The following is a 576,716-nucleotide window of genomic DNA, read 5'->3' as shown; positions in this document are numbered from 1 at the left end:
AGTTAATGACCATAAAGTATAAAACAAGCTCCTCGAGGAAATACTGCAAGGAAATTTAGGAACTATTTAGAAATAGAATAACTAGGCTCGTTCCAGCTCGAGGACCATGGGAAATAACTTATTATAATTATGAGAGAAAGCAGGGCCTCATAGAACCGTTAATGGATTATGTAGCTGGGGTTGAAAATATTGTAACAGCGTTAGGTTTAAATTATGCTGAATTAGTAACCCACCTGTTGGATGGTTTTAATCTGAAGAGCAGGCAGAGAGCTATATTTTGTCAGGTGCCTAGAACATCTGCACAGTTGGATGAAGCAATAGGGTAGGGTCAGTCGAGATAATTTCAAGGTCACCTGAAGGGAAGCTGCACAGTGGCTTATCTAGGGAAAGTAAGCAGACGGAAGGGAGAAGGTTTCAGAGAGGGTCCCAGCCTGGAAATATTGGAAACGCGGCCAGTCGGATGAAGCAATATTAAATCTGAGATGCTGGAACTATAACAAAGCAGGTAACATTAAGAGGGTTGGTATGAAAGAAGAATAAAGATCACAGTTGTGACAACTGGAAGGGTAAACTAGTTAGTGTCATTAAATAAGACCGTAGTAGAGATTTGTCATTTGTTTGCGCTGCATTGAATAGTGAGCCTACTTGTGCATTTTTGGATTTAGTTATTATTATTTCAGCTTCTCTAGCACCAGTGAATTTTTAAATGAGAAAGATTGGTGACGAAAAAGGTGCAGTATATGACTGCAAGCATATCTGGTTTAATGGCAGGGAGAAGTATACACATTAAAGTGATAATGGGAAACTTCTAATGGAAAATGAAGATGTTCGATGTACAAAATTTAGTCACTATATGTATTTTTGTAAACGATTTTATTGGAAACGTCGATCTTATTTCGGGTTGGGCGGAGCAGAGTTTCCATTTCAAATATACACCCATCAAAAAATGTTTTGCAACACCCCCGTTCCCAGAACTCCTGAAGATAGACATTGACTGTGGATATTGTATCACAGACACAATCCCTTTGATTGTTCAGACATGTCACTAAACCCGACCAAAGATGTAAAAAAAAAAAAAATACATGAGCAGCGCCTATTAGACAGCCGATCGGTTCCAGCCATTCCACCAGGAAGGAGGTAAACGGCTCGTGTTGTCTGTAGTTCAACCATACCTAGAATGTCAATACTGCGGTTCGATGGCGTCCGCGTTGTTACTTTGTGCCTGGAAGGGCTCTCAACAAGAGAAGTGTCCAGGCGTCTCGGAATGAACCAAAGCAATGTTGTTCGGACATGGAATAGATACAGAGAGACAGGAACTGTCGATGACATGCCTCGCTCAGGCCGCCCAAGGGCTACTACTGCAGTGTATGACCGCTACCTACAGATTATGGCTCTGAGGAAGGCTGACAGCAACGCCACCCATGTTAAATAATGCTTTTCATGCAGCCACAGGACGTTGTGTTACAACTCAAACTTGAGCAATAGGCAGCATGAGGCACAACTTCACTCCTGAGGTCCATGGTGAGTTCCATCTTTGCAACCACGACGCCATGCAGCGCGGTACAGATGGGCCCAACAACATTCCGAATAGACCGCTCAGGATTGCCATCACGTTCTTTTCACCGATGTGTGTCCCATATTCCTTCAACCAGACAATCGACGAATACGTGTTTGGAGGCAAGCCGGTTAGGCTGAACGCCTTAGACACGGTGTCCAGCGATTTTTGCAAGGTGGACGTTCCCTGATGTTTTGGTGTGGCATTATGTGGGGCCGACGTAGGCCGCTGCTGGTCATGGAAGGCGCCGTAACGGCTGTACGATACGTGAATGCCATCCTCTGACCGCTGTGCAACCATATCGGCAGCATATTGGCGAGGCAGTCGTCTTCATGGACGACAATTCGCACCACCATCGTGCACATCTTGTGAATGACTTCCTTCAGAATAACGACATCGCTCGACTAGTGTGGCCAGCATATTCTCCAGACATGGACTCTATCGAACATGACTGGGGTAGATTGAAAAGGGCCGTTTATGGACGACATGATCCACCGACAGCTCTGAGGGATCCTCGCCGAATCGCCGTTGAGGAGAGGGACAATCTGGACCAACAGTGCCTTGATGAACTTGTGGATAGTTAGCAAAGACGAATGCAGGCGTGCATCCATGCAAAAGAACTTGCTAGTGGGTATTAGATATACAGGTGTGTACAGCAGTCTGGACCACCACCTCTGAAGGTCTCGTTGTATGTTGGTACAACATGCAATGCGTGGTTTTCATGAGCAATAAAAAGAACGGAAATAATGTTTATGTTGTTCTCTATACCAGTTATCTCTACAGGTTCCGGAACTCTCGGAACCGAGGTGATGCAAAATTTTTTTTGATGTCCCAGACCCTGTTCAAGTTTTGTCAGACTGGGTAAGAGTGTTTGATGGTCGTAGATAGGGTGGCACTTTGTGAGGAGGTAGATAGAGGAGAGGAAAAGTTAGCCTATTTGTATGGTTTCATTAAGGGTAAGGTTGAGGCTCTTTGTGCGGAATTTACCGCTGTGTTAAGAAAGTAGGAGTTTTCTTCGTTGGGAGGTGGGGGGTTGCAGTATTAAATTACTGGATAGATTGCAGGTTAAGAAGGATCCGTATAGGCTGAAAATATTGTTAACAAAAATTGAGGAAATTTTGGAACAAGGAGATTATTCGTCTTCCTAAATCTCCATATGTGGTTGCCATATTTCTGGTATCGAAAGCCAATGGTAAATACCGTCCGTCAGTAGACTACAGTGAGTTGGCAGTTTTAAAATCAGTCCCACTGCCAGAGATTCATTCGTGTTTTGGTTCTCCACATGTAGTGCGTATATTTATTACCATTGATCTTTACCAGGCGTATAAGAGGATAACTTTGGAGGACAGTTGAGAGCCATTCACTGCATTGGCCACCGACTGAAATTTATTTGAATACCGTTTGGGTTAGCAACAGGTGCTGCCGTTTTCTGAAAACTAATGTATGCTGTTTTCCTGATACAAAATTTAAATTTGTGTATGATTACTTAGATGATTCAGTAATCTATAGTGGTCTTATTCAACATTATCTGCTGCACTATAGAGGAGTTTTGTACTGTTACAAAAGGCGAAAGATTGTATTCGCTGTCCTGAAGTTTTTTAGGGCACATAGTTTCATGTGAAGAAATCTATATTGACCCCAGTAGAATAGAGGTTCTTAATCAAGTTCCCAGACCACGTAGTGTGAGGCAAATAGCCAGATTTGTAGACTGGCTACTTCTTTCACGAAATTTATTGAGAGATTTATGGAAAACGCGGCTCCCCTCGATGAATACGCTAGAAGGAATTCAGTTGAAATTCTTCGCGTTCCAAGCACCCAAGCAAATGTTTCGGTAGGTTCCGGTGTTACCCTTGCCTGATTTTAGTGATCAATCTATTCTACAAACTGATGCCTCAACCCAAGGAATAGGGTTAGTTCTATTACAGGAGAAAAGGAGGGCGGGCATGGGAAGACAGCGGCCTGTTCCTCTAGTGGATTGAAAGAATTGGAAAAAGAGATACTCCATTTATGAATTGGAAGTCCTTGGGGTTTTATTGGGTGGTTCAAATAGCTCTGAGCACTATGGGACTTAACATCTATGGTCATCAGACCCATAGAACTTAGAACTACTTAAACCTAACTAACCTAAGGACATCACACAACACCCAGTCATCACGAGGCAGAGAAAATGCCTGACACCGCCGGGAATCGAACCCGGGAACCTGGGCGCGGGAAGCAAGAACGCTACCGCACGACCACGAGCTGCGGTCTGTTATTGCGTGTGGAGCAATTTAAATATTACTTGGACCACCGTACATTTGCATTAGAAACGGATAACCAGATCCTCAGCTGGATGTTGGCTGGGACACGCAAGACTGGACACACTACTAAATCGGTGACCGGAACCTTACTTATAAGTTTGAACGTATGTAATATAAGGGTTTCTCAAAATGTTTTGGAGGATAGGTTGAGCTGCACGTTGGAACATAATGAGGACAGTCAAATGAAGGATCCAGTAAAAGGGGAACCGAACAGCATCGCCTGCGTCGCTACGATCCTTACACAGATTTCTAGGTTGTTTCAGGATATTACAGAGTTCCAGGACAGTGACCTGTGCATCTGCCTTCTTAAGTAAAGGCTGCACAAGAGTGAAATGATACAACTATACATATTACTAGTAGAATGACGCATTGCAGATCATGGGGCGAAGCCAGGCAAAAGTAGTTGCTCCTGACGAACTAATGCCATTATTATTCAAGTATTTCCCCGAGTCTCCGGAGGGAGGCCACTTGGAGATGTATAACACACAGAAGAGAATTAGACAGCAGTGTAAGGCCTAGAATGGATAGCGACATTCGGAAGACAGTGGCCAGCTGTGAATTTTGTACCATTAGCAAATCCGCACAAGCCAGTATTATAGGCTTTTCAGCATCTAAACCGATAGAGCGGTCATCCCTACGCGTGTACATTGACTTCTCAGGCCCATTGCCAAGGTCAATCATATTTTGCTGTGTGTTGATGCTCTTACTAGATTCATTTCGTTGCTGCCAACCAAGGAGGCTATAGCTCAAGCAGTGAGTCAAAGTTTAAGTGGAATTTTTGGAACCTTCTGACATACCCAGTCGATAGTAACAGATAATGCTAGCTCTTTCACGGCCAGCAGCTTAAAGCAGTTTTATTTAGGGATAGGGGTACCATACATAACAACCACACGCTATGATCCCGATCCCTTGCATGTGGACCGCGTTAATGGTAATCTACAATCGGCCCTTGTTGCGTGTCGTAATAAGGACCAGAGGCCGCGAGACCGTTCGCTTCACTGGATGACGATGGCTTTTAATACCACACGCCATGAAATGCATAAATCCACACTAGCCAAATTACTTCTGGCATACCAGATTGCCACTCCACTTTGCCATTTAAGGTCAATGGAGGTCCTGTTGCCTGAAGGTAAACATGCAAATCAAGTGATTGTGCGGTGAAAGTTGGCCAGGAATGCTAGGGAAAAGCATAGGACGGAAGCAATACGATACAATGAGGACTACCATACAAGTTCTTTTAGAGTTGAGGTTGAGATGTACGTTGGAAACTTTCATGGTGCCAGTAAGGCCCCTGAAAATATTACGAAGAAATTGCTGCCCCATTATGTGGGTCTCTTTAAAATAAGATTCATCATCCCAGTCGCTCTGTTGTTGGGTGACTCGAAAACGGGTAAGATCTCACTCAGATTAAGGCGGGTGCTAGAGGCTGAAGGATATAGTTTAGCCTAGTGCCGTAATAATAAAGGACGCGGGGGGTGGGGGAGATTGTATATGCCAGGGTTGACACCGTGCCGAGAAGTTTCCAGTACTTTCGCCTTCCTGGACTCAGGATGTCGCTGGTGAGGCAGGTTGTCTGTCAGGGAGTGGCAAGAAAGCAGGAGGGGTTCAGTTACGGAGCAGTGACCAGGAAGTGTAGGTTGTTGATGCCCTAGTGTTGGAAGCAACATCCGCAACTGCTCGGATGGGTGATTCTGGAGCTGTGGTTTGCCGGAGTGTGTTGTGGTGGCAACTAGCCCAGCGTGTCGTAAGAAAGCGAGCTTGAATTTAGGTGATGAGGAACTAGCAGTGGTCTTCCTACACTTCGTGTTAAAGGTGCTGATGTGTGTGACATTCTGCGAGGAACAGTAGCGAGCTATAGCGAGTTTACTGAAAATCTTTTGGGCTATGTGGATTTCTGTCAGTGTTGCTTGCGAGAGACATCGCAGGTATGGACAGGTGTACTGGCGGGTGGCTTTTACAACGCAGTGGCTCACAAGCACACGATTGGCACGTGCATCTTCGTTACTTGTTGTATTAGTTTCTGCTTTGGGCAAAATCAATATAATCACGTTTTTGCGATGAAAAATAGATTTAGGCTGTATCAGTCATATTGTTATGGAAGCAAAGTACGTGCACATAATTTGGATTCAAAAATATTTTAAAAGCCTTGCCATTCAATTAGTTATTTGAAGCCTATAGCGTGTAATATTATTATAAACAGCATTAGGTATTATATGATTATATGAAGTGTAAATTTACGTCAATCGGTAACAAAAACTCATATGAGAGTAAAAAATAAAACTACTGGAATTTCAAGCAAATGTACAGTAGGTCAAACTTACATGTACTCATTTCCAGATAGTAGTCTTCTCACTTGTTTCTTTTGACACATTGTAAACTTTATCTCTTTGAGAAAACCAGTCTTCTCTGACCCCATATGCACAACAATTAGCCTGGCCCCTTTTCCAACAGCTTCCTTAGGCCCCCACTTTGACTCGAATTCTGTCATATCCAAATGATTATGAGTAACACAAGTTTAATCGAAATGAAATAGATCGCATATCATCTGAAGCACGCAAAAATTTATTCCTGAAGCCACCGTATCGTTGCGTTCGAGTAAAAATAGTCTAGTGTCTTGTATTAAAATCCCATAATGCTTCTGACAGATCGACCAGATCCACTAACATTTATTTTTTAATTAATTTTCTGCTCAATGTTTGTAATGTGGGGTGCACGACATTGTCGAAAAATGCGTAGATTTTCCATCTGACAACGTCTTCATCAAAGTCGTTTAGTTTCTTAAGAGCTGTGTTGTTTAATATTTTTCCTCTGAGAATTAAAAGTTGGTTATTTTTCAGCGCTACGCACGTAGTGGATAGTTCTTAAACCAACGTCACAAGCTGCAGCGCAAGTGGCCTTTACGGTAGCAAGGTTCGTTTTTACAAAGGTTGTTGTTTCGGTAACACAGCACTGCCTTTCTTGACGTCATCACTGTTCGGTGGATGTCATTGCCTACAAGATGTTCAAAATACTTTTAGACTCTGTGGAGTATTGCACAAATACAATCACAAGACACTAGATACATTTTTGCTTCGGGTCAAACTGTCGAATGTAATAAGTCTCTAAGAATGAAAAATAAAAAATGAGCGAAAATCTACACGCCCTCTCGCTACTGACGCTTCACTGGCGCTCGAATACGGCTGCTCAGCGGTGCCATTTTTTATTTTCTTCCACGGAGCGGAGAGGCATGGAAAGGAGAGCAGGAAGGGCAGGGAGGGCAGAGGTCGTAATCCGCGATCTGGCTACCGAATCCCCCTCGCCCGTGAAGGTGTGAGGTAACAATATATACTGGAAACAAGAAAATGTGCTTCGTACACGATGCAGAATGGTGCGTTGCTACTATTCTGACGCTTCACCATCCAGATACGTCTTCACGCATGTCGTATGTTAGTCCACCGATAATCGGACATGTTCTTGTCAGCTCTGTCAATGGGTACCTTCTCCTACCTGTTGATGATCCAGCTGCCTGGAGAGTTGCGTAGGGCACTCCCTAAGTAATTAGAAAAATGTTATTCATATTTTGTGTTCCTCACAATCTTGCAATGACGTTCTTGTAGGTAGTTCCAAAAGTCTAGTAGATCTTTGGGTCCATCATGGCATAATTATTGTACCACATGCCCACGGACCCACGTGACTGCTTTGGTTTCAGTGCGCGAGAAATACTGTTCATCCGGAAATAGTAGAAGTCGATGTGTGATGTGTTCCGGAGTCAGTCGTAGAAAATATGACAAAATTAATATGTTAAAGATCCGCCTCAGTTGCGAAAAGGTACTGGTCTTTACCCAGGTTCCAGCTAGAGTAATCTAGCCTTCTTCAGAAGCATAAAATAAACTAATACATGCCAGAATAAGGCACGGTCAAACATAAACAGCTGAACTACCGTGGTACCATATCAAGCTACGTTACTTAGCTGAGGAACAGCTCCGGCCCAACTTCATGGAAAACGGTCAGTTAGCTGCGGACGCTGCATTGGAACTAACTCTAGAGTTAGCGTCCGCGGTTAACCGACCGCTTTCGATGAAGTGGGGCCGGGGCTGTTCCTCAGCTAAGTAACGTAGCTTGATATGGTACCACGGTAGTTCAGCTGTTTGTGTTTGACCGTGCCTTATTCTGGCATGTATTAGTTTATTTTATGCTTCTGAAGAAGGCTAGATTACTCTAGCTGAAACCTGAGTAAAGACCAGTACCTTTTCGCAACTGAGGCGGATCTTTGACGTATTAATTTATCACACTTGCTGACAGGGCTGCAACATGTTAAAAATTCTATATGACAAAATTTGTCGCACGAAGCGCCATACGTCTTCTACCGCGCCACATGTGAGACGGTGCTCGTCCGTGTTCGGTACTCCGCAGTCTACAGATACAGGCCATATTTATCTTGTGGACGCGTGATCGGGTGATCTGTTTACCGTTGACTGTGATGCACCACGTGGATAGGACTTCTATTCCAGTTTAGCCGCGTGTATCGTTCGCCACACCACCTTTCAACCGACGTGAGGGTTCTTGGCCTCCTCGATGTTTGATGGGCGCCTCTGTTGTAGTACGCGATGTATATCCCGTGCCGTCGCCTGTTTCGTCTGTGGTACTGCGGTACGGATACAACTGTGTTCAATGTAAAAGTGTCCGAAGTAATAGAGGGCTGGCGGTATGCCCTGTGTCGTCAGTGGAGTCATAAGGGACAACGCAGCTAAGGACTCCAGCAGCAAACCTGTCAAACTTTCCGAGTGGTGGCGCCACAGTGTGATGTGCGAGCTGACGAACAGGGCCATTGAGCTGTCGTGGACATGGACTAAGCCAAGACATCCGCTTTCTGGGGGAAGGGTCAGCCACTCGCAACTAACTGATGAGCATGCCTGTACTGACTTGGGCTCCAAATGCCGCTAATAGGCGTCGAGCCATCAGTAACGGTATTAGAAGCACACGTGCAATGCGTGGAAGGCGCGATGCGAGGTAAACATTGTGGAAGTGTCTCCTTTGCGGAATGTCAAGGGTCCGCAGACGAAGGTTGGAAATCTGGGCCCGAATTTGTTGTAATAAGCGGCGGTAGTTAAGGGCTGCAGAGCGCCGTATGTCGTCGCGAAACTCTACTCCGATACGTTTTATAGTGCCACTAAGCTGTAGGCGGTCGACACAAGCTGTGGCATGGCGACCGGTTTGGTGGCATTGAGACAGCTGCCTGAAGCCACACCGTATGTGGTAATCCATTCTAGTGCGCTGGTCGTGATTGCGGAGCACGAGAACCAGGTCGTCTGCATATAGTGTTCAGCGAAATGTGACGTCACGTAAAGTGAGCTCAATGAGGCACAGACGGAGGCCACAGTGGAGCGGTTCTAGTGCCGGAGTGTAGATTAACGTCGACAGGGGGCGGCCTTGACACACCGATCTGAAAATAGGGAGGGACTGCGTGAGACGTTCGTTAACGAGAACCTTGGCAGTCGCCCCTCGGAGTATGCGCATCACGACGTCTGTGAATTGCTTTGGGTACTGCATGTGTTGGAGAACGGACTCGATCGAAAGCTTGGTTTAAAATATAGTGATGCCAGCGCTCCCGGGATACGATGTGCCCTCGCTAGGGCTATTATTTCACGGTATCGACACAGCGATGTGTGGATGTTATTGATACCCCCTAGCGAACCCTGATCTGGTGAGATGACGTGAGGCATGGTCGGTCGTATAGGATTTGCTAATAGTCTGGTGACTAGTGTCAGCGGGCAGTAATCATGTGTTTGTGTCCCACCTATAGGTTTGTGAATCGGTATGATCATTCCTTCTACGAAGGCCGCGGGGAGAGGCACCGCTGGGGATATAAGTTCCCGACAGATATCTGTCAACTTGGGAAGCAGTAAATAATGGATAGTTCTATAAAACTTTACAGGACCCCCTGGGAGCCAGGAGACGTTCGCCGTTCCTTTACCTTGGCGTCGATTATTTCGTCTTCTGTAATGTCGTTCAGCAATTCAGTTTCTAAATAATGTGGGGGCAATGCCACAAACCAGTCGTGAAACTCCTGTTATGGTCGCCGGGTCGGAACACTGAGCTGAATAAAGTCATGCTTAATGGTCGCAGAAGGTTGCACCAATATCGCGTTGTGTGGTGTGCCGACGGCCGTCCGCAGTGGTGATGGCATGAATCAGCGCCCGTCTTCACAGATTACGTTCTCCGATGACGTGGTACATGGTGGGTGTTCCGTTGCGAGTCTGTCAAGTGTTCGCGCTCGGATGATCGTCCCTTCTAGGAGTCGGCGTATGTGGGCTACGATCTGTGGCCTCGCATGCTGTACTGTCATCTGTCGTTCCGGGGTGGGTAGCAAGAAGGCACATTCGCGGAGGACGGTGAATCGAGGGTCTGCCGCCTCCAAGCAGCGGTCTCACGACCATATGTGATGAAGGTCTTCCGCTGGGACAGCTTGGAGCCGTTTAACCACCAACTGATCAATCTAGGATATGTCGAGAGGTGGCGGACGCACGAGCTCCACGTGTCCTCGATGGCGCCTCGACAATCCGGAGAAGCGAAATGGGCAAGATTTAATTTCCTGGGATGTGAGTTGCGTTACACCCGTTGGCGACGAAGGTTGACGGCACGTATATTGTCCTCGTGATCAGAAAAGGCTACGGGCCATACCTCCGCGTCGCTCACTGTTGCTGCTAGAGAACGGGAGACGTAAATCCTATCAATGTGACTTGATGAGTGACTCGTGAAATGAGTGTCGATTTCGTTGGACATGTTCCCATGTATCTACCAACTGGCAATCGCTGATGAGTGTCCCAAGTTCGTGGCAAGGTGAATGGCGTGGCAGCCGATCTTTAGGTGTTTGGGTGCTATTGAAATCGCCCCCTAATACCAAGTGATCGTGCCTGCTATTCCTCCCGCGAAGAAGAGCGATCGGTCGCGACGGCGATTCGTCCCGGAAGGGGCGTACACATTGATAAACTGGACGCCTAGCACCGTTACGGTCATTCCTCCAGCGTCGAGGAGATATCGTACTTCATCCGCCTCGAGGCCCTCCCTGAGAAAAGCCGTATAGCCATACATATCTGAAAAATCGCGACAAAGACTTCTTGGAGAAGGACAAGCTCAGCGCCTGCTGCATTGAGCATGTCTTGGAACAGCGACAACTTCGTGAGTGTCCGAATGGTGTTAACGTCGATAGCCGCCGAGCGGTAGGTCTGTAGATCGTCTCCTGCAATGGAGGCCGCCGTCAGCAGGTCTGTAATCTGCAGACCACGACCGCGCCGACATCTGTTGCTACTCGGGAGGGGCAGAGGTGTGGGAGGAGAGGTCCCGCTCCTCATCCACCACAGGGGGCGTAGATTCGTCTTCAGTGTCATCCGCCCAAGGTCCGTAAGTTAACCGTTGCTACGGTACTACACTTGTGAGTTGAGTGACCAAGGGTGAATCCGCAGTTGCTTCTGGTTGTGTACCAGTGGCGAACGCTGTGCTTGTGATCTGTATGCGCGAGAGAGCGGAAACGGGTGTGTCCAAATCAGGGAAAGGGCGAGCCTGTGTCATCAATTTCTCTCGTCTCCTCGGCCGTCCGGTCGTCAACTGGAGAAGACTATATTGAAGAAGCTGGGGGCAATCGTCTGAGGATGTGAGACGTCGCTTTTTATGTTTCCTCGGTGACCTTTGTTAGCGGACGTGGGTTTCTATGTCCAAAACAGTGTCGCATCCCCCTCAGGGAAAAAGCAGAGGTCGGAACAACCCTCGTGTAAAGTTCCATTCTTTCGTCCGAATCTTCTTGTGGAGTCGATGGGCGGCTCACTGCAATCTCTGTGGACTCCGTAATGTTGTTGGTCAACCCAGGACTTGCGACGGATGTGAATTCTAACGCTTCCTGGCTCAAGTGATCTTTCGTCCCCCATGACGGTCGACCGTGTCACCCCTGCATAATTGAGGGGTAGCATCAAGGGGATAGGAGGTGGTGCCGCGTCATCTAATTTGTGCAACGCAACGCTGAATACACGCCGAGCGTGTATGACCCTCCTGGCTGGAACCAGAACAAGTATGAGGCTATCCGTCGTACATTACGATTGCTCGACATCCACCTATGACTAAGTAGGATGGCATGTGTTTCTTCAGTTCAATTTTTACTTGTCGGACGCCGTTGAGGAACTGGTATTTCTAGAAGGTGTTCCGTTTTTCCGTTACGTGGTAAATTTCCGTTCCATACGGGCGAAAAGCTGCAGTAACCCTACGTCCGGCGGCACTTCGAACGGGAGCTAGTGCCTAATCATGGTCCTGCATGGTCAAAGGTAACCTCCCCGATGTGACAATCGGAGTGTTTGAGCTTGAGAGTGTTCGCACATCTGCTCACAACAACGTGACATAACTCGTCATCGACCAGCTTGACGTAGGGGCCCGCAGCTCGTGGTCGTGCGGTAGTGTTCTCGCTTCCTACGCCCGAGTTCCCGGGTTCGATTCCCGGCGGGGTCAGGGATTTTCTCTGCCTCGTGATGGCTGGGTGTTGTGTGATGTCCTTAGGTTAGTTAGGTTTAAGTAGTTCTAAGTTCTAGGGGACTGATGACCATAGATGTTAAGTCCCACAGTGCTCAGAGCCATTTGAACCACTGACGTAGGTGACGCTACTTGTGATGGTTATGTGGATACCAATGATGTGCTGCGGTGACATTTGAACTTCGTCACGGATGAATCTTTCGATTTCAGAGGCTCATGGTCTTGCAGTGTCGTGCTGAAAGCTGATCTTGATGGTAGCTTTTCTGTAGGAATGTGCCATAGCGACTCAATTTCAACGGACGCGAATACTAGCTACGACGAGGAAGTAAACAAACCACGCGCGTTCGCGACTCTGCGGATGGGACGTAAACATGACGTCTTCGCCGCTCACCTGCCGAAAGTGAGCGCTACGTGACGCTAGGCGCAAGTGAGGCCTCCAGGCCTGCCCGCTAGTACGCGAGGCAGGAAACTATAGTTTTGGAAGCCAAGTTTATTCATGTTCTCTAACTGCTCTGTAATGCGTGTGAAGCGTTCGCTGATTGTTGCTATCGTAATTAGAAGAACTGCACTTCTCTGATAGTAACATTTCTCATTTCAGCGTGACTAGTGATTATAATCTTGAGCTCAGATTCTCACATAACCTTATCTGCTTCAGAAAAGTAGTTACACCTGTGTGATGCCGTATTACGTACGGAATCGGAGAGAAATGTAATTGTCACTGACTGCGGTACTCCGACATAGACTGTAAAACTAATGTTCTCACAAAAGTATTTAAGCACATTTATCTATTTATTTATTTATTTCTAGATTATCCAGACGTTCTTGAGGACATGATTTATTGCGCATTTTTTCAACCAAGTTAAATTTATTTTCTCTTAATATAAATCAAAGCTAAAAATTTCTTTTAACTTGGGCGGCCCGATTTTCCTTAGTGGACACAGTCAAAAAAATGGTTCAAATGGCTCTGAGCACTATGGGACTTAACATCTATGCTCATCAATCCCCTAGAACTTAGAACTACTTAAACCTAACAAACCTAAGGACATCACACAAACCCAATCATCACGTTTGAACATAGTCCATGTAACTGTTAGTGATAGACAAATTTATGTCAATAGTAAATGTGGGAATTATTATAATAAATTCTTTGTTAAATGTATCTCTCAACCCATTATCCTAAAGATCCTGTTATACCACTGCAGTATCTAAAAATAGGCATTAATTTGAGGAAGAATTTCTGAGAATGTACGTTTGGAAAAAAAATTTGGAAGTTTGTGGTAAGGGCTAAAGGGACCAAACTGCTGAGTCCATCGGTCCCTAAGCTTACACACTCTTTAATCTAACTTAAACTTACGCTAAGGACGACACACACACCCATGCGCAAGGGAGGACTCGAACCTCCGACGGGGGTGTACGTTTGCATGGTAGTGAAACATGGACTGTAGGGAAACCAGAACGGAAGAAAAATTGCAGCATTTGTCATGCGGTGCTACAGACGAATGTTGAAAATTAGGTGGACCGACAAGGTAAGCATTCAGGAAGTTCTCCGCAGAATCGTCGAGGGAAGGAGTATATGGGAAACACCGACAAGAGCAAGAGACAGGACGGCAGGACATGCGTTAAGACATCAGGGAATTACTTCTGTGGTACTAAAGGGAACTATAGCGGAAGGCAGAGATTGGAATACATCCAGCAAGTAATTAAAGACGTAGGCTACCATTGCTACCCTGAGATGAAAATTTAGGCACAGGAGAGGAATTAGAGGCGGGCCGCATCAAACCAGACAGAAGGCTGATGACGAAAGAAAAAAAATACACAGTTCGTTGAATCTTACGGAAATACACTCACCGGTACAATGGTGGGTTCTTTTATTTGCTCCATAAGAACATTTACCGGAAGTGTAACATAAAAAATATTTGTTCACTTTATTATAGCGCAGATATGAAGATTTAGTTAACTTCGTGCAATTTATTTCCACAGGAATGTTTTGAGCATTTACAACTGTCTCTGAAGATTTAAATATCACTTGATACAGACGATTTTACAAGATTCTGTAGTTGAAGAATGACGGACATTTTGCTGACATCAGTGTTCTGCCTGAGAGACTGAACACAATGGCAGACTACTTAAGATGACGCTGTCGTCTTGATCGTTGACTGCGATCTGGCAAAGTTACAACACACTTCAGTTGAAGTATAACGGACATATTGTTGACATTAATGTTCTACCTAAGACACTGAATACAATGGTGGCCTATTTAAGACAATGCTTTCGTGTTGATCGTTGACTGCGAACTGAGCCGAGCAATTCTCTGCTCAGCCGCAAGTAGAGGAGCTGTTGCGATGCCGTAGCAGAGCTCTAGGAGGAATGGCTAAGCGAGCGTTTCTTATTCGTCGGTGCGGCAAGCATCGACTACACTTCGTTCCGAGGTGCCTATCTTGTTTTGGCACCCCGCTCTTCGTGCGATACCAGACTCCAATCGTCGCTTAAAGGTGGAGCACCTCATCCGCTAGTGGCCTCTGTTTACAAGTCGACAACACGAACTTCTGCAAAAGACAGGAGTCTCTTTGATGTTAAAAACAGAGAAAACCAACCTTCTAAATATTTTCATTTCTCTGTGATTGGAGAGTGAAACGCAGTTTAAGTGGTTTCTTTGATATCTAAATTACTAACAGCAGTATTAACGACAGCTCCAATTGGAAAAAGGAAGGTTATGCCGATATTTATGAAATTAATATGGCTATGACAAGAGACTATACGCCATTTATAGAAGAATTTCTTAAAATTCATGTGGGCAGAAACAGAATTGCCAAATATTAATCGTTTCCAGAGATATCCAACGGGAGTCTCTTAGCTGAATCACCCTACGTCTAACTGTGACATCCGCAAGATGATCTTCTGTCATTTCCCTGAACAACGTTTGATATTAAACATGTTTTTAAGTACTTTCTCTCCACCCCCACAAAAGGGGCAGTTTTCAATTAATATAGAAGTAAAACAAGATGCAAATGCCATAGTATGGTATCTCATTCAGCAGGAGTCGGTGCAGACTCTTAAGATATAATAAGGGAACAGCACATAGTGAGATTTACAAGGTATTCGGAATATGTGTTGGTTACCATTGTTAAAGTCTGTTAATTGCGAACAGGTCATTACGTTTGAGCTCAGATTATCTTCTGCTCTCCCGCAAACACTTGAAACATTTATCTGGCCAAAATATCTACAGCAAATTGCAGGAAAGAGTGGATCTCTCCTGTGCATATACAGGCTTTGCTCAGTTATGTGGACTTGCGATTTAGTTACTTCAGCTGCTTCTCAATACCATTAGTCCTAAAAATGTTACATGTCTTTTCAGCACTAGAGCAGTGTATTATATCACTATAGTTGTCCTTTTTGTGAGGAATATTTAAAAATGAAGGGTGACTGAATGGGTTGAATGTAGTTTGAGAGAGCTGATAGAGTAGACAAAATGAGTAAGGTACTTGCTTACTTTTTCGTGTTTTAATCAGGTCACAAACTGTCAGTCCAGTATAGGGCCACGTCCGAGGCTTCTTTCTTGTGCAGCCATAAATCGTCGAGGTTCCACATGTAAGGGCAGTTTGGGCAGGCGAGCAGGTGCTCCATATCCTGCACAGCGCCACAGTCACACTTATCTGTGGTCCCAAGAACCCACCAAATCATATTTGTCTTCACTGGAATCCTGTCCATATTCGGTTCAGTGTCCTACATGTCTTCCAGTTTGTGCTGAATCCGCTGGGAACTTCCTGTCCAGGTGGGTAATCAGCTGGTGGTTCTTCTATTATCGTGGCCGAGAACCATTTACGGGATTTCAGTCGCCCGGGATTTACACTCACTGCCAGAAAGGGGACGCCGATCGTCAATAGTCTGTCTGAGCCTCTCTGTGAATTCATGTGATGTTCTTCGAGAGTTGGGATTCGCAAACCCGGCAACACTATATAGTTCTGGTAGGGAAATAGGTTTTATGAATCCCGTTGTTAATCGACATGTTTCATTAAGAATTATGTCGACCTTCTTTGCATGGCTTGATCTGGAACATACTGGGCTGTAGAAAAGCATAAGGCTTGTGCGGTGGTTCTTAATACGGAAGGTTTAGCACCCCATTTGCTGTCAGCTAGTTTCCGCAGAATGTTATTTCTGGCAGTTACCATTTGTCGCGTTTTTTCGCAATGGTAACTGTATGTCAGAGATCTATCAAGCACCACGCCCAGTTAAGTTGGTTTTTCGGTATGCTCCAGTGTGGTATTATTCCAAAAGACGTAAAGTTTACGGTTAGCTTGCCAGGATCGAAGGTGGAAGGCGCTGACTTGTGTTTCGGACGGGTTTGGCTTAAGAAAGTTGTTTTTATAATGCTCTGACATTTCTCTAAAACCTTTCTCCAGCTTCTGTTCTACATCCTAGAAAGGTCCTCCCCTGTGCCGTAATCTCCTGGTCATCCGCACACGGAAAATGTTTTGTACGCCTAGACATCGGTTCGTCGTTGGTCAGATTAAATAGGGAGGGCTCGAAAACGCTTCCTTGGGCCACATCTTTCCCCCACTGAGGACAACATAAAATCGTGTATTTTGTAATAGAAACTCGATAATCTTAACAAATTGATAGTCTATCAGTTCATGATAGAGCTTCTGGAGCAGCAGCATGTGGTTAATTGTATCATATGCAGAGATAAGGTAGACCAGCACTAGCCCTGTTATTTTATTTTCCTAACCTTCCTGTATATGTTCTGTTAAGCACAGAATTTCGCTAGTACATGATTGTCCAGGTCTAAAACCAGCTTGTTGAGGAATAAGTTTTATTTCAGTAGAGTCTGTCATACGATTTAAAATAAGTCTCTCATACAGTTTGTAAATATAACACAGCAGAGATATTGGGCGATATTTCTTTGGTGAATCAGATGACTTCCCGGGTTTCAAGAGTACCACTATCCTTGCCTTCCTCCACATCTTGGAGGTCTGACATGTTTCACGAGGTTGATTAAAAATTCGCAGGATCTAGTTCTTCGTGCCCGGTTCAAAGTGTTTAAGCTGCTCCGTGCTCATGTCATCCACCCCAGCTGCTTTGCCGCTTTTCATATTACTGAGACCCTTGTTGAATTCCTTCATTGTAAACGGTGTCAAAAACCTATTAGGTTCTGATTTTAAATTCCTTTTAAATTTTACTTTCTCTTGTGTTGTATTAGTCTTTCCATTCAGGAGCAGCTGATGAGCCACTTGATTAGATGTTACCGCGACACACTGTCTCCATCAAGTTTTTTTAATAAGATTCCAGGCTACTTTGTTGCTGTGTGACATATATATTCTCTCCAGCGTCTCCATCCATCTATTTTGCCGCGCTTCACTTAGCATTTCCATCAAAGCCGTACCACATGCTATTGTTTCTTGATTAAAGGGATCCTTTTGGTGTAACTCCTCGTACGTGGCTAGGAGATGCCTGGAGTCATGTGAGAGACCTGGGATGTACTTCTGTCGGCAGCCTCATGGTGTATGTTGTCTGGAGATTCTCTGTAGCATTTGCACAAATGCCTGGTAGTTCTCTGGGGTTAGAGTGAGGTTTACTAGGGCTTTATCAAGTTCCTCTGCGAGCTTCCCAACTGGCCTTTTTAAAATTAAATCTTCTGCGAAACGGTACTGTAGTGGTCTTGATTGCTGTATACACCTGTATCCCTACTGGTCTGTGCTGTGTTCGAGGTATAGGTTGATATACTACTTTAATACAGCAGTCTTTTATGTTTTAGCTGGCAATTCAGTTGTCGGAGGCTATATCCACGTTTCCATATTTTACTCGTGAAGGAGGGGGTAAATTTTGGATCATGGAGGATACTGAGGTTTCTTATTTCTATCCATTCCTCCAAGAGGTGTCCGTTCTCGTCTGTTTCACTATATCCCCAAGTGGTGCTGTGGCAGTTAAAATCTCCTAAAATGAATTTAGTGTTTTGGTTTATGAAGTTGTTTGGCGGGGTGAAAAATTTTTTCCTAAAGATTTATACACGGATGTTACTGTAAAGTTTCCAATTTCAGCTGTCAGAATTTAGATATCACTGGCTGTAGATTTTCCGACAGAAGCCACCGTCGTCCCAGCTCTAACGAATATGGCACTGCCGTGTTTAGGATGTGGTGCTTCCACAGCTGGTCGCATTCCTTGAATTCAGGTGTTTTTGCTTCTGCGGCTCTTGGATGCATAAGACATCCCATTTATGAACCTGGCAGAGTTCCGATAAGATGTCTTGTTTGTAATTTCCTCGACGTTTAGGCTTACAGTCGTCAGGATTGGCTCTGAGAAGTGCCTATTTGTTACCTTCTTCCAAGGTTTCAGGTGGTGGAAGGATTGGCCGTTATCATTATTGATAACGTTTCCAGGGGACGCGGGCATGCTATAGTCTGATGATGTCGCTATAGAGCACTCTCGCGGAGGCTCCTTCCTGGTCCCCCGTGAATCAGGCTGCAGCAGCAGGCTGAGACACAAGCACCGACAAGGAAGTAACCGATTTTTTGAAATTTTACGAGTTCCTAACCAGGACCGAATTCTATAGCTTCATCCGTGTGCTTTGATAGTTTAGTTTCTTCAGTTTATGCGTGTTGGTTTAATATTTAATAGAAACAGCTCTCACGTTTTCGTTTGTTTTGAAAAGTAAATCGATTTTTGACATATTACAACTTCCTAATCCGGAGTGAATTATTTAGTCTCACCTGAGTGCTTTGGCAGTTCCGTTTTTGAATCTGTGCGTATTAATCTCATTTATTAGACACAGTTCTTGCGTTTTCCTCTGTGTCTACAGTAGAGTTCTGTTGCGTGTCTCGACTGCCCTTTGTATGCCTGTGTAGTGTAGTTTTCCACGGTCTTTAGTATGGACAGAGACTGTGATGGCTGTGTGCGGATACGAGCCGAGTTGGTGACGCAGCCCTCTCAGCTCCAGGTTGTCATTGATTCCGTTACACAGGTTAAAGCTGCAGGGGACAGGTACCACTGTCGTGGGCCGGGCATGGGGATCCAACGGACGTCCAGCACGACACACGAGTCTATCAGTCCGCACTGCATTGTGGTTGAGCCTCTGGTCGAGTGGGAGGTCGCCTTTGGCTTCGCAGGCGCGAAAGACTTCCCAGGGGTCCGCACATAACGCCTTCCCACTCAGTGTAACAAACAGGTTTCAGAAGCTGTCTGTGGCTGACACTGCCCCTCAGCCAGATGTAGTCACTTGTCTTTCAGAAGAAACCTCTCATCCTGCAAGATCTGGGCAATCACAGATGGTGGGATTATTGGTAGTTGGGAGCTTTAATATCAGGCACGTTACGGGGCTCCAAAGGCACTTGGCAGCCAAATAGGGGAAGAAAGACAGTGTGCACTCTGCTTGCATACCATGTGCAATGGGTCCCTCTGCAGCAGGGTGCAGCCAACTGCAGACGGTGGCTCACTCTGGTTTCGAGTGTCTAACAGAGGTGGTAAAGGCTGCCAGTATTGTTTGCGAGATGAAAGCAGAGCTTTGCAGCGTAGGCGACAGAATCGATTGCGGACCTTTGGTACAGAGTTTGCCGTGGCGGCGGTATTCCCGATCGGTTTTAGATCGTTGGGCCTCCGAGTGCTGTTTCTTTCTCTGTTGCGGAGCGCCTCCTGGCGGCGGATGGCGCCGTCTCTGCCCTGTGGCGTGTGCGCGGGCAGTCAGGTTTGGGCGCGAGCGGCACGAGCATTGCCTTTTGCGTCGGACCGTGGGTCCCTCCGCGCTGTCGCTGGCCGGGGCTGGTGTTACTTGCTGCTCCCCGGGTCCGTGGTTGGAGTAGTCGCTTGATTACCAGCTTTCCTGCCCTGTCTGACTGTGCCTTGCTGAGGTCTGGGTGCCGATACTCGTGCTGGATCATCTTTCTCGTGGCGATCTCCCTGGACCGCGCCTTGGCAGGAGCTTGCGGCTCTGCTGCTCCCGGATGTAGTTTACAGGGGAGTACTTTTCCGTCCTCGGAAGTTTGGTGCTGTTTCTGTGTTTCAGCGTGCTATGGCTAAGAAGATTATCTTCGTTGTTACGATTGTGTCGGAAACGTAGGAAAACACCAGTGTGCGTGTATCTCAGCATTCTGTGGGGTGACGTACCTTACTTAGTGTATTTTTCTTGGCATTCTATTGTGCCGTTGCAGAACTTTGTTTAACCTCGTCCCTCGTTACTCTTCTTCAGAGTGCCTTTGGATCCTGTGGCCTGTAATTTCGCTTGTGCCAAGTTCCGGGGTTTTGGGGGATAATTGATTAAATTATGTTTTGGAATTTATGGGATTCTGGATGTTTGCCTGGAGTTTTGCTGGCCTGTGCCCGTACGATTTCCCGTTTCCTCGCCCGGGCGTCGTACGTAAAGTTTAAGATGAGTGAATTTTGGTAGTTCCCGTCCAGTGGTTCGGTGGGCCGCGTGACGATTTTTTTTTTCTTTTTTCACCCTGCCTGTCCTCCTATCTTCCTGGCTTAAGGTTGGCTCCTCTGTGCCCGTGCGCGATGCGCGAGTGTGTATGTGGGCGACAATGATCGATTCCTGACTTGTTTACCGTTTCTTGCCGATTTCTCTGCATAGACTGCCGAATCTGTAATTTGGTTTATGCCGTGTTATAGTTGCTTCAAGTTGGTCCGCACACTCCCCTTGCTAATGACATCTGCGCATCTATGAGATTGAACAATGTTTTAAACTATTGTAAGCTGGCGGTTGTCGCTGAGTGTGTTAAATTTTAACTTGTATTTGAGTTTTGGTGTAATTGTATTTTGTTAAATGAGCTAACTTTATCTTGCCTACTGCTGCAATGTCAGAAATGTTAAAATCTAGCCTTAGGCTCCTTGTGAATTTTTATGTTGGTAACTGAAGCAGCATTTTAGTGTAATGGTTTACCTTTTACGTTTTGGGGAAATTTTATCTTGGCAAATCCTTGAGGTTAAATTGTGCAACTTGTGTCTGTGATCTATGGAAATGTTGGGGTGGATTGCACTTTCTCATTAGGCCTATCACTTGTTGTTTTACTAAAAGCATTAATATCCCTATATTTGTTGAAAGTATATTTTTAAAAAAAAATTTAACAATCATAAATTTAATCTTACCTGTGAAGCCATATTTGTGGAGAGTTGTTATTTAAGTTTCATTGTCTTCCCAGCTTGCCCTTTGCTACTGTGTTGAAAGTGTTTGTTATTTTGATTAATCGCAGCTGCTTGCCTTAGAGAACTAAAGCTGATTTCGAAAGATTGAGAATTAGTGTAACTATTCACTCCACTAAAGCCACCCTGTTAAAAGAAAAATTCCCCCTTGTTCCCCGACCACGGCTCACAGAGGAGAGTGGAGAGTCTGAATCAGAGGCTCAGGTGGTTCTGCGCCCGTGTAGGCTGCAGATTCCTCGACTTAGGCGATTGTGTCGTTGGATTTCGGGTTCCGATGAATAGGTCAGGAGTCCGCTACACGCAGGAGGTGGTTACAAGGGTAGCAGGGGCCGTGTGGCGTGGACTAACCGGTTTTTTACGTTAGAGGGTCTCGGGCAAAAATAAGGGCTTCGCTATCAAAGGGTGCACGTCGAACACAGGAAGAACGTAGGTCTGGGAACCATCGGCATAGAAGATGTAAATTGTCGTAGTTGTGTTGCGAAAGTACCAGAACTTCAAGTGCTAGCAGAAAGCACTGATGCACAAATCGTTATAACCATTGAAATCTGGCTAGTTCAGCCGAAATTTTTGTGAAGAACCTAACGGTGTTCAGAAAGAGTAGGTTAAACACAGTTGGCAGTGGCGTGTTCGGTGCTGTTAGAAGAAATTTATCCTGTAGTGAAATTGAAGTAAATGGTTCCTGTGAGTTAGTATGGGCAGAGGCTATTCTTGACAACCGGAATAAAATAATAACTGGATCCTTTTAGCGACCGCCGAACTCTGATGATACAATTCCTGAAAGTTTCAGAGATAACTTGAGTTTAATTTCTAACACTTGCCTGACTCATTCAATTAAAGTTGTTGGTGGCTTTAATTTACTCTTGATACGTTGGCGAAAATACGTGTTGAAATCCGGAGGTGCGCATAAAACATATCCGAAACTGTACTAAAAGCATTATCTGAAAAATAGGTCGGGCAGTTAGCTTATGAGTCTAAGCGAATAGTAAATGATTCTGAAAATACACCTGAATTCTTAGCAACAAATAATCCTGAGCTAACAACGAGCATCAAAACGAACACAGAGATTAGTGAACAAAGCGTTGTAGTAGCGTGACTGAATATTGTAACCTCCAAATCCTCCACATGCAAACAAAGAATATACGTATTCGAAAAAGCAGATAAACATTCACTTGACGCCTTCCTCAGAGGAAATCTCCACTCCTTCCGAATTAACGTTTTACATGTAGACCACATGTGGCCTGAATTCAAAGGAATAGTATCAACAGCAATTCACAGATATTAACCAAATAAATTAACAAACCACGGAACCGATCAGCCTTGGTACACAGAACTGGTTAGAATATTGTTGCAGAAACAAATAAAAAAGCACGTCAAGTTTAAACGAACACAAAATCTCCAAGATTGACTGTTTACAACAGAAGCTCGAAATTTTGGGTGGACTTCAATACGAGATGCTTATTATGTTTTCCACAAGGAAATTTTGTCTCGAAACCTGGAAGATAATCCAAAGATATTCTGGTCGTATGTAAAGTATGCTAGCGGCAAGGCATAGTTAACGCCTTCCATGTACGATAGCAATGGAAATACAGCGCTGCCAAAACAGGGTTACTAAACACAGCCTTCCGAAATTTCTTCACCAAAGAAAACGACATAAATATTACAGGATTCGATTCAAGAACAGCTGCCAACATGAGTGACTTAGAAATAAATATCCTTGGAGTAATGAAGCAATTTAAATCACTTAATAAAACCAAGTCTTACAGTCCAGACTGTGTACCAATTAGGTACCTTTCAGATGATGCAATAGCTCCATACTCAACAACCATATACAACCGCTCGCTCGACGTTCCCAAAGACTGGAAAGTTGCACAGGTCACACTAACATTCAAGAAAGATAGTAGGGATAGTCCACTAAATAACAGGCCCGTATCATTAACATCGACATCGATGTGCAGCAAGATTTTGGAACATACATTGGGTTCGAACATTATGAATTACTTCAGAGATAACGGTCTATTGACACACAGTCAACACTGATTGAGAAAACATCATTTTTGTGAAACACACCTAGCTTTTTACACACACGAAATGTTGAGTGCTGTTCACAAGGATATCAAATTGATTCCGTGTTTTTAGATTTCTATAAAGCTTTTGACACTGTACCCCACAAACGGCTTTGTAGTCAAATTACATGCTTATGGAATATAGTCTCAGATATTTGATTTGATTCGTGATTTCCTGTCAGAGGGGTCACAGTTCGTAGTAACTGACGGAAAGTCATCTAGTAAAACATAAGTTATTTCTGGCATTCCCCATGGTAGTGTTACAGGCCCTCTGTTGTTCCTTAGCTATATAAACGACTTAGGAGACAATCTCAGCAGCCGTCTTCGGTTGTTTGCAGATGATGCTGTCGTTTATCGACTAATAAAGTCATCATAAAATCAAAACAAACTGCAAAACGATTTATAAAAGATATATGAATGGTGAGAAAAGTGGCAGTTGACCCTAAATAACGAAAAGTGTGAGATCATCCACATGAGTGTTAAAAGGAACTCGTTAAACTTCGGTTACACGATAAATCAGTCTAATCTAAAGGCCACAAATTCAACTAAATACATTGGTATTACAATTACGAACATCTTAAATTGGAAGGAACACGTAGAAAATGTTATGTGGAAGGCTAACCAAAGACTGCGTTTCATTGGCAGGACACTTTAAAAATGTAACAGACCTACTAAGGAGACTGCCTACACTACGCTTGTCCGTCCTCTTTTAGAATTCTGCTACGCGGTGTGCGATCCTTACCAGATAGAACTGACGGAGTACATCGAAAAAGTTCAAAGAAAAGCAGCACGTTTTGTATTATCGCGAAATACGGGAGAGAGTGTCACAGAAATGATACAGGATTTGGAATGGACATAATTAAAAGAAAGGCGTGTTTCGTTGCGACGGAATCTTCTCATGAAATTCAAATCACCAACTTTCTGTTCCAAATGGCTCTGAGCACTATGGGACTTAACTACTGAGGTCATCAGTCCCCTAGAACTTAGAACTACTTAAACCTAACTAACCTAAGGACATCACACACATCCATGCCCGAGGCAGGATTCGAACCTACGACCGTAGCGGTCACGCGGTTCCAAACAGACGCGCTTAGAACCGCACGGCCACACTGGCCGGCGACTTTCTGTTCTGAATGCGAAAATATTTTGTTGGCACCGACCTAAAAAGGGAGGAACGATCACCACTATAAAATAAGGGAAATCAGATCTCGTACGGAAAGATATACGTGTTCATTCTTTCCGCGCGCTATACGAGATTGGAATAATAGAGAATTGTGTAGGTGGTTCGATGAACCCTCTGCCAGGCACTTAAATGTGATATGCAGAGTACCCATGTAGATGTAGATGTAGAACTGTGGACGTACATGAGAGTCCATCACAGAGCTACAACTATCCCTTTACACCTGAAGGTACATTTGTTTAACAGGCCCTGAAATGACAAAATCAGCTAAACAATCGTAATCAGTCACCCACTTTTTAACACAAGTATTTATTTATTGCCAGACCTACTGATCGAAAGCGATAAATAGTAACGTGGCTTATAGCATTGGTTTAGTTTCAAATGTAACACACATAAGCAGCAGACACAATGGCAATATGTGAAGCCTTTCGGTCTTATTGGGATGTGTATGTAATAACCTTCTCATTTTCTTCCACCATTTCCACTGATATCTTATATCACCAACACTATTTAAAGTACTTTTCGAAAACAATAATAGCTTGTCTGGTAGTTGTGTCTGGCCGCTTCGGATATGAGGCGCTATGCGCGCTACAGTGCGCTGTGCTGGGCGCGCAGTCGTCGGGTGAAGCATGCCTGCAGCTGTGGTCACTTTTCTTTGATTGGCTGGCGCAAGGAGAGGCGGCAACACATGGGCTCACGTCACTTGCTTATAGTTGTAAATTGAGACCGAGAAGATGGAAGATTACTAAGTTTCCTTACATGAGTAACACGATATATTCGTACACAGCAGAGGGTTTATTTGGTACGATGACTTGAACTCATTCGTACACGTGCACGATATATTCGTAGACAGCAGAGGGTTTATTTGGTACGATGACTTGAACTCATTCGTACACGTGGTATAGGGGCAGCGTCTTTGACTAGTAATCAAAACGTCGGTCCCGAGTTCGAAAGTTGCCACTGCTTAAATTTTGTTTAATAATCAGCTTTGGTGGCCGAAGACTTCCGGCCTATCCTTCATTCTACCAACGGCCTTTTCTAAGAGGGCGGAAGAGCGGACACAGGTTCAGGGCACTCTCTTGTCCTTGGACAAGACGAAAGAATCAGCAATGACCAACGGCATGGGGATGCAGAAGGCAATGGAAACCACTGCATTAAAGACACGTAACGTGTATCCACAGGACATGTGGCCTGTAATTGAAGAAGTGTCATGATGATCTCTCCATTGACAAAAGATTCCGGAATAGTCCCCCATTCGGATCTCCGGGAGCGGACTGCCAAGGGGGAGGTTACTATGTGAAAAAGATTGAATAATTAACGAAAGGATAACGTTCTACGAGTCGGGGCGTGGAATGTCAGAAGCTTGAACGTGGTAGGGAAACTAGAAAATCTGAAAAGGGAAATTCAAAGGCTCAATCTAGATATAGTAGGGGTCAGTGAAGTGAAGTGGAAGGAAGACAAGGATTTCTGGTCAGATGAGTATCGGGTAATATCAACAGCACCAGAAAATGGTATAACAAGTGTAGGATTCGTTATGAATAGGAAGGTAGGGCAGAGGGTGTGTTACTGTGAACAGTTCAGTGACCGGGTTGTTCTAATCAGAATCGACAGCAGACCAACACCGACAACGATAGTTCAGGTATACATGCCGACGTCGCAAGCTGAAGATGAACAGATAGAGAAAGTGTATGAGGATATTGAAAGGGTAATGCAGTATGTAAAGGGGGACGAAAATCCAATTGTCATGGGCGACTGGAATGCAGTTGTAGGGCAAGGAGTAGAAGAAAAGGTTACAGGAGAATATGGGCTTGGGACAAGGAATGAAAGAGGAGAAAGACTAATTGAGTCCTGTAACAAGTTTCAACTAGTATGTAGCGAATACTCTGCTCAAGAACCGCAAGAGGAGGACGTAGATTTGGAAAATGCCGGGTGATACGGGCAGATTTCAGTTAGATTACATTATGATCAGGCAGAGATTCCTAGATCACATACTGGACTGCAAGGTGCACCAGGAACAGATATGGGCTCAGATCACAATGTAGTAGTGATAAAGAGTAGACTGATGTCTAAGAGATTAGTCAGGAAGAATCAATACGCAAAGAAGTACTAAGGAATGACGAGATACGCTGGAAGTTCTCTAAGGCTATAGATACTGGAATTATGAATAGCTCAGTAGGCACAACAGATGAAGAGGACTCAACATCCCCAAAAAAGAGCAATCACAGATGTTGTAAAGAGAAACGTAGACACGGAGAAGGTAACTGCGAAGAAACCATGGGTAACGGAAGAAATACTTTATGTGATAGATGAAAGAAGGACGTACAAAAAATGTTCAGTGAAGTTCAGGAATACAGAAATACAAGTCGGTGAGGACTAAAATAAATAGGAAATATAGGGACGATAATACGAAATGGCTGCATGAAAAATGTGAAGAAACCGAAAAAGAAATGATTGTCGGAAGGACTGACTCAGCTTATAGGGAAGTCAGAACAACCTTCAGTGAAATGAAAAGCAAGACTGGTAACATTAGGAGTGCAACGGGAATTCCACTGTTAAATGCAGAGGAGACAGCGAATATATGGAAAGAGTACGCTGAAGGCCTCAATGGGGAGTGAAGCTTTGTCTAATGTGGTAGAAGTAACAGGAGTCGATTTAGAAGAGATAGTGGATCCAGTATTACAATCAGAATTTGAGAGAGCTTTGGAGGACTTAAGATCAAGTAACACAGAAGGGATAGATAACATTCCATCAGAATTCCTAAAATCATTGGGGGAAGTGGCAACAAAACGACTATTCACGTTGGTGTGCAGAGTGTAAGAGTCTAGCGACATACCATTTGACTTTCGGAAAAATATCACCCCCACAAAGTTGAAGACAGGAAGACCTGACAAGTGCGAGAATTATCGCACAATCAGCTTAACAGCTCATACATCTAAGTTGCTTACACGAATAATATACAGAAGAATGGAAAAGAAAACTGAGTGTGTGCTAAATTAAGGTCAGTTTGGCTTTAGGATAGGTAAAGGCACGATATAAACAATTCTGACATTGCGGATGATAATGGAAGTAAGACTAAAGAAAAATCAAGACACTTTCATAGGATTTATCGACCTGGAAAAAGCGTTCGACAACGTAAAAAGGTGCAAGATGTTCGAAATGATGAGAGAAACAAGGGTAAGCTATAGAGAGACGGGTAAATACAATATGTGCAAGAGCCAAGAGGGAATAATAAGGGTGGACGGCCAAAAGTGAAGCGCTCAGATTAAAAAGGGTGTGAGACAGAGATGTAGTCTTTCGTCCCTACTGTTCAATGGATACATCGAAGACGCACTGGTGGAAATAAAAGGAAGGTTCGGGGGTGGAATGAAAAATTCAAGCTGAAAGGATATCAGTGATACGATTTGCCGACGACATTGCTATCCTAATAAGAACAGAATATGGATTGAGAGTAAACAGAAGAAAGACGAAAGTAATGAGAAGTAGCACAGATGAGAACATAGAGAAACTTTACATCAGGGTTAATGGTCACGAAGTAGATGAAGTAAAGGAATTCTGATACCCATGCCAAGAAACAAACAAGTGACGCACAGAGCAAGGAGGACATCAAAAGCAGACTAGGACTGGAAAAAAGGGGATTCCAGTCCAAGAGAAATCTATTAATATCAAATATAGGCCTTAATTTAAGAAATAAATTTCTGAGAATGTACGTTTGGAGCACAACGTTGCATGGATCTGAAACATCAACTTTTGGGAAACCAAAACAGAAGAGAATCGAAGCATTTGAGAAGTGGTGTTACAGACGAATGTTGAAAATTAGGTGTACTGTTAAGGTAAGGCTGAGGAAGATCTGCGCAAAATCGGAGAAGAAAGAAATATGTGGAAAACACTGACAAGGAGAATGGACAGGAGTGATAGGACATCTATTAAGACATCAGGGGCTGACCTACATGGTAACAGAGGGAGGTGTAGAGGGCAAAAACTGTAGAGGAAGACAGAGATTGGAATAAATCCAACAAGTAACTGAGGTTGTAGATTGCAAGTGCTACTATGAGATGAAGAGGTTGGCACAAGAGAGGATTTGTGGTGGGCCGCATCAAACCAGTCAGAAGACTGACGACTCAAAAGAAAGAAAAAAAGAGAGAAAAGAAAAAAGGAACACTTGAGCTCGTCGTAGGTTGCGTTCCAAAAATGAGGAGCATAGAGACAGGAGTGATGACACTTTCTGCAGGACCTGATCATCATTTTGCAGGACAATACTCAAACACGTACAGTGCAAGCTGTTACTGATTTCTTTGACTTATGGGGCTGCTAAGTGCTGTACTAACTACTGCACTCCCCTGACTTTAGCCCTCGTAAGTTCAATTCGATTTCTAAACTGAAGGAAACACTTCACGGCATTCGCTTCTCAACTGCTACAAATTCTTCGGGCAATAGACCGCGCCGCTCGAGCTGTCAACACAACTGGGGCTGCTAAGAGTATCCTACGACTCCCATATCACTGGCAACGGGCTATACACAATGCTGGTGACTACTTTGAAGGTCAATAAAACTTTGAAACACGTATCTATTTTGCACGAGCTGTAAATAAATAGTTGCCTCTATTAAAGATCCAACCCTCGAACATACAGCTGTGTGAGTGTTTGTGTGTGTGAGTGTGTTGTTGGTGCGTGTGTGTGTGTACGTGTGTGTGTGTGTGTGTGTGTGTGTGTGTGCGTGCATGTGTGTGTGTGTGTGTGTGTGTGTGTGTGTGTGTGCGTGTTTGAGGCCGGCTCGTAAGTTACGCTGCAAACCGAATAGAACTGACTCCATAAATTTCATCAGCGTTGCAGACATAAAAGCGGCTGGAAAATTCCCCGCGGACGCGACCGCCGCCGCCCGCCGCCGCGTGTCGTGTTTTATGTGCGCGGGCACGCGGCGGTGGCCGCCGGGTGGCGTACCGGCAGGCGCGCGTCTGCCGCGCGGGCCCCTGAACTTGACCCTGGGGGCGGCCAGAGCGCTCCAGACGTCGGCGCCCCGCTGCCTGTCTGCTCCAGCGCCAGCCGGCCGGCTCCTGGACCTCCCCCTCCCCGCCCCCCCCCCCCTCCAGCGCTCCAGCACTCCACACTACCTAACACAAACGCACATGCTACTACGTCCGTCGCCGGCTCCCCCACCTCCGCGGCGTACACCTCGGCGGCCGGCGCTGCAGCCGCAACTGTCACCGCTGCAGCTGATTGTCTTAAATTCTGCACGCCCCGGGCGCGCGCTTACCCACTTCCTCAGCTGCTTCCCACGGCCCCTGCGCCGCCGACGCCACAACCGCTGCCGTCGCCGTCGCCGCCGCCGCCGCCACCTCGTCCTTCGACCACGTGGGAGTTTTGTTCGTCTGGCCTCTGCCGTCTGGGTCGGTCACGACCCTCTCGCCCCGCCGTCTCGTTCCGTCTGGTTCGACTGCTGTCTGGCCTCGAATATCCTCAAAGCTTCGCGGCTTCACACTAAGCCACTTTTGTCGGCTGCAGTTCAACTCTATCCTTCGATACGAACCGCCACCTTTGATCCGTCACGTGGAACGTGGCATTCGTTAAAGAGCTGAAGCTTTTAATCGTTTAGAGATTAAACATTATGATTGGTTGTGCTAGTAACGAGCGGAAATAATGATACCAATTACGGGAACTTCGAAGCCACAATAATATAAGCATTTTAACGACTAAATATCAAAACCGATTTTGATTAAATTTTGTATAAATATAGCATGAACGCTGTGTAAAAAATATACTTTAGATTTTAAATGGTTCAAATGGCTCTGAGCACCATGGGACTTAACTTCTGAGGTCATCAGTCCCCTAGAACTTAGAACTACTTAAACCAAACTAACCTAAGGACATCACAAACATCCATGCCCGAGGCAGGATTCGAACCTGCGACCGTAGCGGTCGCGTGCTTCAAGACTGTAGCGCCTAGAACCGCTCGGCCATCCCGGCCGGCCTTTAGATTTTATTTATGGTTTAGTAATATACAGCGTGTTACAAAAAGGTCCCGCCAAACTTTCAGGAAACATTTCTCACACACAAATATAGAAAAGATGTTATGTGGACATGTGTCCGGAAACGCTTAATTTCCATGTTAGAGCTCATTTTAGTTTCGTCAGTCTGTACTGTACTTCCTCGATTCACCGCCAGTTTGCCCAATAGAAGGAAGGTAATGTTGACTTCGGTACTTCATTGCTCTACAGTACTAGTACCAAGCACATCAGTACGTAGCATCAACAGGTTAGTGTTCATCACGAACGTGGTTTTACAAAAAAATGGTTCAAATGGCTCTGAGCACTATGGGACTCAACTGCTGAGGTCATTAGTCCCGTAGAACTTAGAACTAGTTAAACCTAACTAACCTAAGGACATCACAAACATCCATGCCCGAGGCAGGATTCGAACCTGCGACCGTAGCGGTCTTGCGATTCCAGACTGCAGCGCCTTTAACGGCACGGCCACTTCGGCCGGCGTGGTTTTGCAGTCAGTGCAATGTTTACAAATGCGGAGTTGGCAGATGCCCATTTGATGTATGGGTTAGCACGGGGCAATAGCCGTGGCGTGGTACGTTTGTATCGAGACAGATTTCCAGAACGAAGGTGTCCCGACAGGAAGACGTTCGAAGCAATTGATCGGCGTCTTAGGGAGCACGGAACATTCCAGCCTCTGACTCGTGATTGGGGAAGACCTAGAACGACGAGGACACCTGCAATGGACGCGGCAATTCTTCTTGCAGTTAACGATAACGCTAATGTCAGCGTCAGAGAAGTTGCTGCTGTACAAGGTCACGTTGACCACATCACTGTATGGAGAGTGCTACGGAAGAACCAGTTGTTTCCGGGGCCATGTACAGCGTGTGCAGGCACTGTCAGCAGCTGATTGGCCTCCACGAGTACACTTCTGCGAATGGTCACCCAACAATGTGTCAATCCTCATTTCAGTGCAAATGTTCTCTTTACGGATGAGTCTTCATTCCAACGGGATCAAATCGTAAATTTTCACAATCAACATGTGTGGGCTGACGAGAATCCGCACGCAATTGTGCAATCACGTCATCAACACAGATTTTCTGTGAACGTTTGGGCAGGCATTGTTGATGATGTCTTGATTGGGCCCCATGTTCTTCCACCGACGCTCAATGGAGCACGTTATCATGGTTTCATACGGGATACTCTATCTGTGCTGCTAGAACATGTGCCTTTACAAGTACGACACAACATGTGGTTCATGCGCGATGGAGCTCCTGCACATTTCAGTCGAAGTGTTCGTACGCTTCTCAACAACAGATTCGGTGACCGATGGATTGGTAGAGGCGGACCAATTCCATGGCCTCCACGCTCTCCTGTCCTCAACCCTCCTGACTTTCATTTTTGGGAGCATTTGAAAGCTCTTGTCTACGCAACCCCGGTACCAAATGTAGATACTCTTCGTGCTCGTATTGTGGACGACTGTGATACAATACGCCATTCTCCAGGGCTGCATCAGCGCATCAGGGATTCCATGCGACGGAGGGTGGATGCATGTATCCTCGCTGACGGAGGACATTTTGAACATTTCCTGTAACAAAGTGTTTGAAGTCACGCTGGTACGTTCTGTTGCTGTGTGTTTCCATTCCATGATTAATGTGATTTGAAGAGAAGTAATAAAATGAGCTCTAACATGGAAAGTAAGCGTTTCCGGACACATTTCCACATAACATATTTTCTTTCTTTGTGTCTGAGGAATGTTTTCAGAAAGTTTGGCCGTACCTTTTTGTAAAACCCTGTATATACAAACATTAAAAACCTACTACATGTCAAAATTTTAAGTATAGCTCTCCAGCGTAAAATAACACAAACGAGAACAGCTATGTATGAATATCAAGTTCTTTTTCATACTTTTTCACATCGATCGTCGGTGTCAGGAAGTTTTCGAAAGGAACCTTGTAGGCACGTGCTGAACATGTTGATACAACTCGAGCAACTGTCTTTCGTTCCGCTCCAGTCACACGATGGTGGTGACGATTTGCCGCATTTGTTCAGAGTATCTGCACATTCTGCAAATCTTCCATGGCCCGTTCGGATGCGGATCAGGATAGTCCAAACAACCCGGGGGCTTCTGAATGCAGGACAACTTCGAGCACAGTTTTGTTGCGAGCTGCGTTTAACTTTTTCTATGGAACTGAACTCAACTTCTGTGATAGTCCTGGCTGTGTTGAGAGTAGGATATCGCGATCTTGGTCTTTTTCTCCCCGCAGGGAATACATCGTTCAATATTGGAAGGTCGCTGTTTTCAGCAGTCTTCTAGTATTCACGCAGTAGCACGCCCTTCCGTCTGATGTCAGGAGGTGGAAAGTGGCTCAAGATAGGTAACTAGTATGTGAGGCTATATCGGATCGACTTATCAGTGCGCAAGGCCTCGTTAAGTTGTCCGTCTATCTTTTTCACCGGTGGGCTGTTAAGCCAAAGAGACGAACAGTACTTTGCTGCTGAGCATACCAATCCGAAGGCCGATACACGAAGAATGTGTGCTGATGATCCCCAACGAGTGTCACAGAGTTTATGGAGAATGTTGTTTCTGCTATTTCCTGGCTGTGAGGGCGGGTCGTGAGTCGTGCTTGATTAGCTCAGTTGGTAGAGCACTTGCCCACGAAAGACAAAGGTCACCACTTCGAGTCTCTGTCCGGCACACAGTTTTAATCTGCCAGGAAACTTCATATCAGCGCACACTCCGCTGCAGAATGGAAATCTCATTCTGGAATGTTGTTTCTACTTTCGAGCTCAGTTAATGCTTGTGTCAAATGCTCCTTAAAGGAAAGTGTCCTACCTAACGTGACCCCGAGGTATTTTAGGTGCATGTTAAAATGAAGTTTATCGTCCTCAAAGAAGACATCCAATACTCTGTGTGCCAATCCATTCGACAGATGAAAAAATGAAACTTCTGGTTTGAGTTTGGTTGTAACCTCTTTTTACGGAAATATTCACTTAAGATGTCTAGACCAGAAGATAGGATTTCTTCAGTTCTTTCAAAGGTTTTATTTTGGGAAGCTATTGCGGAGTCGACCCGCATAGCCAAACCTTCTGCACTGTGTTTGAGGAATATCAGATATACATACATTAATCAAAAGAGCAGCAAGAATGGATCCCTGTGGTACGCCATTATTGAATACTTTTGGGCAGCAAGTGTCTTCCCATGTGGTTAACTGTAAATGTCCTCCCAGCTAATATGTTGCCAGTTGATTTCGTCGTCCGTTTGCATGGAACAAGTTGTAATAATTTACAAAGCAGCCCATGCCTCAAAACCGTGTCATATTCTGCGCTTAGATCAGCGAAAGCAACTGTTGTTGCCTGCCTCCATTTGGTATCTTGCTTCAATAAATGTTATCATCACTAAGGCTCGATCAGCGCACCTCCGTCCAGGTCGGAATCCAGCTTGCTCCATAGGAAGGTTCTGAAAGATCAGAAGACTAATGTGACTGTGCATCATTTTTTCAAGAAACTTATAAATAGTGCTCAAAAGTGTCATTAAGCGATAGTTCTAAGGCTGGTCAGAAGCCTTGCCGGGCTTCAGTATTGTTATGATTTTTCATTGCTTCGTTTTTAATGGGACTGAACCAAGTATCATAATCTCAGAGAAGAAATCTGCCAGCCGTCTTTTTGCATAGTTTCCAGTATGCAGAGAAATTCTTGCTGAGAAAATTTGTTCAAAAAACTCCGCTATTCGATACTACCCAGCCTTGTCATTTAAGAGTTAATTATAATTGAGCTGTGCTTTAGAATCGATATCTGCAGGTCATTAAAACTCTTTGCGTCTCATTTCCTAGCGACACGTCCGCCAGCGTCCCGCCAATGGCAGTACGACCGCACGCCCGGCTCATGTAATGACACGTGCGCTCCTGTTCAGCACAGTAATTAGGGGGTGCTTACCGAGGATTGAGATCTAGTTCGTGGCGTCAGGGATGCCTGTGAAAAGTGTAGCTACCATATTAGAAGAATTATTGCTTCCCTCTGCCTTCACGGTCGTGGATTTTCCCCTTCACAAATGTTTTGGCACGTGTTTTTTTCCCCTACTGAAGCAGAAATAAAAGACAGTCGAAGGAGATGAGCACTTTTTGTTACGTGGGACTGAAGGCTAGCTGTGATTCGTGAAAACTATTTTTTATTGAGTGAAGCTATGTTTTAAAAATACAGTTTGTGTTCTCGCATGTAACGCTGCCTAGCGCTTTTAGTAATGATTACTATTTTGTCTTAGTACCCAGTGCGGATCATTATTCCGGGTTACCAGTAAATATCCGAGCTATTTTCAGACTGCTTGTAAGAGACAAACAGACTGTTTTTATGGGCTGTAGATGGCCGTATGCCAGTTTTGAGTAAATTAGTATTGCTGTCTGCTAAGGGCCTTGCCACAGTGGTGAGACCGGTTCCGTCAGGTCACTGGCGTTAGGCGCTGTTGGGCTGGGCTAGCACTTGGATGGGTGACAATCCGGTCTGCCGAGCGCTGTTGGCAAGCAAGGTGTACTCAACCCTTGTGAGGCAAAGTGAGGGACTACTTGATGGAGAACTAGTTGCTCCAGTCCCGTAAACTGACATGCGACTGGGAGAGCCGTGTGCTGACATGTCCATCCATTTCCGCCTTTGGTCTAAGGATGACACGGCGGTCGGTCGGTACCCGTTCGAGCTTCATGGCCTGTTCGGGCGGAGTTTAGAATTTTGTTATTGTTGCCTGTAGTTGTTGGATGCAGTACATATATGTTTCTTTCAGTGATGTTTTAAAGCTGTTCGATAATTTGCTGTTGCACGTATATTACAATATTATATATTTTGTGAATAATGAATAATGTGATTATTTGCAAATGCACTGGTGAAGTTAATAGAGCCTAAATGAGCTTGTATCTAAAATAAAATATCAAGCACTATACTGTCTACCACTTCTCTGCTTAATGTACGAGTATGATCCAGGTCGCACGATAGAGAAAAAGAAAATTTCTGACTTATTTATTAACAAGAAGTTAATCCTTTCTCAAATTTTGGTCTTGCTTTTAGAGGCCGATGTGCTATGACTTAAAACTTTTGAAAGTGTATGTACACTTTTAAATACTCATCTGTCAAATTACCATTTATGAGTCTCAGCTGAAACCTAAAAGAAACATCTCAGACTTTATGCCGTGAGACAATTTATTTTTGTAGATGTTACCTTGTGGCTATATCGTTTCGAATTTTACTCTATGTGTGTTGTAGAGTACCTAATCCAAGCGGAATGAAGGGACCAAACGATGTGTGGGCTACGCTCAAGATGCCTGCCTTATGCCAAACACATATTTAATGACCAAACGCATTTATTTCAGGTCCTTTGAATTGCGACAAGTATTATTAGTGCTTTCATTGTTTAATTTTCCTTAACGATATCCCATTTTTACTGGAGGAACCATTAAAGATTTTATAGTAGCTGTTACGACGACTACTTCAGGTTGCTGAATTTGTCAACATTAAAACGCCATTCAAGTGAATAAATGTTTCTAAAAGTGTGTTTTTGACATCAACACCTTACCACTTCCAGCTCAATGCTCGATTCATTTCAGTAATGATCTTGTTTGTTATTAATAAATAATAAAATTAACTAAAAACTTAAAAAATATATTTAAGTTGAAAGATTTATGATTGAACTTGAACGGTAAATTTAAGAGGATGCTTGTAAATTACAACCTAAACTAACTTAAACTAGACATTATGCACACGCACTGAGCGCATTTGTTGACAACTCTGGCCTTATTATAGATTTACTGACTCTTAACAATGCGTTGCAACCAGGAGCTTTTAAACTGGACCCGTGATTACGCCCTACGGATGTAAAGCTTCGAACTTATACGCTGAAAGAAAATACATCTGTATTGCTGCTTGCAGCGTGTGTAGTCTTAAACCGTTTGAGACGTGTGTAACTGTGAACTTGGCGCCCCATGGAAAGAAAGATGCGGTGCTTAGTTGGAAGAAATCGCTAAACAGTTTTATCTAATGATCAATATTAAAAGGAAAATTATCAAAATCAGCCGGGCAGGTCCAATTATAGATTTTGATATAAGTAGACAGGATCGATAGCTGAGGTTACACAATGCATTCCGAAGTAGCGAAACATACAGTGGTGTACATAGTTAGAAGATTACTGAGAAAATACACCGTAAGGAAGTAAGTTCTAAAAACTCAACCGATAGAAAGCAATATCTGTATGAGCCTAAACGCGCTTTGAATTACTAATCGACAACTAAAGAAGTTGTTTTTAACGTACAAGACTCGGAATGCAAACTAATTGCAGTCCTGCAACCATAATAATACGAAACTGTTGTTTCACTTTGCTTGGTTCAAATGGTTCAAATGGCTCTAAGCACTATGGGACTTAACATCTGAGGTCATCAGTCCCCTAGACTTAGAACTACTTAAACCTAACTAACCGAACGACAGCACGCACATCCATGCCCGAGGCAGGACTCGAACCTGCGAAAGTAGTAACAGCGCGGTTCCGGGCTGAAGCACCTGGAACCTACTACATCTTATTGGCCGGCCGGAGTGGCCGAGCGGTTAAAGGCGCTACAGTCTGGAACCGCACGACCGCTACGGTCGCAGGTTCGAATCCTGCCTCGGGCGTGGATGTGTGTGATGTCCTTAGGTTAGTTAGGTTTAAGTAGTTCTAAGTTCTAGGGGACTTATGACCACAGCATTTGAGTCCCATAGTGCTCAGAGCCAGCCATGAAGTTATTGGGCCAACGAAAAGTGTACTAGTTCCGCAATATAACCGCACGTTCTTTAAGCGCCTAGAATGTCTTTAGGCCCTGCACCTACGCATTCCAAGAAAAAAATGATACGTACTACTCCTACTAAACGATAGGAGGATAGAGTGAAAGCCTTTCGCAATGTACGTAATGAAACAATGAAGTGTTTCTTCGCTCTCGAAGAGAGACCGCCTTGAGGGGGGATGTTACGGAATATGTACACATTTATTTAAAAATCATTACAGCCGTATTTATTAATGTACAAATCTAAATATTTGCATGCCTCAAGCAAAAGAGCTGTGTTTAACGGAAATATATAATAAAATATGCAGGATTAATATTTTGCCATAAATTAAAATTAAAATTTTTTATTGGTTTTTTTTATTAAAAAACCATAACCTAAATTCTAATCATGCAATTAATCTGAAAATTGTATTGTAGTTTCCTGAGAATATTATAAGACCACTGACCTATAGTAATTAATTTCTGGTGCAAATTGTATCATTAACCGAGTCTTTAATTTTGAACATCCAAAATTAAATTTTTTCTACATACAATCATCTAAAAATCGGAATGTAATTGCAGGACTTCGTATTTTTTAGTTCCAGGTAGACAGCAACACGTTGCAAACGGTTCCTGAAAATTTAATGGCATTAGCGCATATACTTTATGAGAAACGCTTCTAATAACGTAAAAAATGTAACACAGAGAAAATGAGGTTCAAAGATTTTCTTCTCATACTTCCACATGTAATAAGCCTACCTCAGTTTTAAATTCCTCCTTGCTGATAATCCTCATCCTCCAGGTTTTTCTTCTCTCCGAATTTGTCTCGCCTCTATTTGCGGGTAAGACACTGATCTGTTAGCGTTATTGACCCTGCTCTTGTTGATGGAGTAAAATACTTTTGTTGCAAACACGCCAGGATCTACATCAACTCTCTTCAGCTCCTCAGTTCTGGCATCATTTCCGTTATTATAACATAAAGCTGCATCATACACTCCTGGAAATTGAAATAAGAACACCGTGAATTCATTGTCCCAGGAAGGGGAAACTTTATTGACACATTCCTGGGGTCAGATACATCACATGATCACACTGACAGAACCACAGGCACATAGACACAGGCAACAGAGCATGCACAATGTCGGCACTAGTACAGTGTATATCCACCTTTCGCAGCAATGCAGGCTGCTATTCTCCCATGGAGACGATCGTAGAGATGCTGGATGTAGTCCTGTGGAACGGCTTGCCATGCCATTTCCACCTGGCACCTCAGTTGGACCAGCGTTCGTGCTGGACGTGCAGACCGCGTGAGACGACGCTTCATCCAGTCCCAAACATGCTCAATGGGGGCAGATCCGGAGATCTTGCTGGCCAGGGTAGTTGACTTACACCTTCTAGAGCACGTTGGGTGGCACGGGATACATGCGGACGTGCATTGTCCTGTTGGAACAGCAAGTTCCCTTGCCGGTCTAGGAATGGTAGAACGATGGGTTCGATGACGGTTTGGATGTACCGTGTACTATTCAGTGTCCCCTCGACGATCACCAGTGGTGTACGGCCAGTGTAGAAGATCGCTCCCCACACCATGATGCCGGATGTTGGCCCTGTGTGCCTCGGTCGTATGCGGTCCTGATTGTGGCGCTCACCTGCACGGCGCCAAACACGCATACGACCATCATTGGCACCAAGGCAGAAGCGACTCTCATCGCTGAAGACGACACGTCTCCATTCGTCCCTCCATTCACGCCTGTCGCGACACCACTGGAGGCGGGCTGCACGATGTTGGGGCGTGAGCGGAAGACGGCCTAACGGTGTGCGGGACCGTAGCCCAGCTTCATGGAGACGGTTGCGAATGGTCCTCGCCGATACCCCAGGAGCAAACAGTGTCCCTAATTTGCTGGGAAGTGGCGGTGCGGTCCCCTACGGCTCTGCGTAGGATCCTACGGTCTTGGCGTGCATCCGTGCGTCGCTGCGGTCCGGTCCCAGGTCGACGGGCACGTGCACCTCCCGCCGACCACTGGCGACAACATCGATGTACTGTGGAGACCTCACGCCCCACGTGTTGAGCAATTCGGCGGTACGTCCACCCGGCCTCACGCATGCCCACTATACGCCCTCGCTCAAAGTCCGTCAACTGCACATACGGTTCACGTCCACGCTGTCGCGGCATGCTACCAGTGTTAAAGACTGCGATGGAGCTCCGTATGCCACGGCAAACTGGCTGACACTGACGGCGGCGGTGCACAAATGCTGCGCAGCTAGCGCCATTCGACGGCCAACACCGCGGTTCCTGGTGTGTCCGCTGTGCCGTGCGTGTGATCAATGCTTGTACAGCCCTCTCGCAGTGTCCGGAGCAAGTATGGTGGGTCTGACACACCGGTGTCAATGTGTTCTTTTTTCCATTTCCAGGAGTGTAGACACCTATTTTGAGTACGTCAAGTCCACAGATTGTCCGTTTTGAGCATCTAATCCAAATTAAATTATTGAGGCTTTCATTTGCTTTTTTTGTCTTTCCGTGAAGACACTTCCTCAATAAATCAGTGTTTGCAAGAAACCTGATGGTGGGCTTAATTGCGTTCATAACAGGTTCTGCTAATGAGTGTTTATGTGAATACGTCTCGTTTCTGTTGTTGAACGGACACCAATCGTCATTCGGACACAGATTGAGAATTGGTGTTTGGTCAGTGGATTGTTTGTGGAAAAAAACTGTCCACACAGCACGCCTCATTGCTTCTAAATTATATGTGTTTTTCCTAATAGCTCCCCCATAAAATAACTGAAGAGAAACAATTTTTTTCAGAGTAAGCATGCTTTTTCCTCCTAGTGGTTTTCCATCCTCAAGTACTTCACCTTTTTTCTCTTTCAGCAAGCGACGTAGCTTACCAAAAGCCTCTTTAGGAAGTGGCCAACACATTCCAACATTTCTATTGTTGTATTGCATGGATTTTTATCTGTTGCAGCTTTGAAAGAAGAGGAGTCCCCATCACCAAGGTATTTAATATATCTAACACCATACTGGTCCTCAGATCTGGAGAGTGTCCTCACAACTGCAGCATGCTCCATGCCCCCAGTTCAGCAACTATAATGTTTAGAGCATTCTACTGCATGCTTTTCTTGCCACAGTTTCTTCCTGTCTACATTGTTGGACGTTTTCCTCGTTGCACACTGGTGGCAGTATTTAGATGTAATTTCTACAATTAAACTTTTATCTGAGTCAATAGCAATAACAGATGCAACTCCGTATAGAGATGTGTGACCCCTTTTCATCCAGGTCCCATCTACAGACACACACAGATCAGTAACATTTGTAGGAGATTCACTGTTATGAACATCTACCCCAAGATCTATTTCTTTTTGGTTTATTTCCACCCATTCCCCCACCGCTTTCTTCATAGGAACTATGGCAGTATCGCTTAGAGCATCAGACATTTCTTTATTAATTTTTTCAAGCATTGCACAAGGTGGAGGCATGTTCTGAAAAGCACACAATAAACTACCTCCTTCCCTGCCCTGCCCTGTCCAAGGCATCTCAAAGCACATAAAATTGCTCTCATAGATACAAGTATCGGATTTTTTTGGAGGAGGAAAATTAAAATTCATAATCACACGAATTACAAATTAATTTAAAATCGCAAGTTAGACCCACTCTTCTCTCTTGAACAACAATGACGCATTCCGTATTTTTACAGCTAATACATGAACATGAAAACTTTATAGCCTGTCAGAGAAGCTCTAAACCAATAAGTCTGAATCCAGTGGAATCCATATCAACATCATTCACGCACCTGTACAATTCTCCTATCCCGAGTTTCGATGCCGAAGCTCAGAGCTTATGTTCTTCATTTCGAGCTGAGTCCTCTTTTTTGTTGATAAACCGATTTCCATGAAACCTCCGTTTCCTAAACATAGTTTTCCAGCCACCCATTATGCATAAATCTTGACTTCTACGTAAAGTTCTGGAAATTCAACCTTCCACCTACTAATGTATTGTCAAAACGTAAGTATACCACATGCAAGAAGTTTCAGGAAGATATATAGATGTCAGCCAGAGATATAGATGTCAGCCAAAGATATCGAATGAAAATAGCCTTCACACTGAAAAAATTGCGCTTTAAGCAAATGTCGGAAAAGGTGGGAGTGGCCGCCAGTGCAAAGTTAATCAGTTTAGGAATTTAAAGCCATTTCTAAAGCTGCTATCACAATAAAATTCACACACAACATAGACTAAACTGTGTAGATCGAGAAAATATTATTTTTGAAAAATTAATTTTTTGGGCCAAAATTCACGTGCGCGATGGAGCAGAGGGCTATACTGGTAGTGACCTAACTACTGCCAAGGTCTTCCATGCTGGGCAGGCCTCTTGCAGAGGACCGAGGCGAAAAGTGTCTCACAACGTTTCACATTCCCTTTATCCGATCCACTTTTTCCTTTCCTGAGATTGTAACACTACCCTACGGGGCTCCCATATTGAGATCACGTGGGTGGAAAACACATGGGCTCTTAGCTACGACCGATATTACTTCCAGTTACTTGTTTCAAGCTTCTGCTGTATAATTGCCTGCCAGCTTCCCACGGCTAATTATTGATTTTCTGACACCTACGGTATTATTGAGTTTCGAAGCCCATGAGTATCTTTTCTTTCTTTTTAATGTGAATGGACGGTTAAGATTCGACTGCTCAGTGAATACAACTAACCTAGGGGAGAAAATTCGATTTGAATTCCTGCAAGGCTGGAGGTAGCAAGGTGACACGCCAGCATCAGACTGTGGTTCTGTAGGGCCCGTAGCTCTACCAGTCAAGATTTTCTTACTTAAAAGCTTCATAAAAATAAGCTGGTTGGACAACAGCTGAAATGAATAGGCAAGAAAAACTATAAAAACTATGGAATATGTGACAACTATTATTGAAAACATGGAATGTTCGTGGTTTAGCTGATAAGGAATAGGAAGTTTTTAACGAATTAGAGAAAAGAAAATCAGACATGGTCGTTCTAACAGAAACAAAAAAGAAAGGAACTCAGTGTGCAAGGTACCAAGAAGCCAAACCTTGATTTGTAGTGGAGTAAATAAACACCAAAGAGCAGCTAGTGGAATCGCAAAAATTATTCATAAGAAGTGGACTAAAAATGTAGAATTTTATAAATAATAGAATATTAAGGCTAAAATACCTAAAGATCACTTGACTGCAGCTAGAAGATATGCGCCTGAAAAAGGCAAAAAAGAAGACAGTGGGAGAATCGATGTAGAACTAAAGAAATGAACAAATATGTTAAAACAAGATTACCTCATTTTATCAGGAGATTTAAATACCCGAATTGTTATAATACCAATTAAAGATGTTGTAGGTACATTTGGTGAAGGTACTTCGAACGATAATACAGAGAATTTAATAAGGTTTGGAGCAATTAAAAAATTAAGGATAACAAAAACTAAATTTAGAAAAAAGACTTTCATAAGTTTAATTGGTGAACACTTTCCGTCTTCAGGCCACGAGTGGCCTACCGGGACCATCCGCACGCCGTGTCATCCTCAGTGGAGGATGCAGATAGGAGGGGTGTGGGGTCAGCACACCGCTCTCCCGGTCGTTATGATCGTATTCTTGACCAAAGTCGCTACTATTCGGTCGATTAGCTCCTCAATTGGCATTACGAGACTGAGTGCACCCCGAAAAATGGCAGCAGCGCATGGCGGCCTGGATGGTCACCCATCCAAGTGCCGACCACGCCCGACAGCGCTTAACTTCGGTGGTGTACATCTACATCTGCATCCATACTCCGCAAGCCACCTGAAGGTGTGTGGCGGAGGGTACCCTGAGTAGCTCTATCGGTTCTCCCTCCTATTCCAGTCTCGTATTGTTCGTGGGAAGAAGGATTGTCGGTATGCTTCTGTGTGGGCTCTAATCTCTGATTTTATCCTCATGGTCTCTTCGCGAGATATACGTAGGAGGGAGCAATATACTGCTTGACTCTTCGGTGAAGGTATGTTCTCGAAACTTTAACAAAAGCCCGTACCGAGTTACTGAGCGTCTCTCCTGCTGAGTCTTCCACTGGAGTTACTTTAAATCCGTCTTGATTGCAAATTTTGTTTATTATTCATATGAATAATAAAAAAAAAAAATTTGCAATCAAGACGGATTTAAAGTAACTCTATAAAATCACTGATTGCTGTTATCCCATAAGACATTATGTCTGTTTTTGCAAAATCTTCCACTGGAGTTTATCTATCATCTCCGTAACGCTTTCGCGACTACTAAATGATTCTGTAACGAAGCGCGCTGCTCTCCGTTGGATCTTCTCTATCTCTTCTATCAACCCTATCTGGTACGGATCCCACATTGCTGAGCAGTATTCAAGCAGTGGGCGAACAAGCGTACTGTAACCTACTTCCTTTGTTTTCGGATTGCATTTCCTTAGAACCCGTGTATCCACTGCAGCAAGGCCTTTGCCATTAACTGGTGAACAAGGATATGTAAATCGCTAATTGACTATGTCATTAAGAATAAAAAATTGTCATCATATCTAAAAGATGTAAAAGTGTATCGGGAAAGTGATATATCAATGGATTGCTATTTGCTAATATCAAAATACATCTTCAGGCGAGGTGGAAGGAAATGAAAAGCCATGAAGGAGCGAAAGTAGTGTTTAAAACATACCTTTCACAAGAAGTAAAAATATAAGCTTTACACCAAAGAAGGTAATCTGCTAGCCTAAAAATTAAATTAGTCAAGATATTAATGATTAATGGGGTGGTGTTTTGTAAGACATAAGAACCATAGGTAACGAAGTGTTAGGTAAAAATCTAAGTTAAAAGATGAAACAGGATTAAGTAATTGGTTAAGAATTTGCAAACGCAATATAAGAGACAAGAAATTAGTTTAACTGCAAGTGTTACAACAACAGGAAAGCTCACCAAGAGGCTTAGGACAAATTTATAGGCACTGCTGAAAATGATATACATGGCCCCAACTTGCTCAAGCATCTAAGTGGCAAAAAAAGAGATATAGCAAACATAAATGTAGTCCAAGAAGAAGAACAATTGATACACCATTACAGATATTTTAAGACCAAAACTCCATGGAAAAGAAGAAGATAACGATGAGTCTATTTATGGAAATGTGGATCCCATTGCCAAGAGGAATTACAAACGGCATAAAGGAATTTAAGAATAGGAAGATTACAGGAGAAGGTGGAATCAATGCAGAATTGTGGAGACATGGGATCCAGCAGTAAATAAGAGAGTTCAGAATCTAATAGATAATGGAATGAACATCAGATTCTAAAATACTGCACAAGTTACGCCTACATTTAAGGGAAGGTGCTGGAAACAAGGTTAAAATTGAGGGGGGGGGGGGGGGCTGAGTCCTTTGAACAGAGGATATTAAAAAATGCACAAAAAATATGAAGAAGAAGAGTGCGATGCAGCACATATGTTTTATCACCGGAAAAACAAAACTATTTTAAAAACAGACAATTCTCCATTGTTGGCCAGTTTCACATTTAAGAAGATAATAGAAAAAAGAAGGGAAAATGAGTTTAAGACTCATGTAGCTTTTATTGATTACGAAAAAGCATCGACCGAATAACAAGTGGAATCTATGGAAATCATGACTCAAAGAGGATATCCGAAACAACTAATCAGAGCACTAAACTGTTTACGTAAACATATAACAGTCAGTGTACATGTCGGAAATCGATGGTGTAGAAACAAAAGATATATATTAACCAAGACATAAGATAGGGCTGTAGCTTGTCTCCTACTTCGTTTACGATTTATGTGGAATGTGTTATCATAGAATGGATGCATAATGGAGATATATGTATTGCACCAAAATGTATTTTAAAGACGACGCTATTTGCTGACAATCAGATTAGTAGAAGTAAAACTGAAAACGACTTGCAAAGACCAGTACATATGCCACAGAAGTTATGTGCAAACTATAATTTTAAAATTTCCATAAACAAGCGAAAACGATGGCTTTCAAAGGTAAGTATATCGTTAAAACCAAAACTATAATCAGTGGTACTAAATTATAACCAGTCAAGGCTTAGAAATGTATGTCAGTTATTAATATGAAAAGAATTTCTTTATAAAATTACCCGCGTTCGAGAAAAAATGAGGTACAACAAATAGAATCCTAAAAACTAAAACCAGAAAAGAAACAAGAATGCAGCCCTTCAAACTAATGGTTGTGAGTGCTGTTCTTCAAGGTACTGAAACTTGGACGTTGACCGAAGCTAAATAAAACTAAATACAGGATGCCGACATGAGACCATTAAGAACAGTAAAAGAATATACCCTTTCGGATAAAATTTCAAATCATAAAAATAAGAGAAAAACTAAGAATAAATTCTTGGGAAGGAAAATTTATAAAGCCTAGAAGTGATTGGAGACAGTTTGCCGAAGGAATGTCGAAGCAGAGTATCTGAAGAAGTGTTGTACTATTGGCCCAACAATAATGGAAGAAGATATCTGGTAAGACCAGATATGTTATAAAGCCGAAATAGGCAACATTGTCTACTCCAAGGAGCACAGAGAAGAAGAATTACTTCGTTACCATCTCTACAGGTCCCTACCACGGCCACCAAAAGAGTGAGCGCTCGTTCACACAAAGCGTTTATCTGCGATTTGCGCAACGGAAGCTGACGTCACGTTTCCTGACCAGCTTCACAGAAGAAACCCAGAAATCTAATGCATGCATGACCTTTGCCCCGCCAACGGCCTTGATCCGTTGAACACACCGTTCCCGTCAGATCACATAAGTTAAGCAGCTCCAAGCATTGCCGTTACTTGGATAGGTAACAGCGCGGCTACGTCGTGCACTGCTAGCAATTTTTCATTATCCTTTCAGGAGAAGTAGACGAGTGGCGGCGGAATTCCTGATAACCATACTTGGTGCCATTGTCCTGAATGAAATTCCAAACTTCTACTCAGTGCCTCATGGAGTGAGGACATGTAAACGCTGTTGATGGTGACCCGTCCGTCGGATACAGTCGTTAAGTTCGGTGGGCAACTTGGTGCTATTCAAGAGGAGTAGGCTATGTGCCGACACCAGTTACACCCTCTCACTTTTATCATCGTCATACAACGCACACGTGACATCACACTACACTACACTACACTAAACACACACACACACACACACACACACACACACACACACACACACACACTTATACACAATAACCATCTACACGTACAAGACATACTTACCACAGAAATCTCACACTTCGTAAAAGAAAGGTGCCATTGTGCACCGAAGCATACGAAATACCATTCGAATTAGGCCCAGCCAAACATGCCGTACGACGTTCCTTTTTTTTACCTGTGTACAAAGTGTTTCTTGCTTCACGTTTGTCGATTGTGTAAGGACATCTCTGTGTACTGTTCCATCTGCTGCAGGAGCAGAGTGGCGAATCTTTACCATCGTATACACAGCCACTTCCAAAGGCATTGCTTATTAGATAACAATTTGGACCTACCAAAATTGCCCACACACAGTAGTCATTGTCTTAACAAAACTACGAGGATCATTCAATAATTCAAGAGACAAGTCGGTCTGGAGAAAAAAGAATTTATTTTTACAGTACAATACTTTTTCTACTTATCAACATAATCCTCTTGAACATTTATGCACGATTTCCAACAGGCTACAAGCTTTTTTATTCCGACTGCAAAGAACTCTTTATCTTGATGTTTGAGCCAATTTCCGACAAACTTTTTCACGTCCTCATTGTCCTGGAACCTCTTCTCACGTAATGCCTTCTTCAGTGTACCAAACAAATAGAAATCACTAGGTGCAAAATCAAGACTGTGAGGGGTATGAGGCAGTACTTCCCAGCCCATTCTGTTGATGGTTTCACGTGTTAGTTGAGCAATATGAGGACGTGCGTTGTCTTGTTGGAGAATCACACCTCTCCTGTGAGATCCACGTCTCTCTCTCATGGCTGGCTTCACCTTGTTTAAAAGCAAATCCAAGTAGTATTGGGTGTTCATTGTACGCTGCTCTTGGAGATAATCACGAAAAACTGGACCTTCAGCATTCTAAAACACTGTCAACATGACTTCTGCTGCTGATGTTTGGGTTTTGAATTTTTTCTTGACAGGTGAGTTGGTGTGCTTCCACTCGATGCTTTGTCTTTTTCATTCTGGCTCATAACAGTGAACCCAGGTTTCATCAAAAGTTAAAATTTTGTTAACAAGTGCTCACCTTCTCTTTCATAACGTTCTTTTAGCTCTGTGCACACTCTCAACCATGTTTCCCTGTGAAGCCTCGTCAACTCCTTCGGGACCCACCTAGGACATGTTTTGCGCTACTTCAGCTTGTTAAAGATAATGTTATGAACTATATCAGTACTAATTTGAACCTTGTCAACTATCATTTCCAAAGTCACACGGTGGTCTGCACGAATAATGTCATCAATTCGACTTCCAAGCGAGGGAGTTGAAAGAGCAACTGGCAGGCCAGAACGGTGTTCGTCAGTCACTGAGTCACGACCATTTTTGAACTGCTCTACTCACTTGTAAAAATTTGCACGATTCGTACAACCTTAACAATAAACTTTAGACTCCTACATTATATATTCACTGGTTTCTCCCCTTCAAAAAGTAAAAAACGAATAACAGAACGTTGTTCAACTAATGTGGACGTTTCAAGAGGACCTTGAAATGTATTTTTGCGGTTATATACAAAACAATCTTGATACAGCAGCTGATCAGGTCTCATTCCAGTGCTGCCAACTTAAAGCCACAAAAGTACCAAACTAGCCCTACTAACAGTTTTTCCCTAGACCAATTTTTCTCTTTAATTATTGAATGACCCTCGTACTTTCTTCTGGTTAAAATTTCTGTACAATATTTTCTACGAGATTTACCGGCTCTTAAAAATCGTTGTTGCAAGTACCATTTCTCATCATGCGCACACGATCGCTAATCTTATATCCTCAAGCCACCAATTTTCCTAAACGTTTCTTACATAATTTCTTGTTTTATTGCCGACCCCTAAACTTTTCCCTTCTTCAGACTTCCGCATCTTACCGTCCGTGTCACTATGAACACACAACATTCAATGAAAAGCTTCTCACTTACGGTTTTCAGCACCTTTTTCCGTGCCATGCTTCCGGCTCTTATCCTGTGACTCATACCAGCTAGGTGAAAACGTACGCAGACTGAGCTTGAAAATCTCCCACGGCCGAGACCTCAAATACCAGCGAAGGCCCGTCTCCGAAAGAGCTTAGCACCACGGTTGATGCGGCACCATTACTATATCTAGTTGTATCGATTATCCAGTGACTGTCAAAGAAACTGGATTCGCTAAGAGAACCTAATTAGTCTGTAGAACGAATCACAAGCTTTCTCTCTTCCTACATTTGAACGTGTGATAAAGGGGAAAAGTAAGAGATGAAGAAAGAATGCAGAATGAGTTAACTGTATCGACTGCTGGTGCGTGAGTGTTCAAAGCGTCATCAGGCCGACTACCAGAGAAAGCTTGGAGATGCGGAGCAGCTGATCGCCAGTTCTTCGCCAAAGAAACGAGAGAGACCGAAACAGACAACTCATCCCTTGAATGCATATGATGATGATCGCGATGATAAAGGTAATAATTAATAGGAACGATTCATGACAAGGACGTTGCGATTCTCGGTTTGGTCTGCCACTTCGCTCTTCGTCATTCAGACTTGCCTGACGGCACGGAAAGCGCCTGACACCAACATAGCATGGACAACAGCAGCGGTATTCCACTTCAGATTCTGAAAACGGCTTACCGTACGGTATCCCATTTAATCAGTAGACTAAACTATATTGTTTTACCTCCTGCAGTGGCGTGCTATGGTATTTTGGAGCGGGGTTTTAAAGTGTACGAGGACTGCAGACATGTAAATGCTAACAAACAAACAGCGCACTATTTGGAGTCAAATTAAAATCACCTCGCCACAGTGGTGGGTGGGAGAAATGATTCCAACTCATTGAATTCACCACTGGCAGTGAGTTGTTCCTCTAACACAACCACTTTGTATGAGCTGACGGGATACCAACACGATTCTACATAGAGTTACGAGGTTGCTAGCTTATTTTTGGTACCCAATGAAAGTGATGTGACCTTTCTTTTTATTCGACGTGTCATACTTCATATTTGAACACTGGATATTTTTGAAGCAAAAGTTTTCAGTAATCGATATGTTACGCCACAGGGCTTCTGAGTGCAAGCAATGTGGTCTTCCGTTGTCAGTATCACTGTGGTTGCCAGTGGAGCATTCGGTAGGAAGTGAGTGAGGGATTCTGATGTTGGTCACGGTGATGAGTGGTTTGGTAGTAACCAGCAGAACACAGAGATGCAAATGCAGAGGATGTAGCTTTTTGTAAAGACTAGACTGGGAAGTGTGAAGACATTAGGGTAATGTTGTTGATGCACTGCTTGCTTGTGCGTAATTTGTCATGAGTTTGAGAAAAGGAAATATTCAGCGCAATATCTCCTTTATGAGTTTCGGTCAGTTATCTTGATTGTGCAGACGTGATTAAAGAAATATTAATTCCAACAAAAGACTTATGGCTATATGGTGTGTAATGAAACTAGCCACAGGATAGCGTCACTATTCAATTGAATGAAATGACTATAAATAGTCACAGGTAATAAAAATATTTAAACTAATTTCATAAATACAGTAGAAAGTATATGAACAAAAAGTTCAAGAGAAAAATCATAGTAGTATGTTGAAAAGCAACTCGCATAGAATGCAGTCACAAGAATGCTCACCATCTTCTCCTTCCAAAATTAAGAAAATTACTCATTCTCTCGTCTGGTCTTCATAGTGTTTCCAATGAAGTACTAAAGATTTATTGCCATATTATAAGCCCTGTCTTACCTTAAATATGTGCTGCACCACAAACGCAAGACTTTTTCCAAAGAAACTGAAACATGGCATTTTCAAACCCCTCCATAACAAAAGCAATAGGAGAGATGTCAATAACTACCAGCCTGCTGCACTAATGACATCATTTTCCAAAATGTTTGAGAATATGATGTATTCTAGACCAATACCTCACTTCAGCAACAATAATATCCTCAGAACATCACAGTTTGGATTTCACAGCACGTGATTCTCAACAGAGAGAAATCTTCAGATTAAAAGTAACCCAAGGGAGTGTTACAGAACCATTACTTTTCACAAGGCATATAAATGACCTAGAGGATAACGTAGGTTCCATGCGGTTTTCCGCGCAGGATGCTGTTGTATACAGAGAAGTTGCAACCCTAGAAAGTTGCAGCGAACTGCAGGAAGACATGCAGAGGATCGACGCATGGTGCAGAGGGGGAAAGGAACCAAATTGCAAGGTCATCGGTCCCTTGTTTCCGGTAAAATAATTACACAAGGGAAAGAAGAAAAGAAAGGAGACGTACAGCACAATAACAGGAGAATGGAAGAACCATAAGAACGACAGAAGTACAACCAACACTACTATGGGGCAAAACAGGAAAAGAAAACCACAGAGAGAAACAAGAAACAGGTAGAAGGGATAAAAACAAGATAGCAGATGACCGTGGATTAACTACCACGAGAATAAAAAGGAAAATCCAGACACTCTGCGATACATTAAAACATCCAGCCTAAAAGCATTACAGTGGAGAAGACAAAGGGACCAAGGACATACGCGAAAACTTACATAGAATGATAAAACCCACCGTTACGTATAAAACGTTTAACTGAATTAGCCGATGTGGCGTTTTGAGCTAAAATTAATGGCAACGAGTCCGGTAACTGAGGAGTCCGTCGCAGGGCAGCCAAAGAAGGACTGCTCACCAAGATATGGGTCACTGTCAGCCGGGCGCCGCTGAGGTGGGTCATCACGGCGCAGGAGCAGCCGTGTGTCACCCAAGCGTGGCCAATGCACCGTCGGCAGAGAACCCAAAGTCCCGACAAGAGGCCCGCGTCAAGGTCTTCCACACATACGTAGTCTCCTTAATGGCACGCAGTGTGTTGTGCGTACTGGGGTTATGCCATTCCGTCTCCCAAAGCCGCAAAACATTGCGGCGTAGTATTGAACGCAGGTCAGTTGCAGACAAGCCGATATCCATAAGCGTCTTCCGCGTAGCCTCTTTGGCCAGTCTGTCGGCAAGTTCGTAGCCTGCGCTTCCGACGTGAACTATGCTCCAGACAGACTTGACCATTCCAGGGCATAGATGGACTCCAGGATGGTCGCTACCAAAGGATACGGAGGTCGATAGCTTGTAGACCGCTCAAGGAGTCAGTACACAGAAGAAACGACTCCCCAGGACATAAAGAGATGTGCTTAAGAGCACGAGATATAGCCACTAGCTCGGCAGTGAAAACACTGCGGCCATCGGGCAAGGAATGCTCCATGGACACACGCGAGGCCAACGTGATCATCAGCCATCGAGCCGTCAGTGTAAATCACTTCATGGTCTCGATACATGTCAAGAATCGAGAGTAAGTGGCAGCGGAAAGCCCTAGGGTTAACTGGGTCCTTAGGGCCGTGTCAAAGGTCCAGGCGAAGCAGCGGCCTAGGTGCACACCATGGAGGTGTACGTGAATGGACCTCGATTATAGGTGGTAAAGGCAAGGACTCCAGTTCAGAAAGAAGGAATCGGACACGAACTGCAATTGGATGCCCTGACCTGGGCCGCCGATTCGGGATATGAACCACCGTGGATGGGGAAAGGAGACGCAGGAGAACTACGAACGTGTGCAACGTAACTGGCCAGCAGTTGTGCACGCCTAACCTGCAATGGAGGGTCTCCGGCCTCCACCAGAACTCTGGCCACCAGACTCGTCCTAAAAGCTCCTGTCGGAAGGCAAACGCCACAGTGGTAAAGGGGTTCGAGTAAACGCTGCGCTGAGGGCGCAGCCGAACCATAAACCAGACTCCTATAGTCAAGGCGGGATTGAACAAGAGCTCTGTAGAGCTGCAGCAGCGTAGAGCGATCTACACCCCAGTTAGTGTTCCACAGGCAGTGGAGGGCATTGAGGTGCTGACTGCCCTACCGCTTACACTGACGAAGGTTAGGAAGCCGAGTCAATCGGGGGTCTAAAACCAGTTTTAAGAATCGATATGTCTCCAGTAAGGCGAGTGGATCGTAATTAAGGTAAAGTTCTGGTTCCGGATGAACGGTACGAAGCCAACAGAAGTGCATAAAACACGACTTCGCGGCCAAAAACTGGAAATCCTGGGCTAGAGCCCATGACTGTCCCTTGTGGGTGGCTCAGTGTAGACGCCGCTCAACAAAACCAGTACTGGTGTAGAAGTACGAAATGCTGAAGTCGTCTGCATACAGAGAAGGTGAGGCGGACGGCCCTACAGCTGCTGCCGGCCGCGGTGGTCGTGCGGTTGTAGGCGCTGCAGTCCGGAACCGCGGGACTGCTACGGCCGCAGGTTCGAATCCTGCCTCGGGTATGGAAGTGTGTGATGTCCTTAGGTTAGTTAGGTTTAAGTAGTTCTAAGTTCTAGGGGACTTTTGACCCAAGATGTTAAGACCCATAGTGCTCAGAGCCATTTGAACCATTTTTCTGAACCCTACAGCTGCTACTAGCCCATTAAATGGCCACTAAAAATAGAGATACACTCAATACAGAGCACTGCGGGACCCCATTCTCTTGGATATGGGGGAACAATGGAAGGCGGCACCAACTTTAACACGGAAAGTAAGAAGCGACAGGATATTTTGGATAAAAATCGGCAGCAGGCCTTGGAGACAGCACTCGTAAAATGTGACAAGGATACGATGTCGCCAGGTGGTGTCATGGGCTTTTCGTAAATCAAAACAGGCGGAAACAAGGTGTTGGCGTCTGGAAAAGGCTGTTCGGATGGCAGACGCGAGGGACACAAGATTATCAGTCGTAGAGCGACCCTGGCGGAAGCCGCCCTGACATGGAGCCAGTAGGCCACGTGACTCCAGGACTCAACCCAATCACTGGCACACCATACGTTCCAGCAGATTACAAGGAACGCTGGTGAGGCTGATGCGCCGATAGCTATCCACATCAAGCGGGTTTGTACCGAGTTTGAGCAGTGGAATGACGGTGCTCTCCCGCCATTGCTATGGAAAGACGCTATCGCACCATATCTGGTTGAAGATGACGAGGAGTTGTCGCTTGTAGTCAGATGAGAGATGTTTAATCATTTGACGGTGGATCCAATCAGACCAAGGAGCAGTGTCAGGGCAATGTGCAAGGGCACTGAGGAGCTCCTGCTCTCTAAATGGGATTTTATAGGCTTCACTGTGGTATGTAGTGAACTAGAGGACTTTCCCTTCCAGCCGCCGTTTGAGAATGCAAAAGGCTGAGGGTAATTTTCTGACGCAGAGGCTCGAGCACAGCTCTCAGCGAAGTCCTCGGCAATCGCGATTGCATCGGTAGATAACACACCATTTATGTTATCACCGGGAACACCTGTTGGGGTCTGGTACCCGAAAACACGTTTGATCCTTGTCCAGACTTGGGAAGGCGACGTATGACACCCAATGGTCGAGACATGTTTCTTCCAACACTCCTGATTCCGTCGTCTGATAAATTGGCGAACGCGGGCAAGGAGCCGTTTAAAGGCGATTAGGTGCTACAAGGAAGGGTACCGCTTATACCGCTGTAGAGCTCGCCGACGCTCTTTAATTGCTTCAGCGACTCCCGGCGGCCACCAAGTGACTGCCTTTCACCGGGGGCATCCTATAAAGCGAGGGATCGCGTTTTCTACCGCAGGAAGGATTGTTCTAGTCACCTGCTCAATCATAACATCGATGTTCCCGTGTGGGGGGAGATTCAACGGTGACAGCAGAGGTGAAAGTTTCCCAGTCCGCTTTGTTTAAAGCCCATCTGGGCAGGCCTCCATGGACCTGACGCCGGGGCAGTGACAGGAAGATGGGGAAGTGGTCACTACCACACAGGTCTTCATGTGCTCTCCAGTGGATGGATGGGAGATGTCCTGGGCTGCAAATTGATAAATCAATGGCCGGACAACCACCATGAACCACAGTGAAATATGTGGTGGCCCCAGTATTTAAGAGGCAGAGGTCGAACTGAGACACTAAAATTTCGACATCTCTGTCTCGGCCAGTAAGCACGGTGCCACACCACTAGGGGTTATGGGCGTTAAAATCTCCCAAAAGTAGCAAAGGTTTAGGGTGTTGATCAATCAGTGCAGCTAATACATTCAGGGGTACTGCACCATCTGGAGCAACATATACATTGCAGACAATTATTTCCTGAGTTATCTCTGTGACAGCCACAGCTTCGAGAGAGGTTTGAAGGAGCACAGTTTCACTACACACTGAGTTTAGGACATAAAGGAGGGGCGCCAGTCAATACTTGAAGAAGACAAACAACCGCAACCATGCTAACCAAAGGATACGGTCTGGCCTCCAACAGAGGGCGGAAACCTGCAAACAGCACCAACGCGAGCCACAGCACGGCTCTGACATGCATGCAGACCCGAAGGAAGATTGCATTGTAATTCTAAATAACACAGGCACTGCAATATCGTATTTATCAGCCGACATCGGGCAAGCGACTTTCAAGTAAAATGTCTCTTCTGTACGTGAATATGTATAATGGATATACGAGTACAGATTATAGACACGTCGTTGACTACATATGGAAGTTTGGGTCTGGCCATGGGTAGTGCTCCGATAGCCAATTATTAAGACGACCGCTCGCGATAAATGGGAAATGTAGGTTCGAGTCCTGGTCCGGCACACACTGCCATTGTCGTCATTCTATTAGACAGCTCATGGTTGTCCACATTAGCAGCTGCGAATATATTTCTTGTATAAGAACTGAATGGATGACCACGGAATTGTTGAAGGTGGTTTAGAAAAAAAAACTATATGATATACGGTTAAGACTGAGAGTGAAGAGTACTGGAACAGGCACAAGTCTATAAAAAGAGGGATAAGAAATTAACAAGAAAGTGTAAGGAAGATGTATGGGAAAGCGTATGTAGGGAAAAAGCGCATTCGGTTGGATACAGGAGACTGGCAGAGACCTGGAGGATGGTAAGGAAGATGAAAATGGCTAGCAAGCCCGCACGCTCAATACAACCTATATCTACTGGACAATGGAAAAAAACACTTTTCAGAACGTCCAGTTCGAAACAGAAGAGACCAGCTGATAGAAGTCTGCAAAAAAAAGCAGTGCATTGGGTAATATACTGTAGAACCTATACTAGAGGAAGAGATAAAAGAGATGTTGAAAGAGGCAAGAAATGGAAAGGCAACTGGACCAGGAGGAGCTGTGATGGAAGTGTGAAAACATGGGCCCCGTCAGATGGTGAGACTTAACATGTAAATTGTTCAATCACGTGGAGTGTATCAAACATATCTCATATATAGAAAAGATAAAACAAGAAGCCCTCAAATAATTAAGGGGGAATTAGTGTTATGCCTTCTATCCGAAGATTTTTTTAGCTCTGTACTGAAAAACAGCTTGGAAAATGAAATTGGGGGCAACAAGCGAGAGAAACAGGCAGGTTTTACAGTTGGACGTTCTAGTATGGAACATATTTTGAACCTTAGACAAATAAACGAGAAGGTGTATTCTGAGGGTCAGAAAATACACCTACTATTTGTGGCTATAGAAAAAGCGTATAATTCTGTACTCATCAGTGGACTATGGGAAGCGATGGAGTATATAGGTGTAGAAGCACAACAGGTATCCGTACTTCAGAGAATATCCACCAATCGTACGCAGCAGTTAAAGTAGGGAGAAAATTTGTAACCTTCCCACCGTAATTTTTGTTTCTGTATGGACTTTAGCCCAACTTTACCTCCCACTCTATAGAATTTTACATATTACCAAAATTATCTCCCCACAAACTGTCATCCAACTTAAACTCGTATGCTAGCCTTTGACTAAACGGAACCTAATTTGAACTGAACTGTAACTGATCTGTGTGCAACCGGACTCATATTAAATGCACAACTAAAGTAAAACGACTATCTGACCATAATTAAAATTTCCACTTACTTCGCTTCTTGACGTCATTGTTTCAGATTTCTCGAAAGCACAACAGCAAACAGCAAGCAGGCAGCGACTAACCTAGATTTCTGTTTCTAAATACATATTCGAACTGTTGCATGTGGCTTCCCACGCCCGGGTTTCCGGGTTCGATTCCCGGCGGGGTCAGGGATTTTCTCTGCCTCGTGATGGCTGGGTGTTGTGTGATGTCCTTAGGTTAGTTAGGTTTAAGTAGTTCTAAGTTCTAGGGGACTGATGACCTAAGATGTTAAGTCCCATAGTGCTCAGAGCCATTTTTTTTTGTTGCATGTGGTAATGCGTGATGACAAACAGCAGGATGGGGAGATTAACTATTCCTATGAGATGATATGACAAGACAACGATTTTAGAATGAAGTATATATTCGAAAACACAGAGTACGCTCTAATACTTCGATTGAACTTCACACACAACATAGGTCTGAACAATACTATGCTTAACAAAGTGAACAATGATTTAAGGAGGGTACAATGTTACCAGAGGATTTCTATAAAAGTCAAACAACTTAATCAATTAATACGAGTATGTTAATGCATGACTCAGGAAAGTGGTATGGTCCTTCTCTCAGTTGTGCGTAAGTAAACTAGTTGACAATAAACATTCCTAGCTGCGCAGTGCTGCAATCTTATTTCGAAATTCTTCTCTTCAAAAGTAATAACGTTAGTCAAAATATATATTCTCTTCGCTTTCTAATGCATTCATCTTTCTCATACTTGCTGTCCCTTCCACTCAATCTTTCTTTATCTAACAAATACAATCACAAGTCCACACAGAATTACTAATAAATTCATCACCTACCTCCCTTCAACTAAGAATGTATCAGTCTACGAAGAGGCAAAGACTGTGCCACGACAAGACCAAAGACCGTCTAACAGTAACGTAATTTGCTCTCGCTCTCTCTGACGTGCACATCGTTGAAACATAAAAATCAAAATGACGACCACTTTACAAGTTGAGTGAGACATTTCATAGATCGAAAGGACTTAGACAAGGCTGCCGTATATCGCCGACCCTGCTTAAAATCTATATGCAGTATATATTGGAACAGTGGAATCAAGTCATGTGGAGGTTTAGGATTTCCTTCCCGACGGTGATCAAGTACTGATGGCACAAAGTAGAGAGGATGTCTAATTTATGATAAAGAAGTTAATGGAAGCATTTGAAAGAGGCGGGGTTGGAATAAATATGGGACAAACAGAATATCTTGGAGGAAATGGAATGGATGTAGTACTGCCGCAAGGAACTACGAGTATTAAAGCTCATTATGCTGATTATGCATTCTTCGGGAAGCCATGAAGCAGACGTGGAACGCAGGATCCAGCAAACAAGAGGAGCAATTACGATGCTAAACGGAGTTCTGTGGAGCAGGGAAATATCAAAAGAAACAAATAAGAGGATTCTCCAAATAGTAGTCGAAAGTATAATAACATACGGTGCACAGTGGTGGACTCTGGAGGAGCGGCAGAGAAGCATATCAAAGGAAGTAGAGGTGGATAGAATAAGAAGGGCAGCCAGGTTATCCAGAACAGAGAGGAGAAGAAATGAGGAAATTAGTGAGATAATGCATATGGAAAAATCAGTCATGCCTAGAACTAAGAATGGAGCTCTTCCCCGGTATGGCTATGTGTGGCGAATGATGGAAGAACGATGTTCAAAAGCAATCCCGGAATGGTCGCCGCCAGGAACGAAGAAATGCGACGGCCGAGATTAACATGGACAGCGGGAGTAATTGGAATGATGAGGAAGAGAGATCTGAAAGAGTAAGGCTGCCGTTATCATGAAAGCTGGTGAACGAGAATACGGGGCAACTGCTGAAGCGTGGCGAAGTCCTTAAAAGTAAAAACAAGTAACGATTTTGATTTCACTCTTGTTCGTATGACAAACACCAGACAAGAGACTTCTGTTACACAAGCCGCTGAAAGGTAGACGACGTTGGATCGCGGTAGGTGATGTGTGTATACCAGTTGGTACTACAGAATCAGTGCGTTAATATAGATCTACGTCGGGACGTGTCTAAAAGCAACTATCGTGTTTGGACGTGTCCATGACCACGTGATGAATCAAGTTATCCGATTCGTTGGTGAATTAAAGGAAACTGTCCAACGCGTCAACAAGAAATGGCTTAACAATTGGTTCAAATGGCTCTGAGCACTAGGGGAATTAACTTCTGCGGTCATCAGTCCCCTAGAACTTAGAACTACTTAAACCTAACCAACCTAAGGACATCACATACATCCAGGATTCGGACCTGCGACCGTAGCAGTCGCACGGTTCCAGACTGTAGCGCCTAGAACCGCTCGGCCAATCCGGCCGGCAAATGGCTTAACATCCACTACCATGTAACTTAGGGTAAAGAAGTGAGTTGGTAAGAGGGTCCTAACCAACAGGGACCTTAGAAACGTGTTACTTCTCACCAGTGGCAACCGGTTTCAAACCCAACAGTAATTGTTGCTGTTTGTGAGTGCAGGTCCATCTCTATTGGTTGCCGAGCCAACATTGCGAAGGGGACAACATGTAATGGACATATGGAGTTTGGTACGTAGCAACTGGCCAGGAACTGGACAGTAGGTGACTGGAGACGAATCGCGATTTTGACTCTTCTCAAATGATACAAGGCGTCGAATGCAGCGATGTCTCAACCCGCGCTGTGTGAAGCAATTAGCTCTGACCGGAAATAGTTCTGTGGCATATCGTGGGCGTTTCTCTTAGCTTTCGAAAGTCTGACAAAACGGCAAAAAATCTTGATTTGGATGTCTCCATAAAGTATTACTTAGAAATCAGTCTTCTTGCATATTGGGCTTTTCATTAGAATAACTTTTATTACAGATTCAGTGACAGAGATCTGTCTCTAACGGATAGTTCACACTCATATCAGACTTAAGACTTGTAGTACAAGACACCAGTGTTCTCCTAGTCAGTACGTGCGGAGTTCGTAGCACCACGCAGCACCTGCTGTCACTTGAGGATGACTGCTAACGAGCTCCAATCGCCACACGCCGCCCGAGTACGTCAAACAAATACAGTAAGAAAAACGAGGAAATAACAAAGAGAATAGAAGTAAGAGAAAGAATAGATGACGTGATGGATAGAAGGAAGTTACAATCGTACGGGTATGTAAGAAGAATGAAGGAGACCAGAATACCGAAAATTATCTTGGAATGAGAAACACCTGGCTCCAAAACGTACGATGAACAATGTGAAGACTTGGCGCAGAGAAGAAGATATACAAGATCGGAACACATTTGAAGAGATAAATTAAAATCTTATGTAACGGATGCAATAATTTCCGGGTATTTGTTATGTGGGAGAAAAAACCTTGTATACAGGGAAATCTCAATAAAAAGTGAATAAATAAAACAAAATAAAAAACAAATATTTCAACTAATGCAGAATATTACACTACTGTCCACTAAAATTGCTACACCACGAAGATGACGTGCTACAAACGCGAAATTTAACCGAGAGGAAGAAGATGCTGTGATGTGCAAATGATAAGCTTTTCAGATCATTCACACAACGTTGGCGACGGTGGCGACACCTACAACGTGCTGACATGACGAAAGTTTTCAACCGATTTCTCATACACAAACAGCAGTTGACCGGCGTTGCCTGGTGAAACGTTGTTGTGATACCTCGTGTAAGGAGGAGAAATGCATACCATCACGTTTCCGAATTTGATAAACGTCGGATTGTAGCCTATCGCGATTGCGGTTTATCGTATCGCGACATTGCTGCTCGCGTTGGTCGAGATCCAATGACTGTTACAGAATATGGAATCGGTGGTTTCAGGAGGGTAATACGGAACGCCGTGCTGGATCCCAACGGCCTCGTATAACTAGCACTCGAGATGATAGGCATCTTATCCGCATGGCTGTAACGGGGATCATGCAGCCACGTCTCTATCCCTGAGTCAACAGATGGGGACGTTTGCAACACAACAACCATCTGCACGAACAGTTCGACGACGTTTGCAGCAACATGGACTATCAGCTCGGAGATCATGGCTGCGGTTACCCTTGACGCTGCATCACAGACAAGAGCGCCTGTGATGGTGTACTCAACGACGAACCTGGGTGCACGAATGCCAAAATGTCATTTTTTCGAATGAATCCAGGTTCTGTTTACAGCATCATGATGGTCACATCCGTGTTTGGCGACATCGTGGTGAACGCACATTGGAAGCGTGTATTCGTCATCGCCATACTGGCGTATCACCCGGCATGATGGTATAGAGTGCCATTGGTTACACATCTCGGTCACCTCTTGTTCGCATTGACGACCCTTTGAACAGTGGACGTTACATTTCAGATTTGTTACGACCCGTGGCTCTACCCTTCATTCGATCCCTGCGAAACCCTACATTTCAGCAGGATAATGCACGACCGCTTGTTGCAGGTACTGTACGGGCCTTTCTGGATACAGAATATGTTCGTCTGCTGCCTTGGCCAGCACATTCTCCAGATGTTTCACCAATTGAAAACGTCTGGTCAATGATGGCCGAGCAACTGGCTCGTCACAATACGCCAGTCACTACTCTTGATGAACTGTGGTATCGCTTTGAAGCTGCATGGGCAGCTGTACCTGTACACGCCATCCAAGCTCTGTTTGACTCAATGCCCAGTCGTATCAAGGCCGTTATTATGGCCAGAGGTAGTTGTTTTGGGTACTGATTTCTCAGGATCCTTTCACCCAAACTGCGTGAAAATGTAATCGCATGTCAATTCTAGTATAATATATTTGTCCAATGAATAACCGTTTATCATGTGCATTTCTTCTTGGTGTAGCAATTTTAATGGCCAGAAGTGTATATACATAGAAATGACACAATCTGTAATATGTAAACATCATAACATTCATAAGAAAATTAATCAGAGACACTCCTGGTCGTTCACAAACGAAGAGGATACAGGAAACGTGGTACTTTTAATATTTGTGGGAAAAAATCACGAATCTAATACCGAAAAACTCTGTACCTGCACACATGACGAAGCTGTTCATTCACTTTACCGTGACGCTGATGTTTACTTCAACATTCTCGGTCACCAAGTGTTCCCCTGTTCCTCGAGTGATCCGCTATGTCACCTGTACTTAGTTCCTTAGAAAATGGGTCGAACTACTGGCGACATTGGGTAAAATGTAGCTATCAATATCCCCGATATCCCCGCAATATGGCTCCTCTGGGGCAGAGATTCTCAACCTTTTCAGACTTGTGATCCGTTACATGCAATTTATTCCATTTAGAGATGTGTTGACATAAAAATTCATGAAGATTTAAGCTCAAAACAACCCCTTAGCCAACACTAATCGTTTTAATTACACAAAATACCTAAAAGTAGCAGGTGTTCTACTCACTTTGAAGATACGACAAATGTGAACACAATTAAAATGTAAGCCACATAAATGTTGAAAAAAGTTGGGTGCGATAACTAGCTCTATTGTCACTGTGATGTGTACTGTTGCGCTATTTCGATCGCGATTGTTTCGAAAATGAGTGATGACGCAGTTATTTGACATGTCAGTACAAACACCAATATTATTTACGAAAGAGCAGTGCCTGTATTATTTAGAATTATGATGCAGTGTTTCTTCCGATATGCACGCAATTCCGAAGGAAGCCTGCGTCGTATTACCTGACATAATATTTGTTCACCAATACGAGGCCCGCGTCTCTCAATAAATATGTCGTTCTCGTACGGAAGTTTTGTAACTTCCGGGTGTATGTTGTGATACAAGGACGACGACGTGTTGTGGAAGTTTGGGTCTAGCCGTGATTTGTGCCCGGATGGCCGAAGCGGTTAAGGCGACCGCTCGCGTAAAGCTGGAAGTCCCGTTTCGAGTCTCGATCCGGCAAAAATTTTAATTGTCGTCATTCCAATACACAGTCGAACTGCGAATACAGTTCCTGTACAAAGTATTTAACTTATTATTACGTAGTCGAACACGTTATTTCGTGGAAGCTCGAAAAAAAATGTTTGTGTTACCTACTGGAGGTGTAGCTTGTTCCCCCCACACCCCAAGCCTCACCTCACCTTGCAGCAAACCCCGAGCGCTCTCTTCGCTCACCTAAGCTTCGAGTACAACCCGACAAGTTACAGCTTGCGTGTAGTTGCCTCAGCATGCAGGAGGAAAGACTGTTGACAGTCGCGAGTGTTAAAGGCGGTGAAATGCAGATAGAGACGAAAGAGGCCGAGACAGTGTTGTCAGATTTACCAGGTAAAAATACGTGCGAAACACTCGTCGTACAAAAATTGGTATTTTACAAAAACAATTCATTTGAACAATTTTCGGACAAAGGTTTTGAAATTTCGACTCGCAAAGCCGTGGTGATGACTGGTCGATCACGGTCAATGAGTTGAGCGTAGGGATAGGAAAAACCGACCGGTGAAAACCGATACCAGTATTTTAATCCTAAGTAACCAGTATTTTTTTCGGTGTTTGTTTGGTCTCGGTTAAAACAAGTGTTCTTTAGTATTTAGTAATAACCGAGTAAAAAAACGGAAATGCCAATTCGCCATAGCAATAGTGCTAAAGTTTTTGGTTGTTAAGTAAACCTTTTAACAAAAAAAACAGTAATTTTAATCATAAAATTTCCATTACTCTGAAATATTCCTTTATTAATGAAAATGAGAAAAGAGAGCAGTGCTGTTTTAATACCATTGACTACAGAAACAAGCAACAAACACATGGCATAAGTACCATGCAGCACTGCTGAGACAGTAAGGTACCAGTTAATATGTAGCAGGGCCTATTACATGCTAGCGTATACATGCAGTGTGCAAGACTTGATCCATCAGGGCTCTGTGGTAGTGCCTCGCTGTTGTCGTCGGACATTCGTTATACACACATCAAAAAATGTTTTGCATCACCTCGCTTCCGAGAGTTCCTGAACCTGTACAGATACTTGGAATAGAGATCACCAAAAACATCATTTCCGCCTTCGCTCATTATTGCTCATTAAAACCACACATTGCATGTTGTGCCACCATACAGTGAGATCTTCAGAGATGGTTGTCCAGATTGCTGTACACACCAGTACCCAGTAGCACGTCCTCTTGCCTTGATGCTTGCCTGTATTCGTCGTCGCATACTGCCCACAAGTTCATCAAGGCACTATTGGTCCAGATTGTCCCACTTCTCAACGGCGATTAGACGTAGATCCATCAGATTGGTTGGTTGGTCACGTCGTCCATAAACAGCCCTTTTCAATCAAGCCCAGGGTTCATGTCTGGAGAACACGATGGCCACTCTAGTCGAGCGATGTCATTATTCTGAAGGAAATAATTCACAAGATGTGCACGATGGGGGCACAAATTGTCGTCCATGGAGACGAATCCCTCGAAAATATGCTGCCGAAATGGTTGCACTATCGGTCTGAGAATGACAATCACATATCGTACAGCCATTACGGCGTCTTCCATGAGCACAAGCGGCATACGTCAGCCCCACATAAAGTCATCCCAAAACAGCAGTGAATCTCCACCTTGCTGCACTCGCTGAACAGTGTGTCTTAGGCGTTCATCCTGACCGGGCTGCCTCCAAACACGTCTCCGACGATTGTCTGGTTGAAGGCATATGCAACATTCATCGGCGAAGAGAACGTGAAGCCAATCCTGAGCGGTCCATTTTGCATGTTGTTGCGCCCACCTGTACAGCGCTGCATGGTGTCGTGGTTGCAAAGATGGACCTCACCATGGACGTCGGGAGTGAAGTTGCACATCGTGCAGCCTATTGCGCACAGTTGCAGTCGTAATACGATGTCCTGTGGCTGCACGAAAATCATTATTCAGCATATAGTGGCGCTGTTGTCAGATTTCCTCCGACCCATAATCCGCAGGTAGCGGTCATCCACTGCAGTAGCGCTTTCATTCACTCCGAGACGCCTGGACACTTCCCTCGATGAGAGCCCTTCCTGGCGCAAAGTAACAATGCGGACGCGATCGAACCGCGGTATTGACCGTTTAGGCATGGTTGAACTACGGACAACACGAGCCGTGTACATCCTTCCTGTTGGAATGACTGGAATTGATCGGCTGTCGGACCCCCTCCGTCTGTTAGGCGCTGCACATGCATTGTTGTTTACCTCTTTGGGTGGGTTTAGTGACATCTCTGAGCAGTCAAAGGGACTGTGTCTGTGATACAACATCCACAGTCAACGTCTGTCTCCAGGATTTTTGGGAACTGGGGTGATGCAAAAGCTTTTTTGATGTGTGTATTACATAGTGGAACCATCCCTCATCTGGAAGCATTTCACAGAGTGTGCTGTAAGTGAAGTACAATGTCCCATTTGCTTTAAAAATTTAAGGAAGGGATGAGCCACAGCAAATTTGCGAAATCATATAAGGTTGTTGTTGTTGTGGTCTTCAGTCCTGAGACTGGTTTGATGCAGCTCTCCATGCTACTCTATCCTGTGCAAGCTTCTTCATCTCCCAGTACCTACTGCAACCTACATCCTTCTGAATCTGCTTAGTGTATTCATCTCTTCGTCTCCCTCTACGATTTTTACCCTCCACGGTGCCCTCCAATGCTAAATTTGTGATCCCTTGATGCCTCAAAACATGTCCTACCAACCGATCCCTTCGTCTAGTCAAGTTGTGCCACAAACTTCTCTTCTCCCCAATCCTATTCAATACCTCCTCATTAGTTACGTGTTCTACCCACCTTATCTTCAGCATTCTTCTATAGCACCACATTTCGAAAGCTTCTATTCTCTTCTTGTCCACACTAGTTATCGTCCATGTTTCACTTCCATACATGGCTACACTCCATACAAATACTTTCAGAAACGACTTCCTGACACTTAAATCTAAACTAGATGCTAAAAAATTTCTCTTCTTGAGAAACGCTTTCCTTGCCATTGCCAGTCTACATTTTATATCCTCTCTACTTCGACCATCATTAGTTATTTTACTCCCTAAATAGCAAAACTCCTTTACTACTTTAAGTGTCTCATTTCCTAATCTAATTCCCTCAGCATCACCCGACTTAATTTGACTACATTCCATTATCCTCGTTTTGCTTTTGTTGATGTTCATCTTATATCCTCCTTTCAAGACACTGTCCATTCCGTTCAACTGCTCTTCCAAGTCCTTTGCTGTCTCAGACAGAATTACAATGTCATCGGCGAACCTCAAGGTTTTCATGTCTTCTCCATGGATTTTAATACCTACTCCAAATTTTTCTTTTGTTTCCTTTACTGCTTGCTCAATATACAGATTGAATAACATCGGGGAGAGGCTACAACCCTGTCTCACTCCTTTCCCAACCACTGCTTCCCTTTCATGCCCCTCGGCTCTTATAACTGCCATCTGGTTTCTGTACAAATTGTAAATAGCCTTTCGCTCCCTGTATTTTACCCCTGCCACCTTCAGAATTTGAAAGAGAGTATTCCAGTTAACATTGTCAAAAGCTTTCTCTAAGTCTACAAATGCTAGAAACGTAGGTTTGCCTTTTCTTAATCTTTCTTCTAAGATAAGTCGTAAGGTTAGTATTGCCTCACGTGTTCCAACATTTCTAAGGAATCCAAACTGATCTTCCCCTAGGTCCGCTTCTACCAGTTTTTCCATTCGTCTGTAAAGAATTCGCGTTAGTATTTTGCAGCTTTGACTTATTAAACTGATAGTTCGGTAATTTTCACATCTGTCAACACCTGCTTTCTTTGGGATTGGAATTATTATATTCTTCTTGAAGTCTGAGGGTATTTCGCCTGTCTCATACATCGTACTCACCAGATGGTAGAGTCTTGTCATGACTGGCTCTCCCGAGGCCATCAGTAGTTCTAATGGAATGTTGTCTACCCCCGGGGCCTTGTTTCGACTCAGGTCTTTCAGTGCTCTGTCAAACTCTTCACGCAGTATCTTATCTCCCATTTCGTCTTCATCTGCATCCTCTTCCATTTCCATAATATTGTCCTCAAGTACATCGCCCTTGTATAAACCTTCTACTCGTATACTCCTTCCACCTTTCTGCCTTCCCTTCTTTGCTTAGAACTGGGTTGCCATCTGAGCTCTTGATATTCATAAAAGTGGTTCTCTTCTCTCCAAAGGTCTCTTTAATTTTCCTGTAGGCAGTATCTATCTTACCCCTAGTGAGACAAGCCTCTATATCCTTACATTTGTCCTCTAGCCATCCCTGCTTAGCAATTTTGCACTTCCTGTCGATATCATTTTTGAGACGTTTGTATTCCTTTTTGCCTACTTCATTTACTGCATATTTATATTTTCTCCTTTCATCAATTAAATTCAATATTTCTTCTGTTACCCAAGGATTTCTATTAGCCCTCGTCTTTTTACCTACTTGATCGTCTGCTGCCTTCACTACTTCATCCCTCAGAGCTACCCATTCTTCTTCTACTGTATTTCTTTCCCCCATTCCTGTCAATTGTTCCCTTATGCTCTCCCTGAAACTCTCTACAACCTCTGGTTCTTTCAGTTTATCCAGGTCCCATCTCCTTAAATTCCCACCTTTTTGCAGTTTCTTCAGTTTCAATCTGCAGTTCATAACCAATAGATTGTGGTCAGAATCCACATCTGCCCCAGGAAATGTCTTACAATTTAAAACCTGGTTCCTAAACCTCTGTCTTACCATTATATAATCTATCTGATTCCTTTTAGTATCTCCAGGATTCTTCCAGGTATACAACCTTCTTTTATGATTCTTGAACCAAGTGTTAGCTGTGATTAAGTTATGCTCTGCGCAAAATTCTACAAGGCGGCTTCCTCTTTCATTCCTTCCCCCCAATCCATATTCACCTACTATGTTTCCTTCTCTCCCTTTTCCTACTGACGAATTTCAGTCACCCATGACTATTAAAGTTTCGTCTCCCTTCAGTACCTGAATAATTTCTTTTATCTCGTCATACATTTCATCAATTTCTTCATCTGCAGAGCTAGTTGGCATATAAACTTGTACTACTGTAGTAGGCATGGGCTTTGTGTCTATCTTGGCCACAATAATGCGTTCACTATGCTGTTTGTAGTAGCTAACCCGCACTGCTATTTTTTTATTCATTATTAAACCTACTCCTGCATTACCCCTATTTGATTTTGTATTTATAACCCTGTAATCAGCTGACCAAAAGTCTTGTTTCTCCTGCCACCGAACTTCACTAATTCTCACTATGTCTAACTTTAACCTATCCATTTCCCTTTTTAAATTTTCTAACCTACCTGCCCGATTAAGGGATCTGACATTTCACGCTCCGATCCGTAGAATACCAGTTTTCTTTCTCCTGATAACGACGTCCTCCTCAGTAGTCCCCACCCGGAGGTCGAAGGGGGGACTATTTTACCTCCGGAATATTTTACCCAAGAGGACGCCATCATCATTTAATCATACTGTAAAGCTGCATGTCCTCGGGAAAAATTACGGCTGTAGTTTCCCCTTGCTTTCAGCCGTTCGCAGTACCAGCACAGCAAGGCCGTTTTGGTTAATGTTACAAGGCCAGATCAGTCAATCATCCAGACCGTTGCCCCTGCAACTACTGAAAAGGCTGCTGCCCCTCTTCAGGAACCACATGTTTGTCTGGCCTCTCAACAGACACCCCTCCGTTGTGGTTGCACCTACGGTACGGCCATCTGTATCCCTGAGGCACGCAAGCCTCCCCACCAACGGCAAGGTCCATGGTTCATGGGGGGGATCATATAAGGAGGAAACTTAAAACTCAAGAGTTCATTCATACTTTACAATAACAATTGAAAGTAGCCGACTTGTTTCCTGTATCTATAAAATATGTCTTTATCTGCTTGTAGCTTTGAAAGTCGACAAATTAACATGAAAACTGTATTTCTTCAACCTCAGCTTTCACTCTTCAGCCCAAATAGTCGTATGATTCTATACGACAACATAATTTCGAGCAGTTTCAAAAAATTATAATCAATAGGAGAATACTGGTGATTTTTGTCATATTCAAACACCTATCACTTTTTGAAGAAAGCAGTGAACGTTGGCGGGACAAAGTTTCCTTTTGTTTGCCTATTTAAATAATATTTTGATTCTATGGATCTTGCAACTGACGGAGTCATATTTTTCAATCTTTGTGCGATTTCCATTTAGATTATAGGAAATAATAGGGATATAAAGCCGAAAATCGGTTATTTCATAAACAGGTTATTCTATGCAGCATTGACACTCCGGTTTAACTGGCGTTAAAGAAAACCGATATACCCGAAAATCTGTTATTTCAGCAATAAACGCCAAACCTATTTTTTTTTTCCTTAGTCCTCAGTCTTCTGACCGGTCTGATGTAGCTGATCACGATCCCTTTAATTATTTATTTACACTTTAAGGTCCGTAGGACCAAATTGAGGAAATTAATACATAAAAGTAATAATAGATAAAAATAAATGTTCGTGAACCTGAAAAAAGTCTGTCCATATGTTTAAGTAAACGCTCTCTGCAATACAATAAGAATCAGCTTAATTTTTCAAGGAACTCCTCGACAGAATAGAAGGAGTGACCCATGAGGAAACCCTTCAGTTTCGATTTGAAAGCCCGTGGATTACCGCCAAGATTTTTGAATTCGAGTGGTAGCCTATTGAAAATGGATGCAGCAGTATACTGCACACCTTTTTGCACAAGAGTTACGGAAGCCCGATCCAAATGCAGGTTTCATTTCTGCAGGGTATTAACCGAGTAAAAGCTGCTTATTCTTGGGAATAAACTACAACTGGTAACAAGAAACGACAATAAGGAATATACATATCGAGAGGCCAATGTCAAAATACCCAGACTCGTGAACAGAGATCGACAAGAGGTTCTTGAACTCACACCACTTATTCCCCGAACCTCCCGTTTCTGAGCCAAAAATATCCTTTCAGAATGGGAAGAGTTACCCCAAAATATAACACCATACGACATAAACGAATGAAAATAAGCAAAGTAGACTAATTTTCGTGTCGAACAATCACTCACTTCTGATACTGTTCTATTAGTAAAAATGGCAGTATTAAGTATTTGAACAAGATCCTGAACGTGGGCTTTCCACGATAGCTTACTATCTATCTGAACACCTAGAAATTTGAACTCTTCAGTTTCGCTAATCATATGCCCGTTCTGTGAAATTAAAATGTCAGCTTTTGTTGAACTGTGTGTTAGAAACTGTAAAAACTGAGTCATACTGTGATTTAGCGATAGTTTATTTTCTACAAGCGATGAACTGAGGTCATGTACTGCACTATTTGAAACGGAGCCAATGTTGCACACAACATCCTTTACTACCAAGCTAGCGTCATCAGCAAACAGAAATATTTTAGAGTTACCCGTAATACTAGAGGGCATATCATTTATATAAATAAGGAACAGGCCTGGACTCAACACTGATCCCTGCCCCACCCCCCCCCCCCCCCCTCCCCACTCATATCCCACATCACAGCCGTTATCAACATTGTGAATAACGACTTTTTGCTGCCTGTTGCTCAAGTAAGAGGTGAACGAGTTGTGAGCTACTCCCCGTATTCTGTAATGGTCCTACTTCTGGAGCAATATCTTGTGACCAACACAATCAAATGTCTTAGTTAAATCAAAATAATATGCCAAGCTTTCAAAACCTTTTGTTTAGCCCATCCAGTACCTCACAGAGAAAAGAGAATATAGCATTTTCAGTTTTTAAACGACTTTTAAAGCCGAACTGTACTTTGATAGCAAATCGTGTGATATAAAATGATCAATTATTCTTACATACACAGCCTTTTCAATAACTTTTGCAAACACTGATTGCATAGAATTAGGTCTAAAATTATCTACATTATCCATTCCTCCCTTTTCATAAAGCGGCTGTACTACTTTAATCGCTCAGGAAAATGACCATTCCTAAAGGAAAAATAAACAAATATGGCTAAATACAGGGCTAACATGTGCAGCACAGTATATTAATATTCTGCTAGACACTCCATCATAGCCATGAGAGTCTTTAGACTCGAGTGATTTAATTACTGACTCAATCTCCCTCTTGTCTGTATCACCGAGGAGTATTTCAGACATCAATCTCGGAAAGGCATTTGCCAAGAAAGTTGGATGATTTCCTGTAGAAACTAAATTTTTATTTAATTCGCCAGAAGTGCTCAGAAAATGACTGTTAAATGCTGTACATATATCTGATATCTGATATCAGTAACAGAAGTATTTTTACTGCGAACTGACTTTATATCGTCGACCTTGTGTTGCTGACCAGACACTTCCTTCGCAAGTGACCATATGGTTTCAATCTTATCCTGTGAATTAGCTATTCTATTCGTATAACAATACTCTCTGCCTTCCTAAGAACATTTTTAAGCGCCTTACCATACTGTTGGTAGTGGGCTACTGTAGCTTGACTGTGACTACTTCTAACATTTTGATATAATTCCCGCTTTGTTCTACATGATATCCTTATCCCACTAGTCACCCACCCCGGCTGCCCATTACTGCTAGTTCCCCGTTTAGAATATTCTAATAGAAAGCAACTCTCCTCTACTGTGCAATCTCAGAGTAGCACCAGTAACCTAGTGTATTCCTCAATTATATGCTGAATGTGTTTGTTTATCTCTACAGCTTTTACCCTCTGCAGCTCCCTCTAGTACCATTCCGTGATGTGTAAACAGACATCCTGCCATCATTTTCGTTCTTCTTGTCAGTGTTTTCTACATATCCCTGTCTTCGCCATTCTGCGGAGAATCTTCCCATTCCTCAACATATCAATCCACCTAATTTTCGACATTCTTCTGTAGTACCCAATCTCAAATGCTTCGTGTCTCTTCATTTCCAGTTTTCACACAGTCCACGTTTCACTGGCATACAATGCTGTGCTCCTAACTAACATTCTCAGAAATTACTTCCTCGAATTGAGGCCTACGTTCGACACCAACAGACTTACCAAGAATCCTGATGTTATGTTTCTCGCTATTCTCATTTCTGCTACTTCTCTATGCTTTCGTCTTTCTTCGATATACTCTCAGTTCATATTTTGTACTCATTAGAGTATTCATTATATTCAGCAAATCCTGAAATCCTTGTTCACTATCACCGAGGATAGCAATGAAATGAGTGAGTTTTATCACTTATATCCAACCACCTTCGATTTTAATTCCACTCTCCCCATATCTCCGTCATTTCTTATTCGATGTACACCACTGGCCATTAAAATTGCTACACCAAGAAGAAATGCACATGATAAACGGGTATTCATTGGACAAATATATTATACTAGAACTGCCATGTGATTACATTTTCACGCAATTTGGGTGCATAGATCCTGAGAAATCAGTACCCAGAACAACCACCTCTGGTCGTAATAACGGCCTTGATACGCCTGGGCATTGAGTCAAACAGAGCTTGAATGGCTTGTACAGGTACAGCTGCCCATGCAGCTTCAAAACGATACCACAGTTCATCAAGAGTAGTGACTGGCGTATTGTGACGAGCCAGTTGCTACGCCACAATTAACAAGACGTTTTCATTTGGTGAGAGATCTGGAGAATGTGCTGGCCAGGCCAGCAGTCGAACATTTTGTGTACCCAGAAAGGCCCGTACAGGAACTGCAACATGCGGTCGTGCATTATCCTGCTGAAATGTAGGGTTTCGCAGGGATCGAATGAAGGGTAGAGGCACGGATCGGAAAACATCTGAAATGTAACGTCCACTGTTCAAAGTACCATCAATGCGAACAAAAGGTTGAAAGGTGGCTACACTGAGTCACAGCGCCAGAGATTGCGCCAAAGAGTATTATTCAGCCGCCTCCACTGGCAGTGCTTGCTGAGAAGTCGTAGTGGAGAGTGCTTGTTGAGATGTGGTAGTGGAGAGTGCTTGTCGAGAAGTCGTCGTGGAGAATGCTTATTGAGAAGTGGGCAGTAGGAGTTCCGATGTAGCCGTGACTAGTTGTGAGCATGTTGTATGCAGTTGTTCTGATGGCTAGACAGCCGATGCTGTTCGATTGCGGATGTTGTAATGATCAGAGTGTATGTTTCGTCAATATATATGAAGGTAATAAATTTTTTTATTATTATTTCAAATATCCTAACTAACAATGTCTCTTGGTCACAGGTTCAGTCAACAAAGCATCTGGCTTGTGTTCATGTATTAGAGTGTAATTCTGGTTTTTATGTGCAATTATAGTATTTCTGTTTTTTTTAATTACTTCAATGTAAATGGTGCTTAAAATACCTTGTCTTATTGAGGAAGAACCGTGCCAGATGTGTACGTTGAATTACACTTCCACACACAGAACAGTTACACTTGTGTTTTGTTGTTTCGTAGGTTTTATAGTTGCTAGGGACTTAATTAATTAATTGTGTTAACAGGCGTTTTCTTTCATTCTTTGTTGTTATTCTATGCAGTCAGATGGCGTACTAATACTAATCAGGGCCAACCGGTTACGAGACTTCGTTACCGGACAATCAGCGACTAAAACTTAAAAATTATTTGCATTTTATTTAATTAAGCCCCCATGCACGTGGCGACCGCTGCTTCGGATCGTCCCTTGGAATCTTCTGATAGTAAAAATAGCAGACAGTAGTATTGTTGAAGTAATTTGTAGTTTAGTAATTGTAGTCTATATTGCATGTGTAGATTTGGTAACTGAACATTTGTAGTTGTCTTGTCATTCTTTTAATGGTATTTTGGCAGAATTTAATTTTTGATGTCTTGTATACAGGTCTGACAATTTTGTGCAATTGTGAAGGGTTTAATTGTTCGTTAGACGTGTTTGTTGGGAAACATTTCGTGTGAATGGTATTGTTGGAGATAAAGTGTCATTGTGTGTAATTTTCGTATAGTGACGAGTTTTGTATGTTTTGTAAATGATTACGCGATCGATGAAAAATTCAAAAGTGATGGATAGTGAGAATGACGAAATTGTTAACATGGCGAACTCGCCAACACATGAGAATAGTGTGGTGAATAATGAAGTAGAAAACAATTTAATAAGTCGGGAAAATAGTCCGGAACCAGTTCAAAATTTTTCACAATCAAAAAATTTTCAGAATTCTGAGATTGACGACAGAAGATTCTGGAATAGTATCGAACACAGATAGCTTTACGGTTATGTCGAAGGAAGTTAGTTTTACGGGAAATGTTATGGGCAAAAGGAATTTCGAACCAGTTAATATGGAGCAGTTAATGAGTGCAATATTAAATTTGCGATCACAAATAGGAACAATTAAAACTGATATGGGAACATTGGAAACACAGTTAAGATCTGAATTAAAAACAGTGGGATCGCAGCTACGATCTGAATTAAAAACAGAGATGGGAACTTTGGCAACACGGTTAGAAACTGATATGGGAACAATGGAAACACGGTTAGACTCACGGATAGGGACATGTTTCAAAAACATGAAAAATGAATTAAAAAAAGAAATTAGAGAAGAAGTACAACCGATTTTGAATGCTCACAATAATAGATTAATTTCAATAGAAATCAGACAAAGGGAACAGGATAGAGAACAGGAAGAAAGAGATCGCGCGATAGTACAAAAATTTTCAGAGTTAAATTTACAACGTGCACACGATAAGGAAGAAATATTTGAAAGAATCGAGGAATCCGTACCAAATGACAGAATAAATAACCTAACACAACAATATGAACAATTAACTACTAAATGTGTCAATACTGAAACCCGAGTCGCGACACTTACGGAAGACGTAAATAAACAGAAAGAACAAATAGGTGACTTATCGGAAAGAGTTGAGGAGATTGCAGATAAATTGACAAGTCTTAGTTTAAATGGGGACAGAGATTCAGATGACACAGCTCCATTGCCATTTTCAGAAACCGAAGAGTATCAGAACATAAATAAGCATGTTGAAAATCAGGGAAAATTTAATGATCGCGTTAAAAGGTAATTTGAGGCATTACAAAAGCAAGTCAAACATATTGAAAGCGAAATCGTAGGAAAAGACAGCAGAAGAAATTTAGAATCACAAATAGCAGAAGGGTTTGAAGAAAGTAATTTATTTCATTTACGAGAAGCAACAAGAGAGCGCCAGGCGCGCGAACTTGACAATAATCGACATTGGGACTGAACAGACGCGGTAGGTCTTTGTCGCCACGAGGCGAAAACTTTGTCTATAAACGCTTCTTAACTGTTCGGAAATTTAAGATCTTTCGCAATTCTAAGAACGACATACATCCATGTTCATGGTTAGATCAATTTATGTACGCACTTCCACCAAATTGGCCACTAAGTCACAAACTGGAATTTATGTGTGGACATTTAGAAAACGAACCAGCGACGCGCATGCGTGCACTTATTAGAGATTGTAATAATCTAAATGATTTTTATCATGCATTTCTATCGGCATATTGGTCCGAAAACACGCAAGACAGAGTCAAACATAGTCTTATTATGCAGCGTAATTTTAAACAGTCTGAGTTCCGCACGCCGGCAGAATACTTTGGAGACATGATTCGAAAGAATCAATTCCTGTCCAACCCTTATAGCCCGACAGAATTAATTCGCATTTGTTTAACTAAGCTGCCCCAATCCATAAGACAAATTGCTTTAGCCGGAAGATGTAAAGACGACATTGAGACTTTTAAGACGTTGCTACAAGAACTTGAGTATGGCAACGACGACGGGACTTGCAATTTTTTCAGTAACAGTAATCACAATAGATTTTCAGAGAGAAGGGATAGTGATTGGAACGGACGTTATAGCGGTAATTTTGAGAATGACAGCCGAAACAGACAGGATAATAGATATCAGCCTTATGACAATAACAGACGTTCTAACAGAAATTACACAGACCGTTATAATGACGGAAACTCCTACCGGAATGATCAATCGTACGGAAACGGTAATCGGTATCATCAAGACAGAAATTATTCATACAATAATAGAAATTCTTACTACAGAAATAACCAGGGTAGTAGATATAACAATAATTTCAGAATTGACCGTCGAAATTACACAAGAAGTAGTCGTGCAGATAGCCAGGAAAACAGAAATTTTAATAACAGACACAACCAAGAATTTACATGTAACAGACAGGAGGGACCTAATTGGCATCCTCCGCGTGACAGAAATTCAGAGAGACAAGTGCAAATAGTAAAAATTGATCCGCGAAATGACGCGAATAATCAAAGACGTGACGCGAACAATCGACAATGACTTGTAGCTTCGGCTTCTGGCAGCAATATAGACGGTTCAGAAAGTAATGACACTACGACTTTACACTACGTACACCTGGAAGACATGAGAGACATTTTGCTAGACGAAAAGGAAAATAATGTAGACACATTTTTACATCCTGTTATTGAAGTATGTGTGGGTAAGAATAAGTTCACTGCAGTTTTAGATTCTGGGAGCCCATTGAATGTCATTAGTGAATCAGTTTTTCGTATATGTGTAAGAACTATTGCTTGTCCTGTGTTACCTGTTTCTAAAACTACAATTCGAGGCGCTATTTCTGGAAAAAGTGTGGAAGTCAAACAACAGGCCAACTTAAATTTCATTTGTCAAGAATACGAATTTTCTGCTAATTTTATTATTGTTCCATTACTCAGTACACAAATTATATTAGGTATGGAGTTTCTTAACGCACATAAGGCAATTTTAAACTTTAAGGAAGGAAGTGTGAATTTGACTGCTGCCGGAATGCCGAAAACTTTGAAATTTTTCGAGTGTTTAACAAATTCTGTATCAGACACAAAATGTTTAAGGTTTCTTACTCCTAATGTTTTCGCTGAGCATTATGACGACGATGTGTTCATTCATGACAACGATAATAGATACAGAGACGGGATGGATGATATAATTAATAGCGAAGAATTAATTAATGAAAAGGTTAAGAAAGCTGAAGTGCCAGATGACGTTTCAAGAGAAGAACTGCATCAAATTTTGTCTTCACATGCTACAGTATTTAGTCATCACACAGGAACTATACAAGGTTTACAATATTTATTTAAAGTAAAAGAACACACACCATTTCGGGGGAAAACGTACGCTATTCCTTTGGCTTACAGAGACAAGGTTAAGAGTGAACTTCAGTACATGTTAGATCAAGGCATTATTGAGCCAGCAGTCAGTCCTTATACCAGCCCATTACACGTCGTTCTTAAAAAGGATGGGTCAATTCGTTTGGTTCTGGATTCCAGACAGATAAATAATATCATCATTCCTGAAACTGATCGTCCACAAAATTTAGATGAGCTTCTTCAACATTTCCATGGAATTAAAGTTTTATCCACGATTGATATGTGCGCAAGTTTTTGGCAAATAGAACTCCACCCTGATTGTAGAAAATACATTGCTTTTTTAACCTTTGGTAACTGTTATCAATTTCGGAAATTACCGTTTGGACTTACTGTATCTTCTGCAGCATTCATTCGTAGTTTAAACGAAATTTTACCTGTTTATCTTCGTGACAATATTACTTCATATGTTGACGATATTATAATTGCTAAACGTTCTTGGAGTGAGCATAACAAAATTTTGGATTCATTATTACGTATTTTTGCAAGAGTTGGCATTACAGTGAACTTGGAAATATCTGAATTTGGTCGTTCTCGGGTGAAATTTCTTGGTCATATTATTTCTACAGAAGGTATTCTTCCTGATCCAGAGAAACTAGACGCTATTCGTAATTATGCTGTTCCTACTACAAAACGTGATGTTCGTAGTTTCCTTGATGTCTGTAATTTTCTTAGACGCTTTGTTAGATTGGACAATTTGGCCACACCTCGTTTATGTGAACTGTCTGGAAAGAAATCTAATTGGTGTTGGGATGAGGAAGCTCAATAAGAATTTGAACATCTTCGTGATGCTTTAGTTGCTGCTCCACTTCTTTCACACCCGGATTTATCTAAAGATTTTTGTTTGGCGACGGACTCATCATACAAAGGCCTAGGTGCACACTTATTCCAAGAGATAGAAGAAAACGGCGTTGTAGTACAGAAAACTATTGCATTTGAAAGTCGTGTTCCCTCTAAATCAGAAAATAATTATTCGATTACGGAACTTGAAGCCCTGGCTGTTGTATGGGCTTTCACAAAATTTCGCGTATTTTTGTATGGCAGACATACTAAGGCTTACACCGATCATTGAGCTCTGGAATTTCTTATGTCAACAAAATTAACTCGTGGAAGATTGTCACGATGGGCGCTGTATCTATAGGAATTTGATTTTAGTATTGTTTACATACAGGGTTCTTCAAATATTATTGCTGATGCTTTATCGCGTGCACCTATGGGTTTGAAACAAAGTGCTGAGGTGGATTGCAAAGAAAACAATTATTGTTTGATGTATATTCAAGGTGTTGCGTTCGAAAATTTTATTTCATCTTCGCTCCAGGACATCGCTAAGGAGCAAAACAAGGAACCAATCTGGAAGGACATTAAGGAGAAGTGGAGGAGAAAGGAAAGCGAAGCGATTAGACAGTATTATTTAGTACGCAATGATATTCTTTTTAAACGAAAATCGGTCGACAACTCTGTTTGGTTAGTTTGTATTCCTGATGAGTGGGTCAATAAATTGATTTGGTACACACATTTCAGTTATACACACTTTGGTCCCAGAAAATGCTTTCATAAATTATGAGAAAATTGCTGCTTGGAAAAACGTAATCGATTTGTTCTTGCCAAATGCAAATTAGGTCAAAAGGCTAAGCCGCCAACTATTTCTCACAGAGCACCGTTGTTTCCTATCATTCCAGCGAAATTAAAGGATATGGCTGCAGTCGATTTGTTCGGTCCAGTGGTCCGTCGTTCTACTAATGGTTTTGCGTACATCTTGGTAGCAGTGGAATTGACGTCAAAATATGTGTGTTTTACACCTTTATGCAAAGCAACAGCTCGTTCAGTATCTAATGCTTTCATCAAACATTTTCTTAAAGAAGTGGGTCATGTTGATAAGGTTATATCAGATAATGGATCACAGTTTCGCTCTAAAATTTGGCTTCGTACTCTACGGCGTCGTAAGATTAAACCAATTTTCATTTCACTTTTTCACCCTCAATCTAACGCTTCAGAGAGATGGATGAAGGAAATCAATAAATTGTGTCGACTTTATTGTCATCAGAATCACAGAACGTGGGATCAGTATCTTCATATTTTTCAAAACATTCTGAATGAACTCCCTAATGATTCAACTTCTTTACCGCCGATATTGATATTAAAAAATAAAGCACCGACAAATCGCATTTCTGAAATCGTTCCTTTTCCGCCTACACGGAAACTGCGGCATTCTGAAGTTGTGAACCTGGATCTGCAAAATATTGCATCTGCGGCTGCTAGAAGAGAGAAATCAGCTAAACGTCCTGGTCGTTTAAAAATCTTGTCAGTTGGTCAAAAGGTGTTAATTAAGTCTCACCGTTTGTCTCACAAAGGAAAAGGCTTGTGTCGCAAATTTTTTCTGCTTTATAACGGTCCATATAGGGTTCGCAAAATCATTCATGATAACACTGTCGAAGTAGAAACTCTTAAATCTCGGCGCTCTAAGGGAATACATCATATATCGAACGTTAAAATTTTTGTGGAATGACATGCTTTCGAGAAACCAATAGTTATACGTAAACATGCAGAGAATACAAGGATACCGCGCCGTGTTCCGGCGGCGGCACATACTCAAAGCAACAGTCAAGTCTGCTCGGCGCACAAGGCAGTCGTAGACCGCAAACAATTATTTCCTACGTCACGCGTACCTACAGCTGATCGAGCACTCAGTGCGAATGCACTGACAGCGTAAACAAATACACAGTGTAATTTCTCCGAATAAATTCAGTATAAAGCTATAGTGACTTGATAAATTATGTTATTAACGTTCAGTATTTTTCATGATACGGTTGTATAAAATATTTAAGACCTTCAGGTAAATTCTGTGTGTGTCCGACGTTAAGAGGACTTGCTATCGAGAAAATTTTCAGGAAGAATGTAATTTCGAAGAAGAAACTAATACACTAAAAAGGTAACTATTCATTGAGTTTATTTTTCAGGTAACATATTTCCCCTTAGGTACGTACTTTAGACGTAATTTGCTGCTCGCGATTACGTGATTTATACTTTGTGTTAACTGATTTTGACAATGATTGACTAATGAACAGGGTTGTTAATTATGTATATTATGCATCGCTTGGCTACACTGCTTTTTCACTGATGTCACATTTTTTTTATTATGTGTCTGCTGTGCTTATTTATTTAAATTAGAATTGTCACCTGATTAGTTGTGCTGATATGGTTATGTATGTAAGTTATACTGCATGATTTATCTGCTTGCGCCTTCATGTTTACTTATTAAGATTACGTATGAACATTTATTTGCTTATGTTGATATGATGCTAATGACCTGTTTATTATGTAAAATACATATTTGCTGCTTTGCGTATGGATTGCATATTTATACATTTCTGTTTGTTGTCAGAACTACTCTTTAATTTGGTGTATAGAAATGCTGATATGCGGTGTACGAACATGGAGTTTAGGCCACAGTATGGTGTTAATTATAGATTGTTCGCTTGGCAGAGCCTCGTTGTAGGGATTGTGCTGCATCCACTTGTTGACATTCTGTTCTCTACTGGTATATTTACTCGCTATTACATGTTTTGTTTACGCTCAGTGCTTTATATTTTAAGATAAGAAAATGAAATGCTATAATTCTACGAACGATGTTGGTACAAGAAACTTCATTGAAGTCACATGAGCTGGACGTTTTATGGAAGCTGTATAAATTTATGCTAATAGGAAGGAAGCTAACGACATGACACACCACCACTAGGTTTAGACCATTGACAGTTATTACACTGCATTCTTCGTGAGCACTTGAAATAGCAAGTGACACTTGACAAGAGAAATACTCCACATGTTTGCTTCTGTTTTGCCATGATTCTTAAAGTGGTGTACACACTGTGAATTATTACTATCATTAATACTCCGTACTCGTACTTACTTACTGAAAGTTATTCAAACTAAAGGCTGTTAGAGGTCATGTATGCATTTCTTTTATTTAATGCTGGACAAGGTAACCAAAATGTATTTTATAATTCATAATGAGTAGAAGATTTGGCTCAGGTGGACTACAAAGAGGTTGTGTGTGGACATTGTGTCTTCGGATTGCATGGGATGATGAATTGAAGTTTGCACTAGGATTTTATCTGTACTTGTTCGAGGAGACTGACTGGAGGAAAGAGTTGTTACGGAAGTGAAATGATATTGGCGATAAGGTTTATATGAGTCGATGTATTGAAGAGGTATTATTGAGGTATTGAGATTGTGTGAAGTTGATGATTATTGGAGTTTTGGTGGACAAGAGGTAAGGTAAATGATATTGATGATAAGGTTTATATGTATCGACGTAAGAGGTATTATTGAAGTATTAAGATTATGCGATGATTATTGGAGTTTTGGTGGATAAGAGGTGAAGTAAGTGAGGAGCAGTTTTTTTTTTTTTTTTTTTTTTTTTTTTTTTTTTTTTTTTTTTTTTTTTTTGTTGGTCTATATGGAACAAGGAGGATGAAGATAGCAGACTAGAACACTCAAGTGGAAAGAAGATTGTCTACACACACACTTTGTTAAATCAATAAGCAGTATATACTTTTTTTGGAGAGAGGAAGTATTTGCATATCTTGGCACACTGACAGTTGTTCAGCAACCGTACATTTGATTTGGCTTGGCAAACATTGGTCTTGACATGATGACTATGACGTTGACTAACTATTATCGATTGTTATACATTGCTGTCACTACTACATGATACACATGTCGAACATCAAATCTTTGACAGAATTGCATTTACACAGTTAACACTATTCAATTACACAGTAGTACTTAATGTGGATGAAAGATGAGTGAGTGTGTTTTGTGTGTTTTCCTTTCCTAATCCCAAATAATTGGTACCGACCTACCGCCTAAATATTATTTTACTTGTTTGTTGTGGCTTGCACTGACACCCATAAATATTATAGGTTTACTGATATTTGTGTATTTGTAATATTTAATATGACTATTATCTGATATCATTTGTGTGTTTATTATAATTTGTATGTTTAGTGTAAGAGCATTGATAATAATTTTGTAAAAGCAATTGTGTATGCAGTCAAACTGTTGTTCATACATGCACTTGTTCAACATTGATGTGTGCCACTTATAAATGTTTAATTTATTTATCAGTGATAGTGAATATTATGGACTGTTACCTGCACCTGTTCAACATTGTTGGGTGCCACTGTTGGTACTGCTTATACTGAGATAATGTCACTTGTTGTTGTCTGCACCTGCTCAACATTGCTGGGTGCCACTGATGGAACTGCTTCTACTGAAATGTCAGTTGTTGGTGTCTGCACCTGTTCAACATTACTGGGTGCCACTAATGGACTGCTTCTACTGAGATAATGTCACCTGTTGGTGTCTGCGCCCGCTCGCCATTTTTGGGTGCCACTGTTGAAGCTGTTTAAATGATGAAATGTTATGAGACTGCTATTTGCACCTGTTGATCATTGCTGGGTGCTACTGTTGGAACTGTCAACTACTCTGAGGAGTTCTACTTGTTTATTGAACTATTGAAAGGATTTTATGTGACTATTTGAATAAACTGATTTTTTGTGTGTTTACTGTTTATGAGATGTTATGAGACTCTTACCTGCACCTATTCGTCATGGCTGACGCTATTGATTGAATTGTTTAACTACATGATACCTGTGTAAACCATTATGTAAAATCATATGTATGCAAGCATTTGTATTCCTTACTGTATTTTATATATTAGGTTATTGAAGGGTCAGTGCAAAGCCAAAAATTATTTAGTTACGTGACATTTACTTATTAATATTACTTTTTAATTTTTGTCTGTATTTTTTGGACGAATTTGGTGGTATTTTCACCAACAATGCTGGCAAAAATACCATCAAATTCTATCCCGTGGAGGAGGGGCATATGAAAGGTGGCTACACTGAGTCACAGCGCCAGAGATTGCGCCAAAGAGTATTATTCAGCCGCCTCCACTGGCAGTACTTGCTGAGAAGTCGTAGTGGAGAGTGCTTGTTGAGATGTGGTAGTGGAGAGTGCTTGTCGAGAAGTCGTCGTGGAAAGTGCTTATTGAGAAGTGGGCAGTAGGAGTTCCGATGTAGCCGTGACTAGTTGTGAGCATGTTGTATGCAGTTGTTCTGATGGCTAGACAGCCGATGCTGTTCGATTGCGGATGTTGTAATGATCAGAGTGTATGTTTCGTCAATATATATGAAGGTAATAAGTTTTTTTTTTATTATTTCAAATATCCTAACTAACAATGTATCTTGGTCACAGGTTCAGTCAACAAAGCATCTGGCTTGTGTTCATGTATTAGAGTGTAATTCTGGTTTTTATGTGCAATTATAGTATTTCTGTTTTTTTTAATTACTTCAATGTAAAGGGTGCTTAAAGTACCTTGTCTTATTGAGGAAGAACCGTGCCAGATGTGTACGTTGAATTACACTTCCACACACAGAACAGTTACACTTGTGTTTTGTTGTTTCGTAGGTTTTATAGTTGCTGAGGACTTAATTAATTAATTGTGTTAACGGGCGTTTTCTTTCATTCTTTGTTGTTATTCTATGCAGTCAGATTGCGGAGTAATACTAGTCAGGGCCAACCGGTTACGAGACTTCGTAATCGTACATACAGCTACTAAAATTAAAAATATTTGCATTCTATATAATTAAGCCCCCATGCAAGGTGACTGAGACGTGTAACCAATGGCACCCCATACCATCACGCCGGGTGATACGCCAGTACGGCGATGACGAATGCACGCTTCCAATGTGCGTTCACCGCGACGTCGCCAAACACGGATGTGACCATCATGATGCTGTAAACAGAATCTGTATTCATCCGAAAAAATGACGATTTGGCATTCGTGCACCCAGGTTCGTCGTTGAGTACACCGTCGCAGGCGCTCGTGTCTGTGATGCAGCGTCAAGGGTAACCGCAGCCATGGTCTCCGAGCTGATAGTCCATGTTGCTGCAAACGTCGTCGAACTGTTCGTGCAGATGGTTGTTGTGTTGCAAACGTCCCCATCTGTTGACTCAGGGATCGAGATGTGGCTGCAAGATCCGTAACAGCCATGCGGATAAGATGCCTGTCATCTCGACTGCTAGTGATACGAGGCCGATTCCATACTCTGCTAACAGTCATAGGATCTCGACCATCGCGAGCGGCAATGTCGCGATACGATAAACCGCAATCGCGATAGGCTACAATCCGACCTTTATCAAATTCGGAAACGTGATGGTACGCATTTCTCCTCCTTACTCGAGGCATCACAACAACGTTTCACCAGGCAACGCCGGTCAACCGCTGTTTGTGTACGAGAAATCTGTGCAAACTTTTCTCATGTCAGCACGTTGCAGATGTCGCCACCGGTGCCAACCTTGTGTGAATGATCTGAAAAGCTAATCATTTGCATATCACAGAATCTTCTTCCTGTCGGTTAAATTTCGCGTCTGTAGCACGACATGTTCATGGTGTAGCAAATTTAATGGCCAGTAGTGTATACAGTGAACCGTAGGGGTGAAAGACTACATCCCTGTCTTACACCCTTTTCAAATCCAAGCATTTCGTTCTTTGTCTTCCACTCTTATTTAAGACTCATAGCACAGTCGAAGAAATTTGTAGACGGTTTTTTTTTTTTTTTTTTTTTTTGCCAGACTGAGGGCTTCATCAAGTCTACACACTATTAGCAGGATCTTTCGTGTTGTTATTAATTTGGTATCTGGTATGTTCAGATGAGAAGTGGAAGATCAGGTGCGGGGAAGTGGAGAGCGACGATGACGACAGCGACACAGAGGGACCACGTATCGCGCTTCACCGTCCGATCGGCATTCGCTGCTAGCCGGGCGCAGCGACGAAGCAGCGTCCAGAGTCTTCGCGGGCGGCGCGATGGCGCTGAGTCAGCGCGGCCGTGTGGTTCTTTCTGCGACTCTCACCCCTCACGGCGCGGGCCTTTGTCCTAGGTCGGGGCGTTGCGCTAGGTCAGCGCCTGGCTTCTTTCGGCGGCGCCTGCCAAGACTAAAGAATGCCGAGCGCGGCGGCTGGGCGCGCGCGGCCCGGCGGACGATTTGGAGAATCCGCCGGCGCGTCCGGTCCCAGGAATAGCGGCGGCCAACCGCTAAATAGGCGGCGCGTTGAGCAGTTTAGGGGCGGCCGGCAGTGGCAGGTCTGCCAAACACCCGCCGCCAGCGTGACGTTATTTCGGAGCCGTCCTGCCGCTCCGAGCGTCTGAGCGGCCGCGGCAGCTGCCGAGAGCGCCCGCCTAATTCCGTGTTTCTGTCGCCACCTCTAAATTCGAAACACACTGGCGCGCACCTCGGTATCATTCGTACGCGAGTATCTCCTCGTGAATATAGTTTCTCTGTAGCGACACGGTCGATGCTATAAGCGTTCGGGAGTCTCTATATTAGCTTCCTGACGTGTCCCTGCCGCTTTATGTAGACCGACTATGAAAATACACTCCCGGCTTTGATCTCCTTTTCACAAGTCCTGTCTTAGTATCGCTTCTAGACGTCATGTTTACCATGCGGCCCTCTCCTCGCCTGTTCTTCCGACACCTTCCTAATTTTTTAAATGAATTTTCCACCATTTGGCTGTAATAATTTTTATTTTCCTGTTACACGATCCATTTTCAAGCAGTAAAACTGGAACCAACAATAGAAGTATAAATCACAAAACCAAGCAACAGTGCAACCATGAAAAATAGCTATAAATGTCATCGTTCTTTACCTTATTTATATGTCATAAGATATCAGGCTGGTATATCTGGCGAAAAAATCTGGTCCATTGATCGTGACCGGGCCAAATATCTCACGAAACAAGCGTCAAACGAAAAAACTACAAAGAACGAAACTTGTCTATCTTGAAGGGGGAAGTACATCGCCATTCTGTCATGCAGTGAAACATCTTGTAGTAACATCGGCAGAACATTAAATATGAAATCAGCATATATTGCACCATCTAGATTGCCATTGATAAAATGGGGGCCAATTATCCTTCCTCCCATAATGCCACACCATACATTAATCGCCAAGGTCGCTGATGTTCCACTTGTTGCAGCCATCGTGGATTTTCCGTTGCCCAATAGTGCATATTATGCCGGTTTACGTTACCACTGTTGGTGAATGACGCTTCGTCGCTAAACAGAATGCGCGCAAAAAATCTGACATCGTCCCGTAATTTCTGTTGTGCCCAGTGACAGAACTGTACACGACGTTCAAAGTCGTCGCCATACAATGTCTGGTGCATAGAAATATGGTACGGGTGCAATCGATGTTGATGTAGCATTCTCAACACCGACGTTTTTGAGATTCCCGATTCTCGCGCAATTTGTCCGCTACTGATGAGCGAATTAGCCGCGACAGCAGCTAAAACACCTACTTGGGCATCATCATTAGTTGCAGGTCGTGGTTGACGTTTTACGTGTGGCACAACCCCTCCTGTTTCCTTAAATAACGTAACTATCCGGCGAACGGTCCGGACACTTGGATGATGTCGTCCAGGACACCGACCAGCATACATAGCACACGCCCGTTGGGTATTTTGATCACAATAGCCATACATCAACACGACATCGACATTTTCCGCAATTGGTAAACGGTCCATTTTAACACAAGGTTATGTATCACGAAGCAAATACCGTCCGCACTGGCGGAATGTTACGTGATACCACGTACTTATACATTTGTGACTGTTACAGCGCCATCTATCACAAAGCGAAAAAAGTGGTCCAACTAAAACATTCATATTTCTTTGCGTACTACACGGATATGTAATAAAAAATGGGGTTCCTATTTAAAAAAAACGCAGTTGATATCCGTTTGACCTATGGCAGCGCCATCTAGTGGGCCAACCATAGCGCAATCTGGTTTCCTCCTTCAAACTAGACGAGTTTCGTATATAGGGTGAGTCAGGAGGATAGGTACGTGCTATGCTCTCCCCATCAACTTCGTCCGTCTCGTTGCTTCCTTCCTCTCCCATCGTCCCTCCTATGTGACTATCCACAATTCCAACTCCCGTACTTTCTACCCCTCTGCTGGCGTGCCCCATGGTTCTGTCCTTTCCCCTCTCCTCTATCTCCTGTACACTGCTGATATGCCCAAACCTCCCCCTCCTGTTCATCTTCTCCAGTTCACTGATGACACCGCCTTCCTAGCCCTTTATCCTACCCTTCAACGGTCCCAACGTACCCTCTAAACCCACCTTGACCAATTCACCGCTTGGTGCAACCAGTGGTTCCTCCACGTTAATCCCTCCAAGACCCAGGCGTTCATCATAGGCCGCACCACTCGCTCCTTCCGCCTCCATGATTTCTACCTCACCATTTATGGCCGTCCTATCCACCTCACTCCTACCCTCAAATACCTTGGCCTCACACTCGACCGTCACCTCACCTGGACTCCCCATCTACTTACCATCCAAAACAAAGCTCACAACCGCCTCCGCCTCCTGAAACTCCTGTCCGACCGGACGTGCAGTCTGCATCCTTCCACCATCCTTCACACCTACAAATCCATGATCCGCCCCATCCTTTGATATGCCAGCATCGCTTCGATTTCCGCCCCTCCCCGGTTCTATAAAGCCCTCCAAATCCTCGAACGCCATGCACTCCGCCTCGCCTTCTGCATCCGCCTTCCATCCCCCACACGCATCCTCTATGACCTCATCCCCTTCCCCCACCTTCTCCTTTTCCTTGAACACATCTGCACACTATATATTGTCCGCCGCCTTGATGCCCCTCACCCCCTGGTGTCTCCCTTCCTCTCCACTCCAAACCAGATGCCGTGCCTTTACCGTTGTGTCCCTCCCTCTCTCCATCTCCACACCCTCCATCTCCTTTCCCAACACAACTTCCACCGTTTACCCCTCCCGGATGATGAGCTTCGCCCTGACATCTACCCTTCCTACCAACTCTAACCCCCTCTTCTTGCCTCCTCCTCAGGGCTCCCTCTCCTCCCCCTCCCTCCTTCTGAGCGGATTTCCCCTCCTACTCCCCCAACATCTCTTGTGCCTTCTTTCAGTTTCTCTGCGCTCCCTCCTGCCCTGTCTTCCCTTTTCCTCTCCCGCCCCATGTGTCTCCTGCCTCTTCGTGAACCCACGGTTGCCCCTCCTCTCTTCATCCCACCGCTTCCCAGCTGCCCCATGCTCTCCCCTCCTTTTCCATCCTCTCTGACCTTTCCCTCGGCAGGTCCCACCTTGTAGTTTTATTCTTCGTCGTGTGTGCTCCAAGTGGGTTTTAAGTGTGTTGTTTCGGAGTGTTTTTGATACTGTGGCCAACTTTTAACCTGTGCATGAGCATCCAGTGTCTTCTCTGTGTTTTAAGAATCGCCAACTGTGTTTTTTAACTTTCTGGTGACTTTTTTAACTGTCCCCCATGAACGTCTACATGTCTATGTCTTTTTACCTCCATTTTCTCCCCTTACTCTGTTTTATGTTCCCCTTTTTTATCTCCTTATGTATGTATTATTTTAATCTTCTTTTAGTTGTCGTGTTACTCGACTGAAGAGCGGCGGATTGTGCTGCTGACAGCCCTCCCCTGCCCATATGGGGCAGGGGAATGAAATCACAATAAAGAAAAAAAAAAAAGATATGTACGTGTTCAGAAGGGGGAGAGCCTTAGTGATTCCCAACAAAAAACTTGATGCGGACACATGCCCTATTCCGGGATAGAACACTTTTAATGTACATTTCTATTTATTTTCTGTATTATTCATTGCTATTGTTTACAACATACCACGGTAGTATAGAGGAAGTTGAGACGGACATTTTTATACAGGACACTTGTGGTCAATCAAGTCGAAAAGCTACCTTAAACTGGCCAACAAAAACTACCTAACCTGCAGCGCACACGCATCGCGCGAGACTTAAATATTCTCGCGATCTCTTCGTGCAAACTGTTAGTCCTAGACAAAAAATAAATAGGACCTTTTCGTTGCAAATTTAATTTTGTTTAATAGTGTACTGAGACGCATTTTCGTTGGAGTGTGGGGTTTTCGAGTTACTAAAGGAAAACGTACAAAAGTGCTATTAAACGTCTTCTATCTCGGAAACCATTCGCAATAGGGCATATGTCCATATGAAGTTTTTTGTTTAGAATAATTAATACTACCGTGTCTCAAAGGATGTACGTTTCCTCTTGACTCATCCTGTATATATATACAGGGTGAGTTTTTACCTATTGCCACTAGGAATAACTTCGAAAGTATGATAGGAGCTGAAAATTTTGTTAGACAAAAGTTGCTTCGGGCAACTGGGGCCATAATATGACGTTAGTTTCTTGTTGCTAGGTGAGGTCGCTTCAGAGATATGGAGGTCAACTTCGTTTTTTTAAAGCATGAATGTTTTTCGATAAGTGCTGATGTGATAAGGAATACCACTCAACCCATTATAAGAACATTGCAGCACTGCATTGATACCAATGGTGATCACTTCGAACACCTTCTGTAAATGGACGTTCATGCTACCTTTGTGATATTCGTTGACCTTCAAAGACCTTACTGTTACACATCCCTAGATTCGTCTCGATAGCCGCGATCAGAAAATAAGTACCATACTATAGCATCCTATTCAAAAACCAAAGTTGACGTTCATATCTCTGACGCGACTCCACCTAGCAATAAAAAACCAACATCATATTATGGCCCCCGTTATCCCATGCAACATTTGTCCCACAAACTTTTCAGCTATTATTATACTTTCGGAGTTAATCTGGATGGCAACAGTTAGTAACTCACCCTGTATTTTGGACGCGGCATTTGACAAATAATTATTGCCATAATAAAAGGACACAGATTTATGTGCATAGTTTAAAATACAAAAGATGGATTTGCTGATTACTTGAAGGATTGATGAAGATGAAATGAAAAGTGAATGTTTCACGAAAGATAAGACAGAGGGACAGTTCCGCAAATTAAAGAAGTAAATGCCACTGTGCTGAATGACTAAAATAGATAAATAGACGAGGGAACCGATGAGTAGGCCTAGGCTGCCAAATGCATTGCGGTTGACGGACATCATTTTGAGCATTTATTGCATTAATGTGGTATTTACAGGTAATCACGCTTTAACAGCATGCGTTCTCAGAAATGATAAGTTTACAGAGGTACATGTATCACATTGGAACAACCGAAGTAAAATGTTCAAACGTACCTACGTTCTGTACTTTAATTTAAAAAACCTGCCTGTTACCAACAGTTCGTCTAAAATTGTGAGCCATATGTTTGTGACTATTACAGCGCCATCTGTCACAAAACGAAAAAAGTGGTCCGACTAAAACATTCATATTTCTTTATCTACTACGCGAATATGTAATAAAAATGGGGGTTCCTATTTAAAAAAACACAATTGATATCCGTTTGACTTATGGCAGCGCCATCTAGCGGGCCAACCATAGCGCCATCTGGTTTCCCCCTTCAAGCAAGACAAGTTTCGTTCTTTGTAGTTTCTTCGTTTGACGCTTATTCCGTGAGATATTTGGCCCGGTCACGATCAATGGACCACCCTGTATAGCAGAGTGGAGTTCATTTCCGTGTGAGGAAAGAGGATTAAAGTTCATTTGGGAGAAGAAGTAGAGAGTGTGGTCATATAGGCTACACCTGTCATTAGTAAAAGTGAGACTATCTCTGAAACTCCTAAATATACTGCTGCTACGGTCATAGTTTCGGTTCCTGCTTCGGACATGGCTGATTCCTGCTTCGGACATGGCTGTGTGTGATGTCCTTAGGTTAGTTAGGTTTAAGTAGTTCTAAGTCTAGGGGACTGATGACCTCAGATGTTAAGTCCCATAGTGCTTAGAGGTATTTGAACCATTTTTGTTAACCAATAAACTGGCATGCGCCCCAGAGTTGAGGCTGAAGAGCATCTGACATGGACATAGACGAAACTATCTTCCAAAGATCGCTGGAGAGACATCACTGTCTGCAAAATACAAACTGTGGTGTGTTAGATAACAAGGCAGCTATACTGTTTGTTTACCTTGAAAAGTAAAAAGATGGTTCAAATGGGTCTGAGCGCTATGGGACTTAACATCTGCGGTCATCAGTCCCCTATAACTTAGAACTACTTAAGCGTAATTAACCTAAGGATATCAGACACATCCATGCCCGGGGCAGGATTCGAACCTGCGACCGTAGCAGCAGCTTGGTTCCGGACTGAAGAGCCTAGAACAGCTCGGCAACAACAGCCGGCGCTTGAAAAGTACATTGTCTTTGCATACGCTGGTACAAAACAATGTTTACAGTGAATGGCGCGGAGGTCCACTGCTAAAGTTCACATGCAAACATCGTGAAGTACCTTATCGTAATATATATGTAAGAAACAAGGAATTTTTACTTTGTAATACAGTTAATTATGTAAAAATAGTGCACTTTATAGGCGAGAAGTAATAGATGTAGTAATATCAGTAAGCAGACGCTCCCAAAAGCCCCTCACATGAGTATTGGCACACTGCTGCTGCAATTTGTAACGATATATGTTCCTAGTCGCCTTTATAGTACACCATGTTTTACATAATTAACTGTATTACAAGGTAAAAATTCCGTGATTGTTACACATAGACACATTGCACTGCGTGTCTCTCAGGCAATCTTTGGAAGATCTTTTTATCTATGACCATGTCAGCTGTTGTTTAGCCACAACTATGTGGCGTAAAGCTGATTATTGGTTAGCAGTTTCAAACAACAACGTTGCTCTAGGATCCAGAAATGAAAATCTATAAGATATTTAGGCGTTTCAGATGTGTTCTCACTTATTACTAATGATAGATCTGGCCTATATGACCAAATATGCTTGTTTGACAATGGTTTGTATTTCACAACAACCTGATTTATGCTGACATATAAACAACGTAAAAAAGCACGGTATTTATGCACTACTTTTCTACAACAACCTGATTTATTCTGACATATAAACAACGTAAAAAAGCATGGTATTTATGCACTACTTTTCATGGATTCCCCGTTTCTTGCCTTTGTGATGTATATTTCTATTGTTTATTGCAGTTTTTGTACTTAAAACTGCCCTGAGGCTGAAATCTGGATAACTAAAATAAAAATGGTGGCAGCATCATTCAAATAATTTACGATGTTATGGATCCAGTCAAAGTAAAAATTATCGACTTCCTAATTCTCTCCAGTCAGCTAGATTTTCAACACCCTTCAAGAACAAAACACCTCAAACGATTCTCTCCTTTCTCCAGTTGGTCCACAAACCGTGATTCGCTTCCACATGAGGCTTTGCTCGAATCTTACAGTGTGCGAAATGTTTTAATCAAATCGTAGCCGATGTTTGATACTTAGGCCAGGAGGTCCACCGTTTTCTGTGCTAGTGTCCTTTTTATGTGCTTCTTGCTTCTACTTCTTGCTTCTACCAAAGTGTGTTATTATGCTTCCAACGTACAGGTGGTCAGCAAAAATGTGGAACAGCACCCATACAACTCACTACAATTCCTAAAACGTTGTAAGAAAACCGCTGGCATTCAAAGCAGCTTCCAGTTCTCTCGAAAAGAAGAAATACAGGTCCTCAATGGTTTTAAGTGTATCTTACACTCAGGTGACAACAGTCATAGGATACCTCCTAATATAGTGTCGGACCTCCTTCTGACCGGCCTATTGCAGCAGCACGACGTGGCATGGATTCAAGAAGTCGAAGGAAGTCCGCCGCAGAAATATGAGCCAAGCTGCATCTACAGCACTCCACAATTGCGAAAGTGTTGCTGGTGCAGAATTTTGTCCACCAATTAAACTCTCGGTTACGTCCCATAATTTTCGATGGGATTCATATCGCACCATCTGGGTGGCCAAATGATTCGCTCTAATTGTCCAGAGTGCTCTTCAGCCCAATTGCGAACAGTTGTGACCTGCTGACATGACGTATTTTCATCCACAAAAATTTCGGAATGGCTGTACATGATCTCCAAGCACCCGAACATAACCATTTCCACTCAATAATTGTTTGGTTTGACCAGATGACCACGTACGTTCAATGTCAACACAGCCCACACCATTATGGCCCCACCACGAGATCGCACAGTGCCTTGTTGACAACGTGGGTCATGGCATCGTGGGGTCTGCGCCACACTAGAACCGTGCCATCAGCTCTTACCAACTGGAATCTGGATTCACCTGACCAGGGCAAGGTATTCCCAGTCTAGAGTCCAACCGGTATAATCATGAACCCAGGTGAGGTGCTGCTGGCTATGTCGTGCTGGTAGCAAAAGCACTCGCAACGGTCGTCTGCTGCTATAACACTTTAACGTCACAATTTGCATCACAGTCCTGATGGGTAGGTTCGTCGTACGTCCCACACTGATTTCTGCGGTTGTTTCACGCATTGCTGCTTGTCTGTTGGCACTCGCAACTCTACGCAAACGCTGCTGCTCTCGGTCGTTAAGTTAATCCTGTCATCCACTGCATAGTTTGTTCAAATGGTTCAAATGGCTCTGAGCACTATGGGACTTAACATCTGAGGTCATGAGTCCCCTAGGACTTAGAACAACTTAAATCTAACTAACCTAAGGACATCACGCACATCCATACCCGAGGCAGGATTCGAACCTGCGACCGTAGCAGTTGCGCGGTTCGTGACTGAAGCACCTAGAACCGCTCGGGCACAGCGGCCGGCGCATAGTTTGTGGTGAAAGGTAAATTTGGTATTCTCGACATACTCTTGAGAATGTGGATCTCGAAATACTGAATTCCCTAAACATTTCCGAAATGCAATGTCCCACGCGCCTAGCTCCAAATACCATTCTGCGTTCAAAGTCTGTGTGGCCATAACCGCGACGGAAACTTTTCACATGATTCACCTAAGCACAAATGAGAACTCCATCAATGAACTGCTCTTTTATACGTTGTGAACGCTATACTACCGCCATCTATATACGTGCATATCGCTATCCCATGTCTTTTGTCTCCTCATGGTATACCATTTCTGCCGGGTTGCGTTAATGGACGAGGCTAGCGATCACGCATACCTCTTTTCAAAATAGACGACAGTTGCTGATTAACATTTCCAGCCGTTGAGTGTGGTGACGGAGGAAGACGCGCAATTCATCCTCGTTCTCACAAAACGAGTCCTGGACGAAGGTAGTTTTGTGAACAGCGCCCATGTCGTTTCTGAAGACAGCAACACCACTGGGGAACAATAATCATACTATGGGATGATCACATAATCCTTCCTAGTAATATCACCTTGCGTAGTAACCATGGGGCGCAAGGAATGCCGCAATGTGGCTGCCCAAATCATCGCCGAACCCCCGCCGTGTTTCACTCTCGGGGCGTACACTCGGCCAGAAGAGAGAAACAGTGTGAGACAAGACTCGTCCAGCCAAATAACATTCTGCCATTGCTCCGTAAACCAGCTTTTATTGCTTGGGTCCAGGTTTTCCTGTTATGGGCATTTCCATCGCTGGGGGCTGGTTTTGGAATTCCCACTCGCCCTGCCATTGCGGAGCACCCTTTGTGCTGCTTTGCTGCTGACACAGTTCACAAGTGCGACATTCAGTTCTGCAACGTCTTCTGCAGCTGTCCCTCTTATCTTTCGTCACAGTCTAATTAACGACCTTCCGTACCAAGCACTTAACACACTCTTTGAAGTGCGCTGTGACTTAGCGGATGATGCTTTTCCGCTTTCGCTAATGCGATGTAAACCTCCAATACAGTGCCTCTGGAAACACCCAACATTACGGCTTCCTTGGATACGGAAGCATCCACCATACGAGCATGAACGATTGGTCCATGTTCAAATTCACTTAGGTCTGACACAATGCACTCATAGCTACGCAGGACGCTGTTCTGACCATGACTGACACTTGCAAAGTATTGAGGGCATTCGCAGGTGCAGTTCATGGTTAAATACAACGGCGCCACCTGTAGGCTTGACTGGTACCTTCATTCTTGTTTAAAATTGTCCAATCCCTGAAGCACAACTCCTTATTTTGTCTACTTCTTGATCACCTTTTGACATATCATCTTTCTTGCTATTCTATTTTCTGCTACCCCTCATTCCTTTCACGTTTGGTTTATTCTCAATCCAAATTGCGTACTCATTAGACAGCTGCATGTCATTCAACAGGCCCTGCAGTTCTTCCTAACCTTCACTGAGCACAGCAATGTCATCAGCTATTCTTATTTACATCCTCTCGATCTGTATTTTATCCCACAACTGAACCTTACTTTCACATCCGTCATTACGTCTTAGACTTCTTTTTTTAAAAAAAATTGTGGTAAGTTCCTTTGGGACCAAACTCTGAGGTCATCGATCCTTAGGTGTACACACTACGTAATCTAACTTTAACTTACGCTAAGGACAACACACACACACAAACACCCATGCCCGAGGGAGGAATCGAACCTCCGATGTGGGGAGCCGCGCGAGCCGTGGCATGGCACCTGAGACCGCGTGGCACTTCTTAGATATATAGATGAAACAGTAGGAGCTACAGACTAGATCCCTCTCTCATATCCATCGTAGCACTTCGTTCTTGGCCTTCCATCGTATTTTCCTCCCTTGAGTCACATACATATTTCGTATTATCCAACTTTCCTGCAGTTCTACTTTCCTCAGAACTTCCAACCTTGCACCATACAGTATAGAAGAGAGAACCTGTAATTGTTCACTTTCACTAAGGATAGCAGTTCACCGCAAATCTTATCACAGATATTCCTTCACCTTGATTTTAAAACCTACTCATGTACCTTTGACAAATTGCCCGTTGGCCTCTGTCTCCTGTTCTTCAGCCGACGTGTGTTTGATGGTTTCTCTGAGGTTTCACCAGCACGAGTGGCTGGCATTATCAAAGGTTTATTCCCCATCGTTGATGGTTGACTGCAGTCGAACTCGCGACCACACGTCCCAGGACTTTTCCGTGGTCATTACCTCAGCCGTTCTCGTCTCGTTACCTGCAACGATTGCAGGTTGTTTTCTTCGACTCTGATTAGAACACCCCTAGCACTGAGCTGTTCACAGTAACTTACTCTCTGCACTATACCACTATCATAAAGAATCCTGTTCCCGTTATACCATTTTCTGCTGCTGTTGGTATTACTCTATCCTCGTTTGACCAGAAATCCTGCTCTTTTCTCCCATTTCGCTTCACTCACTTCCACTATATTTAGATTGAGCGTTAGCGTTTCCCTTTTCACATCTTCTAGCTTCCCCACCACATTCAAATTTCTAACATTCCACGCCCCGACTCGTGGAATGTTATCCTTTCGTTGGTTATTCAACCTCTTTCTCTTAGTCACCTCCTCCTCGGCAGTCTCCCAAAACCGAATGGGAGACCAGTCCGCAATCTTTTGCCAATGGAGACATCATCATGAAACTTTTTCAATTACAGGCCATACACATTGTGTGTATTTAACGCAGTGGTTTCCACTGTCTTCTGAATATGCATGCTGTTAATTATCGCCGAGTCTTCCCCTTTTTATATGCAGTTTCCCACCCCAAGAGCAAGAGATTGCCCTGAACCTTCATTCGCTCCTCCACCCTCTTTGGCAAGGTCGTTGGCAGAATGTGGACTACTTCTTATGCCGAAGTCTTCGGCCGCCATTGCTGGTAATTTTGGTTCTCAAGCAGTGGTGCTGGGGCGTTCGAAAGCCGGACGGAAGAGGGTTTGATTACTAATCAAAGAAGGGGTCCAGGAGGTGAAGAATTGGAGGACCACGTTCAGGTCAGTTTTAGAAGATGTAAGGCAACTTCGAGACTAATTGTTCACTTAAATTTGATGACTGAAAAATGTGATAATTTGAGTACTTGTAATTGAAAGAAGAGCTTCTGACAACATAAAGAGGAGTGTCATTAATCTGGAGAATTGGGACTGAAGTGTATTGTGATTTACGATACTCTGAAACAAATCATAACACACATGGAGCCATTACGAAACACAACATGTGAGAACAGCAGATCAATTTCTGAAGTATTTGTTTGTAAAAAGTAAGAAACGCGTAATAAATGTAACTCATGCTAGCAGGAAGAGTAATTACGTCACAAATTGCCAGAAAGAAGACTCTGGGTACTTGAAACAGTAAGTTCAAAAAATGGCTCTGAGCACTATGGGACTTAACATCTGTGGTCATCAGTCCCCTAGAACTTAGAACTACTTAAACCTAACTAACCTAAGGACATCACACACATCCATGCCCGAGGCAGGATTTGAACCTGCGACCGTAGCAGTCTCGCGGTTCCGGACTGCGCGCCTAGAACCGCTAGACCACCGCGGCCGGCAAACAGTAAGTAAACTCGAGTAAAGAGAGAGACGGAAACAATGGAGAACATGAGAATAAATCATAACCGGCGAAAGAGTTGAGAGAAAAAAAAGGAAAAAGTACCGAAGATAATTCCAACAAATTAAGTAGTTTGTTTGTGGACTAGCAAGTGAGTTTCAGTGTATTGTAGACTATTTTAGTGAGCGAAAACAGAATGCCCTTGTGGGCTTCCAAAAAACATAATTATGTGACGAAATGAGGTGATGTGGTGTGGTGGTGGCCCTCAACTACGTACCCTCATTTTTGGCTGGTTTCGTTGTCTAGGGGCTGGGATACGTAGTTTCCGCATTACAGGCCAAATACTGCTGAGTCTACAGTATACGATAAGAATACACACATGAATCGAATGGTCGGAGGTTTCTATCACTTGACAATTGAGAATTACGAATGTAATATATAAATTCATAAATGAAAAATTGCAACTAAATAAAATTGCAGGTACTACCTTAACGACTTTAAATGATGAGTACAATAGAAGAAGTGGTTCATTTCTGCAAAACACTTATTGGTGTCGATGGTCTAGCAATTAAAAAGAATATAAGATGAATAACAGGGAAACAATAGATTCCTACTGCGCGTAATGAGTTATGAACGACAACATAGCTCGCGAGATATTCACTTCTGAAAGCGTCTTCACTGTGTAAACCTCGGAAATCTCACAAGTTCACAGGTCGGCACTCCGAAGTATTTCTATCTTTCGTGACCACGCGCAAACCGCTCCACACTCCCGAGTCTCTCTCGTGACCGTGCGTCCACCGTGCCGTCGCGTCCAGCCCTTTCAGTGTCCTCTGTGACTGGTCACCACTCTTCACCCGAACTCGCTTCCATCCAGTCTCCACATTCACGAGCGCTGTGATTGGCTAGAGCACTCACGCCATGTCTTCATGCCAACGCACCCACACAGACATACTAAAACACATTCGAAATACTGGATTTACATTTTAAAAACTTGAAATTAAATAAATATTCCTACGGTTGGACAATAAAAACGCTCTAACACACATCATTAAATACATAAGCAAGTCAAAAAATGGCTCTGAGCACTATGGGACTTAACATCCATGGTCATCAGTCCCCTAGAACTTAGAACTACTTAAACCTAACTAACCTAAGGACATCACACACATCCATGCCCGAAGCAGGATTCGAACCTGCGACCGTAGCAGTCGCTCGGTTCCGGACTGAGCGCCTAGAACCGCGAGACCCATAAACAAGTCAAATAAACATATATCAAAAGAATAGAAACAGAAGGTAGGCCAGTAGCCTAATGTCTCTGTGCTTTCTAAAACACAGTAACTATTTAACCAATTTCTTCATGAGTAGTATATCTCGGATATAAACAAAGACATAGACGAATAAATATATTTATACGCATGCTGCTACGGTTTTCTCGAGTCACTGTGGAGTACTTATGGCCTGACGCGATCGATAGTAATCGGTCACTTTGACCTACAATAACTCATGTATTATTCAAGTTACATGCCTGTAATTTATACCAATTTAGGTTTACACTAATAGCTTTCTAAAGACACGTCGATCGACAAAATCTGAAGAACCATTTAGATTTTGGAAATTCGATGCTGGGTGTTACTTGTATAATTTACTGTCAGATACTAAACTGTAAACTAATAAAGATATTGAAAATCTGATTACACCATCATAATCGTCGTACAAATAATAATAATAATGTACATGTTTCTTCTTGAAGTATCACGATTCATCTGGCTACTAATTTCTATACGAACTGTGAAATGTCTGCCGTTAAGGTTTCACAAAGTCCGCCATCTTTAGCGCTCCCGGCATAGAAATCTCCTTCATCGACGCAAAGCACCGTCCTCGTGACCAAGGCATTCCCAGCCACGCCACGCCTGGACCCCGGCTAACGTCCGGCACCATGTGGTCCAGCTGTTGTGCAGCATCACGCGGTTGCTAACGAGCCGCGGCTTTGACGACCGTCCTGTGCGGCCGCCGTAATTCTGAACATAGAATATTTCCAGGGCGCCACAACTCACCCGTTACTTCACACCCTGAAGAGACAGTGTGCCGATGAGACAGTATTGCGATGTAGCTTTACACTGTACGGTGGCTGTTTCATTAGCGATCACCGCTATGATTGTGGGTGCTGGATGGATTATCAAAACCGTGGTCACATCCATCACTTCGTGAAGCACTGCGGAGAGGTTTAGGATAAAATCCAAACAGTGACGCAAAGACTGGAGCTTCATTCCAGATTTGAGAGACTGGTTCAGCGTAGTCTGAGTTCACCACTGCTAAAACAAAACAAAAATAATGACTCCAGTTTAAAATGAATGTTATAAACATCCGTTGACTGACTACAAACAAATACGCCAGTCTTAATTAAACAACCTGGCCTGTATAAAAGACTTTTACAGCGATAATTAAAAGTGAAATCTTCTTTAAACGAAGTCCTGGATTGGCTTGAGACGGCGAAGGAGGCGGAGGGCAGAACTGCGTCGTAAGAAGGAATGACCCGTCGTTAACAGAGAAATATGACCAGGTTATGCGCGTAAATCTACTCCAGGATGTGTGGTAACGAGTTACAGCGAAATGTGACAAGCATAATGTCAACATCAGGAACACCACTATTTGGAAATACCACAAAACACCCAGCTATTAACATGGTAAGGATTTGTGATGTCTCGAGAAGTTTCTTTTCTTTGGACAGCACATTTAGCGGATACAGTGGAGAAAGTGCCCTCTGTCCGATGGCGGTGCGGACGAGGACAACGACCACTTCATTTGGGTTGGTCACTACGATCTGAATGAACGACTCGTCTACTGGAATATAGACAACAGTTAAGTACTACTGTGAAGATTCTCTTAGCAACAAGTAAGTTGGTGATACAGAATCCCGGTTGTGAAATTGGAGGAAGGAATGTGAAGGCTGACTTCTTGGAACGTATTGTCCCGATGGCGGTGCGGACGAGGACAACGACCACTTCATTTGGGTTGGTCACTACGATCTGAATGAACGACTCGTCTACTGGAATATGGACAACAGTTAAGTACTACTATGAAGATTCTCTTAGCAACAAGTAAGTTGGTGATACAGAATCCCGGTTGTGAAATTGGAGGAAGGAATGTGAAGGCTGACTTCTTGGAACATATTGTCTCGGAATTTCAATAGCAAACGTCTTCGTCATGAACAGCGAATCCCTTGTAGCGTCCACCACTGCAAATTGTTGAGCATCTCCAAAACCCTCCCGCATATGAAAGTATCATGTGAGAAAACGGGTCCATCTCCCTTAGACTTAATCTATCTCTTCTATCAATACTACTCGATAATCTCCCACACTGATGACCAGCACTCAAGATTGGCTCAAATGTGTGTTTTGTAAGGCGGTTCTCTCATAGATTTTCTGAACAATTTTCCTATTGGCCTTATCTAGGCATCTGCTTTTTCACTGAGCTTCCGACATTACCCACAAAATCTATATAATTGACGATCTAAAAGTTTTCGTTTTCGGGCGTTGCTGCAGCGTATAAACTTGGTGCTATGATTGGGACTGATAGTCTGTCTTACACACTCCGTTGCACAGGCACTGCGCATGCATGATTGTTTACGTCTTTGTGCGCGCTGAGTGACATCTATGAACAATCTAAATGACGGTATTACTGACAAGAGCATTAGTATTTCATGTCCTATCGACAACGAGGTCATTAGAGACAGAGCAGGAGCTCGGATTAGGAAGGACTAGGAAGGAAATGGGCGGTGCCTTGTCAAAGGAACCATCCCGGCAATTGCCTGAAGCGACGCAGAAACATCACTGAAAACCTAAACCTGCATGGCTGGACGCGGGTTTGCACCGTTGTCCTTCCGAATGAGAGTCCAGAGTGGTAACGACTGCACCACCTTGCTCGGTACGGTGTTATTGATGCAATCACACCGTCAGCGTCAGTGTTCGGGACAGTCTGGAACCCAGGCGATACAACACTTTTTTATGTGTGCACATTCGAACTATGAGAAAGTCAGTAAAAAAGTCCTCCATAGTCTGACATGAGAGTATTGCTGATCTAAATTTTGACACTTTTTTTTGAAAGAGCTTAGTGAGCCAATTAAGATATTTCAAATGAAGGACAAGGTCAAAATATCTCGTTTCTGACAGCTTGTTTCTTTTAAAATACGATGTTTTAATTGCCGTTAGTTAATTAAAACATTAGTAGATGCGTAATAATAACTCTCTTAATACTTTTCGTAATCAAAATGCAGTTTCATTTTCATGGCCCTCTGATCAAACGGAATCGTTTGATATGTATGAGAATAAGATTATTTTTTATTTTTATTTTGGAATTTTTTAGGGATTTCTGTTTTTGTGTTTTTGTAGCGGTTCAATCGAAATACTGTAAACATGATTTGCGTGCTATCAGAATCGGCAGTTTTTTAGGGACTCCAGTGTCATGAAGATATACTGAATCCACAATATTATAAAAATGGATGTACATGTGTGTGTGTGTGTGTGTGTGTGTGTGTGTGTGTGTGCGCGACACATCTCTTACTGTAACAAGTGGGCAGTGGAGCAAGGGCTGGGTGTCGAAAGCAGACTAACACTCACCAGACATTTATTAAAATTAAGTATTAATTACACTTTTCTAAATATTAAATTAAATTAAATTAAAATCTTTCAAAAGAACCATTACTGCCAATCAGCCGAGTCTGAAAATCATTCACAAGAAGAAATTTTCACGACGACAACTCCTTATAAAATTTCTAAATTCTTACGATACTCTGGTTATGGTAGCCTTTTCTGTTTTGAACCATAGGCTAATCATTTAAACAAAATCCATGAGAAATCCTTAAGCGTTAAACAATAAATTTTTAAGAGACAGTTTACAAATTAAAGTCGTAAATATACAAAACTTATGATACAGTCAATGGCATGACCATCGTTTAACTACTATAAAATGCAATGCTCCGCCTAAGTAAGGTAGTTTCCCATTACCGAACCTTTGTCAATAAAATCAAGCAGCTCCAGTCCTTTGCGGGTCTTGCATTGCTAACAGCCACGATTCCCCAGTCGGCACCAACTGACATCATGTCATACCAAAGCTAAATATTTACTGGATCTCCAGAGCCCACACAACATTTCATACGTCAGACATTTCTTTTTGCAATCCTAAAAGAACAACAATTAGTACTCGGAAAGCAAAAGGCTCACAACTGAAAGCCACCGTGAATCCCAAGTTACAAGGTAATTGCACTGACAGCATTAACAAGTTATTCCTCATTCTCGATTTCGCTCATCATAGTGATCACACGACGCTGCTCATGATCAGTTAAACACTCACGTAACATTAGTACCTTTAGGTGTCCTCTTGCGTACATAACATACAGTGTTAAATCAAACCTTTTGGGTGCTAGCAGGAAATGTTTACAAATTTCTGTGTCTTACGCCAACAATACCTTTATCACCTGCACAGTAGCATACGCAGCATCAGAACAAATAATGTAGGCAGTGGTGTGAAACTCAGAAAGACTACGGCGAGATGAAAACAATGTTAGGTGGCACAAAATAACAACACATACTATCAATTACTCGATACCACCACCCCCATCGGCTTTAAGATTTATGAAGTGAATAATGTTTGCAGTTCTAATATACTAGTAACTGAAGCCACACAATGCCAGGCATTTATCAACACAGCAGAAGTATTGGATGTATGAGTGTTCAGGTTAACGTGTCAAATCAATCCTTTGCAGGCTACGAAGGTAGTATTTTATTACTCCTGTAAGGAATCTCAATAATCTTCAATCTTTTCCGTCTCAACTCACAATTACAAGACATCTCCACATGCTGATTAAGCCACCAATCCAGGCAACGGCTGGCATAGTCCAAAATCCAAACTAGTGCTATTCGACACACAATTACATCAACAAGCCAGCACTACTCGTGTAGCGGGACATCACTATGTCGCCGCACCGACCTCCATCACTAGGCTTCGCACTGCCTGCCCAATTCTTCCTTTTACGATTCCCGATGGAGCCACCAGCGCAGGTCAAGGAGGGAATAATTCGCAGATGTGCCACTCATCGGAACACTCCTAACCTACCGAACAGATTTCATACCAAACTTGGTACAAACATCCCTTACCCTAGGGAAAAAATCGTTGTGGAGGGTAAGAACCATGTACCTATCATATTTCAGGAGATATGACGTCATTACCTACGAGATGTATGAAAAACGGCCACATCATGTATGACGTTTAAATTTATTAATTGTGTGCTACAAATTTTATTCTGAATGAATATTGCAGACGGCGTCGCCATATGTCGTTACATGCATCTACATAATTATATCATGGCACCACTCACAATTAAGGAAATATGACTCAGTTGCGTCAAAAATTACCGATCATCCATAACATTTACATTTATTAACTTCTTTACTATTAAATATTTCCAACGTACACACATCAAAAACAGTATTGCATCACCTCGGTTCCGAGAGTTCCGGAACCTCTACAGAAAATAGGAATAGAGACCAGCATAAACATCATTTCCGCCCTTCTTATTGCTCACGAAAACCACACATGGCATGTTGTACCACCATATAGCGAGACACCTTCAGAGATGGTGGTCCAGACTGCTGTACACACCGGTACCTCTGGTACCCAGTAGCACGTCCTCTTGCACTGATGCATGCCTGTATTCGTCGTGGCATACATCCGCAAGTTTGTCCTACTTCTCAACGGCGACTCGACGTAGATCCCTCAGAGTCTTTGGTGGGTCACGTTGTCCATAAACAGCTCTTTTGACTCTATCACAGGCATGTCTGATAGGGTTCATGCCTGGAGGACATGCTGACCACTCTAGTTGAGCAATGTCGTTATCCTGAAGGACGTCATTCACAAGACATGTACGATGGGTGCACGAATTGGCGTCCATGAAGACGATTATCTCGTCAATATGCTGCCGATGTGGTTGCACTATCGGTCGGAGGATGGCATTCATGAATGTACAGCCGTTACGGGGCCATCCGTGATCACCAGAGGCGTTCATCGGCCCCACATAATGCCAACCCAAAACATCAGGGAACAAAAAATGGTGCAAATGGCTCTGAGCACTACGGGACTTAACTTCTGAGGTCATCAGTCCCATAGAACGTAGAACTACTTAAACCTAAATAACCTAAGGACATCACACACATCCGTGCCCGAGGCAGAATTTGAACCTGCGACCGTAGCGGTCACGCGGCTCCAGACCGTAGCGCCTAGAACCGCTCGGCCACTCCGGCCGGCAAAACATCAGGGAACTTCCACCTTTCTGCACTTGCTGGATAGTATGTCTAAGGCGTTAAGCCTGGCCGGGTTGCCTGCAAACACGTCTCCGACGATTGTCTGGTTGAAAGCATACGCGACACATATCGGTGAAGAGAACATGACGCCAATCCTGAGCGGTCTAATCGGCATGTTGTTGGGCCCATCTGTACCGCGCTGCATGGTGTCATAGCTGCAAAGATTGACCTCGCCATGGACGTCGGGAGTGAAGTTGCGCATCATCCAGCCCATTGTGCACAGTTTCAGTCGTAACCCGACGTTCTGTGGCTGTACGAAAAGCATTATTCAGCATGGTGGCGCTGTTGTCAGGTTTCCTCCAAGCCATAATCCGCAGGCAATGGTCATCCACTGCAGCAGTAGCCCTTGGGAGGCCTGAGCGAGGCATGTCATCGACAGTTCCTGTCTCTCTGTATCTCCTCCATGTCCGAACAACATCGCTTTGGTTTACTCTCACGCGCCTGGACACTTCCCTTGTTGAAAGCTTTTCCTGACACAAAGTAACAATGTGGACTCGATCGAACCGCGGTACTGACCGTCTAGGCATGGTTGAACTACAGACAACAAGAGCCGTGTACCTCGTTTCTGGTGTAATGACTAGAACTGAGCGTCTGTCTGATCCCCTCAGTTTAATAGGCGCTGCTGATGCATGGCTGCATTTTTGAGCGGATTTAGTGCCATCTCTGAACAGTCAAAGGGACTGTGTCTGTGATAGAATATCCGCAGCCAACGTCTGTCTTCAGGAGATCTGGGAACCGGGGCGATACGAAACATTTTTTGATGTATGTATTTCCTAGAAATTATCCACATATCCCGCTGAATGTGGCTACACAACTATATCATTGTGTGACGTATAGATCAAGAGGTATGACGTCAAAGACACTGGAATGCGTGAAAAAATGACAAATCATGGATGAAGTTTTAATACATTTATTCTTTACTACTAAGATACTCCTACAGTAGATACAACTTACGGTAATCCCTGACAACCGGCTTTAAAGTGTAACGCGCAAACGGCTATAGGCGAAAAAAAAACCGCCGTTTATACAGCTACGATGAGGCGTTGCCATAGAGTCGCTTACAAAATCACCTTGTAGACACGCGAAGCGGCTGCGCTCAGCGTACAGAAACTGTCGGGGATCTTTGTGTGACTGTTTCATAGTTTCAAAGGTTTTTTTCACAAATGTGTGGAAATGAAATTTTTTCGATATTGCACTATAACCATACTTTATTTTTTGTTTCCGTTTCTTACAGAAAATTGGCAGAGTGAATACCCGTGCAATGCTGGGTTTGTCAACTAGTTGTCGATAAAACTGGCCGTCAGTATGGGTTGCAACTATATGAAAATTTGATTCATATGGCTTGTTTGACATCATGAGAATGACGTAATAGAACAATAGAATAAAACAAGCAGTCTCAGGTAAATATGAACACTGTTGAATTACTTACGACAGTGATCCTGACTTTTTCGATTTTGTTAAACAGCTGGTTACGCCATCTCCGATTCTTTAAGGAATCGAATTCCCGTGTATAAAACGGCTTCAAACGTCTTATTACATCACGCAGCAGTTGAAAGCGTTATATACTTGACATTAAGCTTGAAAAATTTTTATGGTTAAGGATGAAGCGAAAATAAAGTAAGTGATACAGTATTTTATTTTAATTGTTCGCTAGGGAACGTCAGAGACATAAAGTTTCGAAAAAGTTTGAAATTATGTGTAAAGTTTGTTGGTAGTCGCTAAGTTCTCTCATTTCTAAATACTGGATGAATATAGTTTGGGAAATTTCTGGGTCGTGAGTTAAGCTGCCTCAAGATACACAGGATGCATCACCTAAAATTGCAGCGCAGATATTGCGGAGATCGTAAGTGCTATTGACGTGAGATTTTCACAGAATGGATTGGCAGTCAGTCGCTAGTATTGTCAACCAGTCAATAGATTTTAATAACACTTAGAAAGTGTATTTTTGTGTAAACATAGACTTATTTAAATAGAACAATGCCTATTGACATTAACAAATTAAAAGTAGGGAAAATTAGGATATCAGTGGTGTTTGTTGCAGGATTCTAGTGCGAGCCTTTTACTTGATATTGTATTTTGGAAAGTTCCACCAGTGATACTTGTAAAATAACAGTAGCAGCACACATTAATGAACAACGCAAGTGTTTACACTGCTCATGTGATTCTGACCAAGAACGAGACAGTTCACCATAATAGGTTGTGTGGCAGTAGCAATACATGCTACTAATGTGGTATCGAACTACACTACTGGCCATTAAAATAGCTACACCACGAAGATGACGTGCTACAGACGCGAAATTTAACCGACAGGAAGAAGATGCTGTGATATGCAAATGATTAGCTTTTCAGAGCATTCACAAAAGGTTGGCACCGGTGGCGACACCTACAACGTACTGACATGAGGAAAGTTTCCAACCGATTTCTCATACACAAACGGCAGTTGACCGGCGTTGCATGGTGAAATGTTGTTGTGATGCCTCGTGTAAGGAGGAGAAATGCGTACCATCACGTTTCCGACTTTGCCTGCAGAGGAACGTCTTGTAGCGTACGTGGAAGACGCTCTGTTAGGAGGCTGCGATACTTGTGAGAGTTCAGATACAAGATACATTTTGTAATCTTACCCTCCCACACATCACCATTAAAGTTCTCATTCTTTGCACAAATTTTGAAAACTTCGAGAGGACTAAGATTACAAAAGAACTTTTTTTACTTATATTGATTATGTCGTTGTTGTTATTGTTGCTGGCTCAAAATCTTGTTGTGTCTAGGCGTACATTCTTGCTGCTGAAAATTTTTATTTCACGTTGCGGCTTCTTGAAGACGAAATAACTGATGAAGAATTGCCTGTTGCCATAAATATATTTTTTTTATCCCATTCTTCTAAATTACATCGACTTTATAGTTTCCACATTCCAAAAACCAATAATTACATTGTTGGTGACAATCTTATAAAAACGTCCACTTCCATCTCAGGAATGCCCACTACTTCTTACATTCTGCAGTAATCACAACTTCCAAAGAGTTTACAAATTTTCTCGACAGGGGAAGAATCTTTGCCAAATTATGTCATTATTTCATAAATAAATCAAGAAACAAATTTAATAATTAGTGTTAGATTTCGCAGTTAGTAATATGAATTTAAGTGTGCCAGAAATTTTGTAACTTCAATTATTCTTAAAAGAAGAGTAATTTTAACTGTTAGTATATATCTATTGTAACACGTTAATTTCTTTTTTATAGATCTTTGCCTGAAATATAATACATCGTACACAAAATTATGTGAATTCTTTTAGTGAAACAGCTGAGGTAATTTTAACCTATGCAAGAATCGATAGTACACACGGTATCCGTTATCTCTATAAAAAAAGAGGTAATGTTCTAGGAGGATGATTCGTTATAACCTAACATAACGTGTTATAATATCCACGTACAGAAGTTAACACGATTCTCATGATAATTTCCATGCAGCTACTGATGGAGAGAGATGTGACAGAGATGGAACCTATGTCGATGGAGAGTGCATTGGACACTTGTGTGACTCACGCTACATCCTCGTGCTGTTGCACGGTAGCTAACGTGCGGATCAAGTGTAAAAACAGCAAGAACGTTAATTGCCCCTGAGACGTGGCCAGCTCGCGTTGATGCCATTTGTTCTTTGGCATTTTGTCGCAATCGAGTGGCGTCTTGTTTCTCCGTGAGTTACTACCATAACGAGTTGCTGACTTCCCTCCATCAGTGGCAGCCACAGCGCTTATTAGTACTAGTACTGCTGTACCATCTTTGGTGTGACTGCTATATTTCCGTGGTGTGTGTGGTGTGGGTTGGTTGGGACAGAGCAGCGAGGAAGTCTCCGCGGCGCGTCGTCAGGCTAGGACTGCTGGTGGCGTGCACGCGCAGTCGGATTGTGCGGCGCTAGCTGCGAGAGCTACAAAGTTCGTTGCCCACCGAACCTGGACACTGAAGTTGAGTAATCAGTTAACTTGTTATGAAACCTCAGCTGTTGTGACATCCCTACTTTCATTGCCAGTTCTTGCTTCCTGGGGCGTTCCGCCTAGCAGCAACGTATGGTGTGTTGGCGTTGCTGAAAGTTTGCAGGCGTCTTCCTGTATGGTCTTTAACTATTAAATTGGTTGTTACTTATCAGTGAAGTGCACCAGCGGTTTTTTCTGTCTTGTGGCCGTTAACGCTCCAGTTACCTGCCCTGGTCGTTGGCGTAGTTTTCCGGCAGTGTAGCCGAGTGGTTCTAGGCGCTTCAGTCTGGAACCGTGCGACCGCTACGGTCGCAGATTCGCATCCTGCCTCGGGCATGGATGTGTGTGATGTCTTTAGGTTGGTTAGGTATAATTAGTTCTAAGTTCTAGGGGACTGATGACCTCAGATATTAAATCCAACAGTGCTCAGAGCCATTTGAACCATTTTTGAAGCGGCAGTGTATGTTTCCTCGCCATGTTGATGCTGTCAGACATGCCGTGTAGTTCGACAGCCTTTTAGTTGTTTGTTCATTTTTTTTTTCTTAAGGCTGGTTGTTGTGCCTTGGATTTTTTAGATGCCAATTTTGAAGACGTAGTTTGGCTGTTATCTTCGTCCTCGGCTGATATTTTCCGTTCTCGTACCGTTGGTCGGGCCGAAGGGAACTGATTAGGTTGTTGGTAGGTTCTTCAGCTGTCCCTGGGTTGTGTTGCCATCCGATTATTTAACCTTATTCTTGCCTGCCTGTCTCACCTCATCTTACGTTAGAGGCACCTCCTCAGCCTGACCCTTGGAACACTTCTGAGAACCACTGTTCTGTTGGTTTTAGATTGTGATTTTCATTTTAGTCTGATGTACTGTGCGAGGCCTTCAGCCGTCTATTAATGTATTTTGTTTTATTTTTAAGATAAGGCCTTCAGCTGACTTAAATTAAAGTTGAAGATTGATTTGTTTAATAACTAAGTTTGTTCTATCTGAAATTCTTGTTATCCAAACCCTAAGTCCTGAGTTGTTCAATGTCCAGTATGTAGCCTTCAGCCGAGCTTTTATGTGAAATATTTTTAAGGTAAGGCCTTCAGCCGTCTTGAATTAGAATTTTGGATATTGATTTGTTTAAAACTAATTATATTTTTAATTTGCACTATCTGAAATTCCTGTTATCCAGGCCCTAAACCCTGAGTTGTTCACTGTCTTGTGTGTCGCCTTCAGCCGAGTATTTACGTGAAACGTTTTTTTTTTAAGTAAGGCCTTCAGCCGCGTGTATTCTTTAAAGTAATTTTTATAACTTGTGTTCAGGCCTTCAGCCGTTCTTATTTTTGGTGTGGTTTTGGGCCTTCAGCCCAGGAGGTGTTGCAAGTTTTCTTAACTAGGCCTTCAGCCATATTGTTTTAATTGCACCCTTTTAAGGCAATGTGTTTAAGTAGTTCTTAGGAAAATAAAAGTTTGTGTGTCTTGTGCAACTAACAGCAACTGATTACGGCCCCCTCTACAACCATAACCTGATCCGCTCTATCCTGCGAAACCAGATTAAGCTCCCTCTTCTGTCATCACTTCTTTCCTTCTGTTACGTTGTCTAGGTGTGACACTACAACTTTCAAGTAACTGGTTGAAGAGGTTGGTAAGTAATTGCCGAGATGGTTGACGTCTATTGGGATATACTGCCGCATACACCTTACAACAGTGAACTGCTTTCTCCGTGCACTCTCCACACGCGATGAGCTTGTTGGCTTTTTATGCATTGGTAAAACATGTCTTCCACTCACTGTCTTCCACTCACTGTCTTCCACTCACTGTAACACATTAAGAGGCTAGCAAGTCGCAAGGCACTCAAGGAACACAAAGCACACTGTAAGGAAACAAGTCGGTATGGAAACTTTTCAAGATAAGATTGTTCTTAAGCTACTCACAATAGAATCTTGCAAGAGACACTACTGACATTCTAATTTACTCGGATTTTAGTCTTTTAACATGAGTAGGCACTGTTCCATTTTTAAAAAAAAGTGCATGTTTGCAGAAAAAATATATTTTGTAAGTATTATTACAAACTGTTGTTGGCTGAAAATACGAGTTCCTGACTACCAAACAGATCTGTGAAAACCGCAAGTCAATTTCACTTTATATTTCTACAATATTTATGGTACACGTTTTTGGTGATTCACCCTGTACTTTGCTGGTGTTTACGTCTTGTCTTCAAAACTTAAACTCTTATTGGCCGAACAATACCTTCCTCACTAAAACTACAACAGCCTCCACTATCTCGGTAAATCGTGATGTGTAGAGCAACGTGAATGAGGAACGTACACGGCAGAACAGCGCGCACATTCTATTGATAGAAATAACAACCAACAGTATTGAACGAGCCAGTTTGTGAGACCATGTCACACTAACGAAGAGTTAATGAGTTAAAATTGTCTTACGAGAGCTGCACCAACGGTTCTCTGAATTACGAACAGACTCTTTCTGGGTAGATGTCGAAGGGCACCAAGTACTTCCTGCACGTGCAATGATACACTAGAGTACACAGCCCCGAAAAGACAAGCCTAATCCATTGGATCACTGGACGACAAAAGCCGTCGTCGACAAAAAGCAGGGATGGGGAAAACCGATCGGTTAAAACCGATACCGGTATGTTAGTCCGAAATACCAGTATTTCTCGCTATTTTTTTGGGCTCAGTTATGACCTAAATATCAGTTAGTGATAACAACAGTGCTAAAATTTATCGTTTTCAAATAAAGATTTTTTAAATAAATTTTTATTCGTAAAATTTGCATTGGTTTGAAATATTACGCTATTATGAAAAATGGGAGAAGCCATCACTGCTATCTTAATAAAAATGTCAACAGAAATGACCAACAAACACATGTCACTAAAATTGATGCAGAAATTCTGAGACAATAATGTCCCTGTTTCCATGTACGTACAGCGTGCAATACTTGCCCCCAGCTGATCTATGTCGTGGCCGGACATCCGTTGTATTGCAGATGGCAGCTACTAGCCCGAAAACATTTTTGCGAAGTGACACAGCAGTGAAGTACAATGCTTGATTTGCTTTAAAAGATTAAAGATTTGTCTGCCATTTTCACTAAATATTAAAAGACGAATAAATTTAAAACTTAACAACTTAACAACTTTTCGTTTAGAACACAGAATAAAAACAGAAAGTAGCTGATCTGTTGCCTGTGACTACACAATATGCCTTTATCTACTCGCAGCCCTTGAAAACGGACAAATTAGCACGAAAAACATAGTTCTTCAACCTCAGTTTTCACCCTTTAGCACCGACTACTTGTAATGCCCAAATAGTGGCATTATCCTCGATAACACTGATTTTTGAGCAGAGTTTCAAAAAGTTATCAATCAGTAGGAGAAAACTGGTGATTTTTTGTAGTATTCATCCACTTACCACATTTCGAGAAGAGCAGTGAACGGCGGACGTACTAATTTTTCTTCTATTCGCCTATTTAATTTAATATTTTGATTCTGTGAATCTTGAGACTGAGAGAGCCAAAATTTTTCAGATTTTGTTCGATTTCTACTTTTATTACAGGAAATTAGAAGCATAAAAATCGAAAATCGATTATTTCAGAAACTGGCTGTTTTGAGCGCTTTCAACAGTCAGGTTAAGCTGGCGTAGAAAAATCCGATACAACTGAAAACCACTTGTTCCAGCAGTAACCACAATCCTTTATACAAAACCAGGAAAACAAGCACGTCCACAGCGCGGAAGCGGAGTATTGCGGCGTATTGCGACGCGGTGGGCTCCGTCGATGGGGTTCAAGAGTGGTGACGTAATAAGTGCCCGGCGGTCGCTCGGCGGCAAGCAGATTCGCTTAGGGAGGCGCCACAGTCGCACTGCCCACAGCGCCGCTCAGCACGGGGCGCGGCGGAAACGTGCGCTCGCGTTCAAAGGCATCGCAATCGTGACGATTCGATGTCGGCACACTATGATGGTTTTGTGTACAATTTTGCTCTTTGTGATTTGTATTTTGTCGCCTCTTTTCCCTTTACAAATATAGATCTGAAGATTGAGTGCAGGTCAGATCGAAACCGGTAGGTGACAAAAAAAAGTAACTGTGGTTTTCTTTTCGTTTATTGTAACAGCCGAGATCACGGATCCTACGATATGGCGTCAGTTACAAAATTTGGCGTAGACAGCATATCATTGACCATAAAGCTTTTATAGCACGAATGACTACAGGAGTTGAGATACAGCTACGATCCGTTGTTTGGCTTTACGGCAAGAAAGAAAGAATGAATTGATTGTTGGCGTTAGTAACGATCATCCTCCTTTACCTCCTCTGCATTACTGCAGATGTCGTGTCACTGAGCACATTTGTTCTGTGCATGCAGTACACGTGAGGTGCCTAGTTGTTTCCACTGCACTGTGTGGAATACGAAGGTTGTGTTATAGTTCACTAACCTGCTGTCTACAAGTTGATGCCCCAGAGCAGAAAACAGTACGCAGGTCGTAGGTTCTGTATTTTGAGGCTGAAACTGACTTTTAGCGAGGTTCTGTTCTGAAATAATGTATCACTTCTTTGGGATGCCACTCGCGTATTTTAATATAGCCACACGAGAAGACTACATGATCTTAATACAACACCTTCTGATACAGGAAGGTACATGATCAAACACAATGTTTACGAAAATGTATCTTTACACTATTTGTGGCACGTGTCTGTGTCTCATGACTACCGGAATGAATCTTTTAATACTGAATACTGGCAAACACATCCTGCCACAGGCAACATGACAGTACATCTCGACTGCCTAATCCAGAGTGACGAACAGGAACTGAAAATAAAAATTGGAAACACATCCTACGACAGACAACATGTCTGTTCTTCTCGACTGCCTAATCCAGAGTGACGATCAGCCCGAAACACTTCGCGCGCCATATCAGAAAAGGCGTGACCCGAAGCTTCCGAAGTGCTTCGTCTGCAATTTCGTCAGTCTTTTGTTTTTGATTTAAACTGTTTTTAATAATTCTAATATGACTGATTGATAGTCAGCTGTTGAGAGGTATTTATATTAAAAAGTGAAGTCATTCCAATGAGTAGTTTGTAAGTAGGTTGTTTAGGTTTTTATATTGGTAACGCCACGTAGCGCTCTGTATGAACATCACTGGCTGTGCTGTGTGCAGTCTGTGGCTGGTTGGCATTGTTGAAATATTCTCTGTTGTAGTGTTGGGCAGTTGGACGTGAACAGCGCGTAGCGTTGCGCAGTTGGAGGTGAGCCGCCAACAGTGGTTGGAGAGCGGACGATCTGGACGTGTGTCCATCAGAAAGAGTAAATTTGTGTTATTGGATATCATGAACTGATACATATATATGATGACTTTTGAATATTATTAAGAAAAATACATTGTTTGTTCTTTATCAAAATCTTCCCTTTGCTAACTATGCCTGTCAATAGTTAGTGCCTTCACTAGTTAGAATCTTTTATTTAGCTGGCAGTATTGGCGCTCGCTGTATTGTAGTAGTTCGAGTAACGAAGATTTTTGTGAGGTAAGTGACTCATGAAAGGTATAGGTATTGTCAGTCAGGGCCATTCTTTTGTAGGGATTGTTGAAAGTCAGATTGCGTTGCGCTAAAAATATTGTGTGTCAGTTTAGTGATGATCAGAATAAGTAAAGAGAGAAATGTCTGAGTACGTTCAGTTTTGTTCAGCTGTTTGAAAAATCATATAACATGAGAGGGTTATCAGCACAGTCATTCACTAATTTTTCTAAGGGGACGTTTCAAGTTTAACTAATAATAATAATTATACTTAAACGTTTTGGCGCCCTTGCTCCGTACACAGCAGCCAATCACAGAGCAGTAGCATTATGCAGGCAGCCTTCTCACGGGAATGATACCGAATCTAACATCTGTCACAGGTACCTCACACCACCTTTCGTCATCTATATACTTCTTGCATCTCCACTGCTCTGGAAACAGCTTCTTGGAGCCTAATATGATGGCTGACTGCCCGCATCTCGTGGCCGTGCGGTAGCGTTCTCGCTTCCCACGCCCGGGTTTCCGGGTTCGATTCCCGGCGGGGTCAGGGATTTTCTCTGCCTCGTGATGGCTGGGTGTTGTGTGCTGTCCTTAGGTTAGTTAGGTTTAAGTAGTTCTAAGTTCTAGGGGACTGATGACCATAGATGTTAAGTCCCATAGTGCTCAGAGCCATTTGAACCATTTGATGGCTGACTAAGCCAGAAATATTACGAAGATTGAGTGCAGGTCAGATCGAAACCGGTATATGACAAAAAAAAGTAATTGTGGTTTTCTTTTCGTTTATTGTAACAGCCGAGGTCACGGATCCTACGACATGGCATCAATTAGAAAATTTAGAGTAGACAGCAGTATCATTGACCATAAGGCTTTTATAGCACGAATGACTACAGGACTTGAGATACAGCTACGATCCGTTGTTCGGCTTATAAAGAGTGAGCCCCCACCAGCAGATTCTCAAATCCACAACTCCCATAGAGATACTGATCTCTGTGGACTTTCGTTACGCAGTGCTGCAGGTCTATGGATCCATTTCATCAACGAGGTGGTGTTCAGTTAAGACAAAAACAACCTGGCTTCGTCCGTGTTCCAAACATATTTGTATAGCTCAACGGCTAAAAGGGTGCAGCGTGTAAGGTACTAGTTTCGGGTTGCCTAACGGCTTCCGAGAGCACAAAAAATTTTGACCGAATTTAAAAATCTGAAATAGTCTCACAATCAACTCACTGGAAAGTATTATCTTAAGTCAGCAGTTTAACACAATGGACCATGCGTTATAGTTAGGACCTGTGTACACACTGTGAATCATGTAAAACTTAATATTGCGAAAATGGAAAGTGCTACTGATGGGCGGTGTTCAAGGAATGGATTGGTAGCCACGGTTTCGTGTTGTTAGCCAGTCTACAGATTGAAAAAGAGAACAAATATAAAGTATTCTTTTTGTGCAAATATATACTTTTGTAAATGTAACAATGCCAGTTGACGTCAACAAATTAAATCTAAGGTAAATTACAATGTTGAAGGACTATAGTGCGAGTCGTTTACCAGATATCGTATTTCGAAAAGTTGCGACTGCGGCACTTGTTTGCGCCGTTCAACCTGTAAAATTGGTAGCTATGATGTCGTTGTGTATGCTTACAGTGTGCTAGTGTGTCGCTTGAGCGCCTTGTGACTTACTATTCAGTTAGTACGTGACAGTCCAAGCAGTAGATCTCGTGAAAGGACTATGGGAGCTGCCAATGCAGAAAAGGCAGACGTGCTCATGGTATATGGAGATTATAGGGAGAATTCAGTTCATTCTTGTATGGCGTATGCGGCAAAATATCGCATATCGCAACAATCTCGGCAATTATTTATCAACCTCCTCAATACTTACGTGAAAGTGGTAGTGCAACACCTAGACAATGTAACAGAAGAAATAAGTGACGATAGAAGACTGAGAAATTAATGTTGTTGCTGCTGTTGCAGTTTATCCGTACGTTAGCTCCTTCGAAATCGACGAGAACGTGGTATTAGTAAGGCAACTGTTCTATCCTTTCTCAAACGATATATGTCCATCCCTATAACATCTCACTCCAACAAAAGCTGCATAGAAACGATTATGAGAATCGTTTTAACTTCTGTACATGGGTATTACGACAGTATACTCCATATGTATCATGTATATTCTTTTAGAAATTTACCAATTGTGGCCAAGTAAACCGCCGAAACACGCTCTATTGGTCTGTTGACAATCCCCATTGGCATCATCAGGTGGAACAGCAACTTCCATGCAGTTTAAACGCGTGGTCTGGTATAATGAACCATCAGCTCACAAGCGTGTTTATCATAGACCGGACAATGAACGCGCACAGTGTCGCACCCTCCTAAAAGATCATCTTCGAGGGATGCTAGAAGACGTTCCCCTACGGACTAGGAGGAAACCGTGGTATCAACATGATGTCTATCCAGACCATAGTCCACAAAGTACTACGGCCTGTCTTTGCAAATTGTTTCGATGTTGTTGGATTGGACACAGCGGATATATCAAGGACATATCAGCCACATCCGATGATACTCAACGACGTAGTACTGCATCCTGCACGGACATATTCGCTGAAATGCTAGCGTGAGTCCAGTAGTCTTCTGTACCAGAATGGAAGCGCGTATCCGCCGCTGCCGATGATTATTTTGCACACAACCCGTGATTGTCAATTGTCTTGTTACTGATCAGAAGCTACATAACTAGAGTATGCACTTGTGTTGTTCTTTAGTGTGAGCTACCACAGGTACTGTACAAGAGTCGATGTGTGAACTTTTCAATACTCGATATCTCCTAAACGACTCACACTAGAATAGTATAACAAATACCACTTACATTCTAATTTACCCAATATTAATTTTTTGACACCAAGAGGCACTGTTCCATTTTGAAAAGTGTATACACTTTCTGAGTAGAAATATTATTACAGCCTGTTTGTTGGCTAACAGGACGAGCCCCTGACTACCAATCCATTCTGTGAACACAATATTTGGGATGTAAGTTTTACGTGATTCATCTTGTATACTAATAAATAAGTAGAAATAGAGATTACAAACGTTAGTTTTAAAAGTTGAAAACCACCTAATTTTTAAACTGGAAATAAGTCTAGCCCCCACTTTTAAAATAACTTTGTAGTGCTGTGACAATTATAGCTGTTAGTCAAAAGTAATATTTAACTCAATATCTTCGCATTTGTTCAGCATCTTCTTGCTAGAGCAGCAATGACAGTTTCCCTCTTCCGCCTGGAAGAGTTTTCGAGGTCTACAAACTAGATCAAAGATTGCAACAAGGCCAAGCTCCAGTCGGCACCTTCGGCAGATGGCGAACATGTTCATAAAAAACCAACAGACGACATATCACCACAGAAAATGTAAAAAAATCATGTGGCTTGAACGTACTGAAAATTTGTGCAAGAACTGTGGACAGCTGTGAAGTATGAAATGATTAGGAACTGTATAAGTAATTTCACTTTGAATATCAAATTGATAAGCAAATTAATTAAACTGTGATAGCTGATTGATTTATGACAACCAGTTGTTCTGATAAGTGATTTTTCATGTAATTACCACCCATTCTCACCCTTGTCGTCCCTTAACCTATTCCTCCACCTCGCCTTCCCTCTGAGAAAAGGACACTCATTCAGCTCTAAGCCACTTCTTCCCCTCGTGGGAAATCTCCAACCCTCCCCGCCCCTTTCATACTTCCCCACCCCTCTCCCATCTGGAAATTGGCAGGAAAAAGACTCAATATGTGTTGAGTTGCTGGAGAGGAAGTATCTCACGACACGAAATTCAAATCAGTGTCAATACTATAGTGTTCAATTCAGTCTGCATATTCCTTATTCAATCAGTTTGCAGGAGACAGGGCTCCTCGCCTCTCTAACTTCCCCATCCTCTCCCCATCTGAAAATTAGTGGGAAAAAGAAGCAGTCTGTGCCGAGCTTCCTGATTGGGAGGGTCTCATGGCACACAGTGGGCAGTAAATTCGAGCAATGTATTGTTTATTTATTTAAACAATAATTAAATTAATTATTTAATTGGTGTGAAACGCTGGGTTATGGTTCTCTTTATTTGGGCAGGAAAAACAGCCCACTTTTATGACATCACAACTGCGATATCAAAAGTGTGGGGGAAATACTCTGTCTGAACTACCCTATCAAATTAATTGTTTAACAATTACAGGAGTCAAATAGACCGCTTAAGACACTCATCACCGCCTTATGATGATTGTTCTTCATAATAAAACATATTTTCATCATCTGAGAATCACACACAAACATTTTGCAAATTAAGTAATTAAATCTCCACCACAAATAGATCGTAGCTCTTAAACATATCTGAGGTCTTGTATGCACTGATGTTTGAGAACACAAATACACTTCTAGACCACTCCACCATAATGTTTCCAAGTTACACTAAACATATCTGGTGAAAAGAACTTTCTGATTGCATACACTCATGACTTCCAAGAGCTACTGCTGTGCCAATAGGGAGAGTACTAGAGACCCATCCGTGCCAGCCTTGCTGGCAGTTGCAGACACATCTCCATCCGTACCCGAGTTTAAAACAAACAGTCTTGTACAGGGGAAAATACGCAATACATTTGGTGGTCGTCTATTGCAGTCCACAAGCTAGTAATACAATACTCTTTAGCTAATGACGACGTAAAGGTTATTGTAGTCACATGTCCTGACACCGTAAACACTGATTTTTTAGAGTTTAAAACAGTCTTGCGTGGGTCAAACACGCAATACTTTCTATGGCTGTGTGTGGTAGTCCCCAAGCTGGTTATACAATGCTCTTTAGCTAAGGAGGTCGTGAAGTTTATCATAGTCACATGTACGAACACTTTATAAAAATCTGTATGGTGGTTGCTAATAACATTGGGGTCATACATGGGACTGTGAACCTTCATACATAAATTTATTATTCTATATTTGGTGGTCACCCACAGTAAACAATACATTCCAGTTGTCTTATCGCTGTCTACGAAAAATTACTGTTTCCCTGGTTCCCAGTGTTTCCACGTCGACTTTTCCTCATATTCCCCCTGCCGTCACACAATCGTTCCCACATAAAAGAATCTTCCTGCGCCAATAGTACATGTAAGTAATTTTGTCCCCTTCATTTTCCGGCATTTTGGCCTATTTTCCCCACAATTTACACGCATTTTCCATAAATTTCCGTAATTTTACTGAATTTATGCCACTTTTGCTCACATAATCATAACCTCACTTTGGGCTATGTATTCTAAATTGCTTGTACATACAATACAGTTGTCACCTACGCCAATGCACTAATATTCTCTCTCCTCATAAGACACAGTGGTACAACTCACAAGAAAAACACGTCTATGTAAGCTAGAATGTTCGCTCAGTATTGATTATCATGTTGTTGTTTGGTCTACAAGAATACATTATTGTTGATGTCTTCTACTCAGCATAAGGTACAGAACTTGCTAGTTGAATGTATGTTTAAAGGCTTTTTGATGGTGTTAAGTGCTCATTTTGTAGTATATTCAACACAAGATTCAGTATTCTCGGTTCAATAGTCAATGTACCAAGCATAAGTTCGTACCGCACTTCCTTACATGTAGATTTCTTTCATTTTAGTAATATAAAGGGTGGACCATTGATAGTGACCTCGCCAATTATCTCACGAAATAAGCATCAAACTACAAAGAACGAAACTCGTCTAGCTTGAAGGGGGAAATAAAAAAAATGGTTCAAATGGCTGTGAGCACTATGGGACTTAACATCTGTGGTCATCAGTCCCCTAGAACTTAGAACTACTTAAACCTAACTAACATAAGGACATCACACACACACATGCCCTAGACAGGATTCGAACCTGCGGCGGTAGCGGTCGCGCGGTTCCAGACTGTACCGCCTAGAACCGCTCGGCCACCTCGGCCGGGCCCGGAATGTTACCTTATTTAAGGAAACAGGAAGTGTTCAGCCACATGTGAAACGTCAACCACGACCTGCAACAAATGATGATGCCCAAGTAGGTGTTTTAGCTGCTGTCGCGGTTAATCCGCACAGCAGTAGAAGACAAACTGCGCGAGAATCGGCAATCTCAAAAACGTCGGTGTTGAGAATGCTACATCAACATCGATTGAACCCGTACCATATTTCCATGCACCAGGAATTCCATGGCGACGATTTTGAATGTCGTGTACAGTTCTGTCACTGGGCACAAGGGAAATTACGGGACGATCACATATTTTTTGCACGCGTTCTATTTAGCGACGAAGCTTCATTCACTAACAGCGGTAACGCAAATCGGCGTAGTACGCACTACTGGGCAAAGGAAAATCCTCGTTGGCTGCGACAAGTGGAACATCAGCGACCTTGGCGGGTTAATGTATGGCGCGGCATTATGGCATGAAGGATAATTGACCCCCATTTTATCGATGGCAATCTAAATGGTGCATTGTATGCTGATTTCCTACGTAATGTTCTACCGATCTTACTACAAGATGTTTCACTGCACGACAGAATGGCGATGTACTTCCAACATGATGGATGTCCATCTCATAGCTCACGTGCGGTTGAAGCGGTCTTGAATAGCATATTTCTTGACAGGTGGACTGGTCGTCGAAGGACCATACCATGGCCCGCACGTTCATCGGATCTGACGTCCCCGAATTTCTTTCTATGGGGAAAGTTGAAGGATAACTGCTATCGTGATCCACCGACAATGCCTGACAACATGCGTCAGCGCATTGTCAGTGCACGTGCGAACATTACGGAAGGCGAACTACTCGCTGTTGAGAGGAATGTCGTTACACATATTGCCAGATGCATAGAGGTTTACGAACATCATTTTGAGCATTTATTGCATTAATGTGGTATTTGCAGGCAATCACGCTGTAGCAGCATGCGTTCTCAGAAATGATAAGTTCACAAAGGTACATGTATCACATTGGAACAAAGGAAATAAAATTTTCAAACGTACCTACGTTCTGTATTTTAATTTAAAAAACCTACCTGTTACCAACAGTTCGTCTAAAATTGTGAGCCATATGTTTGTGACTGTTAAGCGCCATCTATCACAAAGCGAAAAAAGTGGTCCAACTTAAACATTCATATTTCTTTACGTACTACACAAATATGTAATAAAAATGAGGGTTTCTATTTTTAAAAAAACGCAGTTGATATCCGTTTGACCTATGGCAGCGTCGTCTAGCGGGCCAACCATAGCGCCATCTTGTTTCCCCCTTCAAGCTAGACAAGGTTCGTTCTTCGTAGTCTTTTCATTTCGCGCTTATTTCGTGAGATATTTGGCCCGGTCACGATCAATGGACCACCCTATATACAATATTTTCACTCTTACCGTTGAGCCGTGGCGACTGGTGCTAGTTACGCTCCACTTACGTCGCTGATATCGACACTCGTCTGGTTTTGTATCTCTGACTGTTCCGCCTTTAGTTTTCCGACTTGGCGTGTGGCCGAGTGCTCTTTCCCTCTCCCGTCGGCGTCCAACGAGGCAACATGTTTCGAAGGCGGGCCCTCGTCTCTATCCGCTGTGCCCGAGCCGCGCCGTTTTGCCGTACCCGCTCATTAGTCGGCGCGTTTGGGTGCGAAACAGTGGCGGGTCCGTCATCTCATGCTGGGCATCTTCTCATCGCGTAACTGGAAGCATTAAGTTACCTATGAATCGCATTCTGCTGTTAACCTGTAAAGATTTGTGAAACTTATGGTGACATATTGTACGGACATTACGAACTCTAAGACTTCGAATTGGTGTTCCCGCGGAGTGGAGTCTAATTCGAGTCCTCTTGCTTGTTTTAATAGTTCCTTGCAGTGTTAATTTGATGCAGTATGTTAATTAGTGTGCTCTTTGCCCAGTTTTGGTTTTAGACTTTATTTGACCCCTAAGGGCAGAGCATCTGTTAAGTCAGTCTCATTATGACCGCTGATGGGCTTTAAAAGGCCTTTGGTAGGATTAGACATTGTCTCTTGAGCCTGCCCGTCTTACTCTCACGCCCCCTCTTGCTTGTTTTAATAGTTCCTTGCAGTGTTAATTTGATGCAGTATGTTAATTAGTGTGCTCTTTGCCCAGTTTTGGTTTTAGACTTTATTTGACCCCTAAGGGCAGAGCATCTGTTAAGTCAGTTTCATTATGACCGCTGATGGGCTTTAAAAGGCCTTTGGTAGGATTAGACATTGTCTCTTGAGCCTGCCCGTCTTACTCTCACGTCCCCTTTTGGGTCCTGTACTAATGTAGTACTCCTTTGTGTGTCTTTGGTCTGTCACTGAGTATTCTAACTTTAGTTTTAGTTTTTTATAGATTTCGGAAGCGCTCTTTGTGGTATGGCCGGTTGTCAGTTTGCCTAGCTGCGCGCACCCGGCCGTTCTTTCCCTGGCAGTGGTGTTGGCGTCCTACTTGACACCAGTCTCACTGTGGGTCCATGCGGAGCCTTGGCCAACTAAGCGATTCTCTTAAACATTCTATTATTGCTGTATTTCAGTTGGTGTTAACCTTTCTCAAGAATATGTTGACAAGACTTCATCTAGTCGTTTTTTAAGAGCTGATCTTTTCATTTCTTGATGCAACTATCAACTGATTTAAATCAAAGTTTTAAGATTCTGAATTTGTTTGCTTTCACATTTGTTAAATTCATTAACTTAACGGGTGTAAATAATTTAGAATTTTAAGTAGATGCTTCTGCCATTGGTGAAAGCCAGTTGTATATTTTCTTAAGAGGACAAAGGTGGAAATTAAAATTTTATAGTGTTATTCCGATAATGAAATTTGTTCTTTAGTTGAAATTATGTACCAACCACAAGTTTGTCCATCAGCAAAGATCTCTAGCTTCCTAGGAGCTTTGAGTAGATGCGGTTAGCAGTACCACACCTCAACTGTCACAGTATTTGTTTTAAAACGTAAGACTGCGCCAAAAAAATGTTCAAATGTGTGTGAAACTTATGGGACTTAACTGCTAAGGTCACCAGGCCCTAAGCTTACGCACTACTTAACCTAGATTATCCTAAGGACAAACACACACACCCATGCCCGAGGGAGGATTCAAACCTCCGCCGGGACCAGCCGCACAGTCCATGACTGCAGGGCCCTAGACGGCTTCTTCTTCTTTTTTTTTTTTAATCTCATTTTGTTCGTTTTGGTTCGTTGTATCTGCTCTGGGCGGACGTCGGAAGACACCCGTTTCAGTTTGTTGTTGACCCATTAACTCAGTTTTTTTTTTTTTTATTACAGTGGGCAACTAGCCCTCGGACCGAACACGCTGAGCTACCGTGCCGGCTAAGCTCGGCTAGTCCTGCGCGCCAAGACTGCACCCTTTATACGATGTGAGGTGGGGTCTGTCCGTATAATATTCGTTGTAACAAGGACAAGAATCACAGCTGCAGTATACACGAAGGTAATACTTCATGCAGCAAATGAGCATTCGTGTTTATTTGGTCACTTTTAAATGAGCTGCGACATCACAGAAGTTGAGATGCTATGAATGGGAACACTTTATCCAGACTGAGAAGATTAAAGGTTATTAGGAAGATTTTTACCGAAAGACAGTCAGCACCTAAGTTCCGTCTTTTGTTTTCTCGATAAATAAGAGACAATGTTTTTCCGTGAGTTTTGTGTGCCTATAAATGGATGGAGAGACATCTGAATAGCTTGACTACATTTACTTTTACGTCCATATGTTTCCTTTCCAAGCCACCGTACGGCGTGTGCCAGAGGGTATAAGTCATTTCCTTTCCTAATCCACTAGCAAATAGAGCGAGGGAAGAAGGCCCTCAACATGCCTCGCTGTGAGCGCTAATTTCTCGTAGCTTATCTTAATGGTCCTTGTGCGAAACGTTTATTGGCAGCACTAGAAACCTTCTGCAGTCAGCGTCAAATGTAGGTTCTCGAAACTTTCTCGAAAGCGATCCTTCAAAAGAACATTCCAGGGATTCCCATTTCATATCTTCTGGTAAACCTTCCGGGATGTAAGGTCGTGGTCCATGAAACTCTTCAGCTCCTAACGTTTCGTCCAGAGCTGCGCTGGACATCTTCAGAGGGGTGTTTCTCCTCCGGTGAGTCTTGCCGAAACACCCCTCTGAAGATGTCCAGCGCAGCTCTGGACGAAACGTTAGGAGCTGAAGAGTTTCATGGACCACGACCTTACATCCCGGAAGGTTTACCAGAAGATATGTCATCCGGTCGTGAAAGCCTTCATACTATGATTCCCATTTCAGCTGCCTCGCGAGTTTAATCTGACTGCAGTCCGCCCACGGCAGCTGAGTGGAGCCGGCACGGTAACTCAGCGTGTTCGGTCAGAGGTTTAGCTACCCTCTGAAATAAAAAAATAAAAATAAAATAAAAAAACTGAGTTAATGGATCAACGACGAACTGAAACGGGTGTCTTGCCATGTCCGCCCCGAACAGATACAACGAACAAAAACGAACAAAATAGACAAAAAAAAGAAGTGGTCAGCACGACAGACTGTCAGTTATAAGGGCCCGGGTTCGATTCCCAGGTGGGTAGGAAATTTTCTCGGCTCAGGGAGTGGGTCTTGTGTTGTCCTAATCATCATCACTTTATCCCCATCGAGGCGCAAGTCGCCGAAGTAGCGTCAAATCGGAAGACTTGCACCCGGCGAACGGTCTACCCGACGGGAGGCCCTAGTCACACGACATTTACATTTACAACTGACTGCAGAAAAAAAATTCACCTTGCAAATGGACAGTCACGATCAATTTAATAAATTGGTCGATCAGTTTGATAACAACCTGCTGCAAGGCGGGTGGAAGCGGCGGCAACAGTACCACAGATATGATTCACTAGTTGGAGTGGTCTTTACGCGTTTTTCTTGTAGTGACGAGATCTTTTGACGAAATTTGAATCTCCTACCTACACAGGAAGAGATAGCGATAGTAATAAAATGAACTCTATTAACGAATTTACAAAGTGATACGCAGTGTAAACCTGATATTTACAGCTGCTCTGTGCTGCTACCTGAAGAGACTTCATAGGTCACGAGGCATCTGGTCACTTTAAGAGGGTCTGGAAGTGAGGGGCGTCCTTTGGCAGAGGTAGATCATGCTCTTAGCACTCCACGAGCGAAAATGAGTTTTATATTCTAGCCCTTGATATACAACGTAACAGATACTAAGTTGATAAGAACAAATTTTTTGCCTGATGAGAGAATACTTACAAGGGAACCTACCCATCGCACCCCCCTCAGATTTAGTTATAAGTTGGCACAGTGGATAGGCCTTGAAAAACTGAACGCAGATCAATCGAGAAAACAGGAAGAAGTTGTGTGGAACTATGAAAAAAATAAGCAAAATATACAATCTGAGTAGTCCATGTGCAAGATAGGCAACATGAAGGAGAGGGTGAGCACAAGAGCGCCGTGGTCCCGTGGTTAGCGTGAGCAGCTGCGGAACGAGAGTCCTTGGTTCAAGTCTTCCCTCGAGTGAAAAGTTTACCTTCTTTATTTTCGCAAAGTTTATGATCTGTCCTTTCGTTCATTGACGTCTCTGTTCACTGTAATAAGTTTAGTGTCTGTGTTTTGCGACCGCACCTCAAAACCGTGCGATTAGTAGACGAAAGGGCTTGCCTCTCCATTGGGAACCAAAAACATTTGATCGCAAGGTCATAGGTCAACTGATTCCTCCAATGGAAAACATGTCTGACATATTCTATACATGGCCGTGCGGTTCTAGGCGCTGCAGTCCGGAACCGCGGGACTGCTACGGTCGCAGGTTCGAATCCTGCCTCGGGCATGGATGTGTGTAATGTCCTTAGGTTAGTTAGGTTTAAGTGGTTCTAAGTTCTAGGGGACTGATGACCTCAGATGTTAAGTCCCAAAGTGCTCAGAGCCATTTGAACCATTTGTTATATTCTATACGACACTGGTTGTGGCATGTGCGTCACATGACATGAATATGTTGTTGACCCACCTAACTTGTACTCTTGGCGAATGGGTAAAAAGATTATTCTACCTTGCCCGATTTAGGTTTTCTTGTGGATGTGATAATCACTCCCAAAAAAGTGATGAAAACACAGGAGTTTCTTACATAAACTGCAAAAAATGAATGCAACAGTTTCACAGTCGCACAGCTTTCCCTGTGTTCTGTCAAAACACATGTTTTTAACGTTTTCAAATTTTTCTGTGTGTAGACCGTCAAATCCTGCATATGTCGTAGCAAATCTGAACATGTCCTGGAATTTTGGAGAACGAAGTTGATTATGTGTCAGTGCCTGAACTTTGATAATTGTCTGAAAATAAAAAATAAAACTTTTCACTCGACAGATGACTTGAACCAAGGACCTCTTGACCCGCAGTTGCTCACGCCAACCACAGGACCACGGCGCTCCTGAGCTCATCTTGTCCTTCATGTTGCCTATCTTGCGCATGGACTACTCAGTTTGTATATTTTGCTTATTTTTTTCATAGTTCCACACAACTTCTTCCTGTTTTCTCGATTGATCTGTGTTCAGTTTTTCAAGGCCTATTCACTGTGCCAACTTATAATTAAATCTGAGGGGGTTCGATAGGGAGGTTCCCTTATTAGAGGAAATATAGCCTACATCATACTGTTATACAGGATTTTCACAACAAGTAAAGGTACTCACGTGATTTGAAAACGCATGTACACTACGTGATCAAAAGTATCCGGACACCCCAAAAACATACGTTTTTCGTATTAGGTGCATTGTGCTGCCACCTACTGCCAGGTATTCCATATCAACGACCATAGTAGTCATTAGACAACGTGAGAGAGCAGAATGGGGCGCTCCGTGGAACTCACGGGCTTTGAACGTGGTCAGGTGATTGGGTGTCACTTGTCATACATCTGTACGCGGGATTTCCACACTCCTAAAGATCACTAGGTCCACTGTTTACGATGTGATAGTGAAGTGGAAACTTGAAGGGACAAGTACAGCACAGAAGCGTGCAGCACGACGTCGTCTGCTGACTGACAGACCGCCGACAGTTGAAGAGGGGCGTAATGTATAAGAGGCAGGCATCTACCCAGACCATCGCACAGAACTTCTAAACTGCATCAGGATCCATTGCAAGTACTATGACAGTTAGGCGGGAGGTGAGAAAACTTGGATTTCACGGTCGAGCGGCTGCTCATAACCCGCATATCACGCCGGTAAATGCCACACGACGCCTAGCTTGATGTAAGGAGCGTAAATATTGGACGATTGAACAGTAGAAAAAACGTTGTGTTGAGTGACGAATCACGGTACACAATGTGACGATCCGATGGCAGGGTGTGGGTATGGCGAATGCCCGGTGAACGTTATCTCCCAGCGTGTGTAGTGCCAACAGTAAAATTCGGAGGCGATGGTGATATGGTGTGGTCGTGTTTTTCGTGGAGGGGGCTTGCACCGCTTGTTGTTTTGGGTGACACTATCACAGCACAGGCCTACATTGATGTTTTAAGCACCTTCTTGCTTCCCACTGTTTAGGAGGAATTCGGGGATGGCGACTGCATCTTTCAACACGATCGAGCACCTGTTCATATTGCACGGCCTGTGGCGGAGTGGTTACACGACAATAACATCCCTATAATTGACTGGCCTGTACAGAGTCCTGACCTGAATCCTATAGAACACCTTTGGGATGTTTTGGAAGGCCGACTTCGTGCCAGGCCTCACCGACCGACATCGATACCTCTCCTCAGTGGAGCACTCCGTAAAGAATGGGCTGCCATTCCCCAAGAAAACTTTCGGCACCTGACTGAACGTGTGCCTACGAGAGTGGCAGCTGTCATCAAGGCTAAGGGTGGGCCAACACCATACTGAATTCCAGCATTACCGATGGAGGGCGCCACGAACTTGTAAGTCATTTTCAGCGTGTGAGCGGATACTTTTGATCACATCCTCCAATTACTTCTGTCTTCGAAAGTAACTCATGTAAAAGGGAGGAATCTAGATTTCGCATGAGAATTTTGAGGTGTATGGAGAAGTCTCCATCATTGTCTTGAATTGGGCAAAGTGTTTTTTTTAAACTGGGGATAGTGTAAGTTGGGGTGGAAATGCAGTTAGAGCTATACATCCAAGCTGCACCTTCTTATCTTGCAGTGTGCCGCAGCCAATGGCAGGGGACGGCGGCGAGGGGTCGACGACCGTTAGTTGTGGTTTAACCTCTCGTGACTGGCGGGTACAAAGAGTGCTCAGACCTGTCTGATCTTTCGTACAGTTGTGGGCACAAGTCCTGGTGCCGGCGACCTCTGTGTGGCTGAATAGTGAAGTAACCAAAATGCTGGTTGAGTGGGGACAGAAATGGAGGTGTGTTTTGCGTGAGAACATTCAGTATGGCGAGTGTCTGCGGCGGACGAATATTCCACCCCATGTCAGTTTTGATCAGCTGACTGGTTGGCAGGCATGGTAACAGTTTCCTAGCCCATGAGCATCTGGTATCGCTGGAGACGTGTGCACAACTGCTGACGTGGCAGGCACATGTACAGTTGTGGACAAAACGAGCGAGTCCCCTCGCCTTTTCGTTATGCTGATCCGCACAGCTTTAAAGTCTGCTACACAGCATAACAGGCAAGGCGACGAAGTGCTACCAACATACTATGCACAGGCGTGAAACCGAAAAGGTGTCCGATCTTTGTTAGACTGCTTTCAGTCATGTGTAACACTACATTAATGCTGATTAGTGTGTTAAACACAACACGTAATTATAAGATATAAATGAAACAAGAACGCTAATTAGTATGAACTGTACTAATAAAAATCAATTTCAGCTTATCGAGATAACATAACTGTTTTAGCAAAATATTATGCGCATTCGGCCGCGAAACGGTCTGTATCAACCTTCAGACCAGTTATACTGGATTACCGTTGCTGACCTACCATCAAAGTGTGCAAATTTAGCAAAGCGTGAAGATTCATAACGAAATTCAGTGAAAAATCATTTAGTGCCACACTTAAGTCAATTCAGTTATTGACGGAAGCGGAAAAAGTAGGCAGTAGCAAGTATGAAATTCTACAAGAGTTGATATTGACATCCACAGGGCGCCGGTACAGAATAAAGGTAGCAATAAAACGCATTGGGGACGCGAGAATTTCTTAAAATTGCTTCACTGATAGTCTATCTGCCTCCATCAAGATTAGAACCGAAAACAAACCAGACCTCCCTTGCAGTAGCAAAACACCTCTTGCATGTGATTCTCAAATGTCGAAAATGTTTTATTACAAAGAATCATTGTAAGGTTGATGTGAGTGTATTAAGCTTTCCGTTGACTCCTGTAAATTGTTAAACAATTAATATGATAGGGTAGTTCAAATGGACTGTTTCCCGCCAATTTTCATACCGCAGATGTGGAGTCATAAGAGTAGGCTATTGTTCCCGCCCAAATAAAAGAACAGCAGCCCGAATTTCCCACCTTTTAAATAATTAATTTAATTAATGCTTAAAAAATAAATAAATAATATATTTCTTGAACTTCAAGCCCGTTTCGTGCACTACCATCCTCTCAGTCCTGCAGCTCAGTACAGACTGTATCCTTTTCCCACCAATTTCCAGGTTGGGATGGGCAGAGAGTAAGCGGATGTTGGGGAGAAGCCCTGTCTCTTGCAGGCTTATTAAATTAATAATGTGTTGTTGTGGTCTTCAGTGCTGAGACTGGTTTGATGCAGCTCTCCATGCTACTCTATCCTGTGCAAGCATCTTCATCTCCCAGTAACTACTGCAACCTACATCCTTCTGAATCTACTTAGTGTATTCATCTCTTAGTCTCCCTCTACGATTTTTACCCTCCACGCTGCCTTCCAATACTAAATTGGTGATCCCTTGATGCCTCAGAACATGTCCTACCAACCGATCCCTTCTTCTAGTCAAGTTGTGCCACAAACTTCTCTTCTCCACAATCCTGTTCAGTACCTCCTCATTAGTTATGTGAGCTACCCGTCTAATCTACAGCTTTCTTCTTGTCCAAACTATTTATCGTCCATGTTTCACTTCCATACATGGCTACACTCCATACAAATACTTTCAGAAACGACTTCCTGACACTTAAATCCATACTCGATGTTAACAAATTTCTCTTCTTCAGAAACGCTTTCCTTCCCATTGCCAGTCTACATGTTATATCCTCTCTACTTCGACCATCATCAGTTATTTTGCTCCCCAAATAGCAAAACTCCTTTACTACTTTAAGTGCCTCATTTCCTAATCTAATACCCTCAACATCACCCGACTTAATTCGACTACATTCCATTATCCTCGTTTTGCTTTTGTTGATGTTCATCTTATATCCTCCTTTCAAGACACTGTCCATTCCGTTCAACTGCTCTTCCAAGTCCTTTGCTGTCTCTGACAGTATTACAGTGTCATCGGCGAACCTCAAAGTTTTTATTTCTTCTCCATGGATTTTAATACCTACTGCAAATTTTTCTTTTGTTTCCTTCACTGCTTGCTCAATATACCGATTGAATAACATCGGGGAGAGGCTACAACCCTGTCTCACTCCCTTCCTAACCACTGCTTCCCTTTCGAGTCCCTCGAGTCTTATAACTGCCATCTGGTTTCTGCACAAATTGTAAGTAGCCTTTCGCTCCCTGTATTTTACCCCTGCCACCTTCAGAATTTGAGAGTATCCCAGTCAACATTGTCAAAAGCTTTCTCTAAGTCTACAAATGGTAGAAATATAGGTTTGCCTTTCCTTAATCTAGCTTCTAAGATAAGTTGTAGGGTCAGTATTGCCTCACGTGTTCCAGTATTTCTACGGAATCCAAACTGATCTTCCCCGAGGTTGGTTTCTATTAGTTTTTCCATTCACCTGTAAAGAATTCGCGTTAGTGTTTTGCAGCCGTGACTTTTTAAACTGGTAGTTCGGTAATTTTCACATCTGTCAACACCTGCTTTCTTTGGGATTGGAATTATTATATTCTTCTTGAAGTCTGAGGATATTTCGCCTGTCTCATATATCTTGCTAACCAGATGGTAGAGTTTTGTCAGGACTGGATCTCCCAAGGCTGTCAGTAGTTCTAATGGAATGTTGTCTGCTCCCGGGGCCTTTTTTAGACTCGGGTCTTTCAGTGCTCTGTCAAACTCTTCACGCAGTATATCTCCCATATCATCTTCATCTACATCCTCTTCCATTTCCATAATATTGTCCTAAGTACATCGCCCTTGTATAGACCCTCAATATACTCCTTCCACCTTTCTGCTTTCCCTTCTTTGCTTAGAGCTGGGTCTCCATCTGAGCTCCTGATATTTATACAAGTGGTTCTCTTGTATCCAAAGCTCTCTTTAATTTTCCTGTAGGCAGTATCTATGTTAAATAATATGCAAATCGAATTGAACAATATATTATTGACATTGATTTGAATTTTGTATCGTGAAATCCTTTGTCTCCAGCAATTCAGTACAAACTTAATCTTTTTCCTAACAATTTCCAGATGGCAGAGGAGAGGGGGAAGTGGGGAAGGGGATGGGAAGACTGAGGGATTTCCCACGAGGAGACAATTTTCTCAGAACGAAACAAGTGTATCTGGAGCGGCTGAGAGAGGAAACTGTGAAGTCCTAAAGAATCGACTACACATTGCCCGGTGCAGCGCTTCGAAACCAGGTCAACAAGAAGCTGACCTGTGTACCTCCGGCCCGAATTAAGTCACAGACTTCAAGCGCATAATCACTGAGTAATAGGAAGACATTACGTAGTCTGCATTCTGCGAGTCGTAATAGCGAATAGTGTAATTCTATGTAGAGGCACAGGAAGCACAGGAATCAAAAGTTAAGTATCTTTTTCTTTTTAGAAATAGTTTTCTATTAACCAGAAAGTGTTTTATACAGAATATTTTTGATTCCTGTCAATGGCCATCGCAACTTCTCTCCTTCCTTGTTTGTGTCGGTGCTGATTCCCACAGTAGCCGACACTACATCTGACAACGAGGATTCCAGAAGCATTACTCTATTCGATCTACGCCCCTCCATCACAGTGAATCACTAATATTTCTCTCTTTTATTTTGTAAGCACATTGCTAGTAACTATCTATATTTGCCTTTTTACGGCGCTCTTCTCATTAGAACGGCCTCTAACCCACCTCCTACATCATCTGCGCCTACGCCTGTGGCTGCTCCTGGATTTGATCTAATGCAGTATATTCAGTTTCAGAACCAACGAATGGCGCAGTTGATGACGGCAATCCAGCAGCTCATTAATGCAGAAGCCACTGCTGCGTCAACTCCGCCACAAGTCACAACGGCCAGCCACATTCATGGCACTGCCTCCATGAATTCCCCCGTTCCAATCTTTCAATGACCAGCAAGCGGAAATGAACGAGTATTAATCTCAGTTCAGCGCTCATTGTGCTTCACGTAAAGTGCAAGGTACTGTCAAACTTTTTTATTTCTTGTCATCGGCCGGTACAGAAGTTCACTGCCTCGCTCAGAAGTTATTCCTGACTAAGTAGGCCGGAGTTGCTAGTTTTGGTTTCTGCCCTCACTAAGAATTACGAGGATCAGGTACGGGCTGCTGTGGTTCGTTCAATTTGTTTCAATTGCACAAAAAGCCAGAACAGTGGGTCACTAAAATACAAGGTTTGACACGGCAGCATCGTTTTTAATGTAGCTGTGGCCAGTACTAAAGTGACGCAATGATTCATGATGCAGTTACATACACTGTACCAGTCACTAGGATTCGTGAACAAATTCTCAAACATTCTGATCCTATTTTGAGACTGCGAAAATATTTTTAGATTAGATTCTTTTGATTCGTTTGGTCTTCGTATTCAAGCCAATGTGCTTTCTGTTTCTGCTATCGAGACAGTGTTACTCAACTGACTGCTGAGTTTCCTGATTTATTTTCTGAAGGAATTGGCAGAGCAAATAATTTTGTGGCGCACTTTACAATGAAAGACAATGCACAACCTCAACTTTTTGAGCGCGTCCTGTTCCTCTTACTCTTACAGAGAAAGTTGCAAATGAGCGTAAAGAATGGCAAGACAGTGGTGTTATTGCTCCTATCGAGGCTAGTCAATGAGCTTCTCCCTTAGTAATCTTCCCGAAACCTCGTGGAATACTTCGTCTTTGTGTTGATTTTTTGATCCACTGTGAATCCACAAACAATAATTGATACTTATCCGTTGCTCACTCTGAGGAATTGATGGACAGGCTTGGTGCAGGCCGCCATTTTTCAAAAATTGACTTACGCGATGTGTATTTGCAAATGTCGCTAGATGAACAGTCTCAGAAAGTGTCTGTGGTCAACACACATTTGGTGTTCAAAAAAAAAAAAAAGAAGAAAAAAGAAAAAAAAGTTTCAAATGTGTGTGAAATCTTATGGGACTTAACTACTAAGGTCATCAGTCCCTAAGCTTACACACTACTTAAGCTAAACTATCCTAGGCACACACACACCCATGCCCGAGGGAGAACTTGAACCTCCGCTGGGATCAGCCGCACAGTCCATGACTGCAGCGCCTTAGACCGCTCGGCTTTAGTGTTCAAATTTTTCCGCTTACTCTTTGGCAGTGTTTCCGCATGTGCCATATTCCGGTGCTACATAGAATAGCTTGCTGCAAAGGTTACATTAATTTCAAATTACAAGCACGATATTATGGTGTTAGGACGTATACCAGAGGAACATATCGTGACTCTGTTGCATCTTTTGCGCTGGAAGAATGTGCTTTTTGTTTGCTCCAAACCAAATAAATAAATAAAATGTAGACCCGTGGAGCCTATCGCCGTGGGAGACTATTCAGAGATAGTTACGGGCAACACCTGAAGAGGACTAGTTCATACTGTTTATGGTAGGGTAAAACTGGCGGTGCCAAGTATGCGTATATTTGATTTTCGTTTCATTTTATTTTTATTTTTGATATTAAACTTGGTTAAATAAAGAGAAAAGAAGCAGTTACATGGTGATGGAGATCCCGTGTTTCAAACTACCGAGACTGATTTTTTAATTCAAAAAAAGAAAAAATTTAATCAGGGACCCTAGGTCGAACGCCGGTACGGCACAAATCTTCAGCTTTCTCCGTTCATTTAAATCAATGCCCGCTAACAGCTAATGTTATTAATTTCTTTGTGTCTTGACGGATAATGGCTGCGGAATTAAAATGTCCGAAAGAATATTTTTAACTGAAGCTGTTCAGAGTTGTAATAGTCAAAAGTTTTAGAGAATGATGATTATTTTTTGTAACTACTCTGTTTTGCGGAGTTATGGTTATATTTAGAAGCGTCTGAGTGGCAGCCAGCAGAATAAATCGCCTTGATAAAAATGCTAAATGTGCTTCATTCAAAATTAATTAAAAAACGCGGACCATCATCTTAGAAAGTAAGGGTTTCTCAATTCTGGCTCTCTACTGCTGTAACTATCCACAAAATAAGTAGAGATGACCTTTTATACACTCAAAAGGAAAAAAAAGTGGTTCAATAAAATTTCATACTATTATTTTCACCGACAATCGGTAATAAAACCAACTGTTATTCACACGGTATTTTTAACTTTTTCGTTAATTAGGTTTCTTCAACCAGTCCTAAGCAAAGAAGGGAAAGCTGAAAGTTTGAACGTGTATATAGTGTGTCTGTACAAGGGAACCGAACTTGAAGGCAATGTTATACAAATGGAAGAGGACGTAGATGAAGATGAGATGAAACATTTGACAATGCAAGAAGAATTTGACAGAGCACTGAAAGTCCTAAGTCGAAATAAGGCTCCAGGAGTAAACGACATTCCGTCGGACTACTAACGGCCTAGGGAGAGACAGCCATGACAAAACTCTTCCATCTGATGTAGAAGATGTATGAGACAGGTGAAATACCCCATGACTGCAAAAAGAAGATAGTAATTCAAATTCCAAAGAGAGCAGGTGGTGACAGGTGTGAATATTATCGAACAATTAGTTCAGTAAGTCATGGCTGCAAAATACTAACATGAATTCTGTATAGAATAATGGAAAATCTGGTAGAAACTTACCTCGGAGACGATTAGTTTGGGTTCCGGACAAATATAGGAACACGTGAAGCAATACTCTTCCTAAGACTTATCTTAGAAGATTGATTAAGGAAAGGCAAACCTACGTTTATAGCATTTGTAGAAAGCTTTTGACATTGTTGACTGGAATACTCTACTTGAAATTCGGAAGGCAGCAGAGGTAAAATACACGGAGCGGAAGGCTGTTTAAACATGTACAGTAACCAGACGACAGTTATAAGAATCGAGGAGCACGAAAGGGAAGTAGTAGTTGAGAAGGTAGTGAGACAGTGTCGTAGCCTATCGCCTATGTTTTTCAATCTGTACATTGAGCAAGCAGTAAAGGAAACAAAAACTAATAATTTGGAATAGGAATTAAGGTTTATGGAGAAGGAACAAATACTCTGAGGTGTGCCGATGACATTGTAATTCTGTCAGAGACAGCAAAATAATGGGAAAAGCAGTTTAACGGAATGGAGAGTGTTTTGAAAGGAGGATATGAGATGAACATCAGCAAAAGCAAATTAAGGGTAAAGGAATATAGTCGAGTTAAATGAGGAGATGGTGATGGAATTAAATTAGGAAACGAGACACTTAATACAGTACACAAGTTTTTCATTTGCGTATCAAAATAAGTGATGATGGCCGAAGGAAAGAGAATATATAAAGTAGACTGAAAGTGGCAAAGAAAGTGTTTCTGAAGAACAGAAATTTGTTAATAATTAATATAGTTTGAGGAGTAAGGAAGTTCTTCCTGGAAGTATTATATGGATGGTAGCCACGTATGGAAGTGAAACATGGACATAAACAGTCTGGACAAGAGGAGAGTAGAAGCATTTGAAACGTGGTGCTAGATAAGAGCCCTGAGGATTAGGTAGATAGATGAGGGAGTTTGTGAGGAAGTACTGAACAGAATTGGGGAGAAAAGAAATTCGTGGCACAACGTCACCCGAAGAAGGGAACGGCTGATAGGTCATATTCTGAGACCTCAAGGGATCTCCAGTTTAGTACTGGAGGGAAGTGTGTGAGGGGGAGGGGGGTATAAAATTGTAGAGGGAGACGAAGAGATGAAAACAGTAAGCAGATTCAGAAGGATGTAAGTTGCAGTAGTTATTCGCACAAGACAAAGTAGCATGGAGAGCTGCATCAAACCAGTCTTCGGACTGAAGACCCTTACAACAACACAACGTTGGGGCGTAGCCAGTACGTAAGTTAGAAATTGTGCTCGCCGCGTACTTGTCGGTCCAGTTGCAGGACAGATGCGGTAAGTACCGTGCACGTGTGATTGATCTGCAACATAAACGGCCGTCGTGTAAAACAGTTTGTGAGGAGAGGACGGATGCCAGGAGCCCACTTAACCGCTGGAACGTGTTTCCTCCAGAGGAGCGGCCGGCGCGCAAAGTGAAAGTAACCAACCGGCAGCGGCCGGCGCGCGCCGTGATGTATTATAAACACGTGTGAACCGAGCTTCGCTGACTCATTTGTTTCGCCGCGCGCTGCCGGGGGTTCTTTGACCCTGCCGCCGCCGCCGCCGCCGCCGCCGCCGCCGCCACCGCTAGCTCCGCGTGATAGATTAGCAGGCGCTCACTGCCATCTGACCCCGCCGCGCCTTCCCGTGATAGATCGACAGACTCTGGAGGACTCGAGAATTTACATTCGCGAGACTATCTGGAGGCTGCGCAGATTAGGAAAGCTGTACGCAGCGGCATCTGCTTGAATTCCTCTCCGCCCAGGGTCCTACAACACTGTGCGCTACTGACGTTTAATAAATAAAACATGATCGTGCGCGATACCTGCACTGAGCTACGGTCTTCTTGACTGGTGGATACCATTACCACTCCCATATTTATTCTTATTTTATCTTCCTACTGGCCAACTGGGATCATTTAACCGTTTCCTTCCCGACGGGACTCACAATTTCTGTCCACTTTCTAGAGTCGTAAAACAACATGAGTTGAATTCGTGCACTTGTGTCCTGCAACCTGAGCTGACAGAGTCATGGGATAGACACATGGCAGTAGTATAGCATAAGCAAGGTATAAAAGGGCCGTACAGTGACAGAGCTGTCATGTGGACTAAGTTGATTCATGTGAAGATGTGTGAGATGTGATTATGGCCGCACGACGGAAATTAACAGACTTTGAATACGGAATGATAGTTGGAGCTAGACGTATGGAACATTCCATTTCGGAAATAGTTAGGAAATTCAATATTCCGAGATCCATAGTGTCAAGAGTGTGCCGAGAATACCAAATTTCAGTTATTTACCTCTCACCACGGACAACGCTGTTACCGACGGCCTTTACACAACGACCGAGAGCACCGGCGTTTGCGTGGATTTATTAGTGCTAATAGACAAGCAACAATGTGTGAATTTAACCACAGATACCAATGTGTAATGTGCGACGGACGTATCCGTTAGGACAGTGCGGTGTAATTTGGCGTTAATGGGCTGTGGCAGCAGACGCGAGAGTCTCTGTTAACAGCACGACATCGCCTGCAGCACCTTTGCTGGGCTCGTGACCATAGCGATTGGACCGAAGACAACCGTAAAACCGTGGCCTGGTCATACGCGTCTCTATTTCACTTGGTAAGAGCTGATGCTAGGGTACGAGTGTGGCTCAGATCCCACGAATCCATGTACGCAAGTTGTCAACAATGCACTGTATAAGCTGGTAGTGGCCCCATAATGGTGTAGGCTATGTTTACGTGAAATGTATCCATCTGAACCAATTGGAAATGGTTATGTTCGGCTACTTGGAGACCATCTTCAGTTATTTGTGGACTTCATGTCTCCAAAGGACGATGAAATTTTTATTGATGGCACTGCGCCTCATCACCGAGCCACAATTGTACGCGATTGGTTTGAAGAACATTCTAAATAACTGGAGCAAATGATTTGGCTCTTCAAATCTTTCGACGTGGGAAACAATCAAGAGATCAGTTTGTTCACCAAATCCGCAGCAGCAACACTTTCGCAGTTATGGTTGGCTGTAGAGGCAGCATTGCTCACATTTCTGCAGGAGACTTCTAACGACTTGTGGAGTGCATGCAACGCCGAGCTGCTGCCGGTCAAAAGGTGGTCCGAAACAATATTAGGAGGTAGCCCATGACCTTTGTCTCCTTAGTGTTTACCTCTGCTGTAACAGAGGAAAAATGGTTCAGATGGCTCTGAGCACTATGGGACTCAACATCTCAGGTCATCACCGGCCCCTGGTGGCCGAGCGGTTCTAGGCGCTTCAGTCTGGAACTGCGCGACCGCTACGGTCGCAGGTTTGAATCCTGCCTCGGGCATGGATGTGTGTGATGTCCTTAGGTTAGTTAGGTTTAAGTAGTTCTATGTTCTAGGGAACTGATGACCTGCGATGTTAAGTCCCATAGTGCTCAGAGCCACCTCAGGTCATCAGTTCCCTAGAACATAGCTTTCTTTTGCAAACAGCGACGTAATTACACTATTGTGGCATTGTCTAAATTGTTTATTTATCAATTAAGTTGAATTAACACATTCATTTATCATATCAATATGGATTTTTTTCTCAGGATCGTGAACACGAGCAGAAAGAGTATTTCTGAAGCTGACAAATCTAATGAGGAACAAAACCTCAGTTGTATGTTCCGATAATCACTTTCTGTCTCTTCGCTTGCTAGAGGTTCTGAAAACACGCTACATGCTTTCATCTATGACATTTAGGTGAGAAAGAAAGGTTGTGACTCAAATGAAAGACGACAAAAAATTAAAAATGGACGACTCTGAGCACAGGATTTCTAATTTGGGAAATCTGTATTCAAGGGGAAAGACAGTAGAACTGTGACACTAGCCTCCGATTACCAGGTGAATGAAACAGCCACTGTTGATAGAAAGCAGACTGATTGTACGAATGTAAGACTCCTTGCTCTACATGAAGGTGTAGATAAGGCAGATAGACTCGGGACGTTGCACGATATTGATCGTTAATCATCGAAAATGTGGGACACAATGTTCTCGGCCATTATTTATGTAGTATTTACCAGGCAGTTTATTGTAATTTGTGAGAAACAATGCCTGTGTTTCAATTCTGAAGAAAGGTTTGACAAGCATTGATGGCCAAGGAAGACTTGTGGGGGAAGAAAGGGGACAAAAAAACGAACCACATCACAAACACAGTCAGTAAAACAAAGAGGAGAAAATATTGCTTTTTCCCCGCCTAAGAACATTGGGTTAAGCAACAGAGGAGTGCAGCGACCAGTGTTTGTGAAAAACAGAAGATTTTTGAAGTGTGTGCAACTAACAATTTTGAATTAAAACTCACATAAACTCTAAAATGTTTATGGCCTCCATGTGCTTGAACGAGAATAAACTGCGTTTCTGTATGTATCGTGACATTTCACAATAATAACGACGTTCTCTATGTTTTTATACCTACTTCCGTGAGTGCTACTAAGTAAGTAACCCAGTCAGATATGATTATTATATCCTGACGAAACTCATAAGTCCCACTTGTCTCTTGTACATATGTGAAACAAAATACATGAATTACAATGTAATACTCTGTAATTAGTTTCTTTGGTAAAAGTCTCCCCAAATATTAAATCCTTTCGTACAGTTTTTCATAGTTTGTGCATGAAACGGTAGGCGTCTTCAGCTCCTCTTCTGTCGTTTTTATTTCCTATTTTTTCGGTGCTCTATATTGTAATCGGTTTCTTTCCAGTTTTTAACATAGAAAAATAATCTTCCAACGACTTCAAACGACGTTTCAAAAACTTAACGTTTCCAGAATGAATTTTCACTCTGCAGCGGAGTGTGCGACCGAGCTAGGTTGCGCAGTTGTTAGCACAATGGTCTCTCATTAGTGAGTACGACAGTACAGATACGCGTCCGGACGTCCAAATTTACATTTTCATACAGTTCCTTAAATTTCTTCAGCTGAATGACGGGCTTGTTTCTTTGAAAGGGCACAACCGACTTCCTTCCCCATTCTGGAAACAATCTCAGTTCGTGCTGCATCTCTAAGACCTCTGCACCGCTACGGTCGCAGGTTCGAACCCTGCCTCGGGTATGGATATGTGTGATGTCCTTAGGTTAGTTAGGTTTAAGTAGTTCTAAGTTATAGGGGACTGATGACCTCAGAAGTTAAGTCCCATAGTGCTCAGAGCCATTTGAACCATTTTTAAGACCTCTGCAGGACGTTAAACCCCAATACTTCTTCCTTCCTTCTGAAGTGTGCGCAGATCTGAAAATTTTTGGCGGGATGTGAACCTTGAAAGGCAGGAGACGTACACTGAAAGTAAATCTGTAGGAGCGACTAATTAGTCGTACTTGGATGCGAAAAAAAAACCACTATCAGTTGACGCAGTTAGCTCATTGGATAGCTAGCTGAACAGGCCTTGAGGTGGCTAACGGCTAACACTTCAAGCCTTAATGTAACTAGAATCATATTCTGCAGTTTGAAACAAGCAGTGATGAGCTGCACCAGAAACAGACCTCAATCTTCATACGCTTAATGAAACACGTATGTGAAATTCCTTCGAGTCACGTTGGATAACAAGCTGAAGTGGATTCAAGAAGCTCATTTTACTATGCTGTGCCCTCATAAGCATATCTCATTGTGCTGAACTAAAAACAGCGTTTGCTTCTTCTGTAAATTTTCATTTGCTTTTATGAAATTCTTCTGCAGCAGAGTAACAAAAGCAAGTCAGTTGTTTAATCACCAAAAGCGAGCGGTAAGAATGTTGTCTAAAGAACACATCTTGTTTCTAAACCCTTCGGAAGGCTTATTTCCTTATTTCCCAAATGGTTTTTGTTACCGAAAATAAATCAGTTCCAGTTGGTTACTGGCGCAGTCACATGACAAAGAAATGATCTTCTTATTATGTACTTTATGCCGATGATACGCCTCAACCATTTTCCGAGTATTGTCTATAGCCCACAGATGACAATTATACAGATTACAGATGCCAGTTCTGGTAAAGGCTGCTTCGTAGATAAAGAAGACTATTGACACAAATCCCACGATTGTGGCGGTCTGGTGTAAAAGCAGTCAACAATATCCTTCCCATAGAGGCAACACTAATTGCAGGTGATAGGGACAGTAGCGGTTGTCGTGCAGGATACACATAATCGTTCTTTGGCTTACACAACGTTAGCGGGCACTTACTTGGGGCTTGTACTAGAGTTCATCTCAATACCCTGTACAACCCGATCCTCCAGATCTGGAGTACGCACAATCCACCGTTTCCCTGCACGTTAATTCTGCCTGAAAGGACCGTTGATCACACAAACGCCCAAAACGGGCTTGAAATGTTGTGTGACATGGTTGGCATGTGTGAGGGTACTTGTTTTGGTATAGCCGTGCGTTTCGGCCGTACCTTGTTACCGTCATGAATACCGGACCATTCTGCTGCCTACACTACTCTGCGTCAATCACGCAGCCTGTAACACACAAAGAACAAAAAAATGGCTCTGAGCACTATGGGACTTAACATCTATGGTCACTAGTCGCCTAGAACATAGAACTACTTAAACCTAACTAACCTAAGGACATCACGCAACGCCCAGTCATCACGAGGCAGAGAAAATCCCTGACCCCGCCGGGAATCGAACCCGGGAACCCGGGTGGGGGCACAAAGAACACACGGAACGTAGTGAGAGGAGCTTACATTCGTCAGCGCCGTCTACCGTGGCAACGATGCATTTCCGGCACCTGTTCACAGGGCCTTTTCTCCTACATTTCCAGTCAAAAGTCCGTCCCTGCAATTCCTTGTAAACCGCTCGACAGTAAGATAAACGACAGAGTGATTCACATAGATATGGTCTCCGATATCAGCTCCCCAAGAACCCTAAGGAATGTTCTACCACATGATTAGTTCATGCTCCTTTTCTCATTTTCTACTGCATAGTAGACATGCCAACGGCAGGGTGAAGTAAGCTTGGTTACGATGATGACTGGGTACTTGCAATAATGTGTAACCGGTACAGTCAGACCTAGATGTAATGGAAAGAGACCCTAACAAAAGCCACAAAAAAGTTTCCTGTTTCCACTTAAATAATGAACTCACCGTATGAAACTCAACATAAAGGTTCAAAACACTACACTTACTCATAACAAAACAGCTACGTAGCTGAGGGTAATTCTTTACAGAACCATCTCTCAGAAGGTATCTCACAGAACACACGAGAAACTGAATGCAAAATGCATCATCATCGAAGCGCTATTCGGGACAACTAGGGGTGCATCACAATACACTCTGCGCTCTTCTGACCCAGATTTTATCTTCTCAGCCGCTGAATATCATGAACCATTCTGGCTAAACGCCCCAGATGTACAATAAATAGTCTTCCAGCTAAATAGCACTGTCAGAATACAAAACATTACTCTGGGCAGCCGCAGCTGTAGAAATACGTCTTGGTAAATGAAGAACCCCAACAGCACTTAAATGATAATTTATTGAAACGACCTGTTTCTCAGATGATAGGTTGTCCTCAAGCATATGTAATTAGTTTATATAAAATACAGACCCAAAATTCTCAGTAAAATCAAAATAAAACGTCCGTCGAAAGAATAAGCAGAACGAAGCGTTTCGGGGGAGCAAATAATGTAAATAGACTCGTGTGGCGGTTGAATACAATGATGCCCAGGCAGAAAAAACAGCTCAGACAGCGACCACAATAAAATAGGAAACCAGAATGTAAACCCCAGATAGTCATCTAGCCGAAACCAATAAAGGTGATAGGCGGCGGAACACTAAGCGCGGGGGCTAACAGCCGGGTGCGGACTGGGTAATCAGAATGAGTGCTGGTGATATCAAATCAATCCCTGCACAATAGCTAGCAATATTAAAAAGCTTTCCACCCCCTCAATTAAGACGCGTCAGTGCCACCACGAACGAATATATAAAGATCGTGGGTAATACAAATCAACCAATCCATCAAGATATCGATACTACCAACCATAATGGACTCTGCTCTTAATCGCTGTGGAAGACGACTTCAACCTTATCGACCCGTGGACTCAGGACTGGACTAGACGCTGGACAAGGAAATAATAATGTGCCGCGAATTAAAATAAAAGAAAGAAAAAAGGTTTTGAAATGCCACGATGAGTATGGTCCAAGCTAAGCCGAATGCAACATGTCAAAAGAACACACTACACAAATGGCCTAAACAGCCATTCCCACTTTCCGAATACGGAGAACCACAACCCATCGGACAGGTCACAGAAGAACGCCCCACAAGATCTTACGACCGTAGACCACCCAGTTGACAAATACATAAATTCCCAAGATGTTCGTTTATAAAAGTTGTACAGCATAAACAGTGGCCGACAGAGAAAGTGAAGGACCCAAAAGACACGGTCGGATGTCAGTACAATTTCGCACATTTAGACTCCATTGGTGCGTATGTAAATGATTAGAATTTTAATTCTCTGTTACAGGTAGAACGGCCAAAAGAGTGCACTAGTGGTTTTCGTCTTTAGTGTAATCAGGTTTATAAGGGGCGTGAACAGGGTAGAATGTTGAGTGATCGTTGTGAAGGATACGGAGATATTACACACATGAAAAAAAGTTCTGCATGGCTCCAGTTATCGGAACACCTGAAGACAGACGTTCACTGTGGATCTTGTATCACAGACACAGTCCCTTAGACTGCTCAGAGATGTCACTAAAGCCGCCTAAAGATGTAAACAACCTTGCATGAGCAGCGCCTATTAGACAGAGGGGCTCAGACAGCCGATCAGTTCCGGTCATTCCACCAGGAAGGAGGTACATAGCTCGTGTTGTTTGTAGTTCAACCACGCCTAGACGGTCAATACCGCGGTTCGATCGCGTCCACATTGTTACTTTCTGCAGGAAGGGCTCTCTCCAAGGAAGTGTCCAAGCATCTTGGAGTGAACAAAGCAATGTTGTTCGGACATGAAAAAGATACAGAGACACAGGAACTGTCGATGACATGTCTCGCTCAGGCCGCCCAAGGGATACTACTTCAGTGGATGAGCGCTATCTACGGATTATGTGTCGGAGGAACCCTGACAGCAGCGCCACCATGTTGAATAATGCTTTTCCTGCAGCCACAGGACGTCGTGTTACGACTCATACTGTTCGCAATAGGCTGCACGATGTGCAACTTCACTCCCGACGTCCATGGCGAGGTCCATCTTTGCAACCACGACACCATGCAGCGCGGTACAGATGGGCCCAACAACATGCCGAACGGTCCGCTCAGGTTTAGCATCACTTTCTCTTCACCGATGAGTGCCGCATATGCCTTCACCCACACCATCGTCGGAGCCGTGTTTGGAGGCAACCCAGCCAGGCTGAACACCTTGGACACACTGTCCAGCGAGTGCAACAAGGTGGAGTTTCCCTGATGTTTTAGCGTGGCATTATCTGGGCCGACGCACGCCGCAAGGGAAGGGGCCGTAACGGCTGTACAATACGTGAATGGCATCCTCTGACAGATAGTGCAACCATATCGCAAGCACATTGGCGAAGCATTCGCCTTCATGGACGACAATTCGCGACCCCATCGCGCACATCTTGTGAATGGCTTCCTTCAGGATAACGACATCGTTCGACTAGATTGGCCAGCATGTTCTGGAGACATGAACCCTATCGAACATGCCTGGGATAGAAAAGGGCTGTTTTTGGACGACGTGACCCACCAACCGCTCTGAGGGGACTACGCCGATTCGCCGTTGAGGAGTGGGGCAATCAGGACCAGCAGTGCCTTGTTGAACTTGTGGATAGCATCCCACGACGAATACAGGCGTGCACCTATGTAAGAAGACGAAATTCTGGGTATTAGAGGTACCGGTGTGTACAGCAATCTGGACCACCACCTCTGGAGGTCTCGCTGTTTGGTGGTAAAACATGCAATGTGTGGTTTTCATGAGCAATAAAAAGGGCGGAAATGATTTTTATGTTGATCTCAATTCCAATTTTCTGTACAGTTTCCGGAACTCTCGGAACCGAGGTGATGCAAAACTTTATTTTGATGTGTGTACATACTGATGTGAGATAGCGTTATCATCACCTGAGAGAGTTTGAAAGAGACGTCATTGGTCTGACCACTACAAGGTAGGACCGCTTCATATCTGCACCTACCATCCTGGAGCAGATAGTAAACTCCCTACAACATTCTATTCCACGCCGCACGCATGGGTTGGACACTAGCTCCAGCCAGACAATGGAAATTTACATCCCATGCACCGGCTGCCGTTACCATCACTATAGATACGGTGGTGTCTGGAATGGTGATGAGAGAGCGAAGAATGGATTGCTGATGAATGGTGTCGCATTGTCTTCAGCTATGACTCACGGTTCTGCACTGACGGAATTACCATCATCGGCGAGTATGCAATGACCTGGTGATATATTTCACTCTTTCAGTCTTTTGGAGAGGCGTAGCGATATTTCTCCTGGTGCTACGGTGTGGTTGATTGGGTATGACTTCAGGTAGTGGCTGGTAGTAATGCAGGGAACTCTGACAGCATAACTGTACGTCACGGATATCCTCTGATCTCATCTGTCACCTTTCATATGACAGTATCATGGTGCCATTTTTCAAGAGGACAATGCTCGTCCACACACGGCATGTATCTTTAGGAACTGTCAGAGCGATGTTAAGGTATTCCCGACCAGGTGCCAGTTCCAGGATGTCAAAGAGCCGTTAGTACAGTTGCGAGCCAGCTTACCTTAGGAGAGAAGATAACGGCTGTATGGCACCCTTCCCAAATTCTTCATAGATATTTGATTCGATATTTTTTTTTTTTTTTTTTGGTCATCAGTCTACTGACTGGTTTGATGCGGCCCGCTACGAATTCCTTTCCTGTGCTAATCTCTTCATCTCAGAATAGCACTTGCAACCTACGTCCTCAATTATTTGCTTGACGTATTCCAATCTCTGTCTTCCTCTACAGTTTTTGCCCTCTACAGCTCCCTCTAGTACCATGGAAGTCATTCCCTCATGCCTTAGCAGATGTCCTATCATCCTGTCCCTTCTCCTTATCAGTGTTTTACACATATTCCTTTCCTCTCCGATTCTGCGTAGAACCTCCTCATTCCTTGCCTTATCAGTCCACCTAATTTTCAACATTCGTCTATAGCACCACATCTCAAATGCTTCGATTCTCTTCTGTTCCGGTTTTCCCACAGTCCATGTTTCACTACCATACAATGTTGTACTTCAGACGTACATCCTCAGAAATTTCTTCCTCAAATTAAGGCCGGTATTTGATATTAGTAGACTTCTCTTGGCCAGAAATGCCTTTTTTGCCATACCGAGTCTGCTTTTGATGTCCTCCTTGCTCCGTCCGTCATTGGTTATTTTACTGCCTAGGTAGCAGAATTCCTTAACTTCATTGACTTCGTGACCATCAATCCTGATGTTAAGTTTCCCGCTGTTCTCATTTCTACTACTTCTCATTACCTTCGTCTTTCTCCGATTTACTCTCAAATCATACTGTGTACTCATTAGACTGTTCATTCCGTTCAGCAGATCATTTAATTCTTCTTCTCTTTCACTCAGGATAGCAATGTCATCAGCGAATCGTATCATCGATATCCTTTCACCTTGTACCTTAATTCCACTCCTGAACCTTTCTTTTATTTCCATCATTGCTTCCTCGATGTACCGATTGAAGAGTAGGGGCGAAAGGCTACAGCCTTGTCTTACACCCTTCTTAATACGAGCACTTCGTTCTTGATCGTCCACTCTTATTATTCCCTCTTCGTTGTTGTATACACCGAGCGAGGTGGCGCAGTGGTTAGCACACTGGACTCGCATTCGGGAGGACGACGGTTCAATCCCGTCTCCGGCCATCCTGATTTAGGTTTTCCGTGATTTCCCTAAATCGTTTCAGGCAAATGCCGGGATGGTTCCTTTGAAAGGGCACGGCCGATTTCCTTCCCAATCCTTCCCTAACCCGAGCTTGCGCTCCGTCTCTAATGACCTTGTTCTCGACGGGACGTTAAACACTAACCACCACCACCGTTGTTGTACATATTGTATATGACCCGTCTCTCCCTATAGCTTACCCCTACTTTTTTCAGAATCTCGAACAGCATGCACCATTTTATATTGTCGAACGCTTTTTCCAGGTCGACAAATCCTATGAAAGTGTCTTGATTTTTCTTTAGCCTTGCTTCCATTATTAGCCGTACCGTCAGAATTGCCTCTATCGTCCCTTTACTTTTCCTAAAGCCAAACTGTTCGTCACCTAGCGCATTCTCAATTTTCTTCTCCATTCTTCTGTATATTATTCTTGTAAGCAGCTTCGATGCATGAGCTGTTAAGCTGATTGTGCGATAATTCTCGCACTTGTCAGCTCTTGCCGTCTTCGGAATTGTGTGGATGATGCTTTTCCGAAAGTCAGATGGTATATCGCCAGACTCATATATTCTACACACCAATGTGAATAGTCGTTTTGTTGCCACTTCCCCCAATGATTTTAGAAATTCTGATGGAATGTTATTTATCCCTTCTGCCTTATTTGACCGTAAGTCCTCCAAAGCTCTTTTAAATTCCGATTCTAATACTGGATCCCCTATCTCTACTAAATCGACTCCTGTTTCTTCTTCTATCACATCAGACAAATCTTCACCCTCATACAGGCTTTCAATGTATTCTTTCCACCTATCTGCTCTCTCCTCTGCATTTAACAGTGGAATTCCCGTTGCACTCTTAATGTTACCACCGTTGCTTTTAATGTCACCAAAGGTTGTCTTGACTTTCCTGTATGCTGAGTCTGTCCTTCCGACAATCATATCTTTTTCGGTGTCTTCACATTTTTCCGGCAGCCATTTCGTCTTAGCTTCCCTGCACTTCTTATTTATTTCATTCCTCAGCGACTTGTATTTCTGTATTCCTGATTTTCCCGGAACATGTTTGTACTTCCTCCTTTCATCAATCAACTGAAGTATTCCTGTTACCCATGGTTTCTTCGCAGCTACCTTCTTTGTACCTATGTTTTCCTTCCCAACTTCTGTGATGGCCCTTTTTAGAGATGTCCATTCCTCTTCAACTGTACTGTCTACTGCGCTATTCCTTATTGCTGTATCTATAGCGTTAGAGAACTTCAAACGTATCTCGTCATTCCTTAGTACTTCCGTATCCCACTTCTTTGCGTATTGATTCTTCCTGACTAATGTCTTGAACTTCAGCCTACTCTTCATCACTACTATATTGTGATCTGAGTCTATGTCTGCTCCTGGGTACGCCTTACAATCCAGTATCTGATTTCGGAATCTCTGTCTGACCAAGATGTAATTTAATTGCAATCTTCCAGTATCTCCCGGCCTTTTCCAAGTATACCTCCTCCTCTTGTGATTCTTGAACAGGGTATTCGCTATTACTAGCTGAAACTTGTTACAGAACTCAATTAGTCTTTCTCCTCTTTCATTCCCTGTCCCAAGCCCATATTCTCCTGTAACCTTTCCTTCTACTCCTTCCCCTACAACTGCATTCCAGTCGCCCATGACTATTATATTTTCGTCACCCTTTACATACTGCATTACCCTTTCAATATCCTCATACACTTTCTCTATCTGGTCATCTCCAGCTTGCGACGTCGGCATGTATACCTGAACTATCGTTGTCGGTGTTGGTCTGCTGTCGATTCTGATTAGAACAACCCGGTCACTGAACTGTTCACAGTAACACACCCTCCGCCCTACCTTCCTATTCCTAACTAATCCTACACCTGTTATACCATTTTCTGCTGCTGTTGATATTACCCGATACTCATCTGACCAGAAATCCTTGTCTTCCTTCCACTTCACTTCACTGACCCCTACTATATCTAGATTGAGCCTTTGCATTTCCCTTTTCAGATTTTCTAGTTTCCCTACCACGTTCAAGCTTCTGACATTCCACGTCCCGACTCGTAGATCGTTATCCTTCCGTAGATTATTCAATCTTTTTCTCATGGTAACCTCCCCCTTGGCAGTCCCCTCCCGGAGATCCGAATGGGGGACTATTCCGGAATCTTTTGCCAATGGAGAGATCATCATGACACTTCTTCAATTACAGGCCACATGTCCTGTGGATACACGTTACGTGCCTTTAATGCAGTGGTTTCCATTTCCTTCTGCATCCTCATGTCGTTGATCATTGCTGATTCTTCCGCCTTTAGGGGCAATTTCCCACCCCTAGGACAAGAGAGTGCCCTGAACCTCTATCCGCTCCTCCGCCCTCTTTGACAAGGCCGTTGGCAGATTGAGGCTGACTTCTTATGCCGGAAGTCTTCGGTCGCCAATGCTGATTATTTATCAAAATTTAGGCAGTGGCGGGGATCGAACCCGGGACCGAAGACTTTTTGATTATGAATCAAAGACGCTACCACTAGACCACGGGTCAAACTTATTCGATGTTATAAACACTTAAGTAACATTAAGTACTCTCTCAGCCCATAAAGTGTCATTTCGTTCCCTTCTCCCCTTCTGGGTGTACCGTTTTTTGTCTACGCAGTGTATGCTATAATGTATATTCTTTTACTATTTCTTTTTCATCTATGATTTTAATGTGTCAAAAAGCCATGCCATAAACAAATATCTTAATGAGATACACCACTACGCCTAACTATTCGGCTCGCCGTTCAGTTCAAGAACGCCCTCTCTCCCCAACAAGGCAATTACTTGTAATTCAACTGTTCATTAGTTTAGCTTGCATAAATATCTATAATAATTTAAATGCTTTCGGGAAAAGTTCCATTAACAAGCGAGAGAAGTGATGAGTAAGTTGATTCACTGGATTAATTTTTTACGTGAGTGGGATCAAAATTAATGTCCCAGCATCCAGGTACAGGTTTTCCGCAGTTTACTTTATCGTATAAAGCATGATTCTTTTAAAAAGGACTTGATCAATTTCCTTTATCATTCTCGTTGTATCCGAACTTGTCAATAGTTATCTCTTCGTCGACGGGACGTAAGAACCTAATTCCTAATTCTCTTTCTCTCCCCCCACCCGCCAAACGCAGATCGAACTCCTTGGTTAGGCGTGGGACCTATTCTCCCTTCCAGCTTCCACATATTAGACCTGTTGACCTGTTCTCTCTCGGTTCCATCTTTTAGCTGGCCGTTTCCATCTTTCTTTTGGGTTTGTATTGTAATACCATGTAACATGTAGAGCATTTGTTACATCGCTGTTGAATGAATCCCTTGAAATGAAACTTGATAACCCCTGATAGTGAGGCACACTTTGCACGAAGACATTTAGTAAGGTAGTCTAGAGACGCTCGTCAAATGTAACTTTGTTGAACAACAATTGATATGTTCATTTCAAGTGACCCATTCGGGTGAAGCGCTCCGGGTTACATTATGGTCGCAGCCCTCCTACTCGACTCTCAGTTGCAACTTCAGCTTCAAAATTTTCAAATGTGTGTGAAATCTTATGGGACTTAACTGCTAAGGTCATCAGTCCCTAAGCTGACGCATCACTTAACCTAAATTATACTAAGGACGAACACACACACACCCATGCCCGAGGGAGGACTCGACGCTCCGCCGGGACCAGCCGCACAGTCCATGACTGCAGCTCCTTAGACCGCTTGGCTAATCTCGCGCGGCCAACTTCAGCTCCTCTAAGGATTAGTCGTAGCTGACTCCTTCAAATTAGCCATGTCGTAGACGGTCTGTGTCCAAAATCATGGTACGTTCCGTGACAGATTCGACCGTTCTCTGTACCGCAGCGAGAACGACTGAGGATTCAAGTTGGCGGTGAAATGTGGTTTTACAGACGCTGTGGCACATGCGCCGGAGTGTTATATCATGTCGAGTCGAAGTGTAGCATCGTCTTAAAACCGATGTCCGACATTAAACACCACAACCTCTCGGCAGCGTCTAATGGGAGTGCTGGCATGTGACACTGTATGTATTGATCCGTCTGTCGGCTGGGGACGTTAAGTTTGATGGCCCTCTTGGTGCTATTCGAGAGGAGTAGACTTTGTGTCGACATCGTGTTTCAGTCGTTCCCTTATCGTCATAAAACACAATTATGGCGCCTCACTGTACTATTAAGACACACATTACTGTTAGGAAGAAAAGAAACCTTTTGATTATGTCGCTGAAATACCCTTCTTGGTCTCCTAGTCAACTATGCGATACGACTTTATTATTTGGCGATATAAAAGGAATAATGAAAATTAAATGAAAGATGAAAACGTTTTTAGTTTGTAGGCGCAGTTTATTTATTTTACCTACTGGTTTCGGTACAAAGTACCATCCACAGGCCATCCTATGATCAAAAGATTCGATAACATAGTTACAACAATAATTAAAGAGCCATTTACAAAATATTATCCTCTATCACAGCAAACATATAGCATATAGTGAACCTTCAAATGTATAGGTAGCTGAAACCTTATATGTGTCCGTCCCCAGTAGTTGAGTGGTCAGCACGACAGAATGTCAATCCTCAGGGACCGGGTTCGATTTCCGACTGGGTCGGACATTTTCTCCGCTCAAGGACTGGGCGTTGTGTTGTCCTAATCATCATCATTTCATCCCCATCGACGCGCAAGTCGCCGAAGTGGCGTCAAATCGAGAGACTAGCACCCGGCGAACGGTCTACGCGACGGGAGGCCCAGGCCACACGACACAATACAGTGCCGTACAGATACCTATGGCACGTAGTCGAGACTCTCCCTTCATAAGTGGGTGTGTCAAATACTGAAAGAAAAGGTCAATGTTGAGCTACAAATAGATGTACATTGCGACCAGCAGTGATAAGAGAGCCGCCCTCTCCCCCCCCCCCCCCCCCCCCTTCCAATTTACAGATTTATTTTTACGGTTTTTTTTTTACATTTGCTGTCACACAGGATAAAATTTTGTAGGACAAAATTTTATAAACAGCTCCTGCATTATTGTCCTATCAATGTTAACGGAGCGAGGTAGCGCAGTGGTTAGCACACTGGACTCGCATTCGGGAGGAAGACGGTTCAATCCTGCGTCCGGCCATCCTAATTTAGTTTTTCCGTGATTTCCCTAAATCGCTCCAGGCAAATGCCGAGATGGTTCCTTTGAAAGGGCACGGCCGACTTCCTTCCCCGTCCTTCCCTAATCCGATGAGACCGATGACCTCGCTGTTTGGACTCTTCCCCCAAACAACCCCAACCTCCTAACTATGTTATCGATTTTTTTATCATATGATAGCGTGAGGATGGTACTATATACCGAAGACAGTAGTCACTATGCAAAATACAGAAAAGCGACTATAGACTAAAACAGACTTTTTCAGTTTTGTATTGGTAGCTGTCCCACTGAGAGTTTGTCGGGAATATGTGTCAATGAAATCGGCGGAAGAGTCACACGAAGGAATCGTAATAAGATCTAGAATCTTCTCATTCGACATTAATGAGGTATCAGATATGGTAAGCAGCAGTATCAGATCGTTCGCTGACGGAGCTACTGTGTAGATAAATTACTGCCGTTGGATTATCGTAAAAAAGTACAGATATACTTGCACGTAATCTGCAACTGGTATAATGATTGGGAGCTCACATTAAATGTGAAAAATTGCCAGTTATTACCTTCTGAAGCAAGTCACACTCTTTAATTATTAAGTAGTAGTACTAAGAAGCAATATAACCCGGGACGAACACGTTAAATCAATATGAAGGAAGGTGAGTGGAAGACTTAAAGATTTGTTATAAGCTTTCTGAGAAAATGCAGTGCATCTGGAAAGGAAATCAAATACACGACGCCAATGCAACGAACTCTACAGCATAGAGGGTTTCAAGTCCTTATCAAGTAGTCATGGCAACTGAAATCGAACGAATTCAAAGACGTGTTGCTAGTTCAAATGGCTCTGAGCACTATGGGACTCATTTTCTGGGTCATCAGTCCCCTAGAACTTAGAACTACTTAAACCTAACTAGCCTAAGGACATCACACACATCCATGCCCGAGGCAGGATTCGAACCTGCGACTGTAGCGGTCTCGCGGTTCCAGACAGTAGCGCCTAGAACCGCACGGCCACTCCGGCCGGCCGTGTTGCTAGTGTCGGAAGAGGTGAGGTTGTGCTTTCGAAACCCTTTTGGTTGCATTTAGATTATCGATCTCCGAGGAAGAGTGGAAGAGTTGATTTTGCTGTCATGAACCTATATCTCCCTTACGAATCTTGAGAATAGGATAGAAGAACTCAGCACACGCATATAGCCACTTGTCATGATACACGAACGAAATAGGCAAAAAAAAAAAAACACTCGTTTTTAAACAATGAAACCTCCATCGTACGCTTTATAGCGGTTTGTGAAGCATGCACACGTTTTATCCACGTCATGATAACACGTATATCTCAGAAAATACAAAAATGTAAGCTGCTGTTCAGGAAAGCATCAAGTACGATGTATGAAATTTTACTGAGGTCGGTTTTAAGACACGGTGCTGAAACATGGAATTTCGATGAAAGGCAACTCGGCATTTTGGAAGAAAACTAAATATTGTTAGGTACATCAAGACTGAAAGGCGGGAATGAGAAGGACATGTACTGAGAGCTAATGACAGAAAGATTAAGAAGATATTCAATGCAGTGTCCGAAGGAAGTAAGAGAGTTGGAAAACCAAAGCTAAGGTGGGTGGAATGTGGCAGGGTGCACACAAGGAAAATTGAATTTCAGAATTGGAGGCGTTCGACACTAAAAATGAAAGAATGGAATAATTTTCTGTAGATGGCAAAGGCTCACAAAGGGCTATCGACCCAACAGTGGTGAAGATGACGATGATGATGATGATATATGAGAACTACGAGCACAGTTAGGCGTGACCTTGATGAAGTTATCGTTCCGCTTTGCCTTCAGTGATTTAGGGATTCGTACAATGCGCCTTTCCTCATCCTTGTCTGCCGGTAACTGTACATTTAATCTCTAACAATGCTGACGACAACTACGCGCTAAATTCACATATTCTACCCTCACTGAGCGTCCATTAGTACGTAATAACAAGATCAGAACCATTTTAAGCAGAAACAAAGAGGTGGGAACTGTTGTCTTAAAGAAAAGCATAAAGACTTCCCACGTCCATGGTCAGTACTAAAATAACCAAAGCTATGTACGTCACTCTTACTCTTCCCCTTGTTGCTGTGCATGCAAAAACACTCGTTCATTGTCATCCAAAAGCAGTGACCTGTTTTATACGCTCGTAAGCGTTGCCTTTTATGCAAGCAGTAACCTCAATACCTGGGCTGTTTCTCAGGAGGGCTATAAAACTTATCTCAGCTGTTAAGACGCTATCTGTTCCGTGACAACGGCCTTGGTCGTACAATCTTCCTTTGTAAAGAACACAGGCCGATTCATGAGGTGACAGTGGGTTTATAGCTGGCGAGGAGCGCATCAGGACGGGTAATATGTGTCCACGCTTGTTCTACCATTCGGAAACACACGTTTGGTACAGCACGGCCCGTTTAGCCTCACACAGCCACCATTGCACCTATCTTACGGAGTTCGTTTCTGGTTTGAGCAACAACTGAACTCGTTTCGTGAAGGTCACTATATGTCTTTCAGAGTATGCAGATGCAATAGCTCCCTATTTAGCAATTATATGCAACCGCTCGCTCACGGCATGTTCCGTACCGAAAGACTGGAAAGTTGCTCAAGTAACACCAATACCCAAAAAGGGAAAGAGGTGTAATCCGCTCAATTACAGGCCCATATCACTATCGTCTATTTGCAGTAGGGTTCTGGAAAATATACTGTATTCGAACATTATGATAAACGTCGAAGAAAACGATTTATTGACACGTAGCACGGTTTCAGAAAATATCGTTTTTGTGAAACACAACTAGCTCTTTATACTTATGAAGTAATAACTGCTATCGACAGGGGCTATCAAATTGACTCAGTATTGTCAGATTTTCAGAAGGCTTTCGGTACCGTTCCTCACAAGCGTATTCTAACCAAACTGTGTGCATATGGAATATCGCCTCAGCTGTGCGACTGGATTCGTGATTTCCTGTTCAAATGGTTCAAATGGCTCTGAGCACTATGGGACTCAACTGCTGAGGTCATTAGTCCCCTAGAACTTAGAACTAGTTAAACCTAACTAACCTAAGGACAACACAAACATCCATGCCCGAGGCAGGATTCGAACCTGCGACCGTAGCGGTCTTGCGGTTCCAGACTGCAGCGCCTTTAACCGCACGGCCACTTCGGCCGGCTGTGATTTCCTGTCAGAAAGGTCACAGTCCGTAGTAATAGACGGAAAGTCATCGAGTAAAACGGAAGTAATATCCGGCGTTCCCCAAGGAAATGTTATAGGCCCTCTATTGTTCTGATCTATATTAACGATATAAGAGACAATTTGAATAGCTTTCTTAGATTATTAGCAGATGATGCTGTCATTTACCGTCTTGAAAAACCATCAGGTGACCAAAATGAATTGCAAAATGATTTAGATAAGATATCTGTGGGCTGTGTAGTGCGAAAAGTAGCAATTGACCCTAAATAAAGAAAAGCGTGAAGTTATTCACATGAGTACTAAAAGAAATCCGCTAAATTTCGATTACGCGATAAGTCACACAAATCTGAAAGCTGTAAATTCAACTAGATACTTAGGGATTACAACTGCAAATAACCTAAGTTGTAAAGATCACATATATAATGTTGTGGGTAGAGCAAACCAAAGACTGCGATTCACTGGCAAAACACTTAGAAGGTGCAACAGATCTACTAAAGAGAATGTCTACACTTGTGTGACTGACGGATGATATTGAAAAAGTTCAGAGAAGGGTGGCTCGTTTTTTAATATCGTGAAATAGGGGAGATAGTGCCACAGACATGGTACGTGAATTGGAGTGGAAATGATTAAAACAAAGGCGTTTTTCGTTGCGACGGGATCTTCTCATGAAATTTCAATCACCAGTTTTCTCCTCCGATTGCGAAAACATTCTGTTGGCACCTACCTACACATGGAGAAATGATCACCACGATAAAATAAGAGAAATCAGGGCTTGCACAGAAAAATTTAAGTGCTCGTTTTTCCCGCGTACCGTTCGAGAGTAGAACATTAGAGAGACAGCTAGAAGGTGGTTCATTGAACCCTCTGTCAGGCACTTAACTGTGAATAGCAGAGTAATCACGAAGATGTAGATGTAGTTACTAAGCTAATTCTATTGCATTACAAGTTTCAGAAAGGAGATGGGGTATGTTCTGAAACCCACAATAGTTGGATAATTTTGCTGAATGTGACCGTAGGAAAGTGAATCTATCTAACTTAATTTTGTTTCTCCTAGTAACTGGCGCTGCAGTCTTTCGTTTGAATACATAGGGCAAATTATTTTTGTTTATTTTTAAAATTTTGCCCTTCACTCGACTCCTTCGATATCGTTACGCACGTACACACACATAGACAAACGAGCGAGATCGCTGTTCCTTCCATCGTCTCACGTTAGGATGACTGTTCGTCACGCGTCATTTAAAGTTCAGAGAGTCTGTGTCATTGAATAGTTAACTGAATAAGTTAAGAGCTCTTGCTTCCTAAAAAATATTTTTAACTCTCAAAATTAAGCCACGTAAAGCATGTAAGCTGTGACTGTAGTGTACAGGTAACTATATATTGATGAGCAAAAAACATTATGATCACCGGCTTCATACGGATTCATAACGTGATAGTCCACTTTTGGTAAGTGACGCATACATTCGGAAAGTTCTTGGTAGGGCTGTGGAGTTATGTAGCATCAGACGTCTAAGCACAGGTCTCGCAATTCGTGATCTGGAGCTAGAGATCGTCCCAAATGTGTTCCATTGTGCTCGGACGAGACCAGTACGGTGGCAAAGACATCAACATGAGTTTACTATCACGCTCCTCAAAGCAGAAATTGGCTTTCTGACACAGGCAGTTATCCTGCAGGGAGATGTCATCACTAGTCGGGCAAGACATCCAGGATGAAGGGATGCTGTTGATCAGCAATAATGTAAACATAGACTATTGCTGTCAAGCCGCCTTTCGTTACTACTACAGGTGCCTTTAAAGCCCACGTGTATGTGCCCCGTAGTAAAACATTGCCCTCACCGGTCTGAGTCCGTGGCACGGTGCGTGTTCGGCCTAATGACAGCTTCACTGACGACCATCACCTGGCGTATTAAGAAAAGTGATTCATCCAATCAAACGATACGTTTCCATTGATCCACCGTCGTCTCCCAACGACTGCAGCCGTAATTGACGACGCCATTGGATTAACATGGGAACAAGTAGTGGTCGTCTGCAACAGAGCTACGGGTCCAATAAAGTGCACTCATCGGTATGTTCCGCAACACCCCTGCCTGCAGCAACGTAATACTGTATCGTCTATCATGCTTTACAGAGCAAGCAAGTCTCCGATCTCCAAGTTCCGTCATGAGACGTGGATGCCCAACACCCTGTCTCCGTGATTTCACCGTCACTGAACTACATTCCATAGATGGTCATAACAGCAGCATGCGAACAGCCGAACAGCTTTGCCGTTTCGGAGATGCCCGTTCCAGTCGCCGCGTCTTTACATTCTCCTCTTTGTCACTGTCACCTACACCAGCAGGTTTCCGCATTTGCGGCCCGTATCGACGCCACAGTAATTTCCCATACGTCTCTGTTCCGCTTTCCGCTTACGGACCTTCCTTACCGCGTGACGTGCTCAGAACGCCCCCGGGGGGCAGTCACTCTCGCTGTGAGCGCTGGTTATAATGTATTTCTATCGATGTGTTCATTCCCCGGTAAGTTTATATTTCACAATGTGTAAATGACCGGATGAACGTCCACGTGAAAAAGAAGTAATAATGCACGATAACATTTTAATCAGCGTTCCATGTGTAATCTTTAAAATCAATGAGCACGTTTGCAAAAATATAAAATTTATCGTACTTCTAATTGTATTTTCCAGGAGGAAATATTTGTATATCAAAGGAACAGTGAATTCTGCAGGCAATCACTGATAAAAACACTAATGTAAATATCATGGAGGGCAGCCGCTAAGGAACGATTTATGACCTGAACCTTCAATAAACTTGGAGATGAAGGTGAAATTCATTGAGCGACAACCTCCAATGGAAATAGTGGCTTTTTTGTCGAGATTACTAATTAACTCGAATTAAAATCGACCTACCAATCATAAATACCTTATGTAGGAGCGACCCGTCTGTAGGACGGTTTGAACTGTCTCGCCCGTTACACTGCGACTGAGTGCTTCGGTGCACTTCTCTTATCATTACGATTTAATTCTTTGGTGTTTGACAGGTAGCTGGTTTAATTGCTTCCGTCATCAGTGCACCAATGGGAGACGTATACTGTCGGCTCCCACAGTATTGCCTCTTCCGCTCCACGAAACATTGTTCCTATCGATTCTCAAGCAGGAGACTTTTCACGACGCGAAAATTTTGTATCTTACAAGAAGAAAAACATAATTTCGATCCTCATTAAAACTGAGAATAACCAATGAAATACGTTGTTTTCAAGGCGATAAATAGCAAAAGCAGTACATTGCGAACAGACTTATCGTTCCGGAGCAACGTATTTTGGTAATCAAGTAAAAAAGAATATCGTCAGTTCAACAGCTTTCCATGACAAGACATAATTAATAAAACGTAACTTTAGTACTAGTTTAATTTAACAAGTGATTTAGGACCTTATTATAGTCGCTACAGGGATGTATATTCCGTTGGAATTTCAGAACTTCTTGCCTGATTTTTTAATGTAGGGAAGTGTAGATTTCAAAGTGACGTTCTATTGCTGCGAGCGCTGACACAGCTATCTGCAGAAAGCTCTTGTCACGACAATGTCGCAACTTCGGGCCTTAAACAATAGTTGTCAATTAATTTTAATCATTATTCGTTTCATAACTTCAAAATAATTTTTCTTGTGGTAGTATAATACTTATTTGCGTGCCAGAAGTGTTTCGCCGTTTATGTGAAACGGATCTTCAGTGAATTTATTAGTTAGTCCTGTGCATTTCCAAAATTTGCATTTCCTCTCTCTGGACGTACTTCCACTAGTGTTATGAAAAATCGCCACATATTCACTTCGAGATATTTAATTTTTTGTATAGTTTTCATACATTGTTTTTGCAATCTCAGTAATGTGAAACATTTCACTATTGTTCTGACAAGAATTTCAGAACAGTGATGCTGGTTATCGCTGAAACAATCTGTTGTCGGTTATATCGATTTATTTCAACGCCAATTTAACGGGACTGTTAAAACTGCTAAAAATAACCTGTTTCTCAAATAACTGATTTCCGGTTTTTTGTATTATTACATAGGAATGAAAGACAAATTCAAAAATTTTGACTCCCTAACTTTTGAGATACATAGAATCAAACCATTAAATTAAACAAGTAAATAAAAGGAAACTTAGTCTATCCACAGTTCGCTCCTTTTCTCGAAAAGTACTAAAGGTTGAAAACTGAAGCTGAGGAATTATTTTTCGTGGAACTTTGTCCGTTTTCAAGGGCTACAAGCAGAGGCGTGTTATGTAGAGACAAGCAGGAAATCAGTTGCTTTCGACTTTTATTGTAACCATGAATGAACGGTTAACTTTTAAGTTCTTTTCTCCTTATGTTATGTCACAAGTTTGTTGTGGCTTGTCGCGTTTTTAATCTTTCAAGGCAAATGGAGTGTTGCACTTCATTTATGTCGCATTTCGTAAAATACTTCCGGGCTAGGGATGATGCCTGCTGTCTGACGACGACAGTGAGAAATTACCATGCAGACCTGATGGGGCAAGTCTTGCACACTGCGTTTACACTTTTACCATCTAATTCTCCATTCCACACTGCAACAGGCACATTATTGTCTCAACAGCGCTGCGGCAAGTCTTACGCCATGTGTTCTTTGCTCGTTTCTGTCGGTGTTGTTGTGAAAATGGCACTGACTGCTTTTCCCATTTCCTACAATAATGCAATATTTTAAGCAATGCAAATTTTACAAATAAAAATTACTTGTTTAGAAAAATCCTTCATTTAAAATTTTTGCACTGATGCTATGGCAAATTGATATTTCGGTTTCTTTACTCGGTTATTAGCAAAAAAAATAAAGATTCCTGTTACAACCGAAATCAAACAAAAGTAGAAAAATACATGTTATTCAGAAGTAAAATAACGCTATCGGTTTTAACCGCTCGGTTTTTCCCTCTCCTACCTCGCATACACCTTGCGAGAACTGTGAACTTTATTGTAGCAGAAGCAAGTACGACAAGCAACAAATAAATCCACTGAAGATACTCTTGCAATTAAAGGTGAAACGCGTCCTGAACATATGAATACTATATTGCACCAAGGAAAAAGGAATTCCGAATTTACGAAACGAGTAATTATATACCTGTTTGCGATAAACGGCCACACAAAGAAACTTGTTATTTTTAATCACACCATTGGTTCACACGTCTGCCGCGGTGCCAACGAAACACAGACGTGTAACGCAACTCGCGCGCCCAGGCGCCCGGACGGCTGATACGGCCGTGGCTGCAGCCCGTCTGGCGTGCCGTGGTATACCGCGACCCGCTGGCGTGGCCGACCGCGCGAGGCAGGTTTTCTCAATGAAGTCATCTGAGGAGCGCGCAACCCGGCTACCCCACTCCTCGCCGCGCCCGCAGACGTGACGCGGACTGCACGGCGCATGCGCGACTTGCGCTATAACAAGCGTGGAGGGACGCATGGCGCCCGCAGTTCTCGCTTCGACTCCAGCCGCGCCAAACATGCACAATACCGGCGCAAGGCCACCTCCAGTCTGACCACGCAGCTCAGCCGGCCGACGGGACCTCCACGCTCCGGACGACGCCGCCGCCACCGACGACGACGACGACGACGACGACGTCGACGACGCGCTGTACTCCTACTCTCCAGATCGTGTTTTGCTTTATCAGTTAGCCAGTCGAACAGCCGAGGACACTATTAGTCTTAAGGGACTCATAGCGTGCCAGTAGTGCCTGAGCAGCCGCGTCGGTTTTCTTCGCGAAATGTTTTCAGATCGTGAGGTTTAGGAGCGCCTGTTCAACTGCAACCCTTCGTGCAGCCCTGCTTCGACGATTGCATAGACAGGTAAGTAGTTGGTGGTCTCAAACACGACAATTGTGCTTTTTGTAGTGCAAAAAAGTCCTTTGTCACCGTTACTCCACTATAATGCTACAGAGATCAAATTATAGGATTTAATTTCTTCAGATCCCTCGAGCGAATCTTTAATAATTGTATACGATTTTCTCTAATGTTTGCGGAGATGTCACCCCGTAGTTTGGGTGTTTCAAAAAGCCAGTAGAAATTTTTTTCATGCTTTCAAACCAGGAAGAAAAATAATCCAGCATTGCAGTAGAGCCATTACGTAGAGTCGTACACATCCATTTGTTATCAGTGTGTGTGCCTGTCCACGATATTGTGGGTCGTTCCCCAGAGTAATCTATGAGTGTTTCCATAAAAAGTTTCACTGCTTGTCTGCGTGTTACATTGTAAAAGGAATCAGTATTTTGGTTACCATCCCTCTTGGCATTCCCCAGAAAGCGTTGTGTATGAACTGATTATTTATTTATTTATTTTAAATATTTCATGCACGACCATTTTTCTGGAAATTGTTTCCTCTACTTTGCCTCACATCTAAAGAGTTTCAAATGGTTGCATACGTTGTATTTGTCCAGCAACGTTATTACATCGAACTTCCAATAATAAACCTGCTTTCTTGATAATTAGGAAAGTAAAAAGTGTTAGTTCATAATTATCTACGTTTACTAAAACAAGCAAAGTATTTAATGCTTCCCCTCAAACAATTAACTTCAGTAAAAAGAAAACGAATGTTGAAGCTGTTGTTACGTTTATAAACAGGAGACGGCGAGAAGCAAACTTTTTGGTCTGTGGAGTCATTGGCAATTTGACACCGAATGCTAATGGCTCATTGCAGATAAATATTTTGTTAATCTGATAATTTGGATATCTTGGTGTGTGTCTTTCCCCCTTAATATCTTTGTCTTATCAAATGTACTCCCATTCCGTAAGCTTTGATTTCCACTGTCTTATCATGCAAGATCCCGTGTCTTATCATACTGACAATCGCTATATTAGAAGCGTTGTTTTCTAATCATCGGTGAACACTGAAGAACGCTTTTGTGTGTGCTCCGTATCGGAAGCGATCGCCTACAGCGTGTTTACCGAACTCACATGTCACGCTCTGTAAGTGGACCTCTTAAGGCTATTACTTCCGTTTCGATGGCACGGGAAATATATTTCGGTTCTGCCACTACAAAGAATAATTTATGTTTAAAGAATATCACTTTCATGTTTGAATTAGGTTTATGAATGGGGCAGAGAGGAGATAGTAGCGATATCTATACCAGAGTCTGCTTGATCTTTCTCCTTAACGTAATAAAATGAAACACATGCAAGGGTCGTTTAAATCTTATTTCATTGCATTGCAACCAGTTTCGGTGACTCAAAACGCCATCTTCTGGCCTTAACTGACGAAATCGAAAAATACTGAGAGGATGAAACATAAAATTAATATTAAAATTTTATCAGAACTAAAGACACAGAGAAGTTAAAATGTAAATTTAACATTAAAAATTAAGAATATTCAAGATAAGAAGAAATTTTCAATGTACCCACTATCTTTACATGAAAGTGAGGGGCCGAGAAATCGTCTAGCTCACATCTCGATTACTTGAAAGTAACTGCCTTGTCTGTCTTTGCGTCATACACATAAAATGGAACAGTTATATTCATAGAGGGTATGTTTGGCTTAGATGTGCGAAAAGAGCAATTCCAACAATTATTTATGTTTAATAAATTATAACTTCATAATTATTTGTCATTTGCATGTCTGAAAATGTTTCCAAGGGAGTTTTGTATTCAGTATGCTATAAGCAATAAGATATGCTCGGTACCTACTGCGGCGTTATTTTGATGGACACTTATCTTCTCGATAGCTGTTTTGTGTGTGGTAGATACCAGAGGAGAAGTGGTTCTTAACTTTTCCCGTCAAGTAGAATATTGCAAAATCATTTGGGCGTCCGTTCGGCAATACATGGAAGATGAAGTGTTGCTGTCCTGAGATGCAGTGGAGTAATGCGAGAGGAGTTCAACGAAAAAAAGGATGGGCAGCGAAAAGGTACGAAGATGATGAGATACTTTTCCATACTACCTCTTCTCTCCTGTTCTCTTAAAAGAAACAGGGTCCCATGAATATCTAGATGATTTTAGACTGTCTCACTGAAAAGATTAGAGAAGGACTCTACTGTGCCCTTTTAAAGGAAACATCCCGCCATTCACGCGAAGTAATTGAGGAAAACCACGTAAAAATTAGACCGTTGTGGCCAGACGAGCGTTAGAAACTACTCCATCCGCATACAGCACCTGTGGCTCATCCAACCCTTACAGCCAAATGTATTTTCAAGCTGTTTTCCGCACGTAACTAACACGTCCTTTTAAAAAAATAGTACTATGCTTTCAGTCACTGTTCGATACGAAGAGTGTCTATATTTTCATTCGTTGTTATGAATTTTTGTGTCATATGTTCGAAATGTGAAGATTATTACAGCCAGCCGGTGTGGCCGTGCGGTTAAAGGCGCTTCAGTCTGGAACCGAGTGAACGCTACGGTCGCAGGTTCGACTCCTGCCTCGGACATGGATGTGTGTGATGTCCTTAGGTTAGTTAGGTTTAATTAGTTCTAAGTTCTAGGCGACTGATGACCTCAGAAGTTAAGTCGCATAGTGCTCAGAGCCATTTGATTATTACAATTTTTGTCACTGTGTCGCGTTAACGTTCAACAGGTCGATATATCGATATGAAACTGAACGTACCATCGAGAATGGTAAGACCGTCGCATTAGTATCATAGATATTTGCGGAGAATGTGGCCTCTACCAGCGACGTGCAAGCACGATGGACAATTAACTTATTCGCTAACGATTTACTTTCGTGCACTAGAATGCTGCACGCTCTTACAAAGGACGTATCTGCGTACACCAAACGCTGCAGACGACAACTGCGACGAAAATGTTTAATGTAATTTTATCATCGTTCTATAATGCGGTTGTAATCACGAAAGTATTATTCAGATCTTAACTCAGCAGCAGCAACGTTTTCGTCTTTAGTCGGAGAAAGTGAAATTTCTGTTGGCACGATAGTAGGGAACCACAGTTTCAGTCGAAACAGAACACAGGAATCTTTCTCGGTCTATGAACATTTACACCCAAATCACAATATACGGGGTACAACAACTAAAACTTGTACCGCAGATATTGCGGAAATGGGTTTTCACAGAAGGGATTCGTTCTCTTGGGCTCTTATTGTCAGCCAATCAAAAGATTGTAATAATACTTACAAAATGTATTTTTTCTGCAAACATACTTTTTTATGGAACAGCTTCTTTTGATATTAACAAATTTAATTTAGTGTAAATTAGAAGGTCAGTGGTCTCTGTTTCAGGAATCTAGTGGGAGTCGTTTACGAGATATCTTATTTTGAAAAGCTTCCATATCGTACCTTGTTAGTGCCACTCAACCTGCGTAGGTCCAGGTACGATGTTGTCATATGCTTACAGTGTGCTTGTCTATTCTTTGAGTACATTGCGACTTGCTAGTCAGATAGTGTGTGAAAGTCCAAGCTGTAAGTCATGAGTGGAAGGATGGGATTTAACAGTGCAGAAAACGCCGACATGGTGCTTGGAGAGTGTAGGAAGAAATCATTTCGTTCTTGTGCAATCTACACGGGAAGATATCGCAATAGACGTCAACCCTCTCGGCAATTTTTTTATCATTCTCTTCAGCTAGTTACGTGGAGTGGTAGTGTAACACCTAGAAAACCTAACAGAAAGAAACTGCTGACGACATGAGTTGGGGGAAATTAATGTCGTTGCTGCTATTGCAGTTGATCTGCACGTTATCTCCTGCAGGATCAAACGAGGAAGTGGCATGGTGACAGGAGCCCGGCAGGTGTCCTAGGCTTCATCCATTGACATAGCTTCCATCCCGATCCCATCTCTCTCCATAAAGAGCTGCACAGAAACGACTATGAGAGCCGTGTTAACTTCTGAACTTGTGCGTTTAGACAGGATCTCTAGATGCATCATGTATCTTGTTTAGCGATAAAGCCACGTCGAACAATCATGGCCAGGTAAACCGCCGAAACATGCACTGCTGGGCTGTTGACAGTCACCATTGGCATCGTCAGGTGGAACGTCAGCGTCCACGGAGGATAATCGTGTGGTGTGGGCTACTGAACCATCCGCTGATAAGCCCGTTTGTCATAGACAGCTCACTGAAGGTGTACAAGTAACGCAGTTTCCTAGCAGAACATCATGCTCGGATGCTATAAGACGTTTCTCTACAGACTAGGAGGAAACTGTGGTACTAACATGATAGGACCTGTACCTTGGCTGACCCTTTCCCTGGATTTGACGCCTGTAGACTTTTTCTGAGGGAAAAGCTGAGACACGTTGTCTAAAAGAACATACCAACCACACGGTACGCAACGACGTATAACTGAAAGTCTCCTGGGACATCTCGGCTGAAACGTTAGCACGTGTGCTGTAGTCGTTCCGTACCAGACTGAAAGCGTGTATTGCTGCTGCCGGTGGTCACTTTGAACACAATCTGTGATGGTCGATTGTCTCGTTACTGATCAGAATCCACATAACTAGTGTATGCAGTTGTGTTGTTCCGTAGTGTTTGCTACCGCAGGTATTATAAAAGTGTTTGTGTGGGAACTTTTCAAAATATGATGTCTCGTTGTCGCACGAAAATCCTGCAACAGAGGTCACTGATATTCTAATTTGCCCTACTTTCAGTTAGTTATTAATAGGTATAGTTCTATTTAAAAAAGAGTATGTTTGCATAATAAGTACAATTTCTACGTGTTATTACAATCTGTTGATTGGCTGACAATGCGAGCCCCTGACTACCAATCCATTCTGTGGAAACCACCTTCAACAGCTCTTTCAGTTTCCGCAATATGTGCTGTGCGAGTTTTTGGTGATCCACCGTCTAAACGACGTAAGACACTGTACAGTACATGGCATACAGTACTGCGTATCAGTATTGGCAACTTTACCCACGGAGCGAGGGGAAAATTTCGAGAGGGTGCAGCACAGAAACTGAAAAAAATCAGGTAACAAGGAACTGAAAACAGATGCTAACATAACGCGATAACGTATTTAAAAAATTCCAGGTTTCGACTTCCGGAGCGAAATCTGTGATTATTCGCCAACGGTTTAGTTGTATAACTGACTAGAGACCGTAAACGTAAATACATATTAACTGCACATTGTACAGAATGATGTCAAACAAATTTCTTCGCACGCATTACCGGATGCAGCAGACTGACTTAGGTGGCGCAGTGGATAGGACACTGGACTCGCATTCGGGAGGACGACAATTCAATTCCCCTTCCGGCCACCAACATTTAGGTTTCCCTTGATTTCCCTACATCGCTCCAGGCAAATGCTGGAGACGTAAAGGGGACGGCCGATTTCCTTCCTCGTCCTTTGGTAATCCCAGCTTTTGTTCCGTGTGTTGTGACCGCGCAGTCGACGGGAGGCTAAACTCTAATCTTCCTTCCTTAAAATAGAAAGTATATTCTGCCAAAAGTTTTAGTTTCAGATGCGTTTCCTTGTTGCGGGAGTCCTACAGCTGTCGCCGTATCCCGCATCTCTGTCGCTAAATGCCCCGATCTCGCCATTCTTCTTCCCTCCATCGCTTCTTGGATACGACTTAGCCACAGTTCCCGTCGTCTTCCTCTTCTTCTCCTTCTAGGAAGCTGCCACGATATTAGTTTCTTGGGCCATCTGTCTTCATACATTTTTTTCACATGTTCAAACCAGCCTAGCTGCCTTTCTTCTATTTTATCCATAATACTATGATGAATCTTTGCCCTTTCTTTTATTTCCTCATTTTGTTACGTGGCAAAGTCGGAAAATTCTACAGGCTTTTCTCAAGTGGTGCATTTCTAAAGCTCTTAAGCATCTTTTTATTTGTTTCTGTGAGCTCCCAGCAATCACTCTCATAGATTGTCACTGGTTTAACAATGGATTTATTTAAATGAATTTTAACTTTTAAACTCATTTTTGAGGACCAAAGTATAAGGTTTATTTTTTGGATAGCTGCCCTTCCCTGCCCAATGCGTTGATGATTAATTCTGTCATCTACCATCATGTGATAGGAGACTACCCAGATACTTAAACTTCTTACACATTTTAATAACATATCCGTCAATGTCCTGCTTACGCCCATCTTCTCCAAAACATAGATACTCCGTTTTCTAAAATTAATTTTCAAACGTCACTTTTTATACTCTTCCAACAAGTTCCTGGGCGTGTAAGATAAGTCATCGTACGCTGCAACGAGCTAAACATCAGCACAGAAGTGTGTACATACACTGGTTCCCTACTTCTATCCCCATTCCCATGCACTTTCTACAACACAGATTCAGCACCTTCTGCACATACGTCTTAAAGAGATTGGGAGACAGACAGCATCCTAGTTTCAGTGCTTTAGTTATTCTGAATGCCTCTCTAAAAATTTCGTTTCCTACTTTAATGACACATTCTGTTGACTTGTAGGGGTTATGACGTTTCTTACATCAAGTTCTAGCAGTTCCCCTGACCACAGCACCTCGAAGGTTAGCCTTACTGGTACTATGTCATATGCTTCCTCAAGATCTATGAAAAACAAGTGACTGCTTGGTTCCCTTTCCAATCATTTCTCCATGATCTGTCTGTGTTACCTGCACATGACCTTCCTCCAATAAAGCCACTTTGTCCTACTTCATTTACAAACTTCTCAATTCTTGATTTTAAAATCCTCCTGCACAGCCTATACTTATGCCACGACAATTGCTACATACTTCCTTGCATCCTTTTTTATGTGTGGGACTTAGATACGCTAAGTTCCACTCTGTAGGAATATTCTCCCCATTCCACATACATTTATTAAATAACTTGCTTGGATAATCATACCTCACTAATTTGAATGGTACATATACAAGCCCTTGTGATATCCCAATTTCCATTTGTGTAGCCGCTTGCTGTACCTCTATGGCAGTTATTTTCTCTACCTGTTGACCTTCCTGGTTCTCCTGTATCTCCCACTTTATTTCCTTGTACTCTGTCCTTTCTTCCGTTAATATGCCTGTAGGATGCTTCTCCCACTCAAGCAGACTAGTAACAGACAGATTTTCTCTTTCTTTTACTTCTTTCCTCGCCTCTGTAAACATTTTCCATGGTCCCGCTACTTTTGTGCCCCCATGCATCTATCGACTTCTTCGCATTTATCATCCCAGGCTTCATTTTTCCTTTTTCAGATGCTTTGCTTTACTCCTCCATACATTCTAATAGACAAGGCTCTATCATGTTTGTCCTGTGTTCTCAACCAGTTATTATAGAACATCTTTCTTAGGTTCACTTTTCCATCAGTGCCGGTTCCTTGTTAGGATCATTGCTTTTATGATTCGCAAAGTTATTTTACTTTATGTTTGAGGCTGCAGTCGTCAGTTTTTTTCCTTATTGCATAAAATTCAGATCCTCGTTGAGAAGCACATTCTCTTACAACGTACTTAGTACTGCAGTATGAAATAATACTTCCTGATTTACGCGATACAAGTGAAAACCATGAAAAAAACTCTCGTCATTATGCTGACGAAGTTGCGAAATTCTCATCGACAAGTCCTTCATCGTTCAATTGAAAAACGAGAGTACTAGAGGAGTAGGACAGCCACCTCTCGCAACCTTTGTTATCTGGTTTTAGAACCAGAGCATCTCTCATTCATAATACAGCTTCCTCTGTAGTGACCTCGATTCCTACGGAACGTTGAACTTGAACCATCCGTCCTTCTGGAAGTTTCTCGATTGTCCTGAGGTGACCAGATGGATCCTGCCCCCTGTTCGTCGTACAAGAAAAACTCGTTGGCAGTACCAAGAATCAGACAGAATCGGGCAGATCGGGAACCACTCGAGCTGGTAGCTTACCTACAAAGGCAAACCGATGTGCCCTCTGGTGCTGGAAATCACGATCAGTTTGACTTCAGAGAAGCTGTTCTGACATTGCGGTTGACAGTGGAAGGAAGACAGAAGACCTGGATAAAGCGTTAGGCAAAGAAAATTGTGCAAATTGTTCGAAATTTTGGCAAAATTGGAGTAAGCTGTAGGGAAATACGGGTAACATGATACATGTACGAGAATCAAGAGTGAGTAATAAGAGCGGAAGGCCATGAACGAAGAGCTCGAATTACAAAGGGTATAAGGCAGGGATGTAGTCTTCCACCACTATTGTTCCATCTATTCATTGAAGAGGCAATTACGGAAATAAAAGAAAGATTCAAGTGTGGATTAAGTTCAAGTTGAAAATATATCAATGATAACATGCGTTGGTGACATTGCTATCCTCAGTGAAATTGACGAAGCAGTACAGGATCTGCTGAATGGAATGAACAGTGTAATGACTATAGAATGTGCGTTGAGAATAAATTAAAAAAAGACGAGAGAAATGAGAGGTAGCAGAAATGAGATCAGCAAGAAAGATTTTTTTTTTAAATCACGAATTTGATGAAGTTACGGAATTCTGCTAGCCAGGCAGCAAATTAACCCATGACAGACGGAGCAAAGAGGACGTAAAACCAGACCAGTACTGGCAAAAAGGGCTTTCCTGACTAAGAGAAGTCTATCATCATCAACCATAGATCTTAATTTGAGGAAGAAATTTCTGAGAATGTACGTTTAGAGCACATAACTGTATGATAGTCAAACATGGACTGTGAGAAAATCAGAAAAGTAGAGAACCAAAATATTTGATATGTGGTTCTACAAAAGAATGTTGAAAATCAGGTGGAGAGATAAGGAAAGGAATGAGGAGGTTCTTCATAGAACCGGCTAGTAAAGGAATATATGGAAGACACTGACAGGACGAAGGGACTGGATAAAAAGATATCTGTTAAGACATAAAGGAATAACTTCCATGGTACTAGAGGGAGTTGTAGACAGTAGAAATGAAGAGAAAAACTGAGTTTGGGATACATCCAGCAAATTACTGACTACCTAGGTTGCAGTTGCTACTTTTACATGAAAATATTGGCACAAGTAAGGAATTCGTGGCGTTCCACACCAATAAAAGGCTGTTAAAAAAAAAAACACCTCGTCCACCTCGGTAGCCGAGTGGTCAGCCCGACTGATTCTCATGCGGAGGACCCGCACGTCAATTCTAAGTACAGCCACGGATTTTTCCATGGTATGATGACTGGAACGGTGTGTACTCAGCCTGGTGATGCCAACTGAGGAGCTGCTTGCATGGGAAGTAGCGCCTACAAGTTCTGAAAGGTCGACAACTGCTGGGAGAGCGATGTTCTGAACCCATGCCACTCCATACCGCATCCACGGAGAATGACCAGACAACTACATGGTCTTTAGAGCCTGATCGCGAAGTTCAGTTTCTTTATGAAAATTTTGAATAGGGCGCAAAATGATCTACAACAGGACTTGCCGAAAATAGACATCTTGTTGCCACAAAAGAAGCAAGAGAAATCGTCAGTCTTGAAATCGCTGGCGGGTACACAATGGATACCGTTCCGCGAGATCGTGCCGTCAACACATTCCGGAGTTCTCGGAACATTGTTTCAAATCTTCTTAACGTGACTGACGGCTGTTGCCCGACTGTAGCCGCTTCGTCGAAATCTCACTTCAAACAGAACGACGTCGAGTGAAATGTATATGTGCCGTATAATGCGGAGGGCTTGCTTTGAAGGTGCGAACGGAATGTCTCAGTGTCAGATCACAGTTTTGAGCGTTTCGCAGGAACGGTAGAGACATTATTTTCTTGTCAGTTTTATGCCGTTTAATAGTAAATACTGTAAAGCTCGTGCAGAATAACTGTACCCACATATCGAAAAGCAGTCTTGTCCTCAATGTTAGGGGAGTCCATCGCTTTGTTCTGAAAGGCTGGGAGAGAGGGAGGGAGACGATCCTCAGTTTACTGTCGCCTGCCTACCGCTCTTCGGGAGTTCTCGTTATTATCTGCCTTACAGAACGGCACCGCAGTCTTTGTGAACCAGGGGTGCAGTAAAACTTCTTCATAATGCAGCACCTGTGACTATACGCAGTGCAATTAAACTTATGTCGGAGAGCCAAACGAGGAAGCATAAACCCCAATACTAAGTAAGCTTGAGAGTATTGAAAGAACCGATAGCTATCCCAGTCGCATAATAAAGGACATTAAGAAGGAGGGGAAAGATATAGCTACGATTCTTTCCCGAGACTTCACTGCTTAAGAAAAGATGAAGGAGACGATGTGGGTATTTAGATAATACATATGAGCAGGTCCTCGGGGGACTGACATAAATGACATATGTTCTTTAATTTTGTATTGTTAGTAACGTACAGTTAATTTTCACCACATTTTTTGTTTTCCCATTTTTCCTTCTGACAGTGTGTGATCTTACGTGCTTTGCTCCGTTTGATCCTTTACTTATTATTCTTTTTCGGTACTATAGTGAAAAACTTCTCACGCCGAACTTCCATATTTATCGAACTATTGGCTGCAATGACATAACCTGTTAATAAGGTGGTTTACAGACTTAGTTGTTTTCGATTGTAAGTTGCACGAGATACACGTCTGTGCGTAGGACTTCAGCTGTTGAACTGCGCCTTCCCCACCTCCCCCGCGTGACCGTTCACAACGGTGCCCCCACCTTGTCCACTCTCCATTTGTCCACTCTCCCAATGCCTCGCATGCCCTGGTACGAGCCTACTACTTCTCTACACACACTGATCCAAAAAGAAACTAGCTTGTCATCCTAATTCCTTAAGAAGGAGCTCAAAGAGTACAGGGAACAGGAGAGACTGGTAAAATTTCAGGACGATATGACCTCTCTGATGGAAAGTGAGAAGGACTTAAAAACGTAGATAAATGGCCGAAGAGCTAGGACAGCTTTTGGCTTAACAATAAAAAAATGGGATGCAGAAAACATTAAAATCAGAGAAACTGAAAGAATTTAACGATATGATCGTGCAGAGCATCTGTTTTTCAAAGTAGGATGCAATGTTCCTTCAGAAAATCAAGTTTGCATGACCGAAGGAATTCTGTATCGCACTTCTGAACAACACAGGCACTGCACCATCATATTTATCCGCCGACGCCCGCTGTGCAGCGTGCTTGGATAGCCTGATGGTAAGGCTACTGCTCACGATAAGCGGGAAATCCGAATTGGAAATTTGTGGAAAGTTCCTATGGGACCAAACTGCTGAGGTCATCGGTCCCTAGGCTTACAAACTACTTAATCTAACTTAAACTAACTTACGCCAAGGACAACACACACACCCATGCCGGAGGGAGGACTTGAACCTCAGACGGGGGGAGCAGCGCAAACCGTGGTAAGGCGCCTCAGACCACGCGGCGGGGAAATCCGATTTAGAACCCTGGTCCGCTACAAATTTTTACTGTCGTCATTCTACTATACAGCTGACGGTTGCCCATACTCGCAACTGCAAATGCACTTCATGAAAGAAATTTGTCCCTAGTACAAAGATTACACAAAACAGCGAGTGAAAGTCGATGTCAACGGCACGTTAATGCAAATGAAAAGAGCCTTGTTTGATGAAAAAGGTTTACCAAAACAAAACATGAATTTTAGTGACGCTCATTTCCATGTATGGAACCTTATAGGCATTCAGCTGTATTTAATTAATATGCTATTCTTTGAATGTTCGTTTCGATCGCACGATCGATATCTAATGGTTCAAATGGCTCTGAGCACTATGGGACTTAACATCTGTGGTCATCATTTCCCTAGAACTTAGAACTACTTAAACCTAACTAACCTAAGGACATCGCACACATCCATGCCCGAGGCAGGATTCGAGCCTGCGACCGTAGCGGACACGTGGTTCCAGACTGAAGCGCCTAGAACCGCACGGCCACACCGGCCGGCGATCGATTTCTAAACTATACATCTTCAGACGTGCTTGTGGCAGTCCGAAAAAGTTTAACTACATAGAACAGAATGACTGGTACTGTAAGCATAATAATGACAGTAACTGCGTGTTTCAGCTTCATATGGGGATGTTTGATGCTTATAGTGGTAGTAGTGATTGGCGATGTAAATTGTTTTAGATCACCTTACCTACTGCAGTGTTTCGTTTGAGTTTGAGATTCTTTCGGAATCGATAACGTGACTTTAATACCACACATAAAGCAGCTGAGTATATTATCCAGTAACAGTATACCAGTAGATTACACATTCGGACATAAGTGTTTTGTACCAGTGGTACTGGAGAAGCTCGTTACATTTACATTTTTTTCCACAGAAGTATGTTACAAATTAACTACGCTTGTAAAACGAAGGACTAGAAATAGTAGCAACGCAAGAAGTATGTAGAAATCCTTTACGAAAGTTAATGGGACAGCTTTTTGGAGGCAAAAATGGAGTAAGTAGGCAAGTGATGTAACGGACTATTGAAGATATTTCATGAAGTCATCGCTGATACAAAACGAAACAGCATTTTCCCATCACTAACGTATCACGGAGGAGGGAAATTTTCGTTTAAAGTTTACTGACAGTGAGTTATATAACTGATCCTCTTCTATGTGAAAAATATAGTCCTCGTTGTGTGCACAATAACCAGCCCACTGACGTATTAACCTCCACCACATAGCAAATGTTCCACTACAAGAAAGAGATAAGACCAGAGCGAAATAAAATATTAAATCTTACGTTCTGTGTTTCACTTCTATATTTCACTTGAATACCAGTCAACACCCAAATGTGATTATGTCAAGGAACGCTGCCAGACTCCATTTTCGTTGCGATGAACGTTGATTGTAAAGGCCAAGATCACACGGGAACTCTTTAACAAACTGTGAAAACATTGTTACAGTTTGTTGCAAGCAAAGATTCAAGCAGGCTAAATATTTGGCACCGATGTAGAAACATTTCACAGTATAAAACACTTCAGTAGCACCAAGAAGTTGTTTAATTTTGGCTGATAGCCCGGGCTCACAGAAAACCGTGATTCATAATTTAGCTCTGGTATCGCCAACATTCGCTAGAAATAGACTTCCAAAAACGCTGGTCATGGATACTTGCCCAACATACTCCACTACTTTTACAACAAGGACGTGACGGTAACAAAGGCGTCATCGTGTCATGTGTATTTTTGGTCAGATGAGAAGCACCTAAGCTAATATCCGGTTCCAAACCAGGTTGACTGAATTTTTTATAGTACATGTGTTTCCAAATGAACAAATAGTGGAATCAAAGATCGAAAAACTGGAGAGAATTTCTTTTGACTTACGCAATACTGTGCAAGACCTATGTTACATTAACTCTTTATTTGGCACACATAGAACTATTCTGAAGAATATATATATAGTTACGTAAGTTAGATGTATATGGTCGTGTGAATAATTATACAAACATTTTTTTTCGAAATGCAACATGTTGCCTGTAGGTACCGTTGCCCATAAAAGGTACATGCTCTACAACGTAAATACTGATCTGTTGTTCGTGTGGCTGCAAAAAATGATTGCATCTTACAATATTTCATTTGAAATGTTATGAAACAGTTCCTTTTCGGTGCAAAGCACAGTCTTCCATTGCCTCTCTTGTGGATGGACTCATGGCCTCCAGTCAACGACTCTAGGGGTCCACCTGCTGTGATCTTGTAGAGCTATGTGTCAGACACATTTCCATTTCAGTCATTGGTGCTTCACTTATGGCACAACAGCATCGACAAAACGCAGATTGTTCAGATATAAACCTCCAGTCATAATTCCTCTGTTATTCCAGTCGGACGACTGAATAAAAATGACTATTGATTTCCACGTGAAACAACCAAGTTGTGAACATGAACGAAGACCTGCCATTTTTTTTTTTTTTTTTTTTTTTTTTTATGTCATCAGTCTACTGCCTGGTTTGATGCGGCCCGCCACAAATTCCTTTCCTGTGCTAACCTCTTCATCTCAGAGTAGCACTTGCAACCTACGTCCTCAATCATTTGCTTGACGTATTCCAATCTCTGTCTTCCTCTACAGTTTTTGCCCTCTACAGCTCCCTCTAGTACCATGGAAGTCATTCCTTCATGTCTTAGCAGATGTCCTATCATCCTGTCCCTTCTCCTTATCAGTGTTTTCCACATATTCCTTTCCTCTCCGATTCTGCGTAGAACCTCCTCATTCCTTACCTTATCAGTCCACCTAATTTTCAACATTCGTCTATAGCACCACATCTCAAATGCTTCGATTCTCTTCTGTTTCGGTTTTCCCACAGCCCATGTTTCACTACCATATAATGCTGTACTCCAGACGTACATCCTCGGAAATTTCTTCCTCAAATTAAGGCCGGTATTTGATAATAGTAGACTTCTCTTGGCCAGAAATGCCTTTTTTGCCATACCGAGTCTGCTTTTGATGTCCTCCTTGCTCCGTCCGTCATTGGTTATTTTACTGCCTAGGTAGCAGAATTCCTTAACTTCATTGACTTCGTGACCATCAATCCTGATGTTAAGTTTCTCGCTGTTCTCATTTCTACTACTTCTCATTACCTTCGTCTTTCTCCGATTTACTCTCAAACCATACTGTGTACTCATTAGACTGTTCATTCCGTTCAGCAGATCATTTAATTCTTCTTCACTTTCACTCAGGATAGCAATGTCATCAGCGAATCGTATCATTGATATCCTTTCACCTTGTATTTTAATTCCACTCCTGAACCTTTCTTTTATTTCCATCATTGCTTCCTCGATGTACAGATTGAAGAGTAGGGGCGAAAGGCTACAGCCTTGTCTTACACCCTTCTTAATACGAGCACTTCGTTCTTGATCGTCCACTCTTATTATTCCCTCTTGGTTGTTGTACATATTGTATATGACCCGTCTCTCCCTATAGCTTACCCCTACTTTTTTCAGAATCTCGAACAGCTTGCGCCATTTTCTACTGTCGAACGCTTTTTCCAGGTCGACAAATCCTATGAAAGTGTCTTGATTTTTCTTTAGCCTTGCTTCCCTTATTAGCCGTAACGTCAGAATTGCCTCTATCGTCCCTTTACTTTTCCTAAAGCCAAACTGATCGTCACCTACCGCATTCCCAATTTTCTTCTCCATTCTTCTGTATATTATTCTTGTAAGCAGCTTCGATGCATGAGCTGTTAAGCTGATTGTGCGATAATTCTCGCACTTGTCAGCTCTTGCCGTCTTCGGAATTGTGTGAATGATGCTTTTCCGAAAGTCAGATGGTATATCGCCAGACTCATACCAACGTGAATAGCCGTTTTGTTGCCACTTCCGCCAATGATTTTAGAAATTCTGATGGAATGTTATCTATCCCTTCTGCCTTATTTGACCGTAAGTCTTCCAAAGCTCTTTTAAATTTCGATTCTAATACTGGATCCCCTATCTCTTCTAGATAGAGAACTTCAAACGTATCTCGTCATTCCTTAGTACTTCCGTATCCCACTTCTTTGCGTATTGATTCTTCATGACTAATGTCTTGAACTTCAGCCTACTCTTCATCACTACTATATTGTGATCTGAGTCTATATCTGCTCCTGGGTACGCCTTACAATCCAGTATCGGATTTCGGAATCTCTGTCTGACCATGATGTAATCTAATTGAAATATTCCCGTACATCCCGGCCTTTTCCAAGTATACCTCCTTCTCTTGTGATTCTTGAACAACCTGACATTACCCATGTAAAATACGACTGCGAACTGTCTCATGTAAAGAAAACTAATGTTCCATAACGTGAAACGACGAAACCTACAATTATTCAAATGCAGTGCAAGTATGCACTTAATCCAGAACGAATTTGTTTGGGTGCGCCCATTTCATCATCACAAAGCAATGTGTCGATGTTAGACAGACTAGCAGGTCCTCACAGCAGACAGCGGCAGAACCACGTGTCCAGACGAGAGTGACGACCTACTGAGCACGCAGGCTTCGTTGAATGCATCTGACAAATAAACTTTCCTATTGGCTGCGTCACGTCAGTGTTCAGACGGCTGCCTAAGACATGCCCAACGATATACCATCCAGCAGCCATTTAGATCACTACAGGCCTTATGAGACATAAAAGCGTCTACGCGCTCTTAAACGCAGGGCACGAAGTATGTCTCACAGCAGACGACTTTTATTGTGATTTAACTTCTTATCCCGAAACATTAATCACTATTTATCGACCTGTTGACAAGGTACTCCAGCGACTTGTATTGCAAGTCTTAGGTCCAGAGGACAAATGCTTTCTTCAGTGTGAGACTGATGAAAAATAACAGGAAGCGTTGTCTTTTCTGAAGCTGTGCCGTGTATGCAGCCAAAATTTTGGGTTTAGACAAGCTGTATGATACAACGAAGGCAATTGTGAAGAAACTGGTGTAACAAAACAAATACTCCAGTGATCAACGAAAGTAGGATGTACAAAAATGTATAGGGAGACTTGGGAATGCAGAAATACAAGTCACTTTGGAATGAAATAAATAGGAAGCTAAGCAATGAAATGTGAATAAATCGCAATAACTGACTCCGCATATACAAAAGTCAAAACCGCCTTCGGTGAAATTAAAAGCAAGGGTCGTAACATTAGAAGAGTACAGTGAAGGGCTCTATGAGGGGTAAAGTTTGATGATTGACACGAGAAACAGGACTAGATAGGGAAGAGACAGGGAATCCAGTATTAGGATCAGAATTTAAAAGAGTTTTCGAAAACTTAACATCGAATAAGGGAGAAGGGATTGATAACATTCCACGAAAATTTCTAAAATCATTAAGGGAAGTTGCCACGAAACGACTGTTCACGTTGGTGTGTATAATGCATGAGTTTGGCGACAAGCCATCTGACAAGAGATTGATAACATTCCACGAAAATTTCTAAAATCATTATGGGAAGTTGCCACGAAACTACTGTTCACGTTGGTGTGTATAATGTATGAGTTTGGCGACAAACCATCTGACTTTTGGAAAGATATCATCCACACAATTCCGAAGACTACAAGAGCTCACGAGTGAAAAAGTTATGGCACGATCAGCTTAACAGCTCGTGCATCCAAGTTGCTGACAAGAATAATATAGAAAAGAATTGAAAAAAATTGGGGATCTGTTAGATGACGATGTTTGGCTTTAGGGAATGTAAAGGCACCAGAGAGGCAGTTCTGACGATGAGTATGATAATGAAAGCAAGACTAAAAAAAATCAAGACACATTCGTAAGATTTTTCGACCTATAAAAATCGTTCTACAGCATAAAATGGTCCAAGATGATCAAAATCCTGAGAAAAAAAGGGGTAAGATACAAAGAAAGACAGATAACGGACAGTATGTACAAGAACCAAGAAAAAATAATAAGAGTGGAGGACAAAAAACGACGTGCTCGGATTAAAAAGAGTGTAAGACACGTATATAGTCTTTCGCCGCTACTGTTCAATCTATACGCCGAAGAGGCAATGATGGAAAATTCAAAATTTAAATTCAAATTGGGGTGAAAGGATATAATGATAATATTTGCTGATGACGTTGATATCCTCAGTGAGAGCAAAGAAGTATTATAGGATCTGCTGATTGGAATGAACAGTCTAATGAGTAGCGAATATGGAGTGACAAGTCAAAGAAACACGAAAGTAATGTAAAATAGCAGAAACGAGAACATCGAGAACCTTAACATCATAGTTGGAGATAACTAAATAGACGAAATTGAAGACTTCTGTTACCTAGACAGCAAAATAACTTATGACAGAAGGACATAAAAAGCAAACAGGCATTCCTGATCAAGAGAAGCCTAAAAGTATCAAGCATAGTCCTTAATTTGAAGAAGGAGTTTCTGAAAATGTTCTTTTGGAGCAAAGCAGTGTATGGTAGCAAACATACACTGTGGGAAAACCGGAAATGAAGAAGATCGAAGCATTTGAAATGGGGTGTTGGCGAAGAATGTTGAAAATTAGGTGGACCACTAAGGTAAGCAATAACGAGGTTCTCTGGAGAATCGACGAGGAAAGGAATATGTGGAAAACTACAACAAGAGAAGGGACAAGATGGTAGGACGTCTGCTAAGATATCACAGAATAACTTCTATGATACTAGAAGAAGTATGCAGAGGGTAAAAACTGTAGAGGTAGACAGATATTGGGACACATTCAGCAAATTATTGAGGACGTAAGTCTCAAGTGCTACTCTCAGATGAAGAGACTGGCACAGGAGAGGAATTTTGTGGCGGGTCGCTTCAAAACAGTAAAAAATGGTTCAAATGGCTCTGAGCACTATGGGACTTAACATCTGAGGTCATCAGTCCCCTAGAACTTAGAACTACTTAAACCTAACTAACCTAAGGATATCACACTCATCCATGCCCGAGGCAGGATTCGAACCTGCGACCGTAGCGGTCGCGCGGTTCCAGATTGAAGCACCTAGAACCGCTCGGCCACTGCGGCCGGCCCAAACCATTCAGATAGCCTGATCACTCAGGGCCTGATGCCTGATGCCGTGGTAATTGAATTGACACCATAACTTGGCAGTCTGTTACAGAGAGGTGTGCGGTGAACATGGCAGCAACGCATGAGTTAAGAAGCTTCCAGTTCGGATGATAATCGCCTGATAAATTTTATCGCATCATCCATCCCAATAGCATGCGCCCAGCAGCAGTTCGAGTCCGCCAGCTCGTTTCACTACGAGGGCAGATGTGCCGACCAGTCGCGGTGAGTGGTACTGTTGCCCAACTCCCAACAATTTTGCACTTTATGTGTACCCTTTCCTTACACTGTTGTTTTTAGTTGAGAAGCTTACCCATAGCGTGGAATATGCTACAGTCAACTACTTGTGTTAGTCCATCGTCGTATGGCCTCGTAACGAATTCAGAAACGCTGGCGGGTCCAAAGCAAACTCAAGGTGTTTGTACTTCTATACCAACTGGCTCGCAGATAGTGCGACCCGTTGCTACTTCAGGCCAACACCGCCTACACAAAGCCGGTGTCGTTAGGGCAGAAAGGCTCCTGGGACCTGATAACCATTATAACGGACATAGAGTTGTCTCTCCTGCTACCAAAGGTTCTGCATTTTCCTTGATAATACGTTTAATCCATTTCTATGTACACTATGGTGCAACTTTTTGGTGGGAAATACAGTCACTACGATCACTTGACGTCAAGTAGCAGCTTTGTTGATGATGTTCTACCATTGCAGATGAGTACTCTTTCATTAATGTGTATTTTCGAAACTTATTTCATGAAAATGTATACCTATTGTAGACAATATCTGCAAGTGATGTCCGTACGGCTTTGTTGTGTAATAAGTTCTGGCAGTACTGCATGTTTCTTTAATTAGCGTTACAAAATAATAATGTCCTCTGAAATGGACGTTGAGACTTCGTGTCACATTTTACAGCACTGGTATCTGGTCATCGGTGGAGGCTGATATCTTAGCTGATTTCCAATACATTTCCGTTGTGGTTGTTGTTAAATGTCCTTATCTGTAAGATTATTATTAATTTTTGTAAATTAAGTTGGTAGGATGTTAATACAATCATTTTCAGGAACAATAATGAAGTCAAGAATACCTAAAGCAATCCATCTGGTAGCGGACAAGATTCTTACAAATCAAAGGCATGAGTCTGTCGACCAGTGTGAGAAGATAAACTAATTTCTATTGTAAAATATTATGACAAAGCCAACCGTAACTGCATCGACCAAGACTGGGAAGGAGCTTATGGATCAATGTAAAAGATTGTCGAAGAATGGCGGGAGCTACAGGTTGCTACATTAAAAATTTGAGTGGCATAGACATGCCTGACAGTATAATACGTTACTACAGAATATGTACCAGAACCAGAAAGCAGAATGAAAAAACTATTTGTCACTTCGTTGATTTGGGAACTGCAAACAGGATTGACCTAATTCAGAACGATGAGCCAAAGAAGAATATCCTGCAATATCTTGATTACAAACTATCAGTTGCAGAGCCTTAGTTAAGTAGCCAAGAGGAACAACATTCTGAAAAAGAAGATGAGGATTAAACTCCTAAAAAGCGAAGACTATTGCCCTCACAAGAGCATGAAATGTAAGAACACTGACTGCATCAAGAAAACCAACATAAAGTGCCGAGTCTCTTCAGCTTTCCTCTGTCTGAACTCACAGAACAAATCTTTTTCTGAGTATAAGCAGAAATAAAATTGTCACAATCTAGATTTATTTTTTAAATTTATAATCAGTCTATCATTCGAGTGATATTTGCCGAATAAGAATGTGATTTGATAAGTAAAAAAGTCATGTGACTAGGGCCTCCCATCGGGTAGACCGTTCGCCGGGTGCAAGTCTTTCGATTTGACGCCACTTCGGCGACTTGCGCGTCGATGGGGATGAAATGATGATGATTAGGACAACACAACACCCAGCCTCTGACCGGAGAAAATCTCCGACCCAGCCGTGAATCGAATTCGGGCCCTTGGGAGTGACATTCTGTTGGGCTTACCAGTCAGCTACCGGGGGCCGGCATTTGATAAGTAAACTACCGATAAGGTAGTTTTTCTTCTACATTTTTCACTTTCTTTTTAATGCTTACTTACATGTCACTAAGGCCCAGTGTCCACTGTAATGGACACTCCGGAAAATCATGAAATCGTTTTAAAAATATAATTTTTTTTGTGAATCCCCTTCTACTATCTTCTGCCTTCTGTAGAGACGAGCCGAACCCTTCCCATAGCACCAAGTGGCAAGCTCCCTACTGGCTCACAGAGTGCTGGAGTCAACGAGCTAAGTCCCTACTACAATCAGTTCCAGATGCTCCTGTGTCTAACACCACTCGACGGACGACACGTCTTCCATGTTCCTCTCCCCCTGCAACGCCAATTTCTTAACCTAGCCGCTAGGGTACGCCGTTCCGACACCCAAAATACTACTGAAACTTATTCTTCAAGAACAATCATAATTTTGTTTCGTTCAAAAAACTGGTTTGAGGATAGAAATTGGGATGATGTTTGGTTTATGATGATGTTTGGTTTATGGGGCGCTCAACTGAGCGGGAATTAGCGCCCTTACAATGCCCCAATCCTTACACAGTCCAGTCTAGCCACTTTCAAGAAATGTGACGAAATGATGAGGGCAATACAAACACCCAGTCCCCGGGCAGAGAAAATCCCCAACCCGGCCGGGAATCAAACCCGGGACCCCGTGATCCATAGGCAGCAACGCTAGCCACTAGACCACGAGCTGCGGACGTATCAATTCGTAGGAAATAGTTTCTCAACAGCATTACTGCATCTTATACAGCGTGTATCACAATTCATGTTACACACATGAAGAACCATGTATACCATGGAGGGGGGGGGGAGGGGGGGGAGGGTTCCTCGCAATAATGAACTGCTGTACTTGGTACAAGTCTATCCAGTGCATGGTCATCTATTCTTTCAGACTTAATACATGACACTGCTGCTTCTTTGTCTGGTTTAAACGTTTCTACCTGTTTCAGTTGACCTTTGCACTTCACTGATACCAATTTTTATATGAACACCTTCTGGGACGTCAGGTCTATCTATTGCCATTAGATCTAATATTTTCCATCGTGTGTAAGTTCCCTAACCGACCGTTCTAAGTAGTTTTCAGAGAATGCATTTAGTAATGTTTCACAGGATGTCTTGTCACCACTAACGAAACTGTAGTTCTGCCAAGTGATTGTAGAATGATTAAAATATCCTCCAATGATTGCAGTACGACTAGGAATCTTACATGTTAGCAAAGTGAGGATTTACAGGCTTTATCTCAAGTTTTTAGTTACATCACACGAGTCTGGTTGTCGGTAGAATGATCCAATTATTATTTTACACACACACACACACCCTCCCCATTCCTTGATTCTGAGTCTCGCCCAACATACTCGCGAGCAGCTTCAGTCTCCATCTCGCCATCTCGCTGAATTTCAATTTCTTCCCTACTGCGAGAAATACACTACCTTCATTTTCCATTTGCTTATCCGTTTGGTACATGCTTAAATCTCCCTAAAAAACTTGCTCCTGTCAGCTATAGATTTTAATCAGCTCTCTGTACCTAGTGTGAGCTTCACTGCTTTTTAGGAGTGCTTCAATCTCTGGCACTTAGTTGCAAATGCTCCAACAGTTAGGCACTAGGATTGAAATACTTTCACATGTATGTGTGTGTGGGGGGGGGGGGGAGCAGGGGGGAGGGCGTTTCTTTAGGGCCTGCACTGAAATTTATGGGTTTCCTATAGCTGTCATTATCTCGACTGAATGGGGAGTCACCTAATACAATCATTCTCCTAATACACCAGCTAGAACATTATGATCACCTGCCTAAGATCTGGTATATCCACCTTTGGCAGGGATAACAGCGGCGACGCGTGTTGCATGGAAGCAACGAGGCCCTCGCGGGTCGCTGGAGGGAGTTGGCACTACATCTGCACACAAACGTTACCTAATTCACATAAATTCCTTGGTGATGAGCGATGAGCTCTGGCACCACATTCCAAGTGTGTTCGATTGGGTTCAGATTTGTCGAGTTGGGGGACCATAACATCAAGTGGAACTCGAACCATTCCATCACACACCTGGCCTTTTGACATCTTGCTGAAAATTTCCAATGGGAAACATGATGGCACGAAAGGGTGTCCGTGGTCTGCAATCAGTGTACGATACTCCTTGACCCTCATTGTGCCATGCACGAGCTCCACTGGATGCCCAAGTGGATGTTCCGCAGAGCCACCGCGAGCTTGTCTCCGTTCCGCAGTACAGGTGTCCAGCAGCTGTTCCCCTGGAATATGAAATATTCGCTCGCTCTCATCGTATGATGAAGAAAGTGTCGGGATTCATGAGACTATGTAATGCACTGCCACTGCGCCAACATCCAGTGCCAACTGTCACGTGTTAATTTCAGTCGTAGTTTCCGATATCGTGATGTTAACACTGGGACATCCATGGATCGTCGGCTGCAGAAGACTTTTGTTACAATTGGTCGGTGCACTGCACGTTCAGACGCCGTTGTACTCTGCCAGCATGGAATATGTCGAAAACACTATTACGGAGAAGGGACAGGATGATAGGACATCCCTTAAGACCTGAAGGAGTGACTTCCATGGTACTAGAGGGAGCTGTAGAGGGCAAAAACTGGAAATGAAGACGAATATTGGAATAAATCCAGCAGATAATTGAGGACGTAGGTTTCAAGTGCTACTCTGAGATGAAGAGTTTAGCACAGGAGAAAATTCGTGGCGGGCAGCGTCAAGCCAGTCAGAAGACTGATGACCAAAACAAAAATTATCGATGTAAAATAAGAGTTCAAATAGTATTCTATGGAGACTAATACACAAAGTGAGCAGGTAATGGGATAGCGATAAGCACATATACGGATGGCAGTAGCATCGCTTACACTAGGTGCAAAGGACAGTGCATTGGCGGAACTGTCATTTGTGTTCAGAATATCTGTGTAAAGGTTTCCGACGTGATTATGGCCGCACGACGGGAACTGACAGACTCTGAACGCGGAATATTAGTTGGAACTAGACTCATGGGTCATTCCACTTTGGAAATCGTTCAAGTAATCAATATTCCGAGATCAACAGTGTCAAGAGCGTGCCGAGAATACCAAATGTCAGGCATTACCTCTCACCGTGGGCAACGCAGTGGCCGATGGCCTTCACTTAACGACCGAGAGCAGTGGCATTTGCTTTGCGTAGTCAGTGCTAACAGACAAGCAACACTGATTGAAGTAACCGTAGAAATCAATGTAGGACGAACGACGCACCTTTCTGTTAGGACAGTGCGGCGAATTTTGACGTTAATGGGCTATTGTAGTAGACGAAAGACGCGAGCACTTTTGCCAACAGCACAACATCCCCTGCAGCTCCTCTCCTGGGTTCCAGACCATATTGTGGTGTCACCGCCAGACACTACACTTGCTAGCTGGTAGCCTCTAAATCGGCCGCGGTCCGTTAGTATACGTCGGACCCTCGTGTCGCCACTATCAGTGATTGCAGACCGAGCGCCGCCACACGCCATATGACAGTGTAGCATAGCCTTCAGCTACGTCATTTGCTACGACCTTGCAAGGCAGCATATTCAGTTATTATTGATATTGATATTGTGAACCATGTACCGTCAAGAGCGACGCTCATCTCTAATGGATTAAAGTTAAGTATCCAACTAATTTCGTCCGCTTTCTGAATGCTAATTCCTTGTCATGTTCCAGACTTCACGTCAGTATAGTTCTTCCCTCTTCACGCCAGCCTGCGTGGGCTAAAGCGCGTGCATTTCGGCCTCCTCTAGTAACACGGTGTTGGCTCTTCAGCCAACACTACACATATCGGTTGAACCCTAGACGGCAGGAAAACCGTGGCCTTGTCAGAGGAGTTCGAGTTTCGTCCGGTAAGAGCAGATGGTAGATTCGAGTGTGGCGCACACCTCTCGGAGACATGGACCCAAGTTGTCGATGAGACTTCGTGCAAGCTGGTGGTGGTCCCATAATAATGTGGACTGCGTTTACACGGAACGGGATGGGTCCTCTGATCCAACTGAACCAATCAATGACTGAAAATGGTAATGTTCGGTACTCTGAGACCAGTCATTGACTTACCGATCCCAAACATCCATGTCATGGCACCAGTCGACAGTTATTCGCCATTGGCTTGAAGAACATTCTGGATAGTTCGAGCGCATGATTTGGCCACCTAGACCGTCCGACATTAATCCCATCGAACATTTGTGGCACCTAATCGGGAGGTCAGTTCGTGCACAAAAGCCTGCAGCGACAACACTTTCGAAATAATGGAGGCCTATAGCGTATTTAAAACGATTTGTTGAGTCTCTGCCGGGTCGAGCTGCTGCACTACGTGGACAAAAAGAGGTGTGACAAGATTTATGAGGTATCCCATGACTTCTGACATCTCAATGTGTAACTGAAGTACAAACGGAACAGTCTCTGCTAGATATTGCCTGAGCTGTACCTATGCGATGAAGTTCACGAGTCGTGGTAGCCGGCGGAGCAGAAGGGTCAGAGGCTGAACGACGTTAGAAGCCAACTTAGTACTTAGAGTATGAGATGACGGGCTTCGACGCATGTCGGAGACGATGGCTCGGACGACGAGAACTGCCGGTGGGACGACGTGCGGCTTGCAGTCGCACCTGGGAGCGACATGCAGTCACGGCGAGCGTGATCACTTCGTACGGGAACTGCTGGTGCAACCGGTTGAAGCTCTAGGAGATGACTGCTCCAGCATCGTCCAGTGGCGGCTTGAATAGTCTCCAGCGGAAGGATACTCGCGTGGCGCTGCGAGGGCACATGACGTAGCGTAGGGAAGTAGTGCGCCACCTACAGCGCTCTCGGCCACAACAGCCACGCTGCCTGCGGGCGATTTCAGCGTTCCCGGGCGCTGTGACGCTGCTGGCGGCTTAACAGTGCGCAGTACGATGACTCTATTTTATTTACGGTGACAGCAGCTAAGGAATTGTTGGACGACATGAAACACAGTACATGTTTATAAGGACAAAATGGTACAGATTTCACCACATGAGAAAGCAGGATAACATAAATAACGTTAGTGTTTGACACAGGTCAGACTCCCATCATAAAGATCGTCACTCGACTCTCAGTAGGGAATATGCCCCCCTCGAGCATTAATGCACATTTATGCCTGTTAGGCGTACCGGCTACTGTGACGTCGTTGTCATTCGTTACGTCACACACAAAAAAATTACGTGTATATTTTATATTTTTATATTTTTAATTTATCAGCATGCTTCTTTCTCTCAGGGATATTGTCTTTTCTTATCACTTTTACTTACGTGCATAAGTCAATATGAAACGGGTTCTTGAAGGGCCTCAGTTACTCATGTACCAACTTTAGATTTTGAACGTGATGACTAAAATATAGCTGCCATTAGCTAAATCGAATGCAATTTTGTTCATTTCTATTTATTGATTGCAAAGCAAGGCTTGAGAGAATTTTGATTGTTGCCGTGGAGCGGCCAAGATAAAGCTTACTGAATTCAGTAAATCTGTATAGTTTAAAAACATGAACTTTAACGTAAATTAATTATCTGTTGCAGTTTAAAAAGGTTCTTATAACGAAATCTCTCGCATTTACAGTTACTGTTAACACTGAAAAATAAATTAATACTTCGGCGCGTAATGGCCGACCAGAGGCTGCATCGGAAGATGAGCTTCTCGCAGCGAAAATTACTGAAAAAATGCTTGTTAAAAATACTTAGCCATTGCGAGCATTTGAGGTGACAACTATTACAAAGAAATTCATTTTGTAATAATAATAACAAGTTTATTTTAGCAATAAATACGAATAACTTACATAAAATATGTGTAACCGCTCAATGGCTGCCTTCCGTATAGCGAAACAAAACAGTGTGTGTACCACAAAATACGTCCTTCCTCCTCGGCCGTAGAATCGCGTCTCTTTTGATCCTTTTTTATTTTCATTGACATTAAATAAAGATGCTACTCTTTAATTAACTCTGCATATCAGTTGTTTCAAGAACCTTAACCATAACTTTTGCACTAATGATATTCATAAAATACTTAATATTTTTTTGACGTACCGTCACTCTACCAAGCTCTTGACAAATCGTTGAGGATATTGACCTGATGCTCTCTCAAGACGGTTTTCAGTTCATATAAATTTCGGGGAGGGGTGTGCGTTCAGAAACAAGTCTGCCAAGAGCATCCCACGCATGTCCTCTAGGGGTTTGGGTCTGGAGAGTACGCACGACATTCCATGCGATCAATATTTTCACTATCCCGTGTGTCCGACACCTCAGTAGTCCTGTGTTGGACGGACGGATATGATCCATAATAATCGCCCAGAAATGCCGCTGTGCTGTAACGGTAGCTTGCGGAAAGATATGCAGCGGCCATTGTGCACAATACCTGGCCACTCTGTAACAGCTCTGCCATACAGTAGGCATGAACATTTTGTGGTGTGTGAGATGTTCCCTTCTCTCTCACCACACTAACTGGTAGCCAGCATCACTCGCTACAGTGAAGCGGTGTTCGTCGGACATCATCACCCTCGACGACTGTTGCAGACCCCCCAGCAAACATGTTCCCTCACCGATGAACTCCTTCTCGATGATGGTGTGGCTGACGTGGGATATGTTTAAATTTTTGTCAAATTTTAAATCACAGTACCTTTTTTTCCGTGATCGTATTCTGATAAACTAAGGCCCGTAGGATGCCCCAAACTATATTCAGGTTACCTCTGAAAACCCCGTAAAAATTCGTCTAATACTTTTATAGATTAGAGTCTTTAAAGAGAAACAGACAGACACAACCGTTTTATACAGTTATTGTAGGTGTAGAATGTATTATTTTAATGTACTGCAAGTGATTTCTTTTTAAGGCATGTGATTATCAGCCTTATTCGTTAAGGAAACGATTGCTTTTCTTGTAAACCTCTGTCCTATAACAGCGAAGTCCGTGCTCAAGTTAAGCACCACAGCTGATACTAATTTTAACGATTAATGAAAAGCATCTCAGCTGCATTATTACACATTTATTGCGCTAAGACCGGTTTCGTTCTTGGGAAATCTTCAGGTTGCACAACTCGGCAATAATAAGTCGGTAATAAGACAGCTGGTGTTGAATCAGGTAATAAACCGCTTCAGTTGTAAATAGTTCTGTTGGTTCAATCACGACCGACTTCGGGTGACTATAAACCCATCTTCAGCTGAACAAGAACGATGAGGCGCGTGGCCGCCTCGTACTGGAGCCCAGCCTGCAGACAGGCGAGAGACGCAAGTGAAGCCGTGATGTGGAATCGGCTTCACGTTCGGCTCTCAACTTCCCGCTGGCTGGTAGCCAGTGTCCAGCGGCTACGCACCTCGTGGGTATTGTTCGCCTTAGGCCTTAGGCGATTTTCGGTTTTATCGTTCGTTATTTATGACAATTTAAACTGACTGTTAAACCCGCTCTAAATAACCGATTTCTGAAACAACCGATTTTCGATTTCTTATTCCTTGAAATAACAAAAGTTGAAAAATGTTGACTCTCTCAGTTTCAAGAACATGCAATCAAAATATTGAATTAAATAGCAAAATAAAAGAAAACCTAGACCAACAACCGTTCGCTGCTTTTCACGCAAAGTAGCAAGTGATAGAATACAAAAAAAAAAAAAAAAAAGAAAAACCAGCACTGATCTCTCTCTTCCCATTTTCTATAACAACGCAATATTTCAAATCAATCCAACTTTTATGAATAAAATCACTCCTTTTTTAAAAAAATAACGTTTTCGTTAAAAACAAAGAAAATTTAGACCTGCGTTACGGCTAGTCTCTATTTCGATTTTTCCTCGTTTATTAGTGAAAAATACAAAACAGCTGTTATAACTGAGATCATATAAATACCAGAAAATATCGGTTATACAGAACTAAAATATTCGTATCGGTTTAAACCGATCGGTTTTTCCCATTCCTACCTGAATATGTGCTTATAACCGTCCGAAACCAGATGTGACAGAACCAATAAAACTATTTACAGCTCAGGCGTTTATTATTTGATTCTACGAAGCTCAGTTGCGGATGTCCTGTTCACCAAATTTTGTAGAGCTGATCTGGTTTTTATTAATCATCAAATGAAGCCTATTGTTCTAATGGAAGCAAGAAAAATTTTAATTTATTTTTCACGAAGAAAAAAGTAATTTTATTGTACAATAAAACATTAAACCAAAAAAGAAACTGGTTTTAATCCGAATATGACATTTTTAAATGGTCTGTGAAATAACTGGTTATTTGTTTTTCATAACGGTTAGGAAAAAACGTGTATATTAAGACGGTGACAAAAAGAACTTAACTGGAAAATAATTACAGAAACTAAGCTCGCAAATTGCCAAAGGCCTTGCCCCAGTGGTAACGCAGGTTCCCATGGGACCACAGGAGTTAAAAGCTGACGGCTGCATTCAGCCGTTGTGAGGCCAACTGTGTAGCTACTTGACTGCGAAGACTTCTCTGCGCGATAGCCATGGAAATACTATCAACGACAGTGCCGCAAAAGCAGAGTTACTAAACACAGCCTTCCGAAATTCCTTCGTCAAAGAAGCCGGAGCAAATATTCCAGAATTCTAATCAAGAACAGATGCTAACATGAGTAACTTAGGAGTAGGTGAGGTTAGAGTAGTGAAGCAACTTGAATCACTTAGCAAAAGCAGGTCTTCCGGTCCAGACTGTATAACAAGTAGCTTCCTTTTAGAGTACGCTGATGCAATAGCTCCATACGTAACAATCATATACAACGACTGTGCGGCTGGTCCCGGCGGAGGTTCGAGTCCTCCCTGGCGTGGGTGTGTGTGTTTGTCCTTAGGGTAATTTAGCTTAAGTAGTGTGTAAGCTTAGATACTGATGACCTTAGCAGTTAAGCCCCATAAGATTTCTCACACATTTGACATTTTTATACAACGACTCGTTCGTCAAAAGATACGTACCCAAAGACTGGAAATTTGCACAGGCCACACCAATATTCAAGAAAGGCAGTAGGATAAGCCACTACATTACAGGACCAAATCATTAACATCGACATACAGCAGAATTTTGGAACACATACTGAGTTCAAACATTATCATTTACGTCGAACAGAATGGTTTGTTGATACATAGTCAATGCGGATTTAGAAAACATCGTTCTTGTGAAACACAACTAGCTCTTTAAATACACGAAGTTTTGAGTGCTATTGACAAGGGATTTCAAATTGATCCCGTATTTCTACATTTCTGGAAGGCTTTTGACACTGTATCACAAAAGCGGCTTGTAGTGAAATTCCGTGCATATGAAATATCATCTGAGTCGCCTAACTGGATTCGTGATTGCCTGTCAGAGAGGGGATAGTTCACCGTAATTGACGGAATGTGACAGAATGAAGCAGAAGTGATTTCTGGCGTTCTACAAGGTAGTATTATAGTCTCTCTGGTGTTCCTTACCTATATAAACTATTTAGAAGACAATCTGAGCAGCCGTCTTAGTTTGAATGCACATGATGCTGTCGTTTATCGTCTAGTAAAGTCATCAGAAGATCAAAACAAATTGCAAAACGATTTATAAAACATATCTGTATGGTGCGAAAATTGGCAAATAATGAAAATTGCGAGGTCACGCACATGAATACTAAAAGGAATCCGTTAAACTTCGGTTACACGATGAATCAGTCGAACGTAAAGGCAGCAAATTCAACTAAATACCTAGGAATTACAATTAGGAACAACATAAATTGGAAAGAAAACGTAGAAAACTTTCGAAAATTATCAATTACATCAAACAAAGACTGGGTTTTATTGGCAGAACACTTAGAACATGAAACAGGTCTACTAAAGAGACTGTCTGCACTACGCTTGTCAGTCCTCTTTTGGAGTTCAAAAATGTGTGTGAAATCTTATGGGACTTAATTGCTAAGGTCATCAGTCCCTAACCTTACACATTACTTTACCTAAATTATCCTAAGGACAAACACACACACCCATGCCCGAGGGAGGACTCGAACCTCCGCCGGGACTAGCCGCACAGTCCATGACTCTAGCGCCTAAGACCGCAGACTAATCCCGCGCGGCTCTTTTGGAGTACTGTTGCTTGATGTGGGATCCTTATCAGATGGCAATAACGGAGTACATAGAGAAAGATCAAATAAGAGCAGCACTTTTGTATTTTTGAGTTATAAGGGAGAGAGTGTCACTGACATGATACAGAATTTGGGGTGGACATCATTAAAGAACAAAGCCGTTTTTCGTTGCGGCGGAATCTTCTCACGAAATTTCATTCACAAACTTCCTCCTCCGAATGCGAAAATATTTTGTTGACGCAGACCAACAGAGGGAGAAACTACCATCATAATAAAATGAGGGAAATCAGAATGGCTCAAATGGTTCTGAGTACTATGGGACTTAACATCTGAGGTCATCTGTCCCCTAGAACTTAGAAGTACTTAAACCTAACTAACCTAAGGACATCACACATATCCATGCTCGAGGCAGGATTCGAACCTGCGACCGTAGCAGTCGCGCGGTTCCGGATTGAAGCGCCTAGAACCGCTCAGCCACACCGCCCGGCAAGGGAAATCAGAGTTCGCACGGAGAGCTACAGGAGTTCGTTTTTCCCGCATGCCGTTCGAGATTGGAATAGCAGTGAATTATTGTGAAGATGGTTGGATGAACCCTCTGCCAGGCATTTAAGTGCAATTTGTAGAGTACCCATGTAGAAGCAGATGTAGAAGCAGTGGCTCTGGTCACGAAAATTGACAACAGCCGGGAGAACGATATGCTGACCCCACATGCCCCTCCATATCCGCAACCGGTGAAACTTCGTCATTGAGGTTGACACGGCGGTCGGTCGTCCTGTTGGTTGTTCTAAGACCGGTTCGGACGGAGAGGAGCTCATCAATTGAGACATTATTGGAAAACCTGATCGCTAAAGGCAGAGCCTCCAGGTTCGAGTCCTGGTTCGGCACACAATTATAATTTACCTGAAAATGACGGCACACTCCTCTGCAGAGTGACTTAATTCCGGGTGAGAAATGAGATTTGTGGACTAATTCGCTTCCACGTGCAGCCACTGGAGGCAAGATACTATCGCTGCATCAGTCGTACGACATAAATTACAGCTCTCTGGCACTAGAGGCATTAATCAGAGCGGCACGTGTCTTACAAGTAGCAAGAAGCGATACCGAATGTGATGTCACAAAAAGCGAATGCGTGTCTTGGATGCTGTGAAAGTCACCCGCCGCCGTCGTAGCGGAGTGCGCTGGAATGTCCGGGTGTGACACGCGACAGAGATAAGCGGAGCTGCGGATTTCCGCGGTCCTGCCCGGGGCGCGCGCGTGTGTCCGCGGTCAAGGTCGGCCCCCTCTCCCCGCTGGCCTCGGGCCGCCAGCTGTTTTTTATCTGCCCCCTGATAGCTGGGAAGCAGCAGCGTCGCCTTATCTGCCGGCGCGTGGCAGCGTGGATGCGGGTCGACCCCATGCCCGCCGCCCACTGCAGTCGCTATCTCCGCGGCGGCGGCGGCGGCGGCGGCGGCAGCGGCGCACTTCTCGCGCCTGTTACGACCTCCGCGTGCAACTGACCTCTGCCTCACAGCCAAATGGCCGCCACGTGGCGCGCATGACCTGCGCGTGGAAATAAACGCTCAGCTCCGCGGTAAGTGGCGCTGTCGTCTCGCACACGCAACGCAACTCAACGTACCCAGATCCAAGACATCACTTTATCTTCCCTGCGCGTTACTAGTTGACAGTTTATCGATATTATTTTCAAATAAATTACGTTCACGTCGAAATGGGAGATGAATTGCTTTGGTTCGCTCAGTCATTGCGAGGAGGCACCACATCTATCCAAGAAAATCATAATAAATTGATGTACGTATACACTGAAGAGCCAAAGAAACTGGTACACTGCCTAATATCCTGTAGGACCCCGGCGAGAAAGCAGAAGTACCGCAACACGACGTGGCATGGACTGGACTAATGTCTGAAGTAGTGCTGGAAGGAATAGACACCATGAATCCTGTACGGCTGTCCGTAAATCCGTAAGTGTGCGAAAGGGTGGAGATCTCTTCTGAACAGAACGTTGCAAGGCATCCCAGATACGCTCAATGTTCATGTCTGGGGAGTTTTGTGGACAGCGGAAGTGTTTAAACTCAGAAGCGTGCTCCTGGAGCCACTCTGTAGCAATTCTGGAAGTGTGGGGTGTCACATTGTCCTGTTGGAATTGGCCAAGTCCGTCGGAATTCTCAATGGTTATCAACGGACGCAGGTGATCAGACAGGATGCTTACGTATGTGTCACCTGTCAGAGTAGTATCTAGACGTATCAGGGGTCTCCCATATCACACCAACTGCACACGGCCTATACTATTACACAGTCCCAACCAGCTTGAACAGTCCCCTGCTGACATGCAGGGTCTATGGATTCATGAGGTTGTCTCCATACCCGTGGTCGTCCATCCACTCGATACAATTTGAAACGAGATTCGTCCGACGAGGCAACATGTTTCCAGTCATCAACAGTCCAGTGTCGGTGTTGACGGGTCCAGACAAGACGTAAAGCTTTGTGTCGGCCAATCATCAAGAGTACCCGAGTAGGCCTTCGGCTCCGAAAACCCACATCGATGATGTTTCGTTGAATGGTTCGCACGCTGACATATGCTGATGGCCCAGCATTGAAATCTGCAGCAATTTGCTGAAAAAATGGTTCAAATAGCTCTGAGCACTATGGGACTTAACATCTATGGTCATCAGTCCCCTAGAACTTAGAACTACTTAAACCTAAATAACCTAAGGACGTCACACACATCCGTGCCCGAGGCAGGATTCTAACCTGCGATCGGAGCAGTCGCTCGATTCCGGACTGAGCGCCCAGAACCGCGAGACCATCGCGGCCGGCAATTTGCTGAAGGATTGCACTTCTGTCACGTTGAAGGATTCTTTTCAGTCGTCGTTCGTCCCGTTCTTGTAGGATCTTCTTCGGGCCGCAGCGACGTCAGGGATTTCATGTTTTACCGTATTCCAGAATTCACGGTATAAAAATGATTAAAATGGCTCTGAGCACTATGGAACTTAACTTCTGAGGCCATCAGTCCCCTAGAACTTAGAACTACTTAAACCTAACTAACCTAAGGGCATCACACCCATCCATGCCCGAGGCAGGATTCGAACCTGCGACCGTAGCGGTCGCGCGGTTCAAGACTGTACCGCCTAGAACCGCTCGGCCACCCGGACCGGCTTCACGGTACACTCTTGAAATGGTTGTACAGTAAAGACCACACTTCACCGCTACCTCGGCGATGCTGTGGTGTATAACACCACGTTCAAACTCACTTAAATCTCGATAATCTGCCATTGTAGCAACAGTAACTCTTCAAAAAACTGCCCCAGACCCTCGACTTATAAAAGCGTTGCCGATCGCAGCGCCGTATTCTGACTGTTTACGTATCTACGTATTTGAATACGCGTGCCTACACCAGTTTCTTTGGTGCTTCAGTGTAAACACGACTTGATATCCAAGCTGTTCAAATTCAAGTAGTTAACGTATCGTTTTAGCAGCTTTTCATTGCCTTCTGTATGATTAGTTACCGACAAGTTGTTGAACCAATGATTAAAGGCTTCTTTAATTCATCATCACTTCCGTAACGTTGTCCACTCAAAAAATATTTCGGTTTGGGGAATAAGTGATGATAGCTTGGGGCTAAGTCCGGATCGTATGGCGGATGTTCAAACTTTTCCCACTGAAACCGCTGATGCAAATCCTGTTTCACTCTTGCTGCATGGGAACGTGCAGTATGGTGAAGAAAGATGACTCGACTGGTTAGATTCCGTGCCGCTTGATTTCAATGGCGCGGCAAACCCGTCTGACAGTAGGGCGTTGCACTCCACTAATCGTTAAACTCCTATCTTCTTGGTTTTTTTTTTCAGTCCTTGCTTTGAGTCCGTCAGTCACCACTGAGCGCCGATCCGAGCGATCTTCGACGTGTACGTTCTTTCGTCTGACCTGGAACATGATACAGCACTTCGAACTGACGCTTCGTTCATTACATTACCATAAACCTCAGTTATCTTTCAATGAATTCCGATGGGACGGACTTCTTGCGCGTTTACAAACCGGATAACACTGCGCACCTCACACTTGGCGGGATCGTCAATTTTGTCACACATTTTAAAGTCTCACAGCTAAGCAGGAAGCAACCGCATTGAACCGTAGCTGCCGCCAAACTAACGAGGATGAGTACCAAGGCCATCGCTCGGTCGGTAACAGTAATGGTGGTGGTGAGGTGGGAGGGTGGGGTGAGGTAGGGGGTGGGGGGGGGGGGGGGGAAAGCGGTCAAGTGTCGCAGCAAAACATTGTTTACTTTCCCAAAAACCCTCGTATATGTATGTGCGTGTGTTTGTTCCCCATCTCCTCATAAACCACTGGACCGATTTCAACCAAACTTTGTACACATATCAGTTACTGTCTCGAAAGAATGACTGTGGGAGTAAGAACCGACCACCTATCAAAGGGGTAGGGGTGGGGATGGCGGTGGAAAACCAGTGCAGTCCACGAGGAACGAATACTAGTATTTTAGTTATCCATTATTTGAGAATTAGAGCACTTCGGGACTTGCAACAAATATTACACGTAACTTAAAACCTTTACAAGACTTTTCTAACTGACGCCTAGAAAATGATGTAAGAAAAAGTTTATCGCTTACTACATTTTCGTTGTTCATGAAGTAAAACTGCAGCACTAAGCACTGACGTTTTAAGTTATTACTTCTTTGCTACTAACTCTATTCCCAAAACAATTCGCAGAGAGTAGCCACATATAGCACTGGATGTACCTGCAAAATAATATCATTGTACGCACGTAGTTCAGGAGGTATGACGTTATAATCGTTGATCAGCGTTTAGTAGGTCGAAATTCACAGGTGATACACGTGAAATATGTGTACAAATACTTCTGAAATATGTTAAATATATGTGAAACACATTTGACAAGTGCGTGAACGGCAAAGACACAGTTAAAAAGCTCATCACAAACCCATGGAACGATTTCAATCAAATTTGGTGCACATTTTAGTTACAGTCTAGAATGAAATACTACAGTACTGAAAGGCACTGGGCGATTGGGGTGAGCAAGATGTGAAAGTTTGGGTCTGGCGGTGAGTCGTGCACGGATAGCCAAATGGTAAGGCGACCGCTCGCGATAAGCGGGAAATCTGGGTTCGAGTCACCGACCGACACAAATTTTCGTTGTCGTCATTCCATTCTACAGCTGATGGCAGTCCTTATCCGAAAGATGTATTTCATAACGGTTGTAACCAGCCAGGGTAGCCGAGAGCGCTAACGCACTGCTTCCTGGACTAGGGTAGAAGCGCCGGCCCCGGATTGAATCCACCCGGCGGATTAACGAGGGCCAGTATGCCGGCCAGCTTGGATGTGGTTTTTAGGCGGTTTTCCACGTCCCACTAGGTGTATACAGGCCTGGTTCCCACGTTCCGCCTCAGTTACACGTCTCGCAGACATTTGCAACACATTCGCACTATTCCACGGCTTACACAAGGCGCAGAGAGCTGGGGTACACTAATTCCGCCCTGAGGGGTTTGGGGTGGCGGCAGGAAGGGCATCCGCCCACCCTATGCAACTAACACTGCCAAATCAATAGGAACAAGACCCACTCCGCATTGCCGCGGGAATAAAGTCTCAAGTGAAAGAAGAAGAGTTCATAACGGTTGTAGTCACCGCAATGCCTGTACCTTTGGACAGACATGCATGTCGAAAGGAACTTTGCATCATAATCAGAATAACATAGGCACTGCAACATCGTATCGGAATTCAGATGGTTTAGAAAGTCTTGTAATTTATCTTTATCATGGGGCCACTCCACAAACGTATGATCAAGATACCTCAAAAATACTGTGGGCTTCAAGCTATCAGATTCCAGCACCTTTTCCTCCAAGTCCTCCATAAACAAATTGGCCACTAAATGCGAGTGGGACTACGTGTGGCGACACTGTCAACCTGTTCAAAAATTTCGTTACCAAACAAAACGCACGTGGAGGTCACGATAGGCTCAAACAAAGCTGAAATCCCTTTATCAAAGGTTTTGCCAGTAAGAGAATAGTCTCACTACAGCGAAACTGACTAATATATCAGAACTGTTCAGTTTTAGTGAATTTAGTTTGACAAAGAAGTCCACAGAGTTGTGTATGTACTGAACGCATTTTGCCACAGTAGACCGTCGGCCTTAGTAAAGATGGCACTGTCATGGGTTGGAGAGCCAATGTTACTACCAGACGCGTAGGAACATCTTTCTTACGGATCTTTGGAAGTCCATACAACCTCGGAGGACGCACTGTGGAAAGGGGAGAGGGTGGCTGCGCCGTTCAGAAGCGAAGTGGTCTTGCTTACCACTTGGTTGGTGAGGTCTGTAATGATCTTCAAGTATGTGCTATCACTCAGTAAACTGTACATTTTATTATGATAGAATTCACGAGACATTGAAACAGTGACATTACGTACCTTTATCAGCTATAAGAACCACCGACTCAGTAGCCTCTTGAAGCTTACATAGTGCAGTCCTCTCTGTCACAGATATACACTATGTGATCAAAAGTGTCAGAACACCCCCAAAAATGTACGTTTTTCGTATTAGGTGCATTGTGCTGCCAGCTACTCCATAGCACCGACCTCAGTAGCCATTAGACAACGTGAGAGAGCAGAATGGGGCGCTCCGTGGACCTCACGGACTTCGAACGTGGTCAGGTGATTAGGTGTCACTTGTGTCATATGTCTGTTCGCGAGGTTTTCACACTCCGAAGCATCCCTAGGTCCACTGTTTCCGATGAGATAGTGAAGTGTAAACGTGAAGGGACACGTACAGCACAAAAGCGTGCAGGCCGACCTCGTCTGTTGACTGACAGAGACAGCCGACAGTTGAAGAGGGTCGTAATATGTAATAGGCAGACATCTATCCAGACCACCACACAGGAATTCCAAACTGCATTAGGATCCATTGCAAGTAGTATGGCAAGTAGGCGGGAGATGAGAAAACTTGGATTTCATGGTCGAGCGGTTGCTCATAAGCCACACATCACGCCGGTAAATGCCAAACGACGCCTTGCTCGATGTAAGAAGCGTTAACACTGCACGACTTGAACAGTGTAAAAACATTGTGTGGAGTGACGAGTCACGGTATACAATGTGGCGATCCGATGGCAGGGTGCGGGTATGGCGAATGCCCGGTGACCGTCATCTGAAGCGCGTGTAGTGCCAATAGTAAAATTCGGAGGTGGTGGTGTCATGGTATGGTCGAGTTTTTCATGCGGGGGGGGGGGGGGGGGCTTGCACCCCTTGTTGTTTTGCGTGGCACTATCACAGCACAGGCATACATTGATGTTTTGAGCACCTTCTTGCTTCTCGCTGTTGAAGAGCAATTCGGGGATGGTGACTGCATCCTTCAACACGATCGAGCTACCTGTTCATAATGCACGGCCTGTGGAGGAATGGTTACACGACAATAACATCCCTGTAGTGGACTGGCCTGCACAGAGTCCTGACCTGAATCCTATAGAACAACTTTGGGATGTTTTGGAAGGCTGACTTCGCGCCAGGGCTCACCGACCGACATCCATACCTCTCCTCATTGCAGCACTCCGTGAAGAATGGGCTGCCATTCCGCAAGAAACCTTCCAGACACCTGACTGAACGTATGCCTGAGAGAGTGGAAGCTGTCATCAAGGCTAAGGGTGGACCAAGACTATATTGAATTCCAGCATAACCGATGGAGGTCGCCACGAACTTATAAGTGATTTTCAGGCAGGTATCCAGATACTTTTCATCACATAATGTATTACTGCTTTGTGGGTGAGCCTCCATAGTAGCTCGCATTTTATTTATTCAGCTGAATCCGTTGAAAGAGGTAGAACAGCTTTTTCAACTTCACTGATGAACGCAGGGATTGGTAAAACCTTTGGCGTTGGTTCAAAGTTTATTTCTTTACATGGAACCATCATCGTAGCCATATTAATGATGGAGCGTCGAATAACAGTTTACTGCTGCAAAAACGTCTCAAGCCAGCTAAACTTTGCCGTCTGTCTCGGTGTGGCGACCTCACAAACGCAATTTGATTTTGCCTATGTTATGCCATCTATACAGTCTCACGAATGTTAGGGTAACTCCACAGACTTCTTCAGATGCAGGCAGCAAAGCTGTTCAGGCACAGTTTAATTTTCAACTGGTAAACCGGAGCCTCTCCTTAACAGTAGCAACATCAGCTTTCCTTAAAATCTTACTTGTGGCTCTCGAGCTTAGCAAATGTATTAACATGGCAAACTTTGGTATTATGCCATGGTCACGACAGGTTGATAAAAAGCTTCAGGAGTTCAATAACCTAGTTCTCAAGTGTACGTAATTTATCCAATAGTCGAACATTTAAAAGCACCACTGCCCAGAAAAGGTATTTAATGTGCACCTTCATGTTTTCGCCGCGCAATGACTGATCCACTATTTTTCGGGTGTGCAGGTACACAAATCCCGCTGCTTCTTCTGATATTTCAGCTGTGTATCGTTAACCTATCCTCACAGCGTGTTGAATCACTAACGCTCCATCACTCGCTCCGTCATTTTAAAGTCATGGACAGCGCTACTGCGGATGCGACCAACGTTTCACAAGAAGCTAAAGACACTGATCGGCGGCAAAGAAGTACAACATATGCATGAACTGGGCATGGTCCCGCAGTCGATTCACGGTGGGATATCAATGCATGACTGCGAGCTGCACTGCTGCGACGGTTTTGTAAGTTTATTACAGAAACTGCCGTATCCCACGAGCAGTGCTCATCGGTTCCATTAAAGATGATTTGGTGCGTCAAAAACCTGGGGTGCACAAAATCCCCTCTGAATGTGGCTGTTCAAGCTTTGGGTGGACGACACGCACAGTCCAGAAAAGATGCACAGAACACCGTAGGGACAGGCGGCTCTTACAACCTGATAAATCGGCAATGGTGGGGCACTGTATTGACACTGGGCACTCTAGGATGCACAAAAACCCCATTGTTCCGGGAGTCAGTACTAAAAGAAGCAAGTGAAATTCGGTTGGTGACGTATGGAACTAACAAAGATAGCGGCTTCAGCTTGTATGAATCATGAAATCCGGCACTATCTATGATAAACTTACAAATATGTCAGCACAGTACAGCTCGCAGTGGTACATCGATACCCCAGCATTGCTGTAGTTCTTTGTTGCCAATTGAAGTTCCTGGCGCCTTGTGTATCTGTGGTCGCACTGGCAGTTGCACGGTCCGCGAGATTAAAAGGAGGGAGCAAGTGCTGGAGCGTCAGTCATTGGCTCACTCTGAAGACGCCTGAAAGATACATAACCGAAGTATCAGAAGGAGTGGAATTTATGCGGCTACACGTCCGATATGTAATGAAGCAGTTACTGCGCTGCGAAAACACGAAGGAGCACAGGCTGTTTTTAAACAACCTCCTCCTGCTGCCAAGGAGGTTAAGCATGTCGTGTGTTCACTGGGGCACGTTCGTCCAAGAGAATATAACAGCAGCTGATAGGGCTGCTTTGTGTTCACTCAGGATGGATCTTGATATTGTTATCTTACCTGCAGTCCAGTGCGGTACTACAGTTGTCTTGGACGAGCAGTATTACGTTCAAAAGTTTCAGTGTATACCAGTATAAGTGCTGACCCGACGAAAAGTGTTGAGAGAAAGACTAACAGACTCCTGAAGAAAACTTTCCTGTCGCAGAATACTAACAAAAGTCTAACTTCCTGTTGTGCCTTTCCACCTAGATTGTACGGCCTTGCTAAAAATCCACAAGGAAGGCGTTTCTATAAGGTCTGTTGTCAATAACAGAGGTGCTGTGACGCACCGTGTACTTTGTACCTCGGTTCAAAGGGCCACGTCATCTCAGCCTCTGGACGTTTGTCAGCTAAGTTAGCCCATCTCGAAGTCACCTTTCGTCAGACTGGTTATACTGAAAGATCAGGGGCACTAACACTAAATCTGGTGAGTGATGAAGTGCCACTTAAGTCTGCTGCCTCTTTATCTTACACAGAAATCGTTTCCGGCAACATTGGTCTTGTTATGCAGGAATGTGTTTTTCGAGCACCATCTAAAACAGTGGTCGTTAAACTTTTTTGCTCAAGAGCGAATACTGATACTATGGGCGGCACCTCGGGCTGCATATGTACCGATCTAATAATTAACTGGTAACCTACATGTTATTGGCCCCCAACAGACTACCCGTAGCTGCCCCAACTACCGATCGTTAAAATTCAGCAATATTCGGAACACTTCTTGTCTGTTTAACTTTTTTGCCACTCTCAGTAACCCCAACGTTGTATCACTGCAAATGTCTGACAAACTGGGTGTTGTTGTGTGTGTGAGCGGATGATTAATATCAGTACTTGTATGGATAATTGTATTTACATTTAAATGCAATATGAGACGATCAAAAATGCTTACTAGATGTTTCGAATGTAATTTTCATTCTACTCGTTGTATTGTATTACAGCAGCCTTAATTTTATTTCACATTCCTTGCTAGAAATGTGTATCGAATTTGAAGATGGCCGTATTTGTAATGAGCATTCACAGATCCGCGTTACACGTGTGTGAAAATTTATATTGTAGGTGCTGGTCACTACAAGTCGCGCACGCCTATGTGTTGTCTATGATAAAAGAGAAACAGTAAAGCATTCTCTCTCTCACACACGGCCCCAATAATTGTCCCTCTACTCCTGAGGTAATGGGCCAACTCTACTTAGCTCACGGCGACTTTCAAGAAAGTCAAGTAAACTTAAGCACTTCCTAAAATATTACTGTCCCTGTGTTTTAGTTTCTTACTAAGCAGGAAAACTACAGTCTTAAGATGCTCTTAACGTTAGTTGACGTTTTTTGACACGACTTTTACTAACTACAAGCATATTACTATAAACTAAGGCCGCAAGGGTAATTGAACCGGACCACAGTTTGACGATCACTGATCTAAGACTAGAGCGTTTTAGGATCCGTAAGGGACGTTCTTGGTTTGCCTAATGACGCTGTCTATCGTATTCCTTACAGGTGTGACATGTCATACGCACGTGTAAGCCAATAAATAAGTCGCAAATTGGATTAGGGACATCAGAGCCGTGTGCACCAATCTGAAATTTATTTTGCTTTTCACCGCACTCCCATTATAAACTTAAACACTTACCCCTCAGCCGGCCGAAGTGGCCGAGCGGTTCTAGGCGCTACAGTCTGGAACTGCGCGACCGTACGGTCGCAGGTTCGAATCCTGCCTCGGCCATGGATGTGTGTGATGTCCTTAGTTTAGTTAGGTTTAAGTAGTTCTAAGTTCTAGGGGACTGATGACCTCGCCGGCCGCGGTGGTCTAGTGGTTCTAGGCGCGCAGTCCGGAACCGCGGGACTGCTACGGTCGCAGGTTCGAATCCTGCCTCGGGCATGGATGTGTGTCATGTCCTTGGGTTAGTTAGGTTTAATTATTTCTAAGTTCTAGGCGACTAATGACCTCAGAAGTTAAGTCGCATAGTGCTCAGAGCCATTTGAACTGATGACCTCAGATGTTAAGTCCCATAGTGCTCAGAGCCATTTGAACCATTTGAACTTACCCCTCCGCTTTACAAGGTGCTAAAAGCCTGCGGCATAGATTTCTTGTAGCAACTTTAGTTTCTAACGAGTGACTACCTATGTAGGTTGGGCTCAACAAAATATTTTCGCATTCGGAAGAGAAAGTTGGTGACTGAAATTTCGTAAATAGATCTCGCCGCGACGAAAAACGTCTTTTCTGTAATGACTTCCATCCCAATTCGCGTATCATATCTGCCACACTCTCTCCCCTATTACGTGATAATACAAAACGAGCTGCCCTTTTTTGCACCCTTTCGATGTCCTCCGCCAATCCCACCGGTAAGGATCCCACACAGCGCAGCAATATTCTAACAGAGGACGAACGAGTGTAGTGTAAGCTGTCTCTTTAGTGGACTCGTTGCATCTTCTAAGTGTCCTGCCAATGAAACGCAACCTTTGGCTCGCCTTCCCCACAATATAATCTATGTGGTCTTTCCAACTGAAGTTTTCGTAATTTTAACACCCAGGTACTTAGTTGAATTGACACCCTTGAGAACTGTACTATTTATCGAGTAATCGAATTCCAACAGATTTCTTTTGGAACTCATGTGGATCACCTCAAACTTTTCGTTATTTAGCGTCAACTGCCACCTGCCACACCATACAGCAATCTTTTCTAAATCGCTTTGCAACTGATACTGGTCTTCGGATAACCTTACTCGACTGTAAATTACAGCATCATCTGCGAAGAACCTGAGAGAACTGCTCAGATTGTCACCCAGGTCATTTATATAGATCAGGAACAGCATAGGTCCCAGGACGCTTCCCTGGAGAACACTTGATATCACATCAGTTACTCGATGATTTGCCGTCTATTACTACGAACTGTGACTTTCCTGACAGGAAATCACGAATCCAGTTGCACAACTGAGACGATACCCCATAGGCCCGCAGCTTGATTAGAAGTCGCTTGTGAGGAACGGTGTCAAAAGCTTTCCGGAAATCTAGAAATACGGAATCAACTTGAGATCCCCTGTCGATAGCGGCCATTACTTCGTGCGAATAAAGAGTTAGCTGCGTTGCACAAGAACGATGTTTTCTGAAACCATGCTGATTACGTATCAATAGATCGTTCCCTTCGAGGTGATTCATAATGTTTGAATACAGTATATGCTCCAAAACCCTACTGCAAACCGATTCAATGATATAGGTCTGTAGTTAGATGGATTACTCCTACTACCCTTCTTAAACACTAGTGCGACCTGCGCAATTTTCCAATCTGTAGGTACAGATCTATCGGTGAGCGAGCGGTTGTATATGATTTCTAAGTAAGGAGCTATTGTATCAGCGTAATCTGAAAGCAACCTAATTGGTATACAATCTGGACCTGAAGACTTGCCCGTATCAAGCGATTTGAGTTGCTTCGCAACCCCTAAGGTATCTACTTCTAAGAAACTCATGCTAGCAGCTGTTCGTGTTTCAAATTCTGGAATCTCATTTGTTGTGGGTCATCATGAAATATTACCCCTTCAGTTCCTTTAGTTCCATGATGTTCCGATAGGTGGCAGCGCTATACGTAGCCTTCAATGTGGCGTGTATAACGGATGTGCGTTGCATGCAGAGAGGTATCTTTCTTTTTGTCAGAAACCAGATCGTCGTAGATATTCATCTACACACACACACACACACACACACACACACACACACACACACACACACACACGCACACACAGTAAACTCTAGCATCACACCATCAAAGCTGACCGACGTCAGACAATACCGATAGTAAACACCAATAACCAACATCCGAGGTAGCAGCACTAACTCTATCCCTCTTGCTTCACCAAGAACAGAGAAAGATTGCACGCAAGATGTCTATGGGGACCTGACAGTGAACAAAATCTCGTTGAGTCGTTGGGTGAGGCGTCTGTCATCATCCCAACTTGGTCAAGCAAACCTGTCCGATTTCTAGCGTGCTAGCTGGCGGCACACATCTGCGTCTCATGCAGTACTGGATCGTGCGGACAATCTCATTCGAGGTGATCGACAAATTACAAACACCTCACTGCTCAAGTGGACGACTCTGTTGGTAGTGCTGACAGTTTGGTTACTCAAAGGTGTCTGCTCGCTGGGTTCCTCGCCGCCTAACAAAAGCCCATGAACAGCAACTTGAGGACTTGCTTGCGCCTTAGAAGGCTGATTATGACAACTTTTGTTGTAAGTTGTCACAGGTGGCGAAACAAGGGATCATCGCTAAAGTGTCGAGACAACATTGTGTAATTTCACCTTTTACGCAACGACACAAACTCAGCACAGTAGGCTGTAGGGTGGTAGGACTGGACCAAAGTAACACATCAGGCGATCACCATCGACAGTTGCACCTAACATTTTATTTGGTACCTTTAAACAACACAGCTTTACAAATAAAACCATCAAATGTTTAAAACTAACACACATCTTTAAAAATCACCAATCAGGTGAAAATAAATTGCTTCAATTTTAAACATTCATAAAAACGCGGCACGTATATCCTATTACACATTTACTGAAATGAGTTAAAGTTTCTATACTCTAAATTGTAATGAAGGTGAAGAACAATTTAATTAAATTTTAGTAATGTACTCTTTCATTACGACAGTGATTGTTGTTACCAAAATAATTCAGAGTTCAGGCAACAATAAGATACCATGGCACACAACAGGTTACTTAAATGGTAGGCACCACATAATTTGGCATATAAAATCTAAAATTTCATGTGAGCAAACAAGCTCGTGAGATTCAACAACTACGCTCAGAAAACGGACGCCCGCCCGCTCACCTTTCTCCAGTACAGGCTTGACATGGACCACCAGACGGTCACGAATGGGCATGAGAAAATCCCAGAACAGACTGACATCTGCCTTAAATAACTAGAAACACAGTAACTCATTACACCACATCAGCAGTAAAATGAATACATGAATTTAATTACAATATCGATCTACTGACATCGAAGTAATTTAAGTAACACCATCAACAGAATCAGTTTCAGGCTATTAAACACACAATAACAACTGGCCTCTCAATAACTGGTAAGAATTTAGGAAACTACTGGTTTCAAATTTATGCACGTGTCTCTCAGACACTGTTAGTTCCAACAGAAACGTAACAGTAATGTTATTACAATTCAGAGATAAATATATCTAGGGAAATATTTTATCTATATCAATAGCGACTGGCCATCTTAACTCCGTGGTGTGATATAAATACAATAACCAGGCGGTACTTGAACAATGGCCAGCAAACTGCTTTCAATGGTGGTTAAACCTCGACAGTAGGGATCTACAACGGAATGTCTCAGCACTGCAGGCACTCGTAAATGTTAATGATCACACCACATACACCTTAAAACATTACGTATTAAACCAATTAAAATCAACACACTGAAGGCCAGACTCAGTAGGAGCAGCGACGGCCGCCTAAGAAAATACAGTCAACCGCACAGAACCCAGTAGTGGCTTCCTACCACAATTTACAGTACAAGCAAGGCCCTTACCCTCTTGCTGTTCGAGGAAGCCAGCCGCCGCAGATCCCGATGCCAGGAGACATGAAGCCAGCGGAAAAACACACCAACGGCTTCCCAGTGACCTCTCTTTCCACGCCGGCGATATTTCCCACGGCGCCTGCACCCGGGTAACAGCCCCTTTTAGATGTGCCCTGCTTGCTGGCTGACACCGGAGCTTAGCTGTCCGCCATAGTTCCCAAAACGCCGTTACTCGCCGGCGTCCAAAAACAAAATCACTCCCTCTTCCTTAGCTTTTCCTCTCGTTCCCGATCGGCCCGGTAGGTGGAGCCAGCGCGCGCTCTGCGCACACCGCAGGAAAGATCACCCATACCGGCGGCGGGAATATCGCTGATCGAGCCACACGGCTCAGTCACTTCGAATCGGAAACAAAATGGCAATCCATTGAATGGCACCATATTATCTCTAAGGAGAAGAAAAAGATTAAAGCTGCAGCCTCAGTCATGACGACGGTCTTCTGGGACTGCCGGCCGGTGTGGCCGAGCGGTTCGAGGCACTACAGTCTGGAACCGCGCGACCGCTACGGTCGCAGGTTCGAATCCCGCCTCGCGCATGGATGTTTGTGATGTCCTTAGGTTAGTTAGGTTTAAGTAGTTCTATGTTCTAGGGGACTGATGACCTCAGATGTTAAGTCCCATAGTGCTCAGAGCCATTTCTTCTGGGACTCTGAAGGGGTTGTTCTGTTTGTTATGCTACCTAACAGTACAACGATCAACTGTGAAGCGACTTCAGCGTGCTCGTCGTCGCAAAAATGAATTTCTTCTCCATGACAACGCAAGGCCTCATACAAGTCTGCACGCCAGAAAGCTGTTCGCAAACCTTCATTGGACTCATTCACATTCACATTATAGCCTGCATCCGCACCTTTCGAGTTCCATTTGTTTGGCTTAGTGAAGGATGCACTCCTTGGGAAGCAGTAAGTGTATAACAGGTAGGCTATAAATGCAGCAAGACGTTGGCTCCGACGGTGACAAGTAGAGTGGTACCATGCGGGCGTATAGACCCTCTCAGTAAAGTGGCGTAAGGTCGTCGCATGGAACGAAAATTGTGTTGAAAAACAGAGCTTTGTAGCCAAAGTGTGGAGGATAATATGGTGTATCGGAATCGTGAATAAAACCAATCAGCTTACAGAAAAAAGCGTTGCATTGCTTACTGAGGGCCACTCGTAATTTACCAGTGCGGGCTTTCTAATAAATGAAATGAAATGATGTTGGTGTGGTGGCCCTAAACTATGTACCCTCAGACACAGAGTTGCAATATTAAAAGTTTTGGCTGGTTTCGTTGTCTAGGGGCTGGGTTACGTAGTTGCCACATTACAGGCCAAGTACTGCTGAGTCTACTGTATACGATAATAATACACACATGAATCGAATGGTCGAAGGTTTCTATCACTCGGCAATTGCGAATTATGAGTGTAACATATAAATTTATAAGTAAAAGACTGCAGCTAAATAAAATCTGCTGGTACTATCTTAGAGACTTTAAATGATGAGTACGATAGTAGAAGTACTTTTGAGAATGCGGTATATTTCTGCAAAACACTTATTGGTGTCGATGGTCCAGCAATTAAATAAAATATAAGTTGCATAACAGGGAAACAATAGATTCCTACTTCACGTAATTAGTTGTGAACAACAACATAGCTCGCGATATATTCGCTTCTGAACGCATACTACAACTGCACTGCAGAATCCATGCAAATCACACAAGAGCACAGGTCGTCACTCCGAAATATTTCTATACTCCGCGAGCACGTGCAAACTGCTCCACTGTCCAAGTCTTTCCGCCGACGCCGCATCCGTCGCGCCGTCGCGTCCAGCACTTCCCGTTTCCTGTGCCGTTCTGCCCTCGCGCCGCCCTGCCCAGAACTCCCCCTCCATTCAATTCGGTAGTCGCCTCTGTTAGTAATGAGCGCTGTGATTGGCGATAGCGCTTCTGTCATGTCTCCAAGCCAACGCACACTCACAAACATTTTGTAACACGTTCGAAATACTGGATTGACATTTAAATAACTTGAAATTTATTAAATATTCCTACGGCTGGACCATAAACGCGCTCTAACACACATTATTAAATACATAAACAAATTAAATAAACATATATCAAAGGAATAGAAGCAAAATTAAGCCAGTGGCCTAATGTCTCTGTACTTTCTAACACACAGTAAATAATTGACCAGTTTCATGATAGCATATATCGGAAATAAACAAAGACATAAATTAATAAATATATTTATAATCATGCTGCTACCGTTTTATCGTGTAACTGTGGAGTACGCGATCGATAGTAATTGTCCACTTTGACCTCCAATAACTCATGTACTATTGAAGTTACATGTCAAGTTCATACCAATTTACGTTTACACTAATAGCTTTCTAAACACACGTCGATCGACGAAATCGGATTAAGCGTTTATATTTTGGAAATACGTTGCCGGGTGTTACCGTGAGATACTAAACTTTAAACTAACAAATATATTGAAAATCTGCTTACACCATCAGAATCGTCGTACAAATAATGGTAATGTACATGTTTCTTTTTGAGGTATTATGATTCATCTACTATTAATTTCTCCACGAATTGTGAAATGTCTGCCATGATGGTTTCACAAAGTCCGCCATCTTTGGCACTCCCAGCGTGTCTCCTTCATCGACAAAGTCACAATGGAATTGCCAGCCACGTGGCTGGACCATTCGCTGGGGCTACCCCTCTCGTCCGGCTAAAGCGTTCCGCAATACATGTTTGCTGCCGGGCCCCGGCTGGCCGAGCGACCACGCCAACTCCGAATTTAGAACGTTTTCAGGGCGCCACAATTCCCCGTTACCTCACACCAGTCATTCATATGCGCGTGTTGTAGACGTATTTCGTGGGAAATATTTAGACGTCGCCCTACCGAACAATTCATCAAAGACGAGATTAATAGCTAGTTTGCCGTAGTGCGGATTAGTTGCGGACAAGAAGAGAACCGGGAGACGGCCATTTTCACAGACGCTAAACTGACGAGTGGGAGGGTTCTGATGCTGCGTTCGCCTTCACAAATTTCGAGAGACTATCCAGTCTCAGATTTCATAGGGTAACGCTCAGAAAACCAGGCTGAAGTTAAAATTTCGTGCATACCGTTTTCGTAGCCTACAGGAGTTGGAGTCGGATAAAAAAAGCGTCTAGCGTGCTGTACATTGTTTGGGCCATTTGTTGACATCCATTGAATCGCAGAACTGGACCGCATTTTCTTCACTCATGCAGTATGGTTTCATCTTACGGTTACATGAATAGTCAAAACACAAGCACTTGGTTAACCAAAAAATTTACGTGTCCGTCATGAAAACGCCTCGCATTTCCAGAAAATAGGAGGGTAATGGACAGCCTCCGTAGCCGAAAGGTCTGCATCACTGCCTCCGATTCGAAAGGATCCAGGCGCGATTGCCGGTATCTCTTCAGCATTATTCTGAGCTAGGGAGGTCTGGAATGGTGTCAACTAAGCTTCGTGATGCCAAATCAGTAGCCGACAAAATAAAGAAGCAGGGGAACTGTCAGGGTTCACCTATTGGCAACGACGGCTAGAGACACTGGTAACCTGCTGATCGTATGTCCCTCATACTGCCATACGGGCAACAGTCGGCCAGTCGGAACAATCCTAAGGCCTAACCCCGGCTAGTGTTAAGCAGTGTGGCGTGAAGTATCGCGTCGTCAATTCGTGAATCCAGTCTTCTCTCAAACTACAGTGAAAAGGGTGGCGTAGGTACCATTACACAGTTTGTTTCGCTTCTTCAGGCAGGTATAAGTTATTATTGGTTGCAGCAGGACAGTGTCACGTGTAACACATTAAATGAAACAATTCATTTCTTAAGCAAATTCTTTGGTGTTTGAATCATTTCTAAAGGATTATGACATCCACGTTTTCCCTATTTGAGATCTCTGGGCTTCTTCCTGTCAAGTTTAGTTAAAGGAAGAGCCTGCAAAAATAGGTCGCACACATGGCGTAACTAAAGATTAACATGAAAACGGAGACAAATATGAATGTCAACGAGGTTTGAGACGTAGCCTCAAACAAGGTAAAACGAGTTAACATTGTTTTACTGCACAGGGCAATCATTATGAGCATATTTATACTAAGAACAATGTTTTCAGTTTATACAGGGTGTTACAAAAAGGCACGGCCAAACTTTCAGGAAACATTCCTCACAAACAAACAAAGAAAATATGTTATGTGGACAGGTGTCCGAAAACGCTTACTTTCCATGTTAGAGCTCGTTTTATTACTTCTCTTCAAATCACATTAATCATGAAATGGAAACACACAGCAACAGAACGTACCAGCGTGACTTCAAACACTTTCTTACAGGAAAAGTTCAAAATGTCCTCCGTTAGCGAGGATACATGCATCCACCCTCCGTCACATGGAATCCCTGATGCGCTGATGCAGCCCTGGAGAATGGCGTATTATATCACAGCCGTCCACAATACGAGCACAAAGAGTCTCTACATTTGGTACCGGGGTTGCGTAGACAAGAGCTTTCAAATGTCCCCATAAATGAAACTCAAGAGAGTTGAGATCAGGAGAGCGCGGAGGCCATGGAATTGGTCCGCCTCTACTAATCCATCGGTCACCGAATCTGTTGTTGACAAGCGTACGAACACTTCGACTGAAATGTGCAGGAGCTCCATCGTGCATGAACCACACGTTGTGTCGTACTTGTAAAGGCACATGTTCTAGCGGCACAGGTAGAGTATCCCGTATGGAATCATGATAACGTGCTCCACTGAGCGTAGGTGGAAGAACATGGGGCCCAATTAAGACATCACCAACAATGCCTGCCCAAACGTTCACAGAAAATCTCTGTTGATGACGTGATTGCACAATTGCGTGCGGATTCTCGTCAGCCCACACATGTTGATTGTGAAATTTGATCACGTTGGAATGAAGCCTCATCCGTAAAGAGAACATTAAACTGAAATGAGGATTGACACTTTGTTGGATGAACCATTCGCAGAAGTGTACCCGTGGAGGCCAGTCAGTTGTTGATAGTGCCTGCACACGCTGTACGTGGTACGGAAACAACTGGTTCTCCCGTAGCACTCTCCATACAGTGACGTGGTCAACGTTACCTTGTACAGCAGCAACTTCCTTGACGCTGACATTACGGTTATCGTCAACTGCACAAAGAATTGCCTCGTCCATTGCAGGTGTCCTCGTCGTTCTAGGTCTTCCCCAGTCACGAGTCATAGACTGGAATGTTCCGTGCTCCCTAAGACGCCGATAAATTGCTTCAAACGTCTTCCTGTCGGGACACCTTCGTTCTGGAAATCTGTCTCCATACAAACGTACCGCGACACGGCTATTGCCCCGTGCTAATCAATGCATCAAATGGGCATCTGCCATCTCCGCATTTGTAAACATTGCACTGACTGCAAAACCACGTTCGTGATGGACACTAACCTGCTGATACTACGTACTGATGTGCTTCATGCTAGTACTGTAGAGCAATGAGTCGCATGTCAACACAAGCACCGAAGTCAACATTACCTTCCTTCAATTGGGCCAACTGGCGGTGAATCGAGGAAGTACAGTGCATACTGACGAAACTAAAATGAGCTCTACATGGAAATGAAGCGTTTCCGGACACATGTCCACATAACATCTTTTCTTTATTTGTGTGTGAGGAATGTTTTCTGAAAGATTGGCCGTACCTTTTTGTAACACCCTGCATACAGGGTGAGTCACCTGACGTTACCGTTGGATATATTTCGTAAACCACATCAAATACTGACGAACGTGAGGAGAGGGGCTAGCGTAATTGTTTAATAGAAACCATAAAAGAATGCACGGAAGTATGTTTTTTAACACAAACCTACGTTTTTTTTAAAATGGAACCACGTTAGTGTTGTTAGCACATCTGAACATATAAACAAATACGTAATCAGTGCCGTTTGTTGCATTGTAAAATGTTAATTACATCCGGAGATATTGTAACCTAAAGTTGACGCTTGACACCTCCGACGTTCAGTTGCGTGTTGTAACAAACACGGGCCACCGTCGGCGACCAGCATCTGCAGGGATATGTTTACGATGACGACCGTCTTTACGAGTGAGGCTGTAGTGCACTATTGTGGTTTGGTCTAGCTGTCGCAGTGTCTGCATGTAGCGCTTGCTGCTATTGTTATTCTGCATTCGTCTCCGCACGCAGACCAACTGTAGTACACCGTGTTACCAGACGTCTGTGATAGTGTAGTGTTGTAGGAACTGTGACCATGTTGTATTCGAACTCTGAAAAGTCCGAGATGATACTCTTCTATGGCGAGTGTCGACGAAATGCAGCTGAAGCCTGCAGGTTGTATGCAGAACGGTACCCGGACAGAGAGCATCTAACGTGCCGCACATTGCAAAACATCTACCGCCAACTGTATGCAACAGGTATGGTCGTAGCACGCAAACGGGTCCGTAACAGGCCCGTCACAAGAGAAGCGGGTGCAGTTGGTTCAAAATGGTTCAAATGGCTCTGAGCACTATGGGACTTAACATCTAAGGTCATCAGTCCCCTATAACTTAGAACTACTTAAACCTAACTAACCTAAGGACATCACACACATCCATGCCCGAGGCAGGATTCGAACCTGCGACCGTAGCGGTCGCGCGGTTCCAGACTGAAGCGCCTTTAACCGCTTGGCCACACCGGCCGGCGGTGCAGTTGGTGTGTTAGCTGCTGTTGCCATGAACCCACTCATGAGTACACGGGACATTGAGAGAGCCGGTGGACTGAGTCAAAGTAGTGTCATGCGCATACTGCATCGTCACCGCTTTCATATGTCGCTACATCAGCAATTACATGGTGATGACTTTAATCATCGAGTGCAATTCGGTCAATGGGCATTAACAGAGAATGCGATGCAGTTCTACCTGTTTACCGATGAAGCGGGTTTCACAAACCACGGGGCAGTGAATCTACGGAACATGCATTACTGGTTCGTGGACAATCCTCGCTGGCTCAGACTGGTAGAGCGACAGCGACCGTCGACTGTAAATGTATGGTGCGGAATCATTGGCGACCATCTCATTGGTCCTCACTTCATTGCAGGGGCCCAGACAGCTGCAACATACATCGCGTTTCTACAGAATGATCTGCCAACGTTGCTCGAAAATGTCGACGTATGTGGTATCAGCATGATGGTGCACCTGCACATTCCGCAATTAACACTAGGCTGACCCTTGACAGGCTGTTCGACGGGCGTTTCATAGGACGTGGGGGACGCATAAATTGGCCAGCCCGTTCTCCTGATCTTACACCTCTGGACTTCTTTCTGTGGGGTACGTTAAAGGAGAATGTGTACCGTGATGTGCCTACAACCCTAGACGATATGAAACAACGTATTGTGGCAGCCTGCGGCGACATTACACCAGATGTACTGCGGCGTGTACGACATTCATTACGCCAGAGATTGCAATTGTGTGCAGCAAATGGTGCCCACCACATTGAACATCTATTGGCCTGACATGTCGGGACACACTCTACTCCACTCCGTAATTGAAAACGGAAACCACGTGTGTACGTGTACCTCACCCCTCATGGTAATGTACATGTGCGTCAGTGAAAAAGACCAATAAAAAGGTGTTAGCATGTGGACGTAATGTGCTGTTCCAGTCTCTTCTGTACCTAAGGTCCATCACCGTTCCCTTTGGATCCCTACGTAATTCGGTGCTCTCCGATACACACAACCGAACAGCGGAGGAGTGGTACTCAAGCGTCAACCTTAGGTTACAATATCTCCGGATGTAATTAACATTTTACAATGCAACAAACGGCACTGATTACGTATTTGTTTATATGTTCAGATGTGCTAACAAAACTAACGTGGTTCCATTTAATAAAACGTAAGTTTCTGTTGAAAAACATACTTCCGTGCATTTTTTTTATGGTTTGTATTAACCAATTACACTAGCCCCTCTCCTCACGTTCGGTCTGTGGAATCGGTTCGTCAGTATTTGATGTGGTTTACGAAATATATCCAGCGGTAATGTTAGGTGACTCACCCTGTATACTTTCCGTGATACTCAACGTGCTCTGTAAGACCTGAAACAACATTCCTAGCCAGCACGATCTCTGTATTTGTCTCCAGTTGAGCATGTGTGGGATATGATGGAACGGGAAGTGACTTGTGCGATTTGTCAGCCAACAAAGCTTACAGAACTACGTCGAGCAGGTATAGCGTAACGTATTCCAGGACAGTAGTCGCCATTGTACTATTAAGCGGATGCCAGAGTTAGCGCCTGTGAAGACTATGAAGACTACATCACATGCTAATATGAGTGTTTCAGCATGGATCGATGCGTGGTACCTCAGGTTTAAAGCCATATTCATGATATATCAGACTATGTATTTCAGTGAACAGGTAAGTCTGTTACAGGAGAGAAACGTTGTGCACCTCTTTGGTTAAAGGTTAACGAAGGGAATATGACTTTTTCTTACGGAGCATTAGGTACAACAGATTTTCTTACTGGCCGGAAACGTGCTGGACCCGCTTCGAGGCTTCTATGAACATCGTGCTTGCTAGTCGGGAGTTTCTATATCCCGTCAGTCAGTTTTATTCTAATATCTGCATGTTCGACATAGCATAATTTAGCTTCGGCTTCACCCTTAAGTCGTGGTGGAATATTTTCTGTAACTAATAAGTGTTGGTCATAATCATCTTGTCTTGGAGTACCATTGATCCTCATGAAGTTCAAAATGGCTCTGAGCACCATGGGACTTAGCTTCTGAGGTCATCAGTCCCCTAGAACTTAGAACTACTTAAACCTAACTAACCTAAGGACATCACAAACATCCATGCCCGAGGCAGGATTCGAACCTGCGACCGTAGAGGTCACGCGGTTCCAGACTGTAGCGCCTAGAACCGCTCGGCCGCCCCGGCCGGCCCTCATGGAGTGCCCACCTGCACATTGCACATGACAGTGAGATTTCACTTCTATGCAGAATTATGTGCAAAAGGTCGTTTTCTGTTCCTGCACTTGAATATTCCTGTTTTCAAAGCCTTAAAAACCAACAGAGGGTCGTGATGGAGTGAATTAGAAAAGTCTTCAAGAGGATTCTATTACGAGAACAAAGATAACATGATGCTGCGAATTTTTACGTGTTGGTATCCATTGCCTGTCTGTTCAGATTGGCGGCCGTATTTCTTTTAAACAATGATGCAATAGCAAGATTCTTTAACGCAACATTCTCACTCTTGGTGCTCATCACGTACTACATGTGAAACTTCTCGCCTACCCTTCCCCCCCCCCCCCCTCCCTCTCTCTCTCTCTCTCTCTCTCTCTCTCTCTCACACACACACACACACACACACACACACACACACATACACACACAAACACACACTTTTGCTATTTTTTTATTTACTTACTTCTTGAACATATTTCGTTCTCTAACCGATATGGTACTGCGGGTGGTTTGAGATTCCAACCTCCTGTTTCCTACAACCAAATACTAGGCGCGACAGCAATTTCAAGATTCATCCCAAGTGTTTACTGCTTTCATAAATACGATTTTCGACAACTCACAGTCCTTTTTATTGTTAGAAGAGGAGCGTGTATCAGAGTCCGCGATCCAACTGCCTTACAATAACATCCTGCTGTCAGTTGTATTATCCTTCGGAACAGTCCGAACAAGGAAGGACATTACTGCTTTTATTTCAGAACAGGGAAAAATAACTGGACAGGTTCAGAGAATGAGAATAAAATTTGTAAGGGTATCGGAAGATGGACAGGGGAGGATTTGTGCTTCAGTTCTGAGAGGAAAACTGTGTGCAATGAGACGAAAAGTAAACAGAATATTGCCCGCCCGGTTAGCTGTGCGGTCTAACGCACGGCTTTCTGTATTGGAGAGGAGCGCCTGGTCCCCGGCACGAATCCGCCCGGCGGACTTGTGTCGAGGTCCAGTTAGCCGGCCAGTCTGTGGATGGCTTTTAGACAGTTTTCCATCTGCCTCAGCGAATGCAGGCTCGTTCCCCCTATTCCACCTTAGCTACACTATGTCGGCGATTGCTGCACAAACAAGTTCTCCACGTACGAGTACACCACCATTACTCTACTACGCAAACATAGGGGTTACACTCGTCTGGTGTGAGACCTTCCCTGGGGGTCCACCGGGGGCCGAACCGCACAGTAACCCTGAACGAGTGGTTCGGTGTGGGGCGGCGGAGGGGTGAATTGGGCTGCGGTAGTCGTCGTGGGGTTGTGGACCACTGCGGCTGCGGCGGGGACGGAGCCTCTCCGTCGTTTCTAGGCCCCCGGTTAACATACAATACAAACATAATATTATTAGATGCAATGAAAAAGAGTACCATTTCCTCGTACCTTCCTTTAGCCAATAATAAAAAACCAATATCAGCCACAAAGGTATTATTTTATGGGCCAAAAAGCCTTGCTATCACTCTGTTTACATATGATCAATAATTTCGATTCACTTATTGAGAATAATAAAATTAAAAAACATTTTCATCATTTTATCCTCGTAGAATGACACGTAGCATGCAAGAATATCATGCATCTGTTCATGTACCTTGACCTTTTAATATAGTCTCTTATAAACAGAGTGCTTTCTTGCATTCTATCATTCTGATGAAGTTAATGTATGATACTGATCTAGATACGCTTATCCTGTAATTAATTAAATTTTTCTACACGTGAGGATAGTGTGTTGTTTGATTGAACTGGACAGTTACTAAACCCTCTTAAATTTTACGGCTGCAACTGGCGCCAATTCGCCATTCCCACCAGTCCAGTGTCGTCAGAGCAGGGTGTTAAACAGAGCATTCTGTACTTCATTTGTTTGTGACATACCACTAGAGACATTATAATTGTAATTAACTTCTACATTAACTATACATTATGACTTCCTTTGATTAAAATATGAAGTCGTAAAAATGTACGATGCTTTAGCAACAATGTAGCGTTTTCCCTCCTTTAGTGTTCCAGGGTTAATTACGTAACGTACAGTTTTTGTAGGGATTGTTTCTGGCCGTAATCTAGGTGCTCTGACTAGAAGCAGAATGAGATCTCATGAATGGATATACGTTGTGGTAAAACAAAGTGTTTCATATTTTGAGAGGTGTCAGTATAGACCAAAACGAGCGAAAATGTGCGCTAAACATGGTCACTAAAAGGCATACCTTGAAAGCTAAGAGCACTTGTTCATCTTCGCTATGGCGAGAAACGACCTGCAGAAATCAGTGAACAAATAATATCTCTTTATTGTGCTACTGTGAAACAGCAGAGTTCCAAATGTGATCTGCTTGGTATTGCATACAGCCTGTACTTCCAGTTCATAGTTAAAGGAGGTGCCCAATAGTGTGTTTATGCATGCATGCATGCATGTATACATACATGCTGGTAAGTTCAAAGATAAAACTAAGATGTAAAATCATTTCTCAGGCTTATGAAACACAAATTGGTTCCATTAGAACTAGTATATGCGCAGCATTTACTCAGAACTGTGAATACGGTTTACATTAACAGCACTAACATATGTGTACTGCATGATGTATCCATAGACAATAACAGAGGAATGTGTCCTCATTTGTTTACTGCATTCTGTAGCTGGTTCGTTACAGTAAAGAGCTTCCAGTAGGAGAGATGAATTTCACGTAACAAAGATGAACAAGTGCTCGTAGATCTGAAGATATAAGTTTTACACTTCATGTTTACTGGAATTCTGTGTTTTAACTGAATGTCGCCAGCCGGGGTGGCCGAGCGGTTCTAGGCGCTCCAGTCTGGAACCGCGCGACCGCTACGGTCGCAGGTTCAAATCCTGCCTCGGGCATAGATGTGTGTGATGTCCTTAGGTTAGTTAGGTTTAAGTTCTAGGGGACTGATGACCGCAGAAGTTAAGTCCCATGTGCTCAGAGCCATTTAACTGAATGTCGTAGGATCACTTCTCGTTTATTTGAGATGTCCTTTCTTGAATAAACATCATTCAACGTAATTCTCTGTCGTCTACATCAATTGCAGACGTTAGAGTGGAACCCTTGTCATTATTCTTTTAACTTTTATTTTTTATTTCTGTGTATTTCATTAACCCGCAATTTTCGCCAATTTATAGACAGTTTGACTGCAGGATCGTAACCACAAGTTATTATTTGCAGCGAATTAATTGTGGGGCATGGCTCGACACTATGACTACGTCAAGCTATTCTTTCTAAACAGAGTCGAGTATAGCGCAAGTACGAGTAATCGCAGGTGAACGCACAACTGTTTTGGTCGTACGGGATGCTGTTCAGAAGAGCATCTACAGTTGCAGTAACGGTTAGGTACTGTTGCACATCTGTAGACGTGGTTCTGGACGTCCATGCAGCACAGTCGTCTGCCAGAATCGAAGTATTGCAATGGCGGCAGTGGCAGATGGTACAACTACCACAGCACAGAATTAGAGGACTTGTGAGTCCCGACGTGTCAACACAAATTTTTGGGCGGCAGTTTTTAGCGGTGGAATTACGGGTACGCATACCACTACCCTGTCTTCCACTATTGCTACAGCGTCTATGCGTACGAAAAAAATGGTTCAAATGGCTCTGAGCACTATGCCACTTAAATCTGAGGTCATCAATCGCCTATAACTTAGAACTAATTAAGCCCAACTAACCTAAGGACACCACACACATCCATGCCCGAGGCAGGATTCGAACCAGCGACCGTAGCGGTCACTCGGCTCCAGACTGTAGCGCCTAGAACCGCTCGGCCACTTCGGCCGGCTCTATGCGCACAGCTCGACTGGTGCCGTCAGAAGGTCACTTGGAAAAGGGAATGGCGACCCGTGGTCTCAGAAATGTGAATGACGTTTACAGTAACAGCAATACCTGATGCTTATTCTATTTTGCATCTGTCGCGGACGAAAGCATATTCTGCTTTCACGCAAGTGATGGTAATTTGCGTGTACGGCGTAGACATGGTGAGCACTGTCTCGTAGAGTACGTTCCTCCAAGACGCACTTATCCCAACCCAGGCCTTATGTTCCGGGGTTCGATAAGCTACAACTCTCGTTCACCTTCGGTGTTTCTGAAGGAGGCGCTAACTAGCTCTCAATACGTGCAGAATGTTGTTAGACCTGTTCTTTTACCGGTCTTGCGACAGGAAGGTGATGCGTTTTTTCCAACAGGATAATGCTCGCCCACGCACTTCTCGTTTTATACAGTAATCCTTAGCTGGTACAATTGTTGTAACAGCTAAGGATTACGTTTTATTCAGGACTTTATTTATATCAGACAAAATAATTTTAGTTCATCTGAGAAATGGAGCAATTGTATGAAAGTATGACTTGTGTTGATTTGAAGATGATGTCTTCGTGACCCATCATTGCTTAGCTTCTTCCCCTTTGGAGATGGTTAGTTAACCAAAACGGTAGATAATAAAGGTGTATTTCTATAGGTGCTGGCTCGGAGCTGCATTTCTTCCTTACAGGATTATTTTGTTGTCCGTCTACCTATCTGTCGATCCGACCGTTAAAAACCCGTTTCCTCAGGAGTAGAAGCACGAATCGAGTTGAAATTTATGTCATATACTGACGTCTACGGTCCCTTGGCGATGTAACAAAACTGAAGCTTCTAAATGACTACAGTCAAAATGTACGGAAATTTATGTCACATTTCTCGATACTCGCAAACTCACTCATTAAAAAACCGAGCGAGGTGGCGCAGTGGTTAGACACTGGACTCGCATTCGGGAGGACGACGGTTCAATCCCGCGTCCGGCCATCCTGATTTAGGTTTTCCGTGATTTCCCTAAATCGCTCCAGGCAAATGCCGGGATGGTTCCTTTCAAAGGGCACGGCCGACTTCCTTCCCTGTCCTTCCCTAATCCGATGAGACCGATGACCTCGCTGTCTGGTCTCCTTCCCCAAAAACAACCAACAACCAACACTCATTAAAACCTATAGGATACTTCCATTTCTCATACAACCATCAAATTTGGAAAAAAGCAACATTTCAGAGTACAAGAAAAGAAAAAATTCTAAAATTGTAGATTTGTAAATATATCGCACGAAAAAAAAATTCTTGTCATTCTGTAAAGTCTTGGGATTTCCAGGACTGATATCTTGCCAGTATCTATATCGAAAAGAGGCAAAAAACCGAGATTCTCAGGGACGGATGAACTATCGACAGGGTGTTTCACACTTGATGTTACGCACTTCTAGAGGCTGTAGAGGGTACTTAGAACATCAAGTTTTACGCACGAACTCATGTTCCGGAACCTCATCCAGTGACGCTACTGAGCGTCAAAGTTATAGGTGTCTGTGCCCGTAAATGTACCTGTATAAGGATAATTCCGCTATGAAGTTACAAACATTCAAGGGTGATGGAGCCGGATAAATGTATCAGTTTGAGGTAGGGTCCCTGGTTCGGAAACGAACGAGTGGAAAGGTACAAGCGAAAATCATGCTAATATTTCTGACAGTGGACTACATGTACCTGTACTGTTGTTGCTAAGAATATAGGATGTGCAACTTTCGACAGTGGTAGCATGGATAAAGAAATTAAAATATGTCCCGTAAACAAGGGTTCGAAAATGCTTACCTGAGGAGCTATGAGCGCTTGCTCATCTTTGCTAGTTGTGAAATCTATCTCCTCTATTGAACAAGTCCGCATATATCTTAAGGTATGCATTTTAGAGCAAATGTTTACTAGACATTTTTTCTTCTTTCGGTCCATACTGTCACCCCTGATAGTTACCTACCCTACAGTCTTAGCAACAACCCTATCAGTACATGTATTCCCCTGTGAAAGGTATCAGAAGGGCTTTCGCTTATTGTGGTGTCACCGCCAGACACCACACTTGCTAGCTGGTAGCCTTTAAATCGGCCGCGGTCCGTTAGTATACGTCGGACCCGCGTGTCGCCACTATCAGTGATTGCAGACGGAACGCCGCCACACGGCAGGTCTAGAACTAGAGAGACTCCCTAGCACTCACCCCAGTTGTACAGCCGACTTTGCTAGCGATCGTTCACTGACTACAGACGCTCTCATTTGCAGAGACGACAGTTCACCATAGCCTTCAGCTACGTCATTTGCTACGACCTAGCAAGGCGCCATATTCAGTTACTATGTCTTCTGGACAGATAATATTGTGACTCATGTACCGTCAAGAGCGACGTTCACCATTAATGGATTAAAGTTGAGTATCAAATTAATTACGCCCGCTTTCCGAATTCTAATTCCTTGTCATGTTCCAGACCTCACATCAGTATAATCCTTCCCTCCTCACGCCAGCCTGCGTGAGCTAAAACGCGTGCATTTCGGCCTCCACTAGTAACACGGTGTTGGTTCTCTGCCAACACAACACTTATACCTTTCGACTCGTTCGTTTCCGATCTAGGGATCCTTACTTGAAATTTATACATTTATCCGTCTTCATCATCTTAGAAAGTTTGTAATACCATCACGGAATCACCCTGCATATACGTACATTTACAGCCGCCGGCGCCTATAACTGTGACGCTCTGTAGCGTCGTTGAATGACGTTTCCGGACATGGGTTCTTATGTAAAACTTGATCTACTATGTCCCCCTAACAACTTCTAGGAGTGTATTACATGAAATGTGAAATACCCTCTATAAACGTAATTAAGTTTGTACGGGACCCTGGGAGTGCGAGTCATACCCAGAGTTATCTGTTTTTTGTTTCGTTTTCGAAAGCTTTGCAGCGAATTGAAACTGTGTACCCCGCATTGTTTGCAAAGGTGCTTTATGAGGGTGCCATTGTTTCGATGTGGTGCCCACCGCTTCCGGCGGCGAAGTATAGCACGCGCGTGTAGCGATAAGTGCGTAGGCCTCACGCACGCAAGCTGCACGCACGCGGAGCGACCTTCACCCCTGTCCGCCACGCTGGCGCCACGACGCCTACGGGCGACGCCCATGGCGCCGGGGGAGTCCTCACACACCGACGCAGGTGCTGAGCATCTAGCACGTCACAACTGCTCTAACCAAACTGCCTCTCCCAGACTCAGCGTCAAATAATTCTGTGGTGTACACCACTTCTAACAAACACCGAACAACGCGCTCCAGTAGCCGGCCGCCAAATCCATCGCTGGCCGCTCTTCTCTGGGCGGCCCGCGGCTACCATCGCTGGCCGCCTTCGCGCGCGCGCGTTTCTCAGCACACAGCAATTGGCTACGCCAGGAAACATTGCGATTGGTTTTCCCTGGAAAACAGCGACCCCAGCCGACGGCTCCATTAACTAGCAAGCCTTATATAAACCTGGCCGCCGCCGCGAACGACAGTTCTCATCGGGAAGTGCAGTACGCCATGTTCCAGCTGCTTGTGGATGACTCGCCGCACCACTCGAGGTTACCTGGCTGCTCGGCGGAAATCTAGCGACTTCACTTGGAGAGACTGAACTTCACTGGACTTGGGAATAATTACGGGACGTGCACCCCACTATGCACATTTGGACATTGGTATAACCAAACTTTAATTATGCATTACTTCTGAGTGTGAGCCTGGGAAGACGCTTGGCTAACATAATTGTTAAAAAGTGATTTGTGATTTAATAAACCAGACTGACGAGGTTATTGTGTTATTCCTGGTTATAACAAATTCACTACACTGTCTCATTTATATCTGAGATCATTTTATCCTGTCGTTGTGTTATACGGACGTAAGAAGACTTACAGGAAGATTTCCTTTTCCGATTGTAGAAGATCGTGTTTGGTTTTCATCTTTTCCGTTTTGCATCTGAAGCAATGGGGAAAGGATTTCAAATGTTTGTACCCTCCGCTTACTTCTGTTGGCTGACTACAGTTTTGGAAGAGGACGTGTCAGATTGGGGTGTACGTGCTTACATGGTTGTGGATCTGCATTCTAGCACTCCCGAAGAGGTTCTTGGCTGGATTTCCGACACTGAACCACTGTCTCCAGTCGTGTTATTATGATCGATAGCATGAGCAGAAGTTTCGTCTCTTGCCATTACTAGCTAAGGTGCAAAATCCTGCACCGATAAGCATTAGGATTTTAGGGGCATGTTCCTGCTACTTCAAATGCTTTTGCTGCTTTCTCAACTGTTGCTGACCGGCAGTAGGCACATCTGAGTAATCCGCCGCAGTGGCCCGACTACGCTGAAAAGTGCGTCGTTTGATACCACTACAAGACAGACCGCTGCTAACGTGTGGACAAGGGAGAAAATACTTGGTAGACTTAACAGATAGTTCAGTTAATTATGCTACATCTACATCTACATCTATACTCCGCGAGCCACCTTACGGTGTGTGGCGGAGGGTACTTATTGTACCACTATCTGATCCCCCCTTCCCTGTCCCATTCATGAATTGTGCGTGGGAAGAACGACTGCTTGTAAGTCTCCGTATTTGCTCTAATTTCTCGGATCTTTTCGTTGTGATCATTACGCGAGATATATGTGGGCGGTAGTAATATGTTGCCCATCTCTTCCCGGAATGTGCTCTCTCGTAATTTCGATAATAAACCTCTCCGTATTGCGTAACGCCTTTCTTGAAGTGTCCGCCACTGGAGCTTGTTCAGCATCTCCGTAACGCTCTCGCGCTGACTAAATGTCCCCATGACGAATCGCGCTGCTTTTCGCTGGATCATGTCTATCTCTTCTATTAATCTAACCTGGTAAGGGTCCCATACTGATGAGCTCAAGAATCGGACGAACAAGCGTTTTGTAAGCTACTTCTTTCGTCGATGAGTCACATTTTCTTAGAATTCTTCCTATGAATCTCAACCTGGCGCCTGCTTTTCCCACTATTTGTTTTATGTGATCATTCCACTTCAGATCGCTCCGGATAGTAACTCCTAAGTATTTTACGGTCGTTACCGCTTCCAATGATTTACCACCTATGGCATAATCGTACTGGAATGGATTTCTGCCCCTATGTATGCGCATTATATTACATTTATCTACGTTTAGGGAAAGCTGCCAGCTGTCGCACCATGCATTAATCCTCTGCAGGTCCTCCTGGAGTACGTACGAGTCTTCTGATGTTGCTACTTTCTTGTAGACAACCGTGTCATCTGCAAATAGCCTCACGGAGCTACCGATGTTGTCAACTAAGTCATTTATGTATATTGTAAACAATAAAGGTCCTATCACGCTTCCCTGCGGTACTCCCGAAATTACCTCTACATCTGCAGATTTTGAACCGTTAAGAATGACATGTTGTGTTCTTTCTTCTAGGAAATCCTGAATCCAATCACAAACCTGGTCCGATATTCCGTAAGCTCGTATATTTTTCACTAAACGTAAGTGCGGAACCGTATCAAATGCCTTCCTGAAGTCCAGGAATACGGCATCAATCTGCTCGCCAGTGTCTACGGCACTGTGAATTTCTTGGGCAAATAGGGCGAGCTGAGTTTCACATGATCTCTGTTTGCGGAATCCATGTTGGTTATGATGAAGGAGATTTGTATTATCTAAGAACGTCATAATACGAGAACACAAAACATGTTCCATTATTAAGCGATTGTTTAGTTGAAACCGTTATAATTACGAAGTGGGTATGTATCTTTCGATTCTAACGAAAACGTTTACCTGAATACCAAGAAGGAATAGAGTAAGAACAACCAACGCCTGGTCTCTGCGTCATTATGCTACGCTGCATCTGCATGTACATCTACATGTATATTCCACAACCCAGCTGCTGCCCAAATAACAAAAATAAATTTTATGTTTTACATTAGTTGATGCAGATCTTGTAATCTAGTGTCAAGACATTGTTCTTCCATATCCTGTACCGTCTCTGACAGAATTACTATGCCATCGGCAGAACTCAGTTTTAAACTTTTCTCCCTGAATTTTAATTGCCTCTCCCAATGACTGTTTGGTTTCCTTCACAGCCTCTCCCAATTACTGTTTGGTTTCCTTCACAGCTTGCTCAGTGTACAGACTGAAAAACATAGAGACAGGCTAAAAACCTGTCTCATTCCCTTCGCAGTTACTTCTTCCTTTTCATGCTCTGCGGCTCTTCTGAGTTACTTTTTCCTTTTCAAGCCCTGCGGCTCTTACAACCACAGCCTAGTACAATCTGGTTTCTTTAGAAGCCACAGATAAGCTTTAACTAACTGTTTTTTATCCCTGATATCTTCATAACTTCAAGGAATGTGCTCCAGTCAACATTGTAAAAAGCGTTATGTAAATCTACGAATGCTATGAGGTTTGCATTTCTTCAGTCTATATTCTAAAATAATCAGTAGGGTCGTTTTGTCTCGCGTGTTTCTACATTTCTTCGGCTCTTGTATCCGCATTTTCTGTTCTGACTAAAGAGTTTATGAATACGTTGAGTATGCTACGGCACTCAATGTCACCTCTGTATCTAATATTTTGGAGGCATATTCCAGTTTCACCGCTACTCGGTTATCAAGTCATCATCAGTGACGCTTTCTGTACTTCACTAGGCTATCATTCAAATAGCAATAGCGTTACCGATCACGATTATCAGGGAGCCGGACATGTACCTTGCATTCAAGCGTCGTAGTTTTCACAAGGTAATGGCAGTTTACGGACTCACTCTGAATCAGGAATAAAAAGTCCTTGGACTCTGAAAACATGAAAAGTCCATACCTAGCAGACACGTTATACAGAACGTAATCCGATATTTCTTCAGAGGATAGGAAGTGCGCAACTTGTCGGTATGTCATACTAATCCAGACTCTTTTATTCGTACAGTATCCCCAGTACGTATCTTCAAAGACATTAAACTTTTAAGTCGTCGACCACTTAATATACCTCCCCTCATATGTCTAGTTGATCCTTTTTGAATGTATTCAGTTGCAAGCCGAAGGAAATGAATTATTAGACGAGTTCTACATGATTAAGTAGATGTTCCCTTCTTCTTAGAATGTGTAGTTCACAAAGAATCTTTGATACTTGTGTCGATCCTTACGAAGCTTTAATCTTCCGAAAGACTGCCAGGTAATTCAAGTATTATAGTGACACTGAGACTTAATAAGTTTGCCAGTAAGCCTCCAATCCCTTTTATAGCCTTGAGGATACGTTCTCACGTATCTGTCGACCCTACGTGCTAGACTGCCCTAGCAATTTTTTTAAATCAGAAAAAAGCTTTCTGGACAATAAATACGTTCCCCATTGGAGTGGTTTTTACGAGTACTGAGAGAGAATGAAATCGACAGGCTGGTGTGTACATTACTGTATCTGAATCATGCAAACAGTGTTTCAGAACGATTTTGATTCGCAGATAGTTAATGGGGAAAATGGTTATACGTATGCTTCCATGAAAAGCCGAAAATGTCGAATTTTACCGTCATTATTATTGTTGACGGTGTATGTAAGAGTTTGTAATAGTTTCTTTAATCATCTTAGAATGTACATTCACGGTATTTTAACTGTGAAACTGTAGGTGACTTCAAATGTCTTTCCTTTAGTTTCTCTGAATGAAGACTTCACGCTCTCTATACAAACCAGTAACAAATCACTCAAATTTGAGTTGCATTGAATTTATTTATGTCGTCTCCATTAATTTATTTCGTACTTATGACATTTGCAATGAAACTTTGATTGGAATATTTGCTTTCCTGGAACTAGGTAGTTTCTACTTAAAAGGCTCAGCTTGAATACACCTAAATCTTCCACAGTGCATATGAGCAATTCCACTGGTACCTCAACAGTATAATCACACATAACTGACAGATTTCTCCCATTTAGGCCATTTCCTATATTTGTTTGCGTTAAGGATGAACTACCAACCTTTGCAGATCATGTTGCATTTGGCAGGCAAAATGTCTTACGGTGCGATCTCGCTGTTGTGTTCAACAGCTTCAGAGAACTACCGACTTCATTTCTATAGTGGAATTACTAGAAGTATGGTAAAAAATTCAATATACGAGGGAACTGAAGTTATGACAGACATTGCATTACTAAGGAACAGATCAACAAAGAAATACATGATTTACCCTAAACAAGAAAAGCCTTTTTTAAGTATTGAAGGAATCACACAAAGTAGTAAGACAGGTTTAACAACAAATAATTATTCAAATAAAATACCTTATCAATCTATCTCGTTTTAACACGGACTCTAAGGTACAAAATAATTTGTTCTAGCCTTATACAGATTCCTAACCCCACACATACTCCTGAAAATTTGTGCTTGTCAATTTTTAATAGCTATGCCAATACCTGTGAAGTTTAAAACGCGAAACGTTGGGCGCATGCAATAGATGATTGATACGTCTTAAGTTCACCTAAGTAACTAACCATTTTATGGCACTGCAAATGATATGAGTTGTTCTGTGATTTTTCCCAACAGCAGCTACGCTCTACACTGCATACTATTATCTGCTGCATGCGCCTCACATTATCCATTTTATATTTGACAGTTACTGTCGTAGCAATTAAACATTCACAATCACAAATTTTCGGGACTTTCTGTATGGAGTTAGGAACGTGTATGGGGCTAGGGGAATTTATTTTATATTTTTTTAGATCACGTTCAAACTTGTTATATTGAAAAGGTTTTTTTTATTTAAATAATTATTTTCTGCCTTTATTCTTGTCTGCGAAATTTTTCAACCGGTTTCAAACATTTCGATGAGATTACAACAGAGACTTATGCTAAATTTCTGGTTTATTTAAGTTTCTCTTCACCTGACTCAACCAATATATCGCTTCCTCTTATGTATGTCTCTCGAAAAGACGGTGAAACTAAAAGTTAGAGAGATTCGAGCTTATACGAAGGCTTACCAGCAATCATTCTTACCGAGAAACATTCGTGAGTGGAACAGGAAACAGGGGAAACAACAGTGGTACACGAAGTACCCTCCGCCACACACCAGACAAGAAAGCGAGTTAATACTGCATTGTCATCCAGTTCCGAAATATGATGACAGTTAAAAGTCTCTATCTCCTTGTGAAGCCAGTTTAAAATCAATTGCAAAATTTGTACCAAACAGAGAAAGCTGAAAAACGAATTACCCTCGACCACACACTAGATACAGGAGAGATTTAGTATTGCATTGTCGTCTAGATCTGGCCTTCGTTAAAAGCTTCAAGTCTCTGTCTCATTAGGAAAGATAGTTTAAAACCAGTAACAAAATTTGTACCAAGCAGATATGAAAAGGTTCAAATGGCTCTGAGCACTGTGCGACTTAACTTCTGAGGTCATCAGTCGCCTAGAACTTAGAACTAATTAAACCTAACTAACCTAAGGACCGCACACACATCCATGCCCGAGGCTGGATTCGAACCTGCGACCGTAGCGGTCGCCCGGCTCCTGATTGCTGCGCCTAGAACCGCACGGCCACTCCGGCCGGCCAGCAGATATGAATGTAACCTAGTAAAAATAAAAGGCATTACCTGAACATTATTCCAGTTTTTCTGTGCATTGGTATATTTACATTCTGATGTACGAAGAATAACTGACAGAACATTATGTTATAATATGACTAGGAATTTTCGTGCATAACTACACTCTGTGATCAAAAGTATAAGGACACCTGGCTGAAAATTGCTTACAAGTTCGTGGGGCCCTCCATCGGTAATGCTGGAATTCAATATGGTATTGGCGCATCCTTAGCCTTGATGACAGCTTCTACTCTCGCAGGCATACGTTCAATCTTGGAGACTCAAAAAGCAGGGAAGAGATTTGACTCTTACTGGCGCTCATGTAAAGTGAGGGCTGCAACAGTTTAATGATTTGAGTATGTCGATTTCCTTGTCACTGAACGTTACAAATGATAGAAAAAATATCATTGTGCTGATGGTTAAGTCATCAGTAATTCCCAACACACGTCGCTCCTAATTTCGCTCGCTATCTGCCTTACTCGCGAGGGGCGGTTTCTCTGCGAAACCTGAAAACTCGTTTGCTTCCTGCCACAGTTTCGGAAAGGGTTTCAACACTCGTTATTTCACGGGTTAGCTGCCAGAACAGCTCGCTGTACACAGTAGCACGACAACGGACACAAACTTCTAGCAAAGCAGAAGCGACTTGTTTCACACGCAATGGTTACGCACTGTACGGCGAATCGCCGGCTTTTCGATAGCCGATAACGTTAAATAAAGTGTTCCGCACACTACGCTAAGTGGCCGGAACATAGCTGCTGCCGTCAGGCGTTTGTACGTCAACGGTCATAGACATTGTAGAGACCAGTTGTTGTGCGGCAGACTTCAGAGTCTCCAAGTTCAAACATTAACACCAGTATCTACTACACTGTCAACATATACTTTTATAACAAACCTCGTAAACCACTTCTAAGTGCGACTACAAGTTGGATTGTTCATAAAATAGAGAACTAGTAGTTTCTGCTTATTTTGTTTTCCTTATTCGATGTACGCTGACGTGACAAAAGTCATGAGACACTTCCTAATGCCGTGCTTGCCTCCTTTTATCCCGATTAGAGCAACATCTCGTCGTGGCACAGGCACAAGTTCGTGCAAGTCTCCTGCAGAAATATCGAGCCATGCTGCCTGCTATAGTTGTCTATAATTGTGAAAATGTTGCCGATGTAGGATGTTGTGCAAGAAAAAACTAAATGTCTCTAATAACAAGATAAAACCCACATGGAACATACACTACTGGCCATTAAAATTTTTACACCAAGAAGAAATGCAGATGATAAACGGATATTCATTGGACAAATATAGTATACTAGAACTGACATGTGATTACATTTTCATGCAATTTGGATGCATAGATCTTGAGAAACCAGTACCCAGAACAACCACCTCTGGTCATAATAACGGCCTAGATACGCCTGGGCATTGAGTCAAACAGAGCTTGGATGGCGTGTACAGGTACAGCTTCTACACGATACCACAGTTCATCAAGAGTAGTGACTGGCTTATTGTGACGAGCCAGTTGCTCGACCACCATTGACCAGACGTTTTCAATTGGTGAGAGATCTGGAGAATGTGCTGGCCAGGGCAGCAGTAGAACATTTTCTGTATCCAGAAAGGCCCGTACAGGATCTGCAACATGCGGGCGTGCATTATCCTGCTGAAATGTAGGGTTTCGCAGGGATCGAATGAAGGGTAGAGCCACGGGTAGTAACACATCTGAAATGTAACGTAAACTGTTTAAAGTGTCGTCAATGCGAACAAGAGGTGACCAAGATGTGTAACCAATGGCACCCCAAACCATCACGCCGGGTGATGCGCCAGTATGGCGATGACGATTACACGCTTCCAATGTGCGTTCACCACGATGTCGCCAAACACGGATGCGACCACCATGATGCTGTAAACAGAACCTGGATTCATCCGAAAAAATGACATTTTGTCATTCGTGAACCCAGGTTCGTCGTTGAGTACACCATCGCAGGCGCTACTGTCTGTGATGCAGCGTCAAGGGTAATCTCAGCCATGGTCTCCGAGCTGATAGTCCATGCTGCTGCAAACGTCGTCGAACTGTTCGTGCAGATGGTTGTTGTCTTGCAAACGTCCCCATCTGTTGACTCAGGGATTTAGACGTGGGTGCATGATCCGTTACAACCAAGCGGATAAGATGCCTGTCATCTCGACTGCTAGTGATACGAGGCCGTTGGGATTCAGCACGGCGTTCCGTATTACCCTCCTGAACCCACCGATTCCATATTCTGCTAACAGTAATTGGATATCGACCAACGCGAGTAGCAATGTCGCGATACGATAAACCGCAATCGCGATAAGCTACAATCCGACCTTTATCAAAGTCGGATACGTGTTGGTACGCTCTTCTCCTTTTTACACGAGGCATCACAACAACGTTTCACCAGACAACGCCGGTCAACTGCTGTTTGTGTATGAGAAATCGGTTGGAAACTCTCCTCATGTCAGCACGTTGTAGGTGTCGCCATCGGCGCCAACCTTGTTTGAAAGCTCTGAAAAGCTAATCATTTGCATATCACGGCATCTTCTTCGTGTCGGTTAAATTTCGCGTCTGTAGCACGTCATCTTGATGGTGTAGCAATTTTAATGGCCAGTAGTGTAGTAAAAAGAGAAACAGGAAAAACTTATCAAGCAAATGAGGAAATTATGTTAAATGTATATAATGAGTTGATTAGAGACACCTCCAAAATTGCAGACACTTTCAACAACTTTTTCCTTTCAGTAGCAGACAACTTAGGTTTGCATAGTTCCACAGAAGACAGCTTAAAATTTTTAAAAAAATGCATTTTCGCAGAAATTTCACAAAATTCAACTATATCCTACCTCACCGAAAAAGATTTATAATATTATTAGCTCTCTTGCAGTAAGTACTGGGAGGTGAAGAAGCTTGCACAGGATAGAGTAGCATGGAGAGCTGCATCAAACCAGTCTCAGGACTGAAGACAACAACAACAACATTAGCTCTCTTAAAAACAAATGCTCCATTGGTTATGATGAAATCAGCACTACCATAATTAGATGTTGCTCCTCAGAACTTTGTGACATACCGAGTTGCTTACGTAATGAATCCCTCCACAGTGGTACTTTCACAGATAGGTTTAAATATGCTATTGTCAAACCATTACACAAAAAGGGAGACAAATCATCAGTCGAAAACTTCTCCCCCATTTCATTATTAGCAATATTTTCAAAGGTGTTTGAAAGGATTATGTACAATAGACTTTATAAAGACTTAGTACAAAAAAATATTCTCATTCGCAATCCGTTTGGATTTCGGAAAGAATTGTCAACTGATCAAGCTATATTCACTTTTACAGATGATATATTAGAATCAATAAATCAGAAGTTATTACCACTTGGAATATTCTGTGAAACGAGTCAGAATTATATTTGCTGTCAGTCCTAGATCATATAGACCTCTATAAGAAACTTGGTATTCTAAGTACTACTTCTCAGTACATATACTCATTTATGTACTGTACTTTGTCATTTCCAACATGTTTTTTTACACTAAATAGTGCAAAACATAAATATAATACCAGAATCAAAAACAATCTGTATAAGGACTATAAAAGCTTAACATTAGTACAAAAAGGAGTCAAATACATGGGTACTCATATATTGAATAACTCACCAGAGCATATCTAAGGAGGTCTTGTAAGTGTGAAAGATCGGTTTCAGAGTGGATTAGAAAAATTCCTGTTGACTAACTCCTTCTACTCCATCGATCAATATCTTCACATCGATTATAGCTCATAACTCTGTCTGCATTAGAATTGTACAATATCCATGTATCTGAGTAAAAAAAAAAACTACTTTGACTCTTTCCACATCCCAGAGACTCCACTCCAAGGGATCCACGGAAATCGATAAATGTAATGTAACTGATCTCTCGATTACGTCCCATAAATGGTCGATGATGTGACTACATGACATCGCGCGCTTGGCAATCACGAATAGCTGATCGCCACTGAATGTCAAAGATTTCGCACGCCTACCGCTTGGAGCGCTGCTTCGAGCTTATTCCTAGGCGAGGCACGAAAGCTCTGTGAATTCTGTGATTTAGCAACTAATTGTTCGGCTGTTATTGACTGGTACCCAGTTTTTCCATTACAAAAATGGTTCAAATGGCTCTGAGTACTATGGGACTTAACATCTATGGTCATCAGTCCCCTAGAACTTAGAACTACTTAAACCTAACTAACATAAGGACATCACACAATAGCCAGTCATCACAAGGCAGAGAAAATCCCTGACCCCGCCGGGAATAGAACCCGGGTTTCCATTACAACTGAAGGATAAATGTTCATATTCTCTCTCCTTTTCGAGTTTATTACACAGAGTATTTGGAAGCAAATTATATTAACGCATAGGAGCGAATTATTGAATGCAATAAGTGCCGTCCATAGTCCACACTCCGAGCACGACAAAGTAAGCCGCGGCCACGTATCCCGACGAGATAGCGACACTGGTAACCCCGACATGGTCGTGGCCAGGAATACGAATTACAAGATAAGATACTGCATCGCGCGACTGAAACAGGCCGGATATCGACGCACCCATTACTTCAAGTCTGGCAGTACGATTTCCACCATTTTAGTCACACAACCCGGCGCTCTGGTTTCCGCAAGTAGAGAGGCAAGTGTTCTGTGTTCCGGAATAACGACAGATACTGCCAAGTTTGCAAGACTGGTTAGTCAACTCGATCACAGGTTCGCATCGGAGATACAGGATATTAAAACAGCGTCACGGGAGATAAATACATACCTGAAACTTGAAGTCATACGTCGGGCGATCTGGGACACAAAATCATCCACTCGAATCGTGGAGAAAGTTCTTGAGACCGATCGCGAACAACTGTGCCCAGAGATATGGCACGTTGTCATCCTTAAGATTCCATCATTGTTTAGGAGCATAGAGACCATGACTCGCTGCAAATGGTCTCCAAGTAGCCGAACATAACTATTTTCAGTCAGTGATGGGTTCAGTTGGATCAGAGGCCAAGTCCTTTCCATGTAAACACAGCCCACACTATTGTAGAGAGACCAGCAGCTTGCGCAGTGCGTTGTTGACAACTTGGTTCCATGGGGGAGGAGGGGGGGCATTCTGCACCACACACTAACCCTACCATAAGCTCTTACCAACTGAAATGGGGACTCATCTGACCGTGCCACGGTTTTCCAGTCGCCTAGGTCCAACCGAAATGGTTTCGAGCCCAGGAGAGGCCCTGCATGCGATGTCGTGCTGTTAGCAAAGGCACTCGAGTCGGTCATCCGCCATCATAGTCCATTAACGTCAAATTTCCCCGCCCAGCCCTAACCGATACGTTCATCGCACGCCCTACATTGATTTCTGCGGATATTTCTTGCATTGTTGCTTGTCTCATAGCACTGATAAATCTACGCGAATGCTGCGGTATCATCGGCACACGCTTGACACTGCAGATCTCAGGATATTAAATTCCATAACGATTTCCGAAACGGAATGTTCCATGCGTCCAGCTACCATTCCCTGTTTAGTCTGTTAATCCCAGTCTTGCGGCCATAACCACGTCGGAAACCTTTTCACATGAATCACCCGATTACAAATGACGTCTCCACCAATGCTCTTCCCTTTCATACTTCACGTAGGGAATACTACAGCCATCTGTATACTTGCATATCGCTATCCCAAGACCTCTGTCATCTCAGCGTATTTCGTCGCCTTTCGCGGCTTGGAGGAGGATATTCAAAACGTTCGTGAAATAACTTGTTCCAGGCACCTGATCTCTCACACGCAATATTTAATTCTCATCTTTCAGACAAAGCACAATTTCAGTATTCAGACGTGTCTCAAACTCAAAAGACAACATGACGTGCACAGAAGAGCAACTTCGCAACAACTTCATATAACAGCTTCCAACAAAATAAAAAAGAACAGAGGTTATACGTGCATCGAAGGAATTCTTTTACGTAAAATATGAATTTTAAAGTCTATATAACGGGCGATCAAAAAGTTTCCATGCGAAGGCCGTACTGTATAAAATTGGTATACCAATCGGGCAACATCGCCGTGAGGGTTGAGGCAAATGTTCCACTGCCGCACCAGATTCAAGACGCCCGTTTAATATAACACCGTGTCCTATTGCGTGAAAAAATCCGTAACTGCTTGGTGCGCATCCTCGTCCGACAGGAATCTTTGACCATTCAAGTCCTTTTTTTGGGGACCGAAGGCGTGATAATCGCATGGGGAGAGATCGTTACTGTAGGGCGGTTACTCGAGTATCTCCCACTTCAGTTGGCGTAACTTCTAATCTCTCGACCAGCGTCCTGTGTCCGATCGTGACCAACAAGGAACCCGACGCACCATTCCACAACGGTGGTTTTCGACGGACGTGCTGTCCCAGTCATATTCTTCATTCTCCGGTGAATGTCTACCGGTATTTGTTCTTCGACCGCCAAGAAGAATAACAGCACGTCCATCCTGCATGGACGTATCTGGTAATAATGTCGCCATAGTTCACCAGCTCCAAGAAGGTACCAAGTTGGTGTTTGTTAATGTGTGTTGTACACGCCAAAAGTGGGACATTTCTCCTGTGTTTCCTTGAACACAGGAGAAATAAGCTATATTCTCGCCCATCACGTTGTCAACAGTACTGAATCATCCCTTGTAGAGACTGGAGGGGTGTCAACTTAGATTCCGGAATTCGCCCCCCGGACTGTCACTGTCTTGCGTCTCGCAGAAGCGCAATATGCACTCTGAGCAGTTAATTACTTGCTTTCTTGCCATGGAGCTTCTGTTGCTTCATTTGGTTATAATTTGTGGCATACATTTGTACTGTTAATTTTGATTTTGCGAGCTTCCCAGACGAGCAGATCTTGTTGTGCTGTCTCATCCTACAGCCTTCCTCACTTTAGGTACCACTCTACTTCCCATCCTCCATGTTATTTAATCTGATATGAGTTTTAGAGAACTTCGCAATCTGTTAATTTTATTGCGGAAGTAAGGAGGACATGAAAGACAGACTAGTACAGGAAATTTATGGCCAAGAGAAGTCTACTTGTATCAAACACTGGCCTTAATCTGAGGAAGAAATTTGTGAGAATGTACGTTTGGAGCACCAGCACTGTAAGGTAGTGAATCATGGGTTGTATTGTATTGTATAGTATTTTAACGAAACGCCTAGAAACGACGGAGAGCCGCAGCCGCAGCCGCAGCCGCAGTGGTCCACAACCCCACGACGACTACCGCAGTCCACTTCACCCCTCCGCGGCCCAACACCGGAGCACTCTTTCAGGGTTATTGTACGGTTCGGCCTGCGGTGGACCCCCCAGGGAACGTCTCACACTAGACGAGTGTAGCCCCTATGTTTACGTGGTAGAGGAATGGTCGTGTAGGGTACATCTAGGACTTGTTCGCGTAGCAATCGCCGACATAGTGTAGCTGAGTCGGAATAAGGGGAACCAGCCCGCATTCGCCGAGGCATATGGAAAACCGCCTAAAAAACCAACCACGCGGGTTCGTGGCGGGGACCAGGCGCTCCTTCCCACTCCGGAAAGCCGTGCGCTAGATCGCACGGCTATCCGGGCGGGCGAATCATGGATAGTGGGCAACAGAAAAGAATCGAAGGCTTTGACTTGTTGTGGTACAGAGGAATGTTGAAAATCAGGTTGACTGGTAAGATAAGAAATGAGGAGATTCTCCGCAAATTTGGTGGCGGAATGAACATATTGGAAACAAATGGCTCTGAGCACTATGGGACTCAACATCTGAGGTCATCAGTCCCCTAGAACTAAGAACTACTTAAACCTAACTAACCTAAGGACATCACACACATCCATGCCCGAGGCAGGATTCGAACCTGCAACCGTAGCGGTCGCGCGGTTCCGGACTGACGCACCTAGAACCGCTTGGCCACCGCGGCCGGCGTATTGGAAACACGGCAAGAAGAGATAGGACGATAGGACAGGAAATAAACATCAGGGAATAAGCGCCGTGGTGCTAGAGGAAGCTGTAGAAGGTAAAAACTGTGCGGGGAGACGTAAATTTGAAACATCCAACAAATAACTGAGGAAGTAGAGTGCAAGTGGTACCGTGAGGTGAAGAGGTTACCACAAGAGAGGAATTAGTGGCAGGCTACATCAAACCAATCAGGGAACTGATGAATAAAAAAAAGAAAAAGTTAACTAATTAATAAAAATAAAATACTTTGATTTTCATCAATCATTGGAGCAAATAAAGAAATGTTAATCTCAGTCCTGACACGTATTTCAAGATACATTACAGCCTGACGATTTTTCCTTGGTTAGGTGATCCACAAATAAAATATAACCTGTTGTACACGCAGTTGTATTGTTCTCATTGTGGCGGTGTTTCCGTTGTGTGCAGTGGCCAAACTCAACAATCAGCTGTATTAAGGATTCGCAGAAAAGAACGAGCACTTGCGGTCGCTCTCCCTGTTTTGTAAAGAGCATTGCACTTACGCTTCTCGAGTCAGGTCTCAGACACACCAACACAACTTTCACCTGTTCTTCCTCGTGAGGACGTTCGCGGGCGCGATCGCGCGCACCAGACGTGATGGATCGCCTTCTTGGACTTTCCACACTGGCGCGGCTGTGACCCGCGACCCGCCTGTTGCCTATTACGTGGCACGGCTCGTGTGACCGCCTGGGATCTACGGCGCGTGTTGTACTCCGCGATCACGTCGCAGCTATAACTCTCCGAGCCGGCCGATAAACTGAGTAATCTCTCGTGCCCGTCTGTGCCGTTCGCATTTACCTGTGATGCCGAGATCGCCTGCCGAAATTATTTCCTACAGCCGATGTGTGTGTGTGTGTGTGTGTGTGTGTGTGTGTGTGTGTGTGTGTGTGTGTGTGTGTCCGCCATTTGTACGGCCAAAGGTGCATGACTTCACGTCCGAAACAACTATCTACAGACGTATCTCCATAATTCATTCATCGACAAGTTCGTACCTCACGACGTTACGAGCATATAATATGAGCACTGAGTGGTACATGCGCCTCCGCCAACTCGTTATTTCCAGCCTCCGGTGAGAATCTCTGCTTTTTCCCTACGATATTTTGTAACATATCCCGTAATTTCTTTTTGTTCTTTCATCATGGTCTAGGCCATAGGCCTGCTCCGTCTTCTAAGTATTCATCCGTCTTGCTCTTGATCTTCCTGCGGATCTTGTACCTAAAGTTTTAAAATTTAAGGCTTGTTATGCTAATCTTGACTCTGAAATCCTTTTTAGATGTTCCATCCAGCTTTGTCGATTAGACTTCATCTTCTCATTTACAGCATATATCCCAAGCTCTCTTCTTACATCTTCGTTTCTTAGTCTATCTAATCTCGTACAGCAGTTAACTCCTCTTAGAAATGTCATTTCTGTCACTTGGATTCTACTTTCTTGCTTCTTAGCAGTTGTCGAGAGTTCGTGTCCAAACAGGAATGTGGGGATGGCGATTACATTATAAAATTTGATTTTTGCGTCTCTTCTCACTTTATTTCTTACCGTTCTATTGACTGTTCCACATATCATTTGATATCTCTGCAGTTTGTTGACAATGTGGAGTTCACTCCGGTAGCTTACAATATTTGCAAGGTAATTGATGTGACTAACTTGTACTATGGGTTTGTTTCCTTTTATGATCTAAGTTCTCAGCGGTTTTGTACCATTGAAAGCCACGACTTTGTTTCCGGAATGAACATTTTCATATTATATTCTTTAGAAATCTGACCCAGTCTACAGATGGATCTTTGTTTCGATATCCCGCTACACTGTACAATTGCAAAGATGTCTGCGAAAAGAATCGTATTAAAAGTGTTCTATGATAATTTCAAGACTGGATAAATTTTTATCTTCATGATTCAATCATATAGCCAATGTATATATTAAAAAGCGTGGATCATAAGCTACGCCCTTGTCGAACCCCTTGGCTTATTGTTATGTCCTCTGATATAGTACGGTTAGTCTTTCAAAAAAATGGCTCTGAGCACTATGGGACTCAACTGCCGAGGTCATTAGTCCCCTAGAACTTAGAACTAGTTAAACCTAACTAACCTAAGGACATCACAAACATCCATGCCCGAGGCAGGATTCGAACCTGCGACCGTAGCGGTCTTGCGGTTCCAGACTGCAGCGCCTTTAACCGCACGGCCACTTCGGCCGGCGGTTAGTCTTTATTCTTATTTTTGTACCTTTACATAGACCTTTATCTTCTGAGGATATCCATTCGAATCCAATATGTTCCATAAGATTTACATATCTACAGGGTCGAAGGCTTTTTCAGTATAAATGCGATGTATTTCCTTATTGAACTGTCTTTGTTTTCTTATAATTTGTTTAAGTGTGGATTTTCGGCCACAATTTGTAGACATTGATTTATTATCTTTGCGTAGATCTTATACGCTGTGTCCGCTTTTGTTATACTATGATAATTATTGCATTCATTTCGTTTACCCTTTTAAAGACTGAAACGACATCTGCAGCTGTACATGATTTTGGCATTTGGCGTCTTTGGCAACACAAATTGTATAAATGGAGAAGTTTAAGTTCTAGCAGTAATCCCCGTATTCAAGCAACTCTACGTTAAAAATTATTGGCAAGTCATCAGACCAAAATGTGGCAGCCCCTACGTATTTAGAGTCTGGCAATGGGGTGGTATCCCATATCGGGGACTTCTAATCTACTCTATATCTCCAGAGAAACCAGCCAAATGGATCCCGTAGTTATTGTACTAAATTTCTATCACAAATGGACGAGGGGAAAATTGCTTCACATTTACATGCATTTTGGCGTACCCTTAGTGCCTGAACTGAGATGTCCAGTGATGGCTGCAATGTAGGGCTTCTACCAGAAAAAATCATGACCTGTAAGTCTTAAGATATATTATTAGCAGGGATTTTGCGCTTTGTCCCACGATATTATATTTTGCATATTGATCTTTGTTCCAGAAAACAAACATCTTTTGTGATTTTTCGGAACGTGCATGACATTCTGGAGACAGCGTCTGCCATAAAATATCTAGGAATAACTATCCAGAGCGACCTTTTGTGGAATGAGCACATAAAACAGATAGTGGGAAAAACAGATACCAGTCCCGGACTATTCGGAATAATCTTAAGGAAATGTAAGTCATCCACGAGAGAAGCTTGTTCGCCCGATTCTTGAATATTGTTCACCTATCTGTGATTCCTATCAGATAGTACTGATAGAGGAGCAGCGCGTTTCGTCACGGGATCGTTTAGCTGGCGACAGAGCGTTACAGAGATTCTAAACAAACTCCACTGGCAGACGTTACAAGAGAGGCGTTGTTCATCACGGAGAGATTTACGGAGGCGTTGTGCGTCACGGAGATATTTACTATCTCAGGACAGCACTTTTCAGGAGGAGTCTTACAACATATTGCTTCCCTCCAAATACATCTCGCGTATTGACCACAAGGAGAAAATTCGATAAATTAGAGCCAATGCAGAGGCTTACCGTCAATCATTCTTCCTTCACGCTATTCGCGAGTGGAACAGGGTTGGAAGGAAGAGACAGTGGTACCGAAAGTACCCTCCGACACGCACCATTAGGTGGCTTGCGGAGTATGATGTAGATGTAGATGAAGTATAACTTTAAGAGGCTTCATTCCACTTCAGACAAAATCTGTTAATTCAGCTACACATACAAGTTATAGTGCGTATCGCAAGATATTAATATTCCAGGCATTGTCCTCCCATGTAATATTCACTGTATACTGTACCCTCTCTCTGTTCCTCCGAAAAGAACAGGAAGCTTTTTACAAATGAAAAGTGCAAAATTGTGACAATATTAATTTATGTATTTCGGCAATTTTCGGTTTATAAGACTTTCAGCAGACTATAACTGGTTATCGCCGTCAAAACATGATACAGTACCGCTGAACAACACCGAAACAGATATTACACTTCTAGACCGAGGTGAAAAAACGGAGAAAACATCATCTTTGACGACATGATTGGAAATCATAAAGCTGAGCTCTAAATAAATGGAAAATGAAAACACCACAAAACCGTAAGACCCCCGCTGTGACCTTAAGCAGCGTACAACTGGACGTATACTGGTAATCATAGAGACTGCTCACGTTAGAGAGTGCTCAGAGTGTAGCAAGTGGCTCCCCTCTTGAGCGGACATTTTCAAACTGCCAGCAATTTTAATAGAGAAACAGCTTAGTACCGAGAGTGGAAGGCTATCAACACTATCCCTAGTCGCAAGGGGTCCCAATTACTTAAGAGACCCATATTAAGCAACTGATAGATTCTTCTGGAATATACAAACATGTGGGCGTAAGAAGTCCTCACTGATCAGACGAAGCAATGACATACAAAGATAATAATCAGTGAATGCAAGAATCGATATACATAACTATCAAAAAGGAAAAGAAAAAATAAACTTCAACGATACCTGGAGTCTAAGGCGCAAGAGAAAGTTGAATTTATATGAAAGTCCGATTACAGAGAGAGAGCTGAACTTATGTGTGTTTGCAGGCGGGGATATTCAGCCGCCAAATAACTGTTAAAAATTATGGTGAAACTTTCATCTGTCATTTATCTTGCACAATTCACTACTGATGGTCATTAACCGAAACTAGTAGTAAAAGTTTCACCATGAATTTCAACAGAGAGAGAGATGATCTTTGATGTAGCGATCGAGAACACGAAAAGGGAATGATTGAGATGATGGCTTACCACATGGCAGAGTGTGTTGTGTCACTACAGCAGCACACGTAGTCACACTTGCGACTGTAAACGGTGGCGCTCATACGCGATCGACAATCTTCCCTCCTTATCAAGGTAATGAGCCTACAGTACACTACTCTCACTCGAGGTGGCAAGTGCTGAGTGTGTATCGCGTGCACTTCGACCCGTCTTGCTGCAGCCGTTGGTCCGAAGAGAAGCTGCCCAACTGAGGACAGGGCGGCTTCACCCTGACGTTTTATGGCTTCTAAATGTCCGCACACTGGTGTGCATCCGATTTCAAGCAATAGGTCCAGTATCAACTGCTGGCAGGGCCAGTGATCAAGGACTCCTTTCTGGGACTTAGAAAACAGAATTGCGCACAGAGGTTTTCTATCCTGCCTTGATTCCAAGCACCATCTTTACAGAATAATCGAATCCTCTCGGAATTATCGCATCTGAATTAAGATGCACACATAATGTTGTTCAGTATGTCAGGAATCTGTTATGGCCTCTTATCTCATGTTTAACGAGGAGTGAAACTTGCATATAATGTTTCGGCAACTTCGGAATAAAACTGATAATGTGATAAGTTCACCAGTGAGTCAGCCGTTAAAAATGGGTGTGGATCTGCAGTGATATATATTGATTTTTAAGTATCTGGGATTTCTTCTTTTGTTAATGTGTTTTCACGAACACACATGAAGGCGTTCCGACGTGTTACGGGCCTTGTCGGGGTTGTGTCGTTACAAGACCAAACAGTAAATGTGTGTGTGTGTGTGTGTGTGTGTGTGTGTGTGTGTGTGTGTGTGTGTGTGTGTGTGTCTTCGTGTCTGACGATGACGTAAGGTATGAGAAAGGAAATATGAGCAAAGAATTGCACTCATTAGTAGAAAAGATCTACTTGCGGAAAAACAGCACATACAATGATTAAAATTAAATTAGAAATAAAATAAATTGAAGGCAAGAGTGTTGGACAATAGCTTGAAAATATGATGCGCGTGAATACAGAAACAGAATTTAAACTGTCACTGACAATAGCAGCGAGCTTGGAAAGCTGTGCATCAACAAATATGAAGAACTGCACTTACTGCAGGGAAAACAGCAGAACATATATAAGCTTTGAACACAATGATAAATACAAGGCAAAAAGGACAAGTAGAATGAAGAAGTTTGTCAGGAATTCAAGAAATGTGGGTATTACGTGAAGTTTAGGTGAGGGAAAGTATCCATGTGAATTTGATCTTAAAATATTGGATGACACTCACATGCTTCAGGATCTTCCTGTCTTTAAACAAGCTGTCATACATTTTTGCCATTTGGAGGTCACGGCACTGTGGCCAATAGGGATGTTAACAGCAGTTATTAATTCGTCAATTATGACGAAAAAGTCATCTGGTAACGAAAAGCAACCATTTTAGAAGTTTATTCTTTACGAAATCAGTGCTTAATTAGAGATCGCTAATTTCCTTACTTGATGGAGGAGGGGGAGATCAGTGTTTAACGTCCCGTCGGCAGCGAGGTCATTAGAGACGGAGCGCAAGCTCGGCTTAGGGAAGGATTGGGAAGGAAATCGGCCGTGCCCTTGCAAAGGAACCATCCCGGCATTTGCCTGAAGCGATTTAGGGAAATCACGGAAAACCTAAATCAGGATGACCGGAGACGGGATTGAACCGTCGTCCTCCCGAATGCGAGTCCAGTGTGCTAACCTCCTTACTTGATATTAGTAAAAACATTTTCCGTCCCTAATGTACTAATACTCCGTTTTTAATACTGGTGCATTACGTTACCGCGTATCTTATATATAATTATTAAAATGTGCCTAAATATTAACCTAAAGTATTCACAGAACTGCTGTCATATCTCTGTTCTGTTATCAGACAGTTTAATACTGTAATGAACTCGAACTCACTAAACTCTTGATTATGGAGGCAACTAGTTCCTTTTCCTTTGTAATGGAACTTCTTCAATTATTACTAGTATTACGGTGGATATGATTTAGAGTTCAGTGAGGCTTCACTTTTTAAACTTGTTAAGAAGTTTCTGAGCGACCATAATATTTAAAACTTCGAATTTCTCTCGTTTAAAAATCGAACTGTTTGCTACAGAAGTGACTTCCCAGCCAGAACAGGAAATGTTGAATCGGATAGGGAAGAGACGGATTGTTGTCCCGTCCTCTGCCTCTTCATGTCGGTACTGCGGGGTGCAACGCCTTGAAGTTTTACCACAGTAGTAGCAAAAATTACTCTCCAATGTATGATACACAGTTTGAATGAAACATCATTCAACGGAGGAAACTAAGACGAAGAATTATCAACAACACAGCTCATAGCCAGAAACGATGGATACAATACTCATATAATGCAGATAATAATAAAATAGCAACGCAACTGAAGAAAAATTAAAACAAGCAACGGAAACAAAGACCACAAAACTCCACAACCTATACAGACGCTACAGTGCAGACAAATCTGTCAGACAGTCAGAGGAAAAGTTTGGGAACCCTTGCAGTATAGTGATCTAAATCTTCGAAAAATTGAAAACAGAAATTTTCCAAAGTTAAGTGAGCTCTCCAGGCACAGAGTGAGAGTATTCCTAGGTACTCTTAGAGAGCTCCTGTGACCTTTGGAAAATGGAGAGAGATACCAACAGAATTGAGGGCATACCATGAGCGTATCTGGATAGCTTAGCTGGTAAGATAATTGCCCGTCAAAGATGAGGTTACAGTGTTTGTCAGCCACGGAGTTTAGTCACTCTGATTAATATTGCTATGACGGAGATTATAAGTTATTCAGAAGGTTTTCTTACAATCCATCTGGGAGAAAACAGAACTATGGTATCTGAAACAGTTTCAGAATTATTTGGGCTTAATGGCTTAGGTAACGAACTCTGTAAAAGATTGTCCGCTGTAATGAATTACGTCCACAACAACCCGCGGCCTCTCTCGCATAGAAAGGCAGAATTCATAGAGAAACCGTATCTTAAAGGCGGATCGATTCCGTAATGTGGTCCCGTTCGCGGGAATCCGTTACGGACGTGATGTAAGCACCGCCTCAGAGCAGACATGGGCTCTGTAGGGACAGGTGGCTGACGCACCATTTCGGGCAGCAAGCTCCAACTCGTCTGCGGTGTATATACGGAACATGCGTGTCGCATCTTGCTGGAGCGAGGGATGTCGTCACTCGCCACCGCCGCGTGCGTGCTTTACTGGACGGGCCATCTGGAAGGGGAAACGCACGCACACACAGCACAGCCGTTGGCAGGTACAACTTGTGACTCACACCGATCCGTCTAAGGCTGACAGTCTGCTGATGCTTCCTTTATTGTCAACATTACCTTCGGACTAGGCCAAAAAATGCTGTACACGTCACACACTAAGTCTTCTTTATACGCATCTGTTGTACAGAATACGAGACGGAATTCATAGAAAACATGCAGAAGCTGTTTATCCACACATACTACAAACCTCGCTCTGTAGTAGACTCACCAATCATCTCAGAGTAGCACATTGCTACGTGTATCACAATCTCTGTCGTCCTTTACACTTTTGCCCTCTACAGCTCTACTGAAGACAGGATATTTCCTAATGTCCTAAACTGCAGTCTTACAGAAGTCCTATCATCCTGTTCCTCATTCGCGTCGGTGTCTGCCATCTTACCTTTCCCGCCGTTTCTGCGGAGAACCTCCTCATTCCTTGCCTTATCAGTCCACCTAATTTTCAACATTCTTCTGTAGCACCACTCTCAAACGATTATATTCTCTTCAGTTGCCGCAGTCCATTTGTGACTGCCATACAATGCTGTGCTCTGAACTTACACTCGCAGAAGTTTCTTCCTCAAATTAAGACCTATGTTTGATACTAGTACGCTTCTCTTGGCCGGAAGTGCCCTTTCTACCTGTCCTACTCTGCTTTTTATGTTCTCCTTACTCCGTCGCCATGGGTTATTTTGCTGCCTAGTTCAAATGGTTCAAATGGCTCTGAGTACTATGGGACTTAACATCTATGGTCATCAGTCCCCTAGAACTTAGAACTACTTAAACCTAACTAACCTAAGGACAGCACACAACACCCAGCCATCACGAGGCAGAGAAAATCCCTGACCCCGCCGGGAATCGAACCCGAGAACCCGGGCGTGGGAAGCGAGAACGCTACCGCACGACCACGAGATGCGGGCTTGCTGCCTAGTGGCAGAATCCCTTAACATCAACTACTTCGTGATCACCAATTAAGATGTTAAGTTTCTCGCTGTTCTTATTTCTACTACTTCTCGTTACTTTCGTCTTCACTGACTAACATCGTAAAAAAATTCATAATTAAGCAGCATGACACATTTAAGCTCAAAAACTCTGCAAATCGAGAACGTGGTTTGCACAGAGATCGGGAATTACATCCACTGAATCACGTGTTTGGCACTTAAAAGGAACCTCTAGCACACTTCATGTAACTTCAGAATGATCCATACATTGCCCGCAGAATAATAATCATAATAATTGCGCGGTGAAATGTCCGTAGTGCACCGTGTAACTTTTCAGTGTTTAATCTTGTGAACTGAAATTGGAGTAAAACGAAGTGCTGTTCTTTGTAAATCGATTATCTGTGTTATTTACTTATTTATTTATTTACACGTCAAGTTCCATAGGAACAAACTGACGAGCAAATCTCCAAGGTCATAGAACGTGTCACTACACGAAATTACAACATAAAAGTAATAACAGATAAAAATAAAATATTTATGAACCTGAAAAAAGGCAATCCGTAAGTTTAAGTAAACGCAATCAACTATACAACAAGATCCGCTTAATTTTTCAAGGAACTCCTCGACAGAACAGAAGGAGTGACCCGTGAGGAAACAACTTGAGTTTCGATTTGAAAGCGCGTGGATTGCTGCTAAAATTTTTGAATTGGAGTGTTATTGAAAATGGATGCAGCAGTATACTGCACACATTTCTGCACAAGAGTTAAGGAAGTCCGGTCCAAATGCAGGTTAGATTTCTGCCGAGTTTTAACTGAGTGAAAGCTACTTATTCTTGGGAATAAGCTAATATTGTTAACAAGAAATGACAGTAAGTAGTATATATATATTGAGAGGCCAATGTCAAACTACCCAGACTCGTGATCAAGTGTCGACAAGAGGTTCGCGAACTTACACCACGTATTGCCCGAACATCCCGTTTCTCAGCCAGTCTTCTGATTGGTTTGATGCGGCCCGCCAGGAATTCCTCTCCTGTGATAACTTCTTCATCTCTGAGTAGTGCTTCCAACCTACGTCATCAGCTATTTAGTACATGTATTATAATCTCTGTCTTCCTCTGCAGTTTTTGCCCTCTATAGTTATCTCTAGTATCATGGAAGTCATTCCCTTGTGTCTTACAGGTGTCCTATCATCCTGTCCCTTCTCCTTATCAGTGTTTTCCACACATTCCTTTCCTCTCCGATTCTGCGCAGAACCTCACACCTTACCTTATCAGTCCACCTAATTTTCAACATTCGTCTGTAGCACCACATCTCAAATGTTTCGATTTTCTTCTGTTCCGGTTTTCCTACAATCCATGTTTCACTACCGTACAATTCTGTACTCCAGATGTAAGCTCTCAGAAATTTCTTCCTCGAATTAAGGTCGATATTTGATATTAGTAGGCTTCTCTGGCCAGGAATGCCTTTTAGCCATTGCTAGTCTGCTTTTGATGTGCTCCTTGTTCCGTCCGTCATTGGTTATTTTACTGCCTAGGTAGCAGAATTCCTTAACTTCATCTACTTCGTGACCATCAATCGTGGTGTTAAGTTTCTCACTATTCTCATTTCTACTACTTCTCACTACCTTCGTCTTTCTTCGTTTTACTCTCAGTCCATACTCTGTATTCATTAGACTGCTCATTCCGTTCAGCAGATCATGTAGTTCTTCTTCACTTTCACTCAGGATAGCAATGTCATCAGCGAATCGTATCATTGATATCTTTTCACCTTTTATTTTAATTCCACTCCTGAACTTTTCTTTTATTTCCATCACTGCTTTCCCTATTGGCTGTTGTACATATTGTATATGACTCGTCTCTCCCTATTGCTTATCCCTACTTTTTTCAAAATTTCGAACATCGTGCACCATTTTACATTGTGGAACGCTTTTTCTAGGTCGACAAGTCCTATGAACGTGCCTTGATTTTTCTTTAATCTTGCTTCCATTATTAACCGCTATATCAGAATTGCCTCTCTCTGGCCTTTACCTTTCCTAAAGCCAAACTGATCATCATCTAGCGCATCCTCAATTTTCTTTTCCATTCTTCTGTATTTTATTCTTGCAAGAAACGTGGATGCATGAGCTGTTAAGCTGATTGTGTGATAATTCTCGCACTTGCCAGCTCTTTTCGTCTTCGGAACTGTGTGGATGATGCTTTTCCGAAACTCAGATGGTATGTTTACAGACGCATACATTCTACACACTTAGGTGAATAGTCGTTTTGTTGCCGCTTCTCCCAATGATTTTAGAAATCCTAAGGGAATGTTATCTATCCCTTCTGCCTTGCCCGCATCTCGTGGTCGTGCGGTAGCGTTCTCGCTTCCCACGCCCGGGTTCCCGGGATCGATTCCCGGTGGGGTCAGTGATTTTCTCTGCCTGGTGATGGTTGGGTGTTGTGTGATGTCCTTAGGTTAGTTAGGTTTAAGTAGTTCTAAGTTCTAGGGGAGTGATGACCATAGATGTTAAGTCCCATAGTGCTCAGAGCCATTTGAACCTTCTGCCTTATTTTATCTTAAGTCCTCCAAAACTCTCTTAAATTCTGATTCTAATATTGGATCCCTTATCTCTTCTAAATCGACTCCTGTTTCTTCTTCTATCACATCAGACAAATCTTCCCCCTCTTAGAGACTTTCAATGTACTCTTTCCACCTATCCGCTCTCTCCTTTGCATTTAACAGTGGAATTCCCGTTGCACTCTTATTGTTAGCACCCTTGCTTTTAATGTCACCGAAGGTTGTTTTGACTTTCCTGTGTGCCGATTGTGTCCTTCCGACAATCATTCCTTTTTCCATGTCTTCACATTTTTCCTGCAGCCATATCGTCTTAGGTTCCCTGCACTTCCTATTTATTTCATTCCTCTGCGACTTGTATTTCTGTATTCCTGAGTTACCCGGAATATTTTTGTACTTCCTCCTTTCATCAATCAATTGAAGTATTCGTTCTGTTACCCATGGTTTCTTCGCAGTTACCTTCTTTGTACCTATGTTGTCCTTCCCAACTTCTGTGATGGCCCTTTTTAGAGTTCCATTTCTCTTCAACTGTACTGCCTACTGAGCTACTCCTTATTGCTGCATCTTTAGCCTTAGATAACTTCAACCGTATCTCGTCATTCCTTAGAACTTCCGTATCCCAATTCTTTGCGTATTGATTCTTCCTGACTAATGTCTTAAACTTCAGCCTACTCTTCATCACTACTATACTGTGATCTGAGTCTGTATCTTCTCACATTACAACCCAGTTCCTGAATTTGAAATTTCTGTCTGACCATGATGTAATCTAAGTGAAATCTTCCCGTATTACCCAGGGTTTTCCACGTATGCCTCCTCCTCTTGTGATTCCTGAACAGAGTATTCGCTATTACTAGCTGAAACTTGTTACAGAACTTAATGAGTCTCTCCCCTCCCTCATTCCTATACCAAACCATTATGCGTATTTATGCGTATACTAATTCCAATCATGCCCCGCAGCCAACCGTGCCTTTTGATCGTCCTAATGCAAACCGTTCAGAAGTCACGACGATTTTATTTCATGTAGTTCAATAATTGTCACGCTGTATCTACAAGAACAGCATAAGCTGATAAGTTGTCATACGAAATACAAAACTTACTTTGCAATTATTGTACAGTCCGCCCGACAGCCGGAGTGCCCAAGAAGGAAACAACTCGTGAGACCGATCGTTTGCAGACAGTAATGCACATGGTTTATGCACTTGGACATACTGCATATTGTGAAAACGACTGTGCTCCTTCTCTTGCCGCTATATGTGAATGGATAACATTTGCGAGTGCTACGGACTATGGTAAACGGTTACGACGACTCACATAATGTTCCGATAAATGATCAGCACCCAAAATAGAGATGCCGCCCCAATGGCGTGAATGATTACGTTTATCCAGATGGGCTCAAGGTTTATGATGCATCGCTGTTTGCGAATACATTTTATGTAATTCATAAAGGCTGTAGTCGCCGCATTGATTTTTCCTCTGGAGTTGCACGGATGTCCGAAGGAATACGGCACTGTACTTCTGAACAACTTCCGTTCGCCTGGATGACGGCTTATCTGACGACGATACTCGGCCTAGTGTGATATGTAACGAGTTTCATCAACCCAAGCGTCAGGTTTCTTTGTACTCACTATCGCGTAACTTTTTGAAAATACTGTTAATTCATACAACGATAACTGTGCCGTTATTCCTAGTGTATGAAATGGTTTTGAAAATACTCTTTTATGTGTGTTAAAAGCCAAGGATAAATTTTCTCAGGGAGCTACCGCCAAACAAAATATCGTACGTATCCCAACGTGAAGACATCCGTCTTATTCACGATAGATTAAAAACCTTTCTTTAATATTACGCGATAATCCATTAAACACAATGCTTAATTTTTTTTCTGTGAGGCTTGACGCTCCAGGATAGCCGCCTATGTGCAATGGCAGTGTAACTATTTACAGAAATTCCTGTTAATAAAAAAACTGCCGGTCGAAGTGGCCGTGCGGTTAAAGGCGCTGCAGTCTGGAACCGCAAGACCGCTACGGTCGCAGGTTCGAATCCTGCCTCGGGCATGGATGTTTGTGATGTCCTTAGGTTAGTTAGGTTTAACTAGTTCTACGTTCTAGGGGACTAATGACCTCAGCAGTTGAGTCCCATAGTGCTCAGAGCCATTTTTTTAATAAAAAAACTGTGCCTCTGGCCTAATATGAATTGGAAAATTTTACAAGACGCCGTTTTCCATTTATTGAGATTATTATTCTCAATACTTTTAGCATGAGATGACTATTAAAAGAGCTTATATATCATTAATGGCGTCGCTACAACAATGAGCCTACACAAAAATGGTCAGGGCAACATTTCATTATTACGTAACTAAATCATATTCAGGAAAGATACTTTCCACTGACAAAAACACATTTTGTTGCCAGGAGTTTCATATATATTCAAACAAATTCTGATATTGCCACAGATAATTGTATGAATTACAGACCGTGAAAAATAAGCGTCTGTCAGCTATAACATCATAATCGAGAAGACAATGAAACAAAAAACGCTCATTCTTTTTATACAAATGGACAAAGATCATAATTATTTCGATTCGGAGAGCGCAGATCACGCTTCTTTCTTGTTGCGTATAGATAATCTATTTATACTCGTATTTTACAGGAGGCTATGCTATATCACGGTCCAATGTATATTGTCTCGTGCCCACTGGAATCGTAACTGACGATATCGTTGCCTCAACTTGGGAACACACTGACCAGTCATAATATTATGATCACCAACCTGCGATAGATATAAACCCGCCCGGGCGATAGCAGCGTCACCTGGCGAAAAGTAATTGCTAGCAAGACATACGCACGGTGAACGTGCTGCCCGTGTGTAGAATGGGGAAGGCACTCTGTCTATCTGAGTTTGACGGAGGACAGACTGTGATGGCCTGGAGGCTTGGCACGAGCATTTCGGAAACTACACAACTTTTCGGGAGTTCGAGGTGTGCTGTGGTGAGTGTCTTCTGCACGTGGCGAAAACAAGGTGAAACCACACCCAGACGCAGTGTTGTTGGGCGGCCACCTCTAGTTACAAATGTCGGACGTCGTTGGTTGGACAGACTGGTAAAATAGGACAGGCGGCGAACTGTGGCGGAACTAACATTAGACTTTACTGATGGGCAGAGTACAAGTGTATCTGAACACACAGTGCACCGAATACTCCCGACGATGGGCCTCTACAGCCGACGACCCATGTGTGTTCCAAAGTTAACACCCCGACTTCGGGGTACGTGGCCATCGGCGCTGGACGTCGGCACAGTGGAATAGCGTTGCATGGCCTGATGAATCACCATACCTTTTTCAAGATACCAATGGGAGGGCGCGAACCCATAGCCTTCCAGGGCAACAGCTCCTTGACATCTGTACTGCGGGACGGAGACAATCAGGTGGCGTCTCCACTACGCTCTGGGGAACATGCACGTCAAGTGGGTCCAACAGAAGTCGTGCAAGGTGCCATGACGGTCAAGAAGTTCCGTACACTGGTTGCAGACCACATACACCCCGTCATGTCGATCATGTTTCCTGATGGCAGTGACCTTTTTCATCAAGACAGTGCGCCATGTCACAAGACCAGGAGTGTGAGGGATTGTTCGAAAAACACAGTGGCGAGTTCCAATTGATGTGGTGGCCCCCAGCTAGCCAGATCCGAACCCGATCTGGGATGTGATTGAACGTGGCGTCAGAGCTCAACGGCCCTCTCCCCGGAATTTACAGTAAGTGACGTGTGTGCAGATGTGATGCCAACTTCCTCCAGCGACCTACCAAGGTCTCATTGCTCCCATGCCACGACGCGTCTTCACTGTATATCCGTGCCAAAGGTGGACGTATCTTTCATTTGGTATATGGTCATAATTTTCTGGCTGATCAGTGTAAATATTGGTCGCTTGTGAACTCCAAGGTGAACACTGTGCGCTGAATAGCGTGCTTGCATCAACACTGCAGTCTGATTTGCCACAGATCGCCGCCTACCCTGTTTAAAAGAATGAACAAGCATCTGATTCGACATCACGAGGCGTCAACGCCGAACATATTCTTGTTTCAGAATGCTTCAACCACTTTTCATTCATGCCCAAGGTAGTATCACGCGAACAGCCAATCAGATTCACAATTATGAAATGCTCCATATCAGGAGCCAGACTTAGACAATTTGCCCTTTGTTAGAGTCCCTCATGTCAAAGGATTTCATGATGGCTGGGTGTTGTGTGCTGTCCTTAGGTTAGTTAGGTTTCAGTAGTTCTAAGATCTAGGGGACTGATGACCATAGATGTTAAGTCCCATAGTGCTCAGAGCCATTTGAACCATTTTTTGTCAAAGGATTTCCGTATTTGCAACTTTCATCGTGTCTTGTCCTTAATGCAACAGATGCCACCGGTTGGCAATGGTCATTACGATTTGTCTTTTCATCGTAATTACTAAACGGGCAGATTAAAGTTGCGGAGAAATACTGTGCGTACCTCACGCTGCAGTGTCTTCGTGCACCGCAGGCGACAACTGTAACTGTAATAAATGCCGTGGCTGCTCCAGACTGCACGTTCTACTGGAGGTCACTGTGTGAAACTCTTGCGAGAACGGTACCTGTGGAGTTTCTTCACAGGATTTGGAGTGCCTTGAAACATAAATTAAAGGCCTGCAAACTCGTGTCAAGGTAAGACAACATAAAATCCGCCGTTGCCTCTCAGAGATTCTTACATAACAAAATTCTAGCACCACACGAAAGCGGTCTGGTTTGTGATTTCTTAGCGTTAAAGCCGTATCTAGCTGAGCTTATTTTATGGCTCCTTTTTCCTACTGTTCTGTATGCATATTTTCCTTATTTACATGAATTCTGCCTAAAAAATGATCCACGGAGAGTCATAGCTCGAAAACCACGGCTTCAGAGCAGCAAGCTTCTAACAGTTACTGCTGAAGGTTATGTCTGATCCTACGATGGAACGTCGTCGCACATCAAGTGCGTAATGTATCCCGGAGACATTGTGCGAAAGCACTGCGTTGTCCGCGTGCCAAAAGGAAATTGGCGCACAGGTCGTTGTTCTATAGTCTTCTGTGCCGAGACCGGTTTATTTGCGTGTAGCGAGCCAGCTGCCACAACATTACAGCCGCAGCAATGTGACCGTGGAGAGTTGGGATTCACAGTAGTATACAACTCCACCATGTTATTTACGGTATCTTTTGGATGGCATAAGCTCATATCAATGTACCCTTCTTTGCGCTGCATACTGACACGCTAGCCTAATGGAATGATACAAACAGTTGTTTCCTCAGCTTCAACCTTAACTGATTTGGTTCCGGAACTGACAAACTCATGGTACCCGTGGATTCTCATTGTTCCGTTCCCTGTTACTTTCATGCACGGTTCTTTTTTATGTCTACCCCCATCCATTACACTCTCTCTACTGCTATCTTCCTCTCGGTCTCTTTCTTTTCTAATCCTGCACAATTTTAAATCTTCTTAAGAACGATCGTTTCATATTGTAAGCACAACAGATAAAAAATTAAGCGTTCCTAAGATTCATCATGCTAACATCATTCAATCTCACCCCAAATCTTAAGAAAAGCAGACCAACTACGGAGAGAGTCTATAAGTCCCTTCACCAATGCCGTTATCAGCTCAAGCTTCTGATTGAGGATCACATCCCGTAGAGCCACCAAGCAGCGGGGACGTCGATTTCTACGTGTCAACCGGCCACATACTTTCTTTGGGAGTAAGATTGGAAAATTCAGAGAGGCAGTCGAGGTGAGAAATGGTGCTTGAGTGTTCTTCAAACGAGGAACGTGCGAGTGCTGTTACCATCTTGGAAGACGGAAGTGTGCACAGCACACACATCATGAAAATGCAGACGGAAGGACAACACTTCGTCCCGATGATGCTGATGTAAACATTCTGGTTCAGGTTCACTCTAACTTGAATGAGTGAGTCAAAGTCATAGCAACAGCCCCAATACATGACCGAACCACCACAGGCACGAACTGCAGCCTCCACACACTGAGAATTACATGCCTCACTCTACCGCCGGTCCACTCGACGTCTCGCATGATTTGGAAAGAGAAAATATCACGGCCTGTCTGACCATGATGTGGTAGTATATTTCTTTTATAAGGAAACTCGCTTAGTGCATGGCATATACAGGGTGTTTCAAAAATGACCGGTATATTTGAAACGGCAATAAAAACTAAACGAGCAGCGATAGAAATACACCGTTTGTTGCAATACGCTTGGGACAACAGTACATTTTCAGGCAGACAAACTTTCGAAATTACAGTAGTTACAATTTTCAACAACAGATGGCGCTGCGGTCTGGGAAACTCTATAGTACGATATTTTCCACATATCCACCATGCGTAGCAATAATATGGCGTAGTCTCTGAATGAAATTACCCGAAACCTTTGACAACGTGTCTGGCGGAATGGCTTCACATGCAGATGAGATGTACTGCTTCAGCTGTTCAATTGTTTCTGGATTCTGGCGGTACACCTGGTCCTTCAAGTGTCCCCACAGAAAGAAGTCACAGTGGTTCATGTCTGGCGAATAGGGAGGCCAATCCACGCCGCCTCCTGTATGTTTCGGATAGCCCAAAGCAATCACACGATCATCGAAATATTCATTCAGGAAATTAAAGACGTCGGCCGTGCGATGTGGCCGGGCACCATCTTGCATAAACCACGAGGTGTTCGCAGTGTCGTCTAAGGCAGTTTGTATCGCCACAAATTCACGAAGAATGTCCAGATAGCGTGATGCAGTAATCGTTTCGGATCTGAAAAATGGGCCAATGATTCCTTTGGAAGAAATGGCGGCCCAGACCAGTACTTTTTGAGGATGCAGGGACGATGGGACTGCAACATGGGGCTTTTCGGTTCCCCATATGCGCCAGTTCTGTTTATTGACGAAGCCGTCCAGGTAAAAATAAGCTTCGTCAGTAAACCAAATGCTGCCCACATGCATATCGCCGTCATCAATCCTGTGCACTATATCGTTAGCGAATGTCTCTCGTGCAGCAATGGTACCGGCGCTGAGGGGTTGCCGCGTTTGAATTTTGTATGGATAGAGGTGTAAACTCTGGCGCATGAGACGATACGTGGACGTTGGCGTCATTTGGACCGCAGCTGCAACACGGCGAACGGAAACCCGAGGCCGCTGTTGGATCACCTGCTGCACTAGCTGCGCGTTGCCCTCTGTGGTTGCCGTACGCGGTCGCCCTACCTTTCCAGCACGTTCATCCGTCACGTTCCCAGCCCGTTGAAATTTTTCAAACAGATCCATTATTGTATCGCGTTTCGGTCCTTTGGTTACATTAAACCTCCGTTGAAAACTTCATCTTGTTGCAACAACACTGTGTTCTAGGCGGTGGAATTCCAACACCAGAAACATCCTCTGTTCTAAGGAATAAACCATGTAGTCTACAGCACACTTGCACGTTGTGAACAGCACACGCTTACAGCAGAAAGACGACGTACAGAATGGCGCACCCACAGACTGCGTTGTCTTCTATATCTTTCACATCACTTGCAGCGCCATCTGTTGTTGAAAATTGTAACTACTGTAATTTCGAAAGTTTGTCCGCCTGAAAATTTACTGTTGTCCCAAGCATATTGCAACAAACGGTGTATTTCTATCGCTGCTCGTTTAGTCTTTATTGCCGTTTCAAATATACCGGTCATTTTTGAAACACCCTGTACGTATTTATTCTAACTTTTTATCTCCTTCTCCCCCACCCCTCTCAATCCATCTCGTCCTCCCCCCTCCCTCTGTCCATCTCTTACTCGGCGCTTTCTCTGTCCACCTCCTCCACTCCCCTTTCTCTCTCCATTTCCCCTCCCTCTGCCTCGGTCCACATCTTCCTCCTTCCCTATCTTTCTCCATCTCCTCCTTCTCCCTCTCTGTCCATCTCCTCCTACTCCTTTCTCTCGCCACATTATCATCCTCACCCCAGTGAATGATTGCTGGTAGTTACACCCCCCCTCCCCCCCCCCCCCCCAGTATTTCTATCCAGACGTTAAGTTTTGTAGAAATCGGTCCAGGGGTTTAGTTGGAGCTTTAAACACGTGGCTTCGGCCGCGTGCGCACGTCACATATATTTCACACATAATTACAATACTTCACACGTATTTGTACACATATTTCACCTGTATCTCTAGCGAATTTTGCACTGCAGTTTCGCAATCATGCAGCTCGAGCTTTATGACGTCATTTCTCACCACTTATACTTCGTACGATGATGAAATTTTGTAGGTACATTCAGTGGTGGATGAGGATGCTTTCTACGAAATGTGTTGGCAATAGGCTTATTAGCAAAGCTGTAATAAATTTAAACGTCATGCATGATGCAGGAGTTTTTCACGTAACCCATTGTTTATTATGTCATATCGCCTGAGCTACATGTTTTACAATCATATAATTTTGCAGGTACGTTCAGTGATTTATGTGAACACTGTCTGCAAAATGTGTCACGAATACAGTGACTAGTAAATACATAATAAATAAAAACGCCATATCTATTGCAGCAGTTTTACTGCATGGATAGCAAAAATGTAGTAAGCGACAAACCTGTTTTCCTTTCGTCATTCTGTAGGGGTTTTCTGCGAGAAAAAGTTTCAAAAAGGTTTGAAATTATATGTTTGTTGCAAGTCACTAAGTACTCTCATTCTCCAATACTGGGTGGATAAATTCTTTCTATTCCTTTTCATCCACACTCCCATCCCTTTAGGTAGGTGGTTCTTACTGCCACAGTGAATCTTTACACTTTTTTGTAAGTCATTAGTATTCTGACTGGTTTGATGCCACCCGTCACGAATTCCTCTCCTGTACCAACCTCTTCATCTCAGAGAAACACTTTCAACCTACGTCCTCAATCATTTGGTGCATCCATTCCAATCTCTATCTTCCTCTACAGTTTTTGCCCTCTTCAGCTCCCTCTAGTACCATGGAAGTCATTCCCTGATGTCTTAACTGATGTCCTATCATCGCGTCCCTTATCATTGTCAGAGTTTTCCACATATTCCTTTCCTCTCTGATTCTGTGCAGAACCACACAGGAAGTGATATGTGTACATACCAAGTTAGGTTGAAATCGGTCCCTTGGTTTAGGATGCTATGTGGAACATACATACGTATTAGGGGCAGTTAAATAGCTTAATCCATGCATATTACAAAAATGGTTGTATATGTAAGAGGCAGACAAACGATACCGAACACGTGGCACAATGGGAACTGGGAAAGGTTCCATTGAAAAGCAGTCACCACACATGTTAAGACATTTATCTCACTGGGAGACAAGACTATCAATTCTGTTTCTTAAATCACGGTCGTTCCCTCATAGATTCACAACCGTACCCACTCTTGAACTTCCTCGTCCGACTAAAATTAACGTCCACGTATGTCTTTGTTCAGGTCGCCAAAGATATGGAAATAGCACAGTGAAAGAGATCCGGGCTGTACGGCGGATGTTGCAGTGTTTTCCAAAAAAGTCACCGAAGCGTATCCTTTTTCTGATTGACAGTGTGGAGGCAGACGTTATTGTGCAACAGGTTGATTCCGTCCGACAGCATTTCGACGATCCGAGGGCAAACGGTTGCCAGCAATGGAATGATCCATCATTGCCCCCTGCCCCACCGTGAAAGAAATTGCAAGCTGTTCACGCAATTTCCATAAGGTCACGGTGACCTTTTCCTTCGGCTGATGACGTCTGTTCGACGAGATCCTTGAGCATGGAATCACAACGGATGCACAGTGCTACGTAGACACTTTGTAAACTCTGCGACGGGCCATAAAGTCAACACGCCCAGGAATGCTATCGGATGGAATCATTCTTTTGCACGATAATGTCCGCCCCACAATGCCAATCGGACGAAGGCTACGCTGTATCAAGTTTGTTGAGAAGCAAAGCAACGTCCTCTGTACAGCCAAACCTTTCACTGTGTAATTTTCACATCGTTGGCGAGAAGGTAGACGTGCATGGACGTCGTTTTCCGTCGGACGAAGAAGAGCAAGAGTGGATACAGTTGTGTATCCATCAGCGGCTGACCACGTTCTACAAAACAGGAACTGATCGTCTCGTCTCCCAGATGGATAAATGTCTTAACGCATGTGGTGATTACTTGTGTATGAATCCATGGGCTAGTTGTGGCATATGTTTGATTTTCGTTTGACTGTCCCTTATACATACATCCATTTTTATAACATGTATGGATTAAGCTATAAATTAGAATAAAGGAAACACTGCCTGAGGATTTCCTGTGTGTCCCTGGGATAAAAGTGAGACAGAAAGTACTTAACAGTATTTTGGCCACGTTAAATGTAAGGTCACGCCTTTGAGACTGCACCAGTTGATTGTCACCAAGATGATATTGACCATTTAAAAAGCTCCTCAGTTTGAAGAAGAACGATTGGATCGAAGGCGTGCATTCCTGGGGAGCAACTGGCTGATGAGGCAGACATGGTTTTTTGTAGGATCGGCGAGTTTGGGTGGCAATAAAAAATTGTGTCACCCAGCTGGTCTGCTGTTTTCCTACTTGGACCGAGTTTTTAATTATGTCTCAGCGGGGACACTCAGTCTTACCTTTGTCGGTGTCCTGCAGAAATCAGCACGCAGCGTCCTTATCTATCACAGAGGACCTTGTGGGCAACCATATGTCACTGTCAGCACAACAAAGCGAGATGTTACGGCCTAGAGAATAGGGATCGAGCCGTCATGGTCCACATTTCTGTCATTTTTCTCTCTAGCTCGTCTCATATTTATAAGGGCTTCATTCATTGCAACATCATAATTTTTGTATTAACTAATTTTTGATAACACGGGACTTGATACTGACCGAGCGAGGTGGCGCAGTGGTTAGCACACTGGACTCGCATTCGGGAGGACGACGGTTCAATCCCGTCTCCAGCCAACCTGATTTAGGTTTTCCGTGATTTCCCTAAATCGTTTCAGGCAAATGCCGGGATGGTTCCTTTGAAAGGGCACGGCCGATTTCCTTCCCAATCCTTCCCTAACCTGAGCTTGCGCTCCGTCTCTAATGACCTCGTTGTCGACGGGACGTTAAACACTAACCACCACCACCACCACCACTTGATACTGAAGATTGGTGCACACTTTTCACCCGAATTTAGTGCTTATACTCATCTTGGATGTGTAATGCGTATAGCAGTAACGGAGTCGAATTTGCCGTGATTGTGGTACTGTCTTCCTGTTTACATAAATCCCCATAATCAGGTTTGACTAGTCTGTGTTCAAAGAAACAGATGTTTCTGAGACCACACGGTATGGCATCTCCTCCAATTGGGTTACCTTTGTTAGCGGAAGTGGTGTGCACGCGAGATGCAACACCACGACACTACATGCATCCAATCAACCACTGTCCAGCTTCTTTGTTGATGTCCTGTTGAAAATTTGCAGATGTATGTGCCACTGTGAACAACGTCCTGTTTCTTGATACACGATCCCAAATATCCATTTCATGAAGCTCCTTTCACAACGTTCAGTTGAAAACTGATTTAAATGGACTTCCATTCACAGACTGCAGTAATTCCTGTCCGGTTTGAAATACACTCTAAGACAAAAATAACGTCACACCATGAAGGAATCGTCCGAATGGAACGAAACTCAGTAGACATGACATACATGAACAGACAAACAAATGATTATAAGTTCAGAAAATTTGGTAAACTTACTCATGAGAAAGAGCTCCACAAATTGAGCAAGTCAATAACGCATTGTTCCACTTCTGGCCCTTGAGAAACCAGGTATTTGCCTTGGCATTGATTGATAGAGATGTTGGATAACATCTTGAGGGACGTCGTGCCAAATTCTGCCCGACTGGAGCGTTATATCATCAAACTCCCGAGCTGTTTGGAGGGCCCTGCGCATAATGCTCCAAATGTTCTCAACTGGGAGAGTTTCCGGCGAACTAACTGGCCTGAGTATGGTTTGGTAACCACGAAGACGAAAGCAGTAGATACTCTTGCTGTGTTCGGCCAGCAGTTAACTTGCCGAAATGTAAGGCCAGGGTGGCTTACGATGAAGGGCAACAAAATGGGACGTAAAATATCGTCGACGTACTCCTGTGTTGAAAGGGTGCCGCGGGCACAAAGGTCTCCTGCTACGAAATAAAATTGCGCACTTGAGTATTAGGTCGAATGGTGGGTGACAGACTGGCTAGTATCCCATCGCTGTCTGGAGAGTCTCCAGAGACGTCTTCGCTGGACATTGGGCCTTGTTTCGGAGAGGGACTCGTCACTGAAGACAGTTCTGCTTCAGTCAGTGCGATTCCCGGCCGAAGACGTGTCTGGAGATGCCCCAGACAGAGGTGGGACACTAACTCGACCGTTGCCCGCCACAAGGCCAACAACTAAGAGTGATGATCTGGGGTGCAGGACCGCTTTGGTTGTCATCCACAGCAACCTTATAGCACAGCGGAGCGCCCCGTTTTGTTGTCCTTCATGACAAGCCATCCTGGCCTTACATTTCAGTAAGATAATGACCGCCCGCAAACAAAGAGATGTACAGAGCTTATACTACGTGTCTCTGCGCTTGCCAAACCCTGCATTGGCCAGCAAAGTCAACGGATCTCTCCCCAATTGAGAACGTTTGGAGCATTATGGGCAGGGCTTTCAAACCAGCTCGGGATTGTGACCATCTAACCCGCCAATTGGACAGAATTTGACACAATATCCCTCAGAAAGACATCCAACAACCCTATCAATCAATGTTAAGTCAAATAACTGCTAGCATAAGGTACAGATGTGGACCAACGCGTTACTGACTTCCTCAATTTGAGAAGTTATTTCTCTTGAATAAATCAAACAATTTTTCTGAAATTGCAGTCATTTGTTTGCCTCTACATGTGCGTCCCTATCCGTTAGGCACTTTTACGGTCACTCTTCTTACACTATGTTAAACGGCAGCGATTGGTGCAGCGTCCCTTGTAGAGTTAGCGTTCATACGCCAACGGATGGGGCAACTTGATTCACGGTGTAACCATGGGCACGTCCAAGCAAGATAACTCCTTCTCGTCTCCATATCGAAGAATCTTACTGTGTTAATTCCTTACAAACGTCGGGCGGGTACAAACCACTTCATTACCATTTCTTACGTTAGGGGTGGATGCCCACATGACCACCTGGTACCAGTTGCACGTCATCTGCGACCGTGCAGCGTTCCAAAGCAATTAGTGTGCTCTTTTAAGGGGGTTACCATTATTTTCTCTTTGGATCATTTCTGTGATCTTCACCAATTTCGCGTGGTGAATGACTCTGCCCTAATTAACAATATTTGTTATTCGACATTTCTCTCGTGATACGACAGCGTTGCCATATCGACTGCGCACTTCGCTTCCCTGAAGTGAGGGACAACAGGAAGCAGTCAACCAAAATAGGCATAACATGACTCTTCGGCGATGCCTGATACCGGAATACTCTTACACTCCACATTTCTTGAGAACCGCAAATGAACTATCACGTTGTTGTGGCGCATTGGCATCGACCGACAGTTCGCGTGTGACGGAGAAAGCCCTGATTAAAGACACAACATTTCGACGCTTGAAGTGTCAACTGACAAGTAATTATAATAAAAAATTGTAGTATAACCGATCTCTATTCCGTCCAAAGACCTTCAGTTACCCCTTAATTTCTATGAACAACATATGTATTGCCTCATAGGTCAACAAAATACTGTAGCAATACTAATGTTATTAATGTGGACCTACAAGACAACTGTTACTAGGTGCCTTAAAAGCCACATAAAATACTTTCAGACTTAATTTTAAAAAATTCATTGTAATTTAAATTTTAAAATTTTTGGATGATCGAAACTGTTTCTACGACAAACTCCTAACGAATTAGAAACCTGAAGAATACTGAAAAGTGCTTGCATGATTATAATTTAGAGCAGTTCAGGGATAAAAGTTTACACAACTCTGTTGTTTTACGTTGAGTTTTGTATATTGCTTATAGAAATTGTATTCAACATGCGCACAACTGAAGATGCTTCGATTGAACGAAAGCCTGTCAAAGCATTAGAAATATGTACAACTACTCATTAAGGATTTTCTCCAAGAAACACACAATATTTCAGCATCCCCATAACATTAATTAGGTCTCATTTTTCCCACGCGTCCTTTGTCTCAAAGAATTTCCCCTTTTGTTCACATGAAAACATATTTTGTTGCCTTCAGTTCCAAGGCCACCTCTTCAATTCATCGCAGGAAGCGATAAACCCTTTGTGTTGTATGGTGACGATTTACTTCATAATTTCATACGAGCACATGTAAATTAGCACTAAACACAAACATATGATGGCTACGAGAAAATTTCTCCACTTGGTATTGAAAGGTATCGTCTCTTAGTAAAAACAATGCACTTAGTTTGAGACGTATTCCCCATTTAGATGCAGGTATAACATCCCCGAAATGCTAGGGCTGATCGTACTAAAGATATGCTTCATCAGGTTACCTTCCATTCGGAAAGCGGTTGCATTCAGAGACTGTTATATTGACTTTTAAATTGTAGATTGCAGCAATCAGTCAGCCTTTTTAAATTTACGAAGATATGTTTGTTTTTGGAAACAGGTAGATGGGGGAGGGAGGGGGGGGGGACTACGTAAACTGCTGCTTGATTCTATGAATGATTCATACAAGAGCCGCCATATGCCTGACCATCAATGATTAAAAAAATGAACACCAGGGGAGCCTGCGAAGCTTTCGCAATTGTATGACAGTATTTGGAATATAAATATAGTCGTTGGGATAAGGGTAGTTGTTTGAATGAAAGGAAAACTACTTTGAAAGTGAACCGAACGACTTGAAATAATAATCATGATTTATGATATATCCTCGTATATACATTTCTAAGTGTTTAAAACGATGTTTTGCGTTCGGAATAATTGCTCCGGCTCCTACGACGGGCAGAGATGAGGGACTGTCGGTATACCCACGTAACCTAGAACTTTAACTCGACAAACATTTTCAGTTACAGTAAGCACGATAGGCCGTAGTAGCTACAAGTAAATCACAATTCAAGGCTAAAATTACGAATATTTTTCTTCTTTCGGAAAGTATATTCGATTGTAAAAGCCGGCCGGTGTGGCTGAGGGGTTCTATGTGCTTTAGTGTGGAACCGCGCGACCGCTACAGTCGCAGGTTCGATACCTGCCTCGGGCATGGATGTGTGTGATGTCCTTAGGTTAGTTAGGTTTAAGTAGTTCTAGGGGACTGATGACCTCAGGTGCTAAGTCCCATAGTGCTCAGAGCCATTTTTCGATTATAAAAGTCAACTTGTATGACAGGCAGAAACAATAGATTACCGCAGTCATCATGGGTGTTTTCTATGACAATGCTGCATATAATTTATCCACTTTATACTTTAAAACAAATAAAACGGTATTTGTAATAAGATAGTATCGAAAGAGAGTCTCTTGTGTTTAATAAGTACTACAAGTATGAATCTAGCATGCACTATGCCCTTTTGCCTATGACAGGTAAAAGTGTGCTTGACGTTAAAATTTTCCACAAATAGTGTTTCAGCGGTAAACGGTATGTAACATCAGAAGCTCTGTATAAAACCTTTCTAACGATACCTCAGTCATCTCTGTACCATTAGTATGTGTTGAGGAAATGGAATGTTGACTTGAGAAATTATACATATGACGATATCCTGTGGCGTATGTAGGCTGATCGGACACTATCTGTTATTTAAAAGAAGTTTTGCACCATAGAGCTGTCATAAGTTCCGACATCTCTCCCCTATAAGGTTGGCTGATTGCCTTGTTTAATCTGTATTCAAGTGACATGGGATTAACTAACTACCAAAATGATACGAGGGCTGTCCAGAAAGTAAGTTACGATCAGTCGCGAAACGGAAACCACAGTGAAAACCAGAAACATTTTATTTGCAACAGTTAGGTACACCTTCCACCTACCTCTCTACATAGTCGCCGCTCCAACTTCGAGTTTTGTCGTAGTGTTGTATCAACTTTCCAATATACTCGTCATAGAAAGCAGCCGCCTGTGCTTTCGGCCAGGTCTGCAGCTCGTTGTCTGTCGAAAAATTTTGTCTTCATGGCCAGCGGTTTTTGTAAGCAGAAATGAAACTCTGGGGGAGCCAATTACGGACTGTATTGTGGGTGATCAAACACTTCTCATCGGAAACGCCACAGGAGCGTCTTCATTGCCCCTGCAGTGTGCGGCCGAGAATTGGCATGAAGAAGGAACTGCTCGACAGTTGTGTTATGTGGGCTGCATGACACAGGCGAAATCTCTAACTAGGCCCTCATGCTTGGCGGGAGACGCTATTCCCTACGCATCTTTACGTGCTCACTGTTCACTCAAAACTGAAAAGGGCGTCGCGACACGATTGACGGGCATACTAGAGACACTGACCAACACATCTGTGCGAAGCTTTACCGGATTTTCCCAGTGGTTTCCGCTTCGCGACCGATCGTAACTTACTTTCTGGACAGCCCTCGTATAAAGACGAATCCGATTACTACACATTTATTTCACAAATGGTCTACATACGTGAAGAAAGCTAAAAGTGACGAACGTCTCCGTCCAAAATAACAAGAAACGTATGAAGTATTAAACTGTCGCAATTAAAGTAAAATGCATATGGTGGGTTCGCAAAGGACTAAGAAACACGCTATAAGAAAAGATGTTACTTCAACAGATCGCGAATGAACCGGCTTTAAATTACGTGGCAGAAATAACTTCTTTACCCACAGTGTAAAGGAGAAGTTAGGCATGCGCCGCAATTAATAAGTGCATTGTGCAAGTTAACGAGCAAGTCATAGTAACTCAAGATTCACGGTACTAAACGCTGAGTCCCAAACAGTAAAAGAACTGAAATAATAAAATTAAGATTCATATCTATGGCTTTGAAACAATTTACTGCAGGATTCCTAATCTTCACACGATGCTAATCTCAATTAAATCCTGGTGCTGCAGCGGGAACACTTACCACTTCTGTTGCTGTCTGTACCTCCAACAAACACCAACTGCTCTCCATCAAACTGGGTGCCTAAAAGCTGCTTTCCATCACCGTCCCCACAACCAGAGTACTCTCTCCAACGGTCTCTGACACCGAGTGCCCTCTGTGCTTTTCGTTTTCCTAACTCTGGCGTCTCACCTAAATACAAATAATTCCGCCAGAAACCTATGTCAGCCAACCAGGACTCGTGATTATTTTTTGCATGTCGGAAGTGAGAAAATTTAGCACTCAACTCCATCTTCTCGTCTTATGAGTCTCAGAAAAATCCATGTCACACGTTAGTGGCTAATGAGAGCTCTTGTCGCAGCGTCACATCTCATACAGTTAAGATTATTTTCGAAAGCATCTTAACTAATCCACGAAAGTTCTCACACCTTCGGCGTCACTAAGTCTGGTGGGAGCGTAGCTTCCGAGTCACTCAATTTTGCTCTTGCAAAATCTGTTGTGGCTGTATCCCATCGTCAGTTTCTAAACAGTCTCCTTGCTGCTGGAGGCAGCCAGCATTTCTGGAAGAGGCGTAACTGCACTGTTAATCACAAGGCTGTCCCCCACAGCACATTTCACTAAACATAAGCTGTGAGCGACCCCTGGTGGACTGGAAAAGATATCTCGTAAGGCCTGCTCGCCAGGCCCACATAATGGGATGATCTTCATTTTCCGAGGGACCTAAGAGGCCGCTTTGCCCATAAAGACACGCGACTGAAGTAAGAACTACATGAGACGAAAGATTTTGTAATATCAACAAAATCTTTATTTCTTATTCCTTGCCCTGCTAAGAGGAGTGTCGAATTATCTATCTCGATTCTTTTAAAAGGACCTCATTACTTTGGTGGTTGCAATTACTTCCGATCTGTTAATGCTCACAGAAATTACTAGCGGAAACCAACGACTTGTAATCACACCAGGTGAATGTATCAGTCAAAGTGCCAGTAGTGAGACATACGCCAGCATCTTCCTACAGGGTGACGGTCATTGAACTATATGAAATAAAATCGTCATAACTTCTGAGCAGGATGCGTTAGGACGTTCAAACTGCACGGTTGGCCGCAGGGCATGATGGGAATTTGTGGGTTTGGTTTAGTTACGAAGCCCCCTTTAATTTGCATGGGTTCGCCATTAAGCGAAATTGGCGCATTTGGTGGACTGAGAATCCGCATTTAGCGATCAAGAAGTCTATTCACCCTCAACGGGTGACTGTGTGGTGTGCCATGTCCAGCCACGGTATAATCTGTGCGATATTTCTTGATGGCACGGTGACTACCGCACCGTACGTGAAGGTTTTGGAAGATTATTTCATGCCGACTATCCAAAGTGATCCTGATTTCGACAAGACATGGTTCATGCAAGATGGAGCTCGACCCCATCGAACCAGGGGAGTGCTTGATATCCTGGAGGACCACTTTGGGGACCGCATTCTGGCTCTGGGGTACCTAGGAGACACTGCCATGGGCCTCTTCTGATCTGAACACGTGCGACCCCTTTTTGTGGGGCTATATTAAAGACGAGGTGCACAGAAATTGCCCAAAGCGATTGCTAACTGAAAACAGCCATTCAGAAGGTGATCGACAGCATCGATGTTCCGACACTTCATCGGGTGATGGAGAATTTCGCTATTCGTCTGCGCCGCGTCACCGGTAATGATGGCAGGCATATCGAACATGTCATAACCTAAATCCAAATATCTATAGTGACATTTAAATGTTGAATAATGTCCGTAAACGCCATATTTTGTAACTAATTTAAGTTTTTTCTTGTAGTTCAGTAATCATCAACCTGTATGTTTCTTTTATTAATTCGTGTCTTTGTCATCCGTTGTCGGATTTGATTTTCATATTAGCTGGATTCGGAAAGGAGTCAGAAGTGCGGACCCAGATTTTCATTCATCAAACATCCTAACGTAAAGAATACAATGGTCCACTTTTTCCCAAGGGGTTGGTTACATTCACAATCATTTACCAAAAGCCAATGAGAAAAGCAAAAGGATACCAGAAGTATCTGAAAGATATCTCTCAGAGAGTGCGAAATAGAATCAACAGGGAGGGTGTTCTAACAATTTTCACATCACTCAGCTTTCCCATTGCCGAAGCAACTTTGATTGTCCAAAGAAATGATGATCCATAAATCTTCTCATTTTTTTATTTACACTGTTGATTCAGAATACTTGTGCTGTAACAAGTTAATGAAAAAGAAGAATGCTTACGGCATCCCATAAAACGCTGACCATAATGTTGCTACTAGATAGAATCTGCTTTACTTTCCTCATGGACAGCGACTAACATTGCACATAATGAGATGAAAGCAGAAGAGCACAGCGCAAAAGGGGCTGACGAGCGGGTGAACGAAACAACTCTTTAAGATTCTAAATATCAAAAATTAAATGTGTGGAATGTTCTTGTTTTTATTAGGTTAGTAGACTTACATTGAGACAGAAGAATGTGAAAATCAAGTGCTATATACACTGATCAGCCAGAACATGATGCCCACCGACCTACCATCGATATGATAGGAGCGTCACCAGGACTGCTAGTCAGACATGGTCTTCAGTTTCAGCTTTCCTAACCTGTTATTGTCAAGTGTGTGCCTGCAGGGGATGGTTGACCGTGATGACTAATTGTGCTTCTGACGTTCTTACAGATGGCTATCAAACGAAAAGAAAGTAGAATGCATACCGTCGTGTTTGCACACTAACTTGGCCCACAGAGCACTGCATCCTGTCTGGCGTGACACTAGCGCATGTCACGAGGTAGTTTGTTGTAGGCCCCCTAGGCCGTCGCTACGTATCACTGTGCCCGGGTGTCCAGAGACAATGGCGGTGTTCCAGATGTGCGCGCCGCCCGCGGTGTGCTGCGTGCTGGCGGGCGTGGCGCTGGCGCTGGCGGTGGCGCGCGGCCAGGCCGGCGGCGCCTCCCGCTACCGCTGGACCATCCCCAAGGAGCAGATCTTCAGCGACAACAAGGTCATCCCGTTCGACCAGCAGGTCTCCGAGTTCCTCTACAAGGGCGAGACCAAGATGTGAGTACCGCCTCCAGCTCCAGGGCTGTGCTTCAAGTGCAAAGCGATTACAAAGTAACAATCACTTATTCTTCCGATAAACTCAGCAAAATGACTTCATCAAGCTGAGTTCTTTGTCTTATTTCTGCTATAAATACTCATTGCAGTTTTTGTATCCTATTTATGTATGGATCTGAGCACTATGGGACTTAACATCTGAGGTCATCAGTCCCCTAGACTTAGAACTACTTAAACCTAACTAACCCAAGGAAATCACACACATCAGTGCAAAGGCAGGATTCGAACCTGCGACGCGCGACCGTAGAATTATGTACGATCCCTCCCTCGACGGTCGCAGGTTCGAATCCTGCCTCGGGCGTGAATGTATGTGATGTTCTTAGTTAGGTTTAAGCAAGTCTAAGTCTAGGGGACTGATGACCTCGGATGTTTAGTCCCATAGTGCTTAGAGCCATTTGAACCATTTTGAACCCCCTCCAAACACAAAACCACACTCCAATATTAGTTGTTTTTGTACGTTCATCCTTGTGATCGACAGTCGACGGGACTTCGGCCGTTTATTTGTGTAATACATTAAAACACCTACAAACCATAGGTTTGATGTTATTTTCCTATACAGCAACCAGTTTCGGTGACTCACTACACCATCTTCACGCATAGGCTGACGCTGACACATACACGATACACGATCCCATCGGTGGCTAACAGCTGTGAACTCGCTTCCGCGGAGTACTGTAACAGCGATGTTGTGTCTGCAACCATCAACTACCAGTTGTTAGCTGATGGTCGCAGAATACTATAACAGCGATGTTGTGTCTGCAACCATCAGCTACCGGTTGTCAGCTGATGGTTGCAGAATACTATAACAGCAATGCTGTGTCTGCAACCATCAGCTATCAGCTGGTGCGAAACGAAACACTCGAATTCGCAACAAGCGCCCTCTTGATCGGTACGCACGAAATAGACAACTTTTAGATGCTCATGGCAGACCAGCTGCACAAGCTTGGTAAATTCTTCTAAAATTGAACGGAGCAAGTACATGACCTCCACCACTGCTTACAACGTTCTGAAAGAATATCGTAAATACTAGACCAATGGACAAGATGTAAAACGAAACAAATTATACATAAACAAGAAAATTTTATACGAATTAAGGAGCCCGACAATGCCTCGCAATTGCTAAACATGTATGGGAATTTCTTTTACACCCTAAATTCCTTACCCACCCCCTCTCTGCCTGTATTCTCATTCCCCCCCTCTGTCTCTCTCTCTCCATACATCTCCTCCTGCCCCATCTCTCTGTGCGTAAACTCCTCCCTCCTGTCTCCGTCCATCTCCGCCTCCCTCTCCTGTATGTCCATTTCCGTCAGGATGTTCAGTAGCCCCATACATGTCCTTCCCCTCCCCCCATCTCTTGTGCATAATATCCTCCCCCTTATCTCTCTCTCCCTCTCTCTCTCTCTCTCTCTCCCTCTCTCTCTCTCTCTCTCTCTCTGTTCATCTCCACCTCTCCTTTCTCTACCTCCATTTTAGCCTGAATGTTCATTAGAGTCTCTTGAAAAATTTTGAAGTAAATCCATCAAGATCTTTTCAAGACTTTTGGTAAAAACGTTTCCCCTTTATTTGTATTACATACATTTATATATGTAATATGTTATAAAAAATAATTAAACCTGTGTCCGTCCGACTGTTCATTAGCGTATCTTGTAAAATTTTCAAGTAAATCGGTAGAGAACTTTTTGAAATTTGTACTAACTACGCCTCTCCTTTATATATGACATATATATGTATATATTATATATACTACAAAAAAACAAGTAGACTATATCAGTCCAAACGTTCATTAGAACGTCGTGTAAAAATTTGTGGTAAGTCGGTCAAGAACTTCTCGATATTGTCTGTAGCAACGTTACTCCTTTATACAGTATATTACCTATGAATTTCTACGCTATGTGTACAACTGTCAAACTGATTTTTTTTTGTCATGAAAGCATGTGACAGCATACCATCCACAATTACGCACAAAAAAAACAATTATATCAGTCGAGCCGTTGTCAAGTGATGATCTTCCACAGCTGATTTTAATTTCCGACTTTTCTGCTGGATTTTTCAAACTTTTTATGCGTACAAATCTTCTCCTGACAATGACGAACACGGCAAAACAAAAAAAAAAATAAAAAAAAATAAACGAAATCGGCCAAGCCGATCCCATGCATGCGGCAACTGATTTTTATTTACATAGATTTCACATACAGAAATATCCCTTACAACAACTGTATTGAAACTTCCTGGCAGATTAAAACTGTGCGCCTGACCAATCAAACTCCGGGTCTTTGCCTATCGCGGGAAAACACTGTATCAACTGAGCTACCCAAGCACGACTCACGACCCGTCCTCACAGCTTCAATTCCACCAGTACCTTCACAGAAGCTCTCCTGCAGACCTTGCAGAACTAGCACTGCTGGAAGAAAGGATATTGCGGAGACATGGCTTAGCCACAGCCTGGGGAATGTTTCCAGAATGCAATTTTCACTCCGCAGCGGAGGGTGCGCTGATATGAAATCGGGTCGTGAGTCGTGCTTGGGTAGCTCACATGGCAGAGCACTTGCCCGCAAAAGGTAAATGTCTCAAGTTCGAGTCTCGATCCGGCACAGAGTTTTAATCTCCCAGCAAGTTTTTTATCATTGCACACTCCGCTGTAGAGTGAAAACTTCATTCTGCAATCAACTGCATTTTATTTTTATGTTACGTTCTGCTCACGGCTGCTTTGTATTAAGCGCACTTTACAAATTATAATCTATCAGCTCCGCCATTTATGAATAAATATAATTTGTGTTGTAGGAAATCCAGCCTCTCTATGGTTTTTGTGGTCGTTTTGATGAGATGTCCATTTTTTGCATACTTAATTTTGACGTATGTATAAGTTCGTTCAAGCTTCAGACTTTTCGCAAACTTGAAGATGTTTGGGTGAAGAGATTCACACGAAGAACTGAAACAGGAATAAATGCTTTCAGAAACGTTAGTCGTTCTCCACAAGGATGCGCAGTCTCTTGCCAAACTGTGAGGAGGAAATAGTGCATTTTCTTAGTCATCAATGTAATTTTCAGTTAGGTAACTGGAAAATTTGGTGAGCTTTTGGTCTTGTGGCTGTATGCTGACCATATGATCAAAAACACCAGTAGCATCTTGAGGATTTAAGTAACAGCCTAAAGACGTAATGCGGCCACTGGCAGTTTTCACTGTTTTGGTCTTTGTATATCAAAGTCAAGCCAAGTATCTATTTTTCGCCACCTGAAACATGTAGAAAATTTTTTTCTGGAAATTTAAATGGCAAAAGTTTAAGGTCTGCAACTTAAGCAGTGTACACAACGCTTGACCTAATTTTAGGAGTAACGTAATTGTAGAAATAACTTAATTTTAGGAATAACTTAATTTTACGAATAACTCAATTTTAGGAATAACCTGATTTTAGGAATAACCTGATTTTAGGAATAACCTGATTTTAGGAATAACCTGATTTTAGGAATAACCTGATTTTAGGAATAACCTGATTTTAGGAATAACTTGATTTTACGTTTTAGGAATAACATGATTTTAGGAATAACTTGATTTTAGGAATAGCTTGATTTTAGGAATAACTTGATTTTAGGAATAGCTTGATTTTAGGAATAACTTGATTTTAGGAATAACTTGATTTTAGGAATAACTTTATTCTGCTGAGTTTTAAATCAGGCAAAAAATTTTCTGTATTAATTTCGGCAGTTTATCATCCAACAGTAATAAAGTTTTCTTAATATGGCAATTACAGTTGCTATTACCAAGCTTGAACTAGATGAAAACGACAAGTAATCTTGACTGATGGGAACGCAGGTTTCATATTGTAGTGGATGGATGCTGGAAGTCATTTACCACCGGTTTCAAATTAAAATACAGCTGCCTCTTCCTGCATTCGTCTTGAAGACACTATATGGTTCTAAAATGTGTTTGCTTCTTCTCATCTTTTAAATGGCTAAACGTTAATGGTACTCAAGAACCTCAGGAGTAACTGTGGATCGTGAATAAACGGAGAAAGTGTTTCGCTGCATAATGAAAAGTACCATCCATCAGTGTAGTATCCTGCTGACTTAAGAACTATAGACTGGAGTCGAGTGAGAAATAATATGACCATTTTCCATATCATTATTTAATACAAAAGCTTCGTCTTCTGTAGTTGTTACCTGCATCTGTGATAAGGCAAACTGAATTTCCATCGTGGATTTTGACAGTTTCGGCATACTCTTCAAACGAGCGTGAGTAATGTTGTAGAGAATATGCCTTACATCTACCTTCGTTAATGAGTTGACGGTTGTCGGCCTGTCATCTACTTCTTTGCAAATAAGCTTTGATGATCTTTGATCCAAAGCTTCCCCTTTTGTTTTAAAGGTTTTTAATAGCATTCTTGTTCAATAAGTGTTTTGGAAATGGTGTGTGGCCATGAGTACCTTCCAAACACGAACTTCAGTTTCAGCTCATTATTGTAAAATAATTTAACAGAAACCGCGCATTTTTATCACAGCATCGCCATCCACGTTCTTCAGTTCCCAGAACTCTTCTTTAAGATTTGAATTAATAACCATCGCTGGTTGAATGTATATTACCACGATCACTGGGAGTAGGTTGCAAAATGTGACCTCTCGCATTTTTCGATTTGATAACTAACTTGAACAACACAACGAAACACAGATTCTGCACGAATGTTAGTGCGTCGCTGTCAGTCGGTTAGGGCTAGAGACACCACCCCTTGACTCATACCTACTAGGGTCGGGCCGTCATCTTACTTGGGTACAGGGTGGCCGAGTTCGAGTGTGGGATTAACTGACTCCTTCACAGTCATTAACGGTTGCCTACTTCGAGTCTCCCCATTTCTATCCCTGCTGACACCATGTTAAACTCCTCTAAAGTGAGCACTGTGCACTGAAACATCTGTCCCTCACGATGGTGTCGTTCTGCCACATTATATCAGCTGCCAACGATGTATTTCATAAAAACATTAAAAGCAACCGGGGCCAGTTTTGGCAATACGATGTCTTTTGGAAATTCATTGACTAGCTCGGTTGTGGAGCGAGTGTTGTCTCTGCTGGGACAGAGAGTGTACGGTCAGAGGGAAAGGCAATAGAGAGTTGTTTGTTAATGGACAGCTGGGACAGTCGGAAGCTTCCAGTGAGTGTTGAGTTAGAGGTTGCATCTGTAACGTTGCCAACGGAGTGAATATTTAAATTCCCTCCGAGTGCGGTGTCTGTTTACAGTTTCTGAAGACTGCCGCAAACCATGTCGCTGTCCATGCCGCTGAGTATGAAATGCACGGTGGCTATAATGGCAGATACCTTCCAAGGTTCTTCAGAGTACTCCATTGTCCTGTTTGGGACCTAGCGTTTTGGGATACCACGGCAGTTCTGCTGACAGCGCCCTGGTTTGGAGGTAGAAGACGCCAGCAGAGACGCCAGAAGAAATACTTCAGTCTGCAACCAGTATAAGATCTAGAACCCGTGTATGAATTCTTAATGACAATATAAAGAAAGAAGAAGTTCTGGGTACATCCTTTCATTGCTGTACGTGACGTAAATAGTTTATTTCACACACTCTACAGTGATTTAAGAAATTACAGTGTTCAATTTTTCAGTATCGTGAGAATGTCAGTATGTTCATTTGATGAGTTAGTGGAGTTCCCCCGAGATGAACTGAAGGAGGACACAGTGTGAAAGAAAGTCGTCTCTCCAGAAAAAGATTTTCCTCACCTGTCTAATCAGCAGCTAATTATTTGTTGTTTGCAATGATGTTCATAGTTTTAGTTGTAACTTAAATGTACACACAGAAGTGATTCTTCAGTTTTAATTTGAAAAGTGCATTTCTACAAAATCAAATTCAGTTTAGAAATATTTTAGATAACAAGTAGAAAACCTATCTCATTTGTTTACATACCTCGATTCTTAAAAGAATTCTACCACGTCTACTGTATCGGATCCATTAGCATCATTTGCTGCAGCAGGAAATGTATCTGTATCGTACTGGTCTGGAAGCAGGTTTTGAGGACAGTCTTCAAATATGCGATAGTACTGCACTTTTTTGTGCTGAAAAGTTCTTATGATTGGAATGAGCATTATGATAAGATTTTAAGGAAACTGAGGATCCATAATTTCCAGTTTCTCCAACTAGTCAGTGTCCTGAAGTGCATTAGCATACTTTCATTGTGATATCCAGAGGTGAGTTTCTTCAAACTGGGCTTCATTTAAGACGCCAATGATTCCCAATTTGCCTATTCGATTTTCAGTTCAACGTTTGAACAGACCTGAGATCAAGAGTCCCAAAGTGCTGGTCTCATCTGAATCTTGCAGATAAAAGAGTCAGTGTCAAAACTACCCATAGCGAACGTGCGGAACTGGAAGAACCTGCGAGTGAGCAGTAGGTAGCTCTTGGCAGCCAGGCGCGGGACCGGCCATAAGCTACTGAGCATTCCACAGGCTGATCTCTGCTGGGAGAACTGCCACGCTCAGACACTTATAGCAGGTGTGGCAGGCTCCACTAGGCCTGGCCTCTGTACCAGAAGAGCTGGCATGACATCCCAGTATCACAGGCAAAACCCATTTTAGGCCCAAGCTATGCAAGCCACCGCTTTGGGTGCCAAGCTCAGAGGGGTGGGTGCAAGAGGCTCTCAAAAAGTAAGATTTATATAAAGGACTTGTCACAGTAGCGGCTGCTTGGGGCGTCAACCTGAGGGGGGCGTCCAAATGCAATATTTGTGTACAATGCGTACCACAGTTACCAGCGAAAATTAAAGTGATTGAAAGTGTGCGAGTGGACTCAAAATTATAAGCCGCTTTTGTGGGAAAATGTTCCCGAACCAGCCCTGGTAGTAGGGGCCTTTGTGTTGGCGAGGAAGACGAACAGCCAAACTGATGAACACACTGAGGTGACAAAAGCCATGGGAACGCGAGAGACAGCGATTTGGACATATACATATCATATGATGGTAATATGGCGTATGCAACGTGCAAAATGGTATTACGCTGTCGAAGCTGTCATTTGTAATCAGGTGATTCGTGTGAAAAGGCTTCCGAAGTGATTCTGGTCACGGAATAGTATTTGAGGCTAGAGGCATGAGTCATTCCAGTTTCGGAAATCGTTAGTGAGTTCAACATTTCAAGCATTACCTCTCACTACGGACGGCGCAGTGACCGACAACCTTCACTCAACAAGGCGTTGGAAGTCCCCTGCAGAAATTAAGCCATACTGGCCCTATAGCCGTCTAGGTCAGTGTGGATTTTGTTCACGAAATAACCTCTCTATTATGTCCCATAAGTGTTGGATGAGAGGCCCAAGTATTCTCTAGAACTATTGAGAATATTCTTCATATATATACTTGAACGGCTGTGGCCTGGTGACATGGCGCACTGTCGCCCATAAAAATTTCATGCTTTTTCGGGAACATGAAGTCAATGAATGGCTGGAAATTGTCTCCAAGTAGCCGAACAAACCAGTTCCAGTCAGTGGTCGGTTCAGCTGGACCAGAGGATCCAGTCCATTCAATGCAGATATAGCCCACATCCTAATGAAGCCCCCACCAGTTTGCGCAGCGCCTTTTTGACCACTTGGATCCACGGCTGCGTGGGATCTGCCCAATACGCTGAACCTACCATCAATTATTACAAACTGAAATCGGGACCCGTGTGACCAGGCCACGGCTTTCCAGTCGTCTAGAGACCAACGGATGTGGTCACGAGCCCAGGAGAGGCGCTGCAGGCGATGTGGTGGTGTTAGCAAAGGCATTCGCGTCACTTGTCTACTGCACAGCCCGTTAGGTCCAAATTTCACCCTACTGACTTAACGGATATTTTCGATATACGTCCCATAGTGATTTCTGCAGTTACAGTTATTTCACGCAGTGTTGATTGCCTGTTACCACTGACAAATCAACGCAAACGCCGCTGCTCTCCGTCATTAACTGAAGAACGCCGGCCACTGAGTTGTCCGTTGTGAGAGGTAGTGCCCTGAAATTTGGTATTCTCGGCACAGTCTTGACGTTGCGGATCTCGGAATATTGAATTCCCTATCGATTTCGAAATGGAATGTCCCATGCGTCTAGCTCCAACTACCATTCCGTGTTTTAAAGTCTGTTAATTTACGTCTTGCGACCATAACCACGTCGGAGGCCATTTCACATGACGCACTCGAGTACCAACGACAGCTCCGCCAACGCTCTTGCCTTTCATACCTTGCGTACGCAATACTACCGCCTTCTGTATATGTGCACAACGCTATCCCTTTACTTTTGTCAGCTCAGTGTGTTACCACAAATATTTTAATAAATGTTGTGGACTGGCAAGACAGCCAATCCACTATGACAGGAAGCCGAAAGGCACGCGTTTAAGCTCACGTAGGCTGGAGTGAGGTCTGGAATAGGACAAGGAATTTATAGTAGCAAAGAACATACGTAACTACTGGAATACCTAACTTTAATTCATAATTGGTGAACATCGCTCTTGACGGTACATGTTTTACAGCATCAATAGTAACTGGTAATGGCGCCTTGCTAGGTCGTAGCAAATGACGTAGCTGAAGGATATGCTAACTATCGTCTCGGCAAATGAGAGCGTAATTTGTCAGTGAACCATCGCTAGCAAAGTCGGCTGTACAACTGGGGCGAGTGCTAGGAAGTCTCTCTAGACCTGCCGTGTGGCGGCGCTCGGTCTGCAGTCACTGATAGTGGCGACACGCTTGTCCGACGTATACTAACGGACCGCGGCCGATTTAAAGCCTACCACCTAGCAAGTGTTGTGTCTGGCGGTGACACCACAATAAATATAGTAAGATATAAACATGAGCGTTCGGCAAAAAGGCTAACAAGCCAACGAGACAGAGAGCATCAGAACAAAAACATAAAAGACAAAATACAACTAAAACAGAGGGACAGATATTATACAGTAATATATCTAAAAATTGAGCAATACGACAACGGCAGGTGAAGGGTGGTAAGAGAATGATGTCAACCATTACGAGAGGTAATCGTGTTTAGACTCGTTTTAAAGACCAAAAACAAAGTCTGATTATAAAACACAATGAATTTGAATAATAATGTACGTAACAGGAATAGCAACACTATCATATAAAAGAGCACGCTCCATCCACGCTGCACAAGACGTAATAAAAATATGGGAGAAATGAAAGGAAGCCATAAACTGTGAGTCTGGAAAACGATTTAAGCAGCTATGCCTACGTGTAGTGGATGAGTGCACTGTAAATCAGGTGCAGTAGGACTAATGCAACGACTCAGTAGTTAAAATAAAATAACACAAACTAAATTAAATCGATGAGAGTTTGTCTTAATTGTGATGCTTACTCTACAAAATGAAGAGTGCTTTTTATTGAAAAGGACTTTTCCGAAGTTTTATTAGCCTCTTATTAAGATCTCTGTTTAGTTTGTAAGTAGGTACCATATGGTTATTAACAACTGGATGAAAAGGATGCGATTGTTTATGTAGCTTTAACTGTGATCTTAAAATGTGTGTAATTGGGATGATAATAGTCATTCTCCTTTAATGTTTCCCATTGCACTTGTACTCCTCTTTCAAATTTTTTTGCAGCTTCCTACGCTGTATCTTCCAAAGACAAGTTGAGTGAGGTGATGACGAGTTGGAATCCTGCGTTGCCTTCTTCTTAGCACGGACTTTCAGACTGAGATCTCGTGTAATGCGATGATTGTGATCAGGGTGCTAGTTGGGAGTGTGTGTGCCGGCGACGATCCCTGCCCCGGTGTGAGGTGAGGTGAGGTAAGGTAAGGTGGTCCCTGGCAGCGGGCAAGGCCGCGCCCTCCGCATTACACAATGGCACACGCGGCCGCCGCGTCACGTAAGGCCATTCAGCGGAACCTGTTCCCAGCCGGCGGCCAGCACTGGGTCACTGTTCCCGCACACTCGCCCCATTTTGGAGCAGCTGCGCAAAAGTGCCTTTCCTCGTTTCCTGACTGGTTCTACGGGGCCGCTCTTCTGAGTACCTTATCATCTCAGGTAGTAATACCACCGTACACTGAGGTGGCGAAAGTAATGAGATAGCGATAGTGTCGTGTACACAGGGTTAAGAGGGCAACGCATTGGCAGAACTATGATTGGAATCAGCTGATTCTTGTGAAAATATCTTCGACGTGACTATGGCTGTACGAGAGAAATTAACAGACATTGAATGCGGAATGGTAGCTGGAGCTAGAAGGATGGGCATTCCAGTGTGGAAATCGTTAGGAAATTCAATATTCCGAGACTTAAGTGTCAGTAGTGTGCCGAGATCACATTTCAGGCATTACCTCTCACCGTGAACAACGCAATGGCTGAAGGACTTCACTTAACTACCGAGAGCAGCAGCGATTTCGTAGAGTTGTCAGTGCTCACAGACGAGCAACAATGCGTTGACTAACGGCAAACATCAATGTGGGACGTACGTCGAACGTATCCTCTGAGACAGTACGGCGAAATCTGGCGTCAGTGGACTACGGCAGCAGACGAACGACCCAAGAGCCTTTCTTAACAGCACGACATCGCCTCCAGCGCCTCTCCTGGGCTCGCAACCATAGCGGTTGGACCCTAGACGACTCGAAAAGGGTCGTGACACTATTCAGTTACTTTCAGACCATTTGTACCCATACATGGACTTCATGTCCCCAGACAACGATGGAATTGTATGGGTGACAATGCGCCATATCATCGGGACTCTATTGTTCGCGACTGATTTGAAGAAAATTCTGCACATTTTCAGCGTGTGATTTTGCCACTCAAATCTCCCGACATGAATCCCACCGAACATTTACAGGACTTAATCGAGAGGTCTCTCCGTGCACAAAATTCTGCACTGGCAACATCTTCACAATGATTGACAGCTATAAAAGCAACATGGCTCATCATTTCTGCACATAACTTCCAGCGGCTTGTTGCGCCCATGCCACATCGAGCTGCTGCACTACTCCGGGCAAAAGGAGGACCGATCCGATATTGGAAGATATCCCATGATTTTCGTCAACTCAGTGCATACCGTCTACATCTACAACGTGATTCAACTGCTGCTATACAGGGGTTTTATGCAACCCGAAACGCTTTCAAATTCCACGCAAAAGGCATAGATTTTCTCTCGCTTGCTACAGGCAAACAGTTAGTCCTTCAGAAAAAATGAACAGGAACTTTTTGTAGAACATTAATGTAATTAAATTTTGTGCTGGACTACATTTTCACTAGAGGCCGTACATTTCGAATTATTCTAGAGAAATGTACAAAAGTGACCTTCGAACGCATTTTTCTTGAGTGAATCGACAACTGTGGTCTCCAACGAGAACGTACCTCAGTACAAAATTTAACCATATTAAATTTCTTACAAAAACGAGCCCTTCATTTTTTCTGCAGAACTAACAGGTAGAGCGTAGCAGTCGAGAAATACAAAATAGTGAGCGTGGTTCTTGAAGGTCTTGCATGTTGCATAACAGCCATCGATAGGGGCAGCGCCAGTCACCCTGTATACTCTGCAAACCACTGTGAAACGCATGGCAGAGAGTACGTCCCATTGTACCAGTTATTAGGGTTTCGTCCCATTCTGGTCACTCATGGAGTGAAGGAAGAATGTTAGTGTCAATGCCTCTGCGTGTGCTGAAATTTGTCTTCTCTTGTCTTCGCGATTCCTATAGGAGCGATATGTAAAACGCTGTAGTATATTCCTAGCTTCATCATTTAAAGCAGGCTCTAGAAACTTTGTTATCAGACTTTTCTGGATAGTTTCCATCTATCTTCAAGAGACTGTCAGTTCAGTTCTTTCAACGTCTCTATGACATTCTCTACGGACAAACAAACCTGTGAACGTTTATGTAGCTCTTCTCAATATGCGTTCCATATCCCCAGTGATTTCCTTAGTAGACGGCTGCATTTCCCTTGATTTCTGTTAATAAATTAAAGTCTGCTGTTATACCAACGACTGAGCCTAAGTGGTCGTTCCATTTCATGTCTGTACTACGTACTACGCCCAAATACATCGACAAAAAAAATCACAGCACCAAAAAGAGATTGATCTAGAGTAATGAAATTTCTGGAATACATTCGTCTAGGTAACACGTTTAAGTAAACGCGAGAGAAGCCATTGCAAATGTGAAATGCTGGTACGTTAATAACCGCGCAACCGTAGAATGTTGGATGAAAACATGCAAACATGCATGCATTTTATTGTACAGGTACCAGATATCAGTCTGTGTAACGGAATTTCATCCGTGTTGCACTTGGACGACAATACAGAGACATTAATGCTGGTTGTGGATGACGCTGGAGTTGTCATCCGATGATGTCTCATATTTGCTCTAGTGGAGACAGATCTGATCATCGAACCGGACAAGGCAACGTGTCGACATTCTGTAGAACTTGTTGAGCTATAACAGCGGTATGTGGGCGTGCGTTATGTAGTTGGAAAAAACCCCTGGAATGTCGTTCACCAATGGCCGCACAACAGGTCGAACCACCAGACTGATGTATAAATTTCCACGAGAGTGCTACTGCTGCCATACAAAATCGCACCCCAGATCGTAACCCCAGGTGTGGGTACAGTGTGTCTAGCATGCAAACCGACTGGTTGCAGGCCGTCAACTGATCTTCTTCTAACCAGTACAAGGCCAGCACTGGCACTGAGACAGAACCAGCTTTCATCAGGAGACACAACAGACTCCATCCTGTCCTCCAATGAGCTTTCGCTTGACATCACTGATATCGCAAATGGCAGTGTTTTGGGGTCAGTAGAATGCCCGTTAGAGAACATCTGGCTCGTAGCTGCCCTGGAAGAAACCGATTTGTAACAGTTCGTTGTGTCACTATGGTGATAACTGCTGTTTAATTACTGCTGCAGATACAGTACGATGCGCCTGAGCCATACGCCGAACACGATGGTCTTCCTTCTCGGTAGTGTCACGTGGCCGTCCGGAGCGCAGTCTTCTTGCGACCGTACATTCTCGTGACCACCGATGCCAGCAATCATGTACAGTGGCTACATTCCTGCCAAGTCTTTGTGCAGTTTCACAGAAGGAACATCGAGCTTCTCGTAGCCCTATTACAGGACCTCGTTCAAACTGAGTGAGATGATGAAAAGGCGTCTTTGTCACCATAAAGACATTCTTGACTAACATCAACTTCCCAGGTCACATCTCAAAGGTACTAATGCTCACGACCATTAAAGTGTGTATTGAAAGCAAAGCTGATTTGCATCCTCATAGTGGTGCAAGTAGCGTCACTCTTAAACGACTGTTGAAAAATTTTAACAAACGTCATCTTTCAGATGTTGAAACACGCCTACCACTTTCATTTATGATGCGCAACTCGTTCTTGGTGTAACGATATTTTCCGTCAGTATATTTGTAAGAGTTTACCCATTCCAGCTGCGACTCACTGAAATTATATACATAGGATATTAAGTTTTTCTTTTTCGTTTTGTGAAATGCGCAGTTTTACTTTCCTAACGTTTGAAGCGACCTACCAGTCTTTGCACATGGAAAATATTTTTAGTGTCTTAACAGCAGTTCTATCAAAATAGTCTTATACTGTCTGTATTTCATGATAGGTTTCCGGTAATCGTACCTACACTCAGGTCTATTAAATGTTGTTGTTGTTGTGGTCCTCAGTCCTGAGACTGGTTTGATGCAGCTCTCCATGCTTCTCTATCCTGCGCAAGCTTCTTCATCTCCCAGTACTTACTGCAACCTACATCCTTCTGAATCTGCTTATTGTATTCATCTCTTGGTCTCCCTCTACGATTTTTACCCTCCACGCTGCCCTCCAACGCTAAATTTGTGATCGCTTGATGCCTCAGAACATGTCCTACCAACCTGTCCCTTCTTCTTGTCAAGTTGTGCCACAAACTCCTCTTCTCCCCAATTCTATTCAATACCTCCTCATTAGTTATGTGATCTACCCATCTAATCTTCAGCATTCTTCTGTAGCACCACATTTCGAAAGCTTCTATTCTCTTCTTGTCTAAACTATTTATCGTCCACGTTTCGCTTCCATACGTGACTACACTCCATACAAATACTTTCAGAAACGACTTCCTGACATTTAAATCTATACTCGATGTAAACAAATTTTTCTTCTTCAGAAACGCTTTCCTTGCCATTGCCAGTCTACATTTTATATCCTCTCTACTTCGACCATCATCAGTTATTTTGCTCCCCAAATAGCAAAACTCCTTTACTACTTTAAGCGTCTCATTTCCTAATCTAATTCACTCAGCATCACCCGACTTAATTCGACTACATTCCATTATCCTCGTTTTGCTTTTGTTGATGTTCATCTTATACCCTCCCTTCAAGACACTGTCCATTCCGTTCAACTGCTCTTCCAAGTCCTTTGCTGTCTCTGACAGAATTACAATGTCATCGGCGAACCTCAAAGTTTTCATTTCTTCTCCATGGATTTTAATACCTACTCCGAACTTTTCTTTTGTTTCCTTTATTGCTTGCTCAATATACAGATTGAATAACGTTTGGGATAGGCTACAACCCTGTCTCACTCCCTTCCCAACCACTGCTTCCCTTTCATACCCCTCGACTCTTATTGTCAGGACTGGCTCTCCCAAGGTAAAATTATAATTGCGCACTAATCCTGTATTTGCATTCAGGCTATTTCGTATAAATAAGGATCGCTGATAATTAACTCCCTATGACAAGTACGTCTAGTTTTAATAGACATGTCCGATGTTTCCCACACGCTTCTTTCTTCGCTGATTCTGCAGCAAATCTCGTCATTCCTTATCAGTCAACCTAATTTTCAACATCGTTCTGTAGCATCAAATCTGAAACAGTTCGATTCTCTTCTTTCCGGTTTTCCGACAGTCCATGATTCACCACCATACAATACTGTTCTCCAAACGTACATTCCCAAAAACTTCACTTCGCATTAAAGCCTTAGACTTCTCTTGGCCAGGAATGCCTTTTTTTCCTGTGCTGGTCTAGGAATTCGTGGTGGTCCGCATCAAACCAATCAGAAGACTGATGATCAAAAAAAAAATCTATCTTAAATGTCCACCTTCCTTCGTCTGTTAGGTGTCACTTTGCTTCCAAGGTAACAGAATACTATATCTGCGAGTGACTACTCCGCAATTCACACCGACGTGCCTGGCTGCCCCTCGAGGGACCTCCCGGCCAATGACGCCAAACGCTCATTTCCATACCTAAGTGCCTGGCAGAGAGTTCATGGAACCAATGCCACACCAGTTCTCCCAGTTCTCCACCGTTTCACTCTCGAACAGCGCGCGGGAAAATAAACAGTACTTATTTCCGTGCAAGTACTCATCTTCCTCATTTTATTACGATAATAATTTATCCCTGTCTAGGTGTGCATCATCAAAATAGTTTCTCAATCGGAGCAGGAAGTTACAGACTGAAACAGAGTGAAAAGGTATCACCGCAATGAAAAATGGCTTTGTTTTAATCATTGCCACACTAACTCGCGTATCATATCAGTGACGCTCTCTCCCCGTTTTCGCCATGACACAAAACGAGCTGCCCTTCTTTGAACTTTTTTGGTACCCTCTGTCAATCCAGTCTGGTAGGATCCGGTACAGCATAGCAGTACTCTAGCAGAGGGCGAAGAAGTGTAAAGTAGACGGTCTCTTTATTATATTTGTTTGCGCCTTCTAAGTATTCTACCAACCAAACGCTGTCTTTGGTTCCCATTCCCCACAACATTATTTATGTGATCGTTCCAGTTTAGTTTGTCCGTAAGTGTTAACCCTAGGTATTTAGTTGAATTTAGTTGAACCCATGTGGATGACCTCACAGTTTTCATTATTTAGCGTCAACTGCCACACATATCTCGTACGACTGCTTGTGCAATTGGTTTTGATCATATGACGACTACTATACCTTAAATGTTAGCACCATCTACAAACAATCTAAGATGGCTTCTCAGATTGTCTCCTAATTAATTTATACAGATTAGGAGCATGACAGAACCTATAAATTTTCCTTGGGGAACGCCAGATATTATTCCCGCTTTAGTCGATGACTTCCCGTCATTTACTACGAGCTGTGATCTTCCTCATAAAAAATCATGTATCCAGTGGCATAACTGATACGATAATTTATAAGGACGCAATTTAATAAGAAACTACTTGTAAGAAACGGTATCAAAACCCTTCTGGAAATCCAAAAATATGTAATCAATCTGGAATTCCTTGTCGATAACGCTCATTACTTCAAGAGAAAAAAGAGCTAGATGTGTTTCACAAGAAAGACATTTTCTGAATTCGTGCTGTGTGTCAATAAATCGTTTTCTTCGAGTAATTAATGATGTTTCAACACGGTATATGTTCCAAAATATGACTGCAGATCGACTTAAGAGATATAGATCTGTAATTCAAGCGATTACTCCTCTTTTCTTTCTTGAGTATTGGTGTTACCCGTGCAACCTTTCAGTTTTTACACTACTGGCCATTAAAATTGCTACACCAAGAAGAAATGCAGATGGTAAACGGGTATTCATTGGACAAATATGTTATACTAGAACTGACGTGTGATTACATTTTCACGCAATTTGGGTGTATAGATCCTGAGAAATCACTACCCAGAACAACAACCTCTGTCCGTAATAAAGGCCTTGATACCCCTGGGCATTGAGTCAAACACAGTATGGATGTCATGTACAGGTACAGCTGCCCATGTAGCTTCAACACGATACCACAGTTCAGCAAAAGTAGTGACTGGCGTATTGTGACGAGCCAGTTGCACGGACACCATTGACCAGACGTTTTCAATTGGTGAGAGATCTGGAGAATGTGCTGGCCAGGATAGCAGTCGAACAGTTTCTGTATCCAGAAAGGCCCGTATAGGACCTGCAATATGTGGTCGTGCATTATCCTGCTGAAATGTAGGGTATCGTAGAGATCGAATGAAGAAGGGTAGAGCCACGGGTCGTAACACATCTGAAATGTAATGTCCACTGTTCAAAATGCAGTCAATGCGAACGGGAGGTGACCGAGACGTGTAACCAATGGCATCCCATACCATCATTCCGGGTGATACGCCAGTATGGCGATGACGAATACAAGCTTCTAATGTGCGTTCACCGCGATGTCACCAAACACGGATGCGACCATCATGATGCTGTAAACAGAACCCGGATTCATCCGCAAAAATGACGTTTTGCCATTCGTGCACCCAGGTTCGTCGTTGAGTACACCATCGCAGGCGCTACTGTCTGTGATGCAGCGTCAAGGGTAATCTCAGCCGTGGTCTCTGAGCTGATAGTCCATGCTGCTGCAAACGTCGTCGAACTGTTCGTGCAGATGGTTGTTGTCTTGCAAACGTCCCCATCTGTTGACTCAGGGATCTAGACGTGGGTGCATGATCCGTTACAACCAAGCGGATAAGATGCCTGTCATCTCGACTGCTAGTGATACGAGGCCGTTGGGATCCAGCACGGCGTACCCTCCTAAACCCACCGATTCCATATTCTGCTAACAGCCATTGGATCTCGACCATCGCGAGCAGCAATGTCGCGATACGATAAACCGCAATCGCGATAGGCTACAATCCGACCTTTATCAAAGTCGGAAACGTGATGGTACGCATTTCTCCTCCTTACACGAGGCATCACAACAACGTTTCACCAGGCAACTCCGGTCAACTGCTGTTCGTTTATGAGAAATCGGTTGGAAACTTTCCTCATGTCAGCACTTTGCAGGTGTCGCCACCGCCGCCAACCTTGTGTGAATGCTCTGAAAAGCTAGGTTAAATTTCGCGTCTGTAGTACGTCATCTTCGTGTTGTAGCAATTTTAATGGCCAGTAGTGTAGGTACGTACCTTTCGTTTAGCGAGTGGTCGTATATGATTTTTAAGTATGGAGCTGTTATACTGGCATGCTCTGACAGGAACCTAATTGATATACCATCTGGACCGGAAAACTTGCTTTTATTAAATGACTTAAGCTGCTTCGCTACACCGAGGATATCTACTTCTAAGTTTCTGATGTTGGCAGCTGTTCTTAATTCGAATAAGGGAACATTTACTTTGTCTACAGTTCTTTGGTGAAAAAATTTCAGAACATCGTATTTAGTAACTCCACTCGTGCCATTGTCAATGGTAACATAACCATCACTATCACACAACGATGAAGGTATTGATAGTGTCTTGCTGCTGGTGTGCTTTACATACGAATAGAATATCTTTGGGTTTTCAAGCAGTTTTCGAGACAGAGTTTCGTTATGAGACTGCTGAAAGAATCTGGCACTGAAGTTCTCTTTGAATTTCGAACTTACGTAAAACTAATCCAATCTTGGGGATTTTGCGTTCCTTTAAATTTGTCGTATGTTTTTTGCGGCTTCTGCAACAGTGTTCTGACCTTTCCTGTATACTACTGGGGGATCATTTCCGTCTCTTATTAATTTATTAAGTATAAATCTCTCAGTTTGTATCGATCCTACCTCCTTGAATTTAAACCGCATTTGGTTTATGTTTACACAGTTTGGAAGGAAGGGAGACTGTCTCTTAGGCAGGTGTCAAGCAAATTTTTACCTCTTTTTCTTAGATAAATTTTGCGATTATTTTTAATGTCTTTGCATGCTACAATATTAAGTCTTGCTACAGCGACGTTGTGGTCACTCATCCGCGTATTCGTCAAGTTGCTCCTTATTTCCTCTGGATTATTTGTTACTAAAAGGTTAAGTATATTTTCGTAAATATTTACAATTCGCATACTTCGTGGTCCCTAATCGCGATGTTAAATTTGTCGCTAATCTCATATCTGCTACTCCTCTCATTACTTTAGTCTTTCAGTTTACTCTCAGTCCATACTCTGTACTTACCAGACTGTTCGTTCCATTCAGTACCTAGTAACTCTTCACTTTCACTGAGGATAACAATTTCATCAGAAAATCTTATCTGTCATTGAGTTCTTTACACCCTGACTTTTAGCACCGCTCCTGAACCTTTATTTCATTTCCGTCATTAATTCTTTGCTGAATAGACTGAACAGTAGTGCCTAAAGTCTACATCCCTGCCTTACGCCCTTTTGAATCCGAGCACTTCCTTCTCGATTTTCCATTCTTATTTTTCCCTCTTGATTCTTGTACACATTGTGTATTGTCCATCTTTCCCTGTAGCTTACTCCTATTTTTCTGAAAATTTCGAACATCTTGCATCATTTTACACTGTCTAATGTTATTTACAGGTCGTCAATTCCTGTGAACGTGTCTCGATTTTGCTGGAGTCTTAAATCCGTTATCAATCGCTGTTTCAGAACTGCCTCTTTGGAGCCCTTATCTTTCGGAAAATCAAACTGACCATCATCTAATTGATTCTCAATTTATTTTCTATTCTTCTGCGTGTTATTGTTATCAGGAACTTCTATTGATGAGCTACTATGCTGATTGTAGGAAAGTTCTCACACCTTTATGCCCTTGAATTTCAATGATAATGGCACAAAAATATTTCAATAAAATTATTAGAGATGGGAGATATGGGAGACACGATACTGAAAGAAGAATCTGACAGAAGACTAAAAGAACCAATTCGGAACAAGGCCTTTTGTGTGGACGACAATCCTCCAGAATCATTGCGATCCTTGGGAGTGGCAACCATCAGAAAATTATTCCAATTGGTGTCCAACGTATATCAAAAAGAATGACTGCACTAAAATTTCAAGAAGAATGCTCTAATGTCTATTCCAAAGAAGGCAAATAGTGGCAAATCATCAGTTTCATGAGTCATGGTTCTGAGACAGTCACGCGAATTTTTTTAAGAATAATGGAGAAACTGGTAGGAGCTGACCTATTGGAAGTTCCCTTTGGGTTCCGGAGAAATTTAGGATCACGAGAGGTGGTACCGGTCCTACGCCTTTCCCTAGAAGACAGATCAAAGAAATCGAAACGTACTTTTATATCATTTGTAGATTTAGAGAAAGATTCTGGCAATGTTGACCGGAATACATGGTAGTAGGGATGAAATACAGAAAACGAAAGTCATTTACAACTTGTACAGAAACCAGAGTGCCATTATAAGAATCTAAGAACATGGGAGGAAAGCAGTAGTTGAGAATGGAGTAAGACAGGTTAGTAGTTTCTCCCCGATGTTATTTAATCTATACACTGAGCAAGCAGTAAATGAAACCAAGGAGAAATTTGAAAATGGAATTGAAGTTCATGTAGAAGAAACAGAAACTATAGGGTTTGTCAATGATATTGTAATTCGGTCAGAAACAGCAAAGGACTTGGAAGACAAGCGGGGAAGGAAAGGGATATACTCGAAAAAACAGTATTGTGGTTCCAGCTAAAGGGGCTGCCAAGCATCAGGTAGGCCTTGAAAGTAGTTTTAACATTTATTATAAGGCTTGAAATCAACATAAGTAGTGTTCAGGTTGTTTAATGCGTTTACGTCATTATTGAAACTAATTTCGTATCGACAACAATCATTGTTTTGATTATAGAATCATTTACTTACCTGCAGAGACATAGATACGTTGATTAAAAAATGTTATTATGTATACTGTTTCACTCTTTCAGATTTCCTTTTAACGTTCATTTCAATAGAGACAGATTTTATATGATTAGAAACTCAAGTTGTTTAATGATATCTACTGACAAAAAGATACAGTGAAGATAAATACCTACGCAATTTCTCACGTACGTGTTTGTAAAGTGAAGAGTCTAAGATCAAAAGTAAATAATGGTAGTCATGAAACTGCTCAGCTTTCTACTGAAGAAGGCACTGAACAAACGATAATACCAAACAAGCAAGAAGTAGCTATGTGCTACACATTGCCTGATGGTGAGGGAGACGAAACAATATTATGTAAAGGAACATTTTGTGATCTTCTCGGTTCGACCAAAAAAGAGTTCAGACGTTAACACAGTTGTAGCAGAGTGGTGAGATTGTCTACGAAGAAAAGAAAGGAAATAAGGCAAAACACCGAAAATATACAGAAGAAGATAATAAACTGGTTGTTGATCATGGTAACGCCATACCAAAGCAAGAAAGCCACTATTTGAGGGAAAAGATCAGTTGGTAAGGAATGCTTACTTGAAGACCTGACTGTTTTTAGTTTATTCCAGGAATTTCAAAGCACTGAACTCACATACCGATTCTATGCTAAAGTCACCGAAAATAAATTGAGGTATGATCACAATAATAAAGGCAATAAACTGCAATTCTTCCATCTCCACCGCTATCATGCTCGCATAATTTCGATATTGTTATGGATTTTCCATCACAAGCTCTACACCGAGATTCATACGTGCACCAACGTCATCGCACTGCCTAGTCCTTTCTCTTATCCAACATGAACACGGTCGTTTAAGTTTTCTCTTTGCCACTAAAAATCATTAAAAGTGCAGCTGCAGCCCGGCACTCCTCCACCGCATCCTCTTTCTTCACGCACACAACTACGATAAAAAAATTCGCGAAAAGTGATCTCTCAGCTCTCACGGACATTCTTATCCTGCTGTGTGTAACCTATTCCAACATGTGCTGTAAAAAGACTCTCATTTACTTGCCGAAAGTACTCGCAAGGAACTATCAGATAGTAACTATCAGCGAAAATTCGTCCTAGTGTAAACAATTCTACGACTACTGTCTTCGAGTACCAAACTGTGTGAGAACAAAGAACTCTCACATGCATCCCAGCCAGGTTTCAGTAGGAAAAGTAGTTCTAGCGACCCTTTGGCACACTCTCTTCTGTTCAGGCAGACAAGTTCGATAAGAAGAACACACGAGCGGTCGTATGCACTTCATAATTACATAATAAATGTATGTTTCATTTAGTCTTGGAATCTTTCACAGGACAACTGAATCACTAATTTCTCAAATAACGGCCGTTTTGATCATGCGTCGTCATTCGTATAGGGTAATACAATTTTTACAGACTTTCCTCAAAGTTTCGCGTTTGCATCAGTTCGTCATTCACTAAATATTATTTCGTCTCGATACCTGCCAGTTTTCTTCAGACTGGCGAAGACATTTTTTTCTCTATGAATCCCTCGCGTAGGCGCAAGCTGGCAGCGGATAAAACCGCTCTTCACCCAAAGGTTTCACATGTTAATGTCTCAAAGTATACAAAAAGTATGGAAATAAATAACGTGTCTTTAAACTATTTTTTTTTATTCTATTTAAAACTTCTGATAAGATTTTATAGTATAGTATAGTTAAAATATACTTAATGACGACTATGTTACTGCAACCGTGATAAGAAGTGGATGCTGTTGGTGCAGTAATACGATCATGCACGTAAGGAAGTTGGGATAATGATTTTAATTACCGAATCTTGTGGAACCGCAGAAAGCGACTAGACGTTATTGAAAGGGAGAGAGGAAAGTGGCTGGTGCTTTGTGAAGCGTTGAGACTACGGTTGGAAGGAAGTGTTTATATCAGAACGTATCATTGCTGGATAACAGGAATTTTGTTGAAGTTCCGGCGGGAGAAGATAACCCATCTGTGTATGGAAGCTGAAATGAGGACGTAGGCGTGCATCAGCGTATCTGGCTTGGTGATAAGTTGGTAAGGTATTAGATGTAGAGTCTGGGTTTTACTGTTAATGTGCTGGGTTCATAAGCCATAAAGGAAAGAGGGATGAAGATCACCCCTTTCCGCGTTTTATTACTGTACATTCTATCTTCCAGGAATTTTGTAACATGGCGGTGAGGGAAGAATCTCACAAGTCCAGTAGCCAACGCCCTCGTTGTTGGAACTGCGGGACTCAGCTGTCTTGAGGGTTGCCGCTACATGTGGCCATTGGCGTACTGTGTCACCTTCGTTTATAGCAAATTGTGGAAATAATGGTGTTCCACGTGACATCGAATTAGTATCTGCTAGTACACTGAAGACAGCTACCCAAATGAATCAATGTCTAAATACCACAGTGGGCCGTTCAGTTGAAGAGGGATGGACATCTCTAAAACGGGCATCGCAGAAATTGGAGAGAAAACTTGACTACAAGGAAGGTGACTAAGAAGAAACCGTGAATAACAGAAAAAATGTTTCAAGTGATCGATGAAAGAAGGAATCACAAAAGCCCTCAGGAAAGACAAGAATTGCGCAATGGAAATCACTTTGGAATGAAATAAACAGGAAGTACAGGGAAACCAAAGCGAGATGGCTGCAAGAAAATGTAAGAGAACCGAAAATGAAATGTCATCAGAAGGAGAGATTCAGCATGCAGAAAAGTCAAAACTACCTTAGGCAAAATATAATCTACACAAAGCAAGAGCAGGTAAGAGCAAAAACTATCGCTTAGTTAGCTTAGCGGCTCATGCGAACGAGTTTGTTACAAGAATAATGTACAGAAGAATGGAAAAGAAAAATGGGATCTGCTGGATGGCGAGCAGTTAGGCTTTGGAAAGATAAAGGCACCAGAGAGACAGTACGGACGTTGCGATTGCTAATGGAAGTAAGACTTAAGGAAAGTCAAGGCGTATTAACAAGATTTATCGACCTAGAAAAGTGATCGACAATGTAAAGTGATGCAAGACATTCGAAATTCTGGGAAAAATAGGCGTAAGTTTTTCGGAAAGACAGATGTCAGACAATGTGTACAAGAAACAGGAGGGAACAATAAGAATGAAAGACCAAGAATCAAGTGGTCGGGTTGAAAAGGGTGTAAAATAGGGATACGTCTCTCGCTCCTGTTGTTCAACCTGTACGCTGAAGAAAGGTCCAAGAGTGAGATTCAGATTCGGGGTGAAAAGATTTCAATGATAAGCTTTGTTAATAACAATGCTATTCTCAGTGAAAGTGAGGAAGAATTACATGATCTACTGAATGGAGTGGACAGTCTGATGACTACAGCCTACGGATTCAGAGTAAACTGAAGAAAAAAAAGAAAAAAGGAAAAGGGGCAAGTACGAGTAAATTTCGTGCCCTTTGGGCTCTATGCGAGATTAACTATGTGTACTGGCAGTTCATCTACAAATTTTGATGAGTAGTAGTACCAAAATATGTTACAAAAACGACCGTATCTTTTGACTGCATTGACTTAGAAGATAGCCGGCCGAAGTGGCCGCGCGGTTCTGGCGCTGCAGTCTGGAGCCGCGAGACCGCTACGGTCGCAGGTTCGAATCCTGCCTCGGGCATGGATGTGTGTGATGTCCTTAGGTTAGTTAGGTTTAACTAGTTCTAAGTTCTAGGGGACTAATGACCTCAGCAGTTGAGTCCCATAGTGCTCAGAGCCATTTGAACCATTTTTTTTTTTGACTTAGAAGATAACATATTTTAAGCCGCAAAAGGACCTTAGTCCTTAGTATGAACTTGGAGGGGTGTCATGTGACGTCTGTCCAGACAAAACGATTAGGACAACGAGGAGACAATAGATGAACTCCGTGCTCTCATTTCAACGACTGACTCAACTGCAAGCCAAGTCTTTGGGAAATTGATCAGTCTCTCTCAAAAATGAGCTTTGTATTATTACCATTGTTCATGTTTTGTGGTTGAATACTTAATGATGAAATTTTTTGTCATTATATTACAACAACAAATATAATGGTCAAATGACCGCTGTGCAAACTGCCGAACTATCAGTTTAATAAGTCTTGGTTGCAAAATACTAACACGAATTCCTTACAGAAGAATGTAAAACTGGTAGAAGCCGACCTCAGGGAAGAGTAGTTTTTATTCCGGAAAAATGAAGAAACACACGAGGCAATATTCACCTTGCGATTTAGCTTGGAAAGTAGGTTAAGGAAACCCAAACCCACGTTTATAGAATTTGTAGAGTTTGGAAAAGCTTTTGGCAGTGTTGAATGGAATACCCTCTTTGAAATTCTGAGGGCAGCAGGGGTAAAATACAGGGAGCGAAAGGCTGTTTACAACTTGTACAGAAACCAGGCAGCAATTATAAGAGTCGAGGGGCATGAAAGGGAGCAGTGGTTGAGAAGGGAATGAGACAGGGTTGTAGCCTATCCCATATGTTATTCAATCTGTACATTGAACAAGCAGTACATGAAAGCAAAGAAAACTTTGGAATAGAAATTAAAGTTCAGGAGGAATAAATAAAAACTTTGAGGTTTGCCGATGATATTGTAATTCTGTCAGAGACAGCAAAGCACTTGGAAGAACAGTTGAACGGAATGGAATGGACAGTTTCTTGAAAGGAGGATGTAAGATGAACACAAAAAAAGCAAAATAAAGATAATGGAATGTGGTCAAAATAAATGAGGTAATGCTAAGGGAATTAGATTAGCAAACGATACACTTAAAGTAGTAGATGAATAACTGATGCTAGCCGAAGTAGAGAGGCTATAAAATGTATACTGACAATGGCAAGAGAAACATTTCGGAAGAGGAGAAATTTGTCAACTTCGAATATTGATTTAAACGTTAGGAAGACTTTTCTGGAGGCACTTGCGTGTATGCAAGTGAAACATGCACCATAAACAGTTTAGATATAAACAGAATATAAGCATTCGAAATGTGGTGCTGCAGAAGAATGTTGAAGATTAGATAGATCACGTAACTAATGAGGATGAATTTGGGAAAGAAAAGCAATTTGTGGCACAATTTTAGGAAAAGAAGAGGTCGGTTGATAGGTAAAACTCTGAGAAATCAACGGTGCACCATCGTAATATTGGAGGTTAGTCTTCGGAGTAAAGATCGTAGAGGAAGACTAAGAGATGAACACAGTAAGCAAATCCAACTGCGTGGTGACAGCAATGGCTCTGTTACTTGCAGTGAATTCAGAAGATTGTGGAACCACTAAGCATTTACGCACAGCTCCGCGTTCGGAGCACAGAGGGCCTTGTTTTTACGAGTGGGCCCGATGGCGACGATGTTTCCGGCTGCCGCCAATCACTGCGAAGGCGAACTGCTCTGCGACCGGCGAGCACCTGCCCTTTCTCGCCCCGCCTCATTGATCTCACGGCCGCTGCTTGTAACGAAATTTGCGACCGCCACATCGCCTGTAATGGGCGGCGGTCCTTGCTACAAAGCGTCTGACTGGCAGCTCTGCTCGGCGTCTGCTTCGCACCTTGCCAGGCCTCTTTCCATCAGTGCGGAGTTTGGAGTAGGGAACCACAGCAGCAGTTCAAAATGGTTCAAATGGCTCTGAGCACTATGGGACTTAACTTCTAAGGTCATCAGTCCCCTAGAACTTAGAACTACTTAAACCTAACTAACCTAAGGACATCACACACATCCATGCCCGAGGCAGGATTCGAACCTGCGACCGTAGTGATCGCGCGGTTCCAGACTGAAGCGCCTAGAACCGCTCGGCCACTCCGGCCGGCCACAGCAGTAGTCATGAACAGCGTCCGCTGCATACTACCAGCGTGCTAGTAAGAAAATAACTGATTCGCTGTCAGCAGTCATAAACGTAAGGCAGTTCCAGTACACGGAACGTTCTTTCTGATAATCCCTAATTTGAAAATTTCTATTCATTTCCTTCTCAAAAAGTGAGCCTCGTGTATTTAAAACACAATGTATTTAGGTCTTTATTTCGCATACACAGAAATATGGTAAGAAAAAGTATTAAGTTTGCACCAATGCATGTGAAATGTCTTGAAACAATTCCATTTTGGTATAAAGCGCAGAAGAATTCCACATTTTCCGGATTTTACTGTGCCTGAGAGGAAAGTCTACAGGTTCCCTTTCGGCCCATGCTCTGTCCAGTGACCAAAACTGTCATACCGTATATCATTCACTAACACTGGAGCTTCTGTTTTCTTCTTCTTCTGGTCTTGTTATCAGTACAACATTCAAAGACAGGTTTCTCTTCCCAGAACAGTTAAGTTCATTTGCAGTGTACGAGTTAAGAATTCGCTAACATGTTTATGTAATAACTCACTTTCAACCCTTTCTCTTTCCGTTTACCATCACTTTTCGTTGCACGATAAAATAAAAAAACAGCGGCAAACAAAATCGAATGAAACTGCTACACTGGTAACTGATGCTCACATAACCTTGCACGATGTCTGCTAAAGATGCACACTGTTCAGGAACTTTCCGTCAGAGAAAACAGAATACTGCTGTACATGAAAGCTTAAACGTCCCTTGCAAGCACCATTACCCACCGAAGGAAGAAACTGGAAACATGTTGCAATTTTGACGTTGCTTGAGAGCATCAGTGCCACATAGAGGGTTAAAGTCATCTAAAAATGATATAAAGAAAAGCTAAGTATATTCTAAAAGTAGGTTTATGCCTTTCATTTTAGGTTTGCTATTTAAGTTTTAATTTGTTAAAGCATTCACTTAGTATAGCACTTAACGCTAATTATATGAAATCTATTAGGTTCAAGGGCTGGTTCCGTGCGCAGAAAAACAAACTTTGAGATAGGTTACGGTATAAAAATATGTAGATAGGAATTATGGATCGGAAACCGTATGGTGTTTGTGTGGTAACCGAAGTGTTCAAATATCAATAAAAAGCGAAATATGCAAGCTATTGTGGTCTTCAGTCCGAAGACTGGTTTGATGCAGCTCATCATACTAATCTACCCTGTGCGAGCCTCTTGATCTCCGAATAACTGCAACCCACGTTCTTCTGAATCTGCTTAGTGTGTTCATCTCTTGGTCTTCCTCTATGATACCCCATTATTGCCCCCCCCTTCCCCCCTCTTCGCTCCGGTACTAAATTGGTGACCCCTTGATGTCTCAGAATGTGTCCTATCAACCGATACCTTCTTCTAGTCAGGTTGGGCCACAAATATCTTGTTTTCCCAATTCTGTTCAGTATCTTCTCATTATAACGTGATCTACCCATCTAATCTTCAGCATTCTTCTGTAGCACCACATTTTAAAAGCTTCTATTCACTTATTGTTTAAACTGTTTATGGTCCATGTTTCTCTTCCGTACAAGGCTACACATCAGAAAAATACCTTCAGAAAAGACTTCCTAATAATTAAGTCTATATTCGATGTTAACAAATTTCTCTTCTTCAGAAACGCCTTTCTTGTCACTGTCAGTCTACATTTTGTATCCTCTATATTTCGGTCACCATCAGTTATTTTGCTGCCCAAACATCAGAACTCATCTACTGCTTTAATTGTATCGTTTCCTATTCGAATTCCCTCAGCATTATCTGACTTAATTCTACTACATACCATTATCCTCGTTCTGCTTTTGTTGATGTTCATCTTATATCCTTGTGTCGAGATACCGTTGTAAGTCAGTTGCCTTTACTTTGTGTGTTATCGTAAATACAAACTTGGAATTGTAAACTGACAACCTAGATGTTCTACTGATCTCAAAGCCACATGAGTTCCATGACACTGAGAAGAATAATGTGTATGTGAAAACCAATCTCATTCACAAGCAAACCAACAATTTCACGCTCAATAGTCTTGGTCAGTGCAAACTGTTTAAGAAAAACCGCAACTGTATAAAAAAAACTGTAATGTCGACTTGTAGAAGAATGTAACGTGAAACACACGAAAATTTCTGCACTGACATGTGACCCTGGTAAAATACATAAACTGAAAGACCCTACATTGCGCAAAGAAAACGAAACAATCACGTATTATGAATCTCGCCTGGTAAATGAAGTAGTGGCAGAAACAGCAACACAGCACAACTCCGCAACACATAAAAAAAAATATTGCTAAAAGATAACTTGATTTGGTCCAGGGAAATTGGGTTCATAATTTTGAGACAGAATTTCAATGAAAGACAGGATTCAACCTTTAAGTTCTGAAATTTCAGTTAGTAACGAACGTATTAAAGACTACAATTACAGACTCTAATATGAAAATTAATTCAGTCTAATAACCTCCAAGGTAAAGTAAATTAACTAACAGGATCAATGAATAGAATAATTATCAAAAACTATACTACCTACTGTATTCCCCTCACTTAAGCCCTCGTAAGTTCAACTCGATTTCTGAACTGAAGAAAACACTTCACGGCATTCGCTTCAGACCTGCTACAACTTCGTCGGGCAATAGACCGAGCCGCTCGTACTGTCAATAAAACTGGCCATGCTAAGAGTATCCTATGACTTCCACATTGTTGGCAACGGGTTATACACAGTGCTGGTGACTACCTTGAAGTTCAGTAAAACTTTGAAACATGTATCTATTTTGTGCGAGCTGTAGTAAATAGTTGCCACTATTAAAGTTCCAAACTTCTTCCTAGACCCCCTGGCCGACGTGGAGGAAGATCCTCACCTTTCGTCCAGTCAAAATAGGGGCCAGCATTCAGTGACTGATATCCGTAGATTTTTCAGACAGCGATCACGTCAAACGTCACCTGCTGACTGTTAGACGAACATTCAAACCCGGTCAAAGCTAAAAATCAGTGTAGATCGAGTAGTAGATACGTTAGGGAATTGTCAGCGAATTCTTAATAATTAACTTCCATTCCCCCCAAATCACTTTCGACCAATGGCGAGTTGATTACTTCAGAAAGTCCCGCTGCCTCGTCCTGGTCAATTTCGGGCTTCCACTCCGACTTTAATGATCTGTACTTTGATGGAAGTTAAATCATATACTTCTTTTTCTTGGAGTAATGTGCTATGTTCCATCAATAGACTGCAGTTCAATTTTAACTTCTCGAAACAACAATAAAATTTGCAAATTGAGTAGATTTAATTGACAAATACTTTGTCAAACATGATCTCACGAGAAGAGCTTCCTTAACTCATCATGATTGGAATAGTATCTCCTCAACTGCAGTTGAGAATCCGTCATAGCGCCCAAACTAATTTGAGCTTACCGCCTTGACCCAGCTTTGATAGGTGACCTTGTTACAGCAGGTGTGCTGGCCTCTGTTTCGTATCCTTGGCAGCGGTCGACGAGTTCGAGGTCCCGCCTTCATAAGCAAGGATCCAGAACACTGCAGACGCTGCGGTGCTTTCCAAAGACAGGCTCGACGTCCTCCTTCATGAATAACAAAAACCCACATCTCAAAAGCTCCAAAACACCCAGAACTGCTCTACGAAGTGACACGTCACTTTTAAAGAAATACGTGATTATGTGTGACAAAAAGAGCTGTGGACGTTCAACAAAACTAAGCACTAAGATGGATTACCTCGTAATTTCGGAAAGTATTACAGCGGACTGTCTTGATAATTATCAAACAGAACAAATGCCACATCTATATCTGTGGGGATGGCATGCCCTCTCAGTCCGATAAACTTACATATTGTAGAGGGAGATTGTTGTTCCTGCTGGATGATATACCTAGGAACACAAGATGTTTCCTAGACGAAGTTCCAGTCTAGTGACGCAATATTGAATCACATGAAGGAACGCACGCTAAATGTAGTTTCCCGCATATTCTACTGTTTTTGTTGTTGTTGTGAGGCTTGGGGTTGGATTTTGTGCATCGTTTGTAAGTATTACGAGTGCTACATATTTAAATGCTGAATAATATACATTTCCTATTAGGAGGACATTGTTAATCGTTATAATACAGCGTTTCATGTTCAGTAAAATTCTTTATGTTTTTAAAACTAGTCACGTAACGTGTGGAGAACTCTGCCATATTTCACCAGTCGTACACCATCTTGTACCCGGAAACAGAGGATCTCTTTACCATGGAGCACGCGACTTTTGCAAATGAACTGGACTTCTTTAACGTCTCAAACATTTTCTCTCTAACTAAGTGGAAACCTGTGTTAGTTGCTAACAGCTTTCACACCAGATGTTTTTAATTTGTAACTGGATTTCGATAACAATTGTTCTTAATTTGGTTTCCCTTATCGATTATCGGTATGTAATAGAGTAATAATGTAATACACAATATTGGGCACAGTACTGACAGGATTTTCATATGATGGATCACAGCAATCAGTCGTCCTTTTCTTTCAGGCTTTATTAGGCAAATCTAGACTCTGGCTAGCACTTATCCATTATTAATGCACTATTTCATGGTATGAATGCATGTCCTAGTACTTCAGTCCCCTGTTCTTCGGGCTTACGTCAAGTTCGTTCAAGACTTCTTATGCAGTAGTCTTGAACGAATTGTGACAGAAGCGCGAACAACAGGGTACTGACTTACTAGAATATGCATTGATACCACGAAATAGTGCATTGATAATGGCTAGGCACTAGCAGAAATGTAGATTTCCCTAATAAAACCTGAAACAAAAGGAAGACTGACTGCCATGCTCTATCATCTGAAAGTCATATCACAGTCGTTGGGTACACCCACTATGCTAATTAAAAGTAACTTGATGGCTGACAGGATTTTCTCGATTGCAACGTTTTAAATTTGAATAGAATATTTGTTTCTAGATACCTCACTATGTTGCATCTTGGATTAGTTTTTCTCATTTGGATAAACCTTACTTTTCAGGAGTAATTTATGTAATTTCACAAAAAACTCCAGCAAACATAAATGCTAAATTTTCAAAATGGAACAGAAAAATACAAGATGTTTTAAAAATGCTTTTAAAAACTTTGGAGACACCTTCCTTGCCAAAACAAGAAAAAAATTTATATAGACATATGTCCTAAACTCTTTCGTTTTAGAGTTATTAACGAAAGTAGACGTTCAACGGCTTTCCGTGGACAACCCAACAACTTCACTCATCGATGCATCCTTTTGACTCATTATATCCTAGGTGGCGCTGTGTTGCCAGGGAGACTTGTTTTCATTCGTCATTCGCCTGTTTCCATCGTGTCCAATTGGTGCATGCACTACAGTTAGTGAATTAACTGAAATTTCTCCGTTCAAAGATGGCAGGATATTCATTTCGTGAGTAAGCTGATACTATATTTATATACGACCGCGCGAATGGTAATCGGCGCAGGGCTTCACGATTGCATCAAAAGGCTTTCCAGACCGAAGACAGGCGAGTCATCTAACCTTTAGTGTCCTCTGTCGTGGCGTTGCCGAAGCAGGATCCGTAGCACCAAAGACTACGCACAGAGGAAGACCACGTGTTGCTCGTACGCCTTGCCAGGAAGAGGACGTTCTACACTACTGGCCATTAAAATTGCTACACCAAGAAGAAATGCACATGATAAACGGGTATTCATTGGACAAATATATTATACTAGAACTGACATGTGATTACATTTTCACGCAATTTGGGTGCATAGATCCTGAGAAATCACTACCCAGAACAAAAACCTCTGGCCGTAATAACGGCCTTGATGCGCCTGGGCATTGAGTCAAACAGAGCTTGGATGCCGTGTACAGGTACAGCTGCCCATGCAGCTTCAACACGATATCACAGTTCAGCAAAAGTAGTGACTGGCGTATTGTAACGAGCCAGCTGCTCGGCCACCATTGACCAGACGTTTTCAATTCGTGAGAGATCTAGAGAATGTGCTGGCCAGGGCAGGAGTCGAACTTTTTCTGTATCCAGAAAGGCCCGTACAGGACCTGCAATATGTGGTCGTGCATTATCCTGTTGAAATGTAGTGTTTCGCAGGGATCGAATGAAGGGTAGAGCCACGGGTCGTAACACATCTGAAATGTAACGTCCAATGTTCAAAGTCCCGTCAATTCGAACAAGAGGTTACCGTGACGTGTAACCAATGGCATCCCATACCATCACGCCGGGTGATACGCCAGTATGGTGATGACGAATACACGCTTCTAATGTGCGTTCACCGCGATGTCGCCAAACACGGATGCGACCATCATGATGCTGTAAACAGTGGCTGGATTCATCCGAAAAAATGACGTTTTGCCATTCGTGCACCCAGATTCGTCGTTTAGTACATCATCGCAGTCGCTCCTGTCTGTGATGCACCGTCAAGGGTAACCGCAGCCACGGTCCCCGAGCGGATAGTCCATGCTGCTGCGAACGTCGTCGAACTGTTCGTACAGATGGTTGTTGTCTTGCAAAACGTCCCCATCTGTTGACTCAGGGATCAAGACGTGGCTGCACGATCCGTTACAGCCATTCTGATAAGATGACTGTCAGCTCGACAGCTAGTGATACGAGGCCGTTGGGACCCAGCACGGCGATCCGTATTACCCTTCTGAACCAACGGATTCCATATTGTGCTAACAGTCATTGGATCTCGACCAACGCGAGCAGCAACGTCGCGATACGATAAACCGCAATCGCGATAGGCTACAATCCGACCTTTATCAAAGTCGGAAACGTGATGTTACGCATTTCTTCTCCTTACACGAGGCATCACAACAACGTTTCACCAGGTAACGCCGGTCAACTGCTGTTTGTGTATGAGAAACCGGTTGGAAACTTTCCTCATGTCGGCACCTTGTAGGTGTTGTCACCGGCGCCAACCTTGTGTGAATGCTCTGAAAACCTCATCATTTGCATATCACAGCATCTTCTTCCTGTCGGTTAAATTTCACGTCTGTAGCACGTCATCTTGGTGGTGTAGCAAATTTAATGGTCGGTAGTGTACATGCTGTCGAAGAAAAATCAGGTACCAGCGCAAGACAGGTGGCGCTGCCTTGTGGTATATCTCGATGTTCAGCATGGAGGATACGTCTCGAGCATTTCCATATCTGTGTCACCTTCAACGTGTACAAGTCCTTGCACCTGCCGATCAACCACCACGGGAGGACGTTTAGCGATGGTATGTTGCACAAACCGCCAGTACGTTGTTTGTCTCTTCAGATTTGTTTACGAATGACCCAAACGTTTCAAAGAGATGGAATAACAAATTTCCACAACCAGTACACACGGACTGATCATAATCCTCGCGCTACAGTCCAGAATAGACATCAGCATCAGTTTAAGAATAATGTGTGGGTTGGAATCGTAGGTGACTGGTAGGGCCATACGTTCTCCCAGCATGTCTTACAGGTGCTGTCTACAAACACTATATTTAGAACATCCTCCAGGATCTACTAGGAGATGTGCCACTGAAAGGAACAAGAAACATAAGGTTTATGCACGATGGAGCTCTCGTACATTTCACTCTTGGCTCGGAGTTCGAAATGCATTGGCTGGTATATACCATGACAGATGGATAGGTAGAAGATGGTCAGTTCCATGGCCTGCACTATCGCCCGACCTCAGTCCTTCGTATTATTATCTATGGGAGCACGTCAAATCACCCAGTTTCAGAAACTCTTCATCGGTGTATCATCGAAGTTTGAGAAACCATTCGAAAATGCCATGGATTATCTGAAAGGCTGCGACAGTCCACAATTCGACGAGTGCGTGCATGAGGAGGATATTTCGAGCATTTATTATGTGCTTACGTGTTGACGAGCTCCAACCGCCTAAGTTGTAGACTTTCATTAATATCTCGAAATCGAAGGATATTCAGACATACATTTAGAGGAAAATTTTTTCTTGTTTTTTCCCCAAAGTTTGCAGAAGTATTTTGGAAAACTCTCTATATTAAACTTATGTCAAAAGGTTGGCTAGAAGCGAAATCCTGAAAGGTCCAAGAACAGTTTAAAGTAATAATGGACGCACAGTATAACATATAAGCAGGGCAACAATACGACTGTGTAATTTTTACATTAACGGATCTTTCAAAGGCATGATAGTAAATAACGACACTCATGGATACGATGAATCACTGTTCCTTCTGAGAGATAAGCTCCTCAAGACACTGAGTATTCTCCCTACTGATTTAATTAACTCTAGCGCTGAGTAATTTTTCTGCGACGGTGATTACTTCTTGAGTCCAGTTACCATGGAACGCTAGTTTTTTGTTAAGAAAACTAGCTTTCCATGGTAACTGGACTCAAGAAGTAATTACCCTCTCAGAAAAATTACTCAGCTCCAGAGTTAATTAAATCATTAGGGAGAATACTCAATGTCTTGAGACCAGCTGCCATGGGAAGCTAGTTTTCTTAACAAAATTTTCTTGAAGACTGTGCTAAAATGATGTTACACAGGTCCGTGGCATTTTTCTATCATAACAAATAAAGTTTTTACCACAACAGCGTTGTTAAAGAGACGTCGTTATCAAAAACAAGTATTTATTTTTAGTCAACCTGACTTCACCAACTAAACTAACTGCTGTAGTGATTACCAAACTGGATTCATTATTCCAGTGAGGAAACGTTGAAATCTGGTTACGACCATCCTCATTTTAACCTTCTGTTGGTTCGCCAAAGCTATTAAGGTGAATACCTGGATGATTTCTTTTAAAATGCAGTTTTCCTTCCTAATCACTGACTATCATACCCACCAATAATTTCGTATCGGCGGGACTTTATGCCTTTACTTTCTTCGTTGCATTCTACCGTTATTCCTCTCCGTACGAGCCGCTGTTAGTACGTGAAGCAACAAATTAGCATTTTTAATTGTTAGGGTCTTTCACTGGAAAATATACAGTTTCATCGAAGACTGTGTTATATAACAAGGTAACCGAATAACTTAATATTTGTAACTATTTACGTTGCCTATTTGCGGAAAGAAAAGTATGAATTATAAACGGTAAAGTTTCAACATATCACTGTGGATAATTTGAGAATTCACAAGAATGAATCGCTAGCACTTTGATGGGTGACCATCCGATCTGCCGAGTGCTGCTGGCTAGCAGGGTGCTCTCAGCCCTTGTGAGGCAAACTAAGGAGCTAGCTGATTGAGAAGTAGCGGCTCCGGTCTCGTAAACTGACATTCGGCCGGGAGAGCGGAGTGCTGATCACATGCCCCTCCATATCCACATTCAGTGACGCCTGTGGGCTGAGGATGATACGGCGGTCAGTCGGTGCCGTTGGGCCTTCCAAGGCCTATTCGGACGGAGAGAGCCTTTGTGAAACGGCGAAGTGGGTCACTTTTAAATGCAAAAAGAAAGAAAATTTACAGGTATGATCTCGGATATCGTCACTTGGAAATCCATGTCTAAAATACAGAGACAGAACAACGGCTATTTTCAATATGCGGAATGGAGTTTACGATTGCGTCACCAGTGGGAAAGAGCGCCTTGAATGGAGTGATCCCTTGTTAGAGGAAGCAGCGTCGACAATGAGGTAATAAGAGACGAAACACAAGCTCGGACTGAGGAAGGAAATCGGACGTGTCCTTCTCGAAGGAACCCTCTAGGCAATTTCGCTAAACAATTTAGGGAAATGACGGAACAGCCAAGATTGAATATCGGGACGTAGATCTTAACCGCCATACTTCTGAATGAGCTTCAGCTGGTGCGGTTATACCTTACTGCAGTTTTCATCCCCTCTAACTGAGCTGTTGTTCCATCTGTAACGGCCTCGATGAGAAAGACACGTTAAATAACCTTTCTTCAATTTTTAACACTGACGCAGCAACAACAGAGTGGTCATAAATGTTGTTAATAATCATTAGCTCAGAATCAAAATTTTACTCTTTAGGAGAACGTATGTTGAAAGCTACATCTACGTCGATACTCTGCAAAATTACATTTACGTGGCCCGTAGAGGGATCATCGAATCACTTAATGAGTCGTCTCAGGGCAGAATTCCAACAAGGACCTTTACACAGTTCTTATGAGCACAGATGATAAGAAGTTGGTCGCTAAGGTACAAGATTAGGATCTCGCGTTGAACCACGTGTGTAATAGGTCAGTCCTGCGTAGAGTGTATTTTTTATTCTTAAGTACTACTCGGTAAATACAACACACAATAGGTATTTTTTGAATGATGAGCAGTATAGTAGAAACTAGCCAAATTAAAAGTAAAGTTTGCTTCACCGTTTCAGGGGCTACATTTGAAAAATACCTCATCCGTGATTTGGCAGTTACATTTAGTTCAATGCTGCCATCAGATTCCAATCCTGGTGTCGCAATTATTATTTATCTTGAAGAGGAGAAATCGTCTGTATATGAGCCATTTAAATGGTGTTTTGTGTGCATTCGCGATTTAACCTTTCGTGACTTACGTTTCTGAGGCGTACATGGGAACCAGTTCCACAGTTTCCTATAAAAATGTGAAAAACTCCCTAAAAATCACTTTCAGGCTGGTTGTGGTTTGATGCGGCCTGCCACCAATTCCTCGCGTGAGCCAACCTTTTCATCTGAGAGTTTCATTTTCACCCCATGTCCTCAACTATTTGTTGGGTGTATTCTGATCTCTGACTTCTCTACATTTTTTACCCTCTGCAGGTCCCACTGGTATTGTGGAAGCTATTCCCTGACGTCTTAACGCATGTCCTATGATCCTGTCTCTTCTTCTTGTCAGTGTTTTCCGTATTTTCCTTTCTTCGCCGATTCTGCGGAGAACCCCCTCATTACTTACCTGATTTCCAACATTATTCTGCAGCATCACATCCTGACTGCTTCGATTATCATCTGTGTTGCTTTTCCTACAGTCCATGTTTCACTATCACACAATACCGTGCACCAAACGTACATTCTCAGAAATTTCTTCGACAAATTAAGGCCTATGTTTGAAACTAACAGACCTCTTTTGGCCTGGAATGCCCTCTTTGCCTATACTAGTCTGCTTTTTAAGCCCTCCTTGCTTCGTCCTCAGAAGACTGTTCATTCCATTCAACAGAACCCGAAATTCTTCTTCACCTTCACTGAAGATAGCGATGTCATCAGCGAATCTTATCGTTCATATACCTTCATTCTAAATTTTAATCTCACTCTAGAACATTCCTTTTATTTCCGCCGGCCGGGGTGGCCAAGCGGTTAAAGGCGCTACAGTCTGGAACCGCGCGACCGCTACGGTCGCAGGTTCGAATCCTGCCTCGGGCATGGATGTGTGTGATGTCTTTAGGTTAGTTAGGTTTAAGTAGTTCTAAGTTCTAGGGGACTGATGACCTTAGAAGTTAAATCCCATAGTGCTTAGAGCCATTTGAACCATTTTTATTTCCGTTGTTGCTTCTTCGATGTATTAGAATGTACACTATGGGCGAAATACTGCACCTGTCTTACCTCCTTTTTGATACTAGCATTTAGCTTTCGGCCTTACTGTTTCGTCTTGCTTCTCGTATAATTTTAGACATGCTGCAACATTGTCGAACGCTTTTTCTCGGTTGATAGGTCCTGCAACCTATCTTGATGTTTCGTCGTCTTACTTCCATTAGCAAGTGCAACGTCAGCGCTGCCTCTCTGGTAATTACGATCTTTCCTTACAGCCAAAGTGATCGTCGTCTAACAGATACTCAATTTTATTTTCCATCCTTCTGCAAGTTATTCACGTCAGCAACTTCACTGCACGAGCTAATAAGCTGGTTATGCAATAGTTCCCGCACTTAAACCGTGCTTGCTGTCTTAGCAACTGTGTGGATAATGTTTTTCAGAAAGTTCGATGGTATCTCACCAGTCTCAAAAATTCTACACACTGACTTGAACAGTCGTTTCACTGCCACTTCCCCGAATGATATTAGAAATACCGATGGAATGTTACCTAATTTTTCTTTCTTATTTGATTCCAGGTCTTCCGGAGCTGTTTCAGATTCTGACTATAATAACGGATCCCTGTGTTTTCCCTGTCGACGCCATTTTCTTCTTCTGTCACGTCATTAGATAATTCCTCCCCCTCATACGGGCTTTCAATGTACTCTTTCCACTTATCCGCTCTCGCTTCTGTGTTTAGCAGCCAAATTTTCAGTGCACTCTTAATATTTTCAGCGTTGCTTTTAATTTCACGGAAGGTTGTTTTGATTTTTCTGAACGCTAAGTCTGTCCTTCCGAATTCCATTTCTTTTTCGATGACTTTCATTTGTGTGTTCTTTCATCTCCCTGAACATTTTTCTACTCCCTTCTTTCTTCAGTCTGCTGGGGTATCTGCAATGCTATCCAAGTTTTCTTCGCAGTTATCTTCCTCGCACATGCGCTAGCCTGTACGTCACCTACTCCGGCTATCTTTAAAGCTGTGCAATCTTCTTCGAGCTTAACTGCCTACTTGGCACAGTATGCATATTTTTAGCGATAATCAAAAGCTTCTCATCATTTCTCAGTATTTCCACGCTCATTGTTCCGGACGGTTGTCTTAAACTTCACTCTGCTCTGCATCATCGTTGAATTCTGATCTGAGTTAAAGCAAGCTAGCGCGGTGCTACTTTAGAAGGTTTTACGAATATTTTATTACGTTATATTCATATTAACGTGGTATGTGCTACCCCACAGTCGAGTGTTATTTCTTACCCCCAAACAGTAAACAATGTACACAATACATAACCTTGTAGCAGAGTCCCCTGTCATAGTGTTTGTTGCTCTAACAGTCTAAGTGATGTTACAAGAGCTCCTTTAGCACCAACATCTCATTACCGTTTTAGTATCATTTTCGTGCTACATCATACTTTCACTGGTATGTGTCGCTTTTTTCTCTGAACTGATCCTTCAAATTTTCTTTGGGACACCGCGTCGCTTCTCTGCGCTGGCCTGAAACTGACAAAGACTACAAGGTTTCTGGGGTGAGAAGAAGCGGACAGTCTTCTGCTAGTAGAGATTTAGCAACTTTTTTTGATTTACGAAAAAAGAATGAAACTAAACCTTGGTACATGTGTTAGACTATGGAGAAGAACCTTCCTTCTCAGCAAGACGATACCTAACGTTGTAGTTCAATCAGCTCGCAAGACATACTGCAACATTCTTCTGTCCTAGGTGTGAAAGCTACCGAACTATCGGTTTAATAAGTCATGGTTGCAAAATAATAACGCGAATTCTTTACAGAAGAATGGAAAAACTGGAGAAGTCGACCTCGGGAAAGATCTATGTGGATTCCAGAGAAAGTAGGAACATGGGAGGCGATACTGACGCTACGACTTATCTTAGAAGATAGGTTAAGGAAAGGCAAACCTATGTTTATAGCATTCGAAGCCTAGAGAAAACTTTTGACAGTTTTGACTGAAATACTCTCTTTGAAATCCTGAAGGTAGCAGGGGTAAAATAAAGACACCGGAAGGCTATTTACAACTTGTACAGAAACCATACGGCAGTCATACGAGTAGAGGAGCATGAAAGGAAACTAAATAGTCGTGGAGAAGGGAGTGGGACAGGGTTGTAGCCTACCCCCAATGTTATTCAGTCTGTACATCGAGAAAGCAGTAAAGGAAACCAAAGGAAACTTTGGATTAGGAATTAGAGTTCATGGAGAAGAAATAAAAACGTTGAGGTCTGCCGATGACACTGTAATTCTGTCAGAGACAGAAAAGGATTTGGAAGAGCAGTTGAACGTAATGGATAGTGTCTTAAAATGAAGATGAAAGATGAACTTCGACACAAGCGAAACAAGGATAATGGAATGTAGTCGATTTAAAGCAGATGATGCTAATGAAATGAAATTAGGAAACGAGACACTTAAAGTAGAATATGAGTTTTGCTACGTGGGCAGAAAAATGACTGATGGCCGAAGTAGAGAGGATGTAAAATGAAGACTGGCAATGGCAAGATTTTTCTGAAGGAATTTGTGTGGATTTCAGCCATTTATGGAAGTGAAACGTGGACGATAAACCGTTTAGACAAAAAGAGAATAGAACCTTTCGAAATGTGGTGCTACGGAAGGATGTTGAAGATCAGATGGGTAGATCACGGTAACTCATGATGAGGTACTGGACATGATTGGGGAGACAAGAAATTGATGGCCCAACTTGACCAAATGAAGGGATCGGTTGATAGGACACATTCTGAGACATCAAGGGAGCACCAATTTCGTGTTAGAGAGAAGTGTTACGGGTAAAAATCGTAGAGGGAGATCAAGAAATGAATACAGTAAGCAGATCCAGAAGAATGCTGGTTGTAGCAGTTATTCCAAGCCGAAGAGATTCGCACAGGATAGAGTATCATGGAGAGTAGCATCAGATCAGTCTTCCGACTGAAGACGGCAACAACAACATCGTGTTGGTGATATCAGTCAGTGCTTGTGAAGTATAAAGCTATGTTGGGGCTGTTGTGAGTGACTAGAGCAGTGCAATACTGGCGCACAATGTATTTCTATTGGATTTCGCAAAGTGAGAAGTTAAGATCAAAATAGCCACCTGGTGGATGGTTGACAATAGCAGTGTAAAATTTTTGCTCATAACGCAATTCACAGAGTCTTTCGATTTAAATGAGACCATTGGTCAACTGAATACTAATCAGGGTTGGTAAACTACGACATTCGTTCCAGCATTATTCGAACTACGTATCTGAGGCGCGCGACACCGGAATAGCGAGTCTTACCGATGAGAATGTACGTTTGGAGGACAGTGTTGTGTGACAGTGAGACATGGAGTGTTGGAAAACCGGAACAGAATAGAGTAGAACCATTTGAGATGTGGTGTTACAGACGAACGATGGAAATTAGGTTGACTCATAAGGTAAGGAATGAGGGGGTTCTCCGCAGATTCGGCGAGGAAAAGAGTATATGGAAAACACCTACAAGAAGATGGGAATGGATGATAGGACATCAGGGAATGACTTCGAAGATACTAGAGGCAGATGAAGAGAGTAAAAACTGTAGAGGAAGACAGAGATTGGGATAAATCTAGCAAATAGTTGAGGACGTAAGTTGCAGGTGCTACTCTGAGACGAAGAGATTGGCACAGTAGAGAAATTCGTGGCGGGCCACATCAAAGCATTCAGGAGACTGATGACTTAAAATAGAAGAAGCACTTTAATTACAATACCTGTGGTAGCACCCACAAAGGAACACCACAAGTTCATAGATCAGTTACATGGATTCTGGCCAATAACAAAACAACTGACCACCACGGGCTGTGTTCAAAGTGACCCCCGTTAGCGGAAATCCACGCTTCCATGCTCGTATGCTTACATAGTACAGATTCAGCAGAGATGTCCGAGCAGGCTGCATATCATCAGGGGTAGTTGATATGTTCTTGTAAACAACGTCTTTCAGCTAGCCACACTGGGAAAAATGTCTACAGGTGTCAAATCCGGGGAACGGGCCGGCCAGGGTACAAGTCCTCCGCCTCCAATCGAATGATTTGAAAACAACTCATGAAGACATGCTGTAGTGCTTCGTCCACTATGGGCTGGACAGCCTTCATGCTGGTACCACAGGTTCCTCCTAGTATGCAGAGGATCGTCTTCTAGCATCCGTCGAAGATGGTCTGTTAAGAGACTGTGATACTCGTGCGCCTTCAGCGTTCCATCTATGAAAACTGAGCTTATGAGCTGATGGTTCACTATTCCGCATCACACATTTACACTCCGTGGATGCTGCCGTTCCACTTCATGAAGCCAGTTCTCAACAGACCAACAGTGCATGTTTCGTCGGTTTACCTGGCCATGATTCGTAAATGCGGCTTCATCACTAAACAAGATATGTGATACACATGGAGTGTCCTATCTTAATGCCCATGTACCGATGTTAACATGATTCTCATAATCGTTTCTATGTACCTCGCGATGAAGAGAGATGTGATTGCGATGGAACATACACTCCTGGAAATGGAAAAAAGAACACATTGACACCGGTGTGTCAGACCCACCATACTTGCTCCGGACACTGCAAGAGGGCTGTACAAGCAATGATCACACGCACGGCACAGCGGACACACCAGGAACCGCGGTGTTGGCCGTCGAATGGCACTAGCTGCGCAGCATTTGTGCACCGCCGCCGTCAGTGTCAGCCAGTTTGCCGTGGCATACGGAGCTCCATCGCAGTCTTTAACACTGGTAGCATGCCGCGACAGCGTGGACGTGTACCGTATGTGCAGTTGACGGACTTTGAGCGAGGGCGTATAGTGGGCATGCGGGAGGCCGGGTGGACGTACCGCCGAATTGCTCAACACGTGGGGCGTGAGGTCTCCACAGTACATCGATGTTGTCGCCAGTGGTCGGCGGAAGGTGCACGTGCCCGTCGACCTGGGACCGGACCGCAGCGACGCACGGATGCACGCCAAGACCGTAGGATCCTACGCAGTGCCGTAGGGGACCGCACCGCCACTTCCCAGCAAATTAGGGACACTGTTGCTCCTGGGGTATCGGCGAGGACCATTCGCAACCGTCTCCATGAAGCTGGGCTACGGTCCCGCACACCGTTAGGCCGTCTTCCGCTCACGCCCCAACATCGTACAGCCCGCCTCCAGTGGTGTCGCGACAGGCGTGAATGGAGGGACGAATGGAGACGTGTCGTCTTCAGCGATGAGAGTCGCTTCTGCCTTGGTGCCAATGATGGTCGTATGCGTGTTTGGCGCCGTGCAGGTGAGCGCCACAGTCAGGACTGCATACGACCGAGGCACACAGGGCCAACACCCGGCATCATGGTGTGGGGAGCGATCTCCTACACTGGCCGTACACCACTGGTGATCGTCGAGGGGACACTGAATAGTGCACGGTACATCCAAACCGTCATCGAACCCATCGTTCTACCATTCCTAGACCGGCAAGGGAACTTGCTGTTCCAACAGGACAATGCACGTCCGCATGTATCCCGTGCCACCCAACGTGCTCTAGAAGGTGTAAGTCAACTACCCTGGCCAGCAAGATCTCCGGATCTGTCCCCCATTGAGCATGTTTGGGACTGGATGAAGCGTCGTCTCACGCGGTCTGCACGTCCAGCACGAACGCTGGTCCAACTGAGGCGCCAGGTGGAAATGGCATGGCAAGCCGTTCCACAGGACTACATCCAGCATCTCTACGATCGTCTCCATGGGAGAATAGCAGCCTGCATTGCTGCGAAAGGTGGATATACACTGTACTAGTGCCGACATTGTGCATGCTCTGTTGCCTGTGTCTATGTGTCTGCGGTTCTGTCAGTGTGATCATGTGATGTATCTGACCCCAGGAATGTGTCAATAAAGTTTCCCCTTCCTGGGAGAATGAATTCACGGTGTTCTTATTTCAATTTCCAGGAGTGTATGTCGATGGTGAAGGGGTAGGACACTTGCCTGACTCATGCCACTTCCTCGTGCGATTGCACGGGAGACAAAGTGCGGATCAACCACAACAGCAGCAAGAACAGTAATTTCGCCCTCTTTTGTCGTTACTTGTTTCCTTCCGTTGCGTTGTCTATGTGCGACACTACCACTTTGACGTAACTGGGTGAAGAGGTTGATAAATAATTTCCGAGATGGTTGACGTCCATTGGATTATCTTGCCGTATACAGGATACAAGAACGAACTGTTGTTTTCCTACACACTCGTACAATATGAGCATGTTGGCTTTTTCTGCATTGGTAAATTCCATCGTCCACGCTCGACGTACTGTTTGGACTGCAACATACCAACTGACTAGCAGGTCGCAAAGCACACTGTAAACAAACATAACAAAATCGTACCTGGCAACTATGCAAGTTGAATTGTGCATACAAGTGAAGATGTGGAAACTGCTCAAAATGCGATATCTCGTAACCGACTCGCACTAGAATCCTGCAACAAACATTACTGACATTCTAATTTATCCTACTTTTAGTTTGTTAATGACAACAGGCATTATTCCATTTACAACAAATGTATGTTTGCACAAAATGTACACTTTCTAAGCATTATTACAATCTGTATATTAGCTAACAATACGAGCCCTTGACTACCAATCCATTCTGTGAAAAGTGTACAGCAATAGCATTTTCCATTTCTGCAATATCTGTGGTAAAGTTTTAGGTGATTCACCCTGTATACGAAGCGTATACATAACTGTTTTGTGCGGCTGCAATGAAATGCTAATAATTTGTGGTGTTGCAATTTTGATAGAAGTGTAGACAATGTTGACGCTACGCTATTGTGGCCCGTCCACTGTGCGTCGCACCTCACACTCCCTGTGCTCGCTGCTCGCTGTGCTTGTGTCAGGCAGTCGCCCAAGTGTTTGTGTGCTCTCCTTTTTCCAGACTACCCCTTTAACGTCAAGTAGAGCGACTAAACTTCTTCAATCATGGTATCGGCACAAACTAGTCACAATTAATTACGAAGGCAGTTGTTGAATTTTCGGTGAAACTTGATGGTGCTCATTGAACGGAAGTAGAAAGAGGCGTTTACGCGAAACACCACCACACTGGCACCTTGATATAAGAGTGAAAGAGACCAAGGCAGTTGACCCATTTTCCTTCAGGACTTTTTTTCAGCTTGTATTATAAACTTTTTCATTTCCCTTTTTGCATAGAAACATTGAAACACCGTTTAAATTGAGTAGTTAAGGCCGTCCACTGGTTGTCTATTTCTTAAAAATATTTAGTGCAATAATACCACCTGGGCCAACGTATCCCAGCCACGGAGTAAGATGGCCCAGTAGTTAGCACAAGTAGCCCGCTTCACTATCATTTAACGTAATTACCACATTGGTTACTTAACTGAAAATATATGGACTTAAATACTCTCAGTTTTTCATACAATTTCCTACTGCTTTATGACAAAAACTACAATCACAAAGAGTGTTAGCATTGTTATAACAATTGCTTGACAAGAAACTATGTCCAGAATTTTTATCTGTCTTCGTCTGAGGCCCCAATAATACCTTCAATCTTCACACTTCATAAATACACACAAAAGTGTTCTTTCTCGTCGTTTTTAACGCATGAGAGACGTGCCTACTGCTTTCAAACTGCTTGTTCGCATTGTAACTCACCTTTCACTGGAATCCGTGTGGCTGTATTGCTGAAGCTCCTTTTCGTTTGTTTGCTGTCTATATTTCTTGGTTGTGAAGTCTCAAATGCCCCGACTCCTTCAGGTGTTGGAAGCGCGACTGGTCAGGTGATGTGATGTTTAACTTACCAGGCGTTTTTACTGAGAGCATAGGCCTACCACAATGTTCTTGAGCAAGTAATGGGCCACCTTCAGCAATTAAACCACAACAAACAGCGTTAGGATAAGGTGTAGCTCAAAGATAAAAAAGGCAGAGAGAGAAAAATATTTAACATCGCATAGATATTGTCGGTTTAAAATCAATGCAGGACACAATTTGCTTATGTAAAAATTGCACTGTACATCTGTACATCATCCAGAAATTTGACTACGTTGGACCTGTCATATAAGAGCACTTACTTGCAAAAATACAGCTCAGTAGGTCAGTTATATGGCCCGATGTGCCCCTATTTAGGTACGCCATTGTACCCCATCGCCATATTCAGTTCAGTTCGTTAGGAAAAATGTTTTAAACATTTATCGCTGTATACATTGTCAAAATAATCCGTATCTATGAACTTCAAATACTTGCACGTACTTCTTAGTAACAGGTTCTCTTCGAGTGTACAACAAAATATCTTGAGCAAGCAAAATTTACTGTCACCAACAAGATAATATAAAATGTGTGCCCTTCATAGCTGCACAGATGCGTTTATGTAAAGACAACGGTATAGTTGCTACCAACTTCCTTGGTCTGTGGCTATCTGGACTAACGACGGCCTGATAAATACACAGACACACATGTAATATAGGAGATGAAGCTAAGGAACGCTGACGAAATTTTAAATAAGTTGCTTCTTATAAGAAGCTGTGCCAACTCACAGAACTGTGGCGTGCTGCAGCTACTGTTGCAGTTACGACAAATATCACTAGACAGAAGCATACAAGGCGAGATAAAATATTTAATGCTATCTGATGATGGTCTTTGGACCAAATTTGGTTGTATAGTTAAGAAATTATTACCAGTAGTTCTTCGCCGTGAATTACGACACTTTTTTAAATATTTACAAACTGTGAGCATCCGTTCTTAAAAAATCTTGTTCTGTTTTGGGATCTAGGGGACTCTGACTCAGCACAAAGAAATTACGAACTAGTTCACTTGTTCTGTGACTGTCTCTAATAAATTAGTGTATTCGTCAATTTCAGTGTCGAATTTTTCAGATTTCGTACACTAAAGTCGTGGTAGGACTAAAGAAGAACATTAAAATCTAAAGTGACGAGAGATGAGTTAGAAGAGGCAGAAGAAGATACGTATTTAAGAAGAGAGATCAAAATGGTTCAAATGGCTCTGAGCACTATGGGACTCAACTGCTGAGGTCATTAGTCCCCTAGAACTTAGAACTAGTTAAACCTAACTAACCTAAGGACATCACAAACATCCATGCCCGAGGCAGGATTCGAACCTGCGACCGTAGCGGTCTTGCGGTTCCAGACTGCAGCGCCTTTAACCGCACGGCCACTTCGGCCGGCAGAGAGATCACTATAGCAATGTCCGCAGCTCGTGGTCGTGCGGTAGCGTTCTCGCTTTCCACGCCCGGGTTCCCGGGTTTGATTCCCGGCGGGGTCAGGGATTTTCTCTGCCTCGTGATGACTGGATGTTGTGTGACGTCCTTAGGTTAGTTAGGTTTAAGTAGTTCTAAGTTCTAGGGGACTGATGACCATAGATGTTAAGTCGCATAGTGCTCAGAGCCATTTGAACCAAGCCACTATAGCAAGAATCGGGAAGAGGTCGTCAGAAGACTACAGCAGGCCACTGTTGCATTTAATTCAAGAAAGATCTTACTCACCAGCGAGAACATCAGTTTTTAAATAAGGAAACTAGTCACAAAAGCATTTACACGGGTTATTGCCCTATACAGGTGTGAAAACGTGAGAGATACAGAAGCCCCAGAGACTGCGAGCAACGAAAGTAGATTTATGATATAAAGGAGGTGAAAGCACTACACGAAATGGTCTCTTTGTAAGCCCATCCACATGAGAAAAAGACAAATTCATTCCACCTCTGCTGGAATATTGCTGTGCGGTGTGGGATTCTTACCAGGTAGGATTGACGGAGGACATCGAAAAAGTGCAAAGAATGTCAGCTCGTTTCGTGTTATCGCGCAATAGGAGTGAGAGTGTCACTGATATTATACGCGAGTTGGGGTAGCAGTCGCTGAAACAGAGACGGTTTTCTTTGCGGCGACATCTATTTACGAAATTTCAATCAACAACTTTCTCTTCCTAGTGCGAAAATATTTTGTTGAGACCCACCTACGTAGCTCGAACGGAAAGATTTAGGTGTTCCTTTTTCCCCACGCGCCATTCGAGAGTGTAAAGGTAGAAAAGTAGTATGAAAATGGTTCGATGAACCCTCTGCCAGGCATTTGCAGAGTAACCATTTAGATGTAAATGTAGAAATAGAACAACGCAATTGGCATATCCCCAGAAAGAGTTATGGAGGGAAGGAACCACCGGGGACAACGAAGGATGAAATACAAAAAAATGGTTCAAATGGCTCTGACCACTATGGGTCTTAACATCTGAGGTCATCAGTCCTCTAGAACTTAGAACTACTTAAACCCAACTAACCTAAGGACATCACACACATTCATGCCCGAGACAGGATTCGAACCTGCGACCGTAGCGGTCGCATGGTTCCAGACTGAAGCGCCTAGAACCGCTCGGGCACTCCGGCCGGCGATTCTTTATGCAGCAGATTGTAAGTGAAGTGACGTGTATTATAGGGGAGAAATGGTACGGTATGCAGACGGAAATTTAGAATAATTTTATGCATTTCTGTAAACCAACAATATGGTTGAACCACAAAGGAAAGAATGTCCAGAACAGCTGCGCAATTACATGGCATCCTTTACACAAACCAAGGAAACTAGTACCCCTGATGAAAGAACAAGTGGCACTAAGGAAATGATCGGAGACCATTTCCCAGCACAGCCTTGTTTAACAGTAGGTGTTTCATTGACATTGGCATAAAGTTTTTAAAAAAAATTACAGTGTCAGAAAGTAAGTAGAAACTTAGCCGCGCTGGGTAGCCGTGCTGTCTTGGGTGCCTTGTCACGGTTCGTGCGGTTGCCCCCGTCGGAGGACTGAGTTCTCCCTCGGGCATGGGTGTGTGTGTTGTTCTTAGCGTAAGTTAGTTTAAGTTAAATTAAATAGTGTGTGTGAGCTTAGGGACCAATGACCTGAGTAGTTTGGTTCCATAGAACTTATCACAAATTTCTGTTTCAATTTTTCTCCTAGAAACTTTATAGGGAGTAATCATACTGGAGCACGATTTGCAGTCGACCTTTTGACATTGTGCAAATTTTTTACATCATTGTATTCCAATGTGACTCTATTTGTAAACCCAAATTATGCTGGAAAATGATCACTTATTAAACAGTTCTTTTAACAGCAGCTTACGGTTTACAGTGTGTCATTTCTGGAGTCAGCAAAAGAAGTAAATAAAAATTGGGAGTAAAAGAGAAAATAAATAGCTTCTTATCACAATTTTCTAGTAATAAGAACACGTTTGGCTTTAGCAGACCAACGTCTGACATCAAGGCGCATTACTAGAGAGTGGGTGGGGAGTATGTTATGCCAACATTAAAAAAAAGATTTAAAAATTCGTTAACTCATGTTGACTTACAATAATAACATACTTTTTAGAGAGATACTGATGTGTAAGTAGAGTCCAGAATCCAAAAATATCTTTTAACACACTCTTAGCAACATCAACGCATTTTCAGTAACATGTATTATCGACTTTATGACCACAACAAAAAAATTTAAAATGTAAATTTCGTTCATTAGTGTTGACTTTTGGTCTCAATATACCTTTTAGAAGGATATTAGTGTGCTGCTAAGACCCTTAACGTGGAAATAACGAATACGACATTCACTGAGGAAAAGTGGCCAGACGCACTAGATTTCTCGTTTGAGGATCCACGGTGTGTACAGCCCGATCGAGGTAGTCCCGCAGAATCACGAACTGGTTTACATCCGGGGAGTTTGGTGGCCAACGGAGAATGATCCTGGTGCTCTTCAGACCCCGCACGTACACTGTGAGCTGCGTTGCACGCTACATTGCCCTGGTGGTGGATGTCACCATGCCGAGGAAGAAAAACTGCATATAGTAGTGGACGTGGTCAGCAAGGGCATGCCGCGAAAACATTCCCTAGACCATTAAGCTCCGTCCTAGTAGCAGGGGTTTGCTTTCATACGTTTCACGCAGTACACACCACCGGCCGTCTCTTCAGAAGAGCGTAAAATGTGGTTCATCAGAAAAGCCACCTGATGCCACCCAGTCGACGTCCAGTTACGGTACTGGCGTGTAAATTCCAGCCTTCGTCGCCGATAAAGAGCAGTAAGAATGGATGCATGAACCAGGAGCCAGCTGCTGAGGTCTATACGCAGCAAAGTGTGCTGAACGATCGTTGAGGAGACACTGTTGGGTTATATGGGCGGTCAGTTTCTCAACAGTTGCACATCTGTTCGCCCATATACTTCTCCGCAGCCGTCGTTCAGCCCTGCCATCTACGTCCCGTCGTGCACCACAGTTGCTTGGCGCTTGTTTGGGATTGCACTATTTTTCCATGCACGGTATACTTTAACCACGGCGCCACGCCAACACCTTACAAACTTAGCCGTTTCGGAAATGCTTCCACCCTTGGCCCAAAAGCTATGATCACGTTCTTTCGCACGGCAGATAAATCGCCCCTTTCCGCATTAGGACAACGATTGCACTGTTTCCCGCGTACCCAGCTGTTTGAGAGTGGTTATCACACGTTGACGTTGAATATAGGCGGTGGTCATATTAACGTGACTGGACCGTATACAAACACATATAGATCACCGCACTCGCCTTGCTCTCAGATCACTGGCAGTGTAGCCCACAGTCTGGATAACCTGAAAGTGATACACAAACACACGCACGTAATCAGCAGTGCCAGGTTACGGCATGCCTCACAGGAAAAATGAAATGGTGGAACCACAAGTATCGGTTCAAAATCGCGCTTAATACGTTTTGTACAGGATGGCAGCCAGTCAAGGAATATTTTAGGGAATTTGTTTAAGAAATTTATTTCAAAGACCCAGTGGAATCCTTACAGGTTTTCTCCCAGAGTAATTCACGTCGTGTCCACATGACACAAGTCGCTTGCCTTTCAAAACCGAGGCGGTTCTGTCCAGTTAAAGCTGCTAACAGGAGACGCCCTGAGCCCTCTGCTGCAATTGCTAGGAAATTCACGCCATGGTTTTTAGCCAATAGCGTGCTCGGGACACCGATCAGGTGTATGGACACTGGCGCGCCCTGCGGAGCAGAACACACTTGCTTCTCTCTCTTGTAATCCAGACCTCGAGCAGAATAGACATCTTTTTGGAACGCAGAGCCTCCAGCTGAAGTAAATAGTAATTAAGGGGAGACAGGCAAATTCAGTCATACACTGAGGTGATAAGAGTCATGGGACTGCGATATGGACATGTACAGATGGCAGTAGTATCGTGTACATGGAGTACAAAACAACATTGCATTGGTGGAGCTATCATTCGTATTGAGCTAAGTCATGTGCAAAGATTTCCGAAGGCAATTAACACACTTTGAACGCGTAATTGTAGCTGGAGGCTCTGCCTTCCGCGACCGGCCATCAACGTAAGTTAACATGAACCACTTCCTCTTCCGTTGCCCATTTTAATTAATTATTCGACCTCCTAGACTGGCATAAACCAGCTAACTTCCGACCCTAGGCGCGCCCTTTGTACTCCGTATATTGAAATATATCCTGTTCATTGTACTTAATTTCCTGTTTTGTCATTTAACGGCAGCCCTGGATGCCCACTCTCAAATCCTGACCGCTCGACCTCCTGCACACGGCTGCCACGAGGCATATTTAACAGCCTTCTTCCCCCTTCCCTGCCAAGCTATACATTAACATGGGTTGAAGAAGTCCCTCTTAAACCTCCCCTAACTTTACAGTTTGTTGTAATATTAATTCAAACGTATCAGAGCTACTTGAATGACTGATTATTAGAAAATGATGGCTGCAGCACAGATGGTTGAAAAATTAATAACTAGGAAATCAACGAAAACGTACAGAAAATATCAAATCAGATGGCAAAGTGAAGATTAATCTTCATACACCTCTACCGAATGACTAACAGGCTAACGAAATATATATCACAGTATTTCTGAAAAAAGAAATCGATCATTTCGTGGATTACAGAAATAAGAAAAGAACTACAAAACACAAAAAGCGAAATAATTGGAAGAGACCTTTTTAAGTGTAAAATATTAAACTTCAAAGGTTTTGGAAGCAGAAGATAAAATAAATAGTAATATGGTGCGTAGAAGAAAACAAAATATGGGGAGAATATGGAGTACTGGAACAGTGCAAACAAATATGAAAGATGAGCAGCAGAACATATAACGTGATCTCAGTTGGTCTTTACGAAGATAATAAATACAAATATAGACACCAACTCCTCCTACCAATCCGCAACGCCACAAAAAATTCGGTTGTCATGAAATCCTAACGAAACGTTTTAAATCACTTACTGAATCATGAAGACTAGTAATAATTCAACATGAGAATTATGTAAGACCAGTCACACTGGGAAAATCAATGGCAACCGCTGCAATTCACGTATGTCACATACATCAGCTGAAGTAAATAGTAATTAAGGGGAGACAGGCAAATTCAGTCATACACTGAGGTGATAAGAGTCATGGGACTGCGATATGGACATGTACAGATGGCAGTAGTATCGTGTACATGGAGTACAAAACAACATTGCATTGGTGGAGCTATCATTCGTATTGAGCTAAGTCATGTGCAAAGATTTCCGAAGGCAATTAACACACTTTGAACGCGTAATTGTAGCTGGAGCTAGACACATGGGCTATTCCATTTCGGAAATAGTTACAGAATTCAGTATTTCGAGCTTTCACCATGGAAACGCAGTGGCCGATGGCCTTCATTTCACGACTGGGCGCAGCGGCGTTTGCGAAGAGTTGTCAGTGACGACAAGCAACACCGCAGAAATCAATGTGGGACGTACGACGAAGGTATCGGTTAGGACAGTGCGGTGAAATTTGGCATTAATGGCAGCAGATGACTGGTCTAGTCTGGACAGATGAGCTCCGATTTCAGCTGATAAGAGCAGATGGTAGGGTTCGAGAGTGGCGCAGACTTCACGAGGCCATGGACCCAAGCGGTCAACAAGGCAGTGTGGAAGTTGATTTTGGCCCCATAATGCTGTGGGCTGTGTTTACATGGAATGGACTGCGTCTTCTGGTCCAACTGAATCTATCACTGACTAGAAATGGTTGTGTACGGCTACATCGAAACCGTTAGCAGCGATTCATGGACTTCATGTTCCCAAACAACGATGGAATTTTTATGGATGACAATGTGCCACGTCGCCGGGGCAAAAACTGTTTGCGACTGAACAACATTCTGGACAATTCGAGTGAATCAGTTGGCCACCCAATGCCGCCTGACGTGACTCCCTTTGTTGTGGCACATAGTCGAGGGGTAAGTTCGTGCACAAAATCCTGCACCGGCAACGCTTTCGCAGTTATGGACAGCTTAAAGGGCAGCTTGGCTTAGTACTTCTGCAGGGGACTTCCAACTGCGTCGAGCTGCTGCGCTAAAGCCGGGAAAAAGATGCGACATGATATTAGGAGGTATCCCATGACTTCTGTCGCCTCAGTGTAGAATGATACTCTGACTCCGCGTAATACTTATCTTGATAAGCTGTTGCGTGAAATCTTGCCAAAGGGGCAAATAGTTTTCTTCAACGTAATGGTTAGGACCGCATGGCCACCGTGAAGCGGTTGCCAGCTCAATGATTATATGATCATGAATCCGATATCAGACTGTAACACGCCCAGGGGTACAAATGGGTGGGGTACCCTTAAACTGGTTGTCGCTTCTGCTTTTCTTGACCGTGCGGCCTCTCCACACCACGTACCTGGTAATCCCGCGAAGGTCGTACTGTTCTGCTCCACACTGCTGCTGGCTTGCCTGAAATTATCTATCGAAATATGCAAGCGAGTAAGGGGAGCCACTCAACGTTAAGCACAACACTGTTCTACATCTGGTATGAACATGTATATTCTGAGGCGATATAGAAATCACAGGTTGCACTGTTTACACTCTAAGTCGTAAATGTTTATCCCTATTGGCAGTCTTGATGATTATCTGTCCACAATATCACTCGGACGAGCGTACGCGTACCGAACACGGCGCGGATGATTGTTGATGATGCGAAAGCCGAATAATCGAACGAAAGTTCTTACACTCGCCACGCATACACAGATTTCTTTTGGTGTCAGTCCTCCTTGACACTAGTAATGATATAACACTGTCCGTAAAGTTAATTTTTCAGTTCTCACTTGTACGAGCGTGCGCGTAACCGTCGCAGTACGGCTGATTGTTGATAATGCGGAAACGCGATGATCGAACGCACGTTCTCACGGTCGTTACAAGACACTGGCTCTTTACTGCACTATTTTATGGTAACTAATTTTTGCTGATTCATATTAGTTTATTCTGAGAGACCGAACACTGTGAGGATGATTGATACTGTACGGTACGACACGCAACGAGAGGATACACAAACACGTTATCGGCGGCACTGCTCTTTTTTTAATTAATTCTTGACACACTTTCCTCTGAATCATTTGCATATTTTATCAGTTTACTGTAATAGCACTTGTAGCAACATTTCAATTTCCATACTAACAATGCCTCTCACATGCAGAGCTACACACGACACAACATAAGAGCACCGTGTCCCGCGCTCGACTCTACAGACGCGGCTGCCCGCAAAGATACTCCACAACTAAGCCAGCGATATGACAATACGCTTACAAGACGAATAATCTGTATAATATTTCTCTGTCCTAATCGTATTACAAAATGTTACAAATTCAGTGCGCACAAAAGCGTTCGAACACTTTCCTACAGTCAGCACGCAGAGGCCAGCAGGCAAAGCAGCAGCGGTCAATCTCAAGGCAACGTCCCGGAAGCCAACGTGTGCCGCTGAGAAATACTACATATTCATTAACTTGGCCGGAAAATATCCGACGTGAGCTATTAACAGCCATACCAAGTTATCACAGAGGTCTACTCCACGCATGGCTTGTACACGAAGCTCTTTGCAGACGATAGCTAATGCTGTAGTGGCGAAGACGTGATCGCAAAAAACAGTCACCTTTTAACGTTCCTTTCCTCGCCGTTTCTCAAAAGAACTTCATTTCTTATGAGACTGCCTGGATTTCAACATCCTACTGTAGCACCACACATCTGAAACGCTTCTTCTTTTCCGATTTTCCCACAGTCCATGATTCATTTCCACGTTCCAAACGCATATTCTCAGAAATTTCTTCTTCATATTAAGGCCGATAAATAGTAGAGCAGTTCTGGCCAGATACCAATCTTAGATTTACAGGTTGGTTGTAACTTAACTGCCACTAATTGCGCCAATGTAAACGGAAAACTATTTACAGTGTGGGGCCCAACTTCATAGGAATGATTTTCAAACTGTGCGCCGCGAGATTTGCGTTATTAGTAGCACTAGTGTTATGACTCGCCGTTAGGCGCCGATACTGATACGGTGACGTAGAGTTGAACAGAAGCATCATAGTGTGTTACAGATGCAGTCAACAACGATCTGGACAAAGTGTTCAGGGCTTTACTCGTAAACTGTTTTATCAGAACAACAGCAATAGGGCTGCTGCTCTTCGTGAGTATCGACGCGTTAAAGCAATACGGAGAGGTCGTCTTTCCGCACCGGTTACAAGAAATTTCGAAGTAACTGGCGATTTGTGAAATGCCCCTGGGAGTGGCCGACGGTCAATTGCGCTACAAACTGTTGGAGAAGCTCATGTTGATAGGATTGAGAGTGCTAGACGCAATGTGTGATCTTCAAGCAGTCACGAGCTGTGTCACTACTGCTGAATATTCCATGGTCCACCGCTCGAAGAGTGGTGCCGACAATTGTGAACTTTTATCCGTACAAGTTACACATTACGCATCAACTTTTGCTACGTGACACAGACGTTCGAGTAGACTTTGCTCTCACGCTTCTTGCAAGGGCTGAAGTTGGCGACATGTGGCCTTGGAACATTTTGTATAGTGATGCAGACTTTACGCTCACTGGATAAGTGAACACTCACAAATGTTGGATTTGGGGATCAGCACTGCAAATGCACGATCATGAAGTTCTCCTGCGCAGTGAACGCTTCATTGTGTGGCTTCACGTCACGATTCATGACCGGTCCACTTTTCTTGAAGAAACTCTGACCCCGGATTCTAAGGACAAGCATCGTAAACGCCAAATTTTAGCGTGATCTGAACGGCAAACTTAAGTTCAAATGGTTCAAATGGCTCTCATTACTATGGGACTTAACTTCTGAGGTCGTCAGTCCCCTAGAACGTAGAACTACTTAAACCTAACTGACTTAAGGACATCATACACACCCATGCCCGAGGCAGGATTCGAACCTGCGACCATAGCGGTCGCGCGGTTCCAGACTGTAGCGCCTAGAACCGCTCGGCCACCCCGGCCGGTGGCAAACTTTAGTGTGATCTGCTTCGCCAACGTCTTATCGCTACTCTACAGGAGAGAGGTTCTTGGTCTCAGCTGTTTCGATGCACTCTGGAACTCCACATTGTTACAAATTGAATCATTGGCCAGTAGTTCCAAAGTGCGTGGCCATCAGTACCACCAGATTCGAACCAGTGTGATTTCTGGCTGTGGGATTACCTGAAGGAGAAGGTTTATCACCGGACCACTAACATACTTTGAAGACGAGCATAGTGAGGGAGGTAGCCAACATCTCTCCTGAGATGTTTCGGGCGGCAGAAGAGCAACCTCCAGTGTGCGTCCAGGCTGATGGTCGTCACACTGAGCAAGGTTTGTAACCTAGGACGTAAACACGGAACGCAGTAAACGATTATTACTTTCTCATGTCGGAATTAGAATGAATTTCTGACAAACCCTTATTCGTTATACACTGACGGAAAAACATAGTACACCCTTTGACAGGTTTCCAATTCACTCGAGGTTTATTGTTGCAACAGATCATGAGTACATGAAATTACTGCGTTTACAGATCAATAGCAAAAGCGGTTCTCAGGTATTAGGTATCGACCCGTGTTGAAACACCCACATTAGTACATGGTGTAGCGTCCACTGGCGGCAATGTAGGCGCTGACTCTTGCCTCCAGTCGACGGACTGTCCTGAGATACGCTATGCCTCGCCTGGTCGTACTGCTCAGTACTTCTGTAAGGATCGCTGGTTGACGAGTCGTACGTGTCACTTCTCGTCCCATACCCCACACGCATTCGATTGGAGATAAGTCTGGCGATCGTGCTGGCCAGGGAAGTTGCTGTACCTATTGTGGAGCACGTTTAGTTACACGAGGAGTGTGTAGGCGAGCATTATTCTGTTGTAACTACACATCACATTTCTGTCTCAAGAATGACAAAGGAACGGGTCTAACAACATTCTACACATAAAGAGCGCTTGTTAACGTCCCCTCCACGAATACCAAAGCTGAACAAGAGTTGAGCTTATCGAACACCAAACCATAAGGCGTGGGGTGGGGCTAGAGTGTCTTAGACAAATGCATCTACGAGACGGCGCCCGCTACGTCTACATCGTACGCACAAACAACCGTCATTTGCGTGCAGGCAGAATATGATTTCATCACTGAAATTCACGAAGCGTCATTCCAAGTTACCCTCTGAGGGCACCAATCGAGACTTGCATGTCGGTGCTGTGAACGTGAGTGGAAGACGGGCCATAGGTGTGCGTACGCGTAGTCCCACAGCTAATAACCAGTTCGCAACGGTTCCTGTTGAGACGTTTGGACTCACAGGCTCTCTTATCTTTGCTGTGGTATTTGTACGATCTGCCGTTGTTGTCCCTACAATACGACCATCCTAGAGGGCGTCTGTATTGCCTGGACGCCTGGAACCTCATCTATAGGTGTGAGAATGTTCACGTGACCACTAATATCAGTATCGTTGCACAACTGGCTCAGCATGTCCAACTTGTGACATTTCTCCGAAAGGAACATCCAGCCACTCGGAAGGCCATAGTTTGACCCCTTTCAAATGGTTCAAATGGCTCTAAGCACTATGGGACTTACCATCTGAGGTCATCAGTCCCCTAGACTTAGAACTACTTAAACCTAACCTAAGGACGTCACACACATCCCTGCCCGAGGCAGGATTCGAACCTGCGACCGTAACAGCAGCGCGGTTCCGGACTGAAGCCCCTAGAACCGCTCGGCCACAGCGGCCGGCTGACCCCTTTGAAACTTGCTCACTTGACTGTAGGAAGGGGTCTTCCTACTTCACATTTTTGCACCACACGGAGCATTCTGGCTGTGAGGATTCCTCATTGAAGGGTAGATACAGATGGCACTCTGGCAGCTACGCCACTACGACGTTGCTACCATTATCATTACATCTGCTATCTCCCAAGTGCCATTTGCCGTCAGCGGATTGATATTTTCTTTCCATGTGTACTATTTTCCTCGGGTTGTGTATGTCTCTCGCGTGTTCTTACAAATGTTTCTTCAAAGTTTTTCATGGCGGCCCTCTCAAGTAGCGAGTTTAATTACAACCACCATGTATTTAAATACCTGTGGTTACCCGCCTCTTCTTTGGTTATCTCGTGGCCGTATCAATTAATTCATCTGCTCCGGATTGTCGTTCAGATGCTCGTGAACGCCGCGCGTGTGACTTGTTTACGGGCAACGTCCTCTCACCACGAAGAGCTGCGTGTGGTGCTCCTGAGGACGGTGCAGAGGTTGCCGGCCGGCACGTCTCTCTTGCAGAGTCCGGGCTGATGTCTGCAGAGCCGCTGGCCGGCCACGCCCCTCATTGTGTTCGCCGAAGGTCCCCCGTTGAGCAAGGTCGCGGCCGAGCCCGCAGCCGCGCCGCGGCTGCTGCGAGGTGCCGAGCGCTCACTTGCTGTTGCTAGCAGCGCACACCGAAATGCGAAACTAATGACATTATAATGCCCCGTCAGCCCGGCCGGGAGATTAGCATAACCACTGGTTGCCGTTGCGAGATTTACTACCCTCTTACAAAACGCCCCTCGCCCCGGAGATGCACCTGACCGGTGCCACTGACCGACCTGCGCAACAAACAACCGATTTAGCTTCCCACGGACTCGTGCTGCCCATTTAGTAGACACTGTTGCGAGTTATTGAGGACTTCGGATTCGTTCACAGCAGTATCGGGTTGGGTTGTTTGGGGGACGAGACCAGACAGCGAGCTCATAGGTCTCATCGGATTAGGGAAGGAAGGGGAAGGAAGTCGGCCGTGCCCTTTCAAAGGAACCATCCCGGCATTTGTCTGGAGCGATTTAGGGAAATCACATGATGGCGGACGCGGAATTGAACCGTCGTCCTCCCGAATGCGAGTCCAGTGTGCTATAGCCACTGCGCCACCTCGCTCGGTGGTAGTACCAGCTGCCACAGGTCACCCGACAGCTTGGTCGCAGTACATCCGAACTTCTTCCTCTATTTTTGGCGGGGTTAAGTGGGATAGACTTGGTTAGGTTGAAGTCTATTGCATGTGCAAGGTAGGTATTTGATCGTTGCAGACACATGGCTGTTACAGTACTCTGTGGAAACCAGTTCATATATATGGCCACTGATGGATTCTGTATACGATCGAAGTTCACCTCATCGGCGTCAGTTAAGACCTGAGGATGTTATACAGAATCTACGAAACTAGTTGCACATCAATAAAATAACATCAAAATGATGGCCCTAGGTGTTTCCTTGTATTACGTAAACGAACGAAAAAAGTGCTACAGACCATCACTCAGAAGAATGAACATACCAAAACCTTGGGATGAGCTGGAACGTCGATTTCGCTCCAGCCCCAGCCTCCAGCATCTCTTCCTTCTCTAGATCCGGTTCTTGAGCAAGAATGGACTGTCATTCCTCCCGACACTTCACTTAAAGTGTACACAGAATTCAAGCCCCCGTAAAGCGAAAGGGTGGACACAGCCCGTATTACTGTCCTGATACGTTTGATTAGATTGTGTAATTCACTGGACTTTGCGGCTCTGAGTGCTGAATGGTCTCAGTTCTGAAAAACTAGGGAAACCATCTGGTAGCTACTGGTAAGCGTTTCGGCACGTGAGGTCGTGATCCAAGGAAATCTTCTTTTCCTGACGTTTCGTCCAGAACTGCGCTGTACATCCACAGAGGCGCTCCTCCGCTGAGTCTTGCCGAGGAGCACCTCTGAGGATGTCGAGCGCAGTCCTGGACGAAACGTCATGAACAGAAAACTTTCTTGGACGACGACCTCAGATGCCGAAAGGTTTACGAGCAGCTATGTCATCCTGGCCGTGAAATCCTTCACTCAGGAAAACCATTTGGTCCTAGCTCGCACACGGCGCTGTGCAAATCGCTAACTGCAGAAAACATGTCGGGCAAGGGTCATTTCACAACCACCAACAACCCTTGCATTAAAGAACATGGTGCGCCAGTGCGCCATTGATTGAGATGCCAAAAGCATGGAAAGGCAGACCTTCAATTAGTGCGTGATTCAAGGAAAAAGGCGTTGACGAAAGAAAGGAAGGTATAAGAAAACCTCTCTCGACGTTCATCGACCAACTTTGTAATTTATTTACTGCTCTAGCATTTTAATCCAACTTTGAGCTGGAATCTTTTCCATTTATTGCCTTATTCTACAGGGTGTCACACAATTTATGCTACACACTTCTAGAGGTAGTAGAGAGCACTTAGTAGATCAAGTTTTACATAGGAACCCACATCCGGAAACGCCATCCAACGACACTACAGAGCGTCAAAGTTATAGGCGCCGGCGCTTGTGTATTTATGTATACAGGATGTTACAAAAAGGTACGGCCAAACTTTCAGAAAACATTCCTCACACACAAAGAAAGAAAATACGTTATGCGGACATGTATCCGGAAACGCTTACTTTCCATGTTAGAGCTCATTTTATTACTTCTCTTCAAATCACATTAATCATGGAATGGAAACACACAGCAACAGAACGTACCAGCGTGACTTCAAACACTTTGTTACACGAACTGTTCAAAATGTCCTCCGTTAGCGAGGATACATGCATCCACCCTCCGTCGCATGGAATCCCTGATGCGCTGATGCAGCCCTGGAGAATGGCGTATTGTATCACAGCCATCCACAATACGAGCACGAAGAGTCTCTACATCTGGTACCGGGGTTGCGTAGACAAGAGCTTTCAAAAGGCCCCACAAATGAAAGTCAAGAGGGTTGAGATCGGGAGAACGTGGAGGCCATGGAATTGGTCCGCCTCTACCAATCCATCGGTCACCGAATCTGTTGTTGACAAGCGTACGAACACTTCGACTGAAATGTGCAGGAGCTCCATCGTGCATGAACCACATGTTGTGTCGTACTTGTAAAGGCAAATGTTCTAGCAGCACAGGAAGAGTATCCCGTATGAAATCATGATAACGTGCTCCATTGAGCGTGGGTGGAAGAACATGGGGCCCAATAAAGACATCACCAACAATGCCTTCCCAAACGTTCACAGAAAATCTGTGTCGATGACGTGATTGCTCAATTGCGTGCGGATTCTCGTCAGCCCACACATGTTGATTGTGAAAATTTATAATTTGATCACGTTGGAATGAAGCCTCATCCGTAAAGAGAACATTTACACTGAGATGAGGATTGACACATTGGTGGATGAATCATTCGCAGAAGTGTACCCGTGGAGGCCAATCAGCTGCTGATAGTGCCTGCACACGCTGTACATGGTACGGAAACAACTGGTTCTCCCGTAGCTCTCTCCATACAGTGACGTGGTCAACGGTACCTTGTACAGCAGCAACTTCTCTGACGCTGACATTAGGGTTATCGTCAACTGCACGAAGAATTGCCTCGACCATTGCAGGTGTCCTCGTCGTTCTAGGTCTTCCCCAGTCGCGAGTCATAGGCTGGAATGTTCCGTGCTCCCTAAGACGCCGATCAATTGCTTCGAACGTCTTCCTGTCGGGACACCTTCGTTCTGGAAATCTGTCTCAATACAAACGTACCGCGCCACGGCTATTGGCCCGTGCTAATCCATACATCAAATGGGCATCTGCCAACTCCGCATTTGTAAACATTGCACTGACTGCAAAACCACGTTCGTGATGAACACTAACCTGTTGATGCTAAGTACTGATGTGCTTGATGCTAGTACTGTAGAGCAATGAGTCGCATGTCAACACAAGCACCAAAGTCAACATTACCTTCCTTCAATTGGGCCAACTGGCAGTAAATCGAGAAAGTACAGTACATACTCACGAAACTAGAATGAGCTCTAACATTGAAATTAAGCGTTTCCGGACACATGTCCGCATAACATCTTTTCTTTATTTGTGTGTGAGGAATGTTTCCTGAAAGTTTGGCCGTACCTTGTAACACCCTGTATACAGTTTGATTTCGTAATGATGTTAAAGACTTTCAAGGGACACGGATAAATGTATCAACTTGAGGTAAGGCTCCCTGGCTCGGAAACGAAGGTGTCGAAATTTACAAACGAAAATCGTTCCGATACCTATGACAGTGGAATAAAAGTAGCGGGACGGTTGTTGCAAAGAATGTATGGTAGATAACTTTCAAAGATGGTTATATAGAGTGGTAGTATGGACCAAGAAAAGAAAAAATGTCTAGCAAACGTGGGCTCTAAAATGCATAAGTGAGGACTTACGAACACTTTTTCATCTGCAATAGTTTGAAACGCTTCTCCTCTATTGAAGAAGTGCTCATAGCTCTTAAGGTAAGCATTTTAGAGCTCATGATTACGAGATATTTTTCTTGTTTTGGTCGATACTACCATCTGTGAAAGTTGTCTACCCTACAAATTTAGCAACAACGGTATCGGTACATGTATTGCACTGTCAGAGGTACCAGAATGGTTTTCGTTCATAACTTTTGACTCGTTCGTTTCCGGTCCAGGGTTCACTTGTGTTAACGAACCGTTGCAACGCCTGGTCGACGTTCGCATCGTCGCCGCATGAGGCACTATGTTCCTGTGTACAGGTCATTGAAAAATGATTCAAATGGCTCTGAGCACTATGGGACTTAACTGTTGAGGTCATCAGTCCCCTAGAACTTAGAACTACTTAAACCTAACTAACCTAAGGACATCACACACATCCATGTCCGAGGCAGGATTCGAACCTGCAACCGTAGTGGTCACTCGGTTCCAGACTGTAGCGCCTAGAACCGCTCGGCCACTCCGGTCGGCCAGGTCATTGAAAGTAGTAAACATAGACCTTACTGGACAGTTCAATAAGCAGCAGTTTATTGGTGATCCAAATGTCTTTCGTGGACTTGGAATGCAGTTCATGTGTGATGTTTCAGCAGTGTTTGGAGGCAGTACGTGGTTCACCTTTGCTGTTGTATGGGGCAGTCATGCAGTTTATGGTGGCCTTGAAGCTTTCCCTCATGCAAATATTCTTGCTTGGAAGACGTGGGGTAGAAAGTACTGGGCTGCTAGCTAAAGTGTCTTGTAGTACTGTAGTTCCAGATAAGCCTTTTTTTGTCAACTAGGAGATAGAGCAAGCACTCTGACGATTATTTGTTTATATGGGCTAAAGAAGGCAATAGCAAATTTTAAAATAAATATTGTAGGTGATTTTATACCGTATTATTGACAATAAACTTGACCTTGAATGTATAAAGTGTTTTACTTATTAAATTAAGTTGATCTTGAACCAAAAACAAAATTACACATTGATGTTGCCAAAAGCCGAGAAGCGATTTTTCTTGGTGTTGAAGCTTTTAGGGGTACTCTGGGATGCACACAGTGTCTCCGGGAACCCCTGTGGGTTGCAACAATACGATACAGTGTTGGAAACGTGCAATCGCGTCTTCGTTCAACAATGGTCGTTCTAGCTACTTTGCCTTGCCCACTGGGCGTTCCAGCACGCGACGCTCTAATTTGAAAGTTTATAATATCGTCACTGAATCACCCTCTTTATACATGCATTTACAGGCGCCGATGCTTTGTAGCGTCATTGGATGACGTTTCGGGATGTGGGTTCCTATGTAAACTTGATCTACTAAGTTTTGTCTACAACCGCTAGAAGTGTGTACTGGAATTGTGAAACACCGTGTATTTTGTTTTCTTCATTGAATGCTTTACCTTGAACTTGTCTGGGACTAAATAGAATAACTAAAATAGAAATAATTTAGTACCCTTCAACTCATTACTTCGTTCGCACAAAAAAGAGCAATGTGGCGCGGTCATTGTAAATCGGCGCGTAACGCATGCGTTTCGAAACGGGAGGACGGAACCGTAAACTGCCAAGGGCGCGCTTCGCCCGCCTGCCCGCACCGGTGATCCGGCGAAAGCGCGTCATTGGCGGTCGGACAATGGCTCCTTCACGCCGGCAACACGTGCCTGACGTCAGAGCCACGGTGCCAATGGGCGCTATTTTCGCCATTCGGCCTTCGGAATTGGGTTTCCCTAACGTGTCGATGAACTTCCCCTCTTTTAAAGCCAACCGGCTGATACCTGCCAGGATGATTTGCACGCGCGCGGACAGAGCAGAGTGATCCACAAATGCTCTGTAACTATTAAGCTGAAAAAAAAGTATACATCTACTTTACAATAATTTTATTGGTTGCAGTGAATTCTACAGCAGTATTTTTTTTAGAAATGTGTCTATAAAGCCGAGTGTCAGTAGCAACACAACTGCATTCTTTATGTTACAAACCGATCAAAGTGGCGCGCTGCTTCGCACGCAGCACTCGCATTCGTGAGGACGACGGTTCAAACCCGCGTCCAGCCATCCAGTTTAGGTTATCCGCGATTTCCCTCAATCGCTCCAAACAAATACCGGGATGGTTACTCTCAAAGGGTACGGCACATTTCCTTCCCAAACCGTGACACAATCCGAGCTTGAGTTCCGTCTCCAATGACCTCGATTCCTTCCTTAATGCTGCAGTTTGAAATCTTGATTACATTTAGCCGTGTGAAAAAAATTAAGGTATGTAGCGAAAATCCTAAGTCTTGCCCGTAATCAAAATAATTCCCATTATCTTAAAGCTCTTTCTCGAAGTTTAGTAGTTAACGCAGGAAGAAGTTAACGTCTCGTCGATTTTGACGTCCTCCAGACTAAGCACAAGCTCAGACCGCTAACACCTGAACTTGAAATTCTAATGCCTAAGAAAAGTTATTAGATTCTGTTGTAGAAGAACAGTTGGCTTTATTGAAGAAGTAAGTCACACTTCATCTGTTACAAGAGATGTTCAAATCATCAGCTTCACAAAATACGTCTACACACTGAATCTCAAATTCATTCCCTTATGGTTAAGAAACATACAAAACTACTACTTGGAAACAAAAAGGCGAAGGAAGATGTCCTTTATGTTAGCCTTCACACTCATCTGAACTGAATCCTCTGGGTTTTTAAGACGAGGTCCAGCTTAAAGACGTCGTGTACGGAACTTCAAATCCTCGAAGACTTAAAACCAGGACACTGTAAATGCCTGTCAAAAACGTGGAAATATTCCGAAGGTGTTCGGAGGAATTCTAAACTCAATGAGGAGACGAATAAGTGCTGCTAGTACGACACTTTGAACACCTTCTTCAACAGGAACAATTAATTATGCAATACCTGAAGTCATATCCGATAGGTCGCCACGGTGTAATGCAAGAAGTAACGTCACTGTGGGCCTCAAAAATATTGAAACTATGGGACCTTTTCCCAAGTCGTTCAACACGCTCGCTGACGATGATCATTTAGGTAATGCAGAACCGCGATTCATGGCTGAACGTATTGCGACACTATTCGTCAGCAGTCGATGTTTCCCGGTCACAGCACCACTCCAAACGCAGAAGTTTGCGTTGTTGTTTTAACTGCAGCCTGCGCATGGGACGGCAATTCCCTAGTCCGGTTGCTGATAGTCTCCAGTCAGTCCTGATGAATGGTGGCACAGAATGTTGCAGAGAATACATTACTTCTTCCCAGACGGTAGGAGCAGATGTGGAGGGGTCACGATGTGCTTGGTTGTCAGGCGTGGTTGACCAAAACCGTGGCAGTATTCCCACGTTCCCATGCGGTTCATTGCGCCACTTTCACATCCGAATGCCTCTCAGATATCGATATTGGACTATTGAACCAGCCGGCCAAATGGAGTCCCACAATGAGGCCTGTTTCTAAATCGAAATTAGAATTATAATAATGCCTTCAGCAGCTGACGGTCGTTGATATGTATCAACAAGGACAGGTGAAAATGTCTGCTCCGACCGGGACTCGAACCCGGGATCTCCTGCTTACATGGCAGACGCTCTGTCCAGCTGAGCCACCGAGGGCACTGAGGATAGTGCGACTCCAGGGACTATGTCTGGCACGCCTCCCGCGAGACCCACATTCTCACCTTGTATATCCATATGAGTATAGTTCTGGCACACATATTCCCCGAACTCTTAAGGGGCTTGGTAAGAATGTCTTCCACGAGTAATGATTGTGTTGGGGTGGGACACTACGAATGTAGTCCGGGCACACATTTTCACCTTTCCCCGTTGATATATATCAACGCCCGTCTGCTGCTGAAGGTATTAATATAATTCTGCTTTCGCTCTACACGGCTGCCGGTCACCAATGTCCGAAAGAACAGACACCATATCCATATAAGCATATGTTTCTAAATGTGTCGAGCACTGATGATGCTGCCTCAGACGTGTACACCGCCTCTCCAAGTCACGATAAAACCTTTTGTGATTCACGTCCCTTATGTACCCTACTAGCCCTGGTAACAACGCTAAACACAAACAATAGTAATGTACTCTGGTGTCACAGAGAATAGCAAGTCTATAATAATCCACGTAACTGCCGCTGGTGTGCACGATTGCTAAGTTACATTAGCGTCCCACCACGTTTTGTACGTGTTCCACATTTTTCTCAGACAGTGCATTATTTTAGCAAATGGATCTAGAAAGTTATCTGGCATGTGATTAAAAGGCCTGAAATATTCTGAAACATAGGGAAAAATTATACAAAAAAGCAGAAAATATTTGTAATGAAATGTGTATTTTTCAGACGCGATAATGCGAATTTATACAAAATAGCTGTAACTTCATTTTACAATACGAATTCTTCGCAATCGTCTGCAGCATTATCCTGTAACTGAATACTAATCTCGTTGATAAGATCGTCACCTAATTCGTTAAGGTGGAGCTACAAACACTAATACTAAATAAGACGAATTAGCTCAATATTTCTTGTAAAGTCGGAAAAACAGTATTTCGTGTACATGCGCACATGAAATTTGACTCGGGAGCCTGTATATTTAGCCAAACCAAAATAAGAAATTCCTGTCTTAGATGTCTATAATTGTTAAAAAATACATACCGTACGGCCGCATTTTGCTCAATAGGCGAATTAGGGAACTGTACCGGACGCCTTCCGGAATCCATCAACATAGGCGTTGGTGCAAATGTTCAAATGTGTGTTAAATCTTATGGGACTTGACCGCTAAGGTCATCAGTTCCTAAGCTTACACACTACTTAAACTAAATTATCCTAAGGACAAACACACACACCCATGCCCGACGGAGGACTCGAACCTCCGCCGGGACCAGCCGCACAGTCCATGACTGCAGCGCCCTAGATCGCTCGGCTAATCCCGCGCGGCTAGGCGTTGGTATCTGTTGACATCTGAGTACCGTTGGTGAACAGAGAGAGGGGCGTTTCTCAAAATCTTCGTGTATGAAATTCACGATTTTCCGTATCCCCTAAAGAATTAAATGTGTTTTACGTTGTGTAAAAAATTGACATCCGCGACATTTGTTGTCGATTCATTAGCTGGTTTGATGCAGCCCGCCACGAATTTCTCTTCTATGAGCCGGCCGTTGTGACCAAGCGATTCTATGCGCTTCAGTCCGGAACCGCGCGACAGCTACGGTCGCAGGTTCGAATCCTGCCTCGGGCATGGATGTGTGTGATGTCCTTAGTTTAGTTAGGTTTAAGTAGTGATGCGTTCTAGGGGACTGATGACCTCAGATGTTGTCCCATAGTTCTCAGAGCAATTTGATCCATTTTTCTCTTTTATGCTAAACCTCTTCATTTAAGATATTACACCAGAGTCAGTCACTTTACAAGACGTTACACTGCGTTTAACTAGTTTCCTGTCGCACTCTTTGCCCGGTACACCTGCCGTCCAGAACACCAGAAATACGTAAAATGATTATAATATAAGTTTTCGTAAGTCGTTACGCCTTACTTTTCACGTTAGATTTCAAAATTGTTGATAGTCCTAACAATATCTTAACGAACGTTGAAAGTCAGTAAAATTTTATTACACCATCGCACTCTCTTTTAATGACTATAAATATTGTTCCTTGTAAGGGAAAAAATCTTAGACACAAAAAAAAAGGTAAACACACTGTACTTTACAAAACGCAGCGCAGGCTTAAAAGACTAATGCCAAAAACTCAAATATCACACGTCCTACTGGAGACTAATGAACAATTAACAAGTCGACTCAACTCAGACTAACATTAAGAGGCACCGCCTTTATAGACGAAAATTTACTTACGAGCAAAAACTTTGAAAATACTCTTCGTAACGAAACATGTGAAAATTGCTCTTTTCAGTTTATGACGATAAATTTAACCGTGACAGATAAATCATATCTTTGAGCGTTTAGTCTGAGATCATCCGCAACTGCTACCGAGTATTGGAGATTTAATTTGATGCGGATTGTTTTTCTCTCAATACAGATATAAGAAAAAACTTTATCTCTCTTTATTTATAATACGCTGTAACTAAGATCGTATCGAAATATTTTCGTTTATTATAAAAATGTATCTCCTTAATTCGGAATATCTGGGAATTGTTAGCTGGTCGTAACGTATCACAGCGATAAAGCAACCTCTGATTATCTGCCATCACTTTCAGTAACTACGGAAAAGAATCACATAAACAAACGTTAGCTTCTTAAACAAAACTAATTTCCCAATTAAGAGTGACTTCAATTCTTGTCCGTTAACTATTTTTCTTTTTATGCAATCGTTAATTATGTAATTATCTTTGCTTCCCTGTTTTATGATAACAGGAAATATACGACAAACTGACATTTCATAACCAAGGATATGAATACTCATTACTCGGCATTAATCGTTATAATCAGTTACTTTCATTATAGAGTTTCTCTGCCGTAACGAAATTAACTCATCAATAATGGTCACTTGCTTGGCAAAAGTGAAATTACTAAACATCTTTTTTTCTTAGTAAAATTAAGTTTACGAAGTACGCAGTAACAAAATATTGCGACCAGATACAAGAGCTATTACTGTCTACGAAAATGAGCAATCAATGCAAATTCTTTATTTTAGTTTACTCTTCTGCAACGCGCATAGCTTTCTTTATTTGGACTTAAGATTTTTCTATACACTCAAACATAGGCTTGTACGACTGCCAGCAACAGAACTAGTAATTTCCCCTGCAAACGACAAGGAAACGCACAAAAAAAGAAAAACCCTACGTGACACCACCTACTTGATCCTTGAATCTTACACAATTAAACAAAGCTCTGCCTCTTCAGACGATGGCAATTCGCGACCCATTACAGTTTCTAAAATGAAATCTGGTCACTCGTCTTTAATGATCAGTCAAGTCTCAGTTTTGCTACGTGCTGCTCGTTCTATGGTTCCTCTTTACTTGGTTTTTGCTTTAAACAACGGTTAAGGGTACGATCAACTCATGTGGGCAAAGTCAGTATTAACAAGCCAAGTATTTACTGTCGTAATCTCCTAGCGCCAACACATGCAACAATACTCATTCCAGTCGATATCTCTCTCGAGGCACCAAAAACCCTCCAATTCTCCACAAAAGAAGAACTACAACCCCTTACCTCTGAAAGTGCTCTCAGACAACTTGCAGGATGATACTGACAGAATCCGCATAATTTATGATACAATCAGTTACCCCGTGACCAGCACCAAAACGAAGACTTGATTACTAGGGTTCCTTCCTCGTGTCACGTAAACGATGAGTCATTACCTCCTCGCACAAAATACTAATGACTAATAAATATGTCCACTGCCCTGTGGCTAGAGCCCCGGCGGGTAGGCCGTTCGCCTGGTGCAAGTCTTTCGAGTTGAAGCCACTTCGTCGACTTGCGTGTCGAAATACACTCCTGGAAACTGAAATAAGAACACCGTGAATTCATTGTCCCAGGAAGGGGAAACTTTATTGACACATTCCTGGGGTCAGATACATCACATGATCACACTGACAGAACCACAGGCACATAGACACAGGCAACAGAGCATGCACAATGTCGGCACTAGTACAGTGTATATCCACCTTTCGCAGCAATGCAGGCTGCTATTCTCCCATGGAGACGATCGTAGAGATGCTGGATGTAGTCCTGTGGAACGGCTTGCCATGCCATTTCCACCTGGCGCCTCAGTTGGACCAGCGTTCGTGCTGGACGTGCAGACCGCGTGAGACGACGCTTCATCCAGTCCCAAACATGCTCAATGGGGGACAGATCCGGAGATCTTGCTGGCCAGGGTAGTTGACTTACACCTTCTAGAGCACGTTGGGTGGCACGGGATACATGCGGACGTGCATTGTCGTGTTGGAACAGCAAGTTCCCTTGCCGGTCTAGGAATGGTAGAACGATGGGTTCGATGACGGTTTCGATGTACCGTGCACTATTCAGTGTCCCCTCGACGATCACCAGTGGTGTACGGCCAGTGTAGGAGATCGCTCCCCACACCATGATGCCGGGTGTTGGCCCTGTGTGCCTCGGTCGTATGCAGTCCTGATTGTGGCGCTCACCTGCACGGCGCCAAACACGCGTACGACCATCATTGGCACCAAGGCAGAAGCGACTCTCATCGCTGAAGACGACACGTCTCCATTCGTCCCTCCATTCACGCCTGTCGCGACACCACTGGAGGCGGGCTGCACGATGTTGGGGCGTGAGCGGAAGACGGCCTAACGGTGTGCGGGACCGTAGCCCAGCTTCATGGAGACGGTTGCGAATGGTCCTCTCCGATACCCCAGGAGCAACAGTGTTCTAATTTGCTGGGAAGTGGCGGTGCGGTCCCCTACGGCACTGCGTAGGATCCTACGGTCTTGGCGTGCATCCGTGCGTCGCTGCGGTCCGGTCCCAGGTCGACGGGCACGTGCACCTTCCGCCGACCACTGGCGACAACATCGATGTACTGTGGAGACCTCACGCCCCACGTGTTGAGCAATTCGCCGGTACGTCCACCCGGCCTCCCGCATGCCCACTATACGCCCTCGCTCAAAGTCCGTCAACTGCACATACGGTTCACGTCCACGCTGTCGCGGCATGCTACCAGTGTTAAAGATTGCGATGGAGCTCCGTATGCCACGGCAAACTGGCTGACACTGACGGCGGCGGTGCACAAATGCTGCTCAGCTAGCGCCATTCGACGGCCCACGCCGCGGTTCCTGGCGTGTCCGCTGTGCCGTGCGTGTGATCATTGCTTGTACAGCCCTCTCGCAGTGTCCGGAGCAAGTATGGTGGGTCTGACACACCGGTGTCAACGTGTTCTTTTTTCCATTTCCAGGAGTGTATACCCATTACAAGTACTAAACAATGCGTAGGAGCAAATACTACCAGTGGACTGCCTATTCCTCTCAAGTAAAAGTCATTTGCAAGCATCATTGCGAACAAACACGTAATGCCACCTCGAATTTTGACAATGATTTCATTATTATTGTCAGCCTTTGGCGAGATACAGCGGCGGTCATCTATTCCGCAGTGTCGTTACTTCTCTGGTTTCTGCGACGACCAGTGGCTGCCTCGCTGCTTTTTCGCGCTTTAATCTCCTTTTGGCCTCCAATAAATCCTATATCTACTTTTTACAACAAACATAATATATAATACATACATTTTTGCGTACACAAACCTTGTTTCCAGACACATTTCGCTGTGGCAGAACGGTTCTAGGCTCTTCAGTCCCGAACAGCGCTGCTGCTACGGTCGCAGGTTCGAATCCTGCATCGGGCATGAATGTGTGTGATGTCCCTAGGTTAGTTAGGTTCAAGTAGTTCTCAGTCTAGGGGACTGATGACCTCAGATGTTAAGTCCCATACTGCTTAGAGCAGTTTGAAAAAGACACATTTGCACACGGATGCCGAACAAGAGTAAAGAAAAACTTACCCGTGCCCATGCATAACACACACTTGCACCGTATATCCTCAGTAATTAATTCGATATATTCCAATCTCTGTCTTCCCCTACAGCTTTATAATCTACACTCTACAGCTCCATGTAGTATCACAGGACTTATTCTCGGATGTCTTAATACAGGACGAACATTAATAAAATCCACAAACTGCAGGGACGGATTCCTAACTGGAAATAGAGGAAAAAAGGTCCTATGTACAATTGTCCGGAAATATATCTTTGCCTCGGGAGATGGCGCTGACGAATGCAAGTTTCTCTGACCACATGCCGTGTGCTCCTTTTGTGTTGCAGATGATAGAGGCAGCAGCTGTTGTCATACAGGATACACATAATCGCACTTTAGCTCACACCATGTTGGCGGGCCACTTGCCTGGAGCCGGTACTGGAGTTTGTCTCAATATCCTATAGAACCCGGTGCTCCAAACCAGGTGTAACCAAGGCCAAAAAGGGCTTGAAATGTTGTGCAATGGGGTTGGTGTCTGTGAGGGCACTTGTTTTGTTACAGCCGTGCTGTCCCTCTACCGTTTCCATCCGCTTAGACATTCATAAACACCATCTCGGCTTGTTCCAGACATGAATACCATACCATTTCGTTGCTCACCGTACGCTGCGTCAATCACAAGGCCTGCAACACACAAGGACCACACGGCCCGTGGTCGGAGGAACTTACATTCGTCATCGCCATCTATCATGGCAACGATGCATTTCCGAACACACGTTCATAGGACACTTTTTTCTCCATTTCTAGACAGGAATCCGTCCCTATAGTTTGTCGGTTTTATTAACGTTCAGGGACTGTGCGGCTGGTCCCGGCGGAGTTTCGAGTCCTCCCTCGGGCATGGGTATGTGCGTTTGTCCTTAGGATAATTTAGGTTCAGTAGCGTGTAAGCTTAGGGACTGATGACCTTAGCAGTTAGGTCCCGTAAGATTTCACACACATTTGAACATTAATGTTCAGCCTGTGCATGTTATGCTATACCGTACGTTTCTTATTTCGTAGATCCTGAGGAGACCCAGTCTCTAATGACCTCATTGTCGACGGGACATTAAACCCAATCTTCTTCCCCTTCTTTGCAGAGACCCTCCTGACTCCTGATCTTATCATTCCACCTAATTTCCGACACCTTCTATCGCAGCAGATCTCAAACTGTTCGATTCTTTTCTTTTTCGGTTTTCCTGCAGTCCATAATTCACTAACACACAATGTTACTCTTTGCGTTACTCATAACTACCGCGTCAGTTCAAAAACCGTGACTGGGTTAAAATAAAACAAGAGAGAGAGAGAAGTTAAAAGAGTGGTTTTCATGCTTTTGGTGTTCTATGTAGTCTCTCGCACTGGGTACACTTGAAACCGCCAACTTGCGTGTCAGATCGGCTTGAATGTCGACTATGTCGTCAAAGCGTTGACCATTAATATGATTTTCTGCACTTTGTCGTTTTGTTGAAGGTTCATATCGATAATAAAAAGTCTGGTCAACCATGGTGATTAGTTCCAGAACAGAGCTGTCCGCGTTTTGAATTTCAGTCAAGTCGCGGCTGGCGTGAATGCTTGTTGTTTTTGGTCAGCAGTCATGGTGTATGGGACAAATTTAAAACATACGTTGCTCGATTTCGGATGGTGAGACAACATTGCTGACACACTAAAGCCTCATGGCGACTGCTGAACAATGTCTCCTCACAACTGACTGGTTTTAGCCTTTCTTTTGCTTACAGTTGTTACTTCAACTTTCGACAGTAGTTACTGCCCTGACGTCGCTCATATACCAAAATAACATTAGAGCCGGAACTATTGGACAGATGGTGTATATTCTCAGAAATTTGTTCCTCAAATTAAATCTTTGTTTGATACGAATATACTTCTTTTGACTATACGCCTGTGCTGGTCTGGTTTTTATGTCCTCCTAACAGATTTCCTTCAGTTCTTCTACTAAGTGTCTACTGTTAACCTCGTATCTGCTACTCTTCATTATTTTCGTCTTTCTTAGGTTTACTCTCAATCCATATTCGGTACCCGTTACACTGTCCACTACATTGAACAGATCCTGTAACTCTTTCTCATTTTCACTGCGGATAACTGTGTCATCAACAAATCTTCTCTTAGAGATCCTTTCACCCAAAATCTTAATCTCTCTTTCCCCCACGGCTTTTTTCGGTACAGGGATTGAACAGTAGGAGAGAAAAGCTACATTTTTGCCACGTATTGCTTTTATCGGAGCATCTCGGTGTTGGTTTCCCATTCTTCTTGTCCCCACTTGGTTCATGCAACTACTGTATATTAACTGTCGTGCCTTATAGTTTACTAGAATTTCGAACATCTTGTACCATTTAACTTAATCGAACACTTATTCTAGGTCGAGAAACGATATAAATATGTCTTCTTTTTTCTTAAATCTTGCTTATATCATCATCTGCAATATCAGAACTGAAACACAAAGGAATTAAATACATTAACTGCCAGTGGGCACTGATCTATTTCAATGGGGCAAGCTGGAAATTTATGCCGGACTGGGATTCAAACCCGGGTCCCCTGCTAACTAGGCGGATGCGCTGACCAGTAGCTATCCAGACACAGTGGTCACCACAATCGCACTGACTACCCTAGTACGCCTCCCATTAGACCACAATTCTCAACTTATACCACACACAACTGATGTAGTGCCCCTGCCCATTAATCTCATTACTTGCAGCATCTCACCGAGTCGCGTACGAGACGCAGACGCACACACACACACACACACACACACACACATATATATATATATATATATATATATATATATATATATATATATATATATATATATAAGTGACTTGGAGAAGGGAGATTCCTCGATAGTTGTTTATATCTGCCATGTCTCCCTTTTTATGCAGTGGATGAATTAGGGCGCATTTCCAATCTTCTGGTAGTTTTTCTGTCTGCCAAATGTCTGTGATGATTTGAGTGAGTTCTTTGAGGGAATTTGGTCCAAGATTTTTAAGTAGTTCTGCAGCGATATTATCTTCTCCGGTTGCCTTGTTTTTCAGTCTATGAATATGTCTTTTGATCTCCTCTAGTGTAGGTGGTGGGGATTCTGGATTTGTGTAGATAGCAGTTCTTCAACCTTGTCTTAGACAAAGTCATCCGAGAATGGGAAAAAGAACTGAAGAATCAAAATTACTGGAAGCCTATACAACTAGGAAGATCTAAAGATGGTATTAAAATTTCATGCTTGGCATTTGCAGATGACGTGGCCATTCTAGCAGAAAACGAGACCACAGCAATTAAACAGATAGACACTCTCAAAGAATGCGCCGAAAAAGTTGGGCTACAAATTTCCTTACAAAAAACCAAATTCATCTGCTCAAAATTTGAAACTCAAAAACTGACTACAAAATATGGACAAATTGAGAGAGTTCCATTCTTTAAATACTTAGGCGAGGTCCTAGAACCCACAGGGGGAGAGAAAACTGCACAAAAAGTTCGACTGCAAAAACTGAAAAGAGCATACTGGAAAACCCACAACATCTACAATAAAAAGTGTCTCTCCATTCACTCAAAAATACGACACTACAATACAGTAATCAAGCCCGAAGCACTATATGCCACCGAAACACTCACACTCCATAGAAAAGGCGACCTGGAAGGCATCCTGAAAGAGGAACGCAGAATTATCAGAAAGATTCTTGGCCCAAAAAGAACGGAAGATGGATACAGGTTACAGTCTCGGAAAACTACAGAAAAATTATCTAACCTCGCCGCAGACATCCGGAAAAGAAGACTAAGATTTTACGGTCATATCCACAGACTCCCAACACCCAGACTCTCCCACAAAATTTTAATATACATTGAAAAATTGAAAACCATACCCTGGATACAAGAAACCAAAACAGATCTAGCAAATGCACAAATAAATTCTTCAGAAGTTATAAACAGAAATGTATACAGGCAAAAAATCAATAGTTGGAAAGTACAACCCGAGAATGAAGTTTGCAAGAGACAGGGGACAAAATGGACAGAGGAAAGAAAGAGAATTCATGGGGAAAGAATGAGAGAAGTTTGGAGAATTAAAAAATTGAATCGGAAAAGCTTTGCGTGATCCGTATGGGTCCAATCGCACATAATAATAATAATTATATATATATATATATATATATATATATATATATATATATATATATATATATATATATAATCTTTACGGAAGCCAAACTGCTCGTCATCTAACAGCTACTCGATTTTCATTTGTTATCTTCGGTACATTATTATTACCACACCTTTGATGCCTGAGCTGTTAAACTGATCGTGCGATAGTTTCCGCATCTAACTGTCCTTGCTATCTTCGAGTTTGCCTGGATGATGGTATGTCTTCATTCTCATAGATTCTACTCACCAGTTTGAATAATCGTTTGATTGCAACTTCCCCAGTGATTTCAGAAACTCTAAAGGACTGTTTCTACCCCTTTTGCCTTAATAGACCACAAGTATTTCAGTGCCCTAGCTCTGCATTTCCTACGTCATCCGCATTCAGTCCGACTTTGTCTTCTGACATGTCAAACAACTCCTCCTGTGGTCATCTATTTTGCTTGGAAATTAAGCTATAAATTAAAATAACGATCCCTGCCTCCCAATTCTCGTGTGCCCACGCTACGAAAGCGAAACGGAAATTACTTGACATTGCTTCTTCTGTACAGGACTAATTTTGGGCCACGCAAATTATAAGACAACGACTTTCAAACTATAATTGTTGGTGGTCATCAAGATGGTAGTGACAACTAGATAAACTCCTTGGTTTAAGATGAACGGCAGGAGCGCAGGGCTACATTCCTGGAAAGTACGAGTAGATGGCAGCACGCGATGTCTGAGAGCGACCACATAACAAAATTCTCCGAAACGTAAGTTCTCGCTATGGAGAAGAGGTACCACGCCTGTTTGTCCAGGGAGACAATAGAAAACCACAAGCATGAAAACAGCCTCAACAAGAACAAGAAAGGCCGTAAATGACATTATCCTGGATTCCCGTGCTGAAGCGGACGACCATTGCAGTTAGCAAGGGAAGAAACACAGCGCTAATGAGCAGTGAAAAACTCCCGGACGTTGCTGCGACAGATACATATAGGGTGTACGGAAATTGCCTTTACGAACTTCTAGGACTTGCAGAGAGGGTGAGTAAATAACATTTTGAATAGGAACCCGTGCCCGGAAACATCATCCTATGACGCTGCAGAGCGTCGAAGTTATAGGATTGGTTGGTTTTGGGGAAAGAGACCAAACAGCGAGGTCATCGGTCTCATCGGATTAGGGAAGGACAGGGAAGGAAGTCGGCCGTGCCCTTTCAGAGGAACCATCCCGGCATTTGCCTGGAGCGATTTAGGAAAATCACGGAAAACCTAAATCAGGATGGCCGGACGCGGGATTGAACCGTCGTCCTCCCGAATGCGAGTCCAGTGTGCTAACCACTGCGCCACCTCGCTCGGTGAAGTTATAGGAGCCGGCGCCTGTACGTATATGTATATACAGAGTGATTTCGTAATGATACTACAATGATGATGGAGAAGGAAATGTATTAATCTGAAGTGAAGGTCCCTGTACCGGAAACGAACGAGTCGAAAGTTACAACGGAAAACCGTTCTGATATCTCTGACAGCGGAATACATGTACCGGTACTGTACTTTCAGAGATGGCAGTATGGACCAAAACGAGAAAAAAATGGTTAGTAAACATGGGCTCCAAAATGCTTAGCTTAAAAGCTATGAGCATTTTTTCGATACATGAAATGTGTTTCGCACTAGCGAAAATGAGCAAATGCATGTAGCTTCACAGGTATGCATTTTAGAGCACATGTTTATTGGTTATTTTTTCTTCTTTTGAGCCATACCTCCACCTCTGAAAGCTGCATACGTTGCAGTCTTAGCAACAACAGTGCTAGTACGTGTATTCCACTGTCAGAGAAATCAGAAGGATTTTCAGTTTAATTTTCGTCTCATTCGTGCCCGGCACGGTACACTTACTTCAAATTGACTGATTTATCCGTCTCCACCATCCTTGAAAGTTTGTATCATCATCACGGAATCACCCTTTATACAAATATATTTGCAGGCGCCGGCGACTATAATTTTAACGCTCTGTAGCATCGTTGGATTACGTTTCTGGACATGGGTTCCGATTCAAAATAGTATGTGCTCACTCTCCTCTACAGGTTCTAGAGGTCTATAACGAGAATTTCCGAACAACCTGTATAATCTTCGGCCGCGAGCTCGACTCCAGTCCGCTACCAGCAAAGCAGGACGAAGCTTTCACAATGACGGCCAATTGTGTTGTCGAGACGTCAAAAAAATCTCGTCACACAAACGTCGATCGAAGAGCCAATTGGCAACGTTCCAACAACTGGCTAGGAAAGCCTCAAAAGTATTGTAAGGCAAGCTGGGTTTCACAAGATCTACGCTTTTCCTGAATCCATGCTGATTGGTTTAGAAGTCTGTTTCTCTCTGGGAACATCAAAATATTTGAGCGTAGAATATGCTCGTCTATCAAGTGGCGGTAGGCTTTCTGATGGGCTACATTAACAATTTGTGACATCAAAAAGCGATTTTCAATTAGAGAGAATTAATTATTTTATATGAATGTGTGGTGTCTGTTCTCCCGGACATGTCCGACAAAGCAGACGCCGTACAGTCATACAACTGAAAGCCTCGATGGGTACTGAATCCACCACCTACATTGCGGAAGCACAACTATGTTCGATCTCTTGCGGAAATCTCCAAGTATCGAGTATGGGAGACATTGTCAGGGACTGCAGATAGGTGACGCTAAGTGGGAATGTGAGTCGGCAGAGGCGTGCCGAGACAATCCGCGGAACTGCGATAAGCTCTGTGTCCGTATGGCGCAGGGTTAAGCAGGAAACTCCCGGGTTCGAGTTCCGGTCCGGCACATATTTTCACTGGCACGCATGTTGACTCGTCGCCGCCGATTCCGCATATTATCACGATGCAGCTGACGTCAGCAATTCCTTCCCTTCCCTTTCCTTTCCCTTCTCCATTTAACTTACATAAAAAATTATTTTGTGTGATCTGTACGCCGGAACAGGCACGAGGCTTCACAGCATTACGTGTATAAGAAACTGAGTATGGTTGAAATGGCGCAGCAGCACCACCTTGCGTTGTTAGCGAGACCCGAACTATACATACGAGGTGTGGCTAGAAAAAAACCGGACTAGTACTGGTGAAACAATAAAACGAATGCAATAAGGCTGAAAGTCGCGTGGCCTGTCACGTGACTCTCGCTCCGCCTACTGCTCGAGTTTCATCTGCCTCCTGCACTCAGTCTGCCCGTGGCGTCTGTTTTAAGTAGTTGACGTTTTGTCTGTGCGTCGGAAAATGTTGAGTGTACAGAAAGAACAGCGTGTTAACATCAAATTTTGTTTCAAACTAGGAAAATCTGCAAGTGAAACGTTTGTAATGTTACAACAAGTGTACGGCGATGATTGTTTATCGCGAACACAAGTGTTTGAGTGGTTTAAACGATTTAAAGATGGCCGCGAAGACACCAGTGATGACACTCGCACTGGCAGACCATTGTCAGCAAAAACTGATGCAAACATTGAAAAAATCGGTAAACTTGTTCGACAAGATCGCCGTTTAACAGTCAGAGCAGTGTCTGAGTTAACAGGAGTTGACAAGGAAAGTGTTAGGCAGATTCTTCATGAAAGTTTCAACATGAACAAAGTGTGTTCAAAAATGGTTCCAAAGTGTCTCACAATTGAACAGAAGGAACGCCGAAGAATGATTTGTTCTGACATCCTGGAAAACATTGAAAGTGATCCCACCTTCTTACAAAATGTTATTACTTGCGATGAATCGTGGTTTTTTACTTACGATCCCGAAACTAAACGCCAATCGATGCATTGGAAAACTCCTGGTTCTCCATGACAAAAAAAAAGCACGAATGTCAAAATCGAAATTCAAGGCAATGATGATTGGTTTTTTTTTTTTTTTTTTTTTTTTTTTTTTTTTTACATCAAAGGGATTGTGCACATTGATTGGGTACCAGAGGGACAAACAGTGAATCAGCATTACTACATTAGCGTCCTGGCTACCCTACGTGAGCGAGTACGGAGAAAACGGAGCGATTTGTGGAGAAAAAAGTGATGGATCCTTCACCAAGACAATGCCCCAGCTCACAGTGCGTTGTCAGTGAAGACGTTTTTGGCAAAACACAACATTCCCATCTTAGATCATCCACCCTACTCACCTGATTTGGCCCCCTGTGACTTTTTTCTTTTCCCTAAAGTCAAGTCAGCTTTGAAAGGAACTAGATTTGAGACTGTTGAAGCAGTAAAAGAAAAAGCGACGGAAGTAATGTATGGACTTACCGAAAATGATCTGCAGCATTGCTATGAACAGTGGAAAATTCGTATGGAGCGGTGTAGAGACCGAGGAGGAGAGTACATTGAAGGAGATAACATGAAATTGTAAATAATTGTAAATAAATGTTTTTTCCAGCATCAGTCCTGTTTTTTTCTAGCCGCACCTCGTAGGTCCTCTTTCCTTCGTCCTCGCTCTTGTCGGCACCTTTCACGTTCGAACGCCGCAGCATGCACCCGGGTCGCGCAGGTGCCTTCCGAGCGAGCGAACACGGAGAGGGGCCGAGCGCTGCTCGATAGTATCTCAGCGGCTCGTTTGATGCGGCAGCAACAAGTGTTCGTGACGCAGCCGAATCGGGAGCAAGTGGGAAAAGTTTTCATCCGCGGCACTAACAAACAACAAAGGAGAGGAGGTCTCCCTCCGGTAATTGGCCGCAGTCTGTGTGTCTGCTTGTATGTACATGTGTGTGTGTGTGTGTGTGTGTGTGTGTGTGTGTGTGTGGAGACTCGCGGCTGGACCGGGGCGTCTATTGCTTGTAATCAGCGCGGCGCGGTGCCGATAATTCAATCAGTGGCCCGCAGGCGCCGTAATGGATGAACAGTTTGGAGAAGGCCATTACGTTTACGACACTGGTTTCCCCATCCGTAATGACGGCCGGCCAGGTGCAAGTTAAATTAAGCAAGCCGGGGCGCTCGGAATCACTTTGTTCTCATCCGACCGCAGCGCACCACGCAACGAGGGCTATCAACACAGCTATTACGGGCCGGTACTTACCGCCTGATTTATGCAATTACGACCGACTCGCGCTGCCCGCCCCCGAGTCATCCTCCACAGCCGCCGTCGCCGCCGCCTCCGTCCATTCATAATAGCGGCGATGCCCGGCGTATTTCCGAGCGTGGCAGTTCCAATTACCCAGCGCAGCTCGTAATTTGCGACGGCGGCTGCAGCCTTATATGCGTTCCCCCCGAGCACTCGTCGCCTCCCCTTGTGCTCGCACCGTCACCCCGTGCAAGTGCGCATAAAGAGGCTGTTACCGAAGCGACTTCCCTGCTCGTACGTTCACGTGTGTTCGTCTCACTATGGGGTTGGACACTTCGTACTGGGCAGAAAGCGCTGTTTTCAGGTCTACATCTACACCTACGAGAGAAAGTCAACAAGTAAGGAAGAGAATGAACCCTTTCCTCTGCAGCTTTTTTCTAAATTGTTATTCCATCCCCTCTCGCTCCATGTGGGTGGGGGAGTGGGCTGTCAGCAGTACAGTTCTTCACTCTCCAGCCAAGCGAATCAAAAATGCTATAGTGAGAAATGAAATGAATAGAATAGAGTAGAAAATGAAAAATCGAGGACGCACTGTTAAAATAAAAATATATTGGGTGACAATTAATAAAACAGACCAACTGCAGGAACGGATTCCTGACTGGAAATACAGGAAGAAAGGTCCTATGGACATGCGTCCAGCAATGTACGGTGTGCGTGCAACGACAACAAATCGTCCCGGAACACAGTACAGAGTTGCCACGCAGCCGCGTCACAAGAGACGTTCATAGTGGCCTCCGTGGGATTGCAGTTGACAGGAGCAGTAGTAAAATGCTCAAATGTGCGTGAAATCTTATGGGACTTAACTGCTAAGGTCATCAGTCCCTAAGCTTACACACTACTTAACCTAAATTAGCCTAAGGACAAACACACACACCCATACCCGAGGGAGGGCTCGAACCTCCGCCGGGACCAGCCGCACAGTCCATGACTGCAGAGCCGCGGACCGCTTGGCTAATCCCGCGCAGCAGTTGTCATGCAGGGTACCAATAATCGCACTTTGGCTTACACCTTGTTGGCGGGCCACTTGCCACGAGCTTCTACTAGTGTTCGTTTCAAAATCTGTAGAACCCGGTCCACTAACTCTGGTGTACGCACAGTCCGACGCCTCCTTACCGTTCGTCCGTCTGAAGGGACCCATGATCAGACAAACGTCCAAAAAGAGTTTTAAATGTTGTATGATGAGTTTGGTGTCTGTGAGGGTACTTCTTTGGTATAGCTGTGCTGTCTCTGGACCATTTCCATCTGCTTAGCCGTACACAAACTCCATCACGGCTTGTTCCCGACATGAATACCGGACCAATCTGCTGATTTCAGTACGCTGCGTCAATCACACAGTCTGCAATACACTAGCAACACAAGGCACGTGGTCAGAGGAACTCTCAATCGTCAGCGCCGTCTACAGTGGCAACGATGCATTTCCGAACACATTTTCATACGACATTTTTTCCTCCATTTCCAGTCAGGAATCCGTCCCTGCAGTTTGTCGATTTTATTAATGTTCACTCTTTATAGATTCTAAAAATATATTGCAGGAAAATGAAAGTCTTCTGATAAAAACAGTGAAGTACTGCACTGTCAAAAACTGAAGGAGCTACACAGGGTGAGAAGTATAGTCGGAGGAGAGACTGTGCTCCATAGGGTTGAGGCGTGTGGGTAAGAAGATAAGGGTCTGTTAGGTAAGAAAACTATGCAGATGATAGATAGGAGTTGAGGTAGATAGTGGGAAATACAGTCGTTAGGAAAGACAGACGGTGAGTGGTATTGTGTTGTGTGGACGGGGCAGTGGTTACAAGAGGAAAAGAATGGGGATAGGTGGAGAGAGAAAAGGTGAAGTGAACACTGATGTGGAAGATGGGCGAACATGAATCACAGTTGGTAGAAGGGATAAATCGGTGCGGATCTCAATGTCTGACGGAGGGTTTCTGTTAAAGTTGCGATGGGATAGGAGATGCTTCGCTTGTAGGTGTAGAGACGGAGGGATGTGAATGAAGGCGCGGCGTCATAGCAGTGTTGGCGAGCAGAGGAGAGACAATTGGGCGATTGGAATCTAGTTTGCGGATAGTATAGGAGATGCAGAGGTGTTCAGTGTGGTTGAGAAGGGATGAGAATTTGATGAGATCTGGGGGAAGATAAACGGATGCGGAATGAGAGACGGACTGCACGGCGTTTCAAGATTTGGGTGGTCTCACTGAGCTACGGTGGGGCGGAGATCCCTGCAACATTTGTATAGCAGAGTATGTGTTTGCAGTCCAATGTGCGCTGATTTGAAACTTACTGGCAGATGAAAACTGTGCTGTATGTTCTTTGTGTTTGTCCCATGATAGGGTTCATTCATGATTTAGTATTTAATGTTGCTGTATTTTTTCATTGACGATAAGACGCTTATTGTAAAAAACAGATGTAATGTGGTAAGGCATATTTACGATGTTTTGTGTATTGTAAACGCTGTGTCCTGGTATATTAGATCTTTGAGATCAACGCCATCTCGTGCCAAGCTGCAGTTATCGTTTACTACTTCCAGTTTGGCTTGTGAAGTCCAAAAGCAGGTCATTTTAAAACAAGCTTAACGGCAATTGCATACGAGAATGAACATTTTTATTATGTTGCTCACTTGGATGAGGCTTCCTAAGCATATTGTAAGTACTTATTCTCAATCTGTACTTCGTTCTCGATATTACATTGGTCTTGAAGTATTTGCGTTTAAGCTTTTCTAATTTTGTCTTTTGTGTTAATTTTGGCAACAGTTTTCTGATGATGATTAATCGAAACACGTCTTAAACAAAGTACTTAGCGATCAAGACGTTTCCAAGGTACTACTGCATGCCAGGTCTGAATGGTCGCTTATCTTCAAAATAAATGACTTCATCAGTCAAATTGGAGATTAAAACTGTGGGAAGGACGGGGACTCAAACCTGGAACATCGCCTGTGGTAGGCAATGTTGCTACCGAATGAACTATTCTGCCTGACAAAACGTGATACACCGAGGAGGGGCTTACGTGTCAAATCAGAAAGGAAACGGGAGAGTAAAATTTCCCAAGTTCGAACAGCCAGTATTACTCAGTCACGTGAAAGTTTCTACAGTCTATAACAGGGAAGCGTAAACATTTCAACACCGTTACTCGCGTAAGTGGACAGTAATCGACTTCTGCTTCAAGCTGATACAGAGTCCTCGGCACTCCTGAGTTCGCTGGTGGATTCAGCGGATTCATCTCCGGATTATATAGACACCAGAAGTCATGGTAACGGCCTGCGATCTGAGTAATAAAGGGAATAACCTTCAATAGTTTTATTGCATCTAACGATACCACGCATGTCATCTGTCTGCATCCTGACAAAACAGTAGGGGTTTCCAGTCGGCAGTGGGCGACCACTAAAAAGGGACAGAGGAAACTAAATGGAACCTCACGAGTTGGGAGGGTTAATAGATATGTTATTTCTGTGATTAAAATCAAATCAAATTTACACAGAACGTGGCAGTATGAGCCCACTTATCAGAATCACTTTGCAGAACCTCTGGGCTGGATGTATGCAATGATTCGGTAGGGAAGAGTACTATAAAGCCGTTGTATCGCCTACTAAGGCAAAAAGACCAATTAATGTTGTAGCTGGTCCTAGATATGTTTGATACTGGCACTGCAACGGGGTTGACATCCGCGCTGATCACACAGAAGTTTTATTGGAAACAGATCTTGGGATCTTGTTCCCATAGCACTGCCTCAAAATCACGCAGGAAGTTTATAGTAACTTGAGTCAAGTGTGGGCGAACTTCATCCTGTTGAAAAGTCACAGCACGATGTGCCGTCTGATCACATCCTACTTACTTCAAAGATTGACTTATGGGGAAGTTCGAGGAAACAAACAAATGTAAACAAAACCCATACCCAATACTTGAAATTTAAAGCTCTTCTTCTAGAGGAAGAAAGTATAACGAATTTATGGCAACAAAGACTCACACGCGAAACTCAAGACAGTATTCAAGGGGAATTGGCAAAGATTAAAATCAGCAAATGAAAATAATTAACGAGGTACTTACGAAAAGTGAAGCACCAAACAGGAAGTCTGAAAATATAGAATAAGAAAATAGCCAACAATTTTAGAAAAAAATTCTTATAATGCCTATTTACAAAGACGGTCGATTGAAGCCTGGGAAATATACACTCCTGGAAATTGAAATAAGAACACCGTGAATTCATTGTCCCAGGAAGGGGAAACTTTATTGACACATTCCTGGGGTCAGATACATCACATGATCACACTGACAGAACCACAGGCACATAGACACAGGCAACAGAGCATGCACAATGTCGGCACTAGTACAGTGTATATCCACCTTTCGCAGCAATGCAGGCTGCTATTCTCCCATGGAGACGATCGTAGAGATGCTGGATGTAGTCCTGTGGAACGGCTTGCCATGCCATTTCCACCTGGCGCCTCAGTTGGACCAGCGTTCGTGCTGGACGTGCAGACCGCGTGAGACGACGCTTCATCCAGTCCCAAACATGCTCAATGGGGGACAGATCCGGAGATCTTGCTGGCCAGGGTAGTTGACTTACACCTTCTAGAGCACGTTGGGTGGCACGGGATACATGCGGACGTGCATTGTCCTGTTGGAACAGCAAGTTCCCTTGCCGGTCTAGGAATGGTAGAACGATGGGTTCGATGACGGTTTAGATGTACCGTGCACTATTCAGTGTCCCCTCGACGATCACCAGTGGTGTACGGCCAGTGTAGGAGATCGCTCCCCACACCATGATGCCGGGTGTTGGCCCTGTGTGCCTTGGTCGTACGCAGTCCTAATTGTGGCGCTCACCTGCACGGCGCCAAACACGCATACGATCATCATTGGCACCAAGGCAGAAGCGACTCTCATCACTGAAGACGACACGTCTCCATTCGTCCCTCCATTCACGCCTGTCGCGACACCACTGGAGGCGGGCTGCACGATGTTGGGGCGTGAGCGGAAGACGGCCTAACGGTGTGCGGGACCGTAGCCCAGCTTCATGGAGACGGTTGCGAATGGTGCTCGCCGATACCCCAGGAGCAACAGTGTCCCTAATTTGCTGGGAAGTGGCGATGCGGTCCCCTACGGCACTGCGTAGGATCCTACGGTCTTGGCGTGCATCCGTGCGTCGCTGCGGTCCGGTCCCAGGTCGACGGGCACGTGCACCTTCCGCCGACCACTGACGACAACATCGATGTACTGTGGAGACCTCACGCCCCACATGTTGAGCAATTCGGCGGTACGTCCACCCGGCCTCCCGCATGCCCACTATACGCCCTCGCTCAAAGTCCGTCAACTGCACATACGGTTCACGTCCAGGCTGTCGCGGCATGCTGCCAGTGTTAAAGACTGCGATGGAGCTCCGTATGCCACGGCAAACTGGCTGACACTGACGGCGGCGGTGCACAAATGCTGCGCAGCTAGCGCCATTCGACGGCCAACGCTGCGGTTCCTAGTGTGTCCGCTGTGCCGTGCGTGTGATCATTGCTTGTACAGCCCTCTCGCAGTGTCCGGAGCAAGTATGGTGGGTCTGACACACCGGTGTCAATGTGTTCTTATTTCCATTTCCAGGAGTGTATGAACAGAAAAAAATAAAACAATAAATTTAATAAAACGATAGTCTAGTGAATCCTGGGAAAATTATCTCCTAAAGTTGAACATGAAGAAGACAGAATATAGCGCGTAAACTTGTGAAACATGTGAATAAAACAGGGAAAGATATTGCAAACATTAATATAATAACAAAAAAATCAATGGATAAATAGAAATATGTGGTTTGATGGCTCAAAAGTGAAGTATGTGCACTTTTTCGTCTTCGATAATATGAAACTGATTGCTTCTACTCAACGGTCTTTGCTTTCCATATTTAGGGAGGTGGAAGTATTGACCAATACAAGAAAAAATATCTGTAAACAAGGGGTCTAAAATCCATATTTTAAGTGCTATGAGCACTTGTTCATCTTCGCTAATGTAAACACATCCCTGATACTGAATAAATGGTTACAGCTCACAACATATACATTTTAGATCCCATGTTAACTAGACTTTTTTTTTTTGGTCCATAATACCTCCTCCAAACATATTAAAAGCAAAGCTCTTGCAGTAGGAGAGGTATGTCTCATAGTATCCAAGATGAACAAATGCTCGTATCTCTTAAGGTATGCCCTTTACAGTCGTTGTTCACTAGACTTTTTTTCTTGTTTTGGTGTAAGGATCCTGTCCCTAAAATGTGTCGGTGTTTCTCTGGGGCGCTCTGTATAAAAACTGATAACGATATCGTAGACCGAACAGACATGAAATAATTAAAAGCAATATTCAATGTGTCAAAAAGTAGGAAAGCTACTGGCCTAGTTGGAATTATCGCTGAATTAATCAAATACGATCATTTTAGAATTTAGGTTTCTCCATATTTTAAAATATGTGGTGTAAGAACATTCCGTACCTGAAGAATGGAGCACATCTCAAGTCAATTCTATATTTTAAAAAGGCAACAGGAAAGACAAAGGAAATTATAGAGGAATACGTTTACTAAAAGCATGATATAAAATTAACTGGAAAATTTTTAATCAGAGGTTACGATCTATAATGTCAGAAGAACAATCGGGCTTCAGAAAGGGACTATGTAACAATGATATGTTTATAAACCAGACAAATTATTGAAAGACGTAAAAAGACGCCTTTTGTGGAAGGCATGCGAAATCAAAGATATTCCTAAATGCCTTATTAATAGCATAAAGAGCCTATATGTAAATCAGAAAATAATTATAAGTTCAGGTTCTAAAATTGTGGGTGAAATGCTAATAAATCAGGGTGCATTGTATCACCCACTTTATTTAATTTACATACTGACGACCTATTTACAAAGAGGAAAGACAAAAAACCAGTTAGGAACTTTAATAGCATCTATCATACCATTAAATAACCTGTTATATGCTGATGACCAGATACTTATATAGGAAACAGAAGAGCAGTGTATAGATTCAGCCTAAACGTAGCATACTATGACTTAACACAACTACAAATAAGACAAAGTTAATGGCTTACAAAGAAAAGAATCCAGTCAGATCGAAAATAATAAAGGAGAAATCATTAGGACGAGCATCTGACTTCAGTTATAAAGCATGTGATATTATTTTTTAATACGACAAAGACATTCAGAGAAAGGTTAATAAATATCCAGCAATATGCTGAACAATAGGAAGAACACCAGGAAGGAAAAGAAGAAAAGAAACACAAATGAAATTCTGTAAAGTTATGGTTGTACTTACTCTTGTATAAGGTTTCGAATCACGAATCGCAACAAAAAATTGAGGGATCACATATGTAGTCAGCAAAATGAAGCTCTTGAGATGTGTAAGGGGTTGTAACGAAATGAATAAAATAAGGAATGAAACAATAAGACATGATTTTAAAACATTTTAATTTAATAACAAGGTAGAAGAGAATATAATGAAATGGAAGGATTATATCGACAGAATGATAAAAGATAGACTGCCAACATAGAAAATAAATTATCGGGCGAATGGAAAGAGAGGATTAAGTAGACATCATAAGAGATGGATGGATGACAGGGACTATAACAGGTGACTATAACACCTAATCCTTGGACTGAGATGATGACGATACTGTGGCATGAGAGGTAACAGGTAAGGACACGTGATGCACGCGATGTACCGTTTATCCGTCAGAGTTCCCTTAACCACTATCAGCCGTGACCTGAAGTCGTGATCGACGGCTCCCCACTCAATGCCAGCAAGGGTAACACCGCAGTGCCTCTTCAAAACATTGGAAGATGAGACATCTCCGCAGGCCGCCGCCACACTCACCGACGACGCTCATGCAGTGGTACGAAACCGCGATACATCGCTGAGCACAATGCGACGTCACGCCTCAGTAGTCCATGTTTCCCAGTGACAGCGCAACACAAAACGCAGTCATTAGTGTTGTGCCGTTAACGGCAGCATGCGCACGGGACTGTAATTCCCAGCCCAGCTGCTGCCAGTCTCTAACGAACGGTGCGGGTCGACACAGAATATCGCAGGTAGTCTAGTACTTGTTCCCAGATGGAAAGTGCAGCGATATGAGGGGGCTATGACGTGCTTGGTGCACAATACCGTGGTTGCGATGGCCAGACGTGATCGACTGGAACACACGACGTTTATGCCTGCTCTAACGTTGCCATGCCGTCCAACATCGGGCCGCTGTCAGCAACCGAGTGCCCGAAAAAATCTAGATATTGCACACTTAGAGCAGCCGGCCAAATACAGACTCTCCTTCCAAGCCCCATCAAACGCTGATGACTCACACAAGTACGCGGCATCTCCGAGTCCTTCAACAGCTGACGCTGTTCACGCCACTTGGAGGGTGGCAATTATTGAACTATATTTAAAAAAAAAACGTAAATTAGTTAGAAATACAGCGTACACACACATTATTCAACATGCGAACGTCACTACAGATATTCGAATTTAGGTTGTGACATGTTCGATATGCCTGCTATCATTTGCAATGATGTGGCGCAGACGAATAGAGAAATTCTGCATGACCCGCTGAAGTATCGGCGCATCGATGCTGTCGATATCCTCCTGAATGGCTGCTTTCAGCTCAGCAATGGTTTTGGGGTTATCGCTAAACACCTTGTCTTTAATATAGCCCCTCAAAAAGGAGTCCCATGTGTTCAGAGAATTTAGCGGCCAATCACAGCCCTTGCTAGTGGCCTGTGAATACCCCAGAGCTAGAATGCGGTACCCAAAGTGCTGCTCCAGGACATCAAATACTCTCCTGCTTCCATGGTCTAAGCTCCGTCTTGCATGAACCACATCTTGTCAAAATCTGCGTCACTTCGGATAGTGGTGATGAAATCATCGTCCGAAATCTTCACGCACTGTGGTAGTCACAGCGCCGTCAAGGAATATTGCATCGACATCCGTGACAGGACAATGAGCATCACACAGTCAGCCGTTGAGGGTGAAGAGACTTCTCCATCGCGAAATGTAGATTCTCAATTCCACCCCACCCCCCCAAAATGCTCTAATTTTGCTTATTGACGAACCCATCACGTGGAAATGGCCGACAATAAGGCGCGTGCGCATGCGAATACTAATTCCCATAAAGCCCCGCGGCCAATCGTGCAGTTTGAACGTCCTAACGGACAGACGGGACCAACGGTGTGGAGGGACTGCAGTTCTGATCAAAAAATGCATTCGTCACCACCCAGAACATTTACCCCAACTCCAGACTTTAGTGGGCACGGCAGTAACAATCCACACGACGCTCGGAAACATTAACTGTATTGCGGCTTACCTTAGCCCAAAGAAGCCTCTCCACCCAGATCTTTATGCCGTTACAGAGGGTTACGACAAGATCCTCCTTGGAGGGGATCTTAATAGTAAACATGTTGCCTGGAATTCCCGTTAGACTAACCCAAAAGGACATATGTTGTTTGCACTGGCTGGGAATTTACATGTTTCCGTCCATGGCCCACGGGAATCGACGAGGATACCTTACGTCCAGACACAAGACCCTGATGTTCTAGACATCGCCATAATCAAGAACATCAACCCGAATCTCCATCTGCGGACGCTGGATGATCCTTCGTCGGACCACAGACCGGTGTTAGGTCTCATACAGAGGGCTACTTTGCAACTTCCACTGCCGACGACAAGAACTTACGACTGGCAGCAGTTCCAAACGTACCTCAACAACAATGTGCGACCAACCCAGGTTGTTACTACCAGAGAAGCGATTGATGTGGCAGTCGCAGTACTCACGAAGAAGATTGACAGTGCGAAACAACGAGCACTCACGGAGCGCCTGCAACCGGAAGTCAATTATGACGAGTTTCCACCACCACTGCAGGAACCTAAGACAAGGCGCAATCGATTTCGGAAACGATGGGTCCGTTACCGCCATCCGGATGATAGACGGGCGACTCACAGACTAACCCGAGAATTCCAGCGGAAGGTTCAGGACTGGAAGCAACACACGTCGGAACTCCGAATGGACATCTTTCTATCACGCACCAAAGATGATTGGCGAATAGTTAAAAGTCTCAGACAGCAACAGCCCCCCAAAAGGTCAATTCGAGGACCCCATGGCCTCTTGTACAACTCACTGGCGCAGGCGGAGCTGTATGCGGATACATACCAACAACAGATGACTACGCCCCCCACGGAGGATGTAGATGATGCACTCCACGGTGCAGGGGAGGGCACCGCGGCGTAATGGGAAGCTATTCGGAACGGCCCGACTAACACTATGCCCCGGCTGACTACGCCGGAGGAAATTCGGAGGATTATCAAGTATAGTAAACACACCTCACCTGGAACAGATAGACTTAGCAATACGGAATTGAAACACCTACCGAGAAAGCCTATTGTGCTTCTCACCCGGATAGTGAAAAGCTGCCTCAGGACTGGATACTTCCCACGGTCATGGAAGATTGCCAGAATAGTGCCAATACCAAAACCGGGAAAGGATCTCTCACACCCTGACAGCTACAGACCCATAAGTTTACTGCCGACGCTGGGAAAGGTACTGGAACGTGTCCTACTGAAACGCATGCTGGACATCCTTGTGGCACACAACATCATCCGACCGGAGCAGAGTTACAACTACTACGCATCACGGAATCTATCCAAGACAATTTCAACAAGAAAAAACATACCATTTGAGTCTTTCTCGATGTAGAGAAGGCTTACGATAAAGTATGGCGACGCAACTTGATCGTCAAGCTCCGACGTACCACTCCCCTACCAGACTGCTATTTAAAACTTCTCGACAAGTTTCTTCAGGATCGCAGATTATATGTTCGCATTGATGACAAGAATTCAACAACACGGCCTGTCCTTGAAGGACTTCCACAAGGATCGGTCATATCTCCACTGCTGTTTAATTTACACATTAACGACCTCTCGACGATGCCACATGTTACTGCCTGTTTCTATGCCGACGACACAGCGCTCCTGACTGCAGGCACCAGAATGGACCACTTCGTCACACGGATGCAGCGCCAACTAGATTTAGTGGACCACTGGACCCACAGGAACAAAATAAGGGTCAATACAGAGAAAACCAAAGTTATTGTCTTCACACGTCGGAGACCCATCGTCAAAGAACGCCTACGAATATCAGACCAGCCACTCCCCTGGGCAACAACTGTAAAATACCTTGGAGTGCATCTGGACGCCAAACTGCTGTATAATCATCACATTATGGAGAAGAAGACGTCTGGCCTCTAAATGCTGGGAGCTCTCCTCCCATTTCTGAAGAACTCGTACCTCAGCCAACGCACGAAACTCCAGCTGTACCACGCCACAGTCGAACCATCTATTTTGTATGGATCGACCTCTTGGGGTACTACGTGTGCCACTAACTACAAGAAGTTACAGATTGTACAAAGCATATGCCTACGATGGATCACTGGTGTCCAATGGTGGATCCGGAATCATGATATTCATCGAGCCTTAAGCGAATCTTACCTCTCAGACAAGGTCAAGGAGAAGGCTCGAACCTTATTTCGGAAGTTGGGCATGATACGCGACAGTACAAAATGGTTCAAATGCCTCTGAGCACTATGGGACTTAACATCTATGGTCATCAGTCCCCTAGAACTTAGAACTACTTAAAGCTAACTAACCCAAGGACATCACACACATCCATGCCCGAGGCAGAATTCGAACCTGCGACCGTGGCAGCCACGCGGTTCCAGTCTGAAGCGCCTAAAACCGCACGGCCACAGCTGCCGGCACGCGACAGTACACCACAACTCACCACAATAGGTACGGTAGAACCCTTACGCAACCACAAATATAAAATACCGAAGGCCATAGTATTTGAGCCTCGGTAAATGTTATCCCTACGTAATTCTCCATAATTTAAGGACATAAAGTCCTTTAGCACTTCTACAGACATGTTTCCACACACACCAAAAGCAGCGAGTTAAACGACCCTTCTTTGTGCCCAAACTAAAGCTGAAAGAAGAATAAATAAATAAAGGGAAAATTTTTACCCTTTCCATTCCCTACAGAAGTAAAAATCAACGAAGTTGATCCGACTTCAGCACCACACACACACACACACACACACACACACACACACACACACACACACAAAGCGTCATAACAGGCTCTGCGTGTGTGTTAACACTACGTCATTAGGGCTTCTACTCTCGGTAGATTTTATATATCACCAGATTGATATGCTGTGTGTAGCCTTGCAGATCCCATAAAATATCTATGTATGATCGTATCTTATTATCTATAAGATCAGACAGATGTACATTTTTTCCGTAGTTCTAATGAAATTTGCATTTGCTTTTCAATATGTCGTATATGTGACCAGGCAAATGTGCGGTTGTGTAGGTCTGCAGCTTTCATAAGTTTTGTATATGTTTATGTGATACAGTAGTCTCTAGAATTATGTACAAGCCTGTTATAACGCGAGCTGTGACATTCATTGGCGCCTCTTCTGCTAGTGCCATCTCACGACGCGGCCTGTAGTGTAAGAACAGAGCCGGAGTTCCAGTAGTACCTAGCTTGCGCTTGTATGTGATGGATACACTTAACATTTATGTCATCTCTCTTGGACGCCTATGTGCTACTTACGACAATTTTGTAAGGCCTGCGTGTTATAGGCAACTATTAATATCACCATTGTTTGCCTTGATTTTGTAACCTGTATGTGTCCTAAGGAATGTAACTAAATTTATATGCATACATGTTACATAAGTGGAATCCAAGCCCACTTTTATAGTGTTTTCTGTCCCCCCTAGATCCGATGATTGCGGCTTTAGTTTCACCGAAACCGGTAATCATGGAATAAAAAGAATTCCTGCGATTTTGGCTACCAGTTTATTGTTTTACTATTTCCTCTGTTTTACGCTTTGCAGGAAAAACTTTTGCACAGACATCAAGACACATCGATAGCTTCATAAAGACGAAGGACGCACGCACCCAAGTTTAATGCACACTAACAGGTGCTCGGATACTTTTGAACAGACAGTATATTCTTATTTTTACAGCTCTTATGTTAGTACCGAGCGGAAAAAATACTTCGTATTAGTATGAGTCATAGATCTGAAAATGGTGCACAGTAGAACGCGTTACGAGCTGGATATAAAATAAACAATTCCATTGTGACTCATACGTAAAATTACATGAAATGCATAGAAAATGTAGCAGATCTCCTCAAAGACGTTATGTTACAAGTGAATAAGACAAAGGTCGTAGAAGAATATACTAATAAATCCTGCCATTGCTTTCCCTTGGCTTCTTTAGAGCTAACAAGTGCTACCTGCCGTTTCGAAATTTCTCGAAAATTACCATCGAAGGTATAATTACAAAGCTTTTGTAGTCCATTTCCTCAGACAGAAGGCGATGCTGGACTGCCTTTACGAAGTATGTATTAGAAGGGTTAATTGTTGCCCTTTCTATTAAGTGAAGCTCAGCACATGCGTTTTAATGTTTACAACTAGAAAGTTTCATTAACTCAGCAATGAAAGGTCAAGTACAAGACCATAAAAAGAGTTCATCAAGAGGGCTTGTTTTGCATTTAAATTGCAAATACAATACCGTTAAAGTGTAATTAGCGTAGCTGTATGATACCCTTGCGTAGTAACATTTATGAGATTCTCAAACTGTCTCTAAATTACTTGGACATTAATTCACGTGATAATTTTCACTTAGAAAGAACTGCAGTAATTGCGTGCCCTTTTAATGACTAACTTGTGGCAGCTGTATCGTGTGTTACCGTGCGACATAAGAATATAGTATTCTCACCGTAAACTGAGAGCAATACCCATACAGTAAAGTAGTGCACTACTTATTGAAGCTGTTGGTCCGATATTTCGTATAGTTAAGAAACATTAGGTTTGTCCATGTTGCGTAGAAGGACCTGCACAGTCTGATCAAAAGTATCCGGATATTTTTAGTGGACACTAACAGAGATTTTGTCGACCCCTTGTCAATTCTGATGGGGACTCTTTCACTGAGGTGTTAGAATGTCTGTGGAGGAATGACAGCCCATTATTCCTTAACAGTGGAAACTGGAGAGGGCAGCGATGCTGGAAACTGGAGTCTGGAGCGATGTCGACGCTGTGACTCATCCTAAAGGTCTTGCATTGGGATGAGATAGGGACACTGGGCAGGAAGTCCATTTCAGGAATGTTGTTCTCCACAGACCATTGCGTCACAGACGCTGCTTTATGTCAGGGTGCATTGTCATCTTTTCGGAAAGTCCCTTTACTGTAAGCAGCACACCATCCTGCAAAATATGTTCGTATCTTTCCGCATATAGTGTTTTCGTAAGTGCAGTAGGGGACCCACACCGTAACCACGAAAAATACTCCCCCTAGCGTAATTCGCTGTTCCGGTACAATACTTCAGGGATGTACTGAAAACTTCGCAAGCCCGTATCAGGCGGAAACGAGCACTTGTCCGTAAAACAGGCTAGACGCTGCATCACGATAATGCACGGCAACCTGTAGCGAATGTTGTTACTGAATATTCTGCAAAAATCAATGTGAAATTGTAACCTCCCCCTTATTAATCGGCCTATCCTGCTTGCGATATAAAATATGACAGTGGATTGCGTGTATACCTAATGGAATTTTTATAATTGCATAATGCTATCTTTCCTCATGAAGTAATACCGAAAAGTAGGGGGAAAGTGTACAACCGATCTTTCTTAAAGAAAAGTCTACTAAAACTAAAAAAGTAATTAAACCGAACAGGGCTACAATTTGGAAAAATGAAAGTTTTTTGTGTATTCACTCACGAACAACACTGGACAGAAAAGGGGTACCACTGATCACTAATGAACGAAAATGAAATAATTACAGTCGCCAGCCCACTAGGGCGATTTACATCCAAAACACTGACGCGGGAAGTGAAGGTTGTCACGATTTTTGACACAAATTTTAAGTGAGTATGTAATGATAAAGAAAACTGAGAAGTCACTTTTACGTTACGTTAAGATTGTCATTAAATTCTGAAAAGGGCAATCGAGTAATGATTTGAAAATATGCACTTAAACTGTATGTTAGTTTGAAATCGTTACGTGAATAATGACATTCAGGGACCTCAACATAACGTCATCAAAGAAATTTAGAGAGAGGTAAGCTCTTTTTACTTTGCAGTTACTTCATTTTCAAATTGTATTTCATATTATTGTCTCAACAACTGAACCTTTTTTACTGACTTGAACAGAATTAAATACTAGAACACATACCAAGCCAAACAGCCATGTGCTTCAAGCTATACGTAAAATAAATAAAACTTCCGCACTCTTAATTTGTGCATTTTCTTTAGATTTGGATTTTTTCCTGTGATAGATTCTCAAACTTCATTTAGCATAAAAGGAAAAAAGGGAACAAGGACCCTGCTTGGTAACAATGTCTAGAGGCAATGAAGACACAATCGCCCTGAATTTAACTGATTATTATTTAAATAATGTTCATTGATGAAATCACGTTCACTTGTGCTGCTGGGTTAGCCGTTAATACTTTCTACCAATGAACAGTCTTACTTCAGCGCTGTGCGTGCGACGAAACTCGGATCCGACGACGAATCTGTGTTGCTGGAACTGCTGCTGATTTTGAAGACGGTAGCATCTTGTGGGGCCACAGCTAATTACAGGAACGGGCAATCGTAATTAATATAGCCTCTTCCGCCCGTCCACTGTCCTTCCTCCCGCTACTAGTCATCTGGACGGCGCGCGTACATGATGCCGCCGAAATGGTACTCTCTACTGCGAGAGCGTTAACACCACACTTCCGCACACTACAAGCGCTGGAGCCCGTCTCCCGCTCTCTCCGCACGCTCTGCGCAACAATCCCCTACCGAAAGATTTTACAACGCACAAACACTGCTATTATTGTTCCTAGTCGATGCCAATGACAGTTCCTTTGGCTTTTTCCCAGAGCTTATAAGTTTCACAGTAAAACACAGATAAATACAACGAAACGTCAACAGACTTCTACCTAAATGTACACATACAGTGAAGCAATGTCCCTACTTATTAAAAGAAAGCACTTAAATTATAAATTTTTATATACAATTAAAAAAAATTATATATCTGTAGCAGGTGCCATGCATCCAACATATTCGAGGGATGTGTTTTCCACCATCAGAAGGAGTAGTGAAAGCTGCGCAGGCGGTTCTGAAGGTCCTTTAAAAAAAAGGGTTTCCAGTGTGTCTTTACAGACGGAAAACTGCGTGGACTAGCGCATCGCTTCCGAAGTAGAGAATTTTGAGGACTGTCAAAATTATGAGGTTCAGTCAACGTATGTTGTCAAAAAATTATGATTCTTCTTTAACGGACGACCCTCGTACTTAACGACGTGTGGCGGTACTCTGTTCACCGCACTTCCCTCTGAACTATTGACTCCGCGAACAGGGCACAAGATTTTCTTTCATACAAACCTTGTGCTGACAATAAGGAACACAACAACAAAAAATCAACCAAATCAAAAATGGTTCAAATGGCTCTGAGCACTATGGGACTCAACTGCTGAGGTCATTAGTCCCCTAGAACTTAGAACTAGTTAAACCTAACTAACCTAAGGACATCACACACATCCATGCCCGAGGCAGGATTCGAACCTGCGACCGTAGGGGTCTCGCGGTTCCAGACTGCAGCGCCAGAACCGCGCGGCCACTTCGGCCGGCTCAACCAAATCGGCCAACTCGTTCTCAGGTGGCTATTTTTCACACATACAGCAACTGATTTTTATTTATATAGATCTACAACGACGCCACTTCTTAGCTCCAGGTTAGCAGTTCTCGATGACAGAAATTCGGTGCTGTAACTACTTTAATAAACTGAAGGTGCCCAAAAAGGACGAAACGCGTCATTGCGATAAATGGATAAAACAGTTTGCAACCAATACTGTCGTATATCAAGAACCGATTGCTGTGCCAGGCCCCAATCATGGAATGGAACCAACTTTATTCCATATGTTCATATATTAAGTTACTCTGACGCATCAAAGAAACTGGTATAGGCATGAGTATTCAAATACACTCATACGTAAACGGGAAGAACACGGCGCTGCGGCCGGCGTAGCCTATATAAGGCAACAAGTGTCTGGCGACGTTGTTAGATCGGTTACTGCTGCTAGAATGACAGGCTATCACGATTTAATTGAGTTTGAACGTGTTGTTAAACTCGGCGCACGAGCGATGGGACACAGCATCTCTGAGGTAGCGATGAATTGGGGATTTTCCCATACGACCATTTCACGAGTGTACCGTGAATCTGACGAATCCGGTAAAACATCAAATCTCCGACATCGCTGCGGCCGGAAACAGATCCTGCAAGAAGTAAATCGTTTAACGTGACAGAAGTGCAACCGTTCCGCACATTGCTGCAAATTTCAATGCTGGTCCATCAACATGTGTCAGCGCGCGAACCATTCAACGAAACATCATCGATATGGGCTTTCGGAACCGAACGCCTACTCGTGTACCCTTGATAACTGCACGACGCAAAGCTTTACGCCTCACTGGGCCCGTTATCACCGACATTGGACTGTTAATGACTGGAAACATGTTGCCTGGTCGGACGAGTCTCGCTTCAAATTGTATCGAGCGAATGGGCGTGTACAGGTATGAAGACAACCTCGTGAATCCATAGACGCTACATGTCAGCAAGGGACTGCTCAAGTTGGTAAAGGCTCTGTAATCGTGTGGGGCTTGTGCAGTTGGAGCGATATGGGACCCCTGATACATCTAGATGCGACTCTGACAGATGTCACATACGTAAGCATCCTGTCTGATCACCTACATCCATTCATGTCCAATGTGCACCCCACCGACTTGGGCAATTCCAGCAGGATAATGGGACACCCCACATGTTCAGAATTTCTACTGAGTGGCTCCAGGAACACTCTTCTGAGCTTAAACACTTCCGCTGGCCACCAAACTCCCCAGACAAGAACATTATTGAGTGTATGTGGGATGCCTGGCAACGTGCTATTCACAATAGATCTCCACCCCGTCGTGCTCTTACGGATTCATGGGCAGCCGTGCAGGATGGTGCCAATTCCGTCCAGCACTACTTCAGACATTAGTCGGATCCACGCCACGTCGTGTTGCGACACTTCTTCATGCTAGAGGGCGGCCCTACACGATGTTAGGCTCTTCAGTTTATTACAATTAGTATCTCCGTACATACCTTGAGGCACCCTTAACTGACAACACGCAAAAATACTAATTAGATCCTTCTTAAATAAAACAGTGTAAGATCTCATGTAAGTTGTCCAAATTCAAAATCTATTATTCAAGTGGCCAGTTCTGATCGTGGTAAGATCATCATCTGACCATTAAAACTCCATGATGACGGCGTGTTATTATGGCAATGAGCAGCCCGCTACGTAGCGACAATAAACAGCAGTGTTTAGGCTAAAAGAATGAGGACTGTGCGGTCTCGGAATTTCAACTAACATCGTGAGGCGAGATTTGCTGTGGCTCGAGAACATCAGGCTTTAACTCACTCTTGGAAAACTTTGTGCGAAAGGCAGGCACGACAGAACTGATCCAGAGCGTCATGCATTGTCTCGCTCCTCAGACCTCTAGACTCACATATGCTTAAAGTTACTTCTCTCCAACGTAACATCACAGAAGCGGGAATTTTGGCGCAGATGAGCGACTTTTTACAACCCGAATCCCACGTATTCCTAACAAATTACTGTTCCGCCTTAAACGTGGACAATTCTCGGTAAGTTTATATTATCAAATGACCATAAAAAAGCACAAGACCAGACACTGAATGCTACGGGCGAAGATCTTAGTTGCCTTTTGCTCTCGCATACTGTCCCTTGTTAGAAAAGCAAACAAGCCCTTCGTTCATGCCACCAGTCATACTACCACAAACTTTGTATCCAAAGAAGCTTTGTAAGCAAAAAATAAATTCCATGCGTTCGAAGTCTGGAGCACAGCTATAAACAAAAACCTGAGGAGTGCCAGGACATCTCTGAGAGAACAGTTTTACTACAACTGAAACTGGCTCATGACAAATTGAGCTGTATCTCCCTGTACACCCTAGATGATTGTAAACCCAGGACACAGAGGCCTCCTATGAGCAGTTAAGAGAAATTATCAATCTGATTCCTTCAAACGAACTTACAGCCATAATCGGGGACTTCATTGCTCGTATTGGAAATATTTCATCCCTGGAGCTAAACAAAGATTTCATTAAGGCTTTCTAAATGATAATGGTGTGGTTATGATCAACTTATGCTCAAGCAGTGAACTAAGAGTAAATGATACCGTCTATGACCACAAAGAGCAGTATAAATACTATTTTCAAAGGCAAGAAGTTACAAAACCAAAATATATTAAATTGTTACTAACAGGAACATCCATCCTCAGTCAGTGATAGATGTTAGGTCTTAACACTCTACCAACGTAGGCGGTGATCATGGCAAAGATAAGATTGCAATGTTGGAAGAAACAAGATTACGAGATTGTTAAAGAACCAATTTTAAAACAAGAAAAATTTTATGTAAGGCACTTTGCAATCAACTTACAAAGTTTTTATACCAGAAATTATTAGCGGAGGTAATAAGAGAGAAACGCAATAATGGAGACGATAATGTAGATTAGGGTTGGGTGAAAATAAAAAAATATGAAGCAGCAGTTCAAGAAGCATTAAGTACGCTAGTTACTAAGGAAGAGAGGTAAACAGAAAGAACACTATAGTTTTGCAAAGAGGTTAAAAAACATGTAAAAAAGAGGTTATCTACTGGAAACATAAAACACTCATAAGACAAGAATCTTATGAATACTACAAAAGAGCTTATAATGAGACGAAGTCAATACCGAATGGTTTTAAACCGTTACACTGGCAAATGTTTTCCAAAAATTAAGATATGTCTTCAATGGGCTGCAGAAACAAATTTGGAGGATGATAGGACAGAAGAGAAAGGAATTAAATGTAATTTTGTAAAGGAGTGATATAAATGAGAAATCATGGGTTAAATAATTAATAGAGTAGCATAAAGCTACAAAATCGTCACAAAACGAAGAGAAATCAGAGGTCAGTATACAAGCAAATGAGGATTTCATTGTTTCACATATAGAGAACTGCAAGTCTGTTAAAGAATAGGAAGTGACTCTTTAAGCCCACTACTTTTTAATACAGTCATGGACGAGGTTATACAGAAGGTATTGGGTTGGTTGGTTGGTTTTGGGGAAGGAGACCAGACAGCGTGGTCATCGGTCTCATCGGATTAGGGAAGGATGGGGAAGGAAGTCGGCCGTGCCCTTTCAGAGGAACCATCCCGATATTTGCCTGGAGTGATTTAGGGAAATCACGGAAAACCTAAATCAGGATGGCCGGAAGCGGGAGTGAACCGTCGTCCTCCCGAATGCGAGTCCAGTGTCGAACCACTGCGCCACCTCGCTCGGTAAGGTATTGGGTGGTAATGGTTATAGAATAGGGAATGGGGAATGGGGAAATAACTGACGATGCTGTTCTGCTGCTAAAAAGTGAAGATGATCTGCAGAAACTGTTACATATGTTTAACAAAGCAGCCGAAAATCTAATGTGGTCGTATGTACCCAAAAACCCAAATGTATAACCAGATCTGTGATGCCAATTAGATTTAAACTGGAAGGGTGGAAAAGTTATTCAACAGATAACGACATTTAAATGCCTTGATATTGGACTGTCTAGTAGTGTAAATTTCGAAAAAGAAGTTAGAGAAGATGTAGCAAATTCAAACAAAGCGGCCCGCCGCTCATTCCTTACCTGTGCCAATATTTCATCTCAGAGTAACACTTGTAATCTACGTCTTCAGCTATTTGCTGGATGTATTCCAATCCCAGTCTTCCTCTAAGTTTTTTTTTTTTTTTCCTTTATAGCTCCGGTTTGTACCATGGGAGTTATTCACTGATGTCCTATCATCCTGTCGCTTCTTCTTGTCAGTGTTTGACATATGTTCCTTTCCTCGCCGATTCTGCGGAGAATCTCATTTCCTACCTGATCAGCACAACTAGTTTTCAACATTCTTCTGTAGCACGATATCTTAAAGGCTACAATTCTCTGCTGTTCCGGTTTTTTCACAGTTCATGTCTCACTATCAAACCATGCTGTGCACCAACGTACATTCTCAGAAATTCCTTCTTCAAGTGAAGACCTGTGTTTCATATTATTAGACTTATCTTAGCCAGAAGTGACCTTTTTGCTCGTGTCCCCTTTGTTAATGCTAGTCTGCTTTTTATAGCCTCCTTGCTCCGTCCGCCATGGGTTATTTTGCTGCCTAGATAACAGAACTCCTTAACTTCATCTATTTCGTGATCCCAAATCCTGGTTAGGTTTCTCGCTGTTCTCATTTCTGCTACTTCTCATTACTTCCGTCTGTCTTCGATTTACTTTCAATCTATATTATATACTTATCAGACTGGTCATTTCTTTTAACACATTCCGTAATTCTTCACTTTCACCAAGGATAGCAATGCCTTCAGCGAAACTTACAGCTACCCTTTTACCCCGAATTTTAATCCTACTCTTGAACCTTCCTTTTAATTCCCTCATTGCTTCTTCAGTGTATAGACTGAATAGTAGGGACGCAAGACTACATCCCTGTCTTATACCTTTTTTTAATCCGGGCACGACGTACTTGGTTTTCAACTCTTATTGTTCCCTCTTGGTTCTTGTACATATTGTATATTACCTGTCGTTCCTTATAGGTTACCCCCATTTCTCTCAGAATTTCGAACATCTTGGACCATGTTACATTGTCGAAAGCTTTCGAGATCGACAAATCCTATATACCTATCTTGTATTTTTTCAGTCTTGCTTCCATTATCAACCCCATTGCAGTGAGAAATGCTCTCTGGTCCTTTTACCTTTCCTACAGCCTAACTGATCGTCATCTAACACATCCTCAGTTTTCTCTTTCATTCTTCTGTATATTATTCTTGTCAACAACTTGGGTACATGAGCTGTTTAGCTGAGTGTGCGATAGTTCTCGCACTTGTTGGCACTTGCTGGCTTCGGAACTGTGTGGATGATGTTTTTTCCAGAAGTCTAATGGTATGTCGCCAGCTCATACATTCTACACATGGACGTGAATAGTTTTGTTGCCGCTTCCCTAATGATTTTAGAAATTCCTATGAAATGTTATGCATCCCTTCTGCCTTATGTGCTCTTAAGTCATTCAACTCACTTTTAAATTTAATTCTAGTACTGGAACCCCTGCCTCTTCCCTGTCGATTCCTGTTTCTTCTTCTATCACATCATCAGACAACTGCTCACCCTCATAGAAGCCTTTAGTGTACTCTTTCCACCTATACGCTCTCTCCTCTGCATGTAACAGCGAAATTCCAACTGCACTCTTAAAGTCATCGCCCTTACTTTTAATTTTACCGAAGGTTGTTTTGATTTTTCTGTATGCTGAGTCTGTCCTTCCGACAATTATTTCGTTTTCCATTTCTCCACATTTTTCATGTAGCCATTTTGCCTTAGCTTCCCTGCACTTTCTATTTATTTCATACCTAGGTGACTTGTCTTTCTGTATTCCTAATCATTTTGGTGTTTCCTTCTTTCGTCGATCAAGTGAAGTATTCCTTCTGTTATCCACGGTTTCTTCGCATTTCCTGTTTGTAAAAGCAAGCATATAGGGAAAGATGCAAAAGCAAGAATATGCAAAAGAATAGTGAGATAAATTACGACGTACACAGCTGAGACAAGATCGGAAACATCAAACCAAAACGACATTTGGAGACCAGGGAAACGAAAATTATACAAAGGGTTACAGGGAGGATACTGAGAGACAGAGAGAGAAGTGGAAGGATTAGAAAACGATGTGAAGTGGGTACGTATAAGAAAGCACGAATTAAACGTACACATAGGCAGGATGGACGAACAGAAGATTGCGAAAATAGTAAGAAGTAAATGACCAGCTGGTAAAAAAAATATTGGCCATCCAAGAAAAGATGGAATGACAACCTCAGGGTGAAGTGAGGTGTACAGAAGGAAACAGGCTTTAGCCTAGGTGGAAAGGAAGAAGAAGAAGAAGAAGAAGAAAAGATGAAGAGAAGCAACGGCAGATTTCTCAGCTATTCACTAATATAAAAAATAGTGACCCAGCCGGTATTTATCATTCAATGAAGAAGAAAAGGTCACAGCTAAGACCAGTGTTCGGCAGACGAGACCGTCCGCCGGGATGGCGTGCGAACGCCCCTCCCATCGGGGCGACTTAATGTTGCGTCTGGCATTGACTAACGACTCCTGAGTCACGGGCGCGACGGATTTGGGGGCCGCTCAAGGTTCCGTACGGTTGGCAGACCGCTATATACGGTGACCGAAAGCCTGGGTTGGGCTGCGCTGGGCTGTGCGGCAGTCGAGCCGCGGGGTCGCTGCAGCTCTGAATTCGGAGGCCGCTTTTGGCGGCAGAGGACACCGGTACCGGGGGCCGCCTCACGGTCGTCCTACTGACTCTTCCCAATAGGCGTCCCAGCTCACTCTGTTATACAGAGTACATCCGAGGAGATCGAAAATCTCGTCTGTAGGAATCAACATGGCTACCGAAAACAACATCATGTCAAACACAGCTCGTTCAGTGTTCCCATGAGACACAGAAGGCGGTAGGTATCAGCGTCCAGGGAGATGCCGTGCTCTTTATATATATATATATATATATATATATATATATATATATATATATATATATATATATATATATGGGCGAGGGGAATGAAATAGCAATGCCCATATGGGCAGGGCGGGCTGTCAGTGGTACAGTATTCCACTCTTCAGCCAAATTAAAAAACAAACAATAAATTATAATGACAATTAAAGACTAAATATGGTGCTGTTTTGCTACTTTAAATCAAAAATTAAAGACGGAGAACTAAAAAAAATATATATATACATTTTTTTAACATTTTAAACCCACAATGCAAGCGAGTGAAATTCTTTAATTAAAATAAATACTGAAGCTCTTAAGGATCTGCACAGGGCGAAAAGTATTCTCGGAGGAGAGAGTATGTTCCATAGGATTGAGGCGTCATCCTGTTGCAATGTCACCTAATGAACAAAATACGAGCGCACAGAATATTAAGCGTGGGACTGCACCGAAGAGTTTCTAATAAACACAACACATATGCTCATCAGTGGAAAAAGTCTTCAGAAGCAAAAGTAACTTCGGGCGTACTCCAAAGGAGTGTTGCTTGTTTATATTTTCACAATTTTAATATACACAGTCCTGTCACATCAAGGTTCGACGTCAGCTTGAAGATAATCAGTCACAGACAACAGGTGAAGGGTACGTAAATCGTGTCGGCGGGACTGTGCAGTTGTTGGTGTAATGCCGAAACGGAGCGATTTATCTGACGTCCAAAAGAGAATGACAGTAGGCTTTCGGGCCAACGGTGAGAGCATTTCAGAAACAGCTAAGTTTCTAGGCTGTTCGCGTGCCGCAGTGTTTAAAGCATACTGTGAATCACAAAATGGTGCTATCCAAAACCGGTGCCGAGGTAACAGCAGTGCACCACGGTCTTAGATGACAAGGGTAAACGACTGCTGCGCAGATGTGTGCTTGCGAACAGACGTGTAACTCTTGAGCAACTGTCCGTCCAGATGAACCAACAGGCTACCAACAGTGTCTCCTCAACGACCATTGAACGCATGAGCCTCCGCACCATGCACCATGCTGACTGCCATTCATCGGCGACGAAGGCTGGAATTTGCACCCCAGTACCGCAACTGGCGTCCACTCAGTGACGACAGGTGGTATTTTCAGATGAATCATGTTTTATGACCCCTCGCCGTGAAATGTCTGAAAGCAAGCACCCTGCAACAATCGTTGGAAGGGACAAGGCGGAGGATGATGCGTTCTGGCCACGGGAATATCGAGGCATTCCCTGGTTGATCTCGTCTCCTACATCTACATCAACATGGTTACTCTGCATTTCACATTTAACTGCCTGGCAGAGGGTTCATAGAACCAATTTTATACTACTCCTCTGCCATTCCACTCTCGAATGGCGCGTGGGAAAAAGGAATACCTGAAACTTTCCGTTCGAGCTCTGATTTCTATTATTTTATTATTATGATCATTTCTCCCTTCTCTGGGTGTCAACAAAATATTTACGAGAAAGTTTGTGACTGAAATTTCGTAAATAGATCTCGCCGCAAAGAAAACCGCCTTTGTTTCAGTGACTGCCACCCCAACTCGCGTATCACATCAATGACACTCTCACCCCTACTGCCCGATAACACGAAACGGGCTGCCCTTCTTTGCACTTTTTCGATGTCCTCCGTCAATCCTACCTCGTAAGGATCCCACACCGCGCAGCAGTATTCCAGCAGAGGACGGACAAGTGTAATGTAGGCTGTCTCTTTAGTGGGTTTGTCGCATCTTCTAAGTGTTCTGCCATCAAAGGGCAGTCTTTGTTTCGCCTTCCTCACAATATTATCTGTATGGTCTTTCCAATTTAAGTTGCTCGTAATTGTAATTCCTAGGTATTTAGCCGAATTGACAGTCCTTAGATTTGTGCGATTTATCATATACCCAAGATTTATCGGATTTCTTTTAGTACCCATGTGGATGACCTCGCACTTTCCTTTGTTTAATGCTAATTGTCACTTTTCGCACCATACAGAAATTCTCTCTAGATCATTTTGTAATTGGAATTTATGGTCTGATGATTTTACTAGACGGTAAATTACAGCGTCGTCTGCAGACAATCTGAGGGGGCTGCGCAGATTATCACCTAGATCATTTATATAAATCAGGAACAGCCTATGACACTACCTTGCGGAGCGCCAGATATCACCTCTGTTCTACTCGATGATTCACCGTCTATCACTACGAACTGTGACCTGTCAGAGGAAATCACGAATCCAGTCACACAACTGAGACGATACTCCATATGCACGCAATTTGATTAATAGTCGATTGTGAGGAACGGTGTCAAAAGCCTTCTGGAAATCTAGGATATGGAATCGATCTGAGATCCCTTGTCGACAGCACTCATTACTTCATGGGCATAAAGAGCTAGCTGTGTCGCACAAGAACGATATTTTCTGAATCCGTATTGGATATGTATGAAAAAGTCATTTTCTTCAAGGTGATTGATAATGTTCAAGTACAGTATATGCTCCAAAATCCTACTGCAAATTGAGGACAGTGATATGGGTCTCTAATTCAATGGGTTACTCGTATTTCCCTTCTTGAATATTGGTCTGACCTGCGCTGCTTTCCAGTATCTAGGAACAGACCTTCCTTTAAGTGAGCGGTTGTGTATGATTGCTAAGAAAGGCACTATTTTGTCTGCTTACTGTGAGAGGAACCTAATTGGTATACCATCTGGACTGGAAGACTTGCCTTTCATAAGTGATTTGAGTTGTTTCACAACACCTAAGATATCTAGTTTTATGTCACTCATGCTAACAGCTGTTTCGGTTTCGAATTCTGCAATATTTACTTCGTCTCCTTTCGTGAAGGAATTACGGAATAAAATTTCCGTCGTATCGCGCAGTGACGGTATTAATGGTTCAAATGGCTCTGAGCACTATGGGACTCAACTGCTGAGGTCATTAGTCCCCTAGAACTTAGAACTAGTTAAACCTAACTAACCTAAGGACATCACACACATCCATGCACGAGGCAGGATTCGAACCCGCGACCGTAGCGAGTCACGGTATTGACTGTTTTTTGCCACTAGTGTACTTTACATACGACCAGAATTTCTTTGGGTTTTCTACCGTCTTTTGAGACAATAATTCGTTGTGGAAACTATTAAAAGCATCTCGCATTGGCGTCCGCACTAAATTTCGAGCTTCCGTGAAACTTAGCGAGTCTTGGGGATTTTGCGTTCTTCTGAATTTGGCATACTTTTTTCGCTTCTTCTGCAACAGAGATCGGGCATGTTTTGTGGAGCATGGTGAATCAGTCCCGCCTCTTATTAACTTATACGGTGTGAATCTATCTATTTGCTGTCGATACTGTATGTTTGAAGGTACAGTGGATCAACACAAGTATGCATCTCTCCTCTGGGATCACGTCCACCCCTGCATGCAGCTTGATTTCCCTCGGCACGATGGCTTCTACCAGGAGGACAATGCAATGTGTCACACATTCCCCGGACTCAAACTTAAACGAGAATCGGTGGGACCACCGCTATTGAGCTGTTCGCGCCATGGATCCTCAACAGAGAAATCTAGCGCAACTGGGCACAGCGCAGGAGTCGGCATGGCTTCGCATCTCTGTCTGTCCCTTCAAGAACCTCATTAACTCCCTTCCTGCACGTTCCTCAGAGGCCCGCATTGCAAAAGGGGCTATTCAGGCTGTTAACAGGTGACCACACAAATATGACTGCGCAGTGTACGCGGAAGACCTAGTAGACAACGTCGGATGTTCAGTGTGGCTTTTCGCAGACGGCACTGTTGTATAGAGAGAAGTCGCCAAGCTATAAAATTGTACTGAATCGCAGGAAGGCACGCTGGGGATCGACGCTTGGTGCAGGGATTAGCAATAGATCATCAACGTAAACAAATATAACGTATTGCGTATACATAGACAGAAAAACTCATTGTTGTGTGATTACGCGATTCCAAATTAATCATTGGAAATAGTTACTTAAATGAAATATCTAGGAGTATGTGCATATGAGCGATTTAAAGTGAGACGATTACATAAAACTAGCCGCAGGTAAGGCAGATGCCAGACTGAGATTCATTGGAAGAATCCTCAGAAAATGTAGTCCATCTATGAAGGAGGTGCCTCACAAGACCCCAGATCGACCAATACTTGAATAGGCACAGTCGATATGATGGAGCAGATAGGGGAGATCTAACGAAGTGCAGCACATTTCGCTACAGGTTCATTCAGAAAGCGCGAAAACGCCCCATAGATGATCAGCCCACTCCTGTGGCGGACGCTAAACGAAGGCGTTCTGCATAATGGAGTGATTTACTGTTTAAGTTCCGAGAGCGTTCGCTCCTAGAATTGCTTCCTCCTACGAATATCTCATGAAAAGACCGTGAAGGTAAAAGCAGAGGGATTCGAGTTCATAAGGAGGCTTGCCTGAAATCGTTCTTCCCGCCAACGAATTGCTACTGGTTGGCTCTGAGCACTATGGGACTTAACATCTGTGGTCATCAGTCCCCTAGAACTTAGAACTACTTAAACCTAACTAACCTAAGGACATCACACACATCCATGCCCGAGGCAGGATTCGAACCTGCGACCGTAGCAGTCGCGCGGTTCCGGACTGAGCGCCTAGAACCGCTACACCACCGCGGCCGGCAAGTGCTACTGGAATAGGATAGTTAGGAAGTTTCAGTGGTAGAAAAGGTGCCCTCCACACACTACGAGTTGCCTTGTGGAGTATAGGTGCAGATGTATTTGCAGTTTAGATGAATATCTGTCAGATGACAAGCGTTTCGGCTTTAGGAAAGGAAAAAACACCAGAGAAGCTCTTCTGGGACTGCGCTTTATAAGGAGTTTTTGAAGAATCGAGACACGTTCATTGAATCTGTCGATTTAGGAAACACATTCGAAAACACAAAATGGTGCCAGACTTCAAAATTCTGAGAAAAATACGAATCAGCTACGGAAGAGGACTGGTACAAGAGCGAAGAGGGAATAATAAGAATGGAAGAGTGAGAAAAAAGAGAATAGGGCAGGGACGCCGGTTTTCGCCCCCTTGCGTACAGTCTATACATCAAAAAAGGAATTCTGGAAATACAACAAAGGTACAGGAATGGAATTAAAATTCTGGGTGAAATGATACCAGTGATAAAATTCGCTGATTACATGTGAAAGTGACGACGAATGGAGGACTTGATGATGGAATCAGCATTGTTTTTTACCATAAAAACTATTTTTAAACATGAGATGCTATGAGGCGTATCTTATTGACATACTTTATACAGTTTACATGATATTCAGCATGCACATAACTAGAATTTATAAATCATGATTAAACTTTGTGATTTGTTTCCGTCTCCAGATGTGATAATAAATTATTTAACTGCTCGTATAGGTTTCTGTGAAAGCGATTAACCAGCGATATTAACCAACAGATATTTAAACTTTTTTTCACTCCTCATATATAGTAACATTCTTGTAAACCAAATCTACTATACTCTTCGCAACTAATCACACGTAATATAAAAGAACTCTACCCTGTAATAAAATTATTGCTTTCGACATAGTTAATAATGAATAAACAGAAAAAGATGAACATTTTACACTTTGGAAGATGATCATAGACTTTTTTTATTGACAAATAAAGACTAACTGATCTCATTATCTCAAAACTTTTCTTCCCTCTAGTTCTGTACGTTTCCTTTTTTTCTTTAATAATGCACAAAAACATTAGCGACGCAACCAAGTGCAACGGAACATTCTCCTTGGGGCTGGACGTCGTCTGCTAGATTTTCTGCGACTGATGTTGATCATATCCGTTACGCAGGAAATATACGACTTCGAATTCCTCTGCTCTTGCTCGCTGACATGGAACAGATAAAATGAACATAATTGTGTAGTTTTATTTAATACGCTCCAAGACGAAAAGACGAAGAACCACGAATCATCCGAATGGAGAGGAAATAGGTAGACGTACATCTGTGGACAAACAAATGAATGCAATTTCAGAAAAATGGGATATTGTGCCAAATTCTTTCCAACTGGAGCGTTAGATCGCTAAAATCCCGAATTGGTTGGAGGACCCTGCCAACAAGTTCCAAACGTTCTCATCTGAGACGTAGCCTGTGCCCTTGCTGGCCAGAATAGTTTTTAGCAAGCACGATCACAACCAGTGGAAACTCCCGCTGTGAGCGGGCGGGCATTATCTTGCTCAAATGTAAACCTAGGATTGCTTGCCATGAAGGGAAACAATACGGGGCGTTGGATATAGTCGACTCACTGTTGTACTGTAAAGGCGCCGCGGATCACAACCGAAGGGGTCCCGCCATGAAATGATATGACATCCCAGACAGTTGGTTTGGTATCCCACTGCTTTCCAGGGCGTCTCCAGACACATCTTTGCTAGTTTAAATGGTTCAAATGGCTCTAAAGACTATGGGACTTAACATCTGAGGTCATCAGTCCCCTAGACTTCGACCTACTTAAACCTAACTAAACTAAGGACATTACACACGTCCATGCCCGAGGCAGGATTCGAACCTGCGACCGTAGCAGCAGCGCGGTTCCGGACTGAAGCGCCTAGAACCACTCGTCCACAGCGGCCGGCTCTTCGCTAGTAATCGGGGCACAATTTGAAGTGGGATTCATCACTGAAGACAATTCCATTCCAGTCAATGAGATTACAGGCCTAATGTGTCCGACACCACTGCACCACAGCAAGTGTGTCGGCGCAAGTGGCGCAGTGAGCCGCCTTTTAGTGGTCCCTGTGGTCACTGCAGCAGCAGTTGCAGGTCGGACTGATGACATCGATGAAACCGGGGCGCTGAATGCCTCTCTGACGATTGCTAGCTCCTCACATTCTGTTGATTCTCTAGGTCGACTGCTTCCTGCTTGACACTGCGTTCGACAATGGTCCATCCATTCCCACCGATATATGAATAGGGGCGAAACTTCTATTCAACGATTCACTGATTACTCCAACCAGCTTCTTGGAATCCATCTACACGTCCTGTGTCAAAAGCAAAATCTGCATATATTGTTCAGTTTCCTGTCCGTGAGGCATAGCTATTGTCCAGCTGAGTACACGGAATGAAATTCACAACGATTTTTATCCCCAATTGTCGACGTGTCCCCTGCTTACTATCCTTGCCAGCTGTGCTGTGAAATTGCACTGCAGCGTCACGCATTCATCCATCGGCCGCCAAAGTTTACAGTTTTGGACTTTCCGTCGACCCATATGAATATCAATTTGTGACCAGTTTGAACAACTCATTCGTGGTCATCGTCATTTTCTTTGTCGCAGAGTGCACTTTGAACCTAATTCCATAAATACTTTACTGAAACATAACACAAACTTCCCTAACATCACTCAGCTCTGTGGGATCACAACGAGTCAGAAAAGTTTGGCGCTACGATGTCCATATCCTTAGACACATCTAACATCGTCTGACACTTTTACAATCGAACAGATGATTAAATCTTTTTATACTTAAATGAAAATCTGAGTTTGTCCATGTACTCAGTGCTCCTTTGGTGTAGCTCCCTGATTATGAAAGTACTGTAAATAAAAGGAATTTTTCAGAAGAGTATAACGCTCCTCCGACGATCACGTGAACCTGCATGTTTTGTTACTGTCTGCTGCTATTGCGTGCTGTTCATGTGAGCTAGCGCCGAAGGCAGATTGAGGCACTTGACTGAACAAAACCCCAATTCAGTGTGAGTTGGACGATAGTAGTGAATGACTGAGTTTTATATAGATGTCGTGGGAGTGCTTTTGCGCTAACAGTTCGTAGCGAAAATCAAGGAGAATAATAATAATTTACAATTAAGAACCCAACTATATATTCTTTCTTTAATTTAATCATCTTTCCGTAAAAATTACTACAACAATAATTTAGAGTGAAGTCACATTGAAAGGAGCAACGCGCTCAACCAGGGTTCGCCATCATGATGCACGTGAAACAGGGCACATTATCGATATGCTCCAGAAATTATCCCTTCAAGCGATAATGGAAAGATGAAGACACAGAGTAACATGATGATTATGGGTTTCAGTGCTGCATGTCGCAGATTGTTTCACGTTTCCTTTTGAAGTCAGATTTGATCACACAAAAATGAAATCGTTGCGCAAATAAGAAGTAAAAATAACATTTTCAGGGTCAAAGGGATTGACAGATAGTTCTTACATTACGGAATAAATATTTAAAGATGATGCAATTAATTAATTATACCGGAATCGTAGAATAACACTGTACTCGTACTGTCACTACTGCCTTGCCATTGAAGCGATGAAGATCCTGTCACATGCTCTTTAAGGGCGATGACCTCAAGAATCAGATCCAATGATTGACGCCTCAAGAAGCTTATTCGTCGTACTGGTGTGGCAACATTCTTACGCTTGTGCTAAGAAGTGGAGGATATGCACCACATTTTTTTTTATTTTTTTTTCTTTTTTTTTTTTTTGACCGTGCTTTGGTAAGACACTTGGTAAAACTTGACTGTTCATTGTCAGCCGTGATAAAAACATTGTTATCGTAACACAATAACAGTGCTAATGATTGTAAGACAAGAAGCAGTATCTGTTAAGGAAGAGTATATTTAAAAAATATTTTTTTTTGTTTAAAAACAGATTTCAGGAATACCTGCTCAGAAGAAGAGGACGGGTAAAACAACACTCGCCATTTTTTGAACATCTGAAGGCATCTGGTTATAGCCCGCCTGTTGTCAATAATACCCAAATTTTGCATTTTTCCCATAAGGAGTGGAACCTCAGCTTACTTGAGGAGTTTGAGATCGTTAAACGCATTTTTTGGAGTTGATGGCCTCGTCAGTGATCAGCTGATCAGCAAAACTCAATCATTTTTTGATATAATAATGCCTTCTTCAAAGAAGTTTAACCTCTTTGCTGAGCAGTATGCTGGTATCTCTTTCGTTATATGTTTTAATTTCCTATCTTTTAGGCAGAATTTAATTCTTTTTTTATATTTATGACAACTTTTCCAAAAGGTATAATTATCTTATTGGGTGGATTCTAATTTTGCTCCTCTTTTTAGGAACGTCGTTATATAAATCATGTACACTGTGATTTATAACGCTATTTATGTTGCGTATATGAATACGGTCCTGCACATTGGTTAATGTAACACGCTAGCCAACGCGATATGTCTGATTCTACTGTTCTACTTGCACTCGAGTCCTGATTACAGTACGTTTCCGCATTGAGCCACGATACCTGTCTTAGCGGCCATTCCTGGAACCTGATTGTCGTTCCTAATGTAAACCGCCCTCCTGTGAGAAGAAATGAAATTGTCAACAAGTGCCGAAGTGGGTGGACGTGGATGTGACGCTATACTAGAAAGCGTCTCGGCTGTCGGTTGCTAGGCAACCGGCGGCAGGAATACTTACATCCTGCTGCGGTTCAGGCCGAGATCATCTTACCAATGGTTGCAGAGGTCTTATACTACAAAGCTACATGCCTACCAGTGAAGCGGATGTTCCCTGCCTCCCTATGCCCCTCCACCCCGCCCACGCCACCCGCACACACACACACACACACACACACACACACACACACACACACATAAAGTGACGAGCGCTGCACGAGTTATTCTGACTTGACAGGGTGTGAATGCAATGCATGTGTGTGCTAGTCGAGGCGCCAGATTAGCCGCCTCCACGGGAAAGCCCTTCCACAGACCGTAAACAAATGGAGCTGACAGGCAGGAGTATCTCCGTTTATAATCCGGAGCCCGATGAGACCTTCTCGCAGGCGCCTGCGCTGGGCTCGTATTACACGTTGAAAGCGTGACCGGTGCCTCTTAATCTCCAGTACCAACCTAACCGCAGAGCGCTGTTAGAAACACTCCAGTTCAACACACACGTTGGTAATCATTCTCAGTTTCGCTTAGAGTAGGTATTGGTATGATCGTAGCAGTAACTATAGACGAAACAGCTCGTTTGTCTAAGAGCCTTTTTTATTTAAAGGGTCAATCAGTCAGTTTGTGGCAAAGTCCACAGGGCCAGAATGAATATTTTCATACACGGGGGAGAACACATCATTTCTAAAGTTCGTGTCAGAATAAAACTGCGAGTTGCGTCGATATCTCGAATCCGGAACCTTGCTTTCCCTAGAAAATGCTGCCACAATGGAAACTGTGAATCGAAACTGGGTCCCAGTCTGACACTGATCAGGAATTTTTAAGGATTGTCACACTACCTCGGAAGAAAGGGCTGGAATAATTACTTTTCTAAATCGGGACGGATCTCGAAACAGAAATACCGTTAATCACTAGCCTACAGTAATAAAATGGTCGACCAGCGCCTATAGAGAACCTCGAGGAGGTTGTACTGAAGAAGTATCCGCACAGTATGTTACTAAAAGAAAGGAAGAGAGGGTTTTATGGCATTGAGGACAGAAGACCCAGTGGGGCTGTCCAGCCGAATAATACCGCCTATATCGCGTAAGGCGTTCCTCAGTTACTGTATTAGTGACGTGGTTCGGCTATTGTTATCATCAGATCAAAATCTCAGAACTCGTAAATCAAAGTTCAATGCCAGATGCAGCAAAATCTAACTTGAATCGGTACACTCTAATTTCCTTTCGTTTGCCAAGCTCTTCATCGCGAAGTAGTCCTTCCTCCGTATTATCTATAGGATATCTTCCAACCCCCTACTTTTTTAGGCTCTTGTGCCATCGACGTCCACCCCCTATGTCTTGGCATATACCGCATCATCCTCTCCTTCTTCTCAGTGTTACCCAAATAATTCTTTCTTCGCCGATTCTGAGGGAAATCTCACTGCTCATCTGATCAGTACACTTACTTTCAGCACAGGCTACTTCTGTAACGCCACATCTCAAAATCTTCGTATCCCTTCTTTTCTACATTTTTTCACAGTTCATGGTTTACTTCCATACCATGTTGTGCTCAAGACCCACATTCTGCGAAATTTGTTCCTCAGATTTTAGACTATGTTTGATACTAGCAGACTTCATCTTGCGAGAAACGTTTTATTCACCTGCGCTAATCTGCTTCTTAATCCCCTTGCTTCATTCGCCATACATTATTTTTCTTCCAAGAGAGCAGAACACTTTCACGTTGTTTACAGGTAATTGACTCAAATGGCTCTGAGCACTATGGGACTTAACTTCTGAGGTCATCACTCCCCTAGAACTTAGAACTACTTAAACCTAACTAACCTAAGGACATCACACACATCCATGCCCGAGGCAGGATTCGAACCTGCGACCGTAGCGGTCGCGCGGCTCCAGACTGTAGCGCCTAGAACCCCTCGGCCACTCCGGCCAGCTACAGGTAATTATCAATTTCATAATTCAAATAGCAGATGTAGTGAGAGTGTCCCTGGGAACTGAAGTTCTACTCGGATTTTTTTCCTTTTCGTTTTTCGTCATCGTTCTTCTGCTTGGGTTGATATAGTGCACCACGAATTTTTCTTTTGTTCCAACTCGCTCTTGCATCGAACTTCCTCAATTATTTGTTGGTCAAATTCCAATCTCTGTCTTCCCCTACAGTACCGTGTAAGTTGTTCAAAAATGGCTCTGAGCACTATGGGACTTAACATCTATGGTCATCAGTCCCCTAGAACTTAGAACTACTTAAACCTAACTAACCTAAGGACAGCACACAACACCCAGCCATCACGAGGCAGAGAAAATCCCTGACCCCGCCGGGAATCGAACCCGGGAACCCGGGCGTGGGAAGCGAGAACGCTACCGCACGACCACGAGATGCGGGCTATGTGTGTAAGTTGTTCCGTGAGGTCGTAACATGTCCTATCGCCCTGTCAATTCCTCTCGTCAGTGTCTCCCACATGTTTCTTCCTAGCCGATTCCTATAATTTAACATAATTTTGAACTTTCTTCCGTAGCACCACATCCCAAACACTTCGATGTTCTTCTTTTCCATGTTCCCATTATCCACGATTTACTTCCAAAAATGCAGCGTTCCAAAAGTACATTCTGACAATTTTCTGCCTCAAATTGAGGCCGATGTTTGATGCTAGTAGATTTATTTTGGCCGGGAATGTTCACTTCGCCTGTACTAGTCTGCTTTTTATGTCACCTTGCGTTGTCCGTCATCAATTATTCTGCTTCTAAAGCAGCAGAATTCCTTTACTTCATCTACTTTGTAGTCACCAACTTTGATGTTAAATTTATTGCTTATCAAATTTCTGCTACTCCTGACTGCTTTCGTCTTTCTTCGGGCTACCCTAAATGGATATTCTGTACTCAGCCTGAATTTAATCCCTCTCCTGAACCTTTCTTTTCTTTCCTTCATTGCATTTCAGCAAATTTAGACTGAACAATGGGGCGAATTTCCGCAAACCTGTCGTATACAAACATCAAAAAAAAGTTTTGCATCACACCGGTTCCCATAACTCCTGAAGATAGACGTTGACTGTGGATATTGTGTCACAGATGCAGTCCGTCTGACTGTTCAGAGATGTCACTAAACACGCCTAAAGATGCAAACAACCATGCATGAGCAGCGCCTAGTAGACTGGGGGAATCCGGCAGCTGATCAGTGCCAGTCATCCCACCAGAAAGAGGTACACGGCTCGTGTTGTCTGTAGTTCAACCATGCCTAGACGCACAAAACCGCAGTCAGATGGCGTCCGCATTGTTACTTTGTGCCAGGAAGGGCTCTCTACAAGGGAAGTGCCCAGGCATCTCGGAGTGAAGCAGAGCGATATTGTTCGGACATGGAGGAGATACAGAGAGACAGGAGCTGCCCATGACATGCCTCGCTCAGGCCGCCCAACGGCTACTATTGCAGCTGATGACGGCTACCTACGGATTATGGCTCGGAGGAACTCTGACACCATGCAGCGCGCTACAGATGGGCCCAACAACACGCCGAATGGACCGCTCAGGACTGGAATCACGTTCTCTTCACCGATGAGTGTCGCATATGCCTTCAACGAGACAAACGTCGGAGGCGTGTTTGGAGACAATGCGGTCAGGCTGAGCGCCTTAGACCCCCTGTCCAGCGAGTGCAGCAAAGTGGAGGTTTCTTGCTCTTTTGGGGTGGCATTATGTGGGGCCGTCATACGCATTTGGTGGTCACGGAAAGCACAGTAAGGGCTATACGATACGTGAATGCCATCCTCCAACCGATAGTGCATCCATATCGGCAGCATATTGGCGAGGCATTCGTCTTCATGGACGACAATTCGCGCCCCCATCGTGCACATCTTGTGAATAACTTCCTTCAGGATAACGACATCGCTCGACAAAAGTGGCCAGCATGTTCTCCGGACATGAACGCTATCGAACTGCCTGGGATAGATTGAAAAGGGCTTTTTATGGACGACGTGACTCATCAACCACTCAGAGGGATCTACGCCGAATCGCCGTTGAGGAGTGGGACAATGTGGACCAACAGTGCCTTGATGAACTTGTGGATAGTATGTCACGACGAATACAGGCATGCTTCAATGCAAGAGGACGTGCTACTTGGTGTTAGAGGTACCGGTGTGTACAGCAATCTGGACCACCACCTCTGAAGGTCTCGTTATATGGTGGTATAACATGCAGTGTGTGGTTTTCATGAGCAACGAAAAGGGCGGAAATGATGTTTGTGTTGATCTCCATTCCAGTTTTCCGCACAGGATCCGGAACTCTCGGAAACGGGGTAATGTGAAAATTTTCTTGAGGTGTGTATATTTCCAACTGCACACTTCGTTCTTGGTCTTCTTACTGTTGCCTTCGTTTTTGTACAGGTTGTATATTGCTCTTATTTCCATACAGCATACATGTATCGTCCCGATAATTTCGAACGTCTTGCACCATTTTACATTGTTGAACGCTTTTTTCAGCTTGTTAGTTCCTATGATTGTTGCTTCCATTAGCAACACCTGAACTGCCTCTCTGGTGCCTTTTCACTTCCTGCAGCCAAACTGATTGTCATCTAACAAATCCTCAGTTTTCTTTTGCATTCTTCTCTATACAGTACTAGTCAATCTATTCTCCATTAAAAATAATCTGTGTGCACACTTGGTAAACATAATTTTTGTAACCTGTTTGGAAATACTTTGGTGTAGCCTACCTTATCCACTTCTAAGCGGCCACTTCCACGTCATAAGCGACATTAAATCGTTGGCCCGAAGATCGACCTTCACTGTACCAACTCTGAGCGGGTCGTATTCGGACTGTGCAGCGAATGGAAGACCACAAAACAGTCCATTTTCTTGGGTAGCTGATGTGTGCAGTCGCACATTGGCAGAAATAATTTTTATATGTAGTGTCTGCTCTTTCGGACATGTATAATAGAACAGACATGTTTTCGATCGTGCAGGTATTATGAATGAAGACACAAAGGAATTGTATTACTTCAGTGGGGAAGTTGAATACTTGTGCCAGACAGGGATTCGAAGCCGGGTCTCTGATCACTGGACAGATGCCCTGAACACTTTTATTTATTAAACCTAAGCTTGAGAATGGCACTTGCAATGAAGAAAAATGAAACGATTAGTTTCACCAGCTATAGGAATTTGAACAGAGTGCATTATGACCGCTTTATTTACATCTTGACTGCAACTGTGTTGGTACTGTTTACAAACATTACTCTGAGAAAATATATTTCGAATCTTGATGGCTGTTTAAAACGGTGTTCTGGACCATAACTGGAACTGAGTAATATTTTGACGTAAATGCCAACAAACTTTATTCTTTTTACGTATTTTCAAAGCATCTGCAAACTTTTCACCTTTTAAACATAATTTTTCTAAAAAATGGTTCAAATGGCTCTGAGCACTATGGGACTTAACTGCTGTGGTCATCAGTCCCCTAGAACTTAGAACTACTTAAACCTAACTAACCTAAGGACATCACACACATCCATGCCCGAGGCAGGATTCGAACCTGCGACCGTAGCGGTCGCGCGGTTCCAGACTGTAGCGCCTAGAACCGCTCTGCCACTCCGGCCGGCTAATTTTTCTATCTTTGTTTTATATTCTTAAAAGGTTTTTATTGTCTAGCGGAACTTTTTACTCTGACAGACCACACCCCGCCCATATGGAGCGATGGGAATGAAATAAATATTAACAGAATAAAATCAGCTTCACGACGATGACGAAGCAACCGTCAAAAGGTCGGGATTATTTTATCTTAGTTTGTTTCCGCAAGTTAAACGAGAAATTTTTATCCAAGGACTCCGTCGCGAAAGACTTTGTAGTCACATCTAACTTCTGTCGTCACATCTTGTGTTTTCCCAAGCATTAAATATCATTTACTTGCATTAGTATCGTATCTCCTATCTTAGTGTTTGCCCTTACTTCTAGGTTCCAATTATCTGTAGCGATTCTTTTCATATCGTTTGTGTTTATTTCCTGTTTGTGGTTTCTCCAAATCCACTACGAAAGCCACAGCATTCCAGAATATTATCTCCAAATCTTCGACATATTTTATGTTATTGACTTGTGACACGTGGCTTCAATTACTCAAAAGGTTTGGCCTTCGGCAGAGATATTGTTGACAACTTCATGTGTACACAGGGTGAGTCAGCTAAAACGCAACATCCGTTCCAGATACCGAAACGAGGTTTGCGCCATTTGATAGTACGCTAAGGAGCATGTACTTTGACATGTGATGTAAAGTCTTAACGCTTGCATCTATCGAGATACTGAAACAACTATGGTTTTTTACAATATAAAGATATACTTTTTGACGGCATCTGAAAATGTTTGAACCTACGGGTACAGTGATAGAATGCTTGTTGATGTTGATGTTGAAACTCTTCGCAAACTAACCCGAGAAATATTCTGAAATTGAAAGGCTAGTCGGCTGGAATTGGCTATTACGTTGTGAACACACTCTTGCCAGGCTACGTCGTTGTATCAAGCCTTTCGACTGTTTATTTCTCCGTACAGCAGAACTAGCGGGAATTGGCGCCAATTGGCAGCTCATTTTTGTTTCAACATTCCTTACACGCAGATTTGTTCAGCAATGAGGGGAAGTTATACGTACTACCTTTATACTGCTAATGTCGACAAGAGACGTATTGCCAAGAAATGCGATACCAGCCAGACGAAAGCGTTTCGCATCTTGCATCCTCATACATTTCACCCTTATCGTCTATCAATATATCAGGCACTAGGAGGATGTTGTAACCTCCCCACAAAATTTTATAAATAATATGAATAATATTCTAATTTAGTGTAACCTCCCCACAAAATTTTATAAATAATGGGAATAATATTTTAATGTAGTGTAACCTCCCCACAAAATGTTATATTCTCATTTAACCTCCCCACAAAATTCTTTCTGATTTAATCTACCCACAAAATTCATTCACATTTAGCCTCCCTACAAATATTTATTCATATTTAATCTATGCTCAAAATAGAAAAATTCCTAAACCTCTCAACAGTAAAAAATCATAATTATGTCGTTCACATTCAGTGTAACGTCCCAACAAAATAATTTCCGTAACCTGGTAATAAAACAATGTAACTAACCTCTCAATTAAATTGTCGCTCACTTATAACGTTTCAATAATTGACTGTGAATTTAACCTGGTAAATTTTGGACGTCAGCAGTGCTGCGTCATGGCCCTGAAAGATCATTCTGAATAAAAAAGAGAAAAATTGTTACCTCAATGAAGTCGCCGGATAACGCATATATATCTGCTCTTAAAATAATCTTTTCTGGCACAGCCCTGTGCAATGCTGGCCGATAGTTTGTCATTTATGAAAGGAAGCAACTGATTTTTCTTTTGCAACAATCGGGATGATAATGGATGGGAGAAATTAGTAAATTCTTTAAATTGAAATGAATGGTTGTTAAAAGTTACTTTTTATGAGAAATATTATTATTACGAAATTTTTAAAACGTTTACATGGGACTTGAGATGACATTACTACATATGCGTGAGGCTGCTTTTTACCTTATACAATAATACTCAGGCTCCGGCATCGCTGCGCCGCGACCGGCCCAGCCAACACGATACACCAGACCAGACCAGAGCAGACTGCAGACTAGAAACAACTTACTGCTACAGCTACACACTTCCTATTGCAGTCAACACTGCTCTCTGGTCAGAGATTCTCTTCTACCTTGCATATCGCAGGCAGCGCATGAGCAATACACCGAAATTACATCTGCTCGGACCTCTTACAATGTGATTTCGAAGATTCTATAGAATTTTGTCGGTTTGCTCTGTATCGCTTCGGAGACGATAATACGTTTTTCTAATGTGTGGTCTTTACAGACGCAGCAATGTAAATTTATGTAACTCGCACTACTGGGCAACAGAAAATTCACGCTGGCTGCGTCAGGTACTACAACGACCATAAAGAGTAATCCTATGGTGCGCCATCATAGGAAATTCCACTGTGGGACCTTACTTCATCACAGGGATATTAAATGAAAATACGTATGAACACTTCCTTATGAAGATTATATCTGTTACTTTAGAAGAGCTACCATTGAATAAGCGACAGAGTATGTGGTTCCAGCACGAGGGCTGCCCATCTCACTCACACACTGTTGCAACGCAAATACTGAATGAAAGTTTTCCTGGCCGTTGTATAGGATGGAATGCTGCCGTACAGTAGATGGCCAGGTCTTTTGTTTGACTCCTCTTGATTTCTTTCTATGAGTAGCACTAAAGATGCAGTGTGTAATGGAGCCCCAACTACGCCAGACGAAATGGGCCGTCTAATTGCCACAGCATGAAAAGGCGTATCATCCAGTGTACTTTTATATGTTCATCTATCTCTCAATGGCGACTGCAAGTCTACCTTGCAGTCGATGATAAACAATTTGAGTACATACTTAGGTAAAGTATGAAACTGCGTTTTTCTCAGAATGGATTGTTACTCAGGGGCTTGTATTGTTAGCCAATCTACATATTGTAATAATACTTTGAAAGTATATTTTTGTTCAAACATACACATTTTTAAATGCAACAGGGTTTACTGACGTTAACAAACTAAAGGTAGTCAAAATTAGAATGTCAGTGGTGTTTCTTGCAGGAGATTAGTGTGAGTCGTCAAAGTTTCCAGACCGACACTTTGTTGGGTCAACCTGCCTAGTTGCTAGGTACGATGTTGTTGCGTTTACTTATACCGTGCTTGTGTTTCCTCGAGCACATTGTGATTTGCAGGTCGGTTAGCGTGTGACAATCCAAGCTGTAGGCCGTGATTGGACGATGGAATTTACCAATGCAGAAAAAGCCGAAATGACCATGGTTCAAATGGCTCTAACCACTATGGGACTTAACATCTGAGGTCATCAGTCCCCTAGGCTTAGAACTACTTAAAACTAACTAACCTAAGGACATCACAAACACCCATGCCCGAGGCAGGATTCTAACCTGCGACTGTAACAGCAGCGCGTTTCCGGACTGAAGCGCCTAGAACCGCTCGGCCACATCGGCCGACGTGACCATGGTCTGTGGAGAGTGTAGGAAGAAAACAATTCGTTCTTATACGATGTATGCTGCAAGATATCGCAATAGACGTCAACCATCTCAGCAATTACTTATCAAACTCTTCGACCAGTTTACGTGAAACTTGTAGCGTAACATCTAGACAACGTAACAGAAGAGGGGGAAATTAATGTTCTTGCTGCTGTTGCAGCTGATCCTCACGTTAGCTCCCGCGCAATCGCAGGAGGAAGTGGCATGAGTCAGGCAAGTGTCCAACAACTTCTCCATCGATAAATTAGGTTTCATCCTTATTACATCTCTCTCCATCAAGAATAACACGGAAACGGTTGTGGGAATCGTATTAACTTTTCTACATGAGTAATAAGATAGGATACTCCAGATGTATCATATATGCTGTCTAGTGATGAAGCCACATTTACCAATCACGGCCAGGTAACCAGCCGAAACATGTACTATTGGTCTGTTGACAATCCCCGTTTCCTTCGTCAAGTGAAACGTCAGTGTCCATGTAGCGCAAACGTGTGCTGTGGGACTGTGCACCATGAGTTCGCAGGAGAGATTCTGTAAAGTTTGGAAGGTAGGAGGCGAGGTACTGGCGGAATTAAAGCTGTGAGGACGGGTCATTAGTCGTGCTTGGGTAGTTCGGTTGGTAGAGCACTTGCCCGCGAAAGGCAAAGGTCCCGAGTTCGAGTCTCGGTCCTGCACACAGTTTGAATCTGCCAGGAAGTTTCATATCAGCGCACACTCCGCTGTAGAGTGAAAATTTCACTCTAGAAGCAACCCCCAGGCTGTGGCTAAGCCATGTCTCCGCAATATTCTTTGTTCCAGGAGTGCTAGTTCTGCAAGGTTCGCAGGAGAGCTTGTGTGAAGTTTGGAAGGTAGGAGGCGAGGTACTGGCGGAATTAAAGCTGTGAGGACGGGGCGTGAGTCGCGCTTGGGTAGCTCAGTTGGTAGAGCACTTGACCGCGAAAGGCAAAGGTCCCGAGTTCGAGTCTCGGTCCTGCACACAGTTTTAATCTGCCAGGAAGTTTCGTATCAGCGCACACTCCACTGTAGAGTGAAAATTTCATTCTATGAGCTTTTTTCATGGGCAGAACACTGAACGTTCACAAGTGTCGCAGCTTCCTAACAGGCCATTTTTCACGGATGGTAGAAGACGCTCCTCTGCAGACTTGGAGGAACCTTTGGTACCAACGTGATGGCTGTCCGACCCACGGTGCATGGAGTGCTAGAGATTGTCTTCACGAATTATTTCCAAATCGGTGGATTCCAGGTAGTAGAGCTGCACCTCGTACGGTCCGTTCCCCGGATTTGACACTTCTTGACTTTTTTCTGTGGTGAAAGCTGAAAGACTTTGTCTACAAGGACATACCAACTACAGCCAATGATATACAATGACGAATTATGCAGCTTTATCGGACATCTCCGCTGAAAAGTTAGCAAGTGTTCAGCAGTCGTTCCGTACCAGACTAGAAGCGTGTTTTACAGCTGCCGGTGGTCATTTTCAACACAACCTGTGATGGTCAATCGTCCCGTTGCTGGTCAGAATCCACATAACTGGTTTATGCACTTGTATTGTTCTTTAGTGCGTTCTTCCACAGGTATCGATCTGGGAACTGCTTAAAATACGATATCTCGTAAACAACTCGCACTAAAATCCTGCAACAAACACCTCTGACATTCTGACTTACCCTACTTCTAGTATGGTAATGTCAATAGGCATTGCTCCGTTAAAAATGTATTTTTGCGTACAAAGTACACTTTCTAAGTCTTATTACAATCTGTTAATTCGTTAACAATACGAACCACCGACTATCAATCCATTCTGTGAAAATCGCACATCAACAGCACTTTCCATTTCCGCAATAATTGCGGTGAAAGTTTTAGGTGAGTTAATCTGTATAACGTAAACTAAAAAATAAAAGAAAATGGAGAGAATGGAAGGAACATGTATACCGTAAGATCAGAGAAAGAATTACGGTAAAGGCTGTGGAAAAATACATGTAGGAAAACGTACAACAGATCAAGTAAAACAACAGATAATTTCCCAAAGACATGAAGTGAAGAAGAAGAGATACTGCTTGAAAGTGGTGTCTTGCAGCCTTTTCAAAGCACCTAAGTGAAAGTGAACAGCAAAGTAATCATGTCGAAGTAGACCTAAGTATTATTTTTACTACAGCCTTCGCATTATCCTCTCTGTACCACTGTGATATTAGACACGAACTCGTCGCCGTGGTGAAAACGAGTTGGCCTCCCTTCGGCGACCCTTGGCTGCTACAATTTAGCTTTGGTGTTTACCCGTTTCGTAAGACAAACACGACACCAAAGCCCCCAACGAGGCGTCCGCCAGTCTGACGGGCGTTCGACGGTTTTATTTCTGGTAGCCGCTCCCTCAGCGCTAGCGTCCATCCGCCTCGCTTCCACTCACACAGAGGCCGCCGCTCCGCCGGACTGAGTTCAAGCGGGACCGACGCGTAAATACGCGCCAGGGGCCGAATTATCGTCTGCGTTTAGTCGGGTGTCTTCTCTGAGAAAATACACATACGGCTGCCGCCCTTTAAATTCCCCTCATTTTGAAAATCCTCTTTGCAGTTCTTTTGGCGGCCGGGTCGGCGCTCTCTCTTGGTCTCGTTCTCCGTTTATACACTCCGAAAAATGTTTGGATCCCTGGAGTAACATTGCTTACTCTTTCCTAAGCGCGTGCATACAAACGTCGCCCTCACACGGACATCCTGGCTCGCAGCTTTCACTGAAACGAATTTCATTTATATACACAGTGTATCGCAATTAATAGCTAAAACAGACACGTGTGAAAACGATCGATAACAGAAGCAAAAACTTTCCAGTAAACAGATAACTGCGAAAGTGTAGCCGTGAGCCAGATACAGGGCGTTCATAAAGTTCTATTATTATTTATAAAAATTGTAACTTGGAAACTACTACGGACAGAGAATGGAGACATTTGGTAAAACATTAAGCAATTCTCAAAGTTGTACGTATTATCTTGAATTGCGGGCAATTGCAGCTAAATGTCCACTTTTTTACAAAAGGCAACAAACACCGCTGTGGCTGTAGAAAGTTTATTAAACCCACGACCGGTTTTACGCCAGTTTAGGCGCATCCTTAGGTATTGGCTCTGAGCACTATGGGACTTAACATCTATGGTCATCAGTCCCCTAGAACTTAGAACTACTTAAACCTAACCAACCTAAGGACAGCACACGACACCCAGCCATCACGAGGCAGAGAAAATCCCTGACCCCACCGGGAATCGAACCCGGAAACCCGGGCGTGGGAAGCGAGAACGCTACCGCACGACCACGAGATGCGGGCCGTTAGGTATTCTAAATAGTGATTAGAAAGGAAGTATTTTACAATTTTTCTTTTTACACAGATTTAGTGAATACTGTTACACGGCGGAGAACAGACCCACACATTAGGTACTTACATTATTTAATGCTTTTCTAAAGGGCCTCTCTCCCCGTCCTTCACGTCACCGATGAAATTCATAACCGCTAGAAGTGTTTGTCACATAGATAAAACAGAGTGTCCCTAAAACAAAATAAAACAAGTATTTGGTGCGTAGAGAGTAAAATAAGGCCTTCAAAGTGTGCGGCTCGTCCCGGCGCAGGTTCGAGTCCTCCCTCGGTCATCGATGTGTGTGTGTTTGTCCTTGGGGTAATTTAGGTTAAGTAGTGTGTAAGCTTAGGGACCGATGAGCCTCTGAGCACTATGGGACTTAACTTCTGAGGTCATCAGTCCTTAGAACTCAAGACTACTTAAACCTAACTAACCTAAGGACATCGCACACATCCATGCCCGAGGCAGGAATCGAACCTGCGACTGTAGCGGTCGCGCGGTTCCAAGAGACTGTAGCGTCTAGAACCGCTCGGCCACAACGGCCGGCAGGGACTGATGACGTGAGCACTTAAGTTTCGCAAGGTTTCACACACATTTGAACATTTGAACATCAAACAGTGCAAAGTTGTGTTTAGGCGCAAAAAAAAAAAAAACACACTTCCTGTAAGATTATAACTGTGTGCCGGACCGAGACTCGAACTTGAGACTTCTGTCTTTCGTGGGAAAGTGCTCTACCATCTTTTTTTTATTGTTCCCATTTTTGACGATTTTGTTCGTTCCATTTGTTCGGTGCGGATGTCCCATGACACCCGTTCAAGTTCAGAGTTGAGCCATTAACTCAGTTTTTTATACAGAGGGCAGCTAACCCTCTGACCGAACGTGCTGAGCTACCATGCCGGCATCATCTGAGCTACCCAAGCAGGACTCACCCCACGTCCTCACAGCTTTACTTCTGCCAGTACCTCGTCTCCTACCTTCCAAACTTCACAGAAGCTCTTCTGCGAACCTTGCAGAACTAGCACTCCTGGAAGAATGGATATTGCGGAGACATGGCTTAGCCACAGCCTGCGGGATCTTTCCTCATTCTAGTTCTGAAAGGTTCGCAGAAGAGCTTCTGTGAGATTTGGAAGGTAGGAGACGAGGTACTGGCAGAAGTAAAGCTGGGAGGACGGGGCGTGAGTCGTGCTTCGGTAGCTCAGATGGGTTGCCGGCATGGTAGCTCAGCGTGTTCGGTCACAGGGCTGCTCGCCCTCTGTAAAAAAAACTGAGTAAAGGAACCAACGATCAACTTGAACGGGTGTCTTGTGACGTCCGCCCAACCCAAAAGCAACAAAAAAAAAAAGATGGTAGAGCACTTGCTCGCGAAATGCAAAGGTCCCGGGTTCGAGTCTCTGTCGGGCACACAGTTTAATCTGCCAGGAAGTTTCACATCAGCACACACTCCGCTGCAGAGTGAAAATCTCATTCCAGCAGTTGCTGTTTATTTAATTCCTAAGTGACTTGTATCTCTGTACTCATGTCTTTTCCTGCACATTTTTATATTTCCTTCTTCCGTCTATCAGCTGGAGTATTTCTTCTGTTACCTACAACTTCTTCGCAGTTACTTTCCTTGTAACTATGATTTCCTTTCAAACTTCCGTGATTTTGTAGAGAAGTCCGTTTCTCTTCAACTTCACCGACTACCGAGCTTTTTCTTACTACAATATCTATAACATCAAAGAACTTCAAGCATATCTCTTCATTCCTTAATACTTCCGAATCACAGTTCTTCGCGCACCGATTCTTCCTGACTATTCTCTTAAGCTTTAGCCTATTCTTCATCACTACTAAATTGTGATCTGAGTCCATATCTGCTCCACGATCCAATATCTGATTTCGGAATCTCTGCCGGACCGTGATATAATCCAAATGAAATCTTCCCGTGTCTTCCACCCTTTTCCTAGCAAACCTCCTCCTGTGATTCTTGAACAGAGTATTTGTTACTACTAGCTATATTTAATACAAAACTCAATTAGTATTTCTTCTTTCGCATTCCTACTATTAATCCCATATTCCCACGTAACGTTTATTCTACCCCTTCCCCTACAGCCGCGTTCCTATCCCCATGATTAATAGATTTTCATCTTTCTTTGCATACTGAAATACCCGTTCAGTATCCTCAGATATCTTCGCTACCTCTTCATCTTCTTTTTGCGACATGTATACCTCAACTATCGTCGTTGACGTTGGTTTACTGGCGAATCGCATAAGAAATTCCCTGTCATTGAACTGTCCACAGTAGCTCGCTCTCTGTCCTACTTTCCTGTGCATGACAAATCCTACTCCTGTTAAACTATTTACTGCTTCTGTTGATGTTACTCTATATTTGTCTGACCAGAAATTTTTATCTATCTTCCATTTCAGTTCGCTGACGTCCATTATATATTGATCGATCCTTTTCATTTCCCATTTTAGATTTTCTGTCTTTCCTACTACGTTAAAATTTCTGAGGTTTCATGCTCCAAATCGTAGAATGCTATCGCTTCGTTGGTTATTCCGTCTCTTTCTCATGGTCACCTGTCCTTTGACCGTCCCCTCCGGCGTATCCGCATGAATGACTAATCCGGAATTTTTTGTCATTAGAGAGATGATCATGACACGCTCTCCAGAAGCAGCAATTGTTTTCACTGAAGTACATTCGTCCTTCGATTGAGAGAAAATAAACAATGACGCCGTTAGTAGTTTCAACTAGGGTCCTCGCGTTATCAGATCTTAGCTTATCTTCTCGTATCTTTTGACGGGTCACGGTTGTTTTTTCTAAAGTCATATGCATGACAACATGTTCATCTCTCGCCGTGTATGATCCGGCTTTCCGGTGGGTTGTGCAATGCACTCCAGAGGTAGTTCGAAAAATATTTAATTAATTTATAGATCTGCTTATTTATTCAAACACGACTGGTTTCTGGATTTCAAAATCTCATAGTCAGGTGTATGAAATTATTGTATTTCATAACACTAGCAGGCAGTGATTTGGAGCTTTTGCACTGACTGGCCGGACCAAGTGTCACGTGTTACCAAATACAAACATTTCATACACCTGATGATGGGATTTTAAAATCCCAAAACCGATCATGGTTTGAATAAATAGTTAGTACAACTGAAGCGGATCTCTCTGAATTAATTATTATGCCTGTCAGTTGCGGATGCTCTACATACCTGTGTCGAAAAATATTATCTATATCTGGGGTCCCTAATCACCACACAATGCCGTTCCTGCACATAGTTCCAAAAATCAAGTACATCCTTGGGGCCGTCACTGAATGAGTCGTGGGCTGCATGACCTCAGATCCACGTGACAGCTTTGATCTTGGTGCTTGGACAGCACCTCTCGCCCGGGAGAAGAAGAGCTCGAGAGGTGACGTGTGCCGGTGTTACCCGCAATAGAAAAGCCAACATTTCTTCGACAAAGTACTTGACCGCCGCGGCCTCTCCGCACCTAAGGTGGTGTTCATCCATGTCAGTCGCATTACACTGTATGCAGTTGGGGGATTCCATCACGTGGATTTTATCTAGACGTTCCTGTGTGACCTGTTTTCTGTTAACAGTTACATACCAACTGGATTGAACGTCTGAGGCGAGCATGGCTGCGTGGACTGTCTGTCACGAGACACGCCGTTGCGTGGTGGGGTATTCCGTTTCCACAACTTTCTGTTCTCGACTCCGTTGCAGGGAGCCTCTGAGTCCCAAATAGAAACGCCCATGGTTCAAAAATTGCTCAAATGGCTCTGAGCACTATGGGACTCAACATCTTAGGTCGTAAGCCCCGTAGAACTTAGAACTACTTAAACCTAACTAACCTAAGGACATCACACACACCCATGTCCGAGGCAGGATTCGAACCTGCGACCGTAGCAGTCCCGCGGTTCCGGACTGCAGCGCCAGAACCGCATGGCCACCGCTGCCAGCAAACGCCTATGGTAGAATAACGGTGCCGGGATGTTTCGTAGCGACAATGGGGTCTCGAGGCAGGCTGGAGCTAGTGATTCCAGCAACAAGATTGTGGGGTTCGTGTGGCAGTGATGCCACAAACATAAATGTGAACAAACGTAAACGTTTACTAGTCCTAGTTCAAAATGTCTGTGAAATCTTACGGGACTTAACTGCTAAGGTCATCAGCCCCTAAGCTTATACACTACTAAACCTAAATTATCCTAAGGACAGACACACACTCTCATGCCCGAGGGAGGACTCGAACCTTCGCCGGGACCAGCCGCACAGTCCATGACTGCAGCGCCTAACTAGTCCTTGTCTTTCCCTGTCCGTCGGGAGGGTGAGAGGTTCATATCAAACTTTGAACAACACTCCTGTGCTAACGAAGTAACCTAGAGTCGCCATAACGCTGTGGAACATTCGAGTCGTAATTGGAAGAACCAATGCGACGTGTAAGATGCGCGGCAGGGGGTAGACATTCGCATACTGTGTCCTCTGGAGTATGTTTAACGTGTGATCTGCTATCCCTGCTCCAACTTGGTGCAGGAGGCGCCTGCCTATAATTGCGGGTGGTCGTACGGCCTATATCGTTCGTGAAGTATAAGCCCGAGCATCTCATCTGGTCGCTGGCCCATTAGGAGGTGACATTGTCAAGTGGCAACCCCGTCCCGATACGCACAGCGACTGATTATTCGGCGTTAATGCCGCTACCGCAGGCTGCCCCGTAGGTCGTAATCTATTCCTTGACAATACACTTATCATAAACACCATGGAGAACTGGCATCAAGTCGTCCGCGGAAGGTGGTGGTACCGCGCGTCATTCCAGTCAGCCAGTGCTGTAGACTGTTTAACAATAAAAATAGTAATTGGTAGCCGAGGCGCACTGATCGGCGTATACTGACGGCCACTATTAAACGAACGTTAACGACACCCTCGATGACGCATAGCGACGTAGGCGCATCACCACTTCAATAAAGCGGTCCGGGTATCGCATGCTCCAGAAATTACAGTCAAGAATGAGTGGTCGACTCGGTCAAATGCATGGCTAAAGTCGATGGATGCCAGCGCACCTCGTAAGCGCCGAACCTCTAGCAGCGTTATTATGTCCCTGTATCGGCACAGAGCTGCACTTAAGTTGTGGGGACTCCCCAACGATGCTTTACCATGCGAGGTTCTTACTGTATTGTACTCCTGAATCGCGTAGCCATCAATCGGGTGAAAATTTTGAAGAGGTTATTCAGCAACGTCAAGGGCCGCCAATCATGTATATGAGGCACACCATTCAATTTATGAATTTTTACTATCAGTCTTTCCAAGAAAGTTGCAGGGGATGGTACATTTAGAGACATCTGTTCTTGGCATATCTCCGTCAAACAGCAAAAACAGCAGCTCTGTCGACACTTCATCTGTCACGTCCCCTATCAAGTCCGCTTCCAATGATACACAGTAGGTCGTTCCATGGGCAGGCTGCCTTGCGCCTACTACAGCTCCTTCTAAATGGGGTCTGACACGGGTGATTGATGCCTGTCTGTCCGGCAAGAGTGGCTGACCGGAGCATTCTCTGAGGATGGTGAAGTAAAATTCCATTGCGTGTCTGCGCCACGCAGCAGCTTCTCTACTGCCTCTGTGAAATCAATCCACCATCCTAGGTTTGAGGGGTGAAAACCGCGATGGCATACACTCTTATTCCACTTATACGGCTACTCGAGAAACTGGGCAGGTCAGATTGGCGGTATTGAGCTTCCATGGGCTTCCGCTTCGCCATACCCCTGAGGAGTCTAAGGGCAATGGCACAGATGTTGGCAGAGTTACCCGAAAAAGGTTATTGGCCGTAGCACTGCATAGCATATCGCTGTCTGCAGTGAGCGAGCAACATATAACAGGTCGAATCTGCTGGGCAAGATACTTGTGAAGCGGAATAGTGGTATAACCGTGGATGTGGCGCCAAGTGTTCACGAGCTGAAGATTGCTGGAAATGGCGTGGGAGCTGGTCCGAAGCTTCTGCAGTTGAAGTACCGCCAGTCACCAAATCTAGTCGACCCTGGCAGAGCAGCGTAACGTCCTCTGCAAAAGGGAACTGGAGTGTTCGCGATGTCGAACTGTGCAGGAAGGGGCATGGACATCGATGAGCCGGGCAGTGTTCAGCATGGCGGCCATGTCCCGTTCATGGGGAGAGGAGCGTGCTCAATGATCAACCTGAACATTATGACCGCCTTCCTAGTAGCCCGTATGTCCACTTTTGGCACGGATACCAGCGGTGACGCGTCGTGGCATGGAAGTCATGAGGCCTTGGTAGATCGCTGGAAGGAGTTGGCACCACACCTGCACACACAAGTCATCTAATTCCTGTAAATTCTTTGGAGGAGTCGATGAGATTTGACGCCACGTTCAATCACATCCCAGATAAGTTCGATAAGTTCAGATCTGGCGAGTTGAGGAGAGAACACGTCACTTAGAACTCGCAATTGTTTTCCTCGAACCACTCTATTACGTTCCTGGCCGTGTAACAAAGCACATTATGTTGTTGAAAAACGCCATTGTCGTCGGGAAACATGATCATGAAGGGGCGTACGTGGTCTGCAACTAGTGTCCGGTACTCGTTGGCCGTCATGATGCTTTGCACGAGTTCCGCTCGATCCGCGGATGCCGACTGAATGTACGAGTACACCAGAGCACAATGGCGTCGCTGCCAACTTGTCTCCGTCCCGCAGTACAGGTATCAAGGAGCCGTTCCCAAGGAACATGACGGATTCACGCCCTTCCATCGGCATGGTGACGAAGGTATCGGGATTCAGGCAACCCTCTGTCACTGCGCCAGTACCGATGGTCAAGTGCCCATTTCAGGCATAGTAGCCAAAGTCGTGGTGTTAACATTGGCACGTGCATGGGTCGTCGCTTCCGCAGACCTACCGTTAGGAGTATTCGGTGCACTGGATTGTCACACCAGTAATCTGGTCAGCGTTAAAGTCTTGCGTTAGTTGCACCACATTCGCCGCCTGTTTTGCTTTACCAGTCTGTCCAGACTACAACGTTCCACATCTGTAATGAGGGGTGGCCGTCCAACCTCACGATGGCTAGACATGGTTTCACTTTGGTTTCGCCACATGTTGAAGACACTCACCATATAGTCAACGCTTTCACGACCGGATGTTTCAGCTGCCGAGAATTCTTCCAGGTCGTATGGCCGTGGTCCATGGAACTCTTCTATCTCTGACGTTTCGTCCAAAGCTACGTTGGACATCTTCGGAGGTGCTGCTGGTTGTGCTGAGTCTTGCCGACTGGCGAGTCGGACGTCGAAGAACGGCCTAAAAACCGTGGAAAGTGGGAGTGGTCTGGATTTCACGTGACAGCAGAGATAAACCTTGTCAAGGATAAAATATAACTATCGATCATATAGTACGTCAAAGATAAAAACTTCTCATCGATTCTGTAGCGCCACTGTCCATATATCGCGGAGTTTCATGGCTTCTTCTTTTCTGTTAAAATTATGCCCATGTTTATATATTTCGATGGCTTCTCTATATAGCCGTGAATAATAGTTCGTCATAGTACAAAAAACTTCAGTTGCCGGAAATTTCACTGCGTTATTACCCGACTGAAGAGCATGTTCCGCCACGGCTGACTTGTCTGTTTTACCTAGTCGGCAAAGACTTTTACGTTTCTTCAACCGTGTACTCACACTTCTCTTTTTAGTTCCGATGTAGACCCTACCATATGTACACGGAATCTTGTATACACCACTTCCAAACAGAGGGGGACGTTTATCCTTATCGGAATGAAGTGCTTGGCCTATTTTCTTAGTTCGTCTGAAAATCGGTCGAACGTTATGTTTCCTCAAAATCTTGCCGATTTGATCCTTACTTTCTTGATGAAAGGTAGAGAAACCGTGTTCTTCCATCGCTATGTCCTATCTTTGTCCTTAGGCCTCCTGTTATTCGGTCGCAAAACTCTACTTCCTTACTAGAGTACCCACTCTTCTCGAAAGCCTACTTTAGATGTTTTAACTCGGCCTCCAGGTATTCCGAGGCACAAATCCTTTTAGCTCTGTCGACTAGACTTTTAATTACACCTCTTTTCTGTTGTGGATGGTGATTGGAATCGTTATGCAAGTATCCGTCGATATGTGTAACCTTCCGAAAGACTTTATGTATCAAGCTGTCTCATAACGAAGACATCCAAGAAGGATATTGCTTTGTCTTTCTCCATTTCCATGGTAAACTGGATTTTAGGATTTATATCATTTACATAACTAAAGAATTCCTCTATAGCTTTTTTGCCATGTGACCAAACCACAAATGTATCATCCACGTATCGATACCATCGACATGGTTTCTTATTCGCTTTTTCCACAGCTAATTGTTCGAATTTTTCCATGTAAAAATTGGTGATCGTAGGACTCAATGGGTTACGCATGACCACACCATCAACCTGCTCATGAAACTCATTCTCCCACTCGAACTGACTAGAGGTGAGACAGTGTCTGAAAAGAGCAGTGAAATCTGCTGTGAAAACATCCGCTATGTAAAGCATAACTTCGTTAAGCGGAATCATCGTAAACAGAGACTCTATGTCAAAACTGACACGAATATCGTCAGGAGCCAAAGTTAGTACCTTCAGCTTTTAAATGAAATGACATGAATCTTTTACATAAGAATCAGTTCGTTCAATATGTGGTTGTAAACAAGATGCCAGATAGCTGGCTATTTGGTACATTGGGGAATTAATAGCATTGACAACGGGTCTCAGAGGAAGGTTAATCGTATGAACTTTAGATAGGCTATAAAGTCTGGGACACATAGCTTCACTCCTCAACAAACCTTTCTTCTCCTCCTTTTGAAGTAGATGACTTTACCAGCCTATTTGTTTTCCTCAATATGCTAGCTGTCGGGTCCTTCTTAAGTTTATTATATTGTCCTGACGTTAAAAGATCCAAAATCTTACTTCTATAATCTTCTTTATTCATAACAACAGTAGCATTGCTTGCTTTCTGTGACGAGGTACTGGAAAGTTTGTACAACGCCCCGACACATGTCTTAGTCGGAGCGGCGACTATATAGAGAGGTAGCTGGAAGGTATGGATAACTGTCGCGAATAAAAAAAAATGATTTTCCCCGTGGTTTTCATTCGCGATCGATCGGACGTTACTTTCCGATCAGTCCTCGTAATTCCTAGGATCTCTTATATGAAAATCAGGACGATTATAGCAATATATATATATATATATATATATATATATATATGTGTGTGTGTGTGTGTGTGTGTGTGTGTGTGTGTGTGTGTGGTGTCTGCTCTTTCGGACGTGATCCAGCAGCCACTATGAATTAAAACACAAACAAATGACAGACACTGGCAGCGAGTGGGCACTGATAGAAATCAATGGGGAAAGTTGAAAATTCGTGCTGGACTAGGATTTGAACCCTAGCCTCCTGCTTACTATGCAGACGCTCTGACCATTGTGCCTCCCGGACATATCGGTCATAGGAACTGCCTCACATCAGATCCAGCTTCTAACTCCTGCACACACTACTAACGTAGTGCCTGTGCCCATTAATGAAAGGAGAAAGCTTCAGTAAAAACTAACATGAGTGGAAATTATGAAAATAAAAATTATCTGTTCGCTTCCAGTTGGTACCGAGCGAGGTGGCGCAGTGGTTAGCACTCTGGACTCGCATTCGGGAGGACGACGGTTCTATCCCGCGACCGGCCATCCTGATTTAGGTTTTCCGTGATTTCCCTAAATCGTTCCAGACAAATGCCGGGATGGTTCCTTTGAAAGGGCACGGCCAACTTCCTTCCCCGTCCTTCCCTAATCCGATGAGACCGATGACCTCGCTCTTTGGTCTCTTCCCCGAAACAACCCCACCCAACCCTTCCAGTTGAATAAAGATATTTTTTCATTGTGTAATTTAGAAATTATTTTACTTCCCATCGGAAATAGTGGTACAGAAGTACAAAAAATATCATGTAATTTTATAATGATATTGTTTAAGTACGTATGCTTTACGCATGGATTTTTCCTGCGAAGGGAAGACCCACACATTCGCTCTGTCTGTTTCGTGGACGTCTCAGTATGTCATATATTGGTGTGCAAAACTTAATGACGAAAGTAAGTTTAGAATGATGTGTCACAGCCAAGTAAAATGGCTCGATAAAATTTAGAAATAACGATGCAGAATAGTACTGGAAGAAAAACGCAATGAGGTGAACAGAAATGACACTTTTATTCGAAGGCAATAATTATCCCGAAGTCACCCCGATCCATGGTGGCCCCCTGGACATTACGAAAGATGGGACAGGGTCCTTAATAGAGTGTGTGATCAGCACCGATGGCAGCTCGTACTCTGCAACGTGCTCCCATACCGGCTGGAAAGTTGGTAAGGAGTTCTTTTGGTAGGACGTCCCATTCCCCCAGCAGCGCTGTTGACTACTGCTGGAAGGTGTTTGGCGCATGTGGACATGCTGCAATAAGTCACCCGAATGCATCCCACCCGGGGGAAGGGCTGGCCTGTACATTCGCCGAATACCCTGTCTTTCCAAGAGCTGCTCCATCAGTGCATTTCAATGCAGCGTCGCAGTTCTTCCATGAAAATGAAGCCAGGGCCAAATTTGGAAGGAGTACGGCACGACAGTAACGTTTAACGGTGAGTTTACCGTGTTCAAAGGTACAGAGATCAGCTCCCTCATACAACGTTATGCCTCCAAATAGCGAAACACCTGGCCGACCACAACGATCATGTACGACAATGCTGGACGTATCCTCATGTGGTGAGAGGTGTAAACACGTAATGCACCCAGGAACGTATTGCATGCACTAATTGTTGTTGTTGTGGTCTTCAGTCCAGAGATTGGTTTGATGCAGCTCTCCATGCTATCCTATCCTGTGCAAGCTTCCTCATCTCCCAGTACTTACTGCAACCTACATCCTTATGAATCTGCTGAGTGTATTCATCTCTTGGTCTCCCTCTACGGTTTTTAACCTCCACGCAGCCCTCCAACGCTAAATTTGTGATCCCTACCATCCAGTAATTTTCAGTCGCGCTGGTGGAGGAATGGAGCGCACCACCACAAGAAACCTTCACTATCCTGGTGGCCAGCATGGGAGCACGTATCCATATCCATCCTTTTGTAATGTCCAGACGACAACCATAAATCGCGATGCTTTCAGTATAGCTAAGTCTTTAAACAAAAAAGTCCTGTTTCTCTCATTGCGTATTTCTTTTAGTTACCTACTGCACTATACTACAGCAGTTTTTTCTATATACCGTCCAAGTTTCATCGAAATCTGTTATTTGACGCATAATGCGAATGTTAGTGTCGTCCGTAAGTTCTTCACACCCGTGTGTCTCAACGGAATTTATTTTATGCTCTGAAGAGAGGGTGGAAGTAGACTTCAGTGGGCATCTGCATTCAGTTTTTTATCGGATGACGTGTCGAGTTTGATTTGCCTTTCAAATTTTCCGATTTTTCCAGAACCAACGCAAAAACAATAGGTTGCAGGTTTCAGTGTATTACAACTCGGCTGGTTCTTCCTTTGCTCTGATGGTGACAATAAACTATAAGAAGTAATATATACGAAAAAAGCGTATACTAGGCGATCTGGACAGCTTTAATCGCAAAAATTAAGCAAATGTAATTCACTACGAAGGAGGTAGCACGTAAAATCCATTTTCTGTTTAGGGCTGACTACTAGTTAGCATTAATAAAGGATATGCAGGTTACAAAAAGTTTGATAAATAGTTCGTTTTGTATGCACGAAGGCGTTACGGGGTTAGACGCTGCAAGAGAGACGCAGTGCGGTAAGGAGAAGTTTACTATACAACTTCCGAGATCGTACGTTTCTACGTAGAGGCGGACAGCATATTATTTCTTGACACATACATCCGGTGACCCTAGTGCACCTCGACTTTGTTATAAATGCACTGATAGACCTCTGCGTCAGTTGGGTATGTGCCCACCGTCCTAGACACAACATCATTAATAGATAACACAGCTTGAATATGACGGAGCCATAGCAGAAGAACCTGTCGTCACTATGCTACAGCTGCTACGGTCGCAGGTTTGAATCCTGCATCGGGCATGGATGTGTGTGATGTCTTTAGGTTAGTTAGCTTTAAAAGGTTGTAAGTCTAGAGGACTGATGACCTCAGATGCTAAGTCCAGTAGTACTTATTGCCATTTGGTTTGAACTGTGCTACAGGATTTAGAAGGTAACCAAAAACGCACGTTTTTGGGATAAATATAGTTATAACTGAAAAACACAAAATTGTGGATGCTCTTTAACAGTATTCACGCGAAAAATTAAAAGAAAACTAATGAACATCCAAAAAATCTATCGAAATCAAATAAAAACAAAAAACGTGCAATATTCATGCAGAGAATCAACGCTTGCTACATGAAATGGCAGTTGACACTCAATGTCAATAAATAAACGAACAGTGCGTAAGTAGTACACTGTTAGCGATAAGTCACTGGAAAGAACAACAACAGAAAAATACACTGCCTGATAAAAAAGGTAAATTTCCAAGAGTGACAGGAGAAAAGGAATTATCCTTCACAGGTTGAGAGGGTATGTGATTTTTTTTTTTTTTCAGTCTGGGGTGCTATAAACCCCCTGTATCCTCCCACGATGCAAACTGGCCCATAACTTTTGTAGTAGGTCCTTTATATCCTGGGTGCTGGTACTGGAATGGAGTTGATGTCCGAATTCTGACGACTGAAGTACCTCGTCAAGACACTGACAGTTCACAGGGACAGATGCCAAGTGTGGACGAGCATTGTCCTCTTGAAAAATGGTACCTAAATACAATCGCATGAGAAGTACCACATGAGGATAAAGAACGTCTGTGACGTACCAATCTGTGGTTAAAATTCTCTCAGTAACTTTGAGCCGCGTCCAGAATTCATACCCTTTGACGATAAGTGTAACATCCTAATACCTCTCAAAAAATTGGAAGAATGAGACCTCTTCCCAGTTCACCAGCATACTCGCCGACGACGTTCATCGGGGGTAGTTGTGCCGTGTTGGCACTAGTGGAGCCTATTTTCTGTCTTCCTACGTCTGTAAGGATGGAATTCGTGGCCTGCGCCGTCCGATGAAGCGACGAGGTAGCGTGGTGCAGGGGCGCGCTAGAGGGCGAGGTGGTGGGCGGAGCGGGCAGTGACAGCCGGGGCGGAGGCGGACAGGGACGATGTGGCAGCCGACTTGGTCAGACTGTGGATTGTACGGTGCGCACTTTCTGCTGATCTCTGGAATCGCATCCCCAAACAATCAGTCCTCGTGGCTTGGCGTAACAGCTCCGAGAACATTGTGTGACGGCTGTACTCGGAGGTGTGCATTAGCCCTGGCTCAATTCATAAGCCGGCCGGTGTGGCTGAGCGGTTCTAGGCCCTGCAGTTTGGAACCGCGCGACCGCTACGGTCGCAGGTTCGAATCCTGCCTCTGGCATGGATATGTGTGATGTCCTTAGTTTAGTTAGGTTTAAGTAGTTCTAAGTTCTAGGGGACTGATGACCTCAGAAGTTAAGTTCCATAGTGCTCAGAGCCATTTTCTTGAGTTCATATCGGTTACCCGACGGGGCTCTCTGTCTCCCATCAGACCTGTAAGTGGTGGACGCACGTCATATTGGAAAAGTGAGTTATGTCGGTAGGTGTGTAACTTCCGTGAGGCACGATTGGTGCCGATATGTTGCGAATGTGACAGGAACTTGGCCTCTTGTCACCACGCAGAGAATAAGTGAAGATTTGTGTTGTCTTTTAAACATTATGGTACGGTTTTAGTGTATGCTCATTCTGCGAAGTCGAACTCATGAAGTACCAAAGTAACAATGTATTTGACAGAATCATTTTAGTGCATCCATGTTATTTGCCTGTCATGGATACTTGAAGGTGGTGCATTCCAAAGTGTTGGTCGTAATGTGCAGTTATTTCGCTGATTCTTATTAGCTGAGTGCTTGAAGTGATGACTTTCCTAACAGCATCTTTCCAATGCATTGATGGTACACTATGTGATCAAAAGTATCCGGACACCCCCAAAAACATAAGTTTTTCACATTAGGTGCATTGTGCTGTCACCTACTGCCAGATACTGCATATCAGTGACCTAAGTAGTCATTAGACACCGTAAGACAGCAGGATGGAGCGCTCCGCGGTACTCACGGACTCCGAATGTGGTCGGGCGATTGGGTGTCACTTGTGTCATACGTCTGCACGCGAGATTTCCACACTCCTAAACATCCCTTGGTCCACTGTTTCCAACGTGATAGTGAAGTGGAAACGTGAAGGACACGTACATCACAAAAGCGTACAGGCCGACCTCGTCTGTTGACTCACAGAGACCACCAATAGTTGAAGAGGGTCATGATGTGTTAAGGGCAGACATCCATCCAGACCATCACACAAGAATTCCAAACTGCATCAGTATCCACTGCTAGTACTATGACAGTTAGGAGGGAGGTGAGAAAACTTGGATTTCATGGTCGAGTGGCTGCTCAGAAGCCACACATCATGCCAGTAAATGCCAAACGACGCCTCGCTTCGTGTAAGGAGCGTAAACATTGGATGACTGAACAGTGAAAAAACGTTGGGTGGAGTAACGAATCACGGTACACAATGTGGCGATCAGACTGCAGGGTGTGGGTATGGCGAATGCCCGGTGAACATCATCTGCCAGCGTGTGTAGTGCCAACAGTAAAATTCGGAGGCGGTGGTGTTCTAGTGTGGTCGCGTTGTTCATGGAGGGGTCTTGCACCCCTTGCTTTTTGCGTGGCATTATCACACCACAGGTCTTCAATAATGTTTTAGCACCTTATTGCTTCCCATTGTTGAACAGCAATTCGGGGATGGCTATTGCATCTTTCAACACGATCGAGCACCTGTTCATAATTCACGGCCTGTGGCGGAGTGGTTACAAGACAACAACATCCCTGTAATGGACTGACCTGCACAGAGTCCTGACCTCGTAGAAGACGTTTGGGATGTTTTGGAACGCCGACTTCGTGCCAGGTCTCACCGACCGACATCGATACCTCTCCTTAGTGTAGGACTCCGTGAAGAATGGACTCCCATTTCCCAAGAAACCTTCCAGCATCTGATTGAACGTATGCCTGCGAGAGTGAAAGCTAACATCAAAGCTAAGCGTGGGCCAACACCATATTGAATTCCAGCATTACCGATGGAGGGCGCCACTGACTTGTAAGTCATTTTCAGGCAGGTGTCCTGATACTTTTCATCTCATAGTGTAAATATTAGTTTTCCACTTTCACAATTGGTACAATTCAAAGGTTTCGTTAAATTAATTTCTCATGCTTGTGAGATTAACGCTAACCTGAGGAGTGAGTAATTTTGTGGCCAGTTGGCTAGATTCATGTTAACGTCGGTTAATGATTAATTTTCTGGTGCATGTTTGTGTGTGTCTGGGGGGGGGGGGGGGGGGGTTCAATTATTTGTGCGTTTCTGAGAAAGCTTATGACTGAATCGTTGATGGATCTCTTGGATCTGCTACATCATTGGTCATTAGTTTAGTGCTTTTTCTATCGGCTCGCGTACACATTCTGATGCATCAGTCTAGTGTGCATTTGAAAAATGTGGTATTTTATTGCCATTTCCTTCAGATTTTATGTGCTTGGTATATCTTAACAAATGTATTTGAGAATTGTATCACAACTCACACTCAGTCAATCGTTTCGCGTCCTTACATTCGCGTTCCCTAACACAGTGGAAAACTGCGATTAATTTCTGAACACAGCGCGACGCCACTCATCAGCACGTCATTCTTGCCGGTAATGATACCATTACAGAGATGGCAGTTTGTGTTGTGGTGCTAACGGCAGCCTACCCATGGCACAGTAATTCGCTAGTCCGTCTGTTGCTAGTCTCTGATCAAGGCTGAGTCAGTTGCTTGCTATCGGATGGCAGGCGAAGACGTGAAAGAGCTACGATGTGTTTGGTTCACTACAGCGCGCTTCTCCCGTGTGGTGGTTGTAGTCGGTCGGTACCTAGACAACGAGTATGCCTGCCCTAATGTTCCCGTGCAGCCCAACAGCGGGCCAGTCTCACATGCGAATGAAACACAAATCTGAATATCACACGAATCGACTAGCAGGCGAAATGGAGATTCACAACTAATCATTTACGTTCCCGCTGATGGAGTGTGCGTGTACAAAGTTGCAGTGGTATCCGACCATTTCTTCCTGGTGCTTCACTTTTCTTGTCAGGCTGTATTAAGAACTACCCATTCAGAACGACCTTATTTGGAAGGATTGTATAAAACTATCGGTAGGTTAAGGAGCGCCAGGCTGAGGCGGCTAATTGAAAGACTACTACTCTTACCGGGTAGGATTAATACACGCGACAGAGACGATGGTGCTTGACACTCGTTCTTTTAGTGATCATAGACTGCTTCCTCTCAAATACGATTGTTTTTCCCACCCACCATTCGCGAGTGGAATAAGAAAGTTGACATCAGAAGCGAGAGAGGAACAGGGATGTCTTACATTTGGACTCTCTGGTATGGATAATGTTTTTATCCTTAGACTAATAAGTGAGTAGGTGTATTCTAAGGATCAGGAAGTACACCTAATATTTATTGATTTAGAAAAAGGGTATGATTCTGCACCCATGAATGGAGTACGGGAAGTGATGGAGTAAATAGCTGTATAAGCACAGCAGATATCCCAAATTCAAAAAATATGCCATCAATCGTATGCAGCAGTTAAAATAGGGAGAAAGCTGAGTGAGACATTCCAGACATCGAAGGGATTTCGACAGGGCTGCAGTACGTTCCCGACCCAGTTTAAAATGTAGTATATATTGGACGTTAGGGATTTCCTTTACAGCATGTACTATCTATTCATTATTATTTGCCGACGGTCAGGCAATGATAGCATGAAGCAGAGAGAATGTCGGTTAAGAAGTTAATGGGAGCTTTTGAACGAGACGGGCTTAGAATAAATATGAGCATAACAGGATATCCAGTGGGAGGAGATGCAAGGGATATAGCTCTGCCGCAAGGAACTATTAAAGCCGTAAAGCAGCCTAAATACTTGGGATCAATTATCCATTCATCGGGAAGCAGTGAGGCAGATGTGGGAGATAGGATCCGGCAGACAAGAGGAGCAATTAAAATTCTAAATGAGTCCTGTGGAGCCGGGCAAAACCAAAATGAACAAAGAATAGGATTCTGCAAACAGTAGTGGAAAGCAACATACGGCGCGGAAGGATGAACCCTTGAGGAGCGGCAGAGAAACAGTGTACAAGCAGTGGAGATGGGTGGAATAAGGAAGGCAGCCAGGATATCTATGGGAGAGCGGTGAAGAAACGAGGAAATTAAGGAGGTAATGGATATGGAACAACCGGTCGTGCAAAGTATTGAGAATAGAGCTATTAAGAAGTTCTGCCACGTAAGGCGAATGGAACAAGGACGATGCCCAAAAGCAGTCCTGGAATGGTCGCGCCCGGGAAGGAGCGAGATCAACATGCAGAGCGGGAGTAGTAGAAATGATGAAGAGAGATATGAAAGAGGAAGACCGTCATAACAGTGAAAGTTGACGAATGGGTATATAGGGCAATTACTGAAGAGTTGACAAGCCCTCAAAAGTAAGTAAAATTATAAGACATCAGAAGTGTCAGGAACATCCTCAGCGACAAATCGTAAAGTAACTTACATAGTACAGATCTAGATGTAGACGTACATACTGCTGGGGTTAGTTTTCTTCTAATCAGTATGTACCGGCTACAATAAAAACATGTATATAATCTATATAGTGTATCCTAATTTTTGTCATACCTAAAGTTTTAATCCACCTATCGCAGTCCAGTTTCATGTTAATAACAAGGACTGGGTGAACAGTTTTCCTCCAGACAAAGAGACTGCTCTGATCTCAAATTCTGTTTTTATGACATTGCCACATGTTGTGCAACACTGTAAGTTCAATGTCATGTTGACACGCGGTAAATTTTGCTTCTGCATGACGTGAACCGTAGACTAAGGGGAAAACTTCAGCAAAAATAACCAGAATTTTTCGACATGTAATGCGATAGAACAATGTTAAAAATAAGATGAACATGTAAGGGTCGAAATTAAGTGGTGCTGTATAGCATAGAAAAGAAAAGGTATCTCTAAGAAATCATTCTCAGAAGAAATCGAATAGTCAGAGTACAAAACAACGCATATTCCACAGAACAACCTCGAACAGCCATTCGCATTTCTGTCAAATGCTGTCTACAGATGCCATAATCTCTACATTGATGTCAAAACTTTTTCAAGCTACAAACTATTTAAAAAGTTGAAGTTTTTATTCTATTCTCGTTAATTGTAAAAATTATTCGCTTAACCAACGCCGCAACAAACACTGAGCAACAACTTAATTGCAACAACTTAATTGCTATCGGACTTTTTCCGTACGAGTTTAGATTTCATCCCAATATGCATAAGAGACTTTCAGGAGGACAACTGAATGTAAATATCACCTTTCATTCTAACCATCACTATCAGTAGGTGCTGGCAGCCTCCTGACGTGAGCTTCAAAGCTAGCAGCCCTCTTATGACTTCGCCTGTGAGATATGCAGCACGCAGTGCGGCTTTATGAATTGCATAACTCGTAGGTGCAATGGAGCGCCACATTTCGTCAACGGCATATTGCATTCCTCTTCCCGAGAACTATCAAAGCACTTGATTATCATGTTATTTGAAAGCACTGCTTTCAAATTGATGTAAATAGGCTATATTCTTTCCACCTCAGATATCCTAATATGATAGCCAAGACAAAACCACTATAGTCTCAGCTTCCAAGACAAATGGGCAAAATCCAGAAATAGCTGCATTTTGTCGTCTTCATACACTGCTTTAGAGATTGTCATTCGAAAAAGGTTTAGATTATACCGATCTGATGAATCTTTTACGTGTTTTACGTTACACTTGTATGCAAATTTCTAACAATCAATGGTTAAGAGTAAACTAAACCATGTACGACACTACTTTAACACAAAGCGTGTTCTGGAAATTATTCTAGTGCACCACATCAGACGTTCATAACATATTTGTAGTTTGGACAGTAACGTGTTCCGCAACAGAAGAACATTGCCACGTTTTTAAACATCTATACTAGAGACACAGAAGTCTGTTACGTGATAGAAAAGAGATGTCCCCCATGAAAATCCTCCGTCGTTTCACTCCTGAAGGTGTCATTTTCTATAGTAGCATAGCATTTTTGTTGAATGATTAACTTTAACTACCCTTTTAATTACGGCCATTACGAGTTTTATAGATTCTTTTCGTTCCATACGGACCTACTAACGCTTTCAGTAAACAGCATGACACGATTTTTGTCTTGGGTCTTTTTTTTGAGTCATCAGTCTTCTTACTGTTTTTTTGCGCCCCCCCCCCCTCCCCCCCAGTTCCTCTCCTGTGCTAACTTTTTCATCTAAGAGTAGCTCTTACACCATATGTCCTCCATTATTTGCTGGATATTTTCCAATCTCTGCCTTCCTCTCCAACTTTTACCAACTACAGCATCCTCTAGCACCATGAAAGTTATTTCTAGATGTCTTAACAGATCGCCTACCATACAGCCCCTTCCTCTAGGCCGAGTTTTCCATACATTCATTTCCTTGGCGATTCTGCAGAAGATCCACATTATCAGTCCACTCAATTTTCAACATTATTCTGTAACATCCCATCTCAAATGCTTCTATTCTCTTTTGCTGTAGTTTTCCCACTGTCCATGTCTCACTGCCACACACCACCATGCTTCAAACGTACATTTTCAGAAATTTCTTCCTCAAATTAAGAGCTATGTTTGATACTACATAGCACAAATTAAGAGCTATGTTTATGTCTTTCTTTCTCCGTTCGTCATGGATTACTTTGCTGCCAAGATCAGAATTCCTTTCCTTCATCTACACTCATGCTCATAAATTAAGGATAATTGCAGAATGTGGTGCTACACAACGTGGCACTACAGAAAACTGGCGCTAATAGCTTAGGCACATAGGGAAGACACACGACACAGATCTGTAAGTCCCCGGTATTGGTGATAAGTTGAGAAAACCGTCCAGAAAGACATGTGCTACAAAACGCCACTGTGTCCTGCGCATGTACCCCGACATCAGTATGGGATATGATCACCTTGCACACGTACACACGCCGCACAACGGGTTGGCATACTCTGGATCAGGTGGTCGAGCAGCTGCTGGGGTATAGCCTCCCATTCTTGCACCAGTGCGTGTTGGAGCTACTGGGAAAGTGTCGTAGGGGTTTGAGGACGTGCAGCGATACGTCGACCGAGAGCATCCCACAAGTGCTCGATGGGATTTTCTTTATAACGTGATCTATTTCCCCTAGACATTTGATGAAAAGACTTTGAAACACCATATATGTAAACGTAGATATTCGCTTCGCTGAATAACTTTGCGCCTTCCTTGGGACTTGTGAACCTACTGACAAAAGATGTCGGAATCGACTCAAGACGTAATGTTGTTATGGCATGTGACATACATGAGCAAACAATTAGAACACTGATAAAAATTAATTTGCTTCTATGAGGGAAGATAGGAAAGTAATGCACAATAATATTTTTACCAAAAAGTTTGACAAGTAAGAATAAAATTACAAAGCAACTTAAATCTGTTGAATACTTTTATACATAGACACCAATGTTCTCAACACATTTCTCCCATCGTGGTACCAATTTTTAATATGCCCTGTGCGTAGAGGGCCATTTGTTTCGAGTATAGCCATCTGTGGATTGCTGATTTCACTTTCCGCATCTGGCACAAAGCGTTGTCCGGAGAGTAATTTCTTCATGGGGCCAAACAGATGGAAGTCCGACGGTGCAAGGTTCAGACTGTACGATGGATGATGGAGCGCCTTCCACTCAAGTTTATCGATTTTCTCAAGAAAAGGAGTAGCAAAATGCGGGCGAGCAATCTCTTGAAAAGGTTTGACACCGTCAGCATCAATGTTGTGGCGTTTGTCAGGAAGAGCACCAATAACATACTGTGTATATTCCAGAACACTGTCACAAGTACTTTCCAGCAGACTGAGTCACTCTGAATTTATCTCGTACTGTGGAATCAGCATGTTTCCACTCCATTGCGACGTGCATGGTAGCGTGTAGTGATAAACCCACGACTCATCACAAATGACGATTCCTTTCAGAAATGTACTGTATGCCCTTCTGTGGCCTAATGCCTTAACTGATCCAAGTTTTTCATCATTCATTCGCTAGACCGTGTGTTTGTCTGACAAGTTCTTAGGCACCCGGCGAGCACTAACTTTACGAAATTTCAGCGTATCATGAGCAAAATCGCACACTACAGCACAGGAAATGTTGAACCGCTGCGATAAGATTCACAGTTGCACACACCGGTCAGTCAAAATTGCTGCCTTGATGACTCCTACATTCTGTGGGTTTGCAACTGTTACCGGCGGCCCGGAGTGTGGTGAATCACTAGGGTTCACACGGCCCTCTTTGAAGAATGCACACCACATGGCAACATTGCTTCGGTCGATACAGTCGTCGTCATACGTGCCACGAATGTCCCTGCAAATTTCACTCGGTTTATGCCGTTTCGACCGCAAATATCGAACTACACTTCGCTGTCTTTCACAAGTTGACGCCAGTAACGAGTGTGCCATGTTTGTTTCGTAGTTGAGGCTTCTGTTGCTGGAACTGTATACGAAAACAAAATATTCTGTGTAGCGAAAACTTCACATTATATCGCCGTGAAATTTGAGCTTTCCAGCTGCAATACCAGCGAAGAAAAAAAAATTGTTGTGAGTTACTGTCCGATCCTCCCTCGTACACTTTTTTTTTTGTATGTAAGTAGTGCTGACCGACTGATCTCTATCGTAGCTGGAGATGTATGTTATGTTGGAACGTGAGAGTCTGTTTGTAAGTTGGCGAAGCTAATGAATGAGGATATGAAATCTTTCGTTGTAGTGGCATAGAGGTCTGTATTGTAGCCATAGGTCTAGGTAACGCTGAGAGGTGACAGTTTAATTCTTTGCTGGAAAAGTAAAACAATGTGGTGTTACGACAACTATAATTCCTGTTGCGGCACGCACACTGACATTCAATGAGTGGCTTAGAATTTGCAATTTTGTTGACAGTTGATAACGCGAGGTACAATATTTCCAATTCTTTCACCCTTTTTTCGTTTATCCTGTTTTCGTAGCACTAAAAGAAACTAGGGATGGGGATAGTATAAAAATATTGATATACATCGTATCTGTATGTATGACAGATGTCGACATTATTGAGACTATAATATCAACATTTAGATATATTCATCGATATTTTTTATTTACAGAAATTTCCAAAAAACTTATCAAAGTCAGAGAAATGAATTTAAATACCGATGAATACTTCATTATACTCAACGTTAAACAATAAAAGGCACACAATGTACGACAAAATCACTTATTTACAAAAAACTAACTAGTGAAACCAATAATCATGACCGACAGTCGTTAGTAGAAATCTTTGTTTAATAAATACCCTGTCAATTTACTTCTGTAATCTGCCACAGCCAAGTTTGCTAAGGAAGACACTCATCCGGACGAAACAGAAGAGACCTGGCATATAAAGTAGTTCTGAGCAACTTCTGACAAAACAGGTGTGACTAAACATTTCAGATAACAGAATCCATTTTCCCTCTGATACCAGTGCAGTAGTGTGTGTGATGTTTGTACCGAGTGTAAATCAGTTTTACAGTGTGCCTACCTTTTCAGGATTCAAGCAGTCAGGGGGGGTAACAGAGGCGCACATTCTGCCTCATAGCTGGGAGTCAGGAATAATAGTTTCCAACATTCTCATACAGTACTGTCGCCACATGTTTGCATTTTCCATGTTGTACCTGTCATTTGCAATGGTAGAAATGACTCACAGAAGTAACAAGCTTACATTAATATACAGTATAGATACATTCACTTTGAAATCTCGTTCTCATTTGTGGTATTGAATATGAAATTGAATTAAGCACAGTATAAGACATTTGTTATCAGGCTTTAAGCGTTGGTAGTACTTGGAATGGGCAATAAATCTGCTGATGAAAACTATAATGCCGATGAATCAGGATAAGGCAGAAAATAAAAATATCACTTTCAATATTTAGTGTTAAACTATTGTTAATCTATGTTGTTGTTGTTGTGGTCTTCAGTCCTGAGACTGGTTTGATGCAGCTCTCCATGCTACACTATCCTGTGCAAGCTTCTTCATCTACTGCAGCCTACATCCTTCTGAATCTGCTTAGTGTACTCATCTCTTGGTCCCCCTCTACGATTTTTACCCTCCACGCTGCCCTCCAGTACTAAATTGGTGATCCCTTGATGCCTCAGAACATGTCCTACCAACCGATCCCTTCTTCTAGTCAAGTTGTGCCACAAACTCCTCCTCTCCCCAATTCTGTTCAATACCTCCTCATTAGTTATGTGATCTACCCATCTAATCTTCAGTATTCTTCTGTAGCACCATATTTTGAAAGCTTCTATTCTCTTCTTGTCTAAACTATTTATCGTCCACGTTTCTCTTCCATACATGGCTACACTCCATACAAATACCTTCAGAAACGACTTCCTAACACTTAAATCAATACTCGATGTTAACAAATTTCTCTTCTTCAGAAACGCTTTCCTTGCCATTGCCAGTCTACATTTTATATCCTCTCCACTTCGACCATCATCAGTTATTTTGCTCCTCAAATAGCAAAATTCCTTTACTAATTTAAGTGTCTCATTTCCTAATCTAATTCCCTCAGCATCACCCGACTTAATTCGACTACATTCCATTATCCTTGTTTTGCTTTTGTTGATGTTCATCTTATACCCTCCTTTCAAGACACTGTCCATTACGTTCAACTGCTCTTCCAAGTGCTTTGCTCTTTCTGACAGAATTACAATGTCATCGGCGAACCTCAAAGTTTTTATTTCTTCTCCATGGATTTTAATACCTACTCTGAAATTTTCTTTTGTTTCCTTTACTACTTGCTCAATATACAGATTGAATAGCATCGGGGAGAGGCTACAACACTGTCTCACTCCCTTCCCAACCACTGCTTCCCTTTCATCTCCCTCGACTCTTATAACTGCCATCCAGTTTCTGTACAAATTGTAAATAGCCTTTCGCTCCCTGTGTTTTACCCTTGCCACCTTCAGAATTTGAAAAAGATTATTCCAGTCAACATTGTCAAAAGCTTTCTGTATGTCTACAAATTCCAGAAACGTAGGTTTGCCTTTTCTTAATCTTTCTTCTAAGATAAGTCGTAGGGTCAGTATTGCCTCACGTGTTCCAACATTTCTACGGAATCCAAACTGATCTTCCCCGAGGTCGGCTTCTACCAGTTTTTCCATTCGTCTGTAAATAGTTCGCGTTAGTATTTTGCAGCTGTGGCTTATTAAACTGATAGTTCGGTAATTTTCACATCTGTCAACACCTGCTTTCTTTGGGATTGGAATTATTATATTCTTCTTGAAATCTGAGGGTATTTCGCCTGTCTCGTACATCTTGCTCACCAGATAGGTGAGTTTTGTCAGGACTGGCTCTCCCAAGGCCATCAGTAGTTCTAATGGAATGTTGTCTACTCCTGGGGCCTTGTTTCGACTCAGGTCTTTCAGTGCTCTGTCAAACTCTTCACGCAGTATCTTATCTCCCATTTCATCTTCATCTACATCCTCTTCCATTTCCACAATTTGTTCCTCAAGAACATCGCCCCTGTATAAACCCTCTATATACTCCTTCCACCTTTCTGCTTTCCCTTCTTTTCTTAGAACTGGGTTTCCATCTGAGCACTTGATATTCATGCAAGTGGTTCTCTTTTCTCCAAAGGTCTCTTTAATTTTCCTGTAGGCAGTATCTATCTTACCCCTCGTGAGATAAGCCTCTACATCCTTACATTTGTCCTCTAGCCATCCCTGCTTAGCCATTTTCCACTTCCTGTCGATCTCATTTTTTATACGTTTGTATTTCTTTTTGCATGCTTTATTTACTGCATTTTTGTATTTTCTTCTTTCATCAATTAAATTCAGTATCTCTTCTGTTACCCAAGAATTTCTATTAGCCCTCGTCTTTTTCCCAGCTTGATCCTCTGCTGCCTTCACTATTTCATCCCTCAAAGCTACCCATCCTTCTTCTACTGTATTTCTTTCCCCCATTCCTGTCAATTGTTCCCTTATGCTCTCCCTGAAACTCTCTACAACCTCTGGTTCTTTCAGTTTATCCAGGTCCCATCTCCTTAAATTCCCACCTTTTTGCAGTTTCTTCAGTTTTAATCTACAGGTCATAACCAATGGATTGTGGTCAGAGTCCACATCTGCCCCTGGAAATGTCTTACAATTTAAAATCTGGTTCCTAAATCTCTGTCTTACCATTATATAATCTGTCTGATACCTTGTAGTATCTCCAGGATTCTTCCATGTATACAACCTTCTTTCATAATTCCTGAACCAAGTGTTAGCTATGATTAAGTTATGCTCTGTGCAAAATTCTAACAGACGGCTTCCTCTTTCATTTCTTATCCCCAATCCATATTCACCTACTACTTTTCCTTCTTTTCCTTTTCCTACTGTGATTTCCAGTCACCCATGACTATTAAATTTTCGTCTCCCTTCACTACCTGAATATTTTTTTTATCTCATCATACATTTCATCTATTTCTTCATCATCTGCAGAGCTAGTTGGCATATAAACTTGTACTACTGTAGTAGGCATGGGCTTCGTGTCTATCTTGGCCACAATAATGCGTTCACTATGCTGTTTGTAGTAGCTTACCCGCACTCCTATTTTCCTATTCATTATTAAACCTACTCCTGCATTACCCCTATTTGATTTTGTATTTATAACCCTGTATTCACCTGACCAGAAGTCTTGTTCCTCCTGCCAGCGAACTTCACTAATTCCCACTATATCTAACTTTAACCTATCCATTTCCCTTTTTAAATTTTCTAACCTACCTGCCCGATTAAGGGATCTGACATTCTACGCTCGGATACGTAGAACGCCAGTTTTCTTTCTCCTGATAACGACGTCCTCCTGAGTATTCCCCGCCCGGAGATCCGAATGGGGGGCTATTTTAGCTCCGTAATATTTTACCCAAGCGGAAGCCATCATCATTTAATCATACAGTAAAGGTGCATGCCCTCGGGAAAAATTACGGCTGTAGTTTCCCCTTGCTTTCAGCCATTCGCAGTACCAGCACAGCAAGGCCGTTTTGGTTAGTGTTACAAGGCCAGATAAGTCATTCATCCAGACTGTTGCCCCTGCAACTACTGAAAAGGCTGCTGCCTCTCTTCAGGAACCACACGTTTGTCTGGCCTCTCAACAGATACCCCTCCGTTGTGGTTGCAGCTACGGTGCACGCAGCCTCCCCACCAACGGCAAGGTACATGATCTATACATAGACAAATGTTAATCTATACATAGACAAATAATATGTCGACGTTATACATCGATATTATGTTGAAAAAATATATCCACATTTTCTGCCCATCCCTAAAAGAAACTCTGTCGATCGATTGTGGATACAAAACAACAAAACTTGGCCATTTGGCAGGAGTAGTAGTCTATGACGACGTCGTGAGAATGGCCGGCGTTCCTCGCCACTTGCTTTTACAAGCTGAAGAAATACCGGGAGGGAAAAGCGCCGTGTCTCGGCGCGCTAGCCTTCTGCCAGCCGCGCCGCCGTGGCCGGTGCGAGGCGCTCTCAGGCACGCGTGTTGTGTCTGGCCTGCCGCGTGACCTCACGCCGGGGGCAGCGATGCTGCCGCCCGTGGGGTCCAACGTGAGAACCATCTGCTCGCGCTGCCGAAGGAGCGTTTACTACTTCAAAACCTTGAACATGGCAGCAGTCAACAACTGTCGAATTATGGATGCAACGAGAATCACACATTCAACCAGTTGCACGTCAAAAGTTTATTCGAATCTTTGCCAAGGTAGACTGGCTTAGGGAAGGTTCTGCTTTAGGAAAGGTAAATGCATCACAGAGGCAGTTCTGACTTTACGTGTGATAATGGAAGCAGGACTGAAACAAAATCAAGACACGTTCAAAGAATCTGTAGACCTCGAAACAGCGTTCGACGGTGTCAAAAGGCGCAGGATGTTCGAAATCCTGAGTAAAATAGTGGCAAACTGTAGGGATAGACGGTTAATAAACAATACGTACAAGAACCAGGAGGGAACAATAAGAGTGGAAGGCCAAGTACTGAATGCTAGGATTAAAAAGGGTGTAAGCCAGGGATATAGTCTTCCGCTCCAATTTTCACTCTACGCGTCGAAGAAATAATGTCGCAAATGAAGTGTTCAAGAGAGGAATTAATATTCAAGGCGAAAGGATGTCAGTGGTAAGATCCACTGTCACAGTGCTATCCTCAGTGAAAAATCCTTAGAAAAATAGTGGTAAACTGTAGGGATGGACGGCAAATAAACAATACGTACAAGAACCAGGAGAGAACCATAAGAGTGGAAGGCCAAGTACTGAATGCTAGGATTAAAAAGGGTGTAAGCCAGGGATGTAGTCTTTCGCTCCCATTTTTTACTCTGTACATCGAAGAAATAATGTCGAAAATGAAATGTTCAAGAGAGGAATTAATATTCAAGGTGAAAGAATGTCAGTGACAAGATCTAATGATCACAGCGCTATCCTCAGTGAAAATGAAGAGGAGTTACAGGTCTTGTTGAATGCAATGAACAGTCCAATGAACAGAAGGCGGATTGAGAGTAAATCGAAGAAAGAAGATAGTAATGAGAAGCGGCAGAAATGGAAACAGAGAGACATTTAACAATAAACGGTGACCACGAAGTAGATGAAGTTAAGGAATTCTGTTACCTAGGCAGCAAAATAAACCGTGACGGACGGAGCAAGGAGGACACGAAAAGCAGAATAGCACAGGCAGAAAGGGGAGTCCTGGCCAAGAGAAGTCTACTAGTATCAAAAGTAGGCCATAGCTTGAAGAACAAATTTCTGAAGGTGGTGGTTAGTGTTTAACGTCCCATCGACAACGAGGTCATTAGAGACGGAGCGCAAGCTCGGGTTAGGGAAGGATTGGGAAGGAAATCGGCCGTGCCCTTTCAAAGGAACCATCCCGGCATTTGCCTGAAACGATTTAGGGAAATCACGGAAAACCTAAATCAGGATGGCTGGAGACGGGATTGAACCGTCGTCCTCCCGAATGCGAGTCCAGTGTGCTAACCACTGCGCCACCTCGCTCGGTCAAATTTCTGAGAATGTACGTTTGGAGCACAGCATTATATGGCAGTGAGACATGGACTGCGGGGAAACCGGAAGAGATGAGAACATAAGCATTTGCGATGTCGTACTACAGAAGAATGTTAAAAATTAGGTGGACTGATAAGATAACGAATGAGGAGATTCTCCACAGAATCGCTAAGGAAAGGAATATATGGAAAACATCGATAAGAAGAAGTGACAGGTTGATATGACATATATCAAGACATCAGGGAACAGCCTTCATGGTACTAGAGGGAATTGTAGAAAGTAAAAACTGTAGAGGAAGACACAATTGGAATACGTCCAGCATATAACTGTGGACGTAGGTTGCTAGTGCTGCTCTGAGATAAAGAGGTTGGCACTGGAGAGAAATCTGTTGCGGGCTGCATCAACCCAATCAGAATACTGACGACAAAAATAAAAGAAAAAAAGAATAAAGCCATATGACTAGGACATAGCATTTATATGGATCATTTTATTGTTGACTAAGCCATATGTCTTCGTTTCTCTTTTCAACATCACACACATCCATGCCCGAGGCAGTATTCGAACCTGCGACTGTAGCGGTCGCGCGGTTCGAGACTGTAGCGCCTAGAACCGCTCGGCCACTCTGGCCGGCTTTTGTGCTCATGTATGACTTCCATGTACTGGTTGCAGTATATCTCATTTGTAGGTGTTGTTGCCTCTCTGAGGAAGATAGGTTTATATCCGTTGTAACCTAGATAAAGAAGCGAATACACTTTCTACGTTCAACTGGTTGGCTTTACGAGTTCTACTGTATCCTTTACCAACTCCGCAGCGTAGCTGGCCTTACTTAGTGCGGAAAACGCCGACTGCATAACACATATACTGATGCGCCAAAATATTAAAACCACTGGTCACCGTCAATTTGAATGCCAAGTGGTGTTGACAAAGGCACTTGACGCGATAAGAAAAGTATGTAAACGGAGCAGAGAGACAAATGAGGAAATGGAAAAATCCAATTTGACAAAAAATTATTTAATCCTGGCGCTTTGAACGAGCATCATGGAAACGGTCAATCTGCTCGGCTCTTCTCGTGGTACTGTCATTAGAATCTATGGAAATTAATTGTAGAACCACAACTAGTTGAAGTGTGGGACGTCTACACATCTACATCCACGTAATCACTCTGCTATCCACAATAAAGTGCCTGACAGAGCATTCAATCGTGCGGTGCACATTCTTGATTGAACATGGAGCTCCACAGCGGACGACCACTACATGTTCCGATGTCGTCCGAACGACATAATAATTTACGGTTCCAGCAGTAGCGACTTCAACAAAATTGGACCGCGGATCAATGAAAATGTGTCGTCTGGTCGGGTGAACCACATTTCGTGTTACATCAGGTCAGTCGTCGTCCCCGGATACGCCGTCGTCCAGCCGAACGGCTACTCGAACCATGCACCGCAAAATGGGCGCAGGCCGGTGATAACGAGATTATACTGTGAGGGACGTTCACGTGGGCTTCCGTGGTAGTAATCGAAGATACCATCCCCGCTGTTAACAATATTGTTCATCATCTGCGTCCCTTCTATGTTTTCTGTCCACCCCGACGACGACGGCTTCTTCCAGCAGGATAACTGTTCGTGTCACAAGGCCAGCGGTTTCAGAAGAGTAGTAATGAACTCATTTTAATGTCTTTTCCATCAAATTCGCCTTATCTGAATCAGATGGAACGCATCTGGGACACTATCCGGCATTAGCTCGGCACCCACGAACAGTAGACTTGTCGGATCAGTCCCATGCAAAATCGCTATTCTATTGCGGCCCAAAATTGATGCTGTTAGGCAGATGGTGTAATTAACGATAACTAAAGCTCTGTGTGTTCTTCCACTAGTTTTCGCCTCCTAAAACACCCATCGTACACCCTCAGCGAACCTTACTACAACCGGTTTACGGTCTTAGTTGTAAGAGTCTACGTTTCAAAAAGTGTAGGCAACATACCACTGTTTGGTGTGATTAATGACAGCTTGCTGTAAATGGGAACAAATGTAAGTTAAAGTAGATGAGTAGGTAAAACGTTCCAGTAATGTTCGAATGCAGTATTAGTCTTCTGCTTAAATCAGTCACAAGCAGTCACCTTGAATAAATGTCTAAGTATAACGTTGCAAAGCGACATGAAGCGGAGCGAGCGCGTAGGGTCAGACGCACGAAACACCAATGGCCTACTTTGTTTTTTTTGGAGAGAATTCCAGTAAGTTTAGCTCATCGATAAAGGAGACCGTATACACACACATACGTGATCCATTCTTGAGTACTGCTCGAGTGTTTGGGATCGCCGCCAGGTTACATTAAAGGAACACATCGAAGTAATTCAGATAACTGCTTCTAGACTTGTTCCCGGTAGTTTCCATCAACACGCAAGTACTGCAGAAATTCTGTGTTAAAGCAAATAAGAAAGTTTCACTAAATTCAGAACGAAAAGCTGTATTTTCTTCCTTTGTTGTATTACCGGTTTCAGTTACAAGCCATCATCTGGTACCTGTATCATCGTAATTGGAACATGAGTCACAAGCGTAAATACAGTCACAAAAATACAAAGTGAATGACAAAAGCAATGCACTATAGTACTTATGAAACTCGAAAAAAAAACACAAATTACGAAAATGGAAACATAGGAATGCAGATATTGACACACTTATTGAAACAAAAAATGCGTCAGTCTGGTTCAAGTTGAAAAATAACATTACAGATCATTAGAAACCGACAAGAAGAGCTGCATAACGAATAGGTGAGGTATCAACAGGTCAGCTGCATAATAGTGTGAGCACAGTTCACGAAATACAAAGAGCAATCAGTGAGATGCAGAGATCGATACTAACAAAACATTTTAGCCAGAGTACAGTATAAAACAGTTCCACCATAACGATGAGCAACTCAAAATTTAGAAAAAATGGAAACTTAACGGAGCTAGTGAATACAGATGCACATGTCACTACAAATAATATCATATAAGGGGGAGTTTTATTTTTTACACGGTACAAACCGTGTAACAAAAGTTTCGTTGAGTTTGTACTCTTGCAATCAGACAAACTGTGGGTCGCATTACATGGTTGATGTTTTATTATCCGTCTTTCCGTTATTTACAATTCACTTTCTTCACTAAGATATAAAAGAACTTTATCTTTCGCGTCAAAACACCAGGGTACCAAGTGATAGTCCTGTTCCATCATCTGATAACACGATCACTGTGGCCTTTTAATGTGGGACTAATGCAGCGTGGATACAACGAAAGTAGCGAAACAAGCGTAGATGTTGTCTTGACCAAGTTTGCATACTTTTCCATTCCGCTGCGTTTTAATCGCTTCATTCACTTTCTACTTCAATAACGAGTGAGTGGAGAACGTGGGTCAACACAGCAAATTCTATTTTGGGAAATGGAATTCCCAAGTACTCCACGCGTTAACAAAAGCAGGGAGTTGGAAAGTGTCGAATATTTAGAGAGGTGGTAGCACTCATAACAACAAGGGAAGAATTTCCATAAACGTTAGTCTGGAGACGCGTATTTCGTGAGATCCTAACACTTGTTCACGGTAGAGGGTGTAGATACGAACACAGTCGTTGCACTGGCGTGAATCAACAGGTTGTTATGCTGTCGTTCGCTGTCGCAGCACTCTAGGCACACGTTAGGGTGATCACTGGGAAGTTTTCAGTCTGATGTGTAACACAGTTTCTATTATACTGAAATTTCATTCGAACTCACGTGTGTTATTGTATAGTGAGTTACTCCCAGCACCTGGTACGTATCGTGGTGTCATATGCAGGATAAGCAGCAATCTGCTTCTGTTTACTGATGACGCTGTAGTACACGGTTAACTATCGTCGTTGAGTGAATTACCATTTTGTATGATGAATGGCAGCGTACTGTAAATTTAGAAAAAATATAAGTTAACGGAGACGAGTAGGAAAAACTATCCCATAATGTTACGATACAAAGTAAATTGTGAGCCCCTTGACACAGTCACATCGATTAAATACCTGTGCGTAATGTTGCAAAGCGGTGTGAAATGTGACGAGAGTGTAAGGACAGTAGTAGGGAAGGAGAAACCTCGACTTTAATTGGTTGAAAGAATTTTAGAAAACTGTTGCTCATCTACGAAATGAGACCGCGTATAGAACATCAGCGACACACATTCCTGAGTACAATAAGAAAGTTTGGAATCCCCTCCAGGTCAGAGTAAAGGAAGACATCTAAGCAGTACAGACGCATTATGTTAGATTTGTTACCGGTAATTTCGATCAACACGCAGGTATCACAGTGTTGCTTCGTTAACTCAAATTGAACCGCTGGAGGGAAGACGACGTTCTTTTCGCAAAACGTTTGCAATTGACTGCAGAATCATTCTGTTGCCGTCAACGTATATTTCTCGGTCCGCGAAGACGAGAAATACGAGTTGTATTCAGAAAGTAAGGTCCGATCGGTCGCGAAATGAAAACCACAGTGAAAATCCGATAAATCTTTGCATAGTTGTGTTGGACAGTGTCTCTAGTACGCCAATTGACCGCGTCAAGTCTGCACTTTCAGTTCTGAGTGAACATTGAGCACGTAAAGAAGACTGGAAAACAGTGTCTGCCACCAACTATGAGTGCCAGTGAGAGATTTCTCTCGATTTGATGCAGCCCACACAGCATAACTGTTATGCATTTCCTGCTTCATACAGTTCTCGGCCGCACTCTGCAGGGCCAATGAGGCTGCGCCTGCAGCGTATTCGATGGAAAGAGTTCGATCCCCCTCCATACAGCCAGGACTTTGTTCCCTCTGATTTTCATTTCTGCTTACATGAACCGCTGAACGTTTTGTCACAGACAACGAACTGCAGATCACTGTAGAGAATCGGTATAAAGTGCAGGAGGCTTCCTTCCATGATGAGAGTATTGGAAAGTTGGTACACCGCTACGACAAATGTCTCAGACGGAGCGGCGATTTGCTCTATGGTTCCCATATCGTGAACGATCGGACATTACTTTCGGAATATGCCTCGTATTAGGGCTAGTACGTAAATGCTTACGTACTAGCCCTAATACGAGGCATAGTCGTTTTTCCTCCCTTCATCTGCGAATAGATCGATAAACGAATTGATTAATAGGGGTACAAGGTAACGTCCACCATGCACCATACGGCGTATATATGTAGATGCAGATGGTTACCTGCTTACACAGATTACTTCAGTTACCTGTTTTCCGTCATTGTGTTTCTTGTACGTACGAATGGTTCAGTTATTTGTTTTATCAACTACTTTCCAGCAACAGGAACTTACTACTCCACAAATGACAAGGCGCATGTGATTTTCTCCAATGCTTCAGCAAGTGGATGTAACCTGTGAGACCACGTCCTCTACGCTCAAACGCAACTTTTCCAGCGTCTACTGTTTACGGCTCTCTAGCAACCAAAAAGGTTGCGGATGGAAGACCTTACTCATTCCATACCCCTGAGATGGGGTAAAATGCCCTACATGCAGTTGACAGAAACCTGGTACCAGTGTGGAACATTTGGCTGCACGCGTGGAACGCTCTTGTCTATGTAGTACTTTATCTACATTTGCTGTACTTCTAAGAATTCACAAATCCTTACGCCGAAAGGTAGACGGATACATTTCCGTGGAAATTGCAGTTCGACAGTTAAATTTATTGTTTTTAATTTTATTTGTTCCTTCACTAATAGTTTATGGGTGTGTATTAAACGAAAAAGCTGTTGGATGACTACTGAAAGAGAGATACTGACGGATGAGGAAACTAAAATACACTTTGAGATAAACAAAGAAGAGAAACAAACAACACAGACGAAGGAGTTATCCGAATCGGATGGAAATCGATTGATGTGACATACATGTACAGACAAACAAATCATTCCAATTTCAGAAAAATTGGACGATTTATTCAAGAGAAAGACTTTCACAATTTGAGCAACTCAATAACGCGTTGGTCCACCTCTGAGGCTGAAGTGAAATGAAATGATCGTATGGTTCGGATGGCCTGGAGTCTTCACCTGGAAATTCGGCTGACGAATTGCAGATCTTTGCAGTTGATGCCACATTGGGCGACTTGTGTGTCGATGATGATGTAATGACGATGAGAACAATACAACGCCCTTTTCTGAGAAGAGAAAATCTCCAACCCTGCCTGGAATCGAACCCGGACCCGTTGCATTGCAGTCATACACGCTAGCCAATCAGCTAACTGGGTGGACGCCTCTGGCTCTTATGCAGACAGTTATTCGACTTGGCCTTGATTCATGGTGTTGTTGGATGACCTCCTGAGGGATATCGTGCCAAATTATGTCCAATTCTATATGGAAAACCCGTGACGATGAGCAAAACAGGCTCGAAACACGTTGCCATATGTCAGATTAAATATCAAACAAATGTGACTGGTAGCAGAAAAATGAAAATAATTAAGGAATTTTAAGTTCCGAGGAACATACTCACAGGTAACCATCGAACTATGCCATCTTTATCATATTCTAAGTTCCTTGTTAGGGGCGACAAGGTTCATAACTATACAGGGTATCCCAGGAGGAATCTTAATGTACATCTATCTATATGGCTATTCTCCATTTCACACAAGTGGCTGGCAGAGGGTTCATCGAACCACTTTCACACTATTTCTCTATCGTTCCACTCTCTAACAGCTAGAGAAAAAACGAACACTTCCATCTTTTCGTGCTTGCTCTGATTTCTCTTACTTTATTGCAGTTCTAATTTCTCCCTATGTAGGTGGGTGTCAGCAAAATATTTTCACATTCGGGGGAGAAATGTCGTGAAAAGATCTTGCCACGACCAAAAAACCCTTTGTTTCAATTATTGCCAATCCAAGGTACCATGTTTAGTAAACTTCTTTGCTTCAAATGGTCGTTCCCGTCGTACCCCTGAATACTGACCATTCCTCCCGGAAAGTCCTGTGTAATTTGTGTGGGACAAGTAAAAGAAAAATACTACAAGCTGTTCATTGGAAAGACAATATAGTGATAGAAAAAAGAGAGAAAGACGAATACATCACAGGTTGGAGCGTGAGAGCTTGGTTGATTTGACGAGAATGAGCGCTTGAGAATAGGATTGTGATCTGGAAACCAGTAGTGAAGAAAGCAAAATAAAGAAAAAATGTGGCTGTGGTACTGCTATTTACAAAAAAGTCTTCAAATGTTCTCGTTCGCTAGTGAAGAGTAGGCTGATGTTTAAGAGACTATCATCCTACTCTGGAAGAATCAATGTGCAAAGGAGTGGGATACGGAAATACTAAGGAATGAGCAGATACGACTGAAGTTCTCTGAGGCTATAGATACTGCGATAGAGAATAGCTCAGTAGGCAGTTCAGTAGAAGAGCAACTTCCATTTCTAAAACTGGCAGTCACAAAAGTTGGAAAGAAAGCCTTAGGTATAAAGAAGGTAACTGCGGAGATACCAGGGGTATCAGAAGAAATACCTCAGTTGTACAACGAAAGAAGGAAATACAAAAACGTTCAGGAAAATTCAGGAATGCAGGAATAAAAGTCACTTACGAATAAAATAAATTGGAAGTGCGGGGAATATAACCTGAAATGGATGCAGCAATAATGTGAAGAAATAGATAAAAATAATTGTGGTCGAAAGACCAGACTCACCATGTAGAAAAGTTAAAACAACCTTCGATGAAATTAAAAGCAAGGGTGGTAACAATAAGAGTGCAACGGGAATTCCACTGTAAAATGCAGAGGAGACAGCGGATGGGCGGAAACAGTACATTGAAGGCTTCTATGATGGAGAAGGCTTGTCTGATGAGTGACAGAAGAAACAGTAATCGATATAGACGAGAAAGGTGAGCCGGTATTAGAATCAGAATTTGAAAGAGCCTTGGAAGACTTAACATCGAATAAGACAGGAGGGATAGATAACATTCCATCAAAATTTCTAAAATCATTGGGTGAAGTGGCAACAAAACGACTGTTGAGGTTAGTATGTAGAACTTATGAGGCTGGTGATATACCATCTGACTTTCGGAGAATCATCATCCACAGATTTCCGAAGAGTGCAAGTTCCGACACACCGAGAATTATCACGCAATCAGCATCTAACTTGCTGACAAGATTAATATACAGAAGAATGGGAAAGGAAACTGAGTATGTGTTAGATGGCAATCACTTTAGCTTTAGGAAAGGGAAAGGTACCAGAGAGTGTGTTCTGACGTTGCTCGTTAATAATGGAAGCAAGACTAAAGAAAAGTCAAGACACATACAAATGATTTGTCGACGCTGAAAAAGTATTCGACAGCGTCAAGTGGGCGACTTTCGAAATTGTTAGAAAGATAGCGGTAAGCTATAGGGGGAAACCGGTAATATACGAAATGAACCAGAACCAAAAGGGAAGAATAAGAGTGGAAGACCAAGAACGAAGTACTCGTATTAAAAAGGGTGTTACACAGGGATATAGCCTGTCCGCCTTACTGTTCCAGCTATACATCGAAGAGCCAATGCCGGAAATAAAAGAAAGGGTCAGTGTGGAATTTAAATTCACGGTAAAAGATATCAATGATAAGATTCGCTGATGACATTCCTATCTTCAGGGAAAGTGAAGAAGAATCACAGGATCTGCTGAATGGAATGAACTGTCTACTGAGTGCAGAATATGGTTTGAGAGTAAAGCAGAAAAAGACGAAAGTAATGAGAAGTAGCGGAATTGAGAACAGTGAGAAACTTAACATCAAAATTTCTGCTCGCGAAGTAGATGAAGTTAAGTCGCTGCGGACGAGCGGTTTTAGGAGCTTCAGTCGGGAACCGCGCTGCTGCTACGGTCGCAGGCTCTAATCTTGCCTCGGGCATGGATATGTGTGTGATGTCCTTAGATTAGTTAGGTTTAAGTAGTTCTAAGTCTAGGGGACTGATGACCTCAGATGTTAAGTCCCATAGTGCTTAGAGCCATTTGAACCATTTGATACTTAGGCAGCAAAATAACCCATGACGGACAGAGCAAGGGGGACATAAAAAGCAGACTAGTACGGGCGAAAAGGGCATTTCTGGCCAAGAGAAGTCTGCTGGTATCAAACATAGGTCTTAACTTGAAGAAGAAATTTCTGAGAACGTACGTTTGGAGCACAGCATTGCAAGGTAGTGAGACATAGATTGTTTGAAAACCGAAACAGAAGAAATCGAAGCAGTTGAGATGTGGTACTACAGAAGAAAGTGGAAAATTAGGTGGACTGATGAGGTAAGAAATGAGGAGATTGTCTGCTAAATCGGCGAGGAAAGGAACTGGCAAGAAGAAGGGACAGGATTGTAGGACATTTTTTTAAGACAGCAGGGAATAAGTTCCACTGGACTAGAAGGAGATGTAGAGGGTGAAAACTGAAGACAGAAATTGAAATATATTCAGAGAATAATTGAGAACCTTGGTTGCAAGTGCTACTCTGAGATGAAAAGATTGGCACAGGAGACGAATTCATGGCGAGCGGTAACAAATCTGTCAGAAAACTGATGGTCCAAAAAAAGGGTAGAAGACCTAGTAGCTGTTACTTCCTTAGACTATTACTGTCGAAAGGCCAACGGGTACCGTCGAGCAGCATTGGTTGCATAATCCGTCACCGCGGACAGTTCGTAGAACTGTAGGGGCCACGTGAGCCACGGAGGACTGCTCAGCCTGCAGGGCTCCTCGACCTTCTGGGAAGGAAGATGAGGTAACCGAAGACAGCCGGTCCAGTCACCCAGCGGCGACCCGACAAATACGGGCCCCCCCGCAGATGGCCAGATAGCGGGGGCGTGCCACAAATCTCGGCGTAACGTACGCGCCGCTCGGCGACTCCGGACGTCTACAGATCGCGGCCGTCGCGTCGGCGGCGCGAGGACGCGGGAAAGGTCAGGCGGCCGCGGCGCAGTGTAAACAAAGCGGGCCCCGGCAGGTAACGATCCGGCCGCGGCCCTTGCCCCGGCCGGCCGGCACGTAGGCCCGCCCGTCGTCCACCACGCCGTCTGCCGAACCTCCGCGGCGCCTCCCACCTTGGTCGCCGACCTCGAGATCCAGTCCGCCTCCTTCTTTGGCGGCGACTCGTGTTTTGTGTACTTTATGAGTAACCCGACCACAGTCTACCTGTCTGCTTATCAGGCGCGGTGGCTCGTGATGACGTTGGTCTTTCTTTCACTCTTCTTTGCTACGGAAAGCGAAGCACGCTACCGGAACTGAACCTTGATGTACCGGGTGATCAAAAAGTCAGTATAAATTGAAAACTTAATAAACCACGGAATAATGTAGATAGAGAGGTAAGAATTGACACACATGCTTGGAATGACAAAAAAGTTTACAAAAGTCCGACAGATGGCGCTGGACAGCAAAACGTCAGTGACTGCGCATGACAATCGTGTATAAAAGGAGCTGTAATGAGAGACAGAATCAGATGCGCCAGCAGTCGCAGCATATTGACGTTACCTGGAAAGGCGCTTTTAGTGAAGCTGTATTATCAGAATGGGGAATGTGCTAGTTCAGCGTTACGATCCTATCGCCATAGGAAGGGGATTCGAACGGGTAAAGGTCCGTTGACAAATGCAGCTGTGGCGAGAATGACATCGAAGTTCGAAGCCACAGGTTTTTTAGACGATAGACCCCGTAGTGGCCGACCGAGCACAAGGCCTAATGCTGCTGAGATAGTTCAGGAAGAAAAGGGGACTGTAGCGGGTTCGTCTATGCACGGGGAAGTCAGCGCTCGTGCAGTCGCACGTCGCACCGGCATTCCATACACCACTGTTTGGTTGGCACTGAGGCGTACCCTCCGATGCTATCCGTACAAAATCCATCGACATCATGAACTGTTACCGGGCGATTTAGTGAAGCGAGGGCATTTGCGGTGTGGGCGTTTCAAAAGATGGCGGAAGATGACGATTGGTTGAGTAACGTGTGGACCGATGAATCTCATTTCACACTTTGAGGGTTAGTCAACGCCCACAACTGCAGAATTTGGGCTACCGAAAATCCTAGAACTATCGTGGAAACTCCATTGCACGACGAGAAAGTTACGGTATGGGTTGGATTTACCACATTTACCGTTATCGGGCCTTTTTTCTTCGAGGAAATGCGTGATTCTGGTTTTGTAACTGCTACCGTGACGGGTGAGAGGTACGCCGATATGTTACAGAATCGCATCATTCCTAGCCTGACTGATAAACACCTGCTGGAACGTACGATGTTTATGCAGGATGGCGCTCCACCCCATATTGCTAGACGCGTAAAAGATCTCTTGCGTTCGTCGTTTGGTGATGATCGTGTGCTCAGCCGCCACTTTCGTCATGCTTTGCCTCCCAGGTCCCCAGACCCCAGTCCGTGCGATTATTGGCTTTGGGGTTACCTGAAGTCACAAGTGTATCGTGATCGACTGACATCTCTAGGATGCTGAAAGACAACATCCGCCCCAATGCCTCACCGTAACTCCGGACATGCTTTACAGTGCTGTTCACAACACTGTTCCTCGACTACAGCTGTTGTTGAGGAATGATGGTGGACATATTGAGCATTTCCTGTAAAGAACATCATCTTTGGTTAGTCTTAATTTGTTACGCTGATTATTGCTATTCTGATCAGATGAAGAGCCATCTGTCGGACATTTTTTGAACTTTTGTATTTTTTTTATTCTAATAAAACCCTATGTCGTTCCAAGCAGGTGTGTCAATTTGTACCACTCCATCTACATTATTCAGTGATTTATTCAGTTTTCAAATTTATACTGACTTTTTCATCACCCGGTACAACTAGCTCTACATCTTCCGTAAACTTATAACTTCTCTCTACAGTTCCGATTAATTATGACTTAAACCGTGTCCCTGAAATTTCCTGTTGTGCGAGAAAGGCATCTACTCCGAAGAATAAATCACATTCGTAAATTGCAGGTGCAGTTACAACCGAATCGCCAATGACAATGCTCAGTAACTGCATCGATGACGACAAGAAAGGAAAACCCGGTTAAATTAAATGAATATAAAATTGGGCTATATGGAATAACAGTGGTTAGTTGAATGTGGAAAATGTTACAAATTTAATAAATGAGTCAATGAAAATCAACGGTCGCCAGCTCACTACATAAGCAAAATTTACCTTCTCCATAATTAGTGTATGTTAATACTGAGAAATTTACGTAAGAATGGTTGGTTGGTTGGTTTGGGGTATAATGGGACAAAACCACAGGATCATCAGTCCCTTTACGGAAGAATGACTGCTTTTGTTGCAAGGCAAAAACAGCGGGAAATTGGTAAATATTACCCGAGCGTAATTTTAAACGGATATTTCACAGTGAACAGTTACCTTTCAGTTAATTAGTAAATCATTGGAATTCAATTAGTAATCCTCAAAGAAAAACAAAACCTCATCACGAGTAAACAGTTACGTAAATGCAAAAATTTCCTGGCTTCACTCACTGCAATGCTTATTATCTTTAATTTTACTCATTCATTCCTGAATGCTGTTTTTACACTCCTGGAAATTGAAATAAGAACACCGTGAATTCATTGTCCCAGGAAGGGGAAACTTTATTGACACATTCCTGGGGTCAGATACATCACATGATCACACTGACAGAACCACAGGCACATAGACACAGGCAACAGAGCATGCACAATGTCGGCACTAGTACAGTGTATATCCACCTTTCGCAGCAATGCAGGCTGCTATTCTCCCATGGAGACGATCGTAGAGATGCTAGATGTAGTCCTGTGGAACGGCTTGCCATGCCATTTCCACCTGGCGCCTCAGTTGGACCAGCGTTCGTGCTGGACATGCAGACCGCGTGAGACGACGCTTCATCCAGTCCCAAACATGCTCAATGGGGGACAGATCCGGAGATCTTGCTGGCCAGGGTAGTTGACTTACACCTTCTAGAGCACGTTGGGTGGCACGGGATACATGCGGACGTGCATTGTCCTGTTGGAACAGCAAGTTCCCTTGCCGGTCTAGGAATGGTAGAACGATGGGTTCGATGACGGTTTGGATGTACCGTGCACTATTCAGTGTCCCCTCGACGATCACCAGTGGTGTACGGCCAGTGTAGGAGATCGCTCCCCACACCATGATGCCGGGTGTTGGCCCTGTGTGCCTCGGTCGTATGCAGTCCTGATTGTGGCGCTCACCTGCACGGCGCCAAACACGCATACGACCATCATTGGCACCAAGGCAGAAGCGACTCTCATCGCTGAAGACGACACGCCTGTCCTCCATTCACGCCTGTCGCGACACCACTGGAGGCGGGCTGCACGATGTTGGGGCGTGAGCGGAAGACGGCCTAACGGTGTGCGGGGTCGTAGCCCAGCTTCATGGAGACGGTTGCGAATGGTCCTCGCCGATACCCCAGGAGCAACAGTGTCCCTAATTTGCTGGGAAGTGGCGGTGCGGTCCCCTACGGCACTGCGTAGGATCCTACGGTCTTGGCGTGCATCCGTGCGTCGCTGCGGTCCGGTCCCAGGTCGACGGGCACGTGCACCTACCCCGACCACTGGCGACAACATCGATGTACTGTGGAGACCTCACACCCCACGTGTTGAGCAATTCGGCGGTACGTCCACCCGGCCTCCCGCATGCCCACTATACGCCCTCGCTCAAAGTCCGTCAACTGCACATACGGTTCACGTCCACGCTGTCGCGGCATGCTACCAGTGTTAAAGGCTGCGATGGAGCTCCGTATGCCACGGCAAACTGGCTGACACTGACGGGGGCGGTGCACAAATTCTGCGCAGCTAGCGCCATTCGACGGCCAACACCGCGGTTCCTGGTGTGTCCGCTGTGCCGTGCGTGTGATCATTGCTTGTACAGCCCTCTCGCAGTGTCCGGAGCAAGTATGGTGGGTCTGACACACCGGTGTCAATGTGTTCTTTTTTCCATTTCCAGGAGTGTAGCTTGAAAATTATGGTAATGATACGCGACATTCTGTAATCACTTTCCTGTGAGTTAAAGTTACGTAATTTGCAAAGTCAGCCGGCCGCGGTGGCCGAGCGGTTCTAGACGCTTCAGTCCGGAACCGCGGAACTGCCACGGTCGCAGGTTCGAATCCTGCCTCAGGCGTGGACGTGTGTGATGTCCTTAGGTTAGTTAGGTTTAAGTAGTTCTAAGTTCTAGGGGACTGATGACCTCAGATGTTAAGTCCCATAGTGTTCAGAGCCATTTTTGCAAAAGTCAAGATTTCGATTGTGAAAGGGTGGCAAAGTTCGTGATGCGATTCTACTAACTTATTGGTTTCATGCAATTTCAACTTTTATTCTTTTCATTAACGACTACTGCTAATCACTTTGTGCAATTACAACTATTATTTGCACAAGGCGATAACAATCATTTCCGACTGATTGCAGTTGCGTAAAATTGAAAAGTTCTTGATCCATGAAGAATACACAAAATAATCTCTTACTGAATTTGGCTCTGTTAAGTAGTGTCTTTCAAATTACTGTTTACTAGACTTCAGAACTTCTGTTAATTGTAGTCATGCAAATTACTGAAATTTTAATTAGTATTATTTGTTTCATAAAACACTGCAACAGTTTCTCAATCATCAGGATTCTGTTGGATCGTCAATAATAGATACGATGGTCACTACTTGGGTATTTTGTCTTAGGTAAAACTGAAGGTCAAAACTTTAATATAACTCGGTATTATTCAATTAGAAAATGTACCAGGACGACAGCTAGCCGCATACAAGTCTGACCAAGTAATTAGTTGGGTCTTACTGCTGGTTGAGATGACGTTGGTGCAATGTAACACATTGTATGTTGACACTGTATAGCACAGGCTATATTTCTTGTAGCTCCTTAACAAATGAAACTGGGCCCACAATCCTCTTCATGTTGGTTTGCATCCTCTTTCGGTAATTATACTGCGCCTATTCAATGCCATATACTTCGCCAGTTCGCTCCAGACTATACGTCGGGCCATTATATACTTTAGCACCAACGCAAAGAAAAAGAGCCTTACAGGGTAGCTCGACTCAACTGTCTCCATCAACTCTCTCCTGCGTTCTTCTCTGCACGGTACGGAACTACTTGCGCGCTCAGCGATAATGCAACAGCCAGTTGACTATACCCTCTGACAATATCGTATGACCCCGTTAGCTTACAACTAACATTTCTTTAACTTTACACTGAGGAAATATTTATTTGGTAATACAGATTTTGATTCATAGAAAGATACATCGAAAAGTAAAACTGCAAGAAAAATTTTGGTTGCCCACAGAACTTTGTTACCAACTGTACGCCTCGGTAGCCGTACGACCAGCGAGGCAGATTGATAAACACAACAGCGCGGGTCAGGGTCCCGGCCCATTTTCTTTTTTTTTCATTGTTTTCGAAATACCCACACACGCCCTCCACTCGTTTATTTTTCATTTCGACATTTGACTAACAGCAAAACGCAGAGCAACATTTGTACTAAAGTAAGTCATATGTGATGAAGTGGTACTTCAATCGTTAGGTGTGCTTGATGCGGTAAATCAAAGTGCATTCAGCATTTTTGCGCATGGGCAAATCTCGAAAACCAACAATTTATAAAAAGAAAATCTTCCGTAAGTTTGAAGCCTAACATGCCATCATACCTCACATCTTCCGAAACAAATTCTGCTGCCTCGTAATACCACATCCTCGGCCGGCCGCAGTGGTCTAGCGGTTCTAGGCGCTCAGTCCGGAACCGCGGGACTGCTACGGTCGCAGGTTCGAATCCTGCCTCGGGCATGGATGTGTGTGATGTCCTTAGGTCAGTTAGGTTTAAGTAGTTCTAAGTTCTAGCGGACTGATGACCACAGATGTTAAGTCCCATAGTGCTCAGAGCCATTTGAACCATTTTGAACCATATCCTCGTCTGGCCATTTAAATTTACGTTTCCCTAAATCACTTATACCCAATTCTGGGATGATTCTCTTGAAGTCGACACACAGTGTGAAACATCCCTACAAACTCCACATTCTATCATTTGTAACATGCCTTATTCACAAGTAAACCTACCCAAGGAATACACTTCGATTTTGATCTGGTTTGAGTGTGTTGTAGTGTGGACCAAAAGAAGAGACACATCTCTTTACACGTGCCCATGCGGCCATTTAGGGCGTGGAACACCCCTTTGAAAAAATGAGTTTAATGTTGCTGGATGAAGAGGTCTTCCGTTGAAATGGTAACAGATATAAAAAATTTCAAGCAAAAGATCTATGGTTTTTGATGTTTGTTACAGTGGTGCACCCAGATTTGTTGATAACGCCATTTTTTTTCGAAGTTCCCTCACCCCCCTCCACAATTTCGTTTTTCACTGCGACATTTGACTAACAGCAAAGAGTGTAACACCATTAGTACTAAATTCAATCATTTTGATGAAGTGGTATTGCAATTATTCGATGTGCCTATTGAGGAAAATCGAAGTTCATTCAGCATTTTTTTGACGTGAGCAATTCTGCGCTAACTCATTATTGCCGGATTCACGGTAATGTTACAATAATGTACAAGCTATTTCAAGTATAACGTAAGTAAACCTGAAAAGATTCAACTTGAAAACAACCACCAAACGTAAAAAGAAGACATAAATACAACAGAAGGTACTTTTGTATTTCGTACAATTAAAAGAAAATATGTACGCATAACAATATATGTAGAATATACTTTTATAACATCTTTAACTGGGAAAGACTTATTAAAGAACCCAACATGACCATTGATGCTCAAGGGGACACATATCGTGTGCGAATACCGTAATATAGACATATTTCTAGTTTATTTCCGACAAATGCATCTTTGGAATACCATTTCAACAAAAATGGTAGAATTTATGTTAACAATGCTATACGTTTCACTATTAGTCAAATGTAGAAATGAAAAACCAAATGGTTGTGGGTTGGAGATTTCGAAAAAAATTACTATTTCTACAAAGAGGGGTGAACCATTGCAACGTACATTGAAAACCATAGAACTTTTCTTTGAAGCTTTTTTTGGATATCTGTTACAGTTTGGACGCTATTCATTCAGAAATATTACGACCCAGTTTTTTCAGAAGCCATATCGGTAGTTATAAGAAATTATGTGGTTCTTATTTTGCTCTGCAGTACAACATATTCAAAGCTGATTAATATCGAAGTGTATCCATTTGGTAGGTTTGCTTGTCAGTTTATGATCACTCAAATGTCCACCTTCTGTCACCTCCCCCCCCCCCCCCCCGTCCCGTAACTACTCCTCCCCTCCCTCCACCATACGCGTTCCATGTTCCCATCAAAATCCCTAACATACAATTGCTAGAACCGCCCACCATCATCTTCCTTGCAGGTAACAAAATTAAGCACACAAATATAATTTGCACATCTTGTTCGGCGCCATCTGATATTTGATTTCCTTTCTTTCTTAGGGCCATTGTCCCGCTTCAACGTGGGTTGGGCCGTGTTACTATTGATTTGGCAGTGTTAGTTGCAGAGGGAGCCCAGATGCCCTTCCTGCCGCCACCCCGAACCTCGCACCACTCCCCCCCCCCCCCCCCCCCCCCGGGACGGAATCAGTGTATCCCAAGTATCTGCGTCTCGTGTAAGGCATGGTACAGCTCGAACGTTTTCAAATGTCTGCGATCCGTTTAACTGAGACGGAACGTGGGGACCAGCCCGGCATTCACCTAGTGGGATGTGGAAAACTGACTGAAAACCACATCCAGGCTGGCTGGCAAACAGGCCCTTGGCGTTAATCCACCGGGCGGATTCGATCCAGGGCCAGCGCGCCTTCCCGAGTCCAGGAAGCAGCACATTAGCACTCTCCGCTAACCTGGCAGTTGCCCTGCAATATTTGATGATTAATAATAATTTTTGCAGCCAAGATTGCGTGTTGAAATGCTTTTATTTTCTCAGTGAGTGGTTTCGATACAGTCTAGTTGTCATCTTCGGTTCTACTGGAAATAATGACTATGCATGAATTGCACAACCACAACAGGAGCAAACTCCATTTATAAAAAAAGATGGCACATTGTTTTATAAATGGAGTGTGCTCTCGTAATGGTTTTGCGATTCACCTACTGTAATGTTATTTCTGAAAAATCGGGAGATAACAGATAGACTCTGTCGAAACCGGTCATTGAGGAAACAAAAATATTTCAATGCACAATCTTGGCTGCAAAAATTCTTATTAACCTCAGAAACGCCACCACATCAACTATCTCGATTGTTTTGTCTTACAACTGTTGCTTTATATACCTGTTATTTGCATTTCAATCAATGAGTCGACAGCGGCAGTAATGACGGTGACAGACGACCAACAATAGGAGTAATTGAAATAGATAAAAATATAAATTAGTAAACATTTTTTGACACTGTGGAGGAGAAAGGGGACTTGCATGGTTCATGCACAAGCCAGGAGGCAGAATGAACCATAAACACGTCAGTAGTTGAACATATATAAAAAATTGGTTTCCACAGGGATCCTTCTGCATCCCTTTGTGTTAGTATACCGTCATAGAATTCCGCTTAGCAGGTTGGGGAGGAGGAGGAGGAGGCGTAAAACCGAGACGAGAAGCAACTAACCTTCGCGATTTCTAAAGTGAGAAATTCCAGATCTAGTTGTACCCTAAATGAAAGATTTAGTGGAGGTGGTTTGGAGAAAATTTATACTGATCATCGAGATTTAATCAGGCCCGTGACTCACATCAAATTTCATGATGAATAAGATTTTATTAAGGAAAGGAACATGGAAGCTAATGTTTGAAATTCTGACGACGATGGGACCTTCAGAGGATAGTGAATTCAAAATGAACGCCACATCACCGACTACACTGCAGATTCTTCATTTTTGCTGTTTTTATTTAGTGATAAAGAATACATGCGTCTCGCAAGTGCAAATAATATACAATCTCTATCGTTTGAGATGGGAGAGATAAATCTAGAAACCAGTCGTATCAACTCATAAAGATTTATGAAACATCTACGCTACAACTATGTGACATTAGCGGAATCAGAAGGCGTTCTACAACGAATGCTGAAAAGCTGATAAAAGTAGCTTAGGTGTACTATAATAATCATTACAGAAATTATTGCTGTGGCATTTAAAGAAAGTAAATACTATTGAGGATAATTACTTACAGCGGAGCTGTAGAACAGTGCATAAAAATCGTGTATCCTTGTTGTCTGTTACACATACAGTGATAATATTTTTAGAAATAATTCGGTGTTTGTGCAGTTAAACCAAGGGGAACTTTGAAAACAGCACACAGGAGAAAACGTTTAAAGGCTACGAAATAATGGCTGTGCAGTCACTGGTTTTTCATCTGTATGCTGAAAACTAAGAACACCACCAGAAGAATAGAGCGCGATCCCTAGAAGTGTCGAGTAGAAACGTACTGCTGGATATAAACAGAAACGAGGCTATCAGATAAAAACTAAATATTGTTAACTTGGATAAGTGAAAAGAATGGACGGAACTAGACTCTCAACCACAAGCTGATCTACAAGCCACGGTACGAGAAAGAAATTATGCATGGACAGAGATTTTTTAGTGCAGAATGAATCCTTGGCGATGACGAGTACGACAATGATGATGGTGAAGCGCCTAACGATGTGTCGATATCATGAATGTTTCTTAGAATCGTTCAGAGACATTCGTGACTACCCCACAATAAACTCTTTTAAGGAATATTCAGCCTCTATGTTACTGAATCGCTACAGGTAAGCGATTCGTTGTGCGGAAAACAGTCATTTCGGTGAAACTGTTAACAAACAGTAAATACTATGTCGTATTTGAGCTGACAAAGGAACATCAGAGGAGACTGGAGTAATGATATTCGGCTGGTGTTAACGTTTATTTACTGACTACACAACAAGGAATGTGAGTACTTTTTAACGAAGGCATAATTATAACTCAAAATCTGTATTTTTGTTTATATTACACAGTGTAAGTTTTAGGAAAAAATACAGAATTTACATACAGCCTATAGTCACAGGCATAAAATCAAAATAAAGTATATAATTTGCTTACATGAAATTTATTGACTTCCTAGAGCAAATCTCACATAAATATCCCTCAGGAGTGCACAAACGAGAGCACTTTGAATGTGCCCACAAACCGTAGTGTCAGCAGCGAGGGCACAGTTCGTCATCTATTCCTGTTGAATTAACACAAATGTCTTTTCCCTTTTCCGTTAGGCTTATGCAAGCTTCAGACATATCTTCACATCTTCTTCTTCTTCTTCTTCTTCTTCTTAGCTCAGAGACATATCTATGTCAGATTGAAAAACTGCCCTTCTCATTTTCCTTTTGCTGTTCCTCGTTTTTTCCATTTCTACCATCAAACCTCTCTTTACTCATCTTTTCATTCGATCTCTTTACCTTTTATTTTTTATCATTAGACTTCCGTTCTTTTTGTTCTTCTTTTCCTCTTTACTTCAAGCTTGCTTTTCTATGACGTCCAGGTCAAGGTCTCTGAACATTGTTAGCTCTTGGTTGAATTACAGGGGTGTGCTGAACACGAACATCAGGCCGTACAGGCCTAGTGATACTTGCAAATTATCAATCATCATCACTTCTTTGTTGACGTCTTTGTAGTAGTCATCACCTGAAAGATCTGCCACAGAAACGTCATCACAGAATGTTATGGAGTCCATATTCTTTTGAAGGATCCGTTCTACCAAGTAGTCTTCATCTGCGTAAATATCCGGCGTTAATGGATGAATCGCAGTGTTTTTGAAGCAATCGTAGTAACTGCATGAACGTTACTAGGAAGTTGGCAGTAAGTAGTATTTGTTGTCAGAGGTGATCATATCATTTACGAACGTTGGTTCAAATGGTTCAAATGGCTCTGACCACTATGGGACTTAACTTCTGTGGTCATCAGTCCCCTAGAACTTAGAACTACTTAAACCTAAGGACATCACACACATCCATGCCCGAGGCAGGATTCGAACCTGCGACCGTAGCAGTCGCGCGGTTCCGGACTGAGCGCCTTAACCGCGAGACCACCGCGGCCGGCCTACGAACGTTGGATAATCTCGCAATAAACAAAGATAACATAGCAGCATGTGACAGCTGAACAAAGTGGTTAGAATTGCTTGTAATGAGATTGAGACAGACGTTGTCTGCTTGTGAAGTCTTCGACTACTGTCTATCAATGTGAATGGTGTAGCTGAAGGAGCCGGCTTGCTACCTCTGTTCTCCAGCTATGAAGACCTCCGGGAGACTGTCGACTACTGCCACAGGCCCCTGCTCTTTCTGTCTATCAGAGGTTGATCCTAAAAAATGGTTCATTATTTTGGGGACGCGCCAGCCTCAATTTCTTTGACTGGATATTTCGTCTCTCGGGGTTACGACACGCCTTAGTCGGCTGGACAGTTTCCCTATACAACACAAGTGCAAAACCAGAGTTTCATAAACAGGCCACGGACTCGCAAAGAGTTCGGTTTAGGACTGACTCATCAACGAAGTCATAGGCAACAAGGAAATTTCAACAGTCTCGTCGTTCACTGTCGATCTTTGACAGTTTTTTGCTCCATAACCAACACACGGCTTATACCAATTTTTTTACTGCAACAAAACCAAGATATTTTAAGATACATTCTTGTCACCAGACCTTTCTCAAATAGTTTTTTTCGAATACTCTGATCTTATTGGTTTAGATAAAAATAACTGTTCATGGAAATTGTGAAAATTCTTAATAACTGAAAAATGAGAACTGAACTAAAATCTTCAAACTGGAAATCTCGTTGTAGTAAAATCACCTTGAATTAAATTAGGCATTTGGATCTATTACATGCGTTGATCCATAAAACGACTTTTTTTTTAAGCGACGAGTTAAATAAGTTACGATTGTGCCACAGATCGCATTCACAGTCTAAACCAGTCGTGAAGAAACATAGAACTGCGAGCTAGACGGACACTTAACTTTTGGGTAAAATATTTCGTAACCGTTACCTTGTTAGATTCACATACGTTGCGTTTCCTCAACATGATATGAAAGCTTTTCTTGTTGATGGCACTTCAGTGACATATTTGTTAGTGACGTTGTTTACTTATTCGAGAAGCTTCTCTCAACCTCACTTACTCGCTCAGAAGAATCCAAGATGCTCACCCTTAAACCTGGATCACCGCTGCAGTAGCTTCGCTGTGAATATGTAGACCATACAGCCAGTCAATAAAGCTGAGGTTTCCGTTGTCTCCCACAGACATGTCATTGTTTACTCCGCATATGTGTTACATTTTAATTTTCGACCGCAGTTACATTTCTGTCAGTAGTTATTTATATATCCAAACACATTAAGGTTCCTTTTTCATAAATATTAACGTGTTCCCCCTACACGAAAGTAAGTTAGGTGCTTGAGAAGCGAGAATATCCACGGAGAGCGTGTCTAGAAATAATGAATGGAAGTAGTTGTTGACGGAGACACTGATAAAAAGAAGAATTTCGTCGACAAGAACTGATCGTTTATTGAATAAAAATTTTTCATATAAAAAACTCCCTACACCGCAGTTTACATTATACAGTTGAAACGTGGTGACTAGTTTCGATTGCTTTCAACAATAATCTTCAAATACATAAACAAGCAGAGAAAAAATAGGCTAAGAAAATTTTGTACAGTAAAGTAGAATATAAAAAATGTGTAAAAGCTAAACAAAATATGTAAGGAGAGCCAACACCAACAGTAAAAAGTAACATATAACAAATCCACTAACATTGTCATATAGGTAATACACTCCTGGAAATGGAAAAAAGAACACATTGACACCGGTGTGTCAGACCCACCATACTTGCTCCGGACACTGCGAGAGGGCTGTACAAGCAATGATCACACGCACGGCACAGCGGACACACCAGGAACCGCGGTGTTGGCCGTCGAATGGCGCTAGCTGCGCAGCATTTGTGCACCGCCGCCGTCAGTGTCAGCCAGTTTGCCGTGGCATACGGAGCTCCATCGCAGTCTTTAACACTGGTAGCATGCCGCGTCAGCGTGGACGTGAACCGTATGTGCAGTTGACGGACTTTGAGCGAGGGCGTATAGTGGACATGCGGGAGGCCGGGTGCACGTACCGCCGAATTGCTCAACACGTGGGGCGTGAGGTCTCCGCAGTACATCGATGTTGTCGCCAGTGGTCGGCGGAAGGTGCACGTGCCCGTCGACCTGGGACCGGACCGCAGCGACGCACGGATGCACGCCAAGACCGTAGGATCCTACGCAGTGCCGTAGGGGACCGCACCGCCACTTCCCAGCAAATTAGGGACACTGTTGCTCCTGGGGTATCGGCGAGGACCATTCGCAACCGTCTCCATGAAGCTGGGCTACGGTCCCGCACACCGTTAGGCTGTCTTCCGCTCACGCCCCAACATCGTGCAGCCCGCCTCCAGTGGTGTCGCGACAGGCGTGAATGGAGGGACGAATGGAGACGTGTCGTCTTCAGCGATGAGAGTCGCTTCTGCCTTGGTGCCAATGATGGTCGTATGCGTGTTTGGCGCCGTGCAGGTGAGCGCCACAATCAGGACTGCATACGACCGAGGCACACAGGGCCAACACCCGGCATCATGGTGTGGGGAGCGATCTCCTACCTGGCCGTACACCACTGGTGATCGTCGAGGGGACACTGAATAGTGCACGGTACATCCAAACCGTCATCGAACCCATCGTTCTACCATTCCTAGACCGGCAAGGGAACTTGCTGTTCCAACAGGACAATGCACGTCTGCATGTATCCCGTGCCACCCAATGTGCTCTAGAAGGTGTAAGTCAACTACCCTGGCCAGCAAGATTTCCGGATCTGTCCCCCATTGAGCATGTTTGGGACTGGATGAAGCGTCGTCTCACGCGGTCTGCATGTCCAGCACGAACGCTGGTCCAACTGAGGCGCCAGGTGGAAATGGCATGGCAAGCCGTTCCACAGGACTACATCCAGCATCTCTACGATCGTCTCCATGGGAGAATAGCAGCCTGCATTGCTGCGAAAGGTGGATATACACTGTACTAGTGCCGACATTGTGCATGCTCTGTTGCCTGTGTCTATGTGCCTGTGGTTCTGTCAGTGTGATAATGTGATGTATCTGACCCCAGGAATGTGTCAATAAAGTTTCCCCTTCCTGGGACAATGAATTCACGGTGTTCTTATTTCAATTTCCAGGAGAGTATGTTGCTGTGTTTAAGGTAACCTACCGTTCAGATTGTACAAATGGGCTGAATATACATTGAAAAATGTCGTCATAAGAACAACCATTCAATGGCAGGCACTCGTATTATGGGCCAATAAGACCATAACAGTACGCTGTTAAAAGCATCATAGAAACCAAGGCAGGCTATAAGTCTGCCAGAGCAATTCAGGACAAAAAAATCTTAGAAGGCTTGTATCTATATCCAAGTAATTGTAATACTATAAAAATAACAGGGGAATGAAGTTAAAATTACAAGACAGGAAGTTGTGTTACAGACAGATACTACGTAATTTTCAAATGACAAAAAACATCAGATTTCAGAGTAACGCTAAAAATAAGAACAGCATACCACAATCTAGCAAGATGATGGTAATGAAGAACGAAAACGACCAATAGTTAAGTTAAAAATCATGTCAAATACCCATTGCATGCAACTGTACAGTATATATTATAGTGATACAAATTGTAACAAGAATTTCGGCTGTTCCAAGCTGTAAGCAATAAACAAAGCTGACCTAATAATTTTATAAATGAAGATATATGATCAATAGGCATAAAAGCTGAGAGAGAAATAGCATATCATGGCTTACAAAGGAATGGTCCGTTATCGCGTATAAAATAGTCACCGTTGTATTTTGTATGTGAACCGGGGACCTAGAAACGACGGAGAGGCTCCGTCCCAACCGCAGCCGCTGTGGTCCACAACCCCACGACGACCACCGTAGTACACTTCACCCCTCCGCCGCCCCACACAGAACCCACGGTTATTATGCGGTTCGGTCCCCCCGGTGGATTCCCCCCCCCCCCCCCCCCCCCGGGAACGTCGCACACCAGACGAGTAGTAGAATAATAGTGGTGTACGCGTATGTGGAGAACTTGATTACGCAGCAATCGCTGATATAGTTGCTCAGGCGGAACAGGGGGAACCAGCCCGCATTCGCCGAGGCAGATGGAAAACCGCCTAAAAACCATCTACAGACTGGCTGGCCCACCGGACCTCGACCCAAGTCCGCCGGGCGGATTCGCGCCGGGGACCAGGTGCTCCTTCCCACTCCGGAAAGCTGTGCGTTAGACAGCTATGCTAAACGGGCGAGCATAGTCATCGTTACCAAATGTTGATAAGTTGAAGATTAAAAGTAAAATGCCACAAGCTCAATCATCATGGCAAGACACGTTAAAAGTGAATATTATGCAAGGGCTCATGTGGCCAACTGAAGTGACCAACAAAGCCGACAGGTGGCGTGAAAGCGCTTGCGTTTACAAAGATTGACACAAATAAGTAGTAAACTTTAACGTACGTGAAATTTTTATTCAAAATAACATGGTAATGACTGACAATTTGAAGGTAATGTTTAATTTATACCTGATGAAATATCTCGAAGTACTAATTATAAAAATTATTTAATAGACTGAAAAACCAGCCCCAGTTGCAACTTGGACTGGTTTTTCGTTCTACTGATTAAGAGAAGTTGCTCCAGCATGCTGGAATTTCGTAAAAAAATATTTATTCTGGTACGAAAAAAAGGCTGCTATAAGATTTTGAATGAATAGGATAAGCTTTTCGGTAGTTTCAATGAAAATTTACAGAGATTATAGTCGTTAACAGAGTTGAATTCTACCAAAACGACGGTGCTGTAGTTTTTGTACACTACGTAAATGACATTGTAAATGGTAGCGTCGGTACGAAAAGAAACGCGAATGAACGTGTGAAAGAAACTGGGAACCGACGGAGTTTCTTTGTTTTTGTTCGTTTTACATTTTGCATGTAATTAGAACCGCACATCGTTCAGTGTTAGTCCATTACATTTTACGTCCTTAAAAAATATAAACTGAATTTTATAACTAAGAACAATTAGTTGATTGCATAACTTCTGTGCTTTTACCTGTATGTAAACAAAACAATTGAATTTGGTATAAGTACAGTTTACATGCACAAACACAAAAAATCTATACAGTTATTGTTGTTTCTTGTACTCAACATATCGTTCTTCGTCATAATCAAAGACAAGAGTTTCCTGTTATTATTGAAAAAATGTGAAAGTTGTTTGTAAATAACGGAAACATATTTCATTTCTCTTTTTAACTTTACCCTTTTTGAGGAAATTTTCTAGCGTTATATGATAAATCTGTATTGTTTTTTATGTTTTTTTACTACAACGTTCCTCTGTTTTATGCAACAAAACAACAGCTTTCGAACAAAATCGGAATTAAACATTGACAAATTCAGTTCTGCTATAAATACTGTTTATATTTCAATATCAGACAGGAAAATTACGTAGACTATAAACATTCCATAGGATAGGCGGCCCTTTATATATCCTCACAAAGTCACTAGACGGTTCACCGGTGCCGGCCGGAGTGGCCGTGCGGTTCTAGGCGCTACAGTCTGGAGCCGAGCGACCGCTACGGTCGCAGGTTCGAATCCTGCCTCCGGCATGGATGTGTGTGATGTCCTTAGGTTAGTTAGGTTTAATTAGTTCGAAGTTCTAGGCGACTGATGACCTCAGAAGTTAAGTCGCATAGTGCTCAGAGCCATTTGAACCATTTGAACGGTTCACCGGTTCCCGTTTCTAGGCTAATCTAGTGTGACACCGGTCGCATACGCAACAAAGAGATCGACATTAGGTAACGCTCGAAAGGTACACAATGCACCTAACGTTCAGGTAACGTGGTTACTACCTTAACTGACCATGACTGTTAGGAAATCTACGGTGGTCTACGCTTATATTTGATAGTCTAAGGTAGTCTACGGTAATTTTACAACCAAAGTGGTTGTTAATCTGCGATCGAACAGCTCCCGACAGGGGCTGAGAGTGCGCTGCCGTCAACCTACCTGCAGTTCTGAAAGCAGAACTTCTCTTGCTTCAAGTGAGGTGGCACCCATCACATCATCTATCATCTTATCGTGACGAATTTTTTCACCATTCATTGTAAAATCTGTAGGAAGAATAACATATTCCTGCTATTGTAACTATATGACAATGTGGTTACTTTACCTTTCGTATATACTTATACTTTATTGATGATTACTCAATCACTGGTGGTCTTTTATGGTTAATAAACTAAAAAACTAAACTCCACCCGAACAGGTCAAGAAGGCACAACGGCACCGACCGGCCGCCGTGTCACCCTCAGCCCACAAGGGTCACCTGTGTGAGTGTGGAGGGGCATGTGGTCAGCATGCCGTTCTCCCTGCCGTATGTCAGTTTCCGAGACCGGAGCCGCTACTTCTCAATCAAGTAACTCCTCAGTTCGCCTCAAATGGACTGAATGCACCCCGCTTGCCAACAGCGCTCGGCAGATCGGATGGTCACCCACCCAAGTGCCAACCCAGCCCGACAGCGCTTAACTTCGGTGATCTGACGGGCACCGGTGTTACCACTGCGACAAGGGCGTTGGCCTTTTATAGTGAATCCCTTGTTGTATTTCATTAGGTATAAATCAAACATAACTTTCATTTTTATAAACTAGCCGTCTGAAGTGCCGCGCAGGTAGACGGTGACATCGCAGGGCGCCGTGCTTTTTTGTCATCACAGAGGAAGTCTGAAGGCCCCTTTGAGCCCAATTTCATTCTTCTGCCCCTCAAAGGGGATAAATGACGGGGTTTAAAAAAAGTGACCCTTCAGTTCTTTTGCGCAGTGTATATCCTCTGCAAGGGTAGTATAGCGTATGGCAGAGGGTATATCCATTTTCTGTCCTACTCCATTCGTGTTTTGAGCAAGGAAAAAATCACTGTCTGTCTCTTTGTGAAGCCTAGTCTCACTTACGTTATTTATGTGGCGTGATGTGCGATGGTTCTTCAAATACGGGGTACCTAAAGGTATCCGACAGTGTTTCGCGAGAATTATGTTGTCTGCCTTCCAGGTATTCCAATTTATGTTGCTCGACCACTTCTGTTGCACTTTCGTGTGAGCTGTACCGACGAGTTACAACCCTAGCAATGCATCTATGAATTCGTTCGGTGTGATGAGATGACCGTAAAAGATTCGGAGTAGATTTAAATAGTACTGGTTTGGACGGAACTATGAAACATTTTCCAGTTAAATAGACTGAGTGGCTAAATGGAAAATGTAGATATTACTAAATCGACAGTATCCATTACGATGCCGCATTTTTAAGTTTCTAATCCGATCGCAAGGATTAAAGCTGAGCTACTCGGTAACAATTGCTGAGTAACAACAGGTCTCACTAATGAAACATATTGTTTTGAAAGTCAGTGTTAATACTGTGAGTGAATGAAGTGACGTACCGGGCCTGTGACAGTCACAAGGTGCTCTGTAAGGAGTGGCCTTTTTACTGTCGTGTAATTAATGGACGTACGCGAAAAGGAACTTCTTGAATACTAGCATTATCACCTTTTTCTTAATGTCCTTCACAGATGTGACCTGAATGGTGTAAAAAAGCGGTAGATTTTTTAAAGAAATCGTCAGCGTGGTAAGGACTGTGCCTCTTAAATGTCTCTAATCTGATCGATTATGGTGATTTTTCAGGACGACGTAACATACTGCAGACATACATCACGCTTCCAGTAGACGGAGCTTTGAGTCAGTAAATATTTCTCCTCCAGGAGGAGTATTTTAGGAACTCGTAGTCCTGAAACGAGAGTAATGGCAGGGACAGAGCAAAGATAGGGATAGAATATTGCTCGCGATCCTTATGCATGCTATTGGTCAGTTATTTTCGTACAAGGAAAAGTAGACGGTATTCCCCAGCCACCATCACTTACAAGTAATTTAGCAAACACGGTAATAGGCACAGTTTTAAAACTGTAGTTATAGAAGAATGTCTTTGCTTGTATCTGCTGATATGAACCTGCTATCAGAACAGACGCGTCCATAAATGTCATAAATAGTCCTTTTCTGTGGAGACAATACAGACGAATGCACAGAAGTTCAAATATGTAGACTGTGACGTACACAAGTACTTCGCTACAAAGCGTAAGGTGAAAAGAAGTCTCTTCAATATGTTCAAAACGCGTGTTCCAGTTTTTAAATCAGCTAAGCTTTATCAATAAATACTAAGTATGCATTGGAACAAATATAATTATTGCGAAATGAGATCTGTCTGCCCGTAGGCTGTGGATGGCATATGACTGTCAATTTAATAATAAAAGCGAGTGTGTCTCGTATTACATTCCATTGCAGTGTTGTACTTGTTGTACTGTAATGAACGCCTTCGCAGTCACGAAGCACGGCATCTGCTAGAGCGCATTATCTGCTGCATTTTGATTCTGTGAACAGACAGAAGGAACTGTGTTTCACATGATCATTATTTGTGAAATCCTTGTTGATTCCTTCAAGAAGATTTTCAGTCTCTAGAGAGTCATAATACGCGAGTATGAAATTTGAGGGAAGATGGGAAAGTAAAGCGCAATAATTTTTTTCTCCCTGCTGCTGCAGCTGGAATGTTGAAATTTCACGATGATATAGTTTCAAGTTTGTGCTGCAGAGGGTATTTTGTTTTCATGTGCAGCTCTAGCGAGAGAAGCCTGAACTACAAAACAAATGTGTCGCGTATGTTACTATCGTCAACTTGTAAAGAGCAGCGAAGTGTAATTCGATATTTGTGGGCCCAAGAGCATAAACCGAATGAAATTCGTAAGGATGTACGTGGCATGTATGATTGCGCTGTATGGACCGTAGAAATGTCTTCAGCTGGTGCATTCTTCCAAGAGGGCCGGGTGAACGTTAGTCATCCCCCAGCTGTAGGAGGCCGGTAACAGCTGCAGAGCCATCGAGGCAGCAATTTTGAACTACCGGCGTGTGCAACTGCAAACCTTATTGCAGCAGTTGAGCATTTCCTGAGGTGCGGTGTACGATCTTCTTCATGACACGTTCAAATATCGTAAATTTATTGCTCTTTGGCGGCCTAAGAACCTGACAGACAACCACAAGAGCCAACGAATGGCGAACGATGACAACCTTGAGTTATTTAACGCGATATGCCGCAGAAGGGCGTGACTTTCTGAAAGGAATCGTCATTGATGATGAGTCGTGGCCGTACCACTACACATCCGAAATCAAGTAGGCTCCTATGAAGTGAAACCACGCTGATTCCGCAGAACAAAGAAAAAATTCAGAGTGACTCAGTCTGCTAAGGAAGTGCGAGTGACAGGCTTCTGGGATATGCGTGGTGTGTTACTGACGGAATTTGCTGAACAGGGGAATGCTACAGCCTACATTAAAACTAAGTTGCGTCGTGCCCTTAGTGACAAACGCCACAGCAGTAATGCTGACTGTGGAATTTTCTCATTTTGAGAAGACCGAAGGAGCGATCAGTTTTACTTGCTAGAAACATTCAGCAGGGAAGATCGCACAAATATTCCTTTATTGAAAACAAACGGTTCCGACAGACTTTGCTGTCATCCTTAAGACTTCAAAAGTCTTTTCTAATGAAACATGTTCATTTTACGTTGGACTTCATGCCAAGTTGTCATGTGGATAAAAATCAGCATATTATAAAATGTTTGTCATACATGAAATATTTAAAAACATAAAGCAGTTTCGTCAGATTTCCATGTCCATCTACATATCGCTCACACATGCTTGTTTCATCACAAAAACACAGCACACAGTAGTATATCTGTTTACTTAAGCTGTGGATTTTTAATGTTTACAATATGTCCAGGTTATGTAAACAGATGTCGCTACTGTCTACTGTGTTTTTAGATGTAACAAGCATCTGTGCGCGATGCATGTATAGACATGACCGTTTGAACAAGCTGCTTTATGTTTTTAAATATTTTTGTTATAAAAAACCTTTTATAATGTGCTGATTTTTATCCACATGACAACTTCGCCGTTATTTCAAGCACTGTTGCTTGTCTGTTAGCACTGACAACTCTACGCAAATGCCGTTGCTCTCGGTCATTAAATGAAGGCAGTCGGCTAAGGCGTTGTCCTTGGTGACAGATAATGCCCAGACAATGCCTGAAATTCGCTGCTCTCGGCACACTATTGACACTTTGGTTCCAGGAATATTGAATTCCCGAACGATTTCTGAAATACAATGTCCCACGCGTCTAGCTCCAACCACCATTCCGCATTCAGCCTTCTAATTTCGGTCGTGAGGCTATAATTACGTCGACATCTTTTGACGTGAATCACCTGAGTACAAATGACAGCTCCGCCAATGCACTGCCTTTGTACACGTTGTGTACGGGACACTACCGCCGTCTATGGATGTGCATATCGTAGTCTCATGAACTACGTCATCTCAGTGTATTTTTTGGCGGATGTTAGCGAGAAAAAAATTAGAAAAGGTGTAAAATTAAGTGTAAAGACTGTTTAAACTTCCTATGTGCCCTCATTCTCAAATACTGGATGAATGAAGTTTGGGTAATTTGTACACCATGGGTTAGCTGCCTTAGTACATATTCAAAGTTTGTATATTTAATACTTGCTCAGTGTGTCAGACGTTTAATGAGTAGATTATGACGGCATATTTAATTTTTAAATTCGGTCAGTAATTACGCAAAACACTGGAAATCAAATTTTTGTGCCACTGGAAGCTGTTAGAGAGGCAACGTGCAATTGGGATTTGGTGACCGTTTTAGTCGTTTACTGGTAAACATGTATTAACAAAACAACAGTGCAACGAGAATCACGTAACACTATCCAAGTTAGTGGTGAAACAAACAACTTTTGATAAATGAACTATATGAATAACGCTCCAACACGACTTCATTTGAATTCCCAGTTTTGAGTAAAATATTCTGTGGGAAACTTTGTAAAATCTATTTACGTAATTATGATAGAATGTTGTAATTCAAGGAAAGTGTGAATAATATGACAGATTACATTATTTCAAAACGTGGTCATGATCGGTCCATACGCTTTTTAGCCTGAGGATTATAAAGTGATTTCAGCAGACGAAAATTCAGGCTGAGCACAGGTAAACCGCCAGAGCTGCCGCAAAACGGATGGAACCAAAACCAATGGTTTACAGTATTTTCATATTCGAAGATGCGAATAGGAGACTTTTGGAGAAGCTACGGATGAGATCAGCAGTTTTCTTACCCGCACGGACTTTTAGCTGGGATGGTAGAAGACCACTTGTTTTCCACATGCACCTGCAGTCAACTCAAAAATGGAAAACAAGAGAGTAAAGCGTACAGTAAAAGATGCAGAAGAGCACATTGTTCCACATACTCTACACAGAATCTTATAGATATGGATCGGACATTAAATCTGTATTACCAGAAGTGAGCGAGTTCGGTGTTTCCGGCATAATTTCAACTTTAAATGGACACGGTTGCTCTATCACACATTTTCTGAGGAAGCTGTACTGCGCACGTCTAATAGAAGATCAGATTCGTTCTGTCAGAGGATTCCGATTTCAGTGGCGTTACACCAGTGTTTTCCGCACTTCATACATCTGCCGGTTGTCAACTGCTGGTTTCTCTACAGAAAAAAGTGTACTGAAAACCAGTCTTTGAAAGACAGTAATATGGACCTTCTTAAGCTTATGATGTCTTTGGTAGAGTTTCTTTTGGTCTGCCAAGACAAAAAGAGGAAGGCAGAAGAGATAGAGACACAGTTAGATGAGTTAGGCTCCTCAAAAAAGATGAAAACTTACAAACCTGATCCAAAACGGGTACGACCACCGGACCACAGTGGCTAACGTTTTGTCACGACTAGCATGTCAATAGGAGCACTGAAGTAACAGGACAGAAAATAATTCTATTTAATTCCCCGTTTTCTTAAAATCAGTCTGCAAACTGGAAAATGGTGAAGTCTGGGCAACCATTTGTCGAGTTTACGTTATTATTGATTCCGTATTCCGTAAAATGGGATAACATTTTCAATAGCTTCGTGTCTTCTGTATACCTTGAGGTATTAGGGAAGGGAAGAGTAGAATTTCATATGGCTGTACTCCCACAGCACTGCTTGCTTAGTTTACAACGCTCATTTTTGCCATCATAAAGTCAATGCATCGTTTCAAGAGATTCCATCTCCATTTGGCCTTTTAGTTTAAGGTTCTCAGTAATTTCTCTACATCGATTAATGTGAATGCCACAATATTTCCTTTGAAGAAGTAAAGAAGTTCTGATTTCCATCTGTATACTACCTGAGCATGTCCAATGTCTCAGCGATTCGTAGTCTACATTGTTTTCCTTTCCCTTTGCAAGAAATTTCGTCGAACAAGACTTTCTAGAAATTTTATAGGCATCACACATGTCATGACACACTTCCATTGATGCGTTCTGTTCTCTTCGTGCACTGTTTCTGGATAGATTACGTGCTGAACTATACTTTTCTTTCTTCTTGCTCTTTCGTTATATCGTCTAAGGATACAGAATAGTCCTGATAGGAGACTGAAAACCTCTGCCGAGCCATGGACGTGCGTGGATAGTCCAGTGGGCTAAGAGAAATGCTTGCGAAGGATCAGGCTGTAGGTTCCAGACCCAGATCAACAGGCAATTTTCTCATGGCTTACATTGCATTAAAAAATCAAATATCTGCACTCGTGCTCATAAATTAAGGATAATGCTGATACATGGTGAAACAACGCTCTGGTGGGCGGTTTGCGTGTTTAAATCACGTTGGGGTATGACCATGCGGTGCATTTGACCTGCGGTCGTCGCACGGTGGCGCTGGCAGCAGTCCACACACGCAGAGATGTGTTGGTGCATGTCAGAGTACGGTGCAGCCAGTACGTGTGCAGACGTTTTCAGAAGTGCTAGTGGTGACTGTGTGTTGAAAATGGCTTGTACGGGCCCTCCGTGTGCCACAAAGTGTGATCTCAAGATTATGGCAACGATGCCAGCAGTCAGGAAACGTGTCCAGGCGCAACAGTACGGGACGTCCACAGTGTACAACACCACAAGAAGACTGATATCTCACCATCAGTGCCCGCAGACGGCCACGGAGTACTGCAGGTAGCCTTGCTCGGGACCTTACCGCAGCCACTGGAACAGTTGTCTCCAGACACACAGTCTACAGACGACTGAACAGACATGGTTTATTCGCCCGGAGACCTGCAAGGTGCATTCCACTGACCCCTGGTCACAGGAGAGCCCGTAAAGCCTGATGTCAAGAACACAGTACATGATCATTGGAACAGTGGTCCCAGGTTATGTTCACAGACGAGTCCAGGTATAGTCTGAACAGTGATTCTTGCCGGGTTTTCATCTGGTGTGAACCAGGAACCAGATACCAACTCCTTAATGTCCTTGAAAGGGACCTGTATGGAGGTCGTGGTTTGATGGTGTGGCGTGGGATTATGATTGGTGCACTTACACCCCTGCATGTCTTTGACAGAGGAACTGTAACAGGTCAGGTGCATCGGGACGTCATTTTGCACCAGAATGTCCGCCTTTTCAGGAGTGCAATGGGTCCCACCTTCCTCCTGATGGATGATAACGCACGGCCCCACTGAGCTGTCATTCTGGAGGAGTACCTTGAAACAGAAGATATCACGTAAATGGAGTGGCCTGCCTGTTCTCCAGACCTAAACCCTATCGAGCACGTCTGGGATGCTCTCGGTCGACGTATCGATGCACGTCCTCAAACCCCTACGACACTTCAGCAGCTCCGACAGGCACTGGTGCAAGAATGGGAAGCTATACCCCAGCAGCTGCTCGACCACCTGATCCGGAGTATGCCAGCCCGTTGTGCGGCCTGTGTACGTGAGCATGGCGATCATATCCCATATTGATGTTGGGGTACATGCGCAGGGAACAGTGGCGTTTTGTAGCACATGTGTTTCGAGACGGTTTTCTCAACTTCTCACCAATACCGTGGACGTGCAGATCTGTGTCGTGTGTGTTCCCTATGTGCCTATGCTATTATCACCAGTTTTGTGTAGTGCCACGTTGTGTGGCATCACATTCTGCAGTTATCATTAATTTATGAGCCTGAGTGTAGGTATCCAGGACTCTAGCTAAGACAACTGAAACATGTTGATTTATAAAATACAAACCATTTCCTTTTAGCATTCACATTCTTCAAATGTGCGAGATGTGTATACAGGGTGTTTCAAAAATGACCGGTATATTTGAAACGGCAATAAAAACTAAACGAGCAGCGATAGAAATACACCGTTTGTTGCAATATGCTTGGGACAACAGTACATTTTCAGGCAGACAAACTTTCGAAATTACAGTAGTTACAATTTTCAACAACAGATGGCGCTGCGGTCTGGGAAACTCTATAGTACGATATTTTCCACATATCCACCATGCGTAGCAATAATATGGCGTAGTCTCTGAATGAAATTACCCGAAACCTTTGACAACGTGTCTGGCGGAATGGCTTCACATGCAGATGAGATGTACTGCTTCAGCTGTTCAATTGTTTCTCGATTCTGGCGGTACACCTGGTCTTTCAAGTGTCCCCACAGAAAGAAGTCACAGGGGTTCATGTCTGGCGAATAGGGAGGCCAATCCACGCCGCCTCCTGTATGTTTCGGATAGCCCAAAGCAATCACACGATCATCGAAATATTCATTCAGGAAATTAAAGACGTCGGCCGTGCGATGTGGCCGGGCACCATCTCGCATAAACCACGAGGTGTTCGCAGTGTCGTCTAAGGCAGTTTGTACCGCCACAAATTCACGAAGAATGTCCAGATAGCGTGATGCAGTAATCGTTTCGGATCTGAAAAATGGGCCAATGATTCCTTTGGAAGAAATGGCGGCCCAGACCAGTACTTTTTGAGGATGCAGGGACGATGGGACTGCAACATGGGGCTTTTCGGTTCCCCATATGCGCCAGTTCTGTTTATTGACGAAGCCGTCCAGGTAAAAATAAGCTTCGTCAGTAAACCAAATGCTGCCCACATGCATATCGCCGTCATCAATCCTGTGCACTATATCGTTTGCGAATGTCTCTCGTGCAGCAATGGTAGCGGCGCTGAGGGGTTGCCGCGTTTGAATTTTGTATGGATAGAGGTGTAAACTCTGGCGCATGAGACGATACGTGGACGTTGGCGTCATTTGGACCGCAGCTGCAACACGGCGAACGGAAACCCGACGCCGCTGTTGGATCACCTGCTGCACTAGCTGCGCGTTGCCCTCTGTGGTTGCTGTACGCGGTCGCCCTACCTTTCCAGCACGTTCATCCGTCACGTTCCCAGTCCACTGAAATTTTTCAAACAGATCCTTTATTGTATCGCTTTTCGGTCCTTTGGTTACATTAAACCTCCGTTGAAAACTTCGTCTTGTTGCAACAACACTGTGTTCTAGGCGGTGGAATTCCAACACCAGAAAAATCCTCTGTTCTAAGGAATAAACCATGTTGTCTACAGCACACTTGCACGTTGTGAACAGCACACGCTTACAGCAGAAAGACGACGTACAGAATGGCGCACCCACAGACTGCGTTGTCTTCTATATCTTTCACATCACTTGCAGCGCCATCTGTTGTTGAAAATTGTAACTACTGTAATTTCGAAAGTTTGTCCGCCTGAAAATGTACTGTTGTCCCAAGCATATTGCAACAAACGGTGTATTTCTATCGCTGCTCGTTTAGTTTTTATTGCCGTTTCAAATATACCGGTCATTTTTGAAACACCCTGTATATGTAACGTTGTGTCAAAGCACAAGTAGTAGTTTCACTAGCGTTATCATTTCTACATAGAGCGCTAACGAACATGCAAATAGGTATAACACACTAATGAAATACACATGTCCATGAATGCAACATACTTGCTTAATTTAAGCTGTATTTGGACATAATTTTTTGGTCGTAGACATTTGGGATGTCTTGTAGTAGTGGTCAGTCAACGCCTCTGCAGTCCATCAATCCTGATAGCGTAACATCATGAAGGTGTCCTGATGGTCACATTCACAAACCGTACAGGCACCTATATATTTCAGTGAATGTATTTGAGAAACGCACTACCGCCAAACGCTGGTGCTGTGAGTAACTAGTTTCCTTGCCCTCAGGTTCTTCCTGGTGAAGAAGAAGCGTGAGGGCCCACTGTCCATCACGGTGACGCCGTGCACCTCCAGCCTCCTCTGGTCGGTGGGCTACCGCAACGTCAGCAATGACACCGAAATGGGTAAGTGACTGGCGTCGTCATACTGTCAGAGCAAAATCGAAGTTCAGATTCGTTCACAAATCCTCAATAAAAATTTTTTGTTATGTGACAAAAATTTCGACCACCGTTGTAACTGGCCTTCATCACTGCGATGTATTTGCTATTGGGCAATATACAGCTCTTGACCTTCAGTGCTACCCAAAATTAATATCTTGCAATTCTAGGCAACAGAAACGTAAATAAAGAATCCTAGCAATAAATAGCATCAGTCACTCTTCTCCCCAATGGCGACATCTGCTCAAAAATCAAGTTCTGTAATGCTGAACTCAATTGGTGGTGGGATCGAATATCAGTTTCAAGATGATTCTCATAATGTGTAATAAACCTTTTATTCCTTGAATGGTTCAAGATATCGAAACGAGGTTCCAGCAAACGATGGTAATCCGGGTGGCACGTAATTTTCTGGTTTGTGTGAAGCAGACACAGTCTCTTCTAAATGGGATAATATACTGTCACGTTACTTTCACAGTTCGTTAAGTCACATTGATTCATTTTCTGCCGGTATTTAGTGTTTATTTTAGTGAGAACACTGGAACTGTGTGCTTGGAGAGGTAACCTTGTGCCACCGATGCTGGGGTAGTGTGTCACTGGAAACGTTTCTACGGCCTCTGTTGTCGGCAGAAAACAGTCTGTGAATCTCATTAGGTGAAGAGCGACTCCTCTGCCGATACGGGTACATTTCGCGCAAGTCGTATGGTGACCCTCTCTGTGATCAGTGAACGCCTTAGATTCTGTACAATCTCCAGAGAATGACTTACTTTGCCAGTTCTGCAAGCATCTTAGAGCAATATACCACGGTACCATCTGACCAATGTGGGAGTATAAGTTTCATTTGTCAGTTGCATTTGCTCTGAAATTTGGTTTCTACACAGAGGAATGAACGAAATTAAGCTGCATCAATGGGGAGAGCTGAAAATTTATGCCAGTGTCTCCTGCTTAAGTTAGAGATGCTCTGATCACTAAGCCATCTGGACAGAGTAACCGTAACAACTGCACGAAATCTCCCAGCACGCCCAGTTTCTTAACTAGTCTCCGCCCATTATCCTCATTACCTGCAGCGTTTCACCGATTCCCATAGGAGATCGAGAGTGTTGTGCATCTACACTGAAGGAATCATTGGCCAGTCTCGCCTAGATTGTATATGAGGTGTCTATTCTTTCAGACATGTTCGTGCAGCTGTGATGACTGCTCTGTGTGGATGTCTTAATGGTCTGAGCATCTACCTATTAAGCGGGTTCGAAGACCGGCGTGGCATACATTTTCAACTTTCCCATTTACATAAATTAATGCCTACTACGCAGCAAAATGTCGTTCATTCCTTCGTGTCTTGATTTATGATGGCTACAGGACCAAAACATTGTCTGTTCTTTCGGACGTACCCAGAAGGATAGACATCGCATTCATGACTTATATCTACGCCACTGTAGACAGTGTTCTTGGCACGTAAGCCTGACCAGTTATGGAGCCACTGCATTCGCCCAGTACCAACTTTGTGTTCAATATGTGAAGCTTGTACACAAAAAGAGGGAAGTTACATGTGCTTTCCAACGCTTTTTCGTAACAATTATCGCCCATGACATCGGCAACAGCATAGAGTCGTTCCCTCTGGGTATATTTTTTCGAAGTGGTGTGTTGGAAAAGACCAAGTAGATTGAAGGAATCGATAGCCGGCTACCATCTAGAGAGATAATTTTGAAGGATCGCGCCATAGAAACCGTCTGGTGCTGTTCGGCACACTTTGCTGTTCTTGAGGAACTGTAAGTTCTCACCACGCAGTACTGAGATCCATATTCCGAGCAACTCGCTTAATAGTGTGTTTCTAACACACAACTTCCTTCTCCCCTTTCCCGTCGCCCTCCCCTCCCCCCCCCCTCCCTTTTCCTCTCCATCCACAGATCCCGACACCAGTTCCCCCTCTCTCCTTGTTCCTCCATAGCCACCCCCGTCCCATCCCCACCTCTTACCAGTCCTCAGTCCTCTTCATCATCACTCTCCTATCTCCCTCTAAGCCTCTCCCCCCCCCCCACCCCCGGTTGTCATCCGCAATCTACCGTGCCACGGCAGGTCTTTCTCACGTTTTAGTGAAAGTTCATGGTGCTCCGTTTTTAATGGCCTATGTATCATCTGTCGTGTTCAGTGTTTTTCAAGTGTTATTTTAAGTGTTTAGTGTTCTTCAGGTGTTTCACAAATGTTTTTAATTTTACTGTCTGTCCATATTTTATCATTTTTTTAAAATAATTCATGAAGACAGTATTATACATTTATCTTTCTCCCGCTCACATCACTTTTTTGAATAATTTTAAATTCATAGCATATATTCCTCCTTGTTTTTTGTCTTTGCATCTAAGTTAGTTCTACAGGTTGAAGAGCAGGTTATTAATACCACTTACAGCCCACCCGCCCTCCACCACCATCCGCACACGTGGGGCGGGGGAGGGGGCAGGGCGGTTAATAAGCAAAAAACAAGTCGCCAAGAAACAAACAGCATACCGATTTCGAAACAGGAAATATTACACATTTTGACTGCTTACAGCACCCTATTTTCACATGGTGGCAGAAAGTGGAAGTATTATTTTTTTCAGCTTACTCTCCGAGCGCACCAATTATTAATGAGCATACCTACAATTTTTCAGTGTCCTGCGATAACGCTCGAAACATCCTGAGTTTAATTATAATCACGCAGTATTAATTATGGCCATGCTACGTACAGAACTGAGTTCAGGGTATGCTGATACGCTAGCTCCATACTAAACAGTCATATAGAACCACACACTCGTAGAAATATCGTGCCCAAAGACTGGAAAGTTAAACAAGTCACACCAATACCCAAGAAAGATAACAGGAGTAATGCGCTCAATTATAGACACATATCACTAAAGTCGATTAGCAGTAGGATTTTGAAACATATCCTGTGCTCGAACATTATGAATTACCTGGAAGAAAACGATTTATTCGCTAATAGCCAATACCGATTCAAAAAAATATCTGTCTTGTGAAATACAACCCGCTCTTCATTCTCTCGAAGCAATGAATGCAACCAACAGGGGGGCGTCAAATTGATCCATATTTTTAGATTTCCAGAAGTCTTTGAAACTGTTCCTCACAAGCGACTTCTAATTAAATTGCGTATTTAGGGAGTATCGTTTCAGTTGTGTGACTGGACTCGTGATTTCCTGTCAGGAAGGTGACAGTTCGTAATTGACGGAAAATCATCGAGTAAAAGAGAAGTAATATCTAGAGTTCCCAAGTAAGTTTTATAAGCCCCCTATTGTTTCCGATCTACATAAACGATTTAGGAGACAATCGGAACAGTCCTCTTAGATTTTGCACATGATGCTAACATTTACGGTCACATAAAGTCATCAGATGATCAAAATTAATGCAAAATAATTTAGATGACTGTATGTTTAAAAACTGGCAAATGATTCTAAATCATGAAAAGTGTCAACTCAGCCACATGAGCACTGACAAGAATCCTCTAAATTTCAGTTACACAATTAATGACACAACTCTGAAGATTGTAAGCTCTGTTGAATACTTAGGGCTTACAATTACGAATAACTTAAATTGTAACGATCATTAAATGAAACAACAAATTTACTGCCACCAGTCACTGCTTATTTATCTCCACGATGCGTTTCAAAGGTTTAAACCTCCATCATCAGGTGGACTTAAATTTGTTAGTATGAAATATATATATATATATATATATATATATATATATATATATATATATATATATATGTGTGTGTGTGTGTGTGTGTGTGTGGTGTTGCGATTTTTTGGAGGAACTTTGGATTGGATTGGATTGTTTTGGGGAAGAGACCAATCAGCGAAGTCATCGGTCTCATCGGGTTAGGGAAGGATGGGGAAGGATGTCGGCCGTGCCCTTTTAAAGGAACCATCCTGGCGTTTGCCTGGAGCGATTTAGGCAAATCACAGAAAACCTAAATCAGGATGGCCGGACGCGGGATTCAACCGTCGTCCTCCCGAATGCGAGTCCAGTGTGCTAACCACTGCGCCACCTCGCTCGGTGGAGGAACTTGCGGCACTGTCTAGTGGAGAAACAAAACAGTATTTCAGAACATGTTTTGGGTTTCTTTCGATAAAAAACTAAACGTATATCTAACGGTAAAAATAAAATAAGTAAATTAAAGTACCTCCAGTGACCACAGGTTCCTTTCACTGCCGTAACACATCAAATGTATACTGTCATATTTCGTAAACAAACATGCGTCTGAAAAATATTAAGCACAAGGGTCATATAGCAGAAGAGGAACATTATACCAAAGTACAAAGAATATACATCGTAACAACATCGTTATGGTGTAAGTTTTAAAGGCCTTAGGAGATCTTTGTTTTGAGGTGTTGAATACATGTGTTGGAATAGATATTTCAGGTGGTATATGTCCGATTTTCTCAAGTTAATATAGCTTAAACTTTGTATTCGTTTATATAATCAGCTTACAAGCTGCAAACTTTAATCACAATAATTATGTTGGCTACAGTGGTAAAATTATACATAAATAACAGGTTTGGTTGGGATTCAGAGAAATGAGTGAAAGGCTGGAGGCAGAGGGAGAGAAAGAGAAAGAGCAAGCGAGAGGGAGAGAGAGGGTGGAAGGAGTGATTGGATGAGAGCAAACTTTCCAAAGCACTGGGTTCTTTAAGATTATATCTGTTACATGTAATAATTGCCTAAAGCTTGGGGTAGTAAATTTGGTTAATGCTTTAAAATATGCAGATGGGTGTACAGGTTGGGCCATTGGTTGATGTACATATAGTTTCAAGCTGACGGGGGATACAAGCTGTTAGTGTGATGGTATATTTGTAAATGAGGTGAATCCCTTGCGTACTTGGGGGATATCATGGCAACATAATTAATTATTGTAAATATGTAGGTTTGTTTGTGTGTGTGTGTGTTTGTGTGTGTGTGTGTGTGTGTGTGTGTGTGTGTGTGTGTGTGTGTGTGTGTCTGTGTTTGAGTGTGTTTTTGTGTCTGTTTGTGTGTGTGGTGTGCGCGCACATCGCAAATCTAGTAACGTAGGCAGTTGTTGAAAACAGAGATGATGCTATTATAAATATTGTCATGTTTGTCATTTAAGATGGATTCTGGTTGTTTTGTTTGGTGTATGTATATCTGCAGTGTTTCAAGGATGTCTAGTTTTGTTGCCATTAGGTTGTATGTGTAGGATGCTGATACTTGTGTTGTGAACATGGTATTTTGTTTCATGCAGGTGGGTGGCTGTTGCTGATTGCGGTATTTTTTGTTTTTTAGTACTGAACTGTATTATTTGAATTTAATCTCAAATGATCTGCCTGTTTGGCTTATGTAGAAGCATTCATTGTGCAAACATTCAATTTTGTACGCACCTGTGTGATGAAGTAGGTTTCGTGTGTTGATAGTGTGAGGTAACGTCTGTCCAATTTTGTTGTCTATGGAAAAGGTTACGTTTAAGCATTTTCGTTTGAAGACATTGGCAGTCTGATATGAAATATTACCTAAAAAGGGGATTGTATGGAAGATGTTTTTTCCTTTTCGTTTTTTGTGATATGATTGCTTTGCCATTATTGAGTGTCTTAGGCTGTCACCTATGGAACTGTTATAACCATTTGCAATAGCTGTTTGTTTTATTATTTCAATCTCTTGTTCACATTTGTCTTCAGAGAGTGATAGTTGGATATCTCTGTTGATCATGTACCGGAAGGCTGTCATTTTGTGGTCTGTGTGGTTGAAAGAGGAGCTGTGGTTTGTAGTATACTTTCGATAAATTTCAAACTGGTGTCTGCTATTCTTTAGTCTAATGCTAAGGTCTAAAAAATTTATACTGTCACCTGTCTGGTGTTCAACTGTGACGTTTATGTTTTCATTGGAGTTATTGAATAATTGGTTCAACTCACTGGTGTCATCTTTTGTGCCATTGACTAAAATGATGTTATCATCTACATATCTGCAGCCCTATATGATATTTTTTAGGAGGTGGTGACTAGAATTCAGGATTTTGTCTCCTAAATTACTTATAAATATTTCAGCTAGCAATCCGAAAAGGTTTTAGCCAATTGCGAGTCCATCTGCTTCTTTGTATATTTTATTGTTAAATTTAAAATAGTTGTGTGAAAGTGTGAATTCGAGCAGGTCCATTAGTTCAGTAATGTCAGTTGAATGGATTTTTTTGTGATTTTGTAGGCTGGCATTAATTACCTGTAGTGTGGGATCTATTGGCAGAGAGGAATTAAGATTTTGTATGTCAAATGAAGCAAATGTGGATCCATCAGGAACTTCTACGCTTTTGACATGTTGTGTAAATTCTGCTATGTTTTTAACTGTCCTCTCATTATTGATTGTGTATGCTTCTTTGAGAATTTTGAAGAACATTTTATTGAGTTTGAATGTAGGGCTGTTCCTGTAGTTCACTATAGGCCTGATGGGATAATGTTCTGCTCTATGATCCTTGCACCAAATAGTGTCCAGACGCCATAGATGTTAACAAAATATGACAGTATACATGTGACATGTTACGACAGTTAAAGGAGCCTGTGGCACTGTAGATAGTGTAATTTAGTTATTTTATTTTTACCTTTAGATATACGTTTAGTTTTTTGCCAGAAGAAACGAAGAATCATGTCCTAAAATAGTATTTTATTTCTCCACAACACAGTGCCATAAGTTTTTTCCAAAAAATCGTGACACGTAAAAACACACACACATTTCATACTAACAATTGTAAATTCACCAGTTGATGGAGGTTTAAACCTTTGAAACGCGTCATGGAGATAAATAAACAGTGACTGGTGACAGTAAATTTGTTGCTTGTTCTAATGTCAATAACAGTCACAGTAAAGCACAACCTAAAATTTTCGCATTTAAAATTGAAACTATCGCACAGATAATGTTGTGGGAGAAGCAAAACAAAGTGTGATTTACTGGCGGAAAATATAACAAGTCTGCTAAAGAGACTGCTTGCGCTATGGTTGTCCGCCTTCTTCTGGAGTACTGCTGTGCAGTGTGGTGTGCACATCAGGTAGATTGACGGAGGGCAGTTCGTTTTGTATTATCGCGGAATAGGTTGGTTGGTTTGGGGAAGGAGACCAGACAGCATGGTCATCGGTCTCATCGGATGAGGGAAGGATGGGGAAGGAAGTCGGCCGTGCCCTTTCAGAGGAACCATCCCGGCATTTGCCTGGAGTGATTTAGGGAAATCACTCGCGGAATAGGGGAGACAGTGCCACAGATATCATATTCTAATTGGGGTTGCCGCAGGACCTGCTCGTGAAATTTCATCATTTTTCTCCTCAGAGAGTGAAAATATTTTGTTGGTCCCTGCCTATGTAGGGACAAACGATCACCTTAATAAAATAAGAAAAATCGGAACTCGCACGGACAGATTTAAGTGTTCGATTTTCCCGCGCGCTTTTCGAGACTGGAGCGGTAGAGAAATGGCCTGAAGCTGGTTCAAGGAACCCTCTGACAGGTACTTAATTGTGAGTTGCACAGTAATTATGTAGCTGTAGATGTACAGTGCCCTCGAGCTCCAACAAGACATTCAGTACGGTAGCTGATGGGAGTAGCAGAATAAAAAGAAGTCCTCAAATTCAATACGAAGATAGCTGCTCGGAGCACTCAGTAGTGGGCCAAGCATTGGCTGCCGTGACGGTCCCTTCATTTGATGGCTCTTTCCCCGCACAAGCTTCGGTGACGCCAGCCGTGGTGTTGTCGGCAGGCGACCCCGAGCCGGAGCAGTCGCTGGGCGAGTACCGCGGCCGGCAGCTGCGCACGCTGCAGGTGCGGCCCGCGGCGCCCGGCCTGTACACGGTGCGCGTGGCGCCGCTCGAGGGCCAGTCGTACGTGATGCTGTACGCGACGCAGCAGCCGGGCGGGCCCGGGCCGCTCTCCGTGCGCCATAAGCCGCGCCTCAAGCTGCAGCGGCGCCAGCGCCGCAAGGGACTCACCGTGCGCTGGGAGCCCAGGTAAGCCGCCACCTGCTGCCGGTCTCAGTCCTGCCGCCACTCACAAGGGAACCTCCCCATCGCACCCCCCTCAGATTTAGTTATAAGTTGGCACAGTGGATAGGCCTTGAAAAACTGAACACAGATCAATCGAGAAAACAGGAAGAATCTGTGTGGAACTATGAAAAAAATAAGCAAAATATGCAAACTGAGTAGTTCATGTGCAAGATAGGCAACATCAAGGACACTCTGAGCTCAGGAGCGCCGTGGTCCCGTGGTTAGCATGAGCAACTGCGGAACGAGAGGTCCTTGTTTCAAGTCTTCCCTCGAGTGAAAAGTTTAATTTTTTATTTTCAGACAATTATTATCTGTCCGTCCGATGCGATCACTTTTTTGGGAGTGATTATCACATCCACAAGAAAACCTATATCGGGCAAGGTAGAAGAATCTTTTTACCCATTCGCCAAGTGTACAAGTTAGGTGGGTCGACAACATATTCCTGTCATGTGACGCACATGCGGTCAACAGTGTCGTATAGAATGTATCAGACGTGTTTTCCTGTGGGGGAATCGGTTAACCTATGACCTTGCGATCAAATGTTTTCGGTTCCCATTGGAGAGCCACGTCCTTTCGTCTACTAAGGGCACGGTTTTGCGGTGCGGTCGCAAAACACAGACACTAAACTTATTACAGTGAACAGAGACGTCAATGAACGAACGGACAGATCATAACTTTGCGAAAATAAAGAAAGTATACTTCTCACTCGAGGGAAAACTTGAACGAAGGACCTCTCGTTCCGCAGCTGCTCACGCTAACCACGGGACCACGGCGCTCCTGAGCTCACAGTGTCCTTCATATTACGTATCTTGCGCATGGACTACTCAGTTCGTATATTTTGCTTATTTTTTTCATACTTCCACACAACTTCTTCTTGTTTTCTCGATTGATCTATCCACTACGCCAACTTATAACTAAATCTGAGGGGGTGCGAGGGGGAGGTTCCCTTGTCAGTATTACTGTCACAATCATACAATCATCTTCATGCCCCGCATATTACGTGGGGTGATCAAAAGTAACACACAGTAACCTTTTTTTCTCCCCTGCTATTGCAGCTGGAATGTTGACATTTCACCAGATTGTTTCACTATTTCGTGTTACACACTTCTTGAGGTTGTGGAGGGGACATAGTAGATAAAGTTGTACATAGAAACTCATATCAGGAAACGTCATCGTCGGCCGCGGTGGCCGTGCGGTTCTAGGCGCTTCAGTCCGGTACCGCGTGATTGCTACGATCGCAGGTTCGAATCCTGCCTCGGGCATGGATGTGTGTGCTGTCCTTAGGTTAATTAGGTTTAAGTAGTTCTAAGTTCTAGGGGACTGATGACCTAAGATGTTAAATCCCTTAGTGCTCAGAGCCATTTGAACCATTTTTGAAACGTCATCCGACGACGCTGCAGAGCGTCAAAATTTATAGGTGCCGGTGCCTGTAATTAATGTATGTATATACGGAATGATTCCGCAATGACGTTACAAACATTTTGCGGTATTGGAAAAGGATATATGGGTCAATTTGAGTTAAAGGCCCCTCTACCGGTAACGAATGAGTCAAAAGTTTTATATATATATATATATATATATATATATATATATATATATATATATATATATATATATTTCCCTTTTGTATATATATTAAGGCGAGACGGCCCATAATCTCTTACATCGGTGAAATGCTGCAGGTAATGACAAAAATGGGCAAGGGGATCTACATTCAGCCGCGCTGGGTAGCCGTGCGGTCTGGGGCGTCTTGTCACGGTCCATGCAGCTCCCCCCGTAGGAGGTTCGCGTCCTCCCTCGGGTATGGGTGTGTGTCGTCCTTGGCGAAAGTTTAAGTTAGATTAAGTAGTGTGTAAGCTTCGGGACCGATGACCTCAGCATTTTGGTCCCATAAGACCTAACCACAAATTGAACTCTACATTCATAGCGTAAGGATAAGTTGAGAATTTGTGTCTGGGGAGGAAGGGGGGATGCTAGTTTAGTCCGTGCAGCTGCAATGAGCACCGTGTCCGGATGGCCTAATGGTCAGAGCATTTGCCCCGTAAGCAGGAGACTCGCGTTCGAAACCCTGTCCGGCACAAATTTTCAACTCTCCCGACTGATTTCAATTAATACAAGCTTGCAGCCAATGTCTGTAATTCCCTTGTATCTTGAAAACCGTTCTCAAAACTTGTTCCATTTTCAGTAGTGTGAAACATCTCTTCTACTGAACAAGTGCTCATAGCTCTAAACGTATCAACCGGTGGCCGAGGGGTTCTAGGCGCTCAGTCCGGAACTACGTGGCTGCTACGGTAGCAGGTTCGAATCCTGCCTCGGACATAGATGTGTGTGATGTCCTTAGGTTAGTTAGGTTTAAGTAGTTGTAAGTTCTAGGGGACTGATGACCTCAGATGTTAAGTCCCATAGTCCTTAGAGCAATTTGAACCATTTTTTTCTAAACGTATCCTTTTTAGAGAACACTTTAGTGACTTTTATTCTTGCTTTGATCGATACTACCACCTCTGGAAGTTTCCTACCCTACAATCTTAGCAACAACAGTACCGGTACATATATCCCAAATGGTTCAAATGGCTCTGAGCACTATGGGACTCAACTGCTGAGGTCATTAGTCCCCTAGAACTTAGAACTAGTTAAACCTAACTAACCTAAGGACATCACAAACATCCATGCCCGAGGCAGGATTCGAACCTGCGACCGTAGCGGTCTTGCGGTTCCAGACTGCAGCGCCTTTAACCGCACGGCCACTTCGGCCGGCCATATATCCCATCGTGACAGGTATTAGAACGGTTTTCGCTTACAACTTTCGACTATTTCGTTTCTGGTACAGGAACACTTACCTCCAATTGATACTTTTATACGTCTCCATCATCTCTGAAAGTAGCACCATCACGGAATCACCCTGCATAAACGTACATTTACAGGCGCCGGCGCCTTTGACTTTGCCGCTTTGTAGCGTCGTAGCATGACGTTGCAGGACATTGGCTCCTACTTAATACTTGATCTACTAAGTCCACTCTACAGCCTCTAGAAACGTGTAACCTACAACTTTTAGAAGTGTATATCATGAATTGTGAAAGATCCTGTAGTTTTAAGTTTGTGCTATAGATGGTATATTGTCAAAATATCCACGGGTGTGCTGCCGGTCTATAGTGTCCAACGGGCACAATATTTCGGCGATCATACATGTCGCCATCATCAGGTGAACTGACGGACTGAGCTCCTGTGAACGTGCCGGCATGGAGATCCGTACGCTATGGCTGCTCAGAGGGAACTGGGTTCGGTCGCGGCGGCGGCCGATTTAAATACCCTCCGCCCGCGGCGCGCTCCCTCCGCCGTCCACGCCCCGCGCCACGGTCGCGAGGTGGAACAGATTGCCGTCGCAATCTGTTCCACCGCGCGACCGTGGCGCGGGGCGTGGACGGCGGAGGGAGCGCGCCGCGGGCGGAGGGTATTTAAATCGGCCGCCGCCGCGACCGAACCCAGTTCCCTCTGAGCAGCCATAGCGTACGGATCTCCATGCCGGCACGTTCACAGGAGCTCAGTCCGTCAGTTCACCTGATGATGGCGACATGTATGATCGCCGAAATATTGTGCCCGTTGGACACTATAGACCGGCAGCACACCCGTGGATATTTTGACTATCAAATACGCCGGGAGAAACTCAAGAATCAGATGGTATATTGTTTTTATTTACAGCTCTAGCTACAAAGCAAACATAGTGCTCATATTACAGTCAACTTGTGATGAGCAGCGAAATGCAGTTCGATATTTCCTGGCCCAAGCCCATAAACAGAGTGAAATTGACAGGGATGTGCGTGGCGTTTATAGGGACAACTATATGGATCATACCAATGTCTCCAGGCGGTGTGGATTCTTCCGAGAGGCCCGTCTGAATCTTAATGAGTCGCCGCGGCGGGTAAAAGACGCAAATTCAAACGACCGGCATGTGAAACTGCGGACCCTTTCGCAGCAGTTCAACATTTCCCATGGTGCAGTGTATGCTATTGTTCATGACACATTGAAATTTCGTAAAGTTAGAGCTCGTTGGGTGCCGAAGAACCTGACAGACAACCACAGGGGCCAGGACCCGTGAACAAATTCCTGGCCGGCCAGCGCTTTGCGACAGATGCGGCAATGATATCAGCAATCCGCAGGTGGGAATACTCCAACCAAACAGACTTCTACGAACAGAGCATATTAAATACGGTACCATGACGGGAGAAATGTGTTGAGAACTTTGGTGACTATATAGAAAAGTAGGTAATAGATTTAAGTTCATATGTGATTTCTTTATTTTGTTATCGGTTAAACTTTCTGATAATAAAGTTATTGTGCGTTGCTTTCCGTTCTTCCCTCTTATATTAGCTATAACTGCAGGTCTGAGGACTGTTGACCTTCCCTCATTTTCAAGGTAGTTACCCAAGATATTTCAATGTGTCATGAACAAGGTGAAAGGGCGTGAAAGGATGCGAGGGGGAGGGCAGAATTTAGTTATACCTTCTTAGTCTCGACCTCCTCCCCTATACTTGTCATCATCCCAGCTTTAAACGACTTTAATGTTCATAATTATAATAATAGTAACCTGCTTGTATAGTGTAACACGCAACGTACTATGTTGTAAGACAGGGAGGTAAACCAAACACTGAACAAATCAGTATGGTGGATTATCGACCGAGGACTGGTATACTGGTCTTCGTGAGTAAGCTTTCGGACGGGTTCAGGCAACTGCTGTGTTGGTACCCTAATTATTCCTCAGAGGGTACGATGCATAAGCCGTGAAACTACAATAACACACACGACTTACAGACAGTTAATGTACTTACACTCCAACGCAAATGGCCGTGTTGATTACGTCTTAAGCTTCCCAATTCAATTGCCTGATTTACAAAAACCGCGCCTTCCAGACCTTTTAATTTAGGTTTCGATTGACTTCTTTCTTGATTGGAAAAAGTAATACTGTCAGTACCCCGAATAATATTTCTGAGTTCGAGAAAACCGTCAGGATCGCTGCTGAATGTTACCTAAGGTAGATCCTCAAGCTGCAAACCATGAATTTTGTTTTTTACAACCTCCCTTTCACTACCCTCAACGCAAAAGGCCAGCTCGGCCTTTTTAGTACAAGGCGTGCTGAAAAACAATGCCTCTGGTTTTTTTGTGAAAACTTTTAAAGATTTTTTAATAAAAGAAGCTTTATTAACATTCAGCTTCGTTATGCTTCAAGTCTACATATTTATTTCTCAACGAAGTCCCGCTGCCTACGAACGCATTTCACTCAACGAGAGACCAGTTTGTTGATAACCTCGTTGTAGAATGTTTGACTTTGTTGGTGGACCCACAACCTCACCTCTGCTTAGACCGCTTCATCACTGTAAAGAGTGAAGTCCTCGAAGGTGTTCATTAGGTTTTAGAAAGCGGTAGTGAACTTAAGGCATCGGATTGTTGCAGATGTCGCAGCGCTCGTGTATCGTCTGGCACTGTCTTGCTGCAGGAGAGGGTGCTCCACGCGTGGATAACCTCTTCGAATTCATTCTTTCAGTTCTTTTATTACAGCATGATATTACTCACGTACCAACATAGTTACGTTACACATGGCCATGCTACACTCTACAATTCAGAGCACTTTAACGGCAGGGATTTGCAACTTGCGTCAGTAAAGCGTGAAAGTCGACATGCATGGCATTTAATACCTCAACCGCCACTGAGAATAGGATAAGAAATTCGGGGGTTTTACTTTTCAGCACACCTTTCTACTTCCAACATAATCAGAGAGATTCCTAACAGTCTTGCACTCAAAAATAATTCCGGTTTCTCAGTCCATTAGATAAATTTAGCTGAACGGTTCTCCTTCTTAACACCCTTAACGTGCCTACTTCCCCGATAACTTGATGTATAATACTTCATAATTGGCCTTTCGCCAATGGAAACAATTTGAGTGATCAAAAAATCTGGAACCTGAAACAGGGTAACAAATCGTTGCATCTCAACTGACAAAATAACAAAGGAACTCTAAAATCTGGGCGCTATTATCGATGGACAATTCATGAATACGTTGCAAAATGACCATAATTGGTTTGAAAAATGATAAAAAAAATTGCTACGTGTCGACATCATCACCATCTGGTGCTCCACCCCCATCTTGCTGGCTTATTCCTACTTTCTCGTCATCTGAATTAACATCCGTAACTCGTGTAATCGATAATTTATATGATCAAGATGGGCGTTTACTCCAAGCAATTGAGAACATGATGGGGAACTAATTTTCAAATGTTCCAAATTATTCTGAAAGCGGGCCAGAGACTCATGACGGATAAGGAGCGTATAACTTACCTTGACAAGGGCAGAGGAGCTGAGCTGTTGGTGCATCCCTCAAGTGCTAGCTCACTTCAGAAGCATTTCCTTCCATATGGCTCTGGCGAATTTTATGTGTATTGGCTAATTGTTTCTTCTTGACATGCCCAAGGCCTAAAATGGAGTGAACCACTGTGATTTTATCTGTGATCCAAAAACATAAAATATTATACAAAATTCAAACAATTTTAAAACAATTTCATTGTTTTTTTTTGTTTTTTTTTAAAATGTCAGCTGGGCTGTTTAGCATACCTCTAAGATCCTATAAGTCCAGTCTCCATTGCCCCACAGGGACAGTAATCTCCCCATAAGACCGTGAAAATTTAAAAGAATTAACGTCGTGCAACAGGTAGTGTCTTATCGAACGAAAAGTACTAGGGGTGGCCCAATTAAGCATGACAGTACGAGCACGACACCTCACACGGATATAGTAATGAAGAGTTTCATCCAGCTAACACCTCTTAGTCTTGTATATGATCACGTTTCTTCTTCCTTAAAGGTGTGTTGATCTGATGTTGGAAAAATCCATTACCTTTGAACACGGTCTGTAGGTGTTCCACCACTTTTTCAAGGCTGTCTCCAGCAGACAAAACATGTACCCGCTGCATCAAAGTTCGAAATGGAGGAGGAAGGAAGGAATGTTAGGGTTTAAAGTCCCAACGACTTCAAGATTATTACAGACGGAGCACAAGCTCGGAATGTTTCAAGGATGGGGAAGGAAATCGGCCGTGCCCTTTGAACGGAACCATCGCAGTATTTGCCTGGAGCCATTCAGGGAAAACACAGAAAACGTAAATGTGGATGATCGGATACGGATTTGAACCATCGTCCTCCCGAGTGCGAGTCCAGTGTACCAACTTTCGAAGAACGCCCATAGTTTGTGATGGGCAGCGGCAGCTTGGCGCCTGCAAATACAGGGCCGTATGTGTAGTCTTACGATAAAAGGAATACCCCAATGATCCATCCACTTTCCGTCTGATCAACGGGTGCAGACAGCCTCTCTTTTCCACTTCCATCATAAATCTGATGTTCCTGTGGATAGAATTCAGATGCTGCGAAAACCATCACAGCTCTTCGTCACCGTGGGGCCGTACTACAAACGTATCACAAACATATCGTCAGAAGACTTTTGTTTTAAGTTGTGCCGAATCAAGTGCCCTCTCCTCAGACTCTTCCACAAAAAAGGTTTGCAGCCAGAGGAGAGAGCGGACTACCCATTGCAATACCATCAATTTGCTCAAAGTATTCACTGTTGAATAAAAAGTAGGTGAGGAAAGCGCATGATGAAACAGCAGGTGTTATATCCGCTTTAAAATTACTGCTTATGAGTGGCAAAGAATCCATGAGAGGGACCCTAGACAAGAGAGAGACGACAGCGAAGCTTCCTAGTAAGTCCGACTCATTAAGTCTAAGTGACGTCGGTCTATTAATAAAGTCAGTCTAGTCGCATCTGAACACATCCGACTCCTGTTTGTGGGGCCATATTAGAGACAAGGCGTACCGCAATAACTCCAAAACCATTGCTGAGCTAAAAACAGCCATTCAGGAGGTCATCGACAGCATTGATGTTCCGACACTTCAGCGGGTCACGCAGAGTTTCGCGCCACATTATCTCCAATGATGGCAGTAATATAGAACATGTCATAACCTAAATCCGAATATCTTTAGTGATGTTAACATGTTGAATAAAGTGTGTGCACGCCATAGTTTGTAACCAATTTACATTTTTTCTTATACAACAGAAATAGCTGTCACCTTTTATATGTAAACTGTTCAGACAGATTGTGGTGTGAGAGGAAATACACAAGAGTTGTGTGTACCATTAAAAAAAAAAAAAAAAAAAAAAAAAAAAAAAAAAAAAAAAAAAAAAAAAAAAAAAACGAGAAGGAAACAAGAAACAGACGAATAATTATTAAGGAATTAGTGTTATGGGTTCTATCAGCAGATTTTTGGTGTTGTACTAAAAACAGATTGGAAAAGAAGACCGAGGGAAAGATTGAAAGATGCGAGGGGAGCAGGCAGGTTTTCAGTTGTATGAATAATATTTTTAGCCTTAGACAAATAAGTGAGTAGATGTAGTCTAAGAGTCAGAAAGTAGACCTACCATTCGTGGATTTAGAAAAAGCGAATGGTTCTGCACCCATCAACGGACTGTGGAAAGCGATGGAGTATATAGGAATAGAAGTACTACAGATATCCCAAATTCAAAGAATATACCACCAGTCGAAGCAGTAGTTCAAGTAGGGAGACAGTTGAGTGAGTGATTCCAGACATCGAAAGCGTTTAGCCAGGGTTGAACTATGGCGCCGATCCTGTTTAAAATCATATGCAGTAGCCTCATGGAGGTATGGGGTTTCCTTTCCGGCATGGTACTATCTACTCATTATTATTTGCCCATGATCAGATACTGATAGCACAAACTAAAGAGGATGTTTAATATATGATAAAGAAGTTAATGGAAGCATTTGTAAGGGGCGGGCTTAGAATAAAGATGAGCAAAAAATTATATCTAGTGGTGGGAGCAGATGGAACGAACATAGCACTGCCGCAAGGAACTATTAAAGCTGCAAAGCACTTTAAATATTTAGGATCCATTATCCGTTGTCCGCAGCTCGTGGTCGTGCGGTAGCGTTCTCGTTTCCCACGCCCGGGTTCCCGGGTTCGATTCCCGGCGGGTTCAGGGATTTTCTCTGCCTCGTGATGACTGGGTGTTGTGTGATGTCCTTAGGTTAGTTAGGTATAAGTAGTTCTAAGTTCTATGGGATTGATGACCATAGATGTTAAGTCCCATAGTGCTCAGAGCCATTATCCGTTCTTCGAGAAGCTGTGAAGCAGATATGGAACGCAGGGCCCAGCAGGCGACAGATGCAATTAAAATGGTAAGTGATGTTCTGCGGAGCCGAGCCATACCAAAAGAAACTAAGAAGAGGAGTCTGCAAGCAATAGTGAAAAGTATACTAATTCACAGTTCAGAAGGATGGTCCTTGGAAGAATGGCAGAGAAGCGGAATATGGGCAGTGGAGATAGACAGAATAACAAGGCAGCCAGGACGTCCCGAGCAGAGCGGAGTAGTAATGAGGAAATAGGTGTGAAACAACCAGTCGTGCAAAGATCTGACACCAGAGCCCTTCAGTGGTACGGCCACGTACGGCGAATGGAGCAAGGACAATGGCCAGATGCAGTGGCGAATGGAGCAAGGACAATGGCCAGATGGGGGGCTCTGAGCACTATGGGACTTAACATCTTAGGCCATCAGTCCCCTAGAACTTAGAACTACTTAAACCTAACTAACCTAAGGACATCACACACATCCATGCCCGAGGCAGGATTCGAACCTGCGACCGTAGCAGTCCCGCGGTTCCGTACTGCAGCGCTAGAACCGCACGACCACTGCGGCCGGCTAATGGCCAGATGCAGTCCTGGAATGGTCGCCACCGGGAAGGAGGAAGCGTGGACGGCCGAGAGTAACATCGAGAGCGTGAGTATTTACTACGACGAGGAAGAGAGATCTGAGAGAGGAATACTGCCACGGTCGTGAAAGTTGGCAAATGGGTATACAAATCGACTGCTGAGAAGTTTTTTTAAAGTGAAGTAGGTTTCCGTGTGGAAAACGATGATGAAACTGACTTTTGGAAAGTCCATCGTAGTCGGAGGAAAACCAATTCCCCGTAGCCTCCTTAGTAACTCTTCAAGTTCTCCCAGCCAACGCTACCACACCATTTCACCTGTGACAGACGTGTTCTGTGCCGTGCCGCAGCTCGGTGGACCCGCACCTGATGCACTACTGCCTGGTGGTGAACCCGCGGCGACACTACTCGACGCTGTGTGAGGCGCGCGGTGAGCGCTACGGCGTCATCCCGCCAGACGCGCCGGAGCCGGCGGACGGCGCGCCGGTGGGCTTCAACTTCCCGCACGACGTCGCCGGCGCCACCAAGGCGTCGCTCGCCAGCAAGGCCGAGCGGCACAACGCCAGCCGCCTCGGCCGCGGCTCGGGCGCAGAGACGCACGAGGACATAGTTGTGAGTATACCACGCTCCAGCTGTGTAATCCCAAAAGGGATACTCCAGCCTCAAAGTTGCCTGTTGCCATTAGTTCTTTCTTTCTTGGAGGGGGGTGGGAGGGGGGGGGGGGGGAGGTTGATGAAACCTGCCACGAATTTCTCTAATGTGCCAACCACTTCATCTTAGAGTAGTGTGAACCTCTTCATCTGATAATAGCGCTTGCAACCTTCGTCCTCAATTATAGCTCCCTTTGGTACCATGGAAGTTTTCCTCTGATGTCTTAAGGGGGCCGACTTGGAGCAGGAGAGGCACAGCAGGACATTTTAATTTCCATTGTCTATACTTTTACAAATAAATTCATAAAACTTTAACAGCATGACCAGGAAGGATTCATGATTCATACTCATAGCAATGGAAGCTCAAAAACGTAACAAAACACATTTTTTTTACATGTGAAATATCATCATTTTTTCATTTACTACAGGCTGCATTTGTTGCCATAGGTACACTTTTCTTCCTAAGTAAGAGAGATTCTTCGATGACTTTTGCACAGCATACAAACCATAGTTACAGGTGTTGAAACTCTAGAAGTTATTTAATTTATGAAAAAATGAATGAACTGTTACATTTTAAACTTCATGTTTAGGAAAAACTCAAGTTTTATAGTTAATAATCTCAATTTTTCCACAGTTTTTTAATAGATTTGGAAAATTCTAGAGTTTCATACACCTGTACCTACTGTTTCTATGCTATGAAAAATTCATCGAAGAATCTCTCTTACTTAGGACGAAAAGTGTACCTATAGCAACAAATGCAGCCAGTAATAAGTGAAAAAATGATGAAATTTCACATGTAAAAAAAGGTATTTTGCTAGGTTTTTGAACTTTCACTGCGATGAGTGTGAGTCCTCAATCCTTCCCGGTCATGGTCACGAAGTTTTACGAATTTATTTGTAAAAGTATAGACAGTAGAAATTAAAATGTCCTGTGGTGACTCTCCTGCTCCAAGTCGGCCCGTTTGACGTCCTATCCCCCTTAACAGATGTCCTATTACCCTGTCACTTCTTCTTGTCACTGTTTTCCATATATGCCTTTCTTCTCCGATTCTGTGGAGAACGTCCCCATTCCTTACCTTATCAGACCTCATAATTTTCAACACCACATCTCAAATGCTTCGATCATCTCCTCTTTCGGTTTTCCCACAGTCATGTTTCACTATCATACAATGCTGTGCTCCAAACGTACATTCTCAGAAATTTCTACCTCATATTAAGTCCTACGTTTGATACTAGTAGACTTCTCTTGGCCAGAAATGCCCTTTACACAAGTGCTAGTGTGCTTTTTATGTCGTCCTTGCTCCGTCCATCATGGGTTATTTTCCAGCCTAGCTAGCAGAATACCTTAACTTCACCTACTTCGTGATCAGCAATACTGATTTTAAGTTTCTTGCTGTTCTCGTGCCTACTAGTTCTCATTTTCTCAATCCTTATTCTGTGCTCATCAGACTTCCCATTACAATCAAGACACCCTGTGATTTTTCATCACTTTCACTTTCTTTCTTTGTTTTACTTACGCCAGAGTCCCACAGCGACTGCAGGGTCGGCAGGTTAGAGCGGATTTGGCGAAGTTAGTTTTAAGGGTGGCCGGATGCCCTTTCTGCCACCATCCCGTACCCCCCGGGATGGAATCAGTGTACCCCACCTGTCTGCATCTAGTGTAAATCGTGAAATAGTGCGAACGTGTTGCAAATGTCTGCGACGCGTTTAACTGAGGCGGAACGTGGGGACCAGCCCAGTATTCACCTAGCAGGATGTGGGAAACCACCTAAAAACCGCATCCAGGCTGGCCGGCACACCGGCCCTCATCGTTAATCCGCCAGGCGGATTCGATCCGGGGCGGGCGCGCCTACCTGAGTCCAGGAAGCAGCGCGTTAGCGCTCTCGGCTACCCTGGCGGGTCTTTTCTTCACTTTCACTGACGATAGAAATGTCAGCAGCGAATCTTGTCGTGGATATCCTTTAACCTTGAATTTTAATCCCCCTCTTGAGCCTTTCTTTTATCTATGTCCTTGCTTCTTCGAAGTATACGTTGAACAACATGGGCGAAAGATCATATCCCTGTCTTACATCCTTTTTTTTCTGAGCACTTCGTTGTCAGTCATCCAGTCTTAATGCTCCCTCTTTGTTCTTGTACATATTTTACCGGCCTACCCCTATAGCTTATCCCTATTTTTCTCTGAATCTTGAACATCTTGTGGCACTATACATTGTTGAGCTCTTTTTCCATGTCGACAAATCCTATGAAAGTGTCTTCATTTTTCATTAGTCTTTCTTCCATTATCAACCGTAAGCTCAAAACTGCCTCTCTAATGCTTTTACCTTTCCTAAGGCCAAACTGACCGTTTATTTAACAGATCCTCAATTTTCTTTTCCATCAGTTATAAGTCACATTTTTTGTTCTCATGTCGCAAAATGAACGAGAAGTTTTCTGCAGTGAACGCAGCAAATCATGGTCGTAACTTTGCAAACACTACACTTCCCCTGGGGTTGTCAGGTAGGGCTGCAAGGCGAGTACGGGACAGATGTGGTGTATCTCAGTGGTCCGTTATGTCAGATAGCGAAAAAAGACAAAATGACACAGTGCATCTCGCAACACTACACATTTTGTTAATGTACGAACATGAGCTTTTACAATCAGTGCAATATGTTTGTTGTTTTATGTAATAGTTGTTTTGTGCTTGACTTGCTGACCTACAATTGTTCTAATGTTCATAAACCACCGTTCTATGATATGACTGACATGATATAATATGCAAGATTCAGTGATATGTGCTGTAGAAGATCTAACGATGGGAAAGCAGTTTGCTGAAACGGATCATCACAATAAATGCTGCACAATAGCGATCTTGAGTGTTAGAAGTTGTACTTCTGTTTCTACCAGCGCTTATTCTGTGGTGGAAAGGTCCCTCTTCTCACTATACCACCAGCTACGGTGAAAAGTGGCCCACGTGCCTATTGTCAGAAGCACAGCCACCAACGCTGGACTTTTAGGTGCTCCTCACGTCCCCGAGGTTTCACCCTAGGCATCAGCTCCCTCTTCGGCGGACTATCGAGTGAGAGCGAGCAAGCTCGCCAGAGACCTCCTACAACCCGGTTGCTAAACATAAGATCACATGAAAGCCTGGTGCAATAGGTTAATTTGCGACATGGCTCAGCCTCCCTCCCCTCCTCGCTCCCCTCTTCCCCCGCCCCCCCCCCCCCCGCTTAACCCCTCCCCCCCCCCCTCCCCCGGTCCCCTTGAACTCAACCACTGATGTATGGTTTACAGAATACACAAAAGCAAAACCATCATTATCGTCCACCTTCATCTGGCTGAGATGCTCGCTTTAGCAAAGACCCATCTCCACATTCTTGACTGAGAGTGATAGGGGTTAGCACCTCTAAGACGCGCCATGGACCTGTAAAATGAGGTACCAGCTTGCCCGTAGCCTTGCTTCCAACGTCTCGTGCAGCAATTCCTGATGAAAACTACACCTCCCATCTCGATCTTTCCAGGCAGCCGGCCGCGGTTGTACTGTGCTGATTCTTTTTATGGGCCCTTTCTAAGTTATTCTTAGCCTGCACCAGTTATCCCTGATAAACTCTTCCCTCGACAGTTCTCAGAAATAAAGGGGAATTCAAAGGAGAGGAGACAAGTTTTGTGTTTTTCAGTGCTGAACGCCAAATTAAGCCGTGACTAGGAGCTATCTTACTTAGTTTGGGCTTCTGCTTGATACCCAATCAGTGACACTTAGAGATTTCTGTTAAACCTTTCCGCAAAGGATGGTTCGGCATAGTAAGGTGTTCTAATAACATGGTTGATTGCTTGTTCAGAAGACTCCCTCGAAGTAAACGCCGGATCGTTAACGCTCACAAGGAAGTTAGGAGAACTAAACAACAAATACATTTTACCAAGGTTCTTAACACTGACACCCACCATTACCCCTCTACTCAGCAGTTGTCACACAAATAGGGAAAAGGCGTCGACCGCCACAAAGATGTACCTCTAACCTGCTTGCGTGCCAGTCAGTCCTTTCCATAACCAATAAATAAACGCTCCATTGGCCAATCAACTCGGGTAGACGGGAGCAACTCCCTTTGTTGGTCAGAGTTAGGTTCAGCAATCTTATAATCACGTTACTGACTCATCATTTTCCGCACATCCTTATAGAGAGATGGCCACGTTAATGGTTCCTTGATCTTATGTAGTGTTCTATAAGCTCCCAAGTGTCCCACTCTAATCGACTCGTCATAGTACTGATAGCACCAAAACACGGCTAGGATCAGGGCGCTTGGCAGGAAAATTTTGAATTTTCCGTTCCTTTTAGTGCGCAAACAAAGGATGTCCTCCCTTAATTTGTATCCCGGTACATCCCCACCAGATTGCAGGCGACCTTTACTAGGGCCGAACTCGGGATCCTGTTCTTGCTGTTCCCTTAACTCAGTGAACATGTTCGGCACCACGGTAAGCACTGCATAAACAATTTCTCTCCCATCTGGGTCCTGGAGGAAGAGGACTCTTCTTCCTCGAACACCCGCCTAGGTTCAAAATGGTTCAAATGGCTCGGAGCACTATGGGACTCAACTGCTGAGGTCATTAGTCCCCTAGAACTTAGAACTAGTTAAACCTAACTAACCTAAGGACATCACAAACATCCATGCCCGAGGCAGGATTCGAACCTGCGACCGTAGCGGTCTTGCGGTTCCAGACTGCAGCGCCTTTAACCGCACGGCCACTTTGGCCGGCCACCCGACTAGGGGTGTCCACCACCACGTTCTCCCGTCCCCTTATATGCTTGACGGAGGACTTGAACACCGAGTTTCGGAGTGCCCAACGGGCGATACGCACAGTTCGAGGACGCGCCAGCACCCAAGTGAAGGCTTGGTTGTCCGCTTCGGGGGAAATTCGCGACGCATTTTTTCGATAGCGAACAACACAGCAAGAGCCTTTAGCTCATAGATGGATTATCTACTCTCACTAGGAGTTAACGATCGCGAGACCAAGACGATGGGTCGACTCTGTCCATTCTTCTCTTGTCGCTACGGTCGCAGTTCGAATCCTGCCTTGGGCATGGATGTCTGTGATGTCCTTAGGTTAGTTAGGTTTAAGTAGTTCTAAGTTCTAGGGGACTGATGACCTCAGATGTTACGTCCCATAGTGCTCAGAGCCATTTCCTTCTCTTGTAACAATACAGCTACAACATCAAAGATAGGCGCATCCGCCTGGACAAAAAAAAAGAGTGGCCGAAATATGGAATGACCAACACGAGAGCGTTACTTAACACGTTCTTCAGGCCATCAATGGCTGCTTGCTGTCTCTCAGCTCATTTAAAAGGTTCTTGCTTTCAACGTAACAAATTCAAAGGTGCCACAACTTCTGCAAACCTAGGACTGAAATTAAGAAACATTTACCATGCCCACGAATCGACTATTTCCTTTCCTGGTCGTGGCTCGTCGAAAATTATTTATATCCCGAATTCGCGAATGATCAGTTCTCGCCCCAATGACTGAGGCCAAATTCCGCAGAAAGGGAATTTCTTTACGTGCCACGTCAACCTTGGAAGGTTTTATTGTGAGTCCCGCCTCCCCCAACCGAACAAAACCTGACGAATGTGTTGCAAGTGTTCGGGAAAAGACTTTCTATAGACCATGACACCATCTAGGTAATTGTACACGAATTGGAACTTAGTATCATTCAACACCGAATCTAGAAGCCCAGATAAAAGGGTTGCTCCGTTTCACAACCCTAGTTCACCCTATTTAATTAGTATAAGTTCCAGTCCACTTAAATGCCGTGGCCGCCGTAGATTCCCTCGCCAGGGGGATGTGGTGATAATCTTGATTCAGATCCAGCACGGTAAAATACCGAGCATTCAACTACTACCCGGAACACACCTCCACATTTTTTCCTTTTTTTGTGACCCAAAGAGTAGGAGAAACTTAAGGGGAAACAGAAGGGTACATGATACTCTCATTCAACATGTTCCCAATTATCTCCCTCAATACCTTGATTTTCGGGGATGACTGCCTGTAAGATGATTGTCTAACTGACACAACATCCGACAAGCAACACAATAGTCTATTTTATTGATGACACCTAATTTATCTGTCAAAACCCCGGAACTATTTCAAGAACGTGAATAACTCTTGAGCTTCTTCCTGGGCCAAGTGACCCATTTCACAGCCAACTAACACAGAATAAATACCCGAAAAATTACTATGCCGACATATATTAAACTTTATCAAAGGATAAAACTTGAAATAGAAAACCCTGCTCGAATAATCCAGAATTAACCCAGTCTTTTTCACAAAACCGCAGCCAAGAGGGTACGAGAATCTGGGCTCAAAGAAGCCGGCTGGAGTAATCGGCGAAACACTCGAAATTTGAACACAACGTCAAGAACGAAGTGTTCGATCGAGAGAGACGACGGAACTTGAGGACCGAGCAATCGTCACAGAGGCACTCAGAGCACCAGATGCATCATTATCATCGAACAGCCGTGCAATTGGTGCTTCAGTGACCACGAGGACCATTAAGAAGCTGCTCACAGCAAGAAGGCTGAGCTTATGGCGTACCTTCGGCTGGCTACCTTTGACTTATGTGTACCAACAAACCTGTTTGCAGTGGTGTCGGCCACATTCGGGCTGGAATATTGCTGACTGGAGTAGAACTGTCTTCATGATGAGTCCCGCTTCGAAGTGAGCCTCGATGAACAGCGAAGACGTGTCTGGAGACGCCACAGACAGCTGTGGGATACCAACCTGACGGACGCCCGCCATACGGCCCGACAACCGGGAGTGGTTGTCTGAGGTGCCATTCCATTTCTTAGTAGGATCCCTTTGGTTGTGATCCGCGACAGCCTTACTGCTCAGCGGTACGTCGGCGATATTCTACACCACGTTTGGTTGTCCTTCATGAAGAGCCATCCTGGGCTTGCATTTAAGCAAAATAATGACCACCCGCACACGGCGAGAATATCTACGGTTTGCATTCGTGATTGCCAAACCCTGGCTTGGTCAGAGAGATTGCTGGATCTCGCCCCAATTGAGAAGGTTTGAGAAGGGCCCTCTAATTAACTCGGAATTTTGAAGATCTAACGCGACACTGTGACAGAATTTGGGTCGATAGCCCTCAGGAGGACATCTAACAACTGTGTCAGTCAGCGCCATGCCGAATAACTGCTCGCAAAGGGCCAGAGGTGGACCAACGTTTTATAGGCTTGGTCAATTTGTGAAGCTCTTTCTCGTGAATAAATCTTCTAAACTTTCTGAAAAACTTGTTTGTTTGTACACCTATATCACGTCTACCGACTTCCATCCAATTCGGATAGCTATTTTTTTTTGTCCTAAAGTGCACCCAACTGAAAAGAAGGCCTTCGATTTAACGGCTTTGTACGAAGTCCCAGTCGGTGAATGTATTTACCGAGGGAGAGCTTGGTGGTATTCCCAGCCAGCGGAGTCAACGGCTTTGCAGCACTTTCCTAATTTCTGTCGAGTTGTTTCCACATTTCGTTGCATTATGGATTTCTCTCTAGTAGCGCAAAGGACGGTTATCCAGTTTTTTCACACAGGAGGGGAGCGACCTCCACAAATTTATTGCGAGGTGGAAGAGTTGTATGGAGAGCAGTCTGTCGGACGGCGCACAATATTCCGATGGTGTCAGCGCTATGAGGTGAGATGTGTGGCCAAGACGACCATCGAACCCCTTCAAAAATTTCGATGAGAGGTTCTGGAATATCTTCCTTACAGCCACGATATCTTCCTATGTCACTCGCGTATCTTCGACCCCTTAAAACAATCCCTGAAAGGTCCTGTGACACGGATGTGAAGGGTACAATGGCAAATTGGATACGTCGGCAACCCAAGACTTTCTACACTGAAGCCCTCGACTTTCTTCAAACGCGCTGTGATCGAGGTATCGATGTCAATGGCAGCCGTGCGTAGTTGTACTGTTACACACGAACTTTATTGACAATACCGTTATCAAAACTTTTTTACACATAATTGTAGTCTTCCTTTCATTTGGGCACACATTTATTTGAATTACCCGTGTCTTCAAGAAAGATCATGGGTCTTAACTGCGTGCTCTTTTTTCCTGTTAAATCCACTACTCCGCAATTTTTTTTCTTGTTCAGAATACTAGTTCTCCGAGCCCGTTTTTCTCCACCTTCTTCACATATCACGTTAGGAATTATGGCTTTCGTTTCCGCTATAATATTACCTATGGGTGTATATTCGATAAAGGAAAAAGTTTCCTTCTTTTACAAGGAAGTATAGTAATAACCGTACGGCGTGAGTTTCCATTCTTTGACTTATCTCATTGCGTCTTTTCACATGTCGCTGCTGCGTGTGTTTCGTGAGACCTCGTTTCATTACGTTCTGTAGACGACAATTACACATATTCCCACTCATTCGTAGAAGTATATTGAGCATTCATACACTATTCTTGGTCGAGATTGTTGTTGTTGTTGTTGTTGTTGTTGTGGTCTTCAGTCCTGAGACTGGTTTGATGCAGCTCTCCATGCTACTCTATCCTGTGCAAGCTTCTTCATCTCCCAGTACCTACTGCAACCTACATCCTTCTGAATCTGCTTAGTGTATTGATCTCTTGGTCTCCCTCTACGATTTTTACCCTCCACGCTGCCCTCCAATGCTAAATTTGTGATCCCTTGATGCCTCGAAACATGTCCTACCAACCGATCCCTTCTTCTAGTCAAGTTGTGCCACAAACTTCTCTTCTCCCCAATCCTATTCAATACCTCCTCATTAGTTACGTGATCTACCCACCTTATCTTCAGCATTCTTCTGTAGCACCACATTTCGAAAGCTTCTATTCTCTTCTTGTACAAACTGATTATCGTCCATGTTTCACTTCCATACATGGCTACACTCCATACAAATACTTTCAGAAACGACTTCCTGACACTTAAATCTATACTCGATGTTAACAAATTTCTCTTCTTCAGAAACGATTTCCTAGCCATTGCCAGTCTACATTTTATATCCTCTCCACTTCGACCATCATCAGTTATTTTGCTCCCCAAATAGCAAAACTCCTTTACGGCTTTAAGTGTCTCATTTCCTAATCTAATTCCCTCAGCATCACCCGACTTAATTCGACTACATTCCCTTATCCTTGTTTTGCTTTTGTTGATGTTCATCTTATATCCTCCTTTCAAGACACTGTCCATTCCGTTCAACTGCTCTTCCAAGTCCTTTGCTGTCTCTGACAGAATTACAATGTCATCGGCGAACCTCAAAGTTTTTACTTCTTCTCCATGAATTTTAATACCTACTCCGAATTTTTCTTTTGTTTCCTTTACTGCTTGCTCAATATACAGATTGAATAACATCGGGGAGAGGCTACATCACTGTCTCACTCCTTTCCCTACCACTGCTTCCCTTTCATGCCCCTCGACTCTTATAACTGCCATCTGGTTTCTGTACAAATTGTAAATAGCCTTTCGCTCCCTGTATTTGACTCCTGCCACCTTCAGAATTTGAAAGAGAGTATTCCAGTTAACGTCGTCAAAAGCTTTCTCTAAGTCTACAAATGCTAGAAACGCAGGTTTGCCTTTTCTTAATCTTTCTTCTAAGATAAGTCGTAAGGTTAGTATTGCCTCACGTGTTTCAACATTTCTACGGAATCGAAACTGATTTTCCCCAAGGTCCGCTTCTATTAGTTTTTCCATTCGTCTGTAAAGAATTCGTGTTAGTATTTTGCAGCTGTGACTTATTAAACTGATAGTTCGGTAATTTTCACATCTGTCAACACCTGCTTTCTTTGGGATTGGAATTATTATATTCTTCTTGAAGTCTGTGTGTATTTCGCCTGTCTCATACATCTTGCTCACCAGATGGTAGAGTTTTGTCATGACTGGCTCTCCCAAGGCCATCAGTAGTTCTAATGGAAAGTTGTCTACTCCCGGGGCCTTGTTTCGACTCAGGTCTTTCAGTGCTCTGTCAAACTCTTCACGCAGTATCTTATCTCCCATTTCATCTTCATCTACATCCTCTTCCATTTCCATAATATTGTCCTCAAGTACATCGTCCTTGTATAAACCCTCTATATACTCCTTCCACCTTTCTGCCTTCCCTTCTTTGCTTAGAACTGGGTTGCCATCTGAGCTCTTGATATTCATACAAGTGGTTCTCTTCTCTCCAAAGGTCTCTTTAATTTTCCTGTAGGCAGTATCTATCTTACCCCTAGTGAGACAAGCCTCTACATCCTTACATTTGTCCTCTAGCCATCCCTGCTTAGCCATTTTACACTTCCTGTCGATCTCATTTTTTATACAGATCCGAAAACTTCTTCAAAGAAAGATTGTCGGAGAGCTATTAGTGAGAACGTAGTTACTAATAAACGATTTGCCCTGAGTTTTAATGAAAAATCTGTCTTATTAGTGAAAAGTGAAATCTGGAGAAACTTCTACAGCTGTCGGAAGCGGAGCAAGAAATGGAACTGCTTGTCTCCAGAAATAGCCTCCAAGTGATACACGAGAACAGAGGGCGAAACTCTATCGTTTCATCTTGGAAGCCTAGAACTTGATCGGAATGTAAAAAAACAGGTAGGAACGACGATCGTATGACACATTCTGTCACGTGGGTCAACCATACGATACGTGCCATCCAGTTCACCGTGAAAATGTGACACGTGGCAGCTGAGGCCGTCTTTCTCAATGACGGACGTGGACGTATTTAAAATTATATGCGAATTAGAGGTTTATTGTAGCTATTAATGATTTTCACCCTGACTCTGTGGCGAGATCGAAATAATGCTGAAAATCCAACAACCATTCACACTATAAAAATGGATGTATTTATGTATGTATGTTCCTCATCTTCTTCTAAACCACTGAACCGATTTCTACCAAACTTAGTACACGTATCCCTTATTGTTAAGCAACAGTCGTTGTGGGGTTAAGACCCTCCCTATCGTAGTTCAGGAAATATGACGTCATAAACAACGAGATGCGTGAAAAACTGCCGCATCATGCATGACGTTTAAATTTGTTGCTTCTTTGTTACTAAGTCTATTCGCAACATATTTCGCAGACGTTATGTACATATTCCGCTGAACGTACCTACACAAATATACCATTCTATAACTCATAGTTCAAAATATATCGCGTCATAAACAGTGAGATGAGTGGAAAACCGTAGCGCAGCATCATGCATGAGGTTTCAGTACGTTTATTCTCTGTTACTAAGACACTTCTAGGTCTCTGACGCTAGGCAGCACTTTTGACAGATTTCAACTGCAGACGAAAACAATAGCCGTCTACAGATCTACGAAGTGGCGTGTCTTAGAAACGTTTACAAAGCGTTGTAGACACACGAAACAGCTGTGCCCAGCATACAGAAACTGCCCGGGATATGCACTTCTTCATTTGTACGTTAGGTATAGTTCTTTGTACGACTGTTTCATAATTTCGAAAGTGTTTTCACGAATAAATGGAAATGAAATTTTTTCGATGTTACACTACAGAGTCCATTTTTTTCTAATAGAAAATAGGCAAAATGAATATCCGGACAACGCTGTGTTCGTCAGCTAGTACATTATGACTGACAGCCCTTGAGTGTGCCCCTATGCTGACGTTCTTCTTTGACCAAGATGGCCTCCTTCTGATTCACTTTCTGCAGCATGGGACAACAGTGACTGCCCAGCGTTACTCGAAAACCTTGACCACTCTTCGCCAAGCGATTAAATCAAAATGACCAGGCAATCTCACCCGTGGGGTCATTCTGCTCCACGACAATGCAAAGCCTCATACGACCAACACAGTAGCAGACTCCTGCAGAAATTCAAATGGTGGGTTCTCGGCCACTCTCCATATAGTCCGGACCTCTTTCCCTGTGATTACGCCATTTTTGGTCTCCTTAAAAAGGCTCTGAGGGGCAAACGATTCACCTCGCACGACAACTTCCAGCTGTACGTGCGGAACTGGTTAACGTCGCAGCCCCAGGAATTTTATGAGACAGACACTCACCGCCTTGTGTCACAGTGGGACAAGTGTCTCAACAACCAGGGTCAATACTTCTAATATACAGGTACTGGTTTCCGAAATTATGCCTCCGGCTCGTTTCTTTTTGAACGCCCCTTATATTAGTTACTCATTCATGCTGAAGCGGCTGGACGGATTTGGAAGAAATGTAGAATGGAATTAGCTTATACCCTGAATTAACTAATAAGCTACTTTTAAAACTGTGTACAAGACGTTTACTGATTTGAGGAATATAATTTCAAATGTGGAACAATAATTACTCTTAGAAAAAGCTATTTGCTCGTTGACTTTTGAACTGCATCGTCTTTGTGAAAATGCTTTTATTGTTCAATGTGCCCTACATAATATGATTTAACGTAATCAATACTATGCTTATACAGTCCTCTTAGTGTTTAAGTCATACCTTTGTATAAGCCTGTTGCATTTTTGCCACTGAGTGTCAGCCGTTTCTTATAACTTCAGAGATGCTTGAAGACCAACAGCGACGGTGTCAATTAAATGCTATACGACAGGGAGACGCTGTGCCTTTACATGCAGAATGTGGTAGGCTTTTAGTGAAGCTGGATTTGATTATGATACGCGAGGATGTCCGCTAGTAACAAGCACACAGATGAGGACAGATTATGTTGTCGCAAGTACGTACGAGTATTATAAAATTTGCACTGCACCAAACTAGAAATTGCTTATTTTCTCTCTTGATTTGTACTCCTCACGCTGAGTGACGGATTTGGGTGAATTTTGGAAAGGAGATAGCCTATACCCTGAATTCACACATAGGCCACCCTAAATTCCGAAGATGATCACTGTTCCTGTGGAATGGTCCACGTTACTGCTGTTCCCCTGGGATGGGTAAAGTAAAAAACTCATCCATGAAAGTTAACTATGAAACGAAGCTTAGCATAGAGATTAGTTTTTAATTCTGTAGGATGAAATCATCACTAAACTCCGGAACAATGTGACGTTTGCACATGAAAATCTTTCTCAGCTTGAAGAATATTTTGGAAGTGTATTGGATTCAAATGTTATTGGGATTTTTAAACAACACTGACTTGGCTTTTCCGTTTGGATTTGAATTATTTACAATTTTTCGTAGATTTCCTTTGCCTCCAGTGCCTCAACAGTTCAGAAGAATTAATGTTGAGAATCTGGACTGTGGAAAATGAGTTGTAAGTGACATGTATTCTGTCAACTTCTCCTACCGTCCTAAAATTTGGCAGTTTTCTGCTGACGAATCGCAGTTTTCTGGGGCGCAAGAGGCTCACACCTCAACACATCCAAGAGTTAAATTTTGCAAAGCCCGTGCTAATCTTATATTCTAGTTTCAACTCTCACACGCAATCGCAGTCACTCGTAATAGCCAGCGTATGGTAATTAACCCAGCTCGTTACCAAAAGGAATACCAAACGGATTATCTGTGGCAGAATGAAACTTCCAGGCAGATTAAAACTGTGTGCCGGACCGAGACTCGAACTCGGACCTTTGCCTTTCGCGGGCAAGTGCTCTACCATCTGAGCTACCGAAGCACGACTCACGCCGCGTCCTCACAGCTTTACTTCTGCCAGTACCTCGTCTCCTACCTTCGAAACTTTACAGAAGCTCTCCTGCGAACCTTGCAGAACTAGCACTCCTGGAAGAAAGGATATTGCGGAGACATGGCTTAGCCACAGCCTCGGGGATGTTGCCAGAATGAAATTTTCGCTCTGCAGCGGAGAGTGCGCTGATATGAAACTTGATGGCAGATTAAAACTGTGTGCCAGACTGAGACTCGAACTGGGGACCTTTGCCTTTCGCGGGCAAGTGCTCTACCAACTGAGCTACCCAAGCACGACTCACGCCGCGTCCTCACAGCTTTACTTCTGCCAGTACCTCGTCTCCTACCTTCGAAACTTTACAGGAGCTCTCCTGCGAACCTTGGAGAACTAGCACTCCTGAAAGAAAGGATATTGCGGAGACATGGCTTAGCCACAGCCTCGGGGATGTTGCCAGAATGAAATTTTCACTCTGCAGCGGAGTGTGCGCTGATATGAAACTTCCTGTCAGATTAAAACTGTGTGCCGGACCGAGACTCGAACTCGGGACCTTTGCCATTCGCTGGCAAGTGGTCTACAGTGGTAGAACCTGTATCGCGAGACGTAGAGGGTCCAGTGGAATTCGTGCACGGCATCATGACGGCCAAGGAGTACCGGACACTGGTTGCAGACCTCATACAGCCCTTCATGACAAACATGTTTCTCGCTAGCAGTGGCATTTTTCAAAAAGATAATGCGCCATGTCACAAGGCCAGGAGTGTGATGGAGTGGTTCGAGGAACACAGGGGCGAGTTCCAATTGATGTGCTAGCCGCCCACCTCGCCAGATCTGAACTTGATCGAGCTCGTCTGGGATGTTGTTGTACGTGGCGTCAGAGTTCGCCGGAATGTACGGGAATTAGGTGACTTGTGTGTGCAGATGTAGCGCCAGTTCTCTCCAGCGACCTACGAACATCTCATTACTTCCATGCCACGGCGCTTCGCCGTTGTTATTAGTACCGAAGGTGGACATACGGTATGTGGTCTTTATATTCTGTCTGATGAGCGTATAACACCAACGGACCTCCCTTCTTCTTGTGTCACGATATTCAGTCAGCAAAATTCAAGCGAGTCGTTCTTGCGAACATTTGTGTCCGAGAAACTACCATTCGACAAATTACCATCGGATTGTCAAATATTATGTGTCTACGCCATGAACAGCGCGCCAGCCCTGTGGAGGAGTTTGTGAGGGTGTACACTTCCAGACGCCTAGTGGCACACGATACTGGTAATTTCGAACATAAAAAGAAAAATTATTGGTAAGTATTTCAACTCTTGTTGCATTCCGTACTGGCTGGCCTTGACGACTGATGAGGAGTGGAATCAGTGAAGCTCCCGATATTTTTTATCTTGGCTTGAACTCTCGACCAGCGCTAATGGTCCAGTACCATGCTGCCCACGGACCACAAGCGAGCCGCGGCCCATGAGTTGCGAACTGTTTCCGTATGTAAGAACGTAAAAAGCTAAAGCTACAGTGCTCGTTTTGATTACAGCACACACTATATGCACACTATTCCGTAATGGAATGTTGTCGACCAAGTTTCGGTTGAATCTTAACTGCAACGAACCGCAAGGACTTTGGATAGCGTGCTGGAGGACGATGTCAAACCGGGTTCACCGAACCTCCAAAAATTATTTCCGCCGTTGCGAGCAGACTTATGGGAGTGATTACAACACGGCCAGGCCCACTCGGTGTCGCTTAAAAATTCGACGCGAAAGGCGTCGGCCGGCGGGCGGCGCCCGCCACTCTCGCCGCCCCAACAATAGGCATATCTCAGCAGCGGCGCGCTTGGCCCGCCGCCAGCTCTCGCCCGCTGAGTTAGCTCCCTCGAGAGCTACGGCGCTGTAATTGAACGCTAATGCCCGTGTCATCCACGCCCGGCGCACTCGGAATTCATCACGGTAATTCTCGCAATGCATTTTCTACTACACATTCATGTATGCTGTCAGCGGAGGGATGTCCGTAATTAAATAAAGGAACGTGTCGTAAGATTACCATCGTGTTCTGAACGCCCATTATTTGAACCCGTGCGTCTTCCACGAGTCTCTTTTTTTTTCCTTTCTTTCTTTTTAGTCCTCCGGTTCCGTTTCTACGCTGTTGCAGCTTCATTCCATCTGCTTACACGAGTAACCGGCTGAAACGCGTTATTTATCTTTGCGCGTTATGTGAAGCTACCAGTACATGCGCTGAAGCACTCATTACACACCAGCATTCGCGTAACAAGTCTGGAGGTATTCGCCGCAGTTACCTGACCCTAAAGGGAAATAATTCACCACCCTCTGTGTTGTAAAATCTAAACGCGAAACTAAATTCGTGCATACTAAAACCGCCCTCTAATATTAATTCAATTTATTTCAAAAGAAATTTCTTGGGTGGGACGAATATTTCAAGAGCGTCAGTTATAAATTCGTCGCAACAGAGAGAAATGTGATTCAGCGTTAAACGATATCTCTGCTCTTCCTTGAATTATGGGCAAAGACAGGTCGTAATAATTTGCTTTTCATTCATATTTAGATTGTGTGAGCGCTCAGTGTCATTCAATACGATCACGACGACACCCCTCGATCGACGTTAGCACTCGCGGTGTCACTCGCCTTCATACATGGCAGTGGACGTTTGAAAATTCGTGACGCTAGCTCAATGGTCGTCAATTGATTTAAATGTTATTCCCGGCTGACTCTTAATTCAATTACTGCCACGGGGGTGAGGAGAAAGAACACATCCTGGTGCTACCAGCATTATGCGTATTTAGATGTTCGATTAATCTGAGTGGTTTGCAATGTTCCAGCGATTCTATTCGAACTCTATGCTAATGTACCGACAAGGACCATTTTCGCAGATAAACATGCAAGTACGTAATGGATGTTCAGTTTCTCAATATAGTTCGTCGCACTCACACATTATACATCTGCTGTAACAACAATTTCGCGCATTTACGTTTTTGGTGTCCCACAATATTGGTTGGCTAAATATTATGACGATACGTTGCATGCAACTTCCACTGATATTGCTTATCATGTAGTCAAGACTACACAATGAAGCCAAAGTCGTGGATAAAATTTAAATGTAGTTTGTTTATTAACAATTTTCTTTTCACTAACTAAATATGAAATATGAATCGGGATTTGAGGTGATGATCCTATCCTTCTTTTCAGTATTAGAATGGTCGATATCGTGTTCTGAATAACGCGTGTCATATAATGTCCAAATATCGACACGACCCAGGCTCTCAATTCGGCACTTAAATGTCTATTCTTCGCTCTCGAAATGTTCGATGTGATTGTCTTTCACACGCAGGGGTCAATTTAACGGTGTATGCACTGTTTTTAGTATTTTAGGTCCCCGTTAATTAATATCTGGTAGTTAATAAGCGAACTATTTTTATGCTGGCGCGTTGTTTGTATCAGTTACCCCCGCAACCGTCCAAGGATAAGATTCTCTTAATGTTCTGCGCACACGGGTTTCACAATTTTATAAAATGCAGACTTACGTAACTATAGCTTTCCGTTGCGTACAACTTTCGTGGGTTCCACAACCATAATAGTTAGAATATTTTTCCCAGCTAACACAAAGTTCGAATTATGTTGTCGGAATCATTTTCACTTCACCCGACAATAAACGTCTCTGATCAATTCGTCATCCGTAATGTATTTTAAACATGGTTGAAGAGTCTTTAAATAATCTCCTTAACGTATTTCGCAGTCGCGTACCACTTTTTCATCGACTAGCCCGATCGCGATAACTGAAGGTAGAGAGCTCAATATTGTGTTACGTGTTCTTTTATATGTATTAAAAAAACAAACGCGCCCCTGTAACATTCTGTCCCGCTTGGTCTTTGCTACTTTGCTTTTTTATACTTTTCGTTATATTGCTTCTTAGTAATACTGTGCAGTTATTAAAGTTTCGTACTACTTTCCCCTTTTTAATTCTTCCAAAATAAAGTCTATTTATCCCCGATTTTAATTAATATGATGCTAATTGACACGCCTGCCCGCAAAGTACCGTTATAATTGATTAACTTTTCTCTCAGTGAAAACACATTAAATTCTGCTCGGACCAAAGATACTGAGTAGCTTCGCCTTGTGCGGTTGCGTTTAAAATATCTTTACTGAATAAATGATCTACACCGCGCAACTTAATAAAATTTCCATGAACGTAAAAAGAGAATGGAGCTGTTGTTACGTCACATACTTGAAAATGACGTCGGCCATCTTACACAGCCCGAAACGTTGATTCATCACATTTGTACCTCGGTGGTTGACCGTGGTGGTACTTCCCCCTCATATCACTCTGATGCGCCCGTGCTCATTTTCGACCGTTGGGGGTTTCTAGCGCCTTCGTGGTCGTATCCGAAATACACTCCTGGAAATGGAAATAAGAACACATTGACACCGGTGTGTCAGACCCACCATACTTGCTCCGGACACTGCGAGAGGGCTGTACAAGCAATGATCACACGCACGGCACAGCGGACACACCAGGAACCGCGGTGTTGGCCGTCGAATGGCGCTAGCTGCACAGCATTTGTGCACCGCCGCCGTCAGTGTCAGCCAGTTTGCCGTGGCATACGGAGCTCCATCGCAGTCTTTAACACTGGTAGCATGCCGCGACAGCGTGGACGTGAACCGTATGTGCAGTTGACGGACTTTGAGCGAGGGCGTATAGTGGGCATGCGGGAGGCCGGGTGGACGTACCGCCGAATTGCTCAACACGTGGGGCGTGAGGTCTCCACAGTACATCGATGTTGTCGCCAGTGGTCGGCGGAAGGTGCACGTGCCCGTCGACCTGGGACCGGACCGCAGCGACGCACGGATGCACGCCAAGACCGTAGGATCCTACGCAGTGCCGTAGGGGACCGCACCGCCACTTCCCAGCAAATTAGGGACACTGTTGCTCCTGGGGTATCGGCGAGGACCATTCGCAACCGTCTCCATCAAGCTGGGCTACGGTCCCGCACACCGTTAGGCCGTCTTCCGCTCACGCCCCAACATCGTGCAGCCCGCCTCCAGTGGTGTCGCGACAGGCGTGAATGGAGGGACGAATGGAGACGTGTCGTCTTCAGCGATGAGAGTCGCTTCTGCCTTCGTGCCAATGATGGTCGTATGCGTGTTTGGCGCCGTGCAGGTGAGCGCCACAATCAGGACTGCATACGACCGAGGCACACAGGGCCAACACCCGGCATCATGGTGTGGGGAGCGATCTCCTACACTGGCCGTACACCACTGGTGATCGTCGAGGGGACACTGAATAGTGCACGGTACATCCAAACCGTCATCGAACCCATCGTTCTACCATTCCTAGACCGGCAAGGGAACTTGCTGTTCCAACAGGACAATGCACGTCCGCATGTATCCCGTGCCACCCAACGTGCTCTAGAAGGTGTAAGTCAACTACCCTGGCCAGCAAGATCTCCGGATCTGTCCCCCATTGAGCATGTTTGGGACTGGATGAAGCGTCGTCTCACGCGGTCTGCACGTCCAGCACGAACGCTGGTCCAACTGAGGCGCCAGGTGGATATGGCATGGCAAACCGTTCCATAGGACTACATCCAGCATCTCTACGATCGTCTCCATGGGAGAATAGCAGCCTGCATTGCTGCGAAAGGTGGATATACACTGTACTAGTGCCGACATTGTGCATGCTCCGTTGCCTGTGTCTATGTGCCTGTGGTTCTGTCAGTGTGATCATGTGATGTATCTGACCCCAGGAATGTGTCAATAAAGTTTCCCCTTCCTGGGACAATGTTCTTATTTCAATTTCCAGGAGTGTAGTATCAGGTGATGTGACGGTGAGGAGTCGTTGTTGTTTCATCAAAAATTCCAGTTTGCGTCATTCATGGGTGTAATAATCGATCATATCGTCGTCTAAAGATAAAAGCAACACATTTCATTCGTAAGTGGAGGCGTTCAAGTGATATTTTCTTTTTACATGAATTATGGTTGCGCTCTTTACGTTTATTTTAGTTCTTTTCTAGCCCCATAAATTCCTATAACTGGCCACACACTGAATGACGCATCATAGGTAAGATTTCAAAGTAACAAGATGTGTAAACTACAGTGAGACTAATGCACTGACAATCTACTAGAACAAGAACTCTATTCCGCTTGGAGGTATACCTCTGTGCAGTTCTGTTTCTTTGGCCTTTCAATAATTGTTCATTTTGTTGACATGCACAAGATACGATAGAATGCTTTGCTTCTTTCCTCATTGCTTACGTTTATGGGCTAATATAGATGTAGGTAAGTTTTTTACAAACGTGATCGTTAAAAATGTGCATACTAGGCGAAATCTGAAAATGTAACTAACGAGAAACAGTACCAGTAAGCAAACAATCACTGGTTTCGGAGTTCCAGCTTCATTTTCTATTGATAAAAGTACAGTAAAATTGAAAAAAAATTGATTACGGAAGGATCACTTTCACATCACATCCTGCTCTTCTTGGTTATTCGACATATATCAACAAAAAGAGCATGTTAATGAGGCCAAATGTGTCGTATTGCTAGGGCAAATATGCATTCAGGAACAGGAAAACGTTCGAAATTGCCTTTCTGACACTGTGTTATTCATATAAGCACTGTAGTTTTTACTATTTAAAACAGCTGTTGTGTGAACACGACAGAAATAATGGACAAGAAACAATCGTAAACGGTAGTCTGCTTTGTTGGCTATTTAAGATGGTGGCAGGCCCCGACTACTGCGGCTTCAAAACAAGGCGATGTAAATCTGTAGCATCATCTCCCCTCTCTTTTAACCTCCATGAAAATATCGGACTTGATAAACAAATAAGATCTGTGCAGGATATATTAAACGGAAGAGACAAGTAATGACTATTAAGACTGGATATAACTTAATATCAGTCCGCAAAACTACAAAGCTAGTACAGCTAGAAACTTTAGGTACTGTTGGACAGTAAGGGATAGGAATTGACGTAAAGAAGGTTTGCTGAATCTTTACAATAATTATTATATTAATCAGAAGTTACACTTGCATTCATCAGAACAAAGACAGTAATCACACAGACCAAGTTAAGATCAGACCAGATAAGATAATGAAAAAATAATGAGCGACTCATTGTCGTGTAATAGAATACACAGTATAACACGAAACAGACCAGGAGCACTAGCTCCATACTCTACACTTATTCTTAGACAAACATGACACTTTACATAAATTATTAGCACTGTAAGCTAAGTTTATTTTTTCAACATGTACTTAAAATTATTTAAAGAATGAGAATATTTCTTAAATTATTCAACGATTCTAAAGGAGGTGCCACAGTACAGACCCTGGCGAGAAATCGTCGTATGTGACCAAAAGGAACAGAGACATTGTACAGTATTAATAAATTTAATCTCGTTTTTACTAGTAAAGTGAAACTTCACTAACTCTTAGTAATTGAAACTAGTCCTAGCCCAAGTTATTGATAGAAACGTTTTCTAAAATATTTATCTGAAGCTGCAATTAAATAAAAACTAATAAAATGAAAACTAGATGAACTCTGCACACAGAGTTTCGGTGGAACGAAATGTACACAGCAGCAACTGTGGTCAGAATAGATCCAGTTGTTCGTTTTCATTTTCAGACTAGTTCATCTGTACAAAGTCCGAAGTCTTACAGTCGAGTTAGCAATGCCAATCTCTAACATAACACCCTGGGAAGAAGCATCAGCCGGAATTTTCTAAAATACTTTCTCTTATCTTCCGTCGGGCCTAACTGACTAATCGTAAAGTGCTTGCCTGGCAGCCGAGAGATTGCAGGATCGAATCCTGGAAAATTTTCAGTCTGCCTATAATCTATCCTTCATCTCTGACCGATGTGAGGAGTCGACAAGAACGCCACTTGGTTCGAATTCTACGTTAAACTGTAACTTCCCTTTCCCTGGTTGGATAACTACGGTAAGTTAGGACCCGAAAGTCGCCGATGTGGCGTCCATTCGAAAGACTAGCACCTGGCCATTGTGCCACACTAAATAATTATCTTCTTCACTTGAAAGGTTTTAATTAAATCGTAACATTCGTCTTATTTATGGTATTGCACTGCACGACACTTTAATACACTTTTAAGCAACCACATGGAAATGTAACACAACTAGAATTGAGACAAATTCAACACAACTAGACATGTGAGCTTCACAAGCGATCTGAACAGGCTTTGACTTCGTTGCGTGATTGCTGTAACGTAAAGGGTATATGAACAAGTTGCATACCATTGTTAATATTGTGTTATCTGTAAAAATACTCAATGAAAGTCTAATAGTGAGCTAGATTCCGTGACTTATTTCATTAGTCTCATGAAATTCTAGAACATGGGAACTCTTTTACCATTTTGGATCTTCTTCTGATGTCTGTCTTTGGAGTTAGACGTTCGTCATATAGCCCTTAATTATTTGTGATGTTACTGGTACAATTTATGTGGCTAAATCAAACGTACGCCCAGGAGGCGTTAGGAAGCCGTTGTACACTACTGACGGTGTGTTATGCTGAACTCAAGATTTATCGAGAAGGTAAAAATTGATTTCCGAATTAGTCGTTGGCAGCTGAAATGACCTATGTGACTACTAAACATTTTGTACTTCTGCTTAACTTAATTCCTTTCACGCAAGATTTTGGCGTCTTTTCCGTGTTGTGTGGTTTAACCAGTTGCAAGAGATAAATATAGATAAAGGTGGCAAGCTGAACGGTTGCTTCTCCGCAAGCTGCATTGTTGCAAGTATTACGTGTAATCTGTACCTGCTTAACTGATCACGGTCATTTCTTTGTTTCAACAATATTTGAAGTAACGGAAGGTTAGCTGTTCTGAAAGTCTTATGATTTTTACTCTAACGAAATACTTGCATGCTTTCCTTTAAACAGGAACACTGTCAACATCGTAAAAACATTTTTTTTTTCAATAAATGACGCCACTTTGTGACCAACAGTGATTCATATGTTACTCATTATCAGCCACAGATGAAGCGAATGAGAAAGAAGGAGATACGCTCAATATTTTACAATAAATCAGTTTGGCGAAAATTTGAGTGTGGCCTCAGTTGCCTGAGACTGCAGTCAATTTCGGTCCACAGGGCTCGCACCCTCTCTGATAACGAAAGTATCAAACAAGAACTTTGACATCTGAGAGCGGTTTTCCTGAAAAATGGCTACAAGGAGTGGCAAAGTCGGAGACCCGTACGTTCTATATCCTCTGGACAATCGGCGGAAACAGAAGAGGATCCTCAGTAGGACACGGTCATTGCATTTGTTCCTTTTTATCGGGGAAGATAGCACGAATTCTCCGGGAACACCGAGTGAAGACGAACTTCAGCCTACCAGCCAAAACTCGTGCACTGCTTGGTGGTGTGAAGACCTTGGACTACGGAAATACAGGGTCTCTCAGGTACCCCACCAATGTGGTAAGACATTGTAGTGCCAAAGATCGTTGCCGGGAACACCAACGGCACACCAAATTACAACATAACAAATCGGCAAAACTACACGGAATGGATTATGACCCCATCAGGATTCTGACACAGACGAGCAACTTCTGGGCCTGGGCCATTAAGGAATCTATTGAGATTCGAGAAAGGGAAACACTGATAAATCGTGATAGCGGGTACATCCTTAGTAAGGCATGAGACCCTCCTATTAAAACGCTCAAGAAGAGAAATGAGGTACCAGGTTTCAACCTGACCTCGGGGGCAAATGGAGGCACAGCAGAGCTACAACCGCACGCCTGGTCGTGAACCTTGGACGGAACACTGTGTCGGCGGGAGGAGTGAGGGTAGGGATTCTGGGTGCGGACGGCCGATGGAGCGGCCGACCAGGGGGAGAGGGGGAGAAAAACCGCGGCGCTATCCCCCCTTCCTCCAATCAACCAGTTCATCAGCACACTTGAGAATGGCAACACGGTCATTTGCCGAAATATTTTGCCCGTTGTAAAGCGACATCCGGCAGTTCGTTCGTGAACTATATCGACGAGTTTAGGCTTGCTCTACGCACCTACATCACGCATTCTCCGACAGACAATGAGCGTACAGTAACGCCGTGAATGTTGTAGCCAATTTAAGCATTGAACGTGATTCTAGCGAGCTATTTAATCGTTTTTATTCCATTTGTTTCGAGTTGTCATCGCTGACAGTGGTGGCAAGCAACAAATCCACATAAGAGATTTAATATGCAGGGTGTCAAGCGCCAAAGCGCATGTATGCACTACCGCAACCGTCGCTTGGAACTGCCAACAGTGCAGTGTCCCCCTCTGCCTCGACCTGTGCGAACGCCATCGTTCGCCAGTAGCACTATACAGTTCAGTTTCCGAAGTCCATGAACATACTGAGCACATATATTACATAGAATCATGAAATTTCAGCTATTGGTTTAATACTGGCAAGATACGTAAAAACGATTCAGATTATGTGGCATTCTATAGGAATTAAGGGTGACACCTTCAGCAGTGTGTTTAAATCTCTTGAGATGCGACCGTTTCGTTGACACACTGCACGGTCATCAGACACCTCTACTGGCAAAAATTCGACCTATAAGCAACTTTCCATACTGACATAACAGGGGATAAAACTCAAACTCGGCGTGTGAAAACCTGGTCAAGCATGAAGTGCCCGATGCACACGTGCTGTGATTTACATCATGCTTGAAGAGGCCTGCGGACGCCGAGTTTAAGTTTTATCCTTTATTGTAGCAGTACGGCAAGTTCGTTATAGTTCCAATTTTCCCAGTAAAGGGACTCGACGACGCTGCAATATGTCAGCGAAACCGATCGCATTTTAATAAAGAGATTTAAATACACCGCTGAAGGTGCTACCGTTACTTCTTACATACTAACCTGCCAATGTCCCACTCTCCATCCGAAATAGAAGATGAATATACGAAAGTCGGAGGTGGCATTCTACACCAATGCATAACACAGAATTTACCCACAAAGGATTCAAGACTTACGAAAATATCGAGAATCGTTATATGAATTAGGAAGAGATTTATTTACTTCGTCTATTATTCGGCTATGATATGTAGAGAATCCGAATTCTCTCCCACGTGATTCGCTATTGCCGTACAGAGCATGAATCCTATTCACCCGTAATGGTGCAGTACAGCCGTGAATTCTCTGCCCTGCGATACTACGTTTAGTTATGTTGAGCAATCCGTTACTATGTAGTGCGTTACACGCTAACTATTAAGTCATAACTAGAGAATGCAGGAAGAAAATATCTTTGCAGTTTTGCAACACTAACACAGGATTACCCACCAGCCAACCGTTCCGTGTGCATACACTAGAGCAGACACAGACTAAGCACAAGACAAGTCTCAGTGCCCTTTGAACGCTACGAGCACCGGCCAGGGACTCTAATCTCTTATTGGCCAAGAAACTACTCACAAAAGAAGCATTTCCTGGAGGGCACAGGGCGTAAATGGGCTTATCGTCTGTTGAAGAGGAGTGAAACAAAACTGACCATACAGATTTGTTCATGAATTCTGTGCTGCTGACATTTTTCCTGATGGCCATGCTAGAATATTTTTGAATTTTATGTATGACAGATTCTGTGAGTCTTTTCTTACCATATAATCCTCAGCCATCTTCCAATTTCTTTCCACTGATTGCAGTTTTCAGTCGTCGCAACCTCGAATTCATTCGCTTTTTTACATGATCTATGTACTCCAGTTTAGTGGTAGTTACATTTTCTCGATATGGCTTATCTTCGTGAAGTGATTTGAAAACTATCGCATCTCCTCCTCCTAAATTATTGCATTACCCTCAGAGGGGGGAGGGGGGTGTTCAAAAAACCAAATTTCACTCTTAGAACAGTTAAACGTACAAGGTCACTCCCGCACAGTGTTTTGTTTAAACGAATGAACAAACCAGAAATGGGGCATAATATACATATATTATACACCATTGGAAAGCGGAAATTTCGTAGATTTAGAACAATGGAAAAGGATTGAAAATTTCAAAATTTCACCTGCCCGGAGCCTCTTATATTTTATTTTCTTTATTTTATTTTTCATGTCTAGTTCCATAGGACCAAATTGTGGAGCAAATATCAGTGGCCATGGAACGTGCCAGTACATTAAGTTACAACAGAAAATTAATTGTAGATAAAATAAAATGTTTATGAATCCTGAGAAGATGACAAGGTATAAGTTTATATAAACGCCATCAACAATGTAACACAGAAATAAGCTTAATTTTTCAAGGCACTCCTGGACAGAATAGGAGTGACTCGTGGGGAAACTCTTCAGTTCGCATTTGAAAGGGCGTGTGTTACTGCTAAGATTTTCTAAGTCTTGTGAAAGCTTACTGAAAGTGGATGCAGCAGAATACTACACGCCTTTCGCACCAAGAGTTAATGAGCTGCGATCCAAATGTAGATTGGATTTCTGACTACTATTAACTGAGTAAAAGCTGCTAATTGCTAATTCTTGGGAATCAGCTGATATTGTTAACAAGAAACGATGTTAAAGTGTTATATATATAATACTGCACGCCTTTCTGCACAATGTCACAATAAACAGACTAATGCTCAGGGGTCGACAAGAAGTTCGCGAACTTACACCACTTATTGCCAGAACCGCCAGTTTCTGAGCCAAAAATACCCTTTGACAATGGGAAGAGTTACCCAAAAAACCAATACTATTCGTCACAAACGAATTAAAATGAGCAAAGTAAACTACTTTTCGTGTCAAACTATCACTTACTTTAGATACTGTTCAATAGCAGAAGTGGCAGCATTAAGTCTTTGAACAATATCCTGAACATGGGCTTCCCAAGGCAGTCTACTATTTATCTGAACCCTAGAAATTTGAACTGTTCAGTCTTACTAATGAAATGCGCATTCTGTATAATTAAAATGTAGGGCTTAGTTGAGTTGTACGTTAGAAACTGTAAAAACTGAGTCTTACTGTGATTCAGCGTTAGTTTATTTTCTACAAGCCATGAACTTTTGTCTTAAACTGTACTATTTGAGGCAGTGCATACGTTGCACGCAACATCCTTTACTACGAGGCTAGTGTTGCAAACAGAAATATTTTATAATCACCTGTAATAATAGAAGGCATGTCATTTATATAAATAAGGAACAGGAGTGGCCCCAGCATTGATCCCTGGGGTAACCCCCACTCCCATTTAACTGTGTCCCATTCGGACTCGACATCATAGCCATACTGTGGAGAATGACCTTTTGCTGTTTTTTCTTAAAACAAGAGGTGAAACAGTTATGAGCTATCCCCGTAACTGTGATATTAATTCCTCTTGCTCCTGACTGCAGAAAGGTGCTGAGTGGGTTCGTGTGGTCGGCAGGTGACGTGCGTGGGCCACAAGACGCAGTACACGCTGTGCCACCTGCAGCACGGCAAGGTGTACCACGTGAACCTGTTCGCCGTGAACAAGCGCACCAATCTGAGCTTCCCGTACGGCAGCACGACGCTCAAGTACGAGCAACGCGCCCGGCCGGTCGCGCTCAGGGACGGAAAGCGCGCCAGCGTCAACCTGCGACACCTCGACGGCCGCGCCTCCTTCAAGTTCAAGGTAGGTCCGCCGGCGCTCAGCTGCAGGCGTCTGCGGATAAAAGCCGGCGCCTCTGTCGATGAAGATATCCGCGGGGATATCAGAAGACATACGAAATAATAATTACGTGAGGTTCAAAGTTAATGGACTTTACCTACATTACGCTTTCCTTTTGTATGCATTACCTGAGATCCATAATAATTGTTATTGTTTTTCTAAGTCACTATTATTACGAGACGGAATGCCAATAAGGGTGAAAAGCATTTAAACCGACAAACTCTGGCAGGTTGTATGGGACATCAAAACAAATATTTTTCTCTAACGTCATTTTTTCCTGTGAGCATTATTTAAACCGGTGGAGGCCGTATTACGCTCTTCAGTTGTTAGAGGCCGTATTACGATCTTCAGTTGTTAGTGGGCGTATTACGCTCTTCAGTTGTAGGCAACTGCTGTCCACCAGTGTAGTAGGCCATTGTCTCTGTTTACTAATAGAGTGAGTGATACACCTGGAGTGAGTACGCTGATATAGTTGGTGCGTACTACGTACCGCACCACAACGGACGAGCTGAACAGCGGATTTATCAACAACAATATCCTAATCGCCGTATCCCGCATCATACGACCTTTGCTACTGTGTACAAACGTCTGCGTGAGAATGGGTCATTTAGCAGATTATCAGGACAGGGACGCCGTCGCACGGTATGAACGCTGCAATTTGAGGAAGCTGTCTTGCAGCATGTGGAGTGGGATCCTTCAATCAGCACTTGTGCAATTGCACGTGACATGGGGACGAATCAGACGAATGTAAGAACAGTCCTTCGAGACCAATTGTTACATCAATTTCACTTACAGCGTGTCAACAACCTCGAACCAGTTGGTTATCCACCCAGAGCACAGTTTTCGCAGTGGTACCTGGAACAGTGTGAAATGCATCCTACATTTCCATCCTCTGTGTTGTTTACCGATGAAGCAACGTTTGAGCGCGATGGAGTCTTCAACATGCACAGTTCGCATGTTTGGAGTGAGGATAACCCACGTGGCACTCTTTCTAGCGCTCATCAAGTGCGGTTCTTCGTTAATGTTTGGGCCGATGTTGTTGGGGACTGTTTAATTGGACCGTATCTGCTACCTAGGCCATTAAATGGCAAGCACTATTACAATTTTGTCGCCAGAGCATTGCCAGAATTGCTGGAAGACTCGCTACAAGACAACGCATGTGGTTTCAATATGATGGGGCGCCAGCACATTTCAGTTGTCGTGTGCGTCGATTCCTGGACCGACGGTTCCCAGAAACGTGGATTGGCATTGATGGTCCTGTACCATGGCCTGCTCGATCCCCAGATATGTCCCCTCTGGACTTTTTTGTGTGGGGAGAGATGCGCAACGTTGTTTATGCAACTCCTGTTGCATCAGAAGAGGATGTGGTTGCCCGGATTGAAGCAGCAGCAGGAACAATTCAGGATACTCCTGCGGTTTTTGCCCGTGTGAGACAGAACATGATCCGACGGTGTAACCTTTGTTTACGTGTCAATGGCGGCATTTTTTAAAATCTACTGTAATTGAAATTTGGTCGTGTTGATGTGTTGTCTCTTGGTCATAAAAACATGGAAAAGTGTTTGTTGGTTTAATTAATTTGCCGCCAGAGAAATCTTCTTCTACCGGTTTAAATACTCCTCATAGGAAAAAATGACATTAGGGAAAAATATTTGTCTTGATGTGCCCTATAAGCTCCCAGAGTTTGTCGGTTTAAATACTTTTCACCCTGTACTGATTTGTTTCCACATTGCCCTCGAAAGGACACATGCGTAGCTGATCTATGTAAATGCTAAAAATTCAAAGATTCCTTTCTTCCTAGTATCCTCCAAGTTTTACGCTTGCATACTGTGTCGGTCGCACTGGCAGCAGACATACATTTCAGTCATTCTTATTTCGTTTGCAGTAACCGCAAATTTACAAGAGTTGAGTAGCGCGAGAATTATCGTACAATCAGCTTAACAGCTCGTCCGTCCAAATTGCTCACAAGAATTTTACTCAGAAGTATGGAAAAGAAAATTTGGGATATTTTAGATGACGATCAGTTTGGCTTCAGGAAACGTAATTGCGCCAGAACGGCAGTTCTGACGACAGGTCATAAAGGAATCAAGAATAAAGAAGATTCAAGACACATTAATATGATTTGTCGAAATAAAAAAACCTTCGACAATGTCAAATGATGTAAAATGTACGAAATTGTGAGAAAAATGGGGTTAAGTTATAGAGAAAGAGGATAATACGCAGTATGTGCAAGAGGCAAGAGGGAACAAAAAAGGTGGAAGACCGAGAACGAAGTGCTCGGATTAAAAAGGGTGTAAGGCGGGGATGGAGTTTTTCGCCCCCTTCTGTTCAATCTGTACATCGATGAAGCAATTATGTAAATAAAAGAAAGATTCAAGAATGGAATTATAATTCAAGATGAAGGGGTATCAATGATAAGATTCGCTTGTGACACTGCTGTCCTCAGTGAAAGTGAAGAAGAATTAGGGGATCTGCTGAATGGAATGAACAGTCTAATGAGTACAGAATATGGATTGAGATTATAACGAAGAATGGCGGAATTTATGAGAAGCAGCAGAGATGAGAATAGCAAGAAGCCTAACGTCAGGGTTGGTAATCATGAAGTAGATGAAATTAAAGAATTCTGCTACCTATCCAGCAAAATAACCAGTGGCGGACGGAGCAAGGACGACATCAAAAGCAGACTAGCAAAAGCAAAAAGTGCATTCTTGGCAAAGAGAAATCTACTACTATCAAACATAGGCCTTAATTTGAGGAAGAAATTTCTGAGAATGTACGTCTGTATCAACGACATGAGGATGCAAAAGGCAATGGAAATAGTGCATTAGAGACACATAATATGTACCCAAAGGACTTGTGACTTGTAACTGGAAAAGTGTTATGATGGTCTCTCGATTTTCAAAAGATCCCAGACTAGTCTCCCACTTCGATCTCCGGAAGGGGACTGCCAATGGTGAGATGACCGAGAGAAAAAGATCGAATAACTAACGGAAGGGTAACGTCCTACGAGTCGGAGCGTGGAATATCAGAAGTTTGAATGTGGTTGGGAAACTAGAAAATCTAAAACAGTAAATTCTAAGGCTCAATCTAGATGTACTATGGACCAGTGAAGTGAAATAGAAAGAATACAAGGAGTGCTGGTCAGATGAGTATATGGGATATCAACAGCAGCAAAATATAATATAACTGGAGTAGGATTCACTATGAATAGGAGAGTATGGCAAAGAGTGTGTTACTATGAACAGATCACTGGCAGGGTTGTTCTCATCCAAATCGACAGCAAACCAACACCCGCAACAATAGTTTAGGTACAGCGTTGTTCTCATCAGAATCGACAGCAAACCAACCCCGTCGACAGTAGTTCAGATACATGCATCGACGTCGCAAGCCGAAAGTGAAGAGGTAGAGAAAGTATATGAGGATACCGAACGGGTAATTCAGCACGTAAAGAGAGATGAAGATCTAATAGTCATGGGGACTAAAGTGCAATTGTAGGAGTAGAAGAAACGTTACGGGAGAATAAGGGCTTCATACTAGGAATGATAGAGGAGAAAGACTAACTGAGTTCTGCAGTAAATTTCAGCTTTTAATAGGGAATACTCTGTTCAAGAATCACAAGAGGAGAAGGTATGAATGGAAAAGGCCGGGAGATACGGGAAGATTTCAGTTAGATTGCATCATGGCCAGTTAGAGATTTCTAAATCAGATACTGAGTTGTAAGGCGTTCCCAGAAGCGGATATAGGCGCAGATCAATTTAGTAGTGATGAAGAGCAGGCTGCAGTTTAAGAGCCTAGTCAGGAAGAATCAGTGCACAAAGAACTGGGATACGGAAATCCTGAGTAACGAGGCGATACGCTTGAATCTCTCTGAGGCTGTAGATACGGCGATAAGGAATAGCTCAGTAGGCAGTTGAAGAGGAATACACATCTCTAGAAAGATCAAGCACAGAAATTGGAAAGAAAACCGTAGGTACATCGAGAGTAACTTCGAAGTAACCAATGGTAACAGATGGAATACTTCAGCTGATCGATGGAAGAAGAAGTACAAAAATGTTCAAGGAAATTTAGGACTACCGAAATACAAGCGCTTAGAAATGAAACAAATAGGAAGTCCAGGGAAGCTAAGGTGAAATGCAGCATGCAAAATGTGAAGAAAGCGAAAAAGAAATGACTGCCAGAAGCCCTGACTCAGCATACAGAAAAGCAAGAGTGGGAACATTGAGAATTCAACCGTTAAATGCAAAGGAGGGAGCGGATAGATGGAAACAGTACATTTAAGGCCTCTGTGATGGGAAAGACTTGTCTGACGTGATAGAAGAAGAAGAAAAATCGATATAGAAGATATAGGGATCGAGTATTAGAATCAGAATTTAGAAGAGCCTTGGAAGATTTAGGATCGAAAAGGCAGAAGGGATAGATAACATGCCATCAGAATTTTTAACATCATTACGGGAAGTGGCAATCAAACGACTGTGCATGTTGATATGTAGAATGTATAAGTCTGCCGATGTACCATCAGACTTTCGGAAAACATCATCCAAACAATTCTGAAGGTTGCATGAGCCGACAATTGCGAGAATTATCGCACAGTCAGCTTAACACAGAGGCATACCGACAATCTTTCTTTCCACGAAAAATACGAGGCTGGAATAGAAGGGAGAATCGATAGAGTTACTCAAGGTACCCTCGGCAACTCGAAGTCAGGTGGCTTGCGGAGTATGGATGTAGGAGAATGAAAAAGAAAACTGAGGATGTGTTAGATGACGATCACTTTGGCTTTAGGAAAGATAAAGGCACCAGACAGGGAATTCTCACGTTGTGGTTGATAATGGAAGCAAGACTGAAGAAAACTCGAGACACGGTCATTGGATTTGTCGACCTGGGAAAAGCATTCAGCAGTGTCAAAGGGTGCAATACGTTCGAAATTCGGAGAAAAAGCAGGGGTAAGCTACAGGGAAAGACGGGTAACATAAAGTAAGTACATGAACCAAGAGGGAACAATAACAGGTAAGGTGAAGAACAAAGTGCTCGGATTACAAAGGATGTAAGACAGGGATCCAATCTTTCGCCCCTGTTGTTCAATTTGTACTTCGAAGAAGCAATGACGGAAATATAAGAAAGGTTCAGGAGTGGAATTAAAATTTATGATGACAGGTTATCAATGGTAAGATTCGCTGGTGACATTACTGTCCTCAATGAAAGTGAAGAATAATAACAGGATCTGCTGAATGGAATGAACAGCCTAATGCGTAAAGAACATGGATTGAGAGTAACCCGAAGAAAGACAAAGCTAAAGTGAAGTAGTAGAAATGAGAACAACGAAAAACTTTAAGCCTAATGCGTAAAGAACATGGATTGAGAGTAACTCGAAGAAAGACAAAGCTAAAGTGAAGTAGTAGAAAGGAGAACAACGAGAAACTTAACATTACATATGGGGTTTAGGAAGTAGACAAATTTAAGAAATTCTGCTACCTAGACAGCAAAATAACCCATGAAAGATGGAGCAAGGAGGACATAAGAAGCAGACTAGCACTGCCGAAATGGACGTTCCTGGCCGAGAGAAGTGTATCAGTATCAAACATAGGAAGAAATTTCTGAGAGTGTACGTTTGGTGCACGGAGTTATGAGGTAGTGAAACAGGGACTGTGGGAAAACCGGAACATAAGAGGATCGAAGCATTTGAGATGTGGTGCTACGGAAGATGTTGAAAATTAAGTGGACTGAAAAGGTAAGGAATGAGGAAGTTCACAGAAGAATCGGCGAGGAAGGGAATATATGGAAAACACTGACAAAAAGGAGGGACTGGATTGTAGGACACATCGTAACACATCACGGAATTACTTCCATGGTACTAAATAGAACTGTAGACGGCAAAAAATGCAGATGAAAACAGATTGGATACATCCAACAAATAACTGAGGACATAGATTGCAAGTGCTACTCTGAGATGAAGAGCTTCGCATAAGAGAAGAATTCACATAACACCTTAATTTTTAGACCGGTTTCGGAACGTTTTTCCATTCTTAATGCTGTATGACGCGCCAGTATTGAACGAAAATAAACTTTCCGAAGCCCGTTTGCATGTAAAGTTCACCAAAGACTGTAGCTATTAGGCACTTCCCTCTTCCGTACAAAATGGATACCATAGCTACACAGCGATTCGAGGCACCCATTACGTGGAAGTGCAGCAACATCATCTGCTTAACACACACTAGAAGATACGTAAACACAAATTGTTGTTGTTGTGTCTTCAGTCCGAAGACTAGTTTGATGCAGCTCTCCATACTGCTTTATCCTGTGCAAGCCCCTTCATTTCCGAGTAACTACTCCAATCTACATCCTTCTGAATCGCCTCGTGGTCTACCTTTAGGTTTTTATCCCCCCACGCTCCTCTCCAGTATTACACTGGTAATCCCTTGATGTCTCAGAATGTGTCCTACCAATCGAACCCATCTTCTAATCAGATTGTGTCACAAATTTCTTTTTCCCCGTATCCATTGAGTACTTCTTCATTAGTTACGTGATCTACCCATCTAATCTTCAGGATTCGTCTGTAAAACCACATTTCAAAATCTTCTATTCTGTTATATGTTCATATTGCTATCTGGAACGTACTGTTGATGAAATAAATTAAAAAGTAGCTCCACTATCCAGGTCCCGATCGGATTTTCGGTCAGTTTCACTTGAGCGTTCCAACTTGAAGAACTGCAGCTACAAATTATTTACCCGTCATTTCGTCTCCAACCGCGAAAAACATTGTGACACGCGGACGTTGTACATGAATGAGTTTTGAAACTCATTTTTTCGTATACTGATTCAGATAATACAAAATATTGTTCCTTGTCAACTGAGTTTACAGCCACCTTCACTTAATAAACATTAACATATGTCAAAAATGAAACATTATCATGGTAGGGGAATGTAAATTTCATAGCAGTCCATAAAAAACCGTTACAGACTGACTAATCCATGACCTTTATCACCTTGTGCAAACCGTTGAGCAATGAAAAGGCGCCAAAAGATATCCCAGATGCGTCAGTAACAATATTTCTACGTCGTATTAAAGGCAGTTTGAACGTTCTGGTAAGTTCCTAACTCAACAAAATCCGTGGTACACAGGATATCTGAATATATATGTTTATTCCACGACCGTTTTCGATATCAGATTATCATCACAGTGTTAATATTTTCCAGTTTGCGAGTTCATGAGGTCTTCATGCTTTCGTTCTAAGCGCCTCATAAGTTTAATATTTACATTACCATGTACAGTCATTAATGCCTGCTACATTAAACGATGCATTTCATAACTGAACGACAGAACCCAAGGAAAGGAAACCCATTATCCCCGAAAAGTCTATGGCCTGGGTCGCCGCCGTGTGTGAATCCGATTTTGGACACATGAACACGTTATAACTGTGGTGTCACCGCCAGACACCACACTTGCCAGGTGGTAGTTTTAAATCGGCCGCGGTCCATTAGTACATGTCGGACCCGCGTGTCGCCACTGTGTGATCGCAGACCGAGCGCCACCGCAAGGCAGGTCTCGAGAGACTGACTAGCACTCGCCCCAGTTGTACGGACGACTTTGCTAGCGACTACATGGACGAAGCATTGCTCATTTGCAGAGCAGATAGTTAGAATAGCCTTCAGCTAAGTCAATGGCTACGACCTAGCAAGGCGCCATTAGTAACATTGCATGTATCTAAAGAGTCTCACTTGTATCGCCACAATCTCCAGATGTACCAAAAGGATGGATTAAAGTTAAGTATTCCAGAAGCTACGTACTTTTCTTTATAGCATTCATTACGTATCCTGTTTCAGACCTCACGCCATCCTGCTTTAGCTTAGCACGTGCCTTTCGGTTTCCTCTCATTGTGTCTAGGCTGTCTTGTCTAGACACAACAATAACCGTGCCAGTATTCTGTGGTAAGGGATCGACAAGACCGCCACTAGTTTCGTCTCGGGTGGTATATTGTTAGTGGTGTGACATTGTTTGTTTTTCATGTGACACCTGCTATCTACGGGAATAGATATGACTACGTTATGTGCACGTGCTTGTGTGAGCATATGCAACGCTCTGAATAACAGGGATGTCACGAAGCCGTATTCGCATTATCGCTATAGACCTGGCCAGGGTACTGGCGGGTGGCTGCTAGTGCGCTCGTGCCACCCTTGAGCCTAATCTCGGGTAGCGTTCTCTCTCTCTGTCTGTTTCTCTCTCTCTCTCTCTCTCTCTCTCTCTCTAACATTAGAAAATGGCACCGCTGAGCGTCCGTAGTCACCTAGTTCGAGCACCAGTAGAGCTTCAGTAGCGAGACAATGTGTAGATTTTCGTGCAATTCTTGTTCTCCATTCCTTATTGTGTAATTAGTTTCAGCACTTTGATTTGAAGTCAAAAAGTGTACCTTGTGGTCTTCCTTGTCTCAATTTATTTACTGAATGGAAGTATTTGTGTAAATTGAAAATGAAAAAGCAGGAACAAGGAGAGATTTCTCCTGTGAGCACGTGGGTAGAATTTCTAAAGAACCCCCAACAAGACGTGGTTTGACAGCAAGCCAGATCGCAACTGAAAAAGGCAACATAGTTTTGACAGCAAAGCAAATCCATAATTCACAGAATCCATAAATATTTAAAACATCATGTAGACAATGATGGTGAATTGTTAACATCTGCATGCTCAGTCGCTAGGAAAGATCTGTGTAAGGTAGAAATAATCAATAGTAATTATATCAAGAATAGCCGAATAAAAACATTCATTGCAAGAAAAATAATTACTATCGTAAAGGGTATCTGTGCTGCAGCTTGTGATGTTGGTTTAAGAACGCTTCACTGCCTGTGTCGTGAGGGAAAATCCCCAACGTTCAAATCTCCAAGGAAAAATATTAAATAACACAGCTTTTTAACAGAAGTAAACGACTCACAAAAGACAATGTCAGATGGACAGTCTATGTATTTTACTACAGTGGCAGGTACTCAACATCAGAAAATTTGGGGAACAAGTTACTTGAAAAAATAAATTTTACTGGATCTGCTAGGTCTACGAAACGCATATTAAACGATATAGGATTTAAATATAGGCGTCAAACGATGAATTCTCAACGTACTTCAGGTGCCGTCATCTTATTTTATTTGGAGGAAACTTGGATTAGTCAGATCCACTCGCTGAAGTACATATGGGAAAATTCGAGCCAAAGTAAGGGCCTTGAGATGCCTGTTGGGGAAAGGGCCAGGATGATTGTTGTGTATCTTGGGTCAACGAAGACTCTTTTCTTAAAAGAAAGTAAATTAGTTTGCAGGTAAAGGAAAACAAACAAATCTGAAGACTGCGATTCAGAAATGAACACTGCTTAATTTGAGCAACTATATATTTTCACGAGCGTGTCAATTTGCTTGAAATTTCAGAAGTTACAGTATTTTTTGCCCTGATGTGCGCTTTTGCAGGTGATTTAACTACGTTTACAATTCTTATGAACGTATAATACCTAACGTGTCCACAATAATTTTACACACTGTAGAATGCAAATAACTAATTGAATGCTAAGGCTTCTAAAATGTTTTAAGTTCAAATAATGTACATGCATACTGCTTCCATAATGATATGACTGAACAGCTTAAATCAATATTTCACCGTAAAAATGTAATTATACTGATTTTGATCCAAGTCCAAGCAGAAACTACTATAACGAGTAACAGAGGCGCATGTGACTACCAAGTGCTGTTTGCTCACTGTCTGGTAACAGCACATTAACAACCACCAGCCAATTCGCCTGACCAGAGCTATACCATAGAACAGTACTTGTAATGAAAGACAGAGTGGACTTCTTATATTTTTATAGAATTTTTTCATTAATACTTGTCGTCCAATTTCTGCATAAAGCGCAAAGCATTGTCAGGTTACAGACTCCCAAATGGGTTGAGGGGGGGAGGGAGGAGGGTAGCCAGGCGCATGCTGGATAGACTGAAGCCTATGGACTCTCTTATTCGGCTGAGTTTTTCAGTGGAGAGCTGCTATTCGTTATGTTGACCAGGAGTATGAAATAGTATTCCCAATGTTCCGTTAGGGTATGTTACAGTCAAACATCCGAGATGCAGGCAGAGTCTATCTGGAGAGTGTATCGAGAGGTATCAGGTGTCCCACATCACTCCAACTGCACACGCCCCACACCATTAAAGAGCCTCCATCACCTGGAATACTCCACTTCTGAGTTGCATGGTCCATGGACTCGTGAGGTTGTCTCCATGTTCGTACAAGTCCATCCGCTCAATACAATTTGAAACGAGCCTCGTCCGACCGGGCAACGTGTTTCCAGTCATAAACAGTCCAATGTCGCTGTTGATGGGCCCAGGCGAGGCATAAAGCTTTGTGTTATGCAGTCGCCAAGGGTACACGAGTGGACTTTCGGCTTCAAAAGACCATAGCGATGATGTTTCGTTGAATGGTTCGCGCACCGACACTTGTTGATGGTTCAAATGGCTCTGAGCACTATTGGACTTTACATCTGAGGTCACCAGTCCCCTAGAACTTAGAGCTACTTAAACCTAACTAAGCTAAGGATATCACACACATCCATGCCCGAGGCAGGATTCGAACCTGGCACCGTAGCGGTCCCATGGTTCCAGACTGAAGCGCCTAGAACCGCTCGGCCATATCAGGCGGCCACTTGTTGACGGCTCAGCATTAAAATATGTACCAGTTTGTGGAAGGGTTGCACTTCTGTCAAATTGAATACACACCAGTTTGCGGAAGGGTTGCACTTCTATCAAATTGAACGATTCTCTTCAGTCGTCGTTGGTACCATTGTTACAGGATCTTTTTCCGGCCGCAGTGATGTCAGAGATTTGATGTTGTACCGGATTTCTTATATTCACGGTACAAAATGGTTCAAATGGTTCTGAGCACTATGGGACTTAACTTCTGAGGTCATCAGTCCCCTAGAACTTAGAACTACTTAAACCTAACTAAGCTAAGGACATCACACACATCCATGCCCGAGGCAGGATTCGAACCTGCCACCGTAGTGGTCCCATGGTTCCAGACTGAAGCGCCTAGAACCGCTCGGCCACACCGGGCGGCCACTTGTTGATGGCTCAGCATTAAAATATGCACCAGTTTGCGGAAGGGTTGCACTTCTGTCACATTGAACGATTCTCTTCAGTCGTCGTTGGTCCCATTGTTACAGGATCTTTTTCCGGCCGCAGTGATGTCAGAGATTTGATGTTTTACCGGATTCCTGATACTCACGGTACACTCGTGAAATGATCGTACGAGAAATCCCCACTTCATCGCTACCTCGCAGATGCTGTGTCCCATCGCTCATGGGCCGACTATAACACCACTTTCAAACTCACTTAAATCTTGATAACCTGCCACTGTAGCAGAAGTAACCAATCTAACAACTGCGCCGGACACTTGTTGTCTTATATAGGCATTGACGATCGCATCGCCGTATTCTGCCAGTTTACATATCTCTGTATTTGAATACGCATGCCTGTACTAGTTTCCTTGGCTCTTCAGAGTAAAGTTGTGTTTTTTACCCCCAGTCGATTTTGATATAGGAGCGCTGGTCATTACGTGTAATCCGACCTGACTCGATTTCAGCTTTCATTTTAAATTTGAATCACTCACGTCACAGCCGCTCGAACCAGCAAATACATATACGACCGTCACACCTAAAGTCTTTCCCACAATTGACATCAATTTCAACTTACATGGATAAGGTGTCTGTTCTTTCGGACATGTCCGAAAGAACAGACACCAGTGATGACCAGAAGCCGCCTAGAATAAAATTAGAATTATATTAATACCTTCAGCTGCTGACGGGCGTTGATATATATCAACGGGGACAAGTGAAAATGTGTGCCTTGGCCGGGACTCGAACCTGGGTCTCCTCCTTATATGGCAGACCCTCTATCCATCTGAGCCGCCGAGGCCACAGAGGATACTGCGGCTGCAGGGACAATCTTGCGCATGCCTCCCGCGTGACCCACATTCTCACCTAGTATGTCCACATACTACATTCGTAGTGCCCAACCCCAACACACTCATTACTCGTGGAAGACATTCTTGCCGACCGGTGTGGCAGTGCGGTTAAAGGCGCTTCAGTCTGGAACCGCGTGACCGCTGCAGTCGCAGGTTCGAATCCTGCCTCGGGCATGGATGTGTGTGATGTCCTTAGGTTAGTTAAGTTTAAGTAGTTCTAAGTTCTAGGGGACTGATGACCACAGAAGTTAAGTCCCATAGTGCTCAGAGCCATTTGAACCATTTGAAGACATTCTTACCAAATCCCGTAAGAGTTCGGGGATTATGTGTGCATGCGCACAGAAGAAGAAGGTAATGGCCGGTATTGCCAGAACTATATACTTATATGGATATGGTTCCTGTTCTTTCGGACATGATACATATCAACGCCCGTCAGCAGGTGAGGGTATTAATGTAATTCTAATTTCATTCTAGACGGCTGCAGGTCATCAATGGTGTCTGTTCTTTCGGACATGTCGGAAAGCACAGACACCATAGCCATATAAGTATATAGTTCTGGCAATACCGGCCATGACCTTCTTCTTCTGTGCGGATGCACACATATTCCCCGGGACTCTTATGGGACTTGGTAAGAATGTCTTCCACGAATACCTCTGTGCCCTCGGTGGCTCAGATGGATAGAGTGTCTGCCATGTAAACAGGAGATCCCAGGTTCGAGTCCCGGTCAGGGCACACATTTTCAACTGTCCCCGTTGATATACATCAACACCCGTCAGCAGCTGAAGGTATTAATATAATTCTAATTTCATTGAATTTCAACTTGATCGCGCCACCGTAACGATTGCGTCTGCGCATTGTGCAAGGCTTTTGAAAAAGACCGTCGTAGAATTTTTTGCTTAAGTGCACGCTCTTCTCCCCACTTACCCCTGTTCTGTGGCTTGTGCAAGATGAAAGTGCGATGTGGCACATTGGCAGGTGGGGCGCAACCCGGGCCCGCAGCTGGTGGCGTACGTGATGGCGTGCGGCGGCGGCTCGGTGGACGTGCGCATGCGCGTGGACGGCCAACAGGCGGGCGGGCGCACCCGCGTCGACGGGTACGCGCGCCTCGAGCTGGGCCAGCCGCTCAAGGGACAGCGCTACACGCTACAAGTGGCCGCGCCCCACCGAGAGGAGCTGCGCCGCGTGCACGCCGTCGAGGTAGGCAACCAGCCGGACACCCTTCCGCCGACGTCCGCTCTCCGTTGGCCCCATCTCTGGGGTGACTGATTGCTTACTATGCAGACTTGAGTTTAAGTTATAATTACAAGCAAACCAATAGGTCTACTGAAAAATGAGTTATACCAACAAACATTCTTCTTGTTTTAGTCTGCTTTAGGCTTTGTGAAGTAATTTGGTTTTAAAGTTTTTAAATTTGAATACTGAAGAAGTCACTGAATAATGTGGATAGAGAGGTACAAATTGACACACATGCTTGGAATCACATGGGGTTTTATTAGAACCAAAAAAAAACAAAGGTTCAAAAAATGTCCGACAGATGGCGCTTCCATCTGATCAGATTAGCAATAACTAGCGTAACAAAGTAAGACAAAGCAAAGATGATGTTCTTTACAGGAAATGCTCAATATGTCCACCATCATTCCTCAACAATAGCTGTAGTCGAGGCATAATGTTGTGAACAGCACTGTAAAGCATGTCCGGAGTTATGGTGAGGCATTGGCGTCGGATGTTGTCTTTCAGCATCCCTAGAGATGTCGGTCGATCACGATACACTTGCGACTTCAGGTAACCCCAAAGCCAATAATCGCACGGACTGAGGTCTGGGACCCTGGGAGGCCAAGCATGACGAATGTGGCGGCTGAGCACACGATCATCACCAAAAGACGCGCGCAAGAGATCTTTCATGCGTCTGATAATACAGCTTCACTAAAAGTGCCTTTTCAGGTAACGTCAACATCTGGCGCATCTGATTCTCTCTCTCATTACAGCTCCTTTTATACACGATTGTGATGTGCAGTCACTGACGTTTTGCTGTCCAGCGCCATCTGTCAGACTTTTGCGAACTTTGTTTTTTTTTTGGTTCTAATAAAAACGCATGTCATTCCAAGCATGTGTGTCAATTTTACCTCTCTGTCTACATTATTCCGTGGTTTATTAAGTTTTCAAATTTATACTGACTTTATATATGACTATATATATATATATGACTATATATATATTTTGTAGTAAGGATTGTCCAGTTTTCGAAGTCTTCGCTCCGAACTTCTCACTTCAAAACTATGAACTGTATTTAAATTTTCTTGTTATTTAGTAAACTCAAAATGGTTCAAATGGCTCTGAGCACTATGGAACTTAACATCTGAGGTCATCAGTCCCCTAGAACTACTTAAGCCTAACTAACCTAAGGACGTCTCACACATCCATGCCCGAGGCAGGAGTCGAACTTGCGACCGTAGCGGTCGCGCGGTTCCAGACTGAAGCGCCCAGAACCGCTCGATCACACAGGCCGGCCTAGTAAACACAATTGTGGTCGTGTGTAAGTTGTTACTTTTTAATTGTGGAGACCGGTTTCGATCTGCTACAAAAGATGATCATCAGATCTACATTCCTTGGTGGTAGCAAGAATCGCTGACGTGAAGCACGCCCGTCTGTCCTGGTGTTGAGAACACTGCATTGTTTACTAAATAACCAAAATGTATTTGTCCGATGTTAGCGAAATCTTAATAGGGTATAGCTACCTACATTGTTAGTGGAAATCTCGAGTTACAGAATTTTTCAGTCACCCAGATAAGAGTTCTTATGGTTTCTCTAAATTAACTTTTTCTCAGTTCAGGAGGAATACATAACAGAAAGCATCCGTTTGTTTTTATATCTCTCTTGAGGTTGTAAGATGCTACAACCACAGTGTGCTACGGATTTTATAGATGATATTTAAGACTCGGTCTGTGCGTGCTGGGCCTCACGATAAACAACGTGCACAGCTGTGAAAACTAATGAGTTGCTGCCGCGAATCCCCGGGCTGTTGGAAAACGGTTAGCCTGTGACTGATAATGTAACACCTGATACAGCCAATCCGCCCTCTGTTACTGACACGGCCCAACAAGCTCAGAAGCAATCTTACATATCACTCTGTACAAAATACGTATCACACTGTGTCGTCACAGTGGTTTTACCTTCTTACAATTACGAAAGAAACATTCAAAACAAACCCATGCTTTCTGTTATATGTTTATCTTTGGCTCCCATCGTGAAAGGCGATCATACGACAATAAAAGAAAGAAAACTAGGTGGTCGCAGTGTCTTGGTCCCACAGCTTGATTCGCAACGCCTGTGGCCTTTCTTGTCTATTCTGTGCTCTGCTGCTGCGTTGAGAAACTGTTAGTCAGTTCTTTGGTTCTCGGACCTATTTTTTTGTAAATGGGACCAACGTTCCGTTTCTTACACGTGGGTTACTTCGGCCGTCAGTCCGATGACCACATTGATGCAGCCCTCTAATGTAGTCTACGCATCCTGTGCGAACCTCTTAATTTCTGCACAGCCACTGTAATTTAGATCCGTATGAACACGGTTAGTGTAATGAAGCCTTGACGTCCTTCTTCCCGCACACGGATGTATGTAAACTGAACCCAGTGAAATTTGGACTAAACCAGACATCTGTGAAACTTATACCCAGTATACCCGGGAAATACCTGCTCACTATGCCACAGCCTACATGCACCCCGAATTCTCGTTAACTCGCTCCCTATGTCCGCAGTGTTGTGCTGTGCAGCCTTGTCCGAGCCGCGTCGACGCCACCATGCAAATGGCCAGCAACGTAAACAAAGTATCCTAGTGCCGGAAGAAGAGCATACGGTCTACGATATTCTCACTTACTTACGATACGTCACTGGTTCTACTTTTTCTAAAGTTTATATCCAGCTTTTCCTTCTTTTATCATGCACACTCTGTCCCAATATGAAAAACAGTCTTACATTTTCACCTCAAAAATTTTTATGATGTTAGGTAAGTTGTGATGAACACATTGTTCTCTTGAAGTGCATCTTACTCAGTATACAATTGTAGCTTGTAAGAGGCAAAAAAGAAAAATTTAAATTATTGCGCAATTCCGAAGTAAATGCCGTGGCTAATAACATATTCTGAGCCGCGCGGGATTAGCCGAGTGGTCTACGGCGCTGCAGTCCTGGACTGTGCGGCTGGTCCCGGCGGAGGTTCGAGTCCTCCCTCGGGCATGGGTGCGTGTGTTTGTCCTTAGGGTAATTTAGATTAAGTAGTCTGTAAGCTTAGGGACTGATGACCTTAGCAGTTAAGTCCAGGTCGTGCGGTAGCGTCCTCGCTTCCCACGCCCGGGTTCCCGGGTTCGATTCCCGGCGGGGTCAGGGATTTTCTCTGCCTCGTGATGACTGGGTGTTGTGTGCTGTCCTTAGGTTAGTTAGGTTTAAGTAGTTCTAAGTTCTAGGGGACTGATGACCATAGATGTTAATTCCCATAGTGCTCAGAGCCATTTGAACCAGTTAAGTCCAATAAGATTTCACACACACACAACATATTCTGACACAAGGTCCAGAACAGCAGGACACAGTGTTTATTGCTATCCGAAGATGACACTCGTGTCTAAGACCAACATCGATGTTCAAATAATGAGTCATGCGCCGGCACGCTGTTAATGTCTTGACGTGCACTTGTGTGAATTTCTGACAATTGGAGTAACTTGGCGATAGGTGACATGTTTGTAACAATAGGGCGTTGCTGAAGTAATTATTACATGTGGATAATACATAGTATTTCAGAATGGAAAGGTAAACTGCACTAAAACGGAGGAAGAAAGGTGAAGGCAGTGCTCAGTGTGAAAGGAAGAAACTAGGCAGCGAAGGAAAAGGATATATTAGAAAAGACAACGTTGTGTTTCCAGCTAGAAAGGCTCCCAAGCACCAGGTAGACCTCGACTGCATTTTAACATTTATTAAAAGGCTTCAAATCAATGTACATAATGTTAGACTATCTAAAATGTGTTTAATTCATTACTGAAGCGAATTTCGTATCGACAAAAATCATTGTATAAGAATCATCGTTCCGATTATGAGGTTACAATTAACAATTTGCATGGAATCATTTACTTACATAACAAAAAAGTGTTACTTTTCAGAAATAGAACGCAAGTTTTGGGTTAAAATACACTCTTTTATGTCTTCCGATAGTGATTTTGCTCACATTGAGAAACGAAAGAGGCCAACGGTGAGCGAAGTTCCGAAAGGTTTAGTTAGCCTTATCTCTGAATTTACGCGCACACAACCATTTACAGCGACTATTACGCAAGAAAAAGATTCTTACAACATTAAGTCAGCTGCTGAAAAAATTTAAATTTCACCAATGTGCATATTTCAAAAGCACAGTGGAAGAAACTGACTGCTGAACGGCTATGAATACAGTAAGTTCGGTCAATTCTCAATGCAACTGATGAGATAGAGGAACATTACATCGAAGAGGAACGTGAAGCTTTCTGATGTTCAACAGGTCTACCTGAAGACATTACACTGTGAACCTAGGTTGTCTGAAGGAAAGACAAGGGACTTAGCTAAAATGATTCTATTTGTAGGTTCTCCGAGACTCCTGTGAAATGAGTGAAAATGGATATGATGGAACTTGGATCGTAATCTATGTTAAGGCCACTGCATACACAACGTTTCATTTTGACAAATTTTGTATTATTTTGTTCTTAAACCTATTGATCTAGAACAAATGCATACAAATGATATGAAAAGCATATAGTTTTTGTTTTTGTATCATGGTCACCAACTCCTTTACAGCTTTTCTGTAATTGCTATACTCATTTTGTTGATTATCTCTAAATCAGATTTTTGGCGTCACTATTTACTTACATGCCACAAATTTATGATTGTGATGTATCTTCCACTTCGCAATAACGACAAATAGTATTGCTCCTGAAAGCCATTGATTAAGTCAGTCAGATGTATGCGGTATTCCTCGATTTCTGAAAAAGCATTTGACTCAGTAACACATCAATGCTTGTAATAAAAAAGTATGATGATATGGTGTATCAAGCGGAATTTGCGACTGGATTGAAGATTTTTATTATAGAGGACGCAGCAAGTTGTCTTGCGTGCAGAGTCATCAACAGATTAGAAGTAACTTCGAGTGCGCTCCAGGGAAGTGTGATGGGACTCTTGTTGTTAATGTTGTATAATTGCAGATAATATTTTAGCATCCTCACACCTTTTGGCGATGATGTAGTTATCTATGACAGCTGATAAAAGATGCAGAAATATTCAGTCATACATTGATAATTTCTGAAAGTGGAGCAAAGAATGGCAACTTGTTTTACATGTTCGGAACTGTAAAATTATGCACTTCACAAAACGAAAACAACGTAGTATCTTATGACTATAATATCAACGAGTCGATTTTGAATCGGCCAACGCGTACAAATACCTAGACGTAACATTCTGTGCCGGCCGCGGTGGCCGTGCGGTTCTAGGCGCTCCAGTCCGGAGCCGCGCTGCTGCTACGGTCGCAGGTTCGAATCCTGACTCGGGCATGGGTGTGTGTGATGTCCTTAGGTTAGTTAGGTTTAAATAGTTCTAAGTTCTAGGGGACTGATGACCACAGCAGTTGAGTCCCATAGTGCTCAGAGCCATTTGAACGTAACATTCTGTAGGGATATGAAGTAGAATGCTTACATATGATCAGCCGTAGTTGAAGCTGGTGGCAGACTTCAGTTCATTGGTAGAATACCAGGAAAATGCAATCACCCTACAAACACTCGTCTGACCCATCCAAGAATATTGTGTGGGACTCATACCAAATATGACTAACAGGGTATTTCAACGTATACAGAGAAAGCCACTAATGGTCACAGGTATATTTGACGCCTGGGAGAGTGTCACAGACATGCAGACGAAACTGCACTGCAAGACACTTGAAGATAGAGGCAAATTATCAAGAGAAAGCCTGCTTGATAAGATTCAAGAACCAGCTCTAAATAATGAACGTCTAGGAATATACTACAACCCTCTAAACATCACTCCCGCAAGTTTACAGCACCCACTGAGGAATTAGGCCATTCGTGAAGCGAACGTTAATGAACTTTAATAACGGTAAAATAGGAAGTACCATGTGCCATACACTTCTCAGTGGTTTGCATAGAACGGAAGTAGATCTATCTGTATAATTATTGATGAATACAACATTGTTTCCACATTCGTAAGTCACATGTAGCGAACGTGCACATGTAGACCTGGCAGTTGGAGAAGAAGCTGCGTACAACTCATTGTCACCTGCACAGGGTAAACCAGAACTCTACCGACAATATTTCGAAGGTTTTTCAAGGATATTTTCTGAGTATTTTGGTATAAAGGACCAGTGGTCTCCGGTAGCTCATTAGAGAATAATAATATAATTATGATTTATTTGCCTTGGCACCAGGATTATCTTTGTTCATGTGAAAACACTTGCAAAGCAGTGAATTATCATCCGAAAGTAGTAACGCGAGAGGCTCTGGTTCTTAGTAAGCGCCTACATACAGCTGTAAAACTACTGTTATGTGGTTGCCGTCGCTGTGGGAAAAGCTGAATATAAAGTCATTGTGCCGTTTTTCCATTACATTCGGTGAACCCATGGACGAGATGCATATCGGTCGATTCAAGGTAAACCTATACATACTGCCTTGTATCACTGTTCACGTACAGGGAACACTACCGAAAAAACAAAACCGAGACAGAACTGAGAAATGCTTCATGCAAGCTTAAGGCCGGAGAATGAAGTGGCCATCAATGTTGGCAACGGCAAGAATTAGTTGAGGGCAATATTACTGCACATGGGAGTGAGGCCACTTCGGTCGGCTTGTCGTGAGTTTTTACTGTGATATTTCACAGGATACACTTATTAACTTGATAGTATACTCACAGCTGTCTTGATAACTTTGACAGTGCGGTGCAGTTTCCTTAGTCACCACTGCACTTGTTTAATGTAACGTCACCGAATATTTCCGATAACGGTCGTGGCAGGTCAAGCGCAACAATATCGTGCTCGGGTAGTAACGTGACTGAATGCAACAAGTTTGCTTTCAAAAACGACACATAGCATACCGCCGATATTTTCACTGTTGTGCGGATACCTTCAATGCAGTGCCGATACAAGGGGTAAGAAATCAAAAGACATGCAACTACTCTGTAACGAGCCACCTGAGACAACGCGTCTCTTACACCAAAATACTCGGAAAGTATCCCAGTGCCGGCCGCGGTGGCCGTGCGGTTCTGGCGCTGCAGTCCGAAACCGCGGGACTGCTACGGTCGCAGGTTCGAATCCTGCCTCGGGCATGGGTGTGTGAGATGTCCTTAGGTTAGTTAGGTTTAAGTAGTTCTAAGTTCTCGGGGACTTATGACCTAAGATGTTGAGTCCTATAGTGCTCAGAGCCATTTGAAGTATCCCAGTACAATCTCCGAAAGTTAGCGGGTAGAGTTCGGAGTCAACCTCTGTGCATGCTCAAATGGTCTTTTCGTTAAAATAACAACGTATCTTGTCTATAATACCTGTACCGCTGGTCCATGGGTCAGACAATACTTTATTTTTTTAAAATGCTTTGTCGAATAGATGAGATACGATTTTTAAAATCCGTGCTTGTAGTTGGTGTTAATTTATCCACTGTATTTTCTGAAGATCTGCTCGTAAGTAAAAATTTGTTACTGAGTCCTACAGAAAATAGAAAAAAATACAGTGACTTCCAATTGTGCAAATTTAAGCACTACAGTTCCTGTTTGAGTGTCTCCAATCCTCTTCATCAGCATACCACGTAAGTGACCATTATTCCACACAGTACCTTCTAATTAGTTATCCTGTCTGCCCGTATAATCTTCCTCTAAGACCACAAATCAAAAGTTTTTATTCTATTCTTGTTTGAACTGTTTATTGTCAATTTGTCACTTCCGTGCAAGGCTATATTTCAGACAAAAATCTTCGGAAAATAGTTCCAAGCATTCAAATTTGCACACGATTTTAGGAAGTTTCTCTTTTTCAGAAATGGTTTTCTTGTTGTTGTCGTCAGTATGCAGTTAATATCCTAATTTTCCTTCGTCAGTTATTTTGCTACCTACATAACAACATCCATCTACGTTTTTCAGTGTCTCATTTCCTAATCTAAGTGGCCCCTCAAACCCTCATTTAATTTGACAATTATGAATTACCTTTGTTTTACTTCTGTTGATTTTTGTCTTATAATCCCAGTTCAAGACACTACTCATTCCGACCAGCTGCTCTTCAGAGTCCTTCACTGTCTCTGACAGAATTTCAATGTCATCTGCGAACTTCAGAGTTCTCATTTCTTCTCCTCTAACATTAATTCCTGCTGTGGCTAGGCCTTGCCCCTACTTATCCTGCAACCAACAACACAGGCAGGTTATGCAGACAAGGACTTCGCTGGGGAAAGCTCTTCAAACGACAAACAAGGAATTACCGTACTCTTCCTGACCTCCAGGTGGCAACCGAAGCGCCGCCAGAGGTCACTGACCTGTGGACCTTTTCTCCTCCATGGGCCATGTGATCGGGAGTAGTACCTGCAGTATCCTGGCACCCGGGCTGTAAGTAGCCGAGCACGCAGACTATGCTCGACCAGCTTGCACGAAGTAACTTTCCTGGGACAGGCGCTAATTGCGAAAGCATTCCCACAATTACGATCTCACTCTGGAGCCTCTGCTATGACGACGCCGCTTCAAGGAACTGCCAGCGATGGACCTACAACAGTTGCGATCTCTACATCAAAGATACGTGACCTCCAACATCATGACCAGTAACTTGACTTCGTAATATTTGTCTTTGTTTTTTATTAGTAATATACTGAACTTAAATTTTTAACTATCCCTTCGGAACTTCAATTTTTACTTGTCCCCTTGGGACTTAAAGTTTTCCATGTCCATTCCAGGCTCCACGGCATGCGTACTGAATGGAGACTGGATTTTTGAAATTGACAATTTCAGGCCTTCCAACTTCAGTATTTAAGAAGTGATCTGCTTTCGGTTCTTGTGTTCCAAACTAACTCCAATCGGAGAAGGTTATTCATGTGTGTTACAATAAACTTCATATTCATTTTCTACCAGGATACTTCTCCTGTAGCCAACAGCCTTGCCGCACCATTGGTAGCACCGGTACCCGTTAGATCACCGAAGTTAAGCACTGTCTGACTTGGTGGGTCGCTGTCCGAGTATGCCATGTACTGTTGACAAGTGGGGTGCACTCAGTCTTTGTGAGGCCAGTGGAGGAGGCTACTTCACTGAGAAGTAGCGGCTCCAGTCACGAAAACTGATAAAGGCTGGAGAGCTATGTACAGGCTACATGACCTTACACATCCGTATCCAGTGACGCCTATAGGCTGAGGATGACACGGCGGCTGGTTCGTACCGTTGTACCTTCCGAGGCCTGTCAGCGGAGTTAGTTATTTTTTCCATGCCACCTGCGGCAGACATATCAATTCCCTTTCTCAGTTTGTCCTTGGTTTGTTTTACAGCTTCCTCATTGTGCAGACCGAATAATGTTAGGGTAGGCTACAACTGTAGATCACTCTGTTCTTAACTACTACTTCCCTTTCATGTGCTTCGAACCTCATAACTGCAGTCTGGCTCCTGTATAAGTTGTAGGAAACATTCTACTCCTTTCTGTCTTCAAAATATTGAAGAGTCTAGTCCAGCAAACACCATCAAAAGGTTTCTCTAAATATACACATGCAGTAATTGTAACTTTGCCTTTATTCAATCCAGCTTCTAAACGTTGCCTTGTGGCTTCCGACATTTCTCGCGAACATGGACTGGTGTTTTTGGAAAGAGCGCTAGTCTTCATAGGGTTACGCCAGAGCAATTTACAAATCGAAGTGACGCAGTGGTTAGCACAATGGGCTCTTCAATCCAGAGTTGAGTTTACAGTTTCCTCCTTCTCTTCCACCTCCTTCTTCTTCTTCTTCTTCTTCTTCTTCTTCTTCTTCTTCTTCTTCCACGGCAGGTGCCGCTTCTCCATCCCCTAGTCGCCCTCTTCTTCTTTCTTGCCTTTCCTCAGCTCTTACATTCCTTGCTTGCATTTCCTCCTCCACATCATTTTGCCAGTTGTGTCGTGGACGACCCCTTTCACTCCGCTGTATCGCAGTATCCTATTTAGTACCCTATCCTCTTTTATCCCATTCACATGAAAAAACGACATCAGCTTTTTTGCAGGAAGTCATCACAGATATCCCTATTCATTTTCATCCTTCGTGGGATTACATCATTTCTTATTCTATCCATCCTAGTACAGCTTGAGCTTCGTCTAAGTAATCCATCTCAGTGCCAAGCAGTTTATTCTTATCTCTTCTTCTAACGTCTCAATCTTCTGTTCCACACAAAATTGCACTCTGGACTGTAGTCTTATACATTCCTTTCTTCGTTGTTCATTTCCTTTTATTTCACAGAGTTCATTGCCCTTGTTACAGCTCATCCTTTATTAATCCTACTAGTGATTTCGTCATTGCTTCTGCCCTGATTATCAAATAATACCCAAATATATTTTGCCTTTTCCACACCTACAATTACTTCTTCATCTATCTCCAAACTATTTGCTTTTTCCGTTCCAACAGTCAGGTACTCACACTTCTTCATATTCATACGTTCATCTTCTGCCAGCCTTACTGTATTCCTCTTTCAGTTTTCTTGTCGTACAGCTCAGATGATCTTCATCTTCTGCTAGTACAATCTGGTCATCAGCAAAACATGGGTTAAATGTCCTACTGTTCTCTGCTGCCACTCCTATAACGTGGCATTTTCTATGTCTAGTCTGCAGTATTATTCCTAAATACAGCTTAAAAAGGATCGGTGACAGCCCACATCACTCTCGCAGATCCTTATTCATCTCGAATTCTCGCGTCCAGCTATTCGCAATACTTGTTCTCGCTGCGCTATTTTCATTCAATTTCATAACAGCCTTTAGCAATCTTCGATCTAGCTCTGTCTCCGTCAACTTTTTCCACAGTTTTTTGGTGAGTACATTTTTGTATGCTTTCTCTAGGTCAATTAATGCAACGTGCGTCCCCAGTCGAACGTCTTTCACATATTAGTTTCATTGTGAAGATGTCCATTACCGATCTCCCAGCTCGGAATTCTCTTACTCTTCTTGCTGCTTGTGACTTGCCTCTTTCTCTACCAGATATCTCCCTACCTTCGAGTATAATCTTGGAAAGAAAGGGATCACTGCCAATCCCCTATAATTATTTGGATCACTACGTGACCCTTTCTTATCCACCGGTCTTATGTAAGATGTTTTTCGTTCCGTTGCAACATCATCTTTATTTAATATTCTTTCAAACAGCCTTCTTAGCATCTCCAACAACTTTGCTGGACCACTCTGGATTTCTTGATTCATATTCCGGTGCCTTCTTCAGCTTACTCAGAACCCATTAAAGAACTTTTATATCTAATCGCCATAATTCCTCCTGTTGCACATTTATGTGAAAATTCAGGCCGATTTTCCTGGAATAAATCCTTAAAATACTTTGTCCACTGACTACGACTAGTATTATTATGACGTAACTTTTCATTAGTTGACACTCGCATTGACCTGATTGTTTTCCATGGCTCAGCACTACGAGACCCATCCATCATCATTCATATTCACATCTTTCTTCCCACAACTTGTTTTTCCTTTTTAACACTTCCCTTTTTTACTTCTCTACTTAGTATTCTGTCTATATCTCTAGTTTAACTGCCATTCACATTCAGATAAGTCAAATATGCTTCATTTTCCTTAAACTTATCTCTGCTGTTTCTGTATCCCACCAAACTAGTTTCTTCTTCTTCTCACAGTCTCAAAGCGCTTCTTTCGCTGCTTCATCTATGGCCTTCTTTATACAGAGTGCTTCCGTCAGAGCGTGCAAAAATGTAACAGGACACAGAAAACGCTCCACTGAACAATTTGAGGCACGGAAGCTGGGATCGGAGAAGCCAGCTTAAGAAGATATGGAAGTAAATTTGTCTACCGCTTTGCCTAGCATTACTGTTTTCCTTATTTACAACTAACATGCGCATAAGTTTACACGTACGGTGCTGTTTATTTGTATGCATATTCCTTATTTTCTGCAAGGAAACAAGGACGAGCCAGATTACCAGGAAGATACGATGCAGGTTTTGTTTACTTTACTTGTCCATATGGTAGCTCTGTTGTATCGTATTTACATTGTCTCATGACAGAACGTGCTATGTATCAACGACAGACCAATTCATTTCTCAATGCTATTCAGAGACGTACAGTACAATACGATGGAGCAGTACCGGTACAGTATTTCCCGGTCACTGGATTGGAAGGAGAGGTCCTATTCCATGGCCTGCGAGGTCACCTGGCCCAAACCCCATGATTATTTCCTATGAGAATATCTAAACTCTCCTGTTGTGAGATCTCAGTGGATGTGGAGATGGAATTAGTTGCCACAGTTGTAGATGCCTGTGATGTGATTCGAAAGACGTCAGGGATATTTGTCAAGGTGCGTCAGAAACTTGTTCGCCGATGCTTTGAGGCTGATGGCCGTCAGTTTCAGGACACTTTGTAAGATACAATGCAAATGGTACGTTCGTTGTATCAATGATAGTATTTGCTAACTGTAACTAGTGCAAATAAAAAAGTAGACAGTAATGTGATTTTATCCCTTTTATCTCATTAAGCTGGCTTCTCCGACCCCAGATTCCCTACCACAAATTGTTCAGTGGAGCACCCTCTAAGTACTGTTAAATTTTTGCACGCTCTTACGGAAACACCCTTTATGCTCATATTCGTCTTCTACTGTTCTCTCTGCAGTCTACAACTTGTTTTCCAGTCGCTCGTAATGTAAATGTTTATCTTCCCTTGATCTGTCCAAGTTATACCTTACGATCATTGGTTGGTCTGCATATTGCGACCTCTTCTGTTCGCCACTACTCCTAAAAGTACAGGGGACATAAATTCTGCTGTTCACCAGATGATGGTCACTTCCAGAACATACCCTCCCTTTAACTCTGACATCCTGAATTTTTAAATTGGTCGTTTGCCTCAAAATTACACTACTGGCCATTAAAATTGCTACACCACGAATATGACGTGCTAGAGACGCGAAATTTAACCAACAGCGACAAGCTGCTGTGATATGCAAATGATTAGCTTTTCAGAGCATTCAAACAAGGTTGGCGCCGGTGGCGACACCTACAACGTGCTGACATGAGGGAAGTTTCCAAACGATTTCTCATACACAAACAGCAGTTGACCGGCGTTGCCTGGTGAAACGTTGTTCTGATGCCTCGTTTAAGGAGGAGAAATGCGTGCCATCACGTTTCCGACTTTGATAAAGGTCGGATAGAAGCCTCTCGCGATTGCGGTTTATCGTCTTGCGACATTGCTGCTCGCGTTGGTCGAGATCCAATGACTGTTAGCAGAACATGGAATCGGTGGGTTCACGAGGGTAATACGGAATGCCGTGCTGGATCCCAACGGCCTCGTATCACTAGCAGTCGAGATGACAGGCATCTTATCCGCATGGCTGTAACGGATCGTGCAGCCACGTCTCGATCCCTGAGTCAACAGATGGGGACGTTTGCAAGACAACAACCACCTGCACGAACAGTTCGACGACGTTTACAGCAGCATGGACTATCAGCTCGGAGACCGCGGCTGCGGTTACCCTTGACGCTGCATCACAGACAAGAGCGCCTGCAATGGGGTACTCAACGACGAACCTGGATGCACGAATGGCAAAGCGTCAATTTTTTCGGATGAATCCAGGTTCTGTTTACAGCATCATGATGGTCGCATCCGTGTTTGGCGACGTCGCGGTGAACGCACATTGGAAGCGTGTATTCATCATCGCCATACTGGCGTATCACCCGGCGTGATAGTATGGGGTCCCATTGGTTACGCGTCTCGGTCACCTCTTGTTCGCATTGACAGCACTTTGAACAGTGGACGTTACATTTCAGATGTGTTACCACCCGTGGCTCCACGCGTCATTCGGTCCCTGCGGAACCCTACATTTCAGAAGGATAATGCACGACCGCATGTTGCAGGTCCTGTACGGGCCTTTCTGGATACAGAAAATGTTCGACTGCTGCCCTGGCCAGCACATTCTCCAGATATCTCACCAACTGAATACGTCTGGTCAGTGGTGGCCGAGCAACTGGCTCGTCACAATACGCCAGTCGCTACTCTTGATGAACTGTGGTATCGTGTTGAAGCTGCATGGGCAGCTGTACCTGTACACGCTATCCAAGCTCTGTTTGATTCAATCCCCAGGCGTGTCATGGCCGTTATTACGGCCATCGGTGGTTGTTCTGGGTACTGAGTTCTCTGGATCTATGCACCCAAACTGCGTGAAAATGTAATCACATGTCGGTTCTGGTATAATATATTTTTCCAGTGAATATCCGTTCATCATCTGCATTTCTTCTTGGTGTAGCAGTTGTAATGGCCAGTAGTGTAGATAACCAGTAATTAATGCAACCTTCTTGTATGTCTCCATGATTTCCCTAAATTACTTAAGGTAAATGCAAACATGGTTCCTTTGAAACGGCACGTTCGTTAATCCGAGCTTGTTATCTGTCGCTGATGACCTCGTCATCGATGGGACGTTAAAGTTCAATCTCTCTTCCTCCCGGAGCGATTTCCTCAACGCAGGCGTTGGTGGCAGGTGCTGGCGACGACGCGGCCGGAGCGGTTCCCGCTGGTGGAGCTGCCGCCGCGGCCGCAGCTGCACGAGTACGAGTCGCTGCGGCGCTGCCGCTCGGTCACCGTGGGCTGGCTGCCGTCGCCCAGCGCCGCCTCCAGCGCCCAGCCGCTGCGCTACTGCCTCAGCGTGCGCGAGCGCGCGCACGCCGACGACGAGCTGGCGCCGCGCCCCAACCAGTGCGCTCTGCGCCGCGCGCCCGCCACGCAGCCCCTCTCCAGCACCTGCCGCGAGGGGGAGACCACCGCCAACAGGTAGGCACACACCTCCCTCCGTGTCTCTAATCGGAAACCGCTGGACGTATTCGCAGCTCTCCTCGTCGCACTACCACACAACGAAGCACCGAACGACAAAATTTTTGCGACAGCAAAATCTGAACAGTAGAGTCCCAGACGTTTCAGTTTTTACTTGAACGACGACAACAAAACCAGCGTATGTATTCCAATCTAACGTCCTTTATTTTTCTTAACACTTGCTACCAGTTTCGACACCACATGGTGTCATCTTCAGGCGCCTGCATATGGAAACATACACAACATGATAGAACAGTATGAGAGCACAGACAACATAAATCATAGTTCATGGCTCACCATAAAATTACGTAACAGGACCCGCCAGGTTAGCCGAGAGCGCTAATGCGCTGCTTTCTGGACTCAGGTTGGCGCGTAGGCGCGTGGCCCCGGATCGAACCCACCCGACAGATTAACGACGAGGGCCAGTGTGCCAGCCAGCCTGGATGTGGTTTTTAGGCGGTTTTCCATATCCCACTAGGTGAATACAGGGCTGGTCCCCACGTACCGCCTCAGTTACTCGATTCGCAGACATTTGAAAACGTTCACACTATTTCATGGCTTACACTAGACGCAAGCAGCTGGGGTACACTAATTTCCGTCCCGGGGGATGCGGGGTGGCGACAGGAATGGCATGCGACCACCCTGTCACACTAACATTGCCAAATCCATAGTAACAAGGCCGACCCCGTGTTGAAGTGGGACAAAGGCCTTAAAAAATGATGATGATGAAAAAATTACATAATAAAAATATAGTAGTGTTATCCACACAAAACAAAATTAGCATCTAACTTTCACCGCAATTTTTTTCACCACTGACGTGATGGACTTGAGGGGAACCCACACGTACAAGCAGTTACACCAGCAAAGCGATCGCCGTCACTTGTATCCCTAACAGCCACTGTCAATATGTACCCACAGGGTTAAAAGCACTCCATCTTCATGCCACAAGGGGCCCATTGGGACCATCCGACCGCCGCGTCATCCTCACAGTTGACGATGCTGATAGGAGGGGCGCGGTCAGCACATCGCTCCCCCAGTCGTTATGATGGTTTTCTCTGACCGGAGCAGCTACTATTCGGTCGAGTAGCTTCAGTTGGCATTACGAGGCTGAGTGTACCCTGAGAAATGGAAACAGCGCATGGTGGCCCGAACGGTCACCCATCCAAGTGCCATCCACGCCCGACTGCGCTTAACATCGGTGATCTGACGGGAAATGGTGTTTCCACTGCGGCAAGGCCGTTGCCCACACAGTTAAAAGCAGTATGCATATTGTCACATCCCAGATGCAAACTACCAAATGGAAAGTTGGAATTAATTACAACTTAGAAGATTTAGTCTGAAAACAAGGTGAAACATATAAATTAGAATGAACACTCAAGATTGCAACTTACCCGTTTCCGCTTAAGTAAAAGCCATCTTCAGAATTTTTGGCCCCCTATGGCTGGTGCCGGCGGCTCCTTGGATGTCTCGTGATACCACGAGCTTGATTTTTCATTATAACTTAAATACAGCATCAGGTCTCTGTTCTCCATAGACTACGTTGTCTAAATTTATCAAGGTGAAACATAACATACCCCAAACACTCGCGTCCAGGTCCGCAACCAGAGTTCATCTCCCATAAACACTATCACAGTAACAGCGTCGCGACTGAGATGAGAGCTTCTCTGTACGCCAGGAGGCCCACCAGACGACTCCCCCTTCCAGGCTGCGACGACGCGACTTAATCACTTGGGACTGCCTCCTAATTGGCTCCGTCGACTCCAGCGATATGACTGCTGCATCTCTTGTGGAGCTCCCACTGTGGACAGTATACTTCGTGGAGAGTTAGCACACGGTGCTCGAGAAGGCGGTGGCCGTGTCTTACATGCGGCAACCGTACTGTATGAACGCACGACACAGCACATACGTCTACAAGCTGTTGCCGAGGAACATCTCACGTGGCGAACCCGCAATTTACACATAACAATAGGCTATAAAGGATAATCTAGAAAAGGTCAATCAGTAAAACCAGTAGCCACATATATGAAGCTACACATACTGTACCATGAACTTAAAAGGCCCATATGAAAACCCGACAGAATAAAACCAAGAACATGCACGTATTAACACACAAGAACAGGGCAAAGAACTCCAAAGCTTTCATAATAATGGGAACCCAGTTAATAACTTCCGCAAACGTAACAGACGTTGAGCGCATTGATATACGTCCCAGTCGAAACGCATAGTTCATATCTTGTATCTCCGTACACCTAAACTGAACTATGGTAGTGGCACACCTGTGCGTCCACAACGTGCTTCATGCCACTCTCAGTTACTCATGAACCAAAAACAATCATACATTCGAAACAAAAATAAAAATACCACTTGAAGCTATTCATTGTACCGCGGCAAAATCACAACCGAACACTGCACACACAAATATGAAGTAACGAAAGGGCAAAACAACGACGTGCTCACACCCCTTAAAAACCGGAAGCATTCGTTAAGTTTCCAGACCAACCAGTCCACACAACCATCCCAATACTACATACTGGAAAATTTGCAAGTAACACCCCCACCAACCATACCACAACTGACTTCAGTAGTCACTTGGAACTAACCATAAACACAGCAAATATGTTGGCCACTAAAATGAGCCTAACTAGACAGGCACCACAGAAACTATAAAAAACATTAAAAAGCTCTAAAACTAAATAGAAATTCACGCTGGGAACGGCAAGTCATAGGAAACATATACACGTACTAGAAACACAGAACGGCGAAACATTTGAATACCTGCACAGTAACGAGTGGCACACATACAGTCACCCAAAGCAACAACACAACCGTACATGTGGAAGATAATAGTGACACCACCTAGTACGATAAACTACTCACAATACTTCGTAACAGACAAACAGTACTACCATCAACCTAGAAGCGTTTGAAAATTGGAGGCCAGCAGCATGGGCAATGAGCAGTTCAATGCAACAGAACAGGAGGCCATATGTGCCATACCCACATCATCTAAGACTCAGGAAACACCCAGCTGCCACAAGCAAAAACATAGTAGTCACTGCTATTCGGACAACTGTAAAAGCCACTAGAAGTGACAGCCATAATTACGGCTGAACAGTGTTAAGCAACACTATTCTTAACCCTACTCCCCAAGATAACAAAAATGTTCAAATGTGTGTGAATTCCTAAGGGATCAAACTGTTTATGTCATCCGCCCCTGAACTTACACACTACTTAAACTAACTTATGCTAAGAACAACACTCACGCCCACGCCCGAGGGAAGACTCGAACCCCTGGCGGGAGGAGCCGCACAGTCCGTGCATGACGCCTCAAACCGCGCGGTCACTCCGCGCAGCCCCAAGATAACCACTTTGGTACAAGCCACTGTTAAAGGTTAATAAAACACAAAATTCTACGCAACCTTTACAACTCCACCACTCCTACAGGAGCGATATATGCGATATATGCGATCACCAGCCTGAGGATGACACCATGTGGTGTCGAAACTGGTGGCATGCTTTAAAGAGCATAAACGACGTTAGTTTCAAATACAGCCACTGGTTTTAATATCATATTCAAGTACTAAGTGTCTGGCTGCTGTCCCACTTTCCTGGTGAATTACCAGAGACTGTTCAGTTTTTGGTCTTCTCTGAGCGCGGCTCGTACTTAAGACACAGAGGCAGAGCAGCCCCGAAAGATATGAATTAATATTTTCCAGTAGAGTATGACAGAATCTGAATTATAGGGAAATAGTAAAAAATGGTCTAAATTCTGAGAAAAGTGGGAGCAAACTGAATGGAAAGACAGGTATATACAGTATGTACAAGAACCAAGAAGGAAGTACGAGAATTGAAGACAAAGCAAAAATGATCGGGTTAAAATGGGTATAAGATAGGGGTGCAGTCATTCGCCTGTACCCTTCAACCTGCACAAGGTGAATCACCTAAAACTTACACCCCAGATATTGCAGAAACGGAAAGTGCTATTGATGCGCGCTTTCGACAAAATGGATTGGTAGGCAGGGGCATAAATTGGCAGTCAATAAACACATTGTAATAATACTTAGACTTTTTTTCCATGGAACAATGTCTGTTGACATTAACAAACTAAAAGGAAAATAAATTAAAATTTCAGTGGTGTTTGTCGCACGATTTTAGTGCAATTCGTTTACGAGATATCGTATTTTGATAAGTTCCCACACCGTAGCTTGCACATTACCTGTGGTAGCACACACTTAAGGACAACGTAAGTGCATGCACTAGTTATGTGGATTTTGACCTGTAACGAGACAACTGACCATCATAGGTTGTGTTCAAAATTATCAGCACCAAAGGCGATACATGCTTCCAGTGTGGTATGGAACGACTGCTGCACCTGTGCAAGCATTTCAGCCGAGATTTCCGTGCAGGCTGCAGTAATACGTCGTTGCATATCGACGGGTGTAGTTGGTATATCCTTGCAGACAGTATCCCTCAGCTTTTCCAACAGAAAGAAAAGCCCACAGGGAACGGACCGGCCAAGGTACAGGTCCGCTGCATGCAATCCAAGGATTTGGGAACAGTTCGTGAGGACATGTTGTTGTATTTCGTGCACTGTGGGCTGGACAGCTTGCAACTGTTGATGGAGAGAGATGCGATAACGATAGAACCTATGTCGATGGAGAATGTGTAGCACATTTGCACGAATCATGCCACTTCCTCGTGCGATTGTGCAATAGCTAATGTGCGGATCAAGAACAGTAATTTCCGCCTCTTCTATTGTCATATGTTTCCTTCTGTTAAGTTGTCTAGGTGTTGCACCACAACATTCACGTAACTGGCTGAAGAGACTGATAAATAATTGCCGAGAAGGTTGACGTCTATCTTGCCGCAACACCTTATAAGAATTAATTGTTTTCTTCCTGTACTCTCCAAATCGTGTCGGCTTTTTCTGCAGTGTTAAATCCCATCGTTCAATCACGATCCACTGCTTAGACTGCCACACACTAACAGGTTAGCAAGTAGCGATGCTCTCGAGGAACACACAAGTACACTGTAAGCAAACATAACATCGTACCTAGAAACTATGCAGGTCGAATGCCACAAACAGGTGTTGGTGTTTTAACTTTTCAAAATAAGATAATTCGTAACCGATTCGCACTAGAATCCTGCAACAAACACCGCAGTCTTTCTAACTCACCCTACTTTTAGTTTGCTAATGTTCCATTTAAAAAGGTGTATGTTTGCACAAAAAATACACTTTCTAAGTCTTATTATAATCTCTTGATTGGCTAACAACACGAGTGCCTGACAACCAATCCATTCTGTGAAAACGGCGCAACAATATCACTTCCCATTCCCGCAATATTTGCGGCCCAAGTTTCACGTGATTCATGCTGTCTATCAAAGAAGGGGTGATGAAAATAAAATAGATTCAGCAGTGGACTTACAACTCCTGGGGGAAGGATATCAAAGATAAGATTCACCAACGAGATTTCCATCCTCAGTGGTAGTGTACACGATTTACAGGACCTGTTGAACGGAATGAATAGTCTAATGTGGGAATACGCACTGAAAGTAAACAACGAAGTTAATGACTTCTGCTACCTTGCAAGCAAAATAAAACTTGATGGACGTAGCAAACAGCAGACTAGTACAGACAAAGAGTGCATTCCTTTCCAAAACAAGTCGACTAGTATAAAACATAGGACTTAATTTGGGGAGGACATTTTTGAGAATGTACGTTTGGAGCGCACCATTTTATGGTGTGGGAAAACCGGAAAAATAGGGAATCGAAACGTTTGTGTTGTGGTAGTGTACAAGGATCTTGCAAATAGGGTGGACTGATACTGTAAGGAATGAGGAGGTTCTTCATAGAAGTGACAAAGAAAGGATACGAAAAACACAGACAAGAAAGGACATGATGATGGGACATGCGTTAATACATCAGGAAATAACCTCCAGGGTAGCTACTAGAGGGAGCTGTAGAGGATAGAAATTGTAAAGGAAGACAGAGATTGGAATACATCCCACAAATTATCGAGGACAGAGATGAAAGGGTTGGCACTAGAAAAGAATTCGTGGTAGGCCATATAAAACCAGTGAGAAGACTGTAGGCTTAATGGAAGAAGTAAATAAAAAATAAATAAAGAAAGGAAGCATTTCGAACATTTTTCATACAGATTTAAGTGATGACAGACAACATTTTTAGAACTGTTGATATCGACTGATGTTTTCTTAAGGCTGCGCCCTGGAATGTCTCTTAGCTTCAAGTAATAGAGATGTAGGGGCTTAGCTACTATGGAGTACAACACTTATAGGCATTTATAAAGTTCAAGTAGCTAAGAGTAGGGGAGCCGTACCAACCTGCACTGGTCTTCAGGTTCTGTTGCTTACAATGAGGGGGTGGGAATCAACAGAGTGACTAGGCCCCCACTCTCGAATCCGTCTCTGTGTCTCTCTCTTACACGTTTATGCATCTTCAATCGCCGTTCAATATTTATGTTTTAGTAGTGTGAAAGACACTTCTGCTGTTTCTGGCACTGGTAATTCTATCCACCGTTGCAAACGCATGCTAATTTTGATAACGTCCCGCTACATTATACTAGAATACAGTAAAGTAAGAGTCACCACTTACTAAGAGTTTCGCGAACAATTAGATGGAATAAGGGTCCGTACATGTATTATTACTTCCAGTTGCCAGCAAATTACAACGTTTTGACGATTTTCGCAACGTGTTCATCATAGCTCTCAAAATTCGCATTTTGAGATGTTATTGCAGGGGACAGACAAATTAGTTTGAAAACAACACATTCGAGAGTTTGACCACATTAGTAACAGATTCGCAGCCTTCTCCAGTATTAAACCACAAACCATGAGCAAACTTGTCTTATATGGGGCGGTCAGAAACAATCTGAAAAGCTTGTAAGAGTGTTGCAGGTTAGGTTGTGCTGAGAAATAATTGTTAAGAATAAAATTTGAAATGTTGTGCAGTTTCCGAGTTATTTAGCATTGAAGTTAGTCAATCAAGGCAATGTGCATGCAAATTCAAGTGGCCTGATAGACATAATTATTTTAGTGTAAGTTGTTCTCATAGCATAGATGATAGTACACGAGACTGCTCAACCTCTGGCTCGGGTTTGGCCCTTACCACCGTCCGACGTCCAATTTTTGTATTGTTTGTGAGGTACAAAAATAGAGAAAAGCTTTTGATATTCAATGGTCAAAGCGTACACAAGTTGGAGTGAGCAAAATCTCGACTCAACATTTACTGTGGCCTGATGTGCAATGGTACTTCACCAAGCGGGATCTGCAACGGTGTTGTCTCTGTGCTGGATCTCAAAAGCTAATTCCCTACTCTGGCCTTGACTGAATTCACTCAGTCTCAACTTTCCTGTGTTCTGTAGAATGTTAATTTTTCCCTAGTCGAAATGATGGCTATTGCACACTCGCTGACAGTTGTAGAGACGTGCACGATTTCTTTGCCCACAAAAGTTCCCTCAGGAATAATTAACTACCTCTTTGCTATCTGTCGCCATGATACATGAAGCATATCATCCACACTTCGCAGAAGTAAAGCTCTCAATGCCCTCGTTATTATTCACACACTTGTGTGGTCTACCGTGAGATGAGAGAGATTTTTTGAAATTTTAGTTCTCAAAATTCTTTTACGTAATGGGGATCTCCCCACAATGTCACGTCTGCATCGCCCAGTATGGCTTCAGCCAATCCCCGTCTTGCTAAAAGTGAATTTTATTTTTCTTGCCAGGTCGTCACCTAGCCCTGTTAAAGCCGCCCAGCCCCTTACCCTCAGTCCCGGCTGTATTTACTCTGAAAGGGACGATATATTGTTCTGGCCTTCTCCCTTTCTGCACTGAAGCTCGCCATTCTCTTGTTAAGTGGGGTTTTCCAATGCCATTAACCACCTGTTCGGTTTTTCTCCAAAATGTGTTTCACTTTAACTTACTTATGCATGCCCCTGCCCTTATTGGTAGATATTGTTTTGTTAGTTTTAGGTACATGAGTTTACTGCAGTTGCTTTTTGTTGCCTGAGGATATCATACTGTATCGTACTGTCGTTATGGATCAAGCTCATGTAAGGTCCATAAAATTCGGTCGCCTTACATGTTCTCTTGTTTGGTTTTAGGTAACCAAACAAAGAACTCATTTGACAACACCATCTCTGATGGGCCGCTTGACTTTGCGCGAGCAATGGCCTGGTTGCTAACAGATATGGAAATGGCGCAATGTATCGACTTTTTGTTCGTAATAATTATTTCTCAGCACTATCTACACTGCAATACCCTTACAAATTTTTCAGACTGTCTCTGATCACCTTGTACAAAATATGAGTTACCTCCTGACGAACAAGTATCCAGCACACCAAGAAAAAATATGGGAAATGTGTGCACAGTAAGTCCTCAACATTCTAGCGTATTTTTGGGAACTATTTTGTAATGCCTTCAGCTGGCGGTTCGATCTTAGGTCATTTTCAACTACTTGAAATGAGAGAAACATACATTGGATGCATTAGTGTCACTTATATATTGAATGGAAGAACAAGTCATAGCCCAAGTTATACTAGGAGGATTATAACTTACTTTATAGAGCATTCTGAAATAGTATATTTTGCCATGTGCGTCTTTGCTCCTGTGACTACATATAACTGCCACAGAAAAAATTGGTAATAGTCTTTCGCAATTTTAGGAGCATGTTACTTTTCAGTAATTGTTGGAAAGGTCTTACATATAAGAGCAAAGTTTTTAACGTACACTCTAGGATATGAAACTGCAAAGTGCTCTATTGTTATCCAGTGTGTGAGAAACAATGCGCTCAATGGATTGTGATAGAACTAACAGACTAAAGAAAATGAAGCGCTTCTGGCTCAAAGTTAATTCAGAAATTACATTAATTAAGAAGCAGGGAAATGTCCATGTCAGTTTTATTTATGATGCAAGGGAATAATGAGAGATGACTAAAAAATAGTGATGGCACTTAGGTGTAGAGGTATTTTTCTCTGATTTTGGCCAGTCATTACATAGTTCCATTAAAAAGTTACTAATACTGCCAAGATGGCAATTTCCATTAAAATCAATTCTTTGTAGGACTTCAACATTATCGCTTGTGGAGATGCACCACCAAGGTAGAGTAGGTCGTTATGAGGAGGCTTAATGGCTGGCAACTTAGCTTGCCAGCTGTGTCTGACAATAACTGCAGCAAATGATGCTGTCAGGTTGGAAATACAAATTTTTGCTATTTTTGTATGCCATCTGTTGATTCCAGGAGCTGAGGTTTTAAACACTGCATCGAGCGAGTAGTATGTCTCAGTTGCCCACTTTGTTTCTGCAAGAGTTACACTCAGCCTCCAGACCATGTGGACCAACAGTTAACGCTTAATGTTGCAGCAGTATTCCTGAACGCTGAAGCCACAGAGATTTAGAGAAGGCTGCCATTTTTCAACAAACAAACTGTTTAACCAAATTGGTTGTTGTTCATAGACCGTGACGAGCAGTGCGCTAGCTAGGAAGACAGGAAAATGAGATAGACCTGGATTGTATTCGCGGTACAGATTAATAATCGCTGGATGATGAACAAGTTAGCCTCTCTGTGGTTTTTAGGTGATTTCCCACGCTCATTTAGGCAAATGGTGGCGCGATCCCAGCCCCCTCTAGAAATGGAAGATGCGGAGTAAAGTTTACATGACTTGCCGACAGATGGCACACTTCCCTCTCTTGAAATATCTTGGCCAATGTGGCGACAGGAAAGATGATGATTGAATACAGCAATTACAGGAACTAAAGGACACAATTTTTAAACTATGTTTATAGACAAAGTAAGTCTAAACTGACACATAGTAAATGTCATTTGACTTTACGGAGTCTCAGTTACATAATGAAGGTGTCTGTAATTATTATTAATGTTACAGATGTACAGTCCACAACACAAAACTGTTCACATGTATTAAGCTCAGATACCTTCGGTTGTGTACAGCCCACACCAGTGGCAATGCAATATACACTCATGTTCAAAAAAAAACAGAACACTTCGGATGACTAGAAAACGACGTTCATATTAACAGGATATGTACATTAGTATGTTCTGCAAAAATGATTAGCATTTCAGTTACCTTGGTTCAAAATGTGTCCTGTTGCCTAGTAGATGCAGGGTTCGCCATGTGCCCAAACAACTTGTTCCATGAGCGATGGCATCAACGCACATGAGGTGCGAATGGCACATATGGTATAGCCATCCATGCTGCGTTCACCTGGTTCCAAAGTTCATTTGTGGTGGCTGGCACTGTGTCACAGTGTTGCGTCTATTGTTTCACCATATCCCACACATTTTCTAATGGTATCAAGTCTGGTGATCCGGCAGGCCAGACCAAAAAGCTGTCACCCTGTGACACCAAGAAAAACAAGAGTTTATGCAGCAACATATGGTCGTGCGTTGTCTTGCTGAAAAATGACATCTGTGATGTTGTTTAGAAAGTGTACAGCTACACGTCGCAAGATGTAATTCACTTAGATCACACTGGTGACAGTGCCCTGGACACGCACCAAGTGCGATTTGTGGCTCCACCCAATTGCATCCAACACCATAAAGCCTTGAGATAGTGTCAGTATGTCTGGTGCGAAAGTAGTCACTGTGATGCCACTCTACCTGTCTGTGATGAAACAAAATGTGGCCATCCTTTTTCAAACAAACAGAACCTGCATTCATCCTAAAACACCATCTGATGCCATTCCTGTCCTCAGTGATGCCGTTCCACATGCCGTTGTCATCTGGCATGTTTCTGGAAATTCGTAAAAGGTAGGCGGAATAGTGGAAGACATGCATGTAACAGCGATGGACTGTCACCCCTGATAGCATACGATGTGGTACACTGTTCCATTGTTGCGCCAAAGCTGAGGAGGACGCAGACCTCTCCTGCAATGCCATTAGGATGAGATGTCGATCATCTCGGGGGGTGGTCTGGATGGTGCGACCTGCCAAAACACTTCGCCCCACACAAACAGCAATTTCCCGAATGGATGCTTCACATTCTCTCTTGTCAACAATGTGCCTTCTTTCAAACTCACTGATTTGACAGTATGGTTCGCACATATGTCTTTGAGGCATCCTGCGCGTCCGCTCAAGTCACACTAATCCATTACCTTCGGTTTATAGAAACAACGAGAGCCGTAGGCACATTTTACTGGTTGGTGGTGTTGGGCCGCGATATCGGTGTTGACTTTGATCCCGTGGGCCAACATGGTTCAAATGCTAATCATTCTGCAAGACATATTAATGTATGTGCCCTTGAATAAGATGTCCTATCTGTAGTCGTTCAAGGTGCTGTTTTTTCTGAACATGAGTGTACAAGTGTGTTTTGGTAAGTGTGGTAAAAAAGCGAGAAAAATGTTTGTTTCGTAAATAACTCACTAGTCAACTTTGAGGGATATGCACTTGGTCCAGCTATCCTCCAGGCTTTCCATCCCACTGGAAAAATGGATTCTGTCAAACTCTGCAAAATACTCGTTGACTGCAACTATCGCTTCTTCGTTTGATGAAAATTTCTTCCTAGCAAGCCTTAGTTTCAAGTTTGGAAACAGAGAGAAGTTACTTGTGACCAAGTGTGATGAGTAGGGTAGATTAGGAACCAATCCAGTCCAAAGCCAAATTCAAGCACTTTTGACACTGTTAACGCTAATGTGAGTGATGGTGTATTATCCTATTGATAGACCACTTTCTTGAGTGCCAACCTTGGTAAGTCTGGTAAATTTCCATGAAAGAGTGAGACATTTTTGTTGCGCTTTCATGTTGGTACTCTTGATTATTCCAAGGACCATATAGAGAATTTCAAGTATGTACAGCGTACAGTTCATTGTTGACAGCCATCTGAACTGGTTAGTGTGTCGACTACAATCCAACAATGAAGCACAATAGCATCTCGCTATGGTTCTGTCTTTTTCCAAGTAATCTGTGAGGATTATTCCTTGGGAATCCCAACAGAAGGTAGCCATCACCATACAAGCTGCCAAAATGGTCTTTGCTTTCTTCTGAGCTCTTTTACCAGCCTTTGTCATTGTTTCGACTGCTATTTTGTCTCTGGTTTGTACTAATGGTTCCAGGTTTCATCAAGAATCACAAATCCGTGCAAAAAGTCTTGCAGATTGAGATGAAACATTGCCAGACATTGAAATGTTGTGCCGGAGGCACTTCTCATCATCTCTTACACAGCTTCTTCATAGCCAATTCTCCATGCAGGATATTACGCACTCGTTCAGTTGAGATACCTAGTCTCAGCAATCTCACGAATTTTCATTTGACATTCTTGAGATTTTGTCTATGGTTTCCTTTGTGATTACCTCAATTGGATGGCTGGAGTACGCTTCATCTTCTGTACTTCTCCGACCACGTTTAAATTTATTAATCAAAAGTAAATGGGCTTCAATGATGTAGAGTCTGCGTGAATTTCATTCAATTCTCCTTTGACTTGTGCTGCATTCCAACAATTCAGATGAAAATAACAGCAAGGAACCATTTTCAATCATGATCAACACACCGACCGATTCAGACAGCTGTCAACAATGAACTGTACACTGTGCATAGTTGAAAATCTCTATACGGGCCTGGGAATAATCAAGCATACCAACAATGAAAGTGCAACAAAAATGTTCCATTCTTTCATGGAAATTTACCAGACTTATCAGACCGCCTTCTTACACTTCCAGCGTCACATATAACACACTTTCAGCAGTGTACTTGTTCCCTTCTCAATGTAATGATTTTGCTTACAGACATTCTCGATTTTCTGTGATTGTGTACAATTGCTGCACATTGTTTCGTATACATACTATAACATTTACTTTTATCTGTTTGAAACACTGAGATGTTTCTGCCTTGAATAGACAAATAAGAGAAGTGCTATGCAGATCTGTGGTAGCCATATAGCAGCGTTCTGAGGATCTATAACTCCACAAAAGAAATTAAGGTTTGTGTCCCCTTGATAACATTTATTTACGTTGTATTGTTTATTGATTTGTTGTAAGTGTAACACAAACATAGCCAAGGTATTGCAAACTTGAAAACACACTGTACCATAGACGACTATGTGACAATCAGTCATTTATTGCCAGTATGTCGCAGCATATGTAGGCCACTTGGCACTTGTCCAGTATGGTGGTTTCAGTGTGCTATCCCAATGAAGCGATACAGTGCCACAGGGTCACTCACCATTTCTCATGAGTTGAATTGTTTAGCAATGGTTTTCACAAATGATGAACTGGCCTCTTTGAGAGCTGAACTTGAATCTCATTGAAAATTTGTGGGCCAAACTGAAGTGTCACGTGAACTTAAACCAGCTGACACTATATCCTGGACCTGGTGTTGAACAGCTGGGAATGGCAGTCTCATGGACAAAGAGACATGTTTCCAGAGACTATTCACCTCTGTGCCTCACTTGATTAGGGTAATGGTAGGTGGAGCTGAGACTGGCCTCATCACTGATGTGAAACTTTCATCATCTCACATTACTCCATTATAATACAACATCTGACACAGGTGTATGTTTGTTAATCAGAAATGTGCCTGAAATCATTGTACTTTACATTTTATTTACGGAATTCATGGCAGTTAATTGTTAACATAAGCAACTTTGGAAAAATCATAAACAAGTCAATTTGAATAAAAATAGAAATGGTGTCCTTGTATGAGACAGTCAGATAAAACACTTAACATCAACCAATACAAAGACAGGTAAACCTTAAAATAGTAATATTTTCTTCCTTACTGCCTCTCCAACATTTCCTGCATCTTTTGTGCAAAAGAAGTGCATTCGGAGCATACAAAGGCTCATTTTCAAGTTAACTCTCTTTGGGAGTCAAAGGATAACATTCAGTGCACTGTGTCCATTTCTATATGTTAGTTTCAAGAGAAATGACCACTGCAGAATATGAATTCAGTGTCTTCTTCTTCAGATTGAATTTCTGAAGCATTGTCTTCAACTAAATTTGTATCAGACTATGAATAAGTAGAAGATTGTTCCCTATGTTGTTCTCTTTTTCTTTTTCCAGAGCAAAACTTTCACTCGTGTCTCCTTTGATTCTGCTGCAGCTGTAATCTCTTTGAATTGTTTCAAACGTTTCCTGTATAGATACAATGTTAGCTACTTAACAGATTCAGAGTGTTCTGGTTTTAGTATATCAAGTGGCTCTTGATGTGCCTTGCTGATTGTGGGAGCTGGCTGGATACTAATTGAACTCACATTTCTCTGTTGTTTACATTTTGTATGTCAAACTCATTTCTAAGTATGTGTCTATTACATGGAAGGTGTCCCATTTTCCAGAAGTCATTTGTAGCATTTTGCATTGTCACTGGGCTCAAGGAGGCTTGCTTCAAATAACTTCACAATCAAGAATAAGACTGCTACTTGACTTGTGTTATTTGCCTCCCAGGTTTCTACTTTCTGGGGATAATGTGTTTTAAACACTTTCTGGATTTCACACAAGAGGCTGCAGTTTATGTGAGGAAAAGCATGATATATAGATGATGTGAACAAAGTTTTCTCTAGCTCTGTCTGTCACATGAATGTAATATGCTGCCCATCAAATATTAGCACAACAAAATCATCATGAGAAAGTTCACAAAATTGTCAGACTGCTTAGTACATATGTGAATCTGAACCATCTACTAAGGCAGCAAGGTTAAGTTACCCTATTATCAAACATAGAGCACTATAAGCAAGACAGTCAGGTTTTACGATACATATGGTATTGCATATTAGGGGTAAGCCATCTTATGTGAGGAACTTAGCCTCATAGTTATGATGCTCATGATGAAAGCTGGAGCTTTGATAGTTGTGTCATAGGTGTGAGATCACCCCAGTATGGCTCTGACTATGAGATGAGTATGCAGGTGGGCAAGGAGCAGGGAGAGGCTACAGTATTTGCTAGGGTGCAGAGAAAGAGTGGTACGTGTGAGATGGTACATCCAGCAGGCCCTAAGCTGTGCTATGGCAAGAGGCAGGGTGGAGAAAGGGAAACAGCTTGGTCACATTATTGCAATTCCAGTTTTGGGATCTGGGGCTATGGAGGGAGTATGAGCACCTGACTCTGGTCCTCAATGTTGAATGTATGTGGTGGGGAAAGGAAAACAGATTCATCACTATGGAAGGATAATTGCTGGGAGAGATGTAAGAGGGTAGCAGCAGGACCTGAACTGGCTACTGGCAGCTCAGAGTAACATCACATCTCTGTGACAGAGCAGTAGGAACTGAGGCCTTATTACCTTTGGTCCCTGTCACTCTTTCTAAACCAAAATCATGTCATGCTCAAACTATTTGATATAATACTGAAAAAATACATAGAATTAAATTATATCACAAAATTTCTGGTGCGGCTGGGCCAGCTAGCCCTTAAAAATGAGTCATCCCTGTGCGTGAGAGAATATTATTATGTTGGTGACTAAGTGATTTTACATCAGTCAGAGCATTTGCCAAAACTTTATCTTTGATGAAGCTCATATTGCAAATGTAGGAGAGAGTAACTAATTGAATAATTACACAGTTTTTTGGCATGAATGAACATGATAATGATTTCCTTTTTGTCAAATTATGTGCTTAATTGTAAGTGCCAGTCTCAACATTAATCCTTTTGTCCATTTACTCAGGAACACTAAAATTCACTGTCACTCTCAGTTTTGAAAACAATTTTTAAAAACCCAAGTTAAGTTGCTGGACAGACAGTTTTGTCTGTCTGGATTAAACCATTCACAGAAGCACGAGACAGAATGGGGAAGCAGATGCAGCAGAAAAAAAATCACTAAGACAAAATTAAGTAAAGAGAATAAGTTTTAGAATTTTTTGACATTGTTTTTTTAGCTAGTGCTACAGTAGTTTTCTTAAAGATTACAAATAAGGTATACCAGTGTTGTACTCATCAGTACAAGAGAAACTACCACAGAAAGCCATTGGCACCTACCATGATGGAGACAGAAAAATATTGACCAGGTGGTGGCAACAAACTCTGGTTCAACAAATGATGACTAGGCACTATGATGGTGCTCCACTCGCACAGCTTTGCTAACACCTCCTTCTGACTGCATCTAGCACTGCTACTCAAAAATCACTGCATTCTTTGTGATCTATGTTGATACCCTATCATTCTGAGAATAATGCTGAATTGGTATTAATTTCAACTGCGATGTGTAGTACATCTCACTTGTATGATAATATGTTGCTGCTATAATGCCACATGGGCATTAACAGACTGAAAGTATTCCCACAAATTGTGACATGGCTGTACACACTGAAAATGCTCATTGTGGAAGTTAGTCATTTTCTGTGTGAACAGTTTTCTTCTTTTAGGTGTAAATAATTAAGAAAAGACATACTGTATGGATGTGTTGTAGATTATGATTGCACTATACATGGAGTAGTAGAAACCTTGGCTTTCACAAATGAACCATTACAAAGTTATTGGGCTTCCAGTGAAGAGAGTTGTAATATTTCAAGGAGAGATTCATTCTCATAATATTCTGGGAAAGAATTTTATGACTGGATTGCAGAGCATGGTGCTTGGTAAGACAGAAATGGAATGAATGCTTACTAAAAAATATACATAGTTAAATGTGTGCAAGAGATACAAATTTTAGTCCTTTGGCATTTCATATTTTGTAAAGTTTAATGATAAATAAATTCAGCTCACTCGCTTTTATAACTAGAAAAGTATTTTCTTTAGTCTCTCCTTATAGTATGACACAACTACTTCTGTACAATAGCTATCACTGCATTGTCTGATAATAACTGTTACAGAGCGAGTAATGTGACCACACATGAAGTCACTGGCCTAGAACCAGGTCGCAGTTATGTGGTTCAGCTCACAGTGCAACGGCCAGGTGGACGACCTCTCTCATATGATCTTCTGCCAGTGCGCACCACAACAGAATGTCTACAATAAGTTTATGTGTGCATTCTCTTGCAGCTATCAACTTATGTAAGAATGATAACAGATGATGTTGTGAATGTAGCAGGAATGTCTGTACCTGGACTCTTACCTTTCCATGTAAGGAAACATTTAAGACTAAATATTATAAGAGGCTATGGACATAACAGGTATAGGGCCTTCATATATTTGCTGCTCAAGATATGTACTGTCTTAGTGGCATGAGTTTGTATGTGAATCATTTGATAATTTAATTTTGTTGAAGTATTATTTCTATTAGTTAAGATCAAACCAATGTTGAATTGTAGACTGCGCAATATTTATATTCTAGGCACAGTTAGTTAAGTCCGTATTTTCTGACCATGTTTGATACAATATTGATTAGATTTGTTATGTAATAGGAATTTAATTTCCAAGTATGTGCCAATAACTAATAAGCTTCTGCAATATTACATATAGAATCCAGCATACCTGTGTAGAATGGTTGCTTTTCCCACACTGTGATCAAGGAGAGAAGAAATTCCAAGTGAAATGTATAGAGAACACAATGTAGTCTTCACAGATTGTAGATGAAATATCAAAACTCTAAACCACTTTTCAGCACAGACCTCACAACATTCAAGATTAGTCTCTACATGTGACAAATCTATAGCCTTCTTACACAGTGTTAGCAATATCTCCACCGAACTCTTTCACATTAAATTGTACTTAATTTTCTACCACTGATTTCTCTTGGAAATCTTAAATACAGTCATTCAATATATGATGCAATGAATGTGCGTAATGGTGAAGATGCTTTAAATTCAGATTATTCTTGGTCTTGAATATCCATGCATAGCTGTACAGTATTACTGAAGTAGAATATCAAAACAAATACATTATTAACATTTTGACCTGGGTTCCTGTAAGAATAGTTCAGAAATAAGCTGCAGTGCTATCCCTGAATGTAACTGTCACAATAGTATCAATGTAGCTTAAGTGCTGTATACTCTGCAGGTTGCTAAAGTAACATACAATGAAAGTGACATTTTACATAAATACACCAATAATGCTTTCTATTTTTGAGAGAATGTCTGTTATTTTCTTCATACATTGAACAAAAATGGAAAATTCACTAGTCTGAAGAAACATGTTCTAAAAGGACAGCATAAAAAAAATGCAAACTTTATATAAATGAAATGACAGATACTGCAATAGTATATCAGATATGTATTTTGTAAATGGTTCAAAAAGAGTCTTAAACCAGTATTCAAATTTCTTGAAGGTTATTTGCTATATCTTCATTGTTCTGTTTGCAACCATTCACAAAAAGCAGCTTTGTGAATACAATAGAATATGTGCACTTGTCCCATACATGCAGAGTTCTTTTTTTCTTTTTGTCAAGTATCACTATACAAATACAGAATTGGCCACAATCTATTCAGTGTAGCAGTTATATTAATAACCAGTCACATCTGCTATAGGGATCACAATCAAAAGACTTTCAGATCCATCCAGCAAAAGGGAGGAATTAATCCTACTAAAAGCCTCTACTTTAATGTAGATTGATTATAATCTTTTTAGGAAAAGAACAAAGTCATTAATTCCACTCTTCTTTATGCCACATTAGAAGCTCTGTGCAACATCACATACATCTTTTGTAACTGTAGATCCTTTTGCCATAAGACCTGTGCATTACAATAGTTAATACAACCAGTTGGAACTACATACATTTTTAAAGAGGATGATAACACATAACAGTATGTACAGTCAATAAAGGACTGAAATTTATTGAACTGATTTCTTGTCTGTGATCAGTTATTCAGTAGTTCATGGATAGCAGTTTTTGGGATGAACATGTCTTCTTGAGTTTCACATGCACATGTTTCTCTGGAACTCCATTTGAATTTAGTACCCCTGAAGAGTCTCTTGGAACATGTCAAGTATTGATGAAGTACCTAGTCATTCCATAAAAATTCTTCTGCCAGATACACCCTCCTCCATGTATTTCCTTACATAGAAATTGTCTGTGTTACTTATTAAACAGTGGTTCTTGATGTTCTACTGCAAATGGCTTTAAGCATCATGTCATCCTTGGTCAACTACTCATAACATACTCATGCCTTCCCTGAACATTAGTGTGTGTATACACACACACACACACACACACACACACACACACACACACACAAACACACCTCCCTCTCAACATATGTAAAGAAGTATATTATTCATAAAAACAAAGATGAGGTGACTTACCGAACAAAAGCGCTGGCAGGTCGATAGACACACAAACAAACACAAACACACACACAAAATTCAAGCTTTCGCAACAAACTGTTGCCTCATCAGGAAAGAGGGAAGGAGAGGGGAAGACGAAAGGAAGTGGGTTTTAAGGGAGAGGGTAAGGAGTCATTCCAATCCCGGGAGCGGAAAGACTTACCTTAGGGGGAAAAAAGGACAGGTATACACTCGCACACACGCACATATCCATCCATACATACAGACACAAGCAGACATATTTAAAGGTCTTTAAATATGTCTGCTTGTGTCTGTATGTGTGGATGGATATGTGCGTGTGTGCGAGTGTATACCTGTCCTTTTTCCCCCTAAGGTAAGTCTTTCCACTCCCGGGATTGGAATGACTCCTTACCCTCTCCCTTAAAACCCACTTCCTTTCGTCTTCCCCTCTCCTTCCCTCTTTCCTGATGAGGCAACAGTTTGTTGCGAAAGCTTGAATTTTGTGTGTGTGTTTGTGTTTGTTTGTGTGTCTATCGACCTGCCAGCGCTTTTGTTCGGTAAGTCACCTCATCTTTGTTTTTATATATAATTTTTCCCACGTGGAGTGTTTCCTTCCATTATATTGAAGTATATTATTCCATGCTTCATTTATAAGAGTCAGAAGTTACTACCTTCCAATGTGCCTTTTGATGAAAAGTGTAAAATTTGAAACTTCCTGGTAGGTTAAACCTGTGTGCCAGACCAACACTCAAACTTGGGACCCATGGACAAGTGCTCTTCTGACTGAGCTACCCAAGCATGACCCATCCTTGCAGCTTCAGTTCTGCCAATACCTCATCTCCTACCTTCCAAACTTGGAGCTTCTGTGAACCTTGCAGAACCTTGTAAAATTTGTATAATTGTTAAGAGAGCAGAATGTGACACTACTAAGACAGGTAACAGTTTATCTTTTTTAATAATTTGCAATATTAAATCACCAGTTGTACTTTTATTTTCAGTCAACTGTGCAATGTGAGGTGAAATATTTTTGAGAATTCAAGACAGCATTGCAAAAAGGATATGTAGGAAGCAAGTGTCATATTTTATATAGTAGTACCTAAGTTTCTCTTTAGAAATGACATGTGATGACATCCTAATTCAATTCAGAATACAATTTATGCCATTAGTTTTACTATAGACATCAGGGATCTTAAATATTTTCATTTAGGTTATCTTGTTTGACTCTAATGAAACATCGAAGCAAAAAAATTTGCCAACAGTGTTCAAATTCTGGTGACTCATACTTGTTACAGATTGAATGAATTTATTTAACTTGAAAAATAGAAAAGTCTCTCTTTTTTAGGATATTAGTGACAAAAGCACATAGAATAGTCCTTGTACTAGAAGTAAATACAGTCTGCTCGTTGCTCAGGATACTAATATAATTATCTGTTCTCAGGAGCTCAAAACTTTTTAATAACACACAATTTTCTTGTCTAACAATGGAAATCATGAGTGGAATAATAATTTGAATTAGAACAGATTGCTGGGAGGCATCAAGCAGTAAACAGTCTCATTTAAAAGTAACCTCTTGGATGTTAGTTTTTCAACAAAGTTCTTTCTTAAGTGAGGAAGAAACACACACACACACACACACACACACACACACACACACACACACACACACACACACACACACACAACTCTCACATATATGGTTAATGTCACCTCTGATTGCTCTAGGGATAAAAGGCATGTGCAAGGCTGAACCCAGAAGGGGGTTACAGGCAGCTGGAGGAACGGGACTAGTGAAAACTAAGGCCAGGGAGGTTACACAAATAAAGGTAATGTTGCAGGGGGAGTTTCCACAGGCGCAATTTAGAAAATCTGGCACTGCTAGAAAATAATCCAGATTTTACATAACCCTTTCCCCTTCTCTGTTTCTCTCCTCTCTCTTTTTTTCCATGATCCCACATCCCTGCACTCTCCCACAGAGAGCATTTCCCCCACCCACACCCTGCTAACCCCAACACTCACAACTCACACCATACCTCTTTTGTGCCTCCAAACTCAGATGACAGAGATTGCTTTGCACCCAGATGTGACAGTGGCCATATGTGTGTGAGGTTTTGAGTTTTTTTTTTTTTTTTCTTCTTGACCTGACAAAGGACTTTGTCTGAACACTAATACCAAATAGTCTACTTTTGAAATGCCTGCCCACTGCTCAGTCCTACCTGTCTGTGGTAAGTAGTAATCTATTCTAATGCATATGATTTTTAATAACATTTTTCTTAAGAGCTACAACACTATTAGCATATACAACAAAACTAATAAGAAAGATGAAGGAGAAAACTGTAAGATAGAAAACGGGTGTCACAGGTGTTGTACGGAAGTATTAATATTTGAAAGTAACTTATTTACATCCTGTCTAGTACTGAGAACAATCAGCCTGACATATTGTCCTCAATCAACAACTGAAATTATCTGCCAATTTTTTTAAGTAAGTAATTCACATCTTGAAAATAAAGTCAAAACTAAACTTGAAGCAAATGTGTCAAATGTAAAGAATAGTTGTAATTACTGGTAAGAGGAAGTTCATCAGCTTCAAAAATGAAAAACATTATTCCAAATTAGTTTAAGTAAATACCTTCACAATTACAAAAGTACATAAAGCTACAAATAAGAGCTAATTATAGCATCATTAATAGTGCCTGATAATTAGTTGATTATTTGAGGTAATCCTTGCCTTGCTTTGGCATGAAAACTAGCTCAACCCAATCATTTACAGGAAGGACTACTACTGCTATAAAGTTCAAATCACTGTACAGCTTGGAATTTTTCACACGTGCAAAGCAGTGTCAGAGGTAATTCCACAAAATGTACTGCAAAAATTCCCAGAGCTAACCTAGGACCAAATATTTATTTTTGCAGAATTCCCATTAAGCAATTAATTTATGCATCTACTGCCAATAACAGAAACAAGTTATGGGAGAAAACTATAATTCTCTTACTACAAAACCAGTGCAAAACCAAACATGATCTGCGTCAAATTCAGAACCAAGAAGTGAAATATGTGTTTCTTTCATTGAATTTTGTCAGTTGTTCATCTTTTAGAAAGTATGCATTCCTCACACCCTGTACTATTGAATGATTATGTCTTTGCCTTATTGCTTTCTTTGTTTCTCTATTGCTCTACATTAGTAGTTGCATGAGAGGGAATCTTCGATTCTTCAAGAATGAAACCATTAAGTTTACCTTATTTCTAATATTTATGTTGTTCTTTTTTTTTTCCTTATTTAAATGCAATATAGCACAATCAATTCCCCCCATTGGGCTGCACGTATTAGCCAAATTGTATTAAACAGTTCTTTTCATGTTTCTATCACAATTCATACTGATTAAAACTGAATTCTTTGTTTCCATGTTACTTTAAAAATACTCTTGCTAACCCTTCTGCTTTTCTGTGTACCACCTTCCACTGAGTATGATGGCTATTCAGATCTTTCTCTTTCTTCCTAAATTCCTTTCTACCTACTTTGTTTCCTTTCCTCATATCTACCATTCTTCTTCTTACTCTCCTCCTCCATCTGTTCTTTTGCATCTCTTCTCTGAAGTGCTGTTTTGTGAAGCAGTTCTCTATTTCTGTTATTTTCTGTTGCACTGTTTTTGTTAAGTTACCTGTTACCTCTGTAATTCTCAAGCTTTTGTGCATCCAGGAGGGTTACTAAGCAATGCACTGTCCCTCTTTTAGATTAAATGGCTGAATCAAATAGTATGATAAAATAGTCATTTAGTCTCTCTTTCAAATATCATTCTTACAATATGAGAAAAGGAAAGTTGCCACTCACCATACAGCGGAAATGCTGAGCTGTGATAGGCACAATAAAGAGATTCACACAAACATAGCTTTCGGCCATTAAGGCCTTTGTCAGCAGTAGATACACATACACACATGCGCGCGCACACACACACACACACACACACACACACACACACACACACACACACACACTCACACACACACACACACACACTCACACTCAAGCAAGTGCAACTTGGACTTGGAGAGCTGAAACTACACTACTATAGTTTCAGCTCTCTGAGACTGCAGATGTGTGTGCAAGTTGCACTTGCTTGAGTGTGTGCGTGTGTGTGTGTGTGTGTGTTTCCAACAAAGGTCTTGTTGCCCGAAAGTTCACTTTCTACTTTCTGACAGTCTTTTTGTTGTGCCTATCTGTGACTCAGAATCTCCGCTATATGGTAAGTAGCAATGATCCTTTTCATAACAGAGAATGTGAAATATATATTTCATTTTTGAATATGATAATTTGATGCAATTACTCTATCTCTTTCTTTCTTGTTGTCTCTCATTATCAGCCCCCCTCCCCACCACACACACACACACACACACACACCACACACACAGCATAATACTATTCAAGCAAGTTTACAATTATATAGTTGTTTTCCTTTCCTGATTAGAGTATTTGTAGCAGTTTCTGTAATTAATATGATTCCAGAAAGCTAGTTTTAGTGGCTTCTTTTGTGACAGTAGCCATAGTTGTTGCTACATTTTTATATCTGTGTAGATACCAACACACACAGTATAAGACTATGTGTTTGTACAACATCAATATCACTTTTTGACAGAGGTTATATTTACTGTATGCATTACAGAAACTATGTCTTCTGTATTTCCACACCCTCATTAGCAGTTTCCAAAGACTATGAAAAAAAATTCCCAGGACCATCATCTCAATTTCATCCAGCCTACTGAATGACCTTTTGAATCTGAATAGTTACTGATTCAATTACTATATAAGCCTCACTCAGAATGAAGTACAATTTTAAAGTATGAGCCAGACTGCAGAATGCACATTAAATATTTTCATTTATTTCACCTGGCAATTATTAATTGTGTATTATCGACAATCAGCCCTCTTCTTAATTTGTTACTGGATATGCAATTCTTCACATATTTTTGAAAATAAGAAATATTTCCCAAGTGGTGTTCCTTTCTTTACAACTGACTCTAGAAGTATATTGAAGCTTCAGGCATGCATACTAATTCAGTTTCTTACATAAATGGAATCTCTTGTTTCAGAAAATAAAAAATAGAAATCATCGTTGCAAAGGAAAAGAGTCTGACAACTGAGCTGTTAAAACACAAACAATCAGAGAAGGTGACAACACATAAATAAAAACACTGTATTGAATCTCTTAAGTTCATAACTGTTTAAAGCAGTTTTTTCATGTTGAGTGAGAGGGACATTGAGGAGACAGGTGAATGCTAAGGATAGCTGATACAGTTCATGCTCTGGACTTTGAATCTCAGCAATTGTGTAGTCTGTTGTTATTGTTATTTTTTCTTAATCTCCCATAATGTTTGCATTTCCTGTTCATTGTTCAGAGGAACTTCCCTTACATATTAATATTGCTCATCTTCTGATTTGCATTGTGTTACCTACACTTTCAAGCATTAAGTCTTGATATGAAATAGTTTCCACATTGTCTTTCTTCATAGTTACAGATTTAATCAGCTAACTCTATACAGCCAACTTCAAAGTTATAAAATAACTCTAAATTTGCTTCTGATCAAACACTACCATATTTCAAATTCTATCAGTAGTATTGTAAAAAAGTGGAGTGAGTTTTAATTTCTTGTCTGAAGAAGGATTTCAGTATACACTCCACACCTTGTTCTGTTAATTAAAATGCTACAAAATAGCATTGTACCAAAAATTTCTGGTATGTTGTAAGTTGCAAATATCTGAACAGCACACTGAGATCAGTTGTTGAGCTGATGTGTCAGGAATGATAAGTTCATTACGGTTTGCCAAGAAATTAATTTTAAATTGTATGGAGCATTCTTAATATACAATTTCGTCTTTTTTTAAGGCACACCTATTGTAATTCCAAGTTAATGAAACTTCTCAAATGCAAATTATTAGACTCTTACAATTATGAATATTAGGCATTTGGATCATAATGTCATGTAAGGACCCATCAAAACAATAAGAACATTTTTCATCCAAATTGGTGTGCAATAATATATAGAAAGAGAAGAGTTAAAAAGTGCACAAGTGGTGATTTTATTTTACAGTGCCCATTACCATACAGAGCAGCTATTCTGAATAATTTCTTAATATTAATAATTTTTTCTTTTGTCTTCTGTACGTCTTTATTATCTACATAAAAATAATAACACAAAAGAAATATATTCTTAGTCAATATGTTTTAGACACAGTGAGCATTTACCTTTATTTACAAAAGTATTCATAATATACCTCAAGAAATTTTAATGAATGATGTTTTTTAAAGTTTTTTATGAGGCTATTTGTGTTTTATAGACTGAACAAATAATTTTTGTGAAATAGGAATGAACATGGGCACAGCAGAAATCATTGAGTATATTATTTGAGTCATTTGCCTGAAGAACTGTATAAATACCTTATGACAAGCGATAAGAGGGCTAAGACCCATCTGAAGTACTGTTACCAGAAACACAAACTAAATGTAAAATATCTTTCTTCGAAAACTCAAAACTGTGATGACAATAAGTCACTTTATCTGATTTTTTTTCTAATTGCTCAACTGATGAACAGCCTACTCTTTCTGGAAAAGAAAATTCTTCACCACAAAAATCCCCAATTGTATATTACAAGAGATTGATAAAAGTAAGCGATTAAAATTTAGATCAATGCACTCAAATTATAAAGAGCAGTGGACCACTAGTGGTTTGACAATTATACTACTAGTGGCTTTTCCTACAATTCCTTCATGTCATTCTATTTCCATACCACATGGTATATTGCAGTCCCTTATATATTTTTGTTTTCTGTCTGTCAAATGTTAAATTACAAACATCTTTTTTTTTTATTATGCTGCAAACAATCATCATAATTCCTGATATATTGTTTCACTTACATTACACACAGTACAACAACAGAGCAACAAAGTACTCATTTCTCAAAAGACCTGTTTTCCACCTCATCAGGTGAGGCAATTAGAGAAAGTACAGAATTAAAAAACATAACAAAACTGTTTATTTTATATTTTTTTGTTCCTTCATCTTTCTTCACCTCAGATATGAACATTCACTGATTGCAAGTTAGTCTGCTAATCAAACAATACTTATAGTGATTTTCTTATCTTGTAAGTATTTCTTTGCGAATAAATAACCGAACCATGTTTCTTCATATTTCTTGCCCATTTTCATTCCTAATGTATTGTGTGCTTAGTTTACTTTTTGTATTGAGAATGTGGCAGATTCCACATAATAAACCATCCAGTGTATATAATCTTAAGTAATGATTTTCTTATTTATTATTAAGAAACTGCCTCTTAATATGAGTTACTGTACATATGAATGAAATTGTGAATAAACATTTTTGACTGTTTTACTACTCAGTTGATTTTTATGAATCCCACTATATATGTAAAACCCATTATAGAAGCTAAAATACACAGCAAAAATATTTTTCTTTGATCAGAGTCAGAACAGTTGTATGATGAAAATAATATTTACCAACATATTCCCTGTTTGGTGTATAAGGTTTCATACAGGGCCAGGCCAAGGAAATTAACATATTGCCTAGCTTGTATTCGTTTTATTTATTTTGGCCACTTGAATCTTGCATTATACATTGAACATAAGATGTAATTGAAACCATGTAAATAGAGATACAAAAAAGTTGTACAGAAATTCAGGCAGCATAGTAATAAGTTGTAATAATAAAACTATACAGCACAGCTCAACAAAAATTAACCCATTACTGAACCAAAACTCTATCAGATCATTTTTTGCAAACTTTTATACATAAATACTTTACATTGAGTGATTAATCGAATAAAAAGTTGTTTTGAAAATTTTCAGTTTATTAGAACAAAAACTACAGACCATCCCATTTTTGGGACATTGGCCAAATGTGCTATCCAAATTCACAACCTTACTCTCCATGCATAATATTGTAAGAAACAATACAAACAATAAATAAAGAATGTCTTAATACTATTGAATGTCTATTCAGTATGTCGTGTACACCAACATTGCACCTATCACAAATTTTTGTTGTTTTATTCTTGCAGTAAGCACATCTCTTCTGTGTTTTACTTGGCACAATGAAATGATTTCCTGGATCTAGTTGTACATTTGTGCTCACCCATTGAGATGTTTGTATTTTCCCACCTCCGCATTACAAATGTTTTTACTTTTGAGTGGAATGCCCAGTCGATGTGCTGTTGTTTTCACGTCAATTCTACCAACAGTGAGAGTTCTTTAGTTCTCGGGGTGTTGTAAAATTTCTGGATTCGTCTCGTCGCTGTGCAGCCCTTGAAAAGGATTGCGGAAGACTCCCAAATAAATTCCAAAGTACAGTGCAGTTTTAACACCAATATATTTCCAGGACTCTGAGTCTGAGCCAGGTGAACTGTACCACTTACATCACATGTACCCAAAGTTGACATCAAACGACACAGAATTCACAACAATCAACAAACGAGTGAGCCTACAATACATTTGCTCGCAACCCTAGCCAAAAAACGAGTGCCCCAAGGCGCCTGCGTGACCTCTATTTATACTTTTGTTAACAATTACCTACAATGAAAATTACAATTTTATGTAAAATCACAATTAAAAGTAAAACCAAATATGAGATACACATTGGTAAAAATTTACAATCTCAGTGCTGAACAAGGTGAACCTATTTTCGACTTAGTTACGAGTTAATATAACATTTTCTGACTAATTATGTTACAGGTAACAATTACATTTCTAAATTTGTTTATAACAAACCAACTAGTGCCTGAATTTTAGTGCTAACGTATATCGGAGATTCAATTAACATGCTTTATTTATATGTTCTATTTAAATTGTTGCAGTAATTTTGTAATGATAGGTTTACTGATACATCCTGACCATGAGCTACATTTCTTTTGATTAGTTACAGTATTAATTTCACATTTATATTGTGTTTTTCACATAAGAACAATGTTAATCAGCAAAGCGTCATTTTCGAATTATATGTATACTGAAATAGTGGTTATTTTTGTATGTAATTTGGAAACAGGTCACTTTACAATTGGGCAATTAGGACTGGTGTTTATCTTTAATGCTCTCCGAGGGGTTCTGATAGGTAGCAATGAGATACAGTAATATTTCAATACCCCCCTGAAGAGTTTTGCCTAGCCTGATAGATGAACCTCTTCCAACAGAAATGTTAGTGTGATTGATGTGATACAGTACTAGTTGGACAAAATAACACAAACTGCATATATTTTAAAAGGTACAAAACTGAATCATGAAACTTTACATACAGATAAATTTTCCAAATAGCTACAAACATATACATCAAGAAATCAAGAATTGGAAACATGAGATTACAAAGAAATTTCCAAACTTTTACAAACTCATAATTTACATCAAATTTTCTGAATGAATGTTTTTGCGAAACTATCACTTCTAGAGCGTCCTTGTTTTTGACACTTCTAGAGTGTCCATTAATTTTCCCTCCTTCAAACACTCAAACACAACTAAGCTAACAAAATTCAAATTTGATTAAAGTGATTACGTTGCACTTTCAAAGTGTCCATATGACATGTTCTAGAATAATAGTATCATAGAAAAGACAGAAGAATAAAATTTATCCTAACAGTTTGCAATACCATAAAATATTCTACAAATCTTGTCAAACATGAACATTCAAAATTATATATGTATATTTATATTGTGACAGTATAGAAACTGTTCATTTATGTCCAATCCGGGTTGTTGTCACAAGTACCTGAATATATTATGTACAGTCACAATATATATATGTATCTATATTTCATGGCTTTGTACATCAAATGCAATAACATTTCAAAATGTTTACCAGATATCCAGAAAGGCAGATCAAATTAAACTGAGAGACAGCTTCAAGATTTTACAAATTGTGAGACAATAAGTAATATGTCAATAAAATTCCTGAAAGTGGCAAGATACAGTTAAGCAAGTGAAAATGCAATTGTGCTATAGTTAGCAACTTTGCAGTAAGGAGACTTTATAAAAAAATCCAGAACCTTGTCACATGGTATCTTATATTTCATTTCGTCAAAGTCCTAAGTCTGTCTATTAAAGTTGTCATTTCCTATCCCTCAGTACCTAACTAGCCTCCATATCATGTCTAGCGAGATGTGAGTAGTGTAAAATAATAGTCTTTCAATGTGATTTGTGTGCTGTGTGTTGTCATAGTTGTTCAAAAATAACTCTCAATTGTAACTTCACATCAGCATTTCTTTCAATCAAAATGTATACGAGTCCTATTTCATGTGATTCAAATCATTCATAAGTTCTGTTGTGTGTGACTGCACAGTATCATCATCATCATAATCCTCTCAATTAAACTAATCATCAAAACCATTAATAAATGAGGGTTGAATACCACCGAACCACCTCAGCAGCATTGCATATCATATAACCTAAACCTATAATAATAATAATCATCATCCTCATCCAAATACCCCTATGAAAATGCAATATTAAATCAAACCATCTTCCATCAATAAACCGTAAACATCAATTCATGTGAATCAGAAACAGGAATGAGTCGGCAACCTTAAATCCTTAATACAAATGCAAATAACAACATCACTTACCTTATTTCAAGACAACCCTCAACAACTCATATAAATTTCAACATCTCTCTCGTGTGTACATAACTGAGTGAAACATGTATATAGTATATCATGGTGATAATCCCTTCTTAACAGCATAAATCACTTCAACCCTTTCATAAATCATAACGTCTTTCAACATCTCATGTGGTCTTATATATAGTAACACATTAATTCAGTTGTCAATCAGATAACGGTATGAGAAGCAGAACATAGTAATTCCTTCCTTGTGGATAACCTATATAAGATAAAAACAGTGAAAAGATGTATATAGTTCTTCTTAAGTGCACAAATGTACCATAAAATCTTTGAGTATGTATTAATAAGCTTAGTGTATCTTCACACAATCCACCTTTCATTTCTGCATAAGCTGATATAAATACAGTATGGTCTGTTGTCTGTAAAGATGTGTAACTGTTCCTCACTAGAAAATACATATTGGTTTTTCCTAGCAAATCAAAGTCCTCACATATCAGTAATAGTCACAATCGGTAGGATGTAAATGTCAAACTGTCAATACATCTGATGATGCAGATTACTCAATCAAAACAAAATGTATCTTATACTACAATTAAATCACATGAAAATATCTTACATAACAAATATAAGCAAACATAGGTACAAAAAATTAATGTATGTATTGTCGGAAGTTTGTGTGTCAGAAAGGTATCGTAGAATGTGGCATCGGTGTTTTCGAGAAGAAAATGTCACATTAGCTGGAGCACCTTGCATAAGCCACACACACAGTACTCAAAGATTGTGTACCCCCCTGAGGGATTGCAAATATTGCACATAAGGTTTCAACTGAGTGAAATTTCTTAAACCAAATAGCTTTTTTGATTTGGGATAGATAAGTCAGTAGGCATTTGGATGTGGTTTTTCATAAACTTCAAATGGACCAATGTAAATATCGAAAAATTTCTTGATCTCTCTATTGATTGCCTTGGATTTCTCATAACTTTTGGTTAAGGCTAGATCACCTACATTGTACTGTGTAAACTTTCCTTTTGAATCATGTTTAAGCTTTCTCTTGGCACAGTGTGTTTCAATATTTTTCTTTACTATTTCCATTCTCTCGTCCGGTGTTAACTCATTACAGACAGGAAAATTGATCAAGTCATACAAGATGTTTGGTGGGTGTTTGTCAAAATGGACTTCATAAGGCGTAAAGCCAGTTGTTGTAAGGTGTTCAAAACATCTTCAAAATCACATATGTAACTTGACCAATTTGTATGATCTTTAGAGCAGTAAGTTCTACAAAGCCTGCCTATTTCACGCATATAGCGCTCAGTTGGGTTACAAGATGGAGAATAAACAGAAATAAGGACGCACTTAATGTCTTCATCTTTCATGAAATCTTTCCAAACGTTAGATGTAAATTGGCTCCCATTGTCTGAAAGAATGGCTTTTGGTTTTCCAATCTGTGTGAAGTAATCATTACAGTAACAGTTTAAAATTTTCCTGCTTGTTGCCTTCTTTAGTGGATACAATTTTACTAGTTTAGTGAATAAGTCAACAACTACAAACAAATATGTATAACCCTCTTTAGTTCTCAGCAACTGACCAAACAAATCAATTCCTATCAGTTCCAATTTGCCTTTTGGCACAATACTTTGTAAATAACCTCGCTATTTCTGATTTGTGACTTTTACTCTTTGACACCAATCACATTTTTGTATAACCTGTCTTACTCTTCTGAACATATTATTAAAATAGACATTTTCCTTAAATTTGTCAGTGCATTTCATGATTCCACAGTGTCCATAGCTCCCATGTGTGTTCTTAATTAAAATGTCAACACATTGTCTAGGCCAACAAACCTTCCAGATGTCAGAATCAGTGTTATGTCTCCTGAATAAAATACCTTTAAAGTTTTGATAATACATGCCAACCTTTTCATAACCCTTTTTACCGATAAGGCTTTTCACATGTTTCAAATCATCATTCTGGTTCTGGTATCTCCTAAGCTGACTGCAAATGTTAGTAATTTCCTTTTCACCCTTAATCCCTCTCATGTACATTATTTTAAACAGTTTGTTATCCAATAGTTCTTCTTCCTGACCACCCCCCACAGGTAATCTAGACAATGCATCAGCAATTATATTCTGATCCCCTTTTATATACTGAATGCTATAATCAAATTGTTGTAAAAATATGGCCCTCCTGGTTAATCTACTATTGAAAAGTTTACAGTCTTTAATATAACATAGAGCTTTGTGATCTGTGAAAACTATGACTTTATGGCCTGCTAGATAGTTCCTGTATTTAGTAAAACTCCAAACAATGGCAAGTAGTTCCTTCTCAGTCACTGTGTAATTATGTTCATGTTTCTCCAGACCTCGGCTGGCAAAACTGATTGAAAGATGTTCTATTTTTCCATCAATTTCCTTCTGTTGAAACAAATGTACACCAAATCCGTAATCTGAACTATCTGTCATTAGGCAAAATGGTAGTGAAAGGTCAGGTCTGTGGAGTAATTGACTGTTATTTAGTTGTTGTTTGATCTCATCGAATGCTGCTTGACACTGATCTGTCCATTCCCACATGGTGTTCGTTTTTAATAGCTCTCTCAAACACAGTGCATTTAAAGGTTGGATGCTGACATACTTACGATAAAAATTACATAGACCATAAAATGACCATAGCTGTTTCTTGTTCTTTGGACATGGAAACTGGACAACTGCAGAAATTTTATCACTGTCAGGTAGAATGCCTTCTCTGTTATAGTCCGTGAGACGAGTGATTGGCACTGACAGTTCCGGCGGGCAGACGGCGTTGTTGCCGAACGTGGCTCACAGCACGTGGCGCCCTGTCTGCTACACGCAGTCTCTAGCAGCAGAAATAAAAGCGAGACAAAATACAAGTCGTATTGGTACGCGTGAATTTATTTAAAGTTGATGCTTGAAATATATTAACTCGAAAACTGATAAGAGCTATTTAGTACAAGTATCTAAGATGCTGAAACATAATAAAGTTATTTGTTAAACTTCACAACTGAAATGAAAACTATTTTCGCAAGTTGTTGAACATTAGCAGTTTTGGTTTCCATTGTTAAGTATTAGCATTATTAATTTGTTCTACTACAAGCTACAGAATAATTGGTCAGTGTATTAAGAGTTATAATCTGAAGAAAGTACTCACAATATGATGATCTGGTTGTATATCGATAGCAAACTCCCTCCTTAGATTCCTGAATACGTTGTAGTTACTGTAATGGAAAAACACCACTCACATCACTGTCACAATCTGATTTGACATTGTCTTCCTCAGCACTACTAGAACTATCACTGCTCTCTCCCAGATGTATAATTAAATTTTCGGTGCATTCTTCCACAACCCCTTCGGTTTTGGCCGCCTCTCTGATGTCACTTGCAGTGCTGTTTACAATTTTAGCCCACGTCTCGCTTGTCACTTTATTGATAGCTGCTGGAAGGAGAGTTTCCACTTCAGAGATCGTGAATTTTTTATTGTTTGCTTCATGGTAATCTCCCGTCTTTTTTGACCGAAACATTTTCAAGCAGTTCGGCACAAAACCTTTCGAAGTTCCTGCATGTAAGACAATAATACGCCCTCCTTTGCCAACAGGCACTGCCATTGTCCCCTCGGGCATTCCATCATTCCAGCCTCTACGTAAAGAATGGCTGGCATTGACCCAAGTTTCATCTAACCACACTATACTTTCGAATTCCACACCCATAATCCTGCGCAGAAATCTTTCCATTAATATTTTGCGTCCGTTAAACAGTGAATAGCTGAAGTCTATGTCTTTCAACACTGTACGCAATGAAAATTTGCTCCCTTTAAAAAGATCGTCTTTCTGAAGCGACACCAGTAATTTAGATAGAGTGGGATGTTCCCTTCTCTTATAATAGCTGTATATACGATGACGAATAGCGTCTTTCTGAAAATCGTCCAAAGCTGTCACCTGCTTATTTCTCGGTCGCTTCTTTCCTGGTGTGTGCGCAGCTTTGTTGTGCCACTCTCGTCACAATCTACACTATACTGTTCTTTCCCTATCTTTACAACAGTGTTCTTACTTATTTTCAATGCTGCTGCAGTTCTCTTCACAGCCTGAACAACAGGAATTAAGGGCCCACCTTTGTCCTTTTCTTTCTCAAAGTAATCCCTCACAGAGCACACGAATTCACGGGCCTGGGTGTGTAGCACACTTTTCTTCCTCCGTTTCACTTCTTGTGTTGGGCTGGTACTACCCGCCGCACTAGACATTGTTTACAACGAAACGTAAACAAAGAAACACTGAAAACAACAAAAACGAAATAAACTGCGAATTCAACTTCAGACAAACGCCGAACGATCGCACCGCCTGCACGCGAGACACTGGTAAGTTTCATAAGCGCGCGCGATCGGGTTTCAGAGCGGCAACGGGGCCCTTGCTACCCGCTCAAAGTCAGGCCGTCATTGGCTGCCTGCCTGCGGTCACTAGGCAACGGAAAGACGCTACCGAGCTGTCAATACCAAAGACTCGTCTCCCAGACTATAATTATATGGCCTAAAAACTTCAAGTCTGATACTCCAAATTTGCATTTACTTAATTTAAGGGTCATACCGCCTTGTCTGAAATTATTGGCTAATTTGTACAAAGTTTTGCTGGTTATTAATATATTATCCATGTAAATAATTAGTTTAGATAGTAGTTCACTTCCAATCAACTGATCCAAAGCTCGAATAAACTTGGCTACAGACACATTCAGCCCAAACGGAACAACACAATAATGAAAACATTTACTATTATATAAAAAGGCTGTGTACTGCCTTGAATCCTGTGCTAATGTGATTTGATGAAAACCTGAGGTCAAATCCTGGCTAGAAAAATATTTTGTGTCATTGAATTTGTACAGGAGTTCCTCCATGGATTCAGAATGATATGTTTCTCCTTCTATAAACTTATTCAGGTGACGTGAATCCAATACCAGCCTAACACCACCATCCTTTTTAGAAATACAGACAATCGAGCTGTTATATGGACTGTGACCTCTCTATTATTTTCCATTTTTGCATTTTCTCTACACTTCTTTCCTTTTACATATGGATACCCCATAAGGTTTAATGAAAAAGAGTTCGTGTGGCTTTAACTTCAAATGACATTCATAATCTTTGACACTACCAGGTTGATCACAAAAAATGTTACAGTTTTCCCAGAGAAAATTTTCTAATTCCTGGTTTTCAGACTCAGTCAAGTCATTTGTTTCTTTTACCTTTTCTGATATGGTTAGGGAGTAACTATCATCAACCAAATTCTGGTTATTGTGATCCCTATTTTCCTCTTCCTCCATGTAATGGCTACACTCTGGATAAACTATTTCCCTAATATGGTTACTACTGCTTGTACTTGAATTTAACTGGATCACTACTTTTCCTTGAATACTAGTGTTTGGTTCAGTGAACAGTAATTCTGAATTTTGCCAATCAAAACTCACCTTTGCTTTGACTATCCAGTCCATCCCTAAAATCATTTGCTCATTGAGGTCTGGAATAACTAAACAACCATGTTCAGAATTAATGTTGCCAACAGAAAATGTAATTAAAGCTTGTTTATTTATTAACTTACTAAACTTGCCAGCGGCACCTTTAATCCATACACCTGTGATTGGAAATTCGGTGTAACTTTCCGTGTCTTTTATTCTGTTCCTCAACTTGTCTGAGATACTACTAATGGGACTGCCAGTGTCAATCAAACAAAGACCTGACCAATTTTTAATGCTTATTTCTACATAAGGGCTACCTAAGGTAATATTTGGGTCACTATTCACATTCTCTGCCAGCAAGTCACTTTCTAATTCAGTTGTATCGATGTTGTTACATACTTCTTCACTACAGGTTTCAATGTCAGAATCAAAATAAGATTGAGTGTCATTGTGACTGGAATCAAATACACATGAAACAGGTACCTTACTTTCACTAGACTTAAAATTATCTTTCCTAGATGGATTTGATTTGATGACTTCACTTTCCTTATTATTTTCTAAACAAACTTCATTTTCACTGATAATAGATTCCAAAATCTTCTCGCCTATCAACTTAGCTTGTTCCTTCTTATTAATAGATTTACTTAAGATTTCTTTTACACAAATTGGTACCAATACATTGTTTGCACTCTTAATATCTTCCCGTGAACCAACTTCGCATTCAGAGTTACTTTTAGCTGCAACATCATTATCAATAACTTCAACGTAAATAATGCCATCTAATTCCTCTTGTGTACATATATCATCAAATACATCATCCTTCACAGCACTATCTTTACCAAAATCATCATCAAAATAATCTGTGGGTGATGCCTCTGCATGCACATCTGCTTAACTACTAAGTGTTCAACATCTGAAGTTACACTACTGAAATCGTTACCTATTTCAATATCTGAGTCAGGTGTTATTTCCTCATTTTGGCTACCAATTTCTACTAATATAGATACCTCATTATCCTTACCTTCATCAGAAAACAAGCTAGTGATACCATACATATCATAAGTTCTGTCTACATCAGGTGTTAATGTGTCATTAATTAATGCTAAGTCATGTTCATTAAGTTCAAACTGTAGTCCTTCTTGAGTATGTGCATTATTCAATTCACTCAACATGTGATCCCAAAAGTTTTGCTTATAACTAGTATCATCTAAGTAGTAATCCCTATTTATATTACATTTATGATTGCTTTTACGTATCTGTCTCTTTAACCTCCTATTTGCCTGGTTTGTGCCATAACTATTCACCTCAAATTGACAGGCTCCCAACGAGGTGGTTACCTGTTTCCCTGGTTGGAATTTCTGTTGTGAAGCTGGTTACTGTTTCTCTGTTCTTGATGGTTTTCGTGTCTGTTGTAACTACTGTTTTGGTTACCACGCCAGGATTATTTCTGTGTCCATTATATTGTTGTGACCCCCCCCCCCCATTCCTATTGTGAGTGTTTCTGAGGTTTTGATTGTATTGTCTGTCATCTTTCTGCCATGCACGGTCAATTTTGTCTACATGACGTAAAAATTCGTCAACACTGTCATCTGGTCCATATACAAGTCCCCACTGAAAACAGTGTGGTAGGCGTCGTTTCAGTGCGTCAATCTGTATCAGTTCGTCCAATGGTTTGCTCAAATGTGACAATGTCCCTAATTGTTTTTCACAAAATTCTCGCATGCTAATTGCAAGACCTGTGTGATATTTGCCACCGTTAAGAAATCCAGATTTTGTTCTTGCCTGTTTGTTTTCCGACCAAAACTTTGCCAAGAATTGGCGTTCAAAATCAGCAAAAGACGTAGTATTTGTATTAATGTTTTGGTTCGCCCATGTAAGGGCTTCACCATCCAAAGAACGTTTCGCAAATTTAACTTTAGCAGTCTCTGGCATGTTAGGTCGAAAACTGTCTTTGCACTGATGCACAGTCAACCGGATGCAATTTCTCATCAACTGGGCTACATTTTAAACTAACATTGTTACAATTATGCACAAACATCTGGTTTGAATCAAGATTGGGCATTATATTCTTTTGCAATATTGAAACTTCAGAGCTGACTGTTTGCAGTTCTATTGTTAGGGGAGAGTGGGGGAAATACACGCCCCTAAGGAAAAATCGATGTGAACCATTTGTTACGTCATTAAAACCTACGAAAATAAGTACATGCCATACAATGGACATTTCTCCACATATTCCAATCGTCTGTAAATAGTTATAAACAGTACCTTAATTTTGAACATTAAAATAAAAACAGGTGCAAATGCGTGGTATTCCCCATCCCTGATGGTAATGACACGCAAAGTACTGGGTAATAACACGTAAAAGAAACAAACCATAAAAATGTACAGCGCTTGCTATTTTTATTTTCTCATTAGTTACAACAAATAGTAAACAGTATATTTAAGAACAAAATAATGTAGTTCTATAAACATCTATTATAATTTTCATTTTTTAATTTTTTATTGATGTGAAAAGAGATCATTTTCTCATACTGCGAAGATCACACTTGTAACCTTTTGGAGTGTTCCAGCCACTACATTCTTCATGACTCCATCTGCTACAAGAAATACATCGATACCATAGTTCTCCATCTTTCCCAAACTCTCCACAGACTAAACAGACATCTTCTCCAATCGCCAATGGATCAATATCATCCATTTCACCGTCATCACAAATGTTCCGCAAGTCCAGATTTAGGTCATCCTCGCTGCTACTTTCACTTTCTTGATGGTGTTTGTTCTTATTTAATGTCTGTTTCCTCTTCAAGACTTTTTTAAGTTGCAGATTTCTGCACTCATCTGCTTTATCCTTAAGATTTCTTTTCTTGTTTCCTTCAGCTTTCTTCTTCAAGGCTACTTTTTGTTTCTTTATTGATAACTCCGTTAGCAGTTTATTCTTCTCTGGAGTTGCTGTAAGGATCACTGACTTTCCCTTAGGCTTTCCTTAGGCTTGTTTCGTCTTAGGAAGAACTTGTTTTTGTTTTGGAGCAGGAGATATGTCAAATACACTAACGTGCTTGACACATGCACTTTTAGTTGATGTTGTTGTGACCTCTTATAGGTCTACTAGAGGTGGAATATCTTCTCCTGAAGATCCTGGAATTTGTTCTTGACTCCTTTTGGGAATATGTGGCTTGTTTGTAGATGCAACCACTTCATTTCCATTTGTTGCATTCGGAACCTCTTCATCTTCAAGGATAACATCTCTGAAGATCTCACATTGTTGTTAGTCGTCATGCCGAAATTTGTTTGGATTGAAAGGGCAAATCCCACATGCTTTAAACCCTGACTGCCCTTTGTCCATGGTAGTGACCTTAATATATGTCTTATTAAAAAGTTCTGCTAACTCATATGGTGTTATTTTTTGATACACCATGTGACTTCATATATATGTCACATTCACGATTGAAGGCTGATTTCAGAGAAGAAAAGAATGTAACATCTAGTGGTTGAAGCTTGTGAGAAGTGTGTGGAGGTATGGTTACCATGACAATAGAATGTTTTTTACAAAATTCAAAAATATCAAGTGAAATGTGGCTGCTGTCACTATCTAAAATCAGCAGCACAGGGTCCTCAATAGTTGATTTTATATTGTTCTGAAAATGTTGGCTCCATTCGAAAAACGATGACTCATTGGACCAGCCATTGACGGAACAACCATATATTGCTTCAACCGGTCCACCTTTACTTAACAGATTTGACATCCACTTCCTGGGGAAGATAAACATAGGGGGGATGTAGGTCCCAGGAGCACTGAAACAACATATCACAGTCACGTTTTTCCCCCCTTCCCCAAGACGTGGCCCCACCCATTTGTTTAACACCTTTCGGAACCAAAATTCTCTTCAGCTTTTGTACAGTATTTATGCTCGTTGCATTGACGGTGAACACTCGCCCCTCTTTAAATTTATATTTTTCATAGACACGTTCTGAGTTTTTAAAATATGCACTAACTTCTTCTTCATTAAGTGCCTGTATTATGTTAATGCTAGTTGCTTCAGGTTTTCTCACGCCAATACTTGGGTTTATTTTTAAAAATAGAGCTAGCCAATCCTTTACAGCTAACCTAGATGACTTATCAAAATTGTTTGCAATGTTGTTAGCCTCTGCATACTCAGATGCAATCTTTCGCAGCTGGATGCATGTAACGCCATAGAACAGCTTGGCCATTGTATTAACATGATCCCTAATCTCATTTTCCTGTTCTGTCGAAAATGTTGGGTTTCTTCCAAGTTTTGGACCCTCGGTATTTTTAACGTTCATTCTCGTTCGCAGAGTAGCTTCATGAATCCCGAAAGCTTTTGATACTTCTCTTATTTTTCTTCCAGGTTTGATGGCATCAAGAGGCTTACAAAGTTCCTCTTGCATCCATTTTGCTTTCTGGGTTTTTCTTTTATAATATCTACCCATCTGAAATTAAAAAAAAAAAAAAAAACCTCGTTAGTATTGAAAATATAACCTGCAAGGGGGAATACCACTTCAACAGATGCGTGGCATTACTCCACTGTAAGGCCGATGACTAACCTAAGCATAACTCGGCACCTAATTCAATTAGCGGGACAAATCTACAATTAAATTAAAGGTTTCATGTAGGGTTAGTAATTGATATGCAAGAATTACATTAAAGCAACTTACAGTAGCACTTACCTTGCAAAATACAGCTGACCAAAATTATATGCGACACGTCGAAAACAAACAATACTTCACTGCTCCAATAATTCCAATGGAAAATGGCTGGCATAAGCCGCATAGTAGTTGTTACTCCTGCCAGCAGGGAGTAGCACTAACTGGGAACAGCTTGCGCCATTGAAACTGCGTAAATCAGCCTGCGTGAGATTACCCACATGTGTGCAATTCCCCCACCTTCCCCTACACTTTCTACTTTCTCGGCAATACGAGACATCTTATCAGACACTACTCCAGAATTTAATTTCAATCTTTCCCCTACCAATTCTTTTTCTGAAACAATGAGTTCCTGCAACATTTTTAACTCGTCTTTTCGGTTCACTAATTCATTTAAAACGACTACTTCCGTGTTTTTGACACGTTCGTTAACTAATTCAATGCTTTTATTTGCTTCTTTAAAATAGGAGTTTGAGAAAGCCTCCAAACAGTCAACTTTGGTTTCTACCCTTTCTATATCACATGCAACAATTTGTACTTTGTTATTTGTTGCGTTGATTTCTTCTCTCTCAATGATTTCAGATTTTGGTCCAGCTTTTCTGTGACCTCTTTAATGTTGCTACCTAATTGGTTATTTTGAGTTACTAGTTGTTCTAGTTTATTATTCAACAATTGAGATATCTGATCAATTAAAAATCGGTTGCTGATTTGCTCCCGAAAAACCGTGAAAAGGCGAACAACTACGGCTCACGGAATTTGCTTCACTGTTTAAGTGTACAATTGGAGTTGAAGCATGAAATTGACGGCCTGACCCCATGGTCATGCCTATTTGATTTAACTGAGTTTCGCTCATTTTGATCAAAGTGGCTAGACACTAGAAAAAACACTTTCCTGCCTATCAGATGAAATTGTCACACGCACACAATGAAACAAGAACAGAAAATTGTAGGACACTGTCTGCGACTGAAATAAAAGCAATTAAAATGGGTACTTATCTGATTCATTCGCGATGTCATTCCAGAATTTCACTTTTGCTCCTGTCGACGTCCGTGGCACAGTCTGGAACGTACAAGATTATGGTTCCTGCCTCTTGTACATGGAATTCTTGCGAGTCGTCCTCTGCACAGTCTTCCACTTGATCCCAGGTCCTCCACCACATTGAGATGTTTGTATTTTCCCACCTCCGCTTAGCAAATGTTTTGACTTTTGACTGGAATGCCCAGTCGATGTGCTGTTGTTTTCACGTCAATTCTACCAACAGTGAGAGTTGATTAGTTATCGGGGTGTTGTAAAATTTCTGGATTCGTCTCGTCGCTGTGCAGCCCTTGAAAAGGATTGCGGAAGACTCCCAAATAAATTCCAAAGTACAGTGCAGTTTTAACACCAATATATTTCCAGGACTCTGAATCTGAGCCAGGTGAACTGTACCAGTTACATCACATGTACCCAAAGTTGACATCAAACGACACAGAATTCACAACAATCAACAAACGAGTGAGCCTACAATACATTTGCTCGCAACCCTAGCCAAAAAACGAGTGCCCCAAGGCGCCTGCGTGACCTCTATTTATACTTTTGTTAACAATTACCTACAATGAAAATTACAATTTTATGTAAAATCACAATTAAAAGTAAAGCCAAATATGAGATACACATTGGTAAAAATTTACAATCTCAGTGCTGAACAAGGTGAACCTATTTTCGACTTAGTTACGAGTTAATATAACATTTTCTGACTAATTATGTTACAGGTAACAATTACATTTCTAAATTTGTTTATAGCAAATCAACTAGTGCCTGAATTTTAGTGCTAACGTATATCGGAGATTCAATTAACATGCTTTATTTGTATGTTCTATTTAAATTGTTGTAGTAATTTTGTAATGATAGGTTTACTGGTACATCCTGACCATGTGCTACATTTCTTTCGATTAGTTACAGTATTAATTTCGCATTTATATTGTGTTTTTCACATAAGAACAATGTTAATCAGCAAAGCGTGATTTTCGAATTATATGTATACTGAAATAGTGGTTATTTTTGTATGTAATTTGGAAACAGGTCACTTTACAATTGGGCAATTAGGACTGGTGTTTATCTTTAATGCTCTCCGAGGGGCTCTGATAGGTAGCAATGAGATACAGTAATATTTGACCATCCTCCCATCAATTTGCTTCCTTGTGGTCCTCTGCGTTTTGGTACTGATCCTGTTTTCTTTGCTAGGTAAAACGTCGCTATTCTCCGTCGGACATCCAAAAGTGAGAGCTTCTCATTAGAGTTAGCGATTTGGTATCCACGCCATGTGTTTACTACGCAGATTTCTATCATCTGTGTGAATAATGGCCACCACCATTTCTTTGACCTTATCCTCATTCTATAAAGTGATATCTGCTTGTCCAGCAGATCTACACCACCCATATGGGCATTGTATGCTTCAGTGAGAGGTGGCATTGTAACAGATATTTCCTTTTTCTTTGCCTGTGAGTATCTTTTAGTAGAACTCAGAGGAGTAATAATACTGTAATTTGTCGCTACACATACTGGTTTGTTGTCACTCCATTTCACAACCAGAACTTTGTTCTCTTTGTCAAACATGTAGTCATAGAACCCTCGTTCCATTTTTTTTGCCATCCTTTTTGAGTCAGTCAAAGGACATGCATTAGTTCGGATCTCTCTTATTGTTCCTGTAGCTTTCATTTTACTCTTTCCGAGTGTGATCAGTGTGTCAACACTGGTGAAAAAGTTGTCAAAGAAAAGCTTATAATTCGGATACTCTGATTCTGGAATCATGCTGGTTAGTTTATTTATTGCTCTTGCACCTAAAGGCTCCTGTTTGTTGTCAGTCTTGCCACAGTATGGCGAAAAATCATAAAGAAAGCCATTGGAACTTGTAAGACACCAAATTTTGTATCCAAATTTGATAGGCTTTCCCCTCGCAAACATTTTAGCTGAATGTTTGCCATAATAACAAACCATCATTTCATCAATTGAGAGTTCTGAATGAAATACGCCAAATTTACCAAATTCCCTTCAGCATTTCAAAGTACAACCTCAGTTTGTACATCTTGTCGTTTTTGCATATTTTGGAGTTGCCTTTGAGATGAATGAATCTCTTTATTTCCCGAAACCTATTTCTTGACATGGAGTTGAAGACTAAAGGAACACCGACATCAGGAGCCTGTTCCTAGTACACGTTCTCATGGCGAAGCTTATGATAACCACTCAGAAGTAGTATGCCAATAAATGATTTTAGTTCTTCTTTCGTTAGCAGAAAATTTAGTTATGTTGGCAAGCATAGATTTCACTTTGTTCAATAATAGTATCCATTAGTTTCTCAGAAAAAAAATCCTCAAATACCTGGGGCACTGTCTTATTTGCTACACATTCCGCAACATTTTGTTCGTTGCTCTTCCCTGGTTCACTAGTGTTTGTGTACATTGGTTGACATTTATACCACTTACATTTATATTTTTTTGTAGATAAAGTACCACTTTCTGCTCCATCTCCTAACACTTTCCTTCTTTTGGCTTCTGGAGGTACAACTGTAGCATTAGCTTCATCTCGGCTGGTTATGAGCTCTAACGTACTGGCTACATCTTGTACAACAGACTCATTGTTCAGTACATTTTCGCCAATGTCTTCTTCATCTGTAATTACATCTGCATCGGGTGGAATAATGGCCAATTCTACATCATCATCGTCACTCTTTTGATGGTTCTCTAGTCCTGCTAGAATTTCTTCAAGCGTAAGTCCACGCAGCACATTTTTATCCTGTTGGAATCATAAAATTCGAATAGAATATGAAAAAAAGCAGATATAAAGAATGTAAAATGCAATTCTTCTCTGTATAATACATGAATACAAGAATATGGCACATCAACAATAAAAGATAGTGTAACATGCCATTGTCCCATTATTGGGACGCATAAAATATATCGATATTGCACTTGTGGCGGCAGCACCGTCCAACGCACGAAGGGCTGAACTACGGCACTGCCGACACAAGTAGGGGCAGCTGTACCGTTACGTAGAATTTTGGCAACGGTGCGTCGCACACCGGACCGCACAGGAGAAAAACAGGCGGCCAGTGCGAGCTAGTCGACGCGACGCGACACACGTCTCCCCAGTTCTTCCGCTGCGGACCACGTGCGTCGAGTCAACATGGCTCCGCCGTAAATGCGTACGCGCGGTCGTAGTCATAAACGCAGTCGCCGTTAAATTGTCTTTCGCTTCTTCGCGGACGTTACGGTGCCTCCGGTCGCGCCAAGAGCAGAACATTCAGTGACGCGGCCTTTTGCCTCGCTCGGTCCACGCGGTTGCGCCACGGCTCATCACTGGAGTGTACACCCTCTGGGATCGGTGATCGAGCCGTGCCGCCAGTGCAACGCACCCGTATAGACGGACATTAGCGAAGAATGTTATGTGTCATTTATTGTAACGGT

At 43.0% G+C, this 576,716-nt stretch overlaps 1 protein-coding gene and 1 non-coding gene across 2 annotated transcripts; one reads left to right on the top strand and one right to left on the bottom strand.

Annotated features, from left to right (window-relative positions):
- Window positions 1–159,965: 159,965 nt before the first annotated feature.
- LOC124595380 (protein NDNF) lies at window positions 159,966–549,800 on the top strand. Its single transcript, XM_047134098.1, has 9 exons — window positions 159,966–160,325; window positions 267,391–267,581; window positions 458,799–458,914; window positions 466,675–466,921; window positions 477,063–477,324; window positions 504,197–504,424; window positions 517,413–517,634; window positions 532,108–532,397; window positions 549,205–549,800. The coding sequence occupies exons 2-9, from the start codon at window positions 267,391–267,393 to the stop codon at window positions 549,347–549,349; spliced, it is 1,701 nt and encodes a 566-aa protein (XP_046990054.1). The 5' UTR covers window positions 159,966–160,325; the 3' UTR covers window positions 549,350–549,800.
- Trnat-ugu lies at window positions 333,176–333,250 on the bottom strand. Its single transcript has one exon. It is a non-coding gene; the product is annotated as a tRNA-Thr (tRNA).
- Window positions 549,801–576,716: the final 26,916 nt, after the last annotated feature.

Source organism: Schistocerca americana, chromosome 2, assembly GCF_021461395.2.
Source record: "Schistocerca americana isolate TAMUIC-IGC-003095 chromosome 2, iqSchAmer2.1, whole genome shotgun sequence".
Classification (NCBI taxonomy): domain Eukaryota; kingdom Metazoa; phylum Arthropoda; class Insecta; order Orthoptera; family Acrididae; genus Schistocerca; species Schistocerca americana.
The sequence above is the reverse complement of the archived record's forward strand: the minus strand, read 5'-3'. Positions and strand labels throughout refer to the sequence as shown.

Bases quoted from the DNA above. Each gene is read 5' to 3' on its own strand.
- LOC124595380 (XM_047134098.1), top strand. From the start codon at position 267,391: ATGTGCGCGCCGCCCGCGGTGTGCTGCGTGCTGGCGGGCGTGGCGCTG. The intron at 517,635-532,107 runs GTAGGCAACCAG...CGTTGGTGGCAG, and splicing joins GCCGCGTGCACGCCGTCGAG to GTGCTGGCGACGACGCGGCC. The intron at 532,398-549,204 runs GTAGGCACACAC...TAACTGTTACAG, and splicing joins GGGGAGACCACCGCCAACAG to AGCGAGTAATGTGACCACAC.